Source organism: Alternaria viburni, assembly GCF_023758015.1.
Source record: "Alternaria viburni strain BMP 2772 chromosome Unknown scaffold_26, whole genome shotgun sequence".
In the NCBI taxonomy this organism is placed as follows: Eukaryota; Fungi; Ascomycota; class Dothideomycetes; order Pleosporales; family Pleosporaceae; genus Alternaria; species Alternaria viburni.
This window is the reverse complement of record NW_026055795.1, coordinates 1-540514: the sequence shown is the minus strand read 5'-3', so window position 1 is coordinate 540514 and position 540514 is coordinate 1. Positions and strand designations below refer to the sequence as shown.

Here is a 540514-nt window from a genome sequence, read left to right as displayed (position 1 = left end):
TCGTGAGATCTGCACAACGCTACTTCCGATGCAACTTAGACACCCCTGAAGGAAATTTATCAAAAGACGGGCAGTAAAATATTTGGAAAGTTGCCTCGGTCAAAGCGCCTTGGGCCAATGACGGCGATGTTGATGGTAAACTCTCTGCTCTCCTAGGCTGCCAAGATCATACGTCACAGACGCACTTGATCGATCTTGCAGCGTGCCAACTGTATACTAGTTTTCTTGGGTCGCGGATGGAGGCGTTGCTGCGGACGCATGTGGCTGTGAAGTGTAGCACTTTGCACAAAACCGAGGAGATGCCCAGATGTGGAGGCACGCGATGTTACCGGCAGAGATCGGCATGGAGTCCTCCATCCACTGCTCCCATCTCCGCTACCAAGATTTGTTTGCGCAGGGCATTTTCCCCGTACTTTTCTTTTTCGATCTCAAGATCTAGACACACTAGTACCTGTCGTTCACCCTGGCGCTACATACTTAGGTAGAACTTTCGCATTCGCTAGTAGTACTGCAGCCGATATTTTCCGTCAGGAGTGTCACCACGCAAACATGGACGGTACTCATGGGTTGACTGGGACGCACTATGGAAGTAGAGGGTGGTAGTTGTCTCACCGTAGCGTGCGCTTTGATCAAGCACAAGCGCATGGCCAATCACATCCTCAAGCTCAGTTCCTCACAATCGACCATCTGAATAGAGCACCATGCTGCCGGTAAAAATCAATGCTAAGCAGGTTCAAGGTAATAGAGTATCCACTTGAAAGGCGTGCAAAGTTGTGCCTAGGCCTTTCACGATGGATGTATGATTTACGATTAGGTTTGATGGAAGCGTCAAAGTTGTCCTGACAGCGGTGCGACAGTCTAAGATGTCAGGAGCACTTTACATTGATGCTAATGTCATTTTATCATCGCACGTAACATGGCATTCTCCGCAACCAATGTACGTGACGAGGCTCAAGTTTGCATGTGCGGCACTCTCCGGTGACATCAACCATTTAGGACGAGATTTTACACGGGAAGACAAACATAGACGCATGTTCTTCGGATACCGAAGCTGTTATGTATGGATGAGATGTTTATGCCAGCACGATCTATGGACAACTCTTTGCTCCTGTGTATGCTGTCTTGAAGCTCACCAAGGCCGTTACTGCACTCATCAAGGAGCCTGACCGACTTTGCTGCACCGTTGATAAGGCTGTGACTAAGTACAGGTTCCGAACTGCGGCTGGCAACCCCACGACAGTCTACAGTAGTCAAGTTCATCATTGCCACACCACCCATAGCTTGAACAGCATGTCCCGAAAGTACTACCCGTACAAGTCTGGCCATTCCCATCTGCTCCACACCGTCCGCCAGTACTGACATTGGTCGGAACAGGCGCCGCAGAAGAGGTCCGGCTAGTTGTTGGTACTGGTGCTGGTGTGGAAGTAGTAGTCGGCGTGGGCGACGGTCGAGTTGAAGAGCTGGTGGGAGCAGGGGCCGGCGCAGAGGAAGAACCTGGCGGCGGTGCCACGCCACCGCAAGTCCCAAAGCCAAGACGACAACCAGTGCCGCAGAAGTCCACGGAATTACCACAATAGTAGTACTCCGAGCAGCAGCTTCCAAAGGCGGAGCCGGCACACGTGGTCGCGTTTCCGCATTGCCCATTCGTTGACGGGATGAGCGTACCGGATGGGAGTGGTGGGAGAGCAGATGAGCTCGAAGGGGCAGGGACTGAGCTCGTAGGCGGCAGAGGGGTGGGAGTCGGTGTGGGCGTAGGTGTTGTGGTAGGCTCTGGTGCTGCATCACCGCATCTTCCGAAGTCAGGCTGACATCCAACTATGACACCGCAGTGCTAAAAAGACCCCCGTAAGCTTGCGTGAAATCGACATGTTGGGATTGCGCATACCTCGAACTCAGTCCCACAGTAGCCATAACTTGAGCAGCACTGGTTACCACCGCATCTCTGGTTACTGAAATCAGCACCACAGCGTCCCGCCGCTTGTCGAGGGAACAAGTAGTGAAGAGAGCGAGAGTACAGGTTTGGCGTCGTAGTGTTGCGTTTCTCGAGATGTTGCGCAACGGTATCTTCGATGCCTTCTGATACGTCAAGAGGTCCTCGTGGATGCACAACGAGTGTGGTTTTGATCGACGGGTCAGCTGAAGCTGAAACTCCGGAGAGGCTCAAACCTCCTGCCAGGCTGATCAGTCTCCAATGCATGGTAGACTTTCTGGAAAGGTCGATGAGATACCAGGTAAACCAGACATTTCCAGTGAGCAAACCCAGGTATTAATCACACTTCCACATGGCCTCACGGAAGCTAGGGAGAGACAGCCAGGCGACAATGAAAAACATGTTTACTTAATATAACAGATAGGTTTACTGAGTATTTGGCCGCGTGCATGTGAGGCTCCTTCGAGTCTGAGAATGTGCAACAGACCAATGAAAGACAGTGCCAAACTCGTCTTCTAGATTGAAACTGTAAGCTTTGATGGTCGTACAAGTGTTTACAGATATCCACGTTATTGTTAATATGGAGGCCAACCGATGGGTATCTTTGTGGGGCCTGTTGCGATTGCGCATATGTGGGAGACCATCCAAGAGTGTCATTTCTGGAAGGATTGAAAAGTTGTGGGGAATATCGAGGTCAATGTGTGCGTTCCAATTGCTCTCTGGCGTCATAGCTCGGTACGCGGATCCAGCTGTCGTTGCGTCGTCCAATATGATCGTACTCGTAGCCGCAAAGAAGCATGGTGGATGCGCCGTGCAACCAACCGAATGGTGTTGTGGGGCATCTGAAGCATTGCCCGGCACATGCCCACGTGTGTCTCGTAGATTTAAGAGCGTTCGCGTGTTGAAAAGGCTAAATGCAAGATGCCGACAATACCGAAATTTGATAGTAGCGATGACATGGTAATGCCGGACCGTCAAAATTGAAGGTTTTCTGACATCTGGAGAGTAAGTTCGATGCAAGGTACCATCCATGATGGGGTGCGTTACAGGGTAAGTTGGCCTCTTCCGAAAGCATGTATTAGCCGCTGTCATCCGCGCCGCGCGAGGCTCTCTGCTGACCAGCTTTAATGAGGCGCGATGCCTTGGGCATCCATGGCGCACGCACGGCACAGAAAAAACCCCATCGTTCGATCTCAGTCGTAAATCCGATGTTTGGTATGAGGACAATAGAAGGGCTGCAGAGCGGGGAATAGCGACGCGCCCATGACGCGTTGACCTGCAAGGGAGGAAGCAGCCACCCAGCCACCCGAGGATCCACCGTCCAAGTCACAGCACCACCAAAAGATACGCCTAGGTCTTTTTGTAAACATGCTGGGTATTGAAAAACAAAGATGGCTAAATTTACTACGCTCTGAGTCCCTCCATGAGAGCACCTTCCTCTCTCTTCCCCACAGCCTGAAAGACAGCACCCTCACCACCAATATCCAATCCCTTCTCCGCCCTCTCATACGCCTCATCACTCCTATCCAACAGAATCTCCAACTCCTCCTTCCCCAACACCTTTCCGCTTTCCGTAGCCTCAACATCAAACTTCTCTCCATCGCTTCTCCTGAGGAGCTTCTGTAATTCCTCAACCTCTTGCTCCTTCTCATTACCTCGAGTCCCGCCCCGGTCATTCCGCACACCACCCTTTCTAATGACAAGCTTTTCGAGCCGACGCTTTGCTTCTGCAGATTCAAGCAGTTTCTGCTCGACTGTATTGCGTGTTGCGAAGCGGTAGACGATGACGTTGCGGGTTTGACCGATGCGATGGGCGCGGTCCATGGCTTGGAGATCTTGCTGAGGGTTCCAGTCGCTGTCGAAGAGGATCACTGTATCTGCTGCTGCGAGGTTGATGCCTTGGCCGCCGGCGCGGGTGGATAGGATGAAGATGTCCGCAGCCTCCTTTGTAGTAGATGGCTTGTTGAAGGCTAGGATTTGCTCTTGACGGTCTGTTTGTGCGACAGATCCATCGATACGGGCGTAGTTCCAGGACCGTAGGTCGAGGTAGTGACCAAGGAGGTCCAGGGTGGTGGTGAACTGAGAAAAGATCAGGACCTTGTGGCCGCGACGTATCAGCTCGGGGAGAAGTGCATCGAGGAGAAGCATCTTGCCAGAAGTTGACACGATAGTCTCATCGGGTTCTGTCTCCGATGCGAAGGTTTCGGCTCCGTCAGTGTCTGCTCGTATGAAAGGGTTGAAGAAGTTGTATGGCGAGTTACAGCACAGTCGGAGCTGCATGATGGGGTTACCAAGCTTCTTCTGCATGAGCTGACGCTTTGCGATCTCAAAAGTCGCGGCTCGCGTTCTCTCTTCTTCAGCATCAGAGCTCAGGTCTTGTTCTTCATCCTCGGATTCTTCCTTGTCTAAACCATCGAAGTACTCATCATCGCTCACTTCTTCATAGTTCTTCTTGGGCCGGCCTCGACTTCTTGTTGAGGCGACAGATGCGGGCGTACCTGCTCGAGACGTCTTCGCGCTCTTGCTTGGTGTCTCCCTGCTACTCAAAGCCTTACGTTTGAGACCACCGTTGTTACTGCGGATACTCAATGGCGTTCCTGCTCGACTGCTTAGACCAATGCTCAATCGTTCAACAGCCTTTTCTTCAAGATAAGATCGACTAGTGCCATCAAGAATCGCCTGGTACAGCTCACGTTGCATAGAAGTCAACGGGGCGTACAACACATACTCGCGTTTCTTGGGCATTAAGCTTTCGACGTCCGTCTTGACTCGTCGCAGTAAGAATGGCTTCAAGACAGCATGCAGTGACTTGACCAGATACTGCTGTCGCTCTTCCGATAACAGTTGTTCGAAGCTCGATTTATCTTTCAGCCCAGAGAAGTCGAACCAGCTCTCAAATGTGGACAACTTATCGAATACCGTGGGCAGAAGGAAATGCAGCAGCGACCACAGCTCCACAAGATTGTTCTGCAATGGCGTACCGGTGATGAGGAGACGGTTCGCGGACTGGAATTGTTGCAATTCGCGGATCAGCCGGCAGTCAAGGTTCTTGATGCGATGTCCTTCGTCGATGATAATGAACTGCCAGCCAAAACTCGTGAGGTACTTGCGATCGTTCATGCAGATCTCGTAGCTGGTGACCATGATAGGGAAGTCGGCGGTACCGGGGTTCCGTAGTCTCGTCTTGCGTAGTCTTTCACGCTCCTTCTTGTCGCCATGGTATAGCATGACCGGCATGCTGGGTGTCCATTTCTCAAACTCTGCAACCCAATTGCTTGTGGTGCTCAGCGGTGCAGCGATCAAGAAAGGTCCATATGACTTGTTCTCCCATAGATGTGCAAGCATCGCAATCGTCTGGATGGTCTTGCCGAGACCCATCTCGTCTGCTAGAATGCCATTGATGCCGTTATTGTATAGTGACACCATCCACTCAAGGCCCTCGAGTTGATATGATCGCATGGTTCCTCCAGTGACCAGTTTCGGCTGCCGCGCAGATTTAAGGTCTGTCATGCCAATGTCGCCCGTCTTCACGTTGTCCTTGTTGTCCTCTGCTGCTTCTTTCAAGGCCTCTCCCACGTCCTGATTGCCTGCCTTCTTCTCTAAATCTGCCTTGCTGAAGTAGCTCGCTATGTCCGAAGTTTGCTTCTTGGGTCTAGCACGGCCCTTGGTGTCTGCCTTCTTTGGTCTGCCCGCACGTTTCTTTGGCGTCGCATCCTCTTCTTCCTGCTTCACCGTTGTCGCGCCGTTGGCCGTAGATCCGCGTGTAGCTCGTCGCTGTGATGCTGCCGCTGTTGTGTCGGCGATCTTTTCGCGCTTCGATGTCTGGCCGTTCGTCTTCTCGTCTTGCTCGTGCTCCTGTTCTTCTTGCTGCTGCATCTGCGCAAGCATAACCGATGCATACAGCTGCTATACGTTAGCGATTGTTCAAAGCAGCATAGCATGCTGTCCCAGAAATGAACTGACCTTGCTCTTGTTCATCAAGAACTCCAATTGCTGGAACTTCTTGTCGAGTACCTCCCTGCCGCTCTTGATGTCTTCTTGCCTCTCTTTCTCTAGTTGTGCTTCGCGTTTCGCGTCGTCCTTTTCGCGTTGCGTTCGCATGCGCTTCTCCTCCCGCTGCATCGACTGCGGTACACTCTCTGAATCCATGTCGGCTGGTGGTGGCGATGAAGCGGGTGTAGAATGCGATCCAAACATTGCGCTCGTAACAGGGGAAACGGTCATGTCGCGTGCGATGAGAAGGATTACTTCAAAACAAGATCAATGGGAACGATGGTATTGTATCTAGCGCCAGGGGTGGGTGGTGATGACCGCATGCAGTGGAACGCGGTCGCGATGAAGGGGACGCGCTAAGTGGAAAATCGATGACGATGGTCTCGACGCGCGATCACGCCTGAACTTTAATTACTTTGTCCACCCGTCCCGCGACGCGACTACAGTACCGCCAACGCGACATTAGAGCTTCAGGCGATAGAACACTGCGTCCTCTGGGTTCTCGTAATAGCTGTCAATCTCCTCAAACCCGTATCCCTCATACAACTTTCTTGCAGTCTTCATGCTGCGTAATGTATCGAGCAGCATCTCTTCGTAACCTAGCTTCTTCGCATGCGAGAGCGCAATTTCCATCAATGGTTTGCTGAGACGCATTCCCCGCGTTTCTGGCGCGAGAAACAAGCGCTTGAGCTCGCATGTCTTGGTGGGTGGTGATGTCGATTGTGCCAGTAGTGCTGCAGATTCAGCCGTGGTGGGCGTCGCGAAGAAGGGTCGGATGGCTATGCATCCTATGGCTCGCTCGTTCTCTCTGGTGGTGCTGAAGCCGGCGGTACTCTCGTGCCTTTCCCCGTCTCCTGCCGAGGAGACCAGGAGCCAAACAGCCCCTCCCTTTTCAGTTGCGTATTTGGCAGGTAGTTCCGCCAACTCGTGGTCGAAATTTTGAAAGTCTAGGCTGATGGGCAATGACTCCGCGTACGCCCTGAACAGCTGCCCCACCACCTGCTTGTCGGCGGGGAATTCGGCGTCGCGGATTTGTATGTTCGGAAGCTCAGGCATGTCGGTGTCTGTGGGTCCCTGTGCTGCGGAGGGATAATGAGTTTTTGAAGATGCCGTGAGGATCGCAGGTGTAGTAGATGTCCACGGGTACCAAGCTTGATTGCAACACGTCTCCGCTTACTTTAAATACGAACCTGCCTTCGAGATGTTGCTCTTGAAGGGCGCAATTCTAGCCTTACTAGCCCAGGCTTGTTCTCCACTTTCGGAGTTCGGAGTGGGACTCATGTTCTCGAGGGTTCGCTAATGGTGGAGCATCGTGAGCGCTCTAACCTCACCAGCGCTTCAGTCCTGTTCAAACATCTTTGAACTAGGATATATTGTATCTAATTCCTCAAGTCGCCATCAAATCACGTGTTACGGTCTTATGGTGAGCCCACATCACCACACCATTCAGCATCAGCACCATCTAACAATCACCAGGTCTAGTGGTATGATTCTCGCTTAGTAAGTCGCACTGAACACAATTCGTTCCCTTTCCATTCTAACAATTCCTAGGGGTAAACCCAAGCACAGCTTGCGAGAGGCCCCGCGTTCGAGTCGCGGTAAGACCCATCACTTCTTTTTTTGCGTTCGGTATGAACCCAGTATCTCGAACATCTTCTTTTTTTTTTGCGTGGAAAGCGTACAGCGAAGACAGCGTTGTTGCAGCGCACTTGAGAGTGAGCCTTATCTCACCTTAGACTAGGTTAATTGTTACAATGCTCTCTTCTACTAATGACTTTGAGACAAAATGATTGTTTAATCATTTATAGGTTTCCGTATAAACGAAAGACTCATGAATTAGTTATAAAAGAGTTCTTTAAATAGTGTTCTTAATAGTTCTAAAGGGGTTATAGGCTCAAAAAAGTCGCTGTTCTATGGGTGGGAAGGTATTGTCGATGTACTATAGTACTCTAGATATGCGAAATCTCGTGAGCAAGCTGTTGCCTAGCAATGGGCGCATTGAAATAAACTTTTCGCTCCGAGGAAACGATGCATTCAACAACGAAAAACGAAGCTGAGATGTCCGCATTAACAAGATCTCCGCGCAAAGCTTTCACACCTCATTAGCCTCTCGCATGTAGCGCAACACGAGCCCAGCCGCTAGCCGAACAGCTTAACCGGGAATGCCTAGCGTACAACATTCGCGAATTTGCTAGCAAGACTAACGACTCCCAAGAACTCCACCTCTACATGTTGAACACGGAGCTGCTGTTCGAGCAGTTCTGTGCTAAAGGTAAGTCCTGTCCTAGGAGCGTGTACTAAGCAGATCGCTAACTACATTCTAGAGGACAAGAGGACTGCGACATAGCTCTCTAAGGAGCTCGACGAGTTAGGCGAGCTTCTAAATGCTATTGTCTTTAACCTAAGACTACTCCTTAGTTATGAAAGCGCGTTTATAACTTCGTTGAATGCAGGAGATGATCGGGTGATCAGGGAGATGTTGGCGCTGGCGGAAGCTATTCTGGGAGGAAAGCATGGTCCGATCTTAGGGCCCTAAGACACTAGGATAGTGCTGGGAACAGGGGGCGACGTTGGTGTCATTAAACTATTCATCAATGAATGACTTTGAGAACCGTTGCTTCGGGCTCGACTAATAAACTATATCCTGGGACCTGCGTAGCTGAGCACTTCGCGACCTCTCTAACAAGGCACTCTTCTTCCTCATACGTTTTCAAGGCAACCCGCACTATTCGCAAGTTCGTGGTGCAGTGCTTCGTGAGTCTGTATATCTGAGAAGGTGCCTTCCATCTGCTGCTCGCGCCTTCCCCACCATACCTGAGTACCCCTCACACAATGACCATCCGCCCGGCAACACCGGCCGATGAGCCCGCCATGGCATCTCTCCTGGCCAAAGCATTCTTTGATGAATCGCTTTTTGGCCAGACCCTGCATCCTCACCGTAACCAGTACCCAGACGATGTCAAGATATTCTGGTCCGAGTACCTGCGGGAGCACTGGAAGACACCCAGCGAGAGACTTCTTGTTGCAACGACGACGGTAGATGGAGAAGAAGAGATTGCTGGCGCAGCTATCTGGAATAGACAGGGCGATGATGAGGGGAAGCGCAGGGTAGAGAGCGAATGGGTTGATGTCGGTATGTATTTCCAACTTTCCTGTATCAACTGGGATGCTAACGTCTATACAGGACCGGATGCATTCCAGCCTCTCCCCTCAACAACAAATCGGGCTCTTGATCCCACCAAGCGCAACATCTTGGAGGAAACTATGCCCTACTTCAAGCACCACTGGGATGGCGACCGCAGAAACAACTGGTATCTCGACATCCTCGGTGTTCATCCAGACTATGCTGGCAAATCGCTCGGGCGAGGACTGGTCAGCTGGGGGCTTGACCGCGCAAGAGAAGAAGACGTCCATGCAAGTGTCGTCGCTAGCAAAGGGAACGAGCGCTTCTACCTACGCTGTGGATATGATGAGATAATCGGAAACTGCACAGAAGGAGAGGGCAACCCGCTCAAGAATGCCGGAGTTGAAGGTGGAGATATTCTCTTCATGTTTCCGAAGCAGAAGCAGGAACATGCTGCCTCGTAAGGGCGAATCTGCCCAAGCATCAACCGACACTCGTATTTCGCACAACCTGTTCCGACGCGTCCGTCGTCAAGATGGTAGCCGATGCGTCACGACGCGTCGCGGTGCTACCAAGCCGATTCTCGGTCCGACAGGTTCCTACATTACTCGCTAGCGAGACTCCGAACCTTTCCAACCAATCACCAGGCCACCAAGTTGAGCCGAGTAATCTCCCGGTGCTTTTGCGGGGGAGCTTTTGCGCGCTTTCTTACTATCGTCGTCATTTGCGGGTAATCGGGGGACGGAGCAAGAATGGATCTGACTGTAGAAATAAAAATGGTATCGCAGGTTGGCATCGTGCGGAAGTACCTCTGTCATCTCTCGATTTCTTACAACCATGAGGCGCTCATCTCCTGTCTTGGTGTCTCTTGCAGCACTAACAGCAAGCCATATCATTCCTCGTCAAGAATCCATTGATTACAATGCTGCTCCACCGAATCTCTCCACTCTAGCTAATGCGTCGCTTTTCGACACATGGCGACCAAAGGCCCACGTTCTCCCAGCGTTTGGACAGATCGGAGACCCGTGTATGCACTACACCGACCCTGAAACCGGCCTCTTCCACGTGGGATACCTGCATCTGGGTGCATCAGGCGCGACTACAGACGATTTGGTCACATACAACGACCTGAACCCCAACTCCGAGCCGTTCATCCGCGCTGGCGGCATCAACGACCCCGTTGCTGTCTTCGACGGCAGCGTGATTGAGAGGGGAGTCAACGGCACACCAACTTTACTGTACACCAGCGTCAGCTTCTTACCAATCCAATGGACGATCCGGTATACCAAAGGAAGCGAGACACAGTCACTTGCTTTTGCTACGGATGGTGGACGTAACTTCACAAAATCAGAGTTCGGTCCTGTCATCCCTGACCCACCGTTTGCTGTCAACGTCACCGGTTTCCGCGATCCATTTGTGTTCCAGAACTCGCAGGTTGATGGCTTATTGGGCAAGCGCGATGGAACGTGGTATACCGTTATCTCGGGTGGCGTGCACGGAAAGGGACCGAGCCTCTTTTTGTACGCTCAATACGACGACGAAGACAGAGATTTGTTTCAAACCTGGGAGTACTTGGGCGAGTGGTGGCATGAAGCGGCGAATTCGACCTGGACGGATGAGGGTTGGGCTGGACGCTGGGGCTACAACTTTGAAGTCGCCAACTACTTTGCTTTGGACGAGCAGGGTGCTAACCCGGAAGGCGAGATCTTTGTTACAATCGGTGCGGAATGGAGTTACGAGCCTATTGTACCTCAAGTCTCGGACAACAGGGAGATGCTCTGGGTTGCCGGAAAGCAGGAGCTCGTCGACGGTAAACTGAAGTTTGAACCTACGATGGCTGGGCGACTCGATGCCGGACGATCTGCGTACGCTGCTGCTGGTAAAGTCCTTCCTGCGGACTCACAAGCCAGCAAATCAAGCGGCGCTCCGGATCGCTTCATCACGTACCTCTGGCTGACAGGCGACTTCTACGGCACCTTAACCGATGAGTTCCCCACTCCCCAGCAAAACTGGACAGGATCCCTACTCCTTCCCCGTGAACTCAGCGTCGGCCACCTAAACGTCATCGACAACGAGCTCTCCCGCGAGCAAGGTTCGTGGAGAGTAGATTGCGAAAATGACAACGGCACAGTCACGCTCGCGACCCTCCACCAGAAGATTGCCCGGGAACCGTACGCCGCATTCCAAGAGAATGCCACGAACGTCATAACCCAAACTGGCGGATCCATGGCAAACACGACGAAGTTCACCGAAAGCCCAAAGTCAAAGCACTGGATGATGACTGCCTCCATCACCTTCCCCTCTCGCTCTGACGACGTGCGTGCGGGCTTCACCATCCTCTCCGGACCCCAAGAATCCACAAACATCTACTACCAATTCAGCAACGAAAGCATGATCATCGACCGTTCGAACTCTTCCGCCGCGGCACAGACTACAAACGGTATCCCCACGGACAATGAATCGGGCAAGTTCCGCCTGTTTGATGTTGCGGGCGGACATGGAAATGAGACCATGGTTGAGACGCTGGATTTGACGATTGTGGTGGATGGTGGTGTTGTTGAGGTGCATGCGAATGATAGGTTTGCGGTTAGTACTTGGGTGAGGAGTTGGTATGGGGATAGCACGGATGTTAGTTTCTTTGTGGAGGGTGGGGAGGTGAGGTTTGGGGATGTGACGGTTTATGAGGGATTGGTTGATGCGTGGCCGCAGAGGAACTAGAGTGTTGGAATTTTTTTTTTTTAGAGTCTTAAGCTTTCACTCGTTAGAGTATGCTGCTATCGTGTAGAGTGTTGGAATATGGAGCTCCAGTGGGAGATGTATATAGTAAGAGCTGTTGTATGATACTGTACCCTATGTTGTTCAGATCTGTTGACTACAGTAATATTATCAGGTATTCGTTTAGACTGTCGAATGCGTTCATAAGTATCTGACTCAAGTCATCCGTCAGAAGGACGACTGAATGTTTCAGGGGAAATTTAGCTCAAGATCAGGCTCGCTCATGTATTGGGTTTCGGTGCTGGGGGAAACCGTGGGTAGCGGGGAAGATTACGTCAGCGACGTCGAGGATATCCCTCCTTTTGGCTAGCACTGCCGCGGTTGCACGAGAAGGCGCGGTGGCGCGCTCTCACCACGAGCGAAACACAGTCGGCCAGACGCAGCTCGCAATGAAATGTGTTTCTCATAGTCCCAAATCACCTACCTCTCCCATTCCGAATTCGCTCAGACACGTATAAGACATCGCGTATCTGGTTTCGTCCGAGTTCCTTTTCTGCTAAGCGCGTTGCTGCCTGCGCCTGCCTCAACGCGCGATATAAGCTCACAGTACCCTGGCACCTTTCACGCCCAACTGTGTCAGAAGCAATTCTCGTGACGCGCAATCGTCAGAACCTTCTCGTCGCCCTCCATCCACCGACACATCCGCATCCCCATTATCGAAAACCACAACGCAACCCCACCAACGAATCTCGACCCGTCCTACACGATGACCATGGCGACAGTTCGCGAAGAAAGAACCCTGTCCGACACTCCAAATGGACTCTTGCGCAGCCAACACGAGTACTCGTACCGACTCCCGACAGCCCCGCGTATCGTGGTTCCCCCGCCTACCCTCACCACCGATATGCCCGGCCTCTCCCTCGGTGGCGCATCTGGAGGGGATGCTGACATGAGCTTCTTGAATGAGCTGGACCTCGAGGACATCATACAGAAGAACACACTGCTGGAATGGGCCTATGAGCGGCGGAGAGAGGCGCAAATGATCTTGCCCTGGGTCTATCTCGGGCCCATGGTGGCAGCCAGGGACAAGGACTTCCTAGAGCGCGAGGGCATCACCATGGTGCTGGCTATCCGTGCGCAGGCTAAGAGCATGATGGGCGCGACGAATGCGGCTTCCCAGGTCTGCATGGAGGTGGGCAGCATCGAGGCGCCCAGCTTCTACAGCCTCACACCACAGTTCCCGGAAGCAGCGAGGCTCATCAATTCACATGTCGCACGAGTACGACAACATAGCTTGGAGACGACAGGACAAGCCACTCTCGGCAAAGTCCTGGTCTTTTGTGAATCGGGGAATGAGAAGTCGGCTGCAGTCGTTGCAGCCTACCTGATGCAGACGCTCCACGACATTGACTACATCAAGGCTATGCAGGTCTGCCAAGCGCAGCGCTTCTGCGTCAACTTCGACGACGTCTTGAAGAACATCCTGCGCGCTTACTGGGACATCATCGGTGCACGACGCTCTATCGCCACTTCGAACGCTCAAGCGACCCAGCAAAATGGTCTCGGCCACGGTTTCGCCGGATCGTTCTCGCTTCCTGTCCCGTCACTCAAGCACAAGCGTAGCGTCCAAGACATGCAGGACCACGATGAAGACACGGACATGGACAGTGGTATGGACGAGTCGGACGCGCTACGATTTGCAGGGCGTGATGTCACTCCCTTCCAGGATCGCTAGGTGTAGGCTCCTGGCTTCGGCGATTCTATTGATTTGTTTGTTAGGCGTTCCAGTAGCATTATACCCTGCATATCTCAAGGCGTTATATGGCGATGCGTCTGCATCTGAAAGGTTGGTTACGTGTGAGTTAATTCTGGAGCTCTGATGAGATGAGTGGATACGTGGGTTGGTTGCTCCTTCCATTCAGGCTGCCCGTAGTATCTGGTAGCGACACCAACGGGTCCAAATTTTCATCATACACGGCCCTTGCGCCTTCACACCACTTTGCGCTCTGCAACTCATGCCTGTCCTCCTACTTCAGACTGTGTACAGTCACTTCCAAGGTCGTCAATTATGCGTCTGCATCGTGACACCCCGAACAGGTAGCTACCTAGGTAGGTATGGCACCTTCCCTTGGCTCGCCAGTTGAACCAGTGTTAATCATCGGGCAAACAGGTTCATCTGCGACAACCATGGACGCACCAGCAGAGACGAATGTCTTCCATGGTGAAGCATCTCGCTCCGATATCATTTCCCAAAGAAATCATTGACTATTACTGCTCTTCTCCACTCGCAGGTCGAGATGTTAGCGAATCATTACAGCGCCTAGTGGCTGCCTTATCTTTAAGAGTCACTGTGTTCGCACGTGGCTGTGGCTCTTGCAATATTGTTTGACCCTGGCAGTACCGCCCCCATGATGGCCGCTGACTTTCACTTTGTATTGACAGGGCTGCTATTGCACGCTAGACGCGTAGCAGTCACGATGCGGTGTCATAAAGGCCCAAACATGGTGGATGCGGTGAACTCTACGGTCACCACTTACCAATATCCCTCATCTTCTTCGTTCACAACGGGCTAGAACGCATCGATACCCAATCATCGCTCACATCATTCTAAAGTTCACGATATGCCTTATAGCCTCCGAGATCTAGCCAAATTGAAAAAGCCTGCACGCTACAGGTCCACCGCTGACGAAGAGTCCACTGCCCCAGAACCAGCTTCTAGCGACCAAGGTACAGACCTGAGCGACCAAGATGAGGAAACCCACTCCCAAGGACCTTCGCGCACAAATACGCCGGCCCCGAACCCAGACTCACTTAGATCTTCGTCTTTCACTAACGACGACGTTTATCTCACACCACACCCATTTTCGCCGCTCTTCATGTCCAACGCACCCCACCCCGCGCCAACAAGCGCAAGCAATCCACCAAACTCCCAAGAGAGTCGCAAAATGGCAAACATCAAGTACGTAACGAAACGCTCTGGCGACGAACAGCAGCCCCAAGCAGCGCCAGTAGTACGCGACTTCGCCATGCGCCCTAGCAGGACCTCTCAGCGCGCAGCAGCTTCTGAACCCGAACCTGAGCCCACACATGTCCCTCAGAAGCCAGCGGCGTTCCCTTCGCTACCAGCCAACACTCCACCACCGCCGTTTGACCCGAAATTCTCGGGTCATGGTATGAGAGAGCTGATGGCGGCTATCGAGACCGGCGACAAGACGCGCATGGAACACATCAAAGACCACTTCAAGATTGAATACGAGGCGGGTAAAGATCCCTGGTATGTGGCCTTGAGGCGTCGCTGGGACCCTAAGATGGTCGATTCCAAGGTACGTGAAAACTGAACACCCTGGAGCCGACGTTGGCCTTAGACCGCCTACTTTGCATGTTTCCATCTTGATGTAGGCTCTGCAATTATTCATGAGGCTAACATACAATGGAGGTCACATTCGAATCTCTATGGACATCACTACGCCAGACCATCATCGAGCAGATAAAGGACGACTTCATTCCCGGCACCTATATCAGTCGCTTCTACCCCGTATGCTGCATTCTGAGCCTCTCCAAGGCGAAGCTGGATACGATTATGGCAGAGAACGCCGCAGTATGGGAGACCGAGGCTGAGATCCCACAATACTTCAAAGACTACAGAAAACGATACTCCAATGCCATCATCGATCCGGATGAGCCTCCCCCCACCGAAGTAGTGAGGGCGATCAGGTTCTTGAGACAGCAGAGGCTTCCTGTTAGTTTGTTGGGCGAGTGGCAGGCACTGCCGGGACCTGAAGTATTTCACCATCCTCACATGTTTCACCTTCCCACTGTACAACGTAGTAACGATCGGTAGGCGTTTCATCAGCCTTCAGATAATGAAGTAGCAGAATCAATGGATGAAGTTAACCCGGTTTTCCGTTCTCAAAAGCGTAAAAGTAAACAACCAAACCACCTTTCGTGGAGACAGACCCGCAAGCTGTTAAAACGTGCTGAAGGACGGGAGGTTCGACAAGCCGCAGAAAGGCAAGAAGCATCTAAAAAGCGGCGGCAAGAGCGATGCCAAAAGTGTGACAAGGAAGGCCATACATTGTTGGAACTCGACGAGAGAGGAGTATATAAAGTAAGTAACCCGTGCCCCCAGCCTTGTCGAGCGCACGAAATAACTGAGCTGACCCTATCAAAAGTGTCCCGCGCGCCGACAAGAAGTCCTGCAACACCAGACAGAAGTCGACACCCTCCGCGCACAAGGCAACGCTGAATATGCAGCGCTCGATCAACGTGAGCAAGAAGACCACACAATCAAAAGCCACACTTCCTAACCTACCTTAGCCCCCGGTCCCATGGACGCCGCCCCACTCCTCGAATACTTTCACAAATTGAAAGCCAACCCAAACTCAAATCCATGCCTCGCCCGGCAAGCAAACCCAGCCGCACACAATCCATACATGTCTACAGACCCCAGAGACCCATTCTATCTACTAGATTGCTTCGGACAACTTCTGACTCCTCCACCGAGTCCCTTTACCAAAGCGGGTTCAGCGAAAAGCAGTTTCTCAGGCAGTCTCTCAGACATGGGGGAGCGCTATAGCACACCGTCCCCACTGCTACAAGAATTGTCCGCGTACACACTGCCAGATCCGCCCGTTTGGCCGAATGCGGATCACTTAGCTGGTGTACGTATGCCTGTGCAAGAACAACAACAACAACAACAACAACAAACCTCGCAGCAATCTGGACCGGCGCGACACGTACCGGCGCAACACGTACCGGCGCAACAAATTTCGGCACAGAATCTACCGGCACAGCATCCACAAGCACAACCCATACTAGCACCCCACATACCCAAGAAACGCGGCCCATATAAGACAAAGGACAAGTCTCTTAAAGCGGCTAGGATCTCGCCGGAAAACAGAGTAGTGGGTAGAGGCGGCATGGTCAGTTTGGGTCACTCGAAAGAGGTGACGGATATGCTCAAGGCGCAGGCAGAGGCGCAGGCACAAGCATCATCACAGGCGCAGGTACAAACACCGGTGCAAACACAACTTCAAGCACAAGTCCAACTCCAACCCCAAGCACCGGCACAGCCTCGGAACGAGGAAGTACAGAAGGAAGTTGAGACGAAGCTAGATACGCCGCTGTTAACAGATACCACATCGATAGATGAGAATAAGAATGAGCCGATGGATAGAGGTGCGGTACTGCCGCCGTGTCCGTTCACGAATCAGACGGGTACAGCGACAGTGCAGGAGCAGGGAGATGTGTCGATGGTGGGTAAGACAGCGGACGGCCGTGAGAAGGGGAAGGGGAGGGCGGTGCAGATGTAGGTGGAGGAGGACGAGGTGCTGGAGACGGATCTCCCGCTGTGTTAGAACATGAGATGGTGGTTTAGACTAGGGGTTTGGATGGGAAGAGGTATCGTATCGCATCGTTAGAGACACCCAACACTCATATTGTTAGGTCTCGATACCCAATACCATCATTGATTAGCATTCAGATGTGTTTCTGTACACTTCACGTCACCGTAATCGCAACGTGTGTTAAAGCGTGAATATTTTCATTCTTGATCCAAGTGGGTATAATGCGTCCGTCATCTATATCGTTTCCAAAAACCTTCCCGCCAGAACTCCTTGCCACGACCTCCATTCGGCATCCGTTAATGCAGATGTCAATCAGCTAAACTGATCGCCATGCTCACTCTCGCCTCCAACACGGCGCCCAGCTATCCTTCCTTGGCTCAACTTCCACCGCCACCGTCGTTCACGCTCGTCCTTCTCCCTCTGTTCTCGTTGAGCTTTCTTACGTTCGTATACAGCGCGGACGGTGCGTTTTGTGCGTTCAGCGCCTTCACTGTAGTTGGCACGAGCGAGATTCACAACACTATCGATTTGCTCGGGTGTGTAGACGAAATTCCAGGTCGACATGAAATCGCTGACCTTGGGGTCAACACCGGGCACCTTTGGGTTGGCGAGGAAGGGGAAGTAGATGACGGTGATGCCAGAGGCAGGGTGCATGAGTTCCCAGTCCTCGTCCACTTGTTTCGAAATTGGGTGTTCAGTGTCAGATTCGCGCTCTTCGGTGGTACCGACCCAGATGTTGCAGTAGCCTAGGTCTTTGCTCTTCTTGCTGTCCTTGTTTTCGTCGGCGCTTTTGTCTTTGGCTTCTTCGAATTTGGTTTGGGCTTGTTGTTCGGTCTTGGCTTGTGCTCGTTCGAGATCTTCCTGGAGGTCTTCCATGGGTTCGTTGTCTGGTGGCCAGCCAGCGCCGACGGGCCATCCCTTGATGCCGCGCTGGCGGGCGTAACCATCAGCAACCTTGAGCCAGTTGTCGGTTTTGACATCGGCGGAAGCGTCGAAAGCGACGAGAATGTCAACGTTGCGTCCAGGTCGGAGAAGAGGATAGATGGGTAGATTGTTGGACATTCCCGCATCCATGAACTGGAAGTTCTTTTGTTCGAAGATGCTTTCAGGACATGATGGGGGGAGAAGCTCGCGCATACCGAGGGCGTAGTTGGGCATGGCGGCAGGGTCGATCGGATGTACTTTGACGAGATCATCATCGCGCTCAGCGATCATGGCGTCAATACTGCTGCCGAGTCCTGTGATACTGCGCATGAGGGGTCGGATCTCTCGGTAGTAGTGTGAGAGGGTCGCACAAAAGGCAGATCCCCAGATACCCATGAGCAACGGAACGCGCACTTCGGGCAGAGCCAGGCCATTCTCCCGCCAGACTGTGCGTCCATTTTCGAACTGACGGCCCATTGCCCAGGTGGGTATGCCAGAAGAGAGCTCCTCGCACCACATCTCGTACGGCGTGAATTCGAACCATTGGAACCAAGCTTCTTTTCTTGCCTTTGCTTCGGCTGCGATGCGGTCTGTTGTGTCTCCTTGCTCGGCGAGCGGTATTTCGTGCCGTACCGCAGTGTAGATGGGTAGTGGATGTGCTCCGTTGTCCGTATAGCGTCGCTGGTTCGAGACCTTGAAGTCGTATTCGCTGACAGAGAGTTCGCCTTTAGGTACGAGCAGGCGGGCGGCGAGTAGTGCGCCGTAGATGTCAACCAATCCGAAGTCAGCATCCGGGATGCCCTTTGCCTTCTCGACAAGTCCGCTCAGGAGATATTTGTTGGTGGGTGCGCTGACAAGTAGTTCGAGCGCATCGGCCGGGAAGGCAATGTGCACGCCGAGGCGGTTCTTGAGGTGTCTGATCATGCGAGCGTGGCTACGTTGGGTGAGGTCCGAGTAGTAGAGGGTCTGTAGCCAGCAGCTGCCACTGACACCAGCCGTGTAGGTGACGCAGTCGAAGAGGCCATGTTCCTTCGAGGAGAGGTACGACGATGTGCCTGCCACGAGCGCACGCAACCCTCCACCAGAACCGCACATGGCAATGACGGGCACGTCATCGGGATGTATCTGCGCTTCGGGAATGTCGAGGTATCGCGCAAGTGCGGCCTTGGTGAACTGAGCCCTCTGCTTCAGAAATGCCTTTTCTTCCTCACACAGCTCGTCCGAAACCCTCACAGAGGCATCCCATATGATCTCGGGGTTGATCTCAGGATCATTGGCTTCGTACCAGATCTCTTCGGCGAGCGAGCCCGGTGCCATGGAGAGCTCATCCTGGAGTTTGCGGATGAAGCCAGGGAGGACCTTGACCCAATTCGGCACGATGTAGTCGATGATGGTATCACCGAGCTTGGAAGGCGACGGGGAGGCGGGGAACTTGCTCGTGATGGTCTGCCAGGCTGACTTGCTCTGGCCGGCTTCCTCGTCCTCCTCGCTGTAGCCCTTGGCAACACGCGTCTGCGATGGCGCGTCCTGCTCACCTGACTTGTGCTCGCCTTCCTCATTCACCTGCCTCTCGGCGTCTCCGACCGAAGTGGTCTCGGTTTGTTTGTCATTGCCGCCGAAGAAGTATCGCTTGAGGGAAGGCGCGTCTAGATGGATGGGACGGAAGAGTGGGTACGGCGACGACGCAGAAGAGAGATAGCCAGTCGCAGCAGTCGCGAGGAGACACGGAGGACCGTACCGCAGGCCGAGGGTAGCAGCCTTGGATCGCTGGGAGAACGGGTGCTTCGTGTGCAGGCTGGCGCTATTAGCAGGGGCATACAATGGGTGGTGTGTTAGCTTACCCACGACGCGTCCCCCGCAGCGAGAAATGGCCCAGGTTGCGCGTGTTCCTATAGCCGGCCATGCGCGTAATTGAGTCAGAAAAGGCAATGGGAGTGGGATGGAGGTGCCGTGCGAGCCTGGCACATGGGGAAATGCGCAAAGCCCACCGTCGCCCATGGGAATGCGTTAAGCATGACGGAGCATGTAACCTGCTTTGAGCCCGCAAAATTCCGCCAGAACTGGTTTCGGCATGACGCCAGCCGAATCACTGCCCGCTCAACGTCTGCCAAGCCATGCAGGAACGCTGAATCTGCCGCCAATCAACCCATGTCTCCACTATCCACTTCAAAGACACCACCTGCATCAGGATGTGCGACTTTCACGTACTACACGTATTCGGTCCTTGCACACCGTCGGTCAACGGGTTCTGCTAGTATCACGTCAGCCGCTTTGGTTGCTCACAGACAGACATGCTTCAGCACCCATTCGCTACCAGCATACAGATGTCTTTATTTTCGACTGATGCAACAACAGTCATTGAGACTGCAGCTTTCTCCAGTTTCCTGCCAATCCTGACGCGCTTGGTATGACTAATCCTACTCTCCAGTAAGAGTGCGGAGAATTCCCAATCCCCTCACTCACCTGTATGTACCTCAGAGCATATCGAACATGACAAGTAAAGGGTATCATGAGTCGGAACATCTCCCTTCTCTCACCTCTCATCCTGAGATCGGGCTGTATGTCATGCCTCGGGACGCTACTTAAGCTCTCTCAACTCAAGCCTTCTTCTTCTTCTCCTCTACAATCCACTCTCATCGACCATACTTTCTCTTGAATCATTGATACGCCCAATACTCTTTCAGCTCGATTGGGCAGCTTGTTCCTGATTCAACTCGTACAATAGCCTCCAAGATACGATGGCATTTCGAGCATCGACAAGACCGCCTGGTCGGAGCCAAACACCTTCCCAGAAACGGGACCTTATCGCCATGCACAATGCGACAATTGACGAAGAACTTGCCAACAACCGCTGGTATGCCTTGAAGCAAGAGGAGGTCAAGGTCTTGGTCAAAGAATTGTGTGACAAGCTCACGAGTGCGATGCAGAAGTATTCGTCCGTCGACCAACGCTTCCAGGATTTGATTGATGCAGCAAAAATCGCAAGAAAACTACCTGACATCAGGCATTACAGTGTGGCAGTACTTGGCGAGCAAGGTATTGGCAAGAGCTCCCTCATCAACGCACTACTCGATCGAGGCCTTCTGGACCGATCAGGTTCGTCAAAAGCATGCACCGCTTATGCAACTGTACTTGAGTATAAGCCCGGAGCTACTGACCACACCACTCTGAGCGATCTTCTAGTTGTGTTCTTCACCAAAGAGGAGATCCGAGATTCTATCAAGGAACAAATGAATCACTGGGTCGAGGTCTATCCTGGCGTTGATGTTAATCGCCAGCCCCTCCGAGGCGAAGACGAAAACGATCCCGACGACGAGATTGCTACTCCAATGCCACATAAAAAGTTATCCAAGACGATGTCGCGTGCAATCGCTACTGCAAAAGAATTCTTCGAGATCATCTTCAATGTGCAGAAAGATAAGCAAGCAGGTGTCGAGCTTGAGAGGGAACTCTATCACACGAACATCAAAGAGGGAAACTTCTTGAACGATTGTTGCAGACGAGCCAATGATCGATTCACCCAACTTGCCACAGAGATGAGCGAGGTGAACCTTGAAACTCGGACCGCACATTTCAAGAACATTCCTGACACCAGGCTTGGGAGGAAAACAAGTAAGATCAAGGAGCTGTGGCCGTTCGTGAAGGTTGTGACCATTGCGACTGGTCACATACTATTCCGACATGGTTTACGTCTCTTTGACTTGCCAGGTAAGTCAACAGGTATCTTAGGACGACGTCAAGCTGACGAGAATAGGTTATGGTGATATGAGTCAGTTGCGTGAAGGCGTCATCAACAGCTTCCGCTGGAAGGCTGACTTCGAGATGGTGGTTGCGCCATGTTCTCGACTGCAGACCAGTGTCCTACATGATGAATATATTGATCGATCGATCCACCTCAAAGGAGCGAACAAGACTATATTAGTCATGAACAAGTCCGATGTCAGCTGAAGCCTTTGCTCTACTGGAGTATCCAACTGACATGTCTTTCAGGAACTCATCAACGAAGACAACATGGGCACACAGATTCGACAGATCAACGAACACCCATTCCCAGCTCTGAACGCACGATTAGAGACCATTGACAGTCTCTACGAAGAGGGGGATGCCGATGATTATGTCATCTCCGACATGCTAGACGATTTACTGAGAGAAGCCACGATTGCTTACATAAAGTATGAGACAGCAAATGTGCAGAGACAAATGCAGCCTAAGGGAATCAAGGTTTTCTCGGTATCCGCACTCGCCTACACCTCATCGAGAAGTCGCATTCAGAGAGACACTCCAATTCTTGACGATACTACGGCCGGTATCTACGCGTTGAGACACTTCCTTGCTACGTTGTCGGCGACCACCAACTACCAGAATTTCTATGAACATGTTCACGAAAAGCTACCATCATTCCGAAGACAAGCTGAACGACCTTTGGAGAAGCACATAGAAGACAAGAGCTATGCTAAGATGCGACGCGACTTGAAGGCTCAGATCGGACCACTTCGGAACACCTTAAAAGATTTGACTGGCAGTCCCCTGCAGTCTCTGGTAGGAAAGCCATGGTCTCAAAACGAGAAACAAAGTATCATAAGTGGCATACAGCGGCTAGTGCAGAACTCATGGGTTCATCCTTTGATCTACTACCCGAGCTTTGCAAAAATGCTTGCGGAGAACGGCAAACCAGTCTCCGGACAATTTAAGGGTTACAACATGAACTACGAGCTCCTTGGTACCATGAAGGGGTTTCTGGACAAATGGTATAACAACTTGGACGCCAGCACCGCGGACTTCGCTATGAGTTTGTGTAGGGTGCTTCAAAAGCTGTTGCAGGAAACTCGATCGGCCATCTCCCAGTCATCCGCACACTCGGCTCTGAAGCTAAGAGCTACTGAAGAGTTGGCCCTCGTAGAACGACGCATCCAAGCGGCATATGACATGCTGCTCGCTAGTCTTCGCGTCTCACTTGGAGAGACCCATCTGCGATTTACCACGGAGATCGATATCTACTGTCCCATAGCAACTGCAATGAAGGCATCCTACGACCGAGTCTCCGATCGAAATCTGGTTGGCGCTGGCCCAGGAATCTACAAAAGACAACGACAAGCTCTGCAGAACTCGATCATCGGCAACCCAATCTTTGGAAACTATGGCTATGGTCCCCCCAGTGAGGCATTGCGTCCGCTTCTCAAGAACATCGAGGAAAAAATCCAAACCCAGCAGAGAGATGCGTGGAAGACCGATTGCGAGGCCTTCGTCACCGGCGCCGTTGAGCTAGTTGAGGGGTTCTCGAGCACTGCTGAACAGCTTCTCATGAATTCCTCGTATGTGACCGAAGAGCACAAACAGGCTCGTGGCGAGCTGAGGAAGCTACTCAATGATTTCGATATGAGCCTTGAAGATATCCAGGGCCGATTCATCGGAGAAGAGGAGCACACTGGAAAGAAGGTCAAGCGCGAGGAGACGGAAGACGAGGCATTAGTCGCACCATCTGCTCTCGATCCGCTGATCCCTTCAGTACCGATCTCGCAGGATGAACGTTGGACTCAGTTCCGCGAGTGGTTTGGTGGCGGTCGCCCTGGACAGTGATAGTGAACTGCGTTTTGTCTTGACTTGCAGATTGGATGCGTATGCGTCACATGGCTTCATTTCCTGCTTTCACCATTACTCCTTCGATTTTGTCTTTTCCCGCGTTTTCATGACTTGAGAAGTCCATCAGCTCGGCAAGCGACCATCATTACTCCATCTTCATTCTTTCAAGTATCATCGATGCCCTGACGAGCATTTCACGTGCATGGAATGAAAAGCATAATGGCTTCTGCGCATATAGTTTACTCACTTAGTACTCAATTGTATACCCTTGTACAACATCCGTCTGTGCTCATATGCGCCACAGTGGTACTCGAATGCAAGGCGCATACGCGTCGCCGAAACATATGTGATACGCAGACAGCGGGTTTCCGGTGACATGCGAGGCGGATTAGCGCATGTACCCGCTGTGACAAACGTCATTCTGGGGTATCAAAGCCCGCAGATAAATTGACCGCCGTGCAGTTCTACATATTACAAGCATGCGTTGCGTGAACCCACGATGAGTAACTCGACTGCGCGGCTTATCGTAAAGTGAAAGGTGTCGAGATGATCTACGCTGGACCCTGGCCGTCTTAGCGTTGCCTCCGCGACAGCTCTCCGCAAGCATCCCCTCCCACATCATCCTATACCGCGGCGTCGTATTCCCCCATTGGATATTCTTTCGTTTGTACAAACATATGCTGTACTTCATGTTCGCTTCATTATTACCCGCCCGTTTGATATAATCGAGGTCGTCCTCGCCGCCGAACGCGCGTACACGTAGCCCTCGAGGCAGTTGCGCATCTATCCAGCAGTCGCCATGGTCGCCCCTCGGAAAGCCGCGCTCCTGGAGGAGAGCGCGGAGGTCGAAGTTCTCTTCGCCAACATGGAGAAGATGAAGACCCTCACCAAAAAGATTCAAGGCTCCGTCAATAGGCTCGATGCGAGCGGAAAGGCAGTCCAGGAAGCAATCGGCCCAATCTACGGCAACACGCAAAAGCTACAGATAGCGAACAACAACGTCGACCGTATAATAGACGCGATCGACCGCCTCCGAGCCCCGCGCGAGGAAAGTGCAAAGGAAGAGAGGATTATCCGCGCCGGACCTGGACGAGGAGACCTGGACGGCTACATTGCTTCGCTCGACCGCACCAACATGAGTCTCGCAGACCTCAAGCGCACCAACCTTCGCTCCAACGAACAGGCCATTGCAGAGCTTAGTGGGCTCTTGAAGTTGGGCAACAAGCAATTGGAGGATGTGTTCCGCGGCATACTGCAGGACAGCGCGAGAGAAAAGGTTCAGGCCTTGGAATACGTCGCAAAGCGTATGTCACTCATGTACTGCGGTTAGGGAGATACTGACACTGCATAGAAAATCCCTTCCCTCGCATGCCTCAAGATAAGCTCCAGAGCCTGCGCAGCATCAACTCGCACATTTCCAAGTCCTTCGCCCAGTTATCGCAGATCGATCTTTCGCAGACCCCCACACGAAGAATATACGCAGACGTCCGGGGCGAATACCTTGAGAGCGCACTGAGGAGTCTCATGCAGGCGACCATCAGCACAGCCAGGAAGGTGCAGGCAGATGCGCTGTACAAGAAGGGTACTAATGGTATCGGCACATACGTCCAAGCGATAGAGGGCCTGTTCGTGGCGGAGTTCGACAACCTGAATTACGTCTTCGACAGAGAGGAATGGGCCGATGTCTACGAGTCAACGTGCCAGGTCCCGCTGCAGGACTTTAGCAAGACCCTACGCGAGCTGAACGGGCATATTCAGAAGAACCTGCTGACGGACTGCTTTCTGGGATACGAGATCTGCGGGTTGGTCCGGACTCTGTCGATGCGGCTGCAGAAGCAGACTGGCGCCCTGAAGGATCAGATCTACGACAGTGTGAAGCCGGTTCGGGAGACGTCGAAAACGTCTCTGAGCAAGATGCTCGAAGACACACGGTCAAAAACACAAGGTCTCATTGCGCTTCCTATCGACGGCGGCCCGGTGGACATTACAACGCAGACGATGCGACGCTTGCAAGAGATGACCAACTACCTCGAGCCTCTCGCGTCGATATTGGCATCTTTGGGAGAGGGCGGTTGGAACTCTGGATCGGCTAACAACTCATCCACGACTTTGGATGTTGGCCCAGACGGCGTGAAACTGTTCGGGTCATATGCGGCGGATACTGTCGACACACTTCTGCAGAACCTGATTGGCAAGGCAAAGACACTACTGAAGGGCAAGAACCTACAAGGCGTCTTCATGGCCAACAATATCGCTATCATCACACGCATCATTCGCTCTTCAGAACTCGCACCGCTCATGGACAGCTACTCCAAGAAGCTGGCAGACTGGCGTAAGCAAGGCACGGCCATGTATCTTGAAGCATGGCGTGAGCCGTCAGGGTACCTACTGGATGTACAGTACACAAACCGTAGCAAGGAACGCCCAACGTCAGGCGGTGCAGATTCGGCAGCTATCGTAAAGTCTCTCAGCTCCAAGGACAAGGATGCAATCAAGGAGAAGTTCAAGAACTTCAACACAAGCTTCGACGATCTCGTCACACGACACAAGGCGTACGCAATGGAGCCCGAAGTGCGGAACCAGCTTTCCAAGGAAGTACAGAACATCATCGAGCCCCTGTACAACCGGTTCTACGACCGCTACCGGGAGATCGACAAGGGGAAGGGCAAGTACGTCAAGTACGACAAGACCGAGTTGAACAGGGCATTGGCGAGCTTTGCATAGCGAGGTGCTGCGGCGTTGGATTGGAGTTGTTTGCTTGGGACATGCGCAAAATACCCTTTGATTTGCATAGATAAGACGATGAACTGGATATGGGTATGCCGATGGTCGGGATGGACGCGATGTAATTGGATAGGTGTCGAGTCTTACATCCCGCGTCCTGTGGTGCCACGCTGCAGCAGCGTGAGCGGCAGCCTTGGGGTGCGACAGCGGTGTCAGGGTTGAGTCAGATAGTCGTGAGGAAGCAACGACCGCTTAATGTCTAGTCAACGCGTTGCTCGTGCCTTCTAATTACCCACACGTGACCCTACCTCTTTGGGAAGCACGGTTCGCGACTGCCTCTTGCAGCAGTGCACAAGAGCACAAAATCTTCAACAACGTGAAAGGTGTCAACTGCATCCCTCCTACACTCTCCCTCACCCGCGCTGCTCCCACTCGTGTGTGTTATTTCCAGCGGTATTCGACGCCGGCTCGCTGCTAGTGGTGACGCGGGGATTTTTGGTCTAGTGCCCATTGCTTCGGCGTTGCTCCAATCGCGCCCATCCCTGTGCGGACCCCTTTCCTCCACCCAGCGACGGACGGCACCACGACTTCCCTTTCCAACGTCGCAGCCTCCGGACAACCACGCCATTTTCCTTCGCAGCCATCTGCACCACCTTCAATTCATTGCTTTGAGTGCATCACTCACTCGAGAGCATAACTACCGCTGACTGGTACGCCGCCCTTCCCTCACGCCTGTCTCACTTTATTTCTCCCGATCTGGGCTCGGTCGCGTTGTTACATTTGTTTAGCAGCCACGCAGCCAGCACCAGCACGCATTGAGAGCCTCCGCTGACATCGCTCCCTCATCTGCAGAAGTCCCTCACTTGACGACCCATCGTCCGTTTCTACTACACTATTTACACCATGGGTAAGGAGCTCTCCCCGACCCCCGTCTCGCGACATCAACAACTACACCTCAGCCACGGCATCATTGGCACCTCAGGCACACACGCGGTGGCTCTTGGGCAACGCCAAGCAGGGTCAAGCCTGTTTGACATTGGTCGCTGCTGCCGCGCTCGACGGCCGTGATTTCTCTCCCCTGGCCCCTGGCTAACATTCTGCTGTAGAATCCAACGGTGCTACCTCTCCCGCGCCGCCCACCCGTGCGTCTCCATCGCCCCCAGCGTCGTCCAGCGGATACGGCATGGATCAAACGATGTCGATGTCTAACGGCTCCTCTCCAGCGGTGCACACCATCACGGCGAAGAACCCCAAGGCCGCAGCTGCCATGGCAAACGACATGAACATCGTGCGCAGGAAGCTCACAGGCTACGTCGGTTTTGCGAACCTGCCCAACCAGTGGCACCGCAAGAGTGTGCGCAAGGGATTCAACTTCAACGTCATGGTTGTCGGTACGTGTACCCCCGCCCACGAATTGTCCCTCCGAGCTAACGTGTCATTTCAGGCGAGTCTGGACTCGGAAAGTCGACCCTTGTAAACACGCTCTTCAACACTTCGCTGTACCCGCCCAAGGAGCGCAAGCCCCCCAGTCTCGACATCTCCAAGACCGTATCGATCCAGTCGATTAGCGCCGATATCGAGGAGAACGGTGTCCGCCTGAGGTTAACAGTAGTCGACACACCCGGCTTTGGCGACTTCATCAACAACGATGAGTCCTGGGACCCCATTGTCAAGAACATTGAGCAGCGCTTCGACGCCTACTTGGATGCTGAGAACAAGGTCAACCGCATGAACATTGTCGACAACCGCATCCACGCCGTTGTTTACTTCATCCAGCCCACTGGCCACTCCCTGAAGCCCATCGACATTGAGGTGATGAAGAAGCTCCACACCAAGGTCAACCTGATTCCCGTCATTGCCAAGGCCGACACCGTTACTGACGATGAAATTGATAATTACAAGAAGAGGGTACGTCGCTTCGTCTGCCTATCTAGCACTGCTAACAAGTACAGATTCTTGCAGATATCGCCTACCACAAGATCCAGATCTTCGAGGGCCCACGGTATGAGCTTGACGACGAGGAGACCATTGCGGAGAACCAGGAGATCATGGCCAAGGTTCCCTTCGCCGTTGTCGGTTCCAACACCGAGGTCACGACTGTTGACGGCCGCAAGGTCCGCGGGCGTGCGCTGCCCTGGGGTGTCGTCGAGGTCGACAACGAGGAGCACTGCGACTTTGTCAAGCTGCGCCAGATGCTTATCCGCACCCACATGGAGGAGCTCAAGGAGAACACTAACAACGCTCTGTACGAGAACTACCGTTCCGAGAAGCTTGCACAGATGGGTATCCAACAGGACTCAAGCGTGTTCAAGGAGGTCAACCCTGCCGTCAAGCAAGAGGAGGAGCGCTCGTTGCACGAGGCCAAGCTCCAGAAGATGGAGATGGAAATGAAGATGGTGTTCCAGCAAAAGGTGCAGGAGAAGGAGAGCAAGCTGCGCCAGAGCGAAGAAGAGCTGTACGCCCGTCACAAGGAGATGAAGGACCAGCTAGACCGACAACGACAAGAGCTCGAAGAGAAGAAGGCCCGCATCGAGTCTGGCAGGCCGATCGAAGAGAAGGGCAAGAGAAAGGGTTTCTCCCTCCGCTAAGTCGACACCCCGGCGCCACCCTCGTCCCTCCCCTCCCGCTCCGGACGACACGCGCCTCTCAGCTACCTCTTCTCAGTTCTCTACACCCTCTTACCAGACCTTGTTTAATATAATGCGGCCGACGATACCACTGGGTGCTATCGGTAAAAGGGATAATACACCACGATGGAACATTGGGGACGAAGCACAGCAGTGTTACCTGTTGGTGCCGTCGTCCGGATTGTTGATTGATACCAACGTCTTTGCGCTCCTTTCTGATTCCCTTGCTTCACTTCGGCATTTTCTCTTATTTAGTATTCGGCAGATGTAGTTCGGAGCGAGGAGTGTCGGACAGGTTCTTTTCATGTATTCTACAGACTATCATAAGGCAATTTCATTTGTGGGCTAAAAGCGAAACGCGGCACTGCTAGTGATGTTTCCCAACAAACAAACGAAACTTTGCGAAGAAACAGGAGTGACGACATCGTGCTTGCTGGCCAGACACTTGCGAGCGTGTGAAGAGACCGGCAGCTGGAGGCCTTGCTGGCGGCTGAGAGATCGTCAGGGTTATGTTTGCGCTAGAGGTGCAGTGGGGCTTGTGCCTACCCAGAATTGCAGCTTGCCATGTCGTCACCCCCCAAACGCCCGAATTCTGGTTTACTGCCGCCCGCATTCCTCCCTCTCTAGGAACACACAACCACCATTGCTCTGCTCTCACTCCCCTGCGTCTTTACTCTCCGCAAGCACTGAGCACCGTCACTGAGGTCCCGGACCCGATATCTGCATCGGTAAGTCGACCCCGCCTATCAGGCACGGCGAACATCACGAGCGGGCCCGAACGCTGGGCAGTTCCAGCAGTTGCAGCACCCAGCCACCGCTGTGGACACATTGCACCTCCACTTCCTTCCACGGGCAGCAGATCATTGCTGTCATTTATCTCTCTCTACATTGGGAGCTGCCATTATCTCTCCGACCTTTACTGACGTCCCAAGCTACCCATTACGTAGCCCACACGACAGTACCCAAAATACACACAATGGCCCCTCCACCGCCCGCCTCTATGCCTCTGGGCCAGCGCCTTGCTGCCCTCGCCCAGACTCTGCAGTTTGCTTGGTTCGCCGGACACGTTACGCTGCTGCTCGCTACCCTGCGATACAGCTTGTCGTACATCACTTTCAACTACTACTCGCGATGGGCGTCCTTCTCCTACCGCACCGCCTTCCTGTCGGCGTGCGTCACATATGGCATTGTCGTCTACAAGGCCTACCGCGCCCGCATGAGGGCAGGCAAGCAGGGTGGTGTCGTCGCTCTCGCTACCGATGAGAACGTCCAATACTTGAGTAAGTCCTCTGCGAGCTGTCGCCTCGTCTCCGCGCAGCACGTGCTAACCGCCTGGTAGTCATGGGCCTTGTGTGGCTCTTCTCCCGCCAGATCCCCCTTGCCATACTCCCCTTCTCCGTATACTCCGTCTTCCACGTCGCTACCTACGTGCGCTCCAACCTTCTGCCCACCATCCAGCCCCCACCTGCGGCTGCGGCCGGCGCCAAGCCCCAAGGCTCCGCTGCCTCCGAGGCTATTGGCAAGTTCGTCAAGGAGTACTACGATGGCTCCATGACTCTTGTCGCCCTGCTCGAGATCTTCCTGTGGTTCCGCGTCCTCGGCTCTGCCATGCTCTTCCAGAAGGGCTCATGGATCCTGCTCGCTGTCTACACCGTCTTCTTCCGCGCTCGCGTTGCGCAGAGCAGCTTCGTCCAGGAGGCTATCAACCAGCTCACTGCCCGCATTGACGCTCAGCTTGCCAACCAGAGCACTCCTCCTGCTGCTAAGCAGGGCTGGGGAACCTTCAAGAACATTGTTCGCCAGGCTGCTGATGCCACCGACATCCGCAGGTACGTTGGTGGCCAGCCCGGCGCTGCCCCCAAGAAGGCCCAGTAAGCGTTTCGCTCTTTTTACAACGATGTGCCTACCTCCAATAGCGCACGACAATATACGTGTTGGAGGATCATGGTGCGAATCTTGACGACGGTACGGCAGTCATGACGAAGAAGACAATAGACATGTTTGCGTCGCTTGTGGACGATGAAAGGAAAGAAAAGTGCGTGAGGTGGAATCTGGTCGTTTAACGATATCCCAAATGTGCGAGGCTAGTTCAGTTTGGAGTGAATGGTAGGATGGTAGGATAGTAGTATGAGTTGGAAGATTAGGTGATGGTGGTGGGTTGATCGGTAGGAAGGGTTGACTACTCCTTGTATTCATGGAGAAGCGTGGTGTTTTTGGTCGGTTATCATGTTCGCTATTGCAGTACAAATCAATGTTCGTTATCGTTATTGGTGTTTGTTATGGATGTGACCTTGCTGGATGTGGTGTGTTGACTCTGCTGGAATCATGAAGCATGTTAGTTGTCATGAGATTAATGCGTTGTTTTGTTGTCCCTTCTCATCACGATGTTCTGGCACCTTTGCTCAATGCCGTGCTCATACGTTTTTTGCCAACAGCTTTTCCACTCCAATTGATTTTTCCAACTAGACCTCTCCAAGCGACCATGTAGCAGTCTTGAAGTTCAGCTTTCGCCCAGTACGGTACACAAAGAGCCATGTTTCGCGCGGTCACACTCTCGCTGTGTTTTCGGAAGGAGGTTCAAAGTTACTAGTTGTTACATCAGTGAGAGAACGGGAAATCAAACAGGTGTAGCTGCTTTGGAACGTGTTGATGGAATTAACGTTGGAAGTATTATCCATCTAGAACGCAATACCATGGTAATTGCTGACCGTGCTTTTGTGTGCCAGGAGGTTAAAACAACCCAAATAGGCCCACGAAGTCGAGGGGGAGGAGAATCCCGCATACATTGTAGACGCCGTACATCCGCGTGTGGATTATGTGGTCTTGCGGGTCATATCTTCACCGTCTGTTGCCCGTCATACACACCATACACACCACACACACCACACACACTGCAGACTCTTACATGCCTTATGCTGCTATGCCATTGTATGACACCCATCACGTACCTGCGACTTGGCATGAATGTATGTATGTGTTGTTCAGCCTTGAGCGAAAAAGAAACTATCACCGCCTGACTGCCGGTATAGCCGTTGTTGTGTCGTACGTTTTATCTGCGTTTTGAGATGTGGTGTACTGTGGAAACGATGCGGGGCCAACGGACTTTGAAGGAAGAAGGAAATCCGTTGTTGAGCTGGAGCTGGAGCTTGGGGAGGTGAGTGGATGTGTGTATGCTTGTGTTGGCTGGCATGTGAACATTGAAGACGGTCATCGTGGCTAAAGACCTTGGTAGATACGAGTACTACTACTGGAGACTAAACATGATGTTCACCAAATGTATTGATGAACACTACTTCAAACAGTTATTGTACCTCCTGCAGATATAACGGTGTAGATCATACCGGATCATCTCAGCGAGAAAGAACTTGGTATGTTTTTTGCTTTTTGCGGACTTCGGCCCGTTGACGGGAGGGAAACGTGCATCGTGATGGAGTTGCTATAGCTGCTATGACGAGCGCAGGAAACGAAACTCAGGCATGTGTGGCTCACTGTTTCAGTGAAGATTTACTCAAGCCAACCTTTGCTGTACAGTACGTGATGCAAATAGATGTGTGGTAGCGTGTTCACAAATATGTCTGAATGAGGTTGTGAAAGCGTCAGGAACTGCGCGAGCTGGCAGGTCATCAAGCTTGCGTGATCTGTGTGCATGATGACTGTCGTCTCAAGGGGACCCTATCGGCTCCCAGCTATACTTGGCCTATATTCTGGGCGCAGAAGCATAGTCCATCGGCCTGTCATGGAGTCCAGATGAGTGACTACATGGCTTGCCGTAGCTGGATCTAGGTGCAGTCGAAGCGCTCCTCACAACTGCATCCCGAAGCATTTGGAATACACGCCCATAGTGTTGAGTATGCAGGTACAGCACCAGCTGCCATAGTCATGAAAACCCCCACAGGAGTCCGTGTGACGGTGGTGGAGGATCTAGACGCGGTCGTCCTCTGGCGAGCTAAAGAGATCGAGAACAGCTAGAATCTTCGGGAGGACCCTACGCCACAGGATGACGCTCTCGAACCAAACGGGTGTTCATACACTAGAAGAATTGTGTAGACGTAGTTTAAGCCCTTGTGTTTCAGAAGATTCCGGCGTTGATGATTTGAAGAAATGGTCGCTGGTCGTGGCCTGCCGGCCGTAGGAGAAGGCCGATAGCGTCCATCGGTGAGCCATGACATCTGTCAGCGTCCGTGAGCCAATCCCTCGGACTTGTGAAAGTGTCTCGATCATGCAGCAAGAAGCAAAAAGGGTGCATGGTGCTGAGTGCGAAAAGAGGATGCGAGTGGAGCCTTTGGACCTAGGCCCAGACTCCGAAGCTTCTTGATTGCCTGTACGTGGCCCTCCACGGACAGTGTTGAGGAAAGATTCCATCATCAAGGATCGGAGATGCAAGCTACGCCCATGACGACAATGTCTGCAGACTCGTAGCAACGGGTTCCTGGGAGTGCGGCGGGCGGTGGCTACTTCGTACAAAGCTAGCGCAATCGATAGCATTAGTCGGGCGCAGCTCGTAAAGATGCTGGAGCTACCGGGCAAATGGTGTTTCACGACTCCACGGATGCTAAAGATGGAATTTGTCGACTGTGCGAATATTTTCTCTGTGCGCGAGTATTGGTTTGCTCCACCGGCCCCGTAATAGCATCGGGGAAAATAGACGCGATGGACCGCTTGATACGAGGCGCCGAAGCCGAAATTCCGCCAGCAAGTCAGGGCGTTCGGGCGGGCTGCTACGTATTCGCCTGGGGAGTCAGATACGACGACTCGTGCTGCGAGCAGATTTGGGGTTGACGGGTCAAGTGCGCAAGGGCGAGCGGGTGAGGTGCTGAAGACGGGTTAGGAGGACTGCGCCCCCAGAGCTTGGATGTGGGGTTCGCGGCGCGCTGTCGTCTGCATTGTCCCCTTTTTGCGAGCTTGGGGACGGAGATAACATGGTTCCGAGCACCCGCATCGTATCGTGTAGTGTGCGTGCTCGAGAGCGCGGAACATGGCGGTGAGGGAACAGGTGCTGGCTACCTACTCGGGTGCCCTCCAGCGGCGTGATGGCGTGACGAGGGTACAGATCCTAATGCAGGGCAATTGACAGCGGCGATGCGATCGATAGAGTTTGACATGTGCAAAAGATTCTGCAGTCGGAACTACGGGTGAAAAGTGTGATGGTTTGTTTCGCAGTGGATTGAACTTGTGGATAGGCAATAATGCTCGCAGTAGTGCTCACAGGCGACTCGGCGCCGGGCTGGGAAGCATCTGACGAGTGGATGGGATCGGGGCATAAGCTTTTCCGGCAAGGCGGTTTGCGAGATTGGTTGTGTCTACGACAAAGTTTATGTTGTGTCGGTATTGCAACTGCCAGATGAAGTGTCCCTGCTGTCCCGCTATATGCAGATGATGTCGTTAGAGTGCTGATCGTGATGGAGTGGATGAAGATCTGGAGAAACACGATTAGATTGGAAATATAGATCACGCAACATGGGCACACTGTATATCTGGGCCTCGATTTCCTGGCCGTATAGTTTCGACATCACGACATAGCATGTACAGCGCACGCGGAACAACCTTGAGCGTTCTTACCAGGCGGCTGCACACTGCCATCATTCGGGCAGCCGCACACGCCATCGGTAGCCCTGGCGATGGCGCATACGGCCAAGTTGTAGCTGGCGCTGGCCTGAGCGGGAGAGCGTGCGCGCCTGTGAAGGTGGCACGGCAGGGAGACGGCTACTGAGTCTTGGGAAAGTGCAGGGGGCCAGCTAGCGAGCTACGCTACCCATCCGCCGCTTTCACCGTCTCGGTTTTCTTGGTCGGAACATGGGCGTGTATATAGACTCGTGAATGCCCTCACTCTTGGGGCTCTTCTCCCCTCTGACGACATTTCCAGCTCGCCTGCTTGGTTCACGACGCTTCATTGTTCTTCGACTCACGACCATAACATCACACGACCAACTCTCCAACCTTCCCTCGCTTACACTTCGCCGACACCGCTGTACTACCGTTAGAACACAACATTTCAACTTGATAACAAAACACGACAAAATGGACTACTCTCCAGCCCTGTCCATCAACAGCGACATGACAGACGAAGAGCTGGACAAGTACTTTGCGAGCTGCGTTCCGCTGTCCAACCTGCCAACCCCTCCACCAGCAAAGGAGCCCACACCCACGCGAGTATCAACGCCAACCGCCCAAACATCGACACAGTCATATGACACAAGCAGCCCTCCACAACCAAAAGGTTAGTCTATTTATTACCTCACACCCACCAAATCTCTGTTTACGGGTTTGTGGATGCTGGTGTGTATGAGTCGGTCCGGGCGGCAGAGCGACGTTCCCCTGCATAGAGCGCCTTGGCCCTCGTCATGCTTCATCCCAGATGCTCCTTTTCCAACTCAACAGTCCATCTCCACATTTCGGACGTGTGCCTGTCGATCAACCAGCACCCCTTCACCCAAGATCAATGCCGTTGCCACTTCCTTGATTTCGGTCCGCTGACTTGCTATCTATAGTATACGCAACCCACCTCGCCAACCTCGTGCCGCTCAACGTCTCCACCCACCGCCCTCATGCATCGGTCATTCAAGGGTTCCTCGACCGTGCTGGCCTGCCTGATGAGATTGTCGCCTTTGCGGGATGTGTGCTGGATGCGTTGAGCAGCCGGTTCGCAGCTACTTGGCGGGATGCTCTTGCGCCGAGCGACTATGCCCGCGACCTGAAGAACTTCATGATGACAGACTCGCGTCAGAAGGTGCATGTTAGCCCAGACGTGATTGTCTTGGCTGCTCTTTCCCTCGCGCACGGCTTCCTCGTTGACCGACAGCGCTCCTCACGGCACTGGAGCATCAGGGAGAGCGACGGTGCTTTCACCGTGCAGGAGATTGAGGCCACGAGGAGGGCCATCCTGCAGGACATGGACTACGGCCTTGCTCGCATCTCCAACGACATGGTGCAGTGGAGGCTGAAGAACATGCAACGACCCAGCACAGCTCCTGCACCCGCATCAACCCCTATCACGACCGTGATGAAGCAACGACGGAACCTCTCCATCAGCCTCCATGGCACGGCCGTCTGGAGCTACGGTGTTCAGACCCCAGAGCCCAGCCCGTAGAGCGGCGGTCTCCCATGGACGAGCAACGAATTCCGTTCCTTCGACTCTTTTTAATCGTTTTGCTGCGTACATTCACGATACCCACATCCTTTTGGCATCTTTCGCGATGCGCATCTCTCGGCGTTCTTCGGCATGGATCAGGCTATCCACTGTGTAGACAACAGGCTTGTTGTCACCTCGTATATATTTGTTTCAGGGTGGAGTTGAGTGGGTTTGGTGGCCTGATGCCAATGGTCTGTGTTTCATGTTTTGAGTACGCTATTTGTGTAATACCAGCTAGGAGGTTGGAGGACTGAGCTTGTTCGATATTCATCCCTACCGACGTGGTATGTAAAGACGGATTTAATCTACATTGGCACTTCGTATCGAGCACCCCATGCACGTGATGCAAATTCGTCGCAATCGCGTGAGATCTTCATGAGATTATGCGAGAAGATTGTGTGCAGATATCACGACATTTTGATGCTTTTGTTTACAGTGATCAGGTCAACGTACGATGGTGGGGCTGCAGCATCAACATAGTCTTCCCTGTTCCGTCAAGATCCGCGCCGGCTGCAGCTTGAATGTGCACATTTCCTTCAAGTCTATCAATTTTAGAGCTTGAAGTTTGTGCTTGTTGCGCACTCCATCCTTGGATGTTGGTTGCTCTGCTACGCCAGCAGTCAGCATGGTGTTGTTGGTGTGGAGGGGTTGAAGACGTCACGTCGTCTGGTTCTGGCCATGATGGAGATCACGCTTCGACGCGCAACAAACACACTAAAGGCTCAGCATGCACAAGTTTATTGGACAACGCGCCCATCACGACCCCGCTAGCTGCTCCGCGACGGCATCGTGGGGTCGGCTACCCCACTTTGTACTGGCTCCGCGAGATGCTGCATACAGCTTGCATGTGGGAGAGCTCAACAGCTTGTTGCTCGCTGTCAGCCTGGCCAGGAGTGCTCCTTCCCCGCGATCCGCTAGCTAGTCGCTCCTGCTCTCCTGATATAATCCTGAGGGCCTTGCTGCGATGTTCAATTGATCTCCGCCCGTCTTACTCCACCCGGACGCCCTGTAAACACGCCATTGCCGTTGCTGCCGCTCCTCTTTCCTGTCTGGCGCGTAGCAAACACCACGTCTGAGGTACTTCTGCGGCGTCTTCATAAGCCTGCAGCTCTTGTCCGTCCTATCACATCGCCCTGACCTTTCTGCGGTTGCGCCTCTTACCTCCAAGCGGCAGCCATACGCCCCTCTACCCCGCCATCTCCTCTCTCTCATCGACACTCTCTAAGCAATTCGCGCTTCTCTGCAATTGACATTATCAAGATGGCCGCAAACCTTTCCCCCCGCGAGCGCAAGCCCTCGACTAGCGCTCCCCTCGGTGACCTCAAGGGTCCCGTTGGGCCTTCATTCACCCGTCCCAAGCACAAGAGGACGGTAACTGGCTTTGGCCCCAGTGAGATCAAGAACGTAGAAGCGAGCATCCCAGAGCCCCAGCGCGAGGCATGGAGAAAGTTTGTATGTCAATTGGATCCTCAATCATAGTACAAGGATGATTCTCAACACTAACACACGCATAGATGCCCAAGCCCTTCTCGACGCCAGACGACTTTACGAAAGACGCTGTTCGCCATATCGAGACTACCCTCGCACGCTCCCTCTTCAACTGCGACGAGTCTGCTGCCTACGCTGGAACTGCCCTCGCCTTCAGGGATCGCTTGGTCTTGGACTGGAACAAGACGCAGCAGAGTCAGACCTTTGCTGACCAGAAGCGTGTATACTGTGAGACTAGTGGGAAATTTGCTGGTAGAACAACCTCTAATAAATTCAGATCTCTCCCTCGAGTTCTTGATGGGCCGCGCTCTGGACAATGCAATGCTCAACGTTGAGCAGAAGGATATCGCTTCCAGTAAGTCCACCTCTTAGGACCTCGCGATTGCTTCTCTAACACACATGCAGAGGGTCTCAGCGATCTCGGCTTCCGCATGGAGGACATTGTATCTCAGGAGCATGATGCTGCCCTAGGGAACGGTGGTCTTGGACGTCTTGCTGCCTGCTTCCTCGACTCGATGGCTTCTCTCAACTACCCAGCCTGGGGCTACGGCTTACGGTACCGATATGGTATCTTTAAGCAGGAGATCGTCGATGGATACCAGGTCGAGGTTCCAGACTACTGGCTGGACTTCAACCCATGGGAGTTCCAGCGCCACGACATTGTTGTTGACATACAGTTCTATGGCAACGTCAACCGCTGGCAGGATGACGAGGGCAAGCAGCAGTGCTCGTGGGAGGGCGGCGAGATTGTCCAGGCTGTTGCTTTTGACGTTCCCGGTAAGCAGTCCTTCCATCACTTCTCACCTTTTCACTGACAAGTAAAGTTCCTGGCTACAAGACTGGCACTTGCAACAACCTCCGCCTTTGGGGCAGCAAGGCAGCCAGCGGCGAGTTTGACTTCCAGAAGTTCAACTCTGGCGAATACGAGAGCTCTGTAGCTGACCAGCAGCGCGCTGAGACCATCTCCGCTGTGCTCTACCCCAACGACAAGTGAGTAGTTCCATGGTTATGAGATATCATGTCTGACTAGCAACAGCCTTGACCGCGGTAAAGAGCTTCGCCTGAAGCAACAGTACTTCTGGTGCGCAGCTTCGCTCTACGACATCGTGCGACGTTTCAAGAAGAGCCAGCGCGCCTGGAAGGAATTCCCCAACCAAGTCGCGATTCAACTCAACGACACTCACCCGACCTTGGCCATTCCCGAGCTTCAGAGGATATTGGTCGATATCGAGGGCTTGGAGTGGGACGAGGCATGGAGCAGTAAGCAGAATCTACCCTCATACCCAAACCTGGACGCTAACAGCATATAGTCGTTCAGAAGACGTTTGGATACACTAACCATACCGTGCTTCCTGAGGCGCTCGAGAAGTGGTCTGTACCGCTGATGCAGCACCTCCTCCCGCGCCACCTCCAGGTATGTTCAATCGCCTGATTTCTTGAGACGTTGCTGACTTTTGAAGATCATCTACGAAATCAATCTTCACTTCCTCCAATTCGTTGAGCGCAACTTTCCCAAGGATCGCGAGATGCTGGGCCGTGTCTCCATCATCGAAGAATCGAACCCAAAGATGGTCCGCATGGCATACCTTGCTTTGATTGGCTCACACAAGGTCAACGGTGTAGCCGAGCTACATTCCGACTTGATCAAGACAACCATCTTCAAGGATTTCGTCAAGATCTACGGACAGGATAAGTTCACCAATGTCACCAACGGCATTACCCCGAGGAGATGGCTCCACCAGGCCAACCCCAAGCTCTCGGCGCTTATTGCGTCAAAGTTGGGCGGTCACGAGTTCCTGAAGGACCTCACCCTGCTGAACAAGCTAGAGGCGTTTGTTGACGACAAGGAGTTCCGCAAGGAGTTCCGCGACATCAAGTACGCCAACAAGGTGCGACTCGCACAATACATCCTGGAGAACAACGGCGTCAAGGTCAACCCGGCAGCGCTGTTTGATGTCCAAGTCAAGCGCATTCACGAGTACAAGCGCCAGCAGCTCAACATCTTCGGTGTGATCCACCGTTACCTCCAGATCAAGGCCATGTCTCCCGAAGATCGCAAGAAGCTAGCTCCTCGCGTGTCCATCTTCGGTGGTAAGGCTGCACCAGGTTACTGGATGGCCAAGACAGTCATCCACCTCGTCAACAAGGTGGGTGATGTTGTCAACAACGACAAAGATGTCGGCGACGCTCTCAAGGTTGTCTACTTGGCCGATTACAACGTTAGTAAGGCAGAGATCATCTGCCCTGCTAGCGACATTAGCGAGCACATTTCTACTGCTGGTACTGAGGCGTCGGGTACCAGTAACATGAAGTTCTGCCTGAACGGCGGTCTCATCATCGGAACCTGCGACGGAGCGAACATCGAGATTACTCGCGAGATTGGCGAACAGAACATCTTCCTCTTCGGTAACCTTGCCGAAGATGTCGAGGACCTCCGTCACAACCACATGTACTCTCAGTACCAGCTGGACCCCCAGCTTGCCAACGTTTTCGATGCGATTCACAATGGCATGTTTGGCGATGCGGACCAGTTCTCTGCTCTGATCAACGGCATCGTGGATCATGGTGACTACTACCTCGTCTCTGACGATTTCGCATCGTACATCAAGACACAGGAGCTCATCGATGAGAGCTACAAGAATACTGAGGAGTGGACAACCAAGACCATAACCACGGTCGCGCGCATGGGTTTCTTCTCGAGTGACAGATGTATCGACGAGTATGCGGAGGCTATCTGGAACGTCGAGCCGCTGCAGGTCAAGAGCGAGCCTGCGCCGTAGACAGTAACTGCGGGGATGGTACATATCGGTGGCTTTCTGGAAGATCTTAGATGGTTGCGATGCTAGAACCTTAGATCCGATGCCTTACATTTACGATGATAATGAGAAATGCGTTGCGACAGAATGACTTAGCACCTAGTCTTGTGAAGGTGCATGTGCTCTCTGACATCGTTATGGTGTTGAGCGAGGCTGGACCCTGAAACGCCTGCTCCGAATGAACCTAGCGCACGGTCGCGTCGCGCGACGTACGTCAACCGCAATCTGGCCAGCTCGACGCCAGCTCGCGACATATCGACAGCTCTCACTCACAAGCAATCATGGCGAACCGAGGCTACGATGTCGTCGTAGATGTTGATCAAGAGGTACGCACTCCCTGAGATGCGACGCAGAAAAGCGCACCCATCGCCAACTCAACCCAAGACCGCAAGCTTACCATACCCCAGGGCGACCTAGGCCATACCGACCTGCAAGAAGACCTCGAATTCCACAGCTCCAGTAAGCGCCCCGACTATCACCTCCAATACCACCCTTCCACAGTAGGACTGACCCTCCCGCGCAGACTTCGACACCCAACCCACCGGCCGCAGCGCCCCCAAAATCCAACCCGACTCCACCAGCGGCTCCTTCCTCCCCGGCCCCTCGACGTCGAGCACATCGCCCACCTCGCGCAAACACTACCTCTGGTCCCTAAACTTCTACGCCCAAGCCTTCGACGTCGACACCGCCGAAGTACTGCGCCGCTGCACCTCCACCCTGTACCCACGCGCCAATTTCCTTGACGTGCTCGAGGGGAACCCGGACTTATACGGCCCTGTCTGGATCGCCACAACGGTTATCGTGATCCTTTTCTTGACGGGAACGATTAATCAATACTTGGCGCAGAAGGGCGAGGAGCATTTTGCGTATGACTTCAAGTTGCTGAGTGGAGCGGCGGGGCTGGTGTATGGGTATACGGCGTTTGTGCCCGTGGGGCTGTGGGGCGTGTTGAAATGGTATGGGAGTGAGAGTGCGAATTTGATGGAGTGTGCTTGTTTGTATGGGTATGCGAATTTGGTTTGGATTGCGGTTAGTCTGGTGGCTTGGAGTCCTTGGGGTAGTGAGTTTGTCCTTTTCCTTTCTTCCTTTCTTCCTCCCTTCTTCCTTCCTCCTCACGTCAGACGTCGTACTAACAAACATCTCAGTCCTCAACTTCACGGTCGTGGCCCTCGGACTCGCGGCCTCGGCCTTTTTCCTCCTCCGCAACCTCTACCCTGTGCTCAGCACCACCGAAGCGAAGACGAGCAAGATTCTGCTTATTGTTGTGTTTGTGCTGCATGCCGGGTTCGCGATTGCGATCAAGGTGTTGTTCTTTGCGGCGACGAGTCCCGTGGGTCCGAATAAGGGTGATAAGGATGCGGGCAAGGGGGTTGCGGATGGGGGGTCGGAGGATAAGGGCGGTATGCTGAGGATGTTGATGGGTTGAGATGCGTTGGGTAGGGGATGAGGAGATGAAGAGTGGTTAGGGCTTGGGATGGTAGCGTTTGGTAGGAGACTTATAGTAGGGCCTGAAGGCTACATCGCTTTAACAATGAGCAGGCATTTTTTGAACAACGTAACGGGGAGGTCTTCGGTGCTTTTGATATGCGTAGTCGCTATACTCGAAGAAGAGCGTTGAGGTATACGATACCTCATAAGTTTTCCTTACCTCCTCTGGAAAAAACGTCGAGAACATGCCGGCTCACTCACAGAACGCACAACAAGTCTGATTTGGGGGAATGCATTCATTATAGCTACGTCCCATCCACCATGTATTACTTCACCCAGAATCTTACTTTGGAGTATACAACCACTTATCCTGATACAAACAAGTCTCCTTCAAAACAACCATGTATGCTTCAAAACAAGATTAAGCAGCCTCCTCGTCTTCAGTCAGTTGACCTGTCTGCAGTGACCAGGCGAGTTCGTGGACGTTGGACAGTGCGTAACTGGCATCGTGCTTGATGCAGTATTTGACGCAGCGGGTGAAGATGCCGCCGTCAACGCCCTGCTCGGGGTGCTTCTTGAGGCCGTTTCCGAGATAGCGGATGTCGTAGTCGAGGACGCCCTCCAACTCGTCGTGGGGATAACGGATCAGGTCGGTGGCGATGAGGTCATTGGCGTTCTCGATGCCCTCGCGGAACTGGTCTGCCCAGTTCTTGCCGTACTTCTCTTTGCCCTTGTTGATAGCGGTAATGCACTTGACGGAGCATGTGTTGCGGAGGTAGCCGCCCTCGAGGTTGCGGTGGGCGTTGAGCGTCTCAACCATCTGCGCGGGGCCCCATTTGCGGGAGTACAGGCGGAGAGCGACGGTTGGGCGGCCGAGCGACTGGAAGAAGTAGACGATAAGCTCGGTGTCGGTCAAAGGAACTTGGGGAACGACGACGAACGCTGGCGCCATGTTTCCACGCGCGACGTGGGCCTTGCGCTTGGCGATCGACGTATTACCGCTGTTGCCACGCTTGCTAGGGGTAGGCGGGCCGACGCGACCGGGGGTAAGAGGTGAGCTCGGGAGACCGCCAGACGTTGGTGTAGAAGGGAACATAGACATCATGCCGCCGGTAAGGTAGCCAGACTGTTCGCTATTAGTACACGATGGTGGAGACATGGACGTGTAGGACTTACATCTGGCTGGCCAGAGGGGAGCGGGGCGATGGTAGGGATCTTGAGGCCGGGGATCTTGACCTGGAGATCCTTACGGGCGTGAGTCTTCGCAGCCTTCTTCTTCTGGTTGCTGCCGACGATCTTGGTTTCGAAGGTCTCCTGGTCCTGCAGACCGGTGTTGAGGAATTCGAAGGTCTTAACCGGCGCAGGAGTGGGCTTCATGGGGGTGCTGGGAGCCGACAATGCTGCGATACCAAGCTGGACGACAGTCTCTCGCAACTCCGAGACCTCCGACTCGGCCTTGTTCATGCGAGCGGTAAGAGCGTTGACCACTTCACAGATTTTGACGTTGGAGTCGACATGACCCTGAAGCTCCTCCAATTCTAAGATAATCAGTCAGCCTGGCGGATATATGAGGTGATTTGGACAGGGGATACTCACTCCTGGGCGGATTGTAGTCGTAGAAAGGGTTCGCCATGCTGGCATTGAACTCCTGTTGCGCCATTGTCGGCTCCAAAGGGGGTTGGTTCATGTGCTCGAATGACGGGAACATAGACTCGCTGTAAAGTGAAGGATTAGCATTGTTTTCTTCCACATGCCGTTGCCATGGCAGACCTCCAAATAATGGAGGTGTGATGGGAACATCAAGGTCAACGGTGACCAATGGTGTGGACATACCTAGGGAGCTCGCGCCCGACACTGTAATTGCGCGGTGAGCTACCTTCGTAGGCACCGTTGACGCTATATGCTCTGCTCGTGTTGTCCTGGTTTGCGTAGGCGACGTTGGGCATCAGCACCTGCGGCTCGACCTCGTCCTCGAAGTAGGCTGCTAGATTGGATGACATGTTAGCGCTGGGAAATGTTGCTGCAGGCAACATTGAGGTCCAGCTAGACGTCTGGCTGATCGGCATGAAAGTCTGGGGGCTTTCGTTGTGTTCAGCCATGGTGCTGAGTAGCGTGGTCTGGGATGGGATAGTCAGAAAATTGTAGCCGAGTTTGTTGTTCTCAGGCGCTCGGACACTCACCATATGCCATAACAACAAGAGACTGCACCGAGGACCGTCGCCTGGTGAACATGAAACTTGCTGTATTTCCTGATTCAGTCAGTTCACTGATATGGCTTCACCAATCCACCGCGGAGACGGCATACTCATCGTGAGGCTCGAGGAGATGTGAAGGGCGTGCGCAGACTGCTACAGGCACCAGAGAAGACAACAAGACACAGCACCGGTGATCTGGTGAACGTGAAACCCGCAGCACATCCTGATTCAGTCAGTTCACCGACGTGACTTCACCGTGAAGACGACATACTCACCATCGAAAACGGAGAGATATGTGCGGTGCGCGTCCGCTCTTGCAGCCACCAGAGGAGTTCATTCCCATCGTACTGATGAATGCGAACCGCCCATGCATGGATGTAGTGAAGGGCATGATGGTCTTGATGCAGCAATATGCGTGACGAGTGATGAGATATGATGAGGATGAAGGAAGAGAAGATATGAAGCTGCAAAGCTCAGAATATATAGAGACAAGAAGGCAGCAACCACGTCATGCCTTCATGGTAGACGCCCACGAGGCTTCAGCTGAAAAACGTGGCAACCAGTACTCAATGGCCTGAAAGCGTCCGCGGTCGGCGTGTTGAGCGGTGAGACGGAAGATGAATCCCAATGACGGTGAGAGAAATTACGAAAGAGGAGGGAAGACATCTTAGACAGCACTACCTACGCGCACAATGACCTGCACGGCAGGATGGTGGACACCACCGACTAGAAAGTGCGTCGCCACCCATTTACTGCGAGACATCTCTTTTCATGATCTGCAAGCATTTATGCATGTCTTCACTTATGGTACGATGATTGTCAAATCCGACGAGTATCGTGCGGCGGGCATTGGACTGCGCAGGTAGGCTCCGGCCCATGATCAACGGGAGCGTTGTACGAGACCAGCCAGAATACAGTCGCGAACGTCCCAGGTTTGATGGCGAGGGTCTGGAGATGCCACGAGCGCGCGTAAAGTAGCTGGTGTTGGTCGCCGTCGGGCGGGAGTGATGATGCGAAGAGGTTTGACGTTGGAAGTTCGCGTCGCGACATTCGGGGCACTAGGCTCAATCTGGCTGGTGGTCCCTTCCCAAAACAACTCTCTGACCTTGACGTCTCTGAAATACACTCGGTATACGGCCCTTCGTACAATGACTGCGCTGATAGTATTGCCTACTCTGTTAGTCGGTGTAACCTCCGTCCGATCGGTCCCTGGCAGCGCGGAAGGCGTTAGCTCCCCAGAGCGTACTGCACCTTGGATGTGGTGTGATTGGGCGCTGCAGTCTGGTATTACACATGTCGGGAAAGGGTTAAGTACTGATAGTGCTTATCTATCATGCGCTCATGTTACCTATAGATAGTTTGTTCACCTTTGGTTCCTCCTACAACATCTGCACATATCATCGGCACCATGCGATCGACCCTGTACGCGAGGACGACATGATAACTACGTACGACGCTATCACTGCGCTTCCAGACCGTATTGAACTCTTCACAGGAGATTTTCTCATGGCAAGAGCTGAGTGGGGCTGAGTTGTGGGATACTTGCATAGTGAAAGACGGACATGTGGGTAACGCTCGAGCCGTGTGGTTACTTGAACCGGAGGTCAGGGTTCTCGAGCGCTTTACTTACTACGCACACGGGCTAAACCAGACCCCAAGTATGCAGGCTCTGGCTATCGTCTGTCTCCTGGCGCTGATAGCTCTCGTGCAGAGCCTGACTGTGGTTCCTCCGCTTCTCCAAGGACCCGATATTCCTTCCCGCTCCTCTCACAGCCTCGTCGCTCGCGTTGATGATATCGAAGTCATATACCACAGAGCCACATGCAAAGGCCAAAAGTTGCTGTCAGCAACAACCTCTCCGCATGACGCAGCAGCCGCCTTTGTCAACCCGATTGATAGCCCCTGGACCAACCCCATCCAACAGGAGCTTGAAACTTGGGGCTACAAGATCGAGAGTGACGATGGCACCCCCCAATTCCGCGCAAGTCATGAGGATGAGTGCGAGTTCGAGCACAGCCACAAGCTCAAGAGCATGTTCGATGACCTCAGGATCGATACGCGTAGTACCTACCAGGGTGGACCTAATCGGTGTTACTTTATTAACCACAAAGACGGTCCGGCAGTACGGCGCGATAATCAGGGAGATCTACCACCCGTCAAGCAGCAGTGGTATAAAGCCAACGACCAATACTATCGTGTAGGTAAAAGAAGATAACGGCCCATGCACGTCTTACTGACAACATCTTCTCTTCGCAGGTCACCAACGCCGAGTTCGTAATCGGCGTAAACCCAGCATCAGGTCTCATTGCAATGACCAATCGTCAGAGCCCCGCCACGAGCGCGCAAGCCCTCTGGGGCCTCTCCAACCCTCCGCCGAACGATGAGCTTCCCGCACTGAAATCGAGCTCCGACATTATGTGGGGACTGTGGAATTTGGCGAGTCCGAACAACCTGCGCGGCATCAAGTACATCCTTAGTACGCCTGTTATAAACGACGAGACGGTCGCGATAATCAAGAAAATCTTAGAAGACAACTGCCTCGACTTGGATGAGCTGATGACCTGGTCGGGCTGCGAGTTTGGGTCAGATGAGCCGGAGTATCTCGCTTTGCTCGGTAAGTCGTATCTCGGTTCGACGTTCTGGGATTGAATTATTGACTTCGACTGTTAATGCAGGATCTCCGAATGGACAAGCCGTTGGGTACTTCCTGGCGCAGCACAAAACCCAGCTCGGCGGAAAATATGTGTCGAAAATCAATATCTTCAAGGGAGATGATGCACACATGGTTGCCGTCTGCCTCCTTTTCACGATCGACGATAGGGCTGGAGCTGCGAGGGCCGCTATCAGGGGTGAGTCGAACAGCGAGGGTCGCGTTGACGAAGCGGTAGTCGTGAAGCGATTCGACTATGAGAAGAATGTTGTGAGACGGCATATTGTGTGGGCGAAGTTATAGATGGCTAGAGACGCGTCAAGATGGCGTGTTTTGATGTACAGCTACGGCTTAGATCGTAAGATCTGGCTTCAAGGGCTCATATAGACCTAGACAGGGTGGTAGACTCGTTGGTTAAACGAATTTCTATATTTAATAGAGGTGTTTACAAATATCGTTACAAAAAGGTGACTTCCCGGACGTATGTCAGTGATGGTGTTGGTGGACAAGAAGCGTGGACGCGCATCGCAACCTCGGCAAACGCGCCGCTTATCGATAAGCCACCATTGCGTAGCTTCAGGGTCGCCATCGTCATCTCTCTTTCAACCCACAATTATCACAATGTCTGCAAGCGTCCTTATCGTTGGTGCCGGCGCCATTGGGGCCTTCTATGCCTCTCGTCTTGCCCTCGTCCCTGGTACCTCCGTCTCGGTCATCTGCCGCTCCAACTACAAAGCCGTGAAAGCGAACGGCTTCCAAGTTACCTCACCGCAATACGGCGATTACACCTTCGTACCGGCCAACACCTTTGCGAACCCCGACGAAGCAAGAGCGAGCGGCATACAGTGGGACTTCATCGTAGTCAGCACGAAAGCGTTACCCGACGTGAGCGATGACTCGACGATACTTGAGGGGTTAGTCAGCGATAAGACGGCCATTGTGCTGATACAGAATGGATTGGGTGTAGAAGAACCGTACACGAAACGATTCCCACAGGCTGCGATATGTTCGGCGGTCACGATAGCAACCTGCGCGCAACCCGAGCACGGCCAGATCAAGCACAACAGATGGACGCGAATAAACAGCGGACCGTACCTGCCCCATCTAGACACCGGGAGCAGAAAAGATAGCGACGTACGCGTCATCTTGATGAACGACGCGTTCATCGAGATGCTGAGGCAAGGAGGCATCAAAGACGCCGAAGCCTACAGCCATGCCAAACTGCAACTCGTCCGCTGGCACAAGATCGCCATCAACGCCTCCATGAACCCAACCTCGGTCCTCACCCTTTGCCTCCCGAACAACGTCATGTCTCTCGACCCAGAACTACAGCGCCATCTCAAAGGTGTCATGACTGAGATCCTCGAAACCGCTCCTAAGATCCTTGGCGAGCCCATGCCCAAGGAGTTTGCGACCCCCGATCAGATCATTCGGTCGACACAAAAGAATACAAGCGGTAGCAAGCCGAGCATGGCCATAGACTGGGAAGCGGGCAAGAAGATGGAGATTGAGGTCATTCTTGGCAATCCATTGAGGATTGCGCGGGACAGGGGCTATGAGATGCCGCGCCTACAGAGTTTGTATGCGATGGTCAGGATGGCGCAAGAGGTCAGAGACCAGAAGAAGGACAATAAGTTGTGAGGAGCTGGAATGTTCCCGTTGATTGAATCCTTGATTGCTTCCTTTGTGTGTGGTCTGCCTCATCTGGGTAAAGCGAGCTCCATCCCAAACTACAAACTTCATGTCGACAGGGCCGCAGGCAACCGTTGTATCCGGCCGTACTGATATATACTTCCCCCTGCCATGACACTTATACGTTTGCAAGAAACATGATATATAGCAGAAGATTGCTCGAGACTCTGCTCACGACCCTGGTGCCAATGTTTCAAAGGGATCCGTGTCGTCATAAGAGGTGGTTGGGAAGTGAAGGTGAACGCAACGACTTCGAGATCTGCCACCATCACCAAAAGTAGGAATCAGTTTTGCAGCCGACCCATTTTGACTATTCTTTATTATCGAGCGCTATTGTTGCATTTGAAGAAGCCGATAGTGGTGTGGAAGGAGGGCAGCTCAACCTTGGAACGTTGCGACCCTATTGGGAGACGCGGACCGTGGCTATCACAATAGCAAAATATAGAAGGTGAAGGCGCCTCTCACCAACCTCTTTTTTTGCGAGCCGAAGACAATAGCTTGGGTTAGCTGCCTATCGCCCCGGTCTCTCCTTCGTATCCTCCACAGCTTTTCTTTCTCAACCACCGATTACAACTTCCCCATATCATCAACTTCCTCACATACATATCATCGATCGTTACTACTGCAGACAAGATGAGCAGGCTCTCTGATCAGCAGTTGCGAGCACAGTGGCTCAGCAAGGCGACCCCTGAACAGCGACAACAGTGGTTCAACAAGGCGCCACCAGACCAACAGCAATGGTTCCGCCAAATACAGCGTGCTAGACAGCAACAAGGACAGCAGCAGCAAGTACCGCGCGAGAACAGTCAACACCGAGAGAATGCGGCCCGGAGCCCTTCTATCGACAGCCTGAACGGACCAAGGTCGTATACCTCGAGCCCACTGGCTGCACCCTCAACGATGGCCACGGTAACGACCGCTTCGCCTCTGAGCACGAAAGCAGTGCGAGCACCGACAAATGCATCCTCACCTACGCGAAACGAAAATGCAGCGACGCTGAGCGCCGTCTCACATATTCCTATTGTGCCACGCTCGATGCAAGCACCGAACGCTAGCGAAATTCGACATCATCAGCAAAACAACGCTTTTCTCGCTTCTAAGCAGACTCAGCCGCGCATGCTACCCACGGACGACGTCGCTCGCTACCAGAAATCACCACCCAGACAGAGCCCTTCGCATGTACAAATGAAGCTGCCACCCTCACCGACACGGCCAGGTTCATCGCCATCCGCGCATGCGGCAGCATATCCCACCATGAACCAAAAGCGCCAGGCCACAGACGCCCCAGAAGGCGACATGCACGCAGGCAAGAGACAAAACACGATGCAGCATGCGATGTCACCTCCCGCTGCGCCGTTCGCTCCCATCGGTCAACATGATCCTCTCAACCCAGGGCCATACAATCGTATGAGACCAGTTGCTTCAGCCAATGGCATTGCGGCATCTGTCAACCGGATGAGCCCCGAAGACATCGCCCGAGACCGTCGCCTCCAGCAGGCCAAGCTTGCAGAGCAGCGCGTTCGGGCGCAACAAGCCCACGACGCCGAGAAAGCCCGCGAGCGGGAGATCTACAATGCCGCGACCGCTGCAGCCCTCAAGCGCGAGCAAGACGACGCGCGAAGGGAGTTTCTGCGCAAAGACCCTAGCGCGAACTACCGCCACATCCTCGAGGTATACGCATTGTCACCGCTAGACCCCAAGAAAGACGAGTACCCCAATCGCTACTTGACGGGTCTGCTCGCAAACCGCGTCATGCCCATGGATCTCGACTGCGACCTTGCGCTAGCCATTGTGTACGCGAAGGATCACTGGGACTACTTTGGACAGTGGCCCAAGGACATCGAGCGCTTTGCGGGCTATGAGAGGGAGAGGAGGGACAAGGCGGCGAAGGATCGGGCTTAGGAGACCGAGAGGGCGCTGCGTGAGTGCCCTGGACCTGATCGTGCGAGCTCAGAGGCTTTGGAGGCCTTGGAAAAACGCTTGCGTCCGATGTTTTTGAAGTTTTTGAAGTATACGGTGTAGCGTGAAGTGATGGAAGTAGCTTGCAGAGGGGCATGTAGCCGTCAGGGTGCACTCAACTTTGGGATGAATCATCTCATGATAGCTGTCCTATGGTGTAGTGAATATCACGGCTACACCCACATGAGCTACTCGTGACTCCATTTGAGCGATAACCACAGTGAATACTCGAGACAATCGGGGCTAGTTCCCCAAATCACGGGGTCTGACGTTATTTTCTCGTCCACAAGTACCACGACTTCTCATTCTCACAGTTCACACACCTACCGCACGCACTTCCGATCAAGAACCATCGTTCAATTCCAAGGAGACTCTCGCCATTACCGTCCACCCCGACAAGATGGCCGACCAGCTCACCCAGATACCCGCCTTGGTTACACCCACACTTCAGCGTCACAACAAGAGACGCCGCTCGACATCGATTGCGCCAGAGCAAGCTGTTTTCCTTCCTGGCGCCGGCCCATCGAACGATGAGAACAATCCGACAACCACTCCACACAGACAGCGCCACCCCGACGACACCACTACACATAAGCGCACGAGGAAAGCCCATGGGGTCAAGCGCCGACGTATTGCTGGCGACTTCAATCCGGTCCACAGCCCTGGTTCCCCCCGTTCATCCGACTTGAAAGAGGTGCGATCACAGATTGCGCCGACTGCAAACCCATCAAGCATTGATCCCGTCTCAGGCGGAGATGAACCCTCCAAAGACATCACCGCCCTCCCGGTCGACTACATATCATCTCAACCCAACCCCATTACCAACACTCTCAAGCAGACTCCCCAGATACCAGGTGGAGACCGCAAGAAGAAGTTCAAAGTCTGGGAAGACGAGCCGCAGCCGTCTAAGCCAGAAGACCCAACACCAGCCGCCGCAAAGTTGCTGCAATATATCACCAATACCGGAGCTCAACGCAGGTGTCGCCGCGTAGAGGGACATACGCCGCGGTTCCGCGCGCAAGAGGCTGATTACTATTATCACCCCAATCTCAAGGACTTCCACTTTCCACAGGGCGTCGCCCCACCCACTGAGGAGGTTATCGAAAAAGCGGCTCAGAGTGAGCCTGACGCGCCCACCGCAGAAGCAGAACAGGAGACCCAAGACGCACAGCTTGACATTGCACAGTCATTGAAGCGGAAAGCCGATGACGATCTTCGAGAGCGCGGTGCAGAGAAGCTGAGGAAGCTTAATGGCCAACAACCTTTGCCTTGGATAGTCCATGGCAAGATCCGACATGATCCAGTTCAGGACTTTGCGACTGAGTACTTCACCATATTCACACCGCCGCTATCCTCAGCATCTGCGGAAGACGTGCTCTATGCGGTCATACCAGACCTGATCCAGAAAGAGATCGATACAGCGCCTGAGACAGTTGAAGCTCAACAACTACCAACACCCATCTCCGAGCCCGTATCCAACGAGGTGTTGTCGCCTCCTATATACTACAACCTGAACCCATCCAGCATAGTCCATGTCCCGGGGAACGATGAGCCAGCCCTGGATAAACTAGAGTCAGGATCTCTAGATTTGGATGCTATCTTGATGGGAATGACACAAGATTATGCATCCCCCACCGTCGAGGAAGATGTTTCAAAAAGATTCGGTACCTACAAATCACCGCCACCACAAGACGATGAAATACCTGCCGGAAAGAAAGCTGCATTCGCTGGCTTTGGTACTTACCAACCACCGCCACAAGTCGTTGCTGCTACATCTCCAGCGGTCGAAAAAGACGCATTTAAAGGGTTCGGTACCTACAAATCACCGCCACCAGAAGACAAAGAATTCCCCGTCGTCAACAAAGATGCATTCGAGGGATTTGGTATGTGCCAACCACCACCACAAACCGTTGCTGCTGCACCTCAGCCCGCTCCAAAGATTGTGACCACAGTTCCCTCTCTGATAGACAGGAACAATCACGCCATCATCAAGACGGGCGTAGCCTACAGCCAGAGTTATGACCCAGGAAACCCGCGGAACTTCAAGCACTACCTCGCTCAGTTCACCGATCGACCTGCGGTTCCGCGACCACGAGAGCGCGAGTATCGCCCGATGCCCGAGATGTTGGAGATCGAGACTCTGAACCAGCGATTAGACTGGGTAGTCCCGAATGGAGCAGAAGCTCCCCAACTTTTCCGCGACATGCCAGCACCACCACCTCACATCGACTCAGAGTTAGCTCGTTGTGTTCGCTTCGCCCAGTCCGACGCGCAAGGACGCGTTAACTGGCGAGCGCATCCCACCCATGTCGCCGAAATCATCCAGCGCACCAATTTCTACGGAATGGAGTTGCTGGTCAGTCGGAGCGAAATGCGCATCTCGTCACCTCCGACGGCGGACGAGTTCGAGCTAGCCATGGCAACTCGACTTGCGCATGTGTCTTTTGGTATGGACACGAAGGACTACATTGCGGCCGATGTGCCAGCTATCGTAGAGTACTTCTCGGAGAATCTTCCATCGGCGATCAGCGTCTTCCCAACAGAAGAGGAAGACTGCTTCCGCGCCTTCACGGACTATTATCGCGTGATGTTCGAAGAGAACTATCCACCACTGACTGCTCTCGGCTTGCCAGAATGGCAAGCCTTACTGGATGCGGAGAAGGGCAAGCCCTCTCTTAAAGCACAGACCCTGCAAGGCATCGTCCAGTCCATCAAAGGACTGGCTTCACACTGTCCTGGCGATACAGGCAGAACAGATATTCTAAAAGATCAAGTGTCTCACGAGAAGCCTGACACGGAAAACGAGCACCTCAGCAACGCTCGTCGGGAACTTGGCCAGACCCTTGGCGTGGGTAGAGACAGCTTCGCCGGAGACCTACAGTGGCCCGATCACCTGACCAACGCCGCTCTCCCTAGCGTGGCTCAGAGAGAGGAAGTGCCGCATTACGATGCAAACCAATTTCCTTACTGGAACAACACAGAAGTGCCAGGAGAACATACCCATCCTTTCGTACCCGAAGCAAATGCAAGGGTTGAAGATGTGCACGGCGATTACTATAACCCAGAGGGCTGGTCTCGCAACGATCTGAATGCGATGATGCCGTGGGATTCTGGGCTGGATACCATACCATCAGGCTTCAGCGCAGCTCCATTGAACTATGGCGCTATGGAGCATTACTTGAATCCGTCGACATTAGACGCTTTCAACGACGCTGAGCCGGAAACACTGTTGTAAGGATATCGGGCCTGGATAGGTCCAATCGAGGATTAACAGATATCTTAACGGTCTTTGTGCCGTATTTGGTTGGTGTGTTAGTGGTTGTGACTCTTGTTCAATGATGGCTTCTCGCCTTCAAACACGGATATTGTGAGTGGCTCGCGGTCGCTGGCGCCGAAGGAGGATTGAAGCAGGTACCAAGGGTGGCCGCAACGTATGTTGCATTCTACAAAGATAGCATTGAAGACTTTTCGCACATAGAAGATGGATTTACATAGAAATCATCCATTCATTAAAGTTCCACAGTGTAACAGAAAGGTGCGACGCAACTTTTAGCGATCGCCAGTGCAGATGCCAGCACAAGCATAAGAGAAATGGAAGCGACTAGTGTGCCTGCAAGAGAAGTGATGACTGTAAAACCTGGAAGATTACTTCCATCAGAACTTGTGCATTGCGACGGACGGCATTGGTCCTTCTTGTTGGCGAAGGTGTCGGCCATGGTGCCACAACACGCGTACCATGGATGGAGATCAGCCTCAGCGACTTCCACAGACTCATCGAACGAAGACAAACCAAAGTTCCAGCTCAAGCTAATACTAACACAACGGAAGATTATATATTTCCATGTAGATTGTCGGACAGTACGCCATTCTCCTTCCTTACCACCTACCTTCCTTCCAAGCGCGCATTGAAGCCATCTTACCATGACTCCACCACGTACAGCGACAGCACCACATATCGAAACCGGTACCAAACCGGCCCCGGCAAAGAACCCACGTGGTCGACCACGCAAAGATGGGCTCCCGGCAGGATCAGTACCCAAAAAGCCCAAGACGCCAAAGCGAGCGCGTGCAGATACTCCGACGGAAACCCAAGGACAGCCTGAGAAACGAGGCCCCGGTCGTCCACCCAAGAACAACAAATCGCAGGGCGCCAAAATTCCATCAGCACCGCCATCATCGCCTAATCCCTCTGCACCAATGAACCCCATTCCAAGCCGTGGCCCACAGGAGGGAAGCATCATCGTCTCTGCGACTGAAGAGACTTCCAATGTACAGATCACGGTTGCAACCCCGAGTGACGTGACTGTGCGCTGCAGTGAGGAAACGGACATAAGTGAACAAAGGTTTCAAGATACTCTGAGGTTCTGGGAGGAGGCCGAAAGAAACGAGGAGCTTGGTTTGGAGGTCAGTGAATGGAAAAGGCAGAGGGAAGATGACGCATTAGACTTTGAACTGTTCAAATATAATCATGAGCATGATGTGGAGCCAAGTCGCAAGCGCGTGGCATTCGCGGACGAAGAGGACGAAGAAGAAATCGGAACAGAAGGGTCGAAAAGAAAAGCGGAACGTCGACGTCAGAAGAGAGAATGTCGAGATTACGGCTGCTATGAAGAGGACTGCAGAATCGGCCATGCAGTCAGAGCGAATGTCGCGCGTTACATGGTGGGTCTTGACGAGCGCACGGAGGCGTTGCGGTCTCTGGTGGTGAAGACGGATGATGAGGTGATAGAAGAAGGGACACGGCCCATGACCTTCGACTACCCCTGGTTGATTGCACGGTGATAGCAGTAACGGAGGAGGAGCTGTGTTCCCTTCTGGTATCGTCAATTTAATGAGTTCGAAGGCCTGAAGAGGTATGCAGATAATATCAGCTTGACTCTTTCGCGCGTGCTGATATGAGAATGAACCTAGCAACACTCTATACAGCACGAGTAGACTGATTCTATCTCGTAGTCAGCATCGTAATTTGGCCCATTTTCAGAAGTTGGCGCGATGTTGAAGGTGCATGTGAGAGCTCCTATTTTGTGGGTATCGCTGGGCTGTATACGCAGAGTGTCGACGTCGCAAGAAGGTTAGATGCGTATGACCAACAAGACGCAGCGGTTGGAAAAAGATGTGAGTATATACGTGTCGCGATGCGCGTTGATGAAGACGATTTCGACCCGAAGGTGCACACCTGCAGGTGGCACATGGCTCCGGGGGCTGAATTCGCTACTGCTTACGCTAAGCCATATGCGGAGAGGTCATGATTAGAACTTGGACGTTTACAAAGTGCGCAGTCTCTGTTATTCCTTATGTAAGACTCTTGTCACGAAAAGATCACTTCAAAATTGAGACTCCCCATGCCTCAAGTCGAGTGTTGGGGAAGATGAGATGTGTCTCACGTGATGAGGAGCCACCAGGCAGCCCCACATCGGCGAATTGTGTCGTCTAATCTCCGGCGGCAAGCTTCAACGCGTCAACGCGTCTCTTTCACGCACGACACTCAAGCGCGATGCGTTCGAGCAGACCAAGGACGCGTCTTCAGAATTGTCTATATACTTCGCAAAGCTACGATCAACTCGTTTCGACTGTGTCACAATGTTCTTTACAGGGTGTTGGCCGCCAACTCCTGGTGTCATCCCCATCGCACCTACTACAGACGTTCCCTCGAAGTCTCAGTGCTGAATCTCCAGAGGAACTTAGAAGGTTGCGACCATCGCACGTTTGTGTAGAGGTCTACCGAAGTCCGCTGAAGCCATGGTAGTGTGCGCAGAAGAGAGAACAGCCGAAGAGCATGGGCGTATAGCGTATTAGAACCCACCGATAGGCGCGTAAAACTCTTAGATGAACTTCTAACATTATGAAAGGGATTTCATCGTATCGTATCGTTCGACCTGTCTACGGTGCTTGTCACAATGCGTATGGAAACATGTATCGCAAACATGAGAAATCCAGCGGACCGAAGACAGGGAATGACTTTGCATGAGTACATCAGTTGTGCGACGAGCTCTTTCGCTCCTTACGTACACGGTATCGTCTGCAATCACCTTCGACTACAAGTGTCCAGCGCAAGACCTCGCGACTCGAGGTCGAGGACTTTGGATGAAACGATACACCTTCTGTTCTATCTTGTCCTCGACGGCGTACTGAGTCACTGTATCCGCGATCAGCCTGCGTCGGTTCGGGTGCGACCGCGATACTCAACATTGAAGGCGAGAGATAGTCGAATAGACGTCAAGGTCCTCTGCCATTCGTTATCTCCGACTCGATACCGATGTCGCCATTGCTCCCTGAGCAAATATCCTATCCCCCTGACGTCACCTAACGGTATTATCGAAGATCACAAGTCCTGATTACGCCTTACACGCATGTTTCCAGAGTAACGCGGGCAAAATTGAGTCACCTGCCTTCCGAAGTTGGCTAAATGAGCCGTTCTCGCCCTTCATGTGGTCACTCCTGGATTGGCGAACGCGGGGATTGTTTCAAACTCACCTCCATGATCCTTGATGGTAGGGTTCAGATTGGCCCAGCTCCGTCAATGCGGCCTTTCGTGCTCACATTTTGCAGACCCTCACGTCCGAAGCGCTAGCACATTGTTCAAGCGGCAATTGGATTGCATCTTGCTCTAGCTTTGAGCCAAAGCGCCTCTCCATGCGTCTGCTAAAGCCGTAAACAAAGGTTCCTTCTTCCGCGGCTGCCACAGCATTGCAACAATATATCGTTGACGCGGCTCGCATCTACCAACACCTTCTACATACCTGTATACCTGACTTCGTCGAATTACCCGTCTTACTCTATATTAACCGAGTTGCAGACTCTCGGCCAGTAAGTTCCATACTCAGCAGTGCAAGCAATTCAAGCACCGCTCAAACCTCCATCCGATTGCTACAACGTTTCCTCTACCAAGCACTAATCCTTGTATCAAAGGCATCATGGCGAGCAATTCGAAGACTCCTTCAGCCAACTCATCTCCGGTCAAAGGGGCTAGGGTTGAGAAACCAGCTGCCATGAGCAAAGCACGTTCAAAAAACAAGGACGGCTCGATCCACGCCTCCCCAACTGACATCTTCGGTCCAAACGCTGTTACCCGGTATCTCCGCATCCCGCAAACCGGCAACATCACCGGTGCGGAACTGATGACGTTTCTTCCCGCGCTGATTCGTAGCCCCGGCGTTCTTGTTCGATTCGTCCAGAACGGTGGCGATGCCTACCCCATCGTTAGGATCCACAAATGGTTTCGAGTCGTGGTGAAGAACAATTCTCGGCAAGACGCCACCAATGCCGTGATTCACTTGGCCCAGGGGACGATGCGACACTATCTTCAGGACGATCAATGGACTATGACTCGCCACAAGGCCGGTCTTTACCCAAAAGTCGGCCAGGCTTGGGACCACGATAACTTGACTCTTGCCGGCGTCCAAAACCACTGCGAGATCCAAGTCCCGGGTAGCCGTCACCATAAGCCGGTCGTCGCTAACGTCCATTTCGCGTCACTGGCAGCTGACGTTAGGGTATACCCATCCGGCGACGACGAGCTCGATCTGACCCGCTGTGTCAAGGCCGCTGTCGCCAATATCGACCTACCGCTGATGTTTCCACGAGACTTTAACTGGCTCACTCAGCTCTTGGGTGGTCCCCGGACGGTACTCCCTGCTCATCGAGATGGCGAGCTGTTTGGTCGTTGGAGGAATGTGGTGTGGGAGAACATGCCAGAGCCGGAGGCGATCCAGGCTGCGACAAACCTTACGCATCACATGTTCACAGCAGCACAGCGGACGGCCACCGTGCAGTATCTTCAGCAGTTCCCTGTTGTTCAGGCATTTACGTTTGTCCAACAGCCTCCTTCTGTTCAGTTGCCTGTCCCCGCGCCTGGTGGCCCTGTGAGGATGACGAACCATGCTGGCCCTTCTCGCGCACAAGCTCCTGCTGCAGCCAGCGGTCTTTCATCTATTAACTCGTTGATCCTTAGTCGGATCATGAACAACACTGCCGCCGACTTGTCACATGTCCTAGCTACGATACAAGAGGATCAATTGTACGCGTTGTATGTCAGCGTCTTGGCCGCTAACGGCATCGTGCCTATTAACCGCCGCGCGGAGCATACACCTGGCCCGGACACTCTAGACAACTCCCTTGTAGATGATCGTAGTCTTCCCGACCTCATCGAACCAGCTGCATACGACGCCAGGGCTGTATCTCCATCTGGCCCTTGGGACAACGACATGGGCGCTAATGACAACGAGTCTCAGCCCACAAATCCATTCGAAGAACAGCTTGACGACGACACTGCCTCATTTGCGTCTCTTGATCTCAGCATGATCGACCCTGAGGTCCTCAAGAGCATCGATCCTGAGATCCTGGACAGCATCAACCGTGAGCTCGGCGGCTTCGTTGACCAGGGAAACGATACGGAACTCGCCCAAGCCAACCCGGAAGACCACGACCTCGGTTTGCAGGACAATAATGCCAATGATGGAACCGTCCAGGAGACTACCATCCCTTCCATCGTGGTCCACGACGTCGACGGCAGCACTGCCGAACACCCCGCTGATGAATCTTCCTCTCGTAAAGCATAGCGTGGTCAGACAACATCAGAATTCGGGTCACTACAGAGGTTGATGGGTATTGGATAGATGTACATCGGGATTGGAGCGCCTTTCGAGCGCGGTGTTGGAAGAGATCAGCGAGCATGGCATGGCGTCTCTGAGAAAGCTTCCTGGAAGAGTTGGGCGTCTTGTGAATTCTTCGCACTGTACCCCTTCCATTCAGTCTTTTGCTTTGAGTAGACCCATATCGTATATACTGAATCGTGAAACCGTTGACAAGTGCGCCTTCACGTGTAAGCCTTATCCGCATTGATATGCAACGTGGGTATCACCAGCAACCAGATTAACACGTAACATAGTGTTGGACTGCGAGAATTCGATATTATCAGTCCTTTACATCCGCCTATTGTCGTATTATCGCACAAAATAGTCACGATGTTGAGAATACCCAGAAGGAGATCCAGGAGTCAAGACGTCCAAGGCGCAACTCAAAAGTATTCTCAGAGCCAAGCCCAACGCCCTCCCAGCTCACATACCATCCCTAATGACCTCCTCACTGACCCAACCAATCTCATACCTATGCGCAGCGATACACTCAAGATGCCAGTCATACTCCGTCCAAACACTACCAAACAAGTCAAACTGCTGCTTAGCCCAACGTATATTCTCAGCCCAGTCACTAGTGTCCTTCGGATGAGGCTGGCTCAGCAGGTGAAGCTCGCGGAACGGGGCGTGGCGGCGAGGGCCGTTGAAGCGGGCGTAATCGTAGGCGGACGCGTACATCTTGGGGAACGAAGTGTGTGGAGGGGACGCGTAGAGGTAAATGCTGTAGTCGTCGATGCGGAGGCGATCCTCTGAGAGGAAGGGAGCGGGGAAGAAAACAGGCTCGCGCTTGAGGTACTCGCGGGCGGCGTCCATGACTTCTGGAGTGAACTCGGTCATCATGTAAGAAGGCACCTTCGTCTGCTGTCGAACTTTCTGGGGTGACGGTCCGATTCTTGTCCATGGTCAGCGGGAGACATAACATCAGAAGCGTAGAATGAACTTACCCAGGAACTTTGAGCTTCAAAGTGCGACGCTCAGGTACAAAAGCAGCCTTGATGTTCAAGCGAGCCTTGCGCGCTGCTTGACGGCCGCGCGCAGCGGGGATGGGCGAAACGGCCTCCTCAGGCTCACTTGCGTCTTCTTCCGGAATATCGTCGTCAGGCTCGGACTCGTCCTCTACGAACTCGTCATCGTCGGCGGACGAGTTGGGGGTCGGCGGTAGACGAGACAGCTTGCGCTTCTTGGACGGAGTCGCGTAGGGCGAATCATAGTAGTCTTTGTCCTGAAGCTGGCGTCAGCAATGTTGCCATCTAAGACGTCGTAAAATCAACCATCGTCGAACAGAGGTGATAGACTTACCTCGGCCTCAGCTTCAGGCTCTTCAGCAAAGTTCATCTGCTTGCCGACAAGCCTGCCACTCCTCCTCTTACTACCATCCAACACCTTCCCGAGGCCCTCAGCTGTACGCTTCTGTGGTGTCGCGGACCGTGACATGGCGACCAGCTCGATGTCGTCGAAGAGTTTCTTCTTGCTACCGCGCGATGCTTTAAGCTTGCTGTTGAGCTTGGATGATTTGGGAGTCTTGGGCGTTCTCGGAGCGCGGCCTTTACCGGGTGTAGACTTGGCGGGTGAAAAGGCGTAGTTGCTGTGACGTGCAAACACCTGCCTATCGTAGTGACTGTGGGTGACTGTGGCCGGTCCTCCGAGGTGAGTGATGAGGCGTTGAAAGTCGGTGGGGAAAAGCCACGATTCTTCCTCGTGCTCAACAGCGTATTGCACACAGCGAGTGAGGTCCAGTGCGTCATCGCCACACGGGTGCTCTTTCACATGGAGGGCAAGGTCTTTGAACTCCAACGGCGACGAGTCCCAGTTGACCTTGTCCTGTCCAGGTGTACCAGTCCTCACGTCCTTAGGGTGAGTCCGGTTAGGTGTACGGAAATCGTGGACGTTGAGGTTGTCTTCAGGTCTCGGGATTCCAATGTTGTATTCCAGATGCATACCGAATTTCCAATCGTCGTAGCCGGCGCGTCGCATGGCGTACTGTATCATGACCATGGCGGAGTTCGGTGGAAAATCCTGATCCAGCGGCTGATCTCTGAACTCGTTGATCATAGCAGCGAGATGGCCAGCTTTCGCGCCGTGCGTCACGAAACGGTCGATAACATCGATGGATTTGAGCCAGTGCGGGAGGTAGGCCAGGATCTCGGCGGCGGTCAGATTGCCGTTTGGGAAGGGGAGGTTCCAGCTTGGGCTGTGGTAACCGAAAGCGTTGTTCTTAGCAATGGCCGCCATGTTGACTGATGTGATGGTCAGGACGAGATCAGCAGAGGCACAGGCAAACTTGTAAGGTTACCTTCTGCAGGAACTGCGAGGGGTGGCCGGATGCGCGAAGGATGGCTTACTGGAATGTGAAAGTGTGAAAGTCTTCAAGGACGATACGAAGTCTCGCTGCGCTTTGTCTTGAGTGATCGATGCGTGGTGTCTTCACTGGCTGCGAAAGCAGACCCTGCAAACCTTGTCGTGGGCTGAAGCTGGCACTTCGGAGACGCAGGTGACGGCGGAGTCAAGCAAAGTTGCTCAAAGGACGCTCGGACCGGGTAGAGTGGCCTTGACGTTGATATAGCGACAGCCACAACAGAAGCGCGAGGCACACTCTACTAACCACGTGCAGGTTCCCATCACCACCACAAACACCATACATGCACCTCTGACCATGGATCATCCGCCGCGACCGTACTAACTGCCAATTGTCTCACGATAGGCACACTCTCCTAACTTTTCGGCAGGTCAACGGCGTCAGCCCCAGGACCGGCTGAGAACGCATCAGAGTCCAAATCGAGAGCACGTAACGAGTACTTCGGCTACGGCTTTGGCCCAGACGCGCCTTCAAGATACCTCCCGTTTCCTGCAACCGCGAACATTACCGCCGTAGAGCTCCTCGCGTTCCTTCCAAACACCATACACTGCGCTGACGTGGTGTACCGCCTGATCACGAACGGCGCGACTCCGACTCAGGTGTGCGCCATCGTGAGCACCTACAGAAAGCTTCCAAAGGAGTGGCCCCAGGCCAGCTGCCGGCAGAGCATCTACAAGACGATGGACCAAGGCGGGTACAAAGACTGGCGGCTCCAGACGCATGGTAGCTTCCACAAAGAGAGAAAGTCGACCTGGGACGATGCCGATCTCAATGTTGCAGGGTTCTCGCCACCTAGTGGAAATATCGAAATCCCTCCGACAGACATACCCTTCAAGAAGCTAGCCATAGACCTGAGCTGCATGCCGCAGGGCCATGATGCGCTAGATCTGACTCGCATGGTGGAGTATTGCGTACAGAATCCACACGAGCCGTGGTTCTACCCTCGCGACTACGATAAGGTATTGCAGCTTGTGGGAGGCGCAGCTGCTGTTCGAAAAGAACATAGCGATGGCGCTGCTTCCCAACGATGGGCTGGTATAAAGCCTTCTCTTTCTCAAGACGCGTCAACCAGCGCTCCGCTCGTGCCAGATAAGAAAAAGAAAGATGCTAAGCGAAAGAGGAAGAGTGACATAGAAGAAGACTTGCCAGTACCAAGGAGACAGAAAGAAGCAGTCCCTCCACCCAAGGGCACGACACCAGAGTCAGAAACAGAGCATGAGATGCAAGAGCTAAGAGGAAGGCCGGGAAAGTCTGTATGGTTTGATGATGAGCCTGCCGTTGAGGAATTCGCTGAAGAGGAAGAAGAAGAGGAGGAGGAGGACATCATGGCCAGCGCCAGCAGAGACCTTGAGAGAACAAGTTATGCCGCTCCTCCGGAAGATTCAGTCGTGCCATGGGAGACAGCGCTTGCAAACGCACAAGATGAGGACGCGATGGACATGGCGTTCTTTTTCGAACGTCAAGCAGGAGAGACTGATGCATACGGCCCATATGCCTTCGGTGGACCCCGTCACAAGCCGCCTTACCGACCGCTGTACCGCATCGACCAACCAGACCCATCTGATGCAAGCGGTTGGGCAGAGAATCTGAGGTGGGCATTCGAACAGAACACGCTTTACCGCTACCCGTACCGCCCTGACGCTTGGAACGAAAGCCCGGAGCACATGGAGCTCATCGTAAAGATTCGGATTGACCGGTACTGGATGTCGGATGAGTTCGCGGCCATGATTGATGATTAGTTCGGCAGGGAGATGATTGCATTGAAGTTGGAGGTGATTGAATTCTGGTGTTTGGTTGATTCTGGTCGTTCGCTTGGATGGTAATAATCGTGTTATGTCCACGGTATCCGCATCCTGCAAAAAGGCAGCAGCGGACGCAGGCGACAAAGTGGCATCATTCGACAGTAACTAATGAGTGAAGTGATATGAAAGGTCCCATGTAAAGTAATGGTAACGACCGTTCGATGGATTCACTGTCAGTAAAGCTGTGAGTGATGATGGAGCGAAGAGGTGAGGTTGTGGCACCTGCAAACCTCAGCCTTGGCGTTTCGGCAATGCACGGACTGGCGTCGATCGATGTTCCGACCGAAACCAACTTCGAACACCCTCCAAACTTCCTCACCCCGAAATCGACAGCCATTGTCCCTGTAGTCGCGTGTTTCACGAGAATTTGTCTGGTTCGCGACGCTGCAAGACGCCACAGTGGATCGGAGGCTGAAGATCCGGATGCGCTGACTGTCGCATGAGATGATATACACGATGACAGCTCTTAGGTTGCGAAACAATGGGCGCTCTTCGAGCAAGTGCGTGATGTGTAGAAAGGTATTTAGATGCGATGCGCCCCCTAGCGATTAGCCGTTCAAAGCTCTCGCTCTCTACAAACCTTCAGAAAACTATACCCCAGATTCACGAGCCGGACTCACCTAATACACTCCTTACGAACCGACACGAACGTACTCGACGACCTCAATCTACTACTACAACTTCCCACGATCACATACTTCACCATGCGTTCCTCCACGATCATCGGTGCCGTCGCGGCCTTCGCTCCCATCGCACTCGCGCAAAGCTCCTCCACCATCACATCAATGGTCCCGATGATGTCTCCCTCCGCGCCTCCCGTCACAATGGCCTGGGATAACAAGCCCGCCCCAACAGGCGAAGCAGCCCTTTCTTCGGGCGCTTCATCGATGAACTCTGCCATGAAGTCTGCGATGTCTTCTATGTCCAAGGGCATGTCGATGGAGAGTGGCATGACGATGTCCGACGGTATGGTCATGCAGAGCGGTATGACCATGTCTGATGGCATGGTCATGCCAACAGGAAGTGCTATGGCAGGAATGAGCAACTTCACCGGTAACGCAGGCAAGATGGAAGTTGGCAGTGGTGGTGTGGCGATGATGGCAGCCATCTTGGCTATGTTGTGAACGGATTGAATATACGTTCAAGGCTTGCTAAAGCATATCACGGAAGCTCAGCTGGTCCAGCATAGCGTCGTCTTCCCTTTCCGGCCATTCTTCGTTCATGGATACGCTCTCTTCGTCTCATGCGTTACCTCTTTTCGCTAATACACACTGTACATTTACTCTCTGCAACACTGCATCACATCATACATTGCCTATACCGAGTGGCCGTCACTAGCAAGAGCGAAGTTTAGCTACTTACCCTCCCACCTAAAACCTGTACGCGACATCTGAATCGATTGTGAAACGAGCAAGCACGCGATCCAGTTCGTTAACAAAGCCAATACTATAGTAGTCACCTGGCAATGCATGCAGTTTGCGATTCATGATTGTCTTCGTCCGCATGATGTATGACTTCCTCCCCTCGACCTATCGTTCCATTAAATACATGGCCTGCGTTTACGAATGAGTTCCTTGACTTTCCTTAGGGCAGAACTGTTTGCGCTCATCTGGCTTATCGACTTGAAAAGATCCATTTCCACTGTACACATCCAAGATATGTCATGCCAATGTCGTGGCACACAACGCGTCTGCAGCAGTTCTCTCTTGGAATACCTGCGTCGCAATAAGCACGTTTCTACCAGCAAGCTGTCGGTATCTGAAGCAAATGAGATGTAAGCACTATTGTCAAATTGTCATTGTATTTCGGCAACTATTGACTCTAAAAGCACAACCCAGAATCAGACTGCCTCTCCGTTGCTACGCCTACCGCGAGAGCTGCGAAATCAGATCTATGGGTACACATTCGCTTGTTACTTCATTGATATCCTACATGTGGCTCGAGATCGTCTCCTAATCAGAGTTTTTCATCAGCTTTGCCGCCAGTACCGCTGCTACGAGTCTTTAGACCGGCTCCTTTACCCCTCTATGGTCTGCCGCCAGGTTTACAACGAAACTGCCTTCTTGCCATTTTCCTTGAACCCACTTCATGTCGGTTTTGGAGAACTCGCAACTATCGAGAACCTCATACCTGCTGGCGTAGTCGCATGTTTCAAGAAATTGTCGGTGTTCAATGATCGCTCGCTGAAGCAGCTCAAGGAATCTGGACACGATGTCAATTTGGAAGCATTGTGCAAATTTCCAGATTGGAAGACCGTTCTTGTGGTAAACATGGAAGGAGAGGTACAACCGGAGAGGACCGAAGAATTGAGGAAGAGAGTGGCGGCATACGCAGGTGCTGCCGGGCATATCAAGACTTCGCAGCCATAGCAGTTAGATAATACTACATCTTGCGAATAAATTATCGCGTTAAGACGTCGCTAGTAGCTCCCGAGGTCACTTGGGTTCCGCCTGGCCCAGCGCATAGCAGTCTCATAGCTTTGCGCAGCTACTGTATGAAGTCTTGCGAACACGGCACCATAAATTTGAGGTCAATAATTTGTGTCTACTCTTCCGAGAGTCATTTTATTGTTTTATGACATCTGTGCACCGCCCAAGTGTCCAGGTGGTGTCGCGATATCAGTTGTCGCGATTGATGACGTCACGCGTGACAACTGTCCGTAGACCTCCAACTCCCTTGGCAGGTACCGCTTCATCACAAACAACGACCTCAATCATCCTCAGGCATTTCTTCTTTGCATATAAGCATCATAGAATTGCCGTTCACAGAACCTTAGAAGCACGACAATCATCACACTGTCAATATGGCGACGTCAGACGAGAAGACGCTGCTAGACCGCGTCTTCGCCGCCAAAACCACCGAAGATTCGCGCGAACTATACGACGAATGGGCGAAGACATACGACTCCGACATGACTCTGCACGACTTCACCGCGCCACGTCTCGTCGCGCAAGCAGTAGCCCGAGGCCTGAAGCTAAACCACATCTCACCCGACAAGCCTCTCGCTGGCCTTAAGATCGCGGATGCAGGATGCGGTACCGGCCTCGTTGGTGTCGAACTCTCCAGGCTTGGCGCTACAGATATTCTGGGCCTCGACATTAGCGAAGGCATGCTAGCCGTCGCTAAGAATACCGCGGTGTACGATGACCTTACGACCGCGGACTTGACGAAGAGGTTGGAGTTTGAGGACGGAAAGTTTGATGCGCTGACGTGCTGCGGTACGTTCACACATGGTCATCTCGGACCAGAGCCGCTGGAGGATTTCGTAAGGGTTGTCAAGGATGGTGGGGTTGTAGTCGCAACCGTGCTAGATAGCTTCTGGGTAGAGAAGGGGTTTGAGAAGGAAGTGCAGAGACTGGAGAAGGAGGAGAAGGTTGAGATTGTAGAGACGGACTTGCATCAGTACCGGAAGGATGCTGGAGGTGGGCGTGTGATAATCTTGCGGAAGCTGTGAGCTTGAAGCGTATGGCGAAGGTGCATATATCATAGCAAGTGCACTGGTACAAGAACTACGAGCCTTCTAAAACTATACACATGCGCAAAGTGCGGTATCGTAGCAAAAGTCCCTGGTGGACTACAATCACAACTTCCGCAACATCGACGAACTAGACGAAAAGATATCCGAACAAATCAGAGAAGTCGTAAGTATTGTATGCTGAACTACAAGATTCCCGCATACCTCGCCTAATCCTACATAACCTCCCACCTTTCCCCCATGACGTGTTTGTAACAGGGAGTCGGTGCATCGATCAACGTAAATTCAGTTCCTTTCTCAAACCAACCGCGAACATGGTTTTGAACATCAATGAGCGCATCCTCAGTTTCCTTCAATCTGAGATCTCTGAAGAATTTCTCAATTCTCAAACGCAAAACCTCGTTGCCCTCTGGAACATGACGTCGGTTCCATTCATGAGCAAACAAGACCGGGTCTCCCACGACCTTAGGAGCCCAAGAATGCACTTCGGCCTTTCGCAGGTTAGGAAGATCTGTCGGGAGGTAAAAGTCTCGGTAAAGTCTGGTCCAGTTTTCGTTTTCGTAGATGCGAAGCACTGCAATGGCGTCTCGCACGTCCCTGGGCATCTTTTCCACGGCGTAAAGTAGATCTCCGGGACGTCCACAGAGAGGACTCAGCTTGAATACCAGCAACCTGGTCTCCGCATAGTATTGGCGGCATACTAGTAGATATTTGAGAAGCGAGGATAGGGATTGTGAAGCTGGCTTTGTCCCGCGCACAGGATTGGGGTTGTAATCAGGCCTTTTGTATTTGCTCGCGTTGTAATCCCAGGGGCGCATATCATAGAAGTTGATACAGTCCACGCGGAAGACGTGTTCGTAGATCCTATTGCGAAGTTCTGCGGGCAAGCGTAGTAGGGGCGATTCAGTCTGGTTATGCAATGTGCTACGCTGATGTTAGTGCTGTTTCGAGCCAGATTCGAGAGGTATCATGACTACTTACACAGCGTCCATTTTGTCAAAGAGATCTCTTGGGCGCGAAAGTTTTGGTGTGCAATGATTGACCGTACTTCGATAATGTTGTCGTAGAGAAGAGGGGTTGCTGACATGGGTCCACATGTCACGACGGAACGGCGTAGCCCGCTTGTCCTATCTGAGCCTAGTACCATTGCTGCCTTCCACCTGGGCACCTGCAGATATCCTTCCAAGGTCACCTCATCTAATCGTACAATACTTTTACAAGATACATGATACATCAGTCCATCACAACCATTCCGCGCAGATAGCCGGCATATCCGAACGGCGTCGGTCGCGTGAATTGTGAGACAGCAAGTCCTAGCCCCAGTCCCGCGCCCGCCACGCTCGTTTCTTGGATTGACGCGCTCGCATCGCGCCAACGTTCAGTTCCAACAAAGCATTCGCCTTCCCAGTCGTATTCGTATCGCTCAGACACATCATGCTCTGGAAAATATTCTGGTACATGCCCGCATACACGCGCAAAGAACTCGACCAGGCCTTCGCTCCTTCCTTCGTTGAAGTACAGTCGTCCTCCGATGATTGGCCAGGCCGCTGAGAACCGAGCTTTGGATATTGAGCCACACGCCAGCCATTCTGAAGGACGGATGTATCTCAGGTCGAGATCGAGGAGTGGTCTAAGATCAGCCACACAAAGCCACCTGTCTTCGCGACCTTTTGCGCCTTTCCATGTGGGTATCAAAGCACCGTGAGCACTAGCTGGGGTCATCAAATCGATCACCAAGCCTGAAGCCTGGATTTGGACCATCTGAATAGCATTGTGACCTCGGATGTGAAGATCATACGCTTCACGCAACGCTGCAGCTGCTACTAGTCAGTATGAAAACCATACGGAAAGACAAGATATCCCACCGAAGTCACTGAAGACCGATATGAACGGACTAGCTTGTGTGTCGCGAAGACGAAGGTGTTCTTCTATGCATTCCAGGCTGGAACGATGATCCGAAAAGACACATTCAGCCTGAAACAGCCTCGCGCCAACTGATGATCTCGGTTGGTAGATCGTTGCACTGTGCTCACTGAAGACGTGATAGAAGAAAGGACCATCAAAGTCGTCGATGTGCTCGACTTGAAGCAAGTCGCTGCTGATTGGTCGGTCAAAATCTAGTCGCATCATCGATCGCCATTCACGTACCTCAGCATTGTTCCATCACAATCCATCTCAGACCTTTACACCATCTTCCGTCATCTCCATTTTCGAGCAGCACAGTCCCTTGCGAAAGTTACTGAAGTTGTCGCATGGCATCCCGTGGTGTAGGAAAGTCTTCGGCTCGGCTGGTCCGTGATGGCGCAAAGCTCGCACCACCGCGATGCAGCATTTTTCCCGCCCATCGACCTCATGTCAGCATGCATCAACTTCGTCTTTGAACAAATATTTCCAATCTATGACGTGCGTGTAGATCAGTTGTATCTGATCACGTGAAATCGACGTCGGCCGGGATGGCATTCTTCGTATTCACCGTTCTTTCCAGATGGGGCAGCCGTGGCAGATTCTTCTGGCCACTTGATGTGCCTACTGCCCTCCAGACGCACAAATAAGACCCGTTCAAAGCGCTTCCAACTCACGCGGAAGTGAATAGTACTTTCTTAATCGGCCGCTGAGTCACCATTGACCCTGGTGAATGCTCGAGGCTCGTCCACATCCAGCTACCGGCTTAGTGAACGCATTCCCTTCCTGTTCAAATATTGGCTTGCCAACGGGCTCCACTTCCCTAAACCATAACTCTACAACTTCAAGAGTAGAAGGTATTTACACCCAATGGAAACCGCCCGCGAATCCGACAGGCCATCACTAGAAGAAGCAGTAGCGACTTCGCAACATGTCTCCGAAGCTGTTCACTCTTCGCCTCAGAGCCGTGAAACTCAGACAGACGCACAGATGCATGCAGAAGCTGCAGACAGTCAAACTCGCCTGGAGAGTAGGGAAGATGCAAGTGCAACTAGTGTTCCAGCAAATCTACCTACGATTACACTGAGTATGCCTTCCCCGCCGCCACTGTATGATCAGTTGTTTCCACCGCAGGGACCTGAGCAGCAAATTCCAGCCAGCCAAGGCTCTCCACAGGCCGTATCGGCAACAAGTAACCAAGGGCCACAGGCGTTGCACCGAATTGATCAGCCAACGTCAGGCACTCCCCCTCAATGCCCAACACCCACCGCCACGCCCGTCAATCATCCGCCAGTCCAAATCGTCCCCCGACGGCAGGAAGACATTGATGAAATCTTCGAAGCTATAGAAACCAATAACTTCGACAGTCCCATCTTCGGGGAAGCAGGTGCGGTATACCACGACAAACTAACACGTCGACTCATGCCTAGGACACCAATGTTTCAGCATTACAACATCATTCCTGAGGTGCCGCACCCAAGGACTGTAGCTGCTCCGAACGATAGACTGCAAACACCTGATACGCCGACACCTAAGCCAAAGCCTAAGCGTAAGCCTAGGAAGAGGAAGCGCGATCAGACGCCGCAGGAGCCGGTTGACCAGGAGGAGGTAGTGGTAAAGCAAGAGCCGGTGGAGAAGAAGCAGAAGGGTGTGAAGGTAGAAGATACCGCGTAGAGGCCACAACGTTGCAGATGGCTGACTTGTTTGATCTGGACGGAAGGAGCCTGATACAAAGCTCATAAGAATATGGAGTATCTCATAAATGAAAGGAAGACTCTCTGGCGCAATGGTAGCGCATCACGCTTCTATTCAAGCGTCGTCTACATCTTTGAGAGTGGACGCACTCCGGGATGGAAGGCCCGCTTGAACCGTGAAGGTTATGAGTTCGACTCTCATGGGAGTTAATGGCTATTGTTTTTGCGCGTCAAGTAACAAAGTCATGCTACACATGCCTTTGGCATCTTTTTTTGCTTCCAATGATAGAATTATCTATTGCTTCGTGATCATCTTCTCACTCAAATCTCGCCTGCACAATCTACCACTCCCCCAAATCCTCCCCCGTAAGATTCGGCCTAACATTCCCTCCCTCCAACCAAACCTTACACTTCCCATACAACACATCCCTCTCCGGCCCATGCGCATTCAAATCCATCTTCGGCGGCCTCCCCGCCTTAATCTCCGCCCAAGCCAGATACCGATACCCACTCGGATACTGCCTGACCTCTTCCTCGGGTACATCGAACGCCTTGCCCGGCACTACAGGGACCATCTTATCCTTATCGAACAACAACGTCATGAAATTGACACCCCACTTCCCAGCATCGTTCTTGGATAAGAAAAAGAAGAAGCGGGTATCGGCTTCATTATCCATTTCGATGCCATCAAGCATGATACGACATGTAATTGTAACTTTCATTTTACTTATCGCTCTGTCGCCTTGTACATCGACTGTCTGGCCGCAGATGCGATGCAGAATATATGGGAACGGGCCATGTGGCGTCTGTTTCTCAAACCCTTCTTTTGAGGATGCGATAAAGTCGTCGAGACGGCCTTGCGTCCAGGAGGTGGTTATGTAGGCGCCGGGGTGGAACATGGAAGAGTAGTTTTGCCACTCGGCTGCATCGCGGTACATCCCCCATCCTTCGCAGATTTCGCGGATCTTGAGGCGGTCGAGCACGGAGGCGTCGGTGCCGGAGGTGTTGTTGCGGGTGGCGTTTTGGGGGTAGGTGGATGAGGGGGGTTGGACGGTGGTGTATTCGAGGCTTGGGTGTGGCATTTTGGAGGTGTTGGATGGTTGGAATATGTTTACGGGATTTTTGGTATCTTTCGAATGTGGTATTTGTAGAGTTTGTGTAAACCTAGATATGTCGCTGAGATGCATGCAGTGGTAACCGTTACGTCATTGAACGACTGCCGAACATGAGGATTGTAACGGTCATGAAGACACACGTTCTTTTAAGAATCGTGCCAGGCCCCCACTAGTCACCCAGGTCTTGTATTCAGGAAGGTGTTGAACTCTGCCGTACATCGTTTCTGAGTCTTCCAAGGTCGGTATCAAGATGTATCTAGGGCTGCCGAGTGCGACTCGCAACGTCGATCGTAGCGATCATTCTCGCTTCAGTCTCTTCGCGGGGCTACCCTCCGCCGAGGCGGAACCCCTCTTTGTGTTGGTTTGCTAGCAACCATCTTATGTACAAAGAGATGCTTGCGTACAACTGTTTGTAGCAAGCATACTGCCGTATATAGGCAGCTCTTATCTCATGTTAGAATACATAATCAATTCATCTCATTCCTGCTCACATTCATGACTGTCGGGCTGCTCCATTGAAGGTTGCGCGCTCTCCCGCATCTGAAAGGTGAGAAATTGGGACGGTTGTCTGTCATGAACGCGCTCCAACTCCAGTCCTCGTGGTCATCCTGTGAAGTACCCGGTATTAGTCTTGGTATCAAGGTGTATCTAGGGCTGCCGAGTCTTGCGACTCACAACGTCGTTAGTTTGCTTGCTTGCGGGTTCCTTCTCGCTTGTGTTCTCGGGGTTGCTCGTCTTCTCGGCGCTGTCATCATCGTCCTCCGAGATTGCAGCCGAACTGCTGCCTTGCTCGTAATCGTTTATTGCTTGGAGTGCGGTTGCCTGGCTGTAGGTCGTCGGCTCTGGCCTCATATCCCGGGTCATCTCCTGCAATAGGCTGGGCATCGTTCGGAGAATTCTATCGTACGCAATCTGGACCTGGGGGCTGGTGCGGAATATGTGATCTACAAAATCTGTTTCCAGATCTTGTTCATTGGCGAATCGCGCCAAACCACCACCAGCCACCCAGGCCTTGTACTCGGGGAGGTGCTTGACGCGGTCGTACATTGTTTCGGGGATTGCGCGTCTCGGAACGCTCGCCGTCGCACTAGGGCTTTTTACAGTGTCTTTGCTGTTATCCGACATGTCTTGATAGTCTTGATAGTGTCTCTCAAGATCTTGTTGCGTGTGTTTAGAGAAGAGGATGTGTTGTGCGCGCGCCGATAATGTGCAGGTGATACGTCGGAAGCTTTCGTGAGGTGCAGGTAGGCCTAAGAAATGATGGTATGCAGAGGGACCCCTTGATGAAGCAGGATTTAAAGTCTCAGCTTCCTGACGTACCATGGTTCTGGGGACTTGCGGCTTGGCGTTGATATTCCGGAAGATAATCTGTGATGCTGCGCTTGCCGAAATTGAGATGGCCTTTGGAGCGGATGCGTGGTTCCTGTGGTTATGATTCAACAGGAAAAGTGAGGTGTTGACTACACGAAATCGCCCACCCAAGAAGGAAACTACGTTCCGTGTTCTTGCTCGGAAGTCTCGTGCCAGCCAACAAAACGATCGAACAGTAAGCGATCGGGTAGGTGCACCTGGCTTAGGCTGAGTGATGCAGGCAGGACGCCACGAAAGGATTTGAATACGCATGTGCCGGGGAAGGTGAACGAAGATTGATGCAGACGACTGAAAATGGCTTCATATACAACGCTACGTACTAAATATCTTACACGTTCTGCTCGTTGATGAACAGACCGGCCATACCCATGCCAGTACCAATGCACATACTGGTGAGCAGAACCTTCTTCTTCTGCCTCCTGCACTCGCTCAGACCAGTTACGATTTGACGCGCACCGGTGCAGCCGAGCGGGTGACCCAGCGCGATAGCACCTCCCCTTGGGTTGAGCTTCTGGTGGTCGATCTTGAGTGTCTCGAGACAGTATACGGCCATGGAAGCGAAAGCCTCGTTAAGCTCAATAAGGTCAACGTCCTCGAGGGTGATGTTGAACTTGGAGAGAAGCTTAGGGATGGCGACGGATGGGCCGATACCCATGATCCTGGGTGGCAGACCGGCGACAGTGGCACCGACGTACTTGGCGAGGATGGGCTGGCCGAGCTTCTCGGCCATGGAGCGCTTCATCATGAGGATGGCAGCGGCACCGTCTGTGAGTTGCGACGAGTTTCCGGCGTGTGACCGGTCGCCGTGGGGAAGGAAGGCAGGCTTGACCTTCTGCAGGCTCTCGAATGTGGTGCCGGCGCGGATACCCTCGTCCTTGATCAGGGTGACGGTCTTGACCTCGCCTGTCTTGGGGTCCTTGATCTGGGTGGTGATGGGCGCAATCTCGTCGTCGAACCAGCCCGCCTTCTGCGCAACCTCGGCTCTCCGGTATGACTCGGCAGCGTACTTGTCCTGGCGCTCACGCGAGATGTTGAAGTCCTTGCCGACGTTTTCTGAGGTCTGGCCCATGGGCTGCATGCAGTCCTTCGCCTCCTGGTTCTCGAGCACCTCGTCGACAAATGGTCTCTCGAGCCTGTCGCCGCCGGCTGTCATGCTCTCAGCGCCCATGGCGAGACCGCACTCGATGCTGCCGACGGCGATCTGGTTGGCAATGTCTTGTACGGCCTTGAGTCCCGAAGAGCAGAAGCGGTTCAGCGACGAGCCGGATGTGGTGTTGGGGAAGCCAGCGGCGAGCATGGCGGCGCGGACATAGTAGGCAGCCTTGGCATCTGAGACGTTGCCGACGCAGATGTCCTCTACTACTGCGGGATCGAGGTTCGACTTTGCGACGACTTGCTTGAGCGTCTTAACGAGGAGGCCGTCAAGGGTCGTGTCCTTGAAACCGCCCTTGTGCGCCTTGGTGAGGGGAGTGCGGAGGGCGAGGGTGATGACAACATCGTCGGGGTTCTTGGTGGTACTGTTGATGGCTGTCAGCGCTGCATTCTTCCCTTATCATCCGCCGCGCGTTCTTCACGTGTCATATCTGTCCCGGTGGAGCTTACAGGGCCGAGATGCCGCTGGCCGAGGGCGTCATGTGCGAAACGATGGACTTGAGGCGGTCGGTCATTGTGAAGTCAGAGAGGAGCGATTAATTGAGGTTTGTGAGTGAGGAAGGCGATGTTTAGGGGAGATGGTGAGTGAATGCGGAGGCGGAGACAGCTCTTAACTTAAGTTGTGGGGCAACATAGTCGCGACGGCTGGGCCGAGGATCTCGGAGCCACATATCGCCAGGTCACGTTCTCTCGGCAATTGCCCTCTTGCCAGGCCGGGCCTTTTTGCTCACTCAACAACAATGTTGAGTATACTAATCAGCCCATGTTCTCGTAAGCCAGAGTTCAAAGATCAGATGTATCAAGGTTTGCTTATCCACAGACGTCGGGGGCTGCAGTACTGGTCGCGCCTTCCCCGCAATTCGCCGCCACGCTGCCTGAGCCTCTAGCCTTGCACTACACAACTCCAACCTCATCTCAACTCAACCGCTGCTGAACGACACTCCATCTCTCCTCCATCTCATTCCAATCATGGCGAACTTTCGCACACATGCGCACGCGATTTTGCGACCTCTGCTTCGCGTTATTGCCCAATTGCCCCGAATGTACCGCCACGATTCCTTGGCAAAACGACGACGCGCAGAAAACACGCCGGTCTTCCAAATCGCGTTGCCTATAACATACACAATGTTCCTATCGCAATCTCTTGATAGGCGGTATGCTATTGCTTGGGATGGAGCGCATGAGCAACACAGCCTCCACAGCCAGCATCGAGACCCAATGTTTTGGTAACTGTGCCACCTAGTTGTTATGCTGTCAAAGGAAATTTGGCCCCCAAACGCCATCACTGCCCGCACACCGCATCCCACAAGGCAAGTCTAAACGCGAATCGCGCTGTCAAAAGGTAAGGGTGGTCAGCCTTGCATACGTCGCGTAGCATTTTCACAGTCATACTCTTAATTCATCGTTCATACTACAGACGTCAACCACGATGCCGTCGGAGGTTGCCTGGATGCTTTGTCCTCAACACGCCGAAAACAAACCAGGCGAGCGACTCAACGCCATGTCCTTATTGAAATCTCGCTCAAGATCCTAGCAAGACCCAATGAGCCTAAAGTGGCTTAAGGCGCACCGCGGAATGCATGCTGTCTGCACGCGCCTGTTGATAGACCCACACCCTCATTGGAGAGAGGAAAGCAACTCGCGAGGCTTGCATGGTCTCACACAACGGGAGCATGGGGGCGGCGGAGCAGGGCTGCGCTTTGACCTCATCCTTCCCATCCCTTGTGAGTACTACAAATGCTCGCTGCTGGTCTCGACCTGTTTGCAGTGGTACGCGATTTCATCGCCTCTCCGACCTCAGCCATGGCCGATTTCGCAACCGCATCCATGACGATTTCCTTCAGTTCCTCCTTCACGCGAGCGACACCCTCCTATTCGATTATGACCCCTTTCACTCCGCCGTCTTATTGCAACAACGTTGTCAAGTCGTCATGTTTTCTTGAGACACCGTCTAGTGGAACTTCAACTGGCACACCTACCCTAAGTTGTGGGTTCATTGAGCGCGATCAGACCTGCGGTTCAAATGGACGCCCCACCCGTGCTAGCGAATGCTTTCCAGGCAGTCCGTTCCCATACTCGCTCTTGACATACTCCCCGGCTACAGGTTGTCCTGGTGGGTGGGCAACGCAAAGTCAGATTATAGATTCGTCAAGCCAGACCACCGCAGTATGCTGTCCATCGTGAGTAGGTTCTGGCCAGCATGTTTGGCAGTCACTGACGTTGTTTATCAGTGGTTACTCGGCGCATACCTATTATTTCGCGAGTTGTACCAGTTCGATCACCTGGACCGCCAATTCGACTTCGGTCTTGGCCTGCCAGACGGATGGAAGCTTGGCTTCTGAACGGTTTACCAGCGAAGATGGTAGCGGCAACACAGCCGTTTGGGCCGCGAAAATGGAAGTGATTCTTACCACTGCATTGGCCTCAGAGGCGACATTCACCCCTCTCAGCGAACCAACATTAGATTTCGGTCCTCCTCATTATAACCCACCACCTGCCAATTCCCCAGAACCCAAATCAAGTCGTCTCGGTACTGGCCCCATCGTCGGCATCGCCGTGGGCGCGGTCGCCGCACTGGCACTCCTTGGTGGACTCTTCTTCTTATGGCGTCGCCGCCAAAATCAGCACCACCACGCACCGATACCGAAGGCTAGCCCGAGTGGAGAGCACGACGCGCTACCTGAGTTCGTGGGAAACCATGGCACGATTTCTCCGCCTACACAGATGGCGAGTTCGAATGGGTTGTTCCATCCACAGCCGGAGGTGAGGTCGCCGAGATTGGAAACAGCGCTCACACCAGGGCGTTGATGGGTTTTGATGGCTTGGATTTATACTTCGTTTGTTACTATATTGATACCCATACTGTTTAGCAGAGAGCAATACGTTGTGACCACTTGGTCGTTCGAGACCGGCTGAACCTTCCCTATTTTGTGGTCGTGATTCTTTGTGATCAGGCTTTTGTTCGGTTCCGCCTTCCTAAATCTAGTGACGTGCAATGTCTGATGCAAAACGCATCTGCATTTGAACTATCTCTGCTTATAGTAAGACAGAGAATATAGCTATACCAATAAAGGCCTCAGCAATTACTAGCCACAGCTAATGCTGCAGTGTTTGTCGGAACAGCCGTAAATTGAGCGAGGCTCTCTCGTAGTCCGCAAACAGTCTCGCGATAGGCATGGCGAGCGTTCGTGGCAACACCAAGATGCAAAACAGCACTTCAGCGAACATGATCAGGGCTATCACAACCATACCGTACACCAGAGTACCATGTTAATGAGCAGCCCGAACCACTTGGACCAAGGCGCACTCTATTTATCTTGATATCCACGACAGCTTCGCGGGTCGGTCATGCCGAGCGTATAATCCCACTGCGCATCCGCAGCTCCGTTTGAACATCCTTTGTGCCAATCATCGTCATATAAATAACATAAGATTCCCGGCAAGGTTGGTTGCCAAGAATCAATCTCTCACCCGCTTTAACGCATGGGCAGATGTGCGGCGCAGCATACGGCGCGGAACTCAAGCAACATTTGCGAATCTCGTCACACCGTTGACCGTCCTCTCATTAGCCGACGGTATCATGCGACGCATTATAATGTTCTCGTTGCCATGCGTTGCATATGAATGCACGGGTGCCTTCGATCCCCATACGTTTATCCTCGTCTTCTCGTAGCGAAAAATCATCCTCTCTTCTCCGCAACATGGCCGACTCCCCCTCTACATCTTCGTCGTCGTCGTCGTCGTCTGCTAGCGAACAAGCAACATCATCCTCTACTTCCAGCAACATAGACACCACTTCCCGCACATCGTCGTCGCCCGTGACAACACCAGACTCCACAGCCCCGTACGGGTCGCTAATTACGCCGTTCACCGCACCAGCTTACTGTTCCCTTCCCGTTCGAGAGTGTGACACAGAAGGCAGCAGCAGCTGTGCATCGTGGGAAAGAGACCGGACATGCGGATCTGACGGCAAGCCCACTCTGGCAAGTGAATGTTTTCCGCCAGGAACACACTGGTTCGGCCCCTACCTTTCTTCTCACTCAAACCTCTTGTATTCTCCGGCAAATCAATGTCCAGAAGGATGGGTTGATGTAGCACGGAGGACTTTCAGCACGCCTTCTACTTACACTCAAGTCGCATGCTGTCCTTCGTAAGTTCTTCTTTGTATGCACAGCATGACAGTTTCAGTTGATTGACTCATCGGTACAGCTTTTACCGTACTAACGCAGGGAACACGAACCTGGCAGTGGAACAGGGTTGCTTCAGCCTTCCCGGCACGGACGTTACCACGTTAGACGAGGTTGTGTGCGTTGAAGGCAAAGCTCCCGTCACTACTACCACGATTCTATCTGACGAAATATGGCGCAACCTTGTCGACGCCAGGCAAATCCAGTTGATCTTGCCTACACCCGAGTGTTCTACGGCACCAGACGGCTCATCTTCCTGTTCGATCGAAGCTCTTCCATCGCCGGCGCCAGAAACCACTCCTTCCGACCCAGACGCATCAAGCGAATCGCCATTACCAAAAGGCGCGATCGCCGGTATCGCGGTCGGCTTCGCTATCCTCTTGTTAATGGCCATGTGCGCGCCCGTTTGGCTCCTTCATCGGCGGAAGCAACGACAACATACTGGCACCAGTACAAAGAAGCGAATACCGTTCGATCTATCATCGTTGCCGGAGCTTGTGGGCATAAGAGGGAATGGGGGTTCGAGTGCGGAAATGAGTCTGGGTCATCCGAACGATGTCGTGCCAACTGGGGGAGGGGTGGGGACTTTGCCCACATCCACGCCGCGGTAGTTACTGTGGTCGTCGGAGTAAGCTGTATGTTAGCGTAGCGCAATGAAGTCGAGTAGTTGCTTGACGTTTACTGTGCGGCGCGATGATGAGCTTCTCATAGTACACGTGATTAGCTCACAGGGGTTAGCGCAGCCGTAGCGCGTTTTTGGGATCGCGTCATTACGTCAGCGGACGGTGGCACACGCGTCGCGTCCTCGAACTTCGGCCACCGAGCTGTCAAACTTCACCCAACAACCTTCTCCTACGCGCATGCTCGTCATGCTGAATCAATATCCAAGCACCATCGCGAGGATGCAAAATCCCTCAACCCTATGAACACCACCTGATGCCGGGAGGTAGCAACTTCCCGCCGGCATTTCGATCTGCCAGGAAGGCGAGCTCCATGATTCGTTGTTCTCATCAATATCGTCGCCGTGCTTTGTACCGAGACAAACGCTTGGGTGACTGGGCCACCCTGGGTTGATCCTATAGCGATGCGTTCCGCTTTCGGCATGGTGGCCTGACAAACGCCCTACTGCCTTCCACAGTTAAGGCATGCGACCACAGAGGAGCGGTCAAGCTTTGGCAAGCCACCGCATTCTGCTTGTGGGTGCGATGGCTTGCTGGTTTTGATGGCAATCACTGGGCTCGTTAATCTCGAGTTATCGACTCGGAGGGGGCGATTACCGACCGCGATTTGGGGCTCTCTCGCCGTGGATTCACTGAACCCTATCGGGGTCGGCGTAATGAAGCACGTACTCATGGCAAATGCTGTTCGTTCCCTGCATTATTGCCATCTATTGGCTGCAGCCTATGAGTGTAGCCTCGCCTTCCTCCTACCGTATATTCACCTTATTGCTCACCGGTATATACGACTCCTGCCTCTCCACCGCCTAGCTCAACATATCGATCACCCGAAACTAATTCTCACTCTACCTAACGTTCGCTGAACCTCTAGATCGACTACTCGAGCAAGAGCGCAGCACACGACCCTCCTGACCCCTCATCAGCTCCACGTCGTTAAGTTCACCCTCGACTGCATTACACGAGTCATACCTGGTGTCTGCCGATATGGAGAGTTCCAAGTCATGGAGCAAGTGGCAGGGTTTGGCTGCACTAGCTGTTTACTCGGTCACCATCATCGCCCTTGACCGTGTCTACGTAGAAGGCAGTACGTGGAAGTCCGTCGTGGCTTGGTGGAAGAGGTATCTGAAGCGCAGACGGGATGACCCTTGGATGAACGCCAACACGAGCAACGAGGTCATTTTCAACATGCTGGCCAAGGCGATGCCTGAGTCGCCACACCATGTGTCGGATAAGGGCTATGAGCTTCTTTGCAGCTACAGCTTCAAGTCGTACACCGATACCCCTACTATCTACGTTCCTGGTACTCCGCCGATGTTTACGAAGCCAAACGCCCCGTTGAAACTGGAGCCTGACACAGGACGCTACTATATCGACCAACATGTAGCCAAGGTACCGCGGTTTCAGTTTGAGCCACTCTTCCAGGCTCTTACTGTTATGAAGCCAAGCAAGCGTTTCGACGACGTTGATGTCCTCGTCGCTCGCGGATCAATGACTGCGCTCATTACATACGTCAAGGATGTATCATGCCAGCCGTTCGCACTGACCCTCCACGTCGTTGGCAACACTTTGATTGTGGGGCGACGGCTTCGCTCTGGCATGGCTGGCTCTACAAACGGATCGTACGGGCGGAACTTTGAGGCTGCTTGGACGACGCAACTGGAACCAGATCTTCAAGATGCGGAAGGGCATCATCACACCATAGAGTACGATTTCGGTGGCCTCAACATTGTGGTAAGGGCAGAAACAGACGCATATATGCCCGATGAGCAGCCCTCAACGAACGAAATCGAGGAATTGTTGGCGAAATCCGCGTCACATCTCGAGCCCGAAATCGCGAACACTACCATCCGACCCGAAAGCTCTGACTCGACCATTGTGCTCCTGGCAGGAAAGTCGATCCCTCACAGCAAGACAATGGAACTGAAGAGCAACAATCAAAGCAAGCCTCTCGATCAGATCTGGGTCGGTAGAACTTCGCGGTGGTCTCTTGGAACAAACAAGGATGGCGTCTTCTCTTCCACCGAGAAGACCTTCACCCCAGAGGACATGAGGAAGAACTACGAGGATGACAGCAAGCGACAAGGAGCCCTTCGTAAGCTTGTATGGTTGTTGGGAGAGTTGAAGACGACGGTAAAGGATAACACAAGCAATGGGTCTGCTGTGCTCCTCTGCCTGGGAAAGGGCGAGGAGCTGGTGGTACGCCCAATGAAGACGCACTTGCCTGCTCTCCCTGATGCGATTGTGCAGCGTTTCTGGACCCTGTCTGATCAAGCCGAGATGCGGAAGTAGGTATAGTCAAGGTATTCATCAATTCTGATGACTGGTATTCCAGGCTGCCCAATTCTTTCATTGCTCCTCAAAGTTATCACAATCATATTGCCTATCGAAGTATGTTCTTAATGGCTAGCCCGAACCAAGACGATGCCCCAGTCCGAGTCAAAATCGTAGCCTGTTCCCATTTATTGCTGCTCCGCTACTAGGCAGCCAATTGATTCACTTGCTAGGTTTCCGTGGTCCGGTCTACTAGCGCTACGCTCTCTCCTCCGCCCCCAGATTTGTCGCGTTGAGGAGCTGCACGCCCTCTTACGTGGAATACCCCGAAGAGATGGAGATTTCATTAGGATTAGACAAGCAAATATGAAAATCTGACGTCAAAGTCGGTTCTAGGGTGCTCGCTTATCTCCTGGAGTGAGGGAGTATTGGCAAACAAAACAGGTCTCTTCTAAACGCCCGATCTCTCAATGGTATCAAGCCCCTTCGTCTCTCGTCTCCCGTCTCGATCACGGTCATGAGCAGTCCCACCACCGGCCGCCAGCGCGGTACTGCCTCCAAAGCGCCCCGGAAAACACCTAGCAACGACCCCGACGTTAGTCGTTGGGAGAATCAGCAACGTGCGCGTGCGCCTAGCGGCGCTACCCCACGGGTGAACACTCGAAAGCGCTCGAGATCTGGAGCGACTTCCGCCCTCGCCGACAAAGACGACGACGACGACGACTTCGATTCAGAGCACGACGTCAAAGTCAAGAAAGGCCGCACTACCTTCGACGAAAACGGGTACTTTAAAGAAGGCAACAAGAGCATGCGCTACTTTGGACCTGGGTTCACGGATCTATACTCGCCGTCCGTATCGCATCAACTCATCCATACCGGATTGTACAATCAGATGCCGCCCCGCGACGTACTTCAGAGGCCTTTCCATCCACTGCACAGTATTGTGACCCCCTCACAATTCGACATATCCGTCTTCACTATCCCGCTGACCGCGTTGGAGATTCTTACGGTATGAAACTCGTAACAGTCTCTCGAGATACTGCTAACTCGTTTCAAGTTCTTTCCCTTACATGCGCAGATTCCCGAAGTACAAGCCCGTTTCGCACAGAGCGGAATCAACCCAAGATTCCAGGCTTGGATCATCGTGAGTCTTCTTCCATGGCTACCCGAACGCGCGTATTGTACTGAGCTGACATTTCATCACGAAGAATCGTCAGCACCTTCTCCAGGGTCTGGACTGTCTCTTCGGTATGGACGCACGCACCTGGGTAAAGGACTGGAAGAAGAAGAAGGGGGTGACAAAGCCTGTCAAAGGAGCTGCGCCACTGCCACCGCAGCCTATCATCCACACGACCGGTCACTACACATTCACACCCGGTGTCAACCGACACACGGGCTTCGACATCGCCAAGATACCCTACGCGCTTATCGATTGCGCCGAGGGTGTTCATCCTTGCAATTTCCCCCAGGGTCTTGACCGCGGTCCCTTTACCGAAGCCCTCATTCAAGCTCAGCTCATGATTTACTCGAAGCTTATGCTGGCTGATCTAGATGCGTTCATTGCGTATTGGCTTATCGATCGAAATCTTCAGGCCGGCTACAGCGATGCGGGGTTCCTCAAGAGGCATGTGGCGTTGCATGAGGAATATCGGGCTATGGTGAGGAAGGATGTAGAGGCTCACGGCTATAGGTGGGAGGACTGAGGGTTGAGCGATGTGTCGTGGTGATGTTCAAGTGTGAGGATAGTATACTGGCGGATAGATGGAAAAGAGGCATGCAGATGTCTAGACTGCCTTTCGTAGCTTGGAAGCGAGGCTTTTCCAGCGATACAGTCATAGACGTGCCAATGAATAAGAGTAACGTGCGAATTGTTTCCGTTGACGTCAAAAAAGGCGTCTTGTTGTGAACATTCGCGGATGTGATATCGTGCGTAATACTGCCTGAGATCATCATTACATGGTTCAAAGCTACTGTGTCTTGTCTAAACACGCGTCTCTATCATCGGGTGAACCTTTCGCGCTCTACTTAATGTAATGAACTTTGCCATTTGAGCGAATGTCACACGTGTGAATCGCTCGACTTTGTTAGAATTTACCCGTCTCATAAACTAATGTCGCAGCAACACGCACGGAATCATCTACTAAATCATTTAGATAACTACAAGGTCTATTATTCAATTCCTTCCTTGTCTTCGCATATCCCTTATCTCAACGCGACGCTCATGATAGCCGACCAGATACTCCTATAGCATGTCTTCCACTGGTTCGGTCATCTCTTCGCATGTACTTTAATGGTCTGCGCGACAGAGGCACTGAAGTATAGCATCAATCCATCCAACCCTTGATGCCCATAATCACTCTTGATGAAGTGACAGGGACAAACGTACATAGAGTGTGTGTAAGAAAGTAGGATAATGAAGCTTTCGTGAAGACAAAAAGGGGCACATAATACACTGCCTCTGTCCCGGACCTGAGCTTTCTCAACACACAAATGGGGCCAGATCTTTCGCCACCACATATGAAGTCTGTACCTGCGGTCTTTCTGGTCGACCTTTGGGTCGTGTGTAGATGTATAAATCCGTCATTTCTTTGAGTCGTGCCTTCTCTTGTCGTGGCTGATCTTGGGTGACGCACTCTGCGAATTGAAGAAGACTGACAAGTACTTCGAGGATAGGAATTGGCCAACCGATTAACTGACGCTAAGCTCTCAATTCCTTCCTCGTATGGCTCACATTAATATTGTCGCCAGGATATGACGTGACTGACCAGGAAATGAGGAGCAGTGTCAGAGCATCGCTTAGTTGATCCTTGAGACGGGGGGAAGCTTCTCAATGGGAGCAAAAATGTGACCTGGTGGCTTCGAACGAAAAGCGTGGAGCGATGTTACAGTTTCGGCCTAGATCGCATCCCTCCGCAATTCTGTTTTCACCAGCAAACTTTCCGACAGCCCTCCTCCCGTTGATAAAGGACGACATTCCCACGACTTCTCACTGAGACACTTCTCTACGATCCTCGCCAACGTCGCTGGATGCCCGAGGCTGTGGACCCCATATGGTTGAGTCGTGTCGTGAGACCGGGATGGCGAGATGGCGGTCTCCTAATGGGAATTGTCGCAGTCTCAAAAGTTGAGGGATGGCTTTGAGACCTCCGTAAGAAAGCTTTTGGGTCTATTTATGGCACACAGTCTTTAAGTGTCATGAGAGGAAATCGTGGTAGCTGGAATGACTGCTATGTCTTGAGCTCAGCCTCACTGATCACTGAGCCTGGCCTTGGCTTCCCATCGCGACTTTTGCTTTGTCCTTCTTTTGCCGGATGCGATAATTCGCCATCGTCTTACGATACCGTTTCAAGTCTGGATTGTGGCGACGAAATGCTTCCTTGTCTGGGTTCTCCATTCCAGGTCCAAAAGAAGGGTTTGTCGTCTCAAAGTAACCCTCCGAATCTTCGATGAATTGGACATCGCTGAGCTTGAGATCAGCCCACTCGTCTGGATTGTCGTCTACAAGCTCGATCAATTGAGTCAGAAGGCCTCTGTCTGAACCGGAAGGATAGTTTTCGCGATCGACACCGTTCGCAAGATCTCGGACGTAGTAGTCGACTAGTCGGTACTCGTCGCCAGGCGGTGTCCAACTCTCACCGCCTCCGGGCTTTTGGGACTAACTTTTTGATGTGAACACAGTTTGATGATATAATTTTGAGAGTTAATTTGCTAACACAGGCACCTAGGCTTACGCCTATGTTTAACGGCTAGCACGTAGATAGTGTTGCTAATACACTTAGACAAAAATAGACACTATTACAACTTAGAAGAATAAGGCTGCTCTTTGCCTCTAGACTTAATTCCTGCGTCTATCTTACTTAATACCTTTAACCTATCTAACCTAACCTTTCTAACTGCTAACTGCAACTTCTGTTGTTATTTTTGTTGCTATCTTAGTAGAGTTGTAGTTATAGCTCTTTTTTGCCTGCTGTCTATCTCTTAATTAAGGCTTAATGTAGAGAGACACTAACAACACTAATATCTATGCTTAGCTTGCTAATTCTTATAAACACGCTACAAACTTCTTCTGCTTCTTGTTAGGCTTAAGCGCTGCAACTGCTTACTTAACTTACTAATGCTTAGTACAGAGCTACTTCTAAGTCTCTCTATACTTTAGGCATCTTGCCTGTAGAAGAAGATTGCCTAAATAATACACCTTAAGCGCCTCTAGGCTATTAACGTAGGCAATATACTTAATTAACTGTAGTTCTAACTAGCTTCTAGACTCTGCTTTTATCTATATATCGCGTACAGAAGACTAAATAATAGTAACGTTATGCGCGACTAAAAATTCTAGCAGCAAACTAACTAGCTCTAGCACTATTACGTTAAGCTTCTTCTTTACTTTTTTTAGAGGTTGCTTAATAACAGCGAATACTAGCTTTACAATCTACTACTACAGCAACTATTATAGTGTTCTAGTTAGCTTAAGCTGCACCTAACTTAACCTATTTCTCTTGTTATTAAATAGGCTAACTATTATATTGTATGTAATTTATTTATATATAGTGCAGCAGGTGTATAAGAGTCTATATTAAAGGTAAGAAGTAGCAAGAAGCTAAGAAGAAATATACACCTTCTAGGCTCTAGCTATAGTAACGTACTATGTTCTTTTCTTTTTAACTATAATACGTTGCTAGCTAAAAGGCTAGCAATGCCTGTTAGACTTACTTTAATTAGTGTTGTTTTTTAAGTGCCTATAGCAAATTTTTAGAAACCTAAGTTTTGCTTAGTAGCTAGAGCTAAGGCTCTAGGTAGGTTGCTTAGCGGGTAGACCTACTACTGTTTAAATTACGTTAATAACTTCTCTTTTTTTAACTTTTACAACTAATAAGTAGAGGGTAGCTGCTTATTTACTATTTTAGAACAACATTTTAACTACACAAACACCTTGGAAATCTAAAAAAATCGTCCAACTCTCACATGAGAAAGACGTTACTGGAAGGGCCGCGCTTTTAGTGACCTGCTGTTGTCCCTGGCCAGAAGATTCCAACATTTCACGGGCTTCACGACCATGTTTATTCGTCTGCTGACTGATTGTCGATGGGCCGACACCTTCGACGGCGTCGGTGTTGTAAGCTCGGTTCTTGGTCACATCAGCCCACGAAAGACACGGTTCGGCAAGGGAGAATAAACTCACAATCAAGTCAGCGATGTTGTTTTGCGTCCAGCCGCCTCGAGCAAATCGCTGCGTCCAGTCGGGCCAGAGTGAGCCATGCGCAGGAAACCACTATACGATACATCAGCCACGGTATCTTCGTCTCAGCGACCAGTATATACTCACGATGGCCATCTCCACTATGGTGACAGGTATAGAGCCCAAGAGCCGGATATCGACCTGCTTTGGGGCACCCATACTGTATACCGGGTGCGGTTTACCATCGACACGGTAGTCTTTCATGTCGATGTTCATCTCCGTGGCGATACGTACGAGACCCTCAGGTGGTATGGTGCCTTGACCTCCTTGCTTGAACGTAGCTTCGATTATCGGATCAAGCGGGACTGTGACCTGGAAGCCGCCGCCAAGATCTAGAAGGTAGGTGCCTTTCGGTAACGAATCCGGAGAGGATTCTAGGATAGCTTGATTGCAGCGGTCTCGGCTCAGCCGTGCGTCTTCTTCGAATGCTGAGTTATAGTCTTCAGAACCAAGAAGCGCATGTCGATGGATGTTGACTTGCCCAGGATATCGGCGCCTCGCGTCGAGAAGGTTAGCGAACGTGAGGTCAAAGCCTGAGACGCCGGGACCGATCGGACTGGTTCTACCTCCGAGGAAGCCCAATGCGCGAGCAAGATTCTTGCCTCCTTGACACTCGCTTGGTGTTCGAAGACGTAATGCTGCGGAGATCTCGCCGTCGGCTTCAACATGCGGTGTTGGTAAGTCATTGCGACTGTCTTTCTTGGCGCTCAAGCTTGCTGCTGCTAGACCCAGCGAGTCACTTCGCGGTTCGAGTGAGCCCGACAGTGATTCGGTGAGTTGCGGTGATATATCGCTGTGCGATGGACTAGCAGACGTTAAAAGATGGAGATCGTCAGTTCCAAAGTCATAATTGGCGATGGCCTGGACATTTGTGCCGGTTGTATGTCGGTAAGGCTTAGCCACTCCGTTGGCCTTGCTAGGCGCTCTCATCGTAGTCTTCCTGGGTTCTTTCTTGGACGCGGTACGGACCTGAGATATAACAGGTCTGCTCGTGGGTGGGGCAAGATATGGCGAATGTTGCCCCATGGGATGCATGTTGTCTCTAGGCGTAGAGAAACCCCGAGGCTCATGAGGGGCGAAACCGTACGCGGAAAGGTCACTAGCCGGCGTGGTAGTCCCTGTATCACGGATAGACTGCGACAGAAACGACGATGCTGGCTCTTCATCTTCCAGTACATGGTATATAGCCCCAGGGAACTGTTGATGATCATGCGCGGACTGGTACGCTTCGTCTACGCCGGGGGTAGCGCCAAAGACGAATTCGTCTGCGCCGGTGGGCCACATCGCGTCGATAGGATGATACTGCGGTGTGCGAGAGGGCTCGTGGCTCTCAGAGGGTCGCTCCGCGGATGGTTGACTTTCGTGTCGCGCCCAATTACTGGGGTACTGCTGTGGCGGCATTGGTGACTTCCTCGGCTGCGATGGCAATGAGCCTAGCGGAGTAACTTGCGGTGCGCTGATGGTTGCGGCAAGCACTTCGAAGGTAGTCGATTAGTTTGGGGGTATACTATCTGTAGCAAAGCGGGCAAGTCAGTGGACGATGGGCTCAGTGCGCCATGCGAGTCTTACCAGATGTCTTTGTCAATGATTGCACTGGATGGGTATACTAGCGAGCTTGGTGACATATGGCTGCTGTGTGTATGTCGAGTTAAGCAGGGCGCGGGGTAGCGATTGGATGTTGAGATTGGCGAAAGAAAGTGTCGACGAGGGTACAACGTCCGCGTTCGGCTGTTGCGGCCAAGGGGCTACGCTAGCCTTTACGATGCCTTCACAGCCACCACCTGCTTTCCAATCTACGGTCTTTTACAGAAGATTGTAATAGGTCAGAAGATCTAAAGCGGCTTATCGCGATGCTAAGAGACACTTAAAAGACAATAATACGAGCGGTAGAAGTGGCCTTGACGGGTAGACTCTAAACACCGCAGCTTTGTCGCCATATAGTATGAGGCGTCGAGTACGGGATGTGCTATAGTGGCTCAGCTCTGATGTTTGCTTAATCTACTCGATCGTGCTCGTTCTTCAATACACAGGGTTTGCTACCAAACTCCAAAGGACCAATCTTCGGGTCAGATACACTTTGTCCGATTGATCTAACTGGTATGTGCTATACAAAGCAGTTCTCAACGTACCCAGCTACAAACAGTGCGCAGCGCCCACCGACTCGGTGAGTTACATCCTGGTGTGGCACAGCAACGACAACCACGTTTCCTTCACCATTATCCGACTAGAGTCCTCCTTCACAGTGTTCTTCTCTCGAGGCGGTGAAGTGCTCGATCTACTCAGGTAGGGGACGAGAGTTGATCAAAGAGATTATGTTCACTCCGAGGATTATCTCCTACAAATTCTAATTAGATGGGAGGTGGACATGCATCATTACAAACTATTGCCAGTGACCAAAGGCCAAGTAACAGCAAGAGAGGGCTGGACAGCCAACATACCAGATAACATGGATACATCCACCACCGAAGTGGCCCCAGCCTTGTACTCTGGTACAGGTCGTCGAAGCACTTCCTCAGTCTTTGCAGATATGGCCATACCAGGCGCATGAAATGCCATATCTGGAAGGGGTATGGTCCCCATAAAGCATGCGTGGCTGAGTCTGAGCAGATTCGTACCTGGCACCGGTGCGCCCTTCAAATCGGGGAGAACTTGAGGCTGTGCGCTGTAGAGCGGATCTAGAGAGAGAAAGGTTTGGGCTGAATCCTGCGGAAGAGTGAGCCCCGCAGGTGCAATGTTATTCCGAGGCTTCTGAAGACGAGAAGATGACTTAGATGCAAACTGTCCGTAGCTCCTCTCGTCGAAGCCCAGCTGCGGACGTCTACGGAACTGTTGATTAATGCTATTAAAGCCGACGTCCGTCATGTCTCCTGGAAGCGACTGCGGGTATGGGAAGGGCGGTGTAGCGTTTTCGAATTCGTCTATCCTGTGCGGATAAGCTATCCTATAGTCAAAGTCGTATGCTGGAAAGGCTAGTGCGTGTATTAGCGATGCATTACAAATTTCTTTTGACTGAATTGACCCACTGGTGTTGGTGCTGGAGCTGATCGTCGCCTGGTTGGTCGTCGCGCGCGGGAATTGAGCGTTGCACTTCGAAGTGCACTGTGAACGGTTGACGATCGCCGGCTTGCTGGACGCCGTATTCCAGCTCTCGAGGCCGAAGTTCTCCCTCCCAACTCCCAGAGAGTTCGTGTCATCGAAGTAGGTATCGTACTCTCCTGGGCCTGTGAATGGTCCTTGTACATCCAGGTATGTGGTGCTTTCGCTCAGGTGGCGCATATACTGCCCTGGAGGGGCAACTGCGTTCACATAGCAGTCCTCCGACATTGTTGTGCTAGGTATACCGAGCATTGTGCGCTGGAAGAGGTTTAGAGACCCGTCATGGGTGTCTCTGCGAGGCGCTGTGGATCTCGAGTTAGGGCTATGATGAGCTTTACTAACATTGTGCAGGCGCTGCGTATATTGACGCAATACATGACCTTCAGACAAGGGGTGTCAACTTACGCATCGCTATTTCGCCGTATAGGGCCTGGCAAAAGTCTGTAAAATTGGAGAGGAGGCAGAGTTTGAGCCAGGTTCTTGCCTCGGGTATCACACAGGGCAGAAAGGGCGCTGGAAGAAACACACTAGTACGAGAACCAATCTGAAAAGGCTGCGTAGTGAAGCTCCGCATCCAACGAGGTTAGTCTTAGTTCCATTTTGACATCGTCAATGGTTACCAGAATGGGTAGCAATGTGCATATTGTCAGTAAGAGAGACACTGATAAAATAGGCCTTTAGTGGGAAGACATAGAACATGTGACATCGCGCCAAGAACACAGCGTAAGCTGTAGGCACAACTCTGGATATCTAACATGACCTTTCGCCAGCTATGATCATCAATCAGCCAGGCAGAGAAAGACCTGTTGGCTGGCTATGTACATCTTCCTGAAGCGTCTTTGCGGTCATGACTTCTTTAGTCTTGGTGAAAATACCGTCCCGCTGCCCACCACTTTCGGACGACATCGTACGTTGGATCATGAACCCGAGTCGCATCGTAACTCTGCTGCGGAAAGATTCGCTCTAGCGCCTGCCAATCAGTCTGATAGAGACCAAGGGGACTAGGCTGTGGAAGAGGACCATATAGTTTAACCATTTCCTCTTGTACTTGTTCGACGTAACGCTCAAGTTGAGATAGTCGTACGTTATTATGGCCGTGTCGACGAGCGTGCCAGACAGCGAGGGTCAGCACCCCCTGATCAGCTCCTCCAGGCCAGTATACTAGTCCGTCGCCCAGGCTGACAAGGAAGCAGTCGCGAAGATCGCAGAACTCGGTAGTTGAGTTCACACGATCGGTATTGATCGCAGAGAGCGTAAGACCGGCGGCGGCGCAAAGGTGACTACGAGCATCTCGTCGATGCTTCTTCATACTGCCGGCGGAGTGGGCCCGTAAATCGCCTACACTAAGCTGGCGGGAGTAGAACTTTGAGATTCGTTAGCAAGGTTCTTGAAGACAGAGGCAGTAAGTACTGACGATCAGCTCACGCAGCTTATGAAGATTCCATCCGCTCGCTTCGAAGCGCTTCCAGATAGCCCTCCAACATGAGGCTGCTCGAGGAAAGAACTGCATCCTTCGTCAGTTCATTTTGCGCGTATGGGGGAGGGATTGAGTAGCCTACCGCAGCAATCTCCACAAGAGTCACCTCGATGTTGGGTCCAATCAGGCGGACGTCAACATGGTCCCACAGCGCTACGCTGTTGAAGGAACAGTATGAAGATTCTAAAGCCTTCTCAGGTAGAACCATACGTGGGGTGATGCAAAGCCAGGCAAGTTTGCGAGACTCTGGCCACTCGTACCGATGGATACCAGCGGAACCACTGGACCGAACGCCGGATGTTCTAGGTCCTTGCGGTACAACGATCTGGTCCTGGCGTTTAAGTAGAATAGGTGGTGGTGGTGGTTGGTAAGCTTGGAGAGCCTGCGCCGGCTGTTGGGTTTCGAGGTATCGTAGATACCCCGAGAGGCTGTGATACATAGCTTGTTTTACGAGTTCGAGGGTGTTGAGGGCTTCAAATGCTAATCGCACGTCACGCGGAACGCGCACGGTGTATCCGGGCGCGTACCTCAAGAGTTCGACACACTCGGCAACGATGATACCCCTTCCGTTGGCGGAGTCGCTAACCCAGTAATGTAGGCCACTCTGTGTGGGAACCATGGCCCCGATCTGCTCCAGTCGCTCGCTCAAGTCGCAGAAGTCCTTGATGATCAGCTGGACCATGGGTGTATTGAACGCTGCCTCAGCGCGCAGTCCGTTGCGAGTCAGTTCATCTGACGCTTGATAGTCTTGGACTTGAGCAGGGTTATCACCGCCGTGACTGACGATGTGACTCAGCGTGTAGCCTGAGCCACCTGAAGGAGACGCCGCACTATTCGCGAGGTCTGTGACGGCCGTAATTAGTACATTGAACCCCAAGCAAGCTAAACGGGGATTCGACTGAGGCAGCTTACCGTTATTCTGATTCATAATGTCGCTTGCTCTTGTTTGGGCGATGTTGGAGCTGTGGTAATGTCAAGAGGGTCTGTCGGTCATATGGTTTTAGTATATAACCCCACCGACACGTGAATAGATACAGCACGTGCACACGCGCTTGGATCCAGCGTTTGTCATTAGCTAGGGTCAGGAGAGTAATTGTATTACTATACGGGATTACGCAGGCAGCAAAGTAAAATGCACCATGAGTTTTACTTGATGTGTCAAATATCGCCGTCTGATCATCACTCTCCGCGTCACAGTCTGCCAGAACAGCTCCTGTGTAGCATTTCCATAGCTCTGTATCCAAAGGAAAGGTCAAGGGGAAGAAAACCCAAGCATCCGCGTCCGGTTCGTCATGCGAATGAAGCGTTCCTGAACACTGATGTGGGACACCACAGCAAATGTTGAACAGAAAAGCCATCTCCTGTTCGTATAACTGGGTCGCCACGAAACCGCGTCTCCAATATCTGGTATGGCTTCCTAGATGCCGCCAGAACTTTTACCATACTTGCTCACAAAATGTTTGTGGATCATAGCAAGGAAGGCCGGCGAAGGCGTGTCTTCCAATACCACGTTTGTGTCCGGCTGAATCAGATCCGCAGCGGGAACGGATATGCCGTGCTTCGCTGCATACTGGACGATCTCCGACATCTTGACATCCATGTCATGGGATACATTCCGCACATGCCAAACGCAGTGCGTCATGAGCTGTGCGTTGCGACCAGCGGGGTAATGCACTACTCCGTCCCCCAGATGGTAAAGGAAGTAGTCGTGAAGAGGCCAGGTGCGGGCATCTTTGTCCAGTTTCCCTCTCGGTGACATGTTTGAAGGTACGTTCGTGGTGAAAGTATGCTCTGGTATGTCTTCCGGTCGGTTATCGTGATAGTGGTGGAAGGTCGTCCGGTGGAAGCTCTTACCCGAGCGTAGCTGACGAACATAGGCCTGGTTAAGTAAGCATAAGCTTGTATATGTGACTTATGGAAAGAGATTCAAAAACTCACTATGAGATCAGCGATCGCCTTTGGGGCCCAGGACTTCCGAATGCGATCCCAAAGCTCGTAGTTCACGGTCTGAAATGGAAGAAACTGATCGAGTATCAGTGAGCGCTTTTCAGATCGGAGCAGTAGACTTACAGTGAGAATTTCCTGCGCAGTCGTGACACAGTTGATCAAAGTAGGATCAACCGTTTTTGGTGGAGCCACACCCCTCAGCTCATGACGATGGTGGGAGTTGGCCGCAGGTGGAAGGCTTGCCAATGGTCTACCTTGAATCTCGACAAAGGCACGGATCTGACCACGGGACATTGCAATGCCTGCACATCCCTGACCGGCGATATCTTGTGTGTTTCTGAAGGGGTTACCAGCCATGTAAGCAGCAATGGGGTCCGCTAAGCCAGGCTGGGGGGCTACGCCTGTTGGAGGCATAGCTACCGGGATCACGGGCTGACTTGGAGGTGCTACTACCACTGCCGGTGCGACCGCCATCGCGTTGAGCACCGGCTCTGGCGCAGACGCTATCGGATCATGTGTGGGGATAGCAACTTGAGCGCTCAGAGCTGGCATGAACATGTCTAAGATGCGGTCCAGCTCCTGCGACGAACAAGCTGAAAGTAGACTCTCGGAGGGTAGTGACGAGCGATGCTGAGATTGTGATTCTTCTGCCAGTGCGGAGATCTCGTGGTGGGGTCGCTTACCAGACTCATGCACTTGTCCTTCTGCATTGTTAACTGCATTAGCTGTGCGAAGTACTTGGACCCCGTTCTCAGTTTCAGAAGCTTTTCGCTTTCTCGGTCGACCCAGGGTATACTCCTCGTTGATCTTTACCCCATTTGACATTGATGCAATCTGCTTATGGTATACTTCTTGAATCTCAGCTGGTGCCATCTGCAGATAGTAGTCAGGCGTTGTAAGGAAGATATCAATCCATGCGTCGTGAAGGCGATCTTTGGATATCATGTATAGTATCAGGTCGTCATCGTCCTGGTTCTGTCCAAGCCGCATCAATAAATCTCTGGAGAACTCAATGACTGCCCTGACTCGCCGGCGATGATATTCGTTGCTCTGCAAAAGCCGGTCCTGCAGCAGATTTCGACGCGTGTAGTGTGCGGGTGTGTACGTCACGGCGGGATTGTTCCAAGGAAGGTCTGCAAGAGAAGGTGGTTGCTCTCGCTGGGCGCTACGGTCGACCTCGTTCGCCATCTGCGACGTGACGCCGCGCGGGGCCGACATGGACGCTACAGGTCGATTTCCATATGGGTGAGACACCATGGCATTGCCTGGGGGGTCTGGAGTGCGTGTCAGTAGGAACAAAATCGCGATTTGGAAGCTTACTTCGGGCTCCGTTACTCGTCGTAAAACTGTCCGGTGCATCCATGTTACACAAAACTTTGTAAGAAGATGAGAAATGTTTGAGTCGAGGCTGAAAGCGCTATGCAAAAGATAAATGAGTAGAGAGCTTTGTGAACCGGTTGAGTTGTTCGAGAGTTCGGCGTTCGCATGAGCCCATAGGCCATCTGCTCTTGGTGGGGGGGAGAGGTCGTCCGCGCAACGCCAGAACGCTCTAATCCATTTCGGGAAGTAACTGTGAGTCGCATGCTCGAGCACAAATGACAGGTGGCGAAAATACAGAAACTTGAATGGACACATGACCGTGTCATGGAGCCTACACGAAGGCTTTGTGCTTGCCGGCATAGTGAGGATATACGCGATAGTAAAGAATGTGCGGAGAAAGAAATGGCTTCAAAGTTGCAGTCGGTACGTGATGAATGGACGCAAGCTTGAGACGAGGGTAAGACTTGATATGGGTATTAATCATGGTATCACAGATTCTTGCTCATACTACCATGAGCCGTCGCAAACCTTGATTCCTGATTACCTACTAAGCTTTGATCGCTTGATCATCGCAGCATAGATCACAACGAGCAATGAGTTCCATGGTCTGATGAAAATTGTTGCGAGTGATGGTGGTCGCATGATGGATGAGCGAAGATGAGGTGGTTGCAGCTGTTCGGCCATTTGAAGCTCCTCCCACACTAAACTGATTATGGACAGGGGCATGCTTGGCGGCAAACTTCGCAACCTGGGGATCGGCCGCCCCGCTTCCAACGCCGACAACCTTTTACTGGACGCCCGAAGGCACAACCAACAAAAGACGCCTCCACTAGTACCTGGGTATCGAAACCTGTTTGCGCGGCTCTTGCGCCAACGACTCCCCGCTCGTCTGTCTCATCAGCGACTCCAAACTACGGATGGTCGCCGAATTTGTTCCAGTAGTCGGCCTTCATCGCCAAAAGCCTCGCAGGCGACGGCAACTGGTCCTCCACAGCTAGGTTTGTGACGTTCATCTGCTCATTAACCGGTACTGTGATGTTGTACTGCCTTGCGTACGCAGCAGCTTGACTGAGACGAACGTGGCGATCCCCGGTGACCCTTCGAACGTGCTCGATGACACGCGTCAACAATTGCGCTTGACGTCCAGCAGGTGGATGAGCCACACCATCACCCATGTTGTAAAGGAAGAAGTCGTGCAGTATCCTGTTCTCGCCTTTCAAGAGGCTGTCTCTGCTGACGTTGCGAAGGGAGGCCGTGGGAACGAAGTCTGGATGCTCCTCTTGCCACTCTTCAGCGGCTTTGAAATGATACGAGATCTTCGAACGACTACAGATTCCCGGTGTCTGAGTATCATGTGCGTAGTTCTGGTGAGAATGGCATTAGCTTAGTCTTCTGTCAAAATCCAAGATTTGAAGCCACACTTACAATGTAGCGGGATATGTCCATGGGTCTCCAATGCCGCATCGCCCGGACACACGTCTCGCGGGTGGACGTGCAGCTGTTTGGAAAGTACTGCCACGTTGTTAGTGATCTGCTAATGTGCTTGAATCACACGGATGTTGCACTTGCCGTAAACATCTCCTCGATCGACGTCTCAAAAGGGCAGCAGCGCATGTCAACGGATGCAGGTGTCCGGAAGTTGGTCATCTCAGTGCCATGTACTGAAAATGCAAGAGAAGGTAGTCGTTGGATGCTTTTACCCTCGATCTCCACAAATGCTCGGATGCGCTCAGCACCCCAGGCGGTGTTATTGTTACCCGGTGGAAGCTCACTTCCTGGTCGGAAGCCCGCAGTGGTGATACCCTTTGCTTGAAGCAGCTGATGGAAAACTGGCGGAGCCGCCGGGTTTTGCTCGAAAGCAGCTACACCGCTGCGTATAGACCGCAAAGGAAACACAGGCACTTGGGCGACAGAGTGCTGACCTTGATGAGGGCCTGGAACTAGAGCTGATGCTGGCTGCATGTTTCCCTGAGACGCCTGTTGTGCGGACTGGGCCGGTGCTAACAGTGGGCGTGCTTGAGGTACATGATGTGTAGGATGAGCAGACGACAAGCGCTGGGGGGCGACAACGGCCGGGAACGGGAATGACTGGACGGATAAGCCTACCGGAGCCGCAGACGACTGGCGGAGCGCATGAGGACTGGTCTCTGATAGTTGTCCCAGGAGCAGACCTCTCCTCAGCCCGGTTGTGTCTGTAATGTTACGGCGCGCCAAGTGAGGCTGACCAAATCCATCTTTGAACGTAGTCCCGTTTGAAGGGTCTCTGGCGACGTCGGGGTATGGGGTCTTTTCGGCAACTCGCGGGGTCTGTGAGTGGGTCAAGTGCTGAGAATGCGAGCAACGGGGAGCAAGTTGCTCAGATAACTCTCCTGGCAGAAACCAATCATAATTGGTGGACAGACTGGTCTCATCCTGCATGGTCCTCGCGAAGCTCGGCCAAACTCCAAAGTTGTCGACCAGGTCTTCCTCGTAGGCCGACCTTACTCCAGGCGGCGCTAAATCGAGCCATCCCTCGGCGAAGGTGAAGAAGGTTATCCATTCCTCCGCTAGACATCCGCATGGCAGCCAGTAACGGTGGCCGGCAGCCAATTCGACAGCTGTGGGTGTCGAAGAAACATAACTGGAGCTGTACTTCCAGATACTTGCTAAGAGCGGTGCAATGCTCTGGTGGTTCATGCAAAGGTCGTCGGCTTCGATCATGGCTCTCGTGAGTATTGGCTTTATCCTCGGGGTGGGAGTCTCGGCGATGAAGCCAGTCAAGGCGTTTGGGTGGAAAGCCATTGGATCACACTATACTTTATCCAGCGATGGAACAGCAGTCATGCCTGCCGTGACTGTTAGCCTTTGAGTTCTTGTTGTCGCGAATCGTAGTGCATACAATTCTTGTTGTATCAATACCCGTCTCTGGGCAATTCGCCGTTCTTGCGAGCGGTGTTAGTCGCAATGACACTGCGCTACACTCGTAGAATGGGTGCAAATCTCATGCAGGGATTTGTTCGCGGCTGTAGATATCTTGGAAACGAACCAGAGGGGGCGTTGCGGGCTCTGGTCCAGATGTTGTGAGTTGCAAAGTAAAAGATATGGCTGGACGCTCAATCGAGGTCTGTGCCCCCAAACAACCCCTCCTCGTAGTGAAATGTATACGTACAGGCGGTATGCAGCTTCAAAAGAGGTCGCCTACTCGAAGACAGCGCTTTACTGAGGCACATCGCAGGCAAACAATGCTTGGCACCTCCTCCGAAACTGGTAGGTAGGCCCACTGAGCCAATGTGTCGTCACTACGTCCAGCCTTTCGAACCTGTTCATAAGCACGAGACAAAGGTTTCTTTAGCTGAAGTCGTTTCCTGGCTGAGTCATGCTGTGCCACAAAGAAAGTTCGTCGCAGATGTAGTCAAAATCCTGTGCCTGATGGAACTCGGATGTCCATGCTATAGATACATCATCATCTCCGTTTAAGGGGGTACGTCTATACAAAATGTGACTACTGACCAACTTCATCTCCTGATGTCTTTGGGGTTCATTTCTACTGAGCTCGTTATCTCATACCCTCTAGTGTCACAGGCCGTGTACTCACTTGACCAGCGGAGTCTGAGCATCTAAAAATTCGCATACGTAAAGCTATCTTCCGCACCTCCGTTACCGCCTATTGGTCGCTTGCGCTTCATATAACAGGGTATCCTTTTCAGGCGCGCCGAAAGCGCGCTAGGCAATTGTTTGATCTCGAGGCGGCTTTGGAGCACAGACAGCGTCACCGGGTCATGCTTCGATTTACAAAGCCGCCGAACGTTAGACTTGTATGTGCGCTTCTGTCTTTACCACCCAAGAGACTGCACAGGCAAGTCAATTGTGACAATCTGTACGTCTTCAACAGCGTTCGCGACGGACTCGCCTTTTCTAATTCGGCAATCAAAATGCGAAACGTCATGTCTATCTGCAACGGCTATTCAAGGCCTAGCATCAACATCTATCCTACGCGGACTCGCAACACAGCAATTCCACTCGGTATGATATAAAGCCTCCACATTTATCCGCCCTAAATTTCTAACAATCTCCAGAAGTGACGGGCCCCAACACCAAGTCCTCGGCACAGGCTACACACTACGACGTCCTCGCCGCGCATAGCGTTGATGCGTCTTCTCCACCTGCATCAATATCGCCACTGTTGCACACCACCCGCCCGGCCGAGACAAAAGAGCTCCAGCACGCCCCCCTCATCGACGAATGCATCAAACGTCTGCAAGAAGAGAAGAAAGACAGTGTGAAGGCTTCTCCGAGCTTCAACACAACAGAGATCCGGGGTCTGGCCAACAACAAAATCGGATTCGTCTCCGTAATGCGGCTCTCCACAGTCCAGACACTCCTCGCCCGCTACGTGTCCATGAACGATCTCGCAGCCCTTGCCAATGCATGCTCGGCCATTGGAGGTTCGCTGAACCTGGGAGATGAGAAGAGCAGGAAGATGTTCGAGGGTTTGGTCAAGGACGATCGAGAGGCTCTTGAGAACTTGCGTGGACTGCGCACGAAGCGGAAGCTCGACGGTGGTGAAGAGACTGTGTATGCACCATCATGGCGCCCTGAGTCGCGAGAACGGAAGAGGCTCAAAGCTTTCGCCTCGGTTTCCATACATGACTAGGGAGTTGCGCGTCTTTTCTTGTATAGCAACAACTTGATCCAGGGGACGTGACGCAGAAGCGTAAAAGTTTATAGCGACTTGATGTATAGTCGGGCATTCGGAAAAGTTTTTCATCCTATCACTCATTATGCGAGCTGCCGAGATGTCAGAGCCGACCCTCAGTGACCAAGGAACGTGATGATAGGGACGCATGCCGTGCTGAAGTTTGCCAAATCGTGCTACAAACTTCGCGACTCGCTTGTCTTTCCCAGTACGCAGATGGCCCGCAACAGCCTCTACACAACGTCACTGTTCCTTTAGCTGCTAATGGAACAATGATTATTCGAAACTAAAATGTACTTCGTTTTTTCATTAAGGGCTCGTCGTGATCCGACCAGAAACTCGGGCATCTTCTTAAACTGATGAATATGGTTTGCTGGACAGGACGCTTATGAGCACTGTACATTCAAATGGCGACTTAGGTCATCGCAATGGCCACAAGGGCCGAAAAGTTGATGGGCGGACGACTTGAGCACCTTCTACACATGCATACTTCGCAAACAGTGGAGCCGCAAAATCGTCCAACTCGCGTATCCTCGGGCTTCACGTAGCGTCAAGTACGCATGAGATCCCAGACGCTGGACTCGGAGACTGAGAATGCATTCCGCCATGTGCCCTATGCCATACTCGTCTCCAGGGGTAAGCAGTCAGTAGCCGAAACATTGTAATTCACTGTCGAGAAGATTAGCGAAGATCACACGGACCCCCAACAGACTGCCCACATACTTACCTCCACTTGCACTGAAGAACAGCATCTCATGTCAGTCGCAACAATGGAGGGTACAAGGCGGTTATCGTATCCCCAAACCCAAGGCCCGACGCTGGACGCTCCCTCAATCAAGGTATCGTGAAAATGACAGGAGACATTTTGCAGACACTGACAACAAATTCAGGCCACTGTAACCTCCCCGGCTGCTGCGCGCGAAACACCAGATGACCGCCGCTCTCCCTCTCCGCCGCCTCCCGACGACGGCATCTTTAACAAAAGCTACTACGAGGGTCTCGCTGACCGCTGGGGAGTCACAGTAGCCGAGTTCGACTATCGGGAAGACAAACCAGGGGTTTGGCTGCACGACTTAGACCGCGCTGGCATCGGCCACGATGGATGGTCGCTTTCGCCATGGGCGCTGGCGTACTACGATAAATACCCCAACGAGATGGACGACGAACGGACGCGCGACCAATACGAGCGTGGTACAGGAAAGCCGAGGGTGAAGCCGTTCGTGGACATCAAGGAAGTGACGCCACTTGTGAGAGGTAACGACGGAAACTTCAAGCCGGCTACCAAGTGGCAAGAGGTACCAGATGAGCCTACAGTCGACCTCGGCGGTCCGTCAAACTGGTATACCAGAACACCAAAGCCGCGGAGTAATTGGCTCGAGACGCTCAGTCGAACACCCAACACGACAGGGCCGCAACCTCCTCAGCCTCCTGCACGCCCCGATCGCAAGGTCTACCGTCTTCCGACCCCGCATGACCACCAGTATGAACCTGTCGGGGATCCCTCAAGCAGTAGCTCTGAACCGGGCACCGGACTTCCTCGGGTTGACGAGGGCTCCGCAGTGCCAACGGGTGTCGGAGACGCCTACTTCTCACTCGCCGCGGAGGGTGCATGGCCGATGGATGTTGACGACGATTTCGTTGAAGGGTTTGAGGAGCGCCTTGTAGATGTTGACGGAGACGATTTCGAACATCATCTCGGGAATGAGCTGGAAGACGTTGAAGATAAAGACAGGAACGATCTCCACATCGAACCTCAAGACGTCTTCGAGGATGACGACGAAGACGGTGCGGAGGGCGGTGTTCAGGACAATGCTGAAGGCGATATTGAAGACAATGTCGAAGACGCTCCCCAAGCCAGCCCCAAAGACGATCCTTTCCATGGCCTCGACGACACCTCCATCCTGAGCGACATGTCAGCGCCTGACGAAGACCTCGCGCTACAAATGTACCGCGAAGACCTTGAGAATATCCACTCACATCTCATCAAGGAGTCAAGGGACAGTCTTTGGCGTTCTTTATCTTTCGACATCAGAGAAGAATACGAGACAGCGCTTCCACTTTACAACAAAGGGCTACCGAAACTGGGCAACAAAGAAGCTGAGGTGGTGAGTCTAGAGGATGCGATGAAGGCACGAAGGGACTATGACGAGTATCTCCGCGACCATATGCCGAAGCCTGCAGACCAAAAGAAGGAGCCTGAGCTGTCGACGGTACGTAGACAGCCAAGGCGTTCCGCCAGGAACAAGTAGGAGGTAGTCTTATTGGCCTAGAGGACATGTAGAGTATGTGGCCATATTTCGGGAGCTAGGACAAGTATTGACTTCTTGGTCGCATTGTGTCCGGTACCATGTTGGCAGAAGTCTGAGATGCGGGGTTGAAGTTTGTATCGGGAAGGATGATGTACAGGCACTACACGCTTGTTGTTTGACACAAGATAGTTTGTTAGCATCTTCTAGTAAAAACCAACAAGCAGGCGATCGTACTTGATATGAGCGTCTCCCAGTCCGTTCCGTCATCTCCTTCCTCGATCAAAGTATTGAGTGCATAGTAGCCCCCAACGCTAGGTCGCGAGGATGTCGTTGACGTCTCTCGTAGGTCTGGCGCTGCATAGAGGTCTGTAAAAGAGCGCTTTGGGGCTGACTCGGTGGACCTGGGTTACCAGAGCTCTGGAAGTCTGGCCTGACTTGAGATGACCGATGCGTTTGAAACTCGCGTATATATTCACTTTCCATTACCCCACATTGAGGCTTCGCTCAACCACGACGCTGGATCACCGCATCACTTTCTCCAATCTTCTTCAGAGCCCTTTAACTTTATATCCCGACGATATCTTCATTGCGCTATTACCTGCAACAAGCTCCGCGATGCGTCCTGAAAATACCAAGAACGAAGACAGCCCGCCGCGTGCTTCGCGCGTGCCTTCAAGCAGCCGACGCGAGCCCGAAAACATGCTTGAAGGGGGCCGCGAGGCGACCAGCGGGGATGAAGGCGACGGAGAAAGCGAGGGCGACATGACCGCCGCTCCAGAACCTGTACTCAGGTATCGCCGACGAGTGGACGATCCACCAACGCCGCTCCGAGCACCTCGAGTGCAAACACCTTCTCGTCCACAAGATCCGCAAACACCACCACGCGGTACATCTCGAGGCCTCGAAAGCGACTTGGCTCGGGCCGGCGAAGTCTTGCGAGATCAGACCAGGAACGAGTACCACAGGCGCCGTTCCGACGCTCAAGAGAACCATGCGGCGCACAGGAATACAGAGACGTCATCCGCGGTCGCTCAGGCTCAAGCTGGAGTCGGCAACAGGTTTGGAGCTGGTGGCCAAATTCCGCCTCGAGGTTTGTTTACACCGGTGCTGCGTAGAAACGCTGTTCAGCAGCTGGGTATTCCCCCATCAAACCCTTTCGGTTACGGTGTCGGCTCCTTTCCGCAACTGCCTCCTCAGACGACGCAGACGATTGGTGACGACTCTGCTTCCGAAGGATTTGGGTCTTCGATGGCGGCCATGACTCCTTTTCACCGGCAAGCGAATCAGGCAGCTTTCGAGCGGCAAGTCGCGCGCCAGGAGGCTTCGCCCGAACCGGATCTCCCTCGTCCTCGCCGAAGGCCTGCTGGCTCACATCCTGCGCATTTCCAGACCCCAGCCCGGACTTCTCCTCATCAGCAGCCAGGTCAACAGTCTACAAGATCGCCCGCGCAACCGTCGGCAAGGTCACAGGGCCCGGAAGGATCGACAGGGTCCCCTTCGCGGCGAAGGCTGGAGAACATCGAAGACCAAGACGCAGAGAACATGAAGTAGAGCAGACAGCCAGGAGAGGATGAAGAGCCAATAGTCGCGTAGCTTGTTCACGAACTGTAAGGGCGGTGCGGACAACGGGTTGGAATGTTGTTGACGCTGAAGCTTGGCTTCAGGTAGGGAAGACATTGTACACACCCATGTAGCAATAACAACACCAGGAATCTATATGGCAGACACAGGTATCGTCGGTAACATAGATGATATGTGAGATCTTATGTGTAGTCGGCTACGCGCACCTTCGATGCTTGAAGATGTCGTATGGTACTGTGATGTGACTCTCAACGTGACTGGATGTTGACGACATTGCTTTGAGCCGATAGAAGTATGCCGTGACCTATGGATCGAGAAATCTGCTAAAGTCAGCCCATCTGATTGCAAATGAAACATTTAACGCGTTTGATGTGGCAAATGCCGTGACCCTCCGCCCCTGACGACTCTCCGGGGAGCACCGACCTTCTTTGACAATCCCGGAATTCTGAGCACGTACGTGCCTTGCCCTCGATAGGACTGACCACCAACGCGATCATCTGAGGACCCCTCGACATTGCATAGGCCACCCTTACTGCCTCTGCCCTGTGGTCGACATCCATGGCGGACCATCAAAGGACTCGCATCGCGAACTCTTATCGGCATCCCGATCTTGATTAAGGCATGCGCAAACACGATCGCTCTATCACACCACGAGCCTTGAGCTTACTGTCGTATCGCATTCCACGTTCCTTGAGCTTCGTAGCCCACCGAGAACGTGAGCCGCAGCCGCGCGAGCCTGCCGCACCGAACAAACTTCATTCGTATCACAGCGCAACGGCTGACTCGACTTCGTCGTCAAGTCATCGAATGCCACACGTGTGCGTGATAATGAACACGCGATGAAGATGAGGCTGGAAGAAGAACAAAGACGCGAAGGGCGATGGTGACGTTGGCGCGTCTGCCGAGCCCGAGCCATCTCCGCAAGCATCCTCGGCGGCCAGCGGGGCCGCCGCTTCCTTCGGCTAGGCCACTCCTTCTTCAACACCTCCCCAACCGCCCACACGCATCAACAGGCATGCACGCTGAACCCCGTCCTCCTCGGCGACTTCATATAGCGAGTGGACGGTGATGGGTCCTAAGGCGGACAAGCGACACGCTCATACATGCGTACAGCACTAGTCTGCGCTGAGCCATACATGACCCTAGACCAAAACGACGTCGTCTTCCTGGATGTCTCTTGTCACGGCAGCAAATCAGGCTCAGATGGGACATAGTTGATGAGTGGCTTCTCGCGTCCTTGAGACGCGTCACATGCCCATCGTTATTCCTGTGGCCTCGCAATTCTTAACAGCAATTCTCGGCAAACGCTGCAGTACCAGGCAAGCGCGCTACTACCGGAAATCGTCTCTCAGGACACCACACCATAGTGGCACAGAAAGAGCCTGGATCTGGGGTTTCACAGCCCCGTGGGGTTAATATGCTTCGGGAAGCTTCACTGACGCCTGCGTAATCACGCCCGATGAACGAAGCACCGCATACTCGCACGTGGCTCGCCATCGCCAGAGCCCCTTCGTCATAGACCTGTTCAAAGGGGTGTAACTTGGAGATCTGTAGTCTGTAAGACCTTGCCCCTTCTGGACGCCAACCTCGCTACGGAAGACCTTGACACTCGCCTCATGAGCTTGGCCATGCATACACGCTGGCGGATCCACACTTACAACTGCTTGGTTGGTCCATCGAATTGTATCATGAGGATGAAGAGGCTTAAATGCCGTCCTCTCGGACCTGTGAAACGTTCCACTTCGCTGTCGCGGGCAATATTCTCTTGGACGGCAACATCAAATCTCAAGATCGTTTGGAACGGATCACCTACGGGTACATCTGTTCAGCTCCCCGAAGGCGTCCACCTATGGGCACTCAATGGGAGCTGATTCTTTGCAGCTGGTGGGCTAGCTCACGATATTGACAGGCAAGCCTCCCCGTAGACGATCATGGAGGTCTTCTGAGTTCAGCTCACTAGAGTTGAGACAGTGACGTCATCACTATCCAGCTCGCTTGGTCTTAGACAAACTTCGCTGTCGGTCTTTGTTCACGACGGCGAGTAGCATCGAGCAAAGTCGCTTGCGATGTAGAGTACATAACGGGTGTCGCCAGATCGATTCGATTACTGCTACCAAATCGCAGTAAGCAAGGACGTCTTCGTCATGTCTGTAGAGGAAGACATCATGCAGGTTCAGAAGGCCTGACGGCATGGCGCGTCAGCATACTCAGCCCAAGCTCTCAGTGGCGCGCTCCCCTAAACACTGGCTGAATGTGTCCCGGTGCCCGGAAGCCCTTCGTCTCATGTGTCAAAGATGATCGATTTCACTTAGCATGCGGATTTGGTCTGCTATCTTCGCAGAACTTCAGCATGCTTCAGGACTTTATGGAAGAGCCCTTGTCCTTTGGTGGCATAGGACCATGACTGCCAGGCTTGCTTATTTGCAGGGGTGGAGGCCAGGCATCTTGAGCGCACCAGCGTGTCCGCAATGAGGCCGAAGAAGAGCTCCTTCGACGGGTATCCGGACCCCTCAACGTGGATTTCCATGAATAATCCCGACGCAGCGAGGCCTCGCCTTTAGTGCCCTCCGTGGTATGCCTGGGGTGTGGTCTCGCATCCGATCTGCATGTGGGCTACCGAGCCCCGTGCTCAGCGGCAATGGCAGGCTCGCTTGATCATCCTCGAACACAAAGGGCTCGCCCGTCTAGACCTCCTGTTTCGTCGGGGTCGTCTTGTTCTGGGGATTTGCCGGACCGAGCAGGGCTGCCGTGATGCGGGACAGGCTGATTGAAGTTGAGATCCCGAATCCGCTGGATTAGCGAGTCGTCGATGCCGCGAGCGACTGTCGGGGCAGCTTGATGGCCTCCGCAACCTGGTCTCTGCTAGGGCGTCTCGTCAGTGATGTGCATCCAGGGGTCCGATGGGAGCTGTATCCTCACCTTGTACAGCTCAACGACGAGCTGGCATGCAGTCGCTACGCCTGCGACATCCTTAGGATGACCGGCAGCTCCCACCTTTGTTCGCTATCGGATGTGCGTGAGCTCGTCGACGTCAGTCGTGTCGGGGCTTGCGGAGGTGGTGGTGCACTACCGCGACCTGGGGGAGGCCAGCAAGGGGATGCTTGGCCGTGAGATGGGCTTGCTTGAGCGTGTTGAAGGGATGTATGAGCAATACCAGAGGCTCCTCGTCGTCGGTATCAAGCCGCAGCCGTCTTACGAGCGGTACTGGTGCTTCTTTTCGTTGACTTGGAAGTCAGTGAAGGGACAGAGGACGCTGAGGCTAAGCGAGAGCTCCGACTCCTCCTGCCTATATCAGCTCCCCCACCAACGCCAACGCCCGCTCTCTCGCTCTCTGAACGTCGCGATTGGAATTGAAACTGCAAGGCTACACCTTCTCGCTGTCACATATCCCCTACCCTCCGATACGATGGCCGCCGACGACAGCAACAAGGCCCAGACCAAGTGCGTCCCTCCAGATATCAACAAGGAGTACGGCTACCCCGACGGCAACGCTGGCAATGATGTACAAGTCAAGGACAACGGTCAGGCGGGTGACGGCGGCGGCGGCGACGGCGACAGCGAGCAATCCGATGATGTCGACGTGGACAGCCACAGTAAGTACTCCGAGCACACTTTCCCATCGTCCAGGATTTACAGATCCCTAACGTAGCAACTGCAGATACCGACTCATACGAAGCGTACATCAAGAAGTCCAAGGAGCTCAAGAGCCAGATGCGAATGCATTTCAGCAACAAAAACATGGCGCAGTTTGATCGTGTCCAGCGGGAATTCCGCGAACATGACCTGTTTGGTGAAGTAGAGGCCGAATTGCTTGATCTGAACACTGCAGCAGCATTGATCGCTCTCAGCCGCAGCAGTACTGATTATCAACGCGTTCATCGCCGCCACGCTACCCAGGTCCTACCTCAGCCTTCTGCTCAGGTTCCTCCTCAGTCGTCTGCCCAACCCTTCTACGCACACTTGTTCCCTTGGAACAACGCTGCCGGCGGCCTATCAGCATCTGGATTGACCAGTACCGCTGCGACAGATCAAGTAGATTCTGCGGCCCAACACGGTTCGACCGCATCATCAGTCGCAGTACAACTTGTGGCTCCTGTCCGTCCGGCTCGTGTTCTTGCGGTTCCACAAGCCTCGCCGCCAACAACCCTCAATCTCCTCCCCGCTCTGCCTTTGGAACCTTACGCCGACAACGATTCCTTGGGGAAAAGCGGTGGCGGGAAGGGCTTAAAAGGCAAGAACGAGGCTCTCTATCGCACCGCGCCACCCCCGAATTTGGACTACAAATTGCTCGACTTCGAAATCACTCTTCTGGAGATGGCGGCGGTAAGCTTCCTTGCTTCCTTTTCATTATTCTAGTCTGCTCTTACTGATATGTGACCATACAGTACACTCCACTAGCATACCTGTTAAGAGGTTTTCTCGCTCGTGTCCGCGCCTGCACAACCTGGATCGTCATGGCTAGGATGATTGTAAGGAAACTCACATCTTCAACAAGAAACAATACGCTGACTTGACTAGCTATGGGCTAGAAATCTTGACAATGACCCTGACCTGGTCGCGAAGGTCGAAAACCTCCGCTGTACGATGCAGCAACAGGGTGCAAAGCCTACCGACGCCGATCCTACCAGTGCCGATAAATCTGCTTCCTCCTGGGACCGTGAAAAGAAGTTCTTCACGAAGGCCTCAGGGACTCTGATGGCAGATGTATCTCTACTTCGGCTTAGCCACGGTGTTGTGCGCCACCCTCAAGGTCAACATCGTGGTCGTCTCACCATCGCCATCGAACATGCAACTTTGCATGGTCATCAGCACGTCATGCTCAGCCAGGTGGAACAGTACATTCAGGCTTGCCGTCTGAATGTACCTGGACCTCTCGCTGCGGGTGCCGACTTGGCAGCTGTCAACGACTTCCTGATCACGTGGGCGTTGCGGCATCCACCTACATAAGAGCCTCGTAGGCTATGTGGGTATACCACAGTACGACTTACCGAAGACATGTATCTTTGATGTCACAACATCGCCGCCGTCCAGAGCATTGAAGGCGTTATATGGTATCTTGGTGTCCACGAAAGGAGGTGCATTTGAGTTTGTATTCATGGACAAGGCGTTTGAGGGTTCAGGATATCAACGAGCTGAGCCTCGTGGTCAGCAATAGCATGTGCAACGGCGTTCTATACCCCCTTTCCCGTCATGGTCGTAGTTAGTGCACAGAATGGGAAAGTTTATTTGAAATGACATCTCGATCTTCTCGCGACCACCTCGGGACTACTTGTGTGGAAGTCAGCTTACTTTGACACTAGTCAACGTGGTCGACAGGATAGCACGGGCGGCCGGAGAAGGTCCCGAGCGAAGAAGAATAGAAGCCGGTGGTGAAAGTGGAATCATCGGTCGTGGTAACGGTAGTTGAATGTGGAGACGCGTCGTCCATTTTGGGTTAGCGTACCTTTCTCTTGCTTCTTTCACCGAACAGCGAACATGACGCGGCAACGCATTGCAAACAATCTTCTCCCCTCCAGTCCATTATGCCTACTCATTCTCTTCTTGATATGAGTTCCGGTATCGTTCTTCATCACTGTAGTGGCATTGCGCTCCTGCCTCATGGCCTGAAAATGCAGGACGCAAGTAGCGCTGACATCATAACATGGGCCTATTGATATGGAAGGCCCTATGGCTTTCGCTCATTTTACTTTCCAGTAGTGTCCCTATACCTCCGCAGGCTTTACGCATCATCCTCATCAAAAAAGCTAGATAAGCGTCTGTTGTAGCTGTGCCGCACAACGCCAACTGCGGCGAAGCAACCACGCCGCATTCGCGTTAAGATGCGCACGTATATCTGGCGAGGCAGTCTTGACGCGTTGCACGCAGGCTCCTGCTTACACACGCGGCAGCTTCTTTTGCAACAGATGACTTGTGACTGCGCTCAGTCATACTCGTCTTTGGGAACGATGAGTCTGGTCGCAGTTCACAGCAAGTCAGTCAAGGAATCGCCATCGTCATCTCGCACGAACTGCATCAATACAGAGATAAGCTTCACGGAGGATTGCAGGATCCCGGGGAAGTGCTAACGGTGCTGTGCCGCACGCAATGCCGGCGATAAACCAACAATTATCATGCACAAACCGACCAGCTCGCGTAGATATATCCACATGTCGTCAACTGTCCGTCACTTGACAGGTCACTCGAAGCAACTAGTATTGAAAGTTTGCCTCCAACTGCAGACAACACGCGTACTATGTATGCCACTATCCACGTTGGCAGCTCAACCAACACCACGCGGTCCGAAGTCAAGTGCTGACAACACGACTTCACCCGGTGGATTCTGCATCGGCGCAATCGCGGGACGACATGTAACGAAACTCGCTCCTCCCATCCTCCGCATGAACATGGGAAATAGCCAACTATTAACAACATACGCGGCGCGGGAGGTGACGAGCGATCCATCGTTTGTTTCCAACAGACGTGCGACGTTGAGACCGTTTCAAGGAGTGTGAGCAGGGGGGGTCATCGCAAAAACAAACGCAGCCAGACCCAACAAACAGCCTTGCCTACGCTCGTTTTTTCGCAGGAACAACAGGTTCGCTGACTCTTTTGGGAGCGCGGGCCTCAGGCTTTCTGGCAACGTTTGGTCTAGCCTTTCCGCATGAAGACGGCGTGGTTTCAGACCTTCATGCAGCGAGGCTGCGCCTTACGCCGCATTTGCTGCGCGCTGTTGGTTGGTCTTGCGCGACGCGGATTGTTGTGGTTGGACAAGAACCGCGAAAATCCAACATGGAAAACACAAATCGTCGCCCTGTGAAACTGCGGATAAACTTACGCCTTGCTGCAAATGTCCTGTTTTGCGGCAGTGACAGACCGGGGATACTTTTTGGTGGCGGACATTCGGTAGCCCCGCGCTGCGCTGCGTCTGCGTGGTGCCCCTGGCTATCATCTTACGGCGTCGGACCCTTGGCGTGGAGATACCTTGCAGTGCCTCCCCCCCTGGGTAACGTATGATTGCGGTCACGGCAGGATGATGGATCGGCATAAACATATACGCCTCTGCGTCCCCTTGGTGCCATTTTCTTGTCATACAAACATTGTTTCTCTCATATAACGGCTTTATTCGCTTCTTAACTGATATCCATTAACCACCGGTCGCGATCGCATATAATCATTCACACGCTTCCTTTCTCTCTTGAATCGAGACTACCATCTCCAACACACACACACGTCTTGCAACAACCGTTTTTCCTCCGTCAAAAATGTCCTACCCACCACTCTCGCCTAGCGGCCTCCCCAGCTCCCCACGAGCAAACCGCCAAATGCAAATGCTTTCTCCACTCGACACATCCTTCTCGGCCAACTCATCGCAAACAAACTCGCCTTACTCCAGCACTTCGGAAAAGGATCCGCGCAAACCTCGCGACATCTTCGCCGATGCTACCATCCCTCTCAGCCCGGCATCCACAACAGCCTCGCACTCCAAAGAGAACCCCTACGAGGGTCTTGAACCGCGGAAGCGCAGCGGCCTCGCACGCCTGTTCTGCTGTCTCGGCCGTGAAGAGCGCGCAAGGCGTCGTGTGAACAGGAGTTTGGAGTTTGAGAAGGTTGGCGAGCAGTGCCATTGGTCTGAGTACTAAGCCATGGCGTTGTCGACAACACACTTGATGGCGTTCATGCTGTACTGCAAGAGGTTGTGTCGTGTAAAGCGCGATCGGACACCGATTCGTGACTTGAAACGCGACAGCACGGAAGACTACCCCACCGAATCGTCAAACATCTGACACCCCGGACGCACACACACCGAGCGAACAATCCCCCGGTCGGTGTCCGAATGTCCGTACATTCCTGCGATGCGATGCGGAAGTCTAATCGCATTGCTCAAACACCTTTTCGATACAACGTGTCGAATCTTATACCCCGTCACTGCGACGTTTCTTATGTTTATATTTACAACACACTTTCCTCGGACTGGAGTCTTTCCGGTTTCTTCGCTTGGGGCAATGCCGGTGTCTGGATAGACTCGCATATGCAGGGGTTTCTTTACCTGTTCAGCGTTGGTGTTGGGGTTGCTCTGCTCTATAAGGCGATGAGGAAGAGAGATCAACGTATCTTTATTATAGGGAGAGACAGAAAGAGATGTCACTGCCAAAGACAAAACTGAAAATACATCATTACCATCATGCCATATTGATCCGGAGCTCACTTCTCACTTCCCCCCAATTACTCCATCAACTTATCCCTCAACTGCGATGTCTCCCTCCCAACCACCCACCCCAGCACATTATGATTCCCAATCAATACCCTCCCATACTAGTGCAACATCATCCTCCCCGCCGCATTCATACTCCCTCTATCCTCCAGCAACGCATCCAGCTCATCCCTAACCAAATTCTTCTCAGCCAGCACCTCCTTTCCAATCTCCTCAAACACTGCCCTCAAAGCCTCCTCGGAACTCATAGCCCGATACCTAGATGTAAGCGGATAGACCGCGTAGAAGTTCCTCTCTCCTTCCTCCACTACAGTCATCCTTACCTCCACAAAATCACTTAACGCCAGCATGGAAGACCTATCCTGCGTTTTTCACACCGGGGGGCAGAACAGGTCTCTAATTTTGAGCAAGTATAGCAACATTAATATCGTCCATAAAAGTATTCTGTTGTAGAATCGTATACGGAATACCGGATTTCATGACCCGGTCCTTGATGTACCGTTTACAAGCCTGGTTCGACATTATGCTCAACTGCCTGTTCGGCACGTTGTGTGATCAGCAACTTGGGGTAAGCTGTGCAGATATTGACGATGTCGTGCCCTCCATAGACTGCTGGAGGCACCCTATGATGCTTCATGATGCGGAGGACTGACTTTCCTCAGTTTGCGGTTCAGACGAATGTTCTTCAATCTAACTTCGTCATGGTCGTTTCTCTGACGACTACCCGAGGCGCATCCAGCGTCGACGCCAAGGAGCGAAATGGAGACACCGACGTCTTCGTACGAACTGTGGCTCCGTGGCCCCGTGCCTAGACCGAGCCTCATCCATCACATGACCAAATGAGGCTCTTCATAGCCTTGCGCGCTTGCAAGCTCGGTCGAGGAATCCCTTCCTCGGCTCCTGGGCTGTGGGTGTGAAATTGCCGGCTCGTCGCGTCCGTGTTTAGTGGGGACACTGCCGCGGGGCACCCCAGAATCGCGATGTGTACACGTCGGAAACATGGCATTTCGCAAACAGGCTGAGCAGGAAGGAAGCTGCAGTCTTGGTGTTCTTGGGACGAATTTAGCAGAGCCATATAAGATAGTCGCTCGTTGCACCGACCCGGGCAAGCGGCCGTCAGACCTGCAAACATCACGTCACCGGCATCAGCGAAACCTTAGTCCGACAACCTCGGCTTGTTCCATTCACAGCTCCACCCCGGTCATCGCAGCCAGCGCGTGCTCATTTGGCCTCGGATCTACTGAAAGCTAGGACTTCTGATATCATCTCCTGTAATTTCTTCCCTGGTTACTTCACCTATCTTTCTTTGTGATGTTCAGCAGAGCTGCACGCGCGCGAGTACCCGCCTCCGCCTCATTACTTCGCAGACCACTTTTGAACCAGCCCGCTTTTGCGAGACCCAGAGTATGTTGTCGCGTGGAGGATGGAGTCTTGGTGGGGAGGACATGCTGACATCTGGCGCGTGTAGATTGTCGCAATGGCTCCAGCACGGAAACAGTCGAGTTTGCCAGCGGGTAAGTGGATGCGCTGCTTTCACATGCTTGGGATAGTTCAAAGCTAACCACGAGGTCTGCGCAGGCTACAAGGAGGATCACAGCAAAGGTGCCATGCTGCGCTTTGAAGACTCCCTTCCGCGACTCCCCGTCCCCACTCTAGAGGAGACCGCCAAGCGATACCTCAAGTCCGTTCACCCGCTCCTCTCCCAAAACGAGTTCGATGCGACTACAAAGGCTGTCAATGAGTTTGTGGCGCCTGGAGGGCCTGGAGAGAAGCTCCAAAAACGCTTGGTAGAGCGGAGAGAGGACCCCAAGCACAGGAACTGGATCTACGAGTGGTGGAACGATGCTGCGTACATGGCCTACCGCGACCCCGTCGTGCCATACGTCAGCTACTTCTACTCGCACCGCGATGACAGGAAGAGGCGAAACCCAGCAAAGCGCGCTGCAGCTCTCTCAACAGCTGTGCTCGAGTTCAAGAAGATGGTCGATGACTGCAGCCTGGAGCCTGAGTACATGAAGAAGCTCCCAATGGCCATGAGCTCCTACGAGCATATGTTCAACTGCTGCCGTGTACCCAAGAAGCCATCCGACTCCAGCACAAAGTACCCCTACAAGGAGAACCCGCACATCATCGCGATAAGGAAGAACCAGTTCTGGAAGATACCCCACGAGATCAACGGAAAGCAGCTCAACACCAGCGAGCTCGAGCTCCAGTTCCAGCGCGTATACGAAAAGGCTGAGAAGGCGCCCGCAGTCGGTATTCTCACATCCCAGAACCGTGATGTCTGGTCAGACGTCTACCCCAAGCTCAAGGCTGCCTCTGCCAACAACGCCGCATCCCTTCAAGACATTGAAGCCGCCTCCTTTGTCGTTTGCCTCGACGACGCATCTCCCGTCACTCTCGAAGAGCGCGCACACCAGTACTGGCACGGCGATGGCGCGAACCGCTGGTTCGACAAGCCCCTCCAGTTCATCGTCAACGAGAACGGCACATCTGGCTTCATGGGCGAGCACTCGATGATGGACGGCACACCCACCCACCGCCTCAACGACTACGCGAACCAGCAAATCTTCACCAACGCCCTCCCCTTCGACGACCCCAACGTCCGCTCCGACCTGCCCAACCCGAAACCCCTCCGCTTCGAGATCAACGCGGAGCTCCAGCAAGACATCGCCGACGCCCAATCCCACTTCTCCCGCCAGATCGGCGCGCACGAGCTCAGAGTGCAAGCCTACCAAGGCTACGGCAAAGGCCTAATCAAGAAGTTCAAGTGCAGCCCCGACGCCTACGTCCAAATGATCATTCAGCTCGCCTACCACAAGTTCTACGGCAAGAACCGTCCCACCTACGAGTCCGCCGCGACCCGCCGCTTCCAACAAGGCCGAACAGAAACCTGCAGAACCGTCTCAGACGAATCCGTCGCCTTCTGCAACGCCATGGCCGACGCCGATGCTACACCCGAGGAGTGCGCGAAGAAGTTGCGAGCCGCACTCGACGCACACGTCAAGTACATCTCCGACGCCAGCGACGGCCGCGGTGTAGACCGCCATCTCTTCGGCCTGAAGAAGTGTCTCAAGGAGGGCGAGGAGGTGCCTGCTCTGTACCAGGACCCAGCCTACACCTACAGCTCCACATGGTTCATTTCGAGTTCTCAGCTGTCGAGCGAGTACTTCAATGGCTATGGGTGGAGCCAGGTTATCGATGATGGATGGGGTATTGCGTATATGATTAACGAGAACAGCATTCAGTTTAATGTTTGCTCCAAGGGGCTTGGTTCGGTAAGTTATAATGTTGAGATGAACTATGGGGGGATGATGGCTAACAATGAACAGGAGAAGATGAGCTTTTACCTCAATGAGGCGGCGGGTGATATGAGGGATATTATGCTGCCTACTCTTGATGCGGCGAAGGCGAAGTTGTAGATTGGGGTTGGAGATGGGGGTTCTTAGAGGGTTGATATAGATCTCTTGATATACCAATCAATATTACATCTTCTTCACGAATTGTCTTTCCTTAGCGTGAGGTGTCAATGACCAAAACGACATGTCGTGTCGATCCTCGAGCGTGGGATATGCACGAATGACATCAGCCTCACACCGCTAGCTCGGATCCCGCACGCCCAGGTGAGCTTGGTGAAGCTTCCCCCACAACTCAATTGCTCCCGCTGCAATGGAATATTGCGCATCCGAGCCTACTTCAGACGGCAGCCGCATTCCATAATGCCGAACCGATTTTAGCCTTCGTACCTTCCCACTAGGAATGTCTATGACTCTATTCAATTAGCAGTCACACATTCAGCTCTTCACACGATCGAGGAGTCATTTCAGCACCAGCCGGCGCGGACCCTGTAGCAGAGTGATACAGCACCATGGCGCAAGTTCAGCGGCCGCTCATCATACAGTCGCAAATGATACGACTATGCTGCCCGCGCACGACCAGAAGAACAAGCAGCGCGCTGTTCGCAAGAGGAAGCTACTACCGAAAGCTGCACACCAAGACGGTTACCGACAACGACATTTCGCATTTGGCGAGCTTACCGTTACACCCGTTGACACTGGCCGATCTCGTCAAGTGAGTGTTGTCAAACCCGTCTTTCCCAATGCATCTGCCGAGGACCCTGGCTAACGCTGTCGCGTGCGCAACAGACACGGAAGACCACCGCTCACAACCCAACAACTCCTCACATCCGCAAACTTTACCCTCTCCATCCTCCCCGCCCGCCTCGCGCACCGCATACAATCGCTCCGCAACCTCCCGTTCATCGTCGTTTCCAATCCTCATGTCTCGAAGATCCACTCGAACTACATGCACAGCCTGTCGACGCTGCTACCATGGGCTGAGCAGGAGATAAAGACGCTGGAGGAGGAAGTCAAGTTCACAGAGGTCATGGCGGACTTGGTACAGACACATGCCAATACGATTAGCATACTGGCGAGAGGCTTTCTGGAGGCGAGGAAATATATCAGTCCAAAGGATGTTACGCGGTTCCTGGACGAGCATCTGCGCGCGCGGATAGGCACAAGATTGATTGCGGAGCAGCATCTGTCGCTGCACTTCTCCAGTCAGCCGCATTGCGAGATGATGCATGAAGTGGACGAGAGCCCAGGATATATCGGCGTCATCGACACGAGACTCAGGCCGGCGAGGATAGTAGACCACTGCGCGAATGTTGTGGGCGAGATCTGCGAGCTGAAGTATGGCGTCCGGCCGACCATCGTCATTAACGGCGAACCCGATTACGAATTCGCGCATATACCCGTTCATCTCGAATACATTATTACTGAGTTGCTTAAGAACGCGTTCCGCGCAACGGTGGAAAGTGGCATGGAACGCGAACCCATCGAAGTCACCATCGCCCCGCTTCCAGAACTCCTACCTGAAGACGCAAGCAGCGAGAACTCAGAAGACATCCGCAACAAGAAGGTTGACAATGAGGATCAGGGCAACGTAGATCAGGTCTCACAGCGCTTCACAGGCAACAGCTCGCCTACATCTCCGCCGTCCGACTCGAACATCCTCCCGCTCAAGCACAGCACGCCCGGCGTAACGATACGAATTCGTGACCGCGGCGGCGGCATTTCCCCCGATAACCTCTCACACATCTGGGACTACAGCTTTACAACCTTCAACGACGCGCAGGCGACTACCACCCTCTCCGGTGGTAGCAACTCAGCCACCGGCATGGATGCGCTGAACGCCTTCTCAGGGGCAGGAGGGGATGGAGTGAACAGCCTAGCGGGACTGGGATATGGACTGCCGTTAGGAAGAGCCTACGCAGAATACTTCGGTGGAGGCATTGCGGTACAGAGTCTCTGGGGGTGGGGTACCGACGTGTACCTCAGCTTGAGAGGAGTGGGCAGAGTAGACACCGTACAGGAGGCTAGGGAAGACGCGAGGAGGCAGAGATGAAGGAATCACAGAGAGACGACATCATGTTGTCGGTAAAGCCGTTGATTATCGTTATATACCCATGAAATCATATGCTCATGCATCATGTCCTTATGCCTCCGCTCATGTCATCACATCTTGATCTTTGTGCACCCATCAGCGGCAGTCGTGTAGTGGCTCTATTGTGTCTTCACCTCTCCGTCCGCCTCGACGTTGACGTGCTCGTTGGACGAGAGGGTGGTGACCACGTCGTCGGGGATCTCGGCGCTGTGATTTGTCAGTATGACTGCGGGGAGGATTGGGTGTTCAGACGCGTACCTGAAGCCCTTGATCAGAGTGAACTCGTTGGTGATCTTGCCGCCCTGGTCGGTGACGTGCTGCTTTGCCTTGTCGAGCTCCTCCTTGGGAGCGGAGTCCTTGAGGGTGACCTTGGATTCGTTAGCATAGTACAGACTACAGTGTGTTTGGGAAGACTCACCATGAAGGCAGGCATGTTGAGAGTTGGTAGTGAGGTTTGCTGGTTTAGGTTGAGGGGTAGTTTAGTGAGGTTTGGAAGTTGCAGTGTTGTGGTGTTGATGCAGCAAGGTCAAAGCGTGTCCGTGGCTTATATACCTCAGCTATCTCTCCGTCGGACCCTGTCAACAAGCAGTCTAGAGCCTTGGATAGGCTTGGTCTGACGATGACGTGCGCTGTCCAGACTATGCCCACCCTCAGCGCCATGTGAGACAGCCTGCCCCACCACCCGTACGTGGGAGGCGCGCGGTCTTATCGATAAGCCCATCCCTGCAGCTGCGGCCTTAGCGGCTGGACTAGCGCCGAAAAAGTTGGGATCGCGAAGTTGCTTGCCGCTTGATCTTTGACTTTGCGCGCGACGAGTCGAGACCCAACACGCCACTCTGACGACTTCCACTGGGGTCTGAGAGTGAGATACGAATACCAGCAGATATGGCGGACGCACAGAGTAACAGGCCGCATCGGCCGAAGAAGGAGAAGAAACCGCATACGGGCGACAAGAACCCCAAGGCTTTCGCATTCTCAGCGCCGGGCAAATTGAAGCGGAATGCTGCGCGCTCTACCGAAGTGTGTAAGAGTCGAAGCTGTGCGCCACTCTAGCTAACACTCCCAGGTCAAAGAAAAGCGCCTCCACGTCCCGCTCGTCGACCGTCTTCCCGAAGAAGCACCTCCCATCATCGTCGGCGTCGTCGGCCCTCCCGGTGTCGGCAAAACCACTCTCATCAAGAGCTTAATCAGACGATACACCAAGCAGACCCTCTCCACGCCCACGGGACCCCTCACAGTCGTCACCTCGAAGCGCCGCCGCCTCACGTTCCTAGAATGTCCCGCCGACTCGCTCGCCAGCATGATCGACATCGCAAAGGTGGTGGACATAGTGCTGCTGATGATTGACGGCAACTACGGCTTCGAGATGGAGACCATGGAGTTCCTGAACGTCCTGAGCGCAAGCGGTATGCCCGGAAACGTCTTTGGTATCCTCACACATTTGGACCTCTTCCGGAAACAGGAAACGCTCAAGCTGCAGAAGAAGAGGCTCAAGCACAGGTTCTGGAGCGAATTATACCAGGGCGCCAAACTCTTCTATCTCAGTGGTGTGGTCAATGGGCGGTACCCAGATAGGGAGATTATGAACCTCTCGAGGTTTCTGAGCGTCATGAAGAATCCCAGACCGTTGGTGTGGAGGAATTCTCATCCGTACTGCTTGGCGGATAGGTTCCTGGATATTACGCCTCCGACCGATATCGAGCAGAACCCCAAATGCGATCGCACGATAGCGCTATACGGATATCTGCGCGGCACCAACTTCCCCGCTGGGTCGTCGAGAGTACATATACCGGGTGTTGGAGATCTTACAGTCACTGCGACGGAAGCGCTACCCGACCCATGTCCGACACCGTTTGCGGAGAAGGCAGTGGAGAAGGCTTCGGGAAAGAAGAAGCGGACGAGATTGGGCGAGAAGCAGAAGATTCTGTACGCGCCAATGTCGGATGTTGGTGGTGTGCTCGTCGACAAGGACGCTGTTTACATCGACGTCAAGACTGCCACATTTGATCCCGAGGCGGATTACACTGAGAAGGGTCTGGGCGAGCAGATGATGATTGGACTGCAGGGTGGACGGAAGCTGCTTGGTGAAGACGACGGCAACTTCAGGTTGTTCAAGGACGGCGACGTCGTTGACAACAAGACCCTCGAGGACGACATTGCGGATACGGGTCGACGGTCTCAGCGCACGGCTAGGGCAGCAGACGCTGAAGAGGTCGACGATGAGGATCTCGATGGCATCGACAGCGACGACGAGGAACTGCAGCAGGACCACAGCGATGCCGACGACGACGAAGACGATACCGGATTCCTGGACACCAACGGCCCACCGAACGGCAAGCTCAAGGTCTCGCGCAAAGAGAAGGAGGCGGACACTGCCGAGGACGTAGCGTTCGCAGACAGTGACTCCGATCTGGGCTCAATATCTGGCGATGAACATGATCTGGAGGATCTCGAAGAGGGCGATCTTGATTCTCAAGACTCAGACTCTGATGAAGCTGAGGATGGCGCACGGTGGAAGGCAAATCTCCGAGAGAATGCTGCGAAACTACACGGACGGAAACGACCGTACCGCGTCACGGACCTGGCGAAGATGATGTACAATATGGATCTAGCGCCGGGAGAGGTCCTCAAGAAGTGGAGATGCGATGATGAGGAGGAAGATATTGAGGAAGAGGGTGACGAGGATGATGGCTTCTTCAACAAGAGAACAGCCGACGATGCTGCTAACGCTGAAGACCGTTACATTCCTAAATTCAACTACGAAGAACTGGCTGAGAAGTGGGAAGACGAGGATAACGTCGAGGCTCTCATGGGCCGCTTTGCTACTGGTCATATGAACGGCAAAGGCGGGGATGATGATGAAGATAACGATGACTTTGAAGGCTTCGATGAAGACGACGAGGGTGACGGCGAGTTTGAGGATCTGGAAACTGGCGAGAAGCACGGTGGTGAAACTGAGAACACTGGGGCTGAAGCTGAAACAAACGACATCGAAGCAGAGCGCGAAAAGAACGCTCGGCGAAAGGAGGAATTGAAGCTTCGGTTCGAGGAGGAAGATCGCGAAGGCTTTATGAACGACAAGGCTGATGCAAGAAAAGAGGGTGGTGGTGAAGAAGAGTTCGGCGAAGATGACTGGTACGACGCACAGAAGGCCATGATTCAGAAGCAACTCGACATCAACCGCGCCGAGTTTGATCAACTGGATGAGATATCTCGTGTTCAGGTTGAAGGCCACAAGGCGGGAACATACGCTCGCATAGTGCTCGAAAACGTACCCTACGAGTTCTCCGCACACTTCAACCCCCGATTCCCCGTTCTCATCGGTGGTCTGACGCCAACTGAAGAGCGCTTTGGCTTCGTTCAGATCCGCATAAAACGCCACAGATGGCACAAGAAGATTCTGAAAACGAACGACCCCCTCATCTTCTCGTTGGGCTGGAGGCGTTTCCAGACGACACCCATCTACAGCATCTCCGATTCACGAACGAGGAACCGCATGCTGAAATACACACCGGAGCACATGCATTGCTTTGGCACCTTCTACGGCCCCCTCGTCGCCCCAAACACCGGCTTCGTCTGCATCCAATCCCTCTCCAACAAAACCCCTGGTTTCCGCATCGCAGCAACCGGCGTCGTCCTCAACGTCGACGAATCCACCGAAATCGTCAAGAAACTAAAACTAACCGGCCACCCCTACAAGATCTTCAAAAACACCGCTTTCGTAAAAGACATGTTCAAATCGAGCCTCGAAATCGCAAAGTTCGAAGGCGCAAGCATACGCACCGTCTCTGGCGTCCGCGGGCAGATCAAGCGCGCCCTCAGCAAGCCAGAAGGAAACTTCCGTGCGACGTTTGAAGACAAGATCCTCATGAGCGACATCGTGTTCCTCAGGGCGTGGTACCCCATCAAGCCCCGCCGCTTCTACAACACCGTCACCAACCTGCTCAACCCCGCCCTGCCCGGCCTCCACGACGGAGAATCCACCTCGTGGGCCGGCATGCGCCTAACCGGCCTCGTCCGCTACGAGAACGGCATCGAAACGCCCTCCGAGAAAAACTCCGCCTACCGCCCCATCGACCGCCCCACCCGCGTCTTCAACCCCCTGCGCGTCCCCCGCAAACTCGCTGCCGACCTGCCGTTTAAATCGCAGATCGCGACCGTGAAACCGCAGAAGAAACAGACGTACATGCAGAAACGCGCTGTGGTGGTGGGTGGCGAGGAGAAGAAGGCAAGGAGGTTGATGGATCAGGTTGTTGCGATACGGAATGATAAAGTCGAGAAGCGGCGCAAGAAGCAGGAGGAAAGAAAGGATCCGTATAAGAAGAAGGTGGCCGAGAATGCGGAGAAGAGGGCGGAGCGCGAGAAGAGGGAGAAGCAGGAGTATTGGGCGAGGGAGGGGAAGAAGAGGAGCCATTCTGGGGGGGATGAAGGGGGTGGGGGGAAGAGGAGGAGGTAGATGATGAACCTTTTTGGAAAAGATAGTGAAGTAGCATTTTGTGGCGTTTAGATATGGTATTGTAGTCGAAAACATCATTTGCTCGTTCACATCCGACGACGTTCTGTTTTGTGCATGCACTGACATATCTCACTAGCATGATGATTTCAACAGGGTATCATAGTGAGACTTGATCTTCTTATTGTAGCATCCGCCATTACACAATATAGTCCCAGAAGCCTCATCGCTTCACTAGATTAACTATTCTGCCTACATGTGCGCAATGCTATACACCACCCCATATTGCGCTGTCCATCTTCCACCAAGATCCTACGCTAATACGACCCCGTGGGCCAGACAACCCAATGCCAATCAGAAACAAGTCATATGCGCCGCCCATATGCAACGCAATCATCTAGTAGAAGAAAAACCAAAACAAGAGCTTACTTATGCTCCTAGCAGAAAATGCCGATGCCGTGAGATATAAAACGCCAGCTGGAGTAGCAACCCGGACATGCAATGTGAGAGAGAGAGAGAACGAAGAGGAAGAAAAAGTGGGGTATTGAACGCCGAAAAAGAATTATGAGGATGAGAATTGAAATTCGCGACTATCGCTGCTGTCATGGTCGTTTTTTCGTCTCGCTATCGGGGGTTCTGCTTTCTAAGGGGGTGCTTGTTCTTCTTGATGACCATGTCGATGGGTCGAAGTGGATGGCGACTAGCCAGGCACATAGTATGTTGGCTAGGTGGTGTAGAACGTATGCGTACGTGACGCCATAGACAGCGGCGTATGCGCCGATGGAGAAGAGCAGGATGTTTGTGAGGATCGAGACGCGGAACTCGGCGCGAGGGACCATGCGGCCGGTGCTGAGTGTTTCGACGAGCAGGATGAATGGCATGATTGAGAGGATGTTGTGGTGTGATGAGAAGGGTGTCATCCAATGTACCGCGAGGTTGCGTATCCAGACCACCAACACCGGAAGATTGATGGGTAGTATCCAGAGCATGAGGATGAAGATCGAGTGTGCGTAGTTGTAGAAGTTGTAGTTTGAGTCCAGACTGGATTCTGTCGCCAATCGGTAGGCACGGACGCTAGTTGCGAGCTGCACCAGGCAGAGCACAACGTAAGCGAAATGGTACGGTATCACTGTCGAGACCAGTGACAGCAGGATCAACGTGGTGATTACGCGCTGTCGATTTGATGTCACGGCAAAGGCTGATGGCGATCTCTTTGCTTCATCTCTCCGAAGTCTGGCAGATATGACAACAGAGTACAAGAAGGCGAACAGGAGTTCCAACAGCAGTACAATGTAGTTGATTGCCACACAAACTCCGATGCACATCAGACCGAATAGTGGAACAAGGAACCAGAAGAAGGTGTCGTCCGAGCCGAGAAGCAATTCATTGCTTGCAGTGTGCAGCAGTGATGTCGTGTTAGTGGTCTTACCACCCAGAGACCATTGTTTCGATTGGTGTTGGGCACCTGCTAGAGTAATCGACAGAAATGTAAGCGCGGAAAGGGCTAGTGGCAGCGAGCTCTTCAAGCACTCATTGAGCCCCTGCGTAAAGCTCATGAAGACACCAGTATTGTCGTACGTTCTGAACTGTTGGCGCAGAACTAGAGCGACGACCAGCAGTGGGAACGCAGCGAAAACAATACGGTAGCGCATCCACAGCTTTCCGAAACTGCCCAGGATGTCCACATTCAGGTTGATTTCTACACTGCTGTCGCAAGTCGGGTCAGACCAGATCTGTAGCGATAGTCCATTGGAGGGCTGTTTGGCGTGGAGAACAGGTGGCATGTATGGCGACACACCATGGAGGTTGATGCTAGCATCCTTGACGTTGACGAAGAACTTGCTTTCGTAGATTTCGGTAACATACTGCCGCAGTAGAGGAGCGAAGAGCTCTCCAGCATCACAAGACTGCTTGCCGATGTGGATGTTGTAGGCTAGGAGTGCGGAGTGTAGGGCCGGGATCTTGATGTCTGTCACCAATGGACGTTGTGCTGGAAGTCTGAGAGACAGTCCAGTCGTCAAAAGGTGCTGCAAGCCCATATCAACGGTGATCTGAGAGTCAGAGGCGGCGCTGAATTCGGCAACTACCCAGCCTGTGCTACGCTCTCCAGCCTTGTCGACCACGGCCACGAACTGATGCTCTGCGAGATCTTCGATGTCGTATTGGAGGTAGGAGAATGGTCGTTCGTCCATCTTGAAGGGGTAGGTAGAGTGGCGCGTTGATGCAGGGAGGGCGATCACGTCCGACGCAGCATTCTTGCAGGCAAGTCGTGTGGCGCCGACACTATCACCCGAGAGATCCATGTTCATAGAGAACAGCGTCGTCGATTGACCAGGTTGCGATGGAAACACGCTGCAGAACAGCACCTCAAGTAGGCCATGATCTCCAGGATGGTCCAGTTGTTCGTTGGTAAGAAGCGTAAACTTTCTTCCCGCGGCTTGGGGTGGCACGGGGATGAGGTGTGCATTCGGCCGTTGCTTGGACTTTCCGAGACTTCGCAGCACCAGCTTTTCACCTTCTGCGATGATGGCGCTATTCTCCTCGAGAGTGAGGAGTGTTTTGGCCTCTTTCTGGGGGAGTGTCTTTTCAGCAATATCTTCCAAGCCTGTCAAGAACCACCTCTTGAACCCGCGCATACGTTCAGCCCGTGGTACAGTCTGCGTCGCGCGTGACACATCGATGACCTCGTATAAAGCACGTACAACCGCCTTCCTATGCTGGTCACACCAGGTGATCGCTAGGTGATCAATGCCTGTCCAAACATTTGGCATCGATGTGGAGAAGACGGTGAAGCCATGGGTCTCGGGTACCAGTGACTCGATACTGGCGTAATCTGAAGAGATCATGGTATCCAAGCTTCCTCCTGCTATCGAGATGAGCGTGACGTGCCAAAGAGGGTTGTCGATGGCCCATTTCTGCGAGTATGCGTTTCTCCAGTATTCATTGACACCCTTGTAGGTGCGGACAATATCTCCATCAAAAGACACTGGCGGCCGGGCGTGCGGCGCGGCGAGCGTTATAATGGTGTTGATCGAGTTGGCCTGGTAGTTGGGCATGGTGAGCATGGTACGCGCGACCACACCACCCATGGAATGCCCGACAACAATGACCGAAGTTGGGTCGGGCAAGCTAGAGTCGCGCAGAAACTTGCCCGGGGTGTGGTATAGGGATAATATGTATGTGATGGCATCGTTGAGGTATTCGGCCTGGTCGAGCAAAGTTTGGCCGTGGAACGCCGTGATATCTTCGTTGAAGTCGACCGAGAAGAAGTCGAGTGGTCTCTTCCCTGCCTGGCCGGCGTCGGCATCGTGTTGGACGGTGTTGTGGTAGTGGTACGCGGCTTCGGCGGCGAGGGAGCGTACTTGTTTGTAGCTCCCAGCATTTCCAGGGACGAAGAGCACTGGCACGCCCTTGACCTGTATGATGTCAGCATTTCTCACTTCGCACGAGACGAAGCACATGCCCTGGTATCCTCATCCAAGCTACCTTCCCGGTATAAATACAGCGAGTATTTGCTTGCGAAGCGCGTGTGTTCGGTGTCGAAATCGCTGTATCTCTTATAGCTGGGCCGCATGTAGGACATGCCGCAACCTTTGACGTCTAATTGCCGCGTCAAGAATGACTGGGCCATGAGGAACATGGCAACAAAGGCCGCCAATGTCGTCAAGAGAGTGCAGGGCGAACATGCCCACGGAGAGCGAAGCCGGTGGCGCCATTTCTTGTTGTGGTCCGCGACCATCGTGTGCGGTGGGCTGTCTTTCACTAAAGCGCCCATGGTGGAGTCTGCTTTTGAGTGCGCCATGGGTGATCGTGCGGTGGTAAGAGAATCGGATATAGCGAGAGGGTCGGCCGCCATTCGTTGTGAAGGCACGTCTGTGTGGTTCCTGGGCCTGTTCTCTTTCACCCCGCCCTGCGCATTCACTAGCAATCCTTCAGTCTGAGCGTCGAGTCTATCCACATGTTCCGGAAGTGGTGCGGGTGAATTGTCGGCAGTCGATTCGGGATGGTTATGCTCGGGGCTTCGGTCTGGGGAGGAGCGCAGTCGCATCTATGGGTGGACGTCGCAGTACAACGAGAGTCGTGCCTGCCGTGTTGATATTAGAGGAGTGCAGCGTCGAGCGCACCTTCCTCGGCGAGTATGTGAGTCGGCAAATTTCCGGAAGCGTCTGAAGCGACAGTGGGGGCTCAATGGGCTCAGGTAGGGCGCTGGAATGCGATGCTAGCGCAGCAGGAGCCCATGGAAACGACGTCGACTTGTTGAGTGCAGAAAATGCACGGCGGGCGTGCTTGGGTGTTTGAGGAAAGGGCGTCGCAAGCTGCCAAGGAGAACCGAGTCTAGTCGTAAATCGTGAAGTAACGAGCGACGGGATCACCGCAGGGCCCTCACCGCGACCCAACGCCGCATCCGACTTGCTCGGATGATCGGCAGCCTTTCAAGTGGCGAGACAGGTAGTCCAAGGATACGAGGGGTACTAGGACGACGCGCCGTCCTTATCTGAACATTGGCATGCTGGTGTTGATGCAGAATCGTTGGAGGCGTTGGCGGGTCGCGAGGCTGGCGACAGGGTTGAGGCCAGTGCAACGAAACAATGACGACGCTTTACCGGGGTTCGCTGCAAAACACCGTCGATGCGCGCCATCCTAGCCCATCCGGTTGTGCGATAAGACCCAGACATGCCGCATGTATGCAGTGATCTTGTCTGCATCTTCCTGCTGTTGTTATGGCTACACCAAAACCACATCGTCGTACGTTGCTGATGGCTGCTTCGGGACAGACTACGGTCGCTTACGCGCCACAGCCGGATAGCCGATATGGATTGAATCCTTACCAGCTGCTTTCTATCATTCATGATGCAATCCGCCGGGTAGCTATCACGTCTACAACGTCAACATCCTCATGCACATATGGATGACATTATGCAACTGGCATCGTGGTGGAACATAGCGCGGTAGCGGAAGCTTGAGCCAGCAATCAGGATCTGCCCGCTAGCACCCGACTTCACGAGAGGCTAACGATCCTGCGCCATCACCGTATTGGCTCCACAGATTGGGTGCGCCGTCGAGGTGGCTGCATCTGGCGTCTACAGCTGCTGCTGAGCATCATCACCACCAGGGAAGTGGCAACCCCGCGAAGGTGAGGGGTCAGAAGTGCAGATCCGAGGACATGACACCAGTCTCAAGTTTTTTTGATGGTCTTTATGATTCGCCAGTTTGAGGTCGAGGCAAGCAGACATCAGTCAGATTAGACCAACACACACTCAAGAATAGGACGACTTCCCAGCATCAATGACCTTGAGCGTCTTTTGGTTACACTCGACTCGTCCGCACAAACATAGCCAAGCTTCTATGTAGGTTTTAGTATCACATCGCAAATCGAGTGTAGAGAAGAACACATTGAAGAAATCCCAGAGACTTATATACCCACATGCCCTAAGTCAGAAAAGGAATCGCACGCATGCAAGCTGACCAAACCGCTTTCTAGTCGTCCTCCGAGAACAAAATACCATGTGAAGCAGGTAGCAGCTCTTTGCGTGCCGAACTTTGCAGATTCTCAGCGACCCGAACATTAGCTTTTCTTTCCTCCATTTGAATCAGAAGATTGAAATGGGTACGCTGATCTCGAGAAGCAGACATCACGATTTCGATGGGTGTTTTGAACTTCCAGACCTCCACAGACATGAGTCATCTTGGTCGCATTTTTGGTTTACTACTCCTAGCAATCATCATGAGGTGAGCCATCTCGGTTTTTGCGAACCAACGAGGAGAAGTTGTGAAGGAAGAGAACAAGAAGAGCGCAGAAGCCGGGGTATTTGTACTGACTACACCGCTGCAGCCAAAGGGGCGACCCCACAATGCTGAGGGGTCGCGAGTTCAGACCAAGACATGATCAGAGCAGGACCACTTTTGAACATCAAACAGCGGAACCGTCCTTTTAGAATCCTCGACTCGCACCAGCAGACATGTTGTAGATATCTTGAAGGTTTTGGTGTCACTTCACTCCGTGAAGTGACTAAAGGACGACCCTCACGGGGTCCCAAAGGTTTATGTACTTGCTCTTAGCCCGAAAGAACAGCGCACACATACGTACGGTCTGGGCTTCTTTCGGTCATGCTTCTGGGAAAGACCTTCATGTGATCAAGAAGCTACTATTTGGAGAATGAAAACTGGATGCTAAGAGTTCTGCAGGAACTCTCAATCATGCCATCTCTATCTTTGCACTTTGGGTAATAGGATAGAAATCAATGTGCTCTCGAAAAGCACACATCGAACTCCTGATCAAAAATATTGAGCAGCCGGACGACCCCAGACATTTCTCCTACTTCAACAGAATTTTAGTTTGCTCTCCACAGGAACACTCCCATGTCCTGGATAACTAGTATTTTTTGGAGGCCGAAACCTGCGTGTTGTGAAATAGAAGAGTAGGGAGGTAGTATAAGCTGAGCTTTTATAGTGGCACCGCCGCCACAGCCATAGGTTTCTCAGCTTTTGCTTTCTGAAGCTTAAAGAGGTGACGTCCGCTCGCACATGCATGAGCCTTGATGCAATTTGTTTTCGACAAAACCGGTGGCGGCCATCATAGAATGTGAAGGTGGGTGTTTTTGAGATTCCCAATCTCAGCGCACCATGGCAAATTGTTTCATCTTATTTGGTAAAGGTAATTGTATTTCGAAATCGTGTTGTGGAAGTAGAAGGAACCGAAAAACCAGGCGATTATATACTCCACGATTCCGGTAGCGCGAAGATTTGTTAGCAGCGGCAAGAGCTCGTGATCGTTGCGTCCGAAGGATCTGGAACGGAGAAAAGACCATATATCTGAGCAGTGGCGTTTTGAGCACATCATTCTCGCCGATGTGTAGCTGAATACCATCCTGGTGGGTCACAGCAACACAATGGCCCGCGAGATGAATCCTCGTACTTATTTCATCGATGAATCCGATGACATTTTGAACGACGAGGAGTCCAACTCGCACATAGAACGTATAGACCGTAGTTTGGTAGGACATCGTGGCACGAACTCCAGCTTTTGAACAACATTTTGAATTGGAAGTTCTTCTGGAGCTGGAGACATGACAGTGAAGTACAGCAATTTTGGTAAGCTTCACCAGCAACAGGAGACAACATGAACCACCTTTTTGGTTCTTTTGTGTAAAACCGTATGAAGTGTGAGGATGTAAGAAGACAAGTCCACGGGTAGCAAAGGATAGCTTTATACACCGACCCAGCGCGACAACATAGCTTGCAAGCCTTTTTCTTTTGGATGACTGGAAAGCCGCAGAAGATCTCTGCCATGTCATCTTGATAATGTTATTTTAGAGGAAGAATCGGTGCATTTGTTTCTATGACGTCGTAGACTCATACGTTCATCTTGAGTTGATTTTGAGACTTTTGGGAAGTTCAGTCGTGAGTGGAAGGAGGAAAGCGAAGAGTCTAACAATCATGAGCCTTCTGTGGTCTGCTCTCGGAACATGATCTTGAACAGAATGCATTTTGGTGGGAAAATCAGAGTTGAAGTCTAGCCATACGTTCTATTCAATGTGTTTTGGTAGATATCCGAGAACGCGAAAGAGCGGCGGACATCAGTTTATCGGGGTGTGGTTTTGGAGTCGCCCCTTCTCATGGAGGTCTTTTCGCTACATTTCGAAGACTGGTATTTTAGGTTGTGGATGAGAAGAAACAGAAAGTGAGAACGTAGAGGAGGTATTTATGTGTCTTCTGATCGCAAGCTAGCGGTCCACTGCGGTTAGTGCCAACGCACTTTCGTTCTCAAAACACACTCGGGTCAAGCTGATGTGAGTATCAGCTGTCGACGTCATCGCTATTACTGAGATGACGTCCCCATATGTTCGACTGAACTGTAGTCCAGTACCTCGATGTTCCGATGAGCGATTTACCACCTGTCCAGCTGACAGCGGTCCGATACCACGACTGTTGATCAGCACTCACACGACATCCAACGCAGATCCCAACTCTTGCATTACCGGCGACGATCAATTACACGCATAATGTGGAAGGCATCGAAAGAAGTGTGTGCAGCTGGCGGCAAACCGCCCAGCGAAGAACGAATAGATATTGGGTATCAAAACTAAAAAGACCACAACCACACAGCTCACGAGGCCAGCTCCGCAACCGCGCCCCAGATCGACGACCAAACACCCCTTCTCTCATTTTGTTGTACCTGCTGGTTCTGCTCCGCACTCACTCTCCTCGCCTCCTCAAGCTCCGCCTCCCAGGTAAGCACAGCATCCTTCTCATCCCTAATCGCCAAATCCGTCGGCTGCAGCGCCGCCGCCTCCTCAATCAACGTAACCGCCTTAACACTACTCTTCTCATCGCGCATCAACCTCAAACACCGCGCATGCCTGAACAGCATCTTAGCGCTCTGCGCATTACTCGGCGTCCACGTCGCACCCGCATGCTGCGCAAACCGCGCAGCAGCCGTTTCGCACTTGCGCAAATGGCCAATTGCAACACGTCCATTGCGCTGCACAAGAGGGCCTTGAGATGCGTCATTCGCCATATCGACCTGTAGGAATTGTGCGTGGAAGAGGTTGAGCGTGAAATAGAGATCGGCGGTTTTATTAACAAAATCCTCGCCGCCGGCTTTTTGCAGCCCCGCCCAAGAGGAGGAGTGGCGCATACGCTCGAGGGTACGCATGGCGTAAGCCCAAGATTCAGAGGCAGCGTAGAAATTGGATTGTTGCCATTGGCGCTTCCCGACGTCGACGCCGGTGCCGATTTCTTCGATTGTGGACTCGGGGTCTGTCCAGCGGGGTTGCGCGACTTGCGTGCGCACGCTGTCTGCGAGGGCGGGATCAACGAAGCCGGAGATGCGCATGTTGGGGATGCCGCGCAGACATGTCGCAATGGGCTCTAGCAGGCGCTCCTGGATCTTCGGGGTGAAGAAACGGGTTTGCGCGTAGTTGAGACGGATGGTGGCGTTGATGGAGGCGTGTTCTGTGGTCGTTGAGTTGGCATCTGCCATAACGGTTTCGATGTCGAGCTGCTCGCATAATTTCGGCAGATCTGACCGGAGCATCATGATCTCGAACTCGGAGAACTGGAATGGCGATGGCGTGAACGCGGGCTTGGATAGCGTGATGTGCATGACGTGGCCGTCGAATACGCTTACTTTGCGTGCATCGGTTGTTATGACGGGGATGCCTTCGCCGAGGAACAGGTTGCGGGAGTCCAGACCTCGGCATGTGATGCGGACGAATTGGTTGCGCTTGATCATGTAGTCTGACGCTTCAGCGTAGATCTGCTTGTTGGCGCGGAGAAGCGAGGGTGATGGGTTGCTTGGGCTGCGTCGGCTCAGCTTGCTGCTCATGCTGGGGTCTTGCTCGAGTTCATCTTCCCAGGAGCATAGAAGCAGATCGTAGATGTTGTTTCTGATTTCTCCAGGCAGGTCCAGGAAGCGGAATGGTTGAGTTGCTTGGGTGCAAGACATCTTGGTGTATGTTGTTGAGTTTGGCGATTGAATTGCTTGGGAAGTGGTCGGTATGTCGCAGTGGAATGTCGCTCAGGAAGTAGAGTCGCTGGGCAAAGAAGTCGCTCAGGAAGTGTCGCTATGGAATGAAGCTTGTCAATGATCAAGAGAAGAAAAGATGTCGCTGTGGAAGTTTGTCGCTCAGGAAAGAGTATATGTCGCTAGGCCAGTCGGGTTTACATATATACTTTACGCATATGATGATGGGGAAAAACGTTGAGTAAAAGAGGCGGTAAAAGATTTGATTCGTGTTGTCAAGAAATCGCAATCCGCTGGGAAATTTTCGTAGTCTGAGCTCAAAACGTGCATGGGCTAAGGATGTCGAAAATTGACTCGCGGCTTTCTTTGGGGAATCTCGGGGGAGCACGAGCGTTCTTATGCTGGCGGTAGAATGTTCGCCGGGTGGGAAGTGGACCCGCGAAACCGCTGGTGCGAAGTGTGTGAGGTGAGTCGGTTCTGGCGGATCCGTCAGACTCTGTAGTGCGGAGAAGCGTGAATGGAAGGGCCTGAAGCTGCACTGTGATGTCGGACGAGACTGTGCTAGGCGATGTTGGGTGCTAGCCTACGATCTTTCCCGGAAGCCCTTTTTCGCTCTCCCCGACGGAAAACGATCCGCTGGCGCCATGCAAATAGGGGTCTACGGCAATCGTTCGTGATGACTTCGGAGAAAAAGGACATTCCTCGGGCTTATTGCGCGTTCCTGGATCCCCAGATTTGTGTACTTGAATTGAGGCACGCCCCCAGAAGCCACATTCGAAGTTCCCCGGTCCGTCTCCGCACTAAACAGCTCATATCCCCAAGAACACCGCTATTCCTGCGTCCGCTTTTGGTACATGAAGGAGTGTGGTATCAGCCACTAAAGAGCTTGGATTCGCGAGATATGGGGCAAGCATGCTGTGCGACCATCATAGCGCCTACAGCTGACCGGAACATGCTTTCCTTAAGCAGAAGGTCCCACTCGCCAGAGGTCATACTCCTATCAGTGGCGGTGGGTTAAGATTCAACTATTGAAGGAGTCGCATAATTCACGCAAGAGTACAAAAGCGATCGCTTCCCCTCATCGTGCTGCTCGCTCGATGCCGATTTACCCTAGCGTACGTGGAGTAGAGAACAGCATGTCCTCTACGGGAGTGGAGGTTGTTGATAAGTGATTTGGATGAAGGAATCCGAACGACATCGCCTGCTGCTTCCTGAATTCCGCTGATGTTATTGAGAAATCAATATCAGATATGCTGTGCTCTACGGGTTCTAGCAATTGGTTTCAATGAGCCTGTGATGACGGTAATTACTTCCGCGCTGTCTTTCCCTTGCCCTTCTTCTTCCTACTCCTACTCGCTTCCTCCATCCCTTCGAGCCACAGCGCCCCACTAGCCTCAATGTCCTCCCTATTCTGCAACTCCTTCACGACCTTCTGGTACGCTTCATTCGCAGCGTCATCCATGTCCTCACCAAACCCGTCAGCACCGAATCCTCGACACTCAAACCAGATGCATGCCAGCGGGACTACGTTAGCCCCCTGCATCCAGCCCCTCATGAGATGCAACCACATGTCTACAGCCTCTTCATGGCTGCCGCCCTTGTACAAGAATGTCGCGATGTCACGCACGACACATTCTGGTATCGGGTACTCGTAGAAACCAGGGCCGACCTCCCAGGCCGCTTCGAAGGTGCTCAGCTTAGGTAAGTGCTGCGTAAGGATATGCGCATCCCGCAAAATCTCCAGGAAAGTCACTCCAGGTTGCTGACGCTTGCGGAAGTGCCCTGTACCGTCCCCGCCATCGAAAAGACTGTTATGGCTTGGCGCTATGCCGTACCTGCCATAAGGTCGGGGTACCGTATCATGGTACAAGTGCCTTATCTTCGTTGCCGTAGCAGCAGCACGGTCAGGAAATAGACGAAGCAAGCCGCTGAGTGGCTTGTGAAGTCCTTCTCGTGGGCTGTACTTGGCAGATAGCGCAATAGTGTTGGAGCGCCCAAATGCTTGCATCGCCTCATGGTAGACCTGTCTGGAAACGAGGAAAAGGTTGATAGCGTCTTCGCACGGCCCGATATCCTTCAGATCTGGATTGCGGTGCGCATTGTAGTATATGCCTTCTGGGCGGTAGACAACGTAGTGGAAGATTCTGTCTCGAAGTTCGCGTGGGAAGTCGAACAGCTTGAATGCACCGGTCCACTTGGGTAGCTGAACCCTGTCCAGAGACCACGGGGGGATGCCTCTGCCAGAACAACCGCGTCCCACGATGTAGGAGTGTGGCTCTGCAGGAGTAGGCGCTGCTGGTGTTGGGCGGGCGAGGAGTATTGAACCAAATGCTGCTTGGAGTTCAGGAACAGATGATTCGACTTGGCCTGTGGTTGCCATTGCGTCCTCAAGGATGTCGCGTAGGTCCGTGCTTTCTGTTACTGAGGAAGCCACGATAGTTGCAGTGACTGTTATTGCTGGTACCGAGTGATGATGCTAAAGTCGAGGTCCTCACGAAGCAGTATATAGTGTACCTACTACGTGCACTGCCACAGTGAGTCAAGGCGTGGCTTTAATTCGGGACTACTCTACGACACATCACTTTTAGCTCCTTCGACTCACCGCTACGCAATGCCATTGGCCTGGTAGCGTGGTAAGGCATACAGCGACAGTATGTAGTGTTACGGAGGACTCGCGATGGACTGCGATTGGAGTAGGTAAGCTTAAGCGATGCGATGCATGTGGTTGTGAGTGGTGAAAGTATCCGGGCACATAGACGCAGCTGTCGGTATGTTTAAACGAGTGAACGAGCGCGAAATGAGAATGCACATGGTGCTAGCGCATGCGAATGCAGTTGTGGTAGACTTGGGATTAAGCATGGCGGGAGGGGAGAGGTCTGCGAGCGGCTGTCAGCCGTAGCTCCGACGCCCAGCCGAAGAAGCACTGACCGTCAAGATTCGCAAAACCTCCGCAGCATTCCTGCACCACCATCTCTCCACCCGTCCAACCCAGTCTCCATCTCCTCAACGCCTCTCACAGACATCATGTTCGCTGCCAGGCAAGCTTTCTTCCAGGCCCAGCGCCGCTGCTTCTCGGCCTCGGCCCGCCAGGTAGGCCTATTCCCGGAACCCGCGATGTTTTGTGGTGGGGCGGTTCAATGCTTCAATGCAACGCCATTGGGACAATCCAGGCACAAGATGCTAACTGCATGCACTGTAGAACTCCAAGGTCACCGTTCTCGGCGCCGCTGGTGGTATTGGTCAGCCATTGTCTCTGCTGCTCAAGCTCAACCCCAGGGTTAGCAAGCTCTCCCTCTACGACATCCGTCTAGCTCCCGGTAAGCTCACTCAATTGCATATACGATATTCAATTCTGACTTCACACAGGTGTCGCTGCCGACATTGGCCACATCAACACCAAGAGCGAGGTACGCCAACTCTCCGAAGCCACGCGCGAACCGTCTACTGATACTCGACAAGGTTACCGGCCACGAGGCCACTCCCTCAGGTCTCGCCGACGCCCTCAAGGGTGCTGAGATCGTCGTCATCCCCGCTGGTGTTCCCCGCAAGCCCGGCATGACCCGTGATGGTGAGCATTGGAGTCACTGATACTGCCGACACGTCTAACACGGGCAGACTTGTTCAACACCAACGCCTCCATCGTCCGCGACTTGGCCAAGGCCTGCGCCGACCACGCCCCCGAGGCCAACATCTTGATCATCTCCAACCCCGTACGTTATACAATTACGACTCGATAGAGCATAGTCTAATCCATCTAGGTCAACTCCACCGTCCCCATCACCGCCGAGGTCTTCAAGTCCAAGGGCGTCTACAACCCCAAGCGCCTCTTCGGTGTCACCACCCTCGACGTTGTCCGTGCCTCGCGCTTCATCTCGCAACTCAAGAACACCGACCCCGCCACCGAGAACATCACCGTCATCGGTGGCCACTCCGGCGCTACCATCGTTCCCCTCCTGTCCCAGTCCGGATACAACCTCGAGGGCGAGCAGCTCGCCGAGTACATCAAGCGCGTCCAGTTCGGTGGTGACGAGGTTGTCCAGGCCAAGGACGGAGCTGGCTCTGCCACTCTCTCCATGGCCATGGCCGGTGCCCGCTTCGCCGAGTCGCTCCTCAAGGCTGCCCAAGGCCAGAAGAACGTCATCGAGCCCACCTTTGTCGACTCTCCTCTCTTCAAGGACCAGGGCTGCGAGTACTTCTCCACCAACGTCGAGCTCGGCCCCAACGGTGTTGAGAAGATCCACCCCGTTGGCAAGATCACCGACCACGAGCAGAAGCTCCTCGACGCCTGCGTCGCTGATCTCGCCAAGAACATCAAGAAGGGTGTTGAGTGGGTCAAGCAGAACCCATAAATTCTACAATAGAATTATGAGTGTGTACAACAATAATGACGTGAGCTCTGGGCTGGGTTTAGTTCTGATGTCATGAACTTTGATCTGTACCTTAGCATGCCAAAATCAACTCTTACGCTTCTCTACATGGTACTTCGTGACGATCTTGTACATGTACCAACGTGATTCCAAGTCTCATCTCTGATATTTGCCACCTCGACATCGCGGAAGCTAGGCTGGGAGGAAAGAGCGCCAGGCACTCTATCCTTAACGCGCTTCATCGGACCTGCTGAAAATATCGGATTTCGTCTCATCTCAAGCCAGACGTTACTCAATCAAGCAATATTTGAAACCATTGATTGTGGTAGAATATACTTCACCCTCTACCCTCCCCGAGGCACCACAACGCGTGCTGTGGGTGAAGGGATGCAACTGTCTATGCTCGCTTTCCTCTAATCCTGTTTTTAGGTCCATAAATTTGCGGAAACATCCCTAATTCCGTCGACCTCTGTATGAAGTCTATCTCTGTGACCATGTGATGTTCGTAGATACTACAGATGGCTGTTCCTTAGATGCTAAAATGTAGCTTTTCTTAAAGTGAAGAACAAGTCTGCCTTAAAACAAATCAAGCGACCGGGTTTGAAATGGGAAGCCGGCGTGGTTCCGTGGCGGGACGCGAACTGATCTTGATGGTACAGCGATGCTGAGCAGTGTGGCTGGCGAGAGGATCTCGGTATCGCGTTGTGGGGGTGTGGAGCGTCCCGACAGGGTGAAGAGGAAGGTGCCATCCGGTACGCGTCGCAATCGCGGTCTTTTTTACACGACATCATCGTGTGCTCAATCGCGCGATTGCTTCCTCTGGAAATGCCCGTTCGTTCGTCCCAATATAGCGAGATCCATGCTCACAGCAATACGCCCCGGTCAGAAAGCCAAGTTGAAAGGGTATCTCCAATACGTCATCGATGTTCGCGTCCGAAAACTGTCTTCTGAGAATCCTTATCTTCCACGGACACGATCACGTCGCATTGCATCATCACACCGTCTTGCTGGTCTGCATCGACTAGGCTCGACGTGCTCGCATGTTCATCGGTGGAATTCCCCATCGTTCGCGTCTGCCAGTCGGTGAGCCTACACCTACACGGTTTCTTCTTTTCCTCCCTTGCCCCCTCGGCAGACACGGTAACCGTACTATACCCGGTGTCAGGGGGTACCAGCTTCGGTCCTGTGCTGCCCGTCTCCTGTCGACTCAAAGATGCGTGAGTGTCGGAAAGTTCTGTCTCCTGGATTTCGGGATAGACAATGCCGCTGCCGCCGACGCCGAGGAGGCGCTTGATGCGCGGAACGCTTGCCGAGATCAAGGAGAGGCTGGATACAGATCTGAAGTGGTCAGTTTTCGAAAGACATTGATCAATCCGAACGTACTGGGTAAAGACTACAAACTCAGCTGCATCATCTGCGTCCATTAGGTCTACGCTGCTCGGTTCGTGTCAAGCTCACTCACGTGTGGGGTTTGGACTGGAAACCACCCTCAACGTCGCCCATATCTGACCTCCAGCAACGATTGCAACACTATAAAGTCAAGACCAGGACGTGCAAAAACGTGGCTGGGGACCTCACCTAGCTCGGACACCAAAGAGCATTGCCACTGCAATGCTTTTTTCTTTGTCCAGAGACATCTTCCAGAAGGTCGGGACGATCCAAAAAGCCAAAAGAAGGTCTGTAGCAATATTGATCGCGGTGGCTGCGGTTGAAAGACCGCCGTTTCCACATTGCAGTGCATGCATAGTCCACCGCGGAATCCCACACTGGAACGCCACCGCAAAGGTCGAGAATATAGCAAAGAGCGCAATGCTTCCGAACAGGGCCACCTTCGCTCTTCGGGATTGTGGGAATATGCGCTCGATGAGCAAAGCCGAGGACAGTTTCGCGAGCGCCATTGCAATGATACTGAGTATTCCAGCAACATAGATCGCCTGCAGCTCTGATTAGCGGTAGCTACCTGATGGCATTGGAGCTAGTAACCTTGAAGAACAGAGTCAGCTCCTTACCACTCAAGCCATCCAAGTCCTTCCCTAGGCCCCCTACGATAGCAAACTGCCAGCTGACAGTCGCGCCTAGATATACAACCTAAGAAATGTTTAGTATCACTTGCATCCATGGAAGCGAATTACATACTGTGGCTGCTACAACTGCCACATCGTCGAGACCGAATTCGATTTTGTGGTTGTGACCCTGCGCAAATCGTCCGACCAACACGCCCACCGTTATGATAGTCCATGAGTAAGTGGAGACAAGGACGAAGCCGCTCCTAGTTGACACACTACTTCGACGACCTTCATCCGAACCTGCGGAAACCATTGTACACAGCGAAAAGAAGTAGGAACAAAGGAAAACTGAATGGCATTCTCATTAGGAAAGCGTGCAGCTTATGATAGACGTTGAAGCATCATTCCACACGGCTCGGCCTTATACTCATCGCACCGACTCTCAGCTGCGCATCCAAATGCGTCTTGTCTTGGGTACGCATCTGGGGTCAACAACCCAACCATGGTCCAAGCTCGGGTCTTCGAAGCATGTCAGGATCTAATTCGTGTGTTTTCGCGACCCTTGAATCTGCCGCATGCTTACTGTCCGTGCGCATGCCGGGCAGCTAGTCCGTTTTCCGTAATGTCCATGTCCATCCGCTGCACCTCTCCAAGCTGCAGCTCGCTGAATCATCTTCTGCACTGGGGTCAGCTCGAACAATCTCTGTAATTACAGCGCGTCGTTCTTTGGGACGATGTGGCCTGGTTGGTGAACTACCAAGTCTCGGCTTCACATCCATCAGGAAGCGGAACGGTTCGTTCAATCCTGCGTCGATCGCTTGTCCAAAAGCTCCAAGCCGGGAGTTTCGAGCTCAAACCCCGCCTCATGTTACGCGTTACGACGATGAACTGCCGTTAGTGGCGCCGGCTACCGTGTGGATGGTCCCGGACAGCGCGAGCTTATCTAATGGAGCGGCCATCGAAATATCACCCATGCGACGAACGACAGGACTGTAACTTTACGGGGCGATTGGTGCGTTGGATCTAACCATTTTCATGCAGCGGAACGCGCCGGAAAGATGACCCTTGGACGCTGCTTGTCGTACAATGTAAGATCGGGCTTGCATACGGCAATGGGGTTTGCAGCGCTCGACAAACCCACTGCGTACGATGTCGGGCGTCTTTCGTGTTTCTTTTAGCCAGACGAGCCAGTAAGAGAGCTGCCAACTTCCAGAGTCCCTCATGCAGCGCGCTCCGCAGCTCCCTGGTTCTATCGTACTTCTCCAGGGCACTGGTAGGATTGCTGCATCTTGCCAACTCCCTTGACTTTGCCATCCCGCACGTCACCCGCCGGCCATTGCATTGGGACGTCTTGCGCCAGCATGGAACTCAATAGTTACATGGCAGATGCTGAACTCGATGTTCTGGAGCAAGAATCTGGTCAGGGCGAGAAGACGGCGGTAAATACGCCGGCTGGGCCTTCGGGAGTGGGGCGATCACCACATCAGCTCGAGGTGAGCATCACTTGAGCGACTTCAGTAAAGTAGCGTACTGACTAGAGCAGCGTTATATCAACCTCTCGGCTGTGATCAACTTCGCTGTGATCATTCTCGCCTCTTGGGAATCGTTTGCAGTGACGTTCCAGTTCGCATTGATCAACGGCGGTCCCGCATCTATCTTCTATGGCTCTATCCTGGCTGGCATCGGCGCCTGTGCCGTTGGGTTCTCACTGGCTGAGCTGGCTTCAATGTATGTACCAAGCGTCTGTCATGGACATTTCTTGACGACTCGACAGAGATCCAACCGTTGGTGCCCAGTATCGTTGGTCAGCTAATCTCGCTCCGGCTGCTCCTCGCTTCTGGGGTCTACTGCAAGGTGAGTAGAAGTAGGCACTTATGCTTCTTACAGCTCACGTTACAAACAGGATGGATAACTGTTGGTGCCTGGTGCTTTGCTTGCAGTGGACCGCCTTCCATATTAGCCAACATCATCACGTCACTGGCGATGTTCAACAACGAGGACTACGTTCCTGAAAGATGGCACACCAGCCTCATGATGGTCGCGCTCATGATAGTCCCCTTCATCTCGAATCTTTGGTTTCGCAAACTTCTCGATGCATTCGAAATCACTGGTGGCATACTTCACGTCTGCCTCTTCATCGTGATAGTCGCCGTCTTCGTCGCGTTTGGACCGCGCAGCGACCCTGACTTTGTCTTCAAGACACTGACATGGGAAGAGTCGGGATGGAACAACAAGGGCGTTTCTTGGGGTCTTGGACTTTTGAGCATGAGTTTCGCCGTTGTTGGAGCAGACAGTGTTCTGCACATGTGTACGTCTACGAGTTTGCACACAGTGCTCATCGACTGACTGAATATGAAGGTGACGAGGTGAAGAAGGTGCGCACGCGCGTGCCACGCAGTATCATAATTACCTCTGTCGCGAACTCAGCGATGCTGATCGTCTTTGCTACTATCGTTCTCTTCTACATGGGCCCTCTCGACGATATCATCGCCACCCCGCTTCCAATCCTATGGGTCATTTACAACATCACCGGCTCTTCAGTGGCAGCTAATGTTCTCACCTCACTCATAGCCCTCCTCATCTTCTTCGCCCTCTTCAACATATTTGCGTCCGTCTCGAGACTTATCTGGGTATTCGCACGCGACAACGGTCTGCCTTTCTCTGACTTCTTCTCTTACGTAGGTCGCCTTCACGAGCTCGTGTATCATTGCATTAGCTGACAACCTTAGGTGCACCCCACACTCAAACTCCCCGTAAACGCGCTTCTCCTTGTTGGAACCATCGTAACATGTCTCTCTCTCATCTACATCGCCAGTGCGACGGCCTTCAATGCGCTCATCTCACTTCAAGCCCTCGCGTTGCACGTATCGTACTTCTTCCCCATCCTCTTTATCCTCCTACGCAAAATCAGAGGCCCACCTCCACCTTATGGGCCGTTCAAGCTCGGTCCTGTCGGTATACCCGTCAATACGTTTGCGCTATGCTATCTGGTCTTCGTGGTACTTTGGATGCCGTTCCCTCAGATTTTGCCAGTCACACGAGACAACATGAACTACGCGGGACCCATCTTTGGTGCGGTCGTAATCGGGGCTTTGGCCCATTGGTTCATTAGTGGGCATAGGACGTTCAAGATGCCTGTCATTCGGTATGAGTAGACCATTGTCGGTTCTGGTACCACTACACATGTTGTTGGCTTCAACAGTACGACTTGGCATGATCTTCTTTCGCATATAGCTTGCTAGAAGTCGATAGCATGATACGTAACAAGCATCCATGAGCCTTAGTATGCGACATCAATGCAGATCGTGAGAATCCCAGTGGCACCTTCACATAACGACAGCTTTGCGGAAGACTAGCCCATCCCTGTGCCCCTGCGCCCCGCATCAGCAGCCATCCGGCGCAGGGAAAGATCTCCAATTCCCTCATCACGTTTCGACCAACTACGCCGCGCACCTGCACTTAATTGCACTGCAGTGTGATGGGAGGATTTAAGGCCGACAAACAACAATGAACAACGTCTTGGCGGTGAGCTTGTATGGCTTAGAAAACACCCGGGCGCTGCTGATTGGTTGGGGATGACCAACTGTAAGTTGTTTACTTACGTTACACTGGGCCTGACCGGACGACGTCACAAGCTGACAGCTTCCTCGTATAAGGAGAAGGAGTGTCAGGACGAGCAAGATGTGATAGCTGTACTTAAACCTTATTACTTGCTCGATCAATCCGCAACATTATCACCACACCAAAATCTTCCTACAATGGCTCCAACCCTTCCCCCAATGCCGCTTCCAGGCCTCATCATGGTGCCCAACTGGACAGCCCAGAAACACGAAACCTTCGTCATGAAGACCGAAGGCGTACCCACGAAGAAAGCCCAAAGCCTCGTCAGCTACTGCACGTCTGATGAAAAAGCTGGAGAACCGTTCCTGAAGATATTGGAGGAGGAAAAGAACATTGTCAAGTTTATGACGATGGATGGACAGGAGGCTATGCGGATCAACGTCCATAGACACACACTCGCAAGGCCGAGTGCAGAGTACAAGGCAGTGAGGAGCGCGGATGCGAAGCCGTTGTGGGATCTGGAGTTGAAGGCTGGTTGGAGGGTGCCTAGCTACAGTATGTCTTCTCTTCGCTCATTTCCCTGCGTGCTTTCCATCGCGGTCACCTCCTCTCCATCTATCCGCCTCTTCCTCGAACTGACACACTTCCGTTTTAGACATCACCGTCCATGACAAATACGTCGAGAACCAGATGATCGAGTTCGAACGCAAAGTTGCCGGTGAGGAGAAGGGTCTCGTTGTCAACGGCAATCCGGTCATGACCATCTCTCGACACGCGAAGTGGGCGCATATGCATGCCACCTTCGTTGTGCATGTCGCGCCGGGAATGGATCTCCTGTTCGCGCTCGGCGTCGCGTGGATTCGGTCGGATAAACAGAGGCAGGAGGATGCCGTCAATACTACGCTATTGATAGTGTAGAGAGACGAGAGGACGGTTCTTGCTTAGCGTACGAGTTACAATGGCGATGGAAGATGGGGTTTGAGAGGAGGTGGAACTCTGTTCATCTAGCGTCTCGATCATACAGGCTCGTTATGACTCCGCTTCTGCTTCTTAAATAACCACTTGGACCCTCTCGTACGTTCATGCTCATGAGAGTACGATCGCTCGGGGAGACATCCGATCTTGGGTAACGCCGTGACTTCGTTTGCAATGTTCACACGTACGTCTCCAAATTCGATCTCATTTTGTGGTACCTCGCGTAGTTCCATGGCGTTTTTCTGAGCTTCATTCTCCTTTGCTGACCAAGCCCGGATCCGAGTGTCGGTGTCGCTATGATTGCTCATCGCTGAACTGAGGAGGCGGGAACCGCCGCGTGGATGTGTCGAGAAGCGTGAGGTGAGGGGTGATGTCGCAACCCAAGGCCAGCGACCACTGACCATACTCTTCCTGGTGGCTAATGGAGAATCACTCTCTTCAGCGCCCAGAGAAACCCAGTCCCAGCCCGCAGGCTTGCGCCACTCTTTCTTCCCGGGTCGTTCCACTGGGGCGGCATGCGCGTGCACGTTCTTTGGGTCCGAGTTCTTTTGTTTCGAGGACTGAGTGATCTCGGTAAAGAACTCAATGACGTTCTTGGGCAGCATCCTGACCACCAGTATCCGAATGGATGGCAGCGATACGCAGGCGAAACCTGCCGCAAGTTCCAACTCCGTCCAGACGGTGACCTTCACGTAGTCCCAGGTAGGATCCACAGAGATCTTAAACGTGAGTAAGACGAATAGGCGGATGATAGTCGCGATGCATCCGAAAGTTCCGATGGCGAACATGAAGCAAACGGCGACCTTCTTATAGCGCCTCATCTGTAAGTTGCGGATGAAGAATAAAGGTAGGATTAGCAGGAGGATGTCCTGCACGATAGCGCTGATGGAGTTTGCCATCGGTACTGCTTGAATGTCTAGGCACTGCCCCTTGATGTCTCGATTCCAAAAGGATTCAACTGGCGTGCATATGAAGATCGTCAGAAAGACGATGACGGTCGAGTTGATGATGATGCCGGCTCCGAAGATGTAAGCGGTGATCCGGAAGCTTTTCGTTTGGAAGATCTCGAGGTAGAACGCGATGAGGGAAAGTTTGATGAGGCCAAGCACAGCGATGTAGGTCGACCAAGAAATGTAGACTGCTTTGTGTTAGCATGCCTATAGCGAAGTCGCAAGGTAGGGGTGCATCATACAATAGCGGAGAATAGGCGAGAGAGCCCCGTCTTCAAGATTCCACAAGTGCTCGCCGAAGCCACGTTCCGTCACTATATTGCGTTAGTTACAGTAGATGGCAGCTCGCAGACCTTTTACTTACTGGCCAAGGTGCATCCTGCGGGTACTGCGCATAACACCAGAGCAAAAACGACGATATAGTCGTCCATTGCTAGCCTCTTATTCACCAACTTGCCGACGATTCGTAGAACGACAAACACCACGGCCATGGAGTAGATAACACCAGTCCACATGAACATGTCAAGGCGTTGCGATTCATCGGACATGTCGCAAAGAACGGCTTGTACTCTGGCAGTGTCCAGACTTTCTTGCATAGTACAATTTGCAAGCATACATGCTGGCACGTCTGCCGCAATCCGATCGTTGCCACAGACACATTCAGTATCATCCAGGGTGCAGCCAGCTTTTGGGATAATAGCAATCATGCAGACAAGCTGTGTATTGTTAGCAATGATATCGGACAGTGTAGCTGGGCATGTACTCCGCAAGCGGGGATGTCCGCAATGCCTAATGCCCTTGCATCCAGTTCCGGACCCGACGCGCTGGCATGGCCAAACGTGAAGACCAGACAAAAGACCGACAATAACGCAAAAAGATGCATATTGTGAATAGTAATCGATGGGGTGGTGAGACAGGCTGACCCTGGGCTCCGGTCGGCGGCCCCGATGACTATTTCACCAAAGATAGATGGCAAAAAAACTTTGGAGTTGCGACATAGTCCAACGCTCTCGAACTATGTTGGGGAAATTCCCATCTTCGGCGTCTCTCAAAGCGTGTTTGAGCTTAGTATAGTACTCCCGCTGTTGAAGCCAATCAAGCGGTGTGGCCGTTAGACCATAGCGCCGTGATGGCGCTGTGGAATCGCCGTAGCAGCGGCTTGACTCGATATTACCCACGGCACGTGGGCTTTTGAACCAGGCTTTTCGTTCGGTACCAGTTGGCTCTATCGCGCAACGCCCACGGAAATCTAATTCTTTACTACTGTGCAGGGAGAGAGCTTGCCCGGCCGATCTGACGGCGCTTTTCGGCCATTCGCAACTTTGCCCTATGGTAATTGTATGGGAATGTATGACGGCCATACGACTAACTGGTTATGAACGCAATGGAAGCTTGCCTTCCGTGAAGCTGAGGCGCATCTCGCCGTTCATGGCGTTCATATGTTGGTCGGCTTGGACGCTGCTTCCAACATCGTAACTCGGCAGAATGCGCCTGGCCCAACGTAATTGCGGGAAGAGGTAGCGTAGTGTGTGATTAAGGAGTCTAGTCGAACGGTACAGCAGCCTCACTCGCATGTGCCCAAGGAAGGCGCCGTTTGCTGAGAAGACCCAAGCAAGGGGCAGTTGGCAAAATCAGGGTCCCAAGTGATTACCTCATCACCTACGCCGATCCGGGGCCTTCTATCCCGCCCCACTCGAGATGAAAAAGGGCAGCTTTGCCATCCACTCGCATCAAAACACAGGAAACAAAGTTGGCTGACGTCCGTTAGCCATCGTTCTTCGACGCATGATTAACATGGGATCTTCAACTGTCAGATTACCGACAAGTCAGAACGCTCGGAGCAGCTGATCTTGTCCAGCCCGTGCTTTACCCGCTCAAACTCTGCCTAGGCATCGAAAACACCTGCGACACTTGATTCCGCCATGTTCATCACCTTTCATCAAGCTCCAAACGATACGCACGCCAGCTCTGAAGCATCACATCCTGCTCATAAAATAAGCTTACTTGTATGCGATGGGCTTCTGGGAATTTGCACCATCGTTATCCTGCTTGCCGTATCGCCACCTGGACAGCTTTCATATGCAGAAGAACGTGTCATTCAATACCAGCAAACGGGTAGTCCCGAAAGCACGAACGACATCGCTTAAGCGCGCCACGCCCATGTGTCTCGATCCGAGGGTCAACGCCCCAAGCACCTAGGCAGCATGTGAAACCTAGATCGGAATGCTATGCCTGAGGTGCCCAACGGTCTCGTATCTGGGAAAGGTCGGATCGATCCATCCATGTGGAGGACTCACTTTGTCTACCCATTTGGACCAGATGTAATAGCTAAGATGGTCTTGCAGATCGTCTGCTTCCAGAGCGACAAAGCCCAACGCCTCTTAAATTTGAATGGCCGATCGCCCGTACTTGTTGTCGATCTCAGCACCCTGTCGACCTCTCGCAGCTCTTGCCATGTCGCGTCTCCATTTCTGATGTGGCTGGGTCAACATTCAAGAACTTTATACTTCCATTGGTGCGGAGCGGTGATATCGCAACAAGATGCACGCTTCGGGGCAGAGGAACAGTCTTGTACACGATCTTCAGAGTTTGTTTTCATTATCGTCCGTCCTATAGCAGCCTCGCGGTGATCTGAACATACTGGATAGGCTGATACCACCACAAACCCGTCGCAATCTCACCCCATTGCTTCGATACGTGCGCCAAGCACAGCAATTTTGCGTCTCCAAACAACCAGTCTACTTCCAAGTTCTGTACCACTCCTCCGTAGTGAGTGGATGAATATCAGATCGGTTTGGCCGCCAGTCGCAGGTACAAGGACTGATGCTGTCCATCTCAAGGTATGCAGCATTGATGAAGCCTACAATGTTCATGGAAACCCCGAAATGCTCAAGTTGGTCCCGATTGAGTCTCTCGAATCGTAATGCAAGTTGCTCGTCTTGAGTCGACGGCAGGGGAGACCGGTGTTCAGGACTGAGTAGAATGTTGATCGAAGGTAGTGCAGATGCAGCTGCCATGATACCCATAGCGATCCGCTGTCGTCCTAGAATTAAGGCCGATCTTGCGACCCAAGCACAAACGCTATCGACATCGTGGTCTGAGGAATATCCGATTTGATGGATCCTCGTCCGAACATACGGTTTTGCGTCATCGTTCAGACTTTTCGCAAGATGCATCGATTGTGACTTTGGAAACTAGGGTTATTAGCTAAGGCCAATATCAGCAAGAAACGATCTGTAAAACGCACATTGATGTTGGAAATGTAACAGAGCGCATACAGGAGCTTTTGTAGCCCACACAGGTCGACAAATTCCATTGTGCCAATGACCTTGACGCCTCCATCCTGGATCCATTCACGTATGGCTTTGTTGACAAGGGGAAGTGCTTCTTGGTGAACCTGATGACATGCTCTGAGAATGGCGGTTGAGACAGAGTGTGAGATCAGCGTAATCCGTTCTTCACTACCCCGATGACCAACCATCACATGATTGGTGGAGCGCGGAAGTCGTTCATATACCATCAAGCGAATATCCTTTGGTAGATCGAGGAAACGGAATGGTTCCGGAGTCGCTCTGTTTGACGCGATCGCCATGTTGACGGGTGACTGCAGTCACGGCTGCGGGCGAGTACTTTGAGAGGCAGTGGGTGAGGTCGTGGCAGCGATCAGAGAATCGCTCGAGCCATATTTGCGCTCACTAGCGCCATTCTGGTGCCTAACGCACGGGCGGCAAACAACCGGGTGTGTATAGTCATTTGACAAACGCTCTCAGACTCAAGAAAACCAAGCCTATGACTCTCCAGGATCAATCTTCGCTATTCATATCAATACAAATCTGCGCCGGCGAAGTGAAGCCTGAAGTAAGATCATCCTCGATTTGCTAAGCATGACTGCACCGAACCCCTTCCGATTCCTCGACCTTCCAAAAGAAATTCGACTCATTGTCTACGAGCGCCTGCCACGCCAGATTAAACACCATCATGTCATCAATCCCTTCCAGTCAGAAGACCGCTTTGTTCTCATCACGCGGTGTCTTCCAGTCGCTATTCTCTCCACCTGCAAGTTCATCAACTCGGAAGCCACCAACATCGTTCGAAAGATCCAGAATGAGTTCATTTTGAGTCAATGTCCTCAGTTCATCGCTAATCGTCAGCTTTTCTTCCAAACCGGCTTCATGAGTGTGTTCAAAATCTTTCCGTATAGGTGCTTTGCCCAAGGTCCAGGGGAAGGAGACTTGTTGGCTGATAGCGTACGCCGCAGTCTCCAAGCGCTTGCCAGAGGCTGCTTCGATGAAGCGGTGGTCAAAGCCGCCGCCGCAAGGTTCAACGCTCAGTCTTGTCGCCAGATAGCTTACCAAAATGACACATTAGGCCCTGACCAGAAGACCACATTCGTTTCATGATTTTGGACGATGTGGGAAGCACAATGGGTTGGGATCACAAGCTCGAGAATTGCGCGATGATTTGTCGTTGGTTCAACGTTTTGTATCTTCCGGAAAGGATTTCCAGTGTCGTTTGTGACGGCTTTCTGCCAGCGGATTCGTACACTTCTTCAGGATTTGCTCGGGGTGTCATCCCTACACTTGTAGATGTGAGATGTTGGCTGAAACCCAATGTTGACATTAGGGAGCTTGCATCTGACGAGAGGGCCTGGCGTAGTGAATGGGTGGAGTAGATGGTTGTTTGTAATACCCAAAGATGAGGTTGTAGCCCATTTCCAGGCGCTCGCTGATAAGCAAAAATGCACTGTGACCCAGCTTGCCCTGACCTGGCTGCTCAAGCAGGGCAACGACGTTATCCTCATACCAAGGAACGAAGCGTATCGAGTATCTCGAGCAGACATGGGCGAGCATGGAAATCAAGCTGAGCGACGAGGACGAAAGGGAAATTCGCGCGTTTGCGAACGATGCGGAGGCGAACGGAACGGCGCAGCCGGCTCAGTTCTCCGGCTATTTGTATGGCGACACGGTCGGACAGCAGATGAGCGGATACTGCATTCACATGGCGCTTTCATATCCCATATAGCTATATAGTGTGGCTTCTAACCTACGCCTACGTATATCTATCATCAACGATGGCCCTGGCCCTAGCACTGGCACGATGGTAGAAGAAGAAATGCTCTTGCTAGCTACGCGCATCGGGAAAATGAATGCTTTAACAAGTTGTCTGTCGCGTATGGGTAGTATAGCATTGATCGGAAAGTACATCCAAACGACCTCGGCGCATACATGATCATTTACGACAAGACTTATCTTCACTGACCGTATCATACCATCATAGCGCCGTGCATATCCTCGCGAACAGCACTCATGCGCCTGCTACGCGCTTTGTCGGGTGTCTGCGTACCGTCGGAGTACTGCTCTCCACTCAAACGATGACGATTGAAAAGCGGTGGAAGCAGGAAGTTTTGTAGTGAGCGAACGCGAACATGCGGACCATCCGCGTGGTATGATGACGGCGCGCGAGATGAGGAAACTCGAATTGGCATTGCAGCCCCGAACGGCGACGTTGGAATGAAGGAGTAGCGGAAGGAGGGGTGTCGGAAGCTATTTGACTCTGCTTCGTATAGTTTGTCGTCATTGCGAGCGGGTGGGGTATGTCGCGTTGTGAAGGTTGCGTTTGTAGAAGGATGTTCCAGGCTGTCTTCCCTCTCGCGATTTCTGTCGATTGATTAGCGATTGTCTCCGTTAGTACTTGGAAATACTGACATGCACTTCTCGCAAGGGCGTGACGTGGTCTTCAATCTGAACGGGTACATTTCCAATGTAGCCATGACACCAATGCAGGTCAGTGCCATCATGATACCGGGATGGAGTCCGTAGAACCAAAATTCGAGCCAGGAATGCTTGTCGAAGGTCTTCATTGTGATGATATGTGAGAGCGTAGTTTGAGGCTCTAGATGTACTGCCAAAATGGGGCGATTGAAGTTGCCGCTATGATTGTAAAGCATCGAGCTGACATCGCGGCGAGCTTGTGGGTCACTTTAACTCCCGCGAGACTACAACCAACACTTCGGCGACCTGTCCATCCCGCAAGGCTCTTGCCGTCCCACGCGACGGAGACTCATCACAATACGGGGCCTTTATGCGAGGCTGAGGCAGTGTTTCGTTGCTACTTTGGGACTGAGCTGGTCTGCAGGCGTCGCTGTATGCCGTGATAGGCTGGATATTACGGTGACTTAGTTCTTGATTCGTGGGTGATTAGGAATTGAATCGATCATCCTGATCCAACTGTTCCAGTTGGCAAGGTTGGTGACGGGGTCTGAAGGCTTTGAAACACCACCAGAATCCGTCGTGGGGTGCTACACTTCGGACACTCCGATAACAGGCCGTACGAGTTCGCCCGAGCAATGGGTATCAGTTCCATTCCGCGATGTAATGAGTTGTAGAAGTCTGAACTGTGATCTCAAGCTTGGCGAGAGAAAGGTTCGTGATGTCTCATACGAAGGCTGTTGTGGAAACCCTCTTCCCATTTCCTGACACTCGTACAAAGCCCGCAAAGAGACTCTGGAACACAACGGACTCGCCGAACCAAGCCACCAGAGCGCTACGATATCGTTTGAGATTGACTTGGGATAAAGCAAAGCACGATGATCTAATCCGAACCTGTACTTGGTTCATTCTTGTCCGCGAATGATGACATCCCGAAGATATGTGATAATGTAGAGCACGCAGCCCTGATCTCAGACGCAGTAGTCATTCTCATGCGGTGGAATATGTGCCATCCAATGGCATTCCAAGTTGCGTCGGGCGTAGGGCGTCCTGGGGGTGTTGAGTTGGGCTCAACAGGCATCCATGGATTTAGGTGTATCGCGGGCGGACCGCACCTTCGCTTGCATTCAGCTGCCGATATCGATGATTAGAAATATAGCACATATGAACTGATGTCGTTAAGATTGTAGGCAGCCTCGAAAGTCATGAACAAATGTCATGAGCGATGACCCAAACGACGATGAAAGTATGCACCGCGCATTGGCCAGCCAATCAAACTCTGCTGCCCAAGACATGCCGTCTTCCGCGGTTTTGACATGTAACTTCGCTGCGTACGTACTTCGTAATCCAGGACGCGCTGCTAAAGAGTCGAGGCTGCCCCGTGTCGACGTGAAAGATTGTGATGTGACATCCAGAACCACAGGCGATCGATGTGGGTCAACGTGGGGCAGTTCCGTTCCGGGTTAGTACCAACACCTGCGGCGGTTGTACCCGTCCCTCCTGCATTCTTCATCTCCTTTCACACTGCACCATCGGCGCTGTCGATAATAATGCAACAACCATTTATCCCGTCACATTCGCAATTTCGCGCTTCGACTGCAATCGATGATCGCAATACCTGACTAATTGGGACTTGCTACTGCATCGCTCGATCACTTGGCGATGGCCCATTCGTGGTTACTTGTACGCGTTATGCGACTCGGTAAAACACCAGTCTTGTCGCGCATTGGAGACACATGTGTTTGTACGATTGAAAGTATTATAATTATGTACCCCATCTCGTATAACAGTCTATCCGCGCTGACCCGGAACTCCAGCCTTCGCAAATAGATAGACCGAGTCGCAAAGTACCGCTGTAGCGCTTACTGCGAACATGCTACACCCATTTTGTCCTCAAGCCACCAAGCACACTCAAGCTGCGCAAGCCGTACCAAGCTCAAAACACCCAAAGAAATACAGTCTGCACACATCTCCACCTATAATTTCGTGCAGTACGCGCTGTGAATCTTGTAGTCGAACGTGCCCAGATCTCCAAACACCGACGCCTGGTCCTTACTGCCGCATTCCATCTTCTGGCCGTTGGCAGGGCAGTCGTGACCACTAGTGGAAGTTAGTTTCCAACGGTCTTTCCAAGTAAAAGGAGAATGCTGGATATGACGTACGTGTAGAACTTGCAGTGGTAGCCCTTCTCGACGGTGACGCTGCGGATCTTGCCATCGAAGTTGCCAAAGATGTTGTCTATGTCGGTGCAGAAGTCGTTGGCGGGAATGGCGGTTGACCGGCCATTGAAGTTTTTGTCGGTGAATATGGTGGCCCCGCGACCGTCCGCTGCAGCCTGTGAACTGTTAGTATCATGGGTGGAAGGATGGTTTGGTGCGGTAGTCTTCGTTACGTACGGTCGGTACAGCAGCGACAAGCGCGCTCAAGAGAGCTAAGACGGGGATGAAGAGCTGCATTCTGTGGGTTCTATTTGGTTGATGGTTCCTGGAAATCGAGAGATCGTCGAGACTAAGTAGAGGGTGGAAGTTGCGGGTTTATTTCGGCGGAGGCGTAGGTTCTTTAATATAGGGAGGGCGCGGGCAGAGAAGGAGCGAGGCGTGGTCATGACTGCTTATGACGCTAGCCTGTAGTTAGATGAACAGCATTCTTTGTCCCTAATGAGTGAAGCGACTGTGGCCCAAGCTTCCAAAACGAGCGAAGGCTGCATTTGTCTATGCTTGTATCGTGAAAGCTAACGGTATTCTGGTGGTAGGCGCTGGGGCTAGTTGTTTATATTGCGGCGCAGGTGTACCCGCAGTTCGGTAGGATAGCCGCATCAGGAAGTTTGTAAGATCCCTCGTCCAACTCGCACTAGATGAGGCGCGGATGTGCCCAACACAGCCGGAATAGCAAGATGGCTTGTTCAAATATTGGAGAACGATTGAGCGTCTCTTTCTGTAAGTCAATGCTGTTGCATTCCTTCGCGGATTTGTCGCTAGCTTACCAGGGGAAATTGTTGAATCAAATGAACGTGTGTTGATGCTATGAAGACTGCGATGAGGCCCCTCAGTTATAACATGCAGCGATGCAAGCGAATAGTCAGTATGAGACCTTTCAACGAGAAATAGACAAGATTGCGCTACCCAGTCCCAACGACGCTTACCCTCTTTGTATGAGCCAAAATTCATTCGATATAAATGACCTCCTCACTGCTTATGCAGTCTGGATGTAGTTGGAGGCCATTCCGATATGAAATCAGGCCGGTCTTCCTTTCTCGCGCCCAACAGCTGGAGGTGACACCAATTCGGACATAATGATCTCCCACAGCCTGCAGAATCATGAAAATAGGCTCGTACCCGGGAGCTACATCATTAAGGAGTACTGCTTTTACAGTGCCCTCCGATGTAGAGTTTGTGAGCTCATTGTCAAGCTGCAATTCGGAATAGAATTCCAGGTCATTCCACTCTTCGCAAGGCGGGTGCTGGAAAACCACTCGTGACTTTCCCTCCCGCTCTTCCCCATAATTTTGAACTGCATCAGAAGTGGGACTCATCTCCAAGGAGCCCGTATAGAATGACCCAATAAGCCGTAAAGTGGGACCACCGCCCGCAAGCAAACGGTCGTATCGGCTTTCGATATGGCTTTCTGGAGTCAACCATAATCTATCCGATGTGAGGATCTCTGTAACGAAGTTTTGTTCGTCACTGCGGGCTTCGATTGGTATATGTTTCGGACCAGTTGTAGCTGCCCACGACCACGTTGGGAAGCCTTCTCTTCTCTGACCAGGAGCGATGTTGAACCAAGAGAAACTGAGCGGATAACGCGAGGTGGGACCAGTGCGTACAGCCGCCATACCCCAAAAGTGAAGATCGACGAGTGTTTCTAAGATACCCATGCAGGCGTTGAGAATGTCGCTCTCAACGGACAGCTTTCTAGTTGAGTAATGGCTCAGTACTTCAGCGAGACGATTCTCTAGTGAGTTCTCCAGCGGAAAACCAACGAAACGTTCGACGGAGTGAGATACAAGGTCTTCCACGCCACGCCGCCGCACAGACTCTTGCCATGTTCCGCAATCACATACGTATGAGACTTCTTTATCTGTAAAGACTAGTCTTCGTGTTGCCAAATAGCCCTCTTGAAGGGTCCAGCCTCTTGTCGCCCATGTAGTACGGCCTAGTGTGGTATTCGGATGAATCATCTCGATCAACTCAACATTCGTGTCTAGTTCAACTTTCCTTTGTGCTTGTCGGTGTCTGAAGGAGACACCTGCTAGTCCATAGTCGGACGAATCCCCGGACGCAGCAATGATGACCAGCTCTGACTCAGCATAGATACGGCCCATGAGCTTTATCTGGGCCTGCTTATGAGCCTCGTTTAACTGATGTATACACTGAGTTCCAATATTAGTCGGTTACAGATACTTCGTGCTTGAGACAGTCACGTACAATCTGATCTACCCAGAGGTATCTGTAACCTAGCGCTATTGTAACGGTGATGGCGTCACGTATCGTCGTAGGGAAACGAGCCTGCTCTTTCTCTGAAATCTTCACCCCACCCCATACGTAAGACAGTGCTATGTAGCGGAAAGTAGCATCCTCAGGTGCATCGATGACTTTCTTAGCATGGCAGTCAAAGACTCTAAGACCAGGGATGGTCGTAGCGAAAGATGGATTACACTCCGTAGAATGTTGACGCTTGCAACGCTTGAGCCAGTACCGAAGAGTTCCGTAGTCGAGGAGTTCAGGGCTGAGCTTCCGAAGCAAATAGCTCTGATTAGCCGGAAATGCATGTTGTAATATGTATCCCGATACGTTACGTGTCGACATCTCATGTGTAAATGTGAGACGTGGAGTGTGGTGCGTCCAATCGAGCTCGCGATGAGAAAGCACGGAATCGGCATCCCAGCGCCGTAATCCCCAACAAGCACAGTCTAGTCTGAGAGCTCGACGAGGGTCTTTGTCGAATGATTGATCAGCGCAGAGAAATCGGCACAGTGAACAAGGCGACATAGAGAGCTCTTGACTTGACTCAGGAACCCCAAACAGTTGTAAACCAACACGCTCTTCGCAGTAGTATGAAACTTCATTGGGCAGTAGAAGTGACCAATTCACGCCAGCACACCGATGACACAAGTCACCCCGATAATGAGCTCTCTTGTACTCAGCGTATGAGCGTCGAATTCTCTTGAGCAAGGCCACTTGTCTTGTTTCTCTTTCTCTCTGTGCCACATGGGCTTTTCTCTTGCTTTTTGCTACCCTTTCTCTATATTCCCTAGCTCTCCAGTGTTCTTCTTCAGAGGGACTGAGTTCCGTGGATGACTCCGAATCGCTCAGGAAAAAGCTCATCCTGCAGGTGTTCGTCAGTATTTCGAGACTTTGTCGCTAGTGATACGTGGGATGAGTGCAAAATGAAGAAGATTAGCAAGTTGTGCGGCTGTTGAGCTGGTGAGAGAGTGCACGAGAGGACGCACAGCCTAATCCATACTTTAGGCTGCAGGATTGCTGACAAACAGCCTTGCATGGTGGCTTGTACGCTATCATGGCGATGTGCATACTGAACACGCCAGCCACAAACTAGTGACACACGGAGAAGATGAACCATAATCCGCGAAAACAAAGAGGTCAAAGGAAGACAACTGCCATGCCAGCAGTGTTGTTCGCTCAGTTGTGAAGGCTGTGTAGTATACCAAAAAAACAAACAACGCCATAACCCCAAAGGTATCTCAGAAAGCAGGTCATGACCGAACGCCTCATCAAATAACCCGCGTACTGCACCTGTGCGTCCAGCGCAGTTACACGCCATGCGTCTCCACTACATCGTACGCCAGAAGTAGTTCGTGTAAAAGTGCCGCGAGAACTTCGGATCAATATTGACAACATGCACATCTCCCTTTGTCGCATTGCGCACGACAGCCTTGTTGTATTCGCCGGTAGTGGGGTCGGCTTCGACGTCGATGCCGAGGGTGCGGTAGAGCTTGAGCTTCAATCTGTTGTAGAAGTCAGTATCTGCGTCTACTCGCGCATCTTAGGATAGAACTTACACTGTCGCATCCTCACCCGCCCTAGGCTCAACACCCCCTTCAACACCCTCCTCCTCCAACTCGCCCGCTACACCCCCCAACCTCGCGAGATCGCTCTGCAGCCTCTCACCCTCAATCTCCAGATCGCTCGCCTGCTTCGCGATCTTGAACTTCTCTGTGTCTAGGCGTAATATCTCCGCAGCATGGTTTGTGGGGTTGTGTTGACTGAGTGTGTGGTTGTGATTTGCGGAGAGGGTCTGGTGTGTCCGGTTCAGCGCGCTGAGAGAAGATTGGATGGAGCGTAGGTGTTGGGTGCGGAATTCGCTGAGCGTGCTGAGAGATTCGTTTATGCGGTGGAGTGAGGTTTTGTCGTTCGCGATTTTGAAGTGCGATGTGCATTGCGCGATGAGCTAGGCATCGTTAGGGAGGTTCGTATGTGTATTTGGAGAGAGTGCGTACGGCTGCGGGGTCTTCGTCGAGGAGCATGGTGGGCTTTGTGTGTCGCGTGAAGCTTGTGTGTATGGTACGATTGTTTGGAGTGCTATGCAATGTTTGCGCAATTTTTCGTCTGGTATCTTGTGATGTCTATCGCGACAAGGCCATGGTGTTGATGTTCTTGTTTGGATGGCCCGTGCCAAGTCGCGTGCATGGCAACCGCGACCAAGTGGCGGAAGGCGCAGGCGTAGCGTGGCGCATGGCCGGCAGCCACGAGGCGGCGGCGTACGTCACGGTAAAAGATCGCCTGCTCGGCCTGCAGCTGGAGCTTTCACGAGACAGCCCGTAGTTTGACGCTTACCACTTGCACTAACCCATCCTCACGATACCAACTTCCGCCTCCCCCAGAGAAGACTTCTCAGACTTCTCTAATTTTCTTGCGCAACACAAACAGCCGCCATGCCGCCATCATTACCATGTGAGTGGGATAACGACTTCTGGGCCGACGAACGCTCATTCCCCTTAGATGCCGCCGATGTCGAGTCGCCGCTCAAGCCAGAGGAGCTGCAGGTTCTGCGCGCGCAGTACGAGAAGGAGGGCGAATACGTTGGTCTGCAGACGAAGTTCAACTACGCATGGGTACGGCTTCCCCGCGTCTTGTCACATTTGCACATGCGCACGGCACCACCCGCAACAAGCAAGCTCATGGTATTCTAGGGTCTGATCAAGTCTACCTCCCGTCCCGACCAACAGGAAGGAGTGCGCCTCCTCTCAGAGATCTTCCGCAACTCGCGCGAGCGCCGGCGCGAATGCCTCTACTACCTCGCCCTCGGCAATTACAAACTCGGCAACTATGCTGAAGCCCGACGGTACAACGAGCTGCTACTGGAGTTGGAGCCTGCGAACCTCCAGGCCGGAAGCTTGAAGGGTCTTATCGACGAGAAGGTGGCAAAGGAGGGGTTGGTCGGCGCAGCTATCGTGGGAGGAATCGTAGTCGCGGCGGGCGTGGTGGGCAGCCTCTTGCTGAGGGGTGGCCCGAGAAGATCGTGAACAGGTGCCGTTGTCGCAAATCTATGACATGCGCAGCGTCGTTTGGATCACAGGTCAGGCCAGGCCCGCAGTCATGTTGATGAGTACATGCATAGGCGTTTGTGGTTTCTATACCTTTGGCAGGGATCGTACGGTTAATAGCAATTTTTGATATCTGTAGTATACACAAAGCTCTCCTACTAAGCAAGCGATAGCACTGACCACCTTATCGCGCGACGTACTGTTGGATTGCGGCAGGCGGCAGTCTTTGGCTGATAGAAAGCCTCAGAATTAGATGGAACACGGAAGAAGCGGGCAGAGACAACTGGTCGGACAAACGTAGAGTCAGAGCAAGACAATCAACCGCTGCCGCGTTCAAGAAGACGCGCAAGCGACTTTGCCCCCGTCTCCATTCTACATCTGTCCTCATAACTTCTTGACCCACGAAGCAAAGTGCTAGGTTAGCTTCGCCCAACTCGAGATACCGCGGGACAAATCGCTAGACCCCACCACCCCTGCACATCGAACAACGTCATTCCGGTGTCTGACAGCTTTCGCGCGAAACAACCTTGGAACTATCACCTTACGGGTAGCCTCGCCTGTGATCACCCTCTACGCCAAACTTCCCTGAATCCTCTCCGCAATTCACTGCGATACCCCCTACCTGTCTGCTGTCGCAGCTCGCCACCATCACCTGTACTGGCAACGGCGCGTGATAGGTTCTTGACTTGAATTGATTCTCTTCCGCGCCTGCTCCCGACACAAGGCCGTAAGTCGGCGTCCGTTGCTCGAACGTTACTTCCATGCTGACATACCTCACCCAGTCTCCTTGAACCTCGCCCTACTACCCTACGTCTTATCACACGCCTCACGCCTGCGACCATGGACCAGTCGACCAACCAGGATGCGCAGTCAGGAAACCCGCGGCCCGGGCACCGCGACATGATGTTTTGCCACGAGTGCGCCGACGAGTGGTATCGAGACGAACACGGCCTCTCGTGTCCAGAATGCGGCTCCGACTTCACCGAGATTGTGAGTTTAGCCGCCAAATCCAGCCTTCAACCCGTCAAACACGACGCGATGCGGACATGCACCGAATTCCGCTGACACCGATTAGATCGAAGACAACAACGACCCAAGAGATGCTGCCCCCGGGATGTTTGGCCATGACGGCGACGACTCCGACTCCCTCCCTGATCTCGAGCACGCCCCACCTCAGTTGAACCCTCACCACAACCCATGGCAGACCGACGACCCGGAGGAGGGCGACATTAGCAATGTCAGATTCACAGAAACGGGTCCGGGAAGGTACAACCTGCAGGCTACCGTTACACGATCCGTATCGCCCCAGGGCGGCATGGCGGTGCCTGGGTCAATAGGAGGATTCATGGCCATGTTGAACGGGCTCACCGGGGCGGCAATGCGACCACAAGGGCAACAACCGGGTCAGCAACCGGGTCAAGGGGAGGGTCTGTTCTCTGGCGCTGGACCAGGCACAGGCCCAAACCAGTCTGCTTTCCAGGAAGCTCAAAACCAGGGCCATGAAGGAGGGCCTCAGATCCGCGGAGGAAGCTTTACGTACCACGGTGGCGCTCGACTGTTCCCCGGCAATGGAAACCACCCAGGCCAGGCTGAGCCTGTGGATGAGATCACCAAGTAAGCAGGAGCGAACCACCATATTTGGAAGCCGCTAACAAGCCAAACAGTGTCATGACTGGCCTCATGGCTGCCTTTGGAGCACCACCTCCTCGCGTCCACGCCCACAACCACCCACTCGGCGGCGCTGAGGGTACTTTCCGCGGCGAACACAACCATGGCGCTGGCGAGCAGTTCGCGGGTCACCCTATCCTACAACTATTCTCCTCTATGGGTATGATGGGCGGCCACGCTGGCAACATGGGAGATTTTGTCTACTCTCAAGAAGGCCTAGACCGCATCGTCTCCCAACTCATGGAGCAAACCTCGACGAGCAACGCGCCCGGTCCGGCAACACAAGCCGACATCGATAAACTCCCGCGTACCCACATCACCGAAGAGATGCTAGGCGACGAACACAAGGCCGAATGCAGTATATGCATGGACGAGGTCAACATCGGCGAGCAGGTGACGCTACTGCCATGCAAGCACTGGTTCCACCACCCATGTGTCTCCGCGTGGCTGCTCGAACACGACACCTGTCCACATTGTCGAAAGGGTATTACCAAGGGTGGCGAGGGCCAGGCGAACAACCCTGCGTCTGCAGACTCACAGACGGATCGTACGTCCCAGATGCCGGGTTCCTTCACTCCTTCCGGCTCGGGCACGTTCAATGATCCCTACGTCGTTCCCGCAGGATCCCCACCCCCACCGTCCAACGGTCAAGGCAGCTCGTCTGATAACGCAAATGCAGGCTCGGGCAACGGTGGCATCAGTGACCGGATACGCAGGGGTCTGTTTGGATCTCCGCAATAGGGATAACACCTTTTTGTCGGTAATATCAAGCTAATCTTCATGTATATGCCAGGGCGGGACCGGTTCAGGAGGAGTAGAGAGGTACTGCGCGAGGCAAGACAAGTCCGCCGTGAACTTCGCTCCGGTTCCGAGTCGACCGAGCTTTTATCACCAGAGATTATTCTCAGTGGCAGACCCAATACTGAAGGGGCCCGCCGTGTATCTTCCTTTCTTAGTCCACGGGCTCGGACGCAGCGGTCAACCTCTGGAGGTGGCCCTGAGAATCCAAGCGAGTCCACTCCACAGACCACGTCTCCAGATGGCACTGCGCAACCGAGCGGGCCTTCGACGCGACGACACATACGGCGATCTGCTCGTTCAAGCACAAGGCGTCAACGGTCCGCTTGAGTCTTGCGTTGGCGTCGGTACATGGGTTTAGTGGTGGGCGTTGATGTGCTTCCTTCCCCACGCGTTTGCTCAGTGGATGCTGCATGTATATAGTTTTCCTTCTCCTCCTTAGACATCAGTATGCATAGTTATGGCGTTAACGATTGGGGTACACATCCACGGATGGGAGTTTTCATAGTTCGCGGGCGCCAATACCATTGCTATCATGAGTTGCCTGAGCCTAAAGAATCCGAGAACATTACAGTATTGTCGTCTCTCACAGATCGCCCATGACTGCAATTGCCGTTGCCACTTTACAATCACATGTCAAATCAGAGAACCCTCCCAACCGGCGGTGTCGCCTCGACAACGCAGCCGGAAGACTTTTTCTGCCGTGATTTACGTCCTCACGCGCCACGATACGACGTTGATGCGAAGAGGCGGTGGAGCTTCACGCGCGAGTGCTGACCTGGCTAGCGCGCCGCCTTGTCAACGGGTGGGGTGCGGTTATGCAGGGCCAGTCCGTGAAATGACTAGGTTCTGGGGTGCAGTGGTTTTGCGGTGAAGAGACTGCACGACGCAAGGTGATATGAAGTGCACTCGAGCTAAGAGGGGAGGAGGTTGGGGAAACTACGATCACAGCCACTTTCGGGCTTTGAAGATGGCCTTCGGCGAGGTAGCCGGAGTTTGAGGATGGCAACGTGACGGTCCGAGAGAGGATTGGCGAGGCGAATGGACTGACTGGGCATGGCAAGAAATTATTCAGCGGACCCGATCGAACAACGCATCAACGCTTCGACCGCCCATCACGGAAAGGCCCTGCATGACAATTGCGCGCGCGTCCAGAGTGTCCTTGTCTCAGCAGAGTCGAGGCGACCAGTCGGCACGATACTTTGCCCCAACTCTGAGACGAAACGTTTTTGCAAAAGGAAAGACCGTGTTCCTGCAAGCCATTGGGGTTCGCATAACATCAGATCATGCCGAGTCACACGTCGACGCGCCGTGACCGTGCGCGGAGCCCTACGCTGGAGCCCACGATCTCCGACGATGATGTGCTGGCTAAGGCTTATCGATTGCTCGCCCAACTTCCTGTAATCGAATGCCGAAGCTATGTACGTCGTGATCGTGATACTACGTGCATGGCTGTGATTGGCACGAGGAGACGCGCTCCGGTGGGGGGGGACACGTCGTGTGTTGAGGGCGTGGGCGGGTACAAAACCTCGAGGGCCTCATCAAACTGGTCGTCGACGTGCCAAAAGCAAGGACGTCGTCCTCAGCGACGTCGCATGGCTGGGTAGTCAGCACACGGGGTGTCGTCGAGGAAGCCCTGGCAGACCCTAGTCGAGGCGGTAAGAAGCAAAGTGGAGCCGCTTGGGAGCTTTGACAGCGCCGGCCTCGACGTCCATCTGCGTTGTGCTTGCATTAATGCCTGTCCAGCCTCGCCCATGCCAATTGTGCTACCGTGTCGCAGCGTTACATGACTGGCTCGTGCCTCCCCTCGAAGATGTATATACCTCGTAGCGGACGTCTAGCGCCCGACAATCCACCAGGCTTGCATGCAGGATCCAACGTGTTGTTGTGCTTGTACATAAGTAAAGCTCCATTTCGTTACCGTGCGGTGAGGAGACTTGACGGCCCGCCCAGATTCAGAAAGGGCAACAAAATTTTCAGCATACTTGATTGGACTGGCTCGCGCGGGAAACAGTGGCGCTTTCAACAGAGGGAACTGATAGCAGTAGAGCGTGAATCATGCCGAGCTGGGGCAGGAAAGAAAGCTATGAGTGAGTGCTACCCGTCACCTTCCCCTCTGCCTCCCCCTCCACCGCTCACCACTGCTCCCTCTGTCTGAGGACATTACGATACACGCCTTTTTTTCTTCTTGTTGCTTTTGGTAAGAGGCTCTCGCCCACGATAGCTCGCTGTCGTGTGGTATACCCTAACATATTTTTTTTCTTACACCACTGTTGGCCCGACCTATCCGCCATACATTGAATACTTTACAGCCATTATCATTCACCTACAAAGTCACCAGAGCCCCCACTAACACCGCCTCGCAGGGCCTCTTCGAGAGAGCAGAAGCAGATCCTCGCTGATATCAACACGGGATCTCAGAAATTCAGTAGACGGCTGCTACCACCACGAACGATAAGCAACAAGCGAAACGGGACGATCGACCCTCTACCTGCTCCGATTACTGGCGAAGCAAGCCAGCAAGAAGAGCGTCGAGGCCGGAAATCGACGAGCTCCCTGCGACCGGGACTCCCCAAGCGAACCAGCAGTATGAAGAGAGCGTACAACTATTTCTTCGGCGGACCTGCACCGGTACCGGCCACGGCCGAGCCAGCGACGCCCGCCGTGACAACCGACGCGACGCCGCCGAGCAAGGTCGAGTCGAGCACGCAGGACAATGGCGTCGACACGCCGCCCGAGACACCACGTGAGGCGCCCACACGGTTAAGTGAAGACGAAGCAGGTACGTAGCACTCACCGCGCCCCACCCCCCACCCCCGCCTGCCCAATCCATAACAATGCCAGCAGCATTCCCCCACTATCCGCTTTCTCTGCACTCGCGGGCGTCTCCCCTACACCAGAATGTCCCCGCTCACCACATACTAACGCACCATGCCCCAACAGCAGACTCGCCCTCGCCGCCCTCACCACAGGCGTCCGACAGCCTCGAGACGCAGATCGAGAAGCTGAAGCGGAAGCTCAAGCACGCCGAAGCCGACCTCGACGAAGCCCAGCGCGTCGCCGCCACACAGGATGAGCACGTGCGCACGCTCGAGGACGATCACGAGGAGCGCAAGAAGGAGTTCGAGGCCCGCGAGCAGTCGCTGCAGCAGGACAAGAAGGACCTCGAGGAGCACATGGTCAGCGTCGTCGTCCAGCAGGTGCGCGAGGCCAAGGCAAAGGAGAGGAACACCGTCCGCGACGAGTGCGAGGCCGAGTTCAACACAAAGATCGCCGACGTCAACAAGGAGGCTGAAGAGCTCCGTGCCACCGTCGCCGATCTCGAGAAGCAGATTGCCTCGTACAAGGAGGAGGTCGAGCAGCTCAAGGCCAAGCTCGACAGCGACAAGTCCGCTGGCACCGAGTCGGTCGACAGGTCCGAGGTCGAGGCCAAGGAGACTGAGCTCGCCAGCGCCAAGTCGCAGTTGGAGGAGCTCACCGCTGAGAAGAGCAAGACTGAGAAGGACCTTGCCGACGCTCTTGCCACGATTGAGGACCTCAAGGCTCAGACTGTCGCCAAGGACGAACTTGACACTCTCGCCGCTGACCGCGATGCGCAAAAGACCAAGGTCGAGGAGCTTGCCGCCGAGGTCGCCGTTCTGCGAACACAGATCGACGAGTTGGAAGGTCTCAAGGCGAAGCACGCTGAGCTCGAGGCCGCCCACAGCAAGCTCTCCGATGAGCTCGCCGCCCGCGGTACCCAGGACGCTGACGCTGACAAGGCGTCGAAAGAGGAGGCTGATGGCCTTCGCAGCACCATTGCCGAGCTCCAGGCTTCCCTCAAGGAGGCCAAGGACACTCTCGACCAGAAGGCTGCTGAGCTCGACGCCAAGACCAAGGAGCACGCTGATGCCGCCGACCAAGTCACTTCGCTCACCGAGTCCTCCAAGGGCGAGGTCGAGAGCCTGAAGACTGAGATCGCCGAACTCCAGGAGAAGCTGAAGACCGCCGATTTGTCCAAGGGCGATGCTGATGAGCTCGCTCAGAAGGTATCCTCCCTCGAGAAGTCGTTGAAGGAGGCACAAGATGAGCTTGCGGCCAAGACATCTGAGCTCGAAGCTTCTTCATCCTCCCTCGCATCCGAGAAGGACGCCGCCGTCAAGGCTGCCGAAGAGGCCAAGAGCGAAGTCGACGCTCTCACCACCAAGATCTCCGAACTCGAAGCTTCCCTCAAGGAGTCGCAAGACAGCCTCTCCGCCAAGGACGCTGAGCTCGAGACCGCTAAGGGTGACGCATCCAAGGCTGTTGGCTCCGCAAAGGACGAGGTTGCCAGCCTCCAGAGCACCGTCAGCAAGCTCGAGGCTGAGATAGAATCCGCCAAGGGCTCTTCCGACGAGCAGACTACCGCTGCGAAGAAGGAGGCCGCCGAGGCTCGCGAGGCTGTTACCAAGCTTGAGGAGGAGCTCAAGGCCGCCAAGGACGAGTCTAGCAAGGCTTCTGAGGCCTCCAACTCCAAGGTCACCGAACTCGAGACTTCGCTCAAGGAGGCTCAGGAGAGCCTTGCCGCGAAGGAGTCTGAGCTTACCGCCGCGAAGGAGGAGGCTACCAAGGCCGTTGAGTCGTCCAAGGGTGATGCTGAGGGTCTGCACAAGACTATCGCTGACCTCGAGGCGTCGCTTAAGGAGGCCAAGGACAGCCTTTCGTCGAAGGATTCTGAACTTGAGGCTGCTAAGGGTGAGACCACCAAGGCTACTGAGGAGTCCAGCTCGAAGATCTCCGAGTTGGAGGCTAGCTTGAAGCAAGCTCATGATGACCTCACCGCCCACAAGGTCGAGCTGGAGACCGCGAAGAGCGAAGGTGGCAAGGCTGCCGAGCTCGAAGCATCTCTCAAGGAGGCAAAGGACGCCCTTGCATCCAAGGAGTCTGAGTTGGAGGCCGCCAAGTCAGAAGCCAGCACTGCTACCGAGTCGTCCAGCTCCAAGATTGCAGAGCTCGAGGCTTCCCTCAAGGCTGCTCAGGAGAGCCTGACCGCGAAGGAGTCGGAGCTCGAGGCCAAGTCTGCCGATGCTGGCAAGGTCTCTGAGCTTGAGGAACAACTCGCCTCTGCCAAGTCTGAGCTTGAGGCCGCCACCAAGGAATCGCAATCGACCAAGGAAGAGGCTGATGGCCTCCGCAGCAAGATCACAGACCTCGAGACCTCCGCCAAGGGTGGTGCCGATGAGTCTGCTGCCAAGATTGCAGAGCTTGAGGCATCTCTCAAGGAAACTACGAGCAAGCTGGAGGCGAAGGAAGCTGAGCACTCCGAGTCGCTCAAGGCCGCTCAGTCATCAAGCGAAGACAAGGTCGCCGCTCTTGAGAAAGAGCTTGCTGACGCGAAGGCTGAGGCTAGCAAGGTTGCCGACCTCGAGGCATCTCTCAAGGACGTCACCAGCAAGCTTGAGGCTAAGGAGGCTGCTGCATCATCTGGAGATGAGAAGGTCGCCTCTTTGGAGAAGGACCTCGCCACCGCTCAGGAATCACTTGAGGAGACTAAGAAGGCCAAGGACGCTGTCGAGGAGGAGCTCAAGGCATCCAAGCAGGCTGAGGCCGAGGCGAAGGAGGGTGCTTCCAAGGCGTCTTCCGTCGAGTCTGAACTCGCTGACCTCAAGGCCTCGGCTGAGAAGTCGACTGCCGAGAAGAGCGAGCTTGAGGAGAAGATCAAGGCCAACGACGCTAAGATCGCTGAGCTCGAGTCTACCGTCGAGACCGCCAAGGCTAAGGAGTCTGAACTCACCGCCCTCCAGGCTAAGCTCGACGAGGCCACCGCTGCCTCCGAGACCGCGACCAAGGACCTCGAGACCTCCAAGACCGAAGCTGCCGACGCTAAGAAGTCCCTCGAGTCCCTCCAGGCTACCCTGAAGGAGCAAGAGGAGAAGACCAGCGCCCTGACATCCGATGCCGAAGCCGCGAAGAAGGAGCGTGATGACATCAAGACCGAGCTCGCCAGCGCTAAGGAGCAACTCGAGAAGGCTCAGGCTGAGCAAGAGGAACTCAAGAAGGCCAACGCTGAGATCTCTTCCAAGGCCGAATCCAAGGAATCCGCCGCCCCCGCCGCCCCCGCTGTCGAGCCCGCCCCTGAGCAAGTCGCCACCGAGCCCGTTGCCGAGCCTGTCGCCGAAGCCAAGGTAGAGCCCGAAGCCGTTGCTGACGTTCCTGCCGTCGACGGTGCCGCCGAGACTGAAGCTGCCAAGGAAGCTGAAGAGCCAAGCACGCCTACCACACCCACTACGCCTGGCAACCAAGCCGAAGAGGAAGACGGCGACGCGAACGGCGAGGCCACACCTAGCTCGGGGAAGAACAAGAAGAAGAACAAGAAGAAGGGTAAGAAATGAGCGTGAGGATGACGACGCTTGTTTGATGATACCTTTTTCTTTAGTTCGAGTATGAAGATTGCTGCGTTGCGGATGGCCGCATAAGATGACGAAAAGACGGAAGTGGAAGATGGATGGGAAGTTGCATTATACCCTTGCTGCACTGGCACCCTCCCTTTTTGAAGATGGTGGGGTGGCTGTGGGAGGATTTTAGATTGTTTTGTTTTGTTTTGCTTGTCTTGCCGTCGTGTTTTGTATTGCGGTTGCGACCCCGATCTCTCTCCTCCTCAGTAATGACCGCCTTTACGCCCTTCGCATGAGTATGAGATGGATGAATGGATGGATGGATGATAGGGATGATAAGGAACATGAGTCATGTAGATAATGAAAAGACACCTTTTTGCGCTTTATATACTTCTATACACTTCTCAAATTGGTTGATGTGATATGCTCACATGTATCGCAGGTGTCGAAATCGTGCCACGACATTCGCTGCGTATACTCTTCTTTCTCCGAGCTTCCGGCACCGTTCGCCTTGTCCAACATTCCAAGTACGCCCGCGTACCCCTCAGAAGTCGAGGGACTTGAGGCCGGGCATACGTGTCGTGGCACGAGAACGGTAGATGTGAAAAGCTACTGATACTGCGCCTATGACAGCGTAGACTGACTTCGGTGTTCACGTACGGAGGAAGTCCTTTGACTAGCTTTGAACTTCTATTCGTTGACTTGGTTGTAATACGTTGAAGAGGCTGGCTCTAGTAGTTGAAAGAAGAAGGTGCGCACCGTAGTCGATGTTCGTGTGTAGCAAAGAGTTATGACTATGCCGAAGAGGAGCGGTACAAGGTTGTTAGTTGTGTTATCTTTGTACGACACGGAGGCGTTTCGTAGATGTATATATTGGTACGAGTATGTAGACAATCGTCTGCACGCAACTTTGTCTTTTCTCTTGATAGATTATTACCTCTGCACCAGCAGTACATACAGCCTGCAATGATGATGAAGGCGCCTTTCTTGACGGCTCTTTTTATTACGACAGCAACCTGTCTCTCCATCACCGTCAACAACAACTGGCATGACCAGTCGGTCCTTGCGCCCGAGTGCTTACCATACGGAAGTACATTTCCCCCCTCTCCCTCGTCTCGTACTTCCGCTCAGTTTCTCACTACTCGCTGCAGAACACGTATATTTCGGCATGGTGAATACGTCATTATATCAAGGCTAATCATACATGGCAGTGCGGTGCAATCTTGACATCGACAAGCCACAGATATGCTGCAAGGGGTTGGTGTGTAGGGAGAGTTACCACCAGACAATTCATGACTGTCTGAAGCCGTACCATGAGCAAGTCGAGACTCTCGGAGAACCAGAGTGTCGGGTTGTGAAGCGTAAGTCTCAATGTTCCCATACCCCTAATCTCACCGCTCCGCTTTTCTACTTTGTGGTATTTGAGCGATACTATCTAGCGATGAAGAAACGCAGCTAACTGAATTACAGAACATTGTAGACCGCTTCCTGATCGCCCGCAGGAGGGATGTTGTAAGGGGATGGTGTGTGAGAGAAGGTGGGATGGGCATGGGCATTTGGACGATTGGCATATGTGCTATGCGGAGGAGAGTTTGGAGCTATGATGGATGCACAGAGCAACTTAGGGGTGTGTGAGAGGAGTTCTTGGGGGAAAACTAGGCAGATAGAAGGTGGATGAGCGCTATGAAGCATTGATACGGGTATATTCGATGCCGGAATGAGCGTGACACGGAGTGTGTGAGTGAGTGGTAAGAAGCTTTGATACGAGAATACAGCGAAGTACGCGGTGTGTAATGGTGTTAAAGCTTGGATACGGCAATTCAGCCTTGCACAGTAGGGTCACGTACGTCATCATATGGGTGCGTGTATGGTGTCGAAAGTGTTGAGGAAGCCGGAGAGTTGTTAGTCACGGAGAAATGAGGGGTTGCTGTTCGTACGGCGCACTTTGCGGTGAGAGGTAGGCGAATGGACAGGGCGTTTTGTATACACCGAAGTGGTGAGACACGTCGCCGGCTTGTGCTGCTGTGGCTGGAATAGTTGGTCATCGGAGCGTCTGTTGCTGAGAAGTTGGTGGTGTACGAGAGAAGCTCATTTTCGCTGCTTCCGGCTCATTTCATTCGTTGATTGCGCATCTTGAAGTGTGAGTCTTAAACATGATCTGTTGTCAATCGGATCAACCTGCTAGCGTTGAAGACAGTGCGGCGGAAGGTCCTGCTGCGTTGAAGGGGAAAGTGTGATAATCCAATCGACACATGGCATGCAGCTAGAACCCCAGGCTCGACTCCAGACGTTGAGAAGAAAGGCCCGAAGCTGACAGTAGCATCATGCGTGGCGAGGAATGCTTTTTCGTTCTTCGAACCTTAGCGCACAACGCGCGACACCAGGATCGCCATTCTTCTTTGCCTCACGCACCGAGACCCGGACCAGAAAAGTGTCGGAACATTCTGTAGTCTCGAAACACGAGTTGCATGCTGATCTCACGATAACTGCGAGCAGTTCGGTCGCCGACTCTCGTGTTTTAGTCTCCGTCGCACTTAGAATGTTGAGACAACGAGAAGAAAAGTGCGATGAGCTTGCGGAAGTAGGAAGCGTAAGAGTCTTTGCGAAACAATGATGGTGTGTATAATAAAGAGATGGAAGTCGGCTCCAGCCTCGTTCAAACTTGCTTTACCATGAGTACCCAACTTTCCTCGTTCGCCATGAAGATCGCCATCCACCTACTCTTCGCGCTTGCGTCATCGGCCGCTTCATTATCTTTGCACGAGTCTAGACAAACATCTTGTCAACCTCTCGGTGGTGCGTTGTCAATCCCTCTGCTGTTCAACTGCGAGCGTGAAAGCAATATAGAAGGCGCGTGCGTGCAGTCAAGCTAATGATGAGCAGAACATTGCCTTGCTGATCCCGGCGACTTCCCTCAAGACGGTTGCTGTAAGGAATTCAGCTGTGAGCAACGCAGAGATCCATGTTTTGGTATTCTGGGACCATTCAAATGTTACGGCACGGCTGCTTCTGATGAGGAATGTACTATAACGAGGACGGAGTGATGGGATTGAACGCGGGGTCGGGCTGTGGTGCTGGTAGCGGAAGATGCCGCGGTAGATCCTGTGACAATACTATCGATGATGGTGACTTAGCGCACGGCAGTCTAGCATATCTGTGTATGTTAGAAGATGAACAACGTGATGAACGATGCCGTTGAGAAGCGTCGCGGTTCTAGTCCACCGCTCCATTGATGTGCTCGCTTGACCCCGCTTTGGGCGGACCGAGCAGGCGCTAGGTGGGTCCTGCATCCCCAACGATGTTTGCTCTTTCCCATCCTTCTTTCTGCACTCCGACTTCACGATGTTGTTCCTGTCACTCCACAGACCCGAGATCTTCGCACATGTTAGCACTTCCTCGATATACAGCTAGGTATGTAGGCTAGCTGACCGCCGAAGCCTGGTGCATACAGCTTTGGAGGTCGTACACCTGTGTCGCCTGAAGCGTGCCCAACTCCATTTCAGCTTCATATCACTGCTCACGATCTTGAGATGAGACACCTTGTCTTTTGAGAAGAGCTGCAAGTCTGGTCTTCAGATGTTGCAGATGTTGAGAAGTACACGGCAAGGCATGTCCCAAAAGAACATGAACGCGCTGGCTTTGGTCGAAGGATCGCCTCATCCCCGTTTCATGTGACGAGTGAAGCAATGGTTCATGTCCATGGCGCGCACTGCTGTCTCCAAATCTGGTATTCTCGCAGTAATGCACTGGTCGGCTCCAAGGTCGGTATTGGAATCATGATGCAGACGCGCGATCAGATTCAGGCATAGATGCAACGCTCCCCACGAGCCGACGGACTTCTCACCGCTATGGCGATGCACTGGTAAAGTGGCCGTTGAACAGTGCTTCTGGAACGTTTCTGGTAGCTTTGATTAGCACAGATCCGATCTTCATGCGTGCAGTCACGACGATGCCAAAAAAGCACACTTCAACACCGTGCACGAGAAGAAGCATCAGGACAGACACCGACATCCGAGCATATAAGGCTACTTCTCATACCACCTTATTGCTCATCAGCTCATTACATCTCATTCACACAACAGTCACTACTATACACTAATACCTTCTAATAATTCTTACGATCTTTCCCACCGAATTCATTCAGACGCAAATATGAAGTTCTTCGCTATCATCGCTGCTGCTCAGCTCGCCACTGCTCTTCCTTTGGCCAAAGAGGAAGACTCCAAGGCCTGCTCCGGTGGTATGTCGCATTCTGCCATCGCTTCCGTTTTCTCCACTGACCAGACACAGTTACCTGCCCAGTCACAGAAGCCTTGGGCTCTTCTGTTCCAGCGGTCCCTGGCATGAAGCGCACCTTGTTCGACGACGTTCTCGGCAAGCCCGCGAAGGACGAGGAGGAGAAGGAGAAGCCTGAGGAGGAGGAGAAGGAGGAGAAGGAGGAGAAGGAGCCTTCTTACTACGTCACTCCCTCCAAGGAGGACTTGAGCTACGACGAGCTCAAGCCCGAGATGGAGGAGTCCTACGAGGCCATCCCCAAGGAGACCGAAGAGTCTACTGACGAGCTTGAGTCTTACGACGAGCTTCTCTCCAAGAGGACTCTCGGCGACTTGTTCGGCATGGACGACGAGGAGTCTTACGAGGAGACCAAGCCCGAAGTCACCAGCTCCGCCTACGAGGCTAAGCCCACGCCCAGCCAGGGTTACGAGCACGCCCCCAGGCCTTCCATGGCCTACGAGCATGTTCCCGAGCCCAGCAAGGCCTACGGCGCCGTCCCCACCCCCAGCAAGGAGGCCTACGAGCATGTTCCCACCCCCAGCCAGGCTTACGAGCACGTTCCTGAGCCCAGCAAGGCTTACGGTGCTGTTCCCACCCCCAGCAAGGAGGCCTACGAGCATGTCCCCGAGCCCTCCAAGGCTTACGGCGCTGTTCCCACTCCCAGCAAGGAGGCCTACGAGCACGCTGAGCCCAGCAAGGCCTACGGCGCCGTCCCCACTCCCAGCATGGTCCACGAGTACACCAAGCCCAGCATGGTCCACGAGAAGCCCACCCCTTCCTTCGGCTCTTACGAGTCTGCCCCCACTCCCGTCAAGGACACCTACGAGTCTTACCCCGCTGAGGACTCCTACGAGGAGGGTACTGAGGAGAAGGCTGAGGAGGAGACCGAGGAGGAGACTGAGGGCGGTGACATGTTCGGTGACCTTCTCGGTGGCATCCTCCGCAAGAACTAAGCCGCTCCGATGATCGCAGCCTATGTGTGATGCTACCATCACCATGAAAATTTGGATGGAAAAGTTGTGTTTGACTCTTCGTATTCAAAGCAAGCCCTTACGGCTTCTTTCGTTTGTCTATAGCTCGTTTGAGCCCCCCTTTGCAGTCGTTCTGGCTAGCCAGCTCGAATGTGTACATGTACTTAGACTAGTATCTTCAAAATTGCAATTGTTATTCTGCTACCTTCCTTCAACTATGTTGCGTGACACTCATCAGCAGAATTTCGCAGTCCAGTGCTTGTGAATCATCGTTACTCTGTTGGCACTGGTCTGGCAATCATCGCTGTTGCCAATGAGATTGAGAATCTCACACTTACGTCATCCAACCTATGCTCTGCGAGCTATACCTTGCGTGATAGCCTGACTGACACCACTGCAGTCTATGCGCCTTTAATCAGCACGACCTATCGAACGTTCACGGTCACGGTCTCTAATGATCTCTTTGCGGGGTCAGGCTGAGTACTCATCAGCCTGATGCCATCGTATCGCCTGCAGTGATTGTGGACCAATGATACCGTCAGAAGGGGTTGAGATGCTATTAAGAGCCTCAAGGCATGATCTCTCATTCGCAGACGCCGTCAAGCATGCCAAGGAAGGATATGTGATGCCGCAGGTATGTCTACATCCGGCGTCGTGGTGTTGCGATAAGAGCGTCGGGTTCTATCAGAGTTAGCCGTAGGCCTCTCATTAGTCGTTCTTTGATGAAGGCATCTTGCAAAGCCTGAATAGTGCACCGATCAGTTGTTTCTAGACTGTTCATGCGTCACCCATGACGGCTGGCGACACGAACCTCCTTGTGTATCACCTCCGACAACGCGAAAGTAGCATATATAAACGCCGTGGAGATTGCGCGTAAGTTGCTCGTCAGTCCAGCTCACCCTGACTTCTATCCTACCTCCTCCCAAGCCTTCCGTGCAAACCCTTGCAAACATGGAATTCGAACCATACACCCCCCACCACTTCAACACCGCCCCAGACATCCACGATGCCTACAAAACCTACGAGAGCCAGAATCTAGAGTATTTCATTTGCACGACAATCCGAGACATGTTCGTCGCCCACAGCGTCCACAATCTCTTCGGCCTCACTCTCCTCCACAATCACTTCAAGCTTGAGGAGGCCGAGAAGCTCGTTCACGTCGAAAATATTGCGCAGCCATGGAACGACCATACGGCTCGCAAAGAGCTTCTTGCTGATGTCGTTCCAACGCAATGGCGTTTCACCGAAAGTGGTATCGCGCCATTCGAGTTCAGTTGGACTGGAAATGACCGCAGTATCTCCGACTTCGACATACAGCAACACAAAGACTTTCTGCAGGAGCTACAGGCGTTTCTCAAGCTGCAAAGCTGGTTGGGTGTCTTCGGGGTGCAGTATTTGGACACCTCGGTGCAGGCGATTGGCGAAGAGAATGTGCCTGTGGAGATGACGAGGGAGAGAGTAAACATCACGCTTCCTTTTGTGCTGAACGAAGGAGATGAGCTGGCGAACTTTGAAGTTCTGTGGTCTTTTGATCCGATGATTCAGCTGAAGAAGTGTTGTATTGGTAAGTGTCTGGACAAACAGTCTGGACACCCCAAATCTCATACACACAAGACTTGCAACTGATAGAGGACACGGTACAAACAACGGGCGGCCAATTTGACGACTAGCTAAGACTCTATCAACTTCGTTCACCCAAAAAACCATGACATGGCACAGCGACGTGAGTACTCGCGACAAAACGACAAACCCATCATGAGCACAAAGCCATCTCACCCAATGTAGGGCAAGTCGCGCCCTTCCGCCTGCGATCTGCAGTAAGCATTGCGTTATCCCACGCGATCCAACGTGAGATCAGCACCCGGCCCTCCTCGGGCTGATCCCTGACATACGCCCCGTGACCGTGCTTTCGTCTCCGTCAGATCAGAACGGATCAGATGCACCGAACAGTCGGTCTGCCCCGAGGAACGCGTATGACATGCTGAACCTGGGGCTCTGCTGAGAAGATGCACGTGGTGATACCCAAAAGCGGCTCGTGGTTTATCTGATGGGAGTATGTGCGGTAAGCATGATCTATCTGCTCGGGCGTATTTCACGGTGAAGGTATCTGGTATTACGCCTTGGCCAGATGTTCTGCCTTTTGGGGGTTGAAGTCTGGTCTAGGCCGTTTGGGTCGTACTAAACATACAAAGCAGCATGTTCTCGTGATGCGAACATATGGAACGCATGCGGCACGGTTAGTTGCGACGATAATTCGCTGTCGCTAACGACTCCCTATAAACCATCAGGGTCTGGACTCAGGGTGGGATAGTCTTCATCAAGGCATGTGACTTCGTGACCAGGATTGATCGCCTGAACATCTTGTGTGACACGGGTCCTCGGCGTCGGGATAACCACTGGTCATCTGTGAGGGCTCTTGTATGCCCACCGCCCATTCCGCCTCGTTAACGTGCGCGATATGCTGAGATCATAACACCTACTCTGATAAGCTCAGCTGATGCCTATATCGCATCCGGTGCCGCGGAAGTCGTAGCTCCTTGGCAAGTGTTAGGCAGTGGTCAGGATTGGGGCCAAAGGTTGACTGCGCCCTCTATTGTGGCGGAGCTCGCATAACTTGACATGTTGGGTGCGGGCCAGGCTGCGGAGAAAATGTTTGGAAGGATCGCATGCGTGTAGGCGAGAATTAGTGTGTTACAGATACATTGCGCTACATACGGTGTAGTTGGATGGGTAAAGAAATGGGGAATCTCTGGAGTTTGAAGAAAACGAAAGAAACGACTAGGCGAACACCAAGCCTTGGGTATATGGGAGAAATGAAAAAGCCTCGTTGCGCGTTCCCTTGAGATGCGGATCGAGATACATGGGGGACGTAGTGCGGACGGGCTCGAGACTGTGGTTGGCGCGGATGTTGCCTTGAAAAGCGATCGACTTCGAGCTCCGTGGAAGAACACTCCGAGAGGCGAAGATGGGAAAGACTATTGGGTAGAAAGAGTGGAATGAACGCCAATGTAATGCAAAGCTGACCATCCTGTATCGACAGGGTTCGCGATCGGGTTGTATGCGTAAGATGGCTTGTACCGTTAATGATGATCCTCTATGTGTAGTCGATGATGAAACCGAAAGTGTGGTAAACGCCGCCTCCCCGGGGTATGATGCGTCCAGTGTCCAAATGCCGAAACCGCCCTACTCAACGCCAAACTAGATACCGGATATTATTAGAGAACTGCGAACGTCTGAAGGTGTGCGGGATGCGCGAGGCGAATCTAGCGATGAGTGGTGTGGAGAGCGATTGGTGCAACACCCCATCGGGTTAGGCCCGCATGGATCATGCGGACATTGGTTGATCACCCGATGCAGATCAGAGCCCGCAACGCGTAGTCGTATCGGTGACCCTTGGAGTTTTGTCTCCCAATCTTGCCTCTCCTACACCCTCGTTGTATCTTCACCGTATTGATGGTAGCCATGAGTTGATGACATTTGGCTGAAGTCTGGCAAGCCGTTCTGCCGTGGCATTTGCAGCGCATGCGCGATTGGCGGCATTTCCGTTGCAGCCGAAGTATGGGGATATCCATAGTCCCAGGACCCTCGTCCTCCATGAGAAAGAGGCGAGGGGTATTGTGATATCTGGTGAGTGGTAGTGCCCCACAGAGTCATGCCCTGTCCTGAAGGTGTCCTTTGGGCAACCGGCATGCCTTGTCCTGCTGATCCTTCGAAGCCTGCTGCCACATTTTGATGGGGCGATAGACTAGACGAGGTCAAGCCGGATGTATAGGCCGTTGAAGCAGTCGAAGTAGGCAGTGTTTGAGGTGATGTGTGTCGGTGAGCGTCCAGTGTTGCCTGCAGGGCAGTGCTTGGAGCGTACGAAGTCGTCGCAGTGGAGAGATGTCCAACGCCAGCTGTCGAAGCATAGCTAGCAGACTGGTCTTGTTAGCTTCGCTCTCAGTAGCTAGTTGCGGAGAACGTACGTATTTGCTGATGATCTTCTTTAAAGCATGCGACAGTATCTTCCAGGGGAACACCTTGACGTCCTTCTCAATATTACGAGGCTTGGGATTGGGGAAACCCATGATAACTTTGAAAAATGGTTCGCTATCCGCCCTCGCCTTGGAGACTGTGAGGGGGCGAAAGCCTTCGAGGTTGCGACGGATGCGGTTCTTCTCCTCGACGGTAAAGCGAACGTTTACGAGTTGTTCCAGTAGGAAAATGGTGTCTACGCTTGTGATGAAGCACTCATTCTTCTCTTTCCACCAGATACAGCTGACGCAGATGCCACGCCCCTGTCGAGCTTCCAGTGTTGTGGGCGCAAAAGTAGTCGTTATCTTGCTGCCATGCTGCGATCTTTGGAACTCGACAAGTCGTCTCTTCGCGTCCAACTCCTCTGTCGACCAGTTGTCGCCCATCTTATCAAGATCGCCGTCGATCTCCAATATCGCCTTGCTCGGACCCATCGCATACGGATTGAAAGGCTGAGTCGAACCAGTACTACCGTCTCCTTGCGAGAGATGTGTTGCACGGACCAGAACTGGTGTTGAGAGTGCGGGTGGTGAGGGCAGAACGGTCGCGGTGTTGCTTCGAGTGGTATGAGTGAGGGGGTTGTAGGAGGCATAAGAATGCGGCATCGGCGACATCTGGGGCAGTTTGTAGTCGCTGTGGCTCATGCCAATACCCGACGGTACTGCGTAAAGAGCTCTCTGGGACAGTTGCGAGCCGTAGTTTGTCTGCTTAGACATATCATACCCAGCGCTCTGTGCGTACGTGTTGTCCAACGCAGACTGGGTCGGTAGCGGCGATAGTTGAGCGGCAGAGTAGGCTCCCGACGAAGCGCGTGGCTTCGCAAATGCTCGCTTTGCGACATTGCCATCGGAGTAGCCTCGACTGTTTCCGAACTCTGGAGAGTATTTTCGTTTCCTGGAGAAATTGGGTGAGGATTGGTATGCTAGGTTTGGCGACATGTCGGTGTATGTGAATCTTCCAGCGTCCGTTTCCGATCGTAAGTTGCCCATCTTGTCTTCCATCTGCATCTTCAACATCATGGTTGGATCGAAGGTGTTGGTCAGTGGGAAAGGGGGCACTTCGACGTTCAGTACGTAGTTGGTCCATGCATCGTCGTCGTAGTCCACTTTCTGCAGTGCAGCGACGCACTTCTTGCTACCGAACATGAGTATGAAAGTATGCTGGTTTGCATCAAGATCGTAATTCGTCCGGAGGTGCAGCGTTACCGTTGATCCAGCAGTGCCTTGTGCGGGTGTAATTTGTTCGGTGATTTCCGTTTCAGTATCTGCAAGAGAGGCGGGATGACGAGCTCCTGCATCGATAAATGATGGATTGGGATGATGGCCTGCTGCACCGCGTGACTCGTATACCAAGCTAGGGATGTAGGGCATCTCTGCGCTCGTGGGCTCATGGCTTAGTAGCGCGGGCGCATCCGTGTACTGCGAGGCGAATGCGGGCTGCGCAATGCTCGGATAGCTTGCAACCTGATTTGATCTGGTGGCTTCGGCATCTGGAATGTATGTGGTCAGTCAAACGTGCTAATCGTTCTCACGTGGGCCAGTGCCGGGTTCAGCCGACCCAACCATGGCAGGTGCGCTTCCACACTCGTCAGATGAGCCACAATCCACTTACCATACACATACTCATGGTTCTTGCTGTATCCCGACATGGATAGTAGTTCTGCAGCTCTCGCAGCCTGGACAGCCTGAGGCCCACCACCAAGGACCGAACTGCGCAACACTGGGGATAGGTCCTGACACTGATCGAGGACGCCGTCTGGTAGAAGCTAGCTAATCCCTAGAGGAATGTTAGCAGGCAGCCTAATATTCATGTGGGGGTCAACGCGCAGGCAGCCATGGAGGGGTCCTGAAGCAGGTGTCCTGACACGCCTCGAGGACCCGTCACGTAGGAGGAATAACGCACCTGATGGTTCGGCAAGATAAAACGGCCCAGCTCGACAGGGATGGAAATTTCCAGGGACTGTTGGTAGTGTTGCCTTCTCGTCTCGGTGGAAGTGAGACGATGACGGAATGTCACAGGACTCGTGGGGTGAGAGTCTGCGTCCTTCCCAGTGGTAAAGAGACAGTGTACCCTTGTTGCAGGCAGATTTTGCGACAAGTAGACTCAACAAAGTACCACAAATGCGATGGGAGATAGATCCGGAGACAATTTTCGGAGGTCTTGGGACTAGCGAAGCCGACAGAAGTGGCCTGCTTAGAGACAAACGATCGGGCTGTTCAGGAGTTCGATTCATACGGGCCCCAGGGCGACTTTGAGTCTCGGTATCAAACGCGGTGAGTCCAGCTCTTCGCCGACTGCAGCTCAGACAATTGCAGCTTCTTACTGACGAAACAGGGAACGGGTCGTCTTGCTTGCGCAAATCGTCACTGATTCAGAGCAACGACCAGGTGCTGAAATGAGTGTGAGCGACTTGGTACGGGATGTCGCATTAATCGACCCGCATTTTGACGTGACTGACAGCTTGACTTACATATAGGACAAAGGAGTAGTGACATTAATCAAGGACTGGCCAGTATGCGTGAGGCTCGGCAGCCTTGCCGTGCGGACGGTATATGGAGCTGCGGGACGACGGAGCTATGACTGCGGAGGTAGGCAACAGTTAATGCCAGGTAGAGCTGATGTACGGATCGAGCGACGAACGGACCCAGGGCAGCGGAAGAGAGACGGGATTGGTCGAGCGTTTACGGCGGAGCATAGACACAACTGCAAGGAAGAGCGAGTGAGCACAGGGTATTCTTGGGGGCTGGGATGACTCTTGGTGATTACCGATCCCGTCCACCTGGTAGCCTAGCGGGCCTGTCGATGGTGAAGCACGCCCTCAAAAGGCTAGTATTATGGCCGTTGAGCACCACGTCGTGCAAAGCCTGACGGGCCCTTTGTTCGCATTGATGGATAAAAACGGTGAAGGCTAGTAGGCGGCTGGGTCCTGTGCGCTGAGGCTCTGGCGGGTGGCCTCGGATGGCGCAGCAGTGCAAAGTGGCAGTAAGCTGGGCTCCACTACGAGTGCTGATTATCTCTGTCCAGTGACGGCTGCCCACAGTGGGTCAATCAGAAATGCTTCAACACACAACTCTAGATTGAAGACGATTGATGCTGGAGGGCACTTGTCTTGGCCAGTACCTGAGATGTGGAGTGGGGCCCTAAGACCTCTGCAATGGTAGGAAGCGCGGATGCGGAGAAGCAGGGCCAGAGCTCCCAGACAGTGTCCGCGAGGCGTTGGATGTGAATCAAATTGTGATTGCGATAGACTGTAAACACGGAGAGCGATGGCGAGCAGTTGGGGTGGGTATGAGAGGGATCAATGGGGTGCTGAGTATGGCGAGGTTGACGCATATGCCGGGCGTAGCAAGAGCATGGTGGGTGCCCAGCGCGGCGGTGACCTTGACGATGATATACATGCGGCCCAGCAATCCAGTGAGCATCAGCAGCACGTCTACGGCCTCTAGGTTGGACGACTGTCAGGGCGGCCATGAGCCTCTGGGGCCCGGGACATGGGCTCCAGTGCTCAGTGGACAACGAGTAGCCGCGATGACGGCAGATGGCTGCTCATGGCGGCCAATGCGCGGCAATGCTCAGCATGGCCCCATGTGAGGGTGGTGGTGATGGCATAGTGGCAGGAAGGGAGGGCATGTGTTGGAGTGTGGTGAGCAATGGGCTCCGTTGCCAGCGGTCAAGCGAAGATGCATCTATTCCTGGTGTGGCTTGCAGAACCTTAATTCGCCCGACCCCTGTCCATCCTGCGCATCGCCAGAAAAGCCACACCAAACAGCCTCAGGCAAGCCAGGCACCGCAAAGCTGCCTACGCCTCGCTTCGCGACTCTGCTGGCTCGACGGCGATGCGCCGGCAAAGGCATGTTGTTGTCCCACGCAGGCGCGTTGGGGTAGTCAACGGCATTGCCAGCGCCTTCTTCGCTAGCCATCGCTCCTGCCTCGGCCAGAGCGTCGTGGCTGCCTCGCTTTGTTTGCATCCCGCCGCATCGGGAAAAAAGCGACGACACCCGCCCGTCGCTCCTCCCGCGAGATGAGGCTGACTTGACCGCCACGGAGCCCCTCACTTCGACGGAACTTTCATCACCATCTATTCTCGCCTCAGGGCCATCATTGCGCTCTTAATCACTACGCGACTCGGCGCTGCAAATACCGTTACTACCGACGCGTCTGCCGACACCAACGCGACTGCCGAACGCGTTCAACGGACGCGACTCCCACATCTATCTCCATCCGGCCTTCACGCAGTGCCATTCCAGCGAACCATGGCCAGTGTGGCCTTGTAGTATTCTTAGAAAGCTGATGCCGTATCCTCAACGCGCTTGTCCCGAACGGATGCCTGCCGGGTCTCTCGTGGCTGTGTGTCAGCCGCCAGAAGCGGAGCATTAGCATCAGCGCTTCCGTGATAATATCACCCATCGAGCCATTATGCCGTCTCCATCATGGCCATCCGTTCGCCTTCTTTACCATAGCTCGCCAGGAGCGCAATGCGACATTCGGGTGTCTTCTGCAGGGGACCGTATTCCTCCCACCGTACCTTGGCAGACACCGGGACCCTGCTTCGTGCTGCCATTGCCTCCAAAGTACCGACATTCCTCTGACTTTGGGCTGCACTGATCATCTTACGATAGCCCCACTTACTGCCAATCTACAAATCTATCAATCACGGCGACTCCACGGCTTCCAGCGCCCTTTTCTCCCTACCACCACCCCGATGTCAGCTACGCAGAGCTGCTAGTAAGACGCCCGCAAATATACCTGGATTAGGTGTAGCTCCGTAGTAGCCAAGCCTGCAAATCACTCTCTTTACCATCGTGTCTGTTCACAGTCGTGATTACCGGAAATGGATCAGCATGCACGCTGCAACGCGACGCGTTTGCCGTCACCGTGGCTTGGAGGCAATTTATCTCGTGTGACCGGCCTACAACGCCGTTCGATACGCCATTGTATTACCATACTTGCGCATGAGCGACTTGAAATTGCTGTTCTAGCCATTATAAGAGTTGGAAAACGTACCATGGCTTGAACACTCTCTTGCGACTAGGATGTTATCCTCCACGAGGATGCTTGCCACGGTGCTGGGTATTTGCCTCTGTCATCTGAAACGCGCTTACGGGTGATGGTCGTACAATATCAGAGGCATGCAGTCAGCCGCCCCAGTGTAGTGGACCCAACACAGAGACTACCTGGGTGTCCAAACGCTTGGTGGAATCCCAGGACGCTGTCCACTACTTAATCCCGCACAAATTGCCAACGATCTCGAGATGAACTGCTTGACAACACACCGTCGTCGATCGCAACGAAGGCGAACATGTGTAACCTTGCAACGAGTCTTGTACGCGAGCAGATCTCGGGCTATTGACCACTGGTCTGGTAGCACGAACTGAGCACAAGACTCTCGGACGTCGCACTCACTACACCATAAAAGAGATTACCCGCTTTAGCTAATCCCCATGGTGGCTACTCCGAAAGCGTTCGGGTCGGTCTCTTGCGCAAATGCATCACGGATCTCATTTTGTCACCAATGCACCTGCTACATTGTTGCTACTTTCCACGCATCTAATTGCCACACATTTCAGTAACCTTGAGAATTGGTCAATAATCTATGGATTTTACACTACCCATCACAAGATAAGGAGCATCCAGCCAACACCTCGGTACCGAGCCGAAATAGAGTTTATGCAACTATCCAAGATAAGCATGGCCACTCTGACCACGATACATCTCCTTCATATTCACAGGCTCGGCCAGCAGCCGAAGTTCCGCGGCGGAATCGATTCGCAAAGCACACCCTTATGAACCCGGTTGTCGGGTCTGTTCTCACTTTCTCATCACACCAAACCTTCTCGGTCGCCACAGCAAGGGGCGAGACAACCCGGATACCAGGTCTGGCCGCCGGATGAGCGGGTGTGGGGAGAGAGTTCAGCTCTGATCATGCACCTAGACGGGTAGCTTGCATCGCACGAACTAATAGGGTAGTCGCTCTTGGGCAGCAGTCTTTGCTGACACGGTAGGGACTACCGACAGCGCAGAGTGTGGTACAAACCACGGCGCGCTACTTCCCCAGGAACTTCGCCCGAGCTTGCCGCTGAGGGAGCACATGCACTTTTGAGGCATCTCCGCTGCGAGACATTCATTTTCGCTCTAACGATTGGTGTGCAACGTCTTCAACGGCTATGTCTTGCGTTCTTCATTCACCCTGAGTGTCTCAGCAATTTGGTAGGTGCATTAATACTTTGCGGCTCGAGGGGCAGTAATCGTCTAGTTATGACACATAGACAGTCACCGTTATCGGTGTCGTCAACGATTCATTACTGTGCCAAATCCCTAGTCTTCTATGGTATAGCTAACCGCCCGAAGACCTATGAAAAAGGACGACATCATGACTACCACACTAAAACGAGGTGAAGCACCTCCTGGTAAGGTTCAAATGCGACTATCGCCTTATGACACCATGGCGTCAATGAAAAGCGTACCTGCACATACTTGATCTTCCATTCAGCAACAGTAGCATAGCACCACACGCGTAGAAAATCTCAATAGAGAAACAAGCTTTTATACTTTCCTAGTCAACAACTCTCATCCCAAGAGATCCCCACAACACCAGATACCCACGAATCCATCTACTCCTTCCCCTTCAACTCCTCCAACCTCTCCACCAACCTCTCCCACCCAGCACTATCCTCCCAATTCTCCTTCCCCTTCCCCATAACACTCCTAACCGCACTCCTACTCTTAAACTTCCAATCCTTCGCCACCACTTGCCCATCCCCGGCGCCCAATCCCTCCGTCCGTTCCCTCGGCCCCAGCGTCTCATACGCATCCACGAGATCAATCGTCATATCCACAACCGCATTCCACTCCGCCTCAGACCCCGACTCCCATTTCGGCTGGCTCGTCACGGCCCGCCACGCTTTCTCGTGGCATTCCAATGCGGAGCTGGGGCGCTGCGTGTGCGTGTACAGTGTTGCGAGGATGAGCCAGAGTTTGGGGGAGACGGTGATGAGTGGCTTGATGTGTCTTTCCATGAGGTCGTTTACCAGGCGCGGGAGACCGGGGCGCGTGATGTCGAAGCCGTCTTCGGCGGAGACTACGTGTTTGACGAGCATGTCGATGACTTCAGCGTCGACGCACTTTTCGCCTTCGGTCGAGCCGCGGAGCTCGCAGATGCGGCGTTGGGCTGTTACGACGTCCGCCCAGGAGGGTGGGTTGGTGGAGGCGCTCACGGCGAGAACGTTGTTCCAGATGCGGAAGTTGTCGTGCTTGATTGTTGCGGCGCGTTTGAATGCTTTGAGAGCGTCGGTGCGCGGGTGGTTTGTTACGCGTGTTTCTTGGAGTTCGCCGTCGGCGTTTTCTTGGACCCTGGGCTTGAGGTGCAGGAGGGAGGCTGCGAGGTTGCTCCATGCTTCGGCGTCTTGGTCGTCAAGCTGCACGCAGCGGGAGAAGGCTTCGACGGCGTTTTTGAATTGGAGGAGCTCGAGGTAGGCACATCCGAGTGCGAACCAGGCGGGGTGGTAGAGCGCGTTGATCTTTAGGGATAGTGCGTAGGCTTCTGCGGCTTTCTCGTAGTTGCGTGCTGAGATGTAGCGTTGACCAAGGGAGCGCTGAGCACGTGCGTATCGTTGGCCGGAGACGTTCCAGGCTTTTTCGTACATGGAGAGATCGTTGTCGATGTCACCGAGGATGCAGTAGTAGCGCGGTGCTTCGGCTGGTGGTGGATCCCGCTCAGCACCCTCCCACTTCTCTTCATCTAAATCTACGTTCTCGTCATCGCCATTGGTGGCGTGGAAAAGCTGTCGTCGGATCATCTTGCGCGCCCTCTCCTCTTTCTCAGTGGCAGCATAGCACAACGCTGCTTCAGCCCACATCTCTAGTCTCTCGTAGATCTCGAGCGCGGATCGTAGACCGCCGAGGGCGACCCATCGCGCAGCGAGCTCAGACTCAAGCTCCCAACGAGATGGGGAGCAGAGCGGGAAGACGTAACGGAGACGTTCCTCAACCGATGCCGACTCACTTTCCTTGGCTTGCGGGAGGAAAGAAGTGATCTTCTCGCCAGTCTCAGCGTCGGTAGTAGCATCGCCCGAGGTCTCTGCGATAACCTGATCGACCAGCGCTTGAAGCTGGAGGAGACCACGCTCCATTGTGCGCGACTTGTACCCTTCAATGCGACTCCTCACAAGAAGAGCTTGGGTGTAGACCTGCCAGTTCGAGCTACCACCTTCGAGTACTCTTGTAGCGTATGGCTCGGTTTGTTCTCTTGTAAGACCATCTGCTGGGTTGGTATTCTTGATGCTCTCGGCTAATGAAAGCATGATGACGGAGTCCAGCGGGTCGAGCAATGGCTGGTTTGATGGGTCCATGGATGTGAGCGATGCCGGTAGATTGGACTCATCCTTGATCTCCATAGATGCGGTGTTGTTGGTGAAAGAGATTGACTCCAGTAGGGTATCGTCGTTCAAGTCCAAAGCCTTTGGCTTTGAGCTCTCATCAGATGTGCCGTTAGTTTCCGATCCCGCACTTCGGGCGAGTACGATCAGTTGACTGGTATCCTTCTGTTGGAATTTCGTCCTCTTGCCCATCAGTCCAGTCAACGCAAACTCGAATTTCCGTTCGAAAGTTGCCTGCTCAAGGTCCGCTTTAGCTTTCTTATCCAGACCATGGTGCGTATGGATCGCCGCTCGCTCCAGGAGGAAGGTCGTATGCAAGTCTTGGATCTCCCCGCTCTTTCCCGAGTTCTTAATCAAGTCCTCTACTACCTTCAAGTCATCGTAGATGGCATCCTGTAGACTTGGCGCCGGCTCGCTGAGCAGCCTTTGGTGCACAAAGTTCACTCTAAGACGCGCCCATGCCGAAACCGGAATGTTCTTTTGAATCGGGGGACTGATGAGGATGGTGTGCGCAAGGCACAGCAGCTCGATGTTTGGTGTGAGCTTGTATGCCGCAACACCATCTGCGCCCAGCGATGCAATAAGGTCCGCGCGCGTTTTGCTGAGAAGTTTCGCATCATCTGCGACGTCTTTTGACAACAGCGTCTCAGCAGACTTGAATGGTAGTGGTGGTCCAGTGACATTCGACTGCAGGAATGCATGGAATGCCGCGATGGCGATCAGGAAGTAAACGTGCTGCCGATATGCGGATGTTTCCTGAATCGGGGTAGATTCCTCCTCGTTCCGTTTCGACAGAAGGAGTCCTAGGCGATCGAAGATGTAGTCGCTCCAGAGAATAAAGTCGCTCCTCTTAACGTCTTTGGTGGTTTCATTGTCCTGATATCCCAGCAGTAGTTGCACTTCTGGTAGTTGGAGTGCACCTAGGAAATCTCCCGATTTTGTCGATGTGATGGCCGTTTCGAGCACTGCCGCGAGTTCATCTGGTAATGAACTGCGGAAGAAGTCCAGGAAGACATCCGCCATGTTTATGCTGATTGGAGTAACTTTTGAAGTGGAATCGTGTCGTGCAGGTTATTGTCGACGTTGTTACAGAAAGTTATAAACTTATTCCCACTAATTTTGCATCTTGATAGCGTGGTTGCGGGGCTGCTTTTGGAATTTGCGGCGATGAGTAAGAGTGGAGAAACCTTGGAAAAGGGCGTGTCTGGTGGCACGCCTAGCCTCTTTGGGACAACAGGGTCTGATCCACATCTGCATGCAAGGCGTATCAGCCTTCCAGGTCCATGGCAGGCATGCGAACAGTTGGCTGTTGACTTCAACTCCATGTATGAGTAAAGCCGACTCGGGCGCATAGATACAGTGGAACGAGCATTTGCACGGATGAGCACGAGTTAAGCTTTATGAATGTATCTTATTCAAGAGAACTATGACTACGACCTTGCCCTCACAGCGTGCGCCCTGCATCTACTGAGCCAAAAACGCTCGAAATGCGCAACGTCTCTAGTCCGAGTCGCTGCTAGAACTGGAGCTACTCTTGCCGCCCCTGCTACGGCTCCTACTATGGCTCTTGTGGCTATGACTGTGGTGCGAGGACCCGTGGTGCGATCCATGATGCGATCCATGATGCGAAGACCCGTGGTGTGAGCCGTGGTGCGAGCCATGCTCGGAGCTACCGTGCTTCTTGTGTTTCTTGTGCTTCTTCTCCTTCCTAGAGTCACGTTAGATGATGCCCGCCAAAGCGCTCGGGTGCGTATTTGGCTTACTTGTCAGGAATGAGGTTGGCGCCAACCGCCCCCAAAAGCGCTCCTCCAAGCGTGCCCAGCGCGCCGCCTCCGAGCTTGTTACCCACGAACGCGCCGCCTGCACCTCCCATCAGAGCTGAACCCAGGCCGCGGTCGCCTTCGCCAGGGCCGCCGGGAGCGCCGGGTTGACCATATGCCGGCGCACCATAGCCTTGCTGCGGGTCATGATGGCCCTGTTGTGGATGCGCGCCATACTGCTGGTTCGGGTCGTGGTAGCCTTGCTGCTGATGGCCCTGAGGAGGGTATGGAGAAGTGCTGCGGTTCGGGTCGTAGCTCTGTTGGTACTGGCCCTGGGGCGGGGCACCATAGCCGTGCTGAGGAGGCTGTCCGTAGGGGTCATGCGACGGCGGGGGGTAGGAGCTCTACAGTGATGTGAGTAGCTGAAGCCTGGTGGATAGGATGCGCCGGGGTTGCGCAATAATGCTGACCTGTCCTTGTGGGTAGGGGCTGTGATGTCCCTGACCGTACTGGTCGTGCGGCTGCTGTCCGTACGCCTGAGGTTGAGGAGGATAGCCCTGGTTATGCTCTCCGTAGCCATGCTGTGGCTGTTGGGGCTGCTGGTACGCGCCGCCGTGGCTGTAGCCGTAGCCTTGGTCGTGGCCTTGGCCCTGACCGTAGTAATCCTGGCCTGACATGTTGTTCTTAAATGTAATGTGTCTTGATGTCTAAGGAGAAAAGATGTACGAAGGCTCTAGGTAGAGATGTGGAAGGTGGTTGCGCCTACGGTGGGGGAGGGGCAGGTTGGCAGATGGTCAGGCCAGTGCGATTGCGGCATCACACGCACGCTTTAAGTGTGACTTGCCCTCGTATGGAGCTGACTGCGCGCGCCACATGTCTGCGGAGACTGATCATACCCAACGGGTTAGACATGGGTCGCATTGCGGCTGAGCTGTGAGCGATTTGGTCGTGGATGTGGAGTCGGACATGACCGGAAATTTGGCTGAAGCGCCAGCACTGACCACTCTGCCATCCTGGAGTTCGTCTGTGTAGCTGACATTACATTGACCGCAACAAACACTATTTAGTCCACTGCGATGACTTATATAATATTGGCCTGATATTGCTGAATAACTGCAGACGCATGTACATTGCTGAGATATCGTCGCGTTTTTCGTTTCAATACCGCCCCGGTCACCTCTTCGGCGCCATTTTAATGATCATGCAAAAGGTCTGCTGCCTGAGAACATCGATACGGGTGTCGTCAACAACGTTATCTGAAGGGGTTGCTCCAGTTCTCTGAACATCACTGTATATGTGCGCTGTGGCTATTCTTGACTCTGCCTGTAGCAGCTATTGACCACGCCATACTGAGGCTAATCTGATCAGATTTCGCAGTTCGCTACTATCGTATACATGGGAATAGCTAAATTGTCTACGAACTGCACGAGAATAAAACACGCGAACGGGACAACCTAGGGTTGATGTAGGCTCTAAAGCGTTTACCCTTTCCCTTGTCTAAGGTGCTACTTTTGTCTGTATCGGATCCGAAGGCGCTCTGCATGCTTTTTTGGTAAGTGACGTGAATTGACTTATACGCGACTGCCTCGGGACAGACGACAGAGTGTATGCTCGCACAACGTAGATAAGTATGATCGTACAAGGTGCCGTTGCAGATAACAATGCCATTCACTATATAGAGTTACTAGACCGCGTTTTGTTGCCCTGCTCTGCATCAACATTTCACCATAATAACAATGCCATGTATGCGCAGACTTGAAGTTTGACGGATTGGTACAAGCGTACTGTAAGGAACTCTGACACGTTGAAATCCGGGGTATCGATAAGAAGTGGGGGTTTGCGGAGCGCAATATGGTTGAGCGATGGTTCGCATACGGCTAACAATTCGACATCGTCAGGGTCCAACTCTTTCGTAGTTGTGTTCTGCATCCGTCACGGGCCGTCGTAAGGGTCATGTTAGTAATCCTATGAACAGGGAACATACACGGCGACACCAGGGCGGTCAGATTCGGTATGTCATGCGCTATACTGACAAGTAGTCTCGGAAGATTTTACCGTCCCTAATACTTCTGGTATAGTACGGCGTGGTGCCGGTGATGGCTCGGCGGTGGTCTACGCAGGGTGGCGAGGGTACCAGAAACGCTTGCTGTCTCGACTTCGGCAGAATCGGGGAGGTAGTAGTCTGGAGCCTCCGCTTGTGGCCGTAGCGCGACGACTTGGCAGGGCTGTACGAATAGTGGCCGGCAAGGCTGCCCCATCAGCAGGAGAACGCCCGTAGATTGAGCTAGAAGTTGTATGCCGTGGTGTTTTCATAGGTCGCGGTGGAAGAATTGGCAGAATATGTGTTGTAAATGGCGTGGCTTGAAATGTGTGCTCTATTGTAAGGATGCTGACATGGCGGTCGGGTTGGATTAGTGCAGTCCCTGATCTTCAGCGCGCATTTCCCGCGGCTCCCAACCGTTGGCTGCATGTCGTTGGCTACGGTGTCTTGTTGAAGAAGGCGGTCAGCGCGCCTTACCCAAACTCGCCACACATAGATGGCCTTTTGCAACGTGGGCTGCAACATGGGTCCAGCGGCGGCAAAGCTGCTGCCCGTCTACTGTGAAGAAATAGAAGAAGACACTTGCGGGGAGTGCTAGATGAGTGGGGAAAATGCGGCGAGAAGGAAAATTTTGGCGTTGAATGGGATGCGAATTAGATCATAGGCAAATAATTGCCCAAGGCCTGGGCGGCGACGCTGGTGTCGGGTTCCTCAGCGCGATAAGGGCCCGTGCGGTAAAATCTCAAAGCGAGCCAACATCCCACCAAACAGCAAGTTCAAATTTAAAGAGCCCGTCGAGCCTTCACTGCCGCTTCTCTCCACTCACACTCCCTTTCCCTTCTTTCTGTCGTTGTGCCCGGTAGCATAGAAAGGTTGCGAGTCAGATTCCTCGCGTTGATACCCCCCGGATAGATTCACTCTATCTTTTCGCGCCAAAAGTTTTTTAGGCCCCGCCAAAGTCCATATATAAGGACCACCCCACCTACTTCTCCCGCCCTCTCTACACCTCCCCCCTCTACCTACACCGACAACATGGCGCCTGCTGCTTCGCATGATGCCAAGGACATCAAGTCCGAGAACTCCAAGTCGCTCAAGGCGCTTGAGGAGATGATGCAGAAGTTGACCGTGTCCAAGGCCCAGGACGAGATCAACGCCTCTGCTCAGGCCATCGCCACCTTCATCAACGGCGACATTGAGGAGGCTGACGCTCCCACCAAGTATGTTTGCACTCTGCCCCTCCCCCGCCACCGTGCAGTCTCTAACACACACCCAGGGCTGTCCAGGTGCTTAAGAAGCAACTCGCCAGCAAGAAGGATGCCGTCGCCCGCGAGCGCGCTCTCGATGCCATCCGTGCTATCGCCCAGCACTCGCACGTCTCCGCCTCGGTCGAGCCCTACCTCGTCTCCCTCCTGCCGGACGTGCTGGCCGCGGTCGGTGACAAGATGAGCGGCGTCAAGGTCGCTGCTCAGACCGCCGCCGAGTCCATCGTCATGGCCGCCAACCCCAACGCCGTCAAGGCCATCATCCCCCACATCATCAACTCGCTCGAGAACGCACAAAAGTGGCCCGAGAAGATGACCGACCTGAAGTGCATTGAGGCCCTCACCAAGAGCGCCCCCGCACAGATGGCTTTCCGTGTCCCCGACCTGATTCCCGTCATCTCGGGAGCCATGTGGGACACCAAGCCTGAGGTCAAGAAGGCTGCCTACGGCACCATGGAGACTCTCTGCTCCTTGATCTCCAACAAGGATATCGAGCGCTTCATTCCCGAGCTCATCAAGTGTATCGCTAAGCCTGAGAACGTCCCCGAGACCGTTCACTTGCTCGGTGCCACCACTTTCGTCACTGATGTCCACGAGCCCACCCTCGCCATCATGGTTCCCCTGCTTGAGCGTGGTCTCGTCGAGCGCGAGACTGCCATCAAGCGTAAGTCTGCCGTCATTATCGACAACATGTGCAAGCTTGTCGAGGACCCCCAGATTGTCGCCGCTTTCTTGCCCCGTCTCATGCCCGCGCTTGAGAAGAACCACGACAACTTGGCTGACCCCGAGGCCCGTGAGAAGACCCGCCAGGGTCTCGACACCCTCATCCGTGTCGGTCACGTCGAGAACGGCAAGATCCCTGAGATCGAGAAGTCTGGTGACATCTCCACCATTGCCAACCACCTCAAGGCCGCTATCCCCTCCAGCATCAAGATCGACGACCGCTTCACCCCTGTTGTCAACTACGTTGGTGCCATTGGTGGCCAGCTGATCGACGAGAAGGACTACGAGCCTCTCAACTGGCAGGCTAACGCCGGTCCTTTCGTTGCCGTCCTTGTCGGTGATGAGAAGGCCAAGGAGGTTACCGAGGAGACCCGCAAGCGATCTCTTCCCGGTGCCGCCGCTGAGCGTGCCGTCGAGCCCGATGAGGAGGAGGGCGAGGATCTCTGCAACTGCACATTCAACTTGGCCTACGGTGCCAAGATCCTGCTCAACCAGACTCATCTCCGTCTCAAGCGTGGTCAGCGTTACGGTCTCCTCGGACCCAACGGTTCCGGAAAGACCACCCTCATGCGCGCTATCAACAACGAGCAGGTCGAGGGTTTCCCCAAGCAGAACGAGGTCAAGACCGTCTACGTCGAGCACGACTTGGACTCTGCTGATACTGAGATGACCGTTCTTGAGTGGACCATGGGTAAGCTCAAGTCCGTCGGCGTTGAGACCCCTGAGTCAGAGGTCAAGACTACCCTCAACGAGTTCGGTTTCACCGACGCCATGTACAACGGTACCATCGGTGCTCTGTCCGGTGGATGGAAGATGAAGCTCGCGCTCGCCCGTGCTGTCTTCGAGAAGCCCGACATTCTGCTGCTCGACGAGCCCACCAACCACTTGGACGTCAAGAACGTCAAGTGGCTCGAGGACTACCTCACCAGCTCCCCTTGCACATCCATTGTCATCTCCCACGACAGCAAGTTCTTGAACAACGTCATCCAGCACGTCATCCACTACGAGCGCTTCAAGCTTAAGCGCTACCGTGGTAACCTTGACGACTTCGTCAAGCGTGTGCCCTCTGCCAAGTCCTACCACGAGCTGGCTGCCTCCGACATGGAGTTCAAGTTCCCCGAGCCCGGTTTCCTTGAGGGTGTCAAGACCAAGGCCAAGGCCATTCTCCGTGCCACCAACATGAGCTTCCAGTACGAGGGTACCTCCAAGCCCCAGATTGAGGACATTACCTTCCAATGTTCGCTCGGATCCCGTATTGCCGTCATTGGTCCCAACGGTGCCGGCAAGTCCACCCTTGTCAACGTCCTGACTGGTGAGCTTGTCCCCACCAAGGGTGAGATTTACCACCACGAGAACATCCGTATTGCCTACATTAAGCAGCACGCTTTCGCTCACATCGACCACCACCTCGACAAGACTCCTTCCGAGTACATTCAATGGCGTTTCCAGACTGGTGAGGACCGTGAGACCATGGACCGTGCCAACAAGATCGTCACCGAGGAGGACGAGAAGGCCATGGACAAGATCTACAAGATCGAGGGTACCGAGCGTCGCGTCATCGGCATCAACTCCCGCAGGAAGTTCAAGAACTCCTACGAGTACGAGTGTTCGTTCGCTCTCGGAGAGAACGTCGGCATGAAGAACGAGCGCTGGACACCCATGATGTCTGCTGACAACGCCTGGATTCCTCGTTCCGAGATCATGGCTTCCCACGCCAAGATGGTCGCCGAGGTTGACCAGAAGGAGGCTCTTGCCAGCGGTCAGTTCCGTCCCCTTGTCCGCAAGGAGATTGAGGCCCACTGCGCCAACTTCGGTCTCGACGCTGAGCTCGTTTCTCACTCCCGTATGCGTGGTCTCTCCGGAGGTCAGCGTGTCAAGGTCGTTCTCTCTGCCTGCTCATGGCAGCGTCCTCACTTGATCGTTCTCGACGAGCCTACTAACTACCTGGACCGTGACTCTCTTGGTGCTCTTTCCAAGGCCATCAAGACTTTCGAGGGTGGTGTTATCATCATTACTCACTCCGCCGAGTTCACTGCCAACCTCACTGAGGAAGTCTGGGCTGTCATGGACGGTCGCATGACTCCTTCCGGTCACAACTGGGTGCAAGGTCAGGGTGCCGGTCCCCGTCTTGCCAAGGACGATGGTGAAGAAGAGGAGAAGGTATGTCATCACTCAACCCAACTTTTGTCTGAATATATGCTAACTTATGCCAAAAGTTCGACGCCATGGTCCGTGATTTCCCCGTTCCTGCTTCCTGTTGTCGACCAGATTCGACCCGCCCACCCCCCTGGCGGCCCCCTTGTACCCTATCCTCTCAAGACATGTGCTAACTATGACAATAGGGTAACAAGATCGCATCACAAAAGGTTAGCACGAAGAAGAAACGCGCAAAAAAACGTATACTGACTTCCCCCGCAGAAGAAAGCCAAGCTCACATCTTCCGAGATGAGGAAGAAGAAGAAGGACCGCATGGCCCGCCGCAAGCGCGGTGAGGAGGTCTTCTCCGACGAGGACGAGTAAGCGACACTCCCGGCACTTCCGAAAAGTTTCCTTTCTTCCATTGATGGTTCGGTTTACGAGGGTTTGTGGTGCATGCCGACTTGCATGTCGGCCTTTCATGACATAATGTGGTTATTGTTCGGCGTCTGGTCATCAAAATCTTCACGGAAGCATCTGCGGATTCACATCTGTAGAAGATAGAAATAGATTCCCATCACACTTCACTTTGCTTGCTGCAGATGCTTGATCGTCTTCCATTATACATCCCATGATGAACTGCTACTTCCGCCATCCGCATATCGTTGCCACTTCCTGAGCTTATAAAGCTTTGGTGTCTGGAGCTGTATTGACACCATGAGAAGGCCCATCGGATATGTACATCTTACTCCGAATCCCTTCCTTGTCTTGCGCCTTCTCTTCGCAAGCGTGTCATGATACGATCGCCGGAATTGGCGCTATTTCTCATCACGACATAGTACGCGCATCTATTAACATTCGCATCGTGTATATCTGGCTGTCGTAGCCTGCGCCTATGTAGGCATCGCATCACTACCAGCAGTCGTCGTCGATTGTTCGACGTCCTTCACTACTCTCCTTCCACGGACTACAACAGCTACATGCGACTGTCGGCTGCGCATTCTGTATCCTGGTACTCCTTCGCCTACATCATAGCTTCTTACTCAGAGCAGGTGAGCGTTCTCTGGTTCGTCTTAGGGCTCGCAATAGTGGAGAGCTATATGCCATCACAATTCCCAACAAAGCAGGTCAACAACAATCTGCCTCAGCTACGACAACGACAGTCTACTCGAAGTTGTTGCAACGGTAATTTTAAAAGTCTCGGCAAGTGTCGCGTGTCGAATTCTCGAAACCTCCTGCACCTTTCTATGGATTTAGGAACACCATATGTCTCCCTCATCGTTGTTTTTGCCACACCACAGCCGGCCACATTGGCCGGCTGCCCGCGGAGCTGAAATGCGCAGTCGTGCGCTACTGCCACAATTGCTGGCCGCCATCCCTCGCGATCAGCTATGTGGCTACTTCCACAGGAGAACAGTCACATAGTTGATCGCGAGGGATGGCGGCCACATTGGCCGACTGCCCGCGGAGCTGAAATGCGCAGTCGTGCGCTACTGCCACAATTGCTGGCCGCCATCCCTCGCGATCAACTATGTGACTACCTAGGGTCCACAGGAGGACAACCACATAGTTGATCGCGAGGGATGGCGGCCACATTGGCCGACTGCCCGCGGAGCTCCAATGTGGAGTCGTGCGATACCCACCCAGGGGAGCCACCGAACCTCAGCCAAGCGTCGCATATCAATCCTCGGTCATCTCGTCCAACGAGCAGCGAATAGAGAGAGGCCGAATAGGTCTTTTTCTATTGTCTCTCCGCGGCGGAGGCATTGGCCAACTGCCCGTGGAGCTGAAATGCGCAGTCGTGCGGTGCCTTCTCGGCATCATGGAAGTTCCGGCCAAGTGTCGCGTATCGACCCCCCAGTCATCCCGTCCGACAAGTGAATATAAATTCCTCGGGTCTCTCTCTCTCCCTTCCTTCCTTTGTGTCGTCTCTCAGCACGATCACATTGGCCGACTACCCGCGGAGCTGAAATGCGCAGTCGTGCGATATCTACCCACCTGAGCGGCCTTGGAAGATATCCATAGAATTTGAGCCCAGTATCGCGTATCGAAGTTCAGTAGTACCGTCCAGAGACTAGTAGATATAAGGTTGCCGACTGCCTCTCTCACTGCTGTTCTCCAGCGTGACCACATTGGCCGACTGCCCACGGAGCTGAAATGCGCAGTCATGCGACGCCCACCCAAAGACACCTGCATCCATGAGTATCTCGGCTAAGTGTCGCGTATCGATTTAGAGCAATCTTGCAGAGGCGACTAGCGTGCGGTGTACAGGAGCACTCAATCTCTCCCCATCGCTTTTGCTGTCCCACAACCGGCCACATTGGCCGACTGCCCACGGAGCTGAAATGCGCAGTCGTGCGACGTGCTTCCTCCCTCATGAATCGCCAAACGCTCTCGCTGCTTGAAGAGTGTCACCTGTCGGCTAGCTACCCACAAAGCTCAGACTTGCAGCTGGACGCCATCGTCCCCACCCAATGACCGCTAATTGCTCCCGCTTCTTGTTGAAAACTGGACGTCCACGGTTATAGCTATGAGAGCTGGTCTAATCTCCTAACCAACGTTCGTCCTATCGAGGAACTGCATCTTGCGGACATGCTTGATGATGTTTGAGACGGGGTTGGCCAGACTGGCATAGTCAGTGCCGGCCCACTCCCCTGCCAACGTTGGGCCTATTGTGGAAATAGATCTTGCGGATATGCTTAACGATTTTGGAGGCGGGGTGGATCAGACTAGGCACATTCTGCGAGCCAGTGTTTACAAGCAGATCCAGCTTACTCGTGGATAGCAGGATGCGTGATGGGCCCTTCAAATAGCTGTCTCAACGTGAGCTCACATACGTAGGCTCTGCCAACTTTGGCGATACTTCCTGTTAGGATTTGAGTGTTTGCAACTAAGACAAAGAAGTCTCATTGCGTCTCCTATTAAGAGTGAGGGCAGGGCAAAGGCTTTTGAGAAGGTGGCGTTCGCGTTTTGTGATGAAGTCGTGTGAATATTGGCGTGACGGCAGATGAATGTAGCAGTTAAGATTAGTCAAAGCCATTGACGGCGGCGAAAGCGGAGGAAGAGATCTCGGCAGAAGCAGCAACAATTGTGATGAAGGAAGAGGTCATCACAGGTGATGAGGCAAAGAGATGCAGGAAGAAAGCACGGAGAAGAAAAGCACGGATGTGTATGCATTTTAGCAAGAACATCCATTGCTAAGTATTAGTTCCAAGGTAATACGACAGTCATGTTGAAGAGGTAGACCGTTGCTGCGTCATGTCGCCACCAGAGCGGCAGTAGTACAAACACCAGCACCAACACCAGCACCTTTGAACCCGCTACTATCGATTATAACTTCTTGTAATCACTGGTTGACTGATCACAGAGATGAAGGCAGCCTGCTTACGAGACTGAAAAGCAATCTGGCAACCGTGCAAGAAGCACATGTTCAACACAAAGTGCGGCGCACGGAGTACCTAATCATCTCAAGATGTTTTTGCGCGGCATATATATAGCGGTGTTCAAGTCCGGTGTTTCTATCAAATCCACCCGTACGCCTGAAGGTACCTAGGTAGTCCCGATCAAATCTCGGAAGCAGCCATAAGTCGAAGTTCAATAGGGCCGTCTTCGCGTATACGCATCTCTCTTTGGTCTTCTCCTCCGTCTCACCTGCACATTACCATTGCTAGTCCATAGAGCCAGGTAAAAATCGCTACATCCGTATGGAGGTGACGTTCAATACGGAAGTGCTCATCGAACTTGCTATTGCGATAATGCCTCGCCCCAGGAGCTGCAGATCTAATACCATGAGCGCTATCTCTACGTACATCAACATTCCTTCGAGTTGCCTTTGCATCTTACTTAAACACCACTGCAGGCACATTTATGACTATGTGACGGTAGTTCCAGCCATCATGTAGGGTACTTTAACGATAGACCCGCTCGTCAAGACGAGACCGTCGTGATCGTGTCAATGACATATGAGACTTGGAACATCTCTTCTACTTAAGACTGCCTATCGGACTCATGCTAGTTATATTGGAGACCTTCACCTTGGCAGCAACTATAAACCCAAGCTCACTAGCGCCGTCTCCGTATATATAAACCTGCTCTAGGTCTCTCCTCCGTCTCTCCTACACCACAACTGACCGTGTCCGACTAGATATCTAGTCGGACACGGTCAGCCTTCAACTAAGCAGCCTTTACATCAAAGACTTTCTATCAGACTTATACTAGTTATATTGGAGACCTTCACCTTGGCAGCAACTATAGGTCCAAGCTCACTAGCGCCGTCTCCGCATATATAAACCTGCTCCAGGTCTCTCCTCCATCTCTCCTATACCACAACTGACCGTGTCCGACTGGATCAGACACGACCCAGTCGGACACGGTCAGCTTTCAATTAAGCAGCCTTTACATCAGTGCTCTTACCCTCTTTGTCACTTTTGGCACTATGTTCCAGCGAATAGACATCATTGCCCTCACCCAGCTCGTTCTTTATGGAACCGGACACGTCGCTGAGTTGCTGGAAGCTTTTCGTTGTACCTCTTGTTGTAGCAAGGATCGCTACACTCTTAGATCAATTGAACATACAAGATACGGTGGTACCAGGTTCTCTTTCTTACACTTCTCTGATGATGACGATGCTTCTTATCAGAGGAGTCTACTGTAAACCCTTGAAGGAAAAAACTATACCGACAGCACATTCAGAAGCGGTGTCATCGCGATGTGACCCAACTCACCCCAAACAACAGCTGTAGCTACTTAGCCAGACCGGTTACATGTTCGCGAAGTGTCATTGAGGTAAGCAAGCAGCACCATTGCGATCAATCAGTTTGGAGGGTCAGTGATCTCCGTTCATTCTGACGGGCGCAATCAGCACGGGAGCCCGGCTTGACCTTTGACGGGAAGATGGCGACATGAGTATCACATTCTTATCGAGCTCCAGTCGAGTCGAACGGACGTGTTCGGTCATCTTGAGGAAGTGTTAACTGGAGAAAGTCTAACATATGTTAAGATCTGCCCCCTGCTGAGGACATGTTTGATTCAGTCCTGTCCATCGCCCCTTCACATACCGGCAGAGGTCTTTACTAGACTTGGACACTTCTATAATGGTACTTGCTTGCCTATCTGCTCATCCTAATTTCAAAACCTGGTACCCAAAGTTTATGACGTTGTATCCTAGGAACAAGTAAACGTAGTGCCCTGGAATTGCGGGCACAGCTGCCCCAGCAATCTCGACTAGAAGGTCGGTGGTGAAAGTCTCCCATGAGACTTGAAACAGCCTAGTCCCAGGTAGTAAAGATCTCCCACATAATGGGCTCAGCCACGCCGTGACTCCTTTGCGGCCGTATCATGTAGGTTGTCCGCTTGCTAAATGCCAACGTGCTTCATTTCCTGTATTCACCAACCCTTTGCTCTTCCCTATTATCTCGTGTCCATCGTAAAGGTGGCACACCGACACATCATGTCGTTCAGGTTTGCGAATGCGCTTGAGGGAGAGAGTATACGTTCGAAGATTGACGTAGGAGGAGGGGGATTCGGTATCGCTATCGAGATGAGCCTGAGTCTGCAAGTTAGCTTTATTGCACGAAAGAGTTGAAGGGGATATAGTTAACGATGTACTGCTCAGTTTAGCATCGAAGACAAAAGTCAACGAAGTTCCCGCCCGGACCGACGCGGAGGATGAGCTTCCCGAGCATGTTTTTTATAGAGGTTGTCTCCTCTCCCGTAGGCCCGTTACTCAGCGATGGCTGAAAACAGTCCCAGTGAGCGTTGAAACGCCGCCCTTCTTGGCCTTGGCCTTGCCTTTGTCGTCAGAACCCTTAGGTTCTTCCGGCGCCGGCTTCGGGACTTGACAGGGGCTCTCACCACCTGCCTTCTGCTTCTTCTTGCCCTTCTTGCTGGAACTCGGCTTTGCAGCCGGCTCCTCTGCAGGTCTCTTCGTGGCCAAAGCCTTGAAGAGCTCTACAGATGCGTTGGCAACGTCGGGATCGTCACCAATAGCGTCGTAGAAGGCTTTGAACTTTTCAGCATCAAAGCCGCCAGGAGCCATTGCTTTTGAGGGCGCAGGCACCGACTTCTTCTCCTCGCTTGGTCCATCACCACCTCCGTGTAGATGCTTGATATTAGCGAAGCGTTTTACCGCCGCGCCACAAGCCTCTCCAAGAGGGTGGTTCAGGGAACACCCTTTGGTGCAGAAGGGGACGGTGCACTCCTTCGCACCACCAGGGTGGTACTTTGCACAAGTACTGCAAAAAGCAGTCTTGGCGGCCACTGCAGGTGTGGAAAGGCCTTGATGACTATTCGCCATCTTCACCTCGCGCTTCAGCATTTCCCCTTGGGGTTCACCGAGCGGGCGACGACCTTGGACATCCCATTCCTTCCGAAGCTGCCTACCCTCAGCCATCGCGCCCTTGATAGCGGCGAGTTGACTGCGCGTAGCGCACGGAGGCGGGTGCCTCTTCCCACAAGAACCACATGGGGCCTTCTCCTCCTCCCACTCCTTGCGATCGGCTTTCACCGTACGCTCGAAGTGATTGAAGGCAGCGACTCTCTCATACAAGATGAGCGAGTCGTCTTGAAACGGGTGGATCATGAACGGCCAAGGCGCGTCCGGATCCGCCGTTTCCCGCTCATCGACCTTGGGCTCATGGCCCGCAGTCGCGTCACGGTCTTCCTCAGGCTCGAGAACCATGAGGTCACCAGAAGCCTCTTCAGTCTCATGGACTGCAAGAGGCCCGGATGTAGTTGACAAAGACTCCTCACCCGAAGGATTGGAGCTTTGCTCATGAACGATGAGATCAGCATCGTCCGACTGCGGCAAGGGAGCGTTGACGGCCTTGCGAAGAATCTTCGCGGAGGCCTTCTTCGCCTTCTTGTTGTTGGAAAGCCCAGAGGGCGAGGGGGGAAGCATGTTAATATCCTATACGAGTACGTTAGCAACGGTCAACACTGAGAGATAGCGCCAGGTCTGGAGGAAAAGATACGTACCATGATGAAAACTTGCTTCGATGGGGGAATGGAAAGGTAGGGAGCAAGTACGGTACTAAAGGTTGAGCGCGCGACGCGTTTCGTCCGTGCGCCACGCTAGACGCCCATGGAAAGTCGGTAACTAGATGGAATTAGGTGAAAGTGAGTATCTGCATTCGCGTCCGGTTTATGGCGATGATTTCAAGGTAGCTACAGTTCCCATTGATCGTCTGACCCAATTGCATGGGTGTCAGGGAACGATCTGGGCTGCCGTGTGCGTGAGCTTTCTGAATGCTTCAGTGATCTCGTTTGAGCATACTTTGATCATAGGAACGCCCGAAACACTAAGAAGTATGCATGCTAAACGCATAATCATCTTCTCAGGAGATGGGTCACGTTACACTGCTTTCTCAGGGTTTCTGAGGGTTGACGCAGATCAGCGCAGTCACGCGCGTCTCTCGAAACCAAAAGAGCGAGATCTCAGCAACTGCCACAAAACTCAAGCCTCACCATGAGGGGTGTAGCAATACGAGGAACGTTTGCAAACAAGATTCACATAATTGCGTACGTGCAGGACTGATGGGAAAACGTGTGGACTCACCTTCGTGATGGTGCAAATGTACCTAGGTATGGAAGACTTACCTTTGAACACGAAGATGCACCATGCCAGATGATTACCACTGCTATCAACCTACAATGGAATGCTCTTGCGCGCTGCCTGTGTCAAGTTACGCCTCTAAAGTAATCGCCTGACCGTCTGAGGCTGTGTGCACCTGCAGTGAAGTTTGAAGGTGCAGCTACCAGATGATGCCGTAGAGTCAGTACAGGTGCAAGCCGTTGCGTGAGCCTCTCGAGCAGTCTCTGACTGAGATCGGGCGCTTTCGGAGGGGCAGAATGCTGGTTCTCTGAGGTCGCGAGGTTTCCTTCCTTGTTCTGGTCGAGCGTGCCTGCCCGTTGTAGCTTCTCGTCCCAATTGGGGTCAGCGCGACTTCCCTCGGAGCAGGAGCGGCGGCAGACCTTGCTCAACGATGCTTGACCTGAGCGAACGCGTCCTTCTTCCTTCATCAAACACCTGTAGTTTCGTAAGTATGCCTCCCGCCTGAAGATACCAGCTAACATCATCGCAGTCGCACTCAGTCTATCAGACGTAAGCACGGACCTACAAACATGCCTCGCCCACTCGCACAATCGACACTCACGTCGTTTGTGAAAGTGACTAGCAAGAGGGATGCCCCCGATGACGAGCCCTCAAGCTCTGTCCCAACAAGGCCTTCTCGAAGGCGTCGTCCAGTGGTCTTTGACTCGGACGATGACTTGGATGAAGGTGCTTTCCCGTCGCCCACTGGTGCAGCATCGACTGCCCGTGGGAGGGAGTATGCTACGGCCTCTACTCCAAATGCTGTGGCTTCTGCTACGGATATGCGATCCCCTCACCGGGCTCTCGCTGCATCTGATGCCCCTGAAAGCGAAATGCTGATGGGTGACGAGGATGAAGTCATCGCGGAGGTTGTTGCAGCAATGGATGCAGCACCCGAAGCAGACGAGGAGATGGACGAGGAAGATGAATACTTCCCCGGCCCGGATCCTAATATCGCGGAGGAGGACGTGGATGCTATATGCAACCATGACCTCTCTTCAGATTTCGAACTCGACGACGTCGAGGTCAACCCGGACTTTGCGCGTAAACTACGCATCGTCTTGGATGGCTTTTGCGAGTGGAGTAAGAGCATAAGTCATTCCGACTTCGTTGCGACGTCCGAACAAGACCGTCCATTCACCCTCGGGGTTTGGAAGCTCCTGCAGGATGTTAGCGTGGAATTCTTGCTTGGTCTATACTTGCAAGCTGTTCCGATTGAAGTTCAAGAGCTCTTCCTCAAGAAGGAATGGTGTCTTGAGGACTTACTTTCACTTCCCAAAGTGAATGAGGGTGACAAGCATGATCAGGGACTGTATGGGAATTTCCCAACTGGTAACCTGGCTTTTGCTTCGAAAATTGGGTGTGAGGCTTACGTTGGGTCCACTGGTGAGCTCTTGAAGCGAATCATTGTGCACCTGGAAATCGCAAGACGACATTCTGCCAACGCTTTGCCCGAGCATTATCGGGGCAGTCTACATTACAAGACTACGTGTCGTGCTGATGTCGACTGTAATTTCCGAAAACTTGCTGGGTTCAAGCGAGATATCCCACAAGGATACCTTGTGGTTTTGGAGAGCGCCTTTATGGTGTTTTTCGGAACTTACAATGACCCTGGCTATTATTCCAAATGGGCCACACAGTCTTCATACAAGTTAGCTAGGGATGTCAGAGCACGTCTCGACGTTCCAGCCATCACATGGAGGGGACTGAATGGAGCGATACCCTTACGTCAGGGTTTCGTTGCTCGTGGATCCAAGCTACCATCAGAATGCCGCAACCCAGAGTGCAAACTGATGACCTATCCGCGCTCGGCTATGCCGGATGGACCTAAGCACCCTCGCGTGCTTGCTGATATCAAGAACCCTTTGGGTGGCGGATACTTTTGCAGGCGCTGCGACAGCTACCGAGAACGCCGTGGAGTGTTGCCCGACAACGCTTCACTGGTCAAGCTCACTACTCAGTACAACCTCGAGGTTGGCAAGAGTAACCTGCGTCAAGCCGGCCAACCCGTCATCTGCTATAACTGTAGAAGCGTGGAAGCCGCGAGTGGCGCTGCAAATAGTGCCAGGGGCTACGGGACTAGACACATTGCTTCAAATGGTCATGTTCGTTGTAGTGCTTGTGACGCATATCTGCGCAAGTTTGGTCGTGAGCGCGATCCAGCTTGCGAAACGGCGAGAGCCTTTCGTGAGCAGATCAAAGCCCATCGCAATGCTGGCCAACCGGTTCGCTGCGCGCATTGTCGCAAAGTTGAGCCGAGCGGTCTTGCAAAGCCTTGGAGATGCACCAAGCTAGCCCACTTGGTTTGCAACTGGTGCTACGATCATGGCCACAGATGAGGAAGTCCTGGAAAGCAGTCATGTTCTGTTCGCCGGTGCGTTACTCAAAAAATGTTTACAATCGTCCTTTTCAAGACATCTCGGCAAGCTAGATATGTTCTACTTGCCGGTGCGGTGTAAAAACCGTACGGGCTGACGAAGTCGGATCTGCTACCTCCCCGTGTAGAGTCTTCGTACTCTCGGTGTTGCCCGGAAACAGCTCCAGAATCATTTCTGGAGGCTGGCCAAAGCAGAACGCATCTTGTATAGTAGCTTCATTGCCTTTCGGGATTGTTTTTTTTTCTGGGGCTGGTAGCGAAATCGGGAGCGATCAGCGTTCGGATGTTGGTTTTGTGGTCGAGGATATTTCAGGTGTGTGGTTGTTTGAGGACGAGTGATGGGGAGATTTAGCTTGGACAAAGAATGATACGTGTATACAACGACTCGTGCATTGTAACAAGTATCAATCTATAGATATATATCCGTACTGCTCTCAGATCCATCTTCACAACATGAACCTCTTGATGACCATACCCAAATGATCCATGTGCCAGTGTCTTCATCAATTGTCTCAGCCTCTATCATCGATTGTCAGCGGATACCTCCGTTGAGGACGAGCAGATCCGTGAGCGTCTCTCCGTGGTTGATGATGCCGTGGCATCTTGCCGGTGGATGCCTCCGTTGAGAACAAGCAAATCCGTGAGTGTCTCTTCGTGGTTGATGATGCCGTGGCGTCTTGCCGGTGGATGCCTCCGTTGAGGACAAGCAGATCCGTGAGTGTCTCTCCGTGGTTGATGATGCCATCGACATCGATCTTGATGCAGTTGCTGCACTCGAAGTGGTCTTCTCGAGGCTGGTGAGGTCTGGGGCCTGTATGCAGGTTGCTGACAGGCTCACCGGGTGGCATCTTGCCGGTGGATACTTCCGTTGACGACAAGTAGATTCGTAAGGGTCTCTCCGTGGTTGATGATGCCATCGACATCGATCTTGATGCAGTTGCTGCACTCGAAGTGTAGCTGGCGTAGTCCGTTGAAGGACAGCATGAGGAAGCTGATCATGAGGCCTCCGTAGGAAGGATCTACGAAGGTGGTGGTACTTCCTGTCGACAAGTGCCTGGTTGTAGAGTCCGCCGACAAAAGTAAAAGTAGTTGGGCTAGATATGAGCGTGTAGGTCCAGAAAGGTGGCCTATTTCAGCGACTTGATGACGGATAACGGGAGAAGCCGTGTGATTGATCCTTGGTAATACTCCACGCAGTCGCTAGCAGAGGAGGCAAAAAGCCTAGTGTTTAATCCTCGACCGGCCACGCATCGTGTGATGCTCTGTACCTGCAGCAGCAGAAAGCAGGAAGCTAACGAAGACCTGGGCACTAACAATGCCGAATGGGATCTGCTCCGCCTGGCGATGCGAGCGCACTGTAGATGTTTGCTCCTGGTACGACCAGTGCAAGGTTGGCGCAGCGGCTTTCCGTTGTAGTCTGGTATATGCGATCGCGTATCGTAGAGGCAGTGGAGGTAGTAGAGGCGCGCGTAGGGTTGTGCGGCTTGTTCGGGTGCCGCGAAGACGTTCGAGGGTAGAATTACGTCGCGCGGGCGTGCGGACGTGTGGACGCGCAAAGATGGGCAGGCAATCCTGCTGGACTGTCGCTGGCGGGATCGGGATGTTGTGTCGTCAATGTATCGCCATCGCGCAGCTGAGTGTTCGAACGGACGCGCACCACTTGCTACGTCCCGAACGTCCCTGAAGACTCCTTCTTCGGTATGACTCCTACTCCCATGAGTCCCATTGCAGTCGTCTCGATGATTACACCAGCTTCTGTGTTCGACGTGACGGTGTTCCCTGCGGCCCCATCATAAGCATCTTCTCTTCTTTCAAGCTTTGTGACAATGCCCAATCCGTAGGGTGCCCAGCCTCAGACTAGCTTCGTTCGCGAGATGGTGGTGGTTGTGGATGACGATAGCGATACGGGCATCAACGTAGTGAGCTTTGGTCGAAAGGGCGGATGGTATGGAAGATGATGCTGCACGGCGATGATCAAGACACAAGGGCCTGAGCTGCGCACGCGCTAAAGCACGCGGCTCAAAATCCGGGGTAAGTCTTGGCACAGACCAACTTCGCATGTGGCTATTATCATTATCATTACTATCATCATCTTTCTAGTGCTAAACGGATTAGAAATGCCTGATCCTCACATAGAAATATCGACGACGTCTTCCACAGCAGCTTCACATACGCTCCCACACAACTACGTCATCCGTTATTTAGTAGTAGTAGCTCTGGTATGTCTGCGCTGTGACGGCGACCCATGCTTGGCCACTCCCATCAAGACATGCTTCTACCAGCTATGTGACAGGTCGATCGCCGACTACAAACCATCCATCAACTTAAGTCATGCCGCTTCAAAGACACGACATGCTCACCTGGTATCCAAGCTGGATACAATGCTAACGGAGAGCAAAATTAGCCAATACTCAAATTGAAGAATACAAGTACGACTTGACGTTGGAGAGAGGGTGTTTCCTCACATGTATACGCCTAGGCGTATTGTCGGAAACATGTCCCATTGTCGATATCATTTGACGCTACCGCTTTCTGTCGTAGTGCTCATTTTGCTATCAATAAGCTTAATCCCCGGATTGGTAAAGGAATCTAAGGAAAATGGTGTTGCGGCATACATGCTCGCGTTAAGCTTCAAATAGCTCATTATCTGGGTGCGAATACCTCCCGGGCATATAATTTGAAGGCTGACCACTCTCACCGCAATCCAACGCTTTCCAACGCTAGCGCCGTCTTTATAAGCCTAGCATCACAAATGATCAACCTAACTCTCTTACAATGCCTTCTTCGGCCGCAACGAAGGGTTGCGGGCGGACGTTGAGATATGGCAAGAGCTGCTGGGTTTCACGCCCAAATCCGATGAGTCTTCTCACAAGTTCCTCTGGTCGGTGAGATGTTTCATGAAGCCGGTAAAAGGCTACTTGGAGGGCGATATAGCCATCACCAGTCTTGAGGGATACGTTGGTTGTTGTGATGTCGAAAGCTGTGGACTTTACATGCGAATACCTCCTGGGTACATGGCTTATCACGGCATCATGACGGCTACTGGGGATGTGTTTGCCATCATACACTGCTTGGGTTTTCGCTTTGAAAGAGAGGTATGTAGTCGACAACCAGGTGATTGTATTATAGGAGGAGGGTGTATATGAACGACACGTTGGATTAGATCTAGACTAAACGTCTGAATATGCATTCAACTTGGTCTACTGAAATACACCATCCCACAATAGTTACATCAAGCCACACTTCTTACACCGGGCATTCCACAGCGTACCATGTGTAGAACCCATTGCTACCAGGAGTAAAAGCCTGCTCAAATGTCGGAGCAGTGAAGCCCAACGCTAACGTGCAAACCCTAGTTGCGGGGTTGAAAGCATAGACACGGCAGGTACGGCCTGCGAGATTATAGTTCTGACACCTGATCTTGCAAGTGGCCTGTGTCTGCCCGGCGATGTTGGTGTAGACAACGCCCGGTCTTGGACTACCGGTAACGCCACAGGTAGGTTGTGGCTCCGGCGTTGGGGTGGGTGTGGGTGTAGGAGTGGGAGTAGGCGTAGGCGTAGGTGTGGGGGTCAAAGTCTCGGTCGAGGTGCTGGTCTCGGTACTGGTCTCAGTTGAGGTCGATGTACTGGACGAAGTCGAGGTAGAGCTGACAATAGCATCTGTGCTAGTCGAAGATGAGGTAGTCGTCGTTTCAACAATCGAAGAGGGCGACGGGGTCGAACTCGTTGACGAACTGCTCGGCTGCACGGTGTTGGAGACAATGTAGACAGCTTTTGTTGATCAGCAAAAGTTACGCAACTCAGCTCAGTTCACATACCATCAACACCGTCATTCGAAGAACCACCGTTCTTTGTGCTCTTGAGATAGCAGGTACCATCACGTTTGCCACCAACGAACGAAGCGGCCACGCACTGCGCATCGCCTGCGCAAGCTTGCGTGCAAGCTTGGAGATTTGCTGCGTACTGGTTGGCGAAATCACCTCCGTAGAAGTCAACTCCGCAACTAAGTGTCAGAGTGCGCGAGCCATCAGTGTAAGAGCAGCCGTTATTTTCCGGGCAGGTAAAACTGGCAGGACACTGTGTGGGGGCATCCGGCGCTGGAGTAGGCGTTGTTGTAGCATCTCTTGAGATCACAGCTACTCCGATTACGTTGGCACTAATGACTGAGTTAATTGGAAGTCAATTACAAAGTAGGGATAGCATACTTGGGCTGAGCCGCATTGAGCGTGCTTTTGAGGTAGCAGTTACCATCCACGTAACTTGCAGCATTGCATCCCGTGGTCGTGGAGCATACCCGGATGCAGCTTGCCAGGGATGATGTCTAGGAAGCGATGAGCGCTGAATTCAAGACAGCTTACTGTGGAGTCATGCTTACCTGTGCCAATTGCAAATCGCCGCCATAGTAGTCAGTCGCACAGCTGACTTGAAGAGTAGCTCCATTCAAGGTGAGCGAGCATTGGTCGTCCTGGGGGCAGGTGGGTGATGACGGGCAAGTCGACGAGACTGCTCGCAATGCAAGCGCAATTGCGCGAAGGGCAGGTGCCATCTTGAAGTGTAGTTATCAAGAGAATAGAAAGCGAGTCTGGTTGATCAGACAAGCAGCGCGCTTAACAGCTTTATACACGATCACTGTCACTTCTCACGGTCTGGACGCGAGCGAAAAGTGCCCAGCGAGAAAGCGATGCGCCCATCAACAACGATGGAGTACGCCTCCGACTCGACAGGGCCTGGCCTTGGTCCGGGCTGGTCATTGAGATGGAACTCGAATGCGCCCATCAAGAGTCTTCGAGAACTTCAGCTTCGAATATTCAGCCTCATGATACCTTTTAGGTCTGAGGCTTAATGCTCTTCTCAAAAAAGCACCGGTGATGCGCCGCATCGTGTGTATGCGGCTAGCGCTAAGAGCGGGAGGTAGAATCCGGGGTTAGTCCAGGGGATCCGCCGCAGCCCAGACCGAGGTCGAGGCTAGAGATGTAGACCACGGACACAAAGACGAACCTAGATAGAGTGCTGAAGTTTCTAGCTTGATGAATCTGTATTTGCGGGATGCGGAGTCGCCGATGAAGTTTTGTTGTTCTCCGGCTTGCGCAGGAGTCGAGCATTACGAAAGGACTCTTTTGCTCTTGACGCCAGATTCGACGTAGCCCTTAGGCGTTAATACCAACGAGCTCCTTCATAAAATCGCGTGCCATGTACTAAGACGATGCAGGTGGAAGTCATTTGATCAGATCAAAGTTGACGCGACGCGCAAGAAAGGAACAAATGACACTAAATTCTCCAAACTGGGTATCGAACCACCAATCCTCACCCCTTCACATCTCCCTCAGAACATAGCAACAGCATTAGGCAAACTCCCCACACCCCCCGGCACATTCACCGGTTTACTCACAACCAAAAACTCCCACCTCCCCCTCCCCTTGCACATCTCCGCCAACCCCTCCAGATCCCACAGCTCGCCAATCGGCATCCCCCACATACTCAACATACACGCATGCAAGCTCCGCTCAAAGCTTTCCGGCGGCCAAGCCTCGAAATTCGCATTATCAGTCGCAGCAGCCGCGAAGTAGTTGTCGTACAGAAAGTCTTTCATGGCGTCGTCGGCGGCGAGACCGGCGTAGAAATGTTGGTCAATGGCCATGGTGCTGCGTTCGGCCTTTTGTGTTGGGGAGAGGGAAGTGTAGGTGGAGAGCCAGCCGGTGCGGATGAGGAGGATGTCGCCGGTTTGGAAGGATGTGCCTTGGGATTGAGCACATGCAAGCAGATCGTCTGCTGTGATGGCGTGGTTGGTAAAAGTGTCGTATTCCTTTCCCGTTTTCTGTGCCCAGGAGTACACGTCGAGGAGGACGCCCCGGCCAATGATACCCTTTTTGGCCCAGGCGTCTATACCGAGTTTACGTGAGCGCTCAGGTGCTGCGTCGCCGTCTTCGCCGTCGTCGTCTACATCCGCCATGATTTCATCTGAGAGAACGCCGTTGTAGTGGCATTCATACTTTGGATGTGCGAAGTGACGGAAGCCGTCCCATTGCGAACTGCTTTGCGTGTTGAATGCTAATTCGTCGTCGAAGGCGCCTGGGGCAATGGTCTTGATGCGGTGTTTTAGGCCTTTTCGTCCGAAGAAGGCTGGGCTGGGGACGTTTAAGGGGAGGTCTAGTGAGACTGCTTCTCCTGTTTTGACGTTTTCTTGTGTGGCTTTTACTGTTCGCTCCGGGGTGAGGAGATTCAGGCGACCGAGTTCATCGTGGCCGCCCCAGAACCACGCATTGTCTTTTGGGGTGCCGGCGATGTGTGGTAAGGCTGAACGTTTGGGGAAGGTTGATGCGTCGCCGTTGGGATTTAGCCTCATTTTGAAGGGTTGATTAGTAGCGAAGTGAGTTCTTGAGGACGATGATCCTGTGTCAGGGACTGCTTCAGATGGACATAGTCGTTTTTGAGATGGCGGTCAATGTATTACGAGTGACGTCAAGTAATCGTCGTGCATGCATGCTCGCGTGTCCCCGCGCCCCACCCAACTCTTTAACCATATTCAGCTTTTGATAAAAGCTCGAAGGAAATGTTGTAGAGACCGCGAGGAAGTGAAGAGGATTAAAGTGTATACACCTCGAATGGATATCTGACGTGCATTTCGTCCCGCCAACTACCAGACCAGCCGAATGCGCATCAGTCGTTTCGCGCACGCTCATTCCGTAGACAACTTCTTGTGTCGCGTGCTATCGAAACACTGTATTTGCTTCGTCTTCTCTGTCAGCGCCGCTTGGGCCGGTCTTGCCGGTGAACGACCCGTATATGCATAGCTGGTTTCATGACCTATCGCCTGCAGAAGCCAGGAAGCCAGACTTTAGCCATGGTCGGCTTTGATGGTCACCCAACTCTTCCACGCGGCACTCTCATCTCCAGTACCGTCTCTCCTCACGTCTCCCACTACCACATTTCCACCCTGCCCTACGTCGCCTTACAAATCTTCTTATGCCCCTTCCAATCCACCTTCTGACACTCCTGTGAACAATACCTCGCCTTTTTACACTTGCCACAAGCCGAGAAGACCTTGCCATCCTTCGGGCTCCTCCCGCAGTTCGTGCAATCCCCCTCTTTCCTCGGTCCCCTTCCTTTCTTGAGAACCGCAGCCATAGCCGGCACCTTCATGTTCATCATCTCGACCAACGTCTTGATACTCATACCATCCGTGTCCTTGCTGTCGACATCACCGCCATGCTCCACGTACCACTTGAGCATCTGCACGTTCTTGCTCGTGTCGCCGTGGATGTCGGCTTGGGCGATCTCTGAACCAGGGGTAGCACCGAAGCGGTTCTTCGTGTTGACGGAACCGCCAGCGTCGAAGAGGATCTGCGCGAATTCGGGTTGCACGTAGGGTTTTGTGGATATAGCCCAGAAGAGGGCGGTGCTGCCCACGACGTCCTTGCCATCAACTGGCACTTTGAGATCATTGGCTAGATACTTCACGACGCCCAGTAATTCTTGCTTCTTGTTTGGCATCATGTGCAGCGCTGGCAAGAGTACATTGTAGATGGGTGTTTTCGTGGGGCCCCATCGTTTGGCGAAGAGATCCTTCCTGAGCGTCTCGCGAGCTTCCTCGGTGCCTCCGAGCTGTTTGATCATCATCTCCACGTAGTTTTGTAGTGCGTCGAATTCTTGATTGAATATAGCGAGGAGGGTCTGGCCGACTGGGTCCTTGAGGTCACGGCTGGGCACCGTGGGGTTGTTGTGGCTCCAACCGCGAAGTTCCATGCCGTCCATGCCAGCGAGCTGGTCATCGGAATTGATCATGTCTTCCACGGTACTTGACATTGCACATTAGCAACTCATTGGAGCTTCAAAGGTGTTGCGCTAAATACCGGCTTGACCGCCCTTGCATATTCTGCAACATTTGCATGAATTGAGCCGACATGTTGTATGTTGTTCAATTGGTAGATTGGAGTAAAGTTTGTGTGGGTGCAGTCGTGTAAGAGTGATGTTGGATGGCAGGATGTTGGGACGGAGGGGTGACGGCGTGGCCCTTTCGCGCTTGGAGCTATCGATAGCACACGCGACTTCACGTGTTTCATCCACAACGCGCAATGGCGGCTGGTCTAACAGCTGAAGTTATTTGGAGCGTCTTGTCTGCACCCGGATCACTACTTCTCAAAGGCAATCAAGTTAGGGCACCATTTTTGACATATGTGTATATTGGGTAACGATGAAGCGTAGCAGCTCCAATGAAACAGACATTCCGATAAACGCCGGTCTCGAACTCCGCATCCAGATGCAAAGTGTGTCCAGCTCGCCAGGGTGGAAGGTATCGTATATCCAAACGCCAATGAACATACAGGTATCACCAGATTCACGTCCTCAGACCCAGTCACATTCCGCGTTCTAACCCAAGTATCTACTTCTTCAACGCGGCGTCGTAGAGGCTGACAAGTATGCCAACCAGCGAGCCAATTTGCAACCCGTAGTATCCTCCCGGGACGTTGTTTCCTACGCGCGCAACCGCGTACTCGGAGAAGGGACCCCATGCGCTTGGCGCGAATGCCATGTTGACAGTTTCCCGGTAGGCATTGTACGACAAGACTGCCCGCGCAATGTTGAAAATGAGCGGGTCAGCAGGATATTGGCGCTCGGAAGACTTTCGCGAGGTGTTGGAACGGAGGGTCAAGTTGAAGAAGTAGGAGAACATCAGCGGTAGCACCCAGCTCGTAAGCGACCAGAGGGTAGCTGGTGCCCACCACTCGGCTGAAAGCAGCGCCCAGAAATTTGGTCCTCGAACGTCTTGGCTGCTCGTGTATGAGCCCAAGGCGGCGGGTGTAGCGAATAATGGAGTAGTGTCGAGAGTGTTGTACTGTAGTCCTACAGCTTCGACGAGCAGGATGATGGTTTGGATGGTAGCGACCGAGCTTGCGTTTTCGCGAACGAACTCCTTCAGCTCATCGATCCTGGTCCTGTCCCACAGCTCGACAGCCTTTGTCTGGACTACTTGGAAGGACTGGTCGGCGACCTCAGCGAGTTGGGCAGGCGATGCGGGAATGTCCACTTGATTGTACAGTTCGGAAACGCGACGAGAGACGGCCTTGGGTTCGGCTTGAGCGACCACCTCGGAAACGCGACGCGAGACTGCCTTGGGTTCGGCTTCAGCAACCATCTCGGAAACACGTCGGGAGACGGATCTCGGCTTTGGTGTGCGCGCGACAACGCTACGGATTTCTGGTGTAATGATGGGGGTGGACTCTGGACTGCGCGTCTGTTAGCCTCAGCGCGTGGCGCGTCGCGTATCCAAGTTTGACATACGAAGGGTCCTTGTTAAGAGTGCGGCGGCGCGTCGTCTTCGTAATGAAGGGTTCCGGCGAAGACTTTTCGCGCTTTACTGGCGACCCATTGCGCCCATAGTAGTCGCTAAACTCGGGGAGTTTGGCAAAGGTGCTCTCGTTGGAGTTGAGATGGCTCTCAAGCAGGTCCACGAGATCATCTTTCAAGAGGCCATCTGCACTGCAAACGACTTGTTAGTACCGCATACACGCGCAGGATCAATTTCAGCCTACTCGGGAAGTCTAGCCTTCTGCGCAAGGTCGATCAAGTCAGCTTTGCGCTTCCTCTGAAGCCAAGAGTGGGACATGGTGAGTGGTATAGATCAGGTCGCGTAAAGCGTGCGATCAAAATGAATCAAGAATGCAAGCAGAAAAAGCGTCGTGGGCGAAAAAGGTGGGGGCGGTGTGGTGTTGATCGGATGCAGAGAGACTCTGGATGTAAACACGATGGCTGGGGCTCACGTGGGTCATCTGGGCGCTAACTGTTGCAGGGCTTAGCCTACGAAATACATTGATCTGCAGCAACACCACGCTGTCTCTGAGCAAGATGCGTTGTCTGCAGTCGTTTTGGTGGCATTCGCGTAGGTATAGCCCAGGTAGTCTTAACTGCATCAAGCCGTCGTCTGGTCCCCGTGCTTCTGATAGCTGATAGCCAGGGCTTGCAGGGATGTGGCTGCGCAGCTCCGGTCTTGGCCGAAATTTTCCAGACGCAACATCATCGCACGGCCGCAGCGGCAGCAACGTCACTCTTTGAAGACACCCTTGCACATATCAAACTTCTCTATACTCGACTTTCTTCACTACAACACCCGCAGATACACTCCCAGTGCACCGCTGCCACCCAAGCGCTCATGGTACTTGCCCGCGTGGCCAACTTCTTCACAAACGGAGACTCTACCACCAACCTGACCGACGGTAGCCGGAGACATGGCCCAAGCACAACACACGCAGTGGAACTGCCCATGGAGGATACCAAGCGGGCAGCAATGGAGGACGAGGTAGACGAGGAAGCAGCGCGGCCGCCATACCTACATGTGAGGATGCCTAGTCTGCAGAGATGAGGGATGCCAATTGATCACAAACAGGCAATGCTGGCAGGAGGAATAGGAGGCACCACAGGCGACATGTTGATGCATTCGCTGGATACGGTCAAGACGCGACAGCAGGGCGACCCGCACATGCCACCCAAGTACACATCCATGGGCAACACATACTACACCATATGGCGGCAAGAAGGCTTCCGGAAAGGATTGTACGGAGGAGTGAAGCCAGCATTTCTTGGATCGTTCTCGGGCACTGTGTGCTTCTTCGGAGCATACGAGTGGACCAAACGGACCATGATTGACTATGGGGTTGCACCCTCAGTCGCATACTTCTCAGCCGGTACACCTCCCTACAGATCAATACCGTTCCACCACGTACTGACGAACTTCTAGGTCTGCTCGCTGATCTCGCTGCTGCCCCCGCATACGTCCCCTCTGAAGTCCTCAAGACTCGCCTCCAATTACAAGGCCGGTACAACAACCCCTACTTCAATTCAGGCTACAACTACCGCGGCACCATCGATGCCGCGCGAACAATAGCCAGAGTTGAAGGTTACAGCGCCCTCTTTCACGGCTACAAGGCCACGCTCTGGCGCGACCTCCCCTTCTCAGCACTACAATTTGCCTTTTACGAAGAAGAGCGGGACTGGGCGAAGAAGTACATGGGCTCAAACAACATCGGACTGCCGCTAGAAATCGCAACTGCAGCGACCGCAGGCGGCATGGCAGGCGTCATAACAACCCCTCTCGACGTAGTCAAGACGCGCATTCAAACCCAACACAACGGCCCGTCTCCCGCCTCTCCACCTCCACCTAAAGCACCACTCTCGCCAGCCGCGACCTCGAAACACTCCACCCCCTCGCAAACAGCTAAGACGAAATCGACGCAAAGTAGACCGATCTCCACATCTTCCCCTTCCACAACCCTCAAAGCCTACGGCGCCGCCACTCTCGACACATCATCCGTCATGACCGGCCTGAGAATAATATACAAAACAGAAGGAATAGCCGGGTGGTTCAGAGGCGTCGGACCGCGCGCTGTCTGGACGAGTGTGCAATCAGGGACCATGTTGGTACTGTATCAAACGCTACTAAGGTATTTCGAGCAACATCCGCTGTCTGGCGGCGGAGATGTGTGAATAGACGTATTTGTACGATTTGTAAGAATAGAGCAAAGGGAAGGGAAAGACCAGAGCATGAATGAGAATACGGACTTGGAGGTTTATAGATAAGATGCATTCAGCGGCGTTTACTTGTAGATATATGTGTCGCTGTGAGCATAGCGCCACTTCGAAGCGATAGAATCGTGCTTTATCAAGAACATTTACACTCACAGATACCCCCAGACTCTTCATGCACTGACCCTGCCCCCTCCCCCTCCGCAAAAGGCATTGTTCGATCCATAACTTCATTCAACATCCCCTCGTCCCATCTTCGCACATATCCGTCAGTTCCCTTCCTTCTCCGACATCGCTCTAGCCTCCTCCTCCTCCCTCACCTCCCTCTCCCTCCTCTCATCCTCCTCCCCCCTCCTCTCATCCTCCTCCTCTCTCCGCTCATCCTCCTTCTCCCTCCTCTCATCCTCCTTCTCCCTCCTGTCAAGCTCCTTGTCCCTCCTCTCCGCCTTCTCCACCTGCCACCTCACAAACCCAACGAGGTTAGGATAAGGTACATGCCTCGGCCAATTGCGTCGCAGGTCGCACGTTGCATCCTCGAGCTGCTCACGTTGTTGCTCATCAAAGGTGTCGAAGAGGTCATCCCAGGCGGAAAGTGGTATTGAGGGGTCGTGGCGCGCGCGGAAGAAGAGGTCGAGGGCGGCTTCGACGGCGGAGCGAGGTGAGGCTGTGGGTGTGTTGGTGAGGGGCATGTTGGAGTGTGTGCGGGGGATGGATATTTGGATACTTTATGCTGAGGCGGATGTTGAAGAAAGTGTAGGAAGCATCGTTGAGGAAGCGGCACGGAAAGGCAGATTTTATACTCACATGCACAGCTTCCATAACGTTATCAACAATCTTGAATAAATTTCCTATCACATACCAATCTCCCCGTCAACCTAATGACCACGACCCATCCTACCTCCCCCTCCTCTCCTCCTCCGCCCCACCAGCACCCCCACCACCCGCAAGCGTCCCCCTCTTAACCCTCCTAAAGCAAGCAAACTGCACCTTAGTCCCCTCCCTCAACCTCTTCAAACTCACCCTCAAGCTCCCCAGTTCCTCCTGCAGCCTCACTCTCGCCGCATTATCCGTCTTCTGATCCAGCACCTGGTAGATATCCGTCTGGATCTGCGAAGCCTTCTCTGTGGTGTACGAAGCAAGCGTCTGTGCCATGAACTCCACGTCGAGGGTCGCTTGCATGAGTTGCGGGAGGGAGATAGTGGGGAGGTTGGCGGATTGGAAGGTCGTTATGAGGGAGGTTGTTGTGGCTTCGAATAGGGAGCGGAGGATACGTGGGGTTAGGGGTGCGGATGTTGTAGATGACTCGGTGTGCACGATGACGAGGTCCAAGAGGACGGTGAAGACGTAGGGGCTTGGATCGCGGTCTGCGACGCTTTTGCGGTTGTCGGGGGGAGGTGCCCAGGTGGGGCTGAAGATGCCGGATTCGATTGTAGAGTGGATTTTCGTGGCGTGGGGTTTTGTGTAGGAGCGGAAGAGCTGGGCGTCGAGTTGGGAGAGGACGTCGCGGATGCGGTTTGTTTCGTCGGTTAGTTGGACGCTGAAGAGGGTTTCGAAGAGGGTGAGGAGTTGGGGGGTTATTTCGGATTGGAAGGCGGACATGTTGGCGAGGGTCAGGAGGAGGCGGATGGACTGATGTTTATTAGTAGAGGATGCGAGGTCATAGTTGATGTAGCTTACCTTCTTGTTGGCATCGACCCTGCCCCAGTCGTTGCCATTCTGATCGTCTTGCTCGTCGATGGTCAGATCATCACTCTTGATCTCGAATTCAGCACCCAAAGCTTGTCTGCCTCGCTCCGCGCATTCAACCATCCCGCTTAGCGTCCTGTACAAGCTGGTGACGAACTGACTTCTAACCATCTGCAGCAGCTTGTTGCTTGGTGGTACAACGACGTCCACTCTCGTCTTGCTCGATGCCTCAACATACAGTATCTTTTGCAGGTTGTTCAGCAAGAAGCTTTGTACTGCTAGGAATCGCTGAGGTAGATTCGTGGTGTCCTTGCGGTCGACATGACGAGTCCAGTCTTCCAATACCTTCAACTTCTCGGCATCTGTGTTCCAAGCTGCACATACAGCTTGGATGCAACGCTCGCGCACACCGCCAAGGAGCAAGCGCAGTGCTTCGTCAATGCGTCCGCTGCCTCCTGACTCGGGAACTTGAAGCGATGCCAGTTCGTTGGCTGCGGTGCCAATAAGGACAAGCATCTTGGACAAATAATGGGACCCAGAAAGCGCATTCGCGTTAGGCGGCCAGAAAGCATACTTCTCCCAGGATTCGCCACGACTGGGAGACGGTGGAGGTGCTTTCGCAGGATCGAACCTAGACCTCGATGCTGACATGGGGCTCAATGCTGCGCTCAGTGGTGTTCCTGGTGTGGTTGGTGTCGGGCTCATAGGCAGTGGTGACATGAGCATGGACACATCCTCAATTGGAGGGTCTGAGAAGAACGAGAACAGATGGTCCCGCAGGATACTGATAAGTTCGGTCGTACCTCTCTCAAGCTCAGCTTTGTTCTCACTACTGAGCCGGTGGTGAACAGACGATTGATTGTGATGGCCTGTTGGTAAGTTCCGTTGCGCGCGACCGGAGAGGAACGACTGGACAATCTCCCAGTATTCAACTAGTTCAGCAAGCAACCCGGACTTGTTTGAGAGTAGGGTGGTCATCGATGCATACACGTGTTCCCAGAACTCGGTCACCTTCGGGGTGTCAAGCTTAGAGGGCTCAGCGCTGACGTTGCTGCTGGTAGGGACTGAGCGGAGATGCTTTTGCAGCATTCGCATGCTCGGCTTCTCGCCGTTCGCCAAATGGCGGCGAAGGATCTCGATCTCGACGAGCGAATGTTGGCACTTGGAGTTGAGTTGGAATTTAAGGTGTTCGTAGCGTGAGAGCAACCACACCCAAATCGGGTTCTCCTCCACACCCAGCTCGAGCATGATTGAGATGATGCTCAGATACTCGTCCGACTTAGTGTCTTCGGTTCCAGTCTGTAGGTGCGTGAAGTGCGCTGCGGTCAGGCGTTTCCAGGATTCGCGCTTGAAACGCTCAATCTGCCGCTCGACGTCTGACCACATCCTAGCCGTCACAATGACTTGATGTATCTCGGCATCAGTCAGCGGCCTCTGAGTAGACGTGGCCTGTTCTACAATGTATCGGGCTTCGTCTGCGTATTTCCTCGCGCGCTTGTATTCTTCGGTGATCGTTTCGTGGTCCTTCCGGCGTATTGCATCTTGAATGGCTGATCCAACTTCAAACAGACCTCGATGGTGCTCCACAGACTCCATGATGGACTTCAACGTCTCTTCCCGCTCCCGTCCGTTTAGCGCCGGGCCCCAGACTTCTTCCGCCTTGACAGCGACTTCGGTCAGCGGGACCTTGATGCCATGAACACCGTATTCGCTCTCCTTAACGAGCGCATTCTTCCTCTTCTCGGCAGGCACCGCGTCAACCATGCCTGGTGTGAGAGATGCGCTTGTCTTGCGTCCCGAGAAGCTCGATCGAGCCCTGGGTCTACCGGTGCCGGGTTGAAGATCCTTGTTGGGCGCTTCCACCTGCTCCTTCCCTTGGTCCCGCATCTCATTGTATACACGGTCGATTGTAGCTTTCGCGCCTACGAAGCGATCGAAGTTGGATTCGACAAGCACCTTGAGCGAAGCAGACTTCTTCTCGATCGACCGGGAAAGGAAGTCAAGGCCGGCGAGGAGGGAGTCGGTGGAGGCTTCATTGTGGACTTGCGAGAGGAAGAGGGAGGGCGAGAAGGTGGTGGAGCTCAAGAGGAAGCGATTGCCTGTGTGTCCATTAGACAGGCCTTGTGTGTATTGCTATGTTGCTGAAACGTACGCAGCTTGATGTCATCCTCGACCTGTATGTTCTTCGCCCGCAGCACCTGCACTACACTAGGGTACATGCCCAATGGGTCCTGTTCGTCCTTTTGGACCAAAGTCTCCACGCCATCTTTCGAGCGCTCTGCTCCCGGAACCTGCCGCGAGAATCTTGCACTGGGCTCTAGCACTGAGTATCGTGATTTGGACCGCCGTATCGATTGTTTCGTGGCTTTGGGTATGGGCTCGTCGAACGTATCCTCTTCGTCGGCTTCGTCCTTCTCCTGCGGCCAGGTTGCGGGGTACAATGTCGTGAGATTGTACTTGTTCAGAATCTCGGTTTCTATAGAGGAACTCATTGCAGCTGTCGGAAGCGCTGTCCGATCACGATCTCTAGAAATGTGGTGGTGCGACCTCGGAATGCTGCGTGTCGCAAGTGGCAGCTCGCTGAGACGCGGTTGCGACCGCCAATCAGGCGCGCCGAGGTCTTGGCGGAAGGTGTGCCAGCCACAGCGAGCCTGACCTGCATCTCACAACATCACGAACGACGTTTTTGACTACGATTAGAGCCTGACCATCACATCAACCCGCCACACATCATTTTTTGTCGTCGTTAATGTTCATTAGTAGCCCTAGGCATAAGATCTGGTGTAGCCATGCAGCCATCACAGTCCACCGCTCATCATCGTATGGTTATCCATCAAAGTAATGTATTCATCAACTCCGACTTGATAGTCTACCAGAATCAAGACATTCTCGTCTTGCATGGCTATAGGATCACAAATACTTGACTTATGCCATCCTTTTGCAGATTTACCCTCACTCTAATCCTCTACGGTCTTACCAGTTTCGCACCGGAAGGGGGACTCACCTGTGATCTGACGAGCTATTTGCCTCCCGTATGGACCTCCTTTACTATCTCAGGACAGTTGCTCTGTCGCTCCTCTCTCACCTGGTATCATCTAGCATCCTGGGATACAGGTATATAATGAAGCTCTTGTACTTCCTGTAACCATCTCTACACCACCAACTATTCCCTTCTTCGGCAGACTCGATTGGATACTACACGTGTTCGAGATCCCACTCCTTCCTCTCCTAATTTCCCAACTTCATCACTCTGATCCTTCCACACATCTTCCTTTCGTCATGGTCTCATCTACATCTGGTGCAGCTGATACTGCAGTCATCATCCCGACGGCACAACAGCTTGCAGATCACGCTCGACTGGCCAAGCTGCGAGTTTCAGCGTTCGGTGACATCGACAAGGTCTGGCCTGATAATATCGAAAATGTGTTACCCAAGCTGGAAGACAACCAGACCAGGGAAATTACATCGAAGTTGCTAAACCCTGTAATGTATGTACCTCTTGACAATCTCAGATTCCCTTGCTAACAATTCACAGAACGTTTGACCAGACCGATGAACTAGTTCGTGCCAGCAGTGGTAGATTGCCTTCCAGCCTCCACCGCACATACTACGAGACCTCCCAGACTTACTGTCGCTGGGTCGACATAGACACGCACCCCAAACATCGCGAGTTTCCAGATCTGAAAATCAGCGAGGGAATGGGCTTCCAGTCGATCGGATCGTTTGTCCTGGAAGATGATCTGACAAGAGAACGTATTGAGCGCCAGCTCGTCTGGAACAAGAAGATCGAACCCACCTCGTACATCTCCGCGTTCGACGATCTGAGTAAGTCTTGTACTAGCCATGCATCCTGATCGAGTACTAACTTCGTCAGGTCATGCTATACGAAGAGCAGGGTTTCACTATGACGACAGCAAGAGGATCGGCATGTGTGTATCGATTGCTCGCATAAGTAGCGATGGCATGATCGCTGGAACTGTACGGTCTCAAATGGAGACTACGGTGACAGTTACAACCACGCGACGTTGGCACCCAGACGTAATCGAAACCGCTACGAAGATACACAACATCATCACCCCGGTATGGATACGGGATACCGGTGTACCAAAAGATCGCTCCGCCATAACTTCGCAACAACTGGCAGCATCTGGCGCAGATATGTGGTTGTCAATATCCGAGATCCGCGCCAGCGACATGAAGATCATTCTACCCAAGGTCCGTAGATGGGATACAATATGCGCAAAAGGTCACGCCTACGAATGGCTTGCATGTGGATTCATTCGAAAGGAACACGTCACTCGTATTATGCCCTGGGATGGCGTTCGGCTGCACAAGGAACCAGATGTGCGAATCATTCGGAGCATCGACAGTCCTAATCCTTGGATCTTCGACCAGAACACGAGCAAGTGGCGCCTTGACCCTAGACTGTACCGTACTGCCTGCTTCTTGGAGACTTACGGAGGAAACAAGCGCAAGGTCTCCGATGAAGAACGCGACCAACATCACGAAGGACCCTCGCGAAAGCGCCGCAAGACCATCATCATCTCCACGTACAAGGGCGAGAAGGCCAAGAGTACCCCAAAGGTCAAGCGAAACCACAACCCGTATGATCCCGATTACACTCCAGATACGTCGGAGCAGGCAGACAGTGCTACAGGCTGCTGTTCTGCTTGTGGTCAGCAGAAGGCCCCAGTTCACTTCAACGAGGAGATTGACGGACCTCTTTCGTATCTTGACCTGGCTATGCCATCCAAGACTGCTCGCCATTAGCTGATGGTCTTTTCTCTCCGTGTTCTTCATCCTTATTTTCCTTACTCCCCGATCCCCTCTGCTTATCTTCCTTCTCGAAAAGTTTTGTTTCAGTCTTTATGCATTCTAGTCCCACAGTCAAGCTCGATAGCGCAAGCCTTCTCGCATATCAGCAATGATCAAGGCTGTGTGCCTGAGCTCCAAGCTCTTGACCAAGGCTTCTTTCATTGATTTTAGAAGCTACTTCGTCTACACAGCATCGGTCCCGGATGGTAGACCTGGTCTGAGGACTACAGGTGGCTCTTTTGTGTTCAGCGTGCGTTGCGATCTTGCGTTGCTGCATACAGTTAAAACCACCTGACTATTCTAATTGATACTTTCTGCGTGTAATCTTCAAGTTGACACAAACTTTTCGTGCAGTGACTTGCCAACATGATGTAGACGTGTAGACCTTGGTGATACTCAGCCCACTTTATAATGACTTCATCGAGTCTACAGATATGCGCAGCTATGAGTGAATTATGCTGTTCCAGGGGTACAGTTATGAAGTTAGTCCAACGGGTGCGGGGCGATGTGCAGCAAGATTGGCGGCAGGCGACCCCACCAAAAGCCGCCCGGAGCCCCCAGCTCCACGGGCCCTGCATGTGCGGCTGTGCAAGTGGCGAAGGACCGGACGAACCATGATTGCTCTCAGCCCTCGAACCTTCTCTCCTTACACGCTTCTTCCAAGGTCAAAAGCCTCTGGATTCTCCTCCCTATTATCAACTCCCACCACATTGTTAGGGAATCTATTTGACTAGCACGACTGCATCCGCTGCTACAAAATCCGCAGAAATGCCTGCGCCACTGGCCAAAGGTGAGTACGGATAACTCCACTTATGCATGTTGCTGCGGTGTCCCCAGCATATCCAACGTTATTTCTCTTGTCGCGTATTCCTCTGCTGTCTACTGTACTTCCCTATGCCAACCTGCTTGCAGGCACCGGCCCGCGCTTCGCATCTCCGCAAGGCAACACTCAAACCCCGCCGCACCGTCCTAACCACCCCTTCACATCAGGCCTCATAATCGCCGCGTCCGTTATCGTCGCCGCCGGTATCGCCATCTACGAGTCCCCTCAGGTCAGACAATGGGCCGACCAAACCCGCCGCAAGATCGCCATCGCGCTGCATAACCTTGGCGATGACATTCAGCCTCGCCGCCCGAGCGAATCGTCCGATGACTTCGAAGCCAGGAAGCAACGGAGAGAGGAGTTGATCAGGAGGAATAGGAACGAACTGATCAGGCGGGCAAGAGAAGAGGGCATAGCTGTCGATTTGGATGAGCTGGCTAGGATCGGTGCTGAGACGGCTGAGGTGGCTGCCAGGCGGTCCAGGGCTGACCGGACGAGAAGCTTCGACGACATGGTCGGCAGTGATGGCATGCTCAGGGACAACGCGACTGCAACTGGCATGGACAACTCGAATGGGAATCTCAAGAAGCGTGGTGCTGCTGGTTTTGCCGCCGGCTCCGCTGCCGCTGCTACCATGGCCAACCCCTTCTCCGACGACCAAGTCCTATTCGACCACGACGAAGACGAAGCGCCCTCACCGAAGCCATTTAACTACGAAGAACCTGCCGCCCGCGAAAGCTCCGCTACAATCGTAGCCGACGTCCCCTCCACACCCACCACCGGCACACTCGTCGACCTAACCCCCGACCCCGAGCACTCTCTCCCCGAGACCCCATCGCCCGCGCAGCCCGCCCAAGAAGACGCCGATCAAGCCGCCCAATCCTTCTACTCCTTCACCTCCTCGCAAGCAGGCGAACCCACTCCCTCCCACCCATTCTTCGACGACAACGACGCCGAGCACCTCTCCACCGGCACCCTAACCCCGCGCTCCGAGCGCTCCATGACCATGAGCGGCTCTGTCGCCTCCGCCCACGCAAACGACATCGCCATCCTCAGCATGCCCAACAGCGAACAAAACGACACAGACCACGACGCCCGTTCAGAAAGCGGGTTTACAGATGCATTTTCCGAGGGCGGCTTCAGCGAGTTCGACGGCGACAGGCAGGGCATTATGACCCCTACGAGCTGGACGGATGTGGGTAGTGATGACGATAGTGAGTGGGGTGGTGCTGGACAGGCGGGGCATGTGAGTCAGATACATCAGTAGATGTGGATATGCTGGGAGGCGGAAGAGGGGATCTCACTTGTTGGCTTCAAAATGATATTATAGGGTGGCATGGCGTTGAAGGGTATACTTGGGATCAGACGTGTCCCGGCGTTTTGATTTAGATGGGATTGGGGTTATGGATCTCTAGGCTGCTATCATCGCTATCAAATTCTTAACATGTATCTTCCCTAACAAGATCATTCAGTGACCCATCCTGAGCTACCGTCCACTTCTCCCAGCTGGGTTGTGGGATCCTGGTGCAACTCTTGCCATTCTATGGTAGGCCTATCGTTATCAACACATATGATGGGACAACCAGCTCAACAGGGTCCAGAGAGAAGCGGGCACGTGGGGGCGACTGCCTGAATTCTCGCCTGAAATATTGAGTTTTCGTCGCTTTCTCTCTCTCTCTTCATCTCTTCACACTTTCGCCTCAGCACTGCTCCTCCTTGTCCCAGACAAGTCATCTTCAGTTCATCTCTCAGATGGCGAATACTGTCGCCTCCGGCCTTTCAGATGACGTACCGACCCACGACCATATCGACTGGTCTGTCGCGAAAGATTACTTCATGTATCGACGCAACCTGGATCGTACATCTGTAGGACAGTGCGACCACTACTATCACTACTCATCTAACCGCAACGATGAAGCTTGGAGGCACTGGTGTAGCGACCACCACAGACCCGATTCTGAACTCGTCTTGATGCCGCCACACGTAAGCAGCAAGAACTGTCAGGTCAGCAACAAATTCAATCTACTTAGGCTACCGGGAGAGCTAATTTCAAATATCGCAGACCATCTAGCGCCTATCGATCTGCTTAGCTACCGCACAGCGTGCAGAGACATAAGGAGTCTGACTGCTACAAAGAGGACTCGAGCACGCTTACATCGACTTCCAATCGAAGCCCTCGACAAACACGCTTAGAGGACCCGCAAAGATTGTTTTAATAGAATGGCAGAGTATGAGAACTTTAACAACGTTCTTTACAGATACACTCCACGTGGCAAGCTCCTATGCAGCTACTGTATGGACCTCCACCCGATCTCCTCTTTTAGCGCAGCCGAAGTCTCGAAGCATAGTACCGGGAGTGCATACCGAAGACGCTGCACAGCATCCCAGGCTAAGGTATATCTTTGTCCTCATATGCAGTTATCCTTCGAAGACTTGAACCAACTATGCAGAGGCCTCACGGATCGTCTTGTATGCGCACTCTGCTCCGCGAGCTGCAGTTCCGGGTCAACATTAATCGGCGCTAGCGACCACTGTTCATTATCCCGAAGGATATTCCTACCTATGGCAAGCAATAAGTACATCTGGCCGATGCTAGGATGTCTCCCCATCCGATGCGATTCCTTCTCCGCAAAATCAACCATATTGTCCACTCTTCGCAAAGTCGTCCAAAACGCGGACATGTATATCTGTCCACATATACAGATTAGAGACAGAACCTGCAAGATGCTTGGTAATATAATAGAGGAAGCGCTTCTCCGCCCCAACCGAAAGCACAGCTCTTTTCGAATGGCATCATACAAGGCGACCCGATTCTCAGGCTGTGAGAAAGCTGGATGTATAGCGGGGGTAGAGGTGATTCTGGAACAGCATGGCATTACTATCGAGGCGATTAGGAGGGTGAAAATAACGACGGTAACAGCGGAGAGTTGGCTAGTGAGTACGCAGTCTCCTGTGGCGGATGCTCGAGTTTAGGAGACTGCTGAGAGGTATTTCTGGTGTCAGAGGGGCGAAACTTTGGGTTTCGGTATGGAGAAGACAAACGGAAGCAAATTAGGCCGGGTAGATCGCTGTGTCTCGATGAACCGAGCTACCCATCACATACGAACACACCTCCTCTTCAATTGTTCTGCTCGCTGACGAAGTACACAAGTGAACAGATGCGCGGGTAGATTTTCTCTTCATGAGAAGCTCAGCGTCATCAGATGCTTTTGATGGGATAACCCAACCAAAGAGGTCGATCAACCATGGGCGTGTCTGCGCACGTGATCACTAGCGCGCACTGCTGCCTCGCCTCTTGGACTTATAACCAACAAACCTCATCCGAGCACTCTTCATCCATCACATCGACCTCTTTTTCTTCCTAACATTCGAAACAATTTCCGTTAGCGGTCTCGAAGATCCAGTATGACAGCAACCGGACCTCCTAAGATCATGTATGGTGCTCCGCCGTATCGATATCGACACAGTGTCGCTGGCGATGATGCCGCAAAAGCCTACTTCATACACCGATGCAGGCGTGATCGTGCCGATGAGCAAAAGTACAGCGGCCATCACTGGCCCGATCCAGCGTTCGTGTTAATGCCGCTGAGATCACGCAGCGAAACACCCCGTGCAAGCAACAGGAGCAACCTCGCGCATCTGCCTGGGGAACTTCTCCTGGATATCTTCGAGCTTCTCACCCCAGTCGACCAACACAGCTTCCGTACCATATGCAAATACGTTTGGATGGTATCCGTCACGAACAGAGTTATCGGAGACCTTGACAACGACGCCGCTGACGAACACGCATGGCGACTACGAAAGGATCGCTTCGACCGATTTGCTGAGTACGAGGAGGCTAACGACGCTATCAGACGGTATACCCCACGCGACAAGCTTCTTTGTAGCTACTGCATGGACTTGCATCCACTGTCGGCCTTTGGAGCGCTCGAGCGGGAATGCGCAGCTATCATCGCGAAGGAAAGACAATGTACGGCTTCCGCGGCCACAGTCTATTTCTGCCCTCATACACAAATGGCCTTCGAGGACTTCATCAGGCTACTCAGATCCCCAGATCAAGAGTATCAACGCCTAGTATGCCCTCAGGCCTGTGAGCCTCAAACTACATATTGTAAGTGGGCGGATGGCATAAGGCTGACTCGAATGATTCCCGTACCTCGGGTGGACAGGGAAACCATCTCGCGTCCGCAGCAGTCCGCTTTTGCACACGAAACCTGCAAAATTTGCAACATTCGCCGCTTCCCTGGATCTGAAGCCCCGAGCGAGATCATCAAGGCATTACAAGACATAGATGTATATGTCTGTCCCCATGTACAGGGCAAAGAGGCAGCTTGCAACCTGCTCGAAGCCCTCTCGGCAAGCCCGCATGTCCATCCTGTGTGCAAACACATAATCAGTCACGAAGAAGGGATACTGATGCCGAGTGTACGCGAGCGGTCAACATGCGAAAGTGATGGATGTGAGGCGATCTTGAGCGTCATACTGGACGAGTTTGGCGTAATGATCAGGGTGACTAGGGAACTGAATCTACTGTCGGTTATGGACGACAACTGGAATGTGGTTACTCAATATCCGTTCCTCGGTCCAAATTGAGGAAGCTGTCCTACGCTGAAGCATATGCTGAATCAAGACTTTATCCGCCACAACAGCAGGCTACGGTCTTGGCAAGAGCACGCACGAACGAAGTGGCACGAAAAGGCCCAGCAGCAGACAAAATTACAGCTCCGCAAACCCATCTATACATCACATAACGACACACTTCTTCCCTATCCTCTCTTTCTCCTTTCCTCCTTTTCTTCCCTCCCTCCCCCTCACCAAAACTTCATCACACACCTCCCTCACACCCCCTACATACTCGCCCCTCAACACCCTCTCCACCTCCTCAGTCAGCCTTTCAATACCTGCTACGGTCTGAAGGCCAACATGTGCTATATGCCCCTGTTCGATCGGCGCAGAAAGCCCCCGCAAGATGGCGTTGTACCTGTCTATGTAGGGTTCAAAGGCGGGGGAGTTGCGTCGCTGCGCGATGTTGATGATGATGGAGCAGCGATGAAGGGCTCTTGTTAGACGGGGGTTTGTGGGCGGTGGGCTGGGGGTTGGGGGTGGAGGGACTGTTCGGCTTGGGGCTGATGGTTTAGATGACATTGTTGGTGGTGTGTAGGAAAGGAGTGGATCGAAGTAAACTCTGGATAGAGCGATCGTAGTGTGGGTACTATATGAAAATCCAGAAGTAGTTCAAGTTCTCATGATGAAATGCTGCGTCATCACAGCTGTCACAAGCCGTCATTCATAGCTGGTCGTAAGCTGGCAAAGTGTCTCCAGCGAGACCTGGAAGCAAAACATACAATACATTTCCGAGTCACAAAACGTCAAATACCTTTGCAACACAGCGACTGGAACATACCTACTCATCACGTGGCATACCCTCACATATCCTCCACCCAATCGACACATACACACCCTGCGCCTCCTCCTCCTCCACAGCCACAAACTTGCCATCATGAAGCACCCACATATATTCCCCCGTCGAAATTCCGCACCAACAGAATACTCAGCCATTCTCCCACCGCCCAATACACCGCTCACGCTCTCCCTCCTGACACCGCCCCGCCACCCCTCCCCCATCAACCCACAAAAGCTTCTCTTCACACGCTACGAGCACACAGCATACCTCGCAAACACCCTGTTAGCGGCGATGCAAGAGGTGTTCTACCGCGTCGTGCCATACCCGTTCGACATGAAGTTGTTAAGAAGTATACATAAGTTCAAGCCACTTTTATTAGAGGCAGTGAAGAGGTTTAAGGAGATCGAACTGATGTATAGAAAGGCGGTGGAGATGGGAGTGGAGATTGGAAGGGGTGGGGGTTTTGAGATGAGCATGGAGAGGGGGGTAAATGAGTTGGAGGAGTTGCTTGGGAGGGCGAAGGGGGTGTTTGGTGGGGGGTTGGGGATGTAGGGAAGTGGTGATATTCAGCTATGTGGGGTATGTATATTCGTTCGTGCTGTGAACTATACATGTGAATCAAAGTCCAGTAACTTTATGGCAGCGGTCTTTTCGATTCTTGAAGAAACAGTACGCCAACGCGAGTAGGCGGGGTGTGACCATTATTGCTCGGACTCCGAACGGTGACGCCCAATGCTCCACGTTTGCCATGCAAACAACCTTCATGCCACGAAACAGTGAACAGCCCATCATTCCATACACCCAACCACCTCCACACCTCCTCTCCCCTCCTCGTCATGCCCGATATCCATCTTCGATAACACCTCTCAACCCACATACCAGCATCCCCACGCATCGCCAGCGCAACTCCAACTCCACCCACTGTTTCTTCCTACCCAGAACACCCCACCCCACTACACACACCACGCCCTTCAAAACATCATGCCAACAGACCCCCACGGGCAAGCCCACACCGGCACCTTCGGCCTCTTCGACGACCCCGACGAAATCGCACAAACAACCGCGCGCGAAGAAGCACACGAGATACACCGCCTGGAAGGCCAGATCCGGCGCCAAGAACGGCGGGACCGGCGTCTTGATAGGAAGGAAGAGAAAAAAGCTGCGAAAAGAGCTGCAGCGGGGAAGCCGGTGGGGTTGAAACCACAGTCCAAGATTGTTGGGTTATTTGGTAGAGTCTTTGGAGGTCGCGATCGTCCTACCACCATTGGGGGCTCTGCGGTTTCAGTGGGGAATGATGGTGAGGGTGGTGATAGCGATGGAGAAGAAGGGGTGAGGAAAGTGGAGAGAGTGAAGAGGCCGGGGTATAAGATTGTGAGGAGACCGGTGACACCGGAGCAGGTGTATCATGCTGAGGATGTGGATGCTAGTGTAGATAGTCCTTGGTTGAGGGAGTGTGGGATGGTCAGGGTTAAGAGTGAGGGGAAGGGGGGGTGTCATATTGTTTCTAAGACGGATATTGAGAAGAGTGAGTAGGTGATGGGGGTTTTGTGGGTGGCTTTTTGAGGTTGCGATGATACCCGGGTACGTGTGGAGGAAGGGGGTGCTGCTGAGTGAGGGTTGATGGGTAAGGGGGCTTTGCCTACGTCTTTTTGGTCGGTGGCCCTTGTAGCGTTGTCAACTCTTTCAAATCTTACTTCTCATGTCTCTGTTCCTGCTCGTTGAAGCGTCAGGTTCTTGTCTAAGCTGCTTTCGCTATCAGCCCCGCAGGACCTTTTTGAAGCTTTAGCAGTGCGCTGCTGGATGCGGGGTCGGGGCATGGCCTGCTTTCCAGAGATGTATTTCTTGCCTTCGAACCCGTCATAATAAAGTCGTTAGCTAGATTGAACGCGTGTCCATCGATTGCGACGAATAGCAAAACATGACAGCGAATAGATGGGGTTGACAGATGTCGATGGTCTGGCCACGCGCGCTAATGTTTGCTATTTGCTGTTTCGAGCAAGCGTTGGCCAGGGGATCGGCAGACTAAACCACTTGCAGCAAGCCGCAAGGGAAGGAATAGATGGACAGGGCTTCACCTCGACTTCTTGTTCTACACCGCTGCCGCAAACGAACAACACGCCAACCTCTCAATCGCACCCAAACCCCGTCGCACTCACCACCGCGACCCCCAAACCCCTCCCACACACACAACAACGACCCCACACCATGTCGGCCCAGCCAGAGAACCAACAGATGGAGGGCGTCCAGGACCCCGCTACCGACGTCAAGGGCAAGGGCAAGGCTCAGGAGGGCGAGACAGTAGAAGAGTCCATGGACGACGACTCGAGCGACGAGTCTGGCGTTGAGGACCAGGTACGTTCTCCGCGCGCTCACCGCCACAACTTCACGCGCAACCCAGCTAACATGAGCGCGTAATAGGCCGGCGAACGTAAGCTACCCTTTCCGCGCACCACCACACGCCTGAACGTGTCGAGCTAACACGCAGACAGCCGAGGAGCCCGATGAGGACAACATGGAGGAGATTGACACGTCCAACGTCCTGAGCAGCCGCACGCGCGGTAAGAACATCGACTTTGCCAAGGCCAACCAGGAGCTTGGTGATGAGGATGAGGAGGACGACGATGACGACTTTGTCGACCCTGATGACCAGATGAAGGACTAGACGTGTTGCAGTAGCGACATCCGTCTTGAGGTATGTTGGCAGCCAGCCCGCCCTTGCTCAATGGACCCCGCTAACATAGTAACTTTTCAGGACTTCTCCGGCGCGTTCGATAACATCTTCGTCAGCTCCGTACTTTGGCTAGGGTTATGTGATACATATACAAAAGGCATTTGGGTAGCGGGGAATGGAACTCTTACCGACGTACTGGAGTCTCGGCGCGACTTTGCAGGTATAGCGGGACATTGAGCTGTGTGGATACTTTGATGTGTCGCATGAACGATGGCCTGCATCTTGAGCGCGTACATGGCACCAGCGTGCGTTTATGAAATGGAAATGATGAATACCCATGGACTTGACTTGGCTACTCGCGTGCATGTGAGACCGAATTGTTAGGCTACACTCGTCTTGTTTGTTGCAAGCGATGGACATATCCAGCGATGAGCTTGCGGGCTGCTGGATAACACAAGACAGAACTTGGCGGTCCGGAGAAAGAATGCTGGTTCTCAAACACGCTTACCCCGCCTTTCCTTGGTACTTCACGTCCTTCCAACGCGTGTGCACGGTACTACCACTGTGTCCAGCCCCATTTTGAACCAACAGCAGGAGTGAGTTAACGTTACCCTACCGTTACCTATACCCTAGATTCCAGGATCCAATGAGCTAGTCAAGCTGCAGTTGCAAGCACGGCAGTCACTGTTACGATTCTTCCCAGAAGACGGTGCTTCGGAACCACCGACAGATTTTGGGCAGATGTTATGTGATGGGAAGCGTACATGTGCATTAATTCATACGCGGGATCAGGTGAGGTCCATGCTGTTACTCGCTATTACTAAGATTGTACGTAAGGTTACTGCGAGGAGGGCGACTTGATGTGTCAAGATATCGTCTGAATTGAGGATAAAGGGAATTGGAAAGAAAGGCGAGAGTCGGGATCGTGTGATGAGTGTTTATCTTCAATTGGGAAGTAGCAGTACGTTGCAGTCACGACTTCCAAGGTTGCGACTGCTGGTTTCGCCAGAAGGAAAGACGAGAAGGCACACCCTGACTAGATGACAAAGACCATATACCTCAGACTGCACAGATTAGTAACGGATGAATGCGACAGAATGGCCCGGGATACCAGCAATGTCACGAGACCAGCAATCCCAGGAAGATCATCCTCTTACGTATACACCTGTGGCAAGATTGACTGCCCCAACCCCATGGCACAGCATCGAGACCCTGGAAATTGACCCACGTAACACGTTGTATATGTTAATCCCGGAAAAACCTTGCTGCCTCCCACTCTTGCCGTTTCTGACCCAAAGCGGAAAGCATTAGGTACACGAATCCTACGGAAAGTTTTTTGTTGCCTGCAGGCTGAGTTGACGCGCTAGCTCAGGGTCCTGATGAGCTGCCTGGAGTATCCGCCGCGGACTTGAGCAGCAGCGCCAGACAGCGTCCGAGGCGACATCGGCCAGGTTCAAAGGCAACGGGCTCGGCTGCACTGGCTGCGCGACACGGATTTGCCTGTTCTCGTGACTCGTCTCCCGCTACGTACTGCCGCCAGCTAAGGCAAACTGTCTTCCGGTCTGTTCCGAACATGATGAGGACATTGATGTGTGCTCGCCAGCCGTTACGTGGCGACGGGATGGCCAGAGTCGCCCAAATTTCTAAAACTCCAAGGACGGACCTGCGGAGGGTACAGTAAGATGAATTTGTTTTTGAGTTTGCGGCTAGGCAGAAGGATAATCACTGCAAGCTGGGCGAGCGATGATGTCGACGAGTGCGCACAAAGAGAGGTTCATCGACGCTCCGCTGCTGGATGGCGGGGTTATATTGATCTCCCGTCCAACGAGCGTCGACACGACGTCTTCCGTCGCGCGACCGTCCGCCCTGGGTCGCGCTTGGGGAGAGATAAGGCCTGAGATGACCCTCTCGAATTACGACAGACAAGTCGTGGGCTGCCGAGGCGAGGCCGCCGGGCCAATGGCAGCGGCCGCTTTTCAGATGATGCGGCGTGGGCTGCAGCGGCAATCTAGCCGGTGGAGCAGAGGCAGAGCGGAAACACATGCAAGTCCTGGTCATCAGATGTCAAACCGACCTTCGGAGCCCAGGATGCGGCGCACGGCCAAACTGCTGCAGGGCGGTCGCGCCTGCCTGGCCACTCACATCCTGCCCTTTGGTCATGGAGTGGCAGAAAAACCGTGGGGTAGGCCAATTTTACAGGCGCAAGACGCCGCGAGCAGTGAGGGTAGACAGACGTTGGAGGCAGTGTTGTATTCTACGACGAGTTCATAGAGAATGTAGCGACTTCACATTGGAATATTTGGTATATAGTGGTATACCTGGGTATCGTCTAAAGTGATACGCGATCACAGTCCGAGGTCGGGTCCGCTCCAACTTTCCATGCGATATTCACTCGTAAAGTACCAAGACCACCTCCAAGACCAGGCAGTTCCCAGTTCGCATCGGCACACACGCGGAGATGGCCTAAGTGACAGCACGAACGCCTCCCTCGACACGCTTCCAGCCCGGTAATTGGACAACGTTGAAGTCAAGTTGTTAGCGCATTGGGAAAATATCCACCCCACCAGGAGCCCTCCGCTCTCTTATTCATAAGCACGCCCGCCCAATCTCCCGCGACCCTCTGTCTCTTCACGTACCTGCTCGACACACAATCGCTACACTTTGCTTGCCGGAACACCGCGAGCCCACCACCAGGCCTGTTCCACCAGCCCTGCTAGCAAGTAAGTCGCCCGCCTCCCACATGTACACCCGCTGCACCCATCCACCACCCGCGCCCAAACATTGTGCTTTTCCACCACCCGTCCTGCGTGAACAACACAGACACTCGTTTTACTGGTCTACGCGTGCCACCCCGCGTTAGCCCATTCGCTATTCCCTTATCAGCGCACTCGTGCTTCCAACAGCTATCAGTCGCCGCTGGGTATGGGGGAACGTCATAGCCCTCAATCGCTATATCCGGCGGGTGAAGCTGGTGACGAATCCAGCCCATCTTTCTGCTGCCTTTGGGGGTGATAGACACCAGCGACCCCGTCCTTGCAGCGACTGATCCCCACCCACATTCGTTGCTTTTGAGCTAGAGCTCTAGGCGCATCCGTACCAAATATCTTTGATCCTCGGCTCGCACTCACCGACAAACTCTTCTCCGAATTGACAACTAATATCCGCCTCAGACTTCACCTAGACACTATTACCAGAGCAGCAGCTCCAACTTGACGCGTCGAGCGACCCCGCCACACTCCCATATCGATACCGCAGCCCCGCTACCCACACCAACGAACCCAGAACTTCGGCCTTTCGCCGATATAATGGGTCGGGTCTCGTTCGCCGAAGATACAAAATTGCCCCAGGAACCCCAGATTGAAGAGTATCAGAGCTCCGTGTTCGAGTATCAAGATGGCCCCGAGAACAAGTCGTGGGCAGGTGCGCTGCCGTTGAAGCAGGGTCTCTACGACCCGGAGCTCGAGAAGGATGCTTGCGGTGTCGGTTTCGCTGCGTGAGTGACGGAATTGCGCTTTCTGTGGAGTGTGAGGGCTGACATTTGCGTAGCCACATCAAGGGCAAGGCCAGCCACAAGATTGTCTCCGATGGTAAGAGCGAACAACGCGAGAGTGGTGCAGAATAGAGTGCTAACAAATTCGCAGCACGGTCGTTGCTATGCAACATGACACATCGAGGAGCCGTGGGCTCAGACGCACGCGACGGTGACGGTGCAGGTGTAATGACATCCATCCCCCACCGCTTCTTCCTCAAGGAGTTCGAGCGCGAGCAAGGCTACAAGCTACCAAGCCTTGGCCAGTACGCCACTGGTAACCTGTTCTTCAAGCCCGACGCCACCATCTTGGAGGAGACCAAGGCCATGTTCGAGGACGTTGCAGACCAACTCGACTTGAGGGTGCTCGGATGGCGGACGGTGCCCCGCGATTCCACACTTCTTGGACCCGCGGCGCTTTCACGAGAGCCCATCATTCTCCAGCCATTCGTGGTTCTGAAGACTGCCTACGGCGACGCCCGAGAGCCCAAGGCGGACTTCCAGGAGAAGTACGACAACGCGTACTTTGAGCGACAGCTGTATGTCATGCGAAAGCGGGCTACACACGTCATTGGCCTGCACAACTGGTTCTACGTCTGCTCTCTGAGCAACAAGAACATTGTTTACAAGGGTCAACTATCTCCCGTTCAGGTCTACGAGTACTACCACGATCTGCTCAACGTCGACTACGAGGGTCACTTTGCACTAGTGCACTCCCGTTTCTCTACCAACACATTCCCCAGTTGGGACCGTGCTCAGCCTCTGCGATGGGCGGCTCACAACGGTGAAATCAACACGCTGCGAGGAAACAAGAACTGGATGCGCGCCCGCGAGGGTGTCATGAAGTCCAGCCTTTTCGGCGAGGAGCTCGACCTCCTCTACCCCATTGTCGAGGATGGTGGTTCCGACTCTGCGGCTTTCGACAACGTTCTTGAGCTGCTCACCATTAACGGTGTTCTGTCACTCCCAGAAGCAGTCATGCTGATGGTTCCAGAGGCATGGCAGGGCAACAACACAATGGACCCCGCCAAGCAGGCCTTCTACGAGTGGGCTGCCTGCATGATGGAGCCTTGGGATGGTCCCGCTCTCTTCACATTCTCGGATGGACGATACTGTGGTGCCAACCTCGACCGTAACGGTCTTCGTCCTTGCCGTTACTACGTTACCGATGACGACCGCATCATTTGTGCGTCTGAAGTTGGTACCATTTCCATCGAGCCCGAGCGAGTTGTACAGAAGGGTCGTCTGCAGCCCGGTAGGATGTTGCTCGTCGACACTGTCGCTGGACGAATTGTCGACGACGCCGAGCTGAAGAAGAGCGTCTCAGAGCGTGTCGACTTCCGTTCTTGGATCCAGAAGAACCTGCTTACTCTTCCCAAGATCCTGGAGGCAGTCCCTGCAAAGGGTGTTGACCTATCATACCAGCTCACTGAGACTAAGCTACACGAGGACCCTCGTCTACGGGCATTCGGTTACTCGCTTGAGCAAGTCAGTCTGCTTCTTGGTCCTATGGCCGCCGACTCAAAGGAGGCTCTTGGATCTATGGGTAACGATGCTCCTCTGGCTTGCTTGGCTACTCAGCCTCGCCTGCTGTACGAGTACTTCCGTCAGCTCTTCGCCCAAGTCACCAACCCTCCTATCGACCCTATCCGTGAGGCTATTGTCATGTCGTTGGAGACCTACGTCGGTCCCCAGGGTAACCTTCTCGAGATGGACGAGTCACAGTGTGGTCGTCTTCTCCTTCCTTCGCCCATCCTGACGCTCGAGGAGTTCACAGCGTTGACCAACACTCACAAGCTGTACTCTGACTGGACCGTCAAGAACATTGACATTACCTTCCCCAAGAGCGATGGTATTGAGGGCTACATGGCTGCTCTCGACCGCATCTGCGAGGCTGCCACCGAGGGTATCCAGGCTGGCGACAATATCCTTGTCCTGACCGACCGCGCTGCATCCGCTGACCGCGTTGCCGTGTCCGCTTGCTTGGCTACTGGTATGGTCCACCACCATCTCGTCCGCAACAAGTGGCGGTCCAACGCTGCTCTCGTTGTCGAGACCGGTGAGGCCCGTGAGGTGCACCACATGTGCGTGCTCGTCGGATATGGTGCTGATGCCATCTGCCCGTACCTCGCCATTGAGTGTATCCTGAAGATGCACCGCGAGGGTGTCATCCGGAAGAAGCTCAGCCCTGAGCAGCTCATCGACAACTACAAGCACTCTTGCGATGGTGGTATCTTGAAGGTCATGAGCAAGATGGGTATTTCCACCCTCTCATCCTACAAGGGTGCTCAGATTTTCGAGGCTCTTGGTCTTGACGACTCTGTTGTTGACCGATGCTTCACTGGAACTGCCTCTCGTATCAAGGGTATGACCTTTGAGCTGATCGCTTCCGATGCTTTCGCTCTTCACGAGAAGGGCTACCCATCGCGCGCCATTGTCGAGGTACCTGGTCTCGCTGAGACTGGTGAGTACCATTGGCGTGATGGAGGCGAGCCTCACGTCAACGACCCGACTGCCATGGCCAACATCCAGGACGCTGTCCGCACCAAGAACGACAAGTCATACGAGGCCTACTCTATCGCTGAGTACGAGCGCATCAAGGACTGCACCCTCCGTGGTCTCCTTGACTTCAACTTCGATGACCGTGCACCCATCCCCATCGACCAGGTCGAGCCCTGGACTGACATTGTGCGCCGCTTCGTTACCGGTGCCATGTCCTACGGATCCATCTCCATGGAGTCTCACTCTACGCTTGCTGTCGCCATGAATCGTCTTGGCGGTAAGTCAAACACTGGTGAGGGTGGTGAGGACCCCGAGCGCAGCTTGCGCATGGAGAACGGTGACACTATGCGCTCCGCTATCAAGCAGATCGCCTCCGGACGTTTCGGTGTCACCTCCAACTACCTCGCCGATGCCGATGAGCTCCAGATTAAGATGGCTCAGGGTGCCAAGCCTGGTGAGGGTGGTGAGCTTCCTGGCCACAAGGTCTCCGGCTCCATCGCTAAAACCCGTCACTCCACTCCCGGTGTCGGTCTGATCAGTCCTCCTCCCCATCACGACATCTACTCTATTGAGGATCTCAAGCAATTGATCTACGATCTCAAGTGCTCCAACCCCCGCGCTCGTGTCTCCGTCAAGCTCGTCTCCGAGACCGGTGTTGGTATCGTCGCTTCCGGTGTCGCCAAGGCCAAGGCTGACCACATCCTCATCTCCGGTCACGATGGTGGTACTGGTGCTTCTCGATGGACTGGTATCAAGTATGCTGGTCTTCCGTGGGAGTTGGGTCTTGCCGAGACTCACCAGACTCTTGTCCTCAACGATCTCCGTGGTCGTGTCATTGTTCAGACTGATGGTCAGTTGAGAACTGGACGTGATGTTGCCATTGCTTGTTTGCTTGGTGCTGAGGAGTGGGGTTTCGCTACCACACCTCTTATTGCCATGGGATGCATCATGATGCGCAAGGTAAGTTTTGACTATACGAGATGCATCTGGAACATATACTGACTTCATGATACAGTGCCATCTCAACACCTGCCCTGTCGGTATCGCCACCCAGGACCCTGAGCTCCGAAAGAAGTTCCAAGGTACACCCGAGCATGTCATCAACTTCTTCTACTACATCGCCAACGAGCTCCGTGCGATCATGGCCAAGCTTGGTTTCCGTACCATCAACGACATGGTTGGCCGCTGCGAGGCTCTACGTATTCGCGACGATCTCCGCACTGCGAAGACTGAGAACATTGACTTGTCTCTCATCCTGACTCCCGCTCACACCCTGCGCCCGGGAGTTGCTACCTTCAACGTCCGCAAGCAGGATCACCGTCTCCATGTTCGTCTCGACAACAAGCTCATTGCTGAGTCTGAGCTTGCTCTTGAGAAGGGTCTTCCCGCACGCATCGAGTGCGATGTCGTCAACACCGACCGTGCTCTAGGTGCTACCCTCTCATACCACATCAGCAAGCGCTACGGCGAGGCTGGACTGCCCCAAGACACCATCCACGTCAACATCCGTGGCTCTGCTGGCCAGTCTTTCGGTGCTTACCTGGCACCTGGTGTTACTCTTGAACTTGAGGGTGACGCTAACGATTACGTCGGTAAGGGTCTTTCTGGCGGTCGCCTGATCATCTACCCTCCCCGCAACGCCGTTTACCGCGCTGAGGAGAACGTTCTCATCGGTAACGTCTGCTTGTACGGTGCCACTCGCGGTACCTGCTTCTTCCGCGGTATCGCTGCCGAGCGCTTCTGTGTCCGTAACTCTGGTGCCACAGCCGTTGTTGAGGGTGTTGGTGACCATGGTTGCGAGTACATGACTGGTGGCCGTGTTCTTGTACTTGGCTCTACTGGACGTAACTTCGCCGCCGGTATGTCTGGTGGTATTGCATACGTTCTTGACATCCACAAGGACTTCGAGCAGAAGGTCAACCAGGAGATGGTTGAGCTTTCCGGTATTGAAGAGCCAGAGGAGATCGCTTTCGTGCGTGGACTCATCGAGGACCACCACCACTACACTGGCTCCGAGCTCGCCGCACGCATCCTGCTCGACTTCACCCGCGCACTGCCCCGCTTCGTCAAGGTCATGCCCGTTGACTACAAGCGCGTCCTCCTCGAGGAGAAGGCCAAGGCTGCCGAGAAGAAGAAGAACGAATACCCTCTTCCCCTCCTTCCTGGCAACTCCGTCCGTGCCAGCCACGAAGAGTCCCGCAACAAGGAAGCCGAGGCCGAAGCCAAGGAGAAGAAGAAGAGCGACCTTCTCGACATCGAGGAGAGTGTCACTGACGCAAAGGCCGAGAAGAAGAAAGCGCTCGTCCTTGACAAGACTCGCGGTTTCATGAAGTACCAGCGCCGATCTGAGAAGTACCGCAACCCCAAGACACGTACTCGTGATTGGGCCGAGCTGAACCAGCGTCTCAACGAGGATGAGCTCAAGTACCAGACTGCTCGTTGCATGGACTGCGGTGTTCCTTTCTGTCAGTCTGATACTGGCTGCCCGATCAGTAACATCATTCCCAAGTGGAACGAGCTCGTTTTCCAGGGACAATGGCGTGACGCCCTCAACCGTCTCCTTATGGTAAGTCTCGACACTCCAAAGTATATGCGAGACAAATACTGACATTCTTGGGTGTACAGACCAACAATTTCCCTGAGTTCACTGGACGTGTTTGCCCGGCTCCTTGCGAGGGAGCCTGTGTTCTTGGCATCAACGAGGACCCCGTCGGCATCAAGTCCATTGAGTGCGCCATTATCGACCGTGGTTTCGAGAAGGGCTGGATGGTTCCCTCGCCGCCTCAGGTCCGCTCTGGCAAGACTGTTGCCATCATCGGTTCCGGCCCTGCTGGTCTTGCTTGCGCTGATCAGCTTAACAAGGCTGGACACACCGTTACCGTCTACGAGCGCGCTGACCGTGTCGGTGGTCTTCTCATGTACGGTATCCCCAACATGAAGCTTGACAAGAAGGTCGTTCAGCGCCGTGTTGACTTCATGGCCGCCGAGGGTGTCAACTTCAAGACTGGTGTCACTGTTGGCGAGGATGGCCAGACCAACCTCGATGCTCTCCGCAAGGAGTACGACGCCGTTGTCTTCGCCACTGGAGCAACTGTCGCCCGTGACTTGCCAATCCCCAACCGCAACCTGGAGGGTATCCACTACGCCATGCAGTTCTTGCACAAGAACACCAAGTCTCTCCTCGACTCCGAATTGGCTGACGATGCTTACATCTCGGCCAAGGACAAGCACGTTGTTGTCATCGGAGGTGGTGACACTGGTAACGACTGCATTGGTACTTCCGTTCGTCACGGCGCCAAGTCAGTCGTCAACTTCGAGCTTCTGCCCCAGCCTCCCGCTGAGCGTGCTCGCGACAACCCATGGCCACAGTGGCCCCGTATCTTCCGTACCGACTACGGTCACAACGAAGTCAAGACTCACATGGGCAAGGACCCTCGTGAGTACTGTGTCATGTCCAAGGACTTCGTCGACGACGGTAGCGGCAAGGTCAAGGGTATCAACACTGTCCGTGTTGAGTGGACCAAGTCCGCCTCTGGCGGCTGGGACATGAAGCACGTCGAGGGCAGCGAGCAGTTCTTCCCCGCCGACCTCGTCCTGCTCTCCATGGGTTTCTTGGGCCCCGAGCAGCGCGTCATGAGCGATGTCATCGAACTCGATGGCCGCAAGAACATCAAGACTCCTCCTGGTCACTACAACACCAACCTTGCCGGCGTCTTCGCTGCTGGTGACTGCCGTCGCGGACAGTCCCTCATCGTCTGGGGTATCAACGAAGGTCGCCAGTGCGCTCGCGACGTCGACACCTTCCTTACCGGCTACGGCACTTCCCTGCCCGTCACCGGTGGTATCGTCAAGCGCCCACCTTACGAGGCCATGCACAAGCACACCGCTGCTCCCACGGAGAAGCTGGTGACCGTCGCCGCTTAGATGCGAACATGATTATAACGATTACTTTATGAAGTAGAAAAGATGCATGGGAAAAGATGGTTGGGCTCATGATAAAAGATGGGGGGTCTCGGGTTATATTCACGATTTGTTTGGCGTTTGATCTTTTGTGTACAAGCATTTTCCCTCGTTTACCTGCACGATACCTTTTCAGTATGCGGAGTCAGCTGGGTGGCACCTGCAGTGTACAATGTTTTCTTGCTTTGGTTGTTGGCTTTTGGTTAATTCATTTCGCACTCAATTTGTATATATATGCGAATGCTATGTTCAAATCATCATTTGACAACTTCCTGTGGCATGCATGTGAGGTTCTTGACTATATTGATTATCGAAAATGCGCGGTACCATCATAGTGAGTACAGTCATTGTAAGTGCGGCTGAGATTTTTTACATGGACCTTTCATAAGCGCTGAGAGTTTGGCATCAGTGACAGTCCGTCGCCGCCGCTTCGCTTCGCCAGGCCGCGAATGCACAAAGCCAAGATTCAGGATTAGTGACGTCACGCACCTCCAACTCCAGATTCGCCGTCAACAAACCACACCCTAGGCAGCAAACATCGCTCGAGCGATCAACTCTTTTTACATGTCGCTATGCCCCGGTGACAATTAGATACTGAGGATGATACCCCGTACCGGCTGGCATCAAGCCTGCCGTCGCCCTGTGCAAGGGCCATTGAAGCACGTTCACGAAGCCGATCCTGGTTGCCGATCATCGAAAGTGTACTAACAAATCATCAGAAATATCCATCCGACACTTGCTGCGACTTTGAAACCAAGTGATTTGGCTTGCCGCAGACCGTGGACCGTCCCCGCTCGGTATGTGACTGGACTACAAGCAGGCGAAGACAAAACCGGCCACATCAGCGCCGGGCCTAACGAAGGAATCCTTTTCTTCAACAATGTCTTCCCAATCCAGATCCGCAAGGTACTGGGACTTCCTCTCCCTGGGCTCTTCGATCGCCTTATCAGTCCAACCATCTCTGGCACCGACCCCAAAGCCGTTATTGAGCGAGCAAGTGTGAAACGCAACCTCCAAATTACTGGCACTGAAGTGCTCCCGCGGACGAGAGAGGGAGGAGCATTTGTCAAATTCACTCACGATGGCAATGCGTCCGCTTCTGAGATCGAGAAGGTGCTGCAGCAGTACCTGAGAGATGAGCCAGTCAAGCCATGGTGGAGTCCGTGGAAGAGGATGCGCGCGAAGATGGTCAAGGGAAAACCTTGGGTGGAAGATCTCATGCGTCTGCCTGCTTCACGCCTGCGGGTCGAGTTTGTGTCTGCTGAACCGGGCGTTCCAGCTTCTGAGGCTGTTGAGATGAGCCAGGAGCAGCTCTTCCAGTTCTTCAGGCCTTATGGCAAGCTGGGAGATATCGTTATGCAACCTCCGGATTCGAAGGTCCTTCCCAAGTTCGCGTATCTGGACTATACTAGTATCGGTAAGGCTATCATGGCGAGGAACTGCATGCATGGCTACGTGGTTTCGGAAGCTGAGGGTGGAGGCAAGTTGGGTACGGTCTTACGGTTGAAGTACGAGCAGAAGATCAAGCCGAGGTATATCAGGGATTGGATCTTTGGTCATCCGAGGATCATCATTCCGATCATAGCGGCCCTTATTGCAGCTCTTGTTGCTATCATCTTCGACCCGTAAGTCAGTCATGCACGTTTACGACCCAAACTGACAGGTACACAGCATCCGCACATTCTTCGTCAAGGCCCATATCACGCGCAACTTCCATATCGAAGACAACAAGTGGTACCAATGGATTAAGGGCTATGCTACGGACATCATTCACGGCGGCAAGACGCGCGATGACGACGACGGCATGGATGCCATCTGGGATGACAGAAAAGACAATATCGAACAGATCCAAACCTGGTTGATGGAGACTGCCGAAACTTTCATCATCGTTCAGGGCCCTCGCGGTTCCGGCAAGCGCGAGCTCGTCGTAGACCAGGCCTTGGAGGATAAGAAACTCAAGCTTGTGATCGACTGCAAGCCCATCCAAGAAGCCCGTGGCGAGAGCGCTACTATCAACGCTGCTGCGCTTTCTGTGGGATACAGACCAGTATTCAGCTGGATGAACAGCATATCTGGAATGATCGACATGGCCGCTCAAGGTGCTACAGGCGTCAAGACGGGCTTCTCGGAGACTCTTGACTCTCAGCTCAGCAAAATTTGGAACACGACTACCTCGGCTTTACGACAAATCGCACTGGACACACGACACAAGAACGACAAGGATGCGCACTTGGGCGATGACGAGTGGTTGGAGGCACACCCGGAACGCAGGCCTATTGTTGTGATTGACAACTTCCTCCACAAGAGCCAAGAAGGCGGCATCGTCTATGATAAGATTGCTGAATGGGCTGCGCGTCTCACAACGACGAACGTGGCTCACGTGATCTTCCTGACCAATGATGTCGCATTCAGCAAGTCGCTCTCCAAGGCGATGCCAGACCGCATGTTCCGTCAGATCTCGCTATCTGATTGCAGTCCGGAGGTCGCGAAACGATTCGTAATCACCCATCTCGACGCCGACGTCGAAGACGACCCAGCGCCAAAAGACGGCTCACCCAAGAAACTCCCCTCTCAACACCGCGACGATCTCGACGAGCTCGATACCTGCATCGACCTTCTAGGCGGCCGCCTCACAGACCTCGAATTCCTGTCCCGCCGAATCAAGACCGGCGAAACACCCACCAAAGCTGTCCACGAAATCATCGACCAGTCCGCGTCGGAGATTCTCAAAATGTTCATCTTCGGCGCTGAAGACGAAGGCGGGAACCGCCACTGGAACGCCGAACAAGCCTGGTTCCTCATCAAGGAACTCGCCCAGAAAGAAAGCCTCCGCTACAACGAAGTTCTCATCGATGATATTCTCAAAACAGGCGGTGAATCTGTTCTCCGTGCTCTCGAACAAGCAGAACTCATATCCATTGTCTCTGGCGCGAATGGCCGTCCGTCTATCATCAAGCCAGGCAAACCCGTCTACCACCCTGCGTTCAAGCGCTTGACTGAGGATAAGGTGTTGAAGTCAAGATTGGATTTGGCTATCCTGACGCATCTAACGAAGATTGAGAGCGCGACGATTGATAAGTGTGAGAATGAGTTGTTGCTGCTGAGCAAGTTGAGGAATCAGCCTGCGCAGACTGCTGGGAGGGTGAATTATCTGCTGAGTAAGTTGATGGTTAGTCAGGGGAAGGTGGAGAGGTATGAGGGGGAGATGAAGGGGTTGAAGAAGGTGCTTGGGAAGGAGTATTAGGATTGAGGACTACGTGTATGATGATACCATCTCCCTTCATGAAATTTGTAGATGCTATGCGCGCAGCCGTGTGGAATTGCTACGGTGACCCCACCTGTTCAATGCTTGTGATGCACTGACCTCAGAAACAAACCCGTCCCGAAGAGCACGAAATACTATCGGCATTGATCACAGCAGCGAATTCACCGCTATGAGTATGCCTAGCAAAGTCCGCGGCGCATTTTCCTCTGACATCACCGCGCCAATGCCAGGGTGAGACCGAGGATCGGGCAGAAGGGACGCATTTTCCCGCCGCAGCAGCCGAAGTTGAAAGCAGGGACGTGCACAACCGAGCAAGCAACTCGACCGTGAGCTCCACCTCATCCACAACGCGACCTTGCCCACTGCCATTGCGCAACCGTCCTTAATCCCCTCCCAGCGGTCCGCGCATCATCTTACTCTGCTCGTCGTACTCTACTCTTCTCACCCACTTTTATCTTCCCCACCGGACTTATCATCCTCACAACTTCGGCGCAATGGCACCTTTAACAGATGCGTCGGTCGATGACCTCAAGAGCACCGTCACCAGCCTTGAGAAGCGCATCGCTGACCTGGAAAAGAGACTCGCGGGTCAGAATGGGGGCGCGCCTGCGTCTGCGGAGAGCGTCAGGATGATCTTGATGGGCCCGCCCGGTGCTGGTATGTTGTTCCTAGTTGAGAGAGGGTAAAAAAGGCAGTTTTGCTTACACGGCATGTTAGGCAAGGGTACTCAAGCGCCCAAGATCAAGGAGAAGTTCTGCGCTTGCCATCTTGTGAGTTTTTGAGAATGAGTGGGATAAGGGATTGGAGGCTGACAGATTGCAGGCGACCGGAGACATGCTGCGCGCGCAAGTCGCGGCAAAGACTGCGCTCGGCCGGGAAGCAAAGAAGATCATGGACGCGGGTGGTCTGGTTAGCGACGAGATCATGATCAACATGATCAAGACGGAGCTCGAGAACAACGCAGAGTGCTCCAAGGGGTGCGTCCCCTCTTCTACACACTTTTGAAGGACATGCTAACACAACCCCACCCCCAGATTCATCCTCGACGGCTTCCCCCGCACAGTAACCCAAGCCGAGAAGCTCGACGGCATGCTCAGCATAACCAAGAAGCCCCTCCAACACGCCGTAGAACTGCAAATCGACGACGGCCTCCTCGTCTCGCGCATCACCGGCCGCCTCGTGCACCCCGCCTCCGGCCGCTCCTACCACAAGATTTTCAACCCGCCCAAGGCGCCCATGACGGACGACGTGACAGGCGAGCCGCTCATCCAGCGCTCCGACGACAACGAGGACACGCTTAAGAAGCGCCTGTCAACATACCATGCCCAGACTGCGCCGGTTGTCGCATACTACCAGAAGACGGGTATCTGGAAGCCGGTCGATGCGAGCCAAGAGCCTGGCCAGGTATGGAAGAGTCTGCTTAAGATTTTCGACGACAAGGCCATGGTTGCTGGACGGACGGGTAGTCTGCTCAACAAGGTCGGGCTTAAGAACTAGGTGGCCTCCGGCGATGTGAGCAGGGAATGTGGTACCGGATTGCGAAGATACAACTACGGGTCACGCCTACGCTTTCATACCGCCAGGCAGACGCGTAGAGTCTCGCAGCAGTCGGCTGATCATGTTTCAAAGCCACGTTACGAGAAAAGTCCACTTTTACGCTTTGGAATGAAAGAATGCACATATGGTTTGGATGGGTTCCTTGTACTTGTACAGATGCATACGCGTGGTGTGGGTGGTCTGTGGGGGCATACCTGTGTATTTCAGATGGCTCTTGCGGACTGGTTTTCTGGTAGTTTACCGAGATCGGGAATGCTAGAGATGTTCATGATTGATGCTTATGTGGTCGCGAATGTGGCCTCTTGCGAACCGTAGTTTTGTGACCACACCCAAAAGTCTATGAGGATGCCTTGTCCTGGTGATTGAAACATATATACTGCACACTGCTCGCAAGTCACTACCTTTAATGTTCCTTGCGCCACAAACACACGTGCTCCCTCCCGCCGCCGCCCGCCGTTCCAACAACGTGTTCCCTAGTCCCAAGTCGCGCGAACCCGTGGCCTCGGCGTTAGCACAACACAACTTCTCCTAACCTCCGGGGCGACTTGTCACTCCCGCGAAAAAGTGTCCTCAGCGTAATCTACTCCACAGCACACGATTACGCTTTCGTATCGTATACGCGCATTCACCGCAGGCGCAATCGCAATCGCATACCTACCTCAACGAACCGCGCGCGCCACGCTCCAAACCTTAGACCCCAGGCCTCGAGCACAACGCGCCGAAGACGAAGACGAACCTCAGCCCATAACGCTTCTCCCGCACCCGAAAAAGGTGCCACAGCACACCTGCCATCCCACTCTAACCCGCACCACACACACACACACACACACACACATATACGCTACAATGTCAAGTAGATTCACGCGCGCCGACCCCCGCGACGACCTCTTCTCCTCCTACAACCGCAGCGCCTCGCCCTCGAAGTCAAAAAACAAAACGCGCGCTTCCCCCTACAATGCCAGTATAAGCCAGGGGTATGGGTATCCGGGTTCGTCTGCGGATGCGTATTCAGGGGGAAGTAGTGGGAGTGGGAGTGGAGGTGGAGGGCTGTATCCTGGGGGTAGCGCGGGGGGAAGTGCGTATGGGGGTGGTGGGTATGGGGGGTATGGGGTAGGAGGTGGGAGTGGAAGTGGGAGGGGAGGAAGTGGTGGTTATGGGGGAGGACGTGAAGATGGGATTTACAGATCCGCGACACCGAATTCAAGAGGGCAGTACTCGGCGGCTGTGTTGGATGAGTTGGAGAGTCAGAATGATGAGCATGTTGGTGTTTTGACGGGGAAGGTTAAGATGTTGAAGGATGTATGTTTTGCCTCCCTCTCCCCCTACATCCTCATATTGCATGCGGAACGGTCTGCTAATGTTGAAATAGTTAACTCACCTCATCGGCGACGAAATCCGCGACTCCACCACCCTCGCCGAGAAGATGAACGACCAGTTCGAGAATTCCAGGCATAAGATAAAGGGCACTATGAATCGCATGTTGAGGATGGCGCAGAAGACGGGTGTGGGGTGGAAGGCTTGGGTGGGGTTCTTTGCGGCGGTTATTTTGCTGTTTTGGTGGGTGTGGTTGGGTTAATTGGAGAGGATCACAAGAGGGGAAAAGATAGGAGCATGGGCATGGGATATGGTTTAGAAGGAATGCGCAATGTTGGTGCTATGATATCTTTAGAAGGATATGTAGAGAGATGGTGGGTTATGTTGCATTGCATCTCGCATGGTGTTGGGGCGTTCGGTTCTTAAATCGAGAGATTTACACGTTAGGGTGTACATACTAGAGCATTCCGTACTAAATTTGTGTGGCACATTATCGGGTCCCGATACTTTCACTGTTTGCATAGTGTGCCTAATGCCCCAGCTACTCCTTATTGGTTGCACTTGAAGCCTAGGCGATTAGAGTAAAGTAGCCGCCACGAATAGTTTTCAAATATCTTGCTAGCTCATTAAGTATGTATCTCTCTTGTTGTGTTTTAGCTGTGCAGCAATTAACATAGTTCTAAGACATCTTACTGTTTGTGCTAACAGCTAGATAGAACCCAAACAGATTCCCCGATGTGTAGACTAAACAATCTTTAGCACAGCGTTGTGCCAGACGGCCTTCAAGGGTGATGAGTCTTCGAAAGATAGTCTGGTAGGCCTATGCGCAATGTCTCGATCCCAACAGATACCTATTCTCTCATATCCGTGTTCGCCCGCCATGCCCCTGGCCTCCCAAGAGCTAGCGTCTCTTCCTGAAAGAACCAAGTATATGGACGATCTAGTTAAGTCTTCATCTGGAGGACTGATCCAACACATTTTGAGACAGAATATCGTTTCTCCATCTTGCACTCGATAACCTGACTGCATGAGCTCGAAGTCATCTTCCAACAAGCGCAGTCGAACTGCGTCTTCTCCATCCTTGGGAAAAGTCTCGACCTCGAAGTCTGATTCACCGTGTTGCGCATGGCGAAGGGTCGCTAACACTATAGTCCCTGACAGAACAATATGCCCACTCTTTAGTTGACCTGTAGAGTCTTCGCCGATAGGTTGAGTTTTAGCTTCGATGACAGTGACCAACACCGTCATCGCGTCGTCATCCACTGCATGGATTGCCTTAGAGTGAACAGATGCCCATGAGAACGTCGGCGCTTGCCATGGATGGCGTCGACGCGATGGCCAATCTGCATACCATAACAGACCACGGGGCATTGTTTCCTTCCAAATACCAGCAATATATTCCCATCCAGTGGCTCTTCCAAAACTCTTGGCAATACCCGAGATCGCAGGAAAGATGTCGCTTGGTTTCGATAGCTTCAGAGACGAATAACTATTGATCAGTTTTGACCATGTACGCAATAGCTCGAGATGATCGTTCTTGATCATGTGCAATTGCACCAGATAGGAACTACTTTTTGAGGCCAGCCAGGCGTCATGCCCATCATCCATGGCCCCACATTCGCAGTCATCACACTCCATACACTCCCATATGAGCTCATTCTCGGCGAAGTGAACGACTCGAGGGCTTAAGAGGCGTTCTTGGAAGACCCAACCTCGATTTAGGAGGGGTAGTTCAGCTGCAAGATGTCTCAGCGGTTCCCTCATGTAGATGCCGGAAGTGTCAGACACGGATTGACTGAGATGGTCATCGTCTGCAATACGGAACAGACCCTGGGATGAATTTGAAGCTGCTGACGCTGCGATTGTCACGGTTGCATTGGCATATGTTTTGGCCATCAGGACGGACTGAGTTTGCCAGTCTTCCTCGTCGTCTTGGATGATCTGTTCAAAATGTCAGCATACATTCGCGCATGGGGTCTTTGATAAGAATTGACGTACACACAATGAATCTATCCAGATATGCTGGATACCAATGGCGAGAACGACTTTGATAGCATCCCGGAAAGTTTTCGGTAGGCTTCCAAGATTAATGTTTTGTCGATGAGCCGAAATCGTATCACGAGTCGTCTGCAAAGGCTGCCAGCCGCCCCAACAGTGACTCAGGCATGCGTATCTCTCTGGTCTGTTCCCAGTGTCAACCAAACGAACTCGAGGCGGCATACCCAGGCTTAGCTCTAAAACTCGATCAGGCAATTCAGAGGCGCCATTTTTGGCACTGTGTTTTGAGCATAGGCCTGTGTGTGTAGCGAGACACGTCTCAATCCAGTCCTTGATTATCCGAAAGCTTTGTTCTGAGCCAGTGTACCTTTGCACACTTCTCGACATGGGAATCACAGGATCGTTCTCAGCTGCACTATCAGTAGAGTAGTCTTACACAAGGCGATTTGACTTACTGCTTAGAACGAAAAACTCTTTTACTGAACAGGCTGGATCCGTGATAGATGTGATGTGATAGGAAATTCGTAATGTGGTTTTCGACATTGTCACTCCAACTTCGTCTGCGAGGTTATGGTTTGGCCTGCCGTTGTAGACAAACGCGCAGTGGTGGCAACCGCATCGCGCCGATTCCATCAAGGACGCAGGATAATACCCATCGCCTAATTCGTGACTGAGTTGGTGGATCGGAAGACACGCCGGCATTTCAGTATTAGACATTTCCAGGAATTGGTAGAGTGGCACGAGGGGGTGTGCAGAGGCTCTGACTTTCATCCTGCAACGCAGGTGAGCATTGTATGTAAGCGTAAGCGCTTGTGATGCGAGGCTGAGCCCTAGGCCTATGAGCGATATCAGGGCTATGCAGACAACTTTGAGATCATAGCGCAGCGACTGTTGAATCGATGCTTGCGCGAACACATGAATATATTTCGTCAATGGCTTTGTGATGCCCAATATACCCGTCGATGGTCGTAGTTAATGGGGATGTCATAGAGCTATTATCGAATGTGGGCTCGACAGCGCGCTCAATGGTCCGGCCCTCGCACGTCGCAAGAGCCATCTCACATTAAGACTCCATTAAAGTACGATAGAGCAGACTGGTGTACAGAGAATACTATGAGATTTCGTGAGTCGCACGATCCGTTTTGATGCATATCCGGGTGGGTGTGGTGTAGCATGGGCCGAAGAGACCTCGGGATGAAGCCATCGGGCTCGTGGGCGATCGACAGCCGCGTTACCTCATTCAGCAACGGGGCTTCTCACTCCTCAACAACTGAGAACATGCGAACAGCATCTTCATAAGGGAATGGCATCAGCTTTGTACGTATATAACCACATCCAAGGCTTTACAAACTCCTTAGCGACATTGAGAACGGTCTATACTCCTCACGATCACGCTTTCGCAACAGCTAAAAACTACCGTGCGCGTTTGATGACGTATGTCTTGGAGCTTTCACATGAGTTGAGACGGACAAAGAGGTAAATGATTACGTTGGGTACACCTACAATAGCTTCTCGAAGCTCACTCACCTAGCGCTCAGGTGATATCGGCCCTATGTAAAAAGCTCGACCTGCCCATCAAACCTACCCATGTTGCGCAACGACCTCCGCGCACTTTGAATACGCAGTAGAAAGAAGTTCGCATCGGGCCGTTGGTCATCCTCAACATCAAGACACATCTCAATATACATGCGCAACTCAGACGAATACCCCTTGTAGCCCTTAAGACAGTCCCGTGATAAGTTACTCGTTTCGACAAGATCTCGCAAAGGGCTATCCGTCATGCAATACATGAGCGAGATGACCAGCCCAACTTGATACATATCCGTCGCTTCAGCCGCTTGCGCCCCTTCTGGGGGCCTGTACTGATCAGCTACGAGAGGAAGATCACGGAGGGTATAGTGGTGAGCTTCCATTTCGCTATCGGTGATGGCACAGCCGAAATCTGCTAGTTTGATGCTAACCGGGTAGTCGCTCGGGTTGACCTGTGGGTCGCTTTTCAGAAAGATGTTGGATGGGATGATGTCACGGTGGGTGATGGGATCCCAATTGTAGGCCGCCTCGTTGTAGGGATAGGGTCCGTGATGTAGGTACTGAATGGCTGTTACTAGCGCTTCGAAGACTTGCCAGACGAAGCTTTCTGGGATAAGCTTGCCGCGCTCGTTCCGGTTTTTGATCAGATTGGCCAGAGTACCTTTGTCGCAATACTCTGTTACTAGGTACGGCGAGGCGTGGCGTTCGGTTACCGGGCTAGGGAGATGCGCGTCGTAGAGGGTGATGATGTTGCGATGATGTAGGCGGCTCATAATATTCATCTCTCGAGCTTGAAAGCCAGGATACATGGCTTCTGAAGGTAAGACCTTCATAATGCGCTTTTCTTCTTGGAGATTATCGCGCACGAAGAAGATACCCTGATTGAAAGTCCCGTCAACACCTCCCAGTTCGGACTCGATAGTCCATCGTCCACCAACGACTTTTCCAACAGCGAAGATATCGCGATTACATGCTCGGTTTGCTCGGTCTAGCAGTAGGTTCTTTACTGTACGCTCATTCTCAGCCCGGTTCTCGGCCCAACTTCCAGATTCGTTGTTTGACACAAGCTGTATACAATGAGCCAGACCTGGTGCATCGGCAGGATCAGAGGGTGATGTAGTTAGTTGGGTACGGTCCAATAATCTAGTAATTACGTAGTTAGTGTTGTCTGGAATCTGGTAGACTCGTCTGAAGTAACGTAGGGTAAGCTGATCGGGCTTGTCGAGTTTGGGGTCTTCTTCGATCAGGTAGTCGGCAAGGTGTAGCATTCCGTCGCAGAAACTTTCGGTTTCGTCTTCACATATGAAGGTGCCGCTGTCGGCTCGGTTGAGGCGCTTGTAAGTCTCCACTGACATATTGTGGCTCGGGTTTACAGACATTTGACGGGCAGTATCGAAGGGATTTCGATGTACTTTTTGGCGATTGAAACGAACCGGTTCGAAGGACGTATTATACTAAAGGCCTCCTCGCGAGAAATCAATCCTATCGACAGTTCAGCAGCATCATGATCAGGGTATATACGAAGTGGACAGATACGCCGTGCACATACCTCTCGGTGCACTTTGTTAACGGCATGCAGATGATTCATAGAGGCACAGTGTTGTGTACGCGGATCATGACCTGTTCTCCACAACGTTACACGTTGTTGATACACGATGTGATACTGATCTGGAGCAGCACTATAGACCGGAACGGTATATAGTATGCCATAATCTTCTTTTCCTTTTTCACTAGTTCGGCTTCAACAACCGACAAAGACATACATCGCGTAGATCTTGCGTTGCGGGTTTCAACATGGCCTCGAAGGGCTCAAGTACAACAGAAACGACGAATGTCAGCAACGACGGCGTGGCACCGCATTCAACACCCCAATGGCTCAACGAGCTAGAACCGGAAGGTCCGGACTGCTCGGACTACTGCAACGAGTTCAAGCGCTGGTGTATTTCAAAGGATATCCACTGGTTTTACCCTCCCTACAGAGCTCCGTTCACAAGATTTATAAAAGAGATGAATCTAAAAGATTCCCCTGAGGATCCAGAGGGATATCCAGGGTTTCATCACGCATTCGGCCTCTTTGTCCGCTGTTATAAAGCCAGGGATGGCAACGCCCCTGGAAAGGTGACGATGAGGGACATGTGTACGCTGCTTGATATGCTGAATATCAAGTTTGCCTCCACGATAGCAGACGAGCGGTTTGCGATTGGTGGGAAGGTTGCCGGCGATAAAGCTGGTGAAACATGGCGCATCACCTCGAAGCTGCAAGACGTTGACGGAAGCTTTAACCGTGGTATTTACTTGGTTCACAACGAGAATAACCCTGATAATTCCGCACAAATCATGAAGACTCTTCCCCTACCCAGGGATTACCTCGGCTTCGCTGAGCGAGAGCTCGATATTCTCGGGACTTTGCAGCACGACAAGGTTATCAAGTTCTTCGATGGTAGCGCACCGAAGAGCATACACGATACGGCATGGATGATTACGGAGTACTGCAACAAAGGCACGTTGTTTGACTTCCTCGCAAAATATGCCTATGAGGCGAAAATTCCAGTACCTGAGCTCTTCGTTTGGAACATCTTGGAGAGCCTGGTACACGCGGCTGTGTATCTGCACTATGGTCCGAATGTACTCGAAAAGTTTGAGCAACAGGAGCCTGGGGATGGATGCCTGGAGGTTAGGGAAGACGCCTCTTGGGATGTCGTATATCATCGCGACATCATTCTATCGAACGTCTTCCTCACTTCTAGGTCTGGCGACAAGACTGAGTATCCAATCGTCAAGCTAGGCGACTTTGGCTGCGCCATGCGGCAATCAGAAGTTAGTACTTTGAACCAAGACGAATATCCAAAGGCAGAGGAAACACCGCGTATGGACCCTGCATACGTGCCACCGGAGGGTCAATATGGCACCAAAGCCGTCGATGTGTATCAGATCGGCCGACTAACGTGGTGTGTTGTGCAGAACGTCGTGTCTCCGACCTGTCTGGACGAGAACGCGATGCTGCCTGAGAATTTCGAAATTTCAGAGGATGCGCCTTACTCACGAGAGCTACGCCGCATCCTCTATTCCTGCACGAGGGCCCGCGCTGACCTTCGAATCGATTCTATGTCTCTATTGCGCCTTGTCCGGGATACGAGACAACGATTGATCTCTGAGAACCGCTTACCGTTTGTTGAGCTCTACGTTCCGTTTGTTGAGGTCCTTGCTAAGCTCCTTGGTAGTCAGATGTAATCTACTCAATTCTGTTGTATACGTTCTATGAGCTGCGATAAGGCGGGCCAGGATTTTTGAAAGCGCATGTGGTGACATTTGGAACCAGCTCTTGGTAGGAATGCAGTGAAGTCTGTCAGTTAATGGATAGTCCGATCATCCTTCAGATAAGGCTGGGTATAATCCGAGCAATCAAGATAGCTCAAGCCTCGGGCGTCGTGTTCGGAATATTGGGACCTGATGACCAATTTGGTCCTACTCCGTTTTACCAGATGCCCACTCTTATCATTACGCTCTCTGCCTTTGCGCAATGTATAGTTGTATTACAAATATGCCTTGCTCGCCTTACTCACCATTCCGCTGGCCAAGATCTGGGTTGGCCAATTCGGCGACTGGGGAGGACCGAACTAGTACCGAGCCTGAAATGGATTGCTTGGTAGCATATGAATGATCGCAAGATGTCCCATTCCGGGATACACTGTTCTTTAGGCCCGAAGAACGCGCGTAGGTGGGTAGATGCGCGTGCATCGGCGTTTCTTTCACGTAGATCAGGCGGGCCGCGTGGGTCTGCTCCCCGGACTCCTGCTACCGGCCCGTCGAAGGATTGCATGCCACAAAATCCCGCATCCTCCGCTCTAACATATAGCGCATATCATTCTAGTATGTGTTGTCGCACGTAGTATTGTTGGGGTGCTTTGACTTCTTGTAGATGTCGTAATGAAAGAAAGCATGTTACTTCAACGACCAGGTAGATTGTATCAAGCCAAAGTAAGGGGATGACGAGCCGAGCTGCTCAGACGTCTACACACTTGCATAACACCTTAGTTTGCGAGACGACCGTGAAAGTACGATCTTGGTGGTGGAGAGACCGAAGTTACTCCAGCGAATTGATCTTAGATGGTGGCCTTAGGCAAGCGACGCCGCTGTATCAGCGGGTGGAAGCTTCCTGCCCGTCTCTGATGCGCAGCGATGAGGATTGAAGACCTGCCCTGTGTCGTCGTCGGGTCGTGGCTGGCGTTGCCATGAGTGGGTTCGTTGTTGACGATCGTAATCATAAAAGAGTTGTGAGAGCGTCTACGTCGGGCTTGGAACATCTTCAGGGCTCAGGTTTTCCTTGGCTTTGCTGATCGTGGTATGTGTACATGGGTGTAACAAGTACCGGTGGTGTAAGGCTTACCATCGCCAAGCGTTGCGACGGTCGTTCATTAATCACCATCGCATGTGCGGCGAAAGTGTTAACTAAGGCGACGAACCATGACGCCTACAGCGCCTCTTCCAGAGGTTTAGTCATTCCAGCCTGGCATAACAACCCCGAGTAGAGAGCGCACTGCTGGGCGCCTGAAGATGCTGATCGGAAGCCTCGCTATTGTGTTGTGGATGCGTCTTGGATTGTCGAAACTGTGCTTTTCCAGCATGGCATGTCGAGCCTGAATGAGGTATAAATATCAGGCTGTTTTCCCTTCGAGAGCTCATCATCCAACACGATCCTCAAACGTCAAGCAACTCACTCCCACTTTAACCCCAAACACTCCAACAGTGTGTCTTGTCGATCTTTTGCTTTTGCTTCCAGCTGACCGTGCCTCCCAGAACTTCAAGATGCAGTTCACTCTTACCTCCGTCATTGCCATTGCTGCCGCTTTCACTTCCGCGATCAGCGCCTTCTCCGTTAGCGTAAGTCATATCTTGATGTGAGCCTCAACGAGGCGATCCTCATCATGAATACCAGCTGACTTGTATCTCTCCCTCCAGAACTGCGAGACCGGCCAGTACAAGAACTTCGGAGAAGGTGGTAACAACAAGTGTCAGGGTTTCAACACTGGCAAGAGTGTTGCATTCGACAGCAACAAGGGCCTGTCTCTCCGCGTCTTCGCTTCGACCAACTGCCAGGCTGGTGACGAGATTCTCATTACCGAGCAGAACAAGTGCCAGGAGGTTCCTTTCACCGGACTATCCGTGCTGGCGGAGTAAGGGCGATCGCATACATCTTGGCAAGCAACAAACGCTTTGAGCATTTCGGGGAGCGAAGGAACTTGGAGGCGATGCTATCCAACATAGCGTAGCCGTCCACCGTGTATCTTAGACACCTGCACTCGTCACGTGCCATAAAATCGTTAAAATGTCGATATTGGAAGGTGTCGTGGTCTATCAGTGATTCGCGTGTTGGAGATGTTTATCATCTGGTGCTCTTTGGAGAGGGCGAGTCGGCCGGTTGGCGGACCCCTTCATCGGTGTAGCGGGAACAACGTCGCCGATTTGAGGAACGCGTTAGAAACCTTTGGAAGCAACCTCAGCAATCGATGGGTCGTGGCACCCGCTGAACGCGTGGTGTTGGTGTCGAATGGGATCGTGCTCCGACGATGGCGTTCCTGACAGCTCACCGACACGTGATAGCACGCAACCGCAACATCGTCGGTCCGATTCGTCCGGTTCCTGAACGATTTGTAACGCGAGAATGACGCCACGCAATCCGCTGCTCCAGCGCGACATTTCAACCCCACAACCCTCTTTTCCACCATATAGCCTAACGCGATCTTCTGGCATCCCGCAAGAGGCGCGTCTAGATCACGGTGCTTTGCCTACATCTGCCGAGGTGTCGCAGCCGGGCCCTAGCCTATAGCGTATCTCTATGACGTGGCTATGGATCAATCTCGGACGAGTCCGTCATTGTTTGGCGACATACTCGTGGAAAAGCTTAGAAATGCAAAACTGATGAAGCACTAACGAAACACTTATAGACCGCCATTGATCGCACGCCAAGTTCGCATCTCACTCACAACACACAGCTTCCAAACATCAGTCTTCTTACACTATACTTTTGTCTTTTTTGTTAGATACCCATTTACATTTCCGCAACCATGGCACCAAGAAGATATGAAGCCGAGAAGAAGGACCCTGCTCCTTTGGCAAAGCCTCTCGACTTTGCTTTCTCCAAGAAAACCGCCCAGAACCGATTCCTCAAGGGTGCTATGACCGAGCGTCTGTCATCTTGGGATGCTCAGAACCTTGAAGCTCGTGGTGTTCCTTCCAAGAACCTCGTCAACGTCTACCGACGATGGGGCGAGGGCGAATTCGGCGTCATCCTAACCGGTAACATTATGATCGAATACGACCACCTCGAGGCTGCTGGCAACCCCATCATTCCCCGTGGCTCAAAGTACGAGGGCGAGCGCTTTGAGATGTTCAAGGAGCTTGCGACACAGTCGAAGAAGCACGGCTCTTTGATCGTCGGCCAGGTCAGCCACCCAGGTCGCCAGGTAACCGAGAGCATCCAAAAGAACCCCATCTCCGCGTCCGACGTACAATTAGAGGGCAACGTCATGGGCATGACCTTCGCCAAGCCACGCGCCGCTACCGACGAGGATATCAAGAATGTCATCGAGGGCTTCGCTCACGCCGCTGAGTACCTTGAGAAGGCCGGTTACGACGGTATCCAGCTTCACGGAGCCCACGGCTACCTGCTCGCACAATTCCTCGCCCCAAGCACTAACAAGCGTACCGACAAGTACGGTGGATCTCTCGAGAACCGCGCACGCATCATCACCGAGATCGGCCAGGAAGTACGCAAGCGCACGTCTTCCAACTTCGTCCTTGGCATCAAGCTCAACTCCGTTGAGTTCCAAGACAAGGGTTTCGGCACCGAAGAGGCCGCAACTCTCTGCAAGTTGCTTGAGGACAACAGCTTCGACTTTGTTGAGCTCTCCGGTGGTACCTACGAGCAGCTTGCTTTCGGCCACAAGCGCGAGTCCACCAAGAAGCGTGAAGCTTTCTTCCTCGACTTCGCCGAGAAGATTACACCTTCGCTCTCCAAGACCAGGACCTACGTCACTGGTGGCTTCAAGAGCGCCGCCGCCATGGTCGACGCCCTCAACACCGTCGATGGTGTTGGTCTCGCTCGTCCGGTCACCCAGGAGCCCGAGCTTCCTCGCCAGATCATCAACGGCGAGGTTCACGCCGCGATCAACCAATTGACCGACGACAACGATTTCGGCATCACCAACGTTGCAGCAGGAACACAAATCAGGCAGCTGGGCAAGGACCAACAGCCTATCGACCTGAGCGACGAGAAGAACTTCGAGGCCTTCCAGAAGGACATGGGTACCTGGGCTCAGGGCTTCTCCGACGACAAGACCGGAAGCAAGTACGGTTACGTCGACATTGAGAGCGCAAAGGCGATCCCATACGGCACCGCTGCCCCTGCTTCGTAGATATTTCGCATCAAGAACATGTGTATATAGATGGAACGAATAGAAACGAATGTACGACTGAATACATCAAATCATGATCTTCATACACAGCCCTCCCCCTCCTCCGGCGTAGCAGGTCTATCATAAAACTCATCCTCACTAATCTCCCTAATAACCTCAATCCTCCACCTCTGCGTCTTCGCACCCTCATCCTTCTCTCTCAACACCACCTGCCTCCCATTCTCCCCACCCACATCCATAACCTTCAATGCACCACTCGCTTCATTCCCAATCCACCACGTCCCATCACCCCATTCGCCAACCCTCCAATCAAGCGCACGCGGCGGGTCGTCCGCCCGTCTCAACACCGCTTTCGACGTGTCGTCTGCGTAGACATCGAGGAGTCGATTTGGGCCTAGCCACCATGTGCGGAGGCGGTAAGAGATGGGGGTTGAAGGTGATGGTGAAGGGATGAAAGCCCAGTATTGGCCTGAGTAGTAGCCTTCGCAAGTTAGTTTGAGGAGGCCGGTGCTGTTTTGGGTGCCGTGGTCGTTGACGATGTCGAGGGTGGGGTTGGAGGGGTTGGAAGTGTTTGTTATGCGGTGGAAGTGGGAGGCAGAGAGGGTGGGTTGGGGGTTGGCCATTTGGGGTGGCGGTGTTGGTGGTTGGAATTGTTGAAGGTTGATTGAAACTCTGGAGCTGTGTTTATGATACTTTGTGTGAGTTCATCAGTGAGATTCTTATATCACTACCTTCACGAAGGATTTATCTTTTGTTGAGGAATGATCCCATTTCCGCGTGGCCGGTGAACAGCGATTCCATGTGGCGCATAGCACGAGACTGTCAAAACTGGTAGCCGAACCACCTATCACGATCGCGAAAGGTTGGGAAATGCAGATTCGATTGTAGGCCTGAATCCATGGTTTAGGCAGTGATGAATAAAACCAGGGCAGTACGCCGATCACTTGACCAGCTGATAGTCAGCCACCATGCAGGGGCGCTGCTAGCGACCCTATTACGATGATGTAGAGTTTTGTTGGGATATGCGCAAACTTTGGCAAGTCACGATCAGAAACTGTTGAGGATGAAATGATCGGAAAAGAAGAGGAGACGAAGATGAAGATGATTAAGACAACGGCTGATGACGTCACATCTTCATTGGGAGACATAGTGGCAATTTTGATCACGACAACATGGCCCTCTCCAATTAACATAATGATTCATTAGCATGCCAGAAAATGACTGTGAGAGGGTAACAAGCGGCATTCAGATCATCAATTAAAGTATGCAAATATCGACCAGCACATCCTCGACATCCTGAACAGAGTTCAACACTAATGTTCACTTCTTCTCACCCTTCAACTTTGCAATTCTTCCGCTCTTCCGCGTCCCGATTGTCGGTGGAGCCTTTTGCTTCGCAGGTGTCTTTGTAGGTGTCTTCGCCGCCTTCTCCGTAGTCCTTTCGGGTGGGCTTGGAGCCGCCGAACTTCGTGATTGGCGTTTGGCCGTTACCTGAGGTGATGGCCTTGATCTCGGCGAAGAGGATTGAGCCGCAGCAGCAGACGAGGGGTTGTCGTAGCGGACCGTTGGTGAGGCGGCTACAATAGGTCCTGCTGACGTGGAATATTCGAAGTCGTCTTCGAAGTGCACCCTATCATCATCTTCTTCAACTTCTGGGTCGATCGATGCGGATCTGGATGGTACCTCACTTCGACTGGGCTCAGGAGGTACATCTTGTTCTTCCGCATCCGCTCCCTCGGTCAGTTGCTCTTCCTCATTATCACGCGCTTGTTCGCCCATCGGCGGTATACCCTTCTTAAACAGACGGCGCTCCTCCCTCTCACCCTCAAGCTGTTTGTTAAGCTTGCGTGTCTCCGCAACGCGATACTGTTTGGTGCCTTCCGCAGGGCTAACATGTGGAGACGTGCCCTCTCTTATGGGGGAAAGATGTTGCCCTGGAACTTCACTTTGGGACTTCACAGCCATCGCACTGGGCGGCTGGCGTAACGAAACGGTATTGGGCGGCTTTACGGCGGTCTTCTGCGCATCTGAAGCACGTGCCCTCTCGCGACGCTCACGAATGTCGTTGCCGGTGATGCGCGGTCGAGGTGATTCTTGCACTGGTGAGGTGCCGTCTCTAGAAGCAGGAGAAGTGTAAAGGTCATGACTCTCCTGATCCAGGTCAGGTCTACTCGTACGCGCAGTCTTCGGCCGTGGCGTGTCGACTTGTACATCTATAGAGCCTTCGGCACGACGAGGTGTAGGATTCGATGGACGAAGGATCGGCTGTTCGTCTTCGCCAGAAGGCACATCTTCACTAGAAAGGTCTATGGGGCCCGGGCGTTGTGGCGAAGGCGTATCGTCGCTGCTGTAAGGACCGCCTCGACCACGACGAGGCGTCGGATTCGACGGCCGCGCCAGCGGTGAAGAGGAGTAGTTGTTCAAGAAGCCTAGACTGGATGGACTTCCGTGACTCTCTCTACTCTGTTCCGATGACGGTATCCTGAAGTCCGAGAAGTTGAGATCGATATCGGGAGAAGTGGGCGAGGGCCGCTCTCGTACTGGGCTTATGTGCTTTGCTGTCGGATTGTAGCCTAGCATAGCCATATCCGGCTGGTCATCTTGGTGTATCCCTTCCTCATGAATCAGACTTCCCTCCAGTTGACCTGTGGAAGATGGAGACTGAACTGTGATCTCAGGCACGTCTCCTGCCGCCCCATCGTCTACCCTCCTTCTTACTCTCCTTTCAGCCTCTCTTTCTCTCTCAAATGCTTCGTAATCATCCAAAAGCTTACGTTTAGCCATCCTAAAGGTAGTTTCACCCTCTGATGCAGTCAAATAAGTGCCGATCATCCGATCGACCTCACGGGCAATCTCCTTATAAAGATCCTCTGGCATCTCCTCCATACGTTGCTCTAGGTCAGGCATGATCTGAAGCGTGCGGACGACATGGTAGACCGCCAGCCTGATCCTTTTGCGATTACATTTGTTGTGCTGGAAGAACCAACACAGGCCCGATGCTGCAGCTGCGCCCCCTGTGAGCGCCAGTAAGATGTCGCCGTATCGCTGAAGAAACGATGGTAGTGTGGTCTCGCCAAAGAGGTATTGGGTCAGTGTCTTTGCGACCACATATGGCGGGGGTGTTGGACGAGGCATGTGAAACTGGCCAGGTAGTAACATAGTCGTAGTGTCTGTAATTATCGTAGACTTAGGCAATCGCGTGGCGCGCAAGGTCTGTGACGCTGAAGTGTAGTATCGCCTTCCAGCTGCCATTTGGACTACTTTCACTTTGAAGGTGGGAGCAAACAGTGGATTTGGATAGACTACGCAGGTCCCATTTCGTTGTTCAGAAAGGAAAAGCTGTTCAAACAAGAAGGCTCTCGGTCTTTGTATTAATGACCAAGATGTACTCGCGGCGTCGTTGTTCAAGTTGAGAAGACAATGAACAAAGGACGTAATGATTCGAACAGTGTCGAGAGACCGCGTGCATTCCATGCGGATGACGATGCTGAGTTTCTATATGCTCAAACTAGGGGTTCGGTCGAAGCGGCCAGTTTGAGCATATAGAAGCTCGATCTCGCCATCCGCACCGAACACACGCGTTGGCGTTGGCGGCGTGAAGTGCGTAGTAGTTGCGTGCGAACAAAAAAGGCCCGCTAAACCCATCTGCTAACAGCACCGACGCTATGCGAAAGCTAGCCGACCAAAGATGGGAAGATGTCCGGCTTCATCTTTTGGGGTAGTTAAGCCTCAGTACCGCGGTCGGTAGATTGCGAAAGTGTTGACGGTCAGTCTGCGGGATGTCAGCCATGAACCGTCACCAGATAGGACGTATCTTCTTACCAATCCCTCATCTTTCCACACCTCACCATCTTCACCCGTCTCTGCTATTCATCTCTTCCCATCTCGACTCTCCTCACATCTCTCCATTATCCTAAAACCCCTTAACCCTCCCCACCCCCGTCAGCGGAACCCCAACACCCCTCTCCCTGCCCCCCTGCCCCCTCCCTTGACTCGACTGTCCCCCAAGCCCAATATCGCGCCCATACCCCGAGCCCCCGCCATAAAGCTCGCGACTATCCCAATCCCTTCCTTTAAACGGCCTCGCGTGACCGGATTGTTTAAGCCATTTCGCAAGCAAGACACCGACGGTCGCCCAGGCTGCGGCTATGAGGAGGGCGAAGATGACGAAGTACATCGCGCGTGAGGAGTAGACGGCGACAGGAATGAGAACCTCGGGATGGTTGGTGTCTTGGTATCGATGGCGAGGCGGCGATCGGGGTAGACAGGTAGTTTGTGTCGGATGGTTGAAATCAAAAGGAGGAGGAAGCTTCACGATCAAAGCGTACCTAGGTATAGTGAAGAGAAAGGAAGCTGCGATGCCAACGCAAAAGCGGAGGTCATCGGCTGCACCTACTGGCGGCAGCGCTAAAAGTTGGGGTAAAGATGGGGTAAACAAAGCTTACAGCTTCCTCCTATCCGAAGGCATGGATCGACATTACGGTCTTCCTGGGTGCGCCATTGGCTGCGTGTGACAATATAAACCCCCAAGACTCGCAGTCACCAAACCTAGGTGTTGAGATATGGACATGTTTAGACGTAATAATGCAATGCAAGAAGCGGAATGATGATACATACAGCCTCTTCTATCCACAAGTACAAATGCGCAATCAAAAGGGTATACGCGCACATCCACTGCCCTCAAGCTCGCTGCACAGCAATCAAGCTCCACTACTTCCACTTCCCTCAGCACGCTCCTCCTTCTCAACCTCCTTCGTCCTCTTAAACCTCTCCTCCGCCGCCTTCGCAAGCACCTCCCTCCTACTCAGCCCACCCGTCGCACCACCACTACTATTACCACTCTCACCGACCTTCCCCTCCCCACCACCAGCACTCCCCAGCGTAAACTCACCCCCAGTCCACCCCCCATGATCATGCACCTCCCCCGCCCCCTCATCCCCTGGATTATAAAACTCGTCGTTCCCCACACTCCTCCCGCCACTCTTCCAATCATCCCTCGCAACCTCGCGTTCAATCTGCTTGCACAAGTTCCAGAAGTTGCGGTCGTGAGGGCCCCAGACATTATGCGCCAGCTCATGGCACAGCGTGTTCCTTATCGTCTTGTAATCGCGGTACCCGTCGTAAGCATCTGTGCGGAGCCGCAACTCGATGACCTCGCCTTGGTTGCGGTTGAGGCCCAGTGTCCGACTTTCCATTGTAGTGTGCATGGCTGGATCCATCTCCGTAAGCAGCGGAACACTAAACTTGTGCGTGCGCATTGCTGCTTTGATCCCCGCGTCGTCTCGAAGCCGTTGGAGGAAGCGTAACGAACGATCTGGATTCGGTAGATATGGCAGCGGCCGTAGTGTGTGGAACGTGTATTGCGCCTCCTCTTGTATCTTCCTGTAATCGCGGTTGCGCGCTGGCAGGGCGGCTTTGATGGGACCGGGGCGCCGGGGCGCGGAGGCGGCAGATATGGTGTTGTTGAGGGAGGAGACGGCTTCGGTGGTGCTGCCCATGAGGGTTGTCTTCTTGCCGACGAGCTCAGTGAGTGGTAACGAGGCGTTCTTGAAGGGTGGTTTTTGGAGTCCGATCTTGCCGCCTACGAGGAACTTTTGGTTGGAGGGCGGTATTGACAGGTCATTTGCAACGCGTTCGGAGAGGTCGGAGATTGTGGCATCTTGGGCGAAGGATAGTGTGATTGCTTTGCCGTGGTGGGTGAGAGTTATTTCGATGTCGGAGCTGGAGGGCGGAGGCGCAGGCGTGATGTCGGCTTCTGTCATTGTGGAAGCGTTGTAGGTGGTGGCGAGAGGATGTTCAGGCGGTGCGGACGGTTGGATGATTTCTAGGCGCGATCTAGTATACAAAGTAAGTGACGAGGTTAGTGGTGATTAAGATATAAAGCTTCGCAGCATGTGGCCGAGCTCTAGCCATGCGTGGTTTCGGTGACGTTCTGCAAGGCTTCCACGAGATGACGGGGTCGCCATCGGAATTTGTCATCACTAAACTCCGATGCTCAGCCATGCTGTTGACTATTCACCACCATCGCCATCGGGCCGTTGAGCACACTGCCACACTCGTAGATCTTGGTAACCAGGGAATCTCACTCGCTTGTTCCCGTGCTCACTGATCAATAATCGTTACATCTGCTACTTAAATTCAACGTCGCCGGGTATCAATAAAGCGTGTACTAGAAACATACGCTGGCAATGCCTGGGCTATAACCCAGTATAAGCCATCGACACCACCTGCATTACGGCCAGCTGGAATACTAATCCAGTTTTGACTCTTCCTCCACCTTCTTCTTCTCCTCTTCTTCTTTCTTCTTGCGCTCTTCCTCCTCCTTCTTTAGTGTCTCCTCATTCTTCACCCATTCTTTGACATCAGGATCCCATCGGTGTCTACGCGTCGTTAGTTATGACCTGTCCATGCGTGAGAGTGACTCCGCTTACCCATGAAAGTTCGTTTCTATCAGTGCCTTCTCCTTGTACTCGTCCACGAGTATCTTGTCGTAGTTGTACGGCACCTTCGCCGGAACGCCCTCGAACATAGTCTCCCGCATGGGATACAGCTCCGAGGTGTCATACCGGTGGTAGTTCTTGCAAACCCACTGCCCCGGGTTCTTGTCTGGATGTGTCTCGCTCAATCCGGTGATGTCAATGAACAGGCCGTTGCGCAGGTCGATCCATCGCGCATCGATAATGTTCATGCCATCGCCACGCTCGCGCTCCCAGATCCACGGGTTGACGTCGAGGAGATATTCGCGCTGGACGGCACCATCGTAGGAAGTGTAGTGGTATCGAGTCTGGTTGTGTACTGCGCCGAGGTGTTGGAGTGTGCTGTCGGACACCTGAGTGTCTAGATCGAAGTCCCATGGAAGACGCTGCAGAGGCGTTAGCACGTATCGCACACAGCTGGAAGCAAGACTCACCTTTCCATTCCACCACCAACCGAGCAACGTCCCGTGTGCTATCCAGGTATCCAGTTCGTTTTCGCGGAAGAAGTTCAGGTAGGCGCGGACCATGTGCGATTGCGTATCCGTTCGCTCCTCGTCGGAGACGATGCCCTTGAAAAAGCGCTTGTCATAGTGGCCGAGCGTAATACTGCCTCTGGAGGGGTGTCAGCGAACATGCTACAGGCTGCAATGACATCGCGAGTTGCAAGGTCATGATGACTTACCCGGGCTCATGAAAGTACTTGGTATCAGGCTTCTTCTTACCTTTCCTGCTTTCAATACGATCGGCCAAGTTGTCTCCTCCTTGATGTCGGTTGAGTGGCGTCGGTGTGGCTAGTGAAGAGGCGAAGAGTGTCGCGGTTGCAAAGGCGGCAGCGCATTTCAGTAACCGCATGGCTGAGGCGAGGACTCCACTTCAGGCTTCCAATCCAGATAGGTATACCGTCTCAAAGACAACGAGACGAAAGGGCGCCAACAGTAACGAACACTTGCCGTATGATGTTATTATGATCGTCCAAAACTCCAAGGTAGAACCGAACAAAGGTAAGCGCAGCGTTTCGGGAAGGTGATCGCGTGCTCAAAGTTCAGCGATCGACAGCGGTGGGGCAGGGAAGGCGCGTATAACGTCAGTGAAGAAGAAGCAACCGCAGGCGGGACAGAGAAGATAAGAGAAGCGCAATGGGGGCCAACCATGGGGTCACAGCGTGCGGGAGGGGAGTCAAAAGGCTTCATGACGCGCACGCGACAGGTTGCCAGCCTGAGCCTGTGCCTGGTGCCGCCCACTTGCTCCTCCACAGTAGCCTTGTGCTACGTAAACTCATTCGCGCTCCCATTCCCCTTGCTGGTTACAGGTGTGCCGGTTTTCCGGGGTATCATGGGTATTTGGCGAGCTTGACAGGAGACGTCGTCCAGTGACACGCGGCGTTGCGTGGTTAAGCTTTCCAAGATTTGGTTTGGGTCGGGTTTCGGATGGCGGCTGCAGTTTGCCGGCCGTTGTCGCCGTTGGTATGGCGTGGCGGCGGCAGCTGTGGCTGGTGAGTCTGCGCCGAACAAATCAGATGGCCCGACGTCTCCATTTCACGATGATCTTTCGTCACTGTCCTTTCTGAGAACTGAAGTCGTCATGCAGGGCCTGCGTATGCCAATAATGAAGTCGCATGCGCAGTTACTGGAAGCGGGAAAGCATTCTTCACTAGGCGCCTTTACACAGGTGGCCTCGTCAGCATCTGCGCTTTAAATACGAATGTACGAATCCTTCGCGAACTACCTGCAGACATGGATAAACATAGTTCCTTAGGCTCGTACAACGTTCTACCAACGCGTACATGTTTGACGCCACAGTTTCGTAGACGCGTACAATTTCCCTACGTGCGAGGATACATGGTCCGGAAGTGCGGTTCGCCAATCTGCTTTACCCCGAAATGCAAGGCTGCGGTACGATATAAATTGAGATGACCCACGGACCATCCTGTATGACTATAATAGCAGACTGTGCCGCTCTGAGTACAGAGTAGGCTATGGTTATACTTCCATCGTCATACTCACAGTCACTTGCAACATATTCAGCGCAAGATGGCAGACTATGCACGCATGTGTAGTATTACATTTCCAGACTTTTCGCTATGCCTACAGCAACTCGCTGACCCTTGAGCAAACGCTGGACCCATTCGAACCTTTGTACGCCGTGAGATTGTATAACATCCGTCTATGAGACGTCCATCGCTTCCGCGCCGTTGGGGATCGCAAAGGAGACGGCGCCCGCATCGCCGATTAAACGCTGTTCCGAGTCGGAGACGAACTATTCGTGGTGTTAGCAAGGTTTGATAGCTGGTAGTATGAGAACTTACCTTGACACTTCTTGTGGGATCGTAGAAGAGGGCAAAGCTTCGCTGCACGTCTTCGATGGTGACCTCTGGCCCATTTCTCTTCTTGCGTATTAGGTCGGAGGTCGTGATCAGGTTGCTTGCGTATCGCAATCCAGTCTCCTGGCCAATCTTTGTGAGCAGCGCCAAAGCATCTGGAGACACATCGACCTCCTCCTCTTGCGCTCGTATCGAGATGATCTGCTGCATCTCCTCCGCGTTGTATGCGTGGGTACTGACAATGACCACGCGGTCTAAGAAGTCGAGCGGCAGTCCGTGCGGTGACCTGTAGTCTGTTCCCCGTATCTGTGTGTTTCCTCTGTTGCTAGCCATGATGACAATCGGTGCCAGCTCATCCTCGAGCGCGCGGTTAACAAACGAGAAGCATTCAATGTCGAGCATGTGGACCTCGTCGATGAACAGCACACCCGGCACGATGGTCGCCTTGCCCTCCTCTTTCCACTCTGCGACCTTGGTGTTGATCTGGTCTCGCACCTCGCTGCGGATCTCGCCTGTGTCACCAGAGAAGAGCGCTAAGAAGCCCTGGGTCCGCGAGTTGATCACATCAATCTCGTGCAAGCTGACCGTGTGTACCACCTCGCGCCGTTGTTGCAGCTCGCCTTCGGGACACTGTACGAATTTGGTGTCGATTCCCATTGCGTCGTAGTCTCGGGAGCGCGTGTACGAGCGGCCGAGCTTGGTAATCTTGCCCGAGGCCTTGTCGATGGAGATGATGTCGCCAGCCATGACCTTTTCCTTGGTCATTGCGTCGATCATCTTGGTGCCCATGTCGTAGACGGTCTCCATGTCGGTCGTCTTGATGGTGAGTTTACCCTGCTTGTTGCTCTACTCACAGTCAGTATCGCCTCGTCGCGCAATCAACCTCGTACTCACGCCTGTGACGCTGCGGTCAATCTGTATCTCGACCACCTCGCCCTCAATGACCTCGCTCTCCTCTGTTATCCGCACGCCAATCGACTTTCGGAAGGCCTGTGTGAGCGCCTCGGTCTTGGACATCTCCAGCGAGAAGATCTCCGACGAGGCGAGCATGGTAAAGGGCACGTCGGGGCCCAGCGACTGCGCCATCCCCATTGCGATGGCCGTCTTTCCTGTGCTGGGCGGGCCTGCAATCAGGACTGCGCGACCGGCAATCTTGCCATCTCGTGCCATCTTCAGTATCACGGCTGCCGCCTTGCGTGCCTTCTCCTGGCCGACGAGGCCCTGCGACGACACCTTGGGCTCGAGCGTGTCATCATCGACGCCGAGACCGCGAATGTGAGAATGCGCCGCGATGAGATTGAGGCCGCGGAGCTCCTTGCTCTCGGCGATGGTGGTAATGGGCTGCGTGTTGTTAGTCACATGATTTCCAAGTCACGTCCCTCACTTACCATGGCCATGATGATGTGCGGTGTGGTAATTTAGGCGGCGGTATGCGACAGCGACATTTCGCGGACGCGCAGAGGAAGCTCCAGTTACGACGCACGGGCCCGCTTATCGGCCGTTTGCTATTTAGTTCCATTGGGCGCGTCGACGCGACTGCCCCCTCGACCCTTGGAACGACCGCATCCCCGACCTATCACTTGCCAGCTGGCCATAATCCCAAAGGCAGCTAGCAAATTCCCTGCGCACTATTTAAACTCTCGAATTTTCTTTCTTTGTCCTGTTTCTCCTTTTCCTCCATCCATCGCGCTGCTCCTGCCCTCAATCTCATTGGTTGCGTGCAGTAGCGGCTCCCGCGCTCGACCCTCTCACCTCACCTCGTACACCGCGAGATGTCTGGCCGGCCCCAAGTCCCCAGCATCTCAACAAGTGCTGGTAATCGCGCCTTCACTGACAGGTATGTTGTTCCCTGCCCCACACTCCCACCCCTCTACGCAGTCTTGCCACTGCTCCTCACACCTGCGGTCCGTCATTCTAGCTCAGAAGACAAAAAGCAAGCACTTGAGCTGGCTATCTTCATTACCCCACCAAGAGTGCACTCCGCATGGCGCTTTGAAATTCCAGACATCAGGCTCTCGCCGTCTTATCTCCTGCGTTTGCTATCTGAGACACGCTACGATGAAGCTCGCGTTCTCTCAGTCGACTCAAAATCCCAAGATAGTCCTGGAGGCATATTATCATGTATTAAAGCTACAACAACCCACTGTCTCTAACTCCAGGACATATTTTGGTATTTGGGGGACGACGTAGCAACACGAACTTCATCGTAGGGGGACCGTGCAGAGGCACATTCACCTGCTAAGACCCCAGTCCGGTATAGTGTATATACTAACATATGGTATAGTCCACGTACTCAAATCCCAACTGCATACTCGCCCGCGCTCAGCGATTCAATGAGCTCGCGCGTTTGGAAACGTCCGCTGGAGCCTCAAGCCCGTGGCGAGAGCCCTCCAGACAAGCGAAGTCGTCCGCCAGACTCGCGGTCGGCGTTACAAGATAGGGTCAGATAAAATTTCCTCCCTCTGATGATGTATGCTGACACAGAATAGTACGCCAACTCAGCAGTCTCCAGGATCCCGAGCCCTCCACCATCTAGAAAAAGCTCTTTTGCTGGATTAACCAATGTACCTACCGGCCCAAGACTAGCTTCTGACTACCGTAGGCCGCGTCAGAATGTGCGAGTTCTATCACCTAGTAGTTTAAGCAGTGGAGCATCGACGCCTACACATCATGCCCCTCCTGCGCCTTCAATGCTGCCAACACCAGATCCAGGCGTTCTTCAACAACAGGATGTAACTAGTGCTACCACGAGCAACTCTCCATTCACCATGCAATCTTTACGCAAGCTGAAAGATAGGAAGAGAGCTCTTGCGCAGCAGACTACCATCACTGTCAGCACGTCCGTTGATGTTAAGCTCAAGACTCAGGCATTGGACATTGCGAACCTTAAGAAGGAGCGTGATGATATCAAGAAGGAGCTACTTGAAATCAACAAGGCGCGAGAGGAGGAGCATAATGATCTCGCGCTCAGGCTGGTACAGGTGGAGGGATTGTCTACTCGCGTTGATAGCCTCACGAACAAAACAGAGACCCTCAACATTGTAAACGCCGCGGCCAAGCCTCTAGCAACCCGATTAGAAGCATTAGAGCTTTCGGCTGCCGAACTTCCAAGCTTACGACAGGAGTTGCAGGACCTGAAAACTGTGCCAGAACGCTTAGCTGCAGTAGAGAGCAAGCGAACTACTCATCAGGCGGGACCAGAGTCGAACGGTTCTGACACCCTCGGGGAATCGCAGCTGAAGCCGCTATCCGACAGGCTCGATGGTCTTAGAACTACCTCTTCACAGCAGGCGAATCTTATCACGGAGCTGAAGATGGCGACAGCACTACAGAAGACTGAAGTTGAAAGTCTGAAGACGTGGAAAAACGCGCAGCCTACACCACTATCCGAACACACTGTCAGAGAGCTTATCACGGCCGAGACCAGAGCAACAGCCAAGAACCTAAACGACAAAATCAAGGATGTGAACAGCCAGCTTTCCGAACGCATCACCAACCACCAGGACGTGATTCTCAGCCTCCAGACTTTCAAGGAGACCGTTGAGAGTAAGAACTTCTCTGATCAACTCAACGCTTTGAGCGACAAGATCAAAGCAGTTGAGACAAACGACGACAAGACGTACGCAAAGGCCGGCCGTCTGCAGAAGAGAATCGAGGACATAGAAGACGAGCTCAGCCCAGATGGTGTCAACAGACTGAAAGATGTGGTAGAGAAGGTAGAGAAGCTCAAGAACAGGGTGGATAAATATCGTGATGATCTTGTCGAGGACCGGGAAGAGGCCGAGGCTATGCACAAGGACCTGAAGGATGCGGAAGAGGATCTCAGAACCCTTCGGGACAAGTACGACGATCTTTTGAACGAAATTGATACGTACATTGGACCTATCAAGAACGACTACAAGAAGACAAACCTCACCCTGTCTCAAAGGGTTGCGAACTTGCAGAGCAATGTTACCCAAGCTGAGTTGGGAAGGCTCCCTACTCGCCTCAGCGAGCTGGAGAAAACTGCACGTCTTACAGAGAAGCTTCCGGGTCGCGTCGATGAACTAGAAAAGGCTGCACGAGGCCCTCACTTTAAGAAAGTTGGGACAACTGTTGCGCCTTCTTCTCCTGCTCCAATCACTCCACCGGTGACCAATGCAGATACAGAGGTACCGCTGCTCAAGGAATCACTGCAGAAGCTTCGCAAAATTGTTGACGGCACCGGTGGCCTGACGACCCAGACTAAGACAATCTTCGAGCGACTGAACAACATGGAAGCCACTCTGGCTAGTGCGCGGCCGCTCGACAGCGTCGAACAGAGTGTGGAGACATCGGACACGATCATGGATAAGACCTCAGTCAAGACGCTGGAAAAGGCGGCGGAAAAGAAGGTCAAAGCTCTGATAACGAGCGAGCGCAAGGCTATCGAAAGGGATGTCGACGAAGTGAACGCCCGCCTCTCTCAAGAGATTAAGGATCTTCGCAAACTGACGGAAACTCGTATGGGAGAGATGCAAGCTCTCCGCAATCGATCGCGTGAACCCGATTTCGCGGCGTCGTCAGCTGATGTGAGGACAGCGCCTTCCGAAATGAGCGATCTCAACCGCATCACAGGGGATATTGAAACGCTGTTCAACGAACTCGACACTACCAATGCCACTATCTCGGCTGTACAGGAGGTCGCACCCACCCTCTTCAACGAACAATTCGACCCACTCAAGCGCAAGGTTGAAGAGCAGCTCAGTACCGTCACTGCTACAATGGAAACCCACGCCCGCAATCTATCAGCTTTGATGGAACAAGTATCAAAGTCGCCTACACAGCAGAATGGCTTCGGCCCAGCGCAACAAGATCGGCTCAATACCATGTCGACAGAAGTAGCGTCGTTGAAGACGGGTTTGGAAACTCTGCGATCGTCTCTGTCGACCAAGGCCGACTCTGCATCGGTGGACAGAGAGCTGGATAGTTTCACCTCCGCAATACGCAACATGGAGAGCCGATACGAGAACATCAGCACCGACACCTTGTATCAGGGCATGGTCCGCTGGTTTACCGAAATGTACCCCGGTCTGCCACGACTCCAGGAAGACATCCACCAAATGCAGAGATGGATACAGGGTCGCGCGAACCTTCTCGACCGCCTAGACCAGGACGCTACTCAACTGCATAATCTTGTGAACATCGCTCCGCACTTGCACGAAATTGCCAACATGAGTCCGCAGTTGAAACAAGTGGCCACCGATGCTGCTCAACTCCAGTCGGCTATCCAGGCTCATGGCGAGATGGCGGGTGCGTTGACAAAAATTGATCAAGCTAGCTCTAATGCCAGCCTGGCAATCTCCAAGGCTGAGGAGGCAATGCGTGCAGCTAGTAAGGCCGAGCAAGCCAGCTCTGATGCACAAACCGCAAGCGACAAGGCCGATCAAGCCAGCTCTGATGCAAGCGCCGCGAGCGACAAGGCTGAGGAGGCCATGCGTGCAGCTAGCAAGGCCGAGCAATCCAGCTCTGACGCAAGAAGCGCGAGCGACAAGGCTGAGGAGGTTATGCGTGCAGCTAGCAAGGCCGAGCAAGCCAGCTCTGACGCAAAAGCCGCGAGCGACAAGGCCGAGCAAGCCAGCTCTGATGCAAAAATCGCGAGTGATAGGGCCGACCAGATTGAGCAACAGCTTAATGAGCAGATCAAGACGATCGAGAACATCAAGGGCTCAGTGTCTGGATTACAAATTTCTTTGCGGAATCTGCACTCGGCCACATCTCCCTTCGTCAAAGCGGAGGCTCTTGACGCCCTGCAGGCAACTGTCAAGACACTGCAGACCCAAATAGGTCAAGAAAAGCAAGAACGCTTGACCAGCACAGGAGAGCTTCGCACTGCCATCGACGCTGAACGTACCACACGCGTTGACGAGCAGGCTAAGACCAGAAAGTCCATCCAAGACCTGAGGCAAGCGATCGATGTGGGCAAGATCAGGAAGTCTATTCAAGACCTGAAGCAAGCAATGGATGTGGACAGGGCCACTTTCGCAAAAGCTGACGTAGTGACTGCATTGGAGGGTACACTGCGAGCCTTCCAATCCGAGATCAGCGACACTCAAACGGCGAATTCCGAGGCCATTCAAAACCTGCGTTCAGCATTCGACACCGACTGCAGCAAGCGCGACACTACGGAGGGAAATCTCCAAAAGTCCATTAAGGAGCTGTCTCAGACACCTGCCCGAGCGCCTACCCCAGACAATGTTCCCTTCGACAACTTCAAGCGTGTCGTGGTGGGCAAGCTTGCCTCTGAGAAGAAAGCACGTACAGAATTCGAGGAGAACTTGAAATCATCTTTCGGCATGGTTGAGGGCAAGATCACAGCTCTACGGCAGGATACAGCGAAGTACAACAACGAGGTGAAACGAGTCTCAAGTGACCATGACACCGCAAAGCAAGGGATCTATGACCAGCTCGCCGACATCAACACGGCGGCCGCCGAGTTGCGAGAAGCTTACGACAACACGGTCAAGACGTACATTGAGCCCAACAGCGAGTTCTTCGGCTTGATCGGTACAGCTTTCGTAGTCCTCTCGCAACTCCAACAAGTCGTTGAGAGCCTGAATCAGAACCTCCCAGTCGCTCCGTTGAGATTGGAATGGGACTACTACCTCCCCAGCCATGGCCAGCCCTCTACCAACGGCGAACCCAGCAACTCCAAAGGAAAGGGCAAGAGCAAGCAGTAAGCTGCCCCCTTATCGCTCGACCAACGTACAAAGTCCGACAACATTCTTTTCTAGGCCCTGGGCCCTTGTCAACCCTTTTACTACTGTGTTACCAACCCCCGGCCCGAACAAAAGTGCGCATCGACCTGGCGTTTTTTACCGGCGGATACTGTGAGCATTTTCATGCATGATACCCCCCCTATAGCCTGTGGCGGCTCATTTCTTTGTGTCTACTCATTGCGTATTTGCAAGTCTGATGAAGTGTTTCCCTGCCTTCTCTTTCTTAGCGGTGCCCAAATACTACTGTGTTTATGTATGTAAGTCCCATTCAATTTGGGCGTTTCGATTGTGTAAAAGTCCTAGTTATCTAGGCATTTTGGTGGATATGCGGGTTTGATGTTAGGTCGTGAACCTGATCGGATGTGTGGAAGGTGGGGATGATGGAGATTATGATGGAGAGAGGTGGCGGTGGATGTGGAAAAGGACAGGATTTGGCGTTTGTAGTGGTAATGCGAGTGTACGATAAAATGCGGAAAGGTTTAAGATTGTCGTGCCGATGTTGGAAATAATCTCGTTCCATCCTTTGTCGCATCCAGTATGATGATGTATCTCTCACCATGTCGTGTACTGTGTCAAGAAAAAAACGTGTGCAGCGTAGTCAATACAACTGAGCAAGAACGCAGCACCTTCCCATGCTTTATGTATAATGCTGTGCGCCAGGGCCGTCCCTTGGTACAAATCTTATCCAACCTTGGAACGGAATGGCCTCAAGCCACGGGAAGGGCACCCCTTATCCAAGGTATACCCCTTGCAACCCACACACGTACACACGGTACATAATTTCACTAGCTCCGCAAGATAAGTGTTTTCGGTACGTGCCTGTTTACAGCTCTTTAAGAACTCGCTACTTTCATTTCAGCATGCGCCAGGACCGGAGGTAAGAAAAACGCGCTAGTTAACCCCGCCAAAAGTTTCGCGTCAAGATACCTCGGGAGCTCCAACACTGCGACACGAAAAGTCAAGACACGCGCACGCTCACCGACCCTCGTCATGGCCCCGATGTCTACACAAACAGACCGCACAGTCTCCGCGACCGCCGATCCAAACACCTCAACATCTCCAAACGCGCCCGTCCCCAACAACGCAGACACGAGCATACCCTCCGCACCTCCCACCCCAACCACCAAAAAGCGCAAACGCAACGCCAACCCCACCGAAAAGCCCACCCACATCCTCCACCAAACCACGTTCCGAAAAACCAGCTGGAGCTACTTCCACCTCATCCTCCTCACACCAGGAACCGCTTCTTTACCTCCCTCCACCACCACCACCACCCCTCACCCCACAACCCCCAATACTCATCCCACACCCTCCCCCTCCCTCTCCCCCCTCCTAACCTCCACCCTCCTCACCGCCCCCCTGCGCGCCTACCTCGGTACCACGGGCACCGCGATCCCCATCGACACACTCAAGATACATGGACGGGAAGTGTGGGTGCGGATTCCGCGGCAGGATGCGCGTGGGTTCCGGGCGAGTTTGAGTGGGTGGGTGGGGAGTTGTGAGGGGGATGAGGTGCCTGGGGTTGAACAAGGGGTGGGACAGGGGAATAATGGGAAGGGGCAAGGGCAAGGACAGGGGAGGGTGGGTGTGGCGTGGAGGGTTGTGGGGGAGGGGGGCGTGTTGGGGTGTTTGGGTGAGGATGGAGGGGATTTGTTTGGGTGAAGGGTATGTGAGGATGATGGTATATACGAGTTGGATGGGCATGGTGGTGCGCGGCGATGGCTATGTGAGAAGATGTACGCATAGCCAGGGGGGAAGAGGGCGAACAGCGCGGTTGACAAGGAAAAGAGACCTGTCGGATTGTCAATCCTCGATACGACACCGAGACGCGCAGTCACCAGCCCTCGTACCAGCCAAGCGAGGGAAAACGACGTAGGAAGACGAAGGCCACGATCGATTATCGAGATTACGACCAGACCTACCCATCAAGATAAGACCTCGATGCCAAAGAGCCACGGGACACGGCTATGCCAGATCACCAAGACAACACAAGGCAGAACTGTGGAAGAGAACAAAGATTATTCAATCTACACAGTTCAGAAAGGTATCTCTAGCAAGGCCAAGACACGATGTTTAAAACACTGAACATCGTCCGTTCCTCTCTCATCGCCATACCGCTATACCGCAATCTACATAAGACCCGTGTATCCTTTATCCAAGTACCGCGCAACGATTCGGCCGATCGAGTGCGATAGCTTTACTGCCAACCCGGCTGGGGAGTGTGGTGGCTCGGCGGGCCTCCGTACCCAGCCTGATGGCCACCAGGTGGAGGAGGATACTGTTGGCCGCCTCCGTATTGGTTGGCGTGCGTGGGAGCACCGCCGTACTGGTTGTGCTGGTGGTTATCGTAGTTTGCGGCGCCGCCGTAGGGACCGGTTGGCGCGCCGTATGCCGGACCTCCGTAGCCAGCTAGATGAATGTTAGTTCTCACGTGTCTTTGCCCACGTGGGTATCTTGTTCATACCTTGTTGTCCGTAGCCGCCTGGTGGGCCACCCGCTGGTGGTCCTTGACCGTAGCCTGGTGCTGGCCCACCGTATCCTGATTGTCCACCGAATCCAGCTTGCGAGCCGTAGCTTTGGTGCTGGCCGTGCTGGCCGTGCTGCTGCTGCTGGGGCGGAGAGTGTTGTCCGCCGTAGCCTCCGTGGGCTTGACCCTGACCGTATTGTTGTCCAGGACCAGGAGATGAATAACCGTGGCTTGGAGCGCCGCCGCCGTATTGGCCGCCTTGAGCGTTGGGGTTGTAGGAAGTTGGCGGCGCGGTGCCGGTGTAGGTGCCGCCTGACGAGGCACCGGAGTAGCCGTAGTCGCCGTTGTTGGGCTTGTTGTGCTAGATGTTGTCAGCGCGTTTCTCTGAGTCGAGGCTTATGTCCATACCGATGATCCTCCACCAAGCACGCTTCCAAGCATGCCTCCAAGACCACCACCGCCGCTCGATGCGTGGCCAGCGCTGCCGCCATGTTGACCTCCAGAACTTCCATGCTGCTTCCCACCACCTAGCAGGCCACTAGCAAGCTGTCCAACAAGCTGTCCCGCACCACCACCACCAGAGTGACCCCCAGAAGAACCACCATGTTGTTTTCCACCTCCAAGGAACGATCCAGCGAGTTGACCGACGAGGTTTCCCGAGCCACCGCCGCCATGTCCACTATTACTCTGCTTGTTGCCCATGAGCGCGTTCATCGCAAAGCCCTATCTCCATTGTCAGCCAGCGCCCGATTGATGCCCAAGTAGCATATCGCGTACACCCAATCCACCTGCCCTGTCGCCAGTCGGGCCGTCGCCCATGCCTCTTTGTCCGTCGCCTGCATCGGGGCCTGAGGTGCCGGGGACGTTGTATGGGTTCGTCTGTTGCGCGGGTGTGCTGTGGGACGAGGAGCCGCCGACGGGCGCTTCGCTCGTGGGCAGTTCCCATTGCGAGACGCCGGTGCTGATCTGGACATCTATCGCCGTGGTGTCAGTATGTTTTGCTTCGTTCGCGGGTCGAGGCGTGGTTGGAGAGATAAATCGCGCGATGATGCGGCCAAGGCTACATACAGTAATACTTTCGGGATCTGTGGTCTATGTCAGTTTCGTGTCGCGGGGCATGCGGTGCGGAGGCGGGGCAGCCAGCGTGTCTTCTGTTATGCTTGGGAGGGAGACGTACGAGTTATCCCACTGCGCTATCCAGCCAGCGGGCAGCTTGGGGAGCGTAGGGTCGGTAGGGCCCGAGTCTGGCGAGACAGGCGGGATGGGAGGTGTGGGTACCGCCATGTCGTTGGTGTGGAGAGCAGGGGATGGCGGGGTACGAAGGGGGGATGCGATAGGAAGGGAGGAGGAAGAATATAAGAGAGATTCAGTATAGGAAGAGAGGCGGCCGGAAATATCAACACATCGCAGCCAGCGGTTATATGACAGGAGTGCGAGCAGCAATGGGCGGGTAGTCCTTGTTAGCGGTCATGGTGGGGATTGGCCAGGATGCTGGGACGCTCTGCGAGGCTGTGCACTTGCGCAGTCACTCGAGTGACGCATGTCTCGCGCGCAATTGTGTTTCTTCAGCTGCCTTGCATCGCTGCTGTCACAAACAAGCTAATCACATTCACACGGCAAACCCGATGATCGCTTGGCATGGCTGGCTTCTACATGTGGCTGAGACAGCTGCCAAACGGTTCCCAGAGCCCGACCTTTGCGCCCGATGCAACCCAATACTAACACACGGATATCTGAATAACCAACCACATAAACGCCTCCCCAATGCATAGTTCCTGTCTTGATCCGAGCATGAATCCCAAAGCCCGACGCCTGTCATATCTGTACAAGACGTCATACCCGCACCTGAAACCCAAACACCCAAGATTACTCCTTAATGAAAGTGGATCACCACGCATACCCGCCTCCATCGTCATTTTCGTTATCGTTGCCGTTCCACTCCTCATCCCCACTGGGCTCTGCGTCAAGGAAGTCGGCTTCGTTGAAGATTTCCTCGCGTGGTCGGAAGTTGTCGATGCGGAAAATGACGGTATGGCATCGACCTTGCACAAAAGGCTCTTCTTCATCTGAAGTCGCCTCCTCTTCCGAAGCAGCATCTTCGTTGGACTCCTCATCGTAGCTTAGAGCTGCTTTTGAGCGAGAACGAAGACGCTTCGAACCCCAGCCTTCATCCTGCTTCTGCACGCGTGACGGTACCAGAGGAACGTCACTTTCGCTACCATCGGCGTCGTCTGCCATGACCGGATCAGCCTTCTCTGCCATTTCTTCAGAGACGCCTTCAATGAAAGAGTCCACCTTGTCCCCGTCGTCGCCGCGAGCCTTCCATTCTCTAAAGGCTCTGAGAGACGCAAGACTGGGATCAGGTGTTTCCCACTTCCTGGCAAAGACCTTTCTGAACTTGGCAGTCCACTTCTGTCTGAACTCGGCTCTCTGCCGCCAGTCGGTGTCCACCATTGCGATGATAGTGATCTCTTGAAGCCGGGGAAGTTCTTCAGCAGAGTTGATGAGCGAGCTGAAGAAGTTGTCAGCAGACTTCGAATTCCAGTTCCGCAAGTACTGGCAGTCAAGGGTACGGAGTGATGTTGGCCAGGTGGGCATTTCGTTCTCGCCAAGAAGGGTCTCGTAGAGAGGCTCGTTATCCGAGGACATGACAAGGGAGCTGTAGTAGGTAGCATCCATTCTGAGGACCTCGAGCTTAGGGCAAGAACGCTTCAAGTCGACTAGAAATGACATGTCGAGAGCCTGATTGTGATTGAGGGTCAGCTCCTCGAGGTGAGAGCCATGTGTTGCCAGAAAAGCCTGGAATGCATCGGAGAGTAGCTCGCCGCAGTTGATGATGCTGAGGCTGGTGAGATCAGTGGGCAGTAATGGGAGGAGGCGCCCGCTGACAACACCGCAAGTCTCGAAGGATAGGCTTCGCAGACTGGGGAGCACAGCCAACGCAGATGCCAGCAGTTCTTCCACTGTCGGTCGACCGTCGTCCTCTTCTGGGTCCTCGCGAACAACTTCGGGGTGGAATTTGACGAAGGACACATCGCGGAGACTCTGAAATGCGGTTCCTTCGTGGATGGTCTTGATCCATAGAGGTCCTTGACTACAGAACGTGCTGTTCCATCGCCAACTTCTCAAGCGGAGGCTAGTCTGGCGAAGTGCATCAAAGAGCTCGGCAGGATATACCCAGCGCCGAAGTCGCCTAAGCCGCGGGCGAAAGGGTGGCCGATCCATGGGATCAAAGATGTCAATCTCCCGCAGTGTCGTCAGTGACCGAACCAGGGCTGCAAGATCGGCAACGCTGTTTGCGTGATCCGTCAAAGCAGTCATCTGTGTAGCATCCAGCTCCAATCTTTTGACCATGACCCGATAGTCATCGTGAGCCCCTGGTGGAGGAGTGATCAGATGGTGAACGAGGTCTTTGCGCGTCTGTCTGATGGCGAATATGGGTGGGTTACGATACAGAGCCGTCAGAGCCGGCTTCGTAAAGGTTGAGCACATCCTGGCCATCTGTACTAGCCACGGTATCGCTGCGGTAGGCTTCATGTTCTCGTCGTGGAGCGGATGGGAGGCGTACACGAAGATCTGGAGGAGTACGTGATATGGCAGGGAAGCCCAGGCCTGAACATGAGAATTAGCATTGATCGATCCATCGGGTACAGAAGACATACCGGCTTGTGTCCATCAGAGGGGATAGTCGTCTTGCGCTCGACTTGAGCCTCGTTATTTGGCTTCAGCGGTGCGCCTATGACAACTTTCCGCCGCGATCTACTCCTTTTGGCGCCTCCTGTCTTCTCTGGTCGGGGTGATGGCGCTGCAACTGGACGCGACCTTGTCCTCACTGTCATGACGCGCTCTTCCTCCAGCTCGAAGTCGGCATCGGGGTCCTCTTCGTCTTCCTCGTCTGAGCTGACATCTTTGTATGATATCCGTGGGGCACCTCGAATCCGTGAGCTGCGTGAGCCGCGTTGCTGTCTGATAGGGGCAGGTTCTGGCGGAGAGTGATCGCTTTCGCTGGCGGCTTCATCGTCGGCTGGTGGGCGGCGAGTTGATCGTCGAGTAGGGACAGTGCGCTTTCTGGTCGTTTGCTCATAGCCGGAGCCTTCGGAGAGATCTTCGTCGCTGCTCGGCTCTTTATACGAGACTGCGCCGCGTTTGCGCTTCAGTGTGACGGCCATGTCGTACAAGGGAGGGTCCAGTGACTATGGGATAAGCTCGCAGACTGATTGGCCGTGAGTCCTGCCTATAAGGGGCTCCTAAGCCCTCTGACGCAGTCGCGGAGGTGCATGGGGCAGGTCAAAGTGTGAGTCAGAAGTGTGAGGACTGAGAGTGAGTGTTGCGATAGTGAAATGTCGATGCATGCGGCCTTCGGAGGTAAGAGGCCATCAATGAGATCATCCGGGATCCGCCAGCCGATGCGGCTTAGCCCTGTCGCCCGTGCACGTGACACATGCCACAACACACCTTTGCCTGCACACACCCGTCAGGAGTGTGGGGTGTCCGTCGTGTTCGCATTGCTGCACAGTAAGCCTCGCAGAAAGTTGCGATTCAGCATCTCGCCGGCTGAGCGCTTTCTGCTTGTGCGCTATCGCGTCGTCCCTGGTAGCCGTCGCGCGCCACAAACCTCTGCGAAACAACAAACACGAACCCATCAACACAAGACATTCAACTCTTTGTCGGCCAATTCCAAAGCAACAGGAGCAATTTGCGTAATTGTTGCGCGTCTGGTTATATCGTGGGACACACGCACGCAGGCCAGGGGCGTCAGACCGCTAGAAACAACAACAACCCTGCTTTCTCGCGATCTTCACTTCCGCGCCCAATCTTCATCCGCAACGCCGCTCTGATCAGCCGCGCAGGACCGCAGCAAACCCCATCTTCTCTCACCTGACCTCACCAATGTGCGCTCTCACCACACATTCTCGGTTGCTGTAGGATGCAACTGAGCAACCACTCAATTCTGTAAGAACCATAGTTTCTCAACAAATGAGACATCCTCTAACATGCATGTGCACTGGCAGAGCATGCTAGAACGGCGAGACAGGTTTTTCGGCAACATCATCTTCTACGACTACCTGTACAAGACGAAGAGATTACCGTTCCTGGAGCGAAATCGAAAACAAGTGCAGCAGGGCCACTCGCATAGCCAAAGCGAGGATCAGTACTCACAGACAGGACCCCGCTTTCGCTCCCAGTGGCAACCTCCATCCTGGGATCTACTAGACGATATGATCTCAGCAGAAAAATCTGGGGGATCCTTCGTTCTTGAGGTGCACAGTATCCGGCCGCTGAACGCCCCAGAAGCTTCTCAAAATGGTCGATCGAATGATCCAGCGCGGAAAGTGCGGAATATCTTACGATTAACGACCTCCATCAAAACGTCAATCGTTTCATCGTCGACCATGCCCACCTGCAAGAATCCTCCAGACCAAGAAGCAACACTGCGAGGATTCGATAGATCGGAAAAGGAAGCTTCAATCGAAGTGGAGCCCATTGTCATTGATCGCGAAAGTTGGTACACCGATCCCACCAAAATCGATGATACGGATATTCACATGATCATGCTGAGTATCAATTTCGAAACTCACGACAACGTGAAGGACCTATACGATTTCATGGGCGTCAAAATCTCGGATGCATCAGCTCGTCTGTCCACGTCGTATGGGAACATCTTCGATGTGCCACAGGGAAGGATAACCCTACCACTGAAAGCGTCTGGGAAACAGCTCGGTATCGGGCTAGAAGTCAGTATGCATTGGATCCCGCTCAAAAGAGACTCGGTCTTGACAAGCTACAACCGTCACCTGAAAAGCTCCATGCAGCCTCCCAGCTCATATCCAACACCACCTCTGGACATGGAACCACGCTACAAACTCACATTTGTGTACGGGAATGATACCCTTGAACGATCAGAGCTCATGTGTCCGCATTGCTCGAAGAGAAAAACCACTGACATTGACGATCTCAAGATGCATCTAATAAGTTGGCACGACTATTTCGATTACCAGGTCTTCCTTGAGCAGGTCGACGAGCACGGGGTGGAGCACTGGCGATTCGAGAGTGAAGTGGCGAATTACAGAACAGAACAGCGTCAACGTGCAAGCGACAACGCGGACGAACCCTACGATGTGCGCGTACTTGCACCACCCAAACCCTTCGACAGACGAAGATTCTTGGCAGGCGACAACGAGTTTGAAAGAGCTGCGAGACTTGGGAAAGCTACCAGAAACGCGAGATCGAAACTTGCGCCAAGTGGTCAGCAAATCGCGCCTGCACCCAGGATACGCAAACCTCCAGACCAAGTGCAGTCCAGGCCAGAAAGAGAGAAGAAGAAATATATTGTACCGACCCCGCCGAAAGGTATCACTTTCTTCCGATCGCTCAGCAGAAGACCTCTTCAGCCTGGCGAAGAGATCAGTGAGAGCGATGACGAGCTGGATGAAGAATGGCTGTATCGCTGGAAGCACGCAGAGATCGACAAAGCAAGCCTACCAGTATCGACCAGGCGGTTTATAAAACTCTTTGATGACTTTATGCACGAAGAGAGCCTGCAATCAGACATACATGTTGGAGACGCCATCGTTCGGTTTGCACGAGAATGTGGTGTACGGATATGGCGGGACGGTGTCATCGGCGAATTCACACAAAAGCTCGATGAATTGTTAGAGGAAGATATTATCTCCAAGGACGTACACAGCAAAGCCTTGGAGATAGTCAACGAACAGGAGACAAACATTCATGGAGCCAACGAGTTGTCTCAGCGTTTGGAACAACTCGATGTTCAAAACCAGGAGACCTCTGTTGGCTCCACTGGACTAAGGGCGCATACGAGGTCTGCGCCGAAAAGAGACAGGAAAGGGAAGGGAAAGGCAAAAGCCCCAGCTCTTGACGACTCCTTTGATGACGTTCTTGCCGACGTTTTAGGCGATATTGACACGTACTCACGAGCACTAAATGGCTATATGACTCCTACCACTCCAGATCCTGATGGCGATGTGGACATGAGCGAAGCACCGCCACACGTACCCGAACAACCACTGGATACACCTCAAGATGAGGATGACGACCCACCGTATGGGTTATGTTACTGTGGCCAAGATGCATCGGCGACACCAGGATCGGGTATCATCACCTGTAATGACACCGTAAGCATTTTAACCCCCATGATAGCATTATCAACTAATATCTCGACAGGACTGCATTCGACAAATCTTCCATTGGGCATGCGCCCAACAGGTCACCCACTTAATGAATCCAATCCACAAACCACGCGACTGGACTTGCTCCGACTGCCAATTCGATCGCGATATGGCGATTTAGCTCCTCACCGTCGAAGAATCCGTGGCGCCGTAGCAAGGCATCCATCTTCTTGACTCTTATCTCGAGCATATATGGCGTTCTGGGTGGGGTGGTGAGCAATGAGCTTAGCATTGATATACGTTTTCTGCCTTGGCAGAGTATCATCCGTTTTTCCTTATCCTTTCTTGATACCACAGCATTTTTGGGTGGGCTTTTACTTCGGCGTTTGATGTTGTGTGAGGTCGCTGCTTTGGCGACATGTAATGCGTATTGAAAGCAAGGCGTTTGTGCCGTTCACTGAAGGAGATATATCCTAGCAATACCATCATTCAAAAGTTCTACTCCTTGTGATACGCATCGGAGTTGTGCGCCGTCTGTACCTGCATACTGTACTCATCTCGTCTCTGCGACCAGATTATTGAATCTATGCACGTCATCACCCACACGTAGTAATCTCATCATCGAAATGTCAAAGAGGCGCGCACGCGACAACCGATGCCATGCCAACCCCTCACATATGCATCTATACAACCGGCACCTATATTAACCCCAATTCCCCCCATCCCTTGCTCGCCTAATATCTCCCGTCTTGGGCATATACCACACTACCACCTTGACGATATTACCCTCTACAAGAATATGCCACCGTCTAGTCCAGATCACCAATACCCACACCTTCGCCCAACTCCATCCATATCCATTGTCGTCGATATACGCAGCACACCCACTTACCTCCCCAATCCGACCCAACTCACCCCAATCGAGCAGAAGTATAGATTATTCCAATGCAGGAACGCGCAGGACCGACATCATCGCTCACGCACGCGAGACGCAGGTACAAAGTGCATTTCATATAAACCAAATCTGCAGTCTGCAGGTTGCGCATTCGACATTTGCATTTGCATGTACATTTCGGATGCTGCAACCGAAGCGTCTATTGCAGGGCTAAGCGGAAGAGAGCGCGAAGACGGCGATCTGAATGGAAATCGAGAGAGGTGTGTGGTATAGACGACTCCTGGCTATATGACGATCTGGGTAATATACAGGCGCGTCTATGAATATGGATGGGGACGGATCGGCCAGGTACGGATGGATTAGGGATGGGGGAATGTGTTTCAGATGTAAGCGAGGGATTGACGACGGATGCGGGCGCTTCGATGGAGATGGAAGGTAGATGGGAAGTGGATTGTAGAGGATAATAGCGCGCTTATTATTTGTTTCGACAATGATGTGTTTCTACGAACATACTAAACTTTACATGTCGCGATAATCGCGCCTTCCCCATCCCGCGCGCTTCAAACAACAACTCTCCATCTACCTACCAACCGACCACTCACGACCCCCCGCATCTCCCTTTGAAGAATCGAAAACGTCAAGAACGCCTGGCCCAAGCGTAAACCGCCCTATCCCTACCTTGCCTTGCCCCGTCCCTTCCTTCCTTCCTTCCTTCGCCTGTTCCTTCCACCCTCCTACAGTACCTTCCCTTTCCAGAGCTTCCAAGGCACCACCTTGCATACATATACAAGCCACCCGCTCGCACTCTCGCTCTCGCTCCGGAAAAAGTTCGCCCCAGAGAATAACGTGTATTGGCAATATCGCTGTCAGATGTGATTTAAAACACTGGCGTCATTGAGTGCGGCAGGGCCAGCGCGAAAATGAATGAGAACACGTGGTTGCTGGGACGGTTGTCACAAAACGTTTGTTTATATTTACAACGTTGAGATCTAGCACGGTAGGGTTAGTTAGACAGTCAGCCTCGTTCTGTGCCGTTAGTGTTTATCGACACGGCAAGACAAACCGCGCCGTCGTGAATTTAGACAAGAAACTCTCCCAGAGGCCAGGAAATCGGTAAACTGTGTTCTTTTGACGTGTCGCATTCGCGTTGTGTAGCCCGTTGGACTAAGGGGATGATTAATTCCTTAGACCGAGGCTGGTAGTAGTAGTGGAAAAGATGAGAAACGGCACTGGCATGCTTGCTAGGCGCGATGTGGGGTAAAGGTTCGGTGCGTAAGATCTGATACGTTGCGGCCGAGATACTGGAGTTAAGGTTCCGTCATCCTCCATCGCATCCCCTGGTCCGCGCTTGTGTACAGGGAGTGTAGTGGTTGTTGTGTCAACGAACAAACCATTGCAAATCGCAAGAGTGACATTCCAGAAATTTGACGGGCGTTTTTAGCCGCAATGTTTACCACAGGCTAAGTTGGTTGGACAGGCAATGGCTGTCTGCGTCTGCTGCTGCTGCTGTTCTGCAGTTTCGGTGTTGGGACTTGGTCGATGCGTGCATGCGTTGGCGTCATGTCGACTCCCCTTTCGTGCTGCAGCAGTAGTCTGCAGAGACAAGTGCGTAGCCGCAAACGCAACGCTGCAACTCGAGTCATTTCCTCACAAGTCTCTCAACCAATACTCGTAGCTGGTTTTCTGCCGAAACACTTCCGGTGAAGATGGAGTAGAACGTTTGAGACTGTGGATGGCGATTGATTGTTAGGTGTGGAGGTTGTTTGGGAGGGCGCTTACATGCAGATTGCCGAATAGTTTTGCGCGCGGAGTAGCAATGGTACCCCTGCGTCGCGACCTTGTGTATGAGGTACGAGAACGGGCGATAGTAGTACCGGAACTCGTAGGGTATTCATAGGTGAAACAAGACCCGTTGCTCGTGTCGCGCGCCGCGGCTGGCGTCGCCTTACGCTGCCCAGTTCGGGATCCCAACCACTTCCTATGATGCCTTCCTGGTCAGCCTGCAGGAACTCGAATGTCGTGAAATGCTAGTACTCGCTAGATGAATGGACACCAGGATACGTACATTGACACGCAGGAGCGGTGTGCGACATGGTACGAGGGATGCTCGCTCAAAGCGATGGGAAGAATGCGGACTGATTGGCCGTGGCCAAGTCTACTATTGATGCTGTTGCTAATAGGTGCTTTTTGTACAGAGGCCGTAATGCGGAACTGATCGGAAATCCATCTATCGTACACGTTGCGGAAAAAAACAAGATGGCTGGCATAGGCGCCTTACTGCCGAAAGAGATACGGAAATACGAAACTCTTTAGTCGTGAAGATAGCGATACTAAGACATTAGGTAAAGGTTCGTCATATCTCAACTTTCGTAGTGTCGACATGCAGTCAATGAAGAAAGGAATGAATAAAGTGTGGCAAAGAAATCGAGCTTGACAAGAAATGATGGTGTGTCTGGGACAAATGCCCCAGAGCTGCAATAACAACATGATCATGATCAATGATGCGCGCGCTTGACGAGTGATCATCAATGGTGGTAGCAAGCGTAAACGGCAGAGCGTACCTCCATGTGTCATGGCCATAGGTCATCGTGAGTGCGTAAGTAAAGTCGTTGACGGAACGCTTTCAAAACAGGATTACCGCCGTATGTTGCTTTTGGACGAAAGAAACGCTGTCATATGCCGACCGTGTCTTTAAACGAGTGAGGTGTCGTGGTTCGTGGTTGAGTCTCTTCGACCCCTTCCATGCGCACATCTCTGTCCCTGGATTCTGATGAAGTTGGCAAGGGCGCAGAGATGGGCGTATATGTTGAGTATGCTTGGCTGCGATTCGGGTCGCCAGACCCGTATGCGAGGGGGGATTCCATTTCGCTGGTTGCGCGATGCTTCTCTAATTCCAACGGTGTTGGCCTTGTTCGTCTTCTCTTTCCTGATGAGGACTCTGACCCGTGTTCTACCCCGATTTGTTGCTGTGGTGTCATCGCGGGAGCTAATTGTGAAGGCGCTGATGGCGGAGGTGTTCGATCGTGCGGCCGAGGATCCGGTCCGAGTGGTGACGGTTCAGGTGGTGCCGTGATGGATTGTCTCCCCCTCCTAGGTGGTGGGTACACCTCACCCCTCGCAGCAGCCTCTTGCGCTCTTTGTTGCGCCTCCGCTTTTGTAGGTCTTCCGCGTTTCTTTTTGTTCGCTGGTTCGCCAGACTGATTTATAGTAGATGTGTAGGCAGGGCCGGCAGGCATAAAATCTCCAGGGTAGGAATGAGGGGGTCGAGGTTGTAGTAGGCGGCCAATGGGCGTGGAGGCTTCTTGCTGATGGGGGCGTTTTCTCGAGAGGTCGGGCGCAGGATATACCATTGGGGCAGGTAGCTGAGGGCGTCGGTAATCTTGTCCAGGCGCGACGAAATTGGTTGCGAGACTGTCAAATGCCATCTGGCTAGAGCGAACCGATCGGCCTGCGTCGCGTTAGTACATTCTTCTTGTATGGAGAGTACGTGTAATTTTATAAGAATAAACGTATTTACGAAAGCGCAGAGGACCAAACATACCAGGAGGTAAAGCCATGTCGTTCCATCGTGGCTGGATGTTGGCGTCGCGTATAAATTGATAGAGAACGTGAGAAGGTATGGGGGCCGCTTTTAGTACTTCAGCAAGTAAATATACCTGATGTGGTTGTATTAGTGACTTATTTATCGCGAATAGATGTGTTACAATGGGTGAGAGGTACGTACCTTTTCATGCTCTGCCCATGGTGGCTCGCGCGAGCTCGAGGGCTCCATGTCGTGATCCTCGATACGCTCAAAATACGCGAGGGCAGAGACCAAGAAGTAGCTACGGCAAAAGCTTGCTGTATGCAACCAGACTAATCGAGCATCGATCACAAGGCCGTAAAGTAAGTGGACCGGCGCGAAGAGCGACGCGCCCTCGCGCGCGGTTGTATAGCTGCGTCTACCAACAGAACAAACGAGAGTGCTGAAACGAAAGAGTAACGAGCGGTAGAAGAAGAGCACTAAAATCAAAGAAACCTGCGGCGGGCTCTGGTTGTCGATTTCATGCCAGCAGGCAAGAAGTGTGTGTCAAAAGGGACCACATGAGGCTGGGTCAAAATAATTAGGAGAGACAGCTTCCCGTGAGAGATTACTGGGGAGAGCCACCCGGTATGTTATACATTAGCGGCTTCTCTTCAAAGACGAATGGGACGCGACTAGTCCCCACACCCAGGATGCAGCTTCCAAGACTTCACGCACGGTATCTGTCTAAATCAGTACTTGTCGCAAATCGATAACGAGGACTACGTATGTAACCTAGATCTGGCGGCGCTTTACCCCATCTCGAAAGCCTTTGTGGATGTTCGAAAACGATTGCGCAAACCGATGAGCCAATCGCCTAGAGGGCAGGGCCAAGCCGTGTCTCACCAGCCCTGGATGGTTTAGCCTGAGACCAACGGCCCTTCCCTTGCAAACCAGTCCCCTGCCTTCCTTTTTCTCCATGTACGCTGCCGCCTTTTGTCTCGGGGGTTTGACAGTACCGTGTTGCTCCAGATGACCGCAAGCGTGCTCGCAAGGAGGCTGAACTGTCGCGACGCGCAGCAGCGCTGGTGTCCTGCACGCAATCTGGCAAGAACGGTTCAGCGCGGATCGTCATGAGCGCGTCGCGCCAGATGGGGCAGCGGAAGACGGCCTCGTCATCCCTGTCAACGGTGCGATGTGTAGTCTGTTCCAGGACGGCTGCGTGAAAGATGTGTATCCAGAGGCACAAACTTCGCAGCGGCGTAGCTTGCCTCTTTCTTTCTTTCTTATAGCTGGCCAGCGGCCATAGGGCGCGCATGCATAGACACGTAGCACTCACCCGGTGGTCTTCCTCACCGTATGCTACGCGGAGCCAGTCGAGACAGTCGACGATCGGGAGCGGGCCGCGACTCGGCATAGCCCCCAATGGCATTCACGAGCGTCCGCTAGATGCAAGTGTCTGCTCTCATGGCGCAGATGTGCCGCTAATTCGCAGCGAGTGACACTCTGGGCCGTGTAGAGGCGGAGGTTAGCCGGTGTGGCCAGGTCAGCTGTCGTGCCGGCGTCATGGGTGCTGCTGTGTAGGAGTTGTAGCCGTTCGGTGAAAGTTTGCGCTAGTATACTTGTGGAGCCGCGCTGCTTCGTTCGCTTAAGTAAGCCACTTGGATGCCATCGCCAGCGACATCGCGATGCACCATTCGCGATCCTAGCTCACCCTGCTAGCAAGGTTAGTCTTTCGGAAAGATTGTCCGCGCAATTTGGACAACCCCAGCGCAAGCATGCATATCGATGCGGAAGTCGAGACTCTCCGACCCGCCAGCGACCTTGAGTCAGTAGCCAAGTAGAACTCCGACGTACCTTGACATCAGCATATACCTCTGCAGTCTGTACATGCAAGAATCGTATATCGCTGTTCAGCGCGGGTTCGCATCTTCCAAGGTTCAGTCACGTCGCGAACAAAGCCATTCTTTTTGAGAAATTGGGTTCGCGCTAGCTCTGTCCCAACCCTGGACCTCTAAAAAAGGAACGAAACATGCTGATTCCACGACCAGCCACACGATAAATTCCGATGACTGAACATCCGGCATGAACCATCAGGCATGAACCATCAAAGCTTGCGGTGACTGACCTGAGTCGTGGTAGACATACGTTGCTTTCAGGAGCTCCCGAGGTCTACTCAACACGTCGCATCACCCTGGATCTTTTCTCGGCCCGTGAACACCGTGTATCTCGGTGACTCGCGCATGTCACTCCGAAATCGAATGTATCCTGATACATCGGCCACTGCTTATTGCCCGTTAGCTGCGGCTGTGATACTACTTCAAATCAAGGGTGCTTACTTACGTCTATGTGTAGTCACATTTGCGTATATATTAGTTTCCTCATGTAGTAAAGATCCGTGCAACGCGTTGGGCTTTCCCAGTCCGTACATAGCAAGAACGCGTGACATGGATTCTTCGCACCAAATGAGTTTGTGTAAGTGAGCTCTCCCTTGGAACATCAAACGAAGTCATGATCCTTTGTCCTGTTTGCCTAGCTGATTCCGCCCTTCTGACAACACCTTAGTGATTCTACAAATCGCCAAGACTTCATATCACGCGAATTAGCTCTATAGTCCGATGTCCCAGCGTTTCCGTGGACCCAGGCAAAGCAGTCAATGGTCATGATCTCATCATCGTATTTTTCCAGTGGCATCGACTTGATAGAAACATGTGCGCGCGCAGATGGAAACATGGTCGGAGGGGCCCTGCATCACGGACTCTGGGAGGCCGAGGCTGGACCAATTGGCTAACGCTAGTTTTCGTCCGCATCTCCAAAGTATCAACCAGAATTCAGCGCATCGCGTCGCGCGAAGCACCACTCGAACACATCGTCCACTGACCGAATTCGCGTGCTCAGGCTTCCTACGCGACAACCGCGGACTAGAAAGAATTGCCTACCGTGCCGTCGTCGAGGCAAGAGCCCGGACCCACGAAACGCCTGGCTGCGCCGACGGCTCCATCCCGCGTACCTTCATGGCGACAGCGACAGCGTCAGGGAAATACATACCTCCATAAAGCCCCTATTGCTCGGCGCATCGAGCGCAGTCTGGGCGCATAGCAGATCCGGGTCGTGTGCCGCCTTGTGTCTAGGGGAGGCGAAATCTTTGCTCCCATCAGTGTCCAAGACGACCGACACCCTTCTCCAGCAGTCGCCCTACATTCAAGCGTGCTAGGAGCTGCATCTGGAGTGTTCGGTGTATGTTTGTCGCCTGGACTATGAGGTGAATAGGCTCGTGGCTCTTCGTGTGTGATATTGGACATCGGCCGTTAGCGTCCCTCTCATTGAGATTCTCGCGATCCTCCACCCTCTGCCTCAGCACCTTCCACCACCCCCACGCCTCTCAACGATATGTCGGACAGCGAGTCGGACCAAAACACAGCTCAGCTCGAGCCGGAGCTACGCGAGATGAAGCTGGAAGGCGCGACCTCGGGAGGAGCAGGTGAGGGCAAGAGCACCACGCAGGTGAAGGTGGAGGGAGATTCGCTCGACCGCGCGTCCACGCCTCTCGCCATACCTCCCAGGCTCAAGACGCGATCCAAGTCTCAGTCGCCCATGGCAAAACACGAGCTCAATACTCCATCGCCCGGCAGCGCTCATGAAGAGATCGTGGGGGGAGATATTACGCTGAAGATGGAACCCGGCAAAGCTCCCAAGCTCTCGCGCTCCGCCTCCCAAAAAGTCGTCACTCGCCCACCGCCGCTATACACCGACCTCCCCGACTCGACCGATGCCGCCAAAGAAACCTTCGTCGTCCTCCCAGAATGCACCTACGCGAACAAGACCATCGGCACGACCGACCCTGCGCTCGAATGCGACTGCCAGGAAGAATACGACTCCACAACCAAGACCAACCATGCTTGTGGCGAAGACTCCGACTGCATCAATCGCGCGACAAAGATGGAGTGCTTGGGCGACTGCAGCTGTGGGCGGAAATGCCAGAACCAGCGCTTTCAACGGAAACAATACGCAGACGTCACGGTTATAAAGACGGAGAAAAAGGGCTTCGGTCTTCGCGCCAACAAGAATATGGCTCCCGGTGATTTCGTCTTTGAGTACATCGGCGAGGTCATCGACGAGCGCACCTTCCGCCGCCGCATGGGCCAATACGACGAGGAGGGCATCAAGCACTTCTACTTCATGTCTCTGACCAAGGGCGAGTTTGTAGATGCGACGAAGAAGGGTAACCTTGGTCGCTTTTGCAACCACTCCTGCAACCCGAACTGTTTCGTTGACAAATGGGTTGTTGGGGACAAGCTGCGAATGGGCATATTCGTTGAGCGCAACGTCAAGGCAGGTGAAGAACTCGTCTTCAACTACAACGTCGACCGCTACGGCGCGGATCCGCAGCCCTGCTATTGTGGAGAGCCAAACTGCAGTGGTTTTATCGGCGGAAAGACACAATCCGACAACGCGACAAACCTGAATAATGATACGATTGCGGCGCTCGGAATCGATGATGGTGTTGGTTGGGGTACGGCAGTCGCCAAGAAGCCCCGCAAGAAGAAGGCCAGCGAGGATGATGAGGAATACATCAGCGACTTGCAACCACGCGAGCTTGAAGAGGACGCAGTCAACAAGGTTCTGACAGCTCTGCGCAGCTGCGAAGAGAAATGGATTGCTGTCAAACTTCTCAGCCGCATGCAAACCGACAACGAAAGAATCGGTCATCGCATTGTCCAATTCCACGGTTACGAGTTCTTGAAGACAACCTTGAACAAATGGAAGGAAGATCATAACGTTGTTCTGCAAATACTGGATATTCTACACAGGCTGCCGCGCATTACCCGCAACAAGATCCAAGACTCTGGAATCGAAGACGCGGTGAGCAAGGTGAAGGACTGCGGAGAGGAACGAGTAGAAGAGGCTGCGAAGAAGCTATTGACCGCATGGAGTAAGCTGGAGATTGGCTACCGGATACCGCGCTTGAAGAGAGATCCAAACGCTGGCACGCCAGCTCGTACCGAGAATCATTTCGAACGACGCGAGAGAGGCCGTGAGCGATCTAGGTCTAGGTCAAAGTCGCCATCTACGATTGCACCCAAAGGCCCGTCTGCAGCAAACATCCCGTCCGGTCCTCGCGGCGTGATAAATGCGCCTCGCGGTCCGGCCGGCTTCTTTGCTCCTGCGCGACCCGTCATGCGACCAAGACCGTTCAACGCCCTTCCCCAGGGTTGGTTCCAAGCAACAGCTGAGAATGGCTCGACATATTTCTACAACTCCAATGGCATCACACAATGGCAACGGCCGACGCAGCCTGCAGATGCCCCGCCTCCTCCGCCAAACAAAGCTAGAAGTGATACCCAGCTATTACAAGACATCATATCCAGCATTACCTCGAACGGCACACCTACCGGGCCCTCCGCATCTACCACTCCGCAGCCAGTAGCCAACGAGGATATGGAATCCAGTTCCGGTCGTGAAAAGTGGCGTACCTTGCCAAGAGAAAAACAAGAGAAGGTGTATGAAGCGACAGTGAGTAATCCCAGTATATCGTGAAGCATGTCTGACCGTCACAGCTTTCACCACATGTCATGACCGTGACAAGCCATTATCGCAAGAAGCTCGAAAAGACGGAGATCAAGAGACTCAGCAAAGAGGTGGCGCAGAAGCTTGTACGAGGCGACTACAAGTCCGGTCGCGTCAAGGACCCAACAGCCAAGATCAGTTCCAACCACGAGAACACCATAAAGAAATACGTCAAAGACTTCATGGACAAGGCCGTCAAGAAGAAGGAGGAGCGACAGAGACTAAAGGCCACACAAGGTGGTTCAAAGTCCGACCTCGCCAACGAGTCACCCAGCACTCCGCGAGCACCAAGCGGAGATGCCAACGACGCCTCTCCCACCGACTCCACATCCGACCTAAAGCGAAAGAGGAACGAAGAGACGCAATCCGGCTCACCAAAGCGAACACGAACAAGTTCTGAAAACCAGGAATCAGCGCCGCCGCCGCCGCCACCACCCCCCGCAACCGCCGACGTCGAAGAGACCCTCACGCCCATGGACGAAACCTCCACCCTATCCTTCCCCGACGCAACCGAGCGAAGCACTCTCGGAAACAAGCCATCCCTCCAACTAGACGGCTACGGCAGCCCCATGCAACTCGCGACACCTCCGACTAACGGTTCTGGTGATCAGCGGTCTCGACCCGTCAACGGAGGCCAACAACAGCGGTCATAGTATACGATGAGCAAAGGTATACTTTATTCGAGTTTATGTATTACAGCTCTTTTTCTCAGATTCTTATTCTTTGTAATTCTTCGGTTCTGAAGTTCAATACGTTCGTTCGGCCAAATGGCTCGGATGGGATAGTGATAGCATCATATGGCGTTGGTGGGAAAAGATTAGTGGGAGCTGTGTGTGGTGTGGGATGGGGATTCATTGGAGAGTGGTGGATATGATGGGGTGGAGATACGTATGTATGTATTACGTTAGGGATTGGGTGAGGAACAAATATTCACATATGTTCTCTGTATTGCGTATGTCTATGTGATGAGATCGCAGTTTCTACGATTGTAATTAAGTCGGTATCTTGTCTATCGCCTGGTGGCTTTGTGGCGTACGCAAGGCAAGTTCAGCTCACGCCAGGTGACGTGCGAGGTAGCCAATACTTGACATAATCCAGACAGCTCAGCAAGCCTCATGGGCCGATTAGAATGCCGTATCCAATCAAGCTTGCACTGTCGCAAGCTCATAAGCATGTTGTAGTATCTGCCCATAATATAACAAGGCATCGGGCCCCTCTTGCTCTTGCGTGCGCCGACCGTGTTGACTTCTCAGCCTTACCAGCCTGCCAAACACCGAACACAACAAAGCATGTCTCCGCGCATTCCACTCCTTTTCTCCTTTCTTGCACTGGCCTACGCACAGTCTTGCTTCTGGCCCAACGGTGGCTCGCAGGACGACACTAGATACCGTCCTTGCTCCAATGACACCTCGAAGCCGCTCAGCCACATATGTTGCGCGGAGTGGCACGAGTGCCTTCCAAACGGTCTCTGCCTTTCTGATTCAGGCGCGTACCGGAGAGTATCATGTACACTCTCAAACTGGGAAGGCGGAGGCTGCCAGGATCTCTGTACGGGTGCAGTAAGTTAAGAATCCGCATCTTGGCTTGATGAACACGAACAGCTTACGACTATCCGCAGATAGAGCAACGCAAAGACGATGTACAAGTTACCCCATGTGATAATACCAGTACGTCAGTCTGGTGGTGCTGCGGAAGTTCAAATGCGTGCTGCAGCGATACCAGCCTCGCGAAATATCAGGTCGATAATGTATTTTTGGGCTCTATCTCGACTTCCTCTCTTCCATCCGCTGCATCATCCTCTCTTCAATCCTCGACCAACAGTCCTCTTGCGATAAGCTCTTCCAGTTCACCCAGCCCTTCGCCCACCGCATCAGCCTCGAACAATGACAACGACGCCCTATCGACAGGTGCGAAAGCTGGGATTGGTGTGGGCGCAGCTATAGGGGTCATCGCGCTGGTTACCTTGGGTGTCTTCATCGGAAGAAGGACGCATAAGAAGAAGAAGGAGGATACGAGGGTAGAAACAGGATACCGCGAGCCGGATAAGGAGGCATTACCACCAGTTTATGGACACGAAGTTCCGGCTACGCGAGAACCGGCGGAACTGGTGGGGGACCAGATACAACCACAGGAAGTGCCTGGAAATACTCGTTGATTCGTTGTGGAGTTGTTTCCTGGAAGTGAAGGCGCGTGCTACAGAATGAGTGCTTTAACAGAGTGCAGAGACGAGCTGCGGCTAAGCGCGAAGTAAAACGGAATTAAGAGTTCATCTTAAATGTGCACGTTACGATTGTCTTTACTGTATGCCTAGGCTTGTCTACTCTTGTCTCCCCAGATCTGCAGTGACTGAGTGACGACGGTGATATTCTGGAGCTAGCACTTGGCCCCTGTCCATAGCGTATCTCATGCGTGTCATAAAAACGTCATCTCTACAATCGTACCACAACGGCGATCCAGCATATGTTTTCAGATGCACATCCGCGTTGACTAACCCCAGAAAGCACACCAAGACCGGTTACGACTATTTGGCTGCGTAGTCACGAGAGCGGATCGCTCCCGAAAGCGACAATGCATGATGCGTGAACACTTGTAATGCGCGCTTTCCTCCGGCATATGCGATTACGAATATCTATAATGCTTGAGCCAAGTTCTTCGAGCCAGAAGTGTAGCGACTCCGGATAATCCTTTCTCATTCAAACAATCCAGAAGAAGACTCCAGTATGGTGAACACACAAGCAACAAAGCAAGCTCTACTCGAGCACAAGGTCATACCAGACGTCCTCCCCGACACCATCAACCCCTCCTACAACTTAATTCTAGAATGGCCAAACGCCAAACTCGACACACCAGGCAAAGAACTCGAAAATGCCGACACGAAAGAAGAACCAAAAGTTTTCATCGACCCTGCAGTAAGCAATTCGATTCATCTCGCATACTCCACCAACTAACATCGGACACCCAGCCAACCTCAACCCTAGATAATCTCGTCTTAATGATGGTCGACCCGGACCTCATGACAAACAACGACACAACCTTCGGCCAAGTCCGCCACTGGCTCATCACAAACCTGTCCAGCGAACCCTCAGGAACCCTCTCTTACGCCACCGCCGCCATACGCTCCCCCTACGTGCGCCCCGCTCCCCTTCCCAACTACATCTCCCCGCGCCCCCACCGCTACATCTTCATCCTCGCACGCAGCGCCAGTAAGATCGAAGTCCGGCCGGAGGATCTCCGTGAGATGCAGAAGGGGTATACGGCTGCGGTGCAGGGGAAACAGGGTGAGATGCAGGATTTGAAGGACCGATGGGGATTTAATGCTTGGAAGTTGTGTGAGGAGAAGGGGTTGGAGGTGTTGGCGGTGAATTTTATGAGGGTGGGGGGGACGCTGGAGAGTAGTGTTGCTAATGCGGGGATGATGGCGCAGGCGGTTGGGGATAAGGTTGTGGGCGTGTAGGTAACGTAACAGGTTGGATGTTTGGAAGACGATATTTGAAGAAGGATTCATTAAACTGATGCATTGCCCTTAAAAACCAGCCTCTCCTCCATCCCTTCTCATCCCATCTCACTTCTTCTCCTCAAAAACCTCAACAACCACCTTCTTCCCACCCCCAGCCTTCCACGTCTGCGTCATCTTCGGACGGAATCCTCCCCCCTCCCTCTCACTCTCCTCCTTCGCCCGCTCCCTCACAACCTCATCATCAGCCTTGATCCTGGCGAAGACATTGCCGCCCCAAGGGTTCGCGGGCGGTGGTGCCCGTGCACTACCGAATACAGCGCCTTTAGCGGGCTGCGCACGGTAGCTGCCACGGCTGGTTTGCCGACTACGCGGGGCGCGGAGAGGATCGACTGCTCGGGCGGTGGGGTGGGTTGTCGCCGACGTTGCGAGTTGAGAGGTGGCTTTGATGACCGTAACTGGGGGTGTAGGTGCCACGGGGGCGGGAAAGGTGTATGCTGTGTCCCAGAAGAAGTCGGGGGACAGCGGGTTGTAGCCACCAGGCTGGTTTTGAGGTTGCGAGGAAAGCTCCCCAGGAACCGATCGTGGGTGGTAAACCACCGATGATGATGATGATTGAGTGGGTGACATGTTGATGTAGTCGGTAAGTGGGTTGTTGGATTGTTGTGGAAGTGTGGAAAATGTATGTGTAGTAGGTAAGGTGGTTTGTGGGATAGAAGAGAGGAGTAGGAGCACGTATTGTAGTCTTTATATATGGTACCTACGGTGGAGGATTGTGCACGGGTTATTGAGATGACTGGGGCCATTAGACGAGCGTCGTACAATAGGAAGAAGAATTCTGCGTCTTGTGAAAGTGAAGGTGAAAGGGGCGAGCTGTTGTGATTGGATAGAATAATGATGACGACGCGCGTGGAAGAACAAAATGGAAGTCCAAGTGAAGACGAACATTGGAAGATAACAGATCAAGGAGAAGGGAAGCAACAATAGCACATGAATTGAGAAAATCGTTGATTCTGCTCAGAGAGCCACAGTCTACAGAGAAGCAAGCACCCAAAGCAAGATCCATCCACATCCAACCCATCATCACATCACCAACTCAGCCCGCACCCCCAACCCACCGTTAGCAACAACCAAAGGAAAAAGAGCAGACTTACACATCGTTGCGTCCCAAGCATCTAGTTCATCTCCCACCCCCTCACACTAACTCAAGTGCAAGAGAGCAGTCGACTATCCAGGCAGCACCACGAGGAGGCGCAAGGGTCCGACTTCTACCGCCCGTCCCCCTCTTGCGATCGCCTGGCACGCCCACCAGCGACCCATATTCTCCTTAAATGGCAAACACTCTTTGCATCCTGCCCGAAGCCCGTCCAACCAAAGTTGAGCGTTATCAGGTCCGCAATAGCAGTTTGCCCCCTCGCTACATCGCGGGTAGTCAACGTCGCAAACAAAAAAGAAGCGACGCGTATACCGCGGGACACCTCGCTTCATCGTCCCCCACCGAAGTAGGAAACAAACAGCAAGACCGGAACACTTTTCGCTTCCTCCCGGGCCGGGTCAAAAGATGAGCCGGCGCGGTCCACGCTAGCAGTCCCCCACTAGGTTGCAGCAGCTGAAGCCATAGGAGGTATGGCCAGCGCGCAAAGGGTGAAGACCTTAATGCCGGCGGCTGCGTTGCTCAAAGGTAAGGCCGGAGACATTTTCTCGCTTCCTCCCTGACCCGAACAACAAGTTGCCTACAGTTCGTCGCCGACAGCTCGCCGCTAACAAACAAGTCGTCCGCAGCAAACGTCAACAACAGGTCGTGACAAGCATTTGTCGTCTGAGTCAAGTCGCGATAGCAGTCTACCACGCGTACCCCGCAGTCAAAACTCCGCCGCACACGAGAGCAACAGGTAGATTCCACGGGGGGTGCCTCACTCCATCCCGTACAGTGATGAGGACAGAGCTCGGCGAATGGTAAAGCCCAGTCACTTCATAAAGAAGCAAGCGGCTGCGTTTACCAAAGACTTTGGGACCGTTGTAAAACCAGATATCCAAGCACCGCTGATCCGTAAAGGGGCAGTGAAAAGACAGAAGCCGGCGTAGTAACAGTCCAGGACGATTTTTTTCGATATTTTTTTGTCGATGTTTTTCGTTTTTTGTGATGGCAGACCAACAAACGTGTGTTGCAAGCACGCAGGCAAGCCCCCAAACACGTGGTGTTCGATATGCCATAAGATGCCCGGTATGGCATCAGATGGCCGAACGAAGGGGTACTAGTAGCCGAGAGGGGTTTTGTGGACCCATCAGGTCGTACGTTCCCCCACACTGTATGCCCGTAAGGGCGACTCAATAAAGATTCACGATAAAGTTTCCACGAGAGGATTTTTCCACGAATGTCCATGCCATACTGTCGAGCACTGGCAGCGGCACACGCCATGACTTACCCGCCGAAGAGGGAGAGTCCATGGGTATACAGTTGTCGTCGACAGTCCACGCATGGACGGGAACACCCAACGAACAGGCCGTCGCACACATGCGGCGACAGCCCATTCGCGAGGACAGAGGCTGTCTGTCCTCCGAAGGGAGGCGGGTGCTTGTATGCAAGTTGAGCCAGGGACCATTACGGTCTGTCAGAGAACCCCAACCATCTGCTCCAGACAAGAGCAGAGGCCGGGAGGACTCAATATCTGTTGGCATCTTCCGCACTCGGCAACCTCTAAAAAGAGTGCCACTGGCGACGGGGTTACGCGAACGTTCCCTGCAGTACAAGTCCGCGTGTCGGTATCTCGACGGCAACGTATTCGGTCGGACGGAAGGATGGACGGATGGACGTAAACGAGCGGGCTGTATCCAGACGGCGCGGTAAACTCGAACGAAGCGGACAGATCCGAAGGAAGCAGGCGTACCTGAAGGCGCGGGCGTACCCGAAAGTAAGATGTAACATCGGGGCTCAAAGGCGGGACTCGGAAGGCAGCAGCAGGGAAGATGAAGGAGGCAGCAGCAGAAGACGAGATGACGAGAAGGATGGAAGGAAGTGCTTCCACCTTCTCCTCGTCCCTTGCCCACCGCCTCCCTGATCAACCCATTTGCACAATGGCCAAGACATCGGGGGACATGCGGTAGAGGGTGCCTGTAAGCAATATTGCCATGGACCATGCGGTCTATCGGAGACTTCCGAGGAAGCCTCCATATCGCAGGCATCTTCCACGCTCGCCTCCCTGAACAGGGTGACACTGGTGGCGGGGATACGGCGAACCGTTTCCCTTGCTGAACAGGTTCTCATCGCGAAGCATTTTTTGGCGGGCAGGTGAAGGAAGCAGCAAGAAGAGGGTTGAGTGAGACCGTGTTTCCACGTTCTCCCCAACCTTGTCCCTGCCGCCTGCTCCACCCATCCTGTGAGGAAAGGATACTCTACCTGAAACCAGTAAGGCGAGCGAATCGGTAGGGGAGCCAAACTCGAGCCAACATGAACGGAGGGAGGACAAGGAGCAAACCAGTCTCAAACCCGGGAACACAAAATGAGGTAGACCAAAAGTACTCCGAAGAGTTTGACACAAAAGCGCGAAGCAAGCCATGGCTGTCCGTGAAGGGAGAGCTTAGGTGCAATCGCAGTAGTACACCCTCCCGTCATGCCGGTCTGGAAAGTGGGTAGATGCAAGGACGCAGAAGAAGAGGGAGCCAGGAAAAGGAGGAGAGAGGGTGTTTCCACCTCCTCCCCATCTCCTCCCGGCCCCCTCCCCTCCACATCCCCCACCCACCCATATCCCAGACAGCTTACGGTTGAGGGCGACGGCCATGACATGCGCACATGTTTAGGCCTGAAGAGAGGAAGTGACTGTAGCCAAAAGAACGCCATGGACCGTAAGGTCTGTCGGAGACTTCCAAGGAAGTATCGATATCGCAGGCTTCTTCCACACTCGTACATCTGAAAAGATGACACTGGCGGCGGGGAATACTCCCTTTGACTAACAGACTCCTCTGTCCGTGTGACACCAAAGGTGATAGTAATCGCGGTCGACTGCAGTCGCCGTAAACATGCCGGAGCAGAAGCTGCGCGCCTCAGCTCATCAGGAGCTTACCAACCGGTATCTCGACAGTCTCTGTAAGGTTACTCATGCCCTGCCAGCAACAAGGAGGACCTGTCATCGGTTGTCCTCGTCGACAACGCGCACAAGAAACAGTAAGAGAAGCCTTGACTTCCTACATATGCTTGGACTGCCGTGAGGAGGACGCATGCGCTCGCGTCAATGAACCACGGACGGTTGACGTCTGTTGTAGCGCTAAAGCCACTCTCTGTTGGTATCTTCCACGCGCGACAACCTGAGAAGGCGACACCGGTGGCGGGGAGTACTCCCTGGCGTGAGGTTGTGCGTCCCCCTCATGGCTGTCTGTCCGCTACACCAATGGTGTTTGCAAGACTCGTAGGACTCGGAGGAGGGAGTGGAGAAGGAGGGACTCATCGCGCGGCATCGATCGTGGTGTCGGCTGGCAACTGCGGTCGATGGTGCGGCGATGTGGTCGGGATGGCATGAGATGGCGTAATAAAAAGGTGGAAGCAAGCGCCGCTCGACGAAAAAAAGTGATGCATGGAGGAAAAGAAGTGTGAGAATCCCTCAGACGGTGAAGTGAGGGTAACAAAGCCAGGAAACTGTTGCTGGAAGGAAGGTGTGTCACGTATCGAGGTGTGTATGTGTGCCTGTGGTGGTTGCCTGGCACGACGCTAGACACCAGTAAATAGCACCACGTATCAGTCATAAAAGGAGAAAATGGGGAATACCAAGCTACTCTGTGTAGAGAATGTGCGGAAAGCCAACCATGGTACCGATGCCACATCCGGCGTAGGACGACCCGTTTCAGGGCCAGACGAACAGTGTTGCTAGAACTGAGCTGTGAGCATGGCCAGTCTCCGTAGTACTTCTCGTATCACCGTGAAGCTCGGAGGCCATGTAGTCGCAAAGCCAGGCGTGTTCGTCCTTGGAAGCCGTTGGCCGGATGGTGGTGGAGTACATCATGACTGTCTTGGCCTATAGTCTCGTTTCGAATTTACCTAGGTGGACGGACGGTTGAACCGGACAAGCTCATTCGACGAATTCCAGGAAATCCGGTGTAGCACAAGTCCGGTCGGTGGTCCGCTCGTCGAAAACTAATCGCTATCTCCTAGAAGTTCAGCGAGCTCCGCTTCTTCTTCCGCCGTCATCATGCCCTCTTTGCGCTCGGGTTCCTTGTCTTCTTCCTTACCGAGACGCTCGTCTTCGGCCTCTTGGATGGCCTTGGCAAGCTCTTGAGGCTTGAGGCTCCACTGTCTGACTGTAGCGTCAATGCTCACGCTGATCACGCGTTGGCCTAGCAGAAGAAGGCCAGTAACCTCTTCAAAATGCCCACTGAAAGTGTGATGCAGCTTGCCGCTGCTCTTGTCCCACACGCGAACCTCTTCGTCTCTGCATACGGAGACCAGCCAGCCGCCGTCCTCGTCGATGGCAACATCGCGGACGAAATCAGGGTGCTCGAACGTCGAATCTTCTTCCCACTCACGGCCTCTGGAGAGACACTTGGCCGTCTTGTCTGCTGAAGCTGTCCATAGATCGCCGTCTGAATCGAAGTGTAGGGCGTCGATGCTTGTCTCGTGAGCGATGATGGGCGACGGTTCAACCTCAGAGGCCGACGTCAACCCGATGGTCCACCGCCTGATCTCTCGGTCGCTTCCAGCACTGAAGACCGTAACAGTCTCTTTGCTGGGCTCGTAGTCGGCCGGGTCTAGCGCAAGAGCGAGAATCCCTCGTGTGTGTCCCTTCAGTGTGTGTAGCTTCGAGCCCGCGGCGACGTCCCAAACGATGATGCTTGCATCCTGTGAAGCCGACACCAAGACCTCTTTGCCGTGTAGCGTGAATGCTATGACGCCCTTGACAAAGTCGCTGTGGCCTTGGAAGCGCTTGGCGGGCTTGCGCGTAGAGAGGGTCCATGACCAGATAGACTTGTCCCAGCACCCCGCAAATAGCGTGTCGGATTTTGGGGAAACGGCAACGGACGTGAGAGGGGCTACGGGCCCTGTGAAGGTGGCAGCGACCTTATTAGTCTACAAGGGGAGCTGTCAGCGATGACCTCATAGCTGAAGTGAAGCCACGAGGCGGCTGAGAAACGGAGGTCTGACCGACTTCAATGTTGATACGCTTCACGTTGCCGGCTGCTTCGGCAACGTAGATGTGATTCTCATCGTGCGGGTCCGCGGTGAGTGCGAGGATCTTGGAGGGGAGCTTGAGGGGGTTGCCCTTGGTGTTCTTGGACTTGGCAGCCTTGCGAGCTGTCTCCTCGAGAGAGGAGCTACATGCTATCAGCTAAAGTAAAGGAAGATGGATGAAGATGGATGGAAGCCCATACGTCGTCTGGAAGTAGTGACCTGGATCGTTGGAGCGCGACATGATATAGGGTGGGAGGAGCGGTGACGGCCGGCAGGATTGTGTGACGGGCTGTGGGTCACGTTGGGCGTGTGACCAGTGACCCCGCTATTATGACTCCGTCCGTGGCCCGAAAGAAGCCTCCAGTAGCGGCCACATCACCGAGCTACCTCATGCAAGGGCGAAACTAAGCAGGTGACAGTACACGTTGGTATCAAGACGAAACTCGACACAGTTACAACGCAATGTAAATTCTTACGACTCTGACTATGCCCAAGGCAGCACCTGGGCAGCATCTCCGTCTTTAACACGTGATCGCTCGAGCTCATTGTTGACATGCAACCGAAACCACCGTACCGGAATCGAGGGAAGGAAGCTACTCGAAACTTGGACATTCGATAGACTCCTAGTTCGTTTATTCTGGGCGGATGATTAGTTCATGCCCCTGAATGGATGACGTAGCCTTCCCAGCTTCTAGCAGACCAGTCTCATCACCAAGAAGCACACAAAGACATTGATAACATAATAAATTTCATTTCGTCTCGTAGCGAGCAAGGATATGGTATTAAATGCTCTCGGATGTACTGAAGACAATACCCAAAACGCCATATAGATCATAAACAAAGGAAATCGTGTATAGTCATGTATGTGTCGTGTGAGTCGAGCAGCGAAGCTCTTTCTGTAAAGCATGTGTAATGCAATCGTAAAGGTCGTTAAATGCGTTGTTCGTAAGAGTGAGGCGGTTATCCAAAACAGCGCCCATCATAACACTCATCAGGGGGGGATATCTCAAAAAGACATTCCAAGGCACGTCTCATTACTTTTGTGGATCATAGTCCAGCAAAATGCGCCGAAAGACCAAATCATCTGCGATGCAATCATAAAATCGTGAGCGTGAGCGTGAGTATGGGTGTGCGTGCACATATAGTACAAGGTCGTGGTGTCGTAGTGTCGTGGTCGTTAAAAGGTTGGGTGGCCAGCAGAGGCACTGGCTGCGAAGTCGCGGATCGCCCATCGCCAGCCGCCTCGGTGTTCGCCGTTGTCGCGAAGGCCGCCGACCCAGCCTTCGACGCGTCGTCGCCAGATAGCTTCTTCGTCTTTCTGTCGCCGGATGAAGCCAGGGCCGACATCGAACTCCTCACCCACAAAGGTTGGGTCATCGGGGTTTGGTGTGCCAGTACCGCCCACGCCATTGCCACCGGCGACACTCTCATTGTCTTTGAGGTCGTCGAGGCCAGCGAATGGGTCTTCGTCTTCGTCCACTTCTGAAGGCGATCCAATGTCGTTCGATGGTCGAGGCGCCTTGAGCCAGGTCATCTTGACAGGATCGAACACCATGCGGCCCTCGTACTGGACTTGGCGTGGAACAGATATTTGGGAGATCAAAGCAGGGCGTGGTGGAGACGGTACTGGGGCGGGCGCTGGTGGCTGAGCCAGCTTGGCCGCTCGCGACGAGAAGCTCCTCTTTTCTTGGCCGGCATGAATGGACGAAAGGGCAATGTGCGAGATCGATTGTGAACGATCATGGCTGCGGCTCATCTGGTTTCCGGGCGGGGCAAAGGTAGGCGTGCTCGCCGTGGTCAGGGCGAGGGTCGTAGTGGAAGTATTAGGGTGTGAGAACGAAACAAGGGCTTCCTCGTTTCCTTCCCAACGTTGCAAAGTTGGGTTGTAAATCATACCTTTCTCGTCTACATAGTGGTCAGTAGGAGCTGGGACGTAATGGTGGGGTATTGTACTTTGTGTGTAGGGCTGCGTCATCTGCCTGATCAACTGCGGCTTCTGTCCTGAGCCTTTCTTCCTGTGAGCAGATGGACTGGTATGAGGGCTACGAGCGGCCACTTGGGCAGCCCAGCTAACGGGCCTGGAGGAAATGGGACCTTCTGCTCGAGACCTCGTACCTGCCAAGCGCTGCTCACGTGCGTTCCTGCTTGCTGCGGTGTCGCGAGCAAAGCGAGGAGTGTGGTCCATCTTGGGAGGACTACGCGGAGTCTGGGGCAGAGGCGTCGCCATGCGATCAGGCATCGGCAGACGTGAGTTGCTCGGCTGGTGGCGCAGCGACTTGTTGCTGGCGACATTGCGCGGCACCTTTTCGAATTGCTTCTCTTTGGAAGCGGAAGTAGGCAAGTCATCGAACAGGTCGAGCTCATGGCCGTCGCCAAAGTTTCGCTTGCGCTGAGGCTGTGTCAGCTTCTTTGGGGGTGGATGACGTGCAAGGGCAGAGGGAGCCTGATCACGTCTCACCCCAGCACGGCTAGGCGTCTCGTTGTGGCCACCGCCAGATAGGCGCGAGTAGGAGCGCATCGAGGGAGACTGCGGTCGGCGAGGGTCAGAGTCGCGGCGAAGGTGGGCTTGCGAAGTGCTCTTGGACATGACGTGGTGCGATTGGGAAGAGGCCCCGCCAGCAGGGAGGAATGGCATGCGTGGTGGCTGACTGGTGTTGTTGTTGCGGAGGACAGGAGCAGAGCGCTTCGCGCGGAGCAGCTGTGCGCTGGTAGTGGTAGGCATGGTCCGAGTCGAGTTCGAAGTGGACGCGCCGCTCTCGTACACAGGGGTAAGCCTGGTCCGACTCGCGATGGAGGGCAGGGGCCTGGGTATCCGCGAGGTAGTGGGTCTGTCGGTGAAGGTGATGGTAGTAGCGGGACGAGCAGCGTGTGGGGCGGTGGTCTTGGTCGCGGGCTTCTTGACGACAATGTTCTTGTTGAGCGTCAGCTTCTGGCGGTCCAGGATCTCGCCATTGCCAAAGTCGAAGCCATCCTCAAAGTCCTCCTCTTGGACCACGGGCTTGGCTTTGGGCGATGGTGCCAGTGCCTTGGGGCTCATAGGCGTGGGGCTGCTGAAGGGGGAAGGAGATAATGGTGCAGCAATGGGTGATTGAGGCGGCGATTGAAACGGCTTCTGGGTAGGGACCGAGGTGGTTTGTGTGGGCTGCGTCGGCGTGAGGGACTGCTCACGCAATGGCAGCGGTGGAAGGAGCGATGGCTCTGCGGCCGGTGGTGCTGGTGGTTGCTCGGCCTTCTTGAGCTTGTCCAGACGCGCGCTGAAGTCCATGGGCTCGGTCGGCAGCACGAGGCCGCCCAGGTCGTCGTCTTCGCTCTCCATGGTCATGATGCTGCCCAGGCTGGGGCTCATGGCGGACACGGACGAGCTGCGTGCACCGCGGGTGCCCTGTCGCGTGCCTGCGAAGCGGATGCCGAGCGAGCCCTCGCCCCAGTCGAAGTCATCGTCCTCTTCCGCCGGCGTGCGTGGCTTGGGCGCCTTCAGCTTCAGTCCTTCCTTCGCATTGGTGGGCAGCTCGAGGTCGTTGCCCCAGTCGTCGTCGACCTCGATCTTCTTGGTCGACTTCTTCTTGCCCAGCCTCTTGATTGAGCCGCCGAGGAGCGCCGACGATGGCACGCTCGTGGGGATGGGGATGCCGGCCTGCTTCGCGGCGGTCTTGATGGCGGAGGTGTTGGTTGCTTGGTCGCCTGGCGTGATCAGAATCTGCCAGTCGTCATTGGATTCGGTCTCGGAGCGGACGCTCATGCGCGAAGAGAGTGAATGGACGGTCGAGTTCTTGAACAGGAGGCCGTCGGAGCGGTCGTCGAAGTCGCCGTCGTCCCATGTCTCCATCTGGGTCGACTGCGAGGTGATGGAGGCGATGCGCGCCGCGAAGGAGCGGTTGTTGGCCGCCATGCTCGGTGGAGCTGTCGCGCGGGTATCGCAGGTGCGGTGTAAGGTGGGTGTGCAGGATCTTCGCGCGAGGTACTGAGGTGGTTGGGCTGTGGGCCGGCGAGGGTCGTCTGGCACCGCTTGCAGGTTCCTGCAGGGCTACGCGAAGCACAAAGGCGGTAAGTAGACAAAGGCCGGTCTGCTAGGTGGCCCGCACGCTAGGCCACGCGTGTCGGTAAGAATAACACACTCCGCACCCCTGCAGCAAGGGCGACGATGACGGCGATGGGGACAGAAGTACAGCTGTCGTGGGAGCCTACATATGCAGGAACAATGCAGCCAGACATAACTCGGAGACGCTGCCTATGTATATACCACACCCTGTATACCACCCATGTTTGTTTCTGCTCCCCATCAGAGCGACTGGTGCGGATCGCGCTCGATTCGCGTCCCGGGCGGATGCCTGAACCACAACAAACACTAAACCTTCACCCCAGCGGGTGCTGCCTGCGACGGCACCACCCACCAGGGCACCACCACCACGCGAGTGACATTGCTATCTACATACAAATATAACCTCGTGTGCCTGCCGTCTCAGGTAGACGTGGTTCAGGTTACGGTTTCAATAGATTCCCTACCACGTGAAACGCCCGGTACCTGTTCCTGGACGCTCTCACTATCGCGACTAGCCTCCCTGGCCACACCATCACAAACCTTCCCAACTGGGCTCCCTCCCGCAGTCCCGCCTAGCTCGTGCACACCATCGCAGCAATGTCGAGCCGCTATATTTTGCCAGTCGAGCCTGCGGATGGCCGCGGCGAGACCGTCGTCATCGAAGTGCTGCAGCAGGGCAGCCACCCTCTGGACGTCAGATTGGTGGGCTGCGAGGGCGAAACCCCATATGTGACTTCGAGTAAGACAGCATCCACAGCACGTCTGTGTTTCGCCATCTGACGCGCCCCAGTCACGCACCGCAATCTCGCCAGTCTCAAGCACAAATTCAAGGGCAGCGACGACGAGTGGGCCGCCGTCGTGTCTCATTTTCTGCTCCAGCAACAGCCCGAAATCGGCCAGACCGACATCTTGGACGGTGTTCGCATGGTCTACACTTTGAAAAACAAGAACCTAGAACTTTCTTTTCGCCAGGACGTTGGGAACATCAAGGTGGGCAGCATTGTGCTCTCCAAGATAAATTCATCTGATGTGTGTAGGTCACGCTGGGTGAGATTGTCCTTCCAGAAGACGATGAGTTTGAGTTCAACCCGTTTGAGTGGGCGCAGGCATCAGCCATGGCGCACGCCAAAACGTTGCAGCAGGTGGTCAACTTGAAAGACCAAGTCAAGAGCGAGCAACACACCCTCGCCAAACTCAATGCGCAACTGGATGACTTCATCAAAACTAAGAATGACACCGAGACGGCCATGCTCCAGCAGTTCATGCAACTGCTAAACGAGAAGAAGCGGAAGATCCGGGACCAGAGTCGTCTGCTAGCTGGCGCAAAAGTCGACAATCCCACAGGTTAGTAAGGCGTCGTTGTGACGTAGTCTTATATTGACAATATCTAGCGGCGGCCGTACAGTCGACCCGAGCAGACACCAAGACTCGCAAACCAGGCGCATCGCGAACGTCGAAGCGTAAAGCGCCGGCACAAGCAGCCGAGCCAGAGGCAACTCCAGATGCAGACAGCGACCAGATGGAGATCGAAGAGCAGGACGACGAGGAAATGCCCGAACCCATGACCCCAGAGCAGTCCGACAATGAAACAGACGAGGAGGATGAACCTTTACCACACCCCAGAGGCAGGTCATCCGAGACGCTGAGAGCAAGTTCTGTTGCACAGAGTTCCAGAAGTGAAGCCACGGGGAGCAAGGGTGCACCACCACCTCGAACACTTCCCTTCCAGAAGAGAATGACGCGAATTGATAATGTACAGAAACAGCCCTCTCCAGCAGCAGCAACAACAGCAGCGGACGACGACGACGATGACGAGACAGACGATGAGGAGCTGTAGCACAGAAGCTGACTGTGTTTCACTGCATTAGTTTGGGTGAAACCACCTCTACCAAACTTCTCGAAAGCCGCCGCGTGGTTCCCGTATTCCTTTTGGCGAGACTTCGGGAGACGACCTGCATCGAGAAACTCTAATTAATGCCATGAAGTGCATTTTGGTTCAGAAATCAGACTTTGGAATTATCGCCGACACGTGCTTCCTTCTGCCGGTGGTGTGGGTGATGGTGTGAAACGGGATCTGCAACCTCCTTAGTCCAAACATCAATAGTCCTAATTTTGACAGAATGCGCGACGTGGAATCTGTCATGACTGTGAGAAGTAAGACATGGCTGGACCCTTTGTAGGTTGTCCCGGTAGCAGCCCGGTGCTCATCTATGTAATGCGATGGACACATGGATGCGTGGAGTCGGATCGCGTTGATGTCATCCATGCCGATCACTCGGGACCACTGAATAACAGGGACGTCCCGAGCAGCCGCGTGGAAACAAATCAAGGCTTGAAGTGAATAAGACTCGAGTTCCCGCGCGATGAATGCGATGGAAGAATGCTGCCCAAGTTAGATTGTAGTCAAGACGATCTGCGTATGCCAGCGATGTGGTGCCTTCGGAGCAAAGAGCAGCCAATGGACGATGCAGGCGTCTCCGGCAGCCAGGGCTGAAGCGCGCGGGAGAAGCCTCCCGCCAAGCCATGTCCACCTCGACATGTCGCCCTTGACCGCAGCGCTGTCGCAAACACGAGATTGCCGTTTTTCTGGCCTCACGTACCGGTCGCTGCGCTATCATAGATACGGCGCGCGAGCGATGTCCTATTCCCGCCCGAGCGACCAGAGGTAGCAGCGCCCTCAGTCTGAGTGAGTGAGAGAGGAGAGCCCGCGCTATCCACATGCGCGCTCACGTGGGTCTATTGTACTGACGACATGTGAAGAGAAAGCGATTGTCGCCCTGCTATTGTCCACGCGCGTCCCGACTCGATTCCGCCCTCACACCGCGTCCACGGCGCTGCCATCACCCCATCCCCGCTCGAGCGCCTCACCTAATGCTCCTCCACCTCCACACGTCGTTCCACTGCACCTACCGCCGTCGGCCCGCGACACCGCTGCTATACGCGACCGACTGCACGCCCGAGACCCTGAGGTAACACGCCATGTCGGGCCCAGACCAACCTGAGCCCATCGTGGATACGACGCGATCCCTCAAGCGCAAGCAGCTTCCCGCCGACGACCAAGGCGAGCTCGACGCCCTCGACAGCATCTTCAAGCGCATCAAGACGGCGGTCCCGCGCACACCATATATACTTTCCACGCCATCCTTACATCCGTACCGGTACTACTCGCAACAACAAGCCAACGCCTGGAAGCTGGGAAGGCTATTCAAGTCGGAGGAGGAGCACCTGCAGTACCGGACATATCTATATCGGGAGCCGTGTCAGGATTGCTTCGAGCTGCAGGCGGGAGAAGACGATGAGCCTGAGCCCGAACCGCCACACTCACAGGCCGCGAATGGCCAGCCAGCGAAGAAGAAACCCAATCTCTCAGCCTTCAAGGTCAAACAAGCGAACGGTCCCAACACTCCCAGCGTCAAGATCAGCTCGCCCAGTTCTGCGCCGGATAAGAAACAGGCGAATGGGGCCAGCAAGTCTGAAAAACTGTCTGCGCCGTCCCAAAAGACTGAGACCAAGTCGCCGAAGCCGTGGGTACGCCGCCCTATACTTTATTCAATTACTGACAGTAGCAGATCCTCTGGTGCTACACGCGACGAGCATCCCATCCGGAAAGCCGACAGAGGCGCCCCTTCTTCAAATCGGCCGCGAGCCCCTTCCACAACGAAGACCGAGACAATCAGCTCCAAGGGCAAGATCGAAAAGTCGGACCCTTCCAACTCAACACCACACGGCCTACCTCCGCTGCTTTCGCCAGTACACGAACCAATGGGCAACCCATACGGTCTCCCGAATATCTTATCTCCAACCCTCCCATCAAACATACAGGCCGAGCTCGACAGAATGGAAGTACAGCGGAAGCGCACAGATTCAGACGCATCTGTGTCATCATCAGATCGCAAGAGTCAGACACTTGCTGTGCCACCCAGCGGATCTCAACAGTCCAACGGTACACCAAAGTCAGAGAACCGAGCGCGCTCAGTTTCCATCAACGGCAACGGCAAATCGCCCAACCCCGAACCAGTCAGTCAAGTCGAACAAACAGATTCTAGTATGGTAGTTAAGCTGAAATTCTCAAAGACCAAGGCGCCTGTCGTTGGCCAGATTCTCCGCCTACCATCGAAACGAGCGAATGCCGAGAAGAAGGAGCGCAGCGATACCTCCAAGGCGACTTCTATGGCAGACATGCAGCCCAAAGTCACGGATCCGCCTGTCATTAAGAAGAAGGCAATTCCCAAGGTCGCTGCACGACAAACTACAACGCCATCAAAAGTTCCTGAGAAGCGGCCGCGCGCGGAAGAGGAGACGACATTGGCGGTACCGCCCACTAAGCGACCCAGAGCAGGCTCAACCCAGGACCGGCCCATTACCCCTCTCCAAAACAGCCAGACGCAATACGCAACCCCTAAGAAGGACCTCAAGTCAGTCAACATGCTACGAACCCAGTCTTCCGAGAGCAATGACGCAACGCCTGGCCGGTCTGGTGCAACCCCAGCCGGCGTGAAGCCTACATCTGCTCCTCTTAACAACAAGAAGCAGGCAGACATCTCGCTGCTTGGGCATACGTCGGCAAGGTGGAATCAAATGGGTAGAGCCCTTAAGCATGAAGCCACCAAGATCCTCACCAGCGGCAAGATTTCGAAACAGGATGAGAAGAGAGCTGCAGTTACTAACCTGGAGTGTATCCTGTAAGTTCAAGACCCAACACTCAGCTATACATTATGAACCCCCACTAACACCCACCCAGCGCCTACATGGCCGCCTACTTCGCCCAAGACCTCTCCCTCCACATGCGCGGCCGCCCCGGCGAAGTAGAACAAACCTGGAAAACGCTGCTCCCCCTCTGCCTCTCCTACTCGCGCAGCACAAAAGACCTCCAGCACCTCGACGGTCTCCGCTCTTACCTCAGCTCCGTAATCGCCGCCGCAATCTGCACACACGTCTCCCAGCGCTGCAACAACCCAAAGACGCACGACTCGCCGCAAGATGGTATGGGTCATAATAGTGGTACCACGGCCGAAGCGTCCCGCCAGCACAACTCTCTCGCAGAAAACTTCGCCCTCCTGTCTGACCACACGCTTAAAATGCATCGCCACTACCAAGACGCGCGTATCGCGCTGCCGATTGAGGATCTGCAATCTACGTACAAGAAGACGTATGCAGCAAGGGAGTCGAATGCGAGACTAGCCCGCGAACCGGAGAAACTGAGCGGCGCGAAGATGTCGGGGCCGTACTTTTTGCCGCTGGGCGCTGATACCACGCCCATCCAAGCTGTGAGGTTTGGACTGAGGTTTCTGGCAGAGTATTGCGAGATTGAGGGGCTGAAGTATGGGTTGAGGGTTTGTCTTGAGAGGCCTGAGTAGAGGCACACCCATTCCTTGTTGGCGTTTTTATCATTGCACTTGTTTACTTTAGCGGGTGGCTTTTCATTTGGTTGATTTGAAAGCAAATTCTGATACCCCATGAGGTTGGACTGGACTTTGGTTCCTCCCTTCTTCCTTCTTGTTACTGGATTGGGATTCTGTATACATAATGGGGGCAGGCACTGTAGAACTTTGGACACAGTATAGCGGCTGTTGGGAGTTACTGGAGTTGATAACGAGGAGCTGAGGGTCTGAGATGAGGAAAAAAGTATTGATGAATAGCAATTGAAAGTAATGATCTTGATCTTTGTGTGTTGGTGTGTGTGATGTGAGATGTGGGATGGCTAGTTTTAGAGGGAGTTGGTAATCGTGTATGGGGAAAGTATAGCCAGAAGATGAGTGTCGGTTTTTAGCCTGTGATGCGCCGAAATCTGGCATGTAGCATACCCCCAGACTGAAATTCAGTGTTTACAAACAAGGACTCGATTGAAAATTGAGCATCATCGTCATTGCTTCCTACCAAAAGACCAGATACGGAATACGAACGCCTTCGAACTCCACATTATCCCATCAAATCATCATACTAGGTCCATAAGTCCACGACTTGTACACCATCTCAAGAGTGGAAAACCTTCTCCAACCTCTCCAGCAAAAGATCCGCGTGGTGCTTCTGGAAAATCAACATGGGCCTCAACCGCACTGCCCTCTCTCCAGACCCCCCAATATTAACTCCCTCACCCTTGGCCTTCCTGAGCACCTCATCCCTCCTCACACTATCAAACGCAATAAACGTTCCCTGTCCTTTACCCCTCAGATTCTGAATCTCCTGCGGGAACCTCTCGCTCAACCTCTGCAAGCCCGCAAAAAGATAATCCCCCGTCACCGCCGTACTGTTAACAAGATCCATCCGCTTGATTTCCTGAATGATAGACCGGAAAAGAATCGCCCTCGCCGGATCCCCCATCCAAGTATTAAACTGACGATACGGTTTATTCGGCCTAAGCGCATTATCCCCAAAGTAATACCCCGCCGTCTGCGCTTTCTTGCTGAAAGTAACCATATCAGGCGGCGCGTCCAACCCCCAGTGTTCATGCGCCCAGAACTTGCCGGTCGCGCCGACGCCCGTTTGCACTTCGTCGACGATGAGGAGGACGTTGTGTTTCTTGGTGAGGGCGCGCAGGCCGCGGAAGAAAAAGGGCGTGGCGTGGTTGTCGCCGCCTTCGGATTGGATGGGCTCGATTACCACGGCTGCGGGTGGGGAGTGGTAGTTTAGGAGGATGGATTCGGTTTCGTCGAGGCAGCGTTGCTCTTCTGCTGCGTTTTCGGCTTCGTGTTCATGGAGGGGGTATTTTAGCACTGGGAACGGGGCTTGCGGCCAGTCGAAGGCGGGGATGTCGAGCTTGTGGATGGGTTTGGAGCGCGTGGTTGATAGACTGCCGAAGAGGCGGCCGTGGAAACCGGTTTTGAAGGAGAGGATCGACATGTCGGGTGCACCGGGCGCTTTGTTGTTCATGGACGATGAGATGTCTTCGGCGGAGAAGTCGGCGTCGATGCCGCCGCGTTGTTGTTGTCGCTTCCACATGAAGGCGGCTTTGTAGGCGAGTTCGTTGGCGTCGGAGCCGGCTTGTGCGGTGAAGACTTGGTTGAGGCCTTTGGGCGCGACGGATAGGATGCCCGTTTCGAGGATGTCGGCCCAGTCGTGCTGCGGGAAGTTTCCTAGTGCCGGCCGGTTGATGATGGCGGAGGCCATGTCGGGGGAGGTGGCGGCGAGCAGGAGGGACGGGTTGTTGTAGCCTACGGGGATGGAGGCGATTTGGGCGTATACGTCGAGGAGGACGTTGCCGTCGAGGTCTGCGATGCTGGAAGATGTCAATTGGTATTCTTTCCTGGATGTATGGAGGACGTACTAGTTGCCATAGCTTTGCGAGTAATCGGCCATCATGTTTAAGCTTCTGGTATCGAAGACCTTGCTTAGTCTCTCGATAGCCTTCTTGCTCTCCGGACCGGGTATTTGAGTCTTGATAGTGGGCTGGCGAGGCTCATCTGGGAAGAAGGAATGCTCGCCGCTGTCTGCAACGGCGGCTGCAGCAGCAGAAGCATGTCTTTTCTGTGATGCAATTGGTGCCCTGGAAGCTACGCGAGCATTTTTGCGAAAAGCTGGGGCTCGAAGACGCCCTGCGGTGCGAGCGAGAGACGCCATCGTGGTCGTCGTCACAATAGTTGTTGTCGGAAGAAAGACGGCGTACAGCTGTGTTGACACTGCGGGGAGCTAATGCGGGGAGACGCGACGCGTAGATGTAAGGTCAGCTAGGCCACACACAAACACGACGTATATCGAATGAAAAGGTAAGACAGTAAAAGACGAAGATATCACCGATGAGTAAGAGCGATATCGCAACTTATAGCAAGACCAATCCGTTTATCTATGCCGTGATATCGCTGATAGAGCTCCATGGTCAACCGGCCCTAACCCGTTGCTATCCCCGCAAAAGCTCGTCCAAGCGAGCCCCTCCAGAGCTTGACCCACTTTTGAGCTTGTCTAAGCCAACTCCAATCTGGCAATGTGATCCGCTACACGCTGCAGACGCCGTGCACGCCAGGTCCATCTTCCACGTTAGTCACATCGAAACCCTTCTTGAGATTTTCGAGGTACGCGTCCGAGTCTCGCTATCCTTGCTCATCCACAGGAAGTGCGACTGCGCCATGATCCCAGATATCGTTGGAGTCGTGCTATGGAAGCGGTTCGATGTTACATTCAAGCACGGCGCTTGTTACGATAATGGCGTCTTTCTTGCCCTGCATCTCCGAGATGAGAATACCTAGGTACCGTCTTTATTCTGCGTCCGGGTGATCGCTTTGATGTTCGCACCGGTACCGCTGTCACCGTCATTTGGCTTTGCATCATGGATATACAGTTCATTGCCCGTTCCGGCCCGCGCATAGTGGATGAGGACGTTGCCGTTATGCCTCTCCTCTGTATACCAGACACGCCATTTATCATCCTGGTCTTGAGGCTCAAGCTCGGCTTTGAGCTTCACAAAGTCAGCCTCGCTGATATCCAGATCCCAAGACGTGGTATCAGTGCAGACTATGGGCTTCTTTACATGCGGACTCGATATCGAAACTACCTAGATCGTGCTTTTGAGTCGGCGGCTAGGTACCGCTGAAGTAGATGAGATCTGCTTGGACCCGAATTGCGTCAGGCGTTGGCGGGCATTTCCGAAAACAACCTAATCTAGGTAGCGAGGCGGATAAGGCTGAGCGAAGAGGCCGCCCGCAGGCGGGTATGTTCGTATATGCTGATGCTGAAACTGAATGTCTCTTCATCCCTGATCATCTGGGCATGACGTGACGGGGCGAAGATCACGGCCTGTAGGTACGCGTATAGACCTAGGTGTAAGCGCCGCAATCCTTCGCGACAAGACCTACGTCAGCTGCGAAGCACAGCATTACAAGTTTCTTTCCTCTTCGAGAAGATTGTATTTCCGTGCCACCATCTTACATCTTTGGCTATCGAGACATGGAATAGGCCTGTTACTGTAATCACATCGAGTATCGTTCAAGGCAACTTTGGGGCCATGCGTAAGAAAAGAGGGTTCGCAACTGGTGTTTGAAATTGGACGCCTCGCCGTCTTACTGTTCTTCCCCCGCGCGATTCACTTTGAAACAGCTTTTACGAAGGTTCGCTGACTGACATGTCTTGGCCCCCCAGACTCCATGCCTGGTTACACATCTCTCATATACCTTTGTTCCAGTTCAGAGCGTTACTGAACTCATTGCCACTTCGGCGCGGCGTTCCATGGCTGCAGGGCGCAATTGCTGACAGGAACGCAGGGCAGTCAGCAAAGGGAGACATGCAACGCACCGAAAGGCATGGAGAGCTATGGATGAAGAAACTTGCATTCCGATCAGGAAGCCGTTAGATGTCTGCGCATGCCAACCTAGGACAACTGTGAGCACACTAGAGCCCACATCGACGTCAGGTCACCATCTTTGCATGTTCTCATGTTGATGTAGTCAATAGACCTATTCAGTTTGTTCCTCGTATGAGGCATACGTATTCCACAAGATACAATCTCTACGGCGATCTCCCCGCATAATCCATCGCTTGCGTCCACCGATTAGCATGAATGTGAGCTTCCACGCCAACACTCTCCACCTCAGCGCGCAAGCTCTCGCATCGGGCTTTCAAAGCTTCGTCGGCAGACCAATGACAAGACATGCGTATCTCCTTGAGGCAAGGCAACTGCTCGTCCTTTTTCTCAGCAAAGCCGTGAAACATGGCTTCGAGGGTTTGCTTGTGCTGTTGCGGTCTCCCCTCAAATACTTGAACCCCGTCGATTGTCTCTGACAAGGTCGTGGAGCTGGTGTCGTCGTCATGGCTTTTCCACTCTTCTGATGTTAGGAACAACCGAGTGACTGAAGTGGGGACTAGGCCACACATCAGAAGATTGACATGAGACTGATCTGCAGGATCCGTTCCGAGGTAGGCAGCGGATCTAACGACGCATGTCGCAAGGTCAAGAGGGATCTCTAACTTGTGCAGACGCGGGAAGTCGCGCATGGTCGCTGTTCCAAGCGCGATCTTGCCGCTGAATTCGCGCTTTGTGATAGATAGCTCTTCGAGATGGCTGCCAGCCTCCTTGCCAATAGTCGTAACGAGGTCGCAAATATCCCAGATTCGACTGAGTTGCTTGTCAGAGTGGGAGTAAACGAGCGTTTTCAGGCGCGGCGTGTAGCGCAGGAAGTGTTGCATAGCGGGACCATCGAGGTTGCAGCCGCGCAGATAGGCTATTTCCAATGTTCCGCCCACAGGGGGCGGGATTGATTGACCTGGAGAAGAAGGCTCGGAGGCTTCGATGTCGGATATGGAGGTGGGGCCGTGGAACGTGTGGATGCGTGGAAGGGCCAGGAGCGGAGTGATCTTGTTCAGGACAAGGCCTTGCCGCATCGCAAATGAGAACCCAGTCTTCAGAGTAGTAACTAGAGCGAGACTGGCATTGGTCGAAGTGGCGTTTGGTAGACGCGCGTGGTGGACGATGGCCTCAAAAAGCTTATCGGTTTCTTTGTCGTGAGTCCAGCGAAAGGGAAGAACCACGGTCTTGACGTTGGGCAGCAGTGTTAGAAGAAACGACGAGGCAGCCTGAGTATATTGGTTGTCTTCCAGACCTCGTTCATACTTTTCGAAGTAGTCTCGCCATTCGTTGCCTGACAAGTACTTGGAACTGGCAAACAAGTCGCGAACGGTCTCAGGACGATAGCCATCCCTTTCCATGATCCAGAGGCGTCCGCCAACAGGTAGCCGAAGGTCCGCCTTGAAATCTGCATGCTCGATGTAGCGCGCAACAACTGGCTCTTCAGCGATTCGGGCTATGAGTTCAAACGGCGTCCTGATGGAGAGGGAAGGGTATTTGTCCTTGAGAAGATAATCGAAGTTGCGAAAGTGCGAGCGGAGTTCGTTGTGGTGCTTGAGCAAGGGCTTGCAAAGCGTGTGGAACTTGCGGCAGGACAGACATAGGCTCTCGAAACCCTCTGGAATCGTATGGTCGACGATGAGCGCGAGGAGTTCGTCGGCTAATTCCAGTAAAGCCATAGCGACGTTGTAGACGACTTCGTGAGAGCAAGAACCCTGGAAACAGTGGGATATGCAACGTCTAGTTACGAGGAGAATGCGACTTTGACTCAGCTTGGGGTCTGAATTTGGTCCGGGCTGGCCATTGAAGGTGTACTCTTGAGGGACGCGGTATGATTACAATAGCCTTGGGGTAAGTCTAGTTAGGCGCGCAGTATCAAGCGAGAGATTTGGGGTCCGCGATATGTATAGCAGACGTTGTCTCGGGCTGACGTCATGCCCCTGGGACAGACCCTGCTGAAGCCTTTAGCGACTAAGGAAGGGAGGCCATTGGACGGCCCTGCCCAGGCTTACTACCTCGCCAAGCCGGCCTCGCCCTACGCTTCAGGTTTATTCTGAACCGACTCCTACTCCTCCCCAAACCAACTCAACAGACAAGAAAAAGCGCCTTTGACTCAGACGGGGCGTTCACAATCCTGCTTTGCGACTTACAGTGATTCAGACTGGGGCCTTGTCTCTCCCTCAACCGATTCCTCTTCTCCACCATCGCTTCATCTTCGCCCCCGAAATACACAACTTTCCATTGTCTTCGTCATGTCTCCTTCGTATTCGTATTTTGATCATCAGCTTCTTCTAAGCAAAAGCCTCCATTGCAACAAGATGGGGCGGCCGTCTGCCCGCACCACGCGAGCCATGAGGAAGTCATTCTCGGGGATGCTATTTCCAGCATTCAATCTCAGCATGAGGGGGCTCAATGCGATCGTCAGCATTGGTACTTATCTCCATTTCAGGGCTATAAAGAGGACATGTTTTGGCTCTCTTTTCAACACAAGTCATCACAGCCAGTTTCTCACTGCTTCATCATCACCTCTATTATCGTTAACTCCTACTTCCTTTATCCGTTATCAATTTCCCTACTCTTCGCCATGCGCGCCAAGCGAGCCTCTGCGATGCGGTTCCTACTATGTTCCTCAGTTGTCCTTACAGCGTCTGCAGCTGTGATCCGTACGCCTCTGCAACGGCGCCTAGAGGAATGCCAGCTAGACATCCAAGATGGAATGGCCGACGATCCCGACAGAGTCAATACGGACGGGACGGCCGGGATTGGTGCCGAGTTTGAGAGTCCGGACTTCCGCCTTACAAAGTCGGGATGTAGCGCAGACGATACAAACGCCGCAAAGAGAAAGGTCATTGCCGAACGAACAGGCACGAACTGGGAGCTCACTGCAGACTCTGTCAACGAGCCTGGAGCACTCCAGGCTGAGTACATCATTGATGGTGTCAAGGTCAAAGTAGGCAGCACAGATGATGCGACCAACGGCGCGAAGGTCGCGGCAGCTATGGCCAAGGATCTCGTAGGTGCCACCCAGCAGACCCGTGATGAATCTTGCTAACCCCTTCAGATTGACTGGTACCCATGGAACGGAAAACTGGACGCAGATTCACGAAAGGTCAACGTAGCCGAAAACAAATGCAATAAGTGGACGATCATCACCCGCCAAGATAGGAAACCAGAGAAGATATCTTACCAGCCCCAAATCACCACGCCGATGCCATTAGAGGCACTGTACAGCCTGATGAAGGAACAATTCGATGAGAGCGATCCAAATATCCTCAACGGGCTCGATCGTTTTCAAAACAAGAAGCTTGATTTCGTAACGAAGAATCACTTCCAGTCCAGCCCAGGCGGCATCGGTCCGGAAGCGGCCACGGATGACGTGCTGGCCTTTTGCACCCTGGTCTTATCGTACGCCAAAAACGCAAAGGATCCTCTCCAACCGGGTTCAAGTCCCAAGATCTTCACATCGTTCACGCCTCGAACGAATTTTAACGTGATGCTGTCGCATGTCAGCTCCAAGTTGGCATCAAAAGGGGACAAACTTTGGGATTTGTTCAATATTCTTGCGTGCTACCAGAGTGGCGGAACCGAGTAAGTTATGGCTTGACCTATGGATGGTTTGACCAGTCTAACCAAACGTAGAATTGATACAGAAGTATGTGGAGGTACCCCCGAAAGTCCCGAGCCTACCGACAACAAATTTGGCGACTACACTTTTGCTCAAGGCGATACCAAATGCAACATCCGTGACTGGATCCATGGTCTAGACCCAGAATCAGATGAAAACGATAAGCTCACCGAGTTCGACAAGGAAATCGACGGGTCTATTGGAAGACTAGGCAAAACTCAAGAAAAGATGTTCAATTCTGAGCGCTCTGTGCCTCTCTTCGAATTCCGCGATCTCAATACCCTCCAGACTGAAGGAATGGAGAAATTCATGGGCGATGTAGACCAGGCCATCCAAGACCTCCACAATAAGTTTCGAGAATCACCTACAAAGAGGGCCAGGCGTGGCGTCTGCGATGATTTTGAGCCGGAGCCAGAGCCGGAGCAAGAGCCAGAGCCGACTGGCCCGACCAAGCAGCTCGCAGTCCTCGGTGCCTACGTCCCCGGCGCCCCCACGATGGACTGGCTCTTCCTCGAAGCCGACTATGAGCAGGGCGTCGAGTGCCGCGAAGACTTCCTCCGGCCCTTTGAGACTGTACCGTGGGATGAGTCTGGCACAACGTACCCTGGCGGCACCAAGGAGCTCGACCTCGAGATAGACGGTGAGGTGTGCGAGTACCGCAACGACGGCGACGACCCGGGAGCGCTCTGGTGTGGCGAGAGGGTCATTGGCTGTGTGAATGATCCAGCCGACAAGGATCCCAACGATGTCAATGCGGAGAAGGGCGAGTACCAGTGTGGCGATTACACGCGCCAGCCTGTGTTTGTCTGCCCTTGGTAGTTGCGCAGTACATGACTTTGTTCGGCATCTCTAGATTGTTCCGCACGCGCGATATTGGGAGGCGTTCTTGGGTCTTTTGTACGGTGGTTCGGTCGCTTTCGTTGTGTTTGGGCGTTGTTGTTAGTGTTTCGGTGGCTCAGGTGGCGCGAGATCGGGGTCTGTGCTCGACGCTAGATTCCGGCGGCGAAAGATGGATCTCAACACCATCATGTCGGCACCACCTCACCTATCTTGTAGAATTATATAGAACACGCGTTTTCTTACTACTTCTTCTTCCATGAAATTGGTGTTCTTGCACTTTCTATATGACCATGCAGTCAGCTTACAAGGCTGAAAACGCCACGACGCGTGATGCCTGCACAGCCCCGCATCACCTCAGCTGCCATAGACGATAACAAGATCTCGTCTGCCTAGAATGCATCCTCGCCTTGACACGAAACTCATCTCGATAAAGAAATTACCCAAATTCCAACAGCCAAAGACGATGCGCGATGTGCGAACGAGAGGCGACAATCATCGAAGAGCCTCACGAGGCATGCGTTGAGCCGCCAACGGAGCCCGCAACGTACGAACACCAGCCACTTAGTTGTTCCCTAGACGAAATACGCCTACTCAAGCTTCGCAAAGAGAAACACGGCCCCGTACACTGCGAAGTCGAAGCATTTCCGCTCGAGAAGGCCCCGAAATACATCGCGCTATCGTACCGATGGGGCCCACCGTCACCTCTTCACAATGTCTTCATCGGGGGTGAAACGCTCCAGATCCGAGACATTCTGCACGCATGCTTGTTGGAGTTGCGAGAAGATGTGGATACATGGCTATGGATCGATCAAATCTGCATTGCGCAGGCGGATACAGCGGAGCGAAACCACCAGGTCGGAATGATGTCGCGTATCTACAGCACCGGCGCCTCTGTCATCATTTGGCTAGGTGACGTGCCCTTAACGCTGCCTGGGGAAGTTGATCGCTTCAACGACCAGGATCTCGATGCTACGTCGATCACAGTGTTATTGAATAACATTTACTTCACAAGACTGTAGATAGTACAAGAGATACTGCTTGCGAAGACTGTCAACATTCGTCTCAACAGGAATCGCTGCATTGAATGGAGCAGAATGTATTATCCATACATAACGGCATACCCGAGTTTGGTAATCCCTATCGCATCCACGTATCTCCTAAACAGCACGATGTATGCCCAGGGGGAGGGCAAAACACTGACTTGGCCTAAATGCATTGATGGCTTCTCCGCAAACGCTTGTGAGGACCTTCGAGACAAGGTGTATGGTATGATGGGCGTTGTGAGCCAGGAAGACAAGTTCGCAGTGGACTATCAAAAGAGTGTGCTCGAGGTATATACGGACGTGCTTTGCGTTATATCGGACCCTAATATCCCAGACCTCTCGGTTTACCGCCGCATGTTGGGTTCCCAGATGGGTATCGAATTATCACTGATAGCCAGCTTTGAGCTTGCACTTCACCATCGATATGAACACAGCTTACAGGATCGGGTATCAGCTATACGGTTCAAGAAAGCAGACGATGTAGATAAATACGATCATTGGTGGTATGAGTGCGACGGTAAGAGACTCTACTTTTGTCCTTCACTTATGTAGATGCCCTCGCTCCCTGTTTACTTACCAGCACAATTCCTAGACAGATAATGCAATGTTCTCCATGTAGGTTCGCCGCATCGTGAAACACAAGACACCGACACTTACTCTAGTCCTGGAACAGGTTTACCTAGTAGTAGAAACTTTCGCGATGATACTTTCCGCCGAGCTATTGCGCATAGCCATAGTTCGGCTCGAGCAGATGGTGCAGCTTTGCTCCGCTGCCTGCTGACAACGCATCCATGCATGGCGGCGGGAAATCGGCATTCACGGACGAGCATCTACAAGCCGGTAACACGAGGAGGTCCCAGTATATGGCCTTTGCTCAGCTTCCTGTCAGTAAAGCCTGGAAGAGCTTTTGTGCATGTTGGCAGAGATCTCAGAGCGGTCAGTACAGCATCACAAATAACCATGCTCTCTCCTGGGGCAAGTCGAGTGCGCGCTCCATCACCATCATGACCAACTGAGCAGTGATAGGAAAAGGTAAAAAGCAAGCTTCTTCCTCAAGCGACTGGCAAGCCAGAAGTCTCAATGAAAAAGTGGTCGCGTCAGCCAGAGATAGTGCGATACTGGCGACACTGTGGTCCGGAGTATGAGCAAGCCCAGGGACCCAAGACCTGAGTACAAAAATAAGAATAATCTTGAAGTCACCGTAGTGACCTAGGAGGAGTTAGCGCGATGCCGAAAAGGGTAATGAGGGAGAGAATGCTTACGTTTCAGAGATTAAACTGAAAAGAACAGATACTACACTTGATCTGGGGGGGTGAGTCAGCAGGTGTCTCGAAGGTGTTTGTAGAAGGGGGACGTACCTAAGCCAAAAGGCAAAGAGAGCTAAGGAGCGAAGGAGGGGACGGGCTGCGCGAGGTTGATATGGGCGCTGCAGGCTTGGCGCGCTAGCGGTCACATGATCGCTTACTAGCGCTCCAAGCACGCTTTGGCCCTGTGAAGGTGGGTGACCATGGACCCTGCACCGACGTTTTGCCGGCCGGGCGCAGCGGCGATGACGGCGGTGCCTTGAGGCGAGCAAGACGAGTTTGTCCTGAACGCTCCCGCTCTGCGTATACTCCCCAAATGAGACGACTGCGACTGACACCTTCGCTCGCAACAAGAACTCGGACGGTGCTCACCTGAAGCCCATATCAACTGCAGACTCCTTCTCGCATCCGAAACGTTGCCGCAACATTCGAATACTCCGGCTTCAGATCCGCTGTCTTGATAGCTAACAAGATCGCTTTGGTCCCGGTGGATGTCCTTCTACGTGCGCTACCCACCACTGCTTCCGAGCTCTCCACGCCGCTCCAAGGGTTAGGAGCGCCCTCGCATTCCACCGAGAACAGAGGAACCTACAACGATCGTCCAGCTGGCATCTGCGAACACCATATAAACTACTGCGTGTGGCCGTTGCAAGTTCTAAACACCGTTCCTGATTGGTACACGTCTCTGCTTATGTGCATCATGCGGGAAGCTGAACGTGTCAATGGCCAAGCATTTTGCGCGCAAAGCCCCACGGCTGAGAGTTTGCGCAAATTTGCGCTTTCAGGTTGGGTTCTCGGACGACTCGGCACATATCTAGAGGTGATGTTCGTGTGGTGGATACGATTGTAGCCGTTTCATTGACTTCGGGGCCCAACACATACGCCACTCCGATATACCGTTATCATGGAAGACGCATCAAGTACAACCAACCACTGGCGATGCGCGCAATGCGTGGAAAGCGTACTCTACTCGTTCGCGAACGGGCACATCGAACACGTGCGCATGTGGAAATGCTGCCAATGCGGATTCGCTGAGAATCGTGCCTCCCTGTGGGATGCATGCTCCATGTGCGACTCTACCATTCTTTTGGAGAACTACGCTTGTCACTACCCCTCCCCAAAGTTGTTCGAGGTTGCGACAGAAGAGGCGATGAGTGATAATGCAGCCTACAACCCTTCAGACGTCATTAGTGTGGAAGCGCCAGGAATGGGCACTTTTCCAGGAATACATGCCTCGGATGATTTTATCTCTATGATTCAGCGGAACATGCCGTTATTGGGACCGGTCTTTGGTGGTCACCAGCAACTCCAAGACGTGTTGGTGCTTGATGGATTTGATGAAAAAAGCATGCTCACCTCCATTAATGACTTGGATTATACTGGCCTCGAGGCTGATGGAACGGACCAGATCCGAAGAAGCCACGCTAACCTCCCGACACCGTACGAAGTTAATGATCCAGTCACTGCATACTCCCACGGTAACCTCGGAGTTACAGCGACCACTTCAAGCGACGCGTCGTCCTCAACAACGTCGGCCCCAACGAAAACCCATTCAACACCATCCACACTCACCGCCATGACGCAATCAGATCTCGACAGCGGCTACGGCACCCAAGGCAACATATTCAAAGCAGATCAAGCATCACGCAAACGCGCAAACGAAGATGACGACCATATACCGCCCAGATCAGACACCACTAACAACAATACGAGCCCACCGCCCTGCAAAAAGACCCGACGCCGTCGTTGCGACCCCATCAATCCCGGTCTCGCATGCCCCTTCTACGTACGCAATCCAAGCCGCTGCGAACACAACTCTTGCGTCGCACCCGGCTTCCTCGACATCCACAGACTCAAACAACATCTCGAACGCGTGCACCTGTACTACATATGTGAACGATGCGGGGCTGCATTTCAGGCAAACGCAACAGGAAGACAAGACTTAGCCATGCATCAACGCAATACTCAGCCATGCCAGCTTGTGGAAAAGCCAAGCGCAGAAATCTCGAGTCTGAGCCATGCGACATTTGAAGTGATGCGGTCCAAGAGAGGTGCAGCGGGGAAGTCGAAAGAGGAGCGATGGCGTGAAATCTACCAGCTCATATTCATAGACGCCGACGAGAAGGAACTGAGAAGAGCTTGTGAGTTTTATGCCTCCCTATTATTGTATTGGCCTACTAACCGTGATTGGATGTCGGCACGAAAAGCCCAGTACCGGGATATCCAGATCGCGATGATAGGTTATCGCAATGCGAAGAGATGCACAACATCTCTCGACAACTGCTTCGCGTGTTACCCGAACGATTGGACGCATCCATCAAGAGCCGCTTGCACGATGACAGGCTAGCCGCGATATGGCGTGAATTTGCGGATGACCAATTACACGACTTGATAAAAACTCTCCTTGCCGACTTGTACTCCCCAGGCCACACGATATATCGAGATACAGCGTGTGACAAGACTGACGATCTGTCTTGGTTTGATTTAGTAGACTACAACAAGCTGTAACGAGCATCACACTTGGCCCGCTACGATTTAGTAATTCGACTCTGCCAATCTTCCGAACTTCCTCTCCCAAATCCCTTTGGCGAAGGTGTGAAGTCTATCAAGCCTACACTGCATCATCCACCGACATCCAGTTTTCTCGAGGTTGAAACTCAGTGGCGTACCAGCGTCGCACCCGTGATCAAAGACATCATTATAAAGGTCTTTACCCTCCCTGCTGAACGCAAGACGTAGCCTCTGCTGGAAGGCTGCGGCATAGAGGGTTTTGTAATCCTCATTGTGGTGGCAATGTGTCCCCAAAAGCCTCCTGAGTTCCACTTCGTATCGCTCCTTCTCACACGCAATAGCCTTTTCCCACGCATCTGGGTCCGATGTAGTAGTCCTGGTGATGACACCATGCTCAGCCTTGACCAAATTCGCGCGTATGCCTTCCTCCGCAATCTCGTAAAAAGATGGACCTGGATCCTGGTGCCGCCGTACATATCTCTCCTCAATGAACAGCGCATTCATCAACGCTTTCCAGTCGCATGTGACTCGGCAGCTGAAACGCCCGTCTTGCTCGAGTGCAGGAAACTTGAGGTCGAAAGCACGCGTTTCCGCACCACCGACGAAAGTATACCGTCCATCAGGCGCATCAAACCAGATGGCCTGTACAAGCTCTTCAAAGCCATAGCCAGCTGTCCACATAGCTACGTCACCGTACGCTTTGATCCATGTGGCATCGTGCTCCAACTTCCCACATGAGGCTGTATCTTGCCACAGGGTAGACCGTTCCTCCGGACGCGGCTGGCCTGGAAGCAGAAGGAGAGAAAGCGTTGAAGATTGTGGGTCAATGAAACGTTCGTCTGTGGTAGCGATGAGGTTTTTCTCTATCCGACCAAATTGAATGTGGGTCCACTCGATGTGAAGGATGGGAAGAAAGGTCGCTCGAAATGCGCGCTCGGCCTCTTTTCTCCAGGCTTGCGATACTTGACGGCATGTAACCCAGAGCACGAATGGGTCGTCGACGCTTTGGAGGACTTGGATGAACAACTCGTCTGGAAGGCGGGGTAGGCAGGTGCTGGCCATCTTGGACCTGGTTGTAATAGAAGAATGATATTGCTGCGAGTCGATTTCGAGTTTCCAGGGTGGACGTCGCGTGAGCTTTAACGCGCCAATCTCGTAAATGAGGATTGCTGCCTGTTAAGCGAAATGCAACCTTGGAAGGATGCGCTTCTTGCCTTGATTCGGTCTGTAGCGTCACGCATCATCAGCGCTAAATGAGAATGTAGTTAGGCTTCTACAAATCTTCGTAAATAGGCGGAAGATATTGCGAGCTTTATCGCCAAAGTCTACGACGGATGCGGCGTTTGGCAGTCCAGGCTGTCGTGGCGGAGTGGGCGTTGTAGATAGAATAAAGAATAGAAGAACTGCGCGTAGCGCGGTAACGTTTTAAGAAACTAGGCTAAGCACTATAGAGAGTGTGTGTACGACATAGTCGCTCTAATAGACTAGACTGAGCACTATCGCTCGTATACAGAGCATAAGAGCTTACGCTACAAATGGAACTACTCTTCTCGTGTTCTTCAAGGCCGGGTCTTGCAACTGGGGACTTTTTTCCAACCCGAGTAATTCCCTGATCGCATGAGTCTGATAGACCGTGCCGTTGCTCATAGAGTAGAAGATCGCATCGTCGTAAGAGGCAGTTAAATCACGCGTCGCAAGTACAGTGCGGCTACCATCTGCTAAGAGAAATTCGCGGCGGAGATGAGGAGGGAAGTAGTCGGCTGGGTCTGCCTTGTGTAGCCCCCATCCGTCGTCCTCGGTAGCGTTTGAGTCTGCAATCTGCGTCAATAATGATCAGGCTCAAATATAGATGTAGCATGCGCCTACCTCTGCTATGAAGGTTGTAATTTCCATTGCCCTGGTACACGTACTGGTACCCATCGTTTGCACCACCTCCATCAAGACAGTATGGACTGGGCACTGGTTAGCCAAATGAAACGAGGAGACTGGGGAGCACGAAATCTTACGTGTTGCCTGTACCGGGATTTCCGAACGTAAGATCGAAAGTGCAGGGTTCGTTGCCGCAGGTGGAACTGAAGAATCCACTCAAGCGACTACCCTCTGCCGTGTTCTCCCCCGACTCGGTGCACCGAAGAAGTGCTCCACTGCCGCCTTCGACAACGGACGCGTAAGGATATTCGTCACAAGTGTCCTCGTCAGGACCCGGCGTTGCCATCTTGCCATTGCGACATGGCGTAGGGGAGACACAACCAGCCGCCCTCCGACGTGCGGCAGACTGACCATCGGGCCCATTGTAGTTAAGGATCTGAGGACAGAAGTCAGCGCCCAAATATCCTCCTGAGCTAGGCGATCCTTCCATACCCTTGGCTTGTTAGCGACATATATCGCGTAGCAGTCGTTGTTGCAAGGCCCCGGATACTCGGAACAATCCAGGTTCAGCATATACTGCTGGCCGAGGGCAAATGGGACAAGAGCAATCAATGCGAGAGCGAGCATACTGGGTGGTCTCAATCGGGAAGACCAAAAGAAACTGTACAGACACAGCTGATGAAGAACGTGGAAAGAGGTGTCGTAGAATGAAGATCTCGGAAGAAAGTGGAAGGAAAGTTTAAAGCAAGCCAGGCCACTTCTTATACGTAGCAGTGACATGATGGGGTTCAAAGTCAATTATCAGGCGTCCCGAGCTAACAGAATTGGAACGTGTGTTGTCATATGTACATGTATCATGTGCTACTAACGCATTGCCGATCGAGAGTGATAAGGTGGAGGAGGAACGTATGTCACATTTTAGCATAGAGAATGTACAGTGGCGTACGTAAGATGAACCATGCAGGCTGAAGTAAGTGAGATGAAGGATGTGGGGTAAAGTATATTTGCTGATGTGCCATGCTTTACAGACTAGAAATCTTAGTTATGAGCAGGCTGTGAAGATACGTTGTACCGCTATCCACAAGCTTTGCAAACGTTGAACGCGTCCGCGGGTAGTTGGGAGAACGCTGGATAGTAGGTACAGTATAAACCGGGTTGTATAGTATGAACTCAACCGGTCAATACGATCTGCAAATGTTGCGAGGACTAGAACGAATAGACGCTTGCGATTCGATGCGCGGGCATGAGGGATGTTTTCCAAGCGCTTACGTGCAACCACGCCTGATTGGACCCGATTACGCCCAGTTTCGCCCAGTTTCGCCCGTTTTCGCTCATTTTCGCTCAAAGTCGCTAGCTTGGTGGTGCAGGAAGCCAGATGAGGGAGAAAAGGATCGGCGCGGGAGGGGCGGGGTACCTAAGCAGGCGGCCGTGATAGCCGGAAGCTAGCGGGGAGTTACCGTAGCGTGCCCCGCACGCGGAATGATCCTTCATCAGGAAACATTAGAAACCTAAGAGGGGAATTACGTCACATTGCTAAAATCCCACATGCTGTGTTACACACGTTCTCCTTCGATCACGCCGAATGTTCATACCACTGTACTAACGTGAGAGCTTGCTGAATTCTTTCGTCCTGGTCGATACCTGATCTTTCTGATCTCCCTTCCGCCTAAACTTCGAAAAATGGGTTTAATGTACCCTGTAGTTTGCGCCGCCCGGCTACCCGAAGAGGTCAGTGGGGTGTATCCTCTCCCTAGCTTCGGCTCAGCACTGACTTCAAGCGAGGGTTGCAGACTATAGATCTTTTCATCAAGGAAACTCGCGACGAGGTCGACATGTGGCGAATTGTTTTCGTGGACAGCGTTGACGATTATTACGACGAGGCATCAGGGGTACCAGGACAAGACGGAAGCGACCCAAACTCCCCATTCATTGGAAAGACGCCCCAGGAATGTCACCAACTGCTCTTGAAGCTTCGCGAGGATACAGAGTCGGAAATCTTTACGGACCTTTTTGCCATCATGGACGAGAGATCAACAGAAGACAACACTGTACTGCTCGTGTGCGCAGAGAGGGACTCCGGCGGGGAGAACGAAGTCTTGGCCCTGGCGACTGTCCGTGCTACCTTCAAGGCTGCACCTACCGCGCTAATGCTATATGAAACGGGACACAGCAGTGTAGGGGAGGATGCGGAACGTGCTGCACGTGAAAAAGACAATGTTTATCGTGGAAGGTAGTCTACTCACGCATAACGTGGACTAAATGGCATCGATCGTTTTGCAAGGCCGGAAGAGCTATATTCTAGCGTCCACAGGGGATAGCGATTGAGTGTATAAAGGCCGCAGTACGTTTGGTCGTGCGGAGCGACGTGAGCCGCAACGTTGTCGCTCTGGAGCTCGTAGACCGCACAGAGGCCGCGCTAAGTAGCTTTTGTTGTTGTGTTGGAGGGCGTTGAACGTACAAATACGGTAACGTTCGATTGTGGTGCGACTTGCAACGGTATCGAAACCAAACTTCAGACTGCGTTCAGGAGGACGTATTGGTTAGGTATAGGAGGATGCGCAACAGAGGGGTAACTGACAAACCTCGTCGCGCTAAGTCACATGTCTTCGCGTTTAGCGTGAAACCTCAAATTAGCGTGTAAGCTTCCCCGCGTCTTTTTACTGACACAGCATCCAACTCCAAATTCGAGTATCAGGCTGAAGCAGATCTTGCTGCCATCGACAAAACCATTGTCCATATAACCTCTCTTTCTTCCAATTTACCAGGCAATTTCCCGACTTGCCGTATCCGCGATGGCTGGCCCGACGCCGTCGACCCCATTCCGCTTTCGCGACCTCCCCGGAGAGGTAGGACTCTTCGAATCTCCTCAATATGATGCGTGCTGACTCCTATTTTCCGCAGATACGCAACAAGATCTATCGTATCGCATTATGCAGCTTCAGCCCACCACCAACCACCGTCACGATACAGCCCTCGTCCTTTCTCACCGCGACACTCGCAGAACATCAGGTCGAGACCGCGATACTGCGTGTATCCAAAGAAACATACCGCGAGGCTTATAGTGTCATGGTCAAAACCAATCGCTTCGTAAAGGTCACATCGTCGCGAGGGCTTCCTATGCGCCTTGCTATGGCAGGCCAAGCGGTCCGAATGATCGCCATCGACAGAGACATTGTTGATAGATTCAAGGGATACGTGCTTGGTGTGCACATTGGTTTCAAACAACCACGATTCGCTCGTTCCCCAGTTGAACCCGAGAGCCTACGTGAACCTGTCACCGCGATGATCCTTTACAGCGATCTGGACCGGTTTTGCAAGGCATTAAACGATGGGGACTTACATGATCCGGGGTTCAGTGAAAAGATCAAGATCTCAATCACCATGGCGCCTGTCTTAGACGTTGCGTCAAGTAACACACTATCACCCGACCTCAACGGTTTCTTCACCAAGAAGACGCAGGAAACACTGTTCACGCCATTTATGGCCAATCTGTTTGGATACGGGGCCGTCGACATCAATGGCCATGTCGACAGTGCTCTGGCAGCTACCGTTCGTCAAAGTCTTGGGCAAGACAGATGTTTCAATCCGGCGGCTGTTCTCGCCGAGTTTGCGGCCGCGAAAGATCGCGGGTCACAACAGTTCAAAGACCGCCAATTTGAGGAGGCCGTCATTGGTTGGCAGGACGCCGTTTACGATCTAGAGCAGTTACGTGAGTCCAGTTCCTGGCCAAATCTAATTCGCAAGGGAGGTGATGCGTTCGTTGCGGAACTCGCTCCGCTATACTTTCTGATGCAGCTTAACATCGCCCACGTTCAAATCGCAAATATGCAGAAGAACGCGTTTGGGGCCGAACTGTTGGCGGATGGCGCGCTGAACTCTGCAACTCGGTCGTTGAAGCCAGGCTTCTGGAAACCGGATTATAAGTACAGACCTTCGCTTCAGCAGTTCGCCAAGCTGCGGTATCGGTACGCAATGTTCATGAGGCTGGAAGGGAACCCGCAGAATGCGAATCGCGCTTTGAGCTTCATCGATAAAGCTCTTCTGTCACAGCCGGGTGACGGTGTACTTCTGAGAGAGCGTGAGAACATACTGGGGTGGATACAACGGCTTTGATTCCGTATCCAACGACTTCAATACGCGCTCGAACGCCTTTCATAGTCATCTACTGGCTCCTACGAAGCGATCATAGGGTATTGGCTTCCCGCACTGGTGCCTGGGAAAGCTAGGACCTGGTGGCTCGTGCTTCATAGCTCGCTACAGATCCCGAAATTGATTCTACCTGTCGTTGTTTCTACGTTGCCTCGAAAAGAACTGTTTCGTTAAAGCTCCGAGACCACTTCCGCCATCAGAAGTGGCGCGCAGTCGCTATAATGTCCAAGTTCGCTCAACCCTTCCGCTTCATGGACTTACCCGGAGAACTGCGCAATCAAGTCTACACCCTGTTGCTATGTTCGTTCGGGTACCCAGTCGAGCAGACTGTCGACAACTTCCATTTGCCTATTGCATCTGATGGCCACCGCGCCGACACAGCCATCCTCTCCACCAGTCGTCGAGTCCATCTTGAAGCCTACGATGTCATGGTGAAGGTGAATCGTTTCGTCGCTGTCCGCGCATATCTGCCTTTACCATTGATGGAAATCCTACAGGAGGGTGATGTGTCGGTCATCACCCTCAATGATCTGCATATCTCTCAGTTCAAGGGCCACATGCTATCAGTAACGTTATCGACGTCAACGCCTTCGCATGAGCCGCCCATGAGCGTCATGCTCCTCGCCGGAGACTTACAACTTCTCTGTGAAAACATCAATCGAAGCGGTTTTGATACAAGTCTCACAATCGACGTGGACGTTGCGCCCCTGCTCGGCGAGCCCACTCCAGTCTACAAAGATTCCTTCGACGCCTTCGTCTCGGAAGAAATACAACTCAGCCTGCTCGACCCATTCAAGACCTACATGCGGGGCTTCAAGAATGTCCACGTACACGGTCGCGTGTCGTCCGAAATTGCGATCGCAACGGCGGCGGACATGTGCAAGGATGAATGGTCGGATCCTGTTGAGACTTTTCACCAACTCCAAGGACTGAAAGATCACGCTGATGTGAAGTGGGACTATGACTCTCGCAGGGAAGTATTAGGGTCATGGAATGAGTGTTTGGTGGAGATCGGCCGTATCCGCGAATCTTCGTCGTGGGGCAACCTCGTCTTGTTGGGAGGAGATTCATTCGTCGATGCAATGATTGAGCTAAGGTTCTCATGCTGCCTGGGTCTCTGCTACGCTATCATAGCGATGTTCAACGACGAGATGGAGAACGGCAAACATGGAGGGCTTATGGACGCTCTCGACATGATCTTAAAGCGTACCATGACCGCCGTGGGAGAATGCATGGAGCCAAATCTTTGGCAAAAAGGTCGCGAATGGGAGCCCTCAGATGCTCGATTTGCTAAGCTACTCTACCGACAAGCGATAATGATTCTCCTAGGCGGCAATAGTCGCAACGCGGGCCTCGCACTCGAGTTCATGGAAGTCGCTCTCGAACTCTCGCCTCGCGACAGAGATATCATGAAAGTACATGACGCCATACTCAGATGGAGTGCTTCTGGCAGCCACTTCGATGCCGATGGGGATTCGATTCGCATCCATCTGTCTGACAATGGAGACATTACAATCGATATGTAATGTAACGGTTGCGTTCACATTCAGTCTTTTCTCACGAGACGCGCTTGGACCTACGTTTCTGCGTCTCAGGCAGAACTCTTTAGCAGATACATGTACGAATAAAGTGTTTGAAGTTGATCCGATATTCCCTCTATTCGTCTACTCCATCTGTTAATTGTGTAGCTGTGCGTACCGTTCTTCATGTCTTCTTTTGCTTTGATGAAGTGCTAATACTTGAACGCACGCACAACGTAGTTGAGCAACATGGTATATAATCGCAATGCAGCTGTGTGCCCTAGACCTTCATGTTTTCTTAACCCGAGACTACCTACAATATCCTGTGCAATGCGAAACAAGGTCACACCAATGACGTAGTAAATGCTCGTTTAGTTCTTTCTCGCCTCCTACGTGCGCCTTAGTGAGCTGCCGCTGCGTCACCGCCACGCTCGGACTCCAAGGTTTGTTTATCAAGCGCTAGGCCGCCTTGCACGCACGTGGGAAAGCAAACCACAGACTGCCCCCACCTTCAACCTTTGCACAACAACTCCTCACTCGACTCCGACTCAATAGTCGCGAAAATGACTGCCACAGTCGACGCCAATATGGCTACCGCCGATGCCGACACGCCCTTTCGCTTCATGGACCTTCCTGGAGAGCTCAGAAACAAAGTCTATAATTTGCTGCTCTGCTCGTTTGGACCCACCCCACCTCCTGCCCGGGTAATTCCCGAGGAGCTGTTCAGCAAGGAGAACTTCCTGGTCAAGCTTGTCTTCGCTCAGCAGTGGAACGACCCTACTATCCTTCGTGTAAACAGCCAGGTTCATCGTGAAGCCTACGACGTCATGGTCAAGACCAACAGATTCGTTCGGATCAGCTGCCCGGGTGGTCTCACTCTCAACAACCTCATCGCTGGCCAAAATGTCCCAGTCATCGCGAGTGGAAAACGCGCAGCAGAGTTCAACGAGTACGTCAAAGTCGCACTGTTTGTCATATCGACTCTGCTTTCTAACACTCTATTGCAGACAACTTATCGATATCACTATGCCTTCCGCAGATTCGGAGATCTCGTACGCAGGCGTTAGTCAACCAGCAAGCGTAGTCATCCTAGGCCGTGAACTTTCCAAGTTCTGCGGCAGCTTCGACATGGCAAAGACCGTCGTGCCAGGGCTTGCCAAGAATGCGACTTTCATCATAACTGTAGCTCCGATGCTCGCTCATGAACGCCCATGGTACCAAGACGACCTGACAGAATTCTTCTCCGAGGCTACTCAGAGGGACCTGCTCTACGCACTGACAGGCCTGCGAGACTTCAAAGACGTCGAAGTGCATGGTGCTGTCTTACCCGATGTCGCAACGGCCCTGAAAGAGCTGATGATGTCGGAAAAGTGGGATGATCCATACGAAATCATCGAGCTTAAGAAAAAGAGCAAAGAGCGCGGTGCGCAACACTACCGCGAAGGTGGACTGATGGATGCGTTCTCCGCTTGGGGAACAAGCATGCATGAGATCGAACGTATGCGCGAGGGCAACTCCTGGAACAAGCTCATCGAGGTTGGCGGCGAGCCTTGGATCGACCAAATGGCTGAGCTGCAGTGCTCACTTGGACTCAATTCAGCTCTCGTCAACATCATGTTGTGGGGCCCCGACTCGAAGAACGCGTCTATACCGCTGGCAGTTCGGCAGTCCCATAGGAGAATCGCCATGATCAGCCTTACAGCATCTATCAAGTGTGCTCATCCAGGATATTGGAAAGAGGGATATACATGGGTGTGCCCCCCAATGCTCCAGGCAAAGATCCTGTACCGCGAAGCTGTGTGCATGCGACTTTGGGGCGAGAGATGGGAGGCTGTCAACGCTCTGGAACTCATCCGCGGAGCTATGTCACTCGTACCGAACGACCCCGTCGTCCGCAAGGAGGCGGAAGCCATCGTGATGTGGGCACGTGGTATGTAGGAGGGTTGTGAGCATCTCTGGGTGCGTGCGACGGTATACTTCACCGTGATTCTGGATAGATGGAATACATGGATGGGAACAAGTACCGCAGTCAAGGACGTGTTCGCACAGCTCATGTTCAGTGGCCATAAGGATTCATACTTCTTCTAGTAGAATATCAAAGAATCTCCTCTCACTTCTATACTCATTAATACATCGCGTCACCCCAGTCTTCCCTGATCATCTCACTACCCTTCTCAGCCACCATATAGATACTCGCCAAGATATTAGCATCCGGAAGTACCGGCACAATACTGCAATCAATAACTCTCAATCCATCGACACCATACACCCTCAACCTACTATCCACAACACCACCATCTTCCTGCGGCAGCATCTGATTCGTACCAGTAGCATGCCAGTTGGGAATGGTATTCGCCTTGATATACTCTAGGATAGCTTCGTCGTCGTCATCAGCAACAGCCGGACCAGGGCTGACTTCGCCAGAATTCGGGCCGATAGTGAAGCGCGACAAGGCCGGGTGGCGAAGGATAGCGCGGAGGTACTTGAATGAAGCGATACCAATGGCGCTGTCGGTGAGGTCGGCATAGTAGTTGCTGTTGATGAGGGGGCTGTCGGACATGGAGGCACTGCGGAGGCTGACTGTACCGCGGGAGAGCTGGACCATGCTTGATGCGGTGACTGAGATGTAGGAGTCGTTTGATAGCGGCGCCCAGTATGGTGTTGGAATCCACGGGTACCATACGCTCTCGAATAGATACTCGATGTGGGTCTGGTTCGCTAGGCCAGCGTCGATGACAGCCTGAGCGCCGATGTCGCGTAGCTGCTGCTCGCTGAGCTTTTGGAAGCCGTTCGTGACACCGGAGGGAGCAGTGTATTGGCCGGTGAGGTTTTGGTAGAATGCTTCCTGAGCAGCGCGCAGATTTTGGGGTGTGCGAGACATATCCGTGGTGGAAGCGTTGTCCTGGGCACGCGCCATGATACTGAAGACTGAGTGGTCATTGAGATGATGGCCAACATTCTCATTGACGACGACAGGCGTGATGCCAACCTTCTCGAGTTCGTCGGCCGGACCAATACCGGAGACCATGAGGAGCTGAGGCGAGTGGAAGGCCCCCATGCTGACAATGACTTCGTTTCGCGCTCTGGCTTGGCTCACGAAACCAGTGATTTGGTTGATGTAGCTGACACCAATGGCACGTGGCTTGCTAGTGGAGTTCGTCGAAGATGGCTTGCTCATGACAATGCCAGTGACGGGAGCGTCATGTAGTACCCTAAGGTTCGTTCGGTTGCGAGCTTGCTGATAGAAGCTGTCGTAGCTGGAGCTCCTTCGCAGCATGCTGTCCATGGTCGTCGTTCCATGCTTGACACCCTCGCCGTCTCCGAGGTTGAGATCCTCGACGATAGGAATGTCGGCAGCTTCGCTGCAAGCAACGACGAATCCTTCGGTAGATGGTGGAACGTATCCCTGGAACCCTAGCTGGAGCGGCCCGTCACTATAAGCATCTTCATTGAACGTCTTGTACTCTTGGCTGAACGCCGAAAGCTCCGCCGTTGAGGTGGGCGCATTCAACTTCGTACTCTTCTTGAAGAGGCGGTAGACATCGTTCCAGCTCCATCCAGGGTTACCCAATTCGGCCCAATGATCATACACGCTGGCTGAGCCTCGCGCGTAGTAAAGACCGTTGGTCGTGCTCGAGCCACCGAGAGTTCGTCCGCGGAGATACTGAAGGGTGCGGTTGTTCAGATGCTCTTGCGGTGTGGTAAGCAGACCCCAGTCGATTACACTGCCTTTGATAAACTGGTTGCCGCCAGGCGATTCGTATGCCAGAACCTGTTCGGGACTGGGCCCAGCTTCGAGAACGAGCACGGAGAAGTGACCAGACTCAGTAAGGCGATTGGCCAGGACAAGACCAGCTGTTCCTCCTGCTTGGTGTTAGCAAGGTCTTCGAAAGTGTCCGACCCTGTGGACAGTATCGACGGCTATGATCCGTTTGCCGATGATCCCCGTGGCGAACAAGGAGTAGAACGTACCACCTGCGACGATGAAGTCGTACTCTTCGTTGAAGACTGGTTCTTCAGTTTGACCTCCCTGGGAAGGAAGATCTCCTGGGCCTTGGCGTTTCGCGAACTGAGAGTTGTGCAAATTGTACGTTGGCCAGGCAGAGGCGATGGACGAGAACGAAAGCAAGGCATATGCAGATGCCTTGGCGGCTGTGAGGTACCGCATGTTGAAGCTTTACTTGCTTTTCCTCTGGTATGATCACTACAGACAGTTGCAATACTGTTAGGGAAGCTCAGCCCAGAATAGAGCGATGGGGCTACACGGCACTGAGATGATCAGAAGGTACAGCAGATGTGACGAGAGTGAGTACATCTCTTTATATCATGTCCATCATACTGCCACCGGAAGCTGAACCAAGGCAGCGGAAGCCAAGACCTTGGGTATAGACTTCCTGCGCCTTGGTAAAAGCCGTCTCATGTTGGAAAGAGCAAGTCAAAGTAGCCCAAGACTTGCTGTCAGCCACGCCGTGATTTCCGGCTGACTCCGAGAAAACCGGTGATGCTCGCCTTTCATGTCGTACAGAGTTTCTAGATAAGCTTGGAGCTGTTTGCGATCAATCCTGGATCCCGGTCCATTGCAAGAGTGGTATAAGATCCGGTGGGTGTGTAGGACGAAGGCTGCTTTGCTTACGCGAGCAGACGACGACGGGGTGGCGGAACAACACGTGCAGCATGGCGATGTACTTTGCCACAGTCTTGGTACCACCAAGGCTTGATAGAAGAAGGCGATGTGTGGCACCGCATGAGAACGCGTGGGCATCCTCGTAAAGTGGAAGGCTATGTCTAGCCAAGGCAGAATCGTCATTGCCGAGCCTGGGGCAACGCCAGATCACGGTCCAACGTCGATCCACGTACTTCAATGTAAGCACGCCCAGCGCGTCGGGCCGGAGCTTACAGGTGATGTCGCATTGTTGACAATGCCAATGATAGGTGCCAATGCGACGGCTCGAAGAGCGCTTTCCAGAAGTGCGGGGAAGCTAAGCCACCGTGAGAATGACCGGTGGAGGACAACACGGACTTGCTCGGTACATGCAAAAGTATCTGGCCACCCAGGAGGACCTACGCGTATGAAGAAGGTTATTTGGTATCACCAAACATGTTGCGCGCTGTCATCTGCCAGAGCTGATGTTCCTGTTGAGTTTTAGGTGCCGCTGAACCCGTGTTTTGGCATGTGCATCTAGCTACTGGCTAGTGTCGTAGGAACTGGAGCCTCCTTTGCCGATGAGGTAGAATCGTAGTCATTCCATCGTGCTTGATGAAGGAGATGACGGCATGTTTTGTTGAGGTGGGGCTGTGTCGTCAGAGTATCGCCCGTTGAAGGCATACATGGATACCCAGGGAGACGCTGCTCATCGCAATATGAGGACCTTGATTTGGACAAAGTCCGATCCATGACGAGGAGCTGATACGCTCGATCTGAACTGAAGTCGCGAGATTTTGATGCGCATATGCTCGAGGTACATGGGGACGGTGAAAGCGGAGATGGAAGGATGAAGAGGGGTGTCGCGTCGGACGCGTCCAGCTCACAAGCCAGCCACGTGAATTATGTAAGCAGGCCCCACATGATCTGACCGGCGCTGCGTCTACCAACCTGAACGTAGATCGCGATACCAATCAGAGTTGCATTCCGCGAGGCTTATTGTATCACAGGTATCACCGTCGTCCACAATGCGACATCCACTCTTTCGTGTAGCCATCCATGTAAGCAGTCCCGCGATGTCAGCCTTTTTATTCTACACCTATCGCGTCGGAGCGCATGCCGAATCCCATTGTTGCACCTGAGAGCGCCAATTACAAACCGTAGAACAGAGATTTGTGTACTATGAAGCATGATGTTCAATGTTGCATCCTTACGAGAAGGATATCTATGCATGGTCTGGCTTTGCCGCCGCAACCTTAGCACGCGCATCCGCACTCCTTTTCCTCTCTCTAAGCATCTTCTCCAAATACTGGAACAAGATATTCTCCTTCCTAATTGGATCTTTCAGTGTCTTCCAGTCCTGAGTCATGGCGCGCTCTGCTTTATAAACATCCCTACGGTCCTGCCATTCCAATCGGTTCCAATCACGGAAATCGCTCTTCTCTCGACTTCGCCACGCAATCCTTTGGTTGGCTTTGTACGCATTCTCGTTTCGCGCAAAGTCTTGCTTTAGCCTCTTGAACTGGCGTTGTTGTCCTTCTCGCTCCACGCGTTTCGCCTCAGCTCCTTTGTCCTCTTCCGCGGGACGTTTGCGTTTAGGGGTCGTATCAGCAGCGGCGTGCGCCTTTACATATTGGGTTAGCAGCCGTGGGCTGAGTGCAACGTCCGTGATGAATTTGCTGAGCGGTTCTCCATCATTGGAGGCTGCAAGCGCGCGGCGAAGTCGTGTTGATGATAGTGGCTCCTCTTTGTAGCCGAGAAACCAGACACCGCCTGTCATACCGAAGAAGCGTGTGGGCACGTAACGCAGCCATTCTGTAGGTGGTCCTGTAGAGCGGTGACACATTCGCGTCTGTCCAAGGCGCCAGATACCTGTACGTAGTCGATCCTTGATCATCTGGAGCCGCTCGTCACCTGGATCAAGATTAGCTGTGGTTGTGCAAGACATGGCATCGTACGTACGGTCGCCCGGAAGGTTCGTCATTGCGCGCGGAAAAAGCATTGATAACTTCTGCTCCAGCCACGTCAAGTTACCGCCAGCTCCCAACTGCTGGATAAAAAGTTCTTCGAGTGTTTCGGTGCGCCAGTCGTTGTAAGCTGTCAATTTTCGTAGTCCCGTTTCCGTCTCCATGCGTAGGCTGGTGCGTTCTGGATCCCCAGTACCAACGACTATAGTAGGCCCCCAGTATCCGAGGGACCCATATTCTTGATCAACGTGATCAGGTCCAATTAAAGTGATGAACCGTATGTTGAAGCCATCTTTTGCGGCCTCTGATATGAGTCGGTCCTTGAATGCTTCGGAGCCTGGCTCACCACGTGGGTGACACCAGTGCCAGCCACCATGGAGACCACTATTGTTGATGAGGTTAAGACGCTCTTGTAGGGTGAGAACTAGGTCCTTGGAGCCCGGTTTTCCGCGTCTGTACTTAGAGGCTACGGAATAGTCGTCCAAAGGGAAGATGATGGCGGCTATCAGGTGTATACCCTCCCCACCTCGAAAGAAGGCGTGGCATAATGTTTCCTTGTGTCCTTGATGAGGCGGATTGAAGCAGCCCCGGAAGGTCAAGATGTAGTTGAACCTCCCCTTGATCAAATATGGCGGTGGCATGTGAATGCTGGGCCTGAATATAGTGGCAGTGGGATCTCCTAAGGCTCGCTTGATATACACCTCCAAGGGAGCAGTTGAGCTCATGACTACGAGTGAGTGCTTGGATAAAGTCGGTGGAGGTTGCCAATTCCTGTAGTGGGTAGTACTTCTATCCTCTCAGGGTTGCTGTGAATAATATTGATCGCTCCATCGAGTCCCCACCGTGGAGAGCCATGGCTCGAGAGCCATCTGCGACAAGCACTTTCACCCATATGGTTCTACACATTCATTCATCGTAGATTTGAAGCGAATGCGGGTACGCGCTGCTGACGGTCGAGCGAAGTCGTGGTCGCCTGCGACATGAACGGTCGTTCAACGGATAGGACTGTTGTAGATACATGCGAGACTATGTCGCATCTTTCCATCACACCTATCGCGCAGGTGAGCGCGGAAGGACTCGTACTCATAGAATCTTCGTGTCGCCTGTTCGAAGAGCATGGCACGAGCCATCTCAGTTCCAACACTTGAGCTCATCAGTCTTTGGTGCTCTTCGTACTGTAGGCGTATTCATTGAATATGCGACCGAAATCTCACAGGTCGTCAGTCCCGTAGCTCCGCCTCCGATCTCGTGATCCATGCTCTAGATCTTTGCTTCCTGGTGAAAGTCAGATTCAGCGCCGATCATAAGCCATTGTACAAGGCATGCCAGCTTTCACCAGAACGTACCCACGACAGGTCAGCTAGCACCAAACGGAATGACGCGCTTCCACGAGGCAGTGGGGCTGGGCTAGCTTGAGGACTTCGGGGGCGAAACTATATCTCGATGCTGCAGTTGCCCGTGGAAAGTTTCGAACGTGCTCTTTTTAGAATGCACTGCCGACGTGAACCCGGTAGTACACGTCATTGCAAGGCCAGAATCTTTCTCTTGCGTACTGTTACTGTAGTGACCCAGCGGTATAGATCTGCGTACGTAGTAGAAGCCTCGCGAGTAGTCGTGATGAGTAAAGTAAGGGTTGGCGGTGCATTGTGCCCTGCTGGAGAGAGCTGCCGAGTTTGACAAAATCTGTAAGTGCGTCGTTGATCTGAGGGCACGATGCCACGAAGAGGACAACTTCTTCAGGGCTGAACGCACGAGATTCATTGAAGACGGATTCTCGATGGTGGGGAAGCCGAGGCTGGACGCTCGTATAGCAAACCATGTTGCGCCTTCCACGAGGTTGGGAGGCGGCTCTTCCGGAAATCAATCGCGGGGCTGCGCTAAGCTCGTCTGGACTAGCGCAGATGTCGCAACATTTGAAGGGGGTGAGGCTTGTCACGGAAAGGCTTCCGTGCGTCATCATCGGCATCCACCAAATATCTGAGCTTCGCGCTCGAGGCTGAAGTCTTTTCGCGAGCTACTTTTGTTGTGCATGTTGGGCATCTACGAGGCAACTCAAAACTATTTCGACCACAGGTCGCCACAGTCAAAGCGCAGTCAGCTTGCATACCTAGGCAGGTGGCCTTGGGCTCAGGGCTGAATGCTCATGCAAGTTCAGCACAGTGGCAAGACCGTTCGGGCTGGCATGGAGAAGTGCAGCAGCGGTAGCTCATTTGCAAGACGCAGTAGTTTGTATTATGTTGAAGCCAGCTTCATCGGCGAAGGTATTGTACAGGCAGGGTGTTTGTAGATATCCGTATTCCTATTCATTGTTCTGCAGTGGGGTATTACAATGTCGTAAGGACAAAAAGGAAAACAGGCCGGTGTGGGTGTGGGTATGCGCAATAACAAGAACGCTATCATCATTCGACCGTATGCTCCGCTGCCAACCTCGGTAGAGTTCCTCGTGAATGGATCGTCTCGCTCAGTCCCATAGGTCTCTCGTCCAAAAGTCTTCCATCATTCTCTTCGTCGACCTTTTTGAAGCTGTCATGGACCAGGCCCCTTCGAGGATCTTCGTGTTTGCCGCCGAGCTTACTCTTTGAACGGCCGGAGATTGGGGATGGGAACGTAGTACCATCGCTTAGCACCATGGCGGAGGGTGGTGCAGCAGGCATCTGGCGCGGTAAGTCGAGAGAGCTGCTATCCAAAGATACGTGGTCAGGCATGCGGCGGACGATTGGGTTCTGTGATGTCGCGGTCGGTGCGTCGCTTTCGCCACGAGAGTGCCGTTGGCCGTTTGCGTTGTTCTTGCGTCTGCGCAACCACCAGACCAGAGCGACAATTAGAAGTGCACCGACGATGCCACCGATCGCTGCTCCAACTATAGGGCCGATTTGAGCCTTTGCCTTTGCGCCTGGCAAGACGCGACATACTTGCTTGACCTTCGCATCAGCGCCTTTGGGGTCGGCTGCTGTGACGACTGCAGGCGCGAGCTGGAAGTTTTGCGCATCGGGATCGACGATGAGGTAGTTTTGCGTGAAGAAGGGTAGGCCTAAGGTTCCGATGGTCATGGTACTAGGTCCGGTTTGGTTCGTCACAGCCATGTTGAAGACTGTTGCATTATCCACTTCGTACAGTCCTGCAGCATTGTATGCTCGGGGCCGGCTATAGAGCTCAGTCGCTGGAATGACGGACTTGTAAGTTGCGACAGAGGGCTTGGATGCGTCGCCGCCGGGGGTGCCCATATCTGACAGAGTGACGGTGATGGTGCCTGCGGGAGCTGGGTCGGTAGGAAGCTCGAAGTGACGTGAGGTTTCGTTCCAAAAGGCAGTAGTCTCTGCTGCAGCAAGGTTGTCCAACATTGCAGCTGGTAGTCTAATGTCAGATGAGAAGGGGTCTAGATGTACGACGAGAGTGTCCTTTGCGTCTGCAAAGAGCGTGGTGCTCTTACCGCCAACATCGTACGTGATGGCCGTAAGGATAGCGCAAGTTGGACAGTCGGAAAACATAGGAAAGGTAGTGGCTGCACTTTTGAGACGGCTTTCGTCGTAGCCACCAACAACGATCAAGCCATCTTGAGGTGCTTCTTCAGATTCTGATCCGGCCCATAGTCCATACGTTCGGGAAGAAGCTTGGCCGGCGTCCACGAGGTAGTTCAAGAAGCTCGAGTCCATTCCTAGAGGCAGAGTTGCTCGATAGCTTGGCTCGTTCTTCATGAGCGCGTCTGCGCTTGCTACAACGCGTCAGTGCTGTAACGACCCAGTCTTCTCATGGACTTACTATCGGTAGATCCATTGGTTAACATGGGAAAGGTTGCGAACTTGTTCGCCTCCGGTTTCAGACCAAACGCGGCGGCATCATCGAAAAAGATGTAAGAGCTCGCGTATGCCAGATCGACGGACTCTCTGCTGCCTGTCCATGTTGCGTAGTCTACCTCTTTGAACGTAGTCGAAGTTGCACTATCGTAGATGCCACCGAGTTGGCCAATGCAGCTGGTGTTCGTAGCTGCCACGCACTCGGCTGCATTGTTGATGAAGAGATTGTCGGAAAGCGTCGATGGCGTCAAGGAGAAGGGTTGCGGAGGAGTGCCGATAGCGAAAGAAATGCCTCTGGTGAGGACAGTGCCGTCAGCGGAGACAGTGTTGTTTGCCCAAGGCAGGAGCAACGGCTTGGAGCCGTTTGCGCAAGCCATCGTCCCTTGGTAACGATGGATGTCCTCCGAAAATGTAAGATCTGGTGTTGTGTATTTGTGACAGCGTCAGCCTCGCACGGGTATTTTTGGGGTCAGCCATGACTGTCCCTGATATGGATTGCAGGGACGCATTAACAAGGGGATGATCTGCTAAGCTTGGGCATGGGCACCTAGGCTATGGGGATCGGGCGTTGATGACACCTGCAGACCTGAAAACTCGGGTAAGGAAAAGAACCCTATTGGATTGGTCCGTTATGATGTACTTCGGGTACATACTACCTAGAGTCTCAGAATGGTCGGTACCTGGGCGACGAGACATATGCGCTTCTCCACAGCTTCAACTCGTTCTCTTACTCCACGGTACGCAACGAACACAGTCATCTCCATCTTCAAAGTAGTCCGGCGACCGCCGATGCTCTGCGTAGAGTGGTGACGTCACAGCGTAGGTGCAGGCGCAGGCCTTGGTTTGTTGACATCCGCGAGTCGCCCTCATCTTAGATTCAAGGAATCTTGCTGTTCGTGTCGCAATTCTCCTGACAGGACGGGCCTTTTGCGGCGAAGGAAAATGTTAATTCGGACCGTTGACGTCGGAACGTTGTTCAGCCACGCGCTGTCCCGTCCATCGAGCCAATCAGCACTTGCCGACTCACTAGCGTCTTTCGGGGACATGTTTCGCGTATGCAAATCTCGCTCGCTTCTCTGATAACTCCGTCGATCGTGTGCCCAACCTCACAGTCGGGGTACATGCCCAAGTTCGCCTCTCCCTGTCTTCGTGTGTTCGAGCCTCGATGGATTTTCGATGAGACCGGAGGTGGGTACCGTGGTCGCGCATCATCTTTTGATGACGCACTGTGATTGGAAGGCAATAATTTCCAGTCCGATAAGATGAGGTTTGTCGCGTCACGTTATACTCAACGGGCTCGTAACCTACGTTCACCGACCTTTGGCGTTACGAAAGTCCGCATCACGTATGAAGGCCTGACCTTGAGTAGGTGCATGAAAATTTTAGCAAGCTCAGCTCGCTATGTGATTACTGATGTGTCTCATAAACCGTCACTACTACTACTACTACTGCGTCTATTCCAGACCGTTCTGACCTCAATATTTGAGTATGCAGGCTATTTTTTTCCCACGAAGTGGAACTGTAAACCGCCACTCGACCTCAGCTCTCAGCCCTCACTATCCTGAAGTGCATGTTGGGCATCTTCTCATGATGTGAAGACACTTGACTTCACATCTCTCCTTTTCGCCTTCTTCAACTCACCCGTGACACCTCGGAGTTGCCGATCAGCAAATGGAGGCCTGCTCGTTGTATCGCATTGGATGCGGCGTGCTGTAGTTCGTAGTCTTGTCACCAAAAGGTTGTGGCCTTTCCATTTGGTCATCTAGCCCAAATGAGAACGCAGGCCTTGATCTACTAAGGCTCGAGATCAGGCTCCAAGTACATGACTCAGAAGATGTACCAGAACCTTCCGTATTATTGCGGCTCCTTTTGTGACCTTTGCTCGCGGGACGTCTAATGCAGGTGTATTGTTTGTAAACTGCATCTTCAGTCCACCAAGTCAATGGCATGGGACCGCATGCGCAGCCCGGAAATTGTAAGTCGGGGGAGAGTCATGATGAGACGAAACTCTTGAGAGTGTCACAATGCCTCCACCGACACGGTTCGGCGTGGAGCATTTCGGTGATCAGGGGAGATGGAAACGAAGATGGGTTTAGATAGCATGGCTCAGTGCTTTGCCGATACAGACAACTGGTTCGTGAAGGCAGAGGTGTCGGGTGATGTGCGTACATAATGTAAATGGCTGCAGCGCCCAGTGCCGTTCTTATTGAGGCTGCGCTGTAGCTAGTTTCGGTAGATCATTTCTTCTTCGTAAAAGAGAAAGACCAATAAACATTGTAGCAATACTGATACTGACCAATTCGTGACATCGAAGGGTCTCTTCTCGGCCAAGAAGCCTGATGACAAATCGTCGATTGAAGACAAGCCAGGAGTGACGAACTCGAGATACAAGTAGAAATGAAGGACGACTGTGGAGTTGAATGAGTTAGATGCTCCACATGAAGATCCACAAAGCGACGCGACCGATCATGCCATTCACAGTCGCTGCCGAGTCGCTCCGGTTGTGTGCAGCAGTACTGTAAACGTGAGTACCATTTCCCTGGATCATCAACACCCATCGGTACTGTGGCTGGTGTATAGTCCGCTATAAATCCATGTCCGTGTCGGTAGCCGTGTTCCCTTCTGTCGTCTCTGGGGCGGCTCCAGCAATTTATGCGTTACAGCACGTCTGCTGATACTTGGAACTTGACATACATGTCGGATCCGGATCCGGATCTTTGATGCCTTGTGGAAGTGAACAGCGATGTGGTCCAGATCATAAAGCAGACGTCTTATAATCGCAGAGGATTCCAACACTTCTCACAACGGGTATCCGAGAAGGCGTAATGGGCATTGAAGGTTTGGAAGAAGACACCAGCTGTATTAATCCCGGTAGAAAAGCTCGTCGACCGTAGGCTCTTTAGATCTCGTAGAATGCGGTATGCTTAGCTGGAAACCATGTATGAACGAAGTGAGAGCTGGTGAGATAGATGGTGTTGATGAGCGTTCTGCCCGCATTATCACGGGGCGACGCGCGTCGAGTCATGGCACCGACTTCGGCCCCATTACTCCGGTTGCCATTTCTACGGACTCTTCCGCACCTGGCTCTCGACCAAGTTCCCTTGACTGAGGCAAACTCAATGTCATCGGTGTCATTTCACTGAAAAGACGCCCAGTATGCGCTCTGAGGAAGTTGATGCGGCGCCGGTTAAAATGGCTAAAGTGCGATCTTGGTCATTGGGGCGGGACACGCACAAGTAAACATTCGCGCTAAAAAAGGAAACGATGCCCAGGTGGTTCGTGGCTTTACGGGTGGGCTAAATCTCCACGGCTTCTCCTGTCGTCATCGAGTTTAATGAGATCCCGAGGTCTGCCGGAGAACTTGAGTGTGAGGTTGGAGGACAGAGAATGCAATGATTGATGCGACGTGAGAGAAGAAGGATACTAATAAACAGAATGTTGGATTGACGTAGATTGAATGCGCGATATATTGATGTGCATGTTGATCGCGGTTTACGGTGTTGTGGGTCGTCAATCAACCGTGAGCGCGGACCCTGAGCGGCCAAACCCAGCAACCAGGCATCTTCCCCTCATTTCTGCCATCTCTTCGACCATCATCACCACCACCGCCGACAAGCGCATCAGACCCTCGGATGGATGGAGTAGACGCTTGAGGCTGAGGATTACTTGACATTAACCGGCCAGTGTCCATTAACGCAGCCGTATCTGCACCTGCGTTGTCGACATGAGTGGGACCTGCATCTCACGTGCCTGTCTACCCCGGATGTGCATTTCGCTTAGGCAATGGCCGCTGGCGCCCAGAACGTCTACCCCAGAAGTAGGACCAGACCCCGATGATCCCGAGGTCCAAGCCGGTTGATTTGTGGATTAGTCTGGAGAAACTCCGCAACCCGCAAAGCAGGTGGCGCCATGCAGCTAGGTCAAATGGTTTACAGCGGCGAAGGACAAGTTTGCACATGAGCCACGAGCCCGGTTAAACAAAACGACTGGGGTGAAGATGAACCGCGAGAGCGGATAGATTGATTGAGCATGCATACGCTAGACTTCTAGAATAACCGTCGAAGAATATATAGGATGACAGGCTCGCCGTGTCTTTAAGGGTATCCGTGGCAGACAACCTCGAATCAGTCAACACTACAAGTCTCATCACCATGCGTTTCTCCAGCATTGTCGCCAGCCTGGCGATTGCCAGCTCCGCTGTTGCCAGCCCGTAAGTCACCCGCGTTCTCGCCACCATTGCAGTTGGCTAACACGGAAATAGTACCTACGGCCATGGCAAGCCAAAGGAGGACAGCCTCTACAAGGCCATGAAGAAGGCAGGACGGGAATTCATCGGCACAGCCCTGACCCTCCGCAACGAGACCCGCGAAGGCGAGATCATCAAGGCCGACTTCAACTCCTTCACTCCCGAGAACGCAATGAAGTTTGAGTCTGTTCACCCAAACCAAGGCAACTACACCTTCGCGGATGCCGACCGCTATGCGGCATACGCCAAGGCGAACAAGCTTGAGGTTCACTGCCACACTCTGGTATGGCACTCTCAGCTGCCCGCTTGGGTATCTGAGGGCGGATTCGACAACAAGACCCTCATTGGTATCATGGAGGACCACATCAAGACCGTCATGACCCGCTACAAGAGCGTTTGCACACGCTGGGACGTAGTCAACGAGGCTTTGAACGAGAACGGTACCTACCGCTCCAGCGTCTGGTACGACACCATCGGCGATGCCTTCCTTCCCATCGCTTTCCGCTTCGCCAACAAGTACCGCGGCAAGGCTGAGCTCTTCTACAACGACTACAACCTCGAGTACAACGCGGAGAAGACCCAGGGTGCTCAGCGTATCGTCAAGCTCATCAAGTCCTACGGCGTCCGCATCGACGGCGTTGGCTATCAGGCCCATCTTGCCAGCGAGCCCACACCTAGCGCTCCTGGTGCCGCTCCCGATCAAGCAACACTTGAGGCTGCCCTCCGCGCGACTGCTGACCTCGGCGTTGACGTTGTCTACACCGAAATCGACCTCCGCATGCTCACACCCGCCACCCCTGAGAAGCTCCAGGTCCAGGCCGATGCTTTCGAGCGTGTTGCCAAGTCGTGCATGAACGTCAAGCGATGCATTGGTATGACTGTCTGGGGTATCTCCGACAAGTACTCTTGGATCCCCGGTGTTTTCGAGAACGAGGGCGCTGCCCTTCTCTGGGACGACAACTACATGAAGAAGCCTGCCTACGCTGGTTTCCTCAAGGGTATCAAGGCCAAGAAGGGTCACTACTAGACGGAAAAGATAAAGACTGTATGACCTTGTAGATATCGAGTAATGTATACAATGTATCAAGACGATTTACATCAGAACGAACATCACATGACCCTCTCGAGCTCGATAATAGCTTGCTCAGCTTTTACAAGTTTAGTATACTTCTGTGGTAGGTTAATGAGATGGGGAGTCATACCCTAAGGTGGTGTTGAGCCGCAAAGCAATGTTGGGCCGAGCTTCCCCGGCCCAGGACATATTGCATTCACTCTTGTTTTACGGAATCTTTGACACTGGTAGAGGCCTACATCAAACTTAAAATCTCTTTTTATGATACCCATGTGCCTATGTATCCATCCCAATACTCCCAGCACTTCATGCATCATGATAGATTAAAAAGCGGAAGGAGAGTCTATTGAAAAGACCGTTATGATTAGTGCAAGCAAGAGGCCATTTAGCACGTTTCTAAAGCGATATGCGCTCGCCTCTTCCACCCTGTCTATGCTGCCGGGCCGTATACCAACTCAATGTCGCCGATGTGTCCTGCGATCATACCAGCAACCCAAGGGGATCACGACTTAGAGGTCGATCCTATAGCCTTCACCGTGATGCTCGCGTTCGTAAGCCTGTGCAGCCTGAAACTCCGCTTTGTAGTCATTGGTGTTGACGTGAGCGCGGATCGCGACGTTCATGGTCTGTAGTAGCTTTGAACTAGCCTGCTCATACGTCTCTTTGTTGAGGTCAAGGAGAGCCGCCAATGACAAGCCGCTTTCAGCTTTCCACCCGCGCACGACTTCGTCAAGATGGTCTGCTACCATCCTCATCAGTCGGTGTTCCAGACCTGGGTTACCGGGGTTCTTGGCAAGCTTCTCGAACATAGCTTTGTTGTCGCCGATAGGATCTACGTCGTGCGTCTTCGTGGAAAACTTGTTTGCATATTCCTCCCAACTCCAGAAGGTTTGATATATCCCAAACTGAGCGCCGGTGAGGTCCATGATCCACTGTTTCTTGGTCTTTGTCGCGGTAACGCGGATGATCTTGTGATCGCAAAAGGGCCAGGTCAAGTTATCGGTTTTGCCAAGTTTATCGTGGAAGATGATCTTTCGGGGGACAGTACCTAGCGTGACGAGAACCTCCTCGACCTTGATGTTCAGTCCTGTGAGACTTGAGTCAGCGCGAGAAAACAAGTTAGATTGAAGAAATAGATTACCTTCGAGCAGACCAACAATGGTATCATGTAACCAAGCGGTCGGCTCATTACATGACCATGCGCAAAGCAGTGCCTTTTTAGAACGAACATTTGTGACAAGATGATGCGGAAAGTCGACAAAGAACTTCTTCTTCTCGCTCATAGACTCGTCGAATATGACCAGAGCGTCATTGCGATCGTGAATCTTGATCACAGGTTGAACCCAAGTGTTCTCGCGGAAGTCGTAGTAGGCCTGTTGAATGACCTCGGCTACGCGCGCAAGCTTCTTCTCGAGGTTGACGTTCTGGGCGTCTTTGCATGGTTTCTTGTGAATCGGCCAATCCTTTACCTAAATTGATGATATCCGAAGTCAGTGTATGTCTCACACGCAGTTCGTACATGGGAGATCTTACCTGGCAGGCCTTGCCGCAGTAATGACGCGATGAGATATCTGAACTGCAGGCGCCGCATTTGCTGTGAGCCAGCTCGCCACATACGGCGCACGCTGCTTGTAATTCGGGAGCCATGGCGATTGCTTTGTTGTCGTAAACAGCGGAAAGGAGTTGTGGGCGCAGAAGGGTATCCAGGTCAAGCCGGGCAATACTTGTTCCGATTGCACGAGGTGAGCTATGACGCTTTTGGCTTGCAGCCTAGATGACTAGATGAAACACGTCTGCAGACTACGTCAAGATAAAAAGATGCAAAGTGGTTGACCTGACGTCAACGTAGGCTCTAGAGTGTTCAGCGTTTTCATAGGTTGACGCGAGAGGATCGGAACCATATCGTAGCTATCAACCCCCAAGCGAAGCGTCTCGAGATTGGATATGTGGAGGACGAAAGCTGTCGTATAATCCTGATTGAGAGATGACTTTTAACTCGCATCAATTGTTCGCCAATCGTGGCCATGAACCGTGAGCATCCCTGACTAAAGAGACTTAAACTCCTCTATCACCATACTCACGCCAGGGCCCTTGTGTTGTTCCTCAATCTTAGCCAGATCAAGAGTCACCTTAGGGCAGTTCGCATTCTCCTCGACCGTCGTAGCATCGCCAAGAATGCTAGCGTAATCGAAATGCCTCCTCATCATTTCTCGCGTTAGGCTCTCGGGCTCATTGATGATCTGAGACATGAGTCCACCGACGTTGTAGTTGGAGATGTACCCATGAACAGCCTGAGACAAAGCCTCAACCAACGGTTGTGTCCAGCTCGTCGAGCCTGCGATGCTCCTCTTACGAAGATTGCTCAAGTCATTTCCAGGCTGCTGCAAGAAGGTCAGTAGTGCTGTTTCCATTCGTGATGAGGCCTGAAGGCCGATGCGCTCTGTGTGCGCAAACCAGCCTGGCATAGTTGAGCAAGTCCAGATGTATTCTCTACATTTACCGAACTCGAAGACTCTACAAAGCGCCTGCATGTGCTTGGATTCGAAGTCGGCAGCGGTAAAGAATGCTTGCGTGAGCCCGAGCTCAGCACCGGATAGGTTGATGTACCATTGCTTTCGGCTCCCATTGGCGGTAATTCGCAACAGTGAAATATTGTGCTCAGGCCAATTCTCGCTGTCTGTACCGTCATCTGCAAGGAAAAGAACGGTCCGTGATGCTGTCTTGATCTTTACCATGACTTCGTGGATGTCAACATGTTTGGCTGGTCAAGTGTCAGCTTATCATTAAATCGCGCGCAGATATAGGCCGGGCCACTTACTCTTGGTGAGCTTTTTGAGCAACAGATGCATATATGCTAGGGGTAAGAATCGCGCATTGCAGCACAGCACCGCGTGTTTGGTGGCTGTATCAGGGAACACATCGTCAGTGAGCTTCGGGAACGGGTTGTTGCTAAAGTTAACACCCTTGTAGGCGACGATCTTCTGGTTGTCCAGTTCAATCTTCGTAATCAGCATCATGTTTGTAGCTTCCAGGAGCGCAAGAGAAGCTGACTGAATGACGTTGGCGACGTGCGGCAGAAAGGCTTCAAGCCGGATGTCGTGGCAGATGTGCATGTGATTTGTCCAATCAGCCTTTTGGTGATCCTTGTTACAGTAGTAGTGTTGTTTGCAGCCGCATATCTGTGTTGCTGGTCCGTGACAATAAGAGCAGAATGTCGAAGCCATGAGCAGAGAATTGCAGAAGATTTCTTAAGATGATGTGAGAAGCCAGAAAATACGGCCACTTCCAAGCTTCATATACTTCCAACCTCTCGTCATGGGTCGAAACGCTACGCAGCTGACCGCAGGCGTGATCATAACGAAGGCAACAAACATCGACTCACACAAACAACGAGACTACCCTTATGTTAGCAGATACAAGACTTTGATAGGTTGCAAAGTGACGAGAGATGCGAAGACGATATTACTAGATCCATCGAAGCTTGCAAGGGTGTGTGAGCGCGCCATGTCAAACGTGCCGTGCTAGCTGGCTGTCGGAGGCAGGAGCAGAGAGGAAGGCGACGACCGGGCCAATGAAGCGTTCACGGGTATTGACGCGGCAGATTGCACTACAGTGGTTATTCAGTCATTCCAGAAGGCGATACGAGCGGCCTGGTAAGTGTAGACGATGATGGCTGCGATGAAGAAGACGCGATGGAAGAGAAGACGCGATTTCCGGAAGGTTGACGGCAGACAGGGTCCACGCTAAACCATATGCGCACTAGTCCCTTGTCTCACCCGCGGAGCTTTCTCGTGACATTGGAGCAGACATCTTGTGTATCTTGAGGAGATAATGAGTAACGCAATGCTTGGGTCGGCATGTCAATTAGAATCCAGCAGTTCAGTCCAAACTATGTGTGGGAGGCTCTACCACCTAAGCCTGGTACATTGGCGCTCCAAGTAACAACCCATGCAGACTACCACCCCCAATTAAGCGAGTATTCAACACCTGATGTAGCTCCATCGCAGATACTCGATTAACAGGTGAGAATTGGAGACATTTCTTCAAGATATCGTTGAGCATAGGTGTGTATGTGCCCCCAGCTGGGCTGCTTTGAAACGACTGCAAGTAAAGGCTCGGCATCGTGGTCAATCTACAAAGCGCAACGATGACCAATCCTACCTGAAATACATCACTTCTTTTGTTGTTCGGCATTTCGAAAGGCGGTGGGCTAAAATCCTGTTGCTGTCGTAGCTCAATGGCGTGCCACTGATCAACACTCGATATGCTCGAGCCAAAATCTCCGAGAACGACTTTCGGCCATGAGGGTTCGTGAGAGGCAGGAAGCCCGAGGAAGATGTTGCGCGGGTAGATGTCTCGGTGCAGTATCCAGTCGTATGTGTCGCTCAGAACCGGGGGATCGCCTCGCTGCATGTGTCGCAGAGCCCGGGCTAGCGACCTGAAGACGTGCCAGATAAAGCTCTCACTGAAAGGTTTGCGCTCGCTGACATGCTTTTCGAGCAAAGCCCATAGATCACCGTATGCATACACATCCATGACAAGGGCGCCAGTTCCTGTTGCCAAGTTGAGTTCATGCTCGCGGTAGGTGCAGACGTTGTAGCAGTTCGATAAACGTATAAGATGGCTTATCTCGCGAGCGGCGAAACCTGATGCAACGTCTCTGGGATCGAATTCTTTGCGCACAGCAAGCTGGCCATTTGTTTTGTTCCTGAGGAGCCATATCGCTTTGTTGAAATTGCCAACGGCCTGTATCTGGCGTACGCGGTCATATTGGTTGCGCGTCGGGACGCTGGCACGTTGTAAATCCATTATATCGCTGCTCACCCTATATAAAACCGGTCTCTCAGCGTGAGATGGTTAATAAATACTGGCCCGGTGTGTTGGCGACGCGTTTGTTGCCTGTTGGCGCTGCGTTTTCCTGGTGCAATGGCCGCTCGCGATCATCATAAGTGCCACATCTCGTGGGCATGACGAACGAGATCCGATGGTGAGTCTGCAGTGCTCTCGTGGCGTGGCCACCTCTTCGTCTCCGCCCGCTCATCCGGGCGCGCTATCGCCTGGATGGTCTCTGAACGCGCTCTCACCTCCGCTCTCTCACCTCACAAGAGCCGCCACACGACCGCAACAACGCGTCTCTCTCACCTGCTCCCAAAATCTCCACTCTCACCTCCCTCACCGCATACCCCGCACTTATGACCCACCCAATCCCCGAATCCACCATCGAAACCACCTTTACCTGCCAACAAAAGGGTGGCGGCTAGCACACAGAAAAAACATTCAGCACTCCAGCCGGTGATAGCCGAAGCCAGAGGAAGCTCAAGGCCACAAACAAGAATCGAACAAGAAGCCGATCAGAAAAAACATCAAGCTAGTCGTGATAAACTGCCATCAAAGAAGCAAGTTTCGTACCTGGATAGAATACAAGGTTCCAAGGTATCTTTTTGCTGGTTGAGGGTGATGGTTCGAGGCTGGGAAGAGGAGGAATAGAAAGTTTCTTTTTGCCGGTTTTCTTTGCGAAGTGAAAAGTTGTAATGCACAAGGCTAGGTGCGGGCGCGCGTTCGCGAAGTAAGATGCAGAAGGTCGGCGAAGATATTAACCATGTCTCTTAGTTCTTTGTTAAACATAACTTTGTAAACGCGATGACTGTAAGGATGGCAAAGCACGCGGAAGAAAGCGAGTGATGTTTGACAAGACTGCTGCGTCCGGAATGGTCATAGGTAGAGGTGATGAAGTTATAGGGTAAGGCAGCAACCGAGATGACTAGAAAGGAAGTGGAATAGACTCAAAGCACTCACTGCGCGCGCGAACTGCATAGAAACGTTGCGAGCAATGTAGATGGAAGTATGATGAAGGGGAAGGATGACGGAAGACCGTCTGTGGTGCGTGCTACTCACTGGCCAATCAGGCTTGGCATAGCTCCGAGTGGGGCAGGCACTCCTCGAAGCCCGCGTCTTTCTCGTCCGCGACCTCAACACCTGCAGAAGCGTTGCTTTCATGCAGCCTGAATCGCTTCGCATAGGTGCATACTCCTTAAACGTTGAAGGACTGGTTGAATTGTTGTTCCCGTGCAATGCTTCAAAGTCGGGGCACTGGAAGCGCATAGCACAATGAGCTCTGGGATGAAATGCACAACGCGGAGAGCCGGACATGGGCAAAAGCAAAACAAGAGCATCAAGGAACGGCAAACTTGACATTGCAATGATGATTAGTGGGCCGAGGCGACGTCTTCACATGACGATCAGGCACAAGACAAGGATTCTAGCGCGCTCGCTAGCCCCTACGTCATCATTCTCCGCAACCCAGCAACATAACACGACATCTTTTCGTCCCCTTGACACCATCACACAGCGATTGCAAACTCAATTCCAGCACTCTCAACTTTACTATAACCCTCTTCACGCACCACAAACAACCTCAAATTAATCACAATGGGTTGGTTCAGCTCCGATGAGAAGTCCTCCCTCGCGACTCACCCCGTCAACGTCGATGTCACCACAAAGCACGGCTCCGCCGCTGAGCAAGATCGCTTCGGCGAGCACTTCGGTGCGTCCACAGATGCCATCCGCCGCGGTGTCGACAAGGGCCTCAACAAGCTGCAACAAGCCGCTCTGGCCAAGGGCGAGGGCGCCGAGCAGGACCGCTACGGCGACCACATGAGCATCGGTGACCGTGGCTACAACGCCATGAAGTCAGCGGCCAAGTACAAGGGCGATGGCGCCGAGCAAGACCGATACAACGCACACTTCAGCCCTGCGCTGCACAGCATCGATGCTGCCAAGGCGATACAAGCTGCGGGAAGCGTGGCTGCCAACGGAGAGAAGAACGCCAAGTACTTTGGCCTTGGATACGATGGTCAGCAGAGGGCGAAGCTGATGGCCGGTAGCGGCATGGGCGCTGAGCAGGTAAGCTACTAGCTACATCCGCTGCCTTGGACACGATACTAACACTCTCGCAGGACCGTCTCGGTCAGCACTTCCACCTCACCAGGGACGCCGTCGCCGATGCCGCACAACGGGTCAAGGACGGTGCGAAGGACGTTCTCCCCAGGAGGTAGATGGATAACTTCATGACGCGAGCATGACTACAGCGACGACCTTGGCTAAGATTACGACGGCCGTATACGTGGACAAACCAGTATCTGCCCACGATGTATCAATACAAAAGAATAATTTCACATCATGCTTCAATTCATTTCCATCTTCGTTGCGTGCATGGAAGAACAAGAAGTGCTTCAAGGCAGTCGAGAGCAATATACCAGTGTAAGAATAGACGTTTTTGGCTAACGCTGACAAAGGAAGTAGTCTATTTTACACCTGTTCCTGACATACAGCCACCAAGCCTGTTACGCGGCCCGATCCTGCAAACAGTGTACCACATCCTTTGTTCGCCACCTTGGTCATGCCACGCACAACGCCCGCATATACCCCGCCGCTGCATCCCTATGCAGACCCTGGCAACCCACTCTTACCGGATGGCGCCATATTCTAGAGCGCAGCACAGGTACTACATGCTAAGCACATTGTCTTGCCCAAAAACACCATCTTGATTTCAGAATCAGTCCAAAATACGGCCTTCTCATGTGCACGCGCCCAGTCTCATGTACCCCACATCAGCCACTTGCGGTCTGACATCAGCACAACAGCTAACGCGTTTCGTCCCGGGATTGTTCAGACAAGCGACTAAATTAATACCCGAGTTCCAAATTTGCACTCACTGACATGCTTGTCATCACATCAACCGTCAGCTTCGCACGGATGGGTAGTACTAAGTTATTAACCAAGTCTCAACAGCAGATATTTCTTTCGAAAACGTAGGGTTGCGCGTTGCGCGAATTGATGCTGGTGATGCAGTTGGTGCATGGACAGCTTGGAACGATGAGTAAGAATGGTAGCGGAAGTGTGAGCATCCATGTGGGCTGAGCAGAGACAGCCGGATAGTAAGTCTAAGAAAAGAACGGAACGAGAACTCACCGTGTACGGATGTACGGTAGCGGTATGTGAAGAGGATATAAAGTCGACATACCATGTTCTTCTCTTTTTCTCGCCCACAGCATATTCAATACACTCTTCTACACTTCTCATAACATACCACACTACACCCACCGCTCCATCTTTCTCCTTCTTCGCCACCAACCCCTCCAATCAACCCACCACCACCCCAAAATGCAACTCACACTCCTCCTCGCCCCTCTCCTCGCAGCCTCCGCTCTCGCAGCTCCCACCTCCACCACCCTCTCTCCCCGCCAAACCCGTACCCTCCGCGTCCAACTCTCCAACGACGCCACCGACACCGCAGTCCAGGCCAATATCCCCGCAAACGGCATGCGCATTTCCATCCGCGCCAATTTCGGTAATCTGGGGTCACCCATTCGCGCGAACCGCGCGCTGATTGTGGGGAGCGGGAGTGGGAGTTGTGGGATCTTTAGTGATGCGCAGGGTACGAGAAAGGTCGCTACTATTGTGTAAGTCGAATTTTTCTTTTCACATACACACACACACCTTTTCTCTCTTCGCTCTTAGGGTGGATTAGTCGGAATATTGGTAGAATGCTAACGTGACGATAGGCCCGGTGGCGCTGATGCGGAGTTCGGTAACACGAACCTTGATAATGGAGTCATCGTTTGTCAGTAGGGTATGAGGATACTCCGGCTCATCGAGATAGAGATGTGGTGTAATGGACCTGGGTTACGAGCTTTTGATTTTTGCAGACGTGTCATGGTCATGATATTGCTTTGACCCTTCACAGTCTTTCCTTGAATTGTTTTTAGATGCTACATCATGATTAATCTCTGCTATTATCTAATTTGCCCCCTTTGACTACTTCCCATAGATAATGAACTTGCTAAGTACGCTCCTGACCATAGTTTGCATTTCATCCAACCGAAGAACATCTGCAGTGACTTAACTACCAGCACGCCGTGGCGTGCTTATTGACAGCGCAATCCTCTGCTGTACTAGACGAGCAGCTCCTCCTACTTGGACCATATCGACGAAAGTCTCCTGCCCATCTGACTGATGCGTCGACCCAGCGACTCCTTAGGCTTGTCTCCCCTCGTTGTGGTGTCGGTATCACCATCCTTCTTGGTCGTAGCACCTAGAAGTTGCCGTAATGATTTGCGCCGCGCATTCTTTTTTTCTTGAGCACGCGCAGCAGAAGGTGGAGGAAAGATGGGCATGCTGACACCGCGCTGCTGCTGGGGATTTCGAGCCGGAAACTGGAAGTCTAGGTTCAGAACACCGGTGTTGGTTGGGAGTGGAGGATTGAGAACATGACTGATGGTCGGGAGTGGACGACGGGTGATCGAGCCAAAAGGTGCGGGTTCTTTGATGATATCTGCATTCGAGCATGGCTCAATGAACTTGCCGACAGAGTTCGCAGTTTCCTCATGTGTGGTCTTCACGCCATTGCGTTTGTGCCTCTTCTCAATTTGAATTTCTTCAATGTTGGCGTCGCGGTCATCCAAGCTATCGCGGTGGTGAAGGCCCGAGGCTTCCGTATTCGTCGGAACGCCGCTGCAGGGTTTCGTCCAGAGATCCTCATCGCTATCGTATCCGTCATGCACTACCCAGTTTGAAGAGCTAGGAGACGGTGAAGAAGATCGAAGCGACCCGTCTTTGGCCTTTCGCAGTATCGGCTTCCGCTTAATTGTCGACGCGTTTTCCAGTGCGTTCCCAGAATTCGCATCATAAGTCAGCGGGAGAAGACGCATAAGTTCATCGCTACCAGTCGCATTGTATGTGCGTGAAGGAAGAGTCATCCTATCGTCGTCGGAATTCGCATTGTACGTCCGCGGAAGAAGGATGGTCATCTCTGATCCAGCATCCGGGTAGTAGGAAACTGGTGCGAGGGTCGTCAGCCCATCATCCCGTGCCTGAGGGTGAACACTGACAGCACTGAGCGGACTCTTTCGTGGCTCAGGACCATGCTCGTCCAAATCGAGGAGATTCTGCAGAGAAGGATAGTCATCTGATTCTGACTCGTAGTGCATGGGGGGTGCAAAGTCTGGTCGGGAAGCAAAGCGGAGGAGCTTCTTCACAGGCTGCTCCGATGGCCATGGCAAAGCCCAGTCCTGGACGGCGCATCCATCTTCAGCGCTTGCGTGGGTAAAGGCATCCAATGGGTAGAGTTCGCGAACATCTTCGGTATCCATGTCCGAGAGCGAGAGCGCATATTCGTATTGCGAGAAGGGGCTTTCATGGAAGTTGAAGCTCTCGGTCTCATTGAACTTCTCGACCCTACGAAGCGGCAGATATGGCTCAGCCGATGGGGATGTTGCTCCAACTCCCGGAGAAGCGTCGGCGTAGCTAGGGTTGTAGGATTGAATGGACGGTGTGCGCTCATCGTCTTTGGTTTCGTCCGCTGTCGTCCCCGGTGATACGATGCAATCGTGGAACTCTTCCGGCCTGCCTGACTCCATGGAGGAGGTTGTACTGCTGTAGCCCGGCAGCCACTTTCGTTTGGTAGCACGCACCTCAGGAGACGTGTCGCAGCTGAACACATCCATACGTGAGTAGTCGTCTTGAGAGGAAGTATGATGTGAATCTGTCGGCCAATGGCTATACTGTCCTGCTGTTGCACGAAACGATTCCGTACCGTATGCAGTTCCCTTTAGTGGGTCACTACGTGAGACCACCTGTGATAAGCTTGTCTTATTTCGTCGATGGCCACGGTGGAATGGTGTATTACCCGCTGTTGAGTCCTCTAACACTGTGAAAGGTTCATCGTTTGAGGCCTCGCTCTGAACAATGCCTTTGTTACTAGACGGGTCGAGGTTCAATGCAGCTAGTATAGCGTCTTGAGCAGCTTCGTTTGCGAATACGGTCGGCGGGGGCGGCGGAAGAGCGAAGTCGTCGATCTTGCATTTGCGCTTCAGCGGGGAGCTATGAGCCGAGCGCGGACCGGGGCGATATTGAGGCGTTGACGTCGGTGAAGAAGGGTTTGCCTGGGATGGCAGTGTGTCGCGGTCACTGTGTGCGGAGACGACTACATCAGTCAGTGGGCTAACCATATTGATGGTATTGACCCGCGATGCGACGAGACCACGTGGGGGAAGACCACTCGATAGTGATCGGGCACGATGTCGCAGAATTGGTGAGTGCGATACGGGGCCAGCTTTCCCGCACAGTTGGTTCTTGGTGCTGGCAAAGGGTGTGTCGGGCGGGGACATAGTCATAAGCTTAGTATTGATGGGAGTGCTTAAAGGTGAGCAGATAGCCGGCTCATCCTTCATTCTCCGCGGTGGCGCGGTGTTGTCAGATGGACCGAAGATTCCTAAATCGCGATAATGATAAATAGCAAGACCCGGCCCACTATATGCGAAGTCGAAGTCGGTGGAATAGATCTCTTGGGATGCGTAAGGGCGCTGCAGTCCTGGTAGATGGGCGCCTCCAGTGACGGGATGAGCCGCGCCAAAAGGACGAGTAGCTGTTGTTATATTGTATAAGCGTGCGAGTCACACGTGCTCAGGTGTCTGTGCGCCTTATGCAGGTGCACATGCAAGTGGGGAGTGAAATCATTCTCCAAACACACCATCTCGGCGGTCATTCCGCGGCAGTGTCGTCTGGTGAATCAACCTCATGCTGAAGGGTTGCGCGATTGGGCTATCATTTGGCCCCAATCAAATCTCCTTTGTGACAAACCATTCTTGCACACCAAACCCCCTCGAACCGCAACTGTAGCAATCTTTCCAATGCAACCTTCCAGGAGCCAACGACCACAATTTGCAACCTTACAGCCCAAAATGCAAGCCCACGAAGATGCCTTGGCTCTGCTCACGGGTAGTCCAGCAAAGACCACCGAGACGGGAATGGAGCATCTTTTGAGTGTATACGGCGCCCAAGAGATCTGCGAGCTAGCAAACGAGACGTGCCCTACAACCCAGCGTAAAACGATACTGGATGAACTCGCGGAGATTCTACATCTGCGTGGTCGGTTACAACAGATGGGTGCTACTTTCTCCGACAATGGAGAGCTTCTCACTTACGGCAACCCATACGCGTCCACGGAGTTCCAGACCATGCTACGTCTCGGTCCCATGTACGAAGAGCAATGGAACAGTTTTTTCATCGATAACTATGAGCCTCCCGACCATGGAGGTGCAGACAGGCAACTATGGTGTGACCTACGTACTCTAAAAAGAGTTCTCCGAAATGAGGGCATCGTGTTCGGCCGCGAGCATCAACGCTATTCGTTTGGTAACTCCAGCACGAAGCTTCGAAGACTCTGCTGTACGTATGACGAACTGCGGATTGAATGGTTGACAATGATGCGATCGAGCCTCCCAGCACTCGGTGACAGACAACTGTACACCCTTTTGGGGGATTCGTCCGGTGATGAAGATTCGGAATCTGGCGAAGACGCGGAGCGGAATGAAGATAGAATCGTCGTTATAGACGGCGAACAGCCATGCGATAGAGCTGGCCGGCCTCGAATGCTGCGGCACCGAAGCAGCGGCGTTCCACAAGCCCTTGGCTGGCGTTTCAGTGACGATTCCACGTCACCGCGCCACAAGAAGGACTGGTGGAGGTTCAGCGACAACCTGGAGTCTGTACCAGTATGGGGAAACATCGAACGTGCTGACGCGGAGGAAGCCCAGGTCGTACCGCAGGCTGTCTCGATGACAGTAAATCGAGACGCCGGAGAGGCCACCAACGTTCAACTTGTCTCCAAAGCAGCGGCTTCACGACCGCCAACTCCCCAACCTCTGATGCTATACAACCCATCGCCATTGCAAGTGAGTAGCACGACCTCTCAAACTGCTCGAATTCATCTACCAACATCCTCGCAGCACATGAACAACCGGCGCACGATAACTCGAGCGGAGCCCATGCCAAGCCCGAGAGAAGAGAATGTCGTCAACAACACCAACGTAAAGCCGATTTGGGCCCGAGAAGTGAGCAAACATGATGGAAAGACCAAGAAGTGGGGAAAAGTTCGCCGTTGGCTCCGACATGCATTCGGTCGCAAGTAGGCCGAGGTGATCCAGTAGAACCTTATCGTGTGCAGTAGAGAGTAGATACAGGACAGTGCGCTTCCTTCGTAATCTAGGCCCCTGCTGTTCCTTCTTGGAGTGAACCGTGTTGCGGATGATGAAGTGAATGTGAATGCTTGCGTTGCCGGCCCGGATGGTGATGCAGACTTCGTGAACTCAATGATTGTGTGTCTGCTTCCGAGTCGCGAATGGCCCAGTTGCTTCTTCACTGTGAGCTTCCATGTGAGGTATTGAATATGAAAATCTACACCAGCACACCAGCAAGACCGTGATTGTGTACTCCAACCAGGAAACCTGCTTCTACTTCAACTCGCCCGCCACTTCCAGTATAGCGATCGCGTCGACATCCAAGATGAACGAAGAACGTAGACATACGAGCCGTCAGCCCAGGGATCCGTCTCGGCCATCAATGACAAAGGAAGACATTGGACAAGCCGAGCGTATGGTTGCAGACGCCGTCCAGATGGTTGACGCAGCCATGTCCAGACATGCTACCAAAGCTCTTGCAAAGGAGAAGAAGGCGTCAAGCGACGTTTGCAAATCTGCGGAGTTCAAATCTGGAGTGGCGGCTTTTCGGCGAGACATTGTAGGCTTCACACCAAAGGTGAAGGAGCTTCGTCGCTAACAAATTCTAGCTTGCCAAAGAAGCTTTTCTGCCCCCAGACTCCGAGCTGGCCAGGGAGATCGCGCGCGAACGTATCGATAAACGGGTGCACGACTTCGAGAAAAAGCTGCAACGGGATATGCTTGATGAGCAGGCCCGACGGCCCGCTGAAACTTCGAACAAGCCTCCTCATAGCCACAAGCCGAAAATGCCGAGGTCTCATCGAACGGCTCCATTATCCGGGAACTTGCAAAGCGAGAAGAGTGAATGGTTCTGTTACAGTATCGATGGGATGGCACCCGTTGAGGTGAGTGCTACCGGCTTCGTCCACTTCCCACGGCATCCCGACGACGAGAATGACTGGGAACGCGTATCTCGCCATTCGACGCCGGAGCCAGAAGAGAAAGAAAAGGTCGGACGCAACGTCAGTGGATCGAAGGGATTATTGCAGGGCTGGTTTGGCAAGTAAGCTCCCGGGGACGATGAGCGCCTTGCCCGAAGTGGGGTGCAATGAGTTGTATCCATGTAACATAGTCGGGCCCTTGACAGAGGGAGGTTTTGAGGAGATCGTATGGGAAGTCTCGTGTAATGAATCATCCAGCAGGAATGCCGTCAGATTTTGTCGTCCTTCGTATGCACATGTGGACTTTGTAGCACACATTAGTAAAGCTGGGTGTAATGTACTTTTGGGGCGCGGTATTGTCTCAAAATAGAGCATGACGGACTCCGACATGGCGTCGCTCCTTTTTCGAGGTTGCATGTTCATCAGCACAACGCGACTGAGACAGCAAAATGCGCTATGCTAGATACTGACCGGCGTTTCTAACGCGGTCTGGACAGGCTCGCGTTGTGTGCCTTGCTTGCCGTCATGACGCGTAAGTAAGTCCTCGATAGCTCTGGACGTGATGCATGGCATGGAAATTTGATAGAGAATCTTAGTAGTGGAGGTAGAGTGAAGGCTCCGGGTCGCGTATCTCAAGCCAGCGAGTTGAGGCACGCGTGACGTAATCATAAGACTTAGCGCGCTGCTAGCGTCGCTCCCTCTTTTCTGCCAGCTGCGACATGACCACCTACCATAGCACGACTTCGGTGCCAGCATCAAAACCGTTGTCACATTATTGAGTATTGCGTCGTTGGGTCTACTACATATGTTTTCAGTGCACCATTCGGACCTCCCTGGCTTTCGCGACGGCGTCGTCTCCACGCCCCAGAGCGCGCTTTCGTACGCGTTCGACCACTTGTACCAGGTCATGCGTCGCGTCATCCATACAAGCATGCAAGACCGTATTCAGTCAAAGTCGACATGACACTCCATCAAAACGCGGCAGCTGTTTCCATCCTCTTTGCTAGGTAATTAGACTTCGCTGCCGCATCTCCTGGTCACGGAGTGCCTTGTGCACGACCATCATCTTTCGGCTGCGAAGAATGAGCATCGTACGGTTCCCATTTGGAAGCTAGATCCTTTGTCAGATCCTCCATGGCAGCATTCTTGCTGATGCCGATCTTGACGTCTGTAAGCCGCTCGCTCAGATTCCTGACGCTGGCATCGTTGGCCTTCTGCCCTCTCTGAGCTGTTGATGGAGTGGCTGGATTGGTATTCGGGTGTTTCGACGACATGCTCTCCGGTTGCCGGAGTGGCCCGAAATGGTAGCGATTCGGATCGTGTATGCCGGATGCGAAGACGGGCAGAGCAAGTAACCAAGTTGTATCATGCGGAGTTGTTGGTTGCTTCAGTCATGCGCGTCGAGGTGAATGTTTGCTAGGTGGCCTGCACTTGCTTAGGTATATCGTGGGCTGGATAAAGATTGGGAGAATATTCACTGCGATGCCGCGTAAGTCGGAGTAGAAATACTCTTGTTTCATTGACAAAGATCAGCGCACGGAGGTAGCTTGGGTGATACTCTCAGACCTCGCGATACACATTCGCCACGCTTGAACGTCTCATTATCCTTTTCAGAACTCGACAAACAACGGTGCGACAATCAACATCGTTTGCTGACACGTTTCCGATCCACCTCAAAGCAAACGGAAGCAATTCTACGCCAGCGGCCACTTGACGCCGTATGATCAGCGGCGGCTGCGCTGCTTCATCTGCAACTGGCTTGTTGTTCGAGATCGCGATCTCTCGCATCGACAGCGATGAATTCATCTAGGCAGAGCGGGGTCTTTTCCATCGGTTCTGATTCGTCGTCTGTGTATAGCGACGATGAGCACAAGTCGGACTCTAATCCGGTGGACGTGCAGACCCCCAAAGAGTCGGATTCGAAAACCAACATTCAGTGTGCTCGCCGGGAAAGTACAAAAACCTGCGAAGAATCATCAACTGTGTCACTTTCAAAACACATCACCACTCTGCCCTCAGGCAACGAACGGAGCCCTAGCCGAGATGAATCAAGCAGTCTTACCGCCGCGTACCGCTTTGAGACATCCGAAGAAGCTGAAGAGCGCCGTCGGCGAATCGCAGCTCAGGCAAGGCCGGAGCAGTCCAACTGGCGTGACACCACCCTGAACGAGCCTAGGACATATATGCAGCAGGTTCTCGCCGAACATGATGCTGCTACTGCAAAAGATCACATTGATGGATGTCGGGCGGAAGACAAGGATGATCAAGAACTTATCGCTCGAAATGCGATGCCTTCTCGTCGACACCTCCGCGTGGTCAGTGCGGACGACGCCCCACCGCGACATACGCGCATCATGCCCATGTCGAAGACACCGTTAGCGTCGTCTAAATCCGGATGGACAACAGGAGAATCAGATTGCGACACTGGGCCGGAAGAATGCATTCTACAAGGAAATATGAGTAGCCCAGAAGCTACCCGTGTCCGCTCTACACCGATCACGCCTAGGCCACGAGCGAAGTCACTTCCGAACACGCCACCAGCGCTGCGCTTAGATGAGCATAATTCATTCGCACCGGATCCCGAGAAACATCAATCCGCCGCACTCTCGGCTCTAGCTGGAGGTGACAGGGAGCCGGTTAAGGCCTTCTCTCGCGAATCATCTGGCCAGTGGCTCGGAAGACCAGCTCGCCGATCTTTGCTCGCTGAGCGGCGTCGCGGACGGGCGGACTGGCAGAAGAGCGGGTTGTTCTCATCGACAGGCCAGCAATACGGGCTTGGGGACCGTGACGGAGGTTACTTGGCCGGCAAGTATGTGACAATCGTTAGGGATGATGTCACACCAGAGAAGAAGAATCGGAAACGAGACGCATGGAAGCGTGTGTCGTGCTTCTCATGATGGTGCGGTCTAGCGACCAATGAAAAGATCATTCACAGAAAGAGATCTACATCCATGAAGTTCGTGAAGTCTGGCAATGCGCTGTTGTGAGGTTCAGAAAGACCCATGTTGTAGCCACATGCGTTCAAAGGGTCATGGATGTTGAATGCATGTACTGTAGACTGAGTGAAGGCCTTCTTTCGTTGCATTGACGTCATGTTCATCATGTTTTGTCAGTCGCAGATGCTCCATAGTATGCATATGCGTTAAATGTGTGTCTATGCGTCTGTCAAGGTAAGCTCTGGATACCACACGTGATAGTGTCTTGGCGCGGTGTTTCACCTAAGTTCCGGTAAGTGTAGCCGAATCAGGTATAGGGGCGGGCTTGGCGCAAGCGACCTTCAACAGCGACTATCCTTCACCCTTTCACTCCACCTCCCTCCATCAACAACATTGTCTCGCAACAGCGCCGTCGCATTGTCAATAATCATTAATAATTCACAGTAGCCCTGTCGCTTCACGCTGCTATGTGTTCTCTCGCTATAGACTACATAGCGGGCGCACAACCCGCCTCTCGCATCCAGCACACTCACAATCAAGACAGTTCGACTGGTTCGGTGGCAAACTCCGTATTTGAATTTGCTTCCAGCCGCAGAAGTTCTTTCGACTCCGTCACCTCTACCCTCTGTTTCGACAGTCAGCCATCACCCACATCGCCAAACCGGAGGGGAGCAGCATCACCCAAAATGACGACGTACTACCATTATGACTCTGACGGTACCGTCACTGCATCGAAGTTGCATCCCAAGGCTACGATCTTTACGCCTGGTCACCTAGATGCGGAAGCGTATGAGCGGAATGGAGACGTCGTTGGAGCCTATCTTGCACGTCGTGACAAAGGCTACCCCGCACATAGCATCGCAGAAGCACAGCAGAGTTGCAGTCCTACTCTTTACCCGCTAGTAAAACCTTTCAACGGCAGTATAGACGGGCAAATGGCCAACCAAAGCTACCGGCCCAGCGATGGAGATGAATTGTCAGGGTATAATACCTCTCCAGTCGAGGCGTTCAGTACACTTGGCTGGGTAGGTTGGGCGGCGTATTCAGGTATGGAGCGCCCGTATCCGAATCCTGAGGACATACGCCACCTACACACCCTGCAAAGTCTGCTGCCTTATCTCCAGCCTGAGCGGAAAATGAACGCGCTCAACGGACCGGTATTGGACATCGTAGAACAAGATACAGGAGTCACGCTCGCTTATCAGGTGCCAAAGAAGATGCTTGTGCTGTTCCTGGGTCGTAAGGTGGTCAACAAGTTCATCCGCACAACACACCGCGAGGACGACGTGAATTGGAAGGGCGCGCCAGTATGTCAAGAGATGGATTTACCTCGGGGAGTAGCTAGCAAGGCCGCTATGAAAGCCCTCATAGCGTGGATGCTGCGAGCTTGCAACTACCAGACGATGAGCTCGATGAAGCAGATCCGCGTCCCAAAGAACACGTTTGTCGCATGCTCGTTGGCTCGCACGATGGAGCTCTTCGATCTCCACAAAGATGCATTAAGGGTAGATCATTACATCGCCGAGTGCCATCTCGCTCGACCAATCTTTGCTGTAGAGTTGGAGACGCTCTGGAACTGCCTCGGCAAGAATAGCCGGTACACCTACGCAGCGATCAAGGCGGTGGGTCAACGACTCCGCGAATTCGAGGCCGATAGCGAAGGTCGGGAGGTACCAGGAATTGATGAAGATATGATGGCTTTGCTGAAGGAGTATCCGAATCTCGGAGCACGCGTACGCGATCCGGAGGTGAATGAACAACACCGCCCAGTATTTGACACCAACTGGATCAAACGGATGAGCGATAAGAACGAACATAACCAGGAGGGAAGTGGAAAGAAGTTGAAGAAGAAGTCCTTCAACCCAGCTGCAAGGCACTTACAGGAACACCAGCCAATAGCAGAGCCGGCTGTGAAGCCACAGCTACCGGATGGTCCAGAAAGCATGGTACGCAAGTTCGCAGTCTTGCGAATCGTGGCAGAAGATAAAAAAGCAGCTACCGGCGACGCGCATAGCAGCGTCGAGCCAAATGGAAGTATCAAGAAGCCCTGATGGCAGACAGAAGGGCTGTGGCAGGACGATAGCAGTCCGGTGCACGACAATGCGGTGTTAAGAACCGCTGAGCTTCTACGATGCCGAAGCCAAGAGTGACGAGGCTATTAGCTTACGTATTGAGTATCGGAGCATGATAGGAGGCGTATTGGCCTGTTCGGGGTTGGGTTTTCCTTTGTACACATTGCATAGCGTGGCGTTTGAAAGGCAGAGATGACATCTGGTGTCGCATTCGATGATGATCGCCAACGAACTGCGCAGAGCTTGGGAGGACACAGCGACGAGAACATACAGCATTCATGGCGCTTTGTCAAATTGGAGAATATACGGCGTGTACGCCAAATGAATTGAAATAGAAGTATTTACACAAGAATCGTCTCTTCTGGACCCTGAAATCGTCTCCCATCCGCAGTATTATTGCTTAATCGTCCTCTGCATCTTCAATGCACTCAACGCTTAAAAGTAGCGTCCAAGCGCGCGACGGAACTTGGAAGAGCTGTTGATGCACTGAGAGTACCAGTCATTGCTCTTCACACATGTCGCAGGAGCCTCGCACTCAGTAGGGCCAGTGAAACCCTGACCACCGCACTGAGCGTAGAGCTTGGCAGCGCCAGCAGAGGATCCAGATCCGATAGGAGCAGCAGGTGCCGGCGCAGCAGCAGCGGTAGTGGTAGCCGCCGGCTTGGGCTTGGTAACGCTGGTAGAGGGAACGGTAGGCTCGGTGACCTTGGCTGGGGCATCAGCATCGACGACCTTTTCCGCAGCGGGGGCAGATGAAGACGAAGCACCGAGGTTTGCGGGACCAGCATTGGCCTTGACGTAAGCGGCGACCTTGCTGGCTTCCATGGGCTCAGGAACGTCAATCTTTCCGAGCTTCGCAATGAAGCCGGAGGATGAGCCTGGGGAGAGCTCGCCGCTTGAAGAATCGACGCTGTTCTCGAGACACGCGCGGCCGAAAACGGATGAGCAGGCATCGCCACCCTTGCTAACAAAGGTGGTAACACCGGCAGCGTGCTCGGTGTTGGGCTGGTCAACAGCGACAAACGCGTTACCCTCAACAAGCGCACTGACGCCGTCATAAGCATCAAAGGCATGGCCCTTCATGTTCTCGAAGTAGTTGTTGACGGCGTGGAAGTAGCTGTTGACACCATCCTGACCAAGCTTGGGAGCGCGACCGGAAACGTCGTGGAAGTAGTTCTTGTCGAGAGTAAACTTCTCAGTCTTTCCAATCATCATCATCGTCCAGTAGTGGTTGTCGTTGCAGGTAGCAGAAGTGGTAGTGACACCATCGAATTCGTTGTTGGAAAGGGTGGCCTCGGAGCCGTCGTAGTGGCTGACGACGAACATGCGGCCGACAAGTGAGAACTTGCAGTGGTCTACCCAGATCTTGGTGTTTCCTCCCTGCATGTCGAGAGCATCGCCACCCCATACGACGCCAGGGTTGATGGTGGTGAATTCAACGCCCTGGATGATGACATTGCTGGCATCCTTGGCGATGGAGAGACCTCTGCCCTTGATCACACCCTTTCCGCCAACACCAAGAATGGACTTGTTCGATCCGACCTTCAAGGCTGTTTCGGCGCCTGCGTCGTAGGTGATGGAGCTGACGGGCGTCATATCCGAGCCACCGCAGGAGAGGTCGCCCAAGTAGTACTGTCCGCCGCCGCTCTTAGCTGAGCAAGTGGTCTTGTCGCAACCAGGACCAGAAGTGGTCTTGCCAGTGAAGTCAAACTGCTGAGTGAGAAGAATGACGCGCTCGGTGTCGTCGGACAGGTACTTCTCCAGCTCCTCGTTTGACGTTGGGGTGACAGCAGCAGCCTTCCCTCCACCAGTCGCGCCAGCACCGTAGCCATAAGCTGTACCGATGACCGATTGGGCGGACGAGGTGGCAGCTGCTGCCAGGAGTGCGATAATCTCGAAACGCATGTTGTAGTCTTGTTACAGGGGTTCGAAAGAGGCAAATGTAGTATTGTAGTGGGCGAGAAGGTAAAGAACGTCACTCAGACCAGCCGAAGATTCCGCTCAAGACGTTCAACGAGAGAAAAATGAGAGGATATCCGAAAGGCAATTGAGAGAATGAGTGTAGCGGATGACAACAGTTCACATCACGAGCAGCCCAAATCCTAATATACCTACCGCTCTGTAACCGCATACACCTGCTTCGTATCCATATTGGTTACGATCCTTCCCGTAACGGTCATGTTGCCAAATGCGTGATGGCATGAACCAATGTCAAGGGCGTCATGATGCTAGTGCCCGTCTGGCAGCGGCTTTGTTTCAATCGTCTTGCCACGCGTGCGCCAAGCCGGACATTGTTTCCATCAGCGCGCTTCCCAGTGCCAGATCAAGCGTTCGCAGGACGTTGTGGTATGGCGCAAGGATGCGTTGGGTCGCGAACGATGAGTCGTTGGTGGAAACAGCGGAGATGTGGAAGGATGAAACATCAAATAGGGCGGCGTCTCGCGTAGCTAGCGCACCACGTGATTTTCGCGGGCCAGCTCCAGGGCTGTTCATTACCACGCAACCGGTAAAGACGCATGAGCACGATGTGCAAGGTAAACTTTGCGATTATCTTCAGATTGGCTCACCGAGGGTCGCACAGTGTAGCAAACAAGTACTATGATGGCGCGGACGAAGTTGACCCGCTCAGTTTGCCTGGGTGTGGCGCGCGCCACAACACCCCCTCCTGCAATTTACACGTCTCCACCCCTCCACGCATTTGAAGTGACTGCGGGATGAGCTTTCTTCCTGTATAGTAATCATATTCGCCCCTTACCTTTGCTGCAGAATCACCGAGGTCTACTGCATAATTGCGTCGCCATTGCGCTGAGTGACACACAATTGTCCTCCAGGCGCGCTACATTGGAGGAAGCATTCACAAACCGCGACATCACAGCAGCGCATGGCGATGTCATGGCAAAGATTCAACGCCGGTGGGACTTTTATCAATACAGATTCACTGGAATGGGCACGCTATCGATGGCGATTGTCACGCACGACGACGTCGATGGAATGGCTACCTACGCAAGCGCGTTGTCTGAGTTGGCTGTGTCGTAGCTTTGCCAAAACATCGCTGGAGCAAGACTGCCAGCAACACCGCGCCTCATCTATTTGAGAGCTTACATCTTCAGGAAGAAAAACTCGCGCATTCCATCTTGCTCAGCGATACAGTAACTTTGCTCACTTCGCAACATGTCACAAAATGACTCACCTCCCAGTGGGCACGACTCGCTTTCTGCTACGGCTCGCGCCCGCCACAGGCAGCTGGTTCGCCTTTCCATGTTCCCACCCATTTCGGGATTAGAGACGTCCGTACCTCACCCAAGCGCTGTAGCGCCCGATGTAGCGCAAGCACCAATAGATCGGCATAGCCTGCGCTCCAGGATATACTACGGTACACAAGAGTTGCGGCCAAATGTGCCAGTAAATCCACAGCCCACTGCTGAAGATATAGCACGCCGATCAAGGAAATCTGGAGTTCGGTTTGGTACACACGATACACCCATACGTGATGCATCAGGAAGACGCCAATCTAAGATCGGGGACATGGAAGACATCACTTTCGGCCTCGATACTGCGCTGACGTCAAGGAGCAACGACGTTGGCCAGGTCCGTAGGCCACATAAGTCCCTTCAAGGTATCGATAAATTTGGCCAGGTATTTACTTACTCACAATTTGACGAACAAGCTATGAACGCCAATGAGACGCAGAACGGGACCACAGACGAGTCGAAATTGCCGTACGTGTCACGCACAAGGCCGGAGACAGGGCATGATGAAGAACAAGGTTTAGGTGAGAGCTTTGAGATGGTACAGTATGAGGACGAATTGACTGAAGACTTTGAAGAGGTCGACCGAGACATTCCGACGGCCTTCAATGGCAAGGTGCCACGTTGACACTAGCAACATGAAGAGAAGTTGTTCTGACTAATTGGGGGCTGATGGAAAGATCTTGTTGTAAATGCGATTGACCGGTATGACAGGATGATTGCTGAAGTGATCACTCGAAGGATAGCTAGGTGCTACTACTGATGGTCTTCTGCGGCGCTGACTTCCAATCTTATGACGTGACTTTCTCTAGCTTCAAGACCTGCGCACATTCTCCAAGACTATCTTTCATCAGTGACCAAATCACCAGAGCAACAGGCGGCCAGCACAGCGCACAACAACCCCATTCATTCACTCACACAATACTCACATACGGCGTGCACATCCATCTACCTCGCCGCAGGGGAACCTCGTTCCTCTTTCGTACACCACACTCTACGAACCACCTCCTGCAAGCAAGCAAGTCAAAAGACCCATTACCCTTACACTGTGAAACTACTGCACTTGGCCCCCCTCAACCCACGCACCCTGGAAATCCTTCCAAACCCTCCAAAATGACACAGCCAGACCCAAACTGGAACCCGCCTCGCGGACCCAGAAACCGCTATCCACACCGACGCGGCCACGTCCAAGCATCAAGTGATCCAAACCCCGCCCCGCAGATCCTGCAATCTCAAAGTCAGCATACTGAGTCGACTCGGAACGCGCTGCGGAATAGCGATCCTTTCCAGTACGATACGCAGACGATGCCGTACTGGGACGATGCAAGCGGCGCAATCCACGAGATGTCTAATGCAACACCCCGAAATCTAGATCGAGCATACGCGAAGAACTCTGGTGGTGGTGAGACTGGAACTACTACGCATGGCCAGCAACAGCAGGATCAAGTTGCGGGTCTTCAAACGTACGGTCAACACCAATGGCATAATCCGTATGCGGAGATAGTTGGCGGTGGACCGTATACACAAGATCAAGCAACCCATACGACATCTAGCCCACCAAAGAACCAACCGAAGACCGCTATCAAAGACAACAAAGGCAATAGGCGAGATTTCACGCCCTACTTCGACGCCGCAGACCCACGGAACCACACCGACCTAAGAAGTCCAGATAAATACAACTTCCTCGGCACAAAAGACGTGAATCAAAAGCTACGCCAGGACACAACCGATGCGATCAAACTAGCAACAGAGAAGCGAGGAAAGGTGAAGGCAGACCAGGCTTTACCATCGCTACCTGAACATGAGGCCCAGACGCCAGTAAAGAGGAAGAGCGCGCCTCTTCCCCCCATTCTGCCTAGATTCGCTTTCGAGAACCCAACAATAATATCGGCGAAGCAGGCGAAATCTCGAACTGCTTCGGTGAGGAAGGGTGCGGAAACTCCAACCCAATACACCACCCCCCTTTCTGCGATCAACGAAGCGTCGTCTCCGCTCAACAAAGAATCGAACAAGCGACGAAGTGTCGACCGCACACCCACGCTCGACCGCGTCCTCGCTCTCCGCGCAGAAGAACAAGCGAAGGCGCTCGCGAAACTCCAAGGCGATGTGCTAGAAGAACAGGCTGTTGATGACGGCGAAAAACATATCCCCCGCGAGTTGGTCAAGCGGATAAGTGACTCGGAAAGTCGGTGTATTCCTAGAGTCACGTCGCGGGAAGAGAAGAGGCATGCGTCTGAGTTTGTTCCGGGTATGGAGGTGCTGGGAGTGGATGAGCGGGAGGGGGGTTGTGTGATGTATGATAGGGATGTTCGAGCGAAGGAGGAGGAGGAGGATGGTGCTGGTGGTAGTGTGTATAGCAGTGTCGATAACACGCAGGAAGATGAGATCGAGCAGTTGACAAAGGCGATAGCGGGGTTGAAGCCGTTTCAAAATCTACCGCCTCCATCGTCGTCGCCGAAGAAGAAAGCGTTCGAGCGGCAGAGCGCTGTGCCGGTGGGTTTGGACGTGGGGAGAATTGGAAGGGGAAAAGGGAGGTTGGAGGATACAGCTGGATCGAAGCTAGAGCCGGAGGAACTAGGTGGACGAACGCAAGTTGAGGCAGAAGCGGAGCTGCTCCAGGTCCTCAATGCGACGAATGAAGGGACTGGTGGAGGTAGCGCGGGCGTAGGAACGTCGCAGGAGAATTCGTCAGCTGAGTCTTTTGCGACGGTTTCTTCGGACGATTACGAACAAATTCGGGCGGAGGATGAGCTGGCGTCGGAGCAGAATGGCGTGAAGAGGCGGTGGTATAAGGGCTTTCGGAAGGTTTGAGTGTTGACGCGCGGAATAGTAGGGGTATACGAGACGACTATGTTGATTGTTTCATTGAGCTGAAACACGAGCCTGGTATTATACGATGTCTTGTATGTTGTTGAAATGTAGTTACCGAAGCGCGTGCGTACATTCAGAATAAGCTTTTTGTTGCCCAAGCGATGCGCAAAGTGTCCCCGTAGGTGTTACTCAGCAGTCCCAAGTACTGGCTATCCTACGTTTGCGTGACGCTTCGCCCTCGTAGCGCCTTTCTCGGAGGAAGGATTCAAGGTCCATGTGCGCGGGCTCTGAAGCTGAGCTTATTCACTCAGCCCTGCTCCCATCTTTATTTAAGTGTGGCTTGGTGTCCCTGAGATAGTCCTCGTACCCTATGTGCTGTGGTCAGTATAACTTCGAGAATGGGATAGCCATAGATACGTACAATTCCTCATACGCTGCACAGCACTTTCCATATCTGCATCATGTTTGATAGAGGAATCAAGGGCTATAGCTGCAGCGATGTACCGACGTGGCTTTCCCCACGAAGGGCCCTGTGATCCTTCTTTATCGTGGACAGGGTGGACAGGAAGGGGCAGTAGTCCGTACCTAACATACTGAAATGCAGTGATGTACCTGGACAATATCACTCGCGGCATACGTTTCTCAAAAGCGTCTCGATCAAAGTCAAAGATGCTTTTACCGTCAGGTCGAGAAATGATGGCAACGTCCAGCAGATGCATCGCTAGCCTTGATAAGTTATTGCGATACAAGACCATGTCGTAAATTCGGTCGAGAATTTCTTCCGTTGGCACAACTTTATCGTACAAGAATCGCCTTATAGCCCTGTGCCTGTGGATTGCGTGGTCGTGACACCACGGATCCCAACCAGGAAAGCCGTTCATATAAATTTCGCACTCTCGGAAGACTATGCTCGTTTTCATTTTGATGTTCCTGGATTGGTGGAGCGAGGTAGATTTCTCCTGTGCATCGGTTTCTTCGGCGTCGTAGGGCCTGATAGGATACGTAGTAGCCGAAACGGCAGATGCTTGAAGAGTCACATCTGTGCCCACTGCAACGTTCTCATCCGGATTTTGAGAGTCCATGACAGGGTGAGTGGCGATCCAAAATAAAAGAGAAAGAGATATGTCAGTATCGAGAGGCACTTTTTGCACTTTTAGGCCGCTGCCGAAGCCCATACGTTGGTAGCGAAAGTGCGATAAGTGGAGAATACCCAGCTGAACCATGGATGAATGCGTAGTAGAATAATGTACCAAGAAGGTATTCGATGCAGTTTCGTTTGCAATATACACAAAACAATAGACATTGTATAAGAGTGGGAGTAGATTGGCTACTGGATGCAGTTCAAGATGAACCAATGTCTTCGCCGCAGAGACTTAGCTATAGCGTGTCTGACCATGCGAGATGTCGACGACCCAGCTTTTCAAATTTCCGGTTCTCGGTTTGCTAACAGTGGTGTATATCGCACGAAGACTGTGGCGCATTGTAAAGTTTGCGCTGTCTGATCGGACGCAATCCGCGCCCTTCTCGTCTCAGGGCCCTCATGGCTTGCAAGGTCCTCGCTGCAGATTGGGAGTCTACTCCCGGACGCGACCCTGGCGACTAGACATGGTGTTCATGATTGGGGATGTCGTGCGTCCGTTACTCGTGTTCTAGGTGATGGGTTGAGGCGCGCCCGCGAAGGCCGAGGTCAACTCCGCCTGGCCTGTGCTTCTTTCCCCGCAAAGCAGCGCTCCTGGAACAGCAACTCCACGACTGAGAGCAAGCGAGTCATCAAGATGCGCGTCCCGAAGCTTGCCCTTATACCGCGAGCTTCTAGCTTGACGTTCGGAATTGAGAAATATCCAGATCGCTGACACGAGCCCTATTGTCTTCCACGCACCGCACCCATCAAGAGACCCCCACGATGTCGCTGTCGCACACGATGAACTTCTCGATTCCCGATGATCTGAAGCAATACCTGGCCGATCTCGACAAGTTCATCGATGAGGAGATCACCCCGCTCCAACACAAAGACGACAACAACTGCTTCTTCGACCACCGCCGCGAGCACGCTCGAACCGATTGGGACAACGGGGGCCTGCCGCGCAAGGAATGGGAGGAGCTATTGGCAGAGTCAAGGCGACTGGCGGATGAAGCCGGCTTCTACAGACTGTCGCTGCCGAAGCAATACGGCGGTCAGAACAGTGCCGATGGGCGAGGGAGCAACCTTTGGATGTCCGTCATCCGAGAACATCTCGCCGCGAAGGGACTGGGCCTGTTCAACGACCTGCAGACAGAACATTCGATGGTCGGCAACTTCCCCGACGTCATCATGCTCATGAACTTTGGCAACGAGCAGCAGAAGAAGGAGTTCATACCGCTGCGGCTGCAGGGCAAGTTCAGGATGACGTTCGGCTTGACGGAGCCCGGTCATGGCTCGGATGCGACACACATGGCGACAAAGGGGCGGCCGGAGACGAGGGACGGTGTGAAGGGATGGGTGTTGAATGGATACAAGCGGTGGCAGACTGGCATGCATCACGCTACACACTGCTCGGTCTTTGCGAGGACGTCGGGAAAGGATGGCGAGATCAAGGGCATCTCGTGCTTCGTCGTACCGGTAGAGACGCCGGGGCTCAAGGCAGAGTCGTATGAGTGGTACGTCGTTGGCCGCATAGCGCTTCATACTGTCTGTTAACAACGCCCAGGACACTGAATATGCCCACCGACCACGCCACCGTCTCAATCAAAGACGTCTGGGTCCCCGAGACCGCCGCACTAGGCCCCATCCACAACGGCCTCGGCGTCGCCCAAGCCTTCGTCCACGAGAACCGCATCCGCCAAGCCGCCTCCTCGCTCGGCGCCGCCGTCTACTGCGTCCAACAATCCGTCGAATACGCCAACCAACGCGCGCCCTTCGGAACCCCTCTCTCCCACAACCAAGGCATCCAGTTCCCGCTCGTCGAACTCGCCACGCAATGCGAGATGCTGCGACAGCTGATCCGGAAGACGGCGCTGGAGATGGACTCTATGCCACACAACGAGATTGAGAAGAAGATTGGCGATAAGGTGTCCATGTGTAATTACTACGCGAACAGGCTGTGTACGCAGGCGGCGGACCGCGCGATTCAGGTCCATGGCGGGAATGGATATTCGCGACATTATCCGTTTGAGCATATCTGGAGACACCATCGCCGGTATAGGATTACTGAGGGGAGTGAGGAGATTCAGATGCGGAAGGTTGCTGCGTATTTGTTTGGGTTTGGTGGGAGGAAGAGTTTGGTGGATGCTACGAAGGCGGAGTCGAAGTTGTAGACCTTTCTTATGGGGGATGTAGAGACATATTTATTCATAGCAGCGTACGAAGCCACTTGTTGAATCCGGGCATTGCGTCTTTCTCCGTGATTACGGGTAGTAAAACCACGATCAGTAGAAACCATATACAGAAGGCTGCGACCCAGAGCAAAGTCAATCGCAATGTGGAGTCCTTTGGCGGTGCTGGCAGCGGTTTTAATTGCCGCTCTTCCGTGACTGAAGCGACTAACGGTAAAGAAGGTACTGATGGCAGTGGTTTGGTGTGCGCATGTAGGCTCAAAGGTTTGGGTGCTGCGGCACGTTTGATGGAGTTACTGAGGGTCTTTGGTGGCACTGGCGGGCCTTGATCCTGGGTACGTGGTTTTCGGTTTCGTACATGTTGATCGCCACATCGGGTTTCAGACATTGTCGACTTTTTTGAGAGGAGAAACAGTAGAGTACGCGTCTCAGGTACTTAATGCTGATGGTATCCTCCGGTGCTGGACTGGCGAGACGCGCGACGCTACACCAAATGCCGTTAGTCGGTGACGTAGCGGCCCAGCTGGAGAAAGAGCTGCCGACATCATCTCAACTCTCACACTCCGATGATATGCTAAGACAGCATGCATTCGTAGTGAAAAGCGCGTCCCTCAGTTTTACTTTGTCGTTTTCATAATACCTCACTGTATCTCCTTCAACAGACTGCATAAAGCAGCAATGTCAACGAAAAAAAGGTGGGTGTTGGTTCCGCCGTTCGATCGTCAGTAAAGGCCCCAATAAGCCTCTACCTTAGGTCTCGAGACCTTCGTTGTGGTAACCGGGCTCACGTTCCCGCATCTTCGACATCCACTCTAAGAGCCGGTTTCCCGTAAGTACCTGTCACTCAGAAGCTGGACCGGAGTCCATTGCTGGAGACGAGCTCCGCCTGCTTCCTGCCGTGTGAGATGAGCAATCCCGAAGGATACCGTTGCTCACCACCTCCCGGCGAGACCACAAACGGGCAAAGGGTAGACGCGAAGTCGCGCTTCCCTTTGGCGGAGTGTGGAAAAGGTGCATGGATGTCGCCGTTCCGTCGATCGTAGGTAGCACTGCAAAAACCACAGATCGAATTTGAGCGTTGAGGGGCCGACGCATAATGCTCGTCAGCGCAACGACACCTCGTGAGACCAGGGTCGTAAGCGTCCGTCAACGTCTCCACCCCAGTCCTTAACGCTTGTGAGCCAAGGTATCAGGAAGTATTGGACAAGCTGTATGAAAAGAGTGGAAGAAGACTTGTTAGCGAGGACGGCTGGAGCCCGCCTGCGGCTCCAGATAATGTGAACGAGGGGCTCTCGTGAAGATGACGTTACCTTGTCGGACTCTCCGATATTGTTGAGCTCGGGTCGAGCTCTTCTCGACTTCTCCCAGTCCACAGCCGAAGACGGTGTGAGGTGGAGGGTGGTGAGGACAGTAGTTGGAAGACGGTGGGCAGACTCTTATAGACAGAGGAGCTACGGCGCGCAAGGCTGCCGCCTCCGGGCTTGGCCTTCTCCTGTCGTTCCATTGGCTGTCGCGTCTGTTTGCATTCACCTGCGCACAGACCACGCGACTGGCTAGATCCCACCAAGGGATATTCGCCAGGCTCTGAGTCCATTCTTCAACGCGAGCAGTTGTATGGTCAATTCTTTGCGACAATGGCGCCGCGAAAGTCTTCCGCAGATCCCGGAGATGGCGCGACCAAAGGCGCACTGAGCAAGCGACGATGGCAGTTCATTGAGAGCAAGCCTACCTCTGCGGGTGCCACCACTTCGACACCTGTTTCCAAGAGGCTGAAGCGACCGCCGAAATCTAAGGGAAGGGACAAAACTCAGCTCCTTGACCTCGACACCGCCTTGGTCCTCCAGATCGCCAAAGCGGTAAGTCTGATGATTATAACATGGCGTGGAGGCTGGACTACCCACATCTCTGCTCATTCAAGCTTGAGATAGCTCCGTAGTCTGCGAGCACCGATGAGAACTGGAGCTAACATTGTTCAGGTTGGTCAACACGATCTGCCCAACTTCATGCGCAGCTGTCAAGCCCTCTGGACGATCGGTCTCGAAGCCCTATACAAGAGCGCCATTCGGGTCCGCCTAGGCCCTAATTTCCCCTCAGCCAGCAGCCTCGTGGGACACAGACCGACGTTCACGTACATCGATCGCTTTACCCGAGATCTGACAATCGACATCACAGCATCTCCTTACGCGCAGGCCTATTTCCAGCTCCTGGCGCGATGCCTACAACACCTCCCATTGACTTCGTTGGTATTCACACAGCCAGGGTTATCACATGGACAACAAGACCCGATCATATCCATATTGAACGGGCTATCTTGGCTGATGCTAGAAAGCCTTCTGTGTCACCCAGCCCGTGGGAAGACTCTCCGAGCATCCTTGAGAAAGATTGACCTTCCGGAGATGTGCAATCCAATCAAGTGCCCCGGTCAATACAACGATGACACTGTCATGGACAGCCGGCTCATCCTCAAGTTCGTGTCTACCTTACTGCAGCCTGGGAAGCTCTTTGAATTTGCCTCCGCGGGTAGGAGGGGATCAGTTCATCACAACGTGGCTGGTACGCTTAGGAGAGTCGCTCGCCGTCTACTTGAGTACGTCGGTGTAGGAGATCATATCGATTACTTCTACATGCGAGCCACCTTCCTCGACGAAGATATCGGGACATATCGCAATCCCTTCTGGGACTTGGGACTGGAACAGACGTTCGCTGTCACTAAGCTCGTTTTTCACAATGTCAATTTCAGACATTTTCCCTTGGGCGTCTTTGGTTTGTCTATCGACATATCCAGTGTGCGCTCGCTCCATCTCATTCAGTCATTATTCCTCTCGGACCTTTTCGGGCTCCTCATGACATCAAATCCCGAATCGAAAATCAACATTGAGGATCTGTGTATCCAGATAGTTTGCTGGGACGAGCCCTTCCTTTGGGAAACCCACGACTCGGGGTTTACGAACTTCATCACCAGCTTTCATAGCCTACAATCAGTTAGGATGAAAGTATGCAATAGTTGGGGTGCGCCCAGGTCCGAATACCCCAGATTGATCGACATCTGGAGTTACCATTCCGGGCTGCGCGTTTACGACGTCGATCTCGGCAATGACAACGATCTTTCGCTTCGCGACATGGACAGCCTTGCGTCCTTCTGCCCTGGGATTGAGGTCTATGGCTCTCGCGACGTTGTGCTCGGTGCTCCGATTCACGATGGAGATTGGAGCGAATTCGATGATGAAGCTCCTTATATCACCGAAACTCTCGCCGCCGAATTCCCAGAACTGAAGACGTGGAAAGTCTACTACAACACAGGACCCCTCTTCAAAAATGAAGAGGGAGATGACTTTCACCACCTTGTGGCAACCTGCCTCTTCGACTTCTTCCGCGAAGCTTGCGTGGAGTACAAGATCGAGTGCAAGCTCAAAACCATCATCTTGATCGCACAAGATGACGTCATCCCTGAGCATACCTTCCTCCGTGAAGGCCTGTCACAGGGTCTCACGTTCAACTTTTGATGTATACGTTGGGCACAGGTGTTGTGGGCGGTTTGGAGGTTTGGGGGTTAAGGCTTACATGATGGAAATGCTTTGTATATAACTGTTCTAGAGAGGTTTGTAGGCATCTAGGTGTTTTGTTCGCGTCTTCTCGGAAGCTGGCGATTACATTGTAGGGTGTAAATACATATACAAACTTTAACTTGACGATATCCTAAGTTGAGGTAGACTTCTCGGGCGGCCGTACTTTCCGAGATTCTGGCGACTATGTGGGGGTGATCAGGTCGCTAATCTGCCAAGACCGCAAGCGCGATGACGTACCCCGCGTCGCAGGCGCAGCCGCGTCAACCATCTCTCACGTAGCCAACTATGGAGCCATTACAAGATTCTGGTCCTACCATACTTCACTCTCCACCACCATGTCGACCGCCAAACCGCTTACGCCTGCGCAGACGCACGCCCTCTTCGATATCCTGATCCACCACCAAGTCTACTCCGAAATCGAAGCCTTCAAATACCCCCACACCATCGATCAGTATGGCTACCCTTTCCGGAAGGCAGACGGCGTCCAGTCGACGAGCCCCTTGCTACAGAACATGCTCAACAAGTTTGCGCTATGCAACCCCGCCATAAGAAACTTCGGCGAGAGCTGGTGGTCCGACAAGATCCAGACGCTAGTCGCGAGAATGGCCGAGGCGGAACTGAGCGAGAGTTACGATAAAGGCGCTATTGGGAGTCGAAAGGCCCTTGCAACGGCGGCAAGTAGCATCGCTGAGTACGTTGCAAGAGGCATGTTGGGTGGATACTCAGCGACCAAGAAGAAGGAGAGCAAGAAAGAATACGATACAAGCAAGCCAGAAGACGTCATACAAGGCTTTGAGGAACTGGTCAAGGATGCGATATATGGGGATGCTCTGGACGATCTGTATGAGAAAGTCAAGGCGACGCCAAGACTGGAGGATCATTCCAGCAGTCTGCAGGCAGCGCATGAGTACATGCTGTTGAAGTGGGTAACCTATATCGTTGTTCTATTCACGAACTAACAGCTGCAGTGCCGCATCTTTTCTCCACCATGTCTTCGTCATGTCGCCCGACGGCCAATACCTCGTTCGCCTCCTCGAGAATCTGCACCGCCTCATACCATACACCGTCATCAAGCAGACGTTGCGCGTTGGAAATGCAGCGACGATGATCAACGGCATGGTCAGATTAGTACTGGCAAAGTTGTCAGTGACGGCCATGACCAACTGGATAGGCCTTACCAACAACACCAACGACGGCATGAATCTCCTACAGCAAATTCTGTCGACAGTATTAGCATGGGACACATCTGAATTCCAAAAGCGGGCAACGAAACTAGAGTCGTCGCGTAATGCGCCCGACAAGAAGGTCTTCAAGGCACTCAAGACATACGTCTACTCTTCACGGGAGAAACATGAGGCGGCGCGAAGCCAATCAATATCCGAGTCGAAGTCAATCGCAGCTGTCATCCTCGAAACATCCGACCCCCCATACAAGATCGATGCCGAGACCCTGAGCGAACACCAACACAGCGTAGCCATGGAATACCTCAGCACATACCTTTCGATTCGCGACCGCGAGGAACTCACCAAAGTCCTCTGCAAATCCAACCCCGATGTCTTGACTTCCACCATACGCGACGCGGTCACCGGAATGGATCCCGTCATCCGAGCCATACACAACGCCGTCGATCTTTCCGGTACTATAACCGACGCAGAAGCCTTCATCACCGACCTCATCAAGACTGCCAAGCCAAAGAAGAAGGGCACAAGGAGCCGCGAAACTTCTAAGTCAAGACCGAGCTCACCAGACCCAGCTAGCATCCTCGATCAGGAAGCAAGCGACGCCCCTACCGTGGAAGATTTCGTCCAGCTGCTCAAGAAGCACGCCCCCTCCATGCACAAGTTCTTACACCAAGTTACGAAGAACGCACCCGACCTCGCGCAAGATTACCTCGTCTACGCCAAACGCATATTCTCCGAATTCCGTGTCGACGAGCGCGCCAAAGAAGCCGAAGAAAGAGGCGAAGGCGGCGCAGGCAACATGACTGCACCCCTACACTCGCTCTTCGAAACCCTCAGCAAAGACAAACAAGAAGAGCTAAAGACACTCCTCGACCAGCACGAAAAACATCTCACCACCCTAAAGTCCACATCGCAAACCCGCCTTGAGTCAATCATGAAGCCCGCCCCCTCATCACAAAACGGAAAAGGCACAACGCACGGCCCCGGCATGTACCTCTCGCGCTGGAACGCCCTCCTCGACAGCACGCTCATCTCCCCCGCCACCATCCACGGCCCTGTACGCAAGGGCTGGGAAGTAAAAGGCGAGCTAGACGGCAAAGGTCTCAAAACAAATAGCTCGTTATTGGATAAGGACAAGAAACGGGATCGCGTTACTGCTATGATGGCGGATGGGACGGGAGACAAGGTCGAGCGGAAAGAAAGGAAGAGAGATGGGCTGGAAGAGGAGAGTATGGAGGTTGTTTGGGAGGGTATGAGGGATGGGTGGGTGGGTGTTTGTAGGGGGTTGGAGGTTATGGGACCGGAGTAGGGGGGGCTTTGAAGGGGAGGGGGAGGGGGATGGTGAGATGGATCATGGAGGTACTTGCTTGTATAGAAACGGGGAGATGAGGAAGGGTATACGGTGTACGGTACATAGATCCACGATTCAACCTCGAAATTACTTCAATTGGATAAATCGTCTCGACAGCACACATCCGTCTTGCTTGCCGACGCACCTAACTACCCCAACATCTCGATCAAAGAGGGGCATCAGCCTGTACTTCGTTAGCCCAGCGGCGAAATCCTGCATATCGTGCATATCGTGCGTAATGGCGCTCGGAAAGACTGTCTTACCGCCGCAGGAACCCACGGATCCGCCGGCTGGTGTGCTTCGACGTCGTTCGTGCAGATCACCGGATGCCGGGTGAAGCCGAGAACCGAGCTCGGGGGCTGCTTTCGTCTCGTGACTTTAGTGGTTGATATCGATTTGGACATGCTACTTGGGGTTGGGGTTTACGGGATGTGTGATCTTGTGATTGTGTTGGTTTTGCGATGGCGGGTGACGTGTGCTCATCATAGGGATGGGTGCGGGATATTGCGGATGTGAATCACGGAAGTGAACGACACATGTTAGTTGCGTTGCATCCCAAGGTGCAGAAACGATGCCGGGGAACGACTTATTGTTAAATATGCAGAAGAATCATATTCATATCCTCTAGTCTAAATCATAAAAGTGTGAATGGTATCTCGTTAAACATGCATATGCCCAAACCCGTCGTCTAAAACAAGAAAAGAAAAAACGCCAACGAGGCCCTCCATATCCGTACAACCCGCCCACTAGTAGCTATGAGGGTACATGTCTAGACCAAGACCAACTTCCCCAAAGCCTCCAGGTCAGGTACTCGGAATCCGGTCTCACCCTCACCCCAAGCTACCACTCCTACGCTGACTGTCCACGCCACGACCACCATCCGCGCTACAAAAGCAATCGCACTAACGTCCAGCGGCAGATCGGATTTGAGAACGTGTTCTACTTGCTTCGCTAGACTCCTCTCTTTCTCATCCATCGATGTTGTAAGCGCTGGGCTCGCCTCCGTGATGTCAGAGGAGAAGGTGCTGGAGCGGTTCGAGTAGCGAGTGCTGCGACGTGATGATGTGGATTGGCGCTTGCGCTGCTGCTGTTGTGGCTCAGATGGCGATGCTGATACCGGCGAACAGACTGTCTCTGCGCTTTTGCTGGCTGGAGTGGACGACGTGTGCGCCGCGACGGCTTGTTGGTATGCGCGCCGCATTTCCTGCTTCGTTGCTTCTTGGACGGCGGCGAGTGCGTCTTGCGCTTTAAGGTCTGGCACAAGGGCTATGAGGCGCTCGAGGAGCGTCGTATAGCGTGATATGCGGGCTGTCTTGTCGGCGAGAGTGTCGGGTGTTGTTGGGTCGCTGGCGAGTCTACCGAGGCGTTCGCGCTCGCGGAAGAGGAGACCGGCGTTTTGTGGCTCGTACAGGGGACCAAAGATGTTGAGGTGGGGTGTGTGGCGGTGGACTTTGTCGACGAGTTGCTCGAGGCGCTGAAGTAGGCGGGCGTGTGGGAGGCCGGCGGAGGTGATGAACTGAACGGTCTTGATCAGGGGCGAAGAGGCTAGGGGTGCAAGGCCGCCGGAGAACGGCAGTGATGCTATGGCGTCTAGCAAGGTATTTGATGTATGAACTTCGGTTGATGTGGCGAGGATGTGGAATCGTGCTTCGCGGGAACTGGGTAGCGAAGCGAGGAACTTGGATTGTGGCGTTCTTGCGACATACGGGTGTGTGTATAGAGAAGCTCCTGCTTGTAACGCCTCGAAAGACTCATCTGTGATGAGAATGCTGTGTACACCGATCTTATCTTGCGAGTATGGGAGAGAACCAGCTGCAAGGTGCTTTGCGAAGAGTGGTGAAGTGCCTGAGCCTTGGGCATGCCGTTGCGATCTGCTGCGCTTTTGTTGTGTAAGCGTGACTTGGTGTTTGGCGTCTGTCGTTGCCGAAAGGGCCATCGAGATGCCGAAGGCACCATTCTCCGATGACGCGTCTTGTTGGTCAGCGCCGTTGATTAACTGGCTTCCCAGTATTACTGAGAGTGCCGCAAGTTCGGCAGCTGAGACCTTGACGCTCAACCTTCCATCCTCATACTTTGCAGTTTGACCATCTTTCACCCAAGCCCGCTGTATAGCTTTCGGGTCGTCGTCTCGCAGTCCATTGTGCATCGATACCAAGGTAGACGCCGGCTTCTTCACGGATAAGCCCCTAGCCAAACCCATCTCAACCACCGATAAATCTAAGCTCTTCCTCGCAGTCTTTGGGCTCGGGTCCGCTCGCCGAACATTGGACATCGACTTCGACCGCCCCACGCCGCTCGCAGGCTTCTTTGCTCGAGCAAGGAACTTCGTCATGTCTCCGGGGTATGACGATCGCTCTGAGATTGGTCTGTTTCGAACTTCGTTCGCGAACGCATCGTACAAGGTTTCGAGTGGTACCTGTCCGGGATGTCCTTGAAGGTTGGTAAACAGTGCGGAGGAAAACAGCCCCTCATCGCCAGCCTTGATGATGCCCGATAATGTTGGCACCCAATGTCCTTTGCTAGAGGATTGCTTTGGGGTTAAGAATCTCTTCCACGAGCTGGAAATATGCGTGAGCTGAACCTGCCGTTCAGTTTTGCCGTCCGTAGTGAACATTACGTCTGTTGTTGTAGTCTTGGGCTGCTTGTGCAGGAGGAAGCGTGTAACGAGTGCCATGGCAGCGACAAAGCAGAGTCCAAGTACGACGCTCGCTGCGACTATTTCTTTCGTGTGCATTCTAGATTTGGCGGGTGTTGTCTCTTATACAAAATGTCGCTTGTTGTTAGTAGGCCGTTAGACCCTGGCAGGTCTGACAGGAGGTAACCTTGTCGCCCAATCGGAATGCAGGGAAGCTGCCACTAATCCCTGGGTCGCTGTCTCGGACATGCTGGCAGCCGCTTCCTTCGTAAAGACAGTGCCAGGCGGCCAGGAGTCATCCATCATTCGTCAGCGCGAATCGTGCTGTCCCGTGGTTCGCTTCATTTGTCAGATAGTCATCGAAGCAGTCCTCTTTCTGCAAAGACAGCACGCTGACCGTCAAGTCAAAGAGCGAGCACGTGTATCGCGGGTACTGTAAGCTTCAGTAATGCCTGCAATAGCCACGTCTGGATGTTTGCATATCCAAAACAACGTGCGCTTCTGACTGCTGTCTCAAACAGTCCGGCAGCCAGACCTGTGAGATCAGAACATGATTTCCAACGACGCAGATCCTGATATCCACGCGACCCCACACATCAAATCAGAGTTTGGCTCCACGGTTGCAACTGTTTCTGCCCTACAGGATCATCGTGGCCAGCGGAGCGTCGGACAAGGAAGGGACGAAAAGAGGCTCGACGCACGGGCCCTCTATGATGGCATCCCCACGAGGTTTGGGTTGGAGAAGCGCCGAAATCGCCAAAGCGAATTACCGTTTCCCAGGTGTCAATGCGATGTAAACAACCGTGCCTGATGGAATAGGAGACATGCATAGTTGCGACGTCATAAGAGGTCGGGATAAGATGGGAGCCGCGAAGCTTAGCAGGTGAGTTGCAACCCCTCAGATCCAGGGTGCGAAATGCTCCGTCGGCCCACATCGGTTGGCAGCGAAGATCTCCGAACACCACCAATAAAATTCAGTGCAAGGAACAGATTTTTTGTCCGCAACTGCGATCGTCTGTTCTGGAACTGCAGAACACATCGCGACCGGATCTTGCGGATGGTCGCGACCCGAGACGCCCGGGAACTTCAGCTCGGCCTCTCGTGATGCGCGCGGAGTAGGAACGCCAGAGTATTCGGCCAACCGCACATCACGCACTAAGAACTTCCTGCACAGTCCGTTCAAAGCCGAATATGCAGTGACTGACTGAACGGTGAAAAGAAGTAACCGGGGTTGGCGGCGTGGACAAGTGCGCTTCTCCTCTGATTCATACGGCTTTCGGTTTTTACGAAAGCGCAATCATCTTTTGTCAGCAGCCGGCTTCTGACTCTATCTTGGGTCGCTTTGCTTTGAACGCGCATCACAAGAGATGGATGAATTGCTCGGCTTGCATTCGAGCCTCAGTAGGTGAAGATGTCGTAGCATTAGAGGCCTATGGAATCCAGAGAGGTTCCAGGTGACTGCTTAGTGTTGCGACCTTGGCGATATGTTCCAATAAGCTCTTGTACCCTGAGGAGTTTCTTCTGAGATAGCAGAATGGGTATGGGATGGTTGAAGATCAAGATGATATGTGCGCGGACGGAAAACATAGTCAGACACTGTCGAATCCGGAACTTGCACGTCGTGCTATACGGGAGTCGCTGTGACAGGCCGGACAAGCGGGGCGAACGAGCTGCAGCAGCGCCAACGGTACATACCCAATATAGCACCCCAACCATACCATTCCACACGTTTGCGAGGTCGGTACGTTCTAGAGTCTGCAACAACTCTTCGCAGATATGGGTTGTGAGTGAGATCTGGCTGCCATGTGGCTCGTTCAGAGCTCCAGTTTGGACACAAAATGGGTAGCGACTTGACATTGCAGCAACAGAGAAAGGCAAGCGGCGTACGATGGAAGTCGTGTAGATCGTGGCAGTGAGACGACACGCCTCATAGTCCCAATCGCAGGAGTTTGGATGATCTGGAGTGTAAGCCGAAGGTAGTTTTGCTAATCGATCGCAAATTCCAGCCACTCTTGTCTTACGATAGACGTCATTGGAGGGCGGACAGGCTACATGAACGCCTGTAGCATCGCTAGCGGGCTTAAGTGCTATGCTTTGTGCCAGGAGTAGGTCGATCAAGTCGCGCATATCTCGAAGGAGGCCACATGTGGTAGATGAGCAACGCTCTTCGTTGAGAAGGTTCCGGAAGTCAGGCCCTGGGCAGAACAACGGGGATTCTGGTATCGCGACATCTGCGTTGTCGTTGACCGATTCATACTTTGCAGGCTCCCACAACGCAAAGGTCGGCAGGGGTTGGGCTTCGTAAAGTAGGTCGCAGTGGAGACAACACCTGGGAGCATTATTAGTCTGCCCTCTTTATCAGGAGGTCATGAAGCTTACGAAGTGGCAAATCGCGCGATTATCGCCCTACCGGTCTTGTCCAGGTCACCGCACAGGTGTATCATCTGTTCGATGCCTCTTTCGTGACACCGCACCGTGGGCTCGTCACAGCTCCATATCTCGCCTCCCATTAAGTGTAGCATCACTAGGAGGGTTGACACGGCGTGTTTCCGGTTGAACGACTGATGTCGAAGCCTGAGCATGACCAGGGTCTCATCCCTGACAAGCCTAGTCCTTGTACTTTCGCCTGGAATTTTTGCGAGCATATCGAGCCAAGTACATGTCACGGACATGCCACTGAGCAATACATGGGGGTGAACCATCATTTCAGGTGCCCATGCCTTGACAAATGCTTCTGTTCCGAACACCCGCATGACTGTATATGTCAGCCCTTGAACCGCGCATACGACGCGCAAAGTTTGGAGAGTAACTTTTACCTACATGTACGCAAGATGAAACCGCTGTCCAAACTAGGGTTCTCGAATTGGGGCAGCACCTTAAAAGGGTCAAACCCGTCTCCGATCCGAGAGAAAGTGGTCGCGAGTAAACGAATCTTGCGTTCTTCTTGGCTCTCAGTGTACTCGTATTCAACAACCTTTTGAAGGCTTCCACCCTGCCTTTGGCCTGAGCGAGTTGACCGACGGCGTTCAAACGCAGCATCATGAGCCTCAGCACCGCTCGCTTCCTTTGGGGACCTTGTAGTAGATACATGAATATGAGTTTGCTGATCATGTTCATGAGGAAGAAGCGCTCTTGATGTTCTTTCTGGGGGAAGCAGTTGAGCTTGTGTCGTCGTAAGCTTGGCCTGCTCGGCGACTATTGGTTCAGTGTAAAGAGATAGTACTGTTTCGGGCTGTTCCCGAGGTGCTGCGTTGCTGAGATTTAGTTTATTCCTATGGTACCTCATCGCCTGCGAACGGACGCTTCGTCTTGTCTCACCATCTTTGAAATGAGTAGGGTCTGTCGCGGTCAGAAAGCGAAGTTGAAAAGGTCCATCGAGCTTTCCACGGCGGCGCGCCGCTCTCGTTGTGGCGCGAAGGGTATTTGGCCAAGCATCGTTTTCAGACTGGCGATTTGTGACAGCGAGTGAAGTGGAATCAAGCCGGGAGGTCGCTATGTCACTCTTGCTGGTCGGAGTTATGATGGAAGCCATGGTTAATGGCGTGGTGTAGTGCCCCGGAATGCCAAGAGAAAGCGGGGTCCTGGCTCAGCGCAGGAAGTAGCGACGATGCCGCGTAGCATCCATCACCTACAATGCCTCTACACCTGTGTATCCATTGCCGAAGAAGAGACCGCGCTTTTATATGAGGCTGGGGCCTGGGCTTGTATCAGTCGAGCCTGACATGTCGGTGTGCCGCCCCATGCAGAGCACTACATGCGTTCGCGGGTAATACGCCACCTCATCGCTTGCACCGGGACCCACGTCGCAATACGGTAGAGCAATGCAGTAGGTGTACAGCCTCGCACTAGACAAGACCATGGTGGCCTGACGACACTAGAGTTCCGACCAATCCAATGGATCAAGAGAGAAGCTTACAGGATCACCAACATCCTTTCAACACGCGCATTGGGACGTCAACAACTTAGCCAAGATCTTCCGCACAGCCCTCCCAAAGTCAATGAGCAACTGCCACACTATAACACCATCGCTCTGATCAGTAATCCGACTCTGGTCCGCTATCAATAGAGGCGGATCCTCCGCTATCGACTCAGCCGGATCCCAACGCCGTGCGACGACACCAGCTGGCCGGATCGTCTCGTTGCTACCAAACGACTCCACCATCCTGCTTTCATCGCCGAACATGTAGTCACAAGGTAGAATAGCCCCTAGATTCTCGTCAGGTTCTCAGCTTTTTTCCTTCGGGATTTGTATGACGCACCCTCTCTCCTCAACTTCGCTCGAGCCTCGTGCCACCGCTCCTCATCGATCAAGCTTGGCGCATCGTACAAACTAGGCGACAACGAATTGGGGCTGAACGGCAAAGGTATGAACCGGCGCACGTGCTCCAGAGCTTGCGATGCGGTTTCGCCTTTGTAGAACATGCGTCGCTTAACTTGCGGCGCGACGAAGCGACCATCTGGCAAGTCGTCCAGCAGGCGATACTGCTCTTCGAGATTGAAATTGTCGAGTTCGTCGATATAATAGTGTGCGACGTAGCCGTGAGTAGTCATGTCGCTTTGGAGCATGACGTGAGCGGTATATGCGTAGAATTTGAGAACTCAACCAGAGTGTCGAAGAAAGAGCCGTGGCTCATTAGCATCTTCCGATTGCGTATATTGAAGTAGAAATATCGACGATGCGCTTCCGTTGGTCCTCTGACGGCGTCAAACGGCACCCTGGCAAACCGCGCGCTGCGACGAACGGAAGACGAACGAGAGAAAGAAATGAGGACATGGTCTAAGTGCATCCGCAAACCTAAGCGACTAATACCACCTCATACACGAAAAAAACTAAACAGGTCTGCAGACTACATAAAGACAGAAACCTACAAAGTAGGTGACCTAAAGTTAACGTAGGCTCTAAGGTATTTAGTTTTTTATTAGGTTAACGTTTTACCATAATGCTCTACCCCAGAACGTCGCCCTCACACCTCAAGCGCGCTACCAACCACCGTCACCCGCATCCCCCCGACTCTCCTCCCATACCTCACTAACCGCCGACCTGTCTGGATGCGACTGCATCCTCGGCATCCCAACCGATTCCGTCTCAACATAATACCCCCCTTCCTCCTCAAACTCAAGGAGGTACCTCCCATTAACAGGCCCAAATTGCTGGATTGACCGAATTTTATTGAAATTTGAATTAGGTCTTCGGTGTGGGAATTCGCCTAGAGGGAGGCATGTCTGTTCGGGAACATGTGATAGCCATTTTTCGATTCGGGGTCTCGTGGCCATTGTTTTGTATGCGACGAGCATGCGGAAGCTGTTTGCTTCTTGTTCGAGGGGTTGGGTTGAGGTGGTTTGCTGGCTATCGGAGGTTGTTGAGGAGCTGATTTCTGACTGCATCTTGGAGTTTGATGAGTACATAGAGTTTGCGCGGCGTGTGTGGTGAGGTGTTCGAATACACCTAGCTACTACGTAGGGTTTGTAGTAGTGTATGCGGTGCTGTGCGCGGTCTTTGTATGCTTTTGGAGGTGCTGAACGTGTTCGGTTTAAATTTGGTGAAGTCTTTGTAGTTATAGGAAGAATTTTGGTGTCTGAGTGTGCAACAGCGAGAGAAGACCATAATTATGAAATTCCTGGCTCTCATTCCATGGTTACCACGCGACCCACCCATACGCACCGAGCCACTCACAACTTTCCTAAAGCTTTAAACGCGAGCCGAATTTCCTTCCTATAGAAATCTTCCGCAATGTAATATCTCTCCCCTCGCAAAATCTCTTTCACTCGCTTAGGCTTTGCTCGTAACTCCACACGCCTTTCTACTGCCTCGTATTTCTCATCTTTCTCTCTGCCTGCGCCAGAGCTATCGGTGACGATAGCTAGGATCTTGATCACTGCAACTTTATCCTGGAATACGATTTCTTCCGCCTCAATACCAATTTGAGTGTTTCGCAAGATATCCGCACCGGAGTACTCGATCACGCCGGGCGCGGATGTGAAGTAGTTACCAATGCAGGTGCCGAAGTAGTTGATAGCCTTGTTCAAGAGGGAAGCGAGACGGCGCGGAGGTACCGGGACTGATTCCGCATGCGTTCGCGAGGAAGGGCTGTTCGCTGCTTCCCGAGATGGTGTTGATTCCAGATGAAAGTCAGGTGGGCCGGCAAGGCCTGCGAGGGCATTCGGGCTGGGTAGCGTTGGTGCAGCCCAGGGTGCGCGTTCGTGCCATACACCTTCATCGATATCTGCACCTGCAGCTCCACTAGTCTCAAACTTTTCCATGTCGTTCAATGATGTGCGGTCGTTGTCTTTAGCCTCGACGGCATCAGAATACGGCGTGATAAATTCTCTGTCCGTCATCAGGTCAACCAAGTGTTTTGTGCGATCCATGAATGGTGATTGTGGAGAAAGCGCGCCCATTCTTGACTGTGCTTCGGGTTCTATGACTCGCTGCTCTTTTGGCGGTGACTGGTCTGCTTCACACATGGTTGAGATGGCTGAATGCCAATGAAACGCGGCTCATGCGTCTGGAAAAAGCTAATGGAAGCCGCGCTTTGGCGTTGTAGGACTGTGCTGTGCAGTTGCAAGTGTAGTGAATGAGACTCGATGGAAGTCAAGCTCGACCTTTTAGGAGTGAAGGGCGCGCATAAATAAAGTGGCGACCCAAGATGGAGATGGCATGTGAGCGATGAGTGGTGAATGTCTCATAGCTAGAGACACACCGCGAGTGTATACACCCAAATCCGCTATCCGCATGTCGTGGCAGATGCGTCACAACACCTATTCCCGAGTCAACATACACACAACTACTGAATTGCTGGCAAAAGGTGACATACATGCTTTATTTGCCCGCTCATTCATGCCTGAGTAGTTGTCGATAAATAAGACTCAGAACCCCTTCCCGCCAAATTTCTCCACCACTACAATTACATCCTACCACGCAATCATGTCAGACTCGTCAAAAACTCCAGGTCCTCCCAAGAAAGCACCCCTTAATAACCCTCGATTACAGATCCCTCGCCCCGTTTTCCAACGCGAGACTACCTCTACTCCCTCGGAATGGCAAGCTTGCACACCGAAGACTTCGCATGGGTTCATAGCCATGCACACCTCCACACCCGAGGACATGCATGAGAACCGGAGTAATGGAAAACCTACAGCAGTCAAGGATTATTTCTCGGTGCCAAAGCAGAAGCATAATCCTACCCTTTCTCCTAACCCTGCGCCATACGAACCGCATGGTTTCTTGCCACTTTGTTCTGTTGCGGCCGTTGAAGTTGACGCGACCGACTACTTTGGGGCTTCGGACAGGACTATTGAAAGTAATACCGGAGGTGCAAGCTACGCTGCTCCGGGTATGGTCAAGGATGTCGAGTGTGACGATGCTACGCAGTTCGATAGTCACGTGCACATGAGCCAGCACTTGGGGAGCGAGCCTGCGCATCCGGTGGGAACTCAGTGCAACGAGCATGGAACCACTCCCAAGTCAGAAGAAGAACAGGGTACCGAGAAGGAGTCCGAGGTGGAATTGCGCGGTGGCAGTGGCGAGGAACTGTGCGACGGAGACAAAGAGGCGGTCGATCTTTCACCTGGAGGTGATGTGCCTGACCCAAGACACCATCAACGAACAATCGAAGCTAATCCCCCGATCGCTTTATCGCCCACTGAAATAGCCCAGAAAGATCATACCGAAGAATGGGATCCTGTTCCGGCGCTCAATAGAGCGCTCGAACAGATGTTACGAGAAGTCGCAACCGTTTGTAACATGGCATTAGACCTGCACGTGGCTAATAACGGTCCTCCCAGCACAGAACCCACGCTCGACAACACAGCGGGACGTGACGACGCCGATACGACATCCCAGCCGCCAACAGATCGATCTGATGCTTCGGAGAGCGCTCATGCGGCATGACTGCATGGCAGCCCAGATTACGACGAGATCAAGCCAGTATCCACAGAGATGAGCGCCGCGAACATGGGCGAGACCACTCTTCCAGAAACTGAGAAACCATCTCCAGTAATCCGACGAAAACTCAAAAAAAAACTGGAAGAGGCTGGCACCTCTCGAAGGTCACACCGGAAGACTCTTTGACACGATGCAGCATACAGACAACAGAACACTCATCGCATTGAAGTCCGGCTTCACAGTCGACGTCGTGAATGCCGACACCAAGAAAATATACGTTCGCAACGTTCCGCTTCGCATGCTATGGCATTTCTGTGGCGCCTCCGTCCTCGATCGCTTCATACCAGACCGGGACGGACGCCCAGACTTGTTAAAGATACCTGTGGAAGAAGCCGAGAAAGCTGGAGTCGCAAGAGTAATGCGGTACATGCGTCGCGCGTGCAAAGCAGCTAGCGTACGGCCCACAGGTGAGCTGCGCGTACCACCCAGTCTGGCCGCTGGTATCGAGACCATCCGCGCATGCCGTGTATTTGGTTTGCACGCTGATGCCGACAGGATCAAAGATGTGATGATCGACGAGTGGATAGGCAACGAAGCTTGGTATATGACGGACGAGCATGTTGAGCTGATCTGGGATGGGTATCACGGTAGTCTTCGCGACACCGTTTTCGGGGATGTAATAGTCTGGTTCATATTAACAGAAGTGCAGGATAAGTCGCATCCCCTCGCTGAGGAAATACGCTGGATGCTGGAGCAAGACGAGTACGAGACGTTGAAGGCAAGGGTTACGGATGAGGTACAGAGGAAGATGTGGAGACTGGAGGATCATGACCAGTTCTTGGGGAGATGTAGTTGGGAGAGGGCGGAGCGGATGCGCAAGGAGGAGGGGCGTACTGATCCTCGTGCGCGAGGTTATCTTCAACAACCACTCCCGATGTCCGACGCCGAGCAGACCACCTTCCATCATGGAACCAGCGCGAAAGCTCTTGGCATCGAGATGATGCAGGGGGGGTTGTGGGATGGCGGAGGCATAGGTGTCCTTCCAGATATTCCAGTCCAATCTCCTGAGCAGCCGAGGGCTGGAGCTGATACTCCTGTTCCGCATTCGCTTGGTCGGTATTGATGTGAGGGTATGGTACATGGCCGAGCCATGACTTTGGGACGCGCCGGTGGTTTTGTGTTTTGTGTTTTGACTGATATTAATCTCCTAGCTCGTATCGATGTGCGTGTGTTACCTCTTCAATGCCCCTCACTAGCTGGAACTGTGCGATCGTGAGAAGATGCGGTTGAAGAGATTTTTTCTACATTTTGAGAGGCAAACTGATGTGAGTGAGATAATAGGTGAGGTGCGAGGTCGCTACGCACGTGGCAGTTCATTGAATGTGGTTCCGAGAGTGTCGAGCTGATGTCGGCAGCAACGGAAAAGGCGTGGTCGGCAGCACTGATTGGAGTGCAAGCGGTGACGTCACGTGTGTGCGAAACCACCGTCCGGGCAGCACCCAACCCTTTGATGCGACTGTAATGCAAATCCCACATAGACGACCCCTCAAGACATCGATAGAAACCTACAGCTATCACATCCTGATCTCTCGCCTTACGCCCTTCCAACCCCTCAACCATTCCTCTCCTCATCCATATACTTCTGCAACACCTCCAAAGCTCTTGCTTCGAACAGCCTCCGCAGATGTCGGCGGCCTGTCTCCATTATTAAAGGAGTATCCCGCTTTAAATCTTCAGCGTCAACATCCACAGCAACAGTCATGGTTGCACGCGCAGTGAACACCCATGAGGCAGGCCGATGTCCAAAGCCGCAACCACTTACATCGAGCATATAGTTACTGTTCGACGGGTCGCCGCTTCGATGCAATTGTCCGTCTAGGCCACGTCGGTAGAACGTTCGCTCTGAGGAAGAGTTTGTGAAGTTGTTTGCGAGAGGGTTGTAATTATCGTGTGCGAGCCCATCGGGCGGAGCTGGCAGCAGACCATCGCTTGGAGTTGCAGGAGGTGCCTTGAGTTCGGCGTTGTCGGTTGGTTGCTGCGTCGGGAAAGCTGTGTTGCTTATATCCATATCTGATCTTTTGTCAAGTTGGCGAATGGGGGGTTGGCTTGTGCTTGGCTAATAAGCGCAGGTCTGCGTCTTATACATGATGTACGACGTGAGTGACCACGCATGGCAATCTCTTAGTCACGAGAGCCCGGGGTGTTGTGAGATGTCTTGTGGATACGGCAGATAAAGCATATGACCCCTTAGAAGTGTAGGAGTGAACTGATGACAGCTATTAGCAATTGAGAAAGTATCGTCAGTTTCGAGCTCCGGTAGATACTGAAAGTTCGACGTCCGTATAAATCGGCAGTGTTCTATGGGGGTATATATGTTAACAGATGCGGACGCCTCGGAGTCTTCCACAGGTCATGTAAAATCGTAGACAACTAACGCCTGACTGCCCTCGCTCTTCTCTCTCAGCACTATAACGTTCTGTTCGTCGAAGCCAACCCAACCACGACTAACGGAAGAATCATCAAAGCCCTGGTCAAGCGCAAACCGTAAGCCCACCTGCTGCCCCGAGTCGTCGTCCTGAGTGTACTCTTCACTGGCTTTGGATGGCTGTACGCGAACGCTCAACTGCCCGTTTCGTGAGCGCTTGCGGTTCGCGGAGGAGTTCATGCCGCCCTCTAGATCCCATACCCGTAACTCGTCCCCTCGTCTGCTCACGGACACAGCCTTGCCACGCATGCCGACATGGGCGCCGGATATCGAAGACGTGTGACCCCAGAGGCGGTTGCCGGAGCTGATCGATAGTGCTTGTGATGTCGATCGGACGAGGTAGAGCGATAGTGTGTTGTCGGGATGCGCCACGAGAAGATACGGGTGGGAGTACGACATGGAGGTAGGTTTCGATCTGCTCGGCCCGCTCGGCGCTAGGGCTTCATCGGCGCGATCTGGCAAAGGCGACGACGAGCGTGCTGATGAAGAGGCCGCGCGGTACGTAGAGAGCGTAAATGAGTGTTCATCCGCCGCAGTAGCCAACCGTGACTCGATTAGATCGCCTTTGTGTGACAGTATGAGCTCCTGCACACCAACAGTCCAACCAGATAAGTACGTCGGCAGGGAGTATGCGATCGCGGCGGTCATGGTGTGTGCTGTTGTGCGCAGCGATAACGAGACAGGTGGCCATGCAGTGTTCGATCGTAGGGAGTATAGCAGCTTCGGTGCCTCCAACAGCCCGAACGTGCCAGGTACCTCTTCGAAAGCGTATAACGAGAGGAGGTGGTCTTCGGTCATCGTGAGGAGATAGGGCGATGAGTAAGCGAGAGCCGACAGCATTCCGTTCGTCGATGGCGGATGGGTGAAGACATTCGTGAACTTCTTACGATTCGTCCTAAGCGCGTAAATGGAGAACGAGCCGTCCTCAAAGCCTATGACAACTCGCTCCGTGCCATCATCCGTATTCGAGGCATCTATGGCCATGGATATCGGTAACCGAGCCATATCTGTTTCACCAGATAGTTCCGTGGATGCCAGTAGCTCCCTTTCATTCTTCGAGTTCCACGCCCGCAGGCCTGACATGGAGTCGGCAGCATAGATGATGCTGTTAGACATGATGACGAGCAGCGGTGGGTCTGGAGGCCTTTCAGCGACCACAATCTCGCTGACGGCGCATTGTCCCTGGGTCCAGTTATGCCGTAACCGATATTGCTGCTTCCAGTTCGTCTGTGTTCCATCTTTGACTAAGTAGCCGTCTTCTAGCCATTTCGATAGCCGCGAGGAGTAGTGTAGCCGGTTCGGGTTGGCAGGGCCTCTGATGCCTGGTATGCGCGACGCTCGAGGAAGGACGAATGTGCGGTAGTAGGCGGCTTTCCATAATTCCGAATCGATCGAAAGGCGACTGAACTTCTTTGACACCCTGTAACAGTCAGCGAATGTCGCGATGTAGCGAAGATGACGTTACGTACCTTTGGCATACTAAGAGCGAGGGTACGGGCACGAAAGACAGTATCCGCACAAGCAGCTCCTCGCTCAATCGAGAGAGTTTGTCGGGATGTAAAAGCCGCTGTGCTTTGGCTGGATGCTCGCCGTCATCATCGCCATCGTATGCGCGCTTCATAATACCCGGCTATGGCTGTCGTGTCGGCGGCGAATGCGCCTCGGGATGTCGGAATGGCACCATGTCTTATCGCTATCGCAGAGTGTCTGTGCGCACGCGTGACTGCGCGCCCCACTAGCGCGCATCTTTCGTAGTTGCCGCCTAATGCTGCAACCAGTTCAGGTCACACGCGAACATCAAGTCATCTCTTGTCACACCTGTCGTTTTCATGCCTTGTCGGGCTGGTCCAATATGGCGGAGTTTTCAGCCTGGGTAGAGCAGAACAAAGGGCTCTGGACGCGCGTATACGATGAGGTCATCAAGCCTGACCTCGAGAAGGAATGGAAGACGAGTACGTATGGTTAGTTAACGCGTCGAACTTTGCTAAGAATGAATCAGGAGAAGAGAAACACCAAAAGGAGCTAGATCAAAGTACGCGTTTTGTCTGATTCATTGAGTTACATACTGACATGCTGCAGAGGAGGAGAACCAACAAATACTGTTCCAACATCTGAATGACGAGATTCTGAAATCAGCGCGTCTTGCCAAGGAGAACGAGCACCTGAAAGAACAGCTCGAAACTAGGGGGCCAGTCGATCAGCATGTCTCTGAACTTGATGCACCAAGTGCGTCCGAGGATTATCGCCACCTCGCTACCGAGAATGAGCAGTTGAAGCAACGACTCGCGGCTTTACAAGAGGCCGCTGCACCATTACCAGATCACGGAGTTGCAAACGAGGCTACCGAAGAAGAGTATCATGATCTTGCTGCCCGATTTGGCGACTTGACCAAGAAGTATCGGGACATGTCTCAACAAGTGAAGTATCTCCAGAAGAAGAATGCGAACGTCATGCAGAAGAACAAGGACATGAAAGAGAGCGTGCGCGCATGGCAAGAGTACGCAGATCGGCAAGCAGTGAAACAAAAGTCGAAGAGCGAGGCCAGAGACGGGGCCGACAAGTCACATATGGCGACGGCTCACCTTCTTCCCGAGGAACGGCCTCATCTACCTTCCAGTCCAGTTTCATTGGCCACCGTGCGAACTCCCGGATCCATCGCTAATCCGGACCGCTCCTCTCCTGCTCCTATAGCCCCGCTTCCGCGTTCAGTTCTAGGGTTGACGAGTCGGTTGGCGTCTCCGACTACAGTCAGCGGCGAGGAAGCCCGGAGCCCCACCACAACTGTCACTCCAAAGGCCAGCACTCTATCAGGGAACATGCAACTACAGCAGCATCAAGAACACAACGGAGGTGTCTCTTCGCACGTGCAGCGGATAATCTCAGAGGACGAAGGCCATCGTTCAGCGATTCCAAGCTCCAGTCAAACAACAGTAGATGAGCAGGTCGAGCCGAGGAGCATATTCGAACAAGCGACGGAAGCTGAAGATGATGACGATTTCCCGGAGTTCGTCTCCGAGAGGTCGCTCAAACGAAAACGAGGCCAGCCGTCAAAGTCCAGATTCGAGATATACGCAGATCACTCCTCAGATGGCACGCCAATAAAGCCCCATCGCGTGAAAGAAGAACCTCACAGTAGTCCTCCGCTCCCTGCCTTCAACATGACTCGGAACGAGACGATGGATCTGGACGATCCGGCGCCCCATGGGATCAAGACTCCTCGTCAATCCCGGACACGTATATTTCATGACACGGATCCTGTGGAAACACCTCGTCAGCATCGGCGTAACAGCGCGCCACTTACGCAGGCCGTTAAGAACGAAAACCTGGATGATACTGATCTGCATGACATGTATGATCAGATGCTTGAGCCGCAAGCATTCGCGAGCATCGAAGCGCGAGCTTTTAGTGAGCCGAATGAACCCACGCAAGCAGGAGACGCTGTGTTGAGATCCCTCGATCCCAACGTGGTGAGCAGTGCGTCTGAAGAGCCTCCTATGAAACGTTCACGGCAATTCCAAGAGTATCAACAAGACAAACATACTTTCCTCGCAGAGTCAGGCGAAGCACTACCTGCGAATAAACGTAAGCCGAGGCTGCCGCCCCACCTTGCTCGAGCGCAGATGAACCAAAGATTACAATCATTGAAGACGCCTCAAACGCCAGGAAAGGCATCACCGAAGACCCCAAAGTCAGGATCGGTAAAGATCAAAACCGAGCAAAACCCAACCCCACCCGCAAGCTCCTCACGTACTACCGAGACACGTTCCATTAGTAAGGGTGCGCGCAGCTCAAAGTCAAAGGCTCGCGCGAGCCCTCGCGACGACCCGACGCCTGACGGCCCTATATGGACCATGAGAGCTCCCGAGACCCGTTCTAGTGCTCGCAAAAGTCGTGCATCTCCGTTGAAAGATCAAGGACGTCTCCGAGACAAGCCGGTGGGCGAGTTGAGCGTCAAGGACTTCAAGCCAAACCCTGAATACAACCAAGGCTTCAGCTACGCATTCTCCGAGACTGTGCGCAAGCGAGGAGATCGCATGTGTCTTCCAGGCTGCACTAACCCGCAATGCTGTGGCTCCACTTTTCGAGCTTTTGCGGAGGCACAAGGACCTCTCAGTCCGTCGGAAGAGGAGGCTTTGCTCGAGGACTATCTAGGCGATGCCTACAGCAACATGCAGCTCACGCAGATGTCATCCGAAGAGCGGCAAGAGCTTGTTTTGCAAGCTCGGACGAAGAAGATGGCGAAAGAGTCCGGGAAGCATCGCGAGGCCTACGAGCGACGAAGAACACCGCCAGGGTTCTGGCGAGTGGACTTTCCGACGACACAGGAACAGCAGGAAGACAGGGAACGTGCAAAGGAACAAGAGAAGGCGATTGTGCAAGAGCGCTGGTTGGACGCACATAGGAGAGGAGGGAAGTGGATCTTCAGAGATGAGTAGGTCGTTAGTAAGACGCGTTGTGAGTGGACATGAGAAGGCTCCGCGCTACGAGATCCGTGGTACGAGGCCATTGCAACCAGAGGTGTTGCAAGCACCATAGTATTATACGAAGTATTATCCACGGGTGGGAGCAGTCGCAAAATGCAGTGATTTCAAGCATTGTGAGTATAAAACACATCTCCTCCCTAAATCATCTTCCTAGTCCAAACCAACTCTTCACGACTTTCACCTCTAGTCCAAACCAACTCTTCAAGACTTCCACCTACCCCATCACGATCCACCCCACCAAAACTCACCCACCCACCAAGAGAAACCCTCTTCACCTCCATCACAATGTCCCTCCCCACACGCTTGCACTTCCTCGCCCACAACATCACACCCACCACCCCCTCTCCCTCCTCCGACACCGAAACCGACTGCGCAATCTGCAAAGAAGACTACAACACCACCACCGGCCACCCCGCAGTCACCTTCTCCAACACCACAAGCTGCAACCACATCTTCTGCGAACCCTGCATCGTTGCGTGGTTGAGCGCCAAGGGGACAAATACCTGCCCGTTGTGTAGACGCGAACTCTTTGTTTTGGATGACGGGGAAGGGGAGGTGGAGTATGAGGGGGATAGGGAGTTTGAGACTTTTGGGGAGGAAGATGAGGATGATGGGGATGTGGAGTATTATTTTGCGGGGGGAGGGGTGTGGGATGTTGAGGAAGGTGAGGATGAGGATGAGGAAGATGACGATGAATTTCCATTTGAAGAGGAAGAAGAATGGGAAGGAGAGGAAGGTGGAGATGGACTTGAAGACATCCCACTATCCTACCTCTACCGCAACTCCCTCCTTCCCCTCCAAACCACCCCCTTGGAGACAACAGCCCTCCTCCAAACAATCTTTCATAAAATCTGGAACCTATCATCTACATACCGCACCGCAGTCACACAAGCGGTCGAGCAAGCGAAGCGGGACGACAAGCCGCTTCCCAATTGGGACCATGCCAGTTTCAGCAGGCACCTCCCCACAACAACTACTATGGTGGCTTCTCTTGTTGAAGCTGTCAGAGCTCATACGGGCACAGATCTCTCGGGTAGGCTGACAGCGGAGATGCTGGGAAGGTTGGAGGGGGTGTTGAAGATTGCTTTGGAGGAGATGCTTGAGCGGGTTCAGGAGGCGGGGGGGTGGGAGGACGAGATGCGCGTGCCGGATTTTGAGGGGGGGTGGAAGGCTGAGTGGTGTAGAGAGAGGTTGTGTCTGCTTTTGGGGTTGGCGTTGCCGCGTGAGCCGGCGGTGGAATAGGTATATTGGGGTGTGTAGTCGAGGCAGTGTATACTCCAACATACGTTTTTGTACTTCAACTTGTGATTGAAACACTGCTGTGTAGACTGTAGCCTTTGTGATGCGACTTAGTTTGTAAAAGGTTGAGCGAATTGTGTACTCTAGCCTTAGCTATATTTATTAAAGTAACAAACAACGAGCTTGTTGTAGTCGTGATAACAGATTTCATTTTTGCTAGCTTTTGACTATCTAGTTGGTGTTTTCGGGGGAGAGATGATGATAACAAGCAGTCTCTGTGACGGGTGTAGACGATTACGGTACAAGGCCGGTCTGGTCATGGTATTCGGAGGCGGAATCAGCTTGAACCTACATGTGTAGGTTGAAGTCAATTCCATTCCACCACCCAGGCTGCCACGTGGCCGCTTACCCTGATCCCCCCTCTCGATTACCGTGGTTATCCGATATACTTGTCCTGTCATCCCCCTATTCGGAGTTCCGATCACAGCTCCTCCAGATCCTCATCCCCCATGTCGAGGGCGGGGAAATCGCCGGCCTCGCAGCGTTCAGGTCGCACAAAGACGCCGTAATTGCTGCCGCAATCAAAGTATCGCTTGCCCTTGACGCTGCCATCGTTCTTGCCTGTCGGTTCGTCGAGGGTGACGCCGATCCAGACACCTATACCCGGTATCTCAGGGACAAGGCCAATATAGGAGATGGTTCCCCGACGCGCATCTGACTCGGGTAGGAGGCGAACACGACCGTTTACAGAAAGACCTAATAAGGGTTTTGCGTTAGTTGAATCGATTCGCTTCGCAAGTATACATGCGGTAAAGGAGACCAAAGTGTAAGTATGAATGCAGCCAGGATGATCGTACGAGATCAGCTCCGTTCGCTGTTCAGTGGAGCCCAACCTATCGAACCCTCGTATCCGTCCATGGTTTGGGCGTAGACAGGAGGTATACGCGAAAGCGAGTAAAGAAGCAAACATATGCCCAGGCGGAACGGAACAGGTAAGTGGACAACAACGTCCCGACGGCCGGGCGGGCAGTTTGGCAACTAGCATCGCGTATGCGCGGAAACCCAAGATCATTGCACGCCTAATCGGTCGCTCATGCACACCGATCACATCTTACTCGAGATGTGGTGGCGACAGCGAGGCTCAAGCGGGGAAGGCGGCCTGATTGTTCGAGACAGATGCAGGCGCTGCCCAATGCAATGCTATAGCGAGGCAGTGATGCGCGAATATCGAGGCGTGGTGCGGCGTTGGATCCATCAACACAAATCTCCAACACATCCTTCGGGGATAATGGCATTCAGCGGAGTAAACGATGCGTAACGTGCTGATGTGTTTTGGAAAGCAAGGAAAAATGCGGGCCGCGCCATCCGAGGATCTGGTGCCCTAAACCACCCTGACGATCTTGCTCGGGCGAGCAGGAAGAGGGAGATTTCAGGAAATGGACCATGTCGTAGTCGAAGTGTATTACCGAGAGACTTGGTTGACGAATGAAGCTGGAGGATGGGGAGAATAATGAGGCTGGGTGGCAAGGAAGGCGTCGATCGCTTATTTTGAGAATTGAGTTTAGGGTTTCGGCGACTTGCACCCTTTGCCGCTGCCCGGTCCCTGCCAGAAACGGGTAACCTAGCGGAGCGACGACAGTCGTTGGAGGACGGCAACATCGAAGCGATTTCCGAGTGTTAATCGGTTTACTATGGCGTTTACTATGGCATGTTGCCTAACGGATGTGCCTCCAGCGCCATACGCTCGGCTGTGGAGGTCTGGGCCAAGGGTTGGATGCAGGGGGCCGGAAAGGGTAGTCGTGTATGACCGGTTTGATCAGAGGATACTCGGTATGCGAGATTGCCTTGCCTGTCGCTCAGATGTCCTTGTCGGAGGGTAATGACAGGCTGAGACATAGTGAATCCTGTTATGATGAGGCGGCAACCTTGGAGGTATGCAGCAGTCCGGTTTGGGAAGAGTTTGAAGCATCTCCGGTTTGCACGTTGGAACGACATGGATGACTACAAGGCTGCAATGCGATGGTTGATGTCCGGGTTCCGGCGTTCGCTCTGCCGCGCAAACGTACGGCTCAACGGTGTGGGTGAAACATGCGGGAGATATACGGCTTACCTCGTTCCTCTACCTCCCGTTCTGAGGCGCGGATCTTTTGCTGCTCGATGCTGGGAGCATCGGGGTCAAAACGACCCAGCTTTTGCGCCTTCTTCCATGCAAGCACGCTGTCGGTCCGATGCTCGTACTCAGCAGCGGGCATTTCGTACTTCTCAACGGACGACAGGTCGGTGAAGTCCGTCCTCGCACCCGGCGGACGAGTGTCGACGACCTAGACGTGGCTGTCAGCTCGGGAGCATGTTTGCGAGCATTCATTTGCTCGGGGATGTCAGTTGAGATTGCTCTAGCAAGGTGGCCGGTACAAGGGGTGATTCATGAGGCCATGTAAGGCATTGGAGTAGCGCCGAAGCGCCGAAAAAGAAATGGCAAGACAGCAGCGAAAGGCTATCCGGTATTGCGAAAGTTAATGTCGTCGGTATCGAATGCCGAGTGCCAGCAGCGTCCCGGCATGCCCAACGCTTGCAGACGATCTGGTAACTCAGATGAAACGAAGGATGGCTTCCGCGCGGATCGCGTGCCAAGGCGCAGCAATTGGGAAGAGAGGGGCAGTGCGGGGCATGCGAATATGCAGGCATGACCTGACTGGAGCGCGCAGCCTCAACGTCGGACCTGACAACGAATGGGGCAGTCGAGCAGAGCGACGCATGAAACTGCTAGGCGTGGGTGTAGAGTAGATACAAGGAAGTAGAGAGGCGAGCCGGGGGGGGGGCAGAGATGTGGCAGCTCGCGAGAGGACGGCAGCGACGACACAGCCAGGACAGGGCTGCGGCGCGCGTGCAATGAGAAAGCAGAAGAAGCACTTACGGTTATCTCCGCATACGGCTGCAGCGGGAAGGCAGCAAGACGCGTCTGTTCCTCGTCGGCGGCCGTGAGGGCGACGGCATCCTGAGAGCCCACGCGCAGCGACAGCTGTTGACTGCTGGCGGGCACACCGGTGATGGGCTCCAGGCGGGCCTTGAGCTGCGCAATGGACCACGACGGCGATATACGGCGCTCAGACGACGAATTGGGAGAGCTAATGAGAAGCGGCACGTCTGCCGCGCTCTGGAGTGACATGGCGAGCGAGGGGCAGAGCCGAGGTGCACTAGAGGGGTAATGTATGTATATAGAAGGACTCTGCGCTGTTGGTGGTGGTGATGGTGTACGGTTGACAGGTGACCCGCTCCGTATGCGGGATGGTTACGAGTGGTGTAGGGCCGAACAAAAGCATTGGAGAGGGTTGCGCAGGGCCGCATCGAGTATCCTAAGCGATGCCAAGGCCGTGGTTGTCAACCACAGTGAATGTCTCAGGACACGGCGAACCGCGACGAACGGCAACACCCACGCACCCCACGCCTCGAACGATGTGAGATGCGTGGGACAGTATCTACCCACGCCGTGCGCTGGCATCGTTCGCGCGTGGGCGGTTATTTCTGATGATCTTCGTCGAGGGAAGGCCTGCTCCGGGTCGAGCTGCCTCATCCAACTAATGCAAAACCATGCGCTCGTCAGCCAAGACGTGGTGATTGCACTTAATCGCATACAGATGTCGGTACTCGACGGCTGTCTGCGGGCGCCTGCCAGCACCCCATCATAGCAGCCAGCGTCAACGAGACAAGTCATTTCCTCCAATGCCTCCAATACCTCCAACTAACTCCAACTGGGTCCCTCACCGCTCTTGTATGCGATGTATGCAATGCACGCGTCTGTAAATATAGAGTGCTGCGCCTTATAGATTCATGTGTCCCAGAGGCTGTGGCACCTGCAAGACAGCTGCAAGAGACAAAGCACCCCCCGATGCGGCAGATTGAGGCGATAGAGGCGATAGAGGCAGACTCAACCAGACCGACCAGGGCTGCGGAAGTGCAGTTCGCATGCCGTCGGCGCGGTGAGATTGTGTGCTCGTCTGGTCTGTGGGGAGTCTTTTGATCCTTCAATCACTCAGCAGGCCGTGGGCGCCGCCGAGGAAAGGCCCTTTGCCCTAGCGCTGGCCAGCGCACGGGGATGGTTCATGGCTAATGCACCTGCATGTCGGCTCCCACTGGCCCAAGGGCCTGCTATATCCAACCTCATTCAAAACACCCATCCAGTTCGGCCTCTCCTCACCGCCTCATGCGCATCATCGCAGCCCTGGTCCCGTGATGCAATCTGCCACGCCTATGACATGGCAGGGCGGCGCCTCCTCGTAGCAAAACACAACGTGGCTCGCGAACACGAAGACAACACAGCAGCACCGCCCCTCACGTGCGCGCACAACATCGTCGCATAAACACCAGCGGGCCAACATCGTGTCCATCGTGCTAATCGTGCCATTCGTGTTGATGCCATGGCGCGCGCTAGACGTCACGCCCACGGCCGCCGGCAGTTCACCGCAGTTCACCGCTCCTCCTGCGCATGCTGCGACGCTGCTAGATCGCCGCCCACAGTGGGGTTCTTGACCGGACACATGAACGCAGGAATTGCACAGGTGGAGCCCGTCTTGAACGTTGTCGACGTTGGCGTGAACACATCACCACCTGCACCGCCTTAATGAAGTCAGCCGTTCGCAAGGCTTCGGTAGCGACGCTTCTGGCGTCAGATAGCCGGAGCAGGGCGAGCATGCTGCAGATCTTCCATGTCATCGCGCTTGTGCTCTTCCGAACCATCAGCGAATCCCTGAGACTGTTCACCGCTCATCATAATCCTTGATTCGTTGCCTCAAGCACTGAAAACACGCTCCAGCCGCTTCCTCGACGATCGTGAACGCGGCCCTGCTACCTGCAAACGCCGCAGCCCCGTCTTGGGCGCATTGAGGCCTGACGGAAAGGAGGGCAGCAAATGACGCCCAGTACACCACGCCGGCGAAGCCAATATCAAACCGCAGTAATGCAAATGCACCGGAGTCGTCTCCCACGTCAAAGACTGCGAGTAGGTTGCTGATAGCTACCACCACATCGTGACCTCCGTGACCTCCCCAAGTGGGGGACACGTCATCGCAGTACTCACCACGCAAGAACGGGTGTCGTGCTTTTTGTGTCAAGCTAACGCTGCCAATTTGGCCTGTCCTTTTCTTTTTGGTCTCGCTAAAATCTCCGGCAGACATGCTTCCTTAGATCGGATCAGCTGTGGTACGCAAGTGGTCTGTGGGTCGTTAATGTGGCGCGCCGCCAGCACGAGTCGCCAAAGCGTTAAGCGCAGAGGTAGTGGGTGTCAAGTCAGAAACGCAAAGGGTACATCCTGATCCCAAGCCCCCGGATCCCTACCGCGGCGGACGATGAGGCGGCGCCAGCCCAGGGCTTCAAGGGATGCCTGCTATTAGTATTACAGTCGCACGCTAACTCTCTCTACTGACACATCCATGCTCACTCCCTCAGACCCTACCTACCTTTGCTCCTACCAGTCTGTATCCACCACTCCCCTACGCTACTCCTCTACCTTCTCGACCTGAAAAGTCAGTGGCTAAGCACGCCCGTCATTCATCAGACCGAGTGGTTGGCCTGTTTCACCCCCTGCTCCGAAAGCCCCGGCCCATAGCCCAAATAGCTCGAGTCGATCGACCACTTAGAGCGTGAATCATCCAAAGTACCTCGCAACTGGCTACTTGGGTCATCGTCGGCACATTTAGTCTATCCGAACCTCATCACCTTACCACTGTCCTCTCCTGTTCATCCTCATACACAGCTACCCATAACACGTTTCGCCTCCCTGTTGTTGTTTACCAACTTCACCTGCACATCAACACCAACCCTCCACGGATACGACCTCGGTTTCTGCCTTGTCTTTGCCCAACGCCACACCTGGGCTGATCAAACGACGGTTTCCTGTCAATCATCTGCGAGGCTACCTTACCACAACGCCCGACCTGATCGGTACACATTCGACTTATAGATAGCCATCTATCTGCTGTACTCCACACCTTACAGCCGCCCCCAACACCGCTACTGACTGACCGACTGTACATCTTTCGGCAACTTGAGCTTTCCAAGGACGCAGGTCTCTTGACAACTCTCTCCATTTTATGGGCTGGCTAGAAGCTAGTCCCTCACCGTCATCCTGGATATCAACCTCCTCCTCGAGCCTCGCGCTCGAGGCTCAGAGTCACCTGCGAGCAAGAAGAGCACCATATCAAATGTGTCCCACTCGACAGGAGCGACAAGAGGATACACAACCGCACCTTCAGCATACACACAGTCACCTTCGCAAAGAGCGTCACCGGCGTATGCCTCTGGACCACCCGCGTACCCAGGCCCCCCGCACTACGCGCCAATGTCTGCATACCAACAGGCACCAACATCAGCACCCCAAGGACCCGGATCAATGCTAGGAGGACCTGTTCTACCTGCCATCTCCGAACTTCACCGCCACGCTGAACCCGCACCACTCCCACACTTTCGCCCGCTTTACTCCGGCCCACATGGACCTTCCCCACCCCGTCACCCGCAAAATACTAATGGCTCCCCTCCTTCAACACTCAAGCGACAGGCATCTCAAACCCCGCTACCCGACGAAAGTCCCGCCAAAAAACAGTCCAAATGGACACCAGAGGAGGACAACCTTACCATCGAGCTGCGGGGTCAGGGAATGAAGTGGGACGACATTGCGAAACGACTACCCGGAAGAAGCTCCATTTCCTGCCGACTGCGATACCAGAACTACCTCGAGAAGCGAGCCATTTGGGACGAGGAGAAGAAAAACAAGCTCGCAAGACTCTACGCTCGGTATGTACCACTCGACAAATCCGGATGGCCAGACTTCTCCATCTTGGTCATCCGTTCCTTCGTTTTGAGCCCACCTCTTTGGTTTCAGATCTACCCCAGCCCACTCTGCCGCACGCGTATGCGACGCATTTCCGCGCACTCTACCCAAAATCAATACTGACTCTTCTTAGATTCAAGGACCAAATGTGGCAGAAGGTCGCTACCGAGATGGGCATTCCCTGGCGGTCCGCCGAATCGATGCACTGGCAGCTGGGTGAGCAGGAGATGAGCGCGCGTGCGAATGCGCCGGTGTTTCAGCTCCACCCATCTGCAACCGGCACAGGCATGAGCTCGCCATCGCAAGTGCCCGTTATACCAGCCTCAGCCCCGCATGGCTTCACGCCTGCCAACGCCCCTCAACTGATGCCAAACCCGCCGCCGATGCCGCCGCAGCTGCATCAGGTGCCCCCGCCCATGCCCCAAGGTCCGATGCACGGCTACCACCAGCGGACCGACAGCGGTTCCAGCGCGGGCGGACGAAGGAGGAGGAACAGCTCATTCAGTCGCAGGCGCGCAGACCCTCGCAACCGGTCCAGCGTCCCCCCTCAACTAGGCCAACCTCTTCCCCAGATTCAACCCCAGTCGGAAGAAGACCTGATCAGCGGAGCCAGGACAGCACCTGTACCCGGCATGCAGTCGATTATCAAGCAAGAGGGCAGCATCCCCAGCTACATGGAGGCGTACCACCAGAGGAGAAGGGAAGAAGAGGCCGCAGGCCCGTCACGAGCAGAGCACCACACACGGAGTGAGGGCATGAGGAGTCCCGACCGCATGTCGCAGCGCAGCGGAACCGGCAGCATCAAGAGCATGAAGCGCGAGGAAAGCGACCGACCATCCCCACCCCAACCGTCGACACCTTACGAGCGACCCGCATCGGCAGTCGCATAGACACGTCTCGCACTCGCATTATTCAACGATTTCTTTACTTGTAGTAGATGGGATATAGACATATTTCGGGATGCATGCATACACAAACATTCGGGCAGGAACCGTAATGAAGCGTGGGTATACCCAGGGGTTTCGGCGCAAACAAAGAGAGAAGGGTTCAGGAGTCACACGGGGTATACCACGAAAGCTTAGAATTAGGGAACCGCGCTGCAGAGCCTGGATGAAGATCAACGCAGGGGCATTGTTCCGCACGACTGTGGCATTTAGCGTGGGTTGGTTGTCAACATCTTTTTTCGCATGGATATCAATCTTCTTTGGCATTCTGTTTTTCCCGCATTTTGCTGAACATCATAGCGTTTGTTTCTCCCTCTAGACTCGCATTCTGTTCCATTATCATGGTTGTTTTTTTCATGAACCTGTTTGTCACAGCACTGTTTTAGTGTGGTTCATTCGCATTTCTCTATATTCAATCATCCATCTCAACACAAGCACACCCAGCGGCATAGCGTGGCGAGGATACCTTTACACCGATATTTCCCCCCCTCTTAGATGTTACGTGTCGAACTACGTGTTCAACCAGCTAGTTTACGGCCTCGAAGTGTATCAAAGACTACGTTGGAAAGACTTTTTTTCGCGCTCGCCACCTGTACCCTGCAAGCCAGCATGGCCAGCTCATTGTCACAGTAGTAGCAAGATTATAATACAACATGAACCAAACGGTTCCGTTCATCTCCGAGAAGCAAAACCCGCCCTCCATCCCTCCATCCCTCCCTAATTACGTTTTCTTTCGGACCCTCCAAAGTTACCGTGTCCCTCAACATAGCAACAGGCCGTCCGGCATGACCCTGCACGTACGAGGTGTGTGGCGTGGCGGTGAACAGCAAACGAAATTCCCACCGCCGGGAAAACAACGTTCGTCTACCCCGGATCATCGTATGATGACGTAGCGGCCATGGGTGCCACACTTGCTCATGCCTGAGCAAAAGGTCGGTCAAACAGGTACCTACGTGGCCGACTCAGCGTGCGCGGAGCGCTGCGCTGTCACCGCTCCAGGGTGGTGTTCAGCAAAGCTTAGCTCCAGTCGGAAATTTTTCGCCTCCTGGGTGGGTGGGGGAGTGTGGTGGCTGTCTCACGCAGGTCTGTCTACTACACGTTCGCCAGGAGGGTGTGGTAAAAGGTGCGTTGTTCACGATCATCACGTCTGTCTCCACTAGCACAGCCTCGTAGCCTCACTTTTGGGCCACGCGATTGGGCAACACGAGGGCTGCTTTGCATGAACTTGTCTTTAGAACGGTTCGCTGTCCTTGCATGGCGCTGCAATGCGTAAGTGTGTATGCAAACTATTTTAGGGCTTGGGCTGCTGGGTGTCGTGTCATCGGTTCTGCTGTGCAGGCAAGAGGGTGTTAAGCCCCGCAAAAAGCAGGCGGCGCACGTGATTGGCGGGCTGGCGTGTTTGAGGATGCCGTAGGGCTGCGTGGCTGCTAATCGATAAGCCTGGCCAAATCCCATCATTCCCATGGTTGCCGCCTTTGCCTGCAGTTAGTTGCCAAAGCTAATCGGCCTCGAATTGGTGCCTTGGGCGTAAACCAAACTTTGTTATGTGCGCGCGCGCGCGCTCTCCGCTCCCGTCCCACTCGGAGCACAAGGCTGAGATGGTGCTCGCACGTGCCCCAGCCCTCACGAACCGCTTTGAAACAGCCTAGTTCAACCCGCCCAAGGCACGCCCTCTCACCACCCAACCTGCCCAGTGCGTGCCTTTGCAGAAGAAAAACCTTCCATGATGCTTCTAGAAGGCCACGCCTAGTCCAAAGTCTATGCCCATGACATATTCCCCTTGCCGTCGCCGTCACGCCCACCCACCTACCCGCCAGTTCGTTCGCGCCAATGTCCACGACATCGCATTCAGGCAGATTGTGTCATTCATCTACGTGCCGTCAGGCGAGTCGGCATAAAAAACCAAAACACGGCGCAATGCCGAACTAAAGCCAAAGCAGCGTGACCTGGCGCATGGGACGACAAACTCGAACCATGCAACATGACACAAACGGAACGGTAATGGGCAGACGAACCAAGACGGCGACCATGGGCACCGCTCCTTACGTTACTTTTTTCCCCGGGGCTCGGCCATGCGACGCAATAGGTGTTCGCATGATCGGGGAACGGATGGGTGAACTATTGTCAAACGGCCGAGCCGCTCCTCGGCGCTGCTCGTGTTGCGTTGCATAAACAAATCACGGCGCAAAAGAGGTTATGCATGAACAGTGTCGTTATTCTTGCGGGCACTGACCGGCGATCGCAGCCCTTCGAGAAGCCTTCCCGATGCGGCATGGAGGGCATGGGTAGTCGAGGGCCAAATCTCCCACCTGTTCGCCAAACGCGAATCATGGGCCGCTGACATGCCACCACTCGCACACGACTGTGCACATGACGACACCCTTTCACTTGACACATACACAGATCCACCCCAGGGCCTGGCACCACCCATCCCTTTCTGCGTTCAGTGCACACCAGGAGTGTGCGGCTAGGAGTGCCTGGCGTCGCCTTACCCGCGCGAACCTTCTCATCGGCTTTGCCACATCGTACGACAATTATGACATGTTGGTTCACATATCGTTGTCGCAGGATTACAACCCTCCTGCATGCTGGTTCTCTGATCGCCCGGGATCGCTGCCTTAGGCCGAAACAACTGACAAGGGCGAGCATGGCAATTGAATGGGTCACTCGCAGGAGCGAGAGAAAAAACCGTTCCGTGACATGTGTGTGGGCCAGGCACGTCCGCCGCTTGCATCAGGGCTGTTCCATGGAAACAGCGTCGAGGGCGCTGTCCCTTACTTCTTGCTGCCCACGCGTTTGGCGGCGAACTGGCTCCGCGTTCCATGTCATGCGACATGGGGGCTGGTCCTGAAGCAGGCTAAGCCGTGCGGGCGGGAAGACCAAAATCGAACGTCTCAAGAATGTTCTTTGCATCATCCCTTCCCACGTGCCATCTAATTTCGGCCTTTGGCTTGAGCTTGCAAGCAGCGCGCGAACAGATGAGATTAAGCCGATCGGAGCCTTCTCCGTCGCCCGCCATGCGCACATTGACATTGCGATGTGGTCATGTCGTTATTCTGGGGATCGGAACCTTTCGCTCAATGTCATCATCCCTCGAACGAGGCAGCTGAACAGACCTCGGGCTGCTGAGACAGGCGTCGTCTGTTCGCGCAAAGCTGCATGGGGCTTTCGCCAAAAGTAAAAGGGAAATCGGCTCACATCAGCTCATACAGCAAGCCACCAGCGCTCGTCGCCTCCTGCGTCAAAGAAGCAGCCCAATGCAAATAAACGTGCAAACACTCGCCAATCCATACCAACCCAACAAGCAAGTATTGCACTATAGTATTGTACATGCAGTAGTAGATCTATAGTTTGGTTCAGCATCCGAAACCCACACATCGGCATCCGACACCAGATGCCCAACGGCTTTCCCACGGTGTATCCCGCAACCGCATTCCTCTTCCGCAATGTCAATCATCAACCAAATTGCACCGCCGAAATCGCGATTCCATGACGATCGCAAACCTGAGACATAGCGCCCAGTGGGACTACACCGCAGAATTTCGGTGCGATTGCGATCTCGAGTCAGCCGCAGTGTGCCAGTCGAGGGGAAAAGGGAAAGGACAGACGAATGCGAGATTAGTGGCGCCGATCGAATAGTTCACGCCCTGTTCACCCAGACATGCTCGCCCGCCCCTCCATCCCCCCAAAGGGGAAAATGAACGAACCGCATGCCCGCTAAAGGACCCGAGACCAGGCACCAAGACTAAACAAGACCGATATTTTCTTTGCTTTTTTGACAAAGCACGCGACAGGCGAAGGGACTACACGATTCATGTTTTACATCTTTCGCGCGCACCTGTCTGCTGGTTTACTAAGGTCACAGTAAACCTTGGTCCTTTCGACCTCGGGCAGTTTCCATCGCGCAATTCGCTCCGGCATTCAAAGCCGACCGCGACCGCACGAGTTTGGTACTTTCGGCGTCGTTTTCGCCGGTCCCACACCGTTCCTGTGAGAGAATCGCGACTTGCACTAGGTTAATCCCTCGTCACGAGCAGCACTGAGGAAACATGATGAGACGACCAGGAATCAGCGCATCATTTCACAGCAAAAATCTGGAGTAGATCCCTTCATTCCAGATTGGCAGGATAATGGGATGCCTTAAAAATCCGGTGCAGCTGTTTTGGGTCATGCCCATACCTTACCCCGCTTAATTAACAGAGTCCTGGGAATTAAGGCTCTCCGAACTTCTGCGACAAGTGACAGCTGCATCTGTGTGTAACTGGCCTATGGCACGACAGCGGACGAGGCGCATGTGAGGCTGAACACAATATCATGTGATTGTGATTGTTTGAGGTATGCCGATTGGTTGTCGGTTGCGCGTTTGGGAGATTGTTTTGAAACGTGGTGTCTTGAGGTTAACATTTCGATGTACAAAGCTTAGTGGGGTAGCTGAGGTAGTTGGTGGGGTGATGATGGAGGAAAGAGATGGCAGGACAGCTTACAACCCATACTGCCATACTGCCAAACACGACACAGATGCCATGGAGGCCTCAGGCTGGTCTGGCCAAGGTGTTGCAGCTGGTCGCGATGAGCAAAGGAGCGGTGTCACGGACATTTCTTCCACACCTTCAATCTCTGTTGTCTGGTGTCAACGTTGCTGGTTCGAGGCGAGGTAACGGCGAGCTAGTCTTGCATCTCTACTGACATCGTTGCCCTTGCATTCGCTCTCCACCATCTAGATCCCATGAAACTCCATGGTGTCTTTCGTTACCGGCCGAGATATTTCCCTCCGGCGGGAAGGAAACAGAACGCAAATACTCTCTATTGTTAGCGAGATAAGTAGTGCAAGGTACCACACCCGTGGTTGTGTGTATCCATCTTCACCGGACGTCACAAAGTCGTTGTGGTTGACGACTAGTTCGATCTGTGGTAGTGGATGGTTGATGGGGATGGTGGCGCAGGGTCTGTGGTCTACACCGCTCCACACCGCTACAACCACTCGACCTGCCGACTACCAACGTCGCTGCTGGGCGAGAACTGTTTGTTGGGTAAAGTGTTCAAGAGAGAAAGTTTTCGTACACCGGATCGTGGCGATGGCTACACATGTCGTCGGCCGCTGCGAAATCTTATTTTGGACATGCAGATTGTAGATTGCAATTGGAAGTTTTTCACCGCTTTCTCACCGCTTCATCTTGATATCGATCGCCATGGAGAGGCTGTGTACAGTAGAAGGGAGAGTAGTACCTGCAGGTGGCGGCAGTGGTTAGTGGTACTGGTAGTGGTACTGTAACAAGCGAAACCGTCATGGGTAGTTCAGATTGTATGTCTCCCCTACTCCTAGTCCGCTACGGCTAGCATGATAGAAGTACCGAGACGGGCATACAGACTACACTTGTGTCTAGATTGGGATCGATGGACAGTGAGATGGAGATGGGCAGGGTGGAGGGCGTACAACACATGGCTGGTACACCGCTTCGATGTGCTGTTGTTGGTAAGTTTGGATGGGGCGGATATGTGCTTCGATGGGATTCTATGTGTGACTGTGGAGATCTGGGAATTGCTGTGATGGCAGGGTTGGTAACGAGACATTGTGTCACGGGCTTACTGTTCAGCTTCGCGATGCGAGACTGGATAGGATGTGTGACGTTGGATAAGACTTCATCATGATGTATCTTCAGACTACCTTGGCTAAAAATCCACTCCGTGTCTCTCTCTCCCCTCCCAAAAAGTTCACATGCAGCGATCGATATGTACCTCAACACGAAGCCGCAGATCTAGCCACTTCTCATCAGAAGTGATATGAAATACGACAAAACCCACATGTATGCATGGTAACATACACGTCGGGGAAAGACAACAGCCACTCATTCTTGTGTAACAACCAGTCGATTGGATAGCACGACTTCGGCAGAAAAGCCGCAGAGCAGGGTAGTACAAGAGGGAAGCATACAGACGCTGATGCAGAAGTAGATGTAAATGCAAGATATACGACATAGATCTGGTGGGTGTACCGAAAGGGGAGTTTCTGTTGTAACACGACTGTCCGAGAACGAGGCTGGGGATAGCGGAGTTGGCTGGAAGGAGTGTGTTGATATGGATAGATGGGGAAACGTTGGAGTGTCATGTAACCTGATTTGACTGCAGTGTCATTGATTCCTTCGTAAACAGGACCGGTGGCATTGGAGTAAGCACATTCATACTTCAGCATGGCTATACGACATGCAGTTGTTACGCTCTTGTATCATGAACTGAGGTCATGACAGCTAAGGATCTGTGTCTCCAAGATCTTCTGTAGTGACGGCATGCAGCCCATCACTGCCTTCGCATCTATCCATCATCCAATACCTTATCCTACTGGTCTCTCCAATGATACCTACCTACCCGCTCAACGGCAGCTCGCAGCACACCAAAACAAGAAGGCATGCAATCCCTCCACCCTCCCCTAGCAAACCACCAAAAACAAAGCAGGAGAACCCGACAGATGAGCGGTGAACCTGCGTTCTCTTCTCTCATCCGTAGCCTGAGCGATAGACTATGCGTACGGGAAGTCGCAGTCCCTTCCGCGGAAGCAAATAATTCCGAATCGAGCGAACACGCAAAATCAGATCCGTTGATGCATCAAGTGGACATGCAAAGACAAATCGCCGTATGTCATCATTCACATCCCTGACTATGTCTCTCCGCTACTCGTATCCACTCCTCCAACCAAGCCTACCCCAATCGAGCCACGATATTCTACAAGACTATCGTGTCCATAGTAGAGAGAGAGGCAACCGCGCTTCACCCGCTTCCCAAACCCTCACTAAAAGCTGCGAAAGAAACCCCGGCGCTTAGCCTTTCTCAAGTATCACCGGGCCAAAACACCTGCAGCATGCGCCCCACCCACACCATCCCCACCTCAGCGCGAACACGTCGACAAGCGCGCGAACAATGCAGGGAAATCGGAAGAAGAACACAGAAGACCGATAGACCATCAAGGTGTCCTTTTTCGCATTTGTGAGAGCCAAAAAAAGAAGCTTCGTAAAACCCCATGATGCTGCACACATACGACCGTTGACCGCTACATGGGATGCATCTCCAATGTTCTACACCGCTACTGAATTCAAACATGTGTATGCAAAGATGATTTCCTGCCTGTCTGTCTGTCTGTCGTCAAAGGCAACATGTAACTCGACACCATCCATCATCATCATTCCGCCTCTTCGACATGCAGTTCCCTCGCCTGAGCGAAGAACACACGAGCCGTCCCGCTGCCGATGTTCTTGATACTATAAGTATTGCCTGTTGTGATTGACCACTCGTTAGCTGCGTGTGCTTCTGGACCAATGAGAGCGCGAGAAAGGGGTGCGAGCAAGGAAACAGCGGCAAAGTGAGCGCCACGCGAAGCGATGGTTGGCTGACAGCTTCGAGGGCGGGGGAATTTGCGAAACGAAAAGAAGAGACTGGGCGCGGAGAGCGCAAGCGGATCGGAGAGGCGGGTTTGTTGTGTGCTCTGTGTTTGTGGCGCGCTGTAACCGCGCTCTTCTCTCTCTCTTTGCCCGATGGCTTAGAGCAAGTTTGGTAACCGCCACAAGAGCAAGCGAACGACAATGCTGTGCACCGTCGGTTGGGCGAGGCTTTAGCGTCAATGGTTACACAGCATGCCGCAGTCAGCGCCACGCCCATGCGGGTGACGAGAATCGGGTTCGCTTCGCCTGCGTGCTCGCTTGCCCTGGTTGCTTGTTGGACGTGCCCCTGGTCCCCCCAATGTCGTGCCATGTTGCAGAGCAGGAACGTACAACGCGGGCATGCAAGTGTGGTGTGAGATGGGGATATGCAAACACCCGGATGGCGTCGAGCATAATGCAACGGCTGTCGTACAGAGACGGGGAAGATGAGGGAAGGCGGATGTGGGGTTTGTTGCAGCGAGTGCATGCATGGAAGGAAGTGAAGGAGCACGGCGACAGGTCTTTTCATGTTGCCGTGCATCTTCGAGAATGTGCTGAAGTGACAGAGAATGACGATGAGAAAGAACGTACCTCGAGGGACTTGCCAAACACCTTGCTTGTGGACTGTGAACTCGTTCTCATGCACGCGTACCTCCACAGTACCAGACTGTACGTTGAAGATCATGTGCATGTACCGTGAGTTCTTCGTGCGCTTCATCTGATCCGGACCGAGTTCGATGAGACCCCAGTTGAAGAAGTTGCCGATTGATCCAATCTTTGCGTATTTGAAGCCGCCATCTCCGACGGCTACGGGCTCGACACCCCTTTCGTTCCATGCGATGGCTGTGATATGGTTAGTGACATTTGATCGTTCTTGAGGTTTGAGGCCACTTACTGTCCTCGATGATGTCGTTGGAGGGAACCTCACCAACAGTGTCGAAACCTCTAAAGTTGCCAACAAGAGTGCCTTGCTCTTCCCAGGGGTCGAGCTCGATTTCTTCTTCTTCGACAACAGTGAGCGCCCTCTTTTTGCTCTTGTAACTGGACTTCTTGTTGGGTCTCCTCTCTTCCTCCACTGCTTGACTCTTCACAATCGACGACATGCTGCCGTCGGGGTCGTAGGAGATGTGGTCGTTCTTCCAGAAGTCGATGGGCGCAACACGATGTCTGCCTGTCCGTCCTATGCGAGCGACATTGTCGGGATCCATCTCGCGGAATACTGAAAGATGTCGTCCCCGTCCGAAGCGTGAGCCGGCTGATGTCGCAGATATTTGATCGATATCCTTCCTGCTGAGAGGGTTTCCGTACGCATCTACCAGCTTGCCGGCCTCCTCGCTCTCCGCCTGAGGAGTCTTGGATTTCGATACTCCATTGGACCTTGGCTCTGCACTTGCGGATTTCGCTTTGGACTCTGCATTTGCTTTCGGTCTGCCCACAGGTTTCGCGGGCTTTGTGAATTCTGCATTAGGCTTCTTCGCTGGTTTGGCTGATGCTGATGCCGATGCTGAGGATGTTGCTTTGTCGCCATTCGGTTGCGCTTTAGCTGGCCGTCCGCGCTTCTTTTGTGCAGGCGCTTCCTCGACTTGTTTCGACTGATCTACTGGGTCGTCGGCCTGCGCTTCAACAATACTGTCGTCTTGTTCTCCACTGGGCTGCGCTTTCGCCGGTCGGCCGCGCTTTTTCGGTGCAGGCGCTTCCTCGACCTGTTCTGATTGATCTACTGAGTCGTCGACCGGCGCTTCAACGATGCTGTTCTCTTGCTCGCTAACCGGTTGCACCTTGGGTGGCCGTCCTCGTCGTTTCGGCGCAACGGGTACTTCCTCAACCTGCTCAGATTGATCGATCGACTCATCCACGGGCGCGTCCAGTTCGCTGACGTCGGATACACGTTGTGAGCGTCGGCGCTCAGCAGGCGCAGTCTTCTTGCTCTTCTGTGACTCCGAAGCTTGCGCTGCGGTAGGGCGGCCCCGTTTGCGCGGCTTCTCTGCTGGTTCCTGCTCCCCTTCTGAAACCTCCACAACATCGCTCTTTCGTTTCCTACCCCTCTTGGCCTTCTCTTTTGGTGGTTCTGGAACAATTCCAGACTCCTCTTCACGATCCAGCTCCTCAAGGTCCTCAACAACTTGGTCATCGGCCATGCTCTCGTCGCCTCCGATTTGTGCAACAAAACTCTCTTCAGCGGCTATTCCCAATTCATTGGCTGTGATTTCTTCCTGTACAATGCTCTCTTCAAATATCGCACTCTCTGCCGGGCCCGGCGATTCTTCTTCCGGTATATCGTACACGTCTGATCGCTTTCCTCGTCGCGCGCCTGAGCCGCTCAGCGCTGGCGTCTCTTGTAAGCTTGATTCGTCCTGTTCGAAGTCGAGGCGTCGCGCAATCGGCTGTGCGGAGTCGCGGATGGGGCTGGATGGGGGCGGAGAGCTTCCCCTCGGCGCCATGGAGGATTGCCGTCGCGGCGAGGATCCGAGGTTGGTCTTCTTGGGCGATCGCGATCGGGGTGGAGGGAGGAGCGTTCGGTTGTTGCGCAAGATCTGGTGCGATGTGGTGAGTTCTGGCATTGAACCTGTCGGGCCTATTAGTGGCATCCCTCGCGATTGTGTCGATGTCTGCGCACTCTCTTGTATTTCCATCGAGCCTGACCCTGTCGCATCATTGCCTTGTTTGGGTGGGGACCTCTCTGGCGACGAGAAGATGCCGGAAATCGGTTCGAGGCCATGTTCGTCGTATACGCCTTTGTCTGCGAGTGTGATGCCAGTCTTCCTGCGCAATGTCAGTTATTGTTTACGCGCATACATTGGAGCGTCTCTCTGCCTACCTTCCCTGCACGCCAACGTTGTAGTAATTGTTTTCGCGCGCTTCGCGTTTCTTTGTGGGCGCCATCTTCAGAGTCGTGTCCGCAGGGAATGAATGCGCGTGTTGGTGCGGGTGACGCGTCGGTGGTGTCGCGATTGAATCGCGAGGGCGCTGTCGATAAGTTGTTTGGGTTTAGGCGGGATGTAAACTAACCGTTAACGGCGGGAAGGCACAGGGTCTTGGCGCCTTCCCCTCCAACTCCAATCCGCCATCGCCATCGCCATCGCCATTACACAGGCCATCACGAGATGTAGTACAGCGTCTACGTTCACTTCTTAGTCTAATGCAATCTGCTCCTTGTGACTTCAGCATATGAATCTGGGTACAGACTTCGCCAAGTGACATCACGGAGCCACCCAAGAGTACATGCATGGCAGCATCCCACCCACCGAGACAAACTAGTTTAGCGCACATCCATCACGGTGCATGAAAACGGCGCAGTATAAGTTGAGGAGCCCACCCAATCGTGGGGACTTTTCCGGTTTCTTCATTCAACCTCAGCCGGCTCTCAGTTGCTAATTCGCATCCCAGACACCAGTCATCCGCCAAAACGAGAGAACACCTCGCTCTCCTACAGCCACAGTCGTCGTGCAGACCACGCACTGCTTCATTCATTGCTCGCATCAAGCATCCGCTCTCCCATCCACCCACATTGTATCTCCCACCAAACGCTCTTCCTGGATCAAGACTTTTTCCCATAACCAACTCTCTTGACGTACAGCCAAAACAGGAAAAGGCCGTCCAATCATGCCCGGGCGACGATGTGCTTTTCGTGAAGCGTCGAAAAACGGCAGCGAGCCGCTGAATGAAAATATACAAGAAAAGAAATCGTAAGCATGTCGATGATTCGTCACATCGTGGGCGCAATCTCCAACGTCGCTCATGCTATCAGAGCGACTTGGTAGTTCCAAACTCGTTCCAGATCAAAACATCGACGGCATCTGGAACACCCTACTGGGGGCAGGCGCTCTGGACGTGGCCGGGCTGCTTGCAGCGGTAGCACACGCGCTCAGATGAAGTCTCCTGGGGGCAGTCGCGCGACAGATGGCCAACCTCGCCGCCTACAAAAGGTTAGTCGTGCTCTTCCAAGTTCATCGCTGTGTACTTACAGTTGTAGCACTTCTGTCCCTGGGTGCAGTCACGGCTCATGTGACCGAAACCACCGCACGAATAACACGTGGTTTGGCGAGCACCTCCGTAGCCACCGGCACCACCGCCGTAGCCTCCACGACCGCCGCCGTAGCCGCCAGCAGCACCGCCGTAGCCACCGCCCTGGGAGCAGTTGCGGGCAATGTGACCGACCTGGCCGCACTTGTAGCACTCTTGGCTAGGGGCGCCACGGCCACCCATCTGGGCACCGCCGTCCTTGGTGCACTCGCGCGAGATGTGGCCGGTACCACCGCAGCGGTAGCAGGTCTTCTCAGCCTGGGGAGAGGTGCACTCGCGGCTCACGTGGCCCTTCTCGCCGCAGTTGTAGCAGGTTGGGGTACCCTTGGTGGGGCACTCGGCAGCGCGGTGAGAGGAGTCTCCGCCTGGACATGGTCAGCGCGTGTTCAAAGATGCAGTTCCGAGTCAGGCATGGTGGTCTCCGCGCTCGAATACCGATCTGGACCTGTCGCTGGACCCTGAGGCGTGACGCTCTCGCGATCTGATATACAAAGCGGGGCCGCATTCGGACCGTGTCACCGCATCGTGGGTATAGAGTCAACTTACAGTTGTAGCAGCCACGGCCACCGGCAGCGGGAGCAGGTGCTTGGTAATCCATTTTGTAGAGTTGGAAGACTGGTGAGTGTTAGCTGTAGTCCGCACGCGCCATGCCGTGATGTCGGGCTTTGTTCTTACCGAAGTATCGAAAGGGTAAGGGAGTGACGTTAGAAGATGATTGTCTTCTAAAAAGGTATTGAAATAGTCGTTCAAAAGTCGCACACCACCAATTGTTTGATTATCGGAAGCTGAGGGGTTGGATCGTTGGAGAGAGAGAGCGAGGGGCACAAAGTCGACTGCTGAAAATATCTGTTCGGGCTGGGTTGTGCTTGCCGCTAGTCTAAGCGAAATACGGTCTAGCTTCACCGTTCATTCTTGCCTTCAAGGTGGGTCTGGTGTTTGCGCGAAATCAGGGACAGCCGTCGCTGTGGTTTGTGTTCCTGTAAGGGTCCGGAACAATAGGGCTTTGATTTCACGCACATTGCAGATATGCGCGTGATTGGAACTGCTGTTCATGGTACCTAAGTCGGCTTCGACGTCATTGGAAGGGGAAGCATCGCTTGACAGGCCTCGTGCAGATCTCGGGATGCATATGCAGCTAACCTGGCGTGGAAAGATTGAGTAACCGAACGATCGCACACGTGGCTGCATGTAATATTGATGCCGAGGCACGAACAGGTGGTCAGCGGGAGATCTAGAGATCTGGTATCAGTAGACAATGGGGAGTTGGGACGTCCGTATAGCGTTGGGAAGTGCTCGCTGCTCGACTTGAATGCCAACTACCAGCCTACAAATGCATCCACGCATGCAGCACCACCGATGAACAGCGTTCGCAAAGTCATGTTCATGTTCCTAAGGTAGACCCTGAAATCTCGGAAAGATATTTGATGTTCTAGACCCGCGCAAAAAGTCGGGTGGTGTCGCGGTGCCCCCACCTCCGGCCAAAAAAAAGCTTTCATCCCATGTCCACCACCCCCCTCCCAAGGCACCACCACCACAACCACGACCCATCCTATGCCTCAGGGAGCGCAAAAAGCTGGACTTGCAGGGAATCGAACCCTGGACCACTCCCACATTAAGACGGTTCGATTGCTCGAAGTCTTGATGCTAAGGGAGTATTATACCACTAAACCACAAGCCCGGTTTTGGCGATTTTAACACAAACCACAAGCTCCTTGATGGATCGACGACGAAATTGTTCGTAGATAATCCAAGGCAATCGACGTGTAGAGCAGGTTATCAGGCTCGTTTTGGTAAGTTGGGAAGTCTAGTAAGATTCTGGAATAGTGTCAGACATCGCGAAGGGGTATTCACGAACAAGACCCACTTCCAAGGAGACTGCCCCTCCGCTCCGACTCAAGAAAGGCCTCATTGCGTATCTGTAAATGATGTGGAACTCTACTTGTCCACTCTTCTTATTTACCAAGGATGCATCAGTCCCTCAATTCACCTCTAGCGACGTACACATGTCCACCTCGCTGGGAAAGAACTTGACTTCGTGCCTCTAGTCAATCTACAAGTCTACAAGGCTCTTCCATAGATCCAGACAAGGTCTTGGAAGATGAATAAGATGTTGTGATAACTTTGGAATGTATGGGCCAGTGGGCATAATCGAACAGATGCCGAAGACTAATATAGCACGCGACAAGTATCAAAAAGATTGTGAGAATTTGCATCTACCAACTACCATGACCTCGTTGTTTCCGACCGCGATGGGACTGTAGAGGCAGGCGTATACATACTTGTGCCCAGTGTACAAACTAAGTGACATAGTTAGAGTTAGAGTATGCACAGTAGCGAGACTTTTACAGGTTTAATCGTGCAACAAGTGTTAGAGTACACATTGTCTTCTGTCGTGCTAGGTGCTCGAGGACAAATACCGCGAATACCTCTACGGCAGGTTATACGGAATTCTGTCCAGGTAAAGGCAAAGTGATTAAAGGCAAAGCGATTCTAGGCAACGTGATCCTGGCGAGTGTGAAAGTGGTATGAAGATGTCTTGTGCGGGATGTAAGCAGCGTTAAAGGCTTTGACTACCGGCGCTAAATGCGTGATAGCAGAAAATAATGTGAAGTAGAAGACCGACCCACACATAATTACCAAGATGTGTCGGGCCATATGCTCGAATATCCTTAAGTAACGCAAAAGTTAACTGCAACAGTCTCTCCGCTAGGCTTGCAGGTTTGTCATAACATAGGAGTAAGCCGCACCTTTTTATAAAGACTGTTGCCTGCAGAGTTTAGAGACCTCCTTCGATATGCCCCGCGCTGATGTATCACGTAATGGTGGGGGTCCTTGCCAGTGTTGTATCGTCGATGGAGGGGGGGGGGGGTTTGCGCTCTCTCTTGTTGCGCCATATATGGACCGTAAGGCGCTGGTACAATCAGACCCCACTACATTGAATCCGATTTCTGTAGTACACAGAGACATCCTGCGGTACATCCCGCGCCAATCCATTCTATCGAGGCGGGTTGACTTGCCAGTGCTGTATACATAGTTATTGTCGTTCGCCAACAAGTTTTCTACTTGCTCTTCATGCGCCGTTCCTATGGATGTTGGTGCTGTAGTCGAATAGCTGCCTGTTGTTCATCGCAGACGTCTTCGGACGTATCTATACCGCGCCAACATACCTTCATTGCGACGGGTTAGCACATGTAGAAATCCAAATACTGGCTCAACAGCGTCTTGGATACGTATCGACTACTTATTTCGCTCCCCACCATATGCTTGAAGCTATCTGGCACGAAGCCCGATGCTTCCATGTCATACTCCTTGTGTACTCAGCGGAGCCGCCAAGAATCGGGGCTGGGAAGCTGCGCTAGTGCTACGAAAGAACAGCGCGGCTGCTCAACCTGGATGAATTTTTGACAGTATGCGACGCGAATTGCAGCCACCCCTGGTCTCAGCTGGTGCAGCGTTGAGAGTCGAGGTTGCTTCGTCGTAGAAGTGGTCGCATTGGGCCGATGTCAATGGGCTTGCCAAGTGTTCATTCCAGGCGTCGACTGTTCAAATCATGTATTGTTGAGAATGTAAGACTGCGCCATGTTCTTGGTGCATTGGCGCGTCCTGATGACTTTCGTTCATCGATACCGGACGAGCCGCTCGAACGACATGACAAAATTGCTGCGGATCCGGGGAAAGTGAGTTTTTGCGGGGTAGTCTGTCGCCTGTATCGTCCGATTTACGTTCATGGTGTATTTTGATATCGAACTTGGGTATCGGACTGGGTTACGTTTTCGAGATGGCGTTATGTGTCTGTCGAGACGGTATCCAAGGTACGCGATAGTGCCGTCACGTCTGGCACACGGAGTCCGATGCTTTCATTGCTGAGGTGTTATATCCTGTGGCGTAGAGTATAGATACCAAGAAAGAGAGGAGAAGTCTTGGTCGTAGGTAAGATTACTAATGCTTTTGATCATCCTTTGGTAGGTATCCTTGTAGTAGGCAGGATTGCGTACTCCCTCAAGAAAACTTCTGAACTGTGTTTTTGAAGTGCACTTGGCTTCCACAACTACACCAGAAGGCGCGATTTACGAGCCAATCACGAAGAAGTAGAGAATTGCCTTCTCCGCAAACAAATTGGTGGGTACGAAACGTGGAGGAAGGCGTAGCCCTGGAGGTAACGTGAACACGCGAGGCTGTCTGTGTCAACGTCCGTGCTGTTGAGCACAGTGTCACGGCAGCCCCGAAGCCTAGCGAGAGGAATGGCTTTTATCGACAATGTGGAAGCGAAGGAAGAAAGTCACATCATTTCCACAAGATGAGAGTGCGAGTGTGGTTCAGCTGCACCTGGCATTCTCGGCTATCGTTTCGTTATCGCGTAATGACATCAGAGCTACCCATGGATTACCTTGCGCAACATCGCTAGATAATCACCTTTATCGCCGCGCAATACGGTAAATAAGACAGAGTTTTGTTCGCGACAAACTTCAGGGAGCGAACCGTTGGCCCCTCGCCTAAAGCTGCGCCTGTTCTTTTGCCTTTTCGCCCGACGCCTTGGAGAACTGTGGCAACTGAGTTACTGCCCAGTAGTCCTGGGTAAACCGCGGGAACTCTGCATCGGTTCATCCGAACCCAACACCGTGTTTCGAGACAACGGCGCCGAAGTATTGACCGCTGCAGATGTGCCCAGAGAAAATTATCGCACCGAGGCCGCACATGTCAGCATCATCGCGGCGATCTGAATTCGCTGTACGAAGTTCAGCCGAAAGCCATGTTTCTCTCAGCGACGTCAAAAAGTTGCTACACGTGCGATCAAGGCCATCCACATACCAGCTGTCTCTTGTCAGGCAACCCGCCGGGTTATTTAAAGAGTCTGGAGTAGAGCGACGGAATCTGGGCCGTCCCCAAAGGCCAGGACCACGGATCTATCTACGCGAATCTCGGGCGCTAACGTGATCTACACGCCCGATTTGGCAACGACCCAGGGGTATGTCTTGGCTTATGACCGCCACAAAGCCTCCGAAGCGAAGACAGCACCTGCATGCTCCTTCGCGACGTTGTGCCATACGCGCGTTGCGAGCTGGAATCATGTCCGGGTTCCGAGAAAAGCAGATGCCGTGGAAGCCCGCATGCGCTTGAGTGTCTGTCGTAGACTTCATCAAAGACCTCATCTTACCCATCTTCCTACACAGCACACTCCCTGTCAAGACTTACATTATTAACTCTCCGCTAGCGGGCTACCTCCTGTATCGCAGTCTCAGTGTCAGCCTCGACCAAATCTGACACGCGCGGCGGCTGACCCGTCCCATAGCCAAGCACACTACACGCTCCACGGGCGTCGTGGGCATCTTTTTCTAATGTCTGGGCATACGGTAGTCCAGTCGCCTCTTATATGGAATTCGCACCCACATCCCTTTGTTGCTTTCTTGGTCTATCTTTTTTCCTTGCTCACTTTGTGAAAGGGTCAAAAGGCGTCTGTTCACTCTTTACAGTGTCGTCTTTACCTTTTGTTCGGACTTAATATCGGTCGATCTTTTTGATCTTACACTCGCTTCGTACATTCGTTAATTCTTCGATTATATTTTGGGCAGACTCATAGTCACGTCATCATAATGCGCTACACTGGACTATACGCTGCGGCTCTGGTCGCACCCCTCGTGGCTGCTCACGGCGACTTCCCTGTACCGAAGATTGTTGGTCTAGGACCCCGAGAGATTGGTCAACTTAGGAGCAGGAACATTCTTGGTGGACATGCGGCGCACGTTGCAGGGCCCAATCTACGTTTGACGGCACGTCAAGGTGGTATTGATGGCCGGTGCGGACCGAACAACGGCGGTGCAAGCTGCGCCGAGGGCTACTGCTGCTCTGTGGAGGGCTACTGTGGTCAAGGAGGTAAGGTATTCGGGTACAACTTGAGAGACCAATGCTAATCTTCATAGGTGACTACTGTGAAGCACCCGACTGCCAGTTCCAGTACGGCCCTGCCTGTGATGCCAACAAACTCCCTACTGGAGGCAGCACTCGCAACATTGCTCGTCCCAAGCTCGGCAACCAGCCGTACGGTGGAGAGGGCATCTACGACTGCACCGAGCCAAACACGATCGCTATCACATATGATGACGGTCCTTACATCTACACTGAAGGTGTGTTGGATCAGTACAAGGCTGCCGGAGCAAAGGCCACTTTCTTCGTCACTGGTGTCAACATCAACAAGGGCGCAATTGACGACCCGAGCAAGCCGTGGGCTGCTACTATCAAGCGTATGATCGCCGAAGGTCATCAGGTTGCCAGTCACACATGGTCGCATCAAGATCTTAGCGCCATCACCAGCCAACAGCGATACGACCAGATGGTTAGGAACGAGGTACGATGTTCTGCTATGAATTACCCATGAGAAGTACTGACCAAGTCCGTAGATGGCCTTCGCCAACATCATGGGCAAATTCCCCACTTACATGCGCCCGCCATACTCCTCTTGCACCGCAGCCTCAGGATGCCAAAAGGACCTCGCTGACCTAGGCTACGTCGTCTCCTACTTCGACCTCGACACCGATGACTACAACAACGTGACCCCAGACAAGATCCAGAACGCCAAGGACAACGTCAAAAAAGCCATCGACCCCAGCAACCCCCAGGTGGACGCTTTCCAGGCCATCGCACACGACATCCACGAGCAGACAGCCAAGAACCTGACTGGCTACATGATCCAAACCATGCAGGCGAAGGGATACAAGCTGGTTACTCTGGGCGAGTGCTTGGGCGAGCCTCAGACAAACTGGTACCGAGACGCTTCTTCCGGTCGCGTAGCCACCACATCTGTCTTCACACCACCTGTCGCGGGTCCTACATCATCTGGAAGCGTTAGTTCCGCCGCACCCGCTGCTACTCCTACTGGTGTTTCTACCGACGCTACTTGCGGAGGCACATCTGGCTTCACCTGCCTTGGTACGACCTCTTGATTTGGACTACACTTCACCCCACTGACATCCACGTAGGCTTCGCCCAAGGCGAATGCTGCTCCCGCTACGGCTTCTGTGGAAACACCGACGGTCACTGCGGAGTAGGCTGCCAGGCCGGTTTCGGAAAATGTGGCAACAATGGCACTGCCCCTTCCTCTGGAAGTGGCAGTGCTTCTCAGCCAGCAGCTACCGGTGCTTCTTCATCCGCTTCTGCTCCTACTTCTGCTCCCAGCGGTCTCGTCACTACTACAGATGGCTCCTGCGGTGGCACATCTGGCTTCACGTGCGTTGGTTTTGTAGACGGCGAGTGCTGCTCTCAGTACGGCTTCTGCGGTAAGACGACCGACTATTGTGGAACGGGCTGCAACCCGCTCTTCGGAAACTGCGCTGGTTCTTCTGGTTCCCCGGCACCTTCGAGCGCTGCGGCTCCTTCGACTGCTGCCCCAAGTACTGCTGCACCTACTACCGTATCCACATCTACCCGCCCTGTTACCACCAGCACCAGCACCAGCACACGCACCTCATCCGCCCCCGCTGCTACTTCCTCCCCCGCGGGTCTCAAGGTCAGCAAGAACCGCCTGTGTGGTGCACGCACCCAGCAGACGTGCAAGGGCTCTGCTTGGGGTAACTGCTGCAGCCCCGCTGGTATTTGCGGAAACAGCCTGCTGTCCTGCATGAAGATGTTTGGATGCCAGCCTGGGTTCGGTGACTGCCGGTAGATGTGCTTGGATGTTGTTGTTCAATTCTTCATGTATTCTAGTTTTGGGGATTGGGGATTAGATGGTAGATGGGGATGGTGGATAGCTGAGAACAGTCTTTCAAAATGCCATCGTTGGCCATAATGTCTTGTACACATATGTTTCATCTGATGGGCCTCTCGGGCTTGTTTGTGTTCGTTCTTCATATACTCCTGCGCGAGTCATCTCCGCACTGAAGTAATTAAGCATCGCGCGCTGCCTGTATTATGAAGATAGAGCCTAGAGACGTGCCTTGTGGTCGGTCTTTTCATAAACGCGTAGTATACATTCTCCGTGCGAAGATAGAGTAATGTGGCACGTATGCTAATGCAAAGCAAGACCGCATGCTTAAGCATAATTATACGTCCTGGAACATTTCTGGTAAGACATAGGCAACAGACTCTCTTTGCGCTGAAGCCTAGCGGTATAGCGCCTTGATTGATATAAAGAAACTTAGCATAGCCTCTTCTTCACCTGCCTTTATTATGACCAGGCGCCGCGCTAGTTTTCTAAATATCAGCAATGTTACCATACTACAGAACACTCGCTAGCTTTCCATATATTACCGTACCTTTACCCTCTCACTGTTAGACATGTTCTAGTATGAGGTCAGAACGAGTTGCCACGGGCAACTTGAACGGCAATCGTTCTGGCGCCGGTTAACGCTACAGTTTGCTTACAGACGAGAGCTCTACTTGCATTGCACGACTGTCTTCTCGAGTCTATTGAGTGTCTCTGTACCAGCGTCGGGAATTATACTTATGGCGCACCAGGATCAAACACGGGAACTCCGATTAGATGTCAGCGATGCGAACCTGGATTTGCTACCAAGCTACTGTGAAGATGAGAGTGGTCATGCGATATTCTTGAAGAAGGTGGTATGAAGCAGTTCCATATGAGTATGAAGTCTTTGGTGCAAGCGATAAGCCGCGCCGGTTCAAGAGGGCGACAGCGTTACCTAGTAGATACCCGGGTAAGTGACTTAGTTTTCATCAGCACATACACCATCGGGGGAACATATACAGATGTGAAGAAACTGGTAAGACTAGCAGACCTCATATAGGTACGTGGACGTTGTGGCTATCTTGCAAGTGCCCACACGTGATAGCGCAGACTCCACCGCCACGTGCCGGGCTGCACCGCGATACCGGAGCTCTCTCACCTGCAACCTGCAACAGCATCGAGCAGCGCATACAAATACAATAACTCTCGCACATCTCCTCCATCACTCCTTCAACCCACTACTTCCAGCTTCCTCTTCTGCATCACCCGGGCATCATCTGCACAAGCTCTGACTAGTATTGCAAGACTGCTACCCAAGCGAAATCACTTCAGCAACCTACAACACCAGACATTTCCTATCGTAAGCGGTGACAATCTCCCCAGACGCCGCCATGGCCGGAAATGGTGCGCCAGCCAGCGCGCCTTCAAGATTGCTATCCGCAGCTCCAACGGTATGTTCTTTGCCGATACGTTTACGCACCAACCTAGAACTAATCAGTGTACGCAGCCTACAACAAGGTTTTTGTCAAACAAGTCACCGTGGCTTTTACCACTACCCAATCTCTTCCGCCATCTCCAGCTTACCCCACGTCTGGGAGCGCGGACAGAGGAAACAAGCGACATGACGCAGAGGTAAGTCCTGGCGCAATATTCGTAAACATATACTGACTTCGTAGGTGAAACACGGGATCAATATCAAGTACCCGGTCGCCATGCAGGCATACGACCCCCAGGACATGTTCTTTGCGAAATCTTCCATCAAGTCCTGGACAAAAGAAGAGTCGGCGAAAGAATATGACAGGCTGGCAGGAGCGTATATGGCTTTGAGTCATGAACACATCTCCATCCTTGTCGATCAAGACAGCAAGGAGAAGAATGCACGCCGCCAAGTAGTCGACTCGCGCCGATCCCTCGCAAACGGAGCGCAGATGTTGCTTTGGAACTCCGAAGCAGCGTTCCAAGCATCGAAGGCGATTGCCGGAAGGATATGTCAACCATCCACTTGGACTGACCCGCAAACACAGACTCAGTACACCGGGAAAGCACCAGGATCATTCACCCCACAAGAAGCACAGCATATCCTCAATCAGTACAAGAACGACTGTATCAACGACTTGAAAGGCGCCACACTGGCGGCTACCGGCGCGAACCTCGAAGAATTCTGCATCGACGAAACCGTCGTTACGCAGGCGTACGATCTACCTGGCGATAGATCGTGGTTTGAGAAGATCAGTGACAACTGGAAGGACGCTGCCAGAGATGTACTGGTGGACAGCAGCATGACTCTCGGCATCATCGAGGAAGCCCCACCCCGGCGCCAAGTGAGCTTCCCGCCGGCGCGTACGAAAGGCTGTATTACCCTGCCGACATCGCTCTTATCTTCTCGGCGTGCCGATGTATAAAAGCAACTTTTCGACGGCTCTGTCTTCCTTCTTACACACTCATCTTCTCAAAACGAGGATTTTCAAAAAAGGAATCAGACTGAAAATATGTGATCCGGTCTCCAGACCTTGGTCTTGTATAAAGATCAAGAAATCGAAACCATGTGCGCTCGTCTGCCCTCACCCTGGGACATCCCCATTTAATTTTCAAAAACGACGCATAGAATGTTATGTTCGACCCACTGATGGCGCGCGACAACCTTTTCGATGCGGCGCAATCCGACTTCCCTTTGACCGATCCGATGAGCGAGTCCTTGACCGAACCGGCGCGCGATCAGGTCATTCCAGCGCCTAAAGATGAGAAGAAGAAGAGGAAATTGGGTCCCGAAGTTGCCGAAACAGAGCTGAAGAGAAGGATTGAAAGGGCCGACACGTATTGGGTGTTGGACGTTACAACTGAGGATATACAACGCACAGTGAGTAATCCCTATCTGCATGATAACATGAGCATGTATACTGACCTTGATCTTTTAGCTAAGCTTCGCCACCGGCCGCTCCCATTTCACACAATACAACATCATCTATCCGCCGGATGCGAAACCACTCGATGATGATCCCTCCGTCGCCGCCTGGGTCTGTGAAGCTGACCACGCATGCCAGTTTCGTCCCCTGCACGGACATGGTTTCGCGACGTGCATTTTTTGCCGGAAAAAGACAAAAAAGCTGGCCACGGATTGCTTTATCCCAAGATCGAGCGTCGTCATGAACATGGCTATGAACAGTATGATCAAAGAGGAGGGCGATGTCTACAAGCAGGACAAGAACAAAGAGGGTGAGTGGACGGATGGCGCCAAAGTTGGATTGAATGTCGCCAAATATACCGAGGACTTTATGGGCTTGACCTCAGCATAGATGCTAGGCGACGTCTACACGCGCGAATACCGGAAAATCCCCACCATAATCGCCAAGGCGGTCAAGACTGCCGAATTGACGAACACGTCGCTTACTCCATATCAAACGACATCCGCGGTATTAAGACAGCCAAAGGAAAGCCTGTCGTCAAGCTTCTTCTCCATCGACGACTGCACAAAGGAGACGAGATCACCCAAGCAAAGTGGAAAGAACTCGGCGCCAAAGCTCCGTCGGATCGGCTATCAGAAGATGAACGGCCGGTGAAATTCATATCCGAAGTAAATTACAGTCGTGGGTCTGAAGAGCGATGTTCAATGATATTCAAAACACAATCCCCAGGTTGCTACATCGACTTTGTATCCAACAAGATTGTAGTTGTGAAGCCGTCCTGCTGACTACGTCAACCTCTGTCTTCGACAATACCACTGCCATAGAGCACTGTGTTGAATACGTCTAGCGCTGACTTCTATGAAATTAATATTGTAAGACCAGCCTGCCAACTACACAGGTGATGAGGGAAGAGCCGCGTTACTCCGACCATAACTAACGACCTCCTAGCCATCTCAGTAAGAAACTTGTAGCACCTGATAATGTTGCGAAGGTAGCAATGCTACTCAGGTATCTCACGCTGTAAGCAGCTTCTGCTAGTCTTCGCAGGAACGATGTCTGGCTCAGGACTGATCCCGTTGTTGTGAACCAAGCAGCATTCCTGGCAGCTGACAGTCATGGTACCATCACACCTGGAGAGCCAATGAAGTCTGGTGCGCTGAATCCTCACCTGCGCGAGGGGTGAGTAATCGCCGATGTATAAACTGCATGTGAGACAGACAATGACTTCGTACACCCATCTTCAGGTGCATCGACGCGGGCTTGCCACAGCGCAATACCATGTACTGCTTTCGTCGAACACGTACCATCGAAACCAAACATGAACACGGAGAGACGGCGGCACGAGCAATTGCAGCACATGCCGACGACTCGAACGCTCACGAATACTACGATACAGTCGGGGTCGGCGACATCGATATTCAGTCCTATATACTAGGCAGAGAGAGGGCGAGTCAAGGCGCTGCGCTTGAAAAGCATCTAGGTATACTGACGTCAGATTTGCAGATGAGTCGGCGAGAAGCGAGGAAGATGTTTGAGCAGGCAGCTCGGACAGGGTACGTACAGCATGGGAACTACGAGATCACGCTTCGTGCTGAGGTTGAAGAGCGGTTGCGCAAACGCGAGCGAGAACACCTCGAGGTCGTCGAATAGCACAATCCGTCAAGGCAACGATGGACGACACGCATGAGTTTCTGATACGGAACAGCGCTGATGATACGCCCGTACCGCGAGGCTACACTGGCAGTGTCACTGGCGCTTCCAAGGTCATGTTGAGGGATGGAGACAGTGCAGCTGACATGGTCCTCAAGGAGCTTGAGGCTGTCTTCTACAAGCATAAGCTGGTCCTGTCGAAGATCCGTAGGAGTATACGGAACGCTATATTGGAAGAGCTTGCTCAAGAGATGCGATCTCTACTGAAAACCTCCATCAAATCAACGACTACAGGACTGACCACCGGTAAAGATGGCACACCAAAACCGATCCGCAAACAAGCCAGGAGTACCCAAGCCGAGCTTGAGGGTCTCCACAGTGCGCGCATTTGCGCTCTCGAGGGCTTGAAACGGCGCAACGAACAGGATGAGATAACCGAGCCGGATGTTAATGAGGAAGAGGGTCTGGACGTGGATTCGCTCGAGGAAAACGACGGCAAGCAACACCCACGGGGTAAGCCGTTGCATTGGCAAGATTTACCAAAGGAAGACGTTCAAGTGAATATTGCTGATGGGGTCGAGGAATGCGATGCGGCTACGGAAGAAGAACGTGTAGTATTTCTCAGGGACTTCGTCGCATATACAAGGCAGGGCGTCGATGGGTTGGAGTGTTGGCTCTGATGGTTTGATCGAACGGTGGAGCAGGCCGTTGAAGACAAGGAATAGAATTGTAAGTGACTCGAGAAACATGTGCAAGAAAAGGTATACACGCGCTGTGAGGAGCTTACAAGGGCGTTTGACGAGTTCAGGATTGTTAGATGCACTAGGAGCGCGACATGTCCCTTTTGCCCAGACCGGTCGTACAAGTCCGCGGCCAAGTGGCTGGCTCACGTTGAGCATCGTCACCGAGAGGAGCTTTGGCTGAAGGAGGTGGCCGAGGAGGAGGAGTAGGAAGAGGAGGAAGAGAACGATGGCGATGAGGATCCTGATTTTGAGAACTTGTGAGAGTGTTCGAGTCAGTGATATGTCGAATGAAGATCGTATGGCCATAAGATACAATGTGGTGCTTGCGAGTGCGACGGCCTCACTGCTCGGTCATATAATCAAAACGAGCGCAGTGCATTTGCGACATCGTTTATCATCTTCTCCCACCTGCTGACGCCTTCACTCCCTTCATCTACATTGACACAGTTCGCACATTCCCGCGCTGAAGTCACCACATTCGGCGTCCCGATATGTCTGCATAACCAAGACTTCGTGATGAACTGCGACTTCATTCCATATCGAAGCTAGGCCAACTCGTGATTTGCGTCATGGTCCGAAATTGCATGCTGAAACATATGTGATAGTATCACCTTATACTAGAAAAATAATGGACGGGTCTGGAGCCTACATGGTCGTTGGGTCAACTACTTTACATGTTTTTACCTTGATGTAGGCGCCACAGTGTCCTGAAATCTTCCTTGAATAAGGCGGTATGCAGGGTATGGGAGGGCAAAAGCAAAGGTTGTAAAAGAAATGAAGTTTGACAAGTGCCAGTTCGCGTGCGTTGGACCTGCATCGCTCTTTCCAGTCCAGTCTGCACGCATTGCAGTCAATACGGAAACTCATGCGATGTCGACGTGAGTGATCCATCGATGCCAGGTAATAGACGTGACGATTGATGTGACTCGACGATGAGCTGTCACATTTGGATGATGTGGTGAGTGCAGGCCAAGTGAGTGGCGCCGTCTCCACAAGTTCCCAATACGCTAGCCTAGCTCGTCTGCGGCGCCAGCGATATCACGTCGAGCTGTCGCCCTTCCTCTTGCATCGCCAATTGACCTCTGCGCATCACCGCAGCCCGTCACCACACGCCCCCGTCTGCTCGTCAGCTTTCTCTTCATCATCCGCTTTCTGTTTATCACCGGCAGCTTCGCGCTTTCCTCATCTGGGCTTCGGCCGCGCACTTGCAATTTTGGGTCCTGAGTAAAGTACGTCGGTTTGTCATGGCGTCACTGTGCTGGCCATCGCGGCGGTGACAGCGCGCCCTTACCCACTCTCACTTATTAACGCCGCCCAGATCTGCCCTAGTCTCCTTCACCATGTCGGACCTGCAGGAGCTGCTTGCCCGTCTCAACGGCGGCGCATCTGGCAACCAGCAACAACCACACGGCTACCAGCACCCGTCTGTCTCGTCGCCTCTGTTCTCTCCCCAGCCCGGCGGCCCGCAGCCTCATCACCAGTCTGCCGTCATGTCGCCCAACTCGTCCATGGCCAACACGCCCGCGCCCGAGCCCGTGTCGCAGCCCACGCCGCAGCAGCAGTCGACCAACCTGCTCAACCTCCTCCGCTTCAACTCGCAGGGCGGCGGCCCCTCTCGACGCGTCTCGCAGCAGTCGCAGGCGCCCGACATTGCGACCAGCATGGCCAGTGTCATGGGCAGTAGGACGCCCTCTCACAGCGCCGCCGCCCCAGCGCAGTCGCCTGGCGCCGCCCAGCAGAACCCCCAGGACCTTCTCCTGCGCCTGCTGAACCACCCCAAGCCCGCCCAGACCAGCGGCCGCTCCTCTCGCGCTGCCTCCGTGCTCTCTCCGCGTGCGTCCAACAAGCCTGAAACGGTTGTGGACGACCTCGCGCAGGACCTCGCAGACGCCGAGCTCGAGCATGTCTCGTCTGACCCCACCGTACACACCCCGGGCGCCTCTTCCCCCATGAGGATGTTTGGCTCCGACAGCAAGGAGCAGTCGTCTCGCTTCCAGCCCGACGCCGCCTCGCTTGCCCCCAAGTTCACCTACGTCAACCCCTTCGACCAGCTCGAAGCTGCTAGCCCCCGCAAGAACACCCCGATCCAGCAGGGCTCCAAGCCTCCTGCCCCCAAGATGGAGATCCTCAAGAAGAGGGCAGTCGATGCTTCTTCGCCCGCTCCCCAAGACGACGCTCCTGCCCACACACACGAAACTGTGGCCGAGGCCGTGAGCGACTTGGGCGAGCAGGTCGGTCAGCAGATCGAGGACGCGCTCGCTGAAGCTGAAGCCGAGGCCTCTGCTCTCCCCCCACCTGAGGAGCTCGCAGAGGTCCAGGAAGTTATGACTGAGATTGCAACCGAAATCAAGGACGAGTTTGCCGACCCAAGCACAGCCAAGGACATCGAGGCCAGCTTGCCCAAGCCCATCGCAGCTGCCTTGAAGGAAGTCGCTACCGAAATTGCTCAAGACAACGTCGCGGAAGACTGGGAGACCGCCGAAGCCGAGGAGAGCCTCGCAAAGGGTGAGGACCAGACGGTAATAGTCTACAGGTTCCCCATGCGCGCCTTTGCCTCCATCCAGGTCAACCAGATGCCGCCTCGTCGTCTCTACTTCGCCAACGAGCTCTTTATGGACATTGCTCGCTTGAAGAAGGACTTTGACCAGATCGACCGCTCCCTGGTATCCGCCAGCAAGAACTTCATCGTATACGCACTCGTCAAGAAGGGCGGCTTCCGCATCATCCGCCAGGAGAACGGTCAATACCGTCAGGTCTTCGAGAACCACCAAGAGCGCATCTTCAACATCGCCCTGTGCACCTCCGCAGACGACTCACAACAACCGCTCGAGAGCATCCTGGGTATCGGTGTCAACGGCACTGTCTTCTGGACTTCTCTCGACCCTGCGCGCGAGGACCAGTTCGGCGAGAATCTCGACTCTCAGGGTTTGATGCTTCCCCCGTCGCCATCTCAAGATGATAACACATCTGGAGGCCAGCTCAAGACTCGCGCGAAGCCATCTTCGCGTCACCCAGAGTTCTTTGCTGTCGGTAGGGGCAAGTCCATCCACATCGTCTTCCCCAAGGTCGCCGCTGAATATGCTCGGTCTAAGAGCCGCATCTGCCACACGGAAAAGTACCTCAAGGAGCGCTCCCTCAAGATCCTCACTGGCAAGGCTGGTAAGGACTTCACTTTCAGCGAGGACGACACCATCATCGTCTCACTCGACAAGGCCGGCCGCATGCGCTTCTGGGACATCCGTACCCTCACCGAGCCAGACCTAGGCAACCCTCACAGCCCTCCCCGCCAGGTCGAGGTCTCCGAGACTCTGCTTGAGTTCCACACGACCACACCCAATGCCAAGTCGTGGCCCACTTCGGTCTTCTTCTTTGACAAAGACAAGCCATATACTAAGGGTATTGCGCTGCGTTATGTCATGGTCGGCATGAAGCAGAACCACGCCTTCCAGCTGTGGGACCTGGGTCTCAACAAGGCCGTGCAGGAAATTCACCTGCCTCACGAGAACGAATCGGACGCCATCTGCAGCGTATCGTTCCATCCCCGCACGGGCATCATGGCTGTCGCCCACCCTACCAGGAACTCAATCTTCTTCGTCCACGTCTCCTGCCCGAGGTACAACCTTCCTGCTCTTAGCCAGGCTGCCTACATCTCCCGTCTGGCAAACAAGGGCGACAGGGGCCAGAACAATCTGCCTCCAGTCAACGCTACTGCCATTATGACTAGCATCACGGAGTACTCTTTCGCCTCCAAGGGACAGATTAGGAGCCTGCACATGCTCAACGAGCCCGCTGGACCTTCTGATGTCGACGACCCTGACAACGCCGCTCTCTTCGAGCTGTACGTCATGCACTCCAAGGGTGTCTGCGTCTTGCGCATCCGCCGAAGCGACCTTGGCTGGAAGAAGGAGGGCGAGCCCATTCACCCCAAGGAAGCTGAGGAAGAGGGCGTCATCACCATCTCGCAGCTCAAGCCCCCTCAACCTGTCACCGATGAATCATCTACTGCTGGTGACACTCCTGCGCCCAAGTCTGTCTCTGACCGATCTGCGCGTGAGCCATTGAAGAGGGAGAGCAGCACCGCGTCCAAGCAGTCCATCAACCCCGAAGCAGCGATGCGCGCATCTACTCTCGCTAAGGTCGAGAGCAAGCAAGACGCAGCTCGCGCAGCTATCATTAACGGTGGTGACAAGTCAGAAAAGAAGAAGAAGAAGCGCGCGGCCGCCACAGAGACATCTTCCCAGGTCTTTACAGCGCCTTCAGCTGTGGCTTCCACTGCTCCTTCCGCTCGTATGCCTGCACCTGCCCCCGCGTCTCTGCCTCCGTCTTACGCGCAGGCTGCTCAGGCGACACCGCAGTCCAAGTCTCCGGCGCCACCTGAGCCATCCGTTGCGCAGGAGCCTGCCAAGTCCAAGACTGCTGACACCACTGAAGCGCCGGAGTGGGCCAAACAGCTCATCAGCAAGCACCTCCAACGCCCAAGTGCCACATCTACCGCTGCTCCTTCCGCAGAGTTTGATGCCAAGAAGCTTGAGGAGGTCGTACAGGCTGAGATCACCAAGGGCTTCTCGCGCGAGCTGGACATCATGTACAAGCGTTTCGACGAGGACAAGCGCGTTATGAACGCAGCCAACGGCGCCCATCAGCAGGCCATCCTGCGCCAGGTGTCTAGCACACTCAACGAGAACGTTGAGGGTGTCATCGGCAAGATGGTCAATGACAACATCCGCAACGTTGTGCTTCCCGAGGTGCTGGCTAAGACCACTGCTACCGTTGAGCAGGGTCTGAGCGCCAACCTCAAGCCCATCTTAGCCCAGCAGTTGTCCAAGGAAGTTCCTGATGCCGTATCTCGATCCCTGAAGCAGCCCCAGATGTTCCAGTCACTCTCTGACCAGGTCGCGAAGAAGATTGCCGGTAACTTCGAGCCTATGATCGCTGCCTCAGTTGCCACCGTCGTCAACCCCGCCATGTCGAACTTGACCAACATGATCGAGCGTCAGATCGGCGGTGAGCTCCGACAAGCCCATGCTCAACGCCGTGAAGATGCTATCAAGATCTCCGCGTTGACCGAGACTGTGCAGACATGTCTAGAGACTATTCAGACTATGGCTGCCAACCAGATTGAACTTCAATCTCAGGTCGCAAAGCTCCTCGAGGCTCGTCAGGCTCCAGCTCCTCGACAAATCCAAGACTCGCCTGCTGCTACACGTTCCCCTCCCAAGCAGAAGTCACAGGAGGAGCTTGAGATCGAGTCTATTCACCGTCTCATGTCCGAAGGCAACTACGAGCAGGGTACCATGCAGTGGTTGCAGTCGCCCCGCAGCGCCGCGCTCTTCGACTCTGTCTTCGTCCGCTACGATCCTGCCTACCTCAGCCAGGTGAGCCCGCTGCTTGCGCTGTCGACTGGTGCGGTCGTATCTGAGCATCTGGGACGCAACCTGACGGAGCGCCTTGTCTGGCTCAACGCTGTATTCCAGAGCGTCAACCCCAACGTAAGTTCACCGCTGCATAACTGCCATGCTTTTGCTAATGAAACATCACAGGACCAGGAAATTCGCGACATCATTCCTAAGATCATGGACGTCGTCATCCAACGCTTGACCGCCGCATACATCCAGCTCAACGAGAGCACCCCTGGCAGCCCGCTCCTTCGCGCCATCTCTCAGCTGGTCAACAAGTGCAACGAAATGACTCGCGCCGCTGCGCCCTTCAGCCCCCGTGGTTGAAGACCGAGGTGATAGGGCAGCAATTTATTCGTACAGTAATGAGCGTCATGTGCTGAGAATGCCTTGACATGTATCATTGCTCAAGGTGTTTGGACTTCTGCTTGCGCCTTCAGTATCGTTTGATCATTACCTCTTTGCAAGTCTTCGTTGCCTTGTCTTCGACGTCATGATCACCGATGTCACATGGAGTACGCATATATCACGGCAGGTCTACCACACCAGATACTTTACACTTTCCTTTTCTAGTTCGATCTTCCTTTTCTTTCCTTTCCAATGTACACATAGATTCATTTCCTTTCCTTTCAGATACCCACTGTCTTTACCTTCCAGCGATCCACTCACCGAGCGTCTTGTCAGTAAACAGTCTAGTGATGCTGGAATGCTCACGTCTTTTGACTGTTTCTGCACTTGTGTTCTCACGACGAAACCGCTGGATTTGGGGATGATGGGGTGTGTGGGCGGTCTATGATCTTTCTCACGATCTGGCATGCTATGAGTGAAGTATCGGATTGACGACTCTTTTTTTACGAGTTGTCGGCCTTTGAGCTCAAGCGTTAGGGAGGATGAGGCATGTGTACGATATTTTCTTGCGATGGTGGATGGATATAGTAACGGCATGGTTAATGGCTGGAGTAATACACCGGTTACTGGAAATTGTGTTTTTGATGATGTTGCGGCGGAGCGTGGCGCGAACTATACCTTGCATATGATGGACTTTTACATTAACGATTCATACCCATTGATCTGCGCGCGTACGCATCCTTCCCGCTCACGCTGCTCGCGTGCTCCTCGTGGGTGTTCGCGTGTTCGGCAGAGCAGACATCGGGGGCGATCACGATGAGACGAAGCCCCGCGATCCGTCGCTTGTCGCATGAATCGTCGCAGATTACCCACCCCCCGTCCACTTTAACCTCAACTGAAACACCACTTGAAGCCAGTCACAGCCTTGTGTCGTCTGCGTTGCGACTGGGAACTCGCTGTTCCGTGCAGTGTGTGATGGGTATTGCGACGGCGGGACACAGCGCATTTTGCATTGTGCCGCAACGTGGGTGTCAAGAAATAGTATGCGCGTCGCGTGGCATGTTGGAGTGGGCGAGCAGATGGGTTGCAGGTAATGCTTACTGAACGCCTTGGGAGACGGTGTATATGCCTGGCTTGGTTTTGTGAGGAGTGGTGTTGTGAACTGGTTTCCCTTCTCCGTTTTTCGCTTCTTTCCTTCTTTCCTCGTGTCCTCAGTTCCCTCTTCTCTTCCTTACCCTAGGTACATACTGTTCTTATCTTTCTTGACACTCTTTTAATAGCGAATTATACGAACGAGGCTTTCAACGCACTACTACGCCGCGCAATATAGACGGGAGCTACGGCACGACACGATACGATACGTTCGTTATACTATACGCATACGCCTCCGCCACTTCCTTTGAGGAGATCGAGACCGGAACGGAAGCGGAAAGAGCAAAGAGTGTAGTAGGGAAAAGGAAAGAAGAGAGGAAGAGGCACAGTCACAATGGCGATCAACTGGATCCTACCCGTTCGCGCGGCTCAAGCTGTACTTTCCGTTGTCGTACTCGGGTTGATGGCTTATGGTAAGCTTCCTACCCCCTCTTCTACCCTCCGTCCCTCCACCATCTCACCATCCCCCCATCTGCTCCATCAAACTAACACCCTCAAGTATCATCATGGTGGTCAACACACTGGCGCCAATCCTCCCCGCTGGAAATAAACTACCTCATCTTCGCCCCCTCATGGACCATCCTCAGTCTCGTCCCCCTCCTCCTCACCTCCTTACCCAAATACGCTCACTTGACTGAAAAGGCTAGTGTGAAATGGGCTCTGTTGGGGCTGGAGGGACTGACCATGTTGTTTTGGTTTAGTGGATTTGTGGCTCTTGCGGTGTTTTTGAGTGGGAGGATTTGCTTTGGTATGGTGAGTTTGAATTCCCTTTCTATGCGCTGTTACTTTGAGATGGGGTGTTTGAGATGCTAATGTGGAGAATGAATAGGTCTGTGATGTAGCCCGCGCGAGTACGGCCATCAGCGCGGTTTCATGGCTTGCTTGGGCAGTCACCTTTGTTTTTGGTGTCGTTGGCGTTGTTAAGGGACGGCGTGGTGGTATGGGTATGTCGTTCGGTGGGAAGGCGCCGAAGAGCAAGGAGGTGGATATGCATCAGGGTGTATAGAGATGTGATAGTGTTGGTGGGGCAGGAGGTGATGTGTATATGACTTGGGAACTTGCGATCATCAGGTATGATTGCGGCGCGTTGGTGGCTTTTTTGGATATCCTGCTTTGCTTTGAGCATTGGTTTAGTCGTAATGCATACTTCTATTTGAGTATAATGTCGTGTTTTCATTTGCTATGAATGGTTTTTGGGGGATTACTTCCATGTGATACTCATAATTTGAGACGACAGTTTTGTATGAGTACGATGTGAAGTTGGGCAGTTGTAAGTGGATCATCACAGTTATCGCGCTCGTCGGCAGATACCTTTACATACTTGCTGTGATATTACCACAATCATCCGATGAGAAAGACTGTCTCTGCATTGTAAGCATACAATCTAGCCACAGCTTCGATGACCAGCGCGGACCAAGTTAAGGCCCAGTGTTGAGTCAAAGGCGCCTCTATTGCTTGTTGAGCATACAGTCAAGCGTCATCACCGGCATAGTGACAGCAAGTATTGGCATTCAGGCAATCAGGCGATAAGAGCAGGAAAGCTCTCGGTAGTTGTGTCGCCATCTGTCACTTTGTAAGTATTCCAGATAATTCTGGTGGACCCTAGATTATCAGTACTCTACATGACTGCATTAACGGCACATTTGTCATAGAAGCATGCGATGCCTTGGTTATAAGGAATTGAGGATGTCGACATCCGACCCGCGTGGTCGATGGCGAATTCTAGCCTCGTTTCGAAACGCTTGGTATGTAGCAGTGTGCCGAGGAGGAGATTTTGTGGATGCCTTATAACATGCGTTGTATGCCTGATGAAGCCATGCTGAAACGTAACAGAGACGCAAACCGCCTGGAACGGCAGCCTCGTCCGCGACGTTCGATGCGGACGGCAACAAGACACTTTAATCTTCGATAGATGAGATGAAAGTCGTGCAGTAGGAACGCGATACGTCGAAATGCTGCCTTGTTGTAATTGATGGCCGTGTTGATTGATGCGTTCACGAAGATAACTGTCAGCAACCCCTCAATAGTTCATCGGCACTGCTTGATTGGTCATAGCGCGAGCGCTAGCGTCTAACGTACCTGCGGCGGATCTGCTCCAGGATTCTGATACCTGCAACACCACGCCACTGATTTTCGTCACAGAACAAGAACTTCTGCATCTCGGCTGACACCATCTGACAGCGTTCTACTCGCGTTTCTCGGTTCTCGGCAACGCGTTTTCCACGACGATGCCAGTAAGAGCATGCTCTGTCCACCGGGGCCCGCATACAAACAAAGCGGCCAGATGCCATCCGACTGAATCAGGCAACGATGGCAGGGAATGCAATTCCAGTGATTGCCCCAAACGGCAATGATGCCGTTCTCGAATTGTTGGCGGGGAGCTTGGCGGGGAGCTGTCAGTTCCCAAACCTTCCGCAAATCTGGATGCAGGGGCTTTTTTCAAGCTGCGCTCGAGCGCTCGCCTGATACGTGTGCGAAGCGTGTCAGCGCCCATGGCTAGATGGATCTGATGGCCTGCGAAACAAGTACATCTTCTCTCGCTGCTTCGCTGTCCAAACATTCTTCTTTCCACTTCTCCAGCTTCACGCGCGCGTAAACATTGATCGTATCCGCAGCAGTTTTCTTGAAACATCAGTCCGGAGAAGAACGACTCGTACCTCGAGAGAAAGCAATCATGCCGAAGACCGCTGTCTTCACCACCATTACGCCGTTGCCGGCGGGCATCACGAGGAAGAGTGTGCTCGACATGTACCGCGATCATCTAGCTATGATCGACTTGAACCCGTTGGTTGTGGAACGGTTCAAGTGCAGGCCACCTAGCTATGCACCGACTGACGAGTATTGGTCGATGTGGTACACTATCAAAGGTGAGTACTTTTCTACATATCCACCAAGCATTTGCTGACATCTCCTAGACAAGGTCTCATATCTACCGGGTGGCCTGGCGACAGGTTCTGTGTCCTACCACGCATGCTTCAACGACACAGCGGAAGGTCTCAACACACACGTGTACGCGCCGCTTGGTCTCGATATCCAGGGGAAGTGGACAGTAGGAGGAAGACTGCCTGGCGAGCCAAAGCCTCCGGCTGAGCCTGGCCTCAAGACACCAAGACACGGACTGTATATCCGGGAAGATGTCAAGATGACCTGTTCGTCGCTACTGTTGAGCTTCGTCAAGAGGACATTCAAGGACTCGCACGGCAAGCTCGTGGACAAACTGGTCGAGAGAGCGCACATCCTGGAGTCAAACTTCGCGAACGAGAGATTGCAAGCGCTTCGGAATGTTGCGCCTGGCGAGCGAATGGGGCACGGTGACATCTTCATCGCACCACCACCAGACTACGACTACCAGCCTTCTCCCAGATACCTGCAGGTACCCTCCCCTCGCTTCGTATCACATACGCGAAGCCAAAGTGACCCGGTACTCTCTCCTGGCTTTTCTTCTTCCTCGACGCTCAATGGTTCCAACGACAACTCGCCTAACCCAAAAGATCGCCCGATGTCCTTCACCTTCGTACGCGAAGAGATGGAGGTAGCTTCCTCTGCACCCGAGCAAGGCTCCTTCCTACTACCAGCGACGACATACGATGGCGGCTTTTCACAAGTGCGCGAGCGATCGCAATCTTTGTTCCCTGGTAACGCCCCGGACGACGACCTTGAGCGCATCTACTCCGAGCGCATGATCTCTCTGGCACCACTGAGCCCAACACAATCCCCAAAAGACTGGACACCGGAATACGCACCGAGGGTGTCATACACACCTAACGAGCGACCCATCTCCTTCACATTTCCCTTCGACCCAAAGCATCCCTTTGACCGCAAGTCGACATCCGAGACGTCGCAATCGGACCAACAAAACCTTCTCGACGACATCGACGACGCGATTGACGAATTCATGTACACTTTACCCGCAACCACATACAAGACGCTACCAGCGACTACGTACGACCCCAAGCCGACTGCCGAACCCACACTCTCCAGCGCAACATACAACCCAGAACCGACGCTTACGAACGCTACCTACAAGCCCGAGCCCATACTGTCGAGTGCGACCTACGACCCAAGACATGCGCGGAAAGACTCTGTCATGCCAGCGCAGTCTTACGCCGACGAACCACCGCCAGTGCCGCTCAAGGACGACAAGTACAGGAAGGGTAGCATTAGGGGATAGTACGGTATAACGCAGCTGGTGATGCTTTGATGATCTTTTCTGTAACAAAATTTCTTCTGTCTCGATATTTTTCGATTTGGGAAAAAGCGGGTTTGGTGTTTGAGCGTTTGGATCTTTTATATATACCCTCTTGTATCAGGCTACCGGATAGGCTGGATGGAGTACCTTGTACTGTCTTGTACAACAATGGATTATGACGGCGGAAACGCTACGATACTATATCGCTCTTACAACAACCAAGTTGATGTGAATAAAACCTGTTTGAGCTACACTAAGGCCCAGCGTTACAGCGGCATGTACTACTCACACAACAGTACCCGACGTTTTACAACCACACTCCAAATCTGGCGTCCTTCTACCCGGAAAATTTGCTTCCCACAGCCTCGCAACATCCAAAAGCAACGCTTCCTGGTACTTCGCCCCAACAACCAGCAATCCAAACGGCCGTCCATTCCAATCCAGATAGCCCAGCGGTAGAGTCACCGATGGATATCCTGTGCACATAGTAAGAAGGAAGCTTAGTTAATAGACTTGTACAGGGCAAGGAGGCTTACTAGCTAAAGCAACAACATCGGGCAAACGGCTATCAGCTGGACCTATAATCACGTTGACATTGTGCTCGCGAAGCATCTTGTCAATCGCATTATTAGCCGCCGACGCAGTCGCCTTTACATCAAGACGGTTATACTCTGCATCTGTGAGCGAGTTCGCATCTTCTAGACTTTGGATAAGCTTGTCTTGTCGAGGGGAGTCTGGCGATAGCTGGCTTTAGTGATGAACAGAAGATGAGAATGGCATTTATGGGTTGGTTCTTACACTCTGGTAACTCGATGTCGCGATTTGTTTCGTTGAAATTGATTAGTTCCGCGAGGGTCTTGACTTTTGGTGAATCTAGGCCGTTTGTGTACGCTTCGAAGAGGTTAGAGAAGTCGTTTTCTGGGATGTGTTAGTGTGGATTTTGCACCTAGGTGTTCTTGAGCTGACTGATTGTGGTTAAGACGTCGTCTATGCTTTTATCTAATGTCTCGTCTGAGATGAGGTTGACTGGGCCGACGACGCGTTTAGCGAGGCTTGCGATCTTTTTGTAGGCCGCAAGTGTCTCGCGTATCTGCTCGCTGAGTAAGGCATGGTTCTGTTTCGTTGGAAGTGCACTTACGATTTGATCCAACGCCCCAGGTTGCGGCCTCTGAACGGCTTCTGGTAGATGCCAGTGGTGTGGGTCCAGGGTGGCGAAAGAGATATCTTTCCAGTCGCGAGAAAAGGAGGTATTATAACCTTCGTCGGGCACTTCCGGATGTGAAAGATCCACGATGACGTTGAGCAAGTTGACGAGATCATCGGTAGTTTTCGCCATGGGGCCGAGACTGTCCCGGTTCTTGGAGAATGGAAACCCTCGGTGTTCTGACACAATACCAGGCGTAGTACGAATAGTGTACAAGGCAGCACGGGTAGCGGGGTTCGTGAGAGAACCATTGAAGTCAGCACCAATGGATACAGGCGCAAAGCCTGCACTCACGGCTACAGCCGATCCTGTTGACGATCCAGATGGGTTCTGTAAACCAGTGAGCACTATGATACGCGTCAATCGCGGAGAAGCCTTACTGAATGGCCGTAGATACCATCGTCGACTACACCGCCGCGCACATATACGGATTGTGTCTGGCCTCCACGTGCAGACCAGCCGCCGCTCATACCGGACGCCCTGGAGAGGTCAACAGATGATGTTTCGCGCCTCTGTTCACTGTTCATCACTCACTTCCAGTTTCCGTATTGCTGTCGGGGTTAGATCGGAACCTCCAGAAACCAACCACAAACATACAGAGAGATTCGCCTTCCCCATCAGAATAAGTCCAGCATCCACCGCCATCCTAACAACCCTAGCAGTCTCTCTCGGCTGAGAGCCCACAAACGCCCACCCACCGTTTGTGGATTCGAGATGGAACTCGCTTGACGTATCCATGGCATCCTTACAATCCGGTTATTCCAGTCAATGCAGTTAAAAATACCTTACCATAAACATACCTTAACAACAAACGGTATACCATGCATCCCACTCCTCACAACCCCCCTCCGTCTTTCATCATCCAGCTTAGCCGCAATTTTCTCCAGATGTGGAAGCGGCGATATCGATATCATAGCCTTAAGTCTGTCGTTGTGTTTGAGGATCTGAGCGTGGTATTGGCGTACGAGATCGAGGCTGGTGATGCGTCCGACACTTAGTAGGCGCTGCAGCTCACTCGCTGTGATTTTCAACAGGTCAAGTTCCATGTTGGATGTGATTCAAACAAAGTGGAGTGCGAAAAGACTCTTCTTGGGATGGTGATGGAAGTCAAGCGGACTGAGAAGGTGCACTGGTGATGTTATCGGTGGAGATGCGACTACTACCTAGATCGTAGACGCGTGGTTTCAATGCAAAGGGCCGCCCTTACTCTACCCCCACGGAAGCTACGTCCAGTTGGTCCAGCCAACGAGCAACGAGAGCAATATCATAGAAAAGGACGGTCTCATGAACATCGCGAGCAATATCGGAACAACGTCAGCTTATACATTTACCTGACGATCATATCTCGAACCTGTATCGCAACTCACTATGCAAATTCCATCACATCTCCCCACTCAGTCACGCATACCCATTCGCCCCCAACCACTCCCTAACAACTCCCGCATCCCTCTCCGCATAAGCCGCATAACTCCGGATAGTATCATCCACAACCTCAAGCCCCTTATTATACCCCCTCGTATCCTTCCCCTTAAAGAACTCCTGAATCTCATCCGCCACCTTACTATCCGTAAACTTATTCAATCCAAACCTGAGGAACCTCTCTAGGACAACCGGGTTCCCAGCAAGCGCAGGATGCACCTTGGAGTCCCAGTTATCGCGAATGTAGTGCCAGACCTCCGGGCGGACCTTGGAGTTGTTGGCGAGGGCAATGGTGGAGCTGTGCTTGTCTTGCATGGCGACAGCGTCGGAGAAGACAAAGTCCATGACTTGCTTTGCGAGGTCCGGGGTTTGGACGCGGCCGAGGGAGCCGAGGCAGATTTCTTTGCCGTCGATGGACGTGGTGTGGAGGTACTCGTTTTGGACGGCTTTGAGGGCTGGTTCGCCGCGGTTCTTGATGGCGGTGGCGAAGACGGCGCGGCGGAGGGAGGGGTGGATGGCCTTGTTGTCTCCATTGATGTAGGCGTCGAAGCGCTTGAGGGCCTCGTCGACGGTGGCTTTGTGGCCGACGATGCCGGCGGAGAGGATGAGGCTGGCGCGGAGTTGGCCGACGAGGTAGTTCTCGCCATCCTTGAACTCCCAGCCGACCTTCTCGACTGCTGGGGTGATGAGCTTGAGGTGGTACTTCCTCAGTCCCTCGCTGATGTCTTCGCTGCCGGAGAAGACGCTGCGGACGTTGCCAATGTTGGTCAGAATCTGAGACCATACAAGGTAGTCAGATTCGTCCTGGAAGCGCTCTGCCAGTGCGAGGAGACCAGCGGTGGAGCCGTAACCTGCCACTGCGTTGGCGTAGGCGTCACCAACGAGGCCAATCTTGTCTTGCACGGTAAGCTGATCGCGGTCTTCTCCAAGCTTCTTCAGGCGGTCCGCAGGGTAGTTGGTGCGATAGAAGCCAGTGAGGTCCTTGTTGAGCAGGTAGAAGCTGTCACTGACGTTGCGGATTGTGTCTTCCTTCTGTGTCATAGCAGTGGTCTCGTGAACAGACGCGCTTGAGGCTGACTCGCCAGAGTGAAGGCCAAGCGGAATCCACCAGGTAGTTTGATCCTCTTCAGGCTTGACGTTACCCGCAAGGAGGAAGCGCTGTTGACGCAGTCCAATCTGACCAGGCTCTTCAGCTACGGTGACGACTGGGAATCCGATCCTGCGGACCCAGAGGTCCATAAAGGTGTTGACGTTCTGACCAGACGCCTTGCTCAGGGCAGACCACAGGTCATTGGTAGTGGCGTTGGAGTACTGGTGGGCCTTGAGATAGTCGGCAACACCCTGCAGGAAGACCTTCTCGCCAAGGTGAGCGCTCAGCATGCGGATGACTGAGGAACCCTTGAGGTAGGAGATGTGGTCAAAGATCTGGTCGACCTCAAGACCGTCGTATACGGGTACTTCGATGGGATGCGATGTTCGTAGCGCGTCAAGGGCGAAAGCTTGTTGGACGGATTCAGTCTAGAGAAAATGTCAATAGGCTGATGGTAGATACCTCGAGATTTATGACGTACGACAAACTGTCCCCAGACGTTCCATTCTAGTGAGAGTTAGCAGAATTCTGCATTAGTAGTGGTTTGACGTACCTGGGTATAGATGATCAATGGCAAGCCATCCGACCCATGTCGCGAAACCCTCGTTGAGCCAAAGCTCGCTCCACCAGTCCATGGTGACAAGGTTACCGAACCACTGATGGGCAAGTTCGTGGGCAACAACGTAGGCGACCCTGTTGCGGTAGCTGTCGGCCGATGTGGCGGGATCGAAGAGTACGGCAGTAGTCCTAGGTACGTTAACATAAAATCCAGCTTGTTCAAGCACATGACGCACCTGTAGGTGATGAGACCCCAGTTCTCCATAGCTCCGTGCGAGAACTCGTGAACAGCCAGCAGATCGACCTTGGGAAGAGGGTAGTCGATCTGGAAGACCTCGGAGAAGTAGTCGACAATTTTGTGGCAGTTGTCCAGGGCGAAACGACCCTGCTCCTTCAGACCACGAGTGGTGTAGACCCTGACGGGAATGTTCTTTCCGTTGTACTTGCGCTCGGTGAAAGCCTCGACGTACTCAAAGTCACCAATCGCCCACGCCAGCAGGTATGTAGACATGATGGGCGATCGCTCGAATACGACAGTGTGGAAGCCGTCGCGCTTGCTGGGCTTGATCTCCTTCTCGGGCATGTTGCTGAGGGCGACCTGGTCCTTGGGCACTTCGAGCTCGACATCGAAGGTAGCCTTCAGGTTGGGCTCGTCGAAGCAGGGGAAGGCGCGGCGGGCGTCGCAGGCCTCGAACTGGGTGCTGAACATGTAGTGGAACTCGTCGTCCTTTGCGACGGAAGCGGGGACGTCGCCCTTGGGCTTGTACTTGGAGCGGTAGAAGCCAGCCATGATATTGTTGACGAAGCCCTCGAACTTGATCTCCAGCTGAGCCTCGCCAGAGTAGCTGATCTTCTCGCCAAAGTCGAGTGTGACCTGTTGCCTCTTCTCATCATATGAGATGTCCTTTGCCGACAGTGTCTTGTCGCCAGCCTTCAGCTCGGCGGTTTGGAGCTTGAGCTGGTGTGCGTTCAGGACGAGGGTGCTGAAGCCATCGTCCTTTGTGATCTTGGTGGTAATGTTGACGGTGCCCTTGTAAGCAAACTTGCCGCCGAATTCGAGGTCGTGGAGGGAGAGGGCGTAGTGCGAGGGTTTGGCCCTGGGTTGTTAGCTTGGCCACGGTACTAGGGATGTATCAACTAACCATGCGGGGAGGACATCGCGATCTGAAGCCATGTTGACGAAACTGCTGGTGACTTCGCTCTGGCAGAACCTCTTTTGTGCTGCAAACGTGTTTGTGTTTGCTACGGCAAGCCTCGGTCTTAGGCGTAGTTGGGTACGTGGGGCAGAATCAAGCTCTCTAGCTGCAGAAGAGAAGCTTCTAGAGCGGCTAAGGTGGATCGAGGTGAGTGAATGCGATATGGGAGAATACAGACGCGTCGAAGGATTAGCTCTACACCTCAATTGTCGAGAGCAGAGTCTCGCAGAGGCAGATAGAGTAGCCAGGATGAAGGTCCGCGGGGTAGATAACCTCGAGCGAAAGAGGAAAGAGGGGTGTCAATGTTTCAATTGGACTGGCATGAGATGATGCGTGTAGGCTTAGAGGGGAAGGTGCGCGTGCGGCACGCCGAAGCGCCCCACCTAGGCTGAATCCCTGCGTTCGGCTTTAGCGCGGGGTCTTGGGTGCATTTATCTAGATCCAGATGGGAGGATGCTGGAACGGCATTTCATCTTGCTGTTCTTTTATGTATGCGTTGTGATGATTGAAGCGCGTTGTCCCCCGAGGTCTGCAGTGCCCTCCTCTCTCCATCTGCTCGAAGCATGTGTATCACGCACAAGCTGATGAATATCAATCCTGAAAGTGGTATGCCATTGACGCCTGCAAATGCTTCAGTATACGCCCAGCCATGCGATAGTATCCTTTCCGCCACGCCTACCAGCCACAAACGCCTCGCATACCTCTACATTGCAGACCCGCACCGCCATCTCCCCAATCCACCACCCCCATTCAAACCCTAATCAAAACATCCAAACATTGTATCCTCCACTCCTTCTTCCCCAACAACCCCTTAACCCACTCATAACTCTGCCCTCCAGCTTCACTCCCCTGCCCTAGTCCAATCCTCCCCCTAACCCCCTCAACCGCGCCCCTCACCACCGCCTTGGCCGTATGATTCGCCGCCTGCGCCAACACACCCGCCGTCTCCGCAACCGTGCCATTCAGCGCCAGCTCCGCGCTATCGGACAGCGGCGCATCGAACCACGGGGTGTGGAAGTCGAAGAGGGCGACGACGAGGATGAAGAGGAGGAGCGAGCAGTACACGCATGGTCGGTTTAGGAAGTAGGTTGCTGAGATGAAGAGGACGAGGTAGACGGGTGAGGCGTGCGTTCGTAATCTGCGGCGGGAGGTGTTAGGGAGGGAGTGCGCGTGCGGTGGGAGGGAGATGGGTTGGGTGGGTGCTTACAGGAAGAATAGGACGGGGATCCAGCTGCGGAGGCAGAACATGGCGGTTTGGTGGGTTGTGGGTGTGACGGTGGTTGTGTGTAGGTAGGGAGCCTCGCGTGCGCACGCTGCAGCCCTAATGGCCCTGACGTATTCGTCGGTCGGTCGTGTGAGGCGCGCACTTTACGGCGATAACTGAGGCGAATGCGATAATCGACGACGGGCGGACGTGGATGCGCTGACTAATGCGATAAGTCGGCGAGGCGAATGGGCAACGTGGAAACCGCGAGCGGACGAAGAAATAGCAAATGGGTTTATTAGGATAACAAAGTATCAAAGGTAAGAGGGCTGACGGCTGCGAGATGCATGGATGGTGCGGAGTCCTGGCCGCCGAATTAGCGTCCGCTGATTGGCAGTGCGCCTCCAGGTAAGCATTCGGCTCCCCTTGATGCCTCGAGGCTGCAGTCGGTGGCGCACATGCATGCACTGCTTTTCTCCTGTCTCAGCCTTATCGCGCGCATATTCAGTACAATCCTCTGACCATCTCACGTCTATTCATTTCAAGGTATCTTCCTACATGCCCATTCACCCGTCGTGTGATGTCGTCCAACTCGTCCAACGCCCAACCAGCCAACTATCAGAGGCTACCCTACCTCCTTCCATAAAAATGCCACAAAACGCCCACCTAACACAAATATGCCCAGATACGAAGCAGAGTAGGACCGAACTCGGCCGCCAACAGCAGAAGGGAGCAGCGTCCATGCGCGCGCGGTCTATACGGGCAGGTTGAACTTCTTGCCTTGGATGACCCTGAATATAAATTAGCATGTTGATGCGCCTTCAATGGCGGTTGAAGACGTACTTGGTGTAGTAAATGTAGAAGAAATCAGAGTACAGGATCGTCTGGATGATGCCGGCAATCACCGCGATCGGGTCGTAGAACTTGGGCACCTCGAAGAAGTAGCGGTAGATCCAGTTGGGAATGTACAGCGCCCGGTACGCACCCAGCGCGAACAGGTAGTGTGTCGTGATCGTTTCCGCCTCGCCGGTTCTCTGCAGCATGAAGAGCTGGGGCAGAATGGCGACTGATTCCAGCCAGATGGAGAAAGCCCAGAGAATCTACTTCAGTCAGCACCTTCCTCTTCCGTTGCAATTCCTGCTGCTACCCACCTCAGAGAATGTGTATTTGTACGGAAACAGTATCGCCAGCACCGCGCTCGCTCCCAGCAGATATTGCACCTTGAACGTGTCGAGATTCGGGTCGTGCGTCGGCTTGTAGTCATTGAGCATGAGGTAGACGGTGTAGGCGGATGTGCTGATGAAGATGATTTTGAAAATGGTATTGTAGAGCGACTTGGGTTCGTAGAAGGTCCACAGCAGATCGACGTAACGCGTGAGATAGACCATCAGATAGAGGAATTGTGACTTGAACGAGATGCCGGACGCGCTCTATGCCGTGTCAGTATATGCGGCGCATTACGTGTGCAATTCCGATAGACGTACGCTCGACACCTTCATCTTATGCAGCAGAATCAGGATGGATAGCAGGTGGGATAAATCCCCTAGACGTGTTAGCCCATCATACTCGAAGCATCATTTGGTGTCGCGAGGCTTACCCAGCAGTCGGAAGAGATTCATCATGGCGGTGCGTGGGTCGCTGGTCGCGGCGAAAAGAGCGGCAGAGGTTTGGCGACGTGAGGCGTGGTGGGAGGTGGGTGTTGAGTGCCTGACATAAAAGACACGTTCCGCCAGCTGCTTCACGTAGGGATGGAGCTGTGGAGCCTTGCACGCCAAGACATACCCCTGCCGCCAACGTCATCCCGATCGCCGCTACTTCCCGCAGCAGTTCGCACCACTGTCGCCATACACTCACCACTTTCACCAGCAGGAAGACATGGCTTATCTTCTTGGGTGGAAGGATATCCTCAGGCCGATCCGCGATGGTTACCGACATCTGTTTCCCACCCCGGACACTGGGCCTACGCCGGAAGAGAGACGCCATCAGCGCGCATTAGATCGACGGAAGGGCTTCGCCTACTTCGATACCTTTGATCAATTGGAATCGTGGACCGAGGCTGACTCTGACCCTCTGCAAAGAGCCAATACGCCGTTGTTACGAGCGACTGGTGGAGTTCCAACCGACGACCGCAAAACTGGTGTTCTATTGATCCATGACTATTCTGGCAACTACCATGACTACGAAAGCGTGCAGGCCGTCGGTGTAGACAAGGAACTCTACTCGTGTGAATATCTCCAGTTTGTTGATACTTTTGTCTACTTCTCTCATAAGCTGGTCTGCGTGCCTCCACCAACATGGACGAATACGCTACACAGAAACGGTGTGGAAGCGCTGGGCACCTTCTTGATTGAACCGCAAACTGAAGGCTCGGAACGGTTGTTGAATCATACGACGGAAGAATCTGGGAATTTGAACTTCCCCATGGCGAAGAAGCTGGCCTCCATTGCAACACACTTCGGCTTTGACGGCTGGCTCATAAACATCGAGAAGCCGTTCCCAAGCGACGTGTGGGATCCAGAGGTCCTTGAAGCGTTTCTACGCCAGCTTAAGGCTGAGCTAGGGGTCGATAAACGGCTCATATGGTAATAACCTAACCTCCACTACCACCATGACTGACACATGACTCCACATTAGGTACGATGCGCTCACCACTTCCAACAAGATATCCTACCAGAACGCGCTGACCAGCTCCAACCTCAAATTTGCTGACGCATGCGAAAACTTACTCACCAATTATTGCTGGACGGATATTCATGTTTCTGAATCAATGAAGCTCGCACAGTACGCTGGCTTTCATGGCCCTTTCGCCAAAGGCAAGAAGAAGAGTATCTACTTTGGCGTGGACGTCTGGGCACAGAACAAGTCTAGTTTTACCCACCCTCGCGTCACATATCCTGAATATGGGGGCGGTGGTACAAACACTGGAGTCGCATTGGCCAGACTCTCGGATACGGGTCAATCAGTTGGCATCTTTGCACCAGCATGGTCGTTCGAGCATTTTCCAGGCCATGAGCGGGACGTTGAACGCACCGTCTGGGAAGGCACTCCGCTACCAGAGGGCATTGAGTGCACCTGCGGAGACTGCACATCGCGTCACCCACCAAACAAAGAGCGTCCAATCCTACACACAGCCAAAGAGCGCGTGGCAGGCTCAGAACATTTCTTCTACACAGACTTCACCCGCGCATTCTCTCCACATGATGACTACGCAAACTACATGTTCAACAACTGCAACACACACTCACAACTAGGCTCACAATCCGTCCTTCCACGTCCAGCCAGCCTCGTCCCCGAAGGCGAAGACGTCACACTCTCGCACCATATAGAATACTCTCCCAACCAGAACACCCTCGTCATCTCCTTCACCCAAAACCTGCTACCCGGAGACTTTGACGTACAAGTCTTCCTTCCCCTCTACAAACTCGACATGCCAGCCGATGGATCCCTACAGCTATCAATGGTACTAGACAGCTACGAGGATCCCAGACCACCAGAAATGGAGGACATGACGATTTTTTTGTACTTCAAATCGGGTAGAACGACGCATTATCACACATTGCATCTATCGCGGAAGCCGATCGTGTTGCTAGATGATGTACCTGGAGCGAGGATAGAAGAGCTGGGTATACAGGTTAAGGGTCCGCTGAGGGGGACTTTACGTGGGCCTGTGCGGTTAATTGGTTTCAAGGAGATTTGTATCTCGCCGATAGCTGATTTGCCGAAGAATTCTTCTCTTAGGATCAAGGATGTACGGGTTGAAAGACGTGGCGAAGGGGAGGGTAGGCATGTTAGACTGTGCTGGAACTACGAGGATGCAGCGAAGTCCGAATCTCAAACTGCGGGTATGCCATGGAGCGATGTTACGGGTCCGTTTTCACACTTCACGATTCGCTTACCGGGGCTACTATTTGCCAGAGCGTATGCGTTGGAGCATATTCTGGGCGATAAATTTGTGGAACGGTATGCTGGCCAAGAGATCGAGATTGAGGTCACAGGTATTGGCTTCGATGGACGGACACTCGCGGAGACGAAGGTCACGTTGCAGCTGTAACATGGTTGAATCCACTTCCTTCCACAGTACTGCGGTGACGCAGAGCAGACGGGCCACTCACGACTTCCGAAATCCACATCGCATCTACCCATATTCGCGAACCTGGCTTAGAAGCTCTGTATCAGCGTGGAGGTGGAGGTAGCGTACTATAGGTATATAAACCTCCGTTCGCTATCTTTCCCCATGAAGTCCGACTTTTCCACCATGCAAACTCCACAGCAAGATTCACCATCCCCTTCCAATTCGAGAATGGAAGCCCCTCAAGAACGCCCCAGTCCGTTGACGGTGAAGATAAACGCCCTTAAGTCCGAGTGCGGATTTTACCTCAACAGCTGCCCGGGGAGATCGAACCTAGCCCCGAATACAGGGATCAACGGTTGCATAACAGAGTTTCTTGAAGGAAAGTTTGACGACAATAACGAGGCCCTGGACATAATCACCAAAATGGTGTCGTATCGCAACACCTTGACGAGATCAGCAACAGCACTATTGGCCCTCGCGGGCATATTCAAGCCCAACGGACTAGACTGCGCAGACTTCGACTTTGAAACATTCCAAGAATCGCAGGAGTACAAGAATAAGAGGGGCAAATACGAACATGCCTTCAGGCAGGTCGCTCGATTCGACTTGATCTTTTTTCCTGCTCCGGATGACGAGGAGGGGAGGCCGTGGGCTAAGCCTGTTAAGTATGTCGCTGCGGCTTTGACGCTGGATGAGAATACGGACTCAAGCGAAGAGATTGCGGATGCGGTGCAACGGATTAGAATGTGTATGTATATGAGCTCCGTTATTGTAGAATACTGCTAATGGTGATGTGCAGGCTATGAGAAGATGCTCGTCGACAAGGCCAAAAAAGAAGTCGATAACGCTCCTGAGGTGAGCTAGACGCGCAAAAGCATCCCGACACCAAAACGCGTGAACGCGTCTGGAAACTTTGGTGGTTGGGCGAGAACGAGACTAGTGTGTCGACTACGTCATCGATACCTTCGTACCTTCCACCCCGGCCTACAACCTTACGTGTATTCGCTTCTCTCATTTCAGCCAGGATAACGCGCGTGTATAATGAGAGCTCTTGTTTATAGATTAGCGCAATTACCAAATTCCCCTTTACAAAGTCTAGATTCGCCACGATCATCGCCACTATTCGCCCGGTTCATCCAAGCCCGGCAATTCCACGCGTCGACGATGATGTCGAGCCCAGCAAAACGTAAAGCCGAGAAAGATATATCGCCACCAAAACCGAAGAAGACAAAGACGACAACAAAGACGAAGACAGAGATTCCTGCATATCATCTCACCCCATCAAGACAGGACGAGTCTGGAGAGAACGTCTGGCCGGCAAGGAAACAGCAGATTGAACGTGCGCGAGAGATCATCCGAGAATGGTAAACCACCAAGCACTCGATAGAAAATGTGTAGACACTAACATCACGCAGTGCTGAAGCGCAAAAACCAATCGTCATCCTACCAGATAAGGATGCAGACGGGCTTTCTTCTGGCGCCATACTGCATCATACCCTCACCGCACTGGGTTTATCACCTGATCTCATATCCGTTCACTTTCCACCAAAAGGCTCTAATGTACACGATGAAACCACAAAGCAGGCCCTGACGGCTCTCTCACCATCCTACATCTTCATTCTAGATCAAGGCAGCCGGAAGACACCGCCTGTCATCGACTCACCCCACACATGCCTGGTAATGGACCATCACTTTGCAGATGAAGGCGGCTTCCCAGAAGGCAGCGATTACGTGACAGCTCATGACTGCCCACCCGTGGCAACCAGCGCCTTGCTAACATACACAATCTGCCTCCCACTTCACCCAGACCTACACGACAAGATATCCTGGTTAGCAGCCCTAGGAACGCACGGCGACCTCGGAAGCAGCATAAAATGGGAGCCCCCCTTCCCAGACATGGTCGCAACATTCAAGCAACATCCCAAAAAGTCCATCAACGATGCCGTGGCTTTGGCCAACGCACCACGCAGATCAGCAGCCTATAACGTGCGCGACGCCTGGGACGCCGTCATCTCCGCCAGCAGTCCCGTCGACATCTCAAAAGCCGAAAAGCTAAAAGATGCGAGCATGGAAGTACGACGAGAAACCGAACGCTGCACCCACACCGCCCCGAAGTTCTCTGCCGACGCCACAATCGCCGTTCTGACTATATCGAGCGCCGCGCAAATTCATCCTGTTATTGCTACACGCTGGTCTGGCACCCTCAAATCGAATAAACTCGAAATCGTCATGTGCGCAAATGAAGGCTACCTGCCCGACAAAGTTAATTTCTCGTGTCGCGTTGCCAAGTGTGCGAGAGCGCGCGAGGGAGAGGAGAAGGTCGATATTATTAAGAAGTTGGAGGGTATTGTGGCAGGGGATGGGGAGTTGAGGAAGAGGCTTGGGGAGAGCTTTGCGAGGGGGCATAAAGAGGCTAGTGGGGGGATCGTGGGGAAGGGCGAGTGGGAGGAGTTTAAGAAGTTGATGGGGGTTGGGGAGGCGAAGAAGAAGGAGGGAGGTGGGAGTGGGAAGAAGGAGGAGAAGCTGGTGCAGAAGAATACGCTGGCGAATTATTTTGGGAAGAAGGAGAAGAGTGGGAAGGTGGAAGGGGCTTAGACTTTGGACGACGGTGGTACATTGGACGTCTTCTTCCTTCCTTCGAGAAGACCCAGCAGATCGGCATTTCGATAACGCACGGAAGAGGCGTGGAAGTAAACAAGGTAAACTGTGCATCGCACGTTGTGGGGAGAACACTGGCGTCGATTTCGATCCGGTTGCGACGCCAAACGCTTCCTCCGTTGGCATTCTCAAACACTGTTGATCGTGCCATCACGGAAGAGGCGTGACAAAACCCAGATGGAGATAGTCTCGCATGCACTACGTTCCGCCAAGACCAAGATTAAACACCATCCAATCTATCGAAGATTCGCAATGGAACGTAATTGGAACGGAGACTTCGATGGCGCTCAGGCGCGTGTCTCTTCGCCGTTGGCCTTGATTACTCGTGTCTTTGAACAAATGCAAGGCGAAAAGAAAGGAAACAACTGCGGGCATCGACAAATACAGACCAATACTTGGCATTCTAGCATTTTCAGATCGTTTCGAATTGAATGATGACTAGCCTCTTGAGCGGCTCTAGGGGTGGGTGGAGGAGGCGGAGGTGACAGACATCTCTCGAGGTAAGTGTACTGTAGCAGGTGGGCAGGTGACAGACATCTCACGCAGTTCAACATCCTCTTCGCACACCAGTTTCCGCGATCGGCCTTTGCCGTTCATTTCTTTGAACAGTTGCAAGGCGAAAAGGAAGAAAACACCAGTGGGTATCGACGGACTCAAACCAATGGTAGACGTTGTAGCATTTCAGATTGTTTCGGATTAAATGTCGGCTAGCCTGCTGAGCGGCTCCAGGCCCAAATTGCCGAATGATCGGCATCCTCGAACAGGAACATGAAAGGATCATCATAACGACCTCTCGACATGCAGCAGACGCGCAAATACCTCAGGTACAACGGATGAACAGCTGCATTTCAGAGCCCAAAGACACCACACCTTGAGCAGACCGGATTCTCACGCTTACGCGACGATCTCGCACCGCCCCAACGCAGCCGTCCCACTGACCACAATGACGCATATAATATACGACCTCCATATAGCCAAGCATCACCGTTGCAGTCCGAAACCCAAAACCCGCGCCCATTGCGCCATGTGACCTCGGTACCAAACCACCAATGCCGTGCCCAATGAGGTAAAAGGCTGAAACCTGGGGACATGCAAGTTCAAAATCTCTCCATTTATACTTGGCCTCCGCTTTTCCTCTTCCCGGCGAATGAGCGCGTGTCGTGCAAATTGAGTGCTGACGACCTGACGGGGCACGCGCTACCCGACAGGTGCCAAGAAAGCTTGATGGTAGCAACATTAATCTATCTAAGTGATCGGGGCGAGAACGATGAAGATAGTGGTTGAAGACCACGACTGGGTGCGGAGATGACGAGGGAGGAGTAGGTACAGCGGCCCGGGTGGAGTCATGTCGTCGCTCTTAGATTGCCGTGGTAAACAGTCCCTAAGGCGCATGACACGGAGGATTAGAAGGGAATAAATACTGGGAGTGCCGGCTGGAGTTTGGTCGAGAAAGCGTCGATACAGCGCTTCATACCCTTCACTCATCTCGCATCTTACCCCATCGACATCCAGCATGAAGTACGCCACCGTTCTCCTCGCCACCGCGGCGACCGTCTCCGCCCACTCCACCTGGCAAGAACTCTGGGTCGGCAGTGAAGACAAGGCTGGCACTTGTGTGCGCACTGTCAAAGACAACAGCCCCATCACCAGTCTGACCTCCCCCGACATGTTCTGCGGACGCGGCCCAGCTTCTACATCAGGCGTCTGCGAAGTCGCTGGTACGTCCCCTATTTCCACGTAAGACATATCGTACAGTATTAAACATACTAACAAACCCCCCCAGCCGGCAGTTCCCTAACCGTCGAAATGCACGCCCAACCCAACGCCCGCTCCTGCTCCCAACCCGCCATCGGCGGCAACCACTACGGCCCCGTCTTCGTCTACATGGCCAAAGTCGCCGACGCCAAAACCGCAACCTCTGGCTCCTTCTTCAAAGTCGCCGAAGACGGGTACACAGGCACAACCGCGTCCTGGGGCACCGAGATCCTCAACGCAAACTGCGGAAAGCGCGCTTTTACCGTGCCCAAGAACATTGCTTCTGGCGACTATCTTGTCAGGGCTGAGGCGATTGCGCTGCATGCTGGTGCGAATAACCCGCAGCCGTATGTTAGTTGCTTCCAGGTTAAGGTTACCGGGGGTGGCAGTGCGACGCCGAGTGGGGTTAGCTTTCCTGGGGGGTATAAGACTAGTGATCCGGTTTTTACGAAGGCGATTTATGATTCTAGTTTCAAGTATGTTAGTCCTGGGCCGGCTGTTTACTCTGGTTGAGAAGGCCGTATGAGATCTGGATGGGGGAAGGTCGGGCATTGTGGTGTGGAAGGCGGTGTAGAGAGGAAGCTTTCTTGTAAATAGTTGACATGGATTTGTGTATTAGAATGGGTTGATACCATACCATCATAGTCTTTTGAGTGCCCACTGCACTACCTCAGCCACCAAACTCCCCATCTCTAACCTTCTCATCATACCCCAGCACCGCATCAAGCAGAACCTGCGCTCCCAACGCGCAATGCTCGGGACTCGTATACTCTTCCGGATTATGACTGATCCCCCCTTTGCTCGGCACAAAGATCATACTCGTCGGACACACTCTGCTCGTCCACGCACTATCATGTCCAGCTCTACTCTTCATCTGCATAACCTGACTTTCACCCACTAACCCCACCGCCGCCGTCCTTACAACCTCGATACAATCCGGATGGAACTTCGATTCAGGTAATCCCCACGTCCGCTCCACGGAATACGTAGTCGCGTTGTCTTCTTCCTTGATGACCTGATCGAATGCGCGTAAGATGGATTCGGAAAGCTGGTCGACGAGGTCATCAGTATCGCATCTAACATCCACAACAAATCCTACGCCAGCGGGTATAGTGGCTTGTGAACTGGTATCACTGCTGATAACACCCACGGTAGCTACACCCAGACCAGTCTGCACAGCCGTATCCCTTACGGTAGTGATGAGCCGTGCAGCTGTGACTAAAGCATCTGCTCTTCCTTCCATGGGCGTTGTGCCTGAATGGCCTTCTCGTCCTGTAACGCGAATGGCGAACCATTTCATTCCTTGAACACTCGTAACAACACCGACTTCCTTTCCCTCACGCTCGAGAATTGGACCTTGCTCGATGTGTAGTTCGAAGTGCGCGGACAGTTTGTTCTCGCGGTAATTGCATGGCGTTGGACCAAGGTATCCTGTTTCTTGTAAAGCAGTTGCCATGGATATTTTGTCGGTATCGCGGAGAGCGTGGCATGCAGATAGATCTGTGGTACTGTGCGTGCTCCAGACACCAGATGCCATCATTGCGCCGGGAAACCGCGCGCCTTCTTCGTTGGTCCAGTTTATCAGGGCGATGGGGTGGTGGGTTTGGATGTTATTTTCGTGCAGGGTACGGAGGACTTCTAGGGCGGATTGGACGCCTAAGATGCCGTCGTATCTACAAACACATGAGTCCTTTGATCCCCTCGTGGAAATTGAGATGGTGTAGCGCGTACCTCCCGCCTGCTGGTTGCGTGTCCATGTGACTACCCATGCCAATTGGCGCTTTATCGGTAGCTGTACCAGGGCGTATAGCGAAGATGTTTCCCATTTGATCAATTTTGATGTCGCATCCCAGACTCTTGCATTCGCTGACTAGCCAGTCTCGAGCTGCTTTGTCGGAGGGGGTTAAGGTTAGGCGGCACATGCCTGTTGATGGCGCTGGGAGAGCGCCGTAGGAGGTGCATGTTTCCTGTAGTGTGCTGTTTAGCCTCTCGCCGTTTATCTTAAGAGGGTCGGAAGGCATGATGATCCAGGTGTAAGTTGGTAAGTCGAAGACTAATCTAGAGGACTACCTAGGTACGCATGAGATGAAAGCGTCAAAGTTGCGGTAGTCACATCCGACGCGTCGGCGTGCGAAAAACGCGTCTTCATCATCTATGACCAATGTCTATGACTGTTCGGGATATCTGCATCTCTCTCGAGCGCGTTTATACCGCGAATAGGCGTCATGGTTGATAAGAAGGATGATGAGAGGAAGGTGGGGCAGCGCGAAAGAGGGGTCGAGATACGCACCTCACAAACCTGGACTAGCCTTCTTTCCACTACCACGATAACCGCTGAGATGTATCCTCCCGTGATCATGTATGACTGGAAAGTATGTTTTATGTTGCTGCTGTTTAGCTCGGAACAAGGTTGAGAAAAGTTGCAATGGAGTACGATCTAATCATCATCAATGGGGTGGTAGTGTCCGAAAATGAAGTTCAAGAGTGGGATGTCGCTATCAAAGACGAGAAGATCGCAAAAGTAGTTCCAAGAGGAGGTCTAAAAGATGCACAGGCGACAAGGACGATAGATGCTGAAGGCGGCTATGTGATGCCGGGAGGAGTGGACGCTCACGTTCATCTCCAAGAACCTCCGTTGTTTGGAAACGGCTCAACGGCAGACAATTACGAGACTGGCAGTCGATCTGCAGTATGCGGTGGTACCACTACCATGGTGACCTTTGCGCCGCAGAAGAAGACGGAAGACACCCTCCTCGACACCCTAGCAGCCACCCATGAACGAGCGAAGGACAATTGCTATATCGACTACTCTTTCCATATAATCGTTGGCAACCCTTCAGAAAGGGCGCTCTCAGAGTTCAAGACTCTGCGAGAGGAAGGCATATCCTCACTCAAGATTTACATGACCTACGAGGCCCTTCAACTGCACGATGGTCAGATCCTAGACATCCTCCTCGAGGCCAGGAAACAAGGCATAACGACCATGATCCACGCCGAAAACGGACAAGTAATCGACTGGATGACCGCGCAACTCGAGAAGAAGAAGCTGTTCGCGCCGAAATACCACGGCTCATCCCATCCGCCCATGGCAGAGACCGAAGCCACCTACCGTGCCATCAGCTTATCAGAGTTCATGGATACTCCCATCCTCATCGTTCACGTATCCACTCCCGCAGCAGCCGCACACATCAAAGCAGCGCAAGACCGCGGTCTACCCATCTACGCCGAAACCTGCCCGCAATACCTCTTCCTCACAAAGCTAGATCTCGACCAACCCGGTTTCGAAGGCGCGAAATGTGTGTGTTCGCCTCCACCCCGCGAAAGCGAAGCAGACTGCGACGTCATCTGGGAGGGTCTCGCAAACGGCACCTTCACAATCCTCTCTTCAGACCATTGTCCCTTCCGCTATGACGACCCTGAGATGGGCAAGAAGTCCAGCATCAGCGCAGAATACCCTCTAGGCCACTTCAAATACATCCCCAACGGCTGCCCTGGTATCGAAACACGCCTCTCCCTCACACTCAGCGCGAACCGCCTCAAGCTCACCAAATTCGTGGAGGTCACATCTGCGAATCCCGCGAAGCTATACGGTCTGTACCCGAAGAAAGGCGCGTTGATAGAGGGCGAGTCGGATGCTGATATCAATATCTGGTACCCGGATGGCAAGATGGAGGAGTTTGAGCTGACGAACAGTATGTTGCATCATGATGTTGACTATACGCCTTTTGAGGGGAGGAAGTTGAAGCAGTGGCCGAGGTGGACGTTGCTGAGGGGGAAGGTGGTCTGGGATAGGGACAATGGGGGGTTGTTGGGGGAGAAGGGGTATGGGAGGTTTACGAAGAGGGATACGAGTAGTCTTGCGAAGCCGATAAGGGAGGGGGAGTGGGTGTTGCCGCTGTAGGTGTGGGTTGTGGTGATGCGCGTGCGCTGTGGAATCGGACTTGTAGATTGATCATCGACGCGTTGGACGTGTTTGATGTTATCGTGACACGAGATGTCGCTTGCAACGCGTATATTCGTTTTGGTATCCCCGAACTTATTTGGGGATGTAGCCTTGAGCGCGCGGCTCGGCTTGCAGATTGATGTTTGCCGCGGCTTGATCCTTATCTTATCAGCCCCCTGTGAACCTCGCGTCCCACCCCATTCTTGCTTCCACCTTCCTTTGCGACAGCACCTACATCGCGCGTATCTCCATCATGTTACATCAAGCATGCATGACTAACGGCACGCGGTCCTGTTATCAGGGATGCGGCTCCTGCTTGCCGTTCCCGATGCAGCTATCAGGCCCATGAGGCTTATAGCTTGCCAACACTGGCACATGAGCTTGAGGGCGCTTATCATGCGCTCAAGCTGAACATCTCCATTCCATAGGGAAGATGACGACCTCGGATTTACCGGTAGAGAATGTAGATGTACTTGTGGTGGGTGGAGGACCAGTAGGTACACAACCCCGTCTCCATTACAAACATCATGATACTGACACTCATGCCCAGGCCTCGTAACCGCCTACCAACTCGCACGCAACCTCCCTCACTCTACGCATCGCGTCAAGATCATAGAACAACATCCCAAGTCGTCCCAAGACAACTATGGACGCGCCATAACCCTCTTCCCAAGAACGACTGAGATGCTCGATCAGCTTTCTCTGGCTGATTCCCTTGCTCAGCAGTGTTTTGCTTGTCGCGAAACCGTGAACTACGACAAGCATGGCAACGAGGTCGAAGGAAGAGGTTGGGCGTTCATGGAGAATATGAAGGATACCAAGTGGGACTTCGCGTTGGTGCTACGACAGAAGTACCAGGAAGAGGTGTTTAGGAAAGCACTGGCTAAGGAGGGGGTACAACTCGATGCGCCGTGTACCCTGGTGGGCATCGAAATTATAGACGGGGTTGAGATGGGTGGATATCGCATACTGGCTACAATTGAACATGGCGAGACCAAGGTGAAGAGCGTAGTCAGATGCCGGTATCTGGTTGGCGCAGACGGTGGGCGGTCTTTCGTACGCCGAGCGATGAAGATCCCCTTCGATGGCTCCTCCAGCGAAGACAAGTGGGTACGCGTCGACGGCGTCATCGAAACCGACCTTCCCAAGCCACGAACGTACTGCGCCATCGAATCGCCGACACACGGAAACGTCCTCTGGGCCGCCCTAGATCGAGGCGCAACGCGCATCGGCTTCGCATTCACGGCAGAGCGTCAGAGAGCATACAAGGTGTTTGACGAGAAAGCTGCGGTTAAGGAAGCCATCGCATCCGTCAAGCCCTTCAACCTCACGTTCAAGCAGGTGGATTGGTGGACCATCTACGTCGTTGGGCAGCGTATCGCGCGCTCGTTCTTCGTGAATGACTGCATCTTCCTTGCGGGCGACGCATGCCACACACATAGTTCGGGTGCAGCACAGGGCATGAATACCGGCATGCATGATGCCGTCAACCTCGGCTGGAAGCTTTCCCTCGTGCTCCAAGGCCTCGCCAAACCCGATCTGCTACACTCGTACGAAGCAGAGCGACTCCCCAACGTCCAGAGATTGATCAACTACGACAAAGATATCTCGCGCCTCATGACGATGCAGTTACCCGAGGGCTGGACAGGCGATCCACACGCCGACCCGAACGAGATACTAGGCGTAGTCATGGCCGAAGCAGCGACGTTCAGTAGCGGACTGGGCATATACTACGAGCCAGATTCCTACCTCAACCTCACGCAGAGTTCGGGTGTATCGTCTGTACAGCCTGGTCAGCGCGCACCGGATGTTACGCTTCAGAAACCGGCAACTTTCGAAGCTACGCGACTACAGATCGAGACGCCGAATACGGCGACGTTTTATATTGCGCTGTTTGCTGGGGAGGTGGCGCGCACGAAGCTCGCTTTGGCGTCATTCACCGCAGCGATGACTGCACTGCATTGGCTTAGTCATGATGTCCCAGTATCATGTCTTTCCATCATCGCAGGTCCGGGTGGACCATCGGCGTATGAGACGTTAGGTGGAATGCCGTTCGGTCGTGTGTTCTATGATGCGGACTGTAGTGCGCATATGCGCTATGGTGTTGCGACTGAGAAGGGAGCTTTGGTGGTGTTGAGACCTGATGGGTGGGTTGGCACGGTTGTTGAGCTGGATGGGAATGCGGGGTCGAAGCTGGAGAGGTACTTTGCTCGGTTTCTGTATGCTGCAGTAGGGGGTCACAAGGCTGAGGCTAAGCTCTAAAGATGTGACGGCATCACCAAGCTCTGCCAATGGACTCATGCGCGTCGTGTCGCTAGTTTGACAAGTTCAGCTGAGTGCTTTCCACAACAGGGTTCTCTAGCTCGCCATGCTTCCGTGGAAAGCTAATTGCGCGGGCGATTGCACAGGGCTGAGGTTTCCACCTGCCCTGCGACGTACACGATCATACGATTGGGATGGGGTTCTTGATTATTAGGCGACAAGGCTGGCCCCTATTTATCGCACGGTCATCTTGTGGGGGCTGCTGACCTGCATGATGTTCTCAGAATCGCTCGTAGCCAACAGTTTAGCGCCTGGCGCGTTTCTCGATGACAGTGCATGGTCTAAAATCCTGCGGGACGAAGTTGTTGTCATCCAGATCTTGGAGGCGCGCACGGATATGGTGCTCTGGGCAGCTGAACTGGAGTGTTATATGCTCTCGAGTGGTCCAGGCTTGTGCCATCATTTACTCTATCCTTCTCGTCACAGCCTTCTCTTGGTGTATTGTGTGACTATTATGGATGCGGATATCGACGAGAGAATTTTGTTAGACGTTGACGTCAAAGATTTCGGGATTCGCAGGAGCGTGTTTACTCTGAGCCTGCAGGATCTACGCTTTGTACAGGAAAAGTCTGAAAGTACCAGGTTTAAGAGCTTGTCCAACCTTGAAGATTTCCTGAATGTATTGGGACTCGGTACAGAGTTCAGCAAAAAAACGTCAGCACCTTCAACCCAGGCTGTATCATGCACGAGCATCACCGTTTTCGAGTTGCCGCTCCCGAAACGCATAACAATATCTGAAAGGCCAAAATTATCGAGATTCCTCACACAAAACATTAACAGCCGTATTCGACCTTTGTTATCCGGGGCGAACATGACCTCAACCACTGGGGGCCTCTTTTTCAAAGACCAATTTGGCATACTTTTCGAGACACCTGACGAATCTGTCCCATACATGCAATTCTGGCTTAAGAAGGTTGATACAGAAGGCGTCCAAGGAGACTGGATGGCAGTACTCGCCTATGACAAGGAGTGCGAGTTGGGAGAGTATAGCCTTGACATTTTCAAAATGCACATCGGATCGTACACACATCTCGATTATGACGACCCAAACGCAGAGAAAGCACCTATCCAGGCTTTCACTGAATTCCTTCGCATGTACGTAAGCTTGTACGTAAAAAGAGTTGAGAAAGAGGCAAAGGGATTCATGGAAGCGATCAATGAGGTGGAAGATTCCCTAAATTCGAATCAACGTCATAGCAGCTTGCTTCGGTCACTCAATACCATCAGTCGCAGGATTAGGACAGCAAGCCTAGAAAGTAGGATTGTATTTGGCATAGACGCTGCGAACTGGGTAGATGATATCTCAGGGCCGCGAATTTACAGGAAACTGCTGTCGGTATTGCCATCACTGGCTCGAGACATGGAGCAGTACCATCCAGATCGCTTGCGAGAAGTTACCGCGGAGGTCCACCAACACATCGAGGATGTAATTGCAGAAAGGCAGCAGGAAAGACAGGAGAAGCTTCAAGAACTAGAAGATGTTCGAAGGGAGGAAGAACGGGAACTTCTGCAACAAAACCTCGAGATTGCGAAAGCAACTCAGAGAGATAGTCGCCTAATGAGCGGCGTAGCGTGGATCACCATGGCGTTCCTCCCAGCCACCTTCGTGTCTTCATTTTTTGGCATGAACTTCTTCAACGGCATCGCCGGAAAGGTCCCGTTTGACGAAGCGAGTCGCAGTGTCTGGCTATTCTTTGCGATTGCAATACCTATCAGCGCCCTCGTTCTGTCTACATTCTATATCTGGAACGAGCAACAGAGGAAGAAAGATGGGCACATACTGGATGAAGCCAAGGCGACAAGCCATGACAACGACACAACGGCAAAATCTACGGGAAACAATTTGGAACGGTCAGCACTTCCAAGGAGATAATCGCGCTCTTAGAAGTCCACCGCCATCCCGAACCTCCACCGAGCCACCAACCCCCTCCCTGCACCTTCCTTAGCCTCACACAGTGGGGCCTGATCTACCGAGCCGGTGCGGGTCTCGCGACCCACCCCACCCTAACTTCCTACGCTGGCGCAATGTCGCGATTCAAGAGCCGCCGTAGCTGCCTTGTTTTCCTGGCTGGTGTTGTTGGTGCGGCATGTGGGCGAGGCGTGCCGGCACGCGTCAGGCCGCTGCGCTGGGGCTTGAGTCGTTGGCTGTTGTTGTGAGGTTGGCGGGCTTGGCTTTTCTGATTGCCTAGGAGTATGGTATTTGTAACTTTTCGATAGGTGGGGATGGCTGTTTGGGTGTGCAGCGGGTTTGTGGGTTGGTGAGCTGTGGTGTGGCGACCGATTGAAGATGCTTCTGTATTGGTAGAGCGCCTTTTGAGGGTTGCGCAAAGCGCGACAACATTGTACGAGGGCTATAGCATATTGGGGGTTGAATGTCGTACTTCGATGCATTAATATGTATTATTGGGTATCTGCCAAAGTTCATAGATCGTAGAAAGTCGCTTTACTACACCATCGCGCTTCAAAGCCACCTCCTCGCATCCAACGACTTCTCCTTCTTATGCTGAATCGGTGGTAAAGCCTGCAAACTCGGATGCGAGCTCCCCCGATCAACACTGTACTCGGACTGCACCATAATACCTCCCATTGGGGAGCCAACCACCGGCGCCGGCGCCGCAACATCGGCCAACGGTTGCACATCCTCATTCGACTTGAACGACCGATCCAGCGACCCTTCCGAGGAGTTTTCCGGCGAATTCCTGTCTGTGAGGACGCCTTCTTTTCCGCCCATGCCAACGCCCATCTCGTATTCGTCTAGACGGACGAAGTCGTCTTTGTCCATCTTCCTCCGGCCCAGAGTGCTCAGTTGAGAGCGATCAGTCTTTGGTAGCCAGATGCGGGACTTGAGGTCTTTGCTGCCATTATTCTTCTTGCTGCTGTTGCCTGAGTTCTCTGCGTAGTAGTATTGACTTGGTGTCTTCTCTTTGGGCCAAATTCGTTCGCGGATGGAGCGTTGTAGTTGGCGGATAGCGGGTGCGCAGGCGACGATGGCACCGACGTGTGCTTCGATGGCGGACCAGTATCCGATGGGTAGGTAGTCCCAGGTTACGTTGGTGGTTTGCGCGAACTGGATCATGTATTTGAGGCGGAGGATGCTGACGATGGTGACACTGAGGAGGTGTTAGCAGGTATACGATTGACGTGTGGGGACTGGACTTACAAGCCTCCACCGAGGAACATGCACATGATGCCGAACTTGCGCCGGCGGGTCATGGCAAGCTTGCTGAGCTCTCTCATAGGTATAACAATGACAACTAGATCAAGAAGGATGTTGACCGCGGCAGAAGCCCAGGCATCGGCGTTGAGGTTGATGCATTTTCCGTGATGCTCGCCGTCCCAGTGTTCCCACGCAATGCGTATCGGAATGCATTGCAGCGCTGTTGCTGTAACGAATGCGATGATGTACATGATGCAGATTACGATGGTAACGTGGATGACGCGTCGGAGTCCCTGGTGAGGGAAGATGCGGAGGTAGAAGAGCAAGACTGCTATCTTGGTCAATGCGATCGACGCAAGGTAGAGAAGCTCCGTATAGTAGAAGATCTATCATAGAAGATTTATTAGCGCAGGATCTTGGAACTTGCAGAACTCATCACATACCTCGAGAATCTTGGTGATGTTCTCGAAAGACACCATCCACATATCCGTACCCAACCCCAAAAGGTTCAGCAGGTACGCGCATATCGTGAGCGGGATAATGAGTATGATGGCCGCAGTCATAACCCAGTCGTCAATGCCCCAGTTTCCGCCGAACCAGGGAAGGCGTGCGATTACGCGTAGAATGTAGGCGCCCAAGGATAGTACTCCAAAGACTATTGTAGTGACTGTTCCTTGTTCCGTCTTGTTGCGAATGGGCGCATCCATCAACTCAGTAAGAAACCTCTTCGCCGCTTCACGGTCAATTAGCAGAAAGTTCAACGGGTAAATATGAGAGAGGACCTACTCAGTGCTTCCTTTGGCTTACAGCTAGCCAAGACACATTTGCTCAAGTCATCGAGAAGCTTCTCGTTGCCTTTGATGCAGTCGATGTCTGTGAGCTGGCATGTTGATGACGAGATTATTGTGAGGGTGCAATCTAACTATATGACTGAAATTAGTATGGAGTCTTCTATATCGACATAGTTTACATACCGCGCATGGAGGCAGATTCTTAACCGCAGACGCGAGCACATCGTTCCCGCTCTGACTTTGCGCGAATGCCACAGGCGCAAAGACAAGGCACAGTAGTGCGGAGAAGAACTTCATGTCGGAACCCGCATAGAACGAGGCTGTACCCCAGATTGTTTCCGACTGTACGTATCGAGACAACGCCGTACGAGAAGCCCTGCGCGAGAAAACAAAAGAGGAAGGAGAATTATGTTAAGCGACGGATTGCGGATCAAACAGGGTAAAACAAAAAGCCATATGAACCAGGATAAGAACAGGGGCTTATACACGGCAGGTACAGGTTACGCAGAGGCGGCAATGGACGTCAAAATCCTAGCCTCCCGAACATCAAAGCACCGTTAGTATGTTACAAGCACCACGTAGTGCAGCTGCCATCCTCGTCACGGAGTGTCTTCCACAAGGCGCGCCACACAAAACGTGCTCGGCCGCAATCGGCAGTCTATGAGCTAGACGGTGCCCTGACTTTAGTTCGTTGCTGTGCCGCTGCTACGGCGAGTTCCACGTGGATCTTGAGCCCAACGAGCGACAAACCCTCCGATGTTTTGCCTTTACCTTCGCTGGCTTCACACGTTGAACGTGTCGAAAACTCACATACTTTGTCTATGAGGTATGACGTTTGTAAGTGAGGAAGATTGTGCCAAGAGATGTATGACGCGCTCAAGCGAGATTATCGGGGTCGGCAGCTGTATGAGCACCCATGTTCTCACAGTACTGAATGTCGGCCTGTTAGGCATCACGAGGAGGTGAACATGATGCGAACCTGATCGGCGTTTGACGTGGCAATCATTCTGGCGTTCTGCCAATTGCCACAAGGCTTGCCTAGTGTATGTAGTTATAAGGCTTCGCTAGTGGAAAAGCCCTCGAACAGTTCCAACACCAGCAGCGTCGATCATCGGAGGTACATGAACCCGGTGAAGAACGGTATTCCACTGCTCCCAAGTAATGGCAATCGTCTTTGCGAAAACGTGGTTCGGCCCTGCATGTGAGTTTTAGAGTTTAGCTCCGCATGTAGATCCAGTCTAGCACGGTCTTTAATAAACCTCGGAAACACTAGGCTAGTCAGTCACCCATGGTCGCTGTGATAGAACCGAATGTTCTTTGGACACGGCAGATGCAAGCGCCGTGAACAGAAAGATTGGCGAGTTTTGGCGAATCCTTCGTTCTGCAGCGATTCTAGGGGAATGTGGTATATGCTCAAGTGATCTGTACTAGCTGCAGCGACTTATAGATTCGTCGTTCGGCCATGATTCACACGGTGGAGAGGATGACCGCAAGCCGTCCTGCCGGTCTGCAATGTGGGGCCTTAGAGCTCCATCGTTTCTTGTTGACCATACTTCCTATTCGACCCCCTCTTCTGGTCCACTCTTGTGAGATTCACGCGGAAAGCCGGTAGCTCTAGTGTTTCGAAATGACCGTCTTTTTGCTCATCCCAGAACACCGCTGTGTTCAAAGGTATGCCGGCATAACTAGACATTTCCCAGTCCTCCACGCAGAAGTCGTCCCAAATGGAGCCCAGCCCTTCTGCGCGCTCCTCAAAGATCAATGCACGCCATTCCTCCCCCTGCTGTTCTTCTTCGTTGCGATAGAGAAGCGTTGGGCTAAGCTGCGCATAACGAGGCGTAGTCGTCACGTCTTCCGTGATCGGTGCTTCGAAGACAACCGTCCCGTTGGAAACAAAGGTTGTAACAACAAGACCGCGGTAATCAGCTTTCAGTGTGGCTGTAGAGTTCACTTCTGGATCTGAAGCGCTGTAGGTGCCCGCATAGCGATTACGCATTTGCTTTATGGCAAGCTTTTCGGCTGTTTGCACTATCTTTACGGGAACAATGTCCATGATCTTAGACAAGATCGCGTTAGGGCCCGCGACTAGAATAGTGATCCCCAAGTCGTACTCAGGCACTGTTATGATGATGGAGGTATAGCCCGGCAACCCTCCACTCTTAGTTACAAAGCGTACAGTACGTTTCGACTGCTCAAATATGCGGTCTGTTTGGTAGATCTCCCACGGCATGCCATAGAAGGAGTTCAATCCGCGAGAAGAAGAGACGGGATGTAGCCAATTGATCGCGTGGGTGATGGCGTTGTAGTGGGTTAGGACGTAGCGGAGATATTTCGACAGGTCCCTCGACGAGCTGTAGATGCCGCCGGTAGGATTTTGGATGCCTTCGTCCACACCCCAGAATTGTGGACCAGCGGGAATGACGCCAGCAGAATCGGCAGGCTTGGAGAGAGTGCTGGTAGACATGTTCAAGGGCTTGAAGATGGCTTCATCGATGTAGGTCTCGTAGGTCTGGTTTGTCACCCGCGAGAGGACGAGACCAAGCAATTCGAACGCGACATTGGAATAAGACGATTCTTGGTTTGGCGCGAATAACGGTGCGAACTCCTTGAGCTGTCGAAACATATCTAAGCACAATCAGATTAACACTCTTCTCGCTCGCTCAATTAGTGAGATGCGAACCTTTCGCTGTGCAGGGTCTCTCATAATTTGGTGAATACTCGTCACAATTTGGCAAACCTTCCCGTGACACATCAGGAGGCAGACCCAGTGAGCTTCGATCCAACTCAGGGTAGTTGTTATTGATCAGATCACCTTGAGCCCCTATTAAGGAAATTAGCACGCGCACCTTCTTCTGTGTGGCACACTGCGAACAGATTCTGCTTCTTTCCAGAAGGCATCTTACATTCGCGGGGAAGGCCGCTCAGTTGGCTAGCCAGACTGCGCAATGTGATGTCTTTCCATGGAATGCCGCCGTTCGACTTGTCTCCTAATTCCTTGAGGTATGTATTCACTGTAGCGTCCAAGCTCAAGTTGCCCGCTGCATGCTGATACAGTATACCGAGTACGGTGAAGGTCTTGGTGATGCTAGCGATGCGGTACAGCGCGTCGCCGTTGACTTCGGGGATATCTGGGCGCGATGCATTACGTTCGCGTGCCGTATGATGTTGCGACCATAACGTGTCCTTCGACGAAGTTATCTCTAGAGAGAAGGAGGTTCGGTCGAACTCCGGCGCTGCGACGGCTGCCGTGAGTGCCGTGGTGATGGACTCGAACGCGTCTTGAAGCAGAGGATCGCCAGCATTGTACCGAGGCGGCGGATGCGCAATGGTAGGTTCGAAGCATTTGGCGCTGGCCAAAGCGACTAGCAGGAAGGACGACAGCGGCACCATTTCGGCGTTGAACTGGGAGAACTACATGATAGAGTTTGACGTGAGGATGCCTAGATGTGCGACATGTCGCTCCCCGCACTGAGAGGAGCTTGGACCCCCAGCTCATCATGATCGCCGATGTAACCTCACAACTCACTTACTCCAAATCGATTCTGATGGTCATCAAAGGGGCCTGATACATGGAGCCCTAATAAACGGCGGTACTACTCTGCAGCTCAGTCTGTGTGAGCGTCTCAAAATGTTGTCGCGTTGTCACGTGCGAGGGTAGGATTGGCACCTGGGCACGGCAACGACTACAACATTGGTACCTAGGTAGTCACCTCAACGAGCACATTCATCCCCATCGCCTCGGCATGAATACTTCCGAATGCGCGCATCTCGCGTTATCTCATGTGCAATGCTTCGCCCACTGCTGCGATGTGTGGATCGACCCTTTACCCGTCGATATGGCTATATGACAGCCCCACAAGGAGCTTCATACCTAGGTAGCATCACGGCGTCTGACCTTTTCACCATGCACGAAGATAATCGAAAACAGATATAGGACTTGGCGTTTTATATTACCTACGCGCAGTAGGTTGACCACATGATACTGACTTACACCAGTTCGACATGTAGCCCTTCGTCCGGGAGGACACATAACAGTTCCAACTTCCTTTGGTAGCTTCACCTTCTTGCTGGTTGACAACTTGTATCATTCTATCTCATCGTCTCGACACCAGCCAATACAATGCGCACCATTTCATTTGCGATATTTACCTTGGTTGTCACCAGTGGTGGCACACCGCTGGGACACAACCCCGAGCGCCTTGGGGAAATCGTTCCTCGCCAGATGAATGTGACATGTCCAGCAACACCGAATCCCATGCCCAAAGCGGCGGCATTTCCTTCCGTAAAGACGATGCCAGATCCGTTTCTGTATCTCGACGGCAAGACCCGTGTCCAAAGCAAAGACGAATGGAACCAATGCCGCCAACCCGAGATCCTCAAGCTCCTCCAGGAATACCAATACGGGTACTACCCTGATCACTCGCAAGAGACTGTCTCCGCAACTCGAAATGGCAACACCTTGGCTGTGACTGTCACCACAGGAGGGAGGACCGCTAACATTGCAGCTTCTTTGAACTTGCCGAGTGGAGGCGGACCGTTCCCAGTGGTCATCTCGATCGGCGGGATGGACACTAAGAGCTATGTAAACGCGGGGATAGCGGTAGTCACATTCGATTATACCAAAGTCGCCGCAGACAGTAACAGTAAATCTGGCTCGTTTTGGACGCTGTATAGTGGTAGAGACATCGGTAAGTAGACCTTCTTGCCTACTGCAATGCACGCTTACAGTCAACAGGGGTACTGACTGCATGGGCATGGGGCTTTCATCGCGTTCTTGACGGCATCGAACTTAAGGTTCCAGAGATCGATGCAACCAAATCCGGCGTCACCGGTTGCTCTCGTCTGGGCAAAGCCGCTCTGGCTGCTGGGCTATTTGACAAGCGCATCGCCGTCACTATGCCAATGTGTTCTGGCGTTCAGGGGGCGGGGCCCTACCGATACAGCCTGAGTGGGCAGGGGGAGAATCTGGAGAATGCTGTAAGCACTAGGTCTCATTGAAGACTTCACAATCGTTTGAGATGTACGCACTGATGATTGTCCAGAAATCTGGAGCAGGATGGTGGACATCTTCTGGCATCTCGCAGTTCGTCGGCAAATCCTCCCAGCTCCCTTACGACGCCCACACGATCGTTGCAGCCATAGCCCCACGCGCAGTCATCCTCTCCCAGAACGTAAACGATCAATTCACGGACTCCAAAGGCACCGCCCAAGTGACCTTTCCTGCGGCTAAGGTCGTATACAATTGGTTAGGCGTGGGCGAGAAGCTGGGTATGAGCATACCGTCTGGTGGACACTGCGATATGAGTGGATACGCGGATATCTTGCCTTTTGTGCAAAAGATACTGCAGAATAAGAGCACGACGCGGAATTATGACGATTTGAAGACGTGGAAGGCTATGCCCGAGGCTTTCCCTTGGGGCAGCCATCTACCAAAGGCAACCTGAGTAGCAGACTCGTCTACGCCTATCACTGTAAGAAACGAATCTGAACACGTCGTTTTTTTCCACGATAGATAGCCGTGCCCATGGGTACACGAGTCGCCATCGAAGTAATGTATGTGCTCCTAATGTTGCTATTTCTTTACCGAAGCGATGCTATGCTATATGGTAGACCAGGCATTATCGATCGGTATCATCGCGCCGTTGATCATAGTCGACTCTTCTGAAGCGAGGAAAGCAATGCCACGGGCGACGTTGTCTACCCCGATGTAGGGAACCGGTGTACCCTCACTGTCTTTCGATACGTGCATTTGCACGATGGGACTGTATGAGTAAGTAAAGGCCGAAACGTGCAGGTGAAACCCATCAGAACTTACAAGAACGCGTTGAAGCCAGCGGAATCGAAGTGCTCCATCTGGACTGAAGAAGCGATGTTGGTCGCAACACCGCCGGGCAGCACACCATTGCACCGGATGCCTTCCTTGTGGAAGCGCCAAGCCACATTCTTCGTTGCACCGACCTATCAACTGTCAGCATAAAACCGCTATTGCTTAAGGAAGATTGTTTCTTACCAGACCGTGTTTGCTAGCAGTATACGCGATTCCCGCACTCGCCCCCGAAGTCCCCGCTTTGCTACCCACGTTGACAATGGCACCACCTTTCTGCTCCTTCATCGCCGGAAGAACCGCCTTCATCATGCGAATAGGTACTGTCAAGTTGATCGACATCACCCTCTCCCACTCTTCCTCGTGAATCGTGTCCGCACTACTCCAGCCATCGCTCACGCCCGCGCAGTTGACCAACACATCAATGCGGTTGTGCTTGCCAACGCACTTCGCCACTGCATGTTCCGCAGCTTGAGATTCGGTGAGATCAGTCTGGTAGAATGTGAATGTCGAATAGTCTTCCGCGAGCTTCTGCGGCTGTGCGCCAATGTCTATGCCGAAAACCGAGGCGCCTCGCTCAAGGAAGAGACGCGTTGTTGCTAGGCCGATACCGGAGCTGCAGCCGGTCACTATTGCGACTTTGTCTTGGAGAGTGGAAATGGACATGTTGGATTGCGGGTGATATTAATTGATGTATGGATGCGGGTTGATTGATGAATCATACGCTATTGGCGTTGCCCGCTGGTGGAAAACTTGGGATGACGTCAACGGTTAGCGCGAAGACGAGACCCACTTTTGGCGGTGCCCTCTTGAACGCGTCCTCTTCGGCGTCACCTTGGCTCTATCATCGACATCTCATTGCACAGCAGACTGCGGAGGGAAAGGAAGTCAGGTTCAACATAGGAAATGGGTATATTGTGACCTATTATGACAGCCATGGCACACGACCATGCCTTCCAAAAGCCATGCAAACGGAGCTTCTCCCCACGCATCAACGTGTCAACGCACTGCCACTGACCATCTAGATCACTTCTTCCATGCGGTGAACATCACTGTCCTTCGTCCAACGCCGAATCCTCTTGCCCAACCCGAAGTACAACGGGAACACAAACAGCGCAGGCCCCATTGCGCAAGCGAAAATGACCATGGCGGGGGTAATCCACCCATTCTTGCTCACGTGCGCAAGGTCGAAAACCCAGTAACTGTACGAGAACCCGATGAAGTTCTTACAGACTGTAGCGACGACCATGATCTCTCCGGAGATGGGCTTGTAGCAGTCGATCGCGTAGGCGATAGCGATGGTGGGTACTGTGGTGACGCTGAGACCAGCTAGCCCGTAGCCCCAAACTACGATATGACCCCACGCCCACTGCTGCTGGTATGCAACACCGCCGAGGATTATGGAAAGCATCATGATGACCACGTAGATGAACAACGCCGGAAGACGCATCTCGGCTTCGCGCACGCCACCATTTTTACGTGCTGCGCGGGCAGATACCCAGTCGGAGTATGGACCTGCTGTTGCCAGCCCGAACAAGGCGCCAATTGCGAATGCGAAGTTTGTGTATCCGACCTGATCTGGCCTGAAGAGATAAGGAGGTGCAGCAAGAACAGGCGACTCGGTGAGATTGAAGAAGAGGAGGATATCGGCTGGGCCAGCAAGCATCAGACCTGCCCACAAGATGATCGGGTTGAAGAAGACCTTGATGGGCGTCCAGGTATCGCGTACAACAAACATCTTCCACCTCGCATCTGGCTTCATGAACGGCATAAACTGCGCGCGAGATGGGCGTCCTTGTACAGTGATGGGCTGCTCGAGTGAGCTCCGCTCTGAGTCTTGAATACCAGCCTCCGTTGCTTGTTTCTCGAGCTTGGTCTGGTCCTCGTTGCTGGCGTTACTGCTAGTGGTTTGGATGACCGTTGTGTTGCCGCGATGGTACTTGGTCTCAGGGAAGGTGAGTGCGATCAGAATGACCGAAACACCAGACAATGCGGTCTCTAGCCAGAAGAACGACTGCCAGCCGTAATGAGCTGCCATGGAACCAGCCATGATCGGACCCAGGAAAGCTCCCATGAAGTAGCCGGTACTGCAAAATACGTCAGAAGAGGTTCGACCACGCGACGAAGCATCACTTACAAGTATACACCCGTCCAGAGACCCCTCTCGTGCTGATAGAAGACATCGGCGATCATCTGCACAGGGATACTCTCGCTCGTCGCACAGGCCAGACCGTTGACAGCACGCGCCGCCAGCAGACTACTATGACTGGTCGCCATCGCCTGCCATACGCATGACAAAAGAATGAACACGGAAAAGGTCAAGCTGATAGCGCGTCGACCGAAGATGTTGGAAAGCGGCACGATGATGAAGTTGGCGAAACCGAGTGTGATGACGGTGATGCCAGTCAGCATAGCCAGCTGATTATTGTTGAGATGGAACTGGGCGCCCAGAAGAGGGAACATCGGCGCAATGGATAGTGCGCCGGTAACGGAGATCCAGGTGAAGAGCCATTGCGAGGCCATCACCATGACTGTGATAGCTGTCAGCGAAGGCTCAAGCGTGGACGAAGGGTTAACATACGCTTCCATTTCCGGGTCCAGTTCAAAGGGTCGCGAGGATCAGAAGACGGCGTGGGTATGAGCGTTGTCTGCGCGGAGCTATCCTCGTTGATAATCTCCGTACCAGGGATGAGTTCAACATCGCTGTGGTTAGTCGCCATCTTGAAGTCGTTCGTCGCGATCTATCTTCCGTGTCTTAATCCTTTTAGCACGAACGCGCGGCGAGCCTGTCAACTTATACGCCCCCTCCATACTCGGCAATGTTGCGCTCCACGGTTCATGGATCTCTAGTTTCCCGCGGATGATGCATCACTCGGCTCGCAGTGCCATGTAGTGAGACACCATTTGCTGCGACGATCAGCAGTCACCGTTGATCCCTGTATCGAACTAGTGGGTGTCAGCTAACGCAATATCTGGCTACAGTAGCGAATGATGGTGTCGTGAAACCCAGCGACATTCGTGCCTTCAAAACGCTTATTGGACCTGTTCGCACTTCTGTAGCGCATTCACATATCCTTGCTAAACGATCATTGGGGAACCGCTGGCTGGTTGATACAGGGACTGCATATGCTTTTCGAGCTACAAAGTTCATGCGCTGGGTCTGCGAGGAAGGGAAAGTTGCTTGTCGTGCAGTTGCTTGACCCGCCAATCCTGTCCCACCACCTGCATGATGCGAGGTACAAGGCTGACGTCCCGAAAACTTTATCAATAAGCTTGTGCATGGCGCATTTTACCCTGTCTTCAGCCGAACCATAGCATACTGTTGCAATGACTTGGAGTAGTCTTCCTCTCAGACGCAGTTTGTTTTGCATCCGCTCTAGCGTGTGCTTTGTTTCTCTTCGACCCAGCAGGCGCAACTCGACGTTGTAGGTCTTTCGGCGCATTGCTGAAAGTACCCGCCTTTCCAGCATCTCATCAAAATTGCCTGCAAGGTTGCATAGTAATCACGAAGCTTTACTGTTCTCGGCATTGGAAGTGGAGACCCATCGTGCTGATGGCGGCGGGCGCCCATTCGGGAGGTCGCATCCTGGCACCACCGGAGAATGTGGGGATGCGCGCTGACGGACTCCCGCTTTACGGGGACGCCACTAGGCAAAACATATTGTCAAAGTTATTAGGGCTACTCGAACAACAGCTGTCTGGTTTGAACCTTGGAGGTGGACTATTGCGGAAGACTTGGCGGGGATGTTTCGTTTTGCAGAGTGCGGGACGTGCCGAGTGCGTCGCGGAAGTGCCGTTTCGAGCGCACCTGGGCACAGCCGCATCCTGCGAATCTGGTATCTACGGTACTGCAGGGCATACGAGAAAAAGGTACGATCATATCTTCGGAGTGTGTTTAATGCATGTCTGAGAAAACATGAAGATAGATGCGCCAGTATGATGCGGCACTTGAAGCTCGACGGCAAGTCGTGATTATAGAGGTCTCGCCTCGCCTCAAGTTCGACCTCGCAGGCAAGTTGTGCCGCAACATCTGGTACACCAATAGCTGACAGCAAAAGTAACCACGCTTCAATAGTTTCACAAGATGAAGCATTGGATGAATTGACTCTGCGGTCTTCTTGAAGCGCGGTTTTGTTTTAGCATCCTACCAATAGTAGCTAAACGTTTCCAGGGCTTTGTTGCGCAACCAATCGCATCCCTCGCAACCACACTTGCCTCAGAGCTTTGCTGAAACACCGACGGCTGCTTCCGTTGTTCCAAGGAAGATGCGCTTGTCCATACTCGACAGCTCTTTCCAATCCTGAGAGCGCGGATGCGTTTGTGGCGATAGCGCCTTCAGGTAGATCCATCGTGCTGCGATCTCTTGTGCAACAGGGTCTGGATTTGCTTGCGCATCGTACATCAGCGCGACGCTGCTGGCGATGGCCTCGAGATGTTGCAAGATTTCCTGTCCACGGTATAGCAGCTCTTCTTTCTGTGCATTATGGACAACGTCGTTGAGCGCCTGAAGTCTCTCTTCGACAATCGAGACCTGATCTTGGAAGATGGGAGCACATCGACCGAGCACGTCCCTGACCCACGGTGTGAAGATGTTCTTCATGACATCGCCGCCGCCCATTCGCTTATCGGTGAGTACCCGAACGACATCTTCTGCCATGACGCTAACAGTGCCTTCCCATATCGGATTGACGAGGTTGTCGCGATAAATTTTCGCGATGTTCATCAGCCCGCCGTCTTCGTTGTTCTCGCAGTACCCAACACCACCAAGGCACTCCATGCACTGTCGCAAGCCATCAACGGATGCGACGCTGACTTGAGCTTTCATTACGGGCAGCAACAATCTCAGTAAAGCCGCTACCGTGGTTTTGTCGCTCGGGATCAAATGCACGGCTTTTGTATTCGCGACCATCTCGTGCCAATCTTGTTCCAAAGCGCCCTGTAGAGCAACACCGAGATAGGTGAAGTGCGCACTGGCCCAGTACTTGACTGTTTCTTCGGCCATCCATGCGAGATGCGCTGCGTTGTCCTGGAGTAGTCCGCCACGCACTTTGCGTACTTTGCTGTATGCACGGGATATCGCCAGACCACGCGCCCAACTCCCTACACTGCCAGCTGCGGTGTATAACCGCGTGATGTTGAGAATGGCGGAAATCTCTTTCACGCCCTGACCTTCCTTGCCAATGAGCCAACCGCGTGCGCCGTTGAGCTCGAGCTCCGCAGTTGGTAGTGACTTCGTTCCGAGTTTGTTCTTCAGACGCTGGATGCGAACGCCGTTGAGTTCGGTCGCAGGCGGTACTTCTTCGTCCAGGGCATGACTTCCCAGTGACTGCCCGCCCACGCGTCGTCGCATGGGCATGTAGAAGGCAGACAGCCCGCCTTTGTCCGTTCGCGCAAGGAGTACAGCCATCTCCGAGTCCGTTGCGCTGCTGAACCATTTGAAGCCACGTATCTTCCAGGGGCCCAGTTGCATACCAACTGCATCGCGATCTCTTCCTCGATTTGCATCTTCATCCAGCTCCTCCGGTGTCATGCGTCGAGCAAGTGTCTCCGTGCCAGATACATCGCTTCCGCCAGATCGCTCAGTCATCCATTGTCCGCTTGTCCAAGCCGCATCAGGGTCGCGACTACACACTCGCCGATACGCTTCCCGTAGCACTTCGCCTCGACCCGGCTGATCGCCATCTTCGTCGTTCTTGTGTCTGTCCAACAATGTCGCGGCGCCATCGGTCATGCTTTGAGGGCATGCGGTCATGGTACCAGTCGGGCCCCATACATGGCCCCCAACAAACTGTCCCACGCGTCTATTGAAGCGGCGATAAGACTTGTCGTAAGCTACCGAGACGACACCTTCACGATAGCCAATCTCCTTTAGCTTCTGCCATCCTGTTGTCGTCCACAAGGGATCGTTCTTGTTTTCCGTACCGAAGGTAGAAAGCGGACGCAGTACCGGATGGTTGGTCTCCGCATCTGTGGCGTACTTCAAAATAGATGGATTAAGTGACAGACGTGCTAGATGATGGACACGCTTGGTAGCCTCCGTTGCATCCTGTGGCAGGTAGAGATCCAATATTCGCGCGATAACCTTGTCATCGGAAGCTTGTGTCGCATTCGAATACGAACTACGGAAAGTATCTGGTAGCGAAGTCGGACTGGTAAATTGTGGCGGAAGTACCGGAAGGGCTTGGAAGAAGCCTGATGTTGAGGAGGAAGCCCGAGGCGGCTGTTGCGTCATGCTGGCATGCAAAGCAGTTACGCAATCGAAGTAGAGACGGATAAAAGTGCCTGTCTCCAGAGAAGAGACGATACTTCCCCGACGCACATGGTGCCCAGCTTCATGGTGTAGATGTATTGGCGCTCGGATATCGCAGACATCCTCGGTTCACCCCCGCAAACCGCCCAATGGGGCAGTCGCAGCCGGACTGCAGCAAAACCGCCGAAAGCAACACGATGCTTTGACAACCTCATCTCTCTTCGTACCTTGAAGTCCATGGCATCAGTTGGAAGGATGAGAGAGCGAAGATAGAGGCCGCTGCCGTACGGCTTCCACTCGCGTTACCAACTCCCGAGATTTTCTACCGGATTATCTTGCCCTGGACTTGTTCCCCCATGCTTCAGACATGCCGATGGCTGCAGCAATCTATATCAGACCTGTACGATGACCGATCTTGTACTGCAACATCCCTGTCGGCAGTCTCGGGAGCGAAAGCTTGTTGTGATTTGCCTTCGGTATTGTAGCTGCAACTGCCGGTAACTTGTGTTAATTAACTACTTCATCCAAATGATCGAGTCGAGCAATCGCCACAGCTTTGTTGTGAAATGAACGTCACAAGATGTACGACTGGGAAATCTATCGCGCTGTTATTGGTATGAATGAGAGGAGAAGTACTACTGCCGTCACACCGTAATATACTCACTGATAGCAAACCTCCACTTTGGATGGACGTCATGAGAACTCCTTGGCTTAAGAAGCCTCGTAACTTCGACCTGATGGCTTTCGCAACTCACCAGTAGCTAGTCATACCATCGTCGTCATGATTTGGTCCACCGTCTTCGCCAGCGCGCTTTTGACGCAATGCGTCTCTGCGCAGAACATGCTGCGCTTCGTCTGCTCGCAGCTCACCGTTGAGAGAGCCGATCCGTTGGTGAACCCCGGCCAGCGACCCTCACCACACACGCATCAGATTATCGGAGGAAACTCCTTCAACCTTACCGTAATAACCCACCCGACCCATGCGCGACACGTCCACTGACAGACCATAGATGGAGCCTGGTGTCTTTGATCCTCCGACACGTTCGACTTGTACGTCTTGCACATACAGTGAGGACTTCAGCAACTACTGGACTGCCTCGCTCTACTTCAAATCGCCCGAGAATGGCACATTCCAACGTGTGCCCCAGTTCGCCAACGTAGGGCTCCAGCAAGACGGTGGCATGACGGTGTACTACATGCCGTATTCCGCGAAGAACAACAAGATGACGGCCTTCAAGCCTGGGTTCCGCATGATTGCGGGTGACCCCATGGCCAAGAAGCCTAATCGCGCAAGCATCTGCCATCGATGCTTGCAAAACGGGGAAGGCTTCGCGCCCTGTGACGCGAAAGACACCGCAGAACTGCCCAACAAGTACTGTCCTGGTGGCATCAGAGCGACTGTCATCTTTCCGTCTTGCTGGGATGGGAAGAACCTCGATTCGCCAGACCACAAGAGCCACGTCGCATACTCCAACGGCGGAGGTCTAGGCACTCCAAACTGTCCCAGTACGCACCCGGTGGCTATCCCGCAGGTGATGTACGAGATTATGTGGGACACCGGCCGGTACAAGAACAACGCATGGTACGGCAACAACAAGCAGCCGTTCGTTTACAGCTTTGGCGATGGGTGAGCGCTCCTCTTTCTGCTTCTTTGACAATGACTGACGAGAGACAGTACGGGTTACGGACAGCATGGTGACTACCTCTTTGGCTGGAAAGACGACTCGCTCCAGAAAGCCATGGATGCTTTGCCAAGCGGCAAGTGTGCGAACGCCAACTGTCAGGTGTTGAAGATTCAGTCTGCGCAAGACTCGATGAAGTGCAAGAAACCACAACAGGCCGTTGAGGATGTCGGAGTGAGTGGTGACTGGCTGACGGAGCTTCCTGGTGGCATGGCAGTTACGTATACCTAAGTAGATGTAAGCGCGCCTGGCAATGTAAGCGCTACCCACTGTATCGCGATCACAAAGCGCATTTTCGGCACACTCGCTTCCGTGCGAACATGATGTGTTTGGATAAGTGCAGAGGCAGTGCTGGCTGCCGCGTGTGTCGCGAAACGGGCGTGTTGTTTTGTTGAGAAGCCCGAGATTTGCCCGTGAAGGAGCGCTTTGACCCGCCAAGCCTTACCCCTCAATCCTCCATCTCCCCCGTGTTTCTCTCACGATAGCTCCTCGGAAGGCCTGGAACATCACGAGATACATCCACACATATTGTGATTCGAGGAAAAACGCGTGACCGTACTTTTACGCGATTGGGCTCCCACTCGTCGGCCGTCAAAATGGTCTCAGCCTCATCCGCAGACGCGGCATGCGGCTCACAGCGGAAGATGGCAGCCGCGGCGCAATTGGCCTATATACTCAAGCCTTTGAGCCTCATCCCACGTTGAATCTCCCAAAACCAAAATTCAATTAGCGACTTTCGCCATGGCTGCTTTCACCAACCCAGTTCTCCCTGGCTTCAACCCAGACCCGTCCGTCATTCGCGTGGGTAGCGACTACTTTTGTGTCACCTCGTCCTTCGAATACTTTCCTGGCGCGCCCATATATCACAGTAAAGACCTTATCAAATGGAAGCTAATCGGCCATGCGCTCACTCGCAAGTCACAACTGGATATCAAGACTCCTGAGCCGGGAGGCGGTATCTGGGCAACAACCATTCGTTATCACAAGGGCACATTCTACATCATTACCAACTCTTTCGACCGATACAGACCGCAAAACGACGATCGCGTATGGCCCCGAGGCTTCTACGTCAAAACCACCAACATCTGGAACGACAGTACGTGGTCTGAGCCTGTATACTTCGACCAGATTGGCTTCGACTTCGACCTGTTCTGGGACGACGATGGCCAGGTTTACTTGTCTTCTACCTACAGAAAGCTTGATCGGACTCCTGGGGGCAAATTGAAAGACTTTGCGATACACATATCTACTGTCGATCTGGAAACTGGCACTTTGAAGTCTACGCCTAAGATGGTTCGGGAGTCGGAGTCTGGTATATCAGAGGGGTCGCATCTTTTCAAGTTGAACGGCTACTACTATCTCTTCACGGCGGAAGGAGGCACAGAGTCTGGGCACTGCGAATATGTGAGCCGGAGTCGGGAAAGCCCCTTCGGACCTTGGGAGCAAGCACCGCACAACCCGCTTTGGCGCAACACAACAGATGACGAGATCCAAAATACTGGTCATTGCGATATTGTTGAGGATACCCAAGGCCAATGGTGGGCCATGTGTCTAGGCGTGCGACCGAGGAAGGAAGATGACGAATGGCGAACTTCGGTTTTCGGACGCGAGTCAATGTTACTCCCAATTCGCTGGAAAAATGACTGGCCAATCTTCAACGAAGGGAAACCGGTCACACTGCAGATGAACGGGCCGAAAGAGTCCACTGTTGACGACGACAAGGCTTGGAGGGACGATTTCAGCGGGGTCAGGCTCGGCCTTGGCTGGTACAGGAAGAGTAAGCAATCCAGAAAGCCAACATACGGTACGAACATAACACGCCTGTAGATACGCCCGTGAAGAAGGACTACTCCATGACAACGCGACACGATTCTCTTACCCTAAATGGCGGTCCATACACCCTCTCGATGCCCGCATGTCCAACGCTATTCCTGCGAAAACAAAGACATTGGCCGGTGACGTGGGAGACCCAACTGGATTTCCAACCGAACGTGCCACGCGTCGAGGCTGGAACTGTATTGTACTGGAATCACACTTGCTATTCTAGCATTGGCATTGCTTTTGCAGATCGCAACAGTCAGCCTCAACGAGTCATTCGACTTACCCGTCCGGACATGGAAATTGTGGAGCGACCCATCTCAGACAAGGGTGAGGTAAAACTCACCATCGAGAGTACGGCTACGTCCTACCGGTTTGGCTATCGGGAAGTCGGCCATGGGGCACAGCAGAGCGCTGAATGGACATGGCTGGGCGAGATTGATACCCAGATCATGACGCGTAACCCAGACATTGGGCAGCCTTTCACTGGCATGATGATGGGGCTGTATTCGTATGGCGAACTGCAGCCTGTACTGACTCCGGCGCATTTCGCTTATGCCGAATTTCGGTAGCTTTACAAGGTCATTGTCCCGTCTGAGGATGACTTATCTCACTACTTCCACCGCAATCCAGGCATGCATCATGTCACCAGTGCAGTACTCTAATCAACACCTTATTACAATACTCTGTTTGCAATGCTAATACTAAGAGGCTACATGTTCTAATCGACTGAAACATATCGGGCCATACTACCACCAGGTGCCTACGCCACTTCAATGGTGCACGCACTCATTCCTTTTCCTCAATTTTGCAGCATTCACAGCTCCCTTCATCGACACCTGCTTACGGTCCAAGCCGCCGATTGCCTTGCGATCCAGAGCAACACTCGCTGTGTCATCATTAGGATACTTAGCTGTGATATTTCCAAACTTCTGATCAGCCTCTTTGGCAATATACACCACCTCACCTCCCACCATCGTAAGCTGGACACGTTGGCGACCAATCATCTCTTCTGGCACGGTGAAGTAGTCGTTCTCTAAGACGATCAGATCAGCAAACTTGCCAACCTCCAGGGATCCAATGTACTTGTCAGCCCTCAGGAACTTGGCGCCGTTGATAGTGATGGCGCGAAGAGCAGCTTCGCGGGAGATGCCTTCACCAGGAAACGTGCCATTGTAAGGAGCGCCCTGAGATGCCGAGGAATGGGGATTACCAGGATCACCCGACCGTGTGACTGCTATCTTCAGAGCAAGGAACTCGTCGAGAGGATCGACTGGCCAGTCACTTCCGTAGGTAACGGGTCGACCGGCTTTCTCGATCTCGGCATAGGCTTGCAGGTTTTGGCGGCGGTATTCGGCCAGCGATGGGAAGGTGTTGGGGAGGTATGAAGGGGCGAGTTGCGACCACTGGAAGCTCATGATGGCATCGACTTCTAATTCCTTGAAACGGTGCCAGTCATCCTGGTGAGAAAGCTCGTCGTGCGCTAGGCCAAGGCGGAAGTCGTGTCCGGGGTGCGCTTTGCGGAACGATTCGGCGGCGTCAAGACCAACGCGGACAGCAAGGTCGCCATCGGCATGAAGTTGCGCATCTATGCCAGCGAGGAAGAAGCCCGAGAGAGTACTTGCAAGGATCTCAGGTTCCCAGTATGTCTTCCTGAGCGTGCTTGGGTCAGGTGCCCATGTCGTGTTAGACCCATTGACCAAGCTCCAGTATGGCTCAATGAGAGCTGCAGTCCTTGCCGGATACGTGATGACACCATCCAAGAAGGCCTTAACGGCATGCCATTTGAGTGATGGAGCAGGCTGCATCGTAGAGTTATTATCGAACCCGCGAATGAGCTCGACAGTCTTGGCCACTAGATCAGGCACTTCGGCGACGGAGCTTGGGGCATCGATACGGTAGTCAAAGAACGCTCGTGCGCTCAGACCTCCTCCCTGCTGGACAGCCTGAAACACCTGGTCGTACTCCTTCAAAGCCATTGCTTCTTGGAAGGTAGTGATACCGGACTGGCGTAGTAGCTGCATAGCAGCTAGAGCGGCCTTCACAGCCTCTTCCGGTGAAGGCAGAGGTATGCCGAGTAGATCAGAAGCATTGTCTTCGAGTACACCTGAAGGTTCCTGGCTTCCGGGTAGCCGTTCGATATGGCCATTAGATGGGTTTGGGGTCGCCGCGGTGATGTTGGATATCTCCAACGCCCGAGAATTTACTAGGATGGTGTGATAGTCGCTCGAGCGGACAACTACGGGTCGCTTCGTCTTGAGCGCATCGATGCTCGTCTTGTCGACAGATCCACTCCGTGATGTGAGAGTCGAATAGTCCACGTTCACCGCTTCCATCCAAGCGTCGTCCGGTTTGTCGGGTTCATCGTCAATACAGCGTTGGATATGCTGGAGAACTCCAGCTAGGTCGAGCGGCTGGTAGTTCAGGTCGCATTTGAGGAGATAAATGCCGCCACCGAGGATGTGCATGTGAGAGTCGATCAAGCCTGGAATGGCAGCGTGGCCTTGGAGATTGACTACCTGGGTCGTATTGCCAATGCGTACTTTGGCATCCTCGTTTGATCCGACAAAGGTGATGATGCCGTCTTTGATTGCGAGCGCTTCGACCTTTGACGAATCCGCGTCCAGCGTGTAGATGGAGCCGTTGTGGAATACGGTGTCCGCAAAGGATGGCTGTCGTGCTGGTATGGCGTTCGTTGCAGCATATAGCGTTGCCGTGGTGAGTATTCGCATGAGCATATTGGTTCCAGAGGCAGATATAGAGAAGCTGGTATGTAGAATTTGATGGTGAGAATGCTCATACTCGGTCTCGATACCATATATAAGAAATCACCCATCATACCGGTGATTCCAGAGTCCGCAATGCGCGAAGCGTACGCATTCAGTTTATTCTTACGGCCGAAAGCGATGTTGTGTCTCTTCCCTAAACAGGAAAGTACACGCGTTTCTGGAGTGGCTGATTGCTACGAAGTATCGCCGACAGCCTCATGTTCGGATATCTTGGCACGCCGAACCCTCATCGACAACACGATGGGACGACACGGAACATAAGCAAACTTCGTACGAATTTATGTACGAGGACATTCGGGGTTTCGGAGTCCGGAGGAGAAATCGTTCATGCAATTTGAGGATAACAAGTATTTCTTGCAGAGTGGAGGAGCGGCCAAAAACAGCGAACGGAGCCTACACACCAACGCGTCTCAGTACAGATGTATACACCAATGGCCCGAGAATATGTCATAGTCGCGTCCTCTTGGTAAAACGCAGACATTGATTGTTCAGACATATCAGCCTTTGATGGCATCCGCCAACGGCTGAAACCACGCTTTGGCCAGCTTCTTATTACCCGCATCATTCGGATGAACGCCATCGCCGGTCATAGTCTTCGTGTCAAACCCAGTCCACGCGTCTACGACCGTGATGGGGCTGTCTGCAGTCGTCTTGGTTGCCGCCCAAGCTTGAATCGCAGTGTTCAGGGCAACGACACGTTGTCCACACTCAGCGCAGTTCGAAGGGCTCATGGGAATGATCTTCGCGGCGAGAATCTTCATCGTGGGCTTCGAGGCGCGCATCTGGTCCACGAGCTTGCTGAATGCGGTGGTGATCTCTTGAGGCGAGCGGTTGCTCCACACGTCGTTCGTACCGAGGTGCATCATGACGATGTCGGGTTTGGCGGACGAGAGCCAACCGGGAAGCTGGTTCTGGTTCGCGATATTTACTGCTAGAAAGCCGCCCTGATGTTCCGGGTCAGCCGTGCAATGGGTGCGTGATGATAAGCTTACATGTCCCTCGTTCTCTCCGTCGTATGGAAAGCCACAGCCCTGGCCAGCTAGACTGCCTACAAAGTCGGTGTTCTTGATACCGGATTCTTGGAGATTTTGCCAGAGGTAAGCCCGCCAGCAGCCCTATGTCGTGGTTAAGTACGTATTGCAGTAGTATTGGTGCAGGGTACATACTGGGCTACCGGTGATCGAATCGCCGAGGGCCATGATCTTCACCGTCGATTGGCGATTTGTTAGTTCCATTGGAGTTGCTGATGCTGCTGCTGCCAAGGCTGCGATAGCCAGCCATGCAGAGCGGATGGTGACGCGCATGTTGGCAGAGTGTATACTTTTCGTAACGTGTTGGGCGGAACGCAACTTCTAGACTGTAATTGAATGCCTATGTAGTGCAACCTTAGTGTCCTTCGAGGTCAAAACGATATCTGCACTAAAGGGCTCAGCTCCTCTTATCCCAAGAATAAGCTAACCAGCCAAGATGAAGGTCTTGGTAAAGTGTCTAGTTGGCAGTAATGACAGCCTCTCCGGTGATCATGGGGGACTCCATCCCAGTAATCAGATCTCGCTCTGCCAAATAACCACGGATAATGGCCTCAAAAGTCGCTCCATGGATCCACAGTTCATCTAGATATGACGCACCCCGCAATATGAGGATCAATCTTGCACGAGAAGACCCACCAACGGGAGATATCGAGGAGAAGGTCCTCCATATTTGGTGTACTCGTGTACCAACTGGGATGCATCGCTCCACGCAGATGCGACGGCCAAGTTGAGGTGAATAAACAGGTGCTATATGCGATGCAACCAGTGCGGCCCACCAAGCCCCGCGCCGAAATGGGATGACAACTACACAATCACGTCACAAGGCGTGACAGGGGAAGACAGATGCACTCCTGATGGCGATGGTGTTGTCGCAAATGAGATTGAAGTTTGATGAATGGGGTTGTGAGTGATGCGAAGGAAGGAAGTAGACGGCCAGGTGGGACGATGCAGCGGCGCTCAAGGCCCGGAGCGGGTCGCGCACTTCCCCGCTGTTCTTGCGGTCATCGACGCTAACGGCAAAGGATCCCAGCGAACTATTGTTACATTCCCAGGTACCTACAAGGTAGCAACTGTGCAAAGATTAGTCATATTTGATTTATCGTGTTCCTCAACCCCAAGACAGGAATTCTACCACGTCGGACGGTCGGATGATAGCCCCCGAGCCGTACCTGGGTACCTGGTCTTGGTGGATGATGCAAAACTCACGCCACGATAGAGCGCGATATTCGACCAGCCACCTTCCTCGGTCTCGACATCACGGAGACTAAGGGGAAGAAGCTTGATAGTGGTACACCTACTCCCCTGCGTGTTCAGAATGGATTCTAGTGGTGATGCTAGACGCCTTCTTCTTGTCGATCGCAATGTTGCGACATCCGCAACACCAGCACGTAATGTCTGAAATAGAGTTTAGACAGATCAAGAAGGTTTATTATACGCGATCTAAATAAAAGCTCCGTTGATATTCACATCCCGCTAGACGCTACAGGTGTTTTCGCCGTGCCACGACATGTCAGATCTGCGATCGGGCTGGGTTTGAGTTCGCAACCAGGAGGACGGCTCGGAGCTCTGGGTATACTTGGGATTGAGAGCCGTTGCAAGGAAGCCCTGGGCGGAGTGAATGTACGTGATGCTTCCGCGACCATGGGTACATGTTCACGGAACTTTTCGCCATAGGACGCGGTGCAGAATTCCGATCAGATTTGCATGCCGGGTATAAGATCGTACGATTATTGACATGGCGAAATCAAGATTCCCATTGATGAGTAAACATCGTACCATCTCAAGTCGATGATCTCGTGAACTGTCACCATGGGGCGTGATGGGAAGCGTCACAGAACATTAGCGCATCAACGAACCTACTCGGATCTCCTCGAGAATAGTGTCCTCCTGAGAACACTAGAAGCGGCCCCTTGGGCACGTCGAACATTGCTGTCCTTCCATTCTGATCTGCTAAGGCACGTAAGTCGTCAGGATCAATAGAACCCGGTACACTGGTGAGATCCAGTGTCACCGGCCCTTCTTCTGCCGGTTTCCGATCTATGTATATGAGAGATGCGATTCGTCTAACACAAGGTGTTTTGCTACCGTACTCAACTACGCGAAGACGCCCGGGAGGCAGAGCGCCGATCTTTCGGAACACTCTCCGACAGGTATGGAATCGACCAGCGATCCGGTTCGCGGACCGATTGAGATTGCTATAAGTACATACGCGATTCACGTTCGCGAAAGGGAGGCAACGGGTATAAGAAGCGACCGGCATGCTGGTGCGCAATCGGGCCGTTACCGAGGTGCCAGGCTCGAACGGGCTAGCGAGAGATGCCTGTGGAGATGCCGGAGGGTGATCGACAGCTCCGTCGGCATCGTCGACGTTGCGTGCCACAGGGAGCATCTCCGTCAGACGCGTGGCTCACGTGTCATGCAGATGACGGCGGCAGGTCGGTTCAAAGCGTCCGTTGATGTTGAGGCCTCATGCTTGGCCGTGTTAGGCAGGCGGCATTCCCAGGTATCATAGCCCAGCGCTCAGGTACGTACCTCGGTGCGCTAATCAAGAACCCCTTGGGCCTTGGTGCTATACTCGAAGGATATCAAATTGAAGCCTTCCGGCGGGTGGCGCTGCATTCTCGCCCGCGTCCATGATCACGGCTAATAGTGGAGGCCAAGACTGGCATTAGCCATTCAGCGCGCGGCGGAGTTCGACTGTATGAACGAGTGGTGGGTATAGGAAAGAGGCGTTTTGCGCACTGCGCCTGCGGGCTCAGGAGATGATAACCGAGATGCATTCCCTGGCAGGCGGCACGTCGCGAGGCACCGTGCGCTGTTCCGTTGAGAGCTTTCAACATCAGACCGGGAAGTGGAGAGGAGAGGAGACGGGTTCATGCATCAGCAAGTTTCGGAAGAAAGATGTCAAATTCTATGTAACAGTCGCTCAGTGAAGTACCGAATTTGGCTCCGCGACGAGATCCTTCTGGCTCTCGCTGTCGCTGATGCGCGAGCTCTGTTCGAAATGTTGCTCGAAATGTCGCGAAACGTATATGTTCTTGCCATACATGCCTCCTTCTTCAGAAGTTGTCTGGTATGGTGTCGTGCTACCTGGTCGACCCAATTCAAAATCGTCGTCCATGCGTCTTGCTGTGCTTCTGACACCAATTTGCTTCGTGCTGGCTCCAGTTCCCGTGCCATTTCCGTAGATTGCTCTGCTGGCGTTGAGCGATGAAGAGAAGCCGGGAATGATTTTGACGACCAGTGGCTTAAGTGCAGGGAGTGATGCGCACACAATAGCAAGGTTCATCTCGATAGCGGACCAGTAGGCTGTTGGTGCACTGTAATAAGTGTTGTCGTCGGGATGTGCGACCAGGACGACGAGGGCGTGGAGCCGAAGGATCGACACGACACACACGAACCAACCGATAGTAAGGATGGCGAGGAGAGCAACCTTCTGACGCATGGCGATTTGCAGGGTCCAGATGACTCGAACGGGAAGGAAGGCGACGAGAAGATCGGTTACGATGTTGATGCTAGCGTTCACATACCAAATCCTATTACCAAATTAGCATTGCGCATCGTAAGGCTGAGCAAGTTGGTAGCACTCACGTCTTGTTGTCGATACACTTCGAAGTCGGCTGCTCAAGGATTTTCCAGTAAGCGTGGATAGGGACGCATGTGAAGATCGAAGTGATGATCGTAGATACACCCCAAAGGATGCAAATGGCCATAACGATGTGGAGAGGGATGCGCATCTCTCGCACAGTGAAGATTCGGCCGTACTGCAGAAGAATAGACACTTTGGTGAACATGAGGCTGGCGTTGTAGCAAATGATACTCCAGAACAGGTACTGGGATACATTAGCTTGATAGTATGAAGAGAGGATGGTTCCTCACCTTCAAGATGATTTCAACTCCGGTAGGGAACTCGATGAGGGGGGCGTGTTTGCCGTTGCCGGCGTTTGCTTGCATGACCTGAAGTATGCCGGTGGCAATGGAGAGAGCCATGGAGACTACGATGGTGTAGTCTTCCCATCCTAATGCTCGTCCCAAGTATCGAAGCCGAGTGAAGAGACGTAGGCCAACGCATATCACTGCGATGCATGTAAAGGCAACGACGATAGACTTGGTGAGTGGACCCCGATCGTCCTTGGCCAAGGCAGCCGACTGTTCGGGTGTTAAAGGATCCATGGTGGTTGCAAAAAGGTACAGAGGATGCCACACGTTGCTTGTCGATGTGTCGGACAGGTACGATGAGGCGACCAAGGCAATCCTTTACATATGTATTCGCGGTTCCCTGTGTGTGGAAGAGTACATGTGTCAGGCACTGCGCCCAGAGGTACCTGCACTGCAGGCTGCACGGGCTAGTGCGCCAGTTCACACAGAACCGGGATGCTACGTCGTTTGAGGAGGTATCCGAAACTCAAAACCGATGGATAAACATGACCCTGGAAGCAGCGGTAGGGAAGATCTGGGGAGATGCTGTGCCTAACGAAGAAGCTAGACTTAGCGGACGGCAAGAAGTTGGCTCCGGCCAATGAGACTAGACACTCCTCACGGGACACGCAAATAGTCCAGATTCGAGGGGCGTATTTCATGGCGAACCGCTGCAGTGAGCAAGACGACATACGAACTCACTTGCATGATGCAGTCCATGCGTTTCTCATGGCGGATGCTGATCTTTGCCGTCAACCGAATGAACGTCTCCCAAACCAGGAACTCGTCCCTCGGTTCACCGGGTGAAGATCATGCAGGTGCTTTGACGAACGAGCTTTCGCGTGGCGCACCCGATGTTACACAAGAAATCGTCTTGGTCGAATACACGACGTCCGTTGCTGAATGACCAGGCTGGCTAAGTCCGTACGAATGGCTTTCATGATCAGGCGAGACCCAAGCACGAAGCTTTCGGCGTGAGCATACTGCGACTGTTTCTTGTACGGTCGAGTAGCATTGTTGTTCATTGGCCGTATGCTCAGCAAATCTTTCCGCCTCCGGTACTGGCTGGTGAAGTTGTGCGTCCGCGTCAAGATGATATCTTCACATGCTGAGGGGTACACCAGCACGGAATACTGAACAGGGTACCACTCGAAGCTGGTAGCGTCATGCACGAAAGCCACCAAATACCGGCTAATTTGTGTGGTGTAATCTGCCCGTAGACCTAGTGCGACACTAAAGCAGAGAATGGCGAGTCTTGATGTTCGGAAGCATCCCTGCGGATCGGACTTCAAACTCTATCATCGTTAGCTGCCTTACCGCGTACCATCCTGGTGCGCTCTGGTCCGCCGTTCAAGACAGGCCCTCCAAATAACTGATTAGAAATATGCATCGTAAAGTGCTTGTAAGGCGGGCCGCCTTTGTCCGTGTTGTAGACCGCGGGTTTAAGGAAACTCTGGTGTACTGATGAGGCACAACGCCACGCCACGCGATGCCACGACTCTATCGTGTCCGAAGTGTGCTCAACAGGCGCGGAAGGCCTCGCAGCTGTAGTCAAACTCTTGTGCGTCGTAAACACCGTGCGAGATCATCTCGCCTAACACAGGCCCGCTGAGTGTACTGCTGAGTCTTGTTACCGATCAGGCGTCACACAACATTGCGATGCATATGCCATTTTGGCATACCAGGCAATGCAGCGTGTGTCGTTCGCGTGGGAAAGATTTGCTGAAGGATCATTCATGAGGTAACGTCCGTTTCAAACTCGAGTACTGCCTCAGGAACCGTGATCCCGTGCAGATATTGTGCTGGCAGCGGCATAACGCGGGGTGCGACAGAACCTTGGAAATCCTACAGCTGAGGTGTGCCCGGACAGGGTCGGTTAGAAGGTTTGCGCTACGTCAGCGATGCAGCCAGACGAACACGGAGCCCATGCGACATCAGTTGATTTGTGATCTGTTGCGCAATATGAAAGAAGTTTTGTAGAAGTGCGTCATGATTTTGCAATGTAGAGTGCTTGCAAGCAAGTGGATGCCTGGGTTAGGAGGAGGATGCCGGAACCTCGGAAGCATCTCGTGAAACGTGATCTCAGCCGGAACGGGTCGATAGCGCCAAATCGTCTTCTTGGCGCACTAGTCTAGTTCGAGACCGCAGCAATGATACCGTGAGAGCTGACCCGAACACCAGCCATAGACTGTGGTATCTTTACTAGCCACGCAGATCTCCGAACCTCCTCAACGATGCAGGAGTAGCGTGCGTATCCTAGCTGTAACGTGGGCTGCGTTGTGGCACGCATGTCGATTGCTGTTCCCATCTTGCAGTACCGCGCCTCTGGCACCTTCACGTTTCAATAGCTCTGGTATGTATAGCCAGGGTCTTCCCAGATCCTGCACGAAGATGGGTTCGCCGTTGGATCGACATATGGCATCTTTGGCATCTTTGCGATTGACACTTTCTAGGTAAGCGAGACGGGGTGAGGCGCCCCGCATGAAGCTGACCCGAACGAATAGTTCAAGCACAAGCCAACGTCTTCTGAGCAGTCTCGGAGCTCCAGCACAACGATCGTCGGCCCCTGATCTGCAGTCACTGGTCAATACTTAGAGAGTCACAGACCTTCGAACCAACATGTCACCTCGCATTAACACACCATTCCACGTCTGCCAGAACTTTATCTTCTTGATGTCGTCTGCATCTCGCCATTTCGGTCGCCATGCATGTGAGAATGCTGTGAACAAGCACAATTTCGCTATATACTGACCGCGCCACTCGAATCACGTTGCTGAGAGAACATGTGAAGCGCGAACTGACACAATAGGCGCTGGATGATACCGGCTTGGATGCTAACATCATAGTCGATGATTCGGGAATAAACAACGATACATTTGTCAAGACGCAAGGCGGTCTACAAACGCCAGAAGAATCGCCTTAGCCTTCAGCTCGGTATTCTAACCCTAGAGACCGGCTACACGGCAATCAAGACGCTCATGTGCTGGCTGGCTCAACGCCTCAAAACCAATTCGCCATTATCTGAGTTTCGAGAAAAAGCTACGTATTTCACTTGTCGGATGAGCCTCCGCTGGCATGCGACGTACAAGCTTTCGACGATAAGGAACGTTTGTATTGACTGCGCGTGTTTGTGCTGCCGCTAAAGTCAACTACTGCAATACGATCAGCACAGAACTGTGTGATTACTATACACGTTTACAATCATGAGCTCACGAAAGTCAGATAGCTGTTCATAGCGTCACAAGCTCGAAATCATGAAGAGCGCAGTTATGCTGGTACGTAGGTACGACAAGGTCATCGCGGTTGACGGGGAACATTTTTGGAGATCAAGGGCTCTTCATCTTTGGCGAGTGTTTTACATCACCAACGAGTTGAGGATACAACAACGAGGATTAAATCGCGACGCATTTGGCAGAGTTGCTCACGTTTCGATTGCCTGGGCTGCTTGCGGGTTACGACTGGGCGCAAGTCGTTCGTCCCTTCCGGCTGAATCTCTCTAATTTTCAACTCACAAGAACGCATACACTATTACTTCGCTGCGCGCTTCTAGATCAATGCGATGCCTTTCATCAAGTCGTGCGTCGCAAACCGCACAGTGTACGGAGACTGCAACATATGGGTGTTTAGTTCACGCCACTCACAAGCTCAGATTCGCTAAACTTGACTCTGCTACGAAAGAAGGGCTTGATGAACGGCAGAGGCACTTCCTGCTTTCCTCTTTGCTATAAGCCTTTTCCACTTCCCAATTACCCTCAGTTTCAAGGCAAGGTTTTCGGAGAAGGAGATAAATTCCTTTTCACGACGCTCGAACCCAAGCCAATCAATCCCGCGAAGGCCTATGAACTGTTTGTCCAATGCTCTCGACAAAACCTTTGCAAGATAATCTACCTGTTCCTGTTCCAAAGACGCATCCCTAATTTCGAGACCGAGCTTCAGGTATCCTCGTCCAGGGCGCTTACGGTGCTGCTGGGGTACTCTCGCATCGAGCCCTAATTGGACCATCGGTGTTAAAGGAATATGGCGCTTGTCTGGTAGCAAAGACCATAGTTCAGGGCTTGTGCCTGGGGGTCTCATCTCAATGCACTGATGAAGGTCCTGAGTTGAAAACGCGGAGTTGTTGGTACGTTCGTGAAGCTCTTTCAACCCGTCAATCAACCTGCGCGTGAACGACAAACGGCCAGGAGGTATCTGACCACAGCCGTTCATCAACTGAAAACGCCGAGTAGTCTCTTGGTCCCTGTAGTTGGAGTTGCTGACGTCCTCGGGTACATGACCTGTATTGCCGTTACTCGCATACGTTGCGTCTAGTATTGCAAGAACGTCTCCGTCGATTTCGTCCGAGCGGAGGTAGTCTTCCGTCTTGTACCAGTTTATCTGACCACTAGTGGAAGTGCCACGAGCCGTTGATGATTCTAAGGACGGTAAAAACTCGAGTCTACTGGCATTCTTATAGTGGACAGCATGGCCTGTATAGAACACGATCAACAAGTTATGAGGGTGATCGTGGTTCTCAACGAACGTGGTTAAGACTCGATCCATTTGATGTTGTGGTTTGCTTCGGTGGCTGAGTTCAGCAACGTCCGTCTCGAAATGGAAACGGTCCCGGAAGACATTTTCGAGCTCCCTCACCTGCGATCCTGTTAGAACCATAGTGTTCTGTCTCTTCCGAAAATCAAAGAGCCCTCATGCGAGGGAGCTCAAAAATACAGAATTTGATTTAAATCTGAAACCACTTACTTCGACACTGGTTCGTAAATCATCCAATTCATCTGCCCATCTCAAGAGCAATACAGCGACTTTTGCATAGCCTCTGGGTGTCCCCATATTCCTGGCCATGGCTTCAGCCCACCAGTCCTGCATTGCCACTGAATGCTCTTGCGCCCTGTCGCTTGCAGACTGTTTCAGCTTTGAATTGCTTCCTTCCTGTAGCGTGGTTTCAAAGGCCTCCTCGGCGGTCCTTTTGCGTGAACTATCAAGTGCTAGCTTTCGTTGCATCTCCAATTCGAGGCGATCGAATGCATTTGCTTTGCCTTCACCATAGATAGGTGGCATGTGTACGTCGAAGAGGCCAAGTAGAGAGTAGATTGCGTCCTCCTCCCGTTTGGTTTCCCGTCCAGCTGCCCAGGACATGCGCTCTTCTATACTGAAATTTGAAAGACGCAGCGGGGATGTTTCCAAAGCTCGCGAAGGAATAGCTGTAGCTTGATGGATAACCTGCGACAGTGTTCGCTTATCACCTAGGCGCTCCCCATCAACGGTATAGAACTCCACGGAAGATGGAGCGAGTAGTTCCTGTAAAGTCCAGCCTCTGGTGAACCATTTGCTCTTCTGGAACGCCGTCTTCCAAGGCGTTCGAGGCGGGGCTGTCACATCTGAAAGATAGACGTAACATCGAGTTGAATGTTGATACCACGAGAACATGGAGTTGATCGCTTTCGAGAGTTCCACGCTATCTTTCTTATCAATGCAGCACGTATCCACCTAATAGATATTAGCCGATGCGATGCGCGAAGGATGGAGAACATCGTCAGGTCACCCAAAAATATTCCAGGCCATCATTGGCAGCTACGTTGGCGCAAAAGTGTAGTTTGGCATAGCCTTGCTTTTCTTTGCCTCTGCCTTTCACGATGTCTTTGAAGGACACTTCATCGTTATCGGAACCCCAGGTGTGTGACAGTATCGCGTAGGGCGGCAGCTGTCTGTCGTCATAGTCAGCAAGGCTGAACTCGCCGTCGGCGTCACGCCGTAGAAGGTGCATGTTGTAGAAGCAGTGGAAGGAAGTTGATCAAATTGCCACAAGAGGTGGTCGCGATGGAAATTCGCAGATAGTGTGCTGGCAGCAGCGAAGGAGTGGGAGATAACATGATCATGTCAGCAGTGGCGTGGCTATTCCGTTGGGGGGTCGAGGTGCATCCTTCTGAGAGACATGGGTTGGCGTCGTGCGAAGCTGAAGTGGGGCGGGGTAGATTGGCAGGGTCTACACCGGCTCCTGGAGACATCCAACACCCTGGGCACTAGACTTTGACAACAAGAACGAGCGGTGACCGCACCATGAGCCTTGAAAATTGAAGATCTCTTTTGAATGAGGCTGAGCTGAGCTGTGCTACCACCTAGGTACCACCATGCGGCCATCTGCCGGCATGATGAGCCCACCCTATTCGAGGGACATATCGAAAGCCCGCCCATAGAGGATACAACCAAAGCCAATGATCTAAGAGTCTGACTGCGGTAATATCCTGCTAACATCCGCTTTCCATGTTAATGTAGACTGCACGGCGTCTGTCTCGCGTATTGAATGAACAGGGTGAGCTGCACGCGATATCGAGTAAGCCGGCTGCGCCCCCAAGACGCACATCTCAGCCTTCGCAATCTTATCAGCTACAAACTCATGGTTCTGGCTTCTATCCTCTTCCCGCGCATGGATGATGATTTTACTGATTGAGTAGACACAATTACTGCTTCGAAAGCTCAGAATGGCAGATCCTCTCAGCATCGCGGGATCCGTGGTCGGCATCACCGCAGCTGGCGTACAAGCCTGTGTCAAGCTGTACGCACTCGCCGAAAAGGTCGCGACAGCGAGTCAAAGAGTCACAAGCATCGCAGACGATATTAGCAGCACATGCGCTATCCTCAACCAAGTGCGCGAACTCATCATACCTCAGCCTGATGCGCAAGGCACGCTGAAATCAGTCTTCAACTCCGTCGCCCTCAACGACATCTCGCACGCTCTCCGTCGTTGCCGGGCTTCTTTCACGGACATTGAAGCTCTTTTGCGTCGCGCATTTGAGCAAGTGGGAAAGCGCCCCGCGCTGCGTTCGAACATCAAGCTATCTCGGTTCGAACAAGCCAAATGGCCGTTCTTGCAGCCACAGTTCGACGAACTCCGCAACGATTTGCGAGATGCGAAAGGAAATCTTGTCTTGATGATTGCTGTGGCCAGTCTTGCGCTTGCTCAGCGAGATGGACGACAGCGACCGATACATGATACGGAGCGACTGGATCTTGGATCCACGATTGTGCAGCTGCACCGGGCGAGCACGGTCAAAACACAACCTCAACAATCTTTCACGATTGCTCGAAGTGAGGGACAGGACTCACATGAACTCTCTATCTTGGGTGTTGATACCGATAAGGGCATGGCATCCAAGCAAAATCCTACGTTTGAGACGGCAAATTCGACAAAAGCCTTTCTGTCTAGCCCACCAGCGTTGAAAAAGTTCACTTCACCTTCGAGCGATAGAGGTAGAGGAATCTCGTTACCTAGCAGCGGTATAAGCCTCGCAAACGTGTCTCTGGCCTCCGTCAGTGATACACAAGCTCGAGCGGCAGAATTTCCTCTCAGATCGCATCCATCTCTTGAACCAAGCGAGCCAGTCCAAGCCAGTTCGCGTTCAAGACCAAGTGGTATACCAGTGTCACGAAGAGTAATGGCCCCAAGCCCGAGTTCATCGGGGGGGTCGCACCCTTCAGATCAACCCATTCCCCAAATATCCACACCTTCTACCCCATCATTCGAGTCGATGGTAGTAGCCCAGCGACATGACATGAGACCACAAGAGACAACCGCTTCAGCCGATGAGGATGTAATCTGCTTCTATTCGGGATTTGCTACCACTTATCTTCAGGGACTCACAACAGGTCACGGCGACTCACTTTTGTTAGATGAGATGGAGCTACCTCACGCCTCACTCGAGAAACTGGTCAAAACTTACACCGACGAAGGCAAAGATCCACATATTGCAATGTCAGAGCTCACTCGAGAGCAACAGACCATGATCAAAGAAACAACTCCAGAAAAGATCTGGGAAATAGCGTATGTCCGCTTGCAACGCAACATCAGTGTATCCAGTGTATTCGGTACATTGAACGTTGAAACACTCAAGTGGATCTTCAAAATGGAGATAAAGGAAGCTAAAATCCCAGCGGGTGTCCCGGGTTTATCGGGTGGCACCGCACTGCTTTCTCCATATAAACCGTCATCACCACTACTTACACCTCCTGCTTCTTCGACCCCCGATCTCAATCACATGCCTAGTACCGGACGTAGCGAACAAGCCGGTGAAATACTCAGAAAAGAAGTCCCTGAGGCTCGTTTCAAGTACCTAGTGGGTTCGAAACGCAAGAGTTCCTTTTTAGGGTACAGCGGAAAGTCCTCCACGGCTGCCTTCAAGCCTGGAGAGGAGTCTGTCACACCTGAACCTGATCCTGATTTCTATCCAATAACGGATTTATCGAGTGCCGAGAACCCGGCCCCTTCAACGATAACATTGGCCGATGCGGACGACGAATCGGACGACGAGCCGGACGACGAGCCTCCCAGCGTTGTTGAATATTCTTCGTCTCCACATCCGTGGGAAGATAGTATGCCTTACTATCCTGAAACGACACAGAAGCCTTCACAGCCTGCGGAGGATAATGGACAAGACATTGTTCAGGAGCTTCTCGCTCGCTGGACGGTATCGTGATCCAAACCCTTCCTTTTGTATGGGCTGAAAGCATGACAAATACATGTAGGCTAGGAGACAACATTTACTGCAGCAGATACACAGAGATTTTCGTAGTGAACAAGTAGACATCACTCAATCCGCTAAACCTCAACTGTGTGACCAAATAACTCTTTTGGGCTTATTCCAGTCTATCACAACATCCACACTAACCCATCTACCGACCCTCCATCGCCATCCCAACCTCCGCATACGTCCAGCACCCTCAATCCATCTCCACCACCTCAATCCCTAACCACCTTACCAACAATCCACCCCTCAGCATACCTCTTCCCCGTACCCGCCTCCGGAATCTCCACTTTGAACCCTATACCAACATCCCCCCTCCCCTCCCCCTCCTCCTTCCCACCACGCACGCCAGTAACAAGATCCTTGATCTCCTTAATCGCCAGTCCCAGACTCACACAACTCGCCACCATCCTCTTAACCTCATCCTCCCAACTCGGCTTGACACCCTCCGCCTTCGCCGTCGCAACACCCAATCTCTTGTACTCAGCAAACGCTGCTTTCGCCGCCTTGATGCGGTCGTCTACTTCTTGCCAGAGCTGCGAGTCTTTATCTTGGATGTCTTTGACAAAAGCCTCCGGTGGTGGCTCGGAAGCAGACGGCACCGGTCCGTAAGGCTGGCTATACGCTTTGAAGTCGTCAAAAGGCGGTGCTTCAGGCGGTTGCAAAGCGAGGAAAGGTTTCATCCTGAGTTCGTACCGGAGCTTTTCTGTGGAAAAGGGAGTGCGGCGGGGCATGGGCAATTTACCTAGATAGCCGCAGATTACGTAGAAGCGGGCGAGAGCCAAGGCCAACGACGCCGTTCCCTCCGTCTCAGCGAGCAAGGAGTCGAGGAAAGGCGACGCTTCCTCCACGTCTTGGACCTCTCTGAACCGTCGCGATTTTAGAAGCTCGGTTGAGATACTGAGGTAGTGTGCTTCCACCCTCTTTAGCAACTCTTTCCGTCGTGTAGCGATGAGCGAGAGGAAGAGGTACATGCCCGCATACTCATCCGGCAGGTAGATGTCCTGTTCGAAACCGAGTAAGATGACCTTTTCTATCATCCACAGCTTCTTGTGGTAGACCCAGGTAGAGAGGGAGAACTCCATCACTTGGGCACTCTGACCGAGAGTGGCAGCCGCGGAGGAAATGTCCATGTCGATTGAGCTTGCGTCAGCTTGTAGGAGGTCCCAGCCTGTGATGACGTGCGTCAACATGCGTCTCAGTCGGCAGCGATTCTGGCCCATGGCGACCCAGAGATCGAGGTACGCTTGGCCGGCGCGGTCTACGAATTCGTCGATGAGCATTGCGAATTGGAGGCGTGGGGGTTTGGGCATGAGAGCATTGCGCGGGGGTGACATTGTCCAGTTGATGGGGTCTATGACGGGTGAAGACGGGAAGACGAGTGTCTTTACGTCGACGAGAGGGAGGGAGACGGAGGCGTTGAGGACGTCGGGGTGGAAGAGTAGAGTTGCCAGGTATGAGCGGGCGTATGTTAGAGGTGGGGGTGAGCGAGCGGAGAAATGCCATAAGAAGGACTGGTATTCGAGGGGGTCCTGGGGTAGAGCGGGGAAGCGCGTGGCTTCTGCGCAATCAGTAGCTATCTGATGTAGCTTCTCCAGCGCGTCCTTGAAGTCGAGTTCTACCACCGGTCGCGGGGGAACTGTGGAGGCGAGACGGCGTTGCATCTTCGGACTGAAAGCACCAGGCACAGTCTTCCCAAGCTGGTGGGTGTTCTTCAACGAGTCGATACCTTGAAGTATTGGTGGCCATGAATAGGATATCTGGTCGAGCGGTAGATCCAAGTCAAGGGCGCGAAGGAAGTCTTTCCGGAGCTCTAATCGTGAACTGATTGCCTTCCGAAGCGCATCGTTGATCTCAAAGTCGGGACTACAATGTGTCAGCAGGCCATCGACTGTCCAGTCCGCGGTGAAGCATACTCCTCAATCGTCTCCATCGCCGCATCCAACTCCCTCAAAAACACATCCATCGGCACACTAACAAACAACACCCGATTGTACGTATGCGTGCAAAAGTCCTCCTCTTCAAAGTAATCCCTCCCCGTAATCTTCGCAATCACAAAGTCACACCCTTTGATCAACGCCAGGCAATACGCTCTTAGTACCTCCAGCAACGATCCAGGTCGTCTCTCATGCAGGATTTCCCCACGGTAGAACTGCGCCTGCTCGAGGATCTTAGTCTCGGGCCAGAGCAGCTTATCGATGTGCAAAGAAGTGAAGAGAGTCTGGGATAACGGGTAGCCGGTATGCCAGGCCATTTCGTAGCAGAGAAGTTGGTCCATGATGCCTATCAGTTCCTCAGGTAGAAGGGGAGCCAGAGTATCGTAGTCGTCTTCTAGGGTTTCTCCGGGCTGGAGGAAGCCGCTGTCCATTTTGGGGTCCATGATCTGTTGCATGTAAGAAATAGAATCTGATTCGTGAAACGAGAGCGGCGTACCTCGATGGCCCCGATGGACTCAAACAGCGTAAAGTATTCATCTTTGACGAGTTGACCGACTTCGAGAGCTGAATGTTGTCAGTCCATGTTGCCTGAACATATCGTCGCTACCACCAGAGTACGACATGACGAGGCAGCCCCGCCATGCCCCTCCATGTACCTGAGATCGCAACTCACCATTACAAGCTCTCGTAAACTTCTCCGTCACATCATGAATCTTTGGCTGCGTCCCCGCGACCGGATTTCTCGATTGTCTCAAGGGTAAATTAGCGGAAGTAGAGGCCGAGATGGTAGGCGCAGACTCTTGCGCATGTGAGGGGCCTGTGCATCATCAGCATCGACTGCTCTGCGCAGAAAGTAAAGAAACAATTACCAGCCCCGTCAACAGCTACACCTGTGTCATGATCCGGGGTGGGGGCTGTGCTGTGGCTGCTAGACGCATCTGCCATGTTGTGGTGGAGTCGATGCTGATGCGGGAAGATTTGTGACAGCCGAGTTGGACAGGCGCGCGTCCGAGGCAAGCGGCAACATTACTGGTAGTCACGACCGTGATCTCACTTCTACTTCACGAGCGCATTGGATTACTGGGGAGAGTGAATGTCGGCTCAATTGTTGGTGTGCATCGACTTTGATTCCGCTCCAGCTTGATAGTACAGCTTATACGTCTATCCTCCCCAAGCGTCATCGCTCCTCCGTTGTCCATGCCACTCCATCGTGTCTATGCCATGTCCCTTTCTCTCAATTGCTTTACGAGGTCTTGGCAGCATCGGCCTGTGCCTGGAGCGCCGCAGCGTTGAGCTCCTTCAGCTCGCCCTGCTTGCCGTTCTGCCCATTCCGTTAGCCCAGCTCAACTTCCTCAATCCATCCCATCCCATCATCCTGACTCACCTCCCACTTGGCGAAGCGGAGTTCGCTCTCGCCCCTTCGCTCGGCAGCGATGCGCTTGTCCTCCTTGAGCGAGCGGCGCACGACGCGCGATGCGACGGCGATGTAGCGGTTGTAGCTGTTCAACAGTCAATGGCGGGTCCAAATCTGGGGCTGCAGCGGCGGCAGGAGTGGACGGGCGTACGTGAGACCGGCGGCTTTCCACGCGAATGCCATTGTGATGGTAGAGTGCGGGTTCGTGGGTGTGGACGGGGTTTGGGTTGCGGGTGCAGGTGTTGAAGTTGCTGAGCTCCGGCGAGATTTCGCGCATGCGGCTCGGAGCTGCAGATCACGTGCACATATCAGGTACGGGAAGCCTTTTGGGTAAAATGTACCCTGGCGGATGCATGATATTTTACTTGATGGAAAGCAGCTATAAAAGACACTGAGTACCTCCAAGCTGTCACTGAGCACTCCAAAGTCATACAGGAATTCGTAATCGTGTTCATTATATTTTCATAGCCAGGCGGCTACATCATGATCTACAGTCTCTCGTCAAGTGGCTATACTAAGTGTTGCAAACTGCACGCTTCCCTACAACTCCATGGCCTCTCCGCCCTCGGCGTTATCGTCGCCGCCTTCCCTGTTCTCAAAGGTAGCGTCCAGCCACTCCGCGACATCCTGGCCTTCGTGGTGCACAAAGTCCTCGCCAATACCGCTGATGCCGACGCTGGTGTTGTCGACAGTCAGCTCCTTGTCTTGTGACAGCGACTCCTTCAGCGCCCTCAGTGCGTGCTTGATCAACTCCTCCCTGCTAGCGCCCTCGAAGTCGTCCAGATGCCTCTCGAGGTACGTCCTCGCCATTTGACTCCTAGCACCAATACCACATGCAACCATCTCCTGTGTGACACCGCTGGGCTGGAACTCGAACAGATGCGGGCCCTTTGCGTCGACACCGGCAATCAACAGTCCCACACCGTAGGGTCTCCGTCCGTATTGCTGGGTGTTGGTCTGGGCGCGGTCGGCGATGCGAGAGGTAATTTCGGACAGGGGAATGGCGCGGTCGTAGGTGAGGCGGGATGCCAGTGATTGTTGCTTCATGAAGTTGGAGAGCACACGGGCGTCCGAGGCGAGACCGGCGAGCGCGACACCGAAGTGCGAATCGATGGTGATGATCTTCTTCTGGTAGGAAGAGAGTTCTTCGGCATTTCGCTAGTAGTCTATTAGGGATTGTTGGTATAGTAGAGAGAGCGTGAGTAATTACCTTGATTGCGGCGAGTACTGCATGGGTCTTGCTGACGATTCCGACGACGACGGAACCCTGCTTGACCGCTTCCTGTGCATATTCCACCTGGAAGATGCGGCCTTGTGGTGAGAACGTGACCGAGTCGTTGTCGTAGTTGTTGCGGAACATGTTGAAGGCGGGAACGTGGGGTGTAAAGTGGGTGTGGAAGGTTACAAGAGGAGGTCGAGCCGCAGGGTTCTATATATTCACGCCGTGGTTTGGTAGCGAGAACCGTAGATGTGGCGTGCGGCGTGGGACGAGTACCGAGAGAGTGTGGTGTTGCAGCTGGAGGCACCCGCTGTTGACGACGATGAGCTCCAGAAGCTCCAAGCTTGGCATGGCCCTTAGCGCGTGCGACGCAACCTCACCACCAGGCGTCTAGCAGCCAGACACCCATCACAGTAACCTCGCATCTCCGCCGGACCGAGGATCGAACCAAGGCGACGTCGGCGCATACCTCTGCAACATACAATCGTCACGTGCACCCCGCTACGAATCCACCATGGCCGGCATCAAGACCATCATAGGGTTGTCCTTCGTACGTCAGCCTGTCGCATGCACGCGCGCTCGCTATTCCGCCATGCACTTGCTAACATTGTTCGACTAGGTCCTGGCGATCGGCTTCCTCCTTGTCATTCTCTCCGCCGCGCTCTTTAAGAACTACCTCACGCTTCTCGTCGTCGCAACCTACGTAATCGCGCCCCTGCCCAACTGGCTCTGCGGCCGCGCAGCAAACCGCGATGACTTTATGGAAAGCACCGGAAACGGTGTCGTCGACTTTGGGCGGTTCTTGACGGGCTTCTTTGTGGTCATGGGTATTGGTGAGTACACCTGGGTGGCACAGGGACGATTCTGGGGGTATCTTGGCAGGGTGCTAACACGTTGACAGCGCTCCCAACACTACTATGGCATTCGGCAGAGATCGCGGGCGGCGCAGCGGCCATGTCCATCTTCGGCGGTCTTCTGATATACGCGACCATCATCAGCTTCACCCTGTTCTTCCAGGAGCAAGAAGACTTCTGACTCGCCGGCGGGACTCAGCAATGAGGAACCGCACACACAATCCGGTCCAGCGCGACCACTGGAGGAATGTTGAGGGCGTTGAAAGCAAATGCTGACAGCCGGAAGATTCGGATCGGTGCTGCCCCATGTTTATGTTGTACCCATAGTTTGCTGAGCGTTTTTTGTACAAGTATATCGAACATAATGGATAGGATGACTTTGGTTGTCCGTATTGGAACATGATAACTCGAAATCGCTGAATGACTGGCATGAAACAACAAGCTGCCTATGACGAACAGTCCCGACCCTTCAAATACTCGTACATAATTATATCCATTCCATGCGCGCTTGCAGGTACGAGACACGCAATATCCGTCCTCAATCCTGGCCCTCGATCCATCAGTAGCCTACAACGCCAGGTTGTAGGTGTATTCGTCTTCCATGTTCTGCGCGATCCAGAGCACAGCGGAACTACGCAACATTAGCAGCCATCCCATAATCTCACATACCGTACTCACCTCAGCATAAGAAGCGCATTAGCAACGACGTTTCCAACGCCCAGCCAGAGCGTCGGCCACGTATGCCCAACAACAATAAACTTCATAACCATAACCACGACACTGCCCGCAAGCCCGCCAGCCAACAGCGCAAAGCCCAAGAACAACACCAGCCTCGCCTTCCACGCGACGCCGTTTCCAGAGTACGAGAAGCTGTCGGCAGACAGACGCGACTTGTCGATGCTGTTGATGACGAGCATGCCGAGGGCGCTGCAGATGCCGGGGATCCAGTCGACGAAGGTGATGTGGACGGACGGGTCGGAGCCGTTCATGGCCGACTTGGACCAGACTGAGATGTCGATGAGGGTGTAGAAGCCCATGGCGAACTGCGCGGCATTGTTAGTGACTGAGTAGGTGTGGCATGCGAGAGGCGCGCACCAAGGCTCCCGCGATGTAGACGCCGGCAGTCCGCGTGTTGGCGCTGTTCATCCACGCGGGCTTGGGGAAGCGGAAGAGGCGATTCGAGTCCTCCATCATGCCGTGCGTATGCGTATGCGACTCGGTCGGGAGTTGGGTTGTGGTGGTGTGGGTGTGATGCAAGGAGCTAGCTAGCTGCTGGTGTTGCGGTTGCGCCAGTCGAGGTTGCGGTCCACCCGGTCGCGCCTGCCCTTGGCACTTACGTGCTGGTGCGTCCGTCGGCATCTGCAGCTCGCCAACCGCCGACGAAAAGTTCCAGACTTCCAGACTTCTTTACCACCAACAGCAACTTTTGCGCCAACTTCACCCACGCACCACCTTCTTCGCTAAAATGGGTCTCTCCAAGCCTTCCACCAAGGGCAAAACCTCCTCGAAAGGTAAATCCGGCCCTGCAAAATCTGGCGCCAACAAACCGAAAGCGAAGTCTGCGAAACCGACTGGTAGCGCGCCCGAGGGCATATCGAAGCGCAAGCAAAAGTCCATGTCCTTGGCCAAACCCGGTGGCCAGCAAAAGACCAAGAGTGTTGTTTCCAGGGACGGCAGGAAGAAGAAGCGCGTGTATACGGAGAAGGAACTGGATATCCCGGCGCTGAACGGCATTATACCTGCTGGTATTGCGAAACCAAAGGGTGTGAAGAAGGGGAAGAAGTTTGTTGATGATCCGGCTAGTATGGTACGTTACTTTCATTCCTCTACCGTCCATTACTCTATCTTCCATTCCTCTACCTTGAACCTGATACTAACGTCGTCCAGATGGCCATCATGTCCGTCGTCAACGCCGAGAAGGAAGGCCACCTCGAGTCCAAGATCGCCAAAGCACGCCAGCTAGAAGAGATACGCGAAGCCAAGCGGAAAGAAGCCGAGGCGAGGAAATCAGACAAGGACCAGGCTTTCGAGGAGAGGAAACAGGATCTCAAGAAGAAGAGGAAGAGGCATAGTGAGCCTGGTGCTGGTGGAAATAAGGACGAGGGCGATAAGATCAAGGAGAAGGATCGTAAGTTTAAGCAGAGGAAGAGGGTCAGCTTTGGTTGAAGGAAGGAATGATCTGCGGGCGTGAGTACGATTTTGATGGGGAGGTACAAGGCAGACGGACAGACGTTGCGACGAGGCGGATACACATCGTGTACGATATCGAGAAGGCCAGTGTCGATGGTCAGCGCAGGCAGCAAACGCAAGCGTATAAGCACGGCAGAGAAGAGGGCGTCATATGTCGCGCAACACATCAGGTCTACAAGCGATCTACGATATCTAAAAGTCTATGATACCCAAACAAATTTACAATCCAATCCAATCCGATCTCCAAATAATAACTCCATGATCTAAGCCTCAGGCAATATCAACCTCCGATGATTCGGATCGAAGATAGGATACTTCTTCCCCTCCAACCCTCCCATATTCACATCCCTCCCCTCGTCCACCCCCTTCGTAGCCTCCAGGTCCAATTCCGCAAACATCTTCTCCAAAAACGCCGCCGCAGCACTCGCAAACCAGCGTCCCCCACCCAACTGAAAAGACCCCAAATGACCACCCCAATCCGTCGTACACAACAACGTATTCGGATTCTGCAACACCTCCTGATACGGCAGACCCGCTTTATTGCTAATCGGATCGTCCTCCGCATTAATCCCCAAAAAGGGGATTCGAATCGCCAACACCGCATCCACAGACTGCGAGTCCCTGTAATACGCGCCTTCGGTCGGATACCCCCACGTCGGACACTGGACATGTCGATCAAACTCATGCAGATATTTACTCGCCAACAGCGCCGTCTCGTCGATACCAGGGTTCTTTAGTATCTGCGAGCGGTGGCGGTGGAAGAGATTCATGAGGTTCTTGCCCATGGTGCGGGAGTAGATGTGCAGGCCTAGGTAGGTTGATTGGAGGGTTGTGTTACAGACTTCTAGGTTCCACGGGTTCGAACAGGATACCGCGGCTTTGAGGGTGCAGCGGGGGCCTTCTTCGCCGCAGTAGTTAGTGAGGATGTTGGCGCCGAGACTGAAGCCTATGGCGTAGAGGGGGCGGTTGGGGAAGAGGGCGTGTAGCGTTTTGATGGTTTGACGTAGGTCCCAGGTTGCGCGTGAGTTGAAGAGTTGGGGCGTGGAGATTTTGGATAAGGCACAGCCGCGCCCGTTTACGACACATGCGGCCCAGGGTTGGGTTGCGGATGTGAGGAGCGGTTGGAGCGTTTCGCGCAGGTAGACTTCGTGGGAGCCGCCGGTTAGGCCGTGCAGGGCTATTAGCATGGGGGTGGTGTCTGAACTGCCTATTGCGTCCCATTCTTTAGACGTGAAGTTTGTGGTTCTCTCCGGGAGTTCGGTGGTGTCCTTTTCTTCAGTCATTCGCGTAGCGGAGGCGAGGCCTTCTTCTTTTGATACTACGAAGTCTACGGCAAAGGTGCCGGGGTAGACGGAGTGGTCGGAGTCGAAGATTTGGCGCTTGTAGTAGATTTCTGGGCCGGGGTCTTTGACGGCTGTGTACATTGTCTGGAGATGGCCGTTGAAGAGGAGGGGGTTCAGACGGCATGGTGGGATTGAGGATTCGGCGATCTCTTTCAGGTTTGTTTTTGAGCCGGTCTTGGTTTGGAGGGGTGTTGGCGAGGCATGGGAGGTGTAGGTCGTTTTGCTGTGGCCGAGGAGCCAAGACATGATGGGTTCGAAGGAGTTCTGTCCGGTCTAGATTCGAGAAGGCGATACGATCTTGTATGAGTTCTGAAGACACCACGGATCAAAATCCCACCTCAGCACTAGGTATTACACGCCTTCGGTCCTGTTCCTGGCTCTTTCACGGTACCCCCACCCAGTCGATCAATGGCTGATATCTTTGATGTACTTGTTGAATTCAGTTTCAAGAAGGACCTTCCATATGGATTGACCTTGACAAAGAGATGGTGAAAGTCTTATCTAGAATCACATACGTACGTAAGGTTGAAAGAATTGGGCCTCGGTCTGGCTACGACTAGGCTGCATGTGTTGGTGCAGCAAGCGCGCGTCTGTGGGCCAATGGCGCTCAACGGCACTGGCGCGTTCGCGATTGCCCAAGTTCGCGACTGCCCATTACACGTCCTCACGTCGACACCCCGCTTTCGCCCACGATGCACCGCCTGTACCTCGACTCTCGGTGACCGTCCGCCTCCTGACCATCCCCCGCCATGGATCCGCGATACAGCTGGCAGCCCCAGGGCTATCCGAACGGCCAGTACAATCCGTATGCGCCGCCTCCACAGCAACCGCAACAGCAGCAGCCAAACGTCTACCAGCAACATGGCTACCCTCAGTACCCTCCCATGCAGATGCAGGCGCCACAAGGATATCCTCAGTCACAGCCACAGCAGTACCAACTGCCGCCACAGCCCAGCATGCCCCGACCCATGAGCCAGCAGTATGCGCCAATGCCTCCCCAGATGCAGCCACCACAGCAACCCCAGTACCAGCGGCAGCCTCAAGTTGTCATTCCCCCGAGGACCCAGCAATATGCCCCCATGCCGCAGATGCAGCCCCCGCGAATCCGACATGTCCAGGTGCCGGTCCAGCGAACAGGCAGCACGGGCATGGCGCAAACAGACGGCTCGGGTGACCAACAGCGGCGGTATAGCGCACAGCAGGCACCCAATACACCCAGTTCCAAGCCAGTGCAGCGATCGCCGTCCTTTCAAGAGAACGGGCCCAGGCCACAGCAGCGACCCGTCGTCGCTCCTTCGCACAGTCAAGCCCAGTCTCGAGCACCTCTACAACCGCAGACGACGCCTCAGCAACAGCGTGTGCCTTCGCAGTCGACGCCTCAGCAGCAGTACATGTCCTCTCAACCCACCCTTCAACAGCAGCGACCTTCGCAATCGACGCCCCAACAACAGCGCCCTCCACAGTCGACTCCTCAGCAACAACGACCCCCACAGTCACAGTCAACGCCCCAGCAGCAACGTATGCCCTCACAACCCACGTTTCAAGAACAACGTCCTTCCTCGCAATCTACTCCTCAACAACCGCGACCTCCACAATCTACCCCTCAGCAACAGCGACCGCCTCAATCGACGCCCCAACAACAGCGCGTACCCCCACAGTCTCGGACACCGTCGAGCCAGTATGGCAGTCCGTTCCCTCAGCCGCCCTCGTCCAAACCACGAATGCATCCCCAAGTCGTTATACCAAAAGCATCGTCTTTGCATCAGCTTACACCCACGAAGCGCGCCCATCCTCCTCCCCAGAAGGCCCTTCCTGCCGAGCTCTCCGAACTACTGCTTACGGCTGCGGACGAATACATCGCAGTCGCGCGAGGCATGGGATCGCTGCTCATAAGGGAGAGAAGGGAGGCCGATGTCCGACAATACTACAAGCTAATGTCCACCGCCATGGGGTGCATGGATACTGTGCTGAAGGACTTCAACATGCCGCCTAGGGACGAAGCCAAACTGCGGTTGAGGTATGCCAGCTTGATGATTGAAGAGACGGATATCGAGGCCGCGGACATCTCCAGTCGGATCGAGGAGATTCTATCGAAGCAGATATCGCTCTGCGGACGTCATCGCCTGCAAGACCTGAAGTTTGCTGCCCTCCATCTCCAAGCACGATATCAGTTCAAGACCAACCACCGCGCCGGCCTCAAGTCACTCGATCAGCCTATAAAGGAGGCCGAGACCTTTCAACACATTGCCTGGGTGTATGCGCTGCGGTTTCTCAAAGTCACACTCGCACTGCAGATACCGGGTCGTGTCGAGGTGGCATTGGCTCTCCAGCAACTCCATGCTATACAAGATCACGCGGACCGGCGGGGTGATCGGGCCATCTACGTCGCTTGTCACGTACTCGAAGCGATGGTTCATCTACGCTCGGGTGCAAGCGATCGACTCGAACAAGCCCAACGCGCCATCGCAGCAGCCAGAAGCCTGCAGCTCCAAGTGTCCGCCAAGCAGCTAGGATCGTTTGGCACTCTCATCGACATTATTGACATTTCTAGCGGTATCCAGAAAGGCAGCCCCAACCCACAGAAGTCTACCGCGCTTCTGGAATCCATACTAGGTGACAAGAACGAACAGGGCAGCTCCCAAATTGGCGTCTTCACTGTTCTCATTGAGCGGAGCTTTGGGGGTCACCTGACGTTTGACACTGCTGGCATCTTCCGAAAGAACGCGGAGCAAAAGGACGAACTGGTGTTTGCATGGCTTCCGAAGGAGGATCTTCAAGCGTTGTGCTTCCATATCTGCGCTCTGGACCAACATGTTCATGAGAAGGGTCTGAACTTCATGAAAGAAGCACATCAGCGCTTCCGAGAGACGGCGAAGCGACGCGTTTACAATGGCGTCCCTATATCTATCGCGTTTGCACGTATCGAGTGGAACATGGTACTGGATTGGTATTCCATGTTCGCCATCGGCCTCATGGCGCAGACTAGGAACGATCATGCAACCGCCAACGATGCGCTGGGTTTCCTCAAGAAGAAGATCTCGACGACCCCATACAACAACCAGGAAGCATTCGCTCGTACGCTCGCTTACTTCTCTGCCATCACCGACCAGATCAACGGATCCCACAACTCGTCACTAGCAGCATTGTCCTCGGACGTCCTCGCGATACCGGAGAAGGGCCATGCAACGCCCGCTAAAACAGACATCGCAATCATGGCAGCTCTGAACCGCCTCCTCATCCTCCGCGATGCCTCACACCCCCAACACTTCCAAGCAGCCCTCCTTCTAGCTCAAATCAAACCCCTCTGTGACGACCACCCGAACCAATACATCCGTATGGCCTTCCGCCTAGTCCAAGCCTATCACAGCGAAGACGCGCCCATCCTGCAACAGAAAAAGACTGTCCAGTCCGCCGTAGGCATGGCCCAAGAGATCTCAAAGCGAACGCAGAACTTCGAGTTCGTCGCCATGATGATGTGCTACTTTGTTGCGCGCTTCTTCGCCGAGACTGTCGGCGAGAAGAGTATCCAGGCTATTCGTGCGGCGAGGTCACAGGCGGTTAAAGTCCATAGACCGCTGTGGGCGGCTGTTGTTGCGGGTCTGTGTATTAATACGTATAGACGGAATGGGCTTATGGTTGAGGCAGAGATGGCGGCGCGTGAGTTTGAGAAGGTGAGGGGTCAGTTGCCGGTTGCGTTGAAAGGCGCGGATGACGTGGATGCGGATGGTGATGTTGATGCTGAGGGCGAGGAGGATGTCGATGCTGATGGTGATATCGATGTTGTGGGTTAGTTAGGTGGAGGGATGCGTTGTGCTGGGGCTCTTTCCTTCGACATGTCTTTTTCGAAGCATCATCTTTTGCATTTCTTGGCGCAATATGGCTGGGGCCTCATCATGTACTGTAAGGGTTCGAGATACCATGTCAGTCTTTGCGCGAAAGATGCGCGGCGTTTCAATGCCACCTGTGTCACCCGCGAGATGGGAGAAGAAGTGTTTCGATATGTGATCATGCGAAGAAAACTACTAGAAGTTGCAATACGGGTTCAATGTCTACATGTATCCCTCAAGACAAGTTCGTGTCTCTTCACAGTCAACATTGTAGTCGACCAGCCTGTACGTACTTCTTCTGCAGCGAAATAATAAAAGAGAAAGGGCGTAGATTACGGAGTCCCCGCGTACTAGTGCTGCTGGCTATACCACGGTGAGGTACTACAAGGTAATTGACAACAGCATCGAGGAATACGGAGTCCTTCGAATGTGTTTTACAGAGGAGGATAGAGAAGATATTGTAAGTGAGCTTGTTGCTCGCTGGAAAACCTCTTTGCATCAGCGCATGCTGTAGGTATACGTGTTTTACTTCCGCTCGAGAAAATGTAAGCTTTGACCGTATAAAGTGCATGTGAGACAGACATTAATTCTATGTCTTTGTAGTCTCAAGAGCAAGTTAGTAGCGTTGCCTCTGAGTAAGACGACTTGCGAAAGGCTAACGATAGACTTGTTCAGCAAGTCGCTGAGCTCGAGATTAAGTACGGTACCACTTGCGACAGTCGCGACCAGTCTGAGAAGTAAGTTCGACAGCTGAAATAGTAGGTTGAACGCTTGAAAAACGGAGGAGACTAGTCACCCTCACAAGGTATTGTGTCTCGAGTTCGTTACTACAAGATGTGTAGAAATCTTACGTGTTTGAATACAGTAGCTAGTTGTTCAAGAATGTCTCTTCAAGGAGACCACATAGACGTCGGAGTGCTTGTATGGATGATTGATAAGATGCTCTAGACATAGTAGAACCCCAAGAACTAACAGCTTCATATCGGCAAAGCAGGAGAAGATGCTAAGACGCGCGCGCGGTCACCGTGTCTTCCCGATTGAGACTCACCTTGAGTTCAATAACCACGCTAAGACGCGCCTGCCTGTTAAGCAATCTATCGCGCTCTCACCTCTGCTCCTCAGCCCACACACAACACACAATTTCATCTCTACGTTCCAACTTTCAGAGACCACTTTCTTTGTTCGCAATACCTCACCTCGACCGAAAACATGGCGCCTTTGTCCGATGCGATCGCTGCATACAAGCAGAAGCGATTTGACCATGCCGCACTCGAAGCTATGAAAGCATTCGACGCAGGAACTAATGTGCCCTCTCAAGCGAAGCTCAACGCCAGCGACAAAGCAATCATTGCCCAAAACCCTCGTCAATTCAATGTAAGTGAATCACGGCAGTCTTACAGTGGATGCATCACTAAAGTGTCATTAGTTCAGCCTCTGGAGTGGACTGCCAAACCGGTGCATCGACCAATGCTTCGGAGAAGAGCTCGCCAAGCAACTTGTTGCAATCAAGTTGATCAAAGTGGAGCCCCGTCCGGTAGAGAAGCCTCCAGTCGCCCAGCATCCAGCCGAGCCGTGTCTAGCAGAGCAGCGTCTAGTCGCGCAGCGTCGCGACTTGGATATTCAGGTAGCGGAAGCAGCTGGCTTCCATCGAGCCATGAACATCTGGAACCAAGTGCTTAGTCACCATACCCACGCTGCCCAGGAGGAACTGCGCTGTCAGGCCGCCCTGCTAGCCCACCTACTCGCTCCTTACAACATCGAGGATTCCAGTTCCCTGCCTGGCAAGTTCAGCGGTTTCTACTGTGGACTCAGGTGTCCGGAACGGCTCCAAGAAGGTGATCCCAGAGATCTTGTGCCACAGTCAAGCTACTACGATGAGTTCTTGAATGTCTTGAACAAGCGTCAGGTGTACTTGTCTAAGTTCCCTATTGTCTAGGGAGGGGAATATTTCTTGAGTTCCGGGAGAGGTGAATACCTCTTGCGAGTTCATGCTATAGCTAGCTCCAATCCACGTCGTTTGGTACCAGCAAGTGGGGAGATCTTCATGAGCGAGGAAAGCTGTCTTGGGTTTTGATAACGACGGGAAGGGGTATGCGATAGTTCCAAATGTGTACATTCGGCAAAGCCTGGACGAACACACGGTAGTAGGAGCACAACTAGTTCTGATTCTCGGTAGAACATAGCTTGAACCTGTTTGACGAGAGATTCATTCTTCTCAGGTTGATTGCAGGTGGGCACTTCTTCCAAGTTCCATGCAGTTAGCGATTCTCAAATCGAATCCTTTCAGATCAACTCAATGCAGAGTGCCGTATCTTTCCATGTTTGCAAATACCACGACTGATCCTCCACAGCATCTAGTAGAAGACATATCATTCCTATTACGCCATAAACATATACCCGGGTATCACAAACACCAAACGAAACCCCCCAAAACGCCCTCGCAATTGACCGACTAGTCAACAAAGTCCAGTCTTACAGCGGCATGCCATCCGCCGCAGTCCCATCTTCCACAAATAGTATATCCATCCGCAAGCGCCTTGCTCATGCCCTCAAGCCCACCACGCTCAACCCTTGTACTTCCTCAACACATCCTCGCTAACCCTCTTGACGCTCTTGGCGGACAAGCCCCGCTCGCCGCGTTGTTTGCTCTTAATGCTTGCCTCGTTGACGAGTCTGTGGGTATTGTCAGCTCCCGTCTTCTCCTTTTATTCCCTGCTTCATATCCGTCCATCGACCGCACGAATGCGTTTCCTAGCTCTTTGCCCTTTCAAAACATCCGAGCTTCGTCGCATTGTCCCGTGATGTGATGTGAATCGAAGGTAGCGCATCGCATCGCATCGCCTCGCATCGTACCGCGTCGTATCGTGGAGTGGAGTATGGACATCGTAGGTACGTACTCTTGCATAAACAGCACATAGTTCAGGTATATCTGCGTCGCACGTCAATCTCTCATCTCCACGTCTACTCATCGCATCAACGTACCAGTATATCCACATTCTTGCTCAACGGCCTGTTGGAATGCGCCTTGACGATCTTCTTGACGGTGCCGCGGGGGTAGAGGGTCGGCGCCATGGCGTGCGTTTGTTGCTTGCGAGATGTTTGTGATAGCTTGATAGATGATGTATTGGAGTTTTCTGGCGTAACGGGCGCGGCGTACGGGGTTGTTGAGCACAGTGTGGGATGGATGCGTGGGTAGACGTGTCTGTTGACGTCGATGCGTGCAGCCGGGTCTGTGCGTTTGACGCGCTGGCACGTGGAAGGCTAACACTGAACGCCACACTCATGAACACAGGCCTTGCACAGGGGCTATGAAATGATTGAAACCTGATAATCGTCTCATAGGAAGACATCAACATGTTTGGGTCAAATGCAATGAGTCTGAACAAAAGAATTCTCATACGAGATGCATCTATCAGGGACTATCACAAGATAATGTTACACAAACGAGATTCCACATCTACTGCGCTACATAATCACTGTATTTACACCTTCAGGCCGAGATCCGCAGCGTAGGGGAGTACGAAAAGGTCACCGACGGATGATACTGAGGCATTGCTCTCAAGTAGTTCCTTAGCAGCCTGACGTAGTTGTTAGCACATAGCACCTGGGTAATAATGGTGTGAAGACTCACCTTCTTGACGGACTCTTCTGTTACGCCGTCAATCTTCTGGGCAACCTCGTCGATCTGGTACGGTTGGGTGTTGTGGATCAGACCGTTGCCAGTAAGCTCGAGACCAGCGCGGATGTCCTGGCCGTGCTCGAGCTCCTTGAACTTGGCGGCGGCCTTTGCCTTGGAGACCTCTTCGCTTGAGATCTCGCCGGAAGCAATCTTCTTGATGGCATCAACAGCGGCCTGGGCGGTTTGGGCAACAGCCTTGGCGGATCCGGTGATGGTGGTGTAGAGGAGACCGGCGTCGGAGTAGATGGCGCTGGTGGTCTTGACCTTGGCACCCTGAGCGGCGGCCTGGCCGAGCTTGGTGAAGCCTTGCGACCACTTGACGGCGGACTCGCCTCCGAGGAGAGAGCTGAGGACGGCAATCTCGGGCTTGTAGAACTTGCCGGTGAAGGAGCTGGAGCCGGGGAAAGCAATGACCATGGCGTTGCCGCTGTCGTGGGCGATACGCTCCTCACCACCGTAGTACTTGGACTGGTCGGCACCGGTGTTGGACTCCTGGAGAGGGGCGCTGGGGACGTTCTCGAAGAACTCGCCAACCCACTTAGAGAACTCGCCGTGGTCAGCACCGTTGGCTACGACGGCGAAGTTGGGCTTTGCGTAGGCGATCTTGGAGTACCACTCAATGGTCTCGGCGTCGAGGTACTTGGTGTAGGGCGTGGGGGCAGCGGAGGCGGTGGGGACGCCGAGGCCGCGGTGGAAGGCGAGGCTGTGGGCGGACTGGGTGGCCATGTCGGTGACGCTGGCGAGGAACTTCTTGTGGGCGAAGTGGATCATGGGGAGCACCTCCTCGGCGTAGACGTGGGCTGCACAGTGTCAATTCCTCATCCGTCTCAATCATCGGTGGAGCCTACGCTGGTACTTGGTGGAGCTGGCGACTTCGCCGAGCAGCTCGACGAAGTAGGGCAGGTCATCGCGGAGGAACTTGGCCTCGAGCACCAGGTTCTCGCGCGAGTGGTGGGCGTTGAGGCTGGCGCCCAGGAGCTCGGATTCGCGGACAATGCGCAGCGTCGACCGTCTTTCGGTGCCCTAGAGGTCCGGAGCGTCAGTCTCGCTCTCCATAGCATCGGCAGTCTCAATTCAGCGTACCCGGAAAGCGAAGTTGGCAAGGCCCTCGGTCAGGCCGGGCAGCGGCTGGAAGCGCGTGCCGGCCTTTGCGACCAGGGCCAGCGTCGTCGTGGGGCCGGCAAAGTCTCTGCTGGCGTACTTGACGCCCTTGGCCTCGCCGGCCTGGTAGTTGAAGGAGCCTGAAGCTGGGGCAGCCAGGCCGCGGCGCTGGCAGCGGGCGACGGGCTGCTGGCGGGCTGCACGCTGCGCGCCCCGGCAGGCGGTCGTTCGGGAGAGCATCGTAGTGTGGGCGCCGGGCGGAGGGCTGGGTGGTGTGCGGGGGACGGCAATGGATGGAAAGACGTCTGGTGGTGCGGATGTCGAGATGCCCGTCACAAAGTTCGTAGGCCGCCAAGCCCCGTAAGTGCCATCTACCACCGCTCCATTGGCCGGAGCTGGGACCCCACCCGGTATCATTTTCTAGTCGCTAAGACTGTCGCTGCTCAACCCTCGCTCCCTCTCTACCAAAGCTTTGTTCTCCCCGTGCGTCGCCAATGTCTCCCCGGTAGCATTACCCCACCCTAGATATCTGGCAAATATCTAGGCTCCATCATGTCTTACAACCAGCGAGAGACTCCGGTAAGACGCGCCGCCGTTGCGCCTCGCCCATGTCACATGAATCATAACCAACCACGCTCCAGGTCCTTGCTGAACTCTGCACCTCCCTGGTGAACGATGTATACGGCGAACTCGCGGCAGTATGTCTTGTCGAACCAAGTCCCTGCGCATCGTCGCGCTCGGGCGCAGTTCTCTTCTGCATCCAGGCATGCGACGGGCGCATTCAAGAACACTCTTCTAACTCGTCATAGCGGGTCTTTTCGATCCTCGCGCGCCATGGACGCCAGAGTCTCGCATCTATCGCACGCGTCTCCTACCTGAACCCGCGCCAGATCAAGTACGGCCTCGTCATCCTCCTCCAGCAGCACCTCATCTTCCACTCCGGCAGCGATGCGCCCTTGACCTACTACGAGATCGACTGGCAAAACTCGTACGCAATCGTCCGCTTCGGCAAGATCGTCAAGCTCGTCCAAGACCGCGACGGCAAAAAGGCCGCCAACGTCATGTCCAACCTGCTCGCGCTCGGCCACACACGCATCGCCGACTTGAAAGAAGCCTACTTCCCTTCCGAAACTGAAAGCGACTATGACTCCGACGACGGCGCGGCCAACGGAGCCGGCTTGAAGCGGAAACGGACTAACGGCACTCACGTCAACGGCACAACGAAGACGAATGGCGTCACGAACGGCATATCCTCTGAGTTGGACGATTCGAAACCGGATCCCACCGAACTCACCAACGGCCACGGCAAGACCAACGGCGTGCACAAGCCCTTCAAGGTGGACAGCGTGACCCACAACAGCGCTCCAGAAGAGCCCGGACAAGAACAGGATGACAGCGACATTGGCTCCGTCGAGGAGCTGTACGAAATCATCCAGCGGCTGATGGAGCGCGGCTGGATCAGGACAGTCACCGAAACACAATACCTCTCCCCCGGCGATATGCACGACATGCTCTATCAGGAGTCCATCGAGCAAGACAATAATGGCGTCACACCCACGGGCACCAAAGACAAGGACATCGTCCACAGAGGGACCTTGCAGCGTAAACGGGCCATGCGCGACGAATGGCTGACGGTCCCAAAGTTCGCCCGAAATGGACAGACGAATGGTTCCAACAAGCGTGTGAAGATCAACGGTGTGAACGGCACAAACGGATGGGCGGCACCATCATCAGACGACGACCTTGTTATTCGCGTTAACCCGGAAAAGATTGCAGTCGCCATGCGGACGGAGCAGCTGGTGAGTCTGGTACAACAGCGTCTTGGCTCCATTACTGCGCGCGTTTACCAGACCATGTTGCGCATGCTCGAGTCGAAAACACCCCGCTGTTGGGAAGAGTGGCCTGACCCACCGCTACCTGCCGGCGAAGCTGGAGAGAACTCGATCGACCCCCGCTTCCTCGTAACCGCCCGCGACGTCGCCACGAAGCTCAGTCGTGAGCGCGATCTGGACATCTTCGAGGGCCTCGATCCGAACGCAGCGGCCCAAATGACTCGCAAAGGGCACATCAATCGAGCCACAATCTGGACTCAGCCAGTTGACCCCGCAACTCTCAACATGGAAGACAGGACCAAGGTCGTGGACAAGCACATACAGATGCTGGCGGAAGACCCATTTCACTTTGTCACCTGGCACTCTCGCGCCGGATTCTCGCAATGGCACATTGAGTTCGACGAGATCGCGCGGCAGATGATACAGACCGAGATCGAGAACACCATCTCTGCAAGGAAGGGATCCTTGGGCGTGAAACTGGTTCGCGCGTTGAAGAAGAAGGGCAAGCTCGACGAGCGCGCCATGTGCAACGTCATGATGATGCCCGCCGCCGACGTTCGCGGCATAGTCAACGACCTCACCATCCAGGGCTTTGTCCAGACGCAGGAGATTCCCAAGGTCGACCGACGCGAAGCGAAGCATTCCCTCCACCTTGTCTGGTACGATCGGCAGCGCGCCCGCGAAAAGCTACTCCACGACACCTACAAGGGTATGGTCCGCATTCTCCAACGTATAGAATACGAGCGGGAGAAGATTGAGTTTACCCTTACCAAAGCCGAGCGATCCGACGTAGTCGGCAATGAAGAGAAGTGGTTGAGCCCACGCGAGTTGGACGACCTTCGCAAATGGAAAGAGGTGCAAGAAAAGTTGTTGCTACAGCTATCCCGCGAAGACGACCTCGTCGCTACATTGAGAGATTTCCACGGGCCGCTGGTCTCTGCTTAGAGAAGAGGACTATCACGGCCTGTCGTCACGTGCGGAACGATGAATTTGGCGTTTCATGGGGGCATGCATAGGTCTGGTTCCGTCCAGCCATCAAAAGCATTCGGTACAAACGATACCCTTTCGAGCATATGGGCGGCGTTTATTTCTTGCATTGCATTTAGGTATCCTTTTTCGTACCAGCTTACGCGATCTGAAAGGAAGATTTTGACGAGTTGATCTTTGCTGTAGATCACGATTTGTAGTATATACTTCAATGACTTCGGAAACCTTATCGCATCCTGTGCCTACTTTAGTCTTTGCTCTGAATATCCACACGCGTAGTCTAATGCGCCTAAGGATACCTAACCGATGTACTTCAGTCTGCAATAAGACTTCTCTCTTGTGGCTTAACCTCGTGCGTTTTGGGAAGTGCACATCACATCTATAGCCTCCACGCGTTTATGAAGGAAGTCAGTTCATGACTTGGGCTTTCGTGATCGTGCGCATAGGAGAGCAGATACTATCAAAGCCGAGTAAGCAGTACTTCCTTACCTTTGGCTCAGCGTGGGCCCAACTGCATCTACGCCCAACGCGTATTTCGGTGGTCAGGAACGGAGACTGGCGTACACCCACAAGCTATCAGGTCAAATTCACACCTTATCGACAAATACCTCCGTGACTTATAGGTGAAAGTGTGGTGAAGAAAGCCAGCGATACGCAAAGCGGAACTCCATCAAATTCGTCCCTGTCCGTCGCTACAGTAGTGCCAGTCCACGCATGCTCCCGTTGCCAAATCCTGAACAGTGAACACCATGCTCAGAGTTGATTAACAACTTGCTCGCCCCAAGTCTCCGGAGTCGCAGGCGATTAGTCGTGAGACGTCATATGACCCCTTGGTTGGCAGCGCGAGCAATATACATGCCGCAGCAGAATAGATTAATGTGGCCGAGGTGAACCGGGAAACAACACCTCGCCAGGCAGCACTGAGCCCTGTCTTCATATACTGAACCGGGTTACAGGTAGGCGCCTCTTAGGGGCGTGTTTGACGTCGCGACGTCGAGCAACGATAAAGGCATATTGTTGTATCGCGATGGAAGTTGAGGAAGGATGTCTAGTGGTAAGACAACGTGAGTCTGGCGTCGAAGCGCGCTAGTGGCTCAAAGCAGCCGAGCTCCGCCTTCGCTCGACTGTGCCCAACCGCATCACCAATCCATTCACGTCTACAGCCACGCTAAGTACCGTTGTGGCTGCAACGACCGACCGCCATGAACGCGACAACGTTCCGATATGAAGTCAAGAGCGATCTAGTACCTAGACGTCTCTAGTCAGCCTCAGAGTTGCGTTCGCTCCAGCAGACGACAAGTCATTCCAAGCATCCACCCCACGAGCCACCGGTTGACAGACCTGGGACCCTGCTCGGCAGCCGGAGTGCATTGCCTAGTACCCGTTGTAGGACCCCCGCAGCAATACACCTTCATCAAATGTGGAGGCGGGCCGAGTCATGAGCATGGACGTTCTTCGCGGGCTTCGAGAAGATCCGGGGGCGCAGGTACCAATTCAACATATCAAATGACCGAGCGTTGTCTGGAGAAGTCTTGAAACCTATCAGCGGCGGCATCACGGACATTCACACCGGCTGAAGTAATTTGGATATTGATGAAGACTTCATGATCGCCAGCACCGGGGTTGAGCTCCAGCATACAAATATGCGTGCTCGCCGGACGTCTTATTACTCACGCACTCCTCATCACACTCTCTTCTCTAGTCACGATGCTGTCTAACCTTCTCTTCACTGCTGCGCTCGCAGCTGGCGTGGCCCAGGCCCTGCCTCAAGCGACCACCTCGCGGGCTACCACTACCACTCGTGCCACGACAACAACGGCCGCTCCGGCAGCGACTGGAAACCCCTTCGCTGGCAAAGACTTCTACGCCAACCCATACTACTCCTCTGAGGTCTACACCCTGGCCATGCCATCTCTTGCCGCATCTCTGAAGCCCGCTGCTTCCGCCGTGGCCAAGGTCGGCTCGTTCGTGTGGATGGACACGATGGCCAAGGTCCCTCTTATGGACACCTACCTGGCAGACATCAAGGCCAAGAACGCCGCCGGTGCGAAGCTGATGGGTACCTTTGTCGTGTACGATCTGCCCGACCGTGACTGCGCGGCCCTTGCCTCCAACGGCGAGCTCAAGATTGACGATGGTGGTGTAGAGAAGTACAAGACGCAGTACATCGACAAGATTGCCGCCATCATCAAGAAGTACCCTGACGTCAAGATCAACCTTGCCATCGAGCCCGACTCCCTGGCCAACATGATCACCAACATGGGCGTCCAAAAGTGCTCGCGCGCTGCCCCTTACTACAAGGAACTTACCGCCTACGCCCTCAAGAGCCTCAACTTCGCCAACGTCGACATGTACCTCGACGGAGGCCATGCTGGCTGGCTCGGCTGGGACGCCAACATTGGCCCTGCCGCAAAGCTCTACGCCGAGGTCTACAAGGCGGCTGGCTCGCCCCGCGCCGTCCGTGGTATTGTCACCAACGTCAGCAACTACAACGCTTTCCGCATCGCTACCTGCCCTTCCATCACCCAGGGCAGCAAGAACTGCGACGAGGAGCGCTACATCAACGCCTTTGCTCCCCTGCTCAAGGCCGAAGGCTTCCCAGCTCACTTCATTGTCGACACCGGCCGCAGCGGCAAGCAGCCTACTGGCCAGCAGGCTTGGGGAGATTGGTGCAACGTCAAGGGCGCTGGCTTCGGTATCCGTCCCACTACCAACACCGACAACGCGCTTGTCGATGCTTTTGTCTGGGTCAAGCCTGGTGGCGAGGTATGTAACATGTCTGTAAACAACTGAGAAAGAGAACGCTAACGAGGATTTAGTCTGACGGTACTTCCGACCAATCTGCCGCTCGCTACGATGGCTTCTGCGGCAAGGACTCGGCGTTCAAGCCTGCGCCTGAGGCTGGTACTTGGTTCCAGGATTACTTTGCGATGTTGCTCCAGAACGCTAGCCCTGCTCTTGCATAGATGGTTGACGTGTAGGACGCGTAGTTCTTTCATCCAGGCCTTTGTCGAGATGGAAGTTGTCAAGAAGATGCACTGTATATAGCCGCGATCGCATCTCGCTCGTTCTAGGTTCGTGAGAACTGTATATATAAATCAACGTGTACATGACCATTGCGCATGTATCGAATGAGTGATTACGAGTCCGACATGGTGATGGGTGCAACGGTGATGCCGCCCACGTGGGGGCTGAAGGGCGGACTCGGGAAGCCACATGTCTTGGCGACGAGACCCTTGCGCGACACATTCCTGACAGCCCGAGTACCACCACGCCCCGCCAAACCTTCTTTGCCCTCCAACTTCCTAAGCACCATCATCCTTTGCGCGCATCGCTCTTTTCACACGTGCGACCGCCTGACGCTCATTCCCCTCCCAGCGCACCCTCTGCGCCCACCACTCACCCATGCGGCCCCGGTTCTATCGGTAAGGCAGCGGAGAGGGCAATGCAACGCCCCAGGCTTTTACCTCTGCAGTCGCGACTGCTCGCATACCTCGTCGCTACCGGCGCTTGTATCGCGCTATGGACGCCTTTCTTACCTCTCGCGTATGCTGCCGAAGTTCTCGCGACGCCCGATCATGACGCCCTTGATAGCCTCGCGCTGCACGGCTTTACCAGCGGAGATATACCACACATTGGAGATGAGGGACTCGATCGAGGAGAGAGCGATGGCTACGAGCCGGAGTTCAGCTATCTCGACCGAAGCCTGATTGGACGGCAGACAGAAGCGCCGGAACCGCTGAAGAATAATGAGAAGACGGAAAAGGACATCGATCCCGAAACGACGTTACACTTCGTCTTTGAGAAGGGTCAATTGCGCCTGAGAAGTGTGCTTGATGTTCCCTTGGATGCTCTGGAAGCACGGGGAACAGACAATGGCTCTGACGAAGCTGGCTTGGAAGATGCGACAGTACCTGGAAAGGAGGGCGACATTGGTGACGATGATATGGGAGAGTTGGCAAAGCGACAGACTGACAGTAGTCGCGTCTGGCTCACGGCCAACACCTGCCGGCAACCTATGCCGAACGGAGACGCGAAGGAGGCAAGGAAAAACCACCCGCAGCTGGTCATGTACGTCTCTACATCGCCGCGCAACAAGCAACCAGGCCCGGATGCGACGCAAGACACCCTCACCAACATCACGGGCGTGCTCTTCGATGGAGGCTACGCAAGCTTCGAGCTCAACACCACTTCGGATGTGTACATCGGTATTGGGGCGCCAAAACTGGAGGAGGACTGGTTTGGTAGCTGGCATTTTGAACTCGCCGCAAGCACAGACGGACCGTACCATAGCTACGACGACGCTACACCTTTCCTCTACATGATCGACACGGACAGCGAGTCCACCCTCTTCATATCACAAAACTTGAGCAGTTCGAACGACACAGCGGAGGTCGATAGATGGAGGGCGCAAAACCCCTTCCATATGTACGCCTTTCCGGACGGCGAATGGACTCCAGTTACGGGCTTGGAACGCTCTTACTGTGCGCTTAAGGAGCAGTTCAATGTCAACGCGACAAGGAACTTCACCATCGACACGAGCATCACCACCAAGTTCAATAAGATTGGCGGTGACGACAACATGCCCAAGAGCCAATTCCATGTCAGGAACCTGCAGAGTGCGAAGACATACAACGGATTCGTGGTCATTGAGGGGAGTCAACAGCCACTCACGATTCCTGGCACGGGCACGACGAGAGGCGGAGGCAGGGTCTTTCAGGCTTTCAACTGGACTACCAAGGCTGGTGAGTATTCCACACTACAGTCTACAGAATCATGCTAACAACATGCAAAGATGACTCCTGCCAAGTCCTCTTCGACCTCGAATTCTGCGACATGGTCGCCTACGCCGTCCCCTCCAACACCAAATTCAAGCTCAACGACTCCGCTCTCGCCGAAATCTACGAGAACCAAGCTCGCACATACTACGACAATTTCAACAAGTCCCTGGCGCAGGTTGCTTGCGACACAGTCTCCGAAGCCCAATATTCCCTCGCCGTCACCTGCGAAGACTGCGCAAAGACATACAAAAACTGGCTCTGCATGGTCCTCATGCCCCGCTGCGAAGACTGGACTGCTACAGACCCGTCTCTCGTCCCAAGGAATATTAAGACGCCTTTTGCCAACGGCTCGCTGCCCGAGATGATACCGGGGTTTAACGATAGCGCTGCGTTTACCCAGTCGAGAAATCCGAAGATCGATAGTGAGATCGAGCCGGGTCCGTATAAAGAGCTAAAGCCGTGTGAGGACATGTGCTTTGATATCGTGAGGAGTTGTCCTGCGCAGATGGGCTTTGCGTGTCCGAATGGGGTGCAGAGGATGGGCATGTATGGGGTTAGAGATGAGAATCCGGATCGGTTGACGTGTAGTTTTCCGGGGGCGGTTGTTAAGTTGAATGCGAAGGGTGGGGCGGGGGCGGTGGGTGTAAGTCTATCTGCTGTTGCGAGTATTGCTGGGTTGGTCGCGGTGATGCTGTTGGCTTGAGATGGCATGTTCTTCATCATGCAGTTCGCTCTATCTATAGGTATGATTCCCGGCGACAGACGTTCTTGTGGCGTTAAAAGCGAAAGTCAAATTCCATCCATCCTTGCCTCTCTCACACTCTGCGCGGAACAGGGACTGATCGTAAAGACGTGTGTGTGCAAGCGTGATGTATACAATAAGACTGCGTGTGAAGAGGCGATGCTCAAGATATCCGACATGCCATCTCCAACGGCCCGCTAGCTCGGACGATCCGCGCCTCGCCTCCAAGCTTGCCTGCACCACCTCCACCCCGCAGCTAGCATTCACCCCATCTCGCAGCGCCAAGTCGCAGCATACCACCCCATCAACAACTCCGCTACCAAACACAAAGTCAACGCACATCCAATCCCAACCCATCATGATAACCAGCATCCACCACATCAACCTCGTAGTCCCGCCAAACACACTCCATCTCGCCAATGACTTCTACGCAACCACCCTCGGCCTAACACCACGCGCAGTACCACATTTACAACGCTCAACGCTTGCGTGGTTCGACATCGGCGAGTCCGGTCAACAAGTGCACGTCGCGATCGGGAAGCCAGAAGATTTTGCGCATTCTTCATCGCGGCATCCGTGTTTCCGGGTTGGTAGTGTAGAAGCGCTGAATGAGCTGAGAGCGAAGGTATGGGAACATCATGAGCGGGGTGGAGAGGCGGCGCCGTTGGAGGCGGATAGACCTGGGGTGAAGAATAGCGGGGCGGAGGGTGTAGAGTATCCGACGAGGTTTTTTGCGAGGGACTTTGCGGGGAATAGGTTGGAGTTTAGTGTGTGAAGAAGGAAGGATGGAATGGAACCAACGTCATCGACTTCCTAACCCACCAACGTACACACCCAAAGTCCCCCGCGAAAAGACTTTAAATTCGAGTGCGAGCCCACAAGGATCTAATGGAATGTGACTTTCAGGCGCAAGCGAGAGAAGTAAACATGTTGCAACGTCATCGTCCTCTTCGCTCAACCTTCTCTGTCTAACCGTTACAGCGGGCGAAGTCCCGAGGTCGTCGTGATAGCGCGATAGCGTATCAAAAGAGAAGGTGTACAGGACGTCAAGATGCATACAAGCCAGCCTCGGATGTAAGGTAGACAACGGTTATCTTATTGGGTCGTTCGAAGTTCTTGTTAGCAGAACCACGATTCATGCATGATGTTGCACCAGCATCATCGTGAAACGGCCCACATGGTGGCTGCCGAGGCCCGGGTCGCAACGTCGCATCGTCGACATGGATGCGACAGCCCTACGGGATCCTGATTAATTACCTTCTGTTTGTAGCTTTGAGAAGACTATAGCTGGTAAATGAAGGATGCTTGGACTTTTCAGCGGATGATGCCATCTTGCACATGTCGATCGCTGGCGAGTTCCAGAACATGCAAGGCATTGAATAGCAGCAAGCTAACCGAGCCGACATGGCTTGCTGGGAAACAGCGACGTAGAGTTTGCACACGTGTTTGACAGCGGAATCTTTTGCGTGAACCACCCCGAAAGGCTGTGTTTAGCACACATTGTACATTCGGCTTCCAAGTTGTGGGCGAAGTACTGTCGCGTGTCTGGACGCGATGCGATACGTCGAAGAAGATATTGCGCACAACATCCAAAACTCATGACATGTAGCACCTGTCGACGTTGCTACACCACCCTAGCACCCATCCGCCGCTAACGTAACGAGAATCCTGCTCGATGATCAAAACCGTTACTACCCAGAGTCATGCGCCCACATCCATCCTTGATCGCAGAAACGCGCGCTCTACTCCTTCCAATCGCATGCCGGCAAAACACGAAACACGTAGAAGATCACCCGACAGATTCAGTAATCAGATATGGAGACCATGGGCACGCTTCCCTGTACACATCAGCCTTCTTCCCGCGAAACGGGGCCACGACTCCACAATAACGTCCCGAGGTCGCGTTGATGGACAACGCCATGGCATTCCTTTCATCACATTCCGCCGCAGAAGCAATGTTTCAAAACTCAACGGCGATGGTCCCCCGAGGAAGTCAGCCTTGGACTTCTGTATAAGATGGAGGTCTTCAACAGAAGTTTGATGGGCATCGACTTCGATCCGCACTTTCGCTTCCATCTCTACTACACTCGCTTTCCGTGCCTGTCTTGTTCTTCATTGTGCTGTGCACCTACATTCTATTCTTCAAACCACGCGATCTATACAGACACAGACGACTCATTGAACGATATCGCAAGATGAAGTTCTACGCCGCTCAAGCTTTCGCTCTTGCTAGCATTGCAACTGCTTTCCCGCATCCCCAGCTTCCCTCCCTCCCATCCTTCTCGCTACCGACTGGTGGATCAGGCTCTGGTCTTGGTGGCCTTGGTGGACTTGGTGGAGGCTCGGGCCTTGGTGGCCTTGGTGGAGGATCAGGCCTTGGTGGCCTTGGTGGAGGATCAGGAATTAGCCTCCCAACCAACATCCCCTCTCTCGGAGGTGGAGGCTCAGGACTTGGTGGACTTGGTGGAGGCTCGGGACTTGGTGGACTTACTGGAGGCTCAGGCCTCGGTGGCCTTACTGGAGGTTCAGGACTTAGTGGCCTTGGAGGAGGATCAGGATTCAGCTTGCCAACCGGCATCCCCTCCCTCGGAGGTGGAGGTTTCTCACTTCCGACCAGCCTTCCCAGCCTAGGTGGAGGCAGCACCGGTACAGGTGGCTCGGGGTTGAGCAGCTGGCTCAGCGGCCTAGGTGGAGGTTCCAGCGGAGGTTCCAGTGGAGGTCTCGGGGGTCTCAGTGGCCTCGGAGGTCTTGGAGGTCTTGGAGGCCTCGAAGGCGGTGCTGGTGGCGCTACGACAACAGCTGACGCCGCTGTTCCCGTACCTTCCAAGACTGGTGCCGCTGAAGCACCCGCCGCAACGGGCGGAGGCAACACTGGCGGCGCCGGCACGATCGGCACAGATTGCAAGCCCCAATCTGGATCGTCCAACGCCTTCGGAGGAAGCGAAAACGGTATCGTGGACAAGAGCTGCTGCACCGACATGACCATCGTCTTCGCACGTGGTACCGGAGAGATGGGCAACGTCGGATCCGTGTCCGGACCACCCATGTTCAAGGCTATCCGCCAGAAGCTGGGTAACGACCGTGTTACCGTTCAGGGTGTTGACTACGCTGCCTCTGCTGCTGGTAACGCCAACCTCGGTGGCGACGGTGGTCAGAAGATGGCCGATCTGGTCAAGCAGGCCAAGTCTCAATGTCCCGACACCAAGGTCATTGTATCAGGCTACTCCCAAGGTGCCATGGTCGTTCACAATGCTTTCAGCAAGGGCATTTCTGCCACTGATGTTAGCGGCGCTGTCATGTTCGGAGACCCATTGAAGCGCCAGGCTATCAGCGGTCTTTCAGCCGACAAGATCAAGCAGTTCTGCGGTACTGCTGATCAGATCTGCGGTGGTGGTGGTGATGGCGGTGCTACTGGAAGCCATCTCAGCTACGGCAGCAGTGCAGATGCAGCGGCTTCCTTCGCTATCCAGGCCGCTGGGCTTGCCTAGGCGGATCAAGGTTGTCTTGTAACCTCGCATTGCTGGTCCGTGTGAGCTACAAGGCGAGACATATGCGATTGTTGAGGACGGGGCGACAGGACGCTGGTGTACATTTAAATGTAGATACTTGACCACTCGTTGTCACTCTATCAATTCTTTGACTTATCCTTCACCACCATACTTCTTGATAAGATCTCTCATGATACTGACCGCGCCGCTCCGATAACTTCCCCCGAACATTGCATAGTGGTTGAGATGATGGTACAGCTCATATAACTTCACCCTGTCCTCGTATTCCTCCACGGGCTCCGTCTTTGGACACAGCTGATGGTACTCCTTCAGAAAACTCCCACCGAAGCCACCAAACATCTTCATAGCACCCAGTTCAAACTCGCTATGCGCGTAGCATGCCGACGAGTCGTAGACCACGTCTTCAACCTCGCCCTTCTTATTACCAATGACGCCTGCGCTTGCATTGCCGCTCCATAAGTCGCCATGCACAACAACAGGTGTCACTCCCTCACCGTTATTGAGATGTTCATCGCCAATCAAGCATGGTACTACCATGGCCGCGGTCTGCTCAACCAGCTTCTTCACGTCGCCGTCCCTTCTCCCGTTCTGCTCCGCGCATCGTAGGATGCATCTGAGACGGTTCTCCGCATAAAAGTCTGCCCAGCTTCCCTTATAGCTGTTATCTTGTGGTGTATCGCCGCAACACGTTGTCACTGGAAACCCAAACACAGGCTTGTCACAGCCTTCTGGTATGGGCGTGGGCGTGGTATGTAGCTTTGCGAGCTTAGCTGCCAGCGATGGCGCTTTCGACTTTGAACTCGATCGTCCCGTGAGGTGAAGGAATTCAGTCACGAGGAAGGATGTGGATGGCTGCGATTCATATCGTCCGTGACCGAGGGGTTGAGGACATAGAGATGGTACGGCGTCGTGGATGGCTTGGAGGGATGCGTACTCGCCTTCATCGCGCTGTCAGTTGATTAGCCAGCCCGGAGGTTCTAGAGGTTGCGCTTACCTTGGAACATGACCTCGGCCTCTTCCCCACTCCCAGTCTTCATGAAGAATGTCTGATCCGTGCCATCGTCAAGTTGTGACGTGATCTTCAACGTCGATGCCGAGCTGGAGCCGCCTCCGCCTGCGGAAGAGACGTGCGTCTTGTCGAGGTTCAGGCCGAGGAGCCTGATGACTGCCGGATCGAGCTTCATGGTGGATTTTGTCGCAAAAGAGCGCGCAATATTGGATACAAACATGACATTGTGAATGGTGCCCGTGGTGTTTTGAGGTGGGTTGGTGGTGACGTCAGCCTTCCCATCCCGCGCGGTGGAAGTTCGAGTCGCGCCGACGCGTCCTTAGCGTTGCGACCACAACCTCCCACACACGCGACATCAGATCGTGCTGCAGGACACCTACGTTCCCGCTATCGAGCGCGTGCCCCAAGCGCGACGCTCCCGCTACCATCATCGAACGATGTGACAGCCTTGCGTCCATGCATCTGCGGCTCGACTTCGCTACGCAACCTTGGCGGGTAGCGCCGTGCTTAGAAATGCGACAACTATCGGAAGGCTGTTGGCGATGAATCCTACACATGCAGGTACGAAGTTCGTACATGGCTTACAACCGTTCGTACGCCGATATGTCATCTTCGCGTTGGGCGCCTTATCCTTTTCGCACGTTCGTGATGTTCGTATAGCCTATCTGGCCCAAGGTCCCAAAGCTACAAGTATCTTCCCACCCGCCGAGAAAGAGATGGATATCCTGTCGTGGAGCCAGAGACCTACCTCTTATTCCCTTGAACCGAATTCATCTCAATCGTAACTCACCAGCAACGCGCGAGAACGAGAACTACTATTCCGTCCCACCATGTCCTCCACCATAGTCCTCATCACAGGCGCCAACCGAGGCATCGGTCTTGGCCTTACCGAGCGCTTTCTGGCAAAGCCCTCGCACACCGTCATCGCCGCAGTGCGCAACCCCGAGCACGCGACCGCTCATGCGCTACAAGACCTGCCCAAGGGTTCCGACAGCCAGCTCATCGTCGTGAAGCTCGACGCAAGCATCGAGCAGGACGCGCATGATGCCGTCGCCGAGCTGCAGCAGAAGCACCAGATCCATCGCCTCGACATAGTGATTGCGAACGCCGGCATCAGCTACATCTTGCCCAGTGTCGCAGAGGTCAAGATTGCGGACATCAGGGCGCACATGGAGCCCAACGTCTATGGCGTGATAGCGCTATACCAAGCGACGCGCCAACTTTTGAAGAAGTCGACGCGCGAGCCAATCTTTCTGCCTATGGGCTCGTCGGCGGGGTTGCTGGTGTAAGTAAACTTGACATCTGTCTTGCGCACCCTTTTGACTGTGACCGCAGCAACCACCTGCCCATTCCCAACGCGGCGTACGCGCCGACCAAGACAGCGCTCAATTGGTACACGATCCGTATCAACGCCGAGGAGGATTGGCTCAACTGCTTTGCATTCGACCCGGGCCATGTTGCGACCGACATGGGCAACGGCGCGTCCCAGCTCTTGGGTATAGGCCAGGAGGCGCCGGTTTCGGTGAAGGACTCCTGTGAAGGCATGATGCGGGTGTTGGCGAAGGCTACGAAGAAGGAGCACGGCGGCAAGTTGGTTGTGTATACTGGTGAGATATCGGGGTGGTGAGGTAGTTCAGCGGTTTACTACTCGTACGAGTCTCGCGCAAACAATTGCATATAACATCCATAGTTGCTCTTCTCACAACGCCTTCGCCTAACTTATACGCATCACTGCCGACAGCTACCTCGCTTTACAAAATGAAGCTCGGCATGTACCTCTGCTTGATAGCTAGCACGCGTGAGCAGCTATCGCTACAGTAGTTAGACTTCTAGCACAGCTCGTCTAAGGTAGTCTGTCTAGAATAAGAATTGCATAACGACGTTGTGTTGCGGGATGTAACGTTGCGCGAGCCTGCGGTGTCGCCGGTAGTTAGTACAGCGATAATAGCTAGCTAATCTAAGAGGCGCGCTCGCTGCTTAATAAGTTCTTACTAATAGAAACAAGTAAGTTGCGTAACCTACAAAGAATAGACTTATTAATAGGTTTTTTGCTAGCTATTACGTTAGTGTTACTACTATCTTATTACCTTACTTATAGAGCTATATATACTTAACTTACACTAGGTAAAAGTCTAGCTACTAATTAGTAGACTAGAAGTAGACTTCTAATTAGCTATAGCTATAATTATAGTAATTATAATTATTATATAATAAATACTAATATTATAACTCTAACTATAAAGTACTTTACTATCTACTCTAATAGCTTTATAGAGCTTCTAGAGATAAGATACTATATAATAAAGTTATAATAGTTAGCTAGCGTAGTAATACTATATAATAAAGTTATAATAATTAGCTAGTATAGTAATAATTAGCTAGTATAGTAAAAAGAGTTTTCTATAGAAATCTGTAGAAAAGTTTAGCTAGTAAACTAATATTTTTTTCTCTTATTAAAAGTAATAATTACTACTTAGATAGTTTAATAATACTACTATAATAAGAATTATAATATAATATAATATAATATAATATAATATAATATAATATAATAGATAAGTAATATAATAGTAAGTTTAAAGAAAAGAATTATATAACTCTAGTAAGAGTAATAGTAGTATAATAGTATTTTTAAGATCTAGTTTTTTATTAGTCTAACTATTAAAATAATAGTAGTTCTAGAAGAATAGTACTAGTAATATTTTACTAGTACTATCTCTAACTTATTTATAAATAAAGTCTTACTATCTATATCTAACTATAAGTCTAGAACTATTACTAATAAGTACTTTTATACCTTTATAAGATAAGCTAGCGCTAACTTAGAAACTAGTAAAAATAAACTTACTCTATTAGTCTATCTAAACTATAAAATAAGTACTAGCTTATCTTTTTTAATATTCTACTAGTAATACTTAAGTTATTTATTAGTCTAACTATTAATATAGTAGTAGATAGGTACTAGAAACTATAGATAAAGAATAGTACTCTAAAGCTTAAAGATAGTAGTTTATTATACTTCTATCTATTACTCTAATAGCTTTTTAAAGCTTTTTAGAAAAGTTTCTAAAAAAGCTTTTAGTAGAGCTACTAGAGAGATCTAGCTAGTAAACTAATATCTCTTTTTAATATATAAGTAAATTCTATTCTTATTAAAGAAGTAATTACTAATAATAATAATAATAGAAGTACTAAGTAGAATACTAACTTTATTATATAAAGAATTAGAGTATAATTCTTTACTTTTACTAATAAATTACTAGTACCTATATTAGCTATCTACTATATTTCTTTATTCTTTATAACTATAATTATTAGTACTTAACTAATAAAATATATCTTAAGATTTTAATAGTAGTATTATAATTATATATACTTTTTTTTTTAATACTTACTTTACTTTATATACTATTATATATAGTTATTAGAGTTATACTAATATTAGAGATTTAAGTTTATATATAATCTTAAGTAGACTATATAGATATTTTATAGTATATTAAAAATACTAAGTTTATATATACTACTTTTCTAACTAGCTATCTTTCTATCTACTTTTTTATATAAATACTTTTATATTTATTATATAATAGATAAACTTACTATATAATACTTAGTACTTTTATTTACTAATTACTAGTTTTAGTATTACTATTTCTATAGTGTATACTTATATTATATCTACTATCTACTTTTATAAGCTTATATTAGATATTATAGATTACTTCTATCTACTTAAAGTATATTTTATCTTAGTATAAGAAATTAATACTTATAATACTTTATAGATTTATCTATATATAGTATATCTATTAATTCTTTTATTAGCTCTACTATATTAAACGTATAGATTTTACTAATTAGATCTATATTATACTATATAAATTACTTTATTTATATTATTATAATATCTATATAGATTACTTTATTTAATTATTATAATATATATACTAGTTACTTTTTCTAGGCCTTAGAAATAAAGCCTACTACGTAATATTTTATAATATTATACTATATTATAAATAATAAATAAATAAACTTTTAAGTTATTAAAACTAAGCCTAAACTTAAACGCCTCTTACTATCTATCTACACTTTTTTTTCTTATATATTTATAATAAAGACTTATAATCTATATTAACTTATGTATTACTACTAATAATATATAGATAATATCTAGTAGTAGTACTACTATATTATACGTAGTTTTTTTTAAAAGTAAGTACTACTACTACTTCTATTATAGTTATAATTATCTAAAAGCTTAAGAAAATTCTAGAATTAGTAGTAGTAGTAATATGTCTATAGTGTAATAAAAGTACTATACCTTTCTAGTCTAATATATTAGCTCTAATATATTAGAATAGCTTTAAAAGTACTTATAATTCTCTACTAGACTATTTATATATTCTACTATAAGCTTATTAATAAGCTATTAGTATTACCTTATTATCTAGATTATCTATCTTACTTATATTATTAGCCTAATTATAGATTTATAGTTATTATTATTATTATTAATTACTAGTTTATATAGAAGCTATAGGTATAGCTATAGAGGTAGTTTAAAGCGCCTTTATATTAAGAAGATCTTCTACTATAGTAAGAACTTATAGTATCTAGGCCTTATATTTACTTAATTATATAATATTTTTTATAAAGTTAGTTTAGACTTAAGAAAGTAAGCTATAGCGTAAAGCTTTAATAAGATCTAGCTAATAAGAATACTATAGACTAGTAAAGTCTATATACTCTAGAGAACTACTACTACTTACTATTATAGTAATAGATTCTAAGATAGTAATATAGATTCTAAATATAGTATTAGATACGTAGTGTTATATAGTATTAAGAATATTAAATCTATAGACTAGCTTAGTATATATAGTAGTCTTATCTATAATTATCTTATACTACTAGTTTACTAATATATACTCTATAAGGTTAAACTTACTACTTCTATATTTATAAGCTACTATAGCTAGCACTATAGATAGTACGTAGTATCTATATATCTTAGAGATATAAAGAGTTATAAAGTTATCTAATATATTATTATAGTATATTATAGTTAGAAAGATAGATATAAAGAAAGATTTAGAAGATATAAAAGATATAGAGAATAAAAATAAGAAAGATAAAAGAAAAGAGAAAGATAAAAAAGTAAAGATTTTTACTTTTCTATCTACTAAAGAGTTTAGTGTAATTATACGTATAAGACCTTTTATTAGAATAGCTAACTATATTAGAATTTTAACTTTTATATCTAAAGGCTATAAAAACTAGTTAAAGTATTTATTCTACACTAAATCTATCTAAGAGAACGTCTTAGAGCTGCTAGGTCTAAGCAATTTTTAGTAAGAGTAATAAGCACTAATAAGAAATAGAGAGTAGCTCTAAAGTAGTAGCTCTAAGGCTTTTAAACTTTACTACCTAAGAGCTTAGATAAAATCTAAGTAGACTATTTTATACAGAATTACTACGCAAATTTAACGCTGTACTTAGCTTATTAATAGCTACTTACGTTGTAAAGTTATAGAGTAGAGAAGTTTAGAGCTAAATTTTAAAGTTCTTTACGTAATTACTGCGCTCGCTGCTAGTACAGTCTATATATAGCTAGAATTTAGCGCTTATAGCTAAATTTTAACACCTATAGCTAAATTTTAGACTTAAATTAAGGCTAAAATTAGGCGCCTATAGTTAGAATTAGTTACTAAATTAAGTACTTAAAATAGGCGCTTCTATAGCTAGAGATTAGTGCCTCTATAGCTAAAAAAGAGCGCCTTTATAGCTAAATCTAACGCCTATAGCTAAATTTTAATATCTATAGCTAAATTTTAGACTTAAATTAAAGCTAAAATTAGGCGCTTATAGTTAGAATTAGTTACTAAATTAAGTACTTAAAATAAGCGCCTCTATAGCTAGAGATTAGTGCCTTTATAGCTAAAAAAGAGTGCTTTTATAGCTAAATCTAATACCTATAGCTAAATTTTAATATCTATAGCTAAATTTTAGACTTAAATTAAGGCTAAAATTAAGCGCCTATAGTTAGAATTAGTTACTAAATTAAGTACTTAAAATAGGCACCTCTATAGCTAGAGATTAGTGCCTCTATAGCTAAAAAAGAGCGCCTTTATAGCTAAATCTAACGCCTATAGCTAAATTTTAATACCTATAGCTAAATTTTAGGCTTAAATTAAGGCTAAAATTAGACGTCTATAGTTAGAATTAGTTACTAAATTAAGTACTTAAAATAGGCGCCTTTATAGCTAGAGATTAGTACCTTTATAGCTAAAAAAAAGCGCTTTTATAGCTAAATCTAACGCTTATAGCTAAATTTTAATATCTATAGCTAAATTTTAGACTTAAATTAAGGCTAAAATTAGGTACCTATAGTTAGAATTAGTTACTAAATTAAGCACTTAAAATAGGCGCTTCTATAGCTAGAGATTAGTACCTCTATAGCTAAAAAAGAGCGCCTTTATAGCTAAATCTAATATCTATAGCTAAATTTTAACGCCTATAGCTAAATTTTAGACTTAAATTAAGGCTAAAATTAAGCGTCTATAGTTAGAATTAGTTACTAAATTAAGTACTTAAGATAGGCGCCTCTAGTGTTAAATTTAGTGCCTTTATAGCTACATATACTCTATTATACTTAGTGTTAGTAGCTAGCTAGCCTAGAATATTATTTTCTTAGCTCTAAAGCGCGCTAGCTCTACCTTCTCTTATTACGTCTTACTACTTATTATCTTTACCTTTCTATCTACCTTCTTACTAAATTACGCTTTAGGTACTTTATTTTATCTTACTATAGTATACTACCTCTATATCTACTTGCTTATACTCTCTTTTCTACTAGAATTATATTAACTAAACGCGCTTACTTTAAAATTAACACGTCTCTACTATAGACGTAAGCTCTACTACTACTCTAATCTACCTTTCTACTACTTTTATAACTTTATAAGAAGCTAAGACTAGATAATTTCTTTAAGCCTAGTAGTAGTGTAATAACTACTAGCTCTTCTAAAGACTAAAGCACTACTAGCTCTTCTAAACACTAGAGTACTACTAGCTCTTCTAAATAATAAAGTACTACTAGCTCTTATAAATACTAGAGTACTTTACTTTCTACTATATTCTTCTATACTAGCACTATTACTACGCGCTATAGTAATCTTATATAGATAGCTAAGTAGCTATTTTATAAATTTAAAAAAAGCGCTACCTACGTTAGGTTTCTTATATAGCTTATTTACTACTATACTAAGAAGATTATAGCTATCTATAAAGAGAAGAAATATCTTAAGAGAGTAGCTACGCACTATAAGTAAGAGGTAACTAAGGCTAAGAGCAAAGTTAAATTATACTATAATAAGGTATAGAGCGTACGTAGAGAAAGTAAAAGATATTAGAAGTAGATTAACTTCTTAGATAAGATAGTATACAGAGCCTATAATATTATTAATAAAGCTATTTATCTACGCTCTACTAGCCTATCTAAGTTAGATAAGCTAATTAGTAATTAGCTTTTTTTATATTTTAGGCTTATAACACTACCTTTTATATTAATATTCTCTTTTCTATTACTATAAAGTTATAGCCTTACTCTTTAATAAATAAAAAGTACTATTAAATTTATAAAGTGTAGCCTATAGTGTAGATATTATAGAAGTAATTATATAGCTAAAAACCTTACTTTTTAGCTACTTTATAACTAGCGCTTTTACTAGTCTTTAGGCTAATACTCTATCTATAACACCTATAATAGCTCTACCTATCTACTAGCTTTAAGGCTTAGCGCCTAAAATTTAAAATCTAGGTAACTACTTAAGCTATCTACTAGTATACTAAGTTCTTATCTATAAAGACTATAGCGCTGTCTATAGTTAGACTAGGTATCTTAAGAAATTTTACTAAGTTAAGAAAAAAGAGTAGTAAGCGCTAGATAAACACTATTAGATTAGTACTCTTCTACTTACTAACCTAAGAGATATTACTCTTCTACTACTAAATTAACTACTAATACTACTTCTAGGCGCTCTAATTCTAGTCTACTTTTATACCTATATAAGCTATATATTTATTACTAAGAACTATAATAAGATTTAGTACTATTATAATAAGGCCTATAACTAAAGAATAAGCTTCTAAGACTAGAAGCCTTAGACTTATATTTAAGTGTAGATATTCTTCTATACTAGTAGCTTTTAGAAATACTTTAAAGTATAGCCTATTACTAAAGATAAAAGTAGTACTTTCTCTAGCAAAATTTTACTTATATTATAAGAAATTTAAAGTTTATAGATAAAGTATATAGAGTTACTTACTATAGCTAACACTATAGTTATAAAGACTAACTATACTAGCTAGTTTAAGAGAAATTGCTAGCTAATTTATCTTACTAAGTGTAATTTTCTCTATCTTTACTAGGTAAGCTATATACCTAATAAAGATAATATACTACTTACTTAAGTAGCTACTATTATTAAATAAATAATTAAATAAGTAGTTAGTAAACTTTCTACTCTTAAGCTTAAGAGTAGACGCTAGTTACAAAGCTCTAATACTAAGTAAATTAATCTACGCCTAATAGTACGCCTATAAAACTTAGAAAGCTAAAAGTAGTATACTAGGTATATAAAACGCTTTATTTACTATCTACTACGTATCTATAACGCCTAAGAGATAGGCGCTAATAGTAGTAGAAGTAATTTATTTTAAACTTAGCTTAGTATAAAGAGTAAACTAGATTTAGACACTAATAGTTAGACTAGCCTCTTACTATACTATAAAGATAAAATACGTAATATAAAGTAGCTATTTCTCTAGGCTAGCTACTAAAAGTAACTTACTAAAGACTTTATTAGCGCTATATACCTAGATAGCCTAGCCTCTTAAATTATCTATTTTCTACGCCTATTTTAAGAGTTTATATTTTATATTACTAGAGATAAGCTCTTTAGTAGTAGATTAATTTACTTTCTTACTATTATAAGTATTAATAAGACTACTAACTACCTATAAGAGGCTTATAATTACTTCTATATACTAGTAGAAGTAGTGTACTATATACGCGTATTAGCTATTAAAATTCTACTTTCTATAGCTAATTACTAGTAGTAGACTAAGCAAGATAAAGAGAATTTTATCTAAGTAAGAAAGTAGTATCTAGTTAATAGTACGTATAGCCTCTTTAGCAAGATACTAAGCCTTTTAGTATATTTAAAGTATATTATATTAAATACTACTAACGCCTTTATTTTATAGTAGTCTAAAAATAGAAGTACTTTATATATATATAGTTAGCTAATCTTATTAACTAGTTTTTAAGTAATAGTTACTAGTATACTATAAAAGAGAGAGAACGTTCTTTAGAAAAACTTACTTTAGACTACTATAGAGATAAAGTAATTTTAAATACTACTTGCAAAGATTTAGAATAACGTTACCTTTAGCTAAAGAGGCTACTTCTTTCTTTTACGCTCTAATAATAAATTAGTAGATAGTTTAGAAAAGACTATATCTAAGATACTAGCTAGTTCTTAAGGCTATAAACTACGCAGCCTCTAAAATTCTTTCTAGTAACTTTAGATAGTGCGCTACTACCTAAAAAAGGTAAACTAATTTCTTAAAATTCTTCTCTTTCTTACCTACGTTACTAGTAGATAGCCTACTAGAGGTACTAAAATTACTTCTACTTACTATTATAATAGCTATATATAAAACTAAAATATATTTATTATAGATAGCTAGATAGTATTTATTAGCTAGTATTATAAAAGTTAAACCTTATAGAATAAGTCTAAAGTTATTCTATAGTTTTTACTCTAGTAAGTTAGTTAGTTATTTACTATCTACCTAGTATATATCTAGCTACTTACTAAGCACCTTAAAAGTAAAGTATAAAGCGCTTCTCTAATAGACTATATCTAGGTAACTACTACTAGCTCTTAGAAGACTAACTAGCTTAGTAATATTATTACTTATAAGACTAGAATCTAGTTAGACTACTAGCTTACTACCTTATAGTACTACTACACTACTATTATAATTAGGCGTAAGGTAGTTAGCTTAAAGTTTAGTAAGAGTATAAAGAAAGTACTTACTAAGAGTAAATAGAAAGAGTCTAAAATATAGTCTAAAAGTAGATTAGATCTTTAGGCTAGCTACTTAGAGCTTATAGATACTCTTTACTATAGCGTTAAAATAGGTATTATATTCTATTTTAGCTACTACTTACTTAAACTATTTTAAACTTTAAGTAGCTAGTAGTACTTATTTCTTTAACTTTTAAGCGCTTTATCTACTAAGCTTACACTAAAAGACGTAATAAAGAGTAGTATATTAGGTAAAGAAAGAAGTAATACTAGAGCTATTTAGTTAACTAGTCTACCTAATTACTAGCTTATAGGTAATAAAAGGCCTATAGTAATTAGTAATTCTAACCTTTAAGTCTTAGTTTACAAGATTATATAGAAAGAAAGCCTACTTATATTTAAATTACTAGAGTAGAAAATTACACTATAAGTAATTCTAGCTAGTAAGACACTACTTATTATAGTACTTCTAATAGGTAGTAGTAAGAGTCTTCTCTTTATAGCGCCTACCTATCTTTTAGACCTAGAGGTTACTATTATTATTATACTCTTCTATAAGCTAATTTAAGACCTAAAGCGCTAGTTAGTAGAGGTCTAAATTCTAATAATTAAATAGCTAGTAGAGTGTACTAGGTATACTCTAGCTACTATAATTATAGTTAGTGCAGACACTATAGAAGAGTATAAGTTTCTTACCTTTATAAATATGCTAAGCTAGAGTAGTATACTTAGGCGTATTATTATTAATAAATATTATTTAATATTTACTAGCTATAACTAGCGCCTAAAGTTAGCTTACCTTACTTACCTACGCGCTATTTTAGCGCAAATAGTATTACTTACTACTATCTAACTCTCTCTACTTAAGCTTAAACTAGAGTACACTATAAGTATAAAGACTCTATATATTATATACGCTTCTACTACACATATAAATATTTAGTACCTAGTTTAGAGATATTAGCTAGAGAAACTATTATAAAAGGTAGAGAGCATTACTAGACGCTAGTTATACTAGCTACTTCTAGGTAAAAAGATAATTATCTATTACTAGTACATAGATTAGTGTAAAAGAATAGAGAAGAAGTTAGACTACTTTTACTTTTATACTTAGCTAGAGTTAGACTACTACTTATAGGCTTTAAAAACCTAGCTTACTAGTAGAGATCTAATTATAGCTACTTTATCTCTAGAAACTAGTATTAACTACTCTAAGATTATAAAAGTACTCTACGCTAGCTCTCTATATAGAATAATTAACTTTATATAAGAATTAGAGCGCGCTAGTTATTAGAGTAAGCTAGTTAATTTAGTTATATTAGTTAAATAGCCTCTAGCGTAGAGGCTCTAGGTAGCTAAACTAACTAATAACTTATAGTGCTTATTAGATAAAAGTGCTATACAAAGTTTTATTAATACTAGCTAAAGCGCCTACTAAAGAAGTATTCTAAGCTACTTTCTAGATAGCTAGCTAGTAATCTATACTAAAATTTTAGCTACTAACTATAATCTTTATAGTAAAAGTTAGTCTAAATTAGTAGCTTTAATTTAGAAGAAGGCTAAAGATAAGGCTAAAATTTATAAGATACTATAAGAGTTAGCTAGTAGTTATCTAATTTATTAGGTAGTAAGTACTATAAACTAGTATAATTACTTACACGCTAAATATAGCTAGTATAAGATATATTAGGCTTTTAGGCTAGAGAGCTATAAGAGGTTTAGAGATTACTTTAAGAAGTATACTTAGTAAACTCTAGTAACCTATACCTACTATAAGTGTAGACTTAGCTAATACTTCTATATAACTAGTAAGAAGATTACTATAACGTATTAGTATCTAGGCATAATATTTCTAGTTCTACTTATAGTGTTTTTATATAGTAAGTAAGTATTTAATAAATAGAGAATTATATCTAAAGATACTAATACTCTACTTACGTAGTTTATATAGAAGTATAGATAATAAAAATAGAGCGCTATTATTAGTAACATAATAGTAGTTTTAGGCGCTATTCTTATCTAGATAAATATACTATAGGCTCTTTACGCTAGACTTTAAAAGTAAGACTATAAATAGTTAGTTATAATGTCTATAGGCTAGATAGTAAAGAGAGAAGTATTTTAGTAATAGATTTAAGGCTAGGTAACACTTTTGCTTTACTAATAATAAATCTTTACCTTTACCTATAACTTTACCTAACCTACTCTTTCTAAGTAGTATTATAAACTATATTAAATATTAGTATATACTTTTAAATAGTTACTTAACCTACTCTTTCTAAGTAGTATTATAAACTATA

At 52.7% G+C, this 540514-nt stretch overlaps 180 protein-coding genes and 3 non-coding genes across 183 annotated transcripts; 103 read left to right on the top strand and 80 right to left on the bottom strand.

Annotated features, from left to right (window-relative positions):
• Window positions 1-3334: 3334 nt before the first annotated feature.
• Window positions 3335-6079, bottom strand: J4E79_009781 (uncharacterized protein; the record flags this gene model as incomplete). Its single annotated transcript, XM_049358622.1, has 2 exons — window positions 3335-5833; window positions 5894-6079. The coding sequence occupies 2 exons, from the start codon at window positions 6077-6079 to the stop codon at window positions 3335-3337; spliced, it is 2685 nt and encodes an 894-aa protein (XP_049207092.1).
• Window positions 6080-6385: 306 nt separating this feature from the next.
• Window positions 6386-6979, bottom strand: J4E79_009780 (uncharacterized protein; the record flags this gene model as incomplete). The annotated part of the gene is made up of 1 exon (XM_049358621.1): window positions 6386-6979. One exon carries the CDS (start codon window positions 6977-6979, stop codon window positions 6386-6388), a length of 594 nt encoding a protein of 197 aa, XP_049207091.1.
• A 418-nt stretch (window positions 6980-7397) lies between these two features.
• On the top strand, window positions 7398-7524 carry J4E79_009779. The gene has a single exon. It is a non-coding gene; the product is annotated as a tRNA-Thr (tRNA).
• Window positions 7525-8755: 1231 nt separating this feature from the next.
• Window positions 8756-9511, top strand: J4E79_009778 (uncharacterized protein; the record flags this gene model as incomplete). The annotated part of the gene is made up of 2 exons (XM_049358620.1): window positions 8756-9056; window positions 9108-9511. The coding sequence occupies 2 exons, from the start codon at window positions 8756-8758 to the stop codon at window positions 9509-9511; spliced, it is 705 nt and encodes a 234-aa protein (XP_049207090.1).
• A 373-nt stretch (window positions 9512-9884) lies between these two features.
• Window positions 9885-11765, top strand: J4E79_009777 (uncharacterized protein; the record flags this gene model as incomplete). Its single annotated transcript, XM_049358619.1, has 1 exon — window positions 9885-11765. The coding sequence occupies one exon, from the start codon at window positions 9885-9887 to the stop codon at window positions 11763-11765; it is 1881 nt and encodes a 626-aa protein (XP_049207089.1).
• Window positions 11766-12534: 769 nt separating this feature from the next.
• On the top strand, window positions 12535-13497 carry J4E79_009776 (uncharacterized protein; the record flags this gene model as incomplete). Its single annotated transcript, XM_049358618.1, has 1 exon — window positions 12535-13497. One exon carries the CDS (start codon window positions 12535-12537, stop codon window positions 13495-13497), a length of 963 nt encoding a protein of 320 aa, XP_049207088.1.
• A 1210-nt stretch (window positions 13498-14707) lies between these two features.
• J4E79_009775 (uncharacterized protein) lies at window positions 14708-16079 on the top strand (the record flags this gene model as incomplete). Its single annotated transcript, XM_049358617.1, has 4 exons — window positions 14708-15085; window positions 15199-15476; window positions 15754-15870; window positions 15935-16079. The coding sequence occupies 4 exons, from the start codon at window positions 14708-14710 to the stop codon at window positions 16077-16079; spliced, it is 918 nt and encodes a 305-aa protein (XP_049207087.1).
• A 242-nt stretch (window positions 16080-16321) lies between these two features.
• J4E79_009774 (uncharacterized protein) lies at window positions 16322-17074 on the top strand (the record flags this gene model as incomplete). Its single annotated transcript, XM_049358616.1, has 2 exons — window positions 16322-16423; window positions 16478-17074. 2 exons carry the CDS (start codon window positions 16322-16324, stop codon window positions 17072-17074), a joined length of 699 nt encoding a protein of 232 aa, XP_049207086.1.
• Window positions 17075-17419: 345 nt separating this feature from the next.
• Window positions 17420-19934, bottom strand: J4E79_009773 (uncharacterized protein; the record flags this gene model as incomplete). Its single annotated transcript, XM_049358615.1, has 2 exons — window positions 17420-19826; window positions 19873-19934. 2 exons carry the CDS (start codon window positions 19932-19934, stop codon window positions 17420-17422), a joined length of 2469 nt encoding a protein of 822 aa, XP_049207085.1.
• Window positions 19935-20841: 907 nt separating this feature from the next.
• On the top strand, window positions 20842-23608 carry J4E79_009772 (uncharacterized protein; the record flags this gene model as incomplete). Its single annotated transcript, XM_049358614.1, has 3 exons — window positions 20842-21739; window positions 21786-21970; window positions 22022-23608. 3 exons carry the CDS (start codon window positions 20842-20844, stop codon window positions 23606-23608), a joined length of 2670 nt encoding a protein of 889 aa, XP_049207084.1.
• An 802-nt stretch (window positions 23609-24410) lies between these two features.
• Window positions 24411-26335, top strand: J4E79_009771 (uncharacterized protein; the record flags this gene model as incomplete). Its single annotated transcript, XM_049358613.1, has 2 exons — window positions 24411-24915; window positions 24963-26335. The coding sequence occupies 2 exons, from the start codon at window positions 24411-24413 to the stop codon at window positions 26333-26335; spliced, it is 1878 nt and encodes a 625-aa protein (XP_049207083.1).
• Window positions 26336-27238: 903 nt separating this feature from the next.
• On the top strand, window positions 27239-28923 carry J4E79_009770 (uncharacterized protein; the record flags this gene model as incomplete). The annotated part of the gene is made up of 4 exons (XM_049358612.1): window positions 27239-27242; window positions 27442-27726; window positions 27780-28243; window positions 28288-28923. The coding sequence occupies 4 exons, from the start codon at window positions 27239-27241 to the stop codon at window positions 28921-28923; spliced, it is 1389 nt and encodes a 462-aa protein (XP_049207082.1).
• Window positions 28924-29938: 1015 nt separating this feature from the next.
• J4E79_009769 (uncharacterized protein) lies at window positions 29939-30837 on the top strand (the record flags this gene model as incomplete). Its single annotated transcript, XM_049358611.1, has 2 exons — window positions 29939-30242; window positions 30302-30837. 2 exons carry the CDS (start codon window positions 29939-29941, stop codon window positions 30835-30837), a joined length of 840 nt encoding a protein of 279 aa, XP_049207081.1.
• Window positions 30838-34980: 4143 nt separating this feature from the next.
• J4E79_009768 (uncharacterized protein) lies at window positions 34981-36049 on the top strand (the record flags this gene model as incomplete). Its single annotated transcript, XM_049358610.1, has 2 exons — window positions 34981-35179; window positions 35451-36049. The coding sequence occupies 2 exons, from the start codon at window positions 34981-34983 to the stop codon at window positions 36047-36049; spliced, it is 798 nt and encodes a 265-aa protein (XP_049207080.1).
• A 1302-nt stretch (window positions 36050-37351) lies between these two features.
• On the top strand, window positions 37352-40359 carry GPH1 (Non-essential glycogen phosphorylase; the record flags this gene model as incomplete). The annotated part of the gene is made up of 8 exons (XM_049358609.1): window positions 37352-37543; window positions 37606-37807; window positions 37857-37934; window positions 37985-38356; window positions 38404-38569; window positions 38616-38839; window positions 38890-38993; window positions 39040-40359. 8 exons carry the CDS (start codon window positions 37352-37354, stop codon window positions 40357-40359), a joined length of 2658 nt encoding a protein of 885 aa, XP_049207079.1.
• Window positions 40360-40676: 317 nt separating this feature from the next.
• On the top strand, window positions 40677-41821 carry J4E79_009766 (uncharacterized protein; the record flags this gene model as incomplete). The annotated part of the gene is made up of 4 exons (XM_049358608.1): window positions 40677-40721; window positions 40803-40854; window positions 40919-41455; window positions 41541-41821. 4 exons carry the CDS (start codon window positions 40677-40679, stop codon window positions 41819-41821), a joined length of 915 nt encoding a protein of 304 aa, XP_049207078.1.
• Window positions 41822-42244: 423 nt separating this feature from the next.
• Window positions 42245-43823, bottom strand: J4E79_009765 (uncharacterized protein; the record flags this gene model as incomplete). Its single annotated transcript, XM_049358607.1, has 4 exons — window positions 42245-42949; window positions 43000-43361; window positions 43420-43538; window positions 43657-43823. The coding sequence occupies 4 exons, from the start codon at window positions 43821-43823 to the stop codon at window positions 42245-42247; spliced, it is 1353 nt and encodes a 450-aa protein (XP_049207077.1).
• Window positions 43824-45678: 1855 nt separating this feature from the next.
• Window positions 45679-46667, top strand: J4E79_009764 (uncharacterized protein; the record flags this gene model as incomplete). Its single annotated transcript, XM_049358606.1, has 2 exons — window positions 45679-46215; window positions 46275-46667. 2 exons carry the CDS (start codon window positions 45679-45681, stop codon window positions 46665-46667), a joined length of 930 nt encoding a protein of 309 aa, XP_049207076.1.
• A 622-nt stretch (window positions 46668-47289) lies between these two features.
• Window positions 47290-48309, top strand: J4E79_009763 (uncharacterized protein; the record flags this gene model as incomplete). The annotated part of the gene is made up of 1 exon (XM_049358605.1): window positions 47290-48309. One exon carries the CDS (start codon window positions 47290-47292, stop codon window positions 48307-48309), a length of 1020 nt encoding a protein of 339 aa, XP_049207075.1.
• A 1167-nt stretch (window positions 48310-49476) lies between these two features.
• J4E79_009762 (uncharacterized protein) lies at window positions 49477-50262 on the top strand (the record flags this gene model as incomplete). Its single annotated transcript, XM_049358604.1, has 1 exon — window positions 49477-50262. One exon carries the CDS (start codon window positions 49477-49479, stop codon window positions 50260-50262), a length of 786 nt encoding a protein of 261 aa, XP_049207074.1.
• A 457-nt stretch (window positions 50263-50719) lies between these two features.
• On the top strand, window positions 50720-53554 carry J4E79_009761 (uncharacterized protein; the record flags this gene model as incomplete). The annotated part of the gene is made up of 2 exons (XM_049358603.1): window positions 50720-52202; window positions 52287-53554. The coding sequence occupies 2 exons, from the start codon at window positions 50720-50722 to the stop codon at window positions 53552-53554; spliced, it is 2751 nt and encodes a 916-aa protein (XP_049207073.1).
• Window positions 53555-54240: 686 nt separating this feature from the next.
• On the top strand, window positions 54241-55101 carry J4E79_009760 (uncharacterized protein; the record flags this gene model as incomplete). Its single annotated transcript, XM_049358602.1, has 1 exon — window positions 54241-55101. One exon carries the CDS (start codon window positions 54241-54243, stop codon window positions 55099-55101), a length of 861 nt encoding a protein of 286 aa, XP_049207072.1.
• A 2132-nt stretch (window positions 55102-57233) lies between these two features.
• Window positions 57234-58877, top strand: J4E79_009759 (uncharacterized protein; the record flags this gene model as incomplete). The annotated part of the gene is made up of 1 exon (XM_049358601.1): window positions 57234-58877. One exon carries the CDS (start codon window positions 57234-57236, stop codon window positions 58875-58877), a length of 1644 nt encoding a protein of 547 aa, XP_049207071.1.
• Window positions 58878-59375: 498 nt separating this feature from the next.
• Window positions 59376-61184, bottom strand: J4E79_009758 (uncharacterized protein; the record flags this gene model as incomplete). Its single annotated transcript, XM_049358600.1, has 3 exons — window positions 59376-59844; window positions 59897-60174; window positions 60252-61184. 3 exons carry the CDS (start codon window positions 61182-61184, stop codon window positions 59376-59378), a joined length of 1680 nt encoding a protein of 559 aa, XP_049207070.1.
• Window positions 61185-61605: 421 nt separating this feature from the next.
• J4E79_009757 (uncharacterized protein) lies at window positions 61606-63047 on the top strand (the record flags this gene model as incomplete). The annotated part of the gene is made up of 2 exons (XM_049358599.1): window positions 61606-61625; window positions 61679-63047. 2 exons carry the CDS (start codon window positions 61606-61608, stop codon window positions 63045-63047), a joined length of 1389 nt encoding a protein of 462 aa, XP_049207069.1.
• A 2866-nt stretch (window positions 63048-65913) lies between these two features.
• On the top strand, window positions 65914-66564 carry J4E79_009756 (uncharacterized protein; the record flags this gene model as incomplete). Its single annotated transcript, XM_049358598.1, has 1 exon — window positions 65914-66564. The coding sequence occupies one exon, from the start codon at window positions 65914-65916 to the stop codon at window positions 66562-66564; it is 651 nt and encodes a 216-aa protein (XP_049207068.1).
• Window positions 66565-69740: 3176 nt separating this feature from the next.
• J4E79_009755 (uncharacterized protein) lies at window positions 69741-70161 on the top strand (the record flags this gene model as incomplete). The annotated part of the gene is given in 2 exon segments (XM_049358597.1): window positions 69741-69765; window positions 69782-70161. 2 exon segments carry the CDS (start codon window positions 69741-69743, stop codon window positions 70159-70161), a joined length of 405 nt encoding a protein of 134 aa, XP_049207067.1.
• A 98-nt stretch (window positions 70162-70259) lies between these two features.
• Window positions 70260-70391, top strand: J4E79_009754. Its single transcript has one exon. It is a non-coding gene; the product is annotated as a tRNA-Arg (tRNA).
• A 131-nt stretch (window positions 70392-70522) lies between these two features.
• On the bottom strand, window positions 70523-71263 carry J4E79_009753 (uncharacterized protein; the record flags this gene model as incomplete). Its single annotated transcript, XM_049358596.1, has 1 exon — window positions 70523-71263. The coding sequence occupies one exon, from the start codon at window positions 71261-71263 to the stop codon at window positions 70523-70525; it is 741 nt and encodes a 246-aa protein (XP_049207066.1).
• A 681-nt stretch (window positions 71264-71944) lies between these two features.
• J4E79_009752 (uncharacterized protein) lies at window positions 71945-72619 on the bottom strand (the record flags this gene model as incomplete). Its single annotated transcript, XM_049358595.1, has 1 exon — window positions 71945-72619. The coding sequence occupies one exon, from the start codon at window positions 72617-72619 to the stop codon at window positions 71945-71947; it is 675 nt and encodes a 224-aa protein (XP_049207065.1).
• Window positions 72620-72995: 376 nt separating this feature from the next.
• Window positions 72996-74334, bottom strand: J4E79_009751 (uncharacterized protein; the record flags this gene model as incomplete). The annotated part of the gene is made up of 2 exons (XM_049358594.1): window positions 72996-74184; window positions 74270-74334. 2 exons carry the CDS (start codon window positions 74332-74334, stop codon window positions 72996-72998), a joined length of 1254 nt encoding a protein of 417 aa, XP_049207064.1.
• A 5333-nt stretch (window positions 74335-79667) lies between these two features.
• On the top strand, window positions 79668-82657 carry J4E79_009750 (uncharacterized protein; the record flags this gene model as incomplete). The annotated part of the gene is made up of 4 exons (XM_049358593.1): window positions 79668-80968; window positions 81399-81963; window positions 82033-82098; window positions 82163-82657. 4 exons carry the CDS (start codon window positions 79668-79670, stop codon window positions 82655-82657), a joined length of 2427 nt encoding a protein of 808 aa, XP_049207063.1.
• Window positions 82658-84207: 1550 nt separating this feature from the next.
• On the bottom strand, window positions 84208-87474 carry J4E79_009749 (uncharacterized protein; the record flags this gene model as incomplete). Its single annotated transcript, XM_049358592.1, has 2 exons — window positions 84208-84609; window positions 86278-87474. 2 exons carry the CDS (start codon window positions 87472-87474, stop codon window positions 84208-84210), a joined length of 1599 nt encoding a protein of 532 aa, XP_049207062.1.
• Window positions 87475-90142: 2668 nt separating this feature from the next.
• On the bottom strand, window positions 90143-91691 carry J4E79_009748 (uncharacterized protein; the record flags this gene model as incomplete). The annotated part of the gene is made up of 4 exons (XM_049358591.1): window positions 90143-90649; window positions 90701-90790; window positions 90846-91606; window positions 91676-91691. 4 exons carry the CDS (start codon window positions 91689-91691, stop codon window positions 90143-90145), a joined length of 1374 nt encoding a protein of 457 aa, XP_049207061.1.
• A 489-nt stretch (window positions 91692-92180) lies between these two features.
• On the bottom strand, window positions 92181-93928 carry J4E79_009747 (uncharacterized protein; the record flags this gene model as incomplete). Its single annotated transcript, XM_049358590.1, has 3 exons — window positions 92181-92642; window positions 92702-92770; window positions 92834-93928. 3 exons carry the CDS (start codon window positions 93926-93928, stop codon window positions 92181-92183), a joined length of 1626 nt encoding a protein of 541 aa, XP_049207060.1.
• Window positions 93929-94941: 1013 nt separating this feature from the next.
• J4E79_009746 (uncharacterized protein) lies at window positions 94942-95476 on the bottom strand (the record flags this gene model as incomplete). Its single annotated transcript, XM_049358589.1, has 2 exons — window positions 94942-95394; window positions 95456-95476. The coding sequence occupies 2 exons, from the start codon at window positions 95474-95476 to the stop codon at window positions 94942-94944; spliced, it is 474 nt and encodes a 157-aa protein (XP_049207059.1).
• A 2465-nt stretch (window positions 95477-97941) lies between these two features.
• J4E79_009745 (uncharacterized protein) lies at window positions 97942-98663 on the top strand (the record flags this gene model as incomplete). Its single annotated transcript, XM_049358588.1, has 2 exons — window positions 97942-98032; window positions 98086-98663. 2 exons carry the CDS (start codon window positions 97942-97944, stop codon window positions 98661-98663), a joined length of 669 nt encoding a protein of 222 aa, XP_049207058.1.
• Window positions 98664-99475: 812 nt separating this feature from the next.
• Window positions 99476-100954, top strand: J4E79_009744 (uncharacterized protein; the record flags this gene model as incomplete). The annotated part of the gene is made up of 2 exons (XM_049358587.1): window positions 99476-99544; window positions 99596-100954. The coding sequence occupies 2 exons, from the start codon at window positions 99476-99478 to the stop codon at window positions 100952-100954; spliced, it is 1428 nt and encodes a 475-aa protein (XP_049207057.1).
• Window positions 100955-105941: 4987 nt separating this feature from the next.
• Window positions 105942-107482, top strand: J4E79_009743 (uncharacterized protein; the record flags this gene model as incomplete). Its single annotated transcript, XM_049358586.1, has 3 exons — window positions 105942-106128; window positions 106194-106858; window positions 107054-107482. 3 exons carry the CDS (start codon window positions 105942-105944, stop codon window positions 107480-107482), a joined length of 1281 nt encoding a protein of 426 aa, XP_049207056.1.
• A 2294-nt stretch (window positions 107483-109776) lies between these two features.
• J4E79_009742 (uncharacterized protein) lies at window positions 109777-110154 on the top strand (the record flags this gene model as incomplete). The annotated part of the gene is made up of 1 exon (XM_049358585.1): window positions 109777-110154. One exon carries the CDS (start codon window positions 109777-109779, stop codon window positions 110152-110154), a length of 378 nt encoding a protein of 125 aa, XP_049207055.1.
• Window positions 110155-112203: 2049 nt separating this feature from the next.
• On the top strand, window positions 112204-114148 carry J4E79_009741 (uncharacterized protein; the record flags this gene model as incomplete). The annotated part of the gene is made up of 3 exons (XM_049358584.1): window positions 112204-112240; window positions 112305-114004; window positions 114059-114148. 3 exons carry the CDS (start codon window positions 112204-112206, stop codon window positions 114146-114148), a joined length of 1827 nt encoding a protein of 608 aa, XP_049207054.1.
• A 446-nt stretch (window positions 114149-114594) lies between these two features.
• On the top strand, window positions 114595-116135 carry J4E79_009740 (uncharacterized protein; the record flags this gene model as incomplete). The annotated part of the gene is made up of 2 exons (XM_049358583.1): window positions 114595-114797; window positions 114872-116135. 2 exons carry the CDS (start codon window positions 114595-114597, stop codon window positions 116133-116135), a joined length of 1467 nt encoding a protein of 488 aa, XP_049207053.1.
• A 158-nt stretch (window positions 116136-116293) lies between these two features.
• J4E79_009739 (uncharacterized protein) lies at window positions 116294-116607 on the bottom strand (the record flags this gene model as incomplete). Its single annotated transcript, XM_049358582.1, has 3 exons — window positions 116294-116381; window positions 116433-116542; window positions 116593-116607. 3 exons carry the CDS (start codon window positions 116605-116607, stop codon window positions 116294-116296), a joined length of 213 nt encoding a protein of 70 aa, XP_049207052.1.
• Window positions 116608-117059: 452 nt separating this feature from the next.
• On the top strand, window positions 117060-120630 carry J4E79_009738 (uncharacterized protein; the record flags this gene model as incomplete). The annotated part of the gene is made up of 2 exons (XM_049358581.1): window positions 117060-117194; window positions 117241-120630. The coding sequence occupies 2 exons, from the start codon at window positions 117060-117062 to the stop codon at window positions 120628-120630; spliced, it is 3525 nt and encodes a 1174-aa protein (XP_049207051.1).
• A 621-nt stretch (window positions 120631-121251) lies between these two features.
• BST1 (GPI inositol deacylase) lies at window positions 121252-124267 on the bottom strand (the record flags this gene model as incomplete). The annotated part of the gene is made up of 3 exons (XM_049358580.1): window positions 121252-121327; window positions 121378-124043; window positions 124091-124267. The coding sequence occupies 3 exons, from the start codon at window positions 124265-124267 to the stop codon at window positions 121252-121254; spliced, it is 2919 nt and encodes a 972-aa protein (XP_049207050.1).
• A 4467-nt stretch (window positions 124268-128734) lies between these two features.
• On the bottom strand, window positions 128735-130075 carry J4E79_009736 (uncharacterized protein; the record flags this gene model as incomplete). The annotated part of the gene is made up of 1 exon (XM_049358579.1): window positions 128735-130075. One exon carries the CDS (start codon window positions 130073-130075, stop codon window positions 128735-128737), a length of 1341 nt encoding a protein of 446 aa, XP_049207049.1.
• A 1324-nt stretch (window positions 130076-131399) lies between these two features.
• On the bottom strand, window positions 131400-132473 carry J4E79_009735 (uncharacterized protein; the record flags this gene model as incomplete). Its single annotated transcript, XM_049358578.1, has 1 exon — window positions 131400-132473. One exon carries the CDS (start codon window positions 132471-132473, stop codon window positions 131400-131402), a length of 1074 nt encoding a protein of 357 aa, XP_049207048.1.
• Window positions 132474-133117: 644 nt separating this feature from the next.
• MDH1 (Malate dehydrogenase, cytoplasmic) lies at window positions 133118-134442 on the top strand (the record flags this gene model as incomplete). Its single annotated transcript, XM_049358577.1, has 6 exons — window positions 133118-133183; window positions 133293-133410; window positions 133460-133500; window positions 133553-133661; window positions 133709-133803; window positions 133852-134442. The coding sequence occupies 6 exons, from the start codon at window positions 133118-133120 to the stop codon at window positions 134440-134442; spliced, it is 1020 nt and encodes a 339-aa protein (XP_049207047.1).
• Window positions 134443-137827: 3385 nt separating this feature from the next.
• On the top strand, window positions 137828-139621 carry J4E79_009733 (uncharacterized protein; the record flags this gene model as incomplete). Its single annotated transcript, XM_049358576.1, has 6 exons — window positions 137828-137959; window positions 138010-138194; window positions 138241-138320; window positions 138370-138774; window positions 138825-139144; window positions 139196-139621. The coding sequence occupies 6 exons, from the start codon at window positions 137828-137830 to the stop codon at window positions 139619-139621; spliced, it is 1548 nt and encodes a 515-aa protein (XP_049207046.1).
• Window positions 139622-140245: 624 nt separating this feature from the next.
• On the top strand, window positions 140246-140945 carry J4E79_009732 (uncharacterized protein; the record flags this gene model as incomplete). The annotated part of the gene is made up of 2 exons (XM_049358575.1): window positions 140246-140582; window positions 140683-140945. 2 exons carry the CDS (start codon window positions 140246-140248, stop codon window positions 140943-140945), a joined length of 600 nt encoding a protein of 199 aa, XP_049207045.1.
• Window positions 140946-141043: 98 nt separating this feature from the next.
• On the bottom strand, window positions 141044-142500 carry J4E79_009731 (uncharacterized protein; the record flags this gene model as incomplete). The annotated part of the gene is made up of 2 exons (XM_049358574.1): window positions 141044-142140; window positions 142317-142500. The coding sequence occupies 2 exons, from the start codon at window positions 142498-142500 to the stop codon at window positions 141044-141046; spliced, it is 1281 nt and encodes a 426-aa protein (XP_049207044.1).
• Window positions 142501-145836: 3336 nt separating this feature from the next.
• J4E79_009730 (uncharacterized protein) lies at window positions 145837-146299 on the top strand (the record flags this gene model as incomplete). Its single annotated transcript, XM_049358573.1, has 2 exons — window positions 145837-146128; window positions 146154-146299. The coding sequence occupies 2 exons, from the start codon at window positions 145837-145839 to the stop codon at window positions 146297-146299; spliced, it is 438 nt and encodes a 145-aa protein (XP_049207043.1).
• A 3337-nt stretch (window positions 146300-149636) lies between these two features.
• Window positions 149637-150116, bottom strand: J4E79_009729 (uncharacterized protein; the record flags this gene model as incomplete). Its single annotated transcript, XM_049358572.1, has 3 exons — window positions 149637-149760; window positions 149823-149995; window positions 150057-150116. 3 exons carry the CDS (start codon window positions 150114-150116, stop codon window positions 149637-149639), a joined length of 357 nt encoding a protein of 118 aa, XP_049207042.1.
• A 3334-nt stretch (window positions 150117-153450) lies between these two features.
• J4E79_009728 (uncharacterized protein) lies at window positions 153451-154144 on the bottom strand (the record flags this gene model as incomplete). The annotated part of the gene is made up of 3 exons (XM_049358571.1): window positions 153451-153625; window positions 153680-154068; window positions 154118-154144. The coding sequence occupies 3 exons, from the start codon at window positions 154142-154144 to the stop codon at window positions 153451-153453; spliced, it is 591 nt and encodes a 196-aa protein (XP_049207041.1).
• A 408-nt stretch (window positions 154145-154552) lies between these two features.
• FIS1 (mitochondrial membrane protein) lies at window positions 154553-155143 on the top strand (the record flags this gene model as incomplete). Its single annotated transcript, XM_049358570.1, has 2 exons — window positions 154553-154732; window positions 154811-155143. The coding sequence occupies 2 exons, from the start codon at window positions 154553-154555 to the stop codon at window positions 155141-155143; spliced, it is 513 nt and encodes a 170-aa protein (XP_049207040.1).
• Window positions 155144-156004: 861 nt separating this feature from the next.
• J4E79_009726 (uncharacterized protein) lies at window positions 156005-157573 on the top strand (the record flags this gene model as incomplete). The annotated part of the gene is made up of 3 exons (XM_049358569.1): window positions 156005-156154; window positions 156240-156778; window positions 156829-157573. The coding sequence occupies 3 exons, from the start codon at window positions 156005-156007 to the stop codon at window positions 157571-157573; spliced, it is 1434 nt and encodes a 477-aa protein (XP_049207039.1).
• Window positions 157574-159688: 2115 nt separating this feature from the next.
• Window positions 159689-163980, top strand: J4E79_009725 (uncharacterized protein; the record flags this gene model as incomplete). The annotated part of the gene is made up of 3 exons (XM_049358568.1): window positions 159689-159720; window positions 159997-160412; window positions 160577-163980. 3 exons carry the CDS (start codon window positions 159689-159691, stop codon window positions 163978-163980), a joined length of 3852 nt encoding a protein of 1283 aa, XP_049207038.1.
• Window positions 163981-168135: 4155 nt separating this feature from the next.
• J4E79_009724 (uncharacterized protein) lies at window positions 168136-169211 on the top strand (the record flags this gene model as incomplete). Its single annotated transcript, XM_049358567.1, has 2 exons — window positions 168136-168223; window positions 168274-169211. The coding sequence occupies 2 exons, from the start codon at window positions 168136-168138 to the stop codon at window positions 169209-169211; spliced, it is 1026 nt and encodes a 341-aa protein (XP_049207037.1).
• Window positions 169212-170180: 969 nt separating this feature from the next.
• J4E79_009723 (uncharacterized protein) lies at window positions 170181-170899 on the top strand (the record flags this gene model as incomplete). The annotated part of the gene is made up of 2 exons (XM_049358566.1): window positions 170181-170793; window positions 170859-170899. 2 exons carry the CDS (start codon window positions 170181-170183, stop codon window positions 170897-170899), a joined length of 654 nt encoding a protein of 217 aa, XP_049207036.1.
• A 2075-nt stretch (window positions 170900-172974) lies between these two features.
• J4E79_009722 (uncharacterized protein) lies at window positions 172975-174891 on the bottom strand (the record flags this gene model as incomplete). The annotated part of the gene is made up of 3 exons (XM_049358565.1): window positions 172975-173139; window positions 173195-174732; window positions 174855-174891. The coding sequence occupies 3 exons, from the start codon at window positions 174889-174891 to the stop codon at window positions 172975-172977; spliced, it is 1740 nt and encodes a 579-aa protein (XP_049207035.1).
• Window positions 174892-179854: 4963 nt separating this feature from the next.
• Window positions 179855-182641, bottom strand: J4E79_009721 (uncharacterized protein; the record flags this gene model as incomplete). Its single annotated transcript, XM_049358564.1, has 1 exon — window positions 179855-182641. The coding sequence occupies one exon, from the start codon at window positions 182639-182641 to the stop codon at window positions 179855-179857; it is 2787 nt and encodes a 928-aa protein (XP_049207034.1).
• A 736-nt stretch (window positions 182642-183377) lies between these two features.
• J4E79_009720 (uncharacterized protein) lies at window positions 183378-184055 on the bottom strand (the record flags this gene model as incomplete). Its single annotated transcript, XM_049358563.1, has 2 exons — window positions 183378-183782; window positions 183849-184055. 2 exons carry the CDS (start codon window positions 184053-184055, stop codon window positions 183378-183380), a joined length of 612 nt encoding a protein of 203 aa, XP_049207033.1.
• Window positions 184056-186451: 2396 nt separating this feature from the next.
• Window positions 186452-189924, top strand: CEF3 (translation elongation factor EF-3; the record flags this gene model as incomplete). Its single annotated transcript, XM_049358562.1, has 5 exons — window positions 186452-186636; window positions 186693-189564; window positions 189621-189632; window positions 189747-189770; window positions 189823-189924. 5 exons carry the CDS (start codon window positions 186452-186454, stop codon window positions 189922-189924), a joined length of 3195 nt encoding a protein of 1064 aa, XP_049207032.1.
• A 5341-nt stretch (window positions 189925-195265) lies between these two features.
• On the bottom strand, window positions 195266-197613 carry J4E79_009718 (uncharacterized protein; the record flags this gene model as incomplete). The annotated part of the gene is made up of 3 exons (XM_049358561.1): window positions 195266-196447; window positions 196516-196611; window positions 197320-197613. 3 exons carry the CDS (start codon window positions 197611-197613, stop codon window positions 195266-195268), a joined length of 1572 nt encoding a protein of 523 aa, XP_049207031.1.
• A 48-nt stretch (window positions 197614-197661) lies between these two features.
• Window positions 197662-199470, top strand: J4E79_009717 (uncharacterized protein; the record flags this gene model as incomplete). The annotated part of the gene is made up of 1 exon (XM_049358560.1): window positions 197662-199470. The coding sequence occupies one exon, from the start codon at window positions 197662-197664 to the stop codon at window positions 199468-199470; it is 1809 nt and encodes a 602-aa protein (XP_049207030.1).
• A 550-nt stretch (window positions 199471-200020) lies between these two features.
• On the bottom strand, window positions 200021-200507 carry J4E79_009716 (uncharacterized protein; the record flags this gene model as incomplete). Its single annotated transcript, XM_049358559.1, has 2 exons — window positions 200021-200312; window positions 200347-200507. The coding sequence occupies 2 exons, from the start codon at window positions 200505-200507 to the stop codon at window positions 200021-200023; spliced, it is 453 nt and encodes a 150-aa protein (XP_049207029.1).
• A 2692-nt stretch (window positions 200508-203199) lies between these two features.
• Window positions 203200-203908, bottom strand: J4E79_009715 (uncharacterized protein; the record flags this gene model as incomplete). The annotated part of the gene is made up of 3 exons (XM_049358558.1): window positions 203200-203249; window positions 203326-203510; window positions 203883-203908. 3 exons carry the CDS (start codon window positions 203906-203908, stop codon window positions 203200-203202), a joined length of 261 nt encoding a protein of 86 aa, XP_049207028.1.
• Window positions 203909-204830: 922 nt separating this feature from the next.
• J4E79_009714 (uncharacterized protein) lies at window positions 204831-205850 on the bottom strand (the record flags this gene model as incomplete). Its single annotated transcript, XM_049358557.1, has 1 exon — window positions 204831-205850. The coding sequence occupies one exon, from the start codon at window positions 205848-205850 to the stop codon at window positions 204831-204833; it is 1020 nt and encodes a 339-aa protein (XP_049207027.1).
• A 596-nt stretch (window positions 205851-206446) lies between these two features.
• J4E79_009713 (uncharacterized protein) lies at window positions 206447-207310 on the bottom strand (the record flags this gene model as incomplete). Its single annotated transcript, XM_049358556.1, has 1 exon — window positions 206447-207310. The coding sequence occupies one exon, from the start codon at window positions 207308-207310 to the stop codon at window positions 206447-206449; it is 864 nt and encodes a 287-aa protein (XP_049207026.1).
• A 577-nt stretch (window positions 207311-207887) lies between these two features.
• J4E79_009712 (uncharacterized protein) lies at window positions 207888-209111 on the bottom strand (the record flags this gene model as incomplete). Its single annotated transcript, XM_049358555.1, has 3 exons — window positions 207888-208731; window positions 208787-208984; window positions 209038-209111. The coding sequence occupies 3 exons, from the start codon at window positions 209109-209111 to the stop codon at window positions 207888-207890; spliced, it is 1116 nt and encodes a 371-aa protein (XP_049207025.1).
• Window positions 209112-209654: 543 nt separating this feature from the next.
• Window positions 209655-210985, top strand: J4E79_009711 (uncharacterized protein; the record flags this gene model as incomplete). The annotated part of the gene is made up of 3 exons (XM_049358554.1): window positions 209655-209837; window positions 209889-210186; window positions 210240-210985. 3 exons carry the CDS (start codon window positions 209655-209657, stop codon window positions 210983-210985), a joined length of 1227 nt encoding a protein of 408 aa, XP_049207024.1.
• A 308-nt stretch (window positions 210986-211293) lies between these two features.
• On the bottom strand, window positions 211294-211713 carry J4E79_009710 (uncharacterized protein; the record flags this gene model as incomplete). Its single annotated transcript, XM_049358553.1, has 2 exons — window positions 211294-211522; window positions 211550-211713. The coding sequence occupies 2 exons, from the start codon at window positions 211711-211713 to the stop codon at window positions 211294-211296; spliced, it is 393 nt and encodes a 130-aa protein (XP_049207023.1).
• A 205-nt stretch (window positions 211714-211918) lies between these two features.
• Window positions 211919-215202, bottom strand: J4E79_009709 (uncharacterized protein; the record flags this gene model as incomplete). Its single annotated transcript, XM_049358552.1, has 3 exons — window positions 211919-212653; window positions 212702-214809; window positions 214863-215202. The coding sequence occupies 3 exons, from the start codon at window positions 215200-215202 to the stop codon at window positions 211919-211921; spliced, it is 3183 nt and encodes a 1060-aa protein (XP_049207022.1).
• Window positions 215203-215989: 787 nt separating this feature from the next.
• On the top strand, window positions 215990-217480 carry J4E79_009708 (uncharacterized protein; the record flags this gene model as incomplete). Its single annotated transcript, XM_049358551.1, has 3 exons — window positions 215990-216198; window positions 216246-216535; window positions 216585-217480. 3 exons carry the CDS (start codon window positions 215990-215992, stop codon window positions 217478-217480), a joined length of 1395 nt encoding a protein of 464 aa, XP_049207021.1.
• An 813-nt stretch (window positions 217481-218293) lies between these two features.
• Window positions 218294-219615, top strand: J4E79_009707 (uncharacterized protein; the record flags this gene model as incomplete). The annotated part of the gene is made up of 2 exons (XM_049358550.1): window positions 218294-218315; window positions 218438-219615. 2 exons carry the CDS (start codon window positions 218294-218296, stop codon window positions 219613-219615), a joined length of 1200 nt encoding a protein of 399 aa, XP_049207020.1.
• Window positions 219616-225957: 6342 nt separating this feature from the next.
• Window positions 225958-226414, top strand: CHZ1 (Histone H2A.Z-specific chaperone; the record flags this gene model as incomplete). Its single annotated transcript, XM_049358549.1, has 2 exons — window positions 225958-226104; window positions 226238-226414. 2 exons carry the CDS (start codon window positions 225958-225960, stop codon window positions 226412-226414), a joined length of 324 nt encoding a protein of 107 aa, XP_049207019.1.
• Window positions 226415-229728: 3314 nt separating this feature from the next.
• On the top strand, window positions 229729-236378 carry GLT1 (glutamate synthase [NADH]; the record flags this gene model as incomplete). The annotated part of the gene is made up of 5 exons (XM_049358548.1): window positions 229729-229916; window positions 229970-230010; window positions 230065-233414; window positions 233470-235020; window positions 235080-236378. 5 exons carry the CDS (start codon window positions 229729-229731, stop codon window positions 236376-236378), a joined length of 6429 nt encoding a protein of 2142 aa, XP_049207018.1.
• Window positions 236379-237014: 636 nt separating this feature from the next.
• On the top strand, window positions 237015-239658 carry YME2 (mitochondrial escape protein 2; the record flags this gene model as incomplete). Its single annotated transcript, XM_049358547.1, has 3 exons — window positions 237015-237073; window positions 237134-238039; window positions 238086-239658. The coding sequence occupies 3 exons, from the start codon at window positions 237015-237017 to the stop codon at window positions 239656-239658; spliced, it is 2538 nt and encodes an 845-aa protein (XP_049207017.1).
• Window positions 239659-240173: 515 nt separating this feature from the next.
• Window positions 240174-241176, top strand: ADK1 (adenylate kinase; the record flags this gene model as incomplete). Its single annotated transcript, XM_049358546.1, has 4 exons — window positions 240174-240336; window positions 240397-240449; window positions 240502-240656; window positions 240714-241176. The coding sequence occupies 4 exons, from the start codon at window positions 240174-240176 to the stop codon at window positions 241174-241176; spliced, it is 834 nt and encodes a 277-aa protein (XP_049207016.1).
• Window positions 241177-246098: 4922 nt separating this feature from the next.
• J4E79_009702 (uncharacterized protein) lies at window positions 246099-247433 on the bottom strand (the record flags this gene model as incomplete). The annotated part of the gene is made up of 1 exon (XM_049358545.1): window positions 246099-247433. One exon carries the CDS (start codon window positions 247431-247433, stop codon window positions 246099-246101), a length of 1335 nt encoding a protein of 444 aa, XP_049207015.1.
• A 439-nt stretch (window positions 247434-247872) lies between these two features.
• On the top strand, window positions 247873-249309 carry J4E79_009701 (uncharacterized protein; the record flags this gene model as incomplete). The annotated part of the gene is made up of 1 exon (XM_049358544.1): window positions 247873-249309. One exon carries the CDS (start codon window positions 247873-247875, stop codon window positions 249307-249309), a length of 1437 nt encoding a protein of 478 aa, XP_049207014.1.
• A 1575-nt stretch (window positions 249310-250884) lies between these two features.
• Window positions 250885-251256, top strand: J4E79_009700 (uncharacterized protein; the record flags this gene model as incomplete). Its single annotated transcript, XM_049358543.1, has 2 exons — window positions 250885-250959; window positions 251038-251256. 2 exons carry the CDS (start codon window positions 250885-250887, stop codon window positions 251254-251256), a joined length of 294 nt encoding a protein of 97 aa, XP_049207013.1.
• Window positions 251257-252143: 887 nt separating this feature from the next.
• Window positions 252144-253493, top strand: J4E79_009699 (uncharacterized protein; the record flags this gene model as incomplete). The annotated part of the gene is made up of 1 exon (XM_049358542.1): window positions 252144-253493. The coding sequence occupies one exon, from the start codon at window positions 252144-252146 to the stop codon at window positions 253491-253493; it is 1350 nt and encodes a 449-aa protein (XP_049207012.1).
• An 80-nt stretch (window positions 253494-253573) lies between these two features.
• Window positions 253574-254116, bottom strand: J4E79_009698 (uncharacterized protein; the record flags this gene model as incomplete). The annotated part of the gene is made up of 1 exon (XM_049358541.1): window positions 253574-254116. One exon carries the CDS (start codon window positions 254114-254116, stop codon window positions 253574-253576), a length of 543 nt encoding a protein of 180 aa, XP_049207011.1.
• Window positions 254117-254813: 697 nt separating this feature from the next.
• On the bottom strand, window positions 254814-256400 carry J4E79_009697 (uncharacterized protein; the record flags this gene model as incomplete). Its single annotated transcript, XM_049358540.1, has 1 exon — window positions 254814-256400. One exon carries the CDS (start codon window positions 256398-256400, stop codon window positions 254814-254816), a length of 1587 nt encoding a protein of 528 aa, XP_049207010.1.
• A 1793-nt stretch (window positions 256401-258193) lies between these two features.
• Window positions 258194-259255, bottom strand: J4E79_009696 (uncharacterized protein; the record flags this gene model as incomplete). Its single annotated transcript, XM_049358539.1, has 1 exon — window positions 258194-259255. The coding sequence occupies one exon, from the start codon at window positions 259253-259255 to the stop codon at window positions 258194-258196; it is 1062 nt and encodes a 353-aa protein (XP_049207009.1).
• A 488-nt stretch (window positions 259256-259743) lies between these two features.
• On the bottom strand, window positions 259744-260821 carry J4E79_009695 (uncharacterized protein; the record flags this gene model as incomplete). The annotated part of the gene is made up of 4 exons (XM_049358538.1): window positions 259744-259873; window positions 259925-260355; window positions 260404-260581; window positions 260652-260821. 4 exons carry the CDS (start codon window positions 260819-260821, stop codon window positions 259744-259746), a joined length of 909 nt encoding a protein of 302 aa, XP_049207008.1.
• Window positions 260822-262132: 1311 nt separating this feature from the next.
• Window positions 262133-263686, bottom strand: RVB2 (RuvB-like protein 2; the record flags this gene model as incomplete). Its single annotated transcript, XM_049358537.1, has 4 exons — window positions 262133-262225; window positions 262275-263135; window positions 263184-263630; window positions 263678-263686. 4 exons carry the CDS (start codon window positions 263684-263686, stop codon window positions 262133-262135), a joined length of 1410 nt encoding a protein of 469 aa, XP_049207007.1.
• Window positions 263687-265057: 1371 nt separating this feature from the next.
• J4E79_009693 (uncharacterized protein) lies at window positions 265058-268987 on the top strand (the record flags this gene model as incomplete). Its single annotated transcript, XM_049358536.1, has 2 exons — window positions 265058-267560; window positions 267585-268987. 2 exons carry the CDS (start codon window positions 265058-265060, stop codon window positions 268985-268987), a joined length of 3906 nt encoding a protein of 1301 aa, XP_049207006.1.
• A 2236-nt stretch (window positions 268988-271223) lies between these two features.
• J4E79_009692 (uncharacterized protein) lies at window positions 271224-272777 on the bottom strand (the record flags this gene model as incomplete). The annotated part of the gene is made up of 5 exons (XM_049358535.1): window positions 271224-271435; window positions 271491-271854; window positions 271902-272216; window positions 272271-272553; window positions 272671-272777. 5 exons carry the CDS (start codon window positions 272775-272777, stop codon window positions 271224-271226), a joined length of 1281 nt encoding a protein of 426 aa, XP_049207005.1.
• A 603-nt stretch (window positions 272778-273380) lies between these two features.
• J4E79_009691 (uncharacterized protein) lies at window positions 273381-275662 on the bottom strand (the record flags this gene model as incomplete). Its single annotated transcript, XM_049358534.1, has 2 exons — window positions 273381-275069; window positions 275156-275662. 2 exons carry the CDS (start codon window positions 275660-275662, stop codon window positions 273381-273383), a joined length of 2196 nt encoding a protein of 731 aa, XP_049207004.1.
• An 825-nt stretch (window positions 275663-276487) lies between these two features.
• J4E79_009690 (uncharacterized protein) lies at window positions 276488-278733 on the top strand (the record flags this gene model as incomplete). Its single annotated transcript, XM_049358533.1, has 2 exons — window positions 276488-278556; window positions 278679-278733. 2 exons carry the CDS (start codon window positions 276488-276490, stop codon window positions 278731-278733), a joined length of 2124 nt encoding a protein of 707 aa, XP_049207003.1.
• Window positions 278734-282720: 3987 nt separating this feature from the next.
• J4E79_009689 (uncharacterized protein) lies at window positions 282721-283290 on the bottom strand (the record flags this gene model as incomplete). Its single annotated transcript, XM_049358532.1, has 2 exons — window positions 282721-282966; window positions 283243-283290. The coding sequence occupies 2 exons, from the start codon at window positions 283288-283290 to the stop codon at window positions 282721-282723; spliced, it is 294 nt and encodes a 97-aa protein (XP_049207002.1).
• Window positions 283291-286410: 3120 nt separating this feature from the next.
• J4E79_009688 (uncharacterized protein) lies at window positions 286411-289241 on the top strand (the record flags this gene model as incomplete). The annotated part of the gene is made up of 2 exons (XM_049358531.1): window positions 286411-288534; window positions 288579-289241. 2 exons carry the CDS (start codon window positions 286411-286413, stop codon window positions 289239-289241), a joined length of 2787 nt encoding a protein of 928 aa, XP_049207001.1.
• A 2067-nt stretch (window positions 289242-291308) lies between these two features.
• Window positions 291309-292042, top strand: J4E79_009687 (uncharacterized protein; the record flags this gene model as incomplete). The annotated part of the gene is made up of 2 exons (XM_049358530.1): window positions 291309-291497; window positions 291551-292042. The coding sequence occupies 2 exons, from the start codon at window positions 291309-291311 to the stop codon at window positions 292040-292042; spliced, it is 681 nt and encodes a 226-aa protein (XP_049207000.1).
• Window positions 292043-292150: 108 nt separating this feature from the next.
• On the bottom strand, window positions 292151-292672 carry J4E79_009686 (uncharacterized protein; the record flags this gene model as incomplete). The annotated part of the gene is made up of 2 exons (XM_049358529.1): window positions 292151-292388; window positions 292467-292672. The coding sequence occupies 2 exons, from the start codon at window positions 292670-292672 to the stop codon at window positions 292151-292153; spliced, it is 444 nt and encodes a 147-aa protein (XP_049206999.1).
• A 4495-nt stretch (window positions 292673-297167) lies between these two features.
• J4E79_009685 (uncharacterized protein) lies at window positions 297168-298440 on the bottom strand (the record flags this gene model as incomplete). The annotated part of the gene is made up of 3 exons (XM_049358528.1): window positions 297168-298097; window positions 298177-298342; window positions 298400-298440. The coding sequence occupies 3 exons, from the start codon at window positions 298438-298440 to the stop codon at window positions 297168-297170; spliced, it is 1137 nt and encodes a 378-aa protein (XP_049206998.1).
• Window positions 298441-299376: 936 nt separating this feature from the next.
• J4E79_009684 (uncharacterized protein) lies at window positions 299377-302088 on the bottom strand (the record flags this gene model as incomplete). Its single annotated transcript, XM_049358527.1, has 2 exons — window positions 299377-300104; window positions 300153-302088. The coding sequence occupies 2 exons, from the start codon at window positions 302086-302088 to the stop codon at window positions 299377-299379; spliced, it is 2664 nt and encodes an 887-aa protein (XP_049206997.1).
• Window positions 302089-302835: 747 nt separating this feature from the next.
• Window positions 302836-304075, top strand: J4E79_009683 (uncharacterized protein; the record flags this gene model as incomplete). The annotated part of the gene is made up of 4 exons (XM_049358526.1): window positions 302836-302977; window positions 303029-303228; window positions 303276-303582; window positions 303630-304075. 4 exons carry the CDS (start codon window positions 302836-302838, stop codon window positions 304073-304075), a joined length of 1095 nt encoding a protein of 364 aa, XP_049206996.1.
• Window positions 304076-305217: 1142 nt separating this feature from the next.
• Window positions 305218-307595, top strand: J4E79_009682 (uncharacterized protein; the record flags this gene model as incomplete). Its single annotated transcript, XM_049358525.1, has 3 exons — window positions 305218-305762; window positions 305808-306920; window positions 306980-307595. The coding sequence occupies 3 exons, from the start codon at window positions 305218-305220 to the stop codon at window positions 307593-307595; spliced, it is 2274 nt and encodes a 757-aa protein (XP_049206995.1).
• Window positions 307596-308211: 616 nt separating this feature from the next.
• J4E79_009681 (uncharacterized protein) lies at window positions 308212-309795 on the bottom strand (the record flags this gene model as incomplete). Its single annotated transcript, XM_049358524.1, has 2 exons — window positions 308212-309454; window positions 309503-309795. 2 exons carry the CDS (start codon window positions 309793-309795, stop codon window positions 308212-308214), a joined length of 1536 nt encoding a protein of 511 aa, XP_049206994.1.
• A 1573-nt stretch (window positions 309796-311368) lies between these two features.
• On the bottom strand, window positions 311369-313188 carry J4E79_009680 (uncharacterized protein; the record flags this gene model as incomplete). Its single annotated transcript, XM_049358523.1, has 2 exons — window positions 311369-311398; window positions 311746-313188. 2 exons carry the CDS (start codon window positions 313186-313188, stop codon window positions 311369-311371), a joined length of 1473 nt encoding a protein of 490 aa, XP_049206993.1.
• A 905-nt stretch (window positions 313189-314093) lies between these two features.
• On the top strand, window positions 314094-315953 carry J4E79_009679 (uncharacterized protein; the record flags this gene model as incomplete). The annotated part of the gene is made up of 3 exons (XM_049358522.1): window positions 314094-314522; window positions 314571-315097; window positions 315149-315953. 3 exons carry the CDS (start codon window positions 314094-314096, stop codon window positions 315951-315953), a joined length of 1761 nt encoding a protein of 586 aa, XP_049206992.1.
• A 4903-nt stretch (window positions 315954-320856) lies between these two features.
• J4E79_009678 (uncharacterized protein) lies at window positions 320857-321894 on the bottom strand (the record flags this gene model as incomplete). The annotated part of the gene is made up of 1 exon (XM_049358521.1): window positions 320857-321894. The coding sequence occupies one exon, from the start codon at window positions 321892-321894 to the stop codon at window positions 320857-320859; it is 1038 nt and encodes a 345-aa protein (XP_049206991.1).
• Window positions 321895-325493: 3599 nt separating this feature from the next.
• On the top strand, window positions 325494-326814 carry J4E79_009677 (uncharacterized protein; the record flags this gene model as incomplete). The annotated part of the gene is made up of 2 exons (XM_049358520.1): window positions 325494-325547; window positions 325603-326814. The coding sequence occupies 2 exons, from the start codon at window positions 325494-325496 to the stop codon at window positions 326812-326814; spliced, it is 1266 nt and encodes a 421-aa protein (XP_049206990.1).
• Window positions 326815-327071: 257 nt separating this feature from the next.
• Window positions 327072-328376, top strand: J4E79_009676 (uncharacterized protein; the record flags this gene model as incomplete). The annotated part of the gene is made up of 1 exon (XM_049358519.1): window positions 327072-328376. One exon carries the CDS (start codon window positions 327072-327074, stop codon window positions 328374-328376), a length of 1305 nt encoding a protein of 434 aa, XP_049206989.1.
• A 581-nt stretch (window positions 328377-328957) lies between these two features.
• J4E79_009675 (uncharacterized protein) lies at window positions 328958-330308 on the top strand (the record flags this gene model as incomplete). The annotated part of the gene is made up of 2 exons (XM_049358518.1): window positions 328958-329319; window positions 329378-330308. The coding sequence occupies 2 exons, from the start codon at window positions 328958-328960 to the stop codon at window positions 330306-330308; spliced, it is 1293 nt and encodes a 430-aa protein (XP_049206988.1).
• A 187-nt stretch (window positions 330309-330495) lies between these two features.
• On the bottom strand, window positions 330496-332538 carry J4E79_009674 (uncharacterized protein; the record flags this gene model as incomplete). Its single annotated transcript, XM_049358517.1, has 2 exons — window positions 330496-332234; window positions 332343-332538. 2 exons carry the CDS (start codon window positions 332536-332538, stop codon window positions 330496-330498), a joined length of 1935 nt encoding a protein of 644 aa, XP_049206987.1.
• Window positions 332539-334237: 1699 nt separating this feature from the next.
• Window positions 334238-335620, bottom strand: J4E79_009673 (uncharacterized protein; the record flags this gene model as incomplete). The annotated part of the gene is made up of 3 exons (XM_049358516.1): window positions 334238-334839; window positions 334885-334926; window positions 334975-335620. 3 exons carry the CDS (start codon window positions 335618-335620, stop codon window positions 334238-334240), a joined length of 1290 nt encoding a protein of 429 aa, XP_049206986.1.
• Window positions 335621-337378: 1758 nt separating this feature from the next.
• Window positions 337379-339150, bottom strand: J4E79_009672 (uncharacterized protein; the record flags this gene model as incomplete). Its single annotated transcript, XM_049358515.1, has 2 exons — window positions 337379-338691; window positions 338739-339150. The coding sequence occupies 2 exons, from the start codon at window positions 339148-339150 to the stop codon at window positions 337379-337381; spliced, it is 1725 nt and encodes a 574-aa protein (XP_049206985.1).
• A 3774-nt stretch (window positions 339151-342924) lies between these two features.
• J4E79_009671 (uncharacterized protein) lies at window positions 342925-344046 on the top strand (the record flags this gene model as incomplete). The annotated part of the gene is made up of 2 exons (XM_049358514.1): window positions 342925-342983; window positions 343035-344046. The coding sequence occupies 2 exons, from the start codon at window positions 342925-342927 to the stop codon at window positions 344044-344046; spliced, it is 1071 nt and encodes a 356-aa protein (XP_049206984.1).
• Window positions 344047-344600: 554 nt separating this feature from the next.
• J4E79_009670 (uncharacterized protein) lies at window positions 344601-348900 on the bottom strand (the record flags this gene model as incomplete). The annotated part of the gene is made up of 5 exons (XM_049358513.1): window positions 344601-345178; window positions 345233-345560; window positions 346173-346852; window positions 346910-347234; window positions 348262-348900. 5 exons carry the CDS (start codon window positions 348898-348900, stop codon window positions 344601-344603), a joined length of 2550 nt encoding a protein of 849 aa, XP_049206983.1.
• A 1620-nt stretch (window positions 348901-350520) lies between these two features.
• Window positions 350521-351146, top strand: J4E79_009669 (uncharacterized protein; the record flags this gene model as incomplete). The annotated part of the gene is made up of 2 exons (XM_049358512.1): window positions 350521-350994; window positions 351048-351146. The coding sequence occupies 2 exons, from the start codon at window positions 350521-350523 to the stop codon at window positions 351144-351146; spliced, it is 573 nt and encodes a 190-aa protein (XP_049206982.1).
• Window positions 351147-352254: 1108 nt separating this feature from the next.
• On the top strand, window positions 352255-352722 carry J4E79_009668 (uncharacterized protein; the record flags this gene model as incomplete). The annotated part of the gene is made up of 2 exons (XM_049358511.1): window positions 352255-352553; window positions 352656-352722. The coding sequence occupies 2 exons, from the start codon at window positions 352255-352257 to the stop codon at window positions 352720-352722; spliced, it is 366 nt and encodes a 121-aa protein (XP_049206981.1).
• A 341-nt stretch (window positions 352723-353063) lies between these two features.
• J4E79_009667 (uncharacterized protein) lies at window positions 353064-355259 on the bottom strand (the record flags this gene model as incomplete). The annotated part of the gene is made up of 2 exons (XM_049358510.1): window positions 353064-354634; window positions 354686-355259. 2 exons carry the CDS (start codon window positions 355257-355259, stop codon window positions 353064-353066), a joined length of 2145 nt encoding a protein of 714 aa, XP_049206980.1.
• A 573-nt stretch (window positions 355260-355832) lies between these two features.
• J4E79_009666 (uncharacterized protein) lies at window positions 355833-357062 on the top strand (the record flags this gene model as incomplete). Its single annotated transcript, XM_049358509.1, has 1 exon — window positions 355833-357062. One exon carries the CDS (start codon window positions 355833-355835, stop codon window positions 357060-357062), a length of 1230 nt encoding a protein of 409 aa, XP_049206979.1.
• Window positions 357063-357435: 373 nt separating this feature from the next.
• Window positions 357436-358156, top strand: J4E79_009665 (uncharacterized protein; the record flags this gene model as incomplete). The annotated part of the gene is made up of 2 exons (XM_049358508.1): window positions 357436-357669; window positions 357719-358156. 2 exons carry the CDS (start codon window positions 357436-357438, stop codon window positions 358154-358156), a joined length of 672 nt encoding a protein of 223 aa, XP_049206978.1.
• Window positions 358157-361652: 3496 nt separating this feature from the next.
• Window positions 361653-363017, top strand: J4E79_009664 (uncharacterized protein; the record flags this gene model as incomplete). Its single annotated transcript, XM_049358507.1, has 1 exon — window positions 361653-363017. The coding sequence occupies one exon, from the start codon at window positions 361653-361655 to the stop codon at window positions 363015-363017; it is 1365 nt and encodes a 454-aa protein (XP_049206977.1).
• Window positions 363018-363473: 456 nt separating this feature from the next.
• On the bottom strand, window positions 363474-364943 carry J4E79_009663 (uncharacterized protein; the record flags this gene model as incomplete). Its single annotated transcript, XM_049358506.1, has 1 exon — window positions 363474-364943. One exon carries the CDS (start codon window positions 364941-364943, stop codon window positions 363474-363476), a length of 1470 nt encoding a protein of 489 aa, XP_049206976.1.
• Window positions 364944-366563: 1620 nt separating this feature from the next.
• On the top strand, window positions 366564-366914 carry J4E79_009662 (uncharacterized protein; the record flags this gene model as incomplete). Its single annotated transcript, XM_049358505.1, has 2 exons — window positions 366564-366626; window positions 366675-366914. The coding sequence occupies 2 exons, from the start codon at window positions 366564-366566 to the stop codon at window positions 366912-366914; spliced, it is 303 nt and encodes a 100-aa protein (XP_049206975.1).
• A 485-nt stretch (window positions 366915-367399) lies between these two features.
• Window positions 367400-369097, top strand: J4E79_009661 (uncharacterized protein; the record flags this gene model as incomplete). Its single annotated transcript, XM_049358504.1, has 2 exons — window positions 367400-367776; window positions 367840-369097. The coding sequence occupies 2 exons, from the start codon at window positions 367400-367402 to the stop codon at window positions 369095-369097; spliced, it is 1635 nt and encodes a 544-aa protein (XP_049206974.1).
• Window positions 369098-371000: 1903 nt separating this feature from the next.
• J4E79_009660 (uncharacterized protein) lies at window positions 371001-372391 on the top strand (the record flags this gene model as incomplete). The annotated part of the gene is made up of 2 exons (XM_049358503.1): window positions 371001-371734; window positions 371785-372391. 2 exons carry the CDS (start codon window positions 371001-371003, stop codon window positions 372389-372391), a joined length of 1341 nt encoding a protein of 446 aa, XP_049206973.1.
• A 1652-nt stretch (window positions 372392-374043) lies between these two features.
• J4E79_009659 (uncharacterized protein) lies at window positions 374044-375912 on the top strand (the record flags this gene model as incomplete). The annotated part of the gene is made up of 2 exons (XM_049358502.1): window positions 374044-374265; window positions 374386-375912. 2 exons carry the CDS (start codon window positions 374044-374046, stop codon window positions 375910-375912), a joined length of 1749 nt encoding a protein of 582 aa, XP_049206972.1.
• Window positions 375913-379276: 3364 nt separating this feature from the next.
• J4E79_009658 (uncharacterized protein) lies at window positions 379277-381241 on the bottom strand (the record flags this gene model as incomplete). The annotated part of the gene is made up of 1 exon (XM_049358501.1): window positions 379277-381241. The coding sequence occupies one exon, from the start codon at window positions 381239-381241 to the stop codon at window positions 379277-379279; it is 1965 nt and encodes a 654-aa protein (XP_049206971.1).
• Window positions 381242-385472: 4231 nt separating this feature from the next.
• J4E79_009657 (uncharacterized protein) lies at window positions 385473-385693 on the bottom strand (the record flags this gene model as incomplete). Its single annotated transcript, XM_049358500.1, has 2 exons — window positions 385473-385493; window positions 385523-385693. The coding sequence occupies 2 exons, from the start codon at window positions 385691-385693 to the stop codon at window positions 385473-385475; spliced, it is 192 nt and encodes a 63-aa protein (XP_049206970.1).
• Window positions 385694-386812: 1119 nt separating this feature from the next.
• J4E79_009656 (uncharacterized protein) lies at window positions 386813-387607 on the bottom strand (the record flags this gene model as incomplete). The annotated part of the gene is made up of 1 exon (XM_049358499.1): window positions 386813-387607. The coding sequence occupies one exon, from the start codon at window positions 387605-387607 to the stop codon at window positions 386813-386815; it is 795 nt and encodes a 264-aa protein (XP_049206969.1).
• Window positions 387608-388067: 460 nt separating this feature from the next.
• J4E79_009655 (uncharacterized protein) lies at window positions 388068-389033 on the top strand (the record flags this gene model as incomplete). The annotated part of the gene is made up of 1 exon (XM_049358498.1): window positions 388068-389033. One exon carries the CDS (start codon window positions 388068-388070, stop codon window positions 389031-389033), a length of 966 nt encoding a protein of 321 aa, XP_049206968.1.
• A 184-nt stretch (window positions 389034-389217) lies between these two features.
• J4E79_009654 (uncharacterized protein) lies at window positions 389218-390150 on the top strand (the record flags this gene model as incomplete). The annotated part of the gene is made up of 1 exon (XM_049358497.1): window positions 389218-390150. One exon carries the CDS (start codon window positions 389218-389220, stop codon window positions 390148-390150), a length of 933 nt encoding a protein of 310 aa, XP_049206967.1.
• A 1287-nt stretch (window positions 390151-391437) lies between these two features.
• On the bottom strand, window positions 391438-393133 carry J4E79_009653 (uncharacterized protein; the record flags this gene model as incomplete). The annotated part of the gene is made up of 2 exons (XM_049358496.1): window positions 391438-392932; window positions 392982-393133. 2 exons carry the CDS (start codon window positions 393131-393133, stop codon window positions 391438-391440), a joined length of 1647 nt encoding a protein of 548 aa, XP_049206966.1.
• Window positions 393134-393364: 231 nt separating this feature from the next.
• On the top strand, window positions 393365-395948 carry J4E79_009652 (uncharacterized protein; the record flags this gene model as incomplete). The annotated part of the gene is given in 3 exon segments (XM_049358495.1): window positions 393365-393464; window positions 393479-393544; window positions 393592-395948. The coding sequence occupies 3 exon segments, from the start codon at window positions 393365-393367 to the stop codon at window positions 395946-395948; spliced, it is 2523 nt and encodes an 840-aa protein (XP_049206965.1).
• A 333-nt stretch (window positions 395949-396281) lies between these two features.
• On the top strand, window positions 396282-397074 carry J4E79_009651 (uncharacterized protein; the record flags this gene model as incomplete). Its single annotated transcript, XM_049358494.1, has 2 exons — window positions 396282-397029; window positions 397058-397074. The coding sequence occupies 2 exons, from the start codon at window positions 396282-396284 to the stop codon at window positions 397072-397074; spliced, it is 765 nt and encodes a 254-aa protein (XP_049206964.1).
• A 642-nt stretch (window positions 397075-397716) lies between these two features.
• Window positions 397717-400401, bottom strand: J4E79_009650 (uncharacterized protein; the record flags this gene model as incomplete). The annotated part of the gene is made up of 3 exons (XM_049358493.1): window positions 397717-397991; window positions 399346-399556; window positions 400150-400401. 3 exons carry the CDS (start codon window positions 400399-400401, stop codon window positions 397717-397719), a joined length of 738 nt encoding a protein of 245 aa, XP_049206963.1.
• A 3168-nt stretch (window positions 400402-403569) lies between these two features.
• J4E79_009649 (uncharacterized protein) lies at window positions 403570-404948 on the top strand (the record flags this gene model as incomplete). The annotated part of the gene is made up of 2 exons (XM_049358492.1): window positions 403570-404021; window positions 404192-404948. 2 exons carry the CDS (start codon window positions 403570-403572, stop codon window positions 404946-404948), a joined length of 1209 nt encoding a protein of 402 aa, XP_049206962.1.
• A 7225-nt stretch (window positions 404949-412173) lies between these two features.
• On the bottom strand, window positions 412174-415294 carry J4E79_009648 (uncharacterized protein; the record flags this gene model as incomplete). Its single annotated transcript, XM_049358491.1, has 5 exons — window positions 412174-412289; window positions 413003-413254; window positions 413307-414977; window positions 415029-415174; window positions 415230-415294. The coding sequence occupies 5 exons, from the start codon at window positions 415292-415294 to the stop codon at window positions 412174-412176; spliced, it is 2250 nt and encodes a 749-aa protein (XP_049206961.1).
• A 924-nt stretch (window positions 415295-416218) lies between these two features.
• J4E79_009647 (uncharacterized protein) lies at window positions 416219-417032 on the bottom strand (the record flags this gene model as incomplete). The annotated part of the gene is made up of 3 exons (XM_049358490.1): window positions 416219-416328; window positions 416377-416799; window positions 416981-417032. 3 exons carry the CDS (start codon window positions 417030-417032, stop codon window positions 416219-416221), a joined length of 585 nt encoding a protein of 194 aa, XP_049206960.1.
• A 976-nt stretch (window positions 417033-418008) lies between these two features.
• J4E79_009646 lies at window positions 418009-418112 on the bottom strand. Its single transcript has one exon. It is a non-coding gene; the product is annotated as a tRNA-Ala (tRNA).
• A 3913-nt stretch (window positions 418113-422025) lies between these two features.
• J4E79_009645 (uncharacterized protein) lies at window positions 422026-424091 on the top strand (the record flags this gene model as incomplete). The annotated part of the gene is made up of 4 exons (XM_049358489.1): window positions 422026-422305; window positions 422353-422777; window positions 422830-423358; window positions 423409-424091. The coding sequence occupies 4 exons, from the start codon at window positions 422026-422028 to the stop codon at window positions 424089-424091; spliced, it is 1917 nt and encodes a 638-aa protein (XP_049206959.1).
• A 1412-nt stretch (window positions 424092-425503) lies between these two features.
• On the top strand, window positions 425504-427405 carry J4E79_009644 (uncharacterized protein; the record flags this gene model as incomplete). Its single annotated transcript, XM_049358488.1, has 5 exons — window positions 425504-425563; window positions 425789-426433; window positions 426718-426969; window positions 427028-427126; window positions 427208-427405. 5 exons carry the CDS (start codon window positions 425504-425506, stop codon window positions 427403-427405), a joined length of 1254 nt encoding a protein of 417 aa, XP_049206958.1.
• Window positions 427406-428665, top strand: J4E79_009643 (uncharacterized protein; the record flags this gene model as incomplete). Its single annotated transcript, XM_049358487.1, has 3 exons — window positions 427406-427665; window positions 428063-428194; window positions 428260-428665. The coding sequence occupies 3 exons, from the start codon at window positions 427406-427408 to the stop codon at window positions 428663-428665; spliced, it is 798 nt and encodes a 265-aa protein (XP_049206957.1).
• Window positions 428666-428685: 20 nt separating this feature from the next.
• Window positions 428686-429615, top strand: J4E79_009642 (uncharacterized protein; the record flags this gene model as incomplete). Its single annotated transcript, XM_049358486.1, has 2 exons — window positions 428686-429178; window positions 429518-429615. 2 exons carry the CDS (start codon window positions 428686-428688, stop codon window positions 429613-429615), a joined length of 591 nt encoding a protein of 196 aa, XP_049206956.1.
• Window positions 429616-430748: 1133 nt separating this feature from the next.
• J4E79_009641 (uncharacterized protein) lies at window positions 430749-435131 on the top strand (the record flags this gene model as incomplete). Its single annotated transcript, XM_049358485.1, has 2 exons — window positions 430749-434897; window positions 434949-435131. The coding sequence occupies 2 exons, from the start codon at window positions 430749-430751 to the stop codon at window positions 435129-435131; spliced, it is 4332 nt and encodes a 1443-aa protein (XP_049206955.1).
• Window positions 435132-438978: 3847 nt separating this feature from the next.
• J4E79_009640 (uncharacterized protein) lies at window positions 438979-440475 on the top strand (the record flags this gene model as incomplete). The annotated part of the gene is made up of 2 exons (XM_049358484.1): window positions 438979-439171; window positions 439220-440475. 2 exons carry the CDS (start codon window positions 438979-438981, stop codon window positions 440473-440475), a joined length of 1449 nt encoding a protein of 482 aa, XP_049206954.1.
• Window positions 440476-441439: 964 nt separating this feature from the next.
• J4E79_009639 (uncharacterized protein) lies at window positions 441440-442743 on the bottom strand (the record flags this gene model as incomplete). The annotated part of the gene is made up of 6 exons (XM_049358483.1): window positions 441440-441607; window positions 441632-442027; window positions 442078-442177; window positions 442232-442248; window positions 442295-442441; window positions 442498-442743. The coding sequence occupies 6 exons, from the start codon at window positions 442741-442743 to the stop codon at window positions 441440-441442; spliced, it is 1074 nt and encodes a 357-aa protein (XP_049206953.1).
• Window positions 442744-443095: 352 nt separating this feature from the next.
• Window positions 443096-445938, bottom strand: J4E79_009638 (uncharacterized protein; the record flags this gene model as incomplete). Its single annotated transcript, XM_049358482.1, has 5 exons — window positions 443096-444634; window positions 444688-444713; window positions 444760-444953; window positions 445001-445861; window positions 445907-445938. 5 exons carry the CDS (start codon window positions 445936-445938, stop codon window positions 443096-443098), a joined length of 2652 nt encoding a protein of 883 aa, XP_049206952.1.
• Window positions 445939-446710: 772 nt separating this feature from the next.
• Window positions 446711-447208, bottom strand: J4E79_009637 (uncharacterized protein; the record flags this gene model as incomplete). The annotated part of the gene is made up of 2 exons (XM_049358481.1): window positions 446711-447098; window positions 447168-447208. The coding sequence occupies 2 exons, from the start codon at window positions 447206-447208 to the stop codon at window positions 446711-446713; spliced, it is 429 nt and encodes a 142-aa protein (XP_049206951.1).
• A 710-nt stretch (window positions 447209-447918) lies between these two features.
• On the bottom strand, window positions 447919-448783 carry J4E79_009636 (uncharacterized protein; the record flags this gene model as incomplete). Its single annotated transcript, XM_049358480.1, has 5 exons — window positions 447919-447955; window positions 448008-448264; window positions 448316-448594; window positions 448649-448707; window positions 448762-448783. 5 exons carry the CDS (start codon window positions 448781-448783, stop codon window positions 447919-447921), a joined length of 654 nt encoding a protein of 217 aa, XP_049206950.1.
• A 256-nt stretch (window positions 448784-449039) lies between these two features.
• On the top strand, window positions 449040-451215 carry J4E79_009635 (uncharacterized protein; the record flags this gene model as incomplete). Its single annotated transcript, XM_049358479.1, has 2 exons — window positions 449040-449746; window positions 449799-451215. The coding sequence occupies 2 exons, from the start codon at window positions 449040-449042 to the stop codon at window positions 451213-451215; spliced, it is 2124 nt and encodes a 707-aa protein (XP_049206949.1).
• Window positions 451216-451659: 444 nt separating this feature from the next.
• On the top strand, window positions 451660-452100 carry J4E79_009634 (uncharacterized protein; the record flags this gene model as incomplete). Its single annotated transcript, XM_049358478.1, has 2 exons — window positions 451660-451984; window positions 452036-452100. The coding sequence occupies 2 exons, from the start codon at window positions 451660-451662 to the stop codon at window positions 452098-452100; spliced, it is 390 nt and encodes a 129-aa protein (XP_049206948.1).
• Window positions 452101-452403: 303 nt separating this feature from the next.
• Window positions 452404-453831, top strand: J4E79_009633 (uncharacterized protein; the record flags this gene model as incomplete). The annotated part of the gene is made up of 2 exons (XM_049358477.1): window positions 452404-452600; window positions 452652-453831. The coding sequence occupies 2 exons, from the start codon at window positions 452404-452406 to the stop codon at window positions 453829-453831; spliced, it is 1377 nt and encodes a 458-aa protein (XP_049206947.1).
• A 1576-nt stretch (window positions 453832-455407) lies between these two features.
• Window positions 455408-456162, top strand: J4E79_009632 (uncharacterized protein; the record flags this gene model as incomplete). Its single annotated transcript, XM_049358476.1, has 2 exons — window positions 455408-455612; window positions 455678-456162. The coding sequence occupies 2 exons, from the start codon at window positions 455408-455410 to the stop codon at window positions 456160-456162; spliced, it is 690 nt and encodes a 229-aa protein (XP_049206946.1).
• Window positions 456163-456319: 157 nt separating this feature from the next.
• On the bottom strand, window positions 456320-457406 carry J4E79_009631 (uncharacterized protein; the record flags this gene model as incomplete). The annotated part of the gene is made up of 2 exons (XM_049358475.1): window positions 456320-457322; window positions 457381-457406. The coding sequence occupies 2 exons, from the start codon at window positions 457404-457406 to the stop codon at window positions 456320-456322; spliced, it is 1029 nt and encodes a 342-aa protein (XP_049206945.1).
• A 668-nt stretch (window positions 457407-458074) lies between these two features.
• J4E79_009630 (uncharacterized protein) lies at window positions 458075-459550 on the top strand (the record flags this gene model as incomplete). The annotated part of the gene is made up of 1 exon (XM_049358474.1): window positions 458075-459550. One exon carries the CDS (start codon window positions 458075-458077, stop codon window positions 459548-459550), a length of 1476 nt encoding a protein of 491 aa, XP_049206944.1.
• A 475-nt stretch (window positions 459551-460025) lies between these two features.
• On the top strand, window positions 460026-461854 carry J4E79_009629 (uncharacterized protein; the record flags this gene model as incomplete). The annotated part of the gene is made up of 2 exons (XM_049358473.1): window positions 460026-460089; window positions 460143-461854. 2 exons carry the CDS (start codon window positions 460026-460028, stop codon window positions 461852-461854), a joined length of 1776 nt encoding a protein of 591 aa, XP_049206943.1.
• An 871-nt stretch (window positions 461855-462725) lies between these two features.
• Window positions 462726-463787, top strand: J4E79_009628 (uncharacterized protein; the record flags this gene model as incomplete). Its single annotated transcript, XM_049358472.1, has 1 exon — window positions 462726-463787. One exon carries the CDS (start codon window positions 462726-462728, stop codon window positions 463785-463787), a length of 1062 nt encoding a protein of 353 aa, XP_049206942.1.
• Window positions 463788-464375: 588 nt separating this feature from the next.
• J4E79_009627 (uncharacterized protein) lies at window positions 464376-466159 on the bottom strand (the record flags this gene model as incomplete). Its single annotated transcript, XM_049358471.1, has 5 exons — window positions 464376-465024; window positions 465075-465457; window positions 465515-465804; window positions 465879-465951; window positions 466046-466159. The coding sequence occupies 5 exons, from the start codon at window positions 466157-466159 to the stop codon at window positions 464376-464378; spliced, it is 1509 nt and encodes a 502-aa protein (XP_049206941.1).
• A 1225-nt stretch (window positions 466160-467384) lies between these two features.
• Window positions 467385-469252, bottom strand: J4E79_009626 (uncharacterized protein; the record flags this gene model as incomplete). The annotated part of the gene is made up of 3 exons (XM_049358470.1): window positions 467385-468487; window positions 468600-468683; window positions 468709-469252. 3 exons carry the CDS (start codon window positions 469250-469252, stop codon window positions 467385-467387), a joined length of 1731 nt encoding a protein of 576 aa, XP_049206940.1.
• Window positions 469253-469982: 730 nt separating this feature from the next.
• On the top strand, window positions 469983-471306 carry J4E79_009625 (uncharacterized protein; the record flags this gene model as incomplete). The annotated part of the gene is made up of 3 exons (XM_049358469.1): window positions 469983-470550; window positions 470598-470839; window positions 470905-471306. The coding sequence occupies 3 exons, from the start codon at window positions 469983-469985 to the stop codon at window positions 471304-471306; spliced, it is 1212 nt and encodes a 403-aa protein (XP_049206939.1).
• Window positions 471307-471461: 155 nt separating this feature from the next.
• J4E79_009624 (uncharacterized protein) lies at window positions 471462-472352 on the bottom strand (the record flags this gene model as incomplete). Its single annotated transcript, XM_049358468.1, has 3 exons — window positions 471462-471624; window positions 471678-471820; window positions 471873-472352. 3 exons carry the CDS (start codon window positions 472350-472352, stop codon window positions 471462-471464), a joined length of 786 nt encoding a protein of 261 aa, XP_049206938.1.
• Window positions 472353-472707: 355 nt separating this feature from the next.
• On the bottom strand, window positions 472708-474406 carry J4E79_009623 (uncharacterized protein; the record flags this gene model as incomplete). The annotated part of the gene is made up of 3 exons (XM_049358467.1): window positions 472708-473773; window positions 473824-474217; window positions 474268-474406. 3 exons carry the CDS (start codon window positions 474404-474406, stop codon window positions 472708-472710), a joined length of 1599 nt encoding a protein of 532 aa, XP_049206937.1.
• A 1496-nt stretch (window positions 474407-475902) lies between these two features.
• On the bottom strand, window positions 475903-477918 carry J4E79_009622 (uncharacterized protein; the record flags this gene model as incomplete). The annotated part of the gene is made up of 1 exon (XM_049358466.1): window positions 475903-477918. One exon carries the CDS (start codon window positions 477916-477918, stop codon window positions 475903-475905), a length of 2016 nt encoding a protein of 671 aa, XP_049206936.1.
• A 799-nt stretch (window positions 477919-478717) lies between these two features.
• J4E79_009621 (uncharacterized protein) lies at window positions 478718-479849 on the top strand (the record flags this gene model as incomplete). The annotated part of the gene is made up of 3 exons (XM_049358465.1): window positions 478718-478897; window positions 478947-479563; window positions 479612-479849. The coding sequence occupies 3 exons, from the start codon at window positions 478718-478720 to the stop codon at window positions 479847-479849; spliced, it is 1035 nt and encodes a 344-aa protein (XP_049206935.1).
• Window positions 479850-480359: 510 nt separating this feature from the next.
• On the top strand, window positions 480360-482008 carry J4E79_009620 (uncharacterized protein; the record flags this gene model as incomplete). Its single annotated transcript, XM_049358464.1, has 2 exons — window positions 480360-481395; window positions 481446-482008. 2 exons carry the CDS (start codon window positions 480360-480362, stop codon window positions 482006-482008), a joined length of 1599 nt encoding a protein of 532 aa, XP_049206934.1.
• A 2714-nt stretch (window positions 482009-484722) lies between these two features.
• Window positions 484723-485529, bottom strand: J4E79_009619 (uncharacterized protein; the record flags this gene model as incomplete). The annotated part of the gene is made up of 3 exons (XM_049358463.1): window positions 484723-485169; window positions 485218-485340; window positions 485392-485529. 3 exons carry the CDS (start codon window positions 485527-485529, stop codon window positions 484723-484725), a joined length of 708 nt encoding a protein of 235 aa, XP_049206933.1.
• A 2653-nt stretch (window positions 485530-488182) lies between these two features.
• Window positions 488183-489429, bottom strand: J4E79_009618 (uncharacterized protein; the record flags this gene model as incomplete). The annotated part of the gene is made up of 3 exons (XM_049358462.1): window positions 488183-488792; window positions 488848-489089; window positions 489136-489429. 3 exons carry the CDS (start codon window positions 489427-489429, stop codon window positions 488183-488185), a joined length of 1146 nt encoding a protein of 381 aa, XP_049206932.1.
• A 3368-nt stretch (window positions 489430-492797) lies between these two features.
• J4E79_009617 (uncharacterized protein) lies at window positions 492798-494304 on the bottom strand (the record flags this gene model as incomplete). Its single annotated transcript, XM_049358461.1, has 3 exons — window positions 492798-492896; window positions 492925-493548; window positions 493912-494304. 3 exons carry the CDS (start codon window positions 494302-494304, stop codon window positions 492798-492800), a joined length of 1116 nt encoding a protein of 371 aa, XP_049206931.1.
• A 1343-nt stretch (window positions 494305-495647) lies between these two features.
• Window positions 495648-497639, top strand: J4E79_009616 (uncharacterized protein; the record flags this gene model as incomplete). The annotated part of the gene is made up of 2 exons (XM_049358460.1): window positions 495648-496254; window positions 496837-497639. The coding sequence occupies 2 exons, from the start codon at window positions 495648-495650 to the stop codon at window positions 497637-497639; spliced, it is 1410 nt and encodes a 469-aa protein (XP_049206930.1).
• Window positions 497640-497902: 263 nt separating this feature from the next.
• J4E79_009615 (uncharacterized protein) lies at window positions 497903-500247 on the bottom strand (the record flags this gene model as incomplete). Its single annotated transcript, XM_049358459.1, has 4 exons — window positions 497903-499553; window positions 499604-500070; window positions 500121-500188; window positions 500232-500247. 4 exons carry the CDS (start codon window positions 500245-500247, stop codon window positions 497903-497905), a joined length of 2202 nt encoding a protein of 733 aa, XP_049206929.1.
• Window positions 500248-500867: 620 nt separating this feature from the next.
• Window positions 500868-501221, bottom strand: J4E79_009614 (uncharacterized protein; the record flags this gene model as incomplete). The annotated part of the gene is made up of 3 exons (XM_049358458.1): window positions 500868-500945; window positions 501009-501123; window positions 501190-501221. The coding sequence occupies 3 exons, from the start codon at window positions 501219-501221 to the stop codon at window positions 500868-500870; spliced, it is 225 nt and encodes a 74-aa protein (XP_049206928.1).
• A 357-nt stretch (window positions 501222-501578) lies between these two features.
• Window positions 501579-502398, bottom strand: J4E79_009613 (uncharacterized protein; the record flags this gene model as incomplete). The annotated part of the gene is made up of 2 exons (XM_049358457.1): window positions 501579-502196; window positions 502249-502398. The coding sequence occupies 2 exons, from the start codon at window positions 502396-502398 to the stop codon at window positions 501579-501581; spliced, it is 768 nt and encodes a 255-aa protein (XP_049206927.1).
• Window positions 502399-502771: 373 nt separating this feature from the next.
• Window positions 502772-503292, top strand: J4E79_009612 (uncharacterized protein; the record flags this gene model as incomplete). The annotated part of the gene is made up of 3 exons (XM_049358456.1): window positions 502772-502807; window positions 502877-503090; window positions 503159-503292. 3 exons carry the CDS (start codon window positions 502772-502774, stop codon window positions 503290-503292), a joined length of 384 nt encoding a protein of 127 aa, XP_049206926.1.
• Window positions 503293-503678: 386 nt separating this feature from the next.
• On the bottom strand, window positions 503679-504305 carry J4E79_009611 (uncharacterized protein; the record flags this gene model as incomplete). The annotated part of the gene is made up of 3 exons (XM_049358455.1): window positions 503679-503742; window positions 503790-504154; window positions 504207-504305. 3 exons carry the CDS (start codon window positions 504303-504305, stop codon window positions 503679-503681), a joined length of 528 nt encoding a protein of 175 aa, XP_049206925.1.
• Window positions 504306-504576: 271 nt separating this feature from the next.
• Window positions 504577-505277, top strand: LOC1 (60S ribosomal subunit assembly/export protein; the record flags this gene model as incomplete). Its single annotated transcript, XM_049358454.1, has 2 exons — window positions 504577-504918; window positions 504999-505277. The coding sequence occupies 2 exons, from the start codon at window positions 504577-504579 to the stop codon at window positions 505275-505277; spliced, it is 621 nt and encodes a 206-aa protein (XP_049206924.1).
• A 287-nt stretch (window positions 505278-505564) lies between these two features.
• Window positions 505565-506890, bottom strand: J4E79_009609 (uncharacterized protein; the record flags this gene model as incomplete). Its single annotated transcript, XM_049358453.1, has 1 exon — window positions 505565-506890. One exon carries the CDS (start codon window positions 506888-506890, stop codon window positions 505565-505567), a length of 1326 nt encoding a protein of 441 aa, XP_049206923.1.
• A 503-nt stretch (window positions 506891-507393) lies between these two features.
• Window positions 507394-510435, top strand: J4E79_009608 (uncharacterized protein; the record flags this gene model as incomplete). The annotated part of the gene is made up of 1 exon (XM_049358452.1): window positions 507394-510435. One exon carries the CDS (start codon window positions 507394-507396, stop codon window positions 510433-510435), a length of 3042 nt encoding a protein of 1013 aa, XP_049206922.1.
• Window positions 510436-511680: 1245 nt separating this feature from the next.
• J4E79_009607 (uncharacterized protein) lies at window positions 511681-512407 on the top strand (the record flags this gene model as incomplete). Its single annotated transcript, XM_049358451.1, has 2 exons — window positions 511681-511845; window positions 511898-512407. 2 exons carry the CDS (start codon window positions 511681-511683, stop codon window positions 512405-512407), a joined length of 675 nt encoding a protein of 224 aa, XP_049206921.1.
• Window positions 512408-513035: 628 nt separating this feature from the next.
• Window positions 513036-513543, bottom strand: J4E79_009606 (uncharacterized protein; the record flags this gene model as incomplete). Its single annotated transcript, XM_049358450.1, has 3 exons — window positions 513036-513144; window positions 513369-513400; window positions 513454-513543. 3 exons carry the CDS (start codon window positions 513541-513543, stop codon window positions 513036-513038), a joined length of 231 nt encoding a protein of 76 aa, XP_049206920.1.
• Window positions 513544-513953: 410 nt separating this feature from the next.
• Window positions 513954-515491, bottom strand: J4E79_009605 (uncharacterized protein; the record flags this gene model as incomplete). Its single annotated transcript, XM_049358449.1, has 4 exons — window positions 513954-514049; window positions 514103-514950; window positions 514999-515173; window positions 515234-515491. 4 exons carry the CDS (start codon window positions 515489-515491, stop codon window positions 513954-513956), a joined length of 1377 nt encoding a protein of 458 aa, XP_049206919.1.
• A 312-nt stretch (window positions 515492-515803) lies between these two features.
• J4E79_009604 (uncharacterized protein) lies at window positions 515804-518028 on the top strand (the record flags this gene model as incomplete). Its single annotated transcript, XM_049358448.1, has 3 exons — window positions 515804-515830; window positions 515893-515949; window positions 516061-518028. 3 exons carry the CDS (start codon window positions 515804-515806, stop codon window positions 518026-518028), a joined length of 2052 nt encoding a protein of 683 aa, XP_049206918.1.
• A 1749-nt stretch (window positions 518029-519777) lies between these two features.
• On the top strand, window positions 519778-521036 carry J4E79_009603 (uncharacterized protein; the record flags this gene model as incomplete). Its single annotated transcript, XM_049358447.1, has 2 exons — window positions 519778-520836; window positions 520890-521036. The coding sequence occupies 2 exons, from the start codon at window positions 519778-519780 to the stop codon at window positions 521034-521036; spliced, it is 1206 nt and encodes a 401-aa protein (XP_049206917.1).
• Window positions 521037-521475: 439 nt separating this feature from the next.
• J4E79_009602 (uncharacterized protein) lies at window positions 521476-523316 on the top strand (the record flags this gene model as incomplete). The annotated part of the gene is made up of 4 exons (XM_049358446.1): window positions 521476-521495; window positions 521530-522815; window positions 522866-523288; window positions 523309-523316. The coding sequence occupies 4 exons, from the start codon at window positions 521476-521478 to the stop codon at window positions 523314-523316; spliced, it is 1737 nt and encodes a 578-aa protein (XP_049206916.1).
• Window positions 523317-525609: 2293 nt separating this feature from the next.
• Window positions 525610-527081, top strand: J4E79_009601 (uncharacterized protein; the record flags this gene model as incomplete). The annotated part of the gene is made up of 2 exons (XM_049358445.1): window positions 525610-525689; window positions 525764-527081. 2 exons carry the CDS (start codon window positions 525610-525612, stop codon window positions 527079-527081), a joined length of 1398 nt encoding a protein of 465 aa, XP_049206915.1.
• Window positions 527082-527234: 153 nt separating this feature from the next.
• J4E79_009600 (uncharacterized protein) lies at window positions 527235-528286 on the bottom strand (the record flags this gene model as incomplete). Its single annotated transcript, XM_049358444.1, has 2 exons — window positions 527235-528040; window positions 528097-528286. The coding sequence occupies 2 exons, from the start codon at window positions 528284-528286 to the stop codon at window positions 527235-527237; spliced, it is 996 nt and encodes a 331-aa protein (XP_049206914.1).
• A 655-nt stretch (window positions 528287-528941) lies between these two features.
• J4E79_009599 (uncharacterized protein) lies at window positions 528942-529738 on the top strand (the record flags this gene model as incomplete). Its single annotated transcript, XM_049358443.1, has 2 exons — window positions 528942-529396; window positions 529447-529738. 2 exons carry the CDS (start codon window positions 528942-528944, stop codon window positions 529736-529738), a joined length of 747 nt encoding a protein of 248 aa, XP_049206913.1.
• Window positions 529739-540514: the final 10776 nt, after the last annotated feature.